The following is a 514,004-nucleotide window of genomic DNA, read 5'->3' on the forward strand; positions in this document are numbered from 1 at the left end:
AGGCTTTTTGGGTTTTTTCCTGACTCACCACGAAACCTGAAAACTAGCCAGGAAGCATGAGGAGGGGTGCAGATCAGGTGTAGTGCAGAGGGCTGAGCTCATGTGAGGGGTTCTGATGGTCCCAGGGGCTTCCCCCAAGGCAGAGTCACTCTCTGGCCACAGAGAAAAGAGCCAGGAGCAGCACAGGAAGACACAGCATGCCTCCATTGAGGAAGGACCTTACTTGGAATCAGAGGCAACTGACTTCCTGGGAAGGAGGGAGTTCCCCGTTCTGAGAGGTAAGCAAGCGGAGTTTGGAGCAAGGATGTCATGGAGAAGATTCCTGCCCTGTTTGGGGCGGGCGGGGGGCGATGAGCTGGATGAGCCTCCAACCTGGGGCTCTGGGAAGCCTGGGATTCTCTTGGGGCAATGCCCAGGCACTTGGGCACCACCAAGGCCAAGGCCAAGGCCAAGTTCTGGGGGCTAGGGGAGGAGGCAGATGGAGAGCATTAACCCTGCCAGCTGCTGAAGAGCCCCCTCACATCATGCCAGCCTGCCTCATCCCTGCTGCCGGAAGGCAGGGCGTGCCCGTGTCTCCAGGGTCTCCCAGAACCCAAGGCAGGGCCCTGGGACCCAGCAGCCAGGATGTCCCACGTGGAGCCCCATAGCTCATCACAAAATCGATGATGTCAGGAACTTTGAGGACCCCGGGCCACCATCCCTGCCATCCCCTTGGCCCTGGAAATCCCCTAACTGCCGGCATTTATTTAGAGCTTGCTTCCCTTCCTGGAAAGGTCTGAGGTTCTTTAATGATGATTCGGCTTCACATTTGCAGGATGAGAAGCCTACAGCGCATTGTGGTTGAGAGTCCGGGCCTTGGAATCCACTGTGTGACCACTGGGGGCAAGTGACTTAACCTTCCCAGCAGCGCCACGAAGGACTCAAATTTCGAATCCGGCCCAGCAGCGCGGTGCCAGGGCCACACAGTCTAGGCCTTGCTCCTGCCGCTTCCTGGCTGGGAGGTTATGAGCGTTTGCTTTCTCTGAGTCCTGCTTTCCCCAGGACGATGCAGTTAGGATCCCCTGGGAGGTAGGGCACGGGAACGCACGTGGAGGTGGGGCGTGGGGAGGGGGCTGCTGTCATCAGAAGGAGACCCTCCTTCCCCCGTGGAGCCAGTGACAGCGCCGGCCTGTAATGTGCCCTTGGCCCCTGCCGGCTAGCTCAGAACTTATTGAAAGGTATCAGCCCTCAGTTTCGCGGCCTTTGAGCCAAAAAAGCCAAGCGACCCTCACCTTAAACATAGGAGATGGTGAAGGACAGATGCTTGGAAGGGCCCAGGATGTAAGGTGGGACCACCGGGGAGCAGACCCAAGGCTGGTCTGTCAGTTCTCTCCCGCCTCCGAGCCTCCCTGTCACCTCTACCCAGCCATGCTCCTTTCCTCTTCGGCTGGGAGGCCCTGCTGGGTGCTACGGTGGCACCAGTAGGGCCTTCCCATCAGGCAGACAAGGTCTCAAACCCCAGCTCTGCCGCTTCTCACGGACTCAGTGTAGCCTCTCAGTTTTCCCATCTGTGAAATGGACTCAGAAAACTTCTGGGGAAAGTTGGTGCGAGAAGCAGACAGGGTACCAGGCTCACAGTACAGCCCAAGCCCACTCCCAAGTTGAAGACCCTCTGGTTTCCCTCCTGCCAGCTGGCCCTGGGGGTCCAGCCCTTAATGAGAAAGGAGAACCCAGTCCAAGCAGGTAAGCATGAAGACGCAGGACTGTCTGGACATGAGAGGCCCTGGAACTCAGTGAGAGCTCCTGGGTGCTGTGCCAACGTATCAAGGCAGAGGCAGTAGGGGAAATAACAGCTACGGCTAACACTCCTTCCACAGGTATTTCATTCCACATGCGTTTATTGGGGGTTTCATTCCACATGCGTTTATTGGGGGTCCGCTTCAGTTGGACCAGTTGGGGACCGTTCTGACGAGTGCTGGGGGTACAGCACTGAGCTTGCATGAAAGCAGGGGCTGGCAGATAACAGGCAAATAAATATATAATATCATGTCAGGTGATAGCTGTCCAAAGGGCCGGGAAGAAAACTAAAGCCAGGGGTGGGGTGAGGGGAGCAGCAGGGGGCATGATATCTCAGAGAGGTGGTCGGAGACCTGAACACAGAAGTGGGTGAAGATTTGGGGGACTCTCACTCCAAGCAGAGGAAATGGCCAGGCCCTGGGGTAAGAGTCTGAGAGGCAGTTCAAAGAAAAGGCCAATAGGTCTGGGGCGCGGGGGCGGGGGGTGGGGGTGGGGTGGGGTGGGGTGGGGGGGTGGGGGGGGAGGGAGATGAGATGAGGGGGCCCAGACCACGCAGGAGGGCCTGGAAGGCTGTGCTGAGGGCTGAGGGCTCTCGATTTTAGCTTTACGGAGCGCTTCCTCTGGCCCTGTTCTAAGCTCTACCCATATTAGCTCACTAATTCTCCCAGCAGCCCTCCAGGGACTCTCCTTCTGATTACAGATGAGGAAACTGGGGCACTGAGAAGTAAAGTCACTTGCCAAGGGTCACCCAGCTGGTAAATGGGGAGCTGGGATTTGGACCCAGGCAGGCTTGTCTGTCCTCACCTGAGAAAGCAGCCAGGATGCTCCAAAGTGAACGCAAGCCCACGTTGGTCTGTGTTCTGGAGAGGAGCCCCATCACACTATAACTAGAAAAGGACCACAGTGCCTGTGTGCACATGGGCCCCCATAGCTCCTGGAATCCTGGAACTCCCAGAGCCCCTGGGGTCCCAGAGAGCTGGGGAAGTGGTGGTGGTGTAACTGGACCTGAACTCACCTGTTGACTGGTGGTCCAGGGGCCCGATCCACCACTCCCAGATGCCCCCCGCCCCGCTGCAGCCTGCCCTCCACACCCACTGAATCAGAGATCCAGGGAGCCTCGTGCCTGCAGCTGCCTGGGTAGGGCCTGACCTCCCTGTAATTAAGGCAGCGGGAGGCTGGGAGCTGGGATCTGTCATCCAAGGACGGGTGGTGAAGGGTGACAGAGGAGGGCCCACTCTGTCAGGCTGGGCCAACCACGTCAGCAGCCACTGGCTGCTCTGGGAGCAGCTGGGCAGCAGTGGGTCGCTGGGAAGGGGGCCAGGTGGGTATTTCCCTCCCTGCCACCCCTGGCCTGGGCCCTCCTGCCAGCCTCCTGGCTTATCTGTCTGTCTCCCATCTCCCTCCTCATTTTTTTTTTTTAAATTTATTTTTGGCCGTGTTGGGTCTTCGTTGCTGTGCACAGCCTTTCTCTAGTTGCGGCGAGCGGGGGCTATTCTTTCGTTGCGGTGCGCGGGCTTCTCACTGCGGTGGCTTTTCTTTGTTGCGGTGCATGGGCTCTAGGCGTGCGGGCTTCGGTAGTTGTGGCACATGTGCTCAGTAGTTGTGGCTTGCGGGCTCTAGAACGCAGGCTTAGTAGTTGTGGTGCACGGGCACCACAGCATGTGGTGTGTGTGGATCCCACGCAGCATGTGGGATCTTCCCGGACCAGGGCTCGAACCTGTGTCCCCTGCATTGGCAGGCGGATTCTTAACCACTGTGCCACCAGGGAAGTCCCCTCCTCATTTTTAAAAAATTTTTTTATCGAGAGATACTCGATTTTTTTTTTGGGCTGCACCCCAAGGTATGCAGCATCTTAGTTTCCCCAACTGGTTATCGAACCTGTGCCCCTTACAGTGGAACCGCGTAATCCTAACCACTGGACCACCAGGGAATTCCCCCATCTCTGTCCTCTTGATGTCCCCTCTGCCTCAGCTGCAGATCCATGTCTTCAGAAATCTGGTCACGGAGGCTCAGCTTCTAATGTTCCAGTGATTTTGTGGGGAGCAGAAAGTTTTCTCCTGCTGTAAGTGCAGAGAGCTAAGGAGCATCCTGGGAAGGGGCCTTTGCAGGGATACCCAGGCATCCATTGGAATGCAGCCCATTCTCTGGAGTAGAGGGCTTCTGAGGCTGCCCGGAGCTCCCTGCACCAAAGCCGCACTCCCAGGCCTTCACTCCAGGTGCTGTTGCCCCAGCCCCATCGGCTCATCTGCCCTGACCTCCTCCCAGCCGTCTGTCGTTCCCATTGCATGCTGTCTTCCTGCCTCCGTGCCTTTACCTGTGCCATTCCCTCTGCCTGGGATGGCTGCACCTACCCCTGCTCATCCATCCAGATCCTGCTCTTCTCTCTTTGTCCAGTTCAGTTGCCTCCTCACCCAGGCAGCCTCCCCTGATTGGGCCCAAAAGATACACTCCCTCTCCTGCAAGCCCGGGGGCCCTGTTCTGTATTCTGGGTCTGATGTGCATTGAATTACTGCATCTTTGTCTTCCCCCAGCACTGCCCACCCCCCCATCCCCAGCACCAAGGGTGTGACCTCTCTGGGGTCCAGGCCTGGTCTGGAGGCCACTCACAAGCCTGGAACAAGCCACTTCCCCTCTCTAAGCAGTCTTGCCCTCATCTGCAAAACAGGACAGGCAGGGTTTCTGCCAGAGGGGTCACTGAGGAGTGACTGAGACCATGTGGGAAATGCTCGGAATGGTGCCCGGCTCTGGTGGCCACTTAGTGAGTGGTACCCAGCGTTATCCTAGCTGTTCCTGCAGAGGCCACGTGTCCCTCTCCCCTGGGGACTTGACAGCCTCCCCAGTCCAGTCCTGCCCGAGCGTCCGCCCTCTTACACAGTAGCCAGAGAGGCCTTTCTAAAGAACAGCCGGGAATGTGTCACTCCCGTGGGTCAGCCCCTGGGTCAAACCTGAGAACCGTACCCCCATGAGACCCTGCCTGACCTGCCACTGCTTCTCCCCACGGTTCTGTCTCTCTGCCCCACCTGTGCCGTGACCGCAGCTCCAACCAGCCGGAACTTATTTGGGGGTCACTGAACACCCCAAGTACCCTCTCAATTCGAAGCTTCTGCGCAGGCCACTCCCTCCACCTGGCACACTCCCTCCTTTGTCACCTGGCTAGCTCCTACTCATCCATAAGGCCCCAGCTTAGGGGCCCATTCCTCCAGGAAGCCTTCCCTGACCACCTCCCCCATCCAGGTGAGCCAGCCCTTCTTTATGCTCCCACAGCACCTACCACACACACTGCGCTGCACTCACCTGTTTACCTGTGAGCTCCAAGAGACCAGACACCGCCACTCGCTCCCCACTGCAAACCCAGCACCTGGCACGGTGTCTGGCGCCGAGTAGATGTTCCAGAAAAATTTTTAGTGTCTGACTGAATGGATGGATGAGTCAATTTCTGCATCCCCCACACCGCAGGAAATGTCTGTAGAACAGATTTGAGTGGGAGGTTCCAGCAAAGCCTGGGAGAAGCCCCTGGGGTTTGGGCGCTGGGCAGTGAACAGAGCGGACCCCGCATGCCCTCCCACGGGTGGGTCAGTCTCCCCACTTCCCGCAGACGCCTGGGCCCCAGAGCCAGCTTCCAGATGCTCAGCCCAGGCTCAGCCTTACCTCTTAGCTTTTCCATCTGCACAGCGGGGCCAGATCCCCACAGCCAGCGTCGCAGGCAGCCAGGCCAATCGTCCCGGCGTCTTCCTATTTTAGACATCTCGCTGCCTCGGTCCCTTCTAATGTTTCCAGCCAGGCTGCGGGGGGAGGAAAAAGAGGTTACTGCTACTTTAAATGTACTGTATGAAGGCGAGGGCTGGAAAGGGGCCTGCTTGCAGGAATACCCAGTCATCTAGTTGGAAAAGCCGCCAGATGGAATACAAAAGGAGAAACCCAGACGCTCATGGAGACAGCCTCGGTTCATAAATCAGGCGGGGCCAGGGGCTGGGGGCGCACACGCCATGGAGCCCGACTCCCTCCTGGACCAAGACGACTCCTTCGGTAAGACAAGCGCCGGCAAAGTGGCAGAGTTGGGGATTCAGCCGCTGCTCAGGCAGACTTTTCTCCGTTGGCTGCCGGAATCCGAGTTAAAGCGGGGAGGAAGATGGGCACTGCCTGGTCTTGGGACCTGGGGGTCATGGGTGCCGGGAATTATGGCACAGAGTTGAAGGGCTCCAGGAGCGGGGCCTGGGGCAGCCCCTTGGACCGGGCACTGGCAGGGTCGGGGGAGGGAGAGCGAGTTTCGGCGGCTTCTGTTTTGCTCCCGGACGAGAAGGAAAGGAAGTTTGCAGCCCCCCTGCCTGTCTGCCTCACTCGCTGTCCCCAGGCCTGCCGGGTGCCGTGGGGAGTTTGATTAGTTAGATCCTGCAGATAAATATAGATGGACCAGGCAACAGGAGCGCAGTCTGTAATTAAAGCCCAGCTGTAAGCACTCCCCGCTTTGCAGGGCCCCAGGGGCTGCCACCAGGGAGCTGCGCCTGACGCAGTCTCCCTGCGAAGCCCGGGCGGATTGTTAGGGAAAAGTTGCTTGGGACAGAGCAACTTGTCTGGAGCCCACGGCAGGGACGTGTAAGGCTCGGAATGGCTCGGCCGGGGCAGTTTCTGCAGGCTTGGGGCTCCAGGGGTGCAGGGAACTAAGACCCCATTGCTCAGCCCAGCCAGGCTGTGCACCTTTGGCTAGGACACCTGGGGCGCTCTGGCCATCTCTGTGTTGTGCAAAGGAGAGAGGCAGGAGGGCAGGAGGGACTGGGTGGGGGGGGCCCTGGGGGGCCAGCAGGTTTTAGGGCTCAGTAGGGAGAGGGCCCTTTTGGCCTCAGAGAGGAGGGCTAGTCAAGGGAGGCCTCACCCCAGCTTGGATCCGCCTTTTGGGGGCCCAGACCCTCCTGGGACCATGATCCCTGCTAAGAAAACTGTTTCCTTCTCCCTCTGGACCCCCAAGCCCCACCGCAGCCAGGCCTGGCCGCTGGGCACAGATTCAAGGCCAAATTACCTCCCTCCTGCCAGCTTCAGCTCTTTCCAGGGAGAGGGGCCCTTTGCCACGTTTGGAGCTGCACCCCTCGGGGGAGCTTGGCAGCCTGCTGGCCGGGCGTCTTTGGACGGTCGGGTGGCCAGTGGACGCACGCCGAGTGACCCCCACGTGCCAGGCTCTGTGTCAGGGTCAGGGATGCTGGAATAAAGAACTCAAGCCTAAGAAACAGTTTGTGTTTAGTGAATGTTGGGAGGAAAGAGAGAGAGGGAGGGGAGAAAAGGGAGACGGAGGCCCTGGCCCTGGAAGAGCTCCCAGCCTCCAATAGGAGACAGACAAATGATACTGGGTTCAGAGTGATGAGTTCCTGGCGGGGGGAGATGGGGGCAGACAGTCTGGGGTGTGCGACAGGCCTGCTGGTCTCCAGAGATGTTTACCTGAAGCTTGGCACGGGGACGCTACCCCACGGAGGGCACAGACCCTTGTCTGGGGGACCAACCCAGAGCCAAGCAAGGCTCCAGATCCCCCGGGGCTCCATCTCCCCACCTGGCACCCAGTGGTCTCTCGGGAACCCACAGTCCCAACCTGCTGTCCCCTGGGTTTGCTAGTGGCAGGCTTGGGGCAGGGTAAGCCCAGGGGCCCCGGAAACAGAGGCTGCTTGCCCCCTAACTGAAGGGCCCATGCACCATCAGATCCTTGTCTTGCCCTGTGGCTGGCCTTCTGGAAGCTGGTCAGGCAGTGAGGAGCCTGGAAACTGAGAGGAAGAGGACAAGGGACAGGAGAGCGTTCCTTAGGAAAGGGGCAGGCAGGAATGGAGGAGAGCCCAGGAAGTCCTTGGGAATGTCCCCACGCTGAAGGGGCCATCCTGGAAAAGGGACAACTGTGGCCTCAGAGTCACTTCCTCTCTAAGCCCAGGTCCTGCATTTGTTCATCTAACAAATACTACTTTCACGTCCTGGACTAAATTTTGTGGTTGGAGAGGTAAATCAAACCTTGTCTCTGCCTTTCTGACACTCCCAGGCTAGTCTGGGAGAGAGAGGTAAGTTCTCTCTGATGCGGAAGGCCAGGGCCCCGTGGAACCCCTAACCCCACATGTGGAGTCCAGGAAGGCTTCCCGGAGGAGGTGACTCCTCCACCGAAGAAGAGGATGACTCTCTTTTCTGAAACAATTTCTTCAGCTGGCTTCTGGGCTATAGGCCACTATCCTGATTTTCTCCCATCTATTCTCAGTCTCTTTTTCTGTTTCCTTCTCTTGGACCCCTCCCGCTACCTGTTAGTCACCCGGTCCTATCACCAAGGTCAGCATCTTCTGCCTCCCTCCATGATCTTCTGTCTTCACCCCCTCACTCTATAGGCTCCAGCCACAGTGATCTGACCTTCCTCACACTCAGCAAGCTAGTTATCAGCCCAGGGCCTTCACACATGGGGTTTCCTTGCCTCTTCCTCTCAGTCTCCACGGAGCTAATTCCACCTCCTCCCAGTCTCCACTGAAAGTCACTCGCTCAGAGAAGCTTTCCCTAGATCATGTTCCCCCAATGCATCAAATTAGATCCCACTCTTCTACTCTCTCTTCTCCTTTATAGGACCTGTTCCTAGTTGCACTACACATTATGGTATGTGTATGTGTTTAACCTCTGTGTCCCCCACTAATCTCTAAGCTCCCTGACAGCCGTTATCCCCAGAGCATAGCCCTCTGCCTGGCCTGTAGTAAGCGTCCAACAAATACTTGAGAATGAGTGAGTGGACGATTCGGTTGGCCTAGCCAAGGAGGTGAGGAAAGGCATTCCAGGCAGAGAGAACAGCAGGTGCAAAGGCACGGAGGCTGGAGAAACTTCCATTGAGGGTGAAGCTTCTGGTCAGGTGTTGGCAAGCTGAGCTCCTTAGGGGGCCCAGGGTTAGGAGAAGCACAGCTGGGGTTGGGGCTCTGGGCCCCCCGTCCCTGCTTCAAGCAGGGCAAGACTCCCTTCCGTCGGGTGGATATCCTGAGCTCTAATTCCATTCATCAGGTGTTCAGGGGATGAAAGGAGTTTGGCTACGTCCCCAGCCACTGACACTGATGTTCTGGAGGCCTCCAGCACATTCAGGGCATCTTAGCAGACAGGGCTGAGTGGAGCCCCATAGGGGGTCCTGAGATGAGGGACCCTTAGAGCAAGGCCAGCGAGGGCTCAGACCACAGCTGGGGGGAGTGGCAAACACAGGAGCAGGGCTTTCTTTTACACAACGTTCACAGGCAGGAAGGCAAGGAGGAGGGAGCTTGGAGACTGTGCACTAACCCCAGCAGAGCCCTTCGTGGAGGGGCTTCAGTTTCCCCACGTGTAAGTAAATTGGGGCGAGGGCCAGACAAGATCTGACTGACCCCCTCTGGCATGGGCTCTTCAGAGCCGCACGGAAAGGCCAGCCCAGAGAATCACTTCCTTCCTGTGTGCCTGTGATTGCGAGGGAGGGGACAAGATGATCAACGGCTCGCTGACCTGACTCCCACTCGAGACCCTGAGATCCTTGCGAGTAGGGGCTGTGTCTTGTTTGCTGCTGTATCTCTAGGGTCCTGCACGGTGCCTGGCCCTGAGGAGATGCTCGATACACACTCATTGGATGAATGAATGAATGAGTGAATGGTGAGCGGCACCAGCTGGATCCCGCCCTTAACTTACTCGTGCCCTCAGGCATCCCCCTCCTCCCTGGACTTCTGTTTCCTGAGCTGTCCGATGAGGGTACTGCACTCCACACCCCTGAATGCTCCAGCTCTGACCATCTAAGATTCTAAATCCGACTCAGCACTTGGCACCGTCTTCCCTCCCTGTGGCCTGAGCCTCAGCCCGGCTCCCTCAGCCATCAGGTGGCCTGGACCAAGTCCCTGCTCCTTGTTCAGACTCAGCTTCTTTGTCTGACAAATGGGCAGCCTCAGTCCTGCCTGCCTGCTTGCCGGGTTGGCTGGGGTCTCCAGAGGAGTGATGAGATACAACTATGGGAGGCTGGACACCTGTTGGGGGGAGTTCATGATTCTTGGGTGAGGGAGCTGGGCTCAGACAGACGACCAGGATAAAAACTCCGGAAGGGGCTGGTTGCTTTGGAAACCCTGGGGGCAGAACCAGCAGCTCAGAGCCTTCAGTTTCTTCCCATGATACCAGCACAGGACATGAGCTCCAGCTGGGGGCCCTATAGGGAGGCAGATGAGGTGATTTTGTAAACTTCCAGGTGCTGCATGTAGAAGAACCAGTACTATTTACTGAGCACCTACTCCAGGCCAGGCCCCACACTCTGCCTACTTGAATCCTCAACAAACTTGCTAGGCTGCTGTTATAGCTCCATTTTCCAGATGAGGAAACTGAGGCTCAGGGAAAGTAAGTGACACCAAGACCTTACAGAGAGGTCAGTGATTTAACCCAGGTTGCGACAGAGCCCGGGGGCTTCATTTTGCTGCACTTTCCGAGAGCTGTCCCTGCACCAAAGCTGCCGCCTGAGATCCTGTCTTGCTAGGAGTGTCTGTTGGAGCAGTTCAGGAGACAAGCACGACAGGGCAGGAGCCACGACTGACAGTGACGTCATGTCAGCTGGGGACAGTGAGTGCAGAAGCCGCTGTAACGGGAGAGGGTCAGTCTAAAGAAAGGGCTATTTTGGGCTGGAAGCTGTCAGGGGGCCTGATGTCACCACTCCCTGGCCCTTCCCCCGTGAGAGGGGGAAGCTGAAGATGTCATAAGCGGCTTGCCTCAGCTGGTAACAAATAGAAAATAACCGTAGAAAAAATAACAAATAGAAAAAAACAGCAACTATTTGGCCGGCCACGTGCCTCACATTCATCATCTCGCTTCCCCTTTCCCCCACCCTGTAAGGCTGGCATTGTCATTCTCATGTTCAAGATGAGGAAACAAGTTCAGAGAGGCTGGGTGACTCACCCAAAGTCACACAGGGAGCGAATGGCAGAGCTGAGGGTTATGTCGGTTTGTCCCATCTGGAGCCCAAGCTCTGAACCAGTGCCCACTAGGCCCTTCTCTGAGGCTGTGCTGTGTGGATGGATCAGGCCTCCGCTGCCTCCTCAGGGCCAAGAGCCTGGGGCCTCCTCTTCTCTCTGCTGCTGAGCTAACTCAACAGCAAATCTCAGTTTCCCCATCTGTGAAATGGAGGTAATCGTGGACGCCCGGCCTACCTGGGGTGGGGAAGGGATGCCAATTCCAGATTCCTTCCATCTTACTCTAGGACTTTGCTGTGGACCAGCTGGCTGGGCCTCTGGGGACGGAAGGAACAGGAAAGGCCACAGCCCCACTTTAGGTCAGTTCACAGGTGAAGGAATCAGGCCAGAGAGGCAGAGCAGGGACCCCACTTACTGAGCTCTTACTACGTGCCCAGCTGTGTGCTAAGTGTTCCACATGGAGTTGTGGGCTCTTCACAGAGGAAGGAATGGCCCCATTGCTCAGCTGAGACAGTTGAGGCTTAGAAGGGCCCAAGACCACAGCTAGTGGGGCCACCCATGATTCAAACCCAGGACTCTCAGACGCCTGCGCTTCTGCCCACCCTCGGCTGCCCCTTGCGTATCCTGACCCCCAGCCTTTCCCTGTGCCCAGGAGAGCCTCAGTCCTGCTGGCTGGCCTTGCCTGGGCCTCTGAACTTCCTCAGCTGGGCAGGTGGATGAGGGGTGGAGCCCCCAATTCTTGCCCCACGGGACTCTGGGATGAGGTGAAATCAGGGAGAAGAGTCAATAAAGAACAATGAGGCCGGACGGGGAGGGGCTTAAATCATGGATGTTCCCAAGCCAGAGCAGCTGGCTGCACAAGAAGGCCGGGGAGTGAGGCCTGGGGAAGATGGGAGGGTGGCCCCTGTGCTTGCAGTGCCCCCAGCACAGCAGGAGGAAGCTCAAGGAGAGGGGCTCCTGGTGGGAGGAGGAGGGAGCAGCGAACTCAGGAAGAAAAGGCATTTCACCCTTGTCCTCCTGCACGGGCCTGGGCTTCCATCCTGCTGCATCTCCCCGGGGTCTGGGCCACATGTCTCTCTGCGCCTCTCATTGGAGGACTGGGGACAGCAGTAGCCACCTCCCAGATCATTTCTTCTTATATTGTCCTGGACGGTGGCTGCCTGGAGCCAGCCCCTCCCTCGAGGTTACCTTGTGGTACCTAGTTGCCGATCTTTGTTGAATCACTCAGCAGCAGGGCCCGGTTCCCCTAAGCTTTCCTACCACCTGATGTATTTCCTGGCATGTTTAATCCCCATTTTATAGATGAAGAAACTGAGGCACAAGGAGGTGAGGTCACTAACCCAAATCTCAGTCCTGTGAGTGATGGGGCCTAACTCACACCCAGGCTCCTGGACCACTGCTCTGGTCCCCCTTATGCCAAGAAGGCTGGTGGGCCTTTTCCATGAGGCCCAGTGGGTCTCAGCACCTTCTCACTGGCTGGCCTCCCTGGGCCAACCACTGGGCACTCCGAGTCCAGCCCTTTGTTCCCGCTGCCCAGCTCGTTCCTTCTACTGGGTGGATGTGCCCTGGGCTGCTGACTACACCCCAGGCCTTTGGAAGCTAGAGCTATGCCCCTCCCAGAGGGGGTTCCTCCCAAGAGGTCACCTCAGAAGCCTGGGGAGACTGGAGCAAACAGAAAATGGCCCCAAGTGTGAGGAGATCCAAGGGAGAGGGTCTTTGGGGGTCCTCCTGCCCATCCCCCATTACACGATGAGAAGATGGGGACCTGAGAGAGGAGGAACCAGAACCACTCAAGGGCCATTCTAGTTCCTAACTGGTCCTGAGCTGTGCCCTGACTCTCCATCTCCCAGCCGCCACCTCAGGCCACGCCCCACGCCCTCTTGGGGATCCCTGTCTTCGCCCATCCCCCAAACTCATCCTCTGTGTGCAGCTAAAGGGGCCACTCTCAGGCATCTTAAAGTCCCACAGGGCACCCCAATGCAGCAGGATAGAGTCTAAACTTGTTACCACGGTGTCAAGGCAGTCCACCATCTGACTCCTGGATGACACCTCTGCGCTTATCTCTAGCACACCCCTTCTTTCTCTCTATCCCAGCACGACCAATTAATCTCTGTCTTGAATGTGCCATCCTCAACTTTGCACTTGCTAATCCCCCCTGCCTGGAATACTCTCCCATCTCAGCTCTCCCCACTACTCCTCCCCCACCCTGGCCACTCCTGCTCAGCCTGCAGTCTCAGCTTGGGTGTCACCTCCTCCAGGAAGCCTTCCCTGACTACCTTTTTTGAGCTCCCAGACACTCTGGGTTTCCAGCTAGCCTGCCACACGCCAATGAGTACAGTGCATTTGCTTCCCTCCTGTCTTCACCTCTGGACTGTGAGCTGCTCCATGTGCCAGATTGAAAAGTTGGAGGCTGAGCGGGTAGGCTGAGGAAGAAGTCAGTGTGACCTGGTCTCTGGCCTGTGTGGCAGGACTGTTGGTGTCCACACTGAGAGGGGGACATGGGTGGAAGAGCATATTCTGGGTGGGAGGGGAGTGATGTGCTGGGCTTGCTGTGTCTGAAGGGCCTGCAGAGCCATCGCGTGGTTTTCTGTAGAAGAGTCAGTGATGGTCATTCCAGATGTGACCTCCAGAGAGGCTCCAATTCCAGGGTGGAGGATGGAAGCATCTTAGACCTTCCCAGCTGCATCAGTACCATTCCCTTTCCTAGACTTTTTGAAACCTTTACTCACCTCCCCAGCCAAGGTCCTGCCACCTCCCCTAGGAAGCCAGCCCTGACCACTGGCTGAGGCCGCTCTATTCTCTCCTTGACGGTGCCCTCCTGGTCATCACCACCTCTAGTCCTAGGCTGTCTCACGGGCTATGCCTGGGAAGCCTTCGAGTTGGGGCCACACCCCTGTGTCTTCTGTAGACCCCACGAAGCCCCGCGCAAGGATCCACACGCTGAGAAGATGCCCCTCCCCTGGATGGAGTCAGGTTCCGCAGTCTCAGCCAGGGGATTCTGGGAAAACCAAGCAGAAGCCTAGAGAGGCTTCGGGTCAGATTGACACAGGCGAGCAGGGCGGGACGTAGACGCAGGGAGGGGTGCATTTCTGTCCAATCTGGAAGTGTCCGCCCGGATGGCTCGGTCCTCACAACCCCAGGCCTGAGGCACTCCAGCCGGTGACCTACATCGCAGCGCGCCTCTGTGCATGGGCATGTGTGTGTACGTGACACGAACTCGTGCTGAGGGCACGAGCGCCTCGCCAGTGGGATGGAGCGCCAGCAGGTGGGTCTCCATCTCGTCTGTGAGCGAGCTCGTGAGGGTGAGGGGTACCACAGACTCGGCACCAGAATGAGGGAGGCTGTGCTCCGGAAGAGCCAGCTCAGGGGAACACAGGTCCTGAAATGGCTGGGGTGCCTGTCCCCTAGCCGCCAACCCACCTCTGCCCAGGACTCTCCCTTGACCCAAATTTCAGATAAATGGCCTCCCCCGCCTTTACTAATGGTGGAATGTTCGGCATGGAGAACGAGGGCAGCGGAGGGAGGGGACCTGGAACACAGTGTGAGGTTGAACCAGGAGGTGGCCAGACAAGTCTGGAGGGAGGGTGGGCTCTGGCCTCCCAAAGCCCAGGCTGCCAAGTTCAGGGTCTGACTCGGGAGCCTCCTGGGGCTGTCCCAGGTCTGTCCCTGGTTTCCCTCCTTGTACCTGGTCTCCACACCCCTCCCCCACCGGCCTGTGAGGGACAGTAGAGACCCTTCTCTCCTGGTGAGACTGTCCTTGACCAAGCGTCTGTGCCAACTTCATGGCCTGGAAGCCAGGCGCCTAGGAGGGTTCCGGCTCTGAGACCCTTCAGTCTTTCCTTTGGCCAGCTCTGTGGTGGGCCCAGTCGGGGTGTCTGTGCCCACCTTCTGGGACTCCTCTCCCAGACTGGGCCTCCGACAGCTTGGGGGAATGGACGGTGCCCGCTGCTCGAGTATTGCTGAATCTCTGTCTCTGTCTCTCTGCCTCCCTCCCGCTGGGCCTGCCTGCTCCAGCCCTGCCCCCTCCCCTCCCGCAGAGCTCCCCCACACCCCATTCAGCTGCACAGACTTGGGGGCAGCGAGGAGTGAGGCTCCAGCTCCCGAAGGCTCTCCAGGCCCCTCCAGGTCCACTGGTGTTGGGGCTTCAGCTCTGCCTCCTTCCCTCAGCTCCCCGCTGAGGCCAGGTGGCTCTGGGGTCTGCATCCCCCGCCCTCCGCCTGCCTGGGGACCCCCCCCCGCCCCGCCCCGCCCCGCTCAGCCCCTCCACCGGCCGCTTCTCCTCCTTCAACGAGCCTGCCATTCCATCTCTTCCACATCTCACCCCCTCAGCGCACCCAGCCTCCCTGCTCCTTCACAGCCAAGCTCCCTCAGGGCAGCCCGGGTCCCTCACCGCCCACGTGCTCCTCGGCACCACCCCCTGCCCCAGACTGCTCTGGCCAAGGCCACCAGAGGAGCCCTGACTGCTGAATGCTGGATGTCAGGTGCAGGCTCCCTGCTCTTCCAGGCTGAGAGGCCCTGGTGGGGTGGGCTGGGAGTGGGTGGCTCAGACCAGGGTCCCTGGACTGGCAGCCCACCTACATCAGATCCCCGCCACTTACCAGGGAGTATGTGGCTCTGGGAAAATTATGTAACTTCCCCCAGCCTCAGTTTTCCCGTCTGTGAGATGGGATGATTACGCTAGCCCTTGTCTCACAAGTTACTAGGAGGAGTAAACAGTTAATGCTTAAAAAACAGTCCTGAGACCCTTTCAGGCAGAGTTAACCCTCAGTTGACGTTGGTGGTTATTACTGTGATGATTATTATTGCATTTGTCATCGTTGGAATCTCTCACTACCGGCAAGCCTGGGACCCCCACGCCCCTCCCCCCCATCCTCGTCCCTTCTCACTCTTCCGGGCAGGCTGCTCTTCCTCCTCCTCTAGCCAAGCCACCCAGATGCCCAAGCACAACTCCCTCTCCTTCCACATCCCCCGCCCCTTCCTCACATCTGCGGTCTCCATCTCACCCCTGCCCACACGCGGCCTACTTCACACCCCACACCCCGGCCCGGCTGCCAGCCCCACCCTGGGCCTCCTGCCTCACCCTCGCCTCCAGTCCCCACCCCAGACCAGGGGACTCTCTAACAAGTGCTCCCAGCACCCTCATCCTCCTGTGCTCCCCGTCACACCCGGGTGTCCGCCTGTCTTCGTGCCTCAGCACTTCTTGCTGATGCTTGTTGAATGGATGACCCGATGCGAGCAGTAAAGAGCTTCTCTGATCAGTGCAACACACAGTGGGGATCAAAGAGCATTGGAAGCCTCCCCCAAGAGTCAGCTCCCTTGCCGGGGGGGGGGAGGGGACATGGTGTGATCTCAGTCATCCAGAGTTCTAACCCTCACCCCAGCCTCAGCCCTAGAGATTTGAATTCAGTTAGTCTAGAGGGGGACTGGGCATTGGAATATTAAATTCCTCCCCTCCCTTCCCCCCACCCCACCCCCACCAGGTGATTCTAAGGGACAGCCACTGGAATTGGGGGAGGAGGGTACTGGCGGGGGTGGGGGGCCGGGGTGTCTTTTTTCCCTGCCTACGTTCACTTCTTTTAATTCATGTTGAGCACTTCCTCCAGGCTAGCTGTCTGCCAGGCACTGGAGGCCCAGGGAAGGACAAGGCTGGGTGTCTGTCCTCAGGGAAAAGCTCAGGACAGGGGCCCAAAGCTACAATGACAGCCCAGGGCAGGGAGGCCTGGGGGGTGGTGTGCAGGGAATGTGCTGAGCTTAAAGGTAACCAGGGCTTGGCCTGCAGAAGGAGGTAGTTAGCAGGCTAGGGATGGGTCTACTGGAAACTTGGAGTGATTCAGTGAGGCTGGACCCCAAAATCCAGATGGGAGGAGGTAGGGGAGGAGCCTGGAGAGCTTAGGGGTTCCAGGCTCAGGGGCTTGGTTTCCATCCTGTATCCAGGGAGCCATGAATAGGTCCAAGCAGGGGAGGGATGCAGTTGTGCTGTCTCCCCTGAATTCCTAAGACCCCAAACCACACCTCTACTCAACACAGTGCCCCTCCCCTGAGCCAGCTCAGCTAAGTCTGGGTGGCTGTCTACCTGGGGAGGTCACAGCCCCAGTAGGGGAAGCCTACAGGAGGGGGCTGGGAAGCTGGAAAGAGCGCATAGAGGGAGAGATGCCAAGAAGGCCGGAAGCCAAGAGGGCAGCAGCATTCCTGCGCCACTGCTCACCTGGGCCCGCCCAGCCTCTGGGTTTTTTGTTTGTTTGTTTGTTTGTTTTGCGGTACGAGGGCCTCTCACTGTTGTGGCCTCTCCCGGTGCGGAGCACAGGCTCCAGACGCGCAGGCTCAGCGGCCATGGCTCACGGGCCCAGCCGCTCCGCGGCATGTGGGATCTTCCCGGACCGGGGCACGAACCCGTGTCCCCTGCATCGGCAGGCGGACTCTCAACCACTGCGCCACCAGGGAAGCCCGCCTCTGGATTTTTGAACCTCCAGTTTCAGAGGTCTCCCTTCCCCAAGGTCCTCAGCAGCCCGAGCAGTACAAGCTGAGCTTCTAGGGAGAAGTATGAGGGACACTCTGATCCTCTTCCTCTCGGCCCCAATAGTAGATGGTTCTGAATCTGAGACTGGCCAGAGATGGGGGGCACCTTAATGAGGTAAACCAGCCAGACAGGGAACAAGGGGAGGGAAGGGAAAGCGCACAGCTCATAGAGCTTTCACTCATCTTACAGAGGGGGAAACTGAGGCAGAGCGACGTTTGGCAATTGGCCCCTGGTCACACTGCAAGGAAATGGTAGAGCAGGATTTGAACCCTGGTCTTGCTGGCTCCAAAGCCAGCGTGCATCCCACTCTGGGCCACTGTCAGTCTGCACTGAGCGTCCCAGGTTGCCTAGTCCTGCGCCAGGAAGAGGCGGGAAGGGCCTGGGTTCTCTGTTCACCGGGCCAGTTCATTGCATAGATGTGCGAACTGAGGGCCCAAGCTGGCAGTGGCTGAACAGGGAAGGGAGGAATTGGTATCAGGGAGTCAGAGATGGCTTCTGGGAGGGGGCAGCGGGGGCGGGTGCAGGCAGCAGGGGAGGGTCCCAACAGGTAGGAGGGGGTGGAGAGAAATGAGATTTAGATAAGTGGAGGGCAGCAGGGAGGGCGCCCCAGCAAGGGAAACAGCCTGAGCAAGGGTGCAGAGGTGGGAATGCGTGTCCCAAGTCTCCCAGCCTGAAACTTGGGGGTGACCGGCCTGAAGGAAGGCTGAGTCACGGCTGAGGACACAGAGTGAGGGGGCTGTTCCCTCAGGCGGGGTTTCTCAACCTTGGCACTACTGACGTGTGGGGTGGATAACTCTGTCGTGGGGACCGACCGACCTGTGCGTCAGAGGGTGTTTAGCGGTATCCCTGCCTCTACCCACCAGATGCCAGTACCATATCCGCCCCCCACCCCCAGCCCAAGTCGTGACAACCAAAAACGTCTCCAGACATTGCAAAATGTTCCCTGCGGGATAAATTGCCCCCGATTAAGAACGACTGTCCCAGAGTAGGCAGGAGCCGAGAAACGGGAGGGACGGGGCCCAAAGCTGCAGTCAGCACTCGCCTGTCCTCCAGCCCCGGTTCCCAGCCTCTCACCGTCCGCGCCAAGCCTCATCCTTCAGCTGACCTGGGGCTCCCTGAGTGCCAGGAAAACCTCCGCCAACGCGCTGCAGGGCTGAGAGCCGAGCGGGGTGGCGGAACAAAAGGGCTTGTGTTTCGGGATGAAACCTCCCCCTGCCCGCCCCGGTGTGGAGGAGGGGCCGTGATCCGGGCCAAGTGGGGCTGCTCGGCGGGGCAGGGGCTTGTCAGAGCCAGGATCTGGAGAGAAGGTGCTGGGAGGGGAGGGGGTGGGGAAGCTACCCCACTTTAGCTCGGATTCACAAACAGGCCCTTTTCAGAGCCCCGCCCCCAAATCAAAGCCTCCCAGCTGGTGGGGATGGAGATCTGAACTCATCTTGACCCTTGGTCCTGGGGGTGAAGGGGTCAAGGGCTGCCCTCCTGGCTGGGGCCCAGGCCAGGGTCGGGACAGGCCAATGCCTCTCTTCTCTGCTGTCCACAGGCTGCGTCTCCGGCGGGGAGCCCGGCTGCGTGTTGAGGGAGGACAGGGGTGGGGAGGCGACAAGGGAAAGGAAAGGAAGCCCCATTTCACCGTCTCCTTACCCCCAGCTGTGTGCAGCCAGAGGAGCTTCCAAAATGCATGTCCAGCCTCCCCATCTGGCCTGCTTAAACCTGCCACTGACTCCCCGTGACCCTCAGGATCAAGTCCACAGCCCTTGGACAGCGCTTCAAGGATACTATCTCATCCCACCTGCCACGGCTCCCAACTCCACCTCTCTTCTGAGCCTGGAATGTCCGTCTCCTCCCCATCGGCAATGGCCCCCAAACTGGGCTATCTCCTATTCATGCATTAGTGCCCCTTTGGTCACCACTGCCTCCAGGAAGCCTTCCCAGCTCCAGTGAGTGAGTGAGTGCCTGGGGCACTGGTGGCACCAATCCCTCCAGGATGCAGCTGTCTCTCTGTGTGTGAAGTCGGCCCATTCCCCCTGAAGCATCAGGCCTAGAACAGAAAACTGGTGACTAGTGAGCATTTGTTGAAAGAAGGAGGGAGTGGGGGAGGGATTAAAAAAAAAACAAAAAAAACTATGTTTTTAGAAAAGGGAGAGGATGAGAGAGAAAACAAATGGGCAGAGCCTGGGTGAGAGGAGTAGCCTGTCCTCTGGCCAATGTACCAGGACAGACTGACTCCACAGGCCTGTGGGGAGAAGCAGGCAACATTTCTCTGCATTGAGACTCCTGGAAAACTTCCCCCAGGGCCAGGGGCTTGGGCACAGCCTGGCCTTGCTGACAGGCCCCTTTCAGATTTGTCCCCTGATGCCACCAACAAGGCAGGACAGGTGTTCAGGGGGTGGGGGGGCTGTCAGGAGGGCATTTTGCTGCCCACCCAGCATTTTGGGTATCACCCGCCATCAGGGGATCCCAGATTCCTTGGTTCTAAGAACCTCAAGAACCAAGACACTCCGTCCAGGCCAGTGGTTTTCCAGTTGGGTCAGAGGAGATGCCCAGAGGTTGACATATAGGAGAGACCCCCACCTCCCCTAACACAGCTCTGCTTTCACTTGATGTAAACTCTGGGTTTGCCTGAACTTTTTCATTTGAAATGATGGCTCCGTGGCTCAGTTTACAAAGAACACTCCTGCTTCTTGAACGGATAAGAAGAGCAGGGCTTAGAGAGGAATGGGGTGGCAGAGCCATGTCAACCTCCTGGCCCTTCGCGCTGAACCGCAGGGCCCTCTCCTGAAAGCATAAACGTATGAATGAATGAGTAGGAATCTGGAAGTAGGCTTTGGTAACATGGGGTGACAGCAAAGGACACTTGATTTCTGGGGTGAGGAACTGCCCCAAAGTGGGAAGGAAAGAGCAGAGCTGGGTGGCTGGTCACTGTGCACTTACTGTAATTACATTATACCCAACCTGCTTTTGGAGCTGTTCAAAGACACTGTGACGTCCTGACTTTAGCCAGAGTAGCACCAGGTATAGAATCAGAATCTCAGGTTCAAGCCCCAGCTCTTGCCCTTCCTGTGTTGACCTTGGCCAAATCAACCCCCTCTTGAGACTCAGTTTCTTCCTCAACAAAATGGGACTCACAACACCCCCGTGCCAGAGTTGTTGTGAGGGGTAAAAAGGAGAGCACAGAGCAGGGGTTGAACAATTCCTGGTGGGCTCAGATTCTTCCTTGTACGTGAACTTGAGGAAGTTCACAGTCTAAGGTTCAAATCCCAGTTACGTCCCTTACTAGCGGGGTGACTTGAGGCAAGTTTCGTAACCTCTCTGCCTCAGCTTTCCCATCCATAGAATGGGAATACTAGTAGCACCCATCTGCCTCACGGGACGTAATGAGTTACTACGTGTAAAGCACCTAGAACAGGGCTGCCTAAGGGTTTGTTATCGATATTTGTACTCAAATAACAGCATAGGTCTTGCAGAGAGGTCCCAGAAATGGGATAAAAGAGCGAATGAGATAATGAATGCAAGGAAAATTCGGGTTCTCCCAGGGAATGCCTTGTGGTCCTAATTCAGACCTGTCCTCATCCATAAGTGATGTCTTCCAGTGGTTCCTCTTGGCTGGGAGCCACCCTCTCTCCCCGGCTCCCTATCTCTGGACCTCTCCCCGCATTTTTCTGCAAGCACGCAGAGGCAGGATTCCATTTCACCCCTAGATGACTTTGGGTGATAAAGAAGTAACTTCAGCCTCCTTGAATTGAGGCTTCTCTCCAGAAGGTAACAAACCTGGAAATTGGAATTGCCGTGGAGCGGATTATTCTGGGAGGGTACCTCCTGGCATTAAAATGAAATTAGATCAAGGGACCTCTGTTATTAGCAAAATAATTCCCTGCGATTACAGAATGCAGCCGTGAATCCTGATGGCAGATGAACTTCAGGTGACTCACTTGAGACAAATAACTGCAAAAATCACAGGCTCATCTAATCGCATCTCTGTAGCGTCACAGTCAGCTAATTATGCTAATGGCTATAGGAAATCACCTATTGTGGTCTGGGATTGGGAGGGCTTGAGACAGAAACATGTGTGGCGAATATTACCCGCTGTGAGCTGGAGAGGCTGGGCGCCATGCTTGGTTCCAAAACGGGTCCTTTCTTGGGGAGCTGGTTTGGTTCCTTGTCGACTGGGAGGGAAACCCATTATACAATCAGAATTGCAGTGGCTTCATTATTTATCTCTTTTCAGATCATCTTCATATAAGAAATTGACTTTGTCTAAGTTCCACTGGTGGGCATGATAATTCCAAGTTAAACAATGAAAGCTCAGGACCTTTGTGTCAATTCAATTCAGCAAATGTGCCTCTGTGCCCACTGGGTGCCTGGCACTGATCTAGACATGGGCAACATTCAAGAGTGTGTCTGGTGTCTTCTGAACATGGTCTCTTGTCCCGTCAGACACCTAAGAAAGGCAGTATTGTCCTCATTTTAGAGACAAGGAAACGGAAGCTCAGAGATGAGCAATGACTCACCCAAGGTGCTACTGCTACTGATCAAAGGAGACGACCACTTCCATTCACCCATAGGGATCTGGGGGGCTTCCTGGAAGCATGGACATGGGGGAGGGAATTGTAGACAGAGGAAACAGCTGAGCAAAAATCCCAGAGGTGGGAGATTAAAGGGCTGGGGGTGTTCAAGGATGGGAGATGAGGTTGGGAGAGTGGCTGAAGATCAGACAATAGAGAGCTTCAAATGACCAGTTGAGGGTTTGGACAATGGGGAGCCACTGCAGGTGTTTGAGCAAGGGAGGGATAAGATGGAATCTGAGCAGTGCCTGGGCCACAGTATGGGGGACCCCTTAGTAGGCTGCTGGCAGGGAGGGGGCCAGAAGGGGATGAGGTAAATAACGTACAATTTTTTAGTATAAGTATGTCCCCAATATAGCATAGGACACAGACTAAAAAATTATTCATTGTTTATTTGAAAGTTACATTTAATTGGCTATCTTGTATTTCATCTGGCAATCCTACCCCAGCCTCCCATAGCATCCCCAGCTGGGTTCTGGGCACCAGCTGTTTCCTCTTCCTGGTATGACTTTCCCCACTGGGCACGCAGCCTGGCGAACTCCTATCCACCCTTTGAGGCCCTGCACTCCTGACTACTGCTGTGGCAACATTTATCTCACACTACCGTTGTTACTTTCTTAGGTAATTGTTCTACTACGTAGCTTTCCTCTCAGCAGCGAACCTTACTTCTGGCTGCATAAGTTAAGGCCAGGACTCTCTCTAGATCCTGACGCCCTCCCCACCCCAAATTGCCTCCAATTTCTGCTTCCGTCTCAGGAGGGGCCGGCCTCTCCGCTGCTCCTAAGACCTTGCCTGCTCCCTAGAGAGTGGCTTACCTCTCTCATTGACCGCTTCAAGGTCACACTCTCTCCTGGGTCATTCCCACCAGGCACACCCAGCAAGTTCTCCCAGGCACAGGGTGGGTTCTCCAGACTAGGCAGGAGGGAAGGACACCCAGGAAGGTGGTGTCACCTCCAGTATGGTGGCTTACTTCCGCAGAGGACACCCCCAAAGAGGGCTGAGAGCTGGGGGCCATCTTGCAGCAGCCTTCCCACATCTGGGGAGTGAGTCCTCTATTCTGGAAGCGGGGATGTGGGCTGCAAATCACAGCGTCCAACCCCACCCCAACCCAAAGCATTCCCCTCAGGCGACCACCCAATCTCTCGTCTTCCTTCCAGCCAAGTCCCTCCGAAGAGCTGTCTGTCCCCCTTCCTCACTCCCAGTCATCCCCCTCCTCTGACTGTGCGCTTCGTAGCCTCCAGTCTGTGCCCTTTAAACCCACCTTCAAGGAAAAAGAAAAAAAGGCATTTCCCCGGCGGTCCAGTGGTTAAGACTCCAAGCTTCCAACGTAGAGGGCGCGGGTTCGATCCCTGGTCGGGGAACTAAGATCCCACAAGCCACATGGTGTGGCAAAAAGAAAAACAAACAAACGAGCCCATCTTCTTCTTCCAGATAAAGGGATTTTTGTAAAACTCAAGCTTTGGCTGTCCCTCCCTCACTTAAGACCTCCCAGGAGCTTGCCGGAAGTCCCCGCTCCTGGGCATGGCATTCGGGGCTCCTCCTGGCCCAGCTCCCTTTTCCTCCTGCCCCCTGTCTCCCAGCTGCTTGATCGGAATCCCCGAGCACGCTGGGCTGGGCTGTTTCACGCTGTCATGCTTTGGAAGGGGCTGTTTCCTCTCCGCCTGGCTAACTTCTCTCTGCCCCTTCGAGACACACTCAGAAATCATCTCCTCGGATGACTTTCCTGGAGGTGCCCCTCTGGCCCACAAGGCTGGCATCAGGGACCCCAAAGCCACCCAGCAGCCTCCGCCAGGAGCGCACGGGGTTGGCGCCCAGGGGTGCTCCACGGGCCCCGGGCAGTGTCGTTCCTCATGTCTCCGTCTGCACACGTGAGCGGCCCACTGTTCTGTTTATCTGTGCCCCTAGCACCAAGTCCAGAGCCTGGCACAGAGGGAGTCCCAGTGACATGGACTCTGGCACTCAGGGAAGCCGAGGGCACCTGGCGGGGGGTAGGGGTGGTGGTAGTGTGAGAGAAGCTATAAAGGCAGCATCGAAGCATCGGGGACTGATTAAAGTCAGGCTGGGCTGTGGCTCCTCAGAGAGGCCTGTCCTGGGAACCGGAGCATCGTCCTGCCCAGTGTAACTCGCAGTGTCTGAGCGCAGCTGCATTCTCTCTGCGTAATTGATTCTCAGCCACCTCTGAGCTGGAAGTGAGGTTTACACGTTTTACTGTTTATCCTCCGTGACCCTCAGGGTCCTGCACACACTGGATCGGAGATTCACTCTGCTCCCTTCCCTCCCCCTCCTCTCATGTCACCCCTGCCCGGGGGTGCCTGTGGGCCTGGGTGTTCTTTCTATGATACCTCAGTCGCTGTGGTTTTGAATCTCACTTCCATCATCGGGTGAGGGCCCACCGCCCGAAGAAGCGATTAAGTCATTGATTAGTTTGTACGACTATAAAACGGTGGTGTGGCCTTATAGGCTATAGAGCCCAGGATTTGCAGCCAAACAGACGCGGGTTTGAGGACAGGCTCTGTATTCGCGTGCCATGTGATGTTCCGCCAGTTGCTTGAACTCTCTGAGCATGCGCAGACGTGGCTGTGAGCATTAAGCGAGAGAACACGCGGAGCACCTGGCAAAGCACCCCGCACTTGTGTACGTATCAATGTGCAGAGGTGTAGAAACTCTGGCAACGGACAGTGTCCAACAATGATGAACAGAGCCCAGCACTGGAGGTGTGCGAGCAGACTCGGCTTCGCTCATTCAATCAACAAACATCCATGGAGCACCTGCTATGTGCTGAGGCCTTTGCTGGGGGTGGGGACAGATACAACAATGGATGAAACCGGGCGTGATCCCTGTGCTCAGGGACGTCCAGACCTGGGAGGGCAACACGCTCATCCGGTGGTCACACAGTAAAGGTACAGTCGCCAACTTCAATAAACACCCTGGATGTGTAGCGTGCAAAACCCGAAAAGGCTTCCCTAAGGACGTGGCATTGAAGCTGCCAGGGGAAGAAGTAACTGAGGCAAGGATGGGAGGGGACAGAGGAAAGTGGTCCAGAGAGGGGAGTCTCGTGTGGAAAGGCTGTGTAATGGGAAGGAGCGTTGCATATTTGGGGACCTGGAAGCTGGCTGGGGGGCTGAAGGCAGAGAGGGGAGAGGGGAGATGGCAAGGAAGGAGGCTGGAGGGGTGGGCAGGGGTCAGACCACCCAGGGTCTGGTAGGCCACATGAAGGTAACAAGAAACCACTGAAAGCTTTCCAGTAGGGGTAGAGGGAATAGGATTGGATCTGAGCTTTGAAAACCTCACAAGGAGGACCCGTAGACAGGGGGCAACGGGGAGAGGGCCAGGTGGATGCAGAGAGCCAGCTCAGTTCTTTATTGAAGTTCAGGCAAAAGATGACAGCCAGTGTCTGGACCAGCCTGGAAATAACCATTGGGGAATCACCAGCACAAGGACAGCAGTTGAAGCCATGGGTCTGGATGCAGTTGAAGTTGCCCACAGAGAGAGTCTGGAAGGATAAAAGGGATGCAGACAATCTCAAACTCCAGCTTTTGTAGCCCGATAGAGTAAAATGAGGTAGCCAAGGAGAGGGCAACGTGACCAAAGAACTAGGAGAAAAACTGGGAGAGGATGGTGAGATAGAAGGCACCAGAGATTTTCCAGGGGTGAAGTATGGCCAAGAAGCCAGGTGACATCAAGGTGCACGGGTGTCCTTTGGTGTTACCACCAAGGAGGTCATCAGTGACCTTCCTGAGAAGCACTGAGATGGCCGACCTTAAGCTGGACGGGATTCCTGCCTTGCATGCCCGTTTTCATGGGACAAAGCGCCAACAGTGGCTAACGTCCATGTCACCAGGATAACATTACATTGTCCAGTGCGATCTGGATCAAAGAGGATTGGCTCATTAGTTCAGAAAATCTCATCCGAACCCATGAAGCGCCCAGTATTGTTCTTTTCCGGTGACCACATAGCCCCGTCGACTTCATATATGTTTGCTTGTACAACGTGCGACACCGGCCAACTCATCTTGCAGAGTCTGGACTATAAGCAATTTGCCAGCCTGTACTTTGCCTTGGTGGAAGCTCCCGACAGTGGACATATGTGGGTTTTGCATACAGAGCGCAGACGCATTTGGTAAATCACCTCGGACGCGTCCCTGGGGATGGTGCCACAGGGTCTGTCGCCCCTACAGATGGAAGTTGGCAAGGAAAAGACGGGTCCAGATTGGGATCCCTGGGCTACGTGTGAAAACAGATTGGAGGGGGCCAGAGTGAATGTGGGGGGACAGGGAGGAGGGTCTGTGGCCCTGAAGTGCTGTGCAGCCCCATACCCAGAGGTAGGACAAAGGACAGGAGGAAGGACCACGAGAAGCACCGACCCGGAGCACACTTCTGACTGTTCCAGAAGAGTCTGGGCCAGCCTCCAGGTGCATGCTTTTGTTCAGAACTGGACAACACCCCACCCTGGCATTTCTTTCACCAGCCGCACAACTTTCATAGTAACCCACTTGGGTTCCTTCCGCCCTCCCCTGAAAACATCTTCCTCTTGGTCAATATTCACATAATTGCTACCTGTTCCAAGAATGGGGCCATGCATTTTGCCTCTGTTATCTCACTGAATCCTTGCAAGACCCCCTGGCAATCAGCCCTGGTCACGTCCTGGTTGTGCAGACACAGAAACTGAGCTCAGAGGAATGTGACAGCACGCCCTAGGTCACACAGCTGGCCAGTGGCGCAGCCCAGATGTGAACCCAGGTCTCTCTGACCCAAAGGTCACATTACCTTGCAAGAACACTCCATGAAGACCAAGCAGCCTATCCATATAGCAGGATTGCTTTCCTTTTGAGAGTCTGACATGACCTCTTTTGTTTCTGAGTATCTGGATCCAGTTACCCGCTTTATTCATTCACCAAACCTTCCTGAGGCTGGGTGGTGGGGCTGCAGGGGTAGCTCAGACAAGGTTAGTGACCTGGAGGAGTTCGCAGTCAGCTCAAGGAGGAGACGGATCGTACCCAGGTGCAACAATCCGCAATGTGATAAACAAGGATAGTGCGGTGGGCGGGTGCCGTGGGAACCCGCTGCCCGGGAGAGTTGATGAAGACCTCACAGGGCCAGAGCTGGACCGTAATAGGAGAAACAGGGCTTGGTCCAGCAGAGCGGGTGAGGACTGGGCATTCCAGGAAGAATGAACCGTTTATGAAGGCATGTCAGAGGTTGGGGGTTTGGGAGACCTGGTTGCATGACGGTGCTCTGGTGGGGGACTCTCACCTGGCTGGGACTAGGGTATGAAGGGCCCCAGTGGAGACTGGGGAGCAGGCTACTCGTGTTCTTAAGGTTTACTGAGAACCTCACCATGAGTCAGGCTTTGTGCTGAGCACTTCACAGATACGATGACTGCATCGTTCAAATAAGGACATTGACGTTCAGAGCAGGAGTGGATTTTATGGGACTTTATATTTTATACCATCATGCTTGCTCTGTACCCTTAAAAATGTTCTGAAAAGTCAAACACTTACGTACTTCCCACTCAGGTCAAGAAATAAAACCTTAGCAATCTAAGGGAAACCCTTTCCCATCATCCTTCACATCTCCCTCTCCCCCCAGAAGTAAACAATTCCTGAATGGTGTATTTCTTTATCATTCCTCTAAGTTTCCTTACACTTTTACCACATATGTGCATTCCTAGCAATATAGGGTATCATTTTGTTTTGCATGCTTTAGAAATCTACATGAATGATATCATACCATTTGATCTTCTGCGACTTACTCCCCATCCCCCCACTAATGATTCATAAGGAATCTCTAGTCATTTTCACTGCAGTATAGATTTTCACTGCCCTATCCACAATTTGTTTATGCATTTCATCCGCTGACAAACATTGAGGCTGTTTTAGATTCTTTACTAGGATAACGAGGTTGCAATGAGCAAGAAGTTCTCTAGACTTATCCCAGAAGCCAAGTCTCTGGGTCACTGGCGTGTGTGCGTCCTTTCTAGATGCTGTCAAATTGTCCTCCAGAGTGGCGGTACCATTTCTCCTCCACCAGCAGCGTATGAGAGTTCTCTGTGCCCTACACCTTCATCAGCACTTTCTGCCGTCCTCCCCTTTGCTTTTTGCCAATCTCACAGGTGTGAAATGGTACTCTCCTCTGGCTTTATTTTGCATTTCCCTGACTAAGAGTGAGGCTGAATCTCTTCTGATATGTTTATTGGACATTCATGTTTCCCCTTCTTGGAATTGACTTCATATTTTTTATTTCTTTTTTAAATTTTTTTTGCGGTACGCGGGCCTCTCACTGTCGTGGCCTCTCCCGTTGCAGAGCACAGGCTCCTGACGCGCAGGCTCAGCGGCCATGGCTCACGGGCCGGGCCCAGGCGCTCCGCGGCACATGGGATCTTCCCGGACCGGGGCACGAACCCGTGTCCCCTGCATCGGCAGGCGGACTCTCAACCACTGCGCCACCAGGGAAGCCCCCCTGTTCATATTTTTGATCCAGTTTTCTTTTGAAAATTGATTTGTAGATCTTTGTATGTTTGGGATATCATGTTCCAAATGTCTTCTTTTGATAAACAGGAGTTATGTTCTTTAATGAAATGTATCAGTCTTTTTCTTGATAGTTTGAGTCTTTAAGCTCAAAAGCCTTTTGTGTCTTTAAGAACCTTTCCCTATTAAAAAGTTTTTGCATTCAAGTTTCTTGAATCCACCTGGAATTGATTTTGTTTTATGCACGGCGTGAGGTAGAGATTCCATCTCATTTTTGTTCAACATGGACATCCGATTGCTCCATAAAAGAACATTTATAGAAAAGTCCACCCTTTCCCCAGTGGCCTGCAGCACCACCTCTGCCGCGTATGAAGTTTCCATATATGTGTGGGTCTATTTTTGCAGCCTCTGTTCTAGCCCATTGGCCTATTTATCTATCCTTGGGCTAATATACGGTCAAGTTGTACCTATTTAGGCTCTTAGCACCTCCTTGAATTAGAAGAGCTAGTGGCTTCCTGAGAGCATATCCGTGTCTTATTCATCCTCGTGTCCCTCTCATCACTCATTACATGAACATCCATGTCATGCTTTTGTTTGCAAAGACTTTCTCACACTCAGTCTCTTGGGCTCCTGAGACTCCCTTATGCAGAAGAGGAAACTGAGGCACAGAGGTGAGGTGATTGGCCAAGGTCACACAGACAGAAGGTGTTCTTGTAGCATTTCGAAGCCACCTTTCCGTCCATCCCATTTTGCCTAGGCTCTGAAGACCTCTACCTGATCCTCCAGCTTTTCTGGTGCAGAATTTTCACTTTTCCTTCCTTCTTTCAGCACGTAGATCCTGAGTGAAGTGTGTGTGCCACATCCCACTTCTGGGGAGCTCTTTCCAGTACTGGAGACCAGTAGGCAGAGTGGGACCTCGGGTGGACATTTTGTGGGAAGTCTGAGGCCTGGGGTCAGGAGGAGGAAAACCCGCGGGTTTCAGAGTCCATCTAGAGAGCCCTGTCCTGGGCGTGCCCTTGGAACCCAGGAGCTGCCTTGAGAGGATGCCGGCTTCCCTCAGGAATTAGAGGCTTCCTCCCGCCCTCCCGCCTCCCGAGGCAGGAATGCGAAGGATCAGCTTTCAGCAGCGCTGCGGCTGCCGTTCCGGGGAGCTCCCAGTGCAGGCCTTTCATGAACTGTCGAATTAACTGGTTCTGTCCGTCCAACTGGGAGAGCAGCTCTTGCTAAAAATAGCGTCCTGCCCAGCACGACCTACGCTCGCCAGGAGCCGGCCGCGACAGTCCCACCCCACCGGGAGTCCCCACCCCGGGCCTGGCCCACGTCCCACCCCCGAAACCGAGACCGAGGCCGCGGGCACAGCGTGGTCCCCACAAGTGCCGCGGAGGGTGGAAGGCCCGCGGGCCGAGGAGCGGCCGAGGCCGTCCGGCATGGGAGCCCGCGGCGCGGCCTCCCGCGCGCTCGCTTGGGCCTCCCTGCCGCTGCTGGGGCTTCCCGCCGGCGCGCTCTGCAAGGACACGCTTTACTGCCGAGGTAAGGCCGGGCCGCAGCCGGCGCGCCTCTCGCTTTTCCCAGGCACTTGCTGGCGCCTCTTTCTCCTTCCCCACCCTGGGTCCGTGGCGGGGGGGCGGGGCCGAAGGAAGGTGAACGCCGGCGTCGGAACCCAAGCAGGGCTTGGGGAGAAGAGTCAGGCGCTCTCTGCAAGCTCATCTTTGGTTCGCAAAAAGTCGCAGTCTCGCCACCTCTTTTGAGAAGCCTTTGCCTCCCCTTGGCCTCAGTCTTCCTATCTGGATTATGGGACAGTAAAATCGTCCAGCTTTAATTTTGACTGTGACCCCAAGAGAAGTAGGGGAACCTGCTGAAACGGATCGCAAGCATTCTGGAGATGTTTGCCCGAACCCAGATGGGGTGGAGAATTTGTTGATGGAAGGGCTGGAGGTGCCCTCCCTGTGACGCCCCCCAGACTCCCCCCCCCGCCACCGCCGTCCTCTCCCGGCGCTCTGGACCTAGCATCAGCCCACGGCCCCCGCGGGTGGAGATCAAGGGGAGACGCACAGCAAAGTTTAAGAGGTCACCGGACGCGCGAAGATCCTTGCGGGAGAGGAGAGTGTGGAGTGGAAGAGGGGTGAGTCGCAGCCCACTCCTCAGTCTGGTATCTGCATAGTCCCTGGGCTAAAGCTGGGATTTTACCTTTGAAATCCCGGGAAAAGAGCGCAGTCCGGCCACACAGAGGGGCTCAGCAAGCTAGCTGAGCCGGGGAAGGGGAGTGGGCGTGTGGACCGGCCCAGATCCGGGGCAAAAGAGGGGACCAGGAGCCTGTGCCGCGAACCGAGGGGATCTGCGCTGCCCAGTCCAGCCGGCGCGGGGAGTAGTGGGGTCGACTGGCCAAACAGGTGCGCTCCCTCCCCTCCCCTCCCCGCCTCCTCTCTGTCCGGGCCCAGCGGGCGGAGCTGCGGGTGCCGGGGCCTGCGATTGGCGGGGCTGGGCTGGCAGAGTGGCCGGGGGAGCCCGGGAGCCCAAGCACCGCGGCGCAGGCGGAGGCGCGGAGCCGGCCAGAGCGCGCTACTGCGGGGTCCGCCGCCTGCCTGGCGGGGTCCAGCGCCTGCCTGGCCGGCTCCGCTCCGCTGCGCCTGGCTGGCGCTACTGAAACTTTCGTGCGCCCCGCGACCTCGCCGCCTCGTGACTCTGGCCCTGTGCTGCTCGGGCTCCGGTGCCTTTGGGATGGCAGAGCCCAGCGGCCAGGCTGGCGAGTAAAGGTAAGAGCTAGGCCCCCGCGAGTCCGTATGAGGGGGCCTCGGGGTCTTGCGGGGGTCCTAGAGGGATCCGGGGTTCGAGGGGACCTGGGGACCCTGATGGGTGGTATAGTGGTGCCTGACTGAGGAGTGGGCTGCGACTTTGCTTTACCCACCCCTCTTCTACCCTGCAGCCCCCTATGCTGCGAGGATCTTTGCGTGGTGCGTTGACCCTTTAAACTTTCCTGGGCGCCTCTCTAGACAGCTGGGTCCTTGGGAGAGAACCGCGCGGTGTTACAAGGAAGGCAGCCCCAGCTGGGGCTCGCAGCCGGTGGGGGTTGGCTGGGGGCTTTCTGCAGCCTCCCAACCCTAACAATTCCAAGTTGTCTCCCCAAACCTCGGACCTTCCTCATCTACTCCTGGGGGTTGATGTTTGGGCAGCCACTCCTCTGTGGCCAGAGCCAGGCACCCCGGGGCACCCAAGTTTTGGGTGTTGTTTTGTTCGACCAGTAGCCACTCCTCAATTTTCAGGGGGGCGGGGTTATTGAAGTGAGATCTCTCTTCTGTTTCCTGGGCTGCCTGGAACCCTACCCTCCAGAAAACATCTTGAGCAAGCAGAGTGGGAACAGGGACCAAAGCCATCTAGGTGCCAGTCCCCAGCCTCGTAGGAACACCGTGGGCTTTTCTTGTTTCTGAACGGTCTATTCTTTTGAGCTGTCTGGCTTGAGTCATATGGAAACTGCGCCTCTCCTCTCCTGCCCTCTTTTGCTACTTAGGGGGGTAATTAATTTTGATTGAGGGTGGATAGGCAGGTAGCTTGTCACAGGTTTGTGGTATGAGGATCATCCTTTTTAATGATCATCTTTATTTCCCCTCAATGTCAAAGCCAAATGCCTTTCTGTTTTCTTGACCTAAGACGGTACACCTGAGAGTTAAAAGCATACTAAACACAGGCTTTGGAGCCCAGAAAAACCCAGCCCTGCTGTTCATTAGCTGTGTGTCCTTGGACAGGTTTCCTAACCTCTCTGAGCTCAAAGTTCCCACCCCAGGGGGATGTGGTGAGGCTTTTGTGAGGTTAGGCATGGAAAGCATCTGGCTCATAGGACAACAGCCTTGGACTGCCCGTCTGCATCCTGGAGCTTGGGCCTTCTTGCTGCCTGAGGGACCCAGGCCCTTTGTGACTCAGTTTCCTCTCCTCTCAAAAGTTGGTGTGGACCAGCCCCTCTTAACCAGCCTTTCTGAGAAAAGTAGGCAGATGCACATACTCTCCAAGGCATGTGATTTCACTGGGTTTGTAAGCCTCCGATTTAAGACAGCCCCATCCATCCCCCTCCTTGTCATGAATTATTCGGAAGATATAAGGCCTTCTGTCTACCACTGATCTCTTCCCATCCCATTTGGATGCCTGGTGGTTATGGTTGCAAATATCAGGGAAGTTCAAGTGCACTAATTAACCAGCACGATAGGGAGAGGGGCTGACCTGTAGAACCTGGCCAAAGTCACCTTCAAGATCATCTAGCTACCCCATCCCTATTCTTCCTTCCCCGAAGCTGCATCTCCACCTGGAGAGCATCTAATCTTTTTTGCTGGGATCCTTGAGTGGCAGCCCACTAGGCAGCTGGTTTCATGATTGGGCAACTCCAGTCTGTTAAAAAATTCTTCCTGTTTGGAGTAGAAATCTGTGTCCCTGTTACTTCTACCCACTGGTTCTAGTACAACCCTTCAGGCATCTCTTATTGGCTCAATTATTCACTGTGGTCCCCTGATGCCTGGCATTCTGTTCCTTCCCTGAGGCGTTCAACACACTGAACTGAGCCTGGCAATGATCACAGCACCATTTATTGAGTGTTTATTATATGCCAGGTCCTGTACTGAGAGCTTGTACAGATACTATTTCTGTGCAGCCTTAAGGCAGCCCCATGAGGTGGAATCTTTTCTTATCCTCATTTTACATATGAAGAAACAGGTTTAGAGAGGTTAAGAGACGTACCCAAGGTCATACAACACATAAGGAGCTAGGCTGTGTCCCAAAGCTAGCATCTGCCTTTATCGTTACTTCTGTCCTGTGCTGGCATGCGTGTCCACTGTGCCCACACACTGTGTGTGTGTGTGTGTGTGTGTGTGTGTGTGTCTCAGTCTGTGGTGTTTGCTGGCAGTGCTTTTCTCACAATTACCTGGCGCCCCTATTAAAATGCAGATCTTTCGCCTCTACTCCAGACCTAGGAATCTGCACTTTTTAAAACTCCCCAGACCATTCTCACGCACAGCACAGTCTGAGAACCACAGCCCCAAGGTATGCTTAGGGAAAGAATGTGGCATGTGGGTTCCAGGAGATCTGAATTCAAGTCTTGTTTATTTATTGGCTGCTCTGGGTCTTTGTTGCTGCGCACAGACTTTCTCTAGTTGCGGTGAGCGGGAGCTACACTTCGTTGTGGTGCGTGGGCTTCTCATTGCGGTGGCTTCTCTTGTTGCAGAGCGTGGGCCCTAGAGCGCGTGGGCTTCAGTAGTTGTAGTACACTGGCTCAGTAGCTGTGGCTCGCGGACTCTAGAACACAGGCTCAGTAGTTGTGGCACATGGGCTTAGTTGCTCGCGGCATGTGGGATCTTCCCGGCAGGGCTCGAACCCGTGTCCCTTGAATTAGCAGGCGGATTCCCAACCACTGCGCCACCAGGGAAGCCCTTGGCTTCACTCTTTTGAGCTGGTTACTTTCCCTTCCTGGGACAAGATGTTATACCCCCAGTATACGGGGTGACTGCTGTCTGTGATGGGCTGTGGAAGGCTCCTGGGTGGATGTCACGCATTATGGGGCAGGCCCTAGGAAGACAGAGTGCCCTGGTGAGGCCTCTCCTGCCACAGTGGATGTGCATGGCCCTACTCGTCACCCCTCCCCCCACCCCCATCTCCCCAGACATCTGGCCTCTGCTTTCTAGAAGCACTGGTGCACCTTGGATGAAGCCTTGGTGCTGAGATTTCTCAGCACAGGTGATGGGGAACCCGGACAGGTGGGCAGGACTCCCCTCCACACACACCCCTTCCTCCTCCACGGCCCCATGATGGCCTCTGATCTCCCAGACAGGAAGTGCTGTGCTCCAGCTTCTTGGGGAGGGGAGTGGGGTAGGTCTGCCGTGTGTGCATTGGTGTTTTGTTTTTTTTAAAATATATTTATTTATTTATTTTTTAGTTGCGTTGGGTTTTCGTTGCTGTGCACGGCCTTTCTCTAGTTGTTGTGAGCAGGGGCTACTCTTCGTTGCGGTGCATGGGCTTCTCTTGCTGTGGAGCACGGGCTCTAGGCATGCGGGCTTCACTAGTTGTGGCTCGTGGGCTCAGTAGTTGTGGCTCGCGGGCTCTAGATCACAGGCTCAGTAGTTGTGGCGCACGGGCTTGGTTGCTCCGCGGCATGTGGGATCTTCCTAAACCAGACCTCGAACCCGTGTCCCCTGCATTGACAGGGGATTCTTAACCACTGTGCCACCAGGGAAGCCCTGCATTGGTGTTTTAAATCCAGTGGAAATGCATCCTTTCCCTGGAGGGCTGCTCTGCTGGTCCGTGGGCAGCTCTAGAGAAACAGCTGAGCTGCGGCTGGCTGGGTAGGGCTGGTGCCAGGAGGGGTGTGGGGTACGGGGATCGCCTGCACCGGCCTCGGCTGGGTCCCAGTCCCAACCTCCTAGCCCTGCTGTACACAGAGCACTTGTTTCACCTTTATCCTGTTTGATCTCCTGAAAGCACCGAATTAGTAAACATCCATTCTACGGAAGAGGTCATTGGAGTCCAGGAAGCTACAGTGACACGTCCAAAGCTCTACCATCTGGGTGCATGGGGGAGATGGTAAAGTCAGAACTTGAACCCAGGCCCCTTGACAATAAGCACAGGTCTTTTTCGCGCTGCCTCCCACACCTCATTGTTTTCTGCCCCACCTGGTCGTGGCTTTGGTGCCAGAGTCCTCGCCCGGATGCTGGAAGACCTGGGTTCTGACTGGGCCACCACTGGGCTGTGTGATCCTGGGCAGGGCTGGTCATCCCTTAAAACTTTAGTTTCCTTGTCTAGAAAGGGTGGGGGGTGTTTGGTTAGATCTCTGAGATTCCTTCCAACCTTGACATACACAGGTTACCTTTTTTGTTTTTTTGCATTTCCGGGGGCAGTGCGTGGGGTTCCATGATGGGCTCGGGGCATGGGTGAGTTGTGGGTGGGGTTGGAGAGCAGAGTGCTGCCCTGGGGCTGGTTATGAAACCAGTTGGAAGGGCGTTTGTGGGCTCAGTGTCCGGGGCCCTTGGGGAGCTGGGGTGCAGTGGGGGGGCAGCAGGAGGGTGCCCGGGGCAGAGTGAGGTGGATTACTCTGAACACTGCAGGAGGGTGATGGTGGGAATGACTGGGAGTGTGGATGGGAGCTGAGGGGGAGCTGGGGCCCCAGTAGAGCCCCTCTCTCAGCCCAGGACAACCCTGGCCGAGAGCCCAAGAGAATGTCATAGTCTCTCATCTCCCTCCTGAGCCACTGCATGTCTCTCCATGGGGCGTCCCCAGCCTTCCTTGAATCCAACCCCTCCCAACTGGAGTCTGTGTCAGGACTGGGGGCTTCCAGTGGCCTGTTCTCCATGCCCAGGGCGGGCTCCCAGCAGCCTGGCTTCGTAAAGCAGGCCCTTGTCAACCGCGGCCTCTGCCAGCCACCTGCCCTCAGCTCCCCGTCCATCATGCCTCCTTTCCCCTCCCTGGGGGTGGGGCTCCCTGTCACCCTCCCACGGGATCAAACCCATGCCCTCTGGCCTGGCCATCAGGGCCCCAGGCCTCCTCCCACTTCCCTGCCTGCCTCTTCTCTCTCTGTTCTTCAAGCTCCAACTGTGACTCCTGTATGTTCTCTCTCAACCACTGCTTCATTGCCCAATTCTAACTGCCCCTCCGGGACTGGCACAAATGTCACTTCTGCTAGTCTCATCGCTAAGGGGGAGGCATCCCCCTGTGCGGTTCTGGTTTGTAGCTCTTACCAACTCCCTTGCTTCACACTTTGTCATCAGCTTGTCCATCTCCAGAGATGGATTCTGAACTTCTTGAGGGCAAGGCCTGGCTTTATCTCTCATCTCGGTGCCCACGGAGTGGGTGGGGCCTGGCGAGGGCCTTCCTTGGTCTAGTAAACGCTCGTAAAGCCTTGTAGAGTTGGACTGGCTTGCAATCGGGCTTGGTTTTTATGCTCCTGGCTCAGAGCTTTTTGCCTGCACCCCGCTTCCCCACGCAAACAGGTGGGGGTCCTGTCTGTCTGGGCTCTGGGTTAAGCTAGCTCCAGCCAAGGGATGCACGGAGGGATGGCTTTGGTTTTTGGAAAGACTTTCTGCCTCCTTTGGCTCATTCTTGCTATGTGAGAAAGTCTGTTCTGGCTTTGTGGCATCAAAGACAGAGAGGCCTGGAACCAGGTCTGAAAAGGGTACCTTGTCAGCTCCCCTGCCTGCAGGCTGTACTTCAGGTCTCAAAGCAGCAGAGCCAAGATTCATCTGATTCTCTAGAATTCAGAAGAGAGTTTGTAAAGTATTTACAAAGGGTCTGCAAGGTCATGCGGATTGTGTTGGGGGCCCAGAGACATGGCGCCAGAGGCACCCAGGGATTCCCTTGACTTTTCTAGGGATGCGCAGTTCTTTGCAGTCAGAATCTCCAGGGAAACTGTCTGTCCCTGCGTTCAGCGAGGGCTTTTGAACCAGGAAGAGGCTCTCCATCGTGACGGCTCCCCATTCAGAATGAGGCTCTTGTGTTGGGGTCATTTTCCCCGCTAGTATCATTTGCTGAGAGTGAACTCAGGCAGTAGCAGGTGGGCGAGGAGGGACCAAGGAGAACAGGCTTTAGTCAACACCCACACAGCTGGGCCAGGTGACCGGGGAGGAGCTCTCTATCCCCAAGGAGGGAGCTCCCATCTCCTTGTAGGTCACGGTGGCTGTTGAAGACCCATCTTGGAGTAAGGTTCAAGGAATGCTGGAGGCAGAGAAGTGAGATCGATGATAGTCTGGGTTTAGGTTCAGATGCTGCCCAAGTCCCTTGCCCGATTAGAGGCTGGCAGGGGCCCTTGAAGTCCTGTCACCTCCCGTGCTGCCCTTGTTACTGAATGTCCTGCTCGCTTTTGTTTTCTCAGTTTACCTGTCTCCACCCCTGCCTCTGCCCCTGGACCGAGCATCTTAGCACAGGTGCCTCAGGGTTGACTCCTCTGGGCCACCGTAGGTCGCACCTCCTCAGAGGGGGAGGGGAGGGAGCATGGAGGTAAATGAATAAGTAAATGAGTGATGGTGCTTCTCAGCATCTTTGGTGACCCTGTCTGACTGTCACTGGCTGGAGAATATGTGACAGCTGAGTCCACCAGGAAATGGCTGTCTGACGGGAGCAGTGAGGACCCAGCCAGACATAATGGAAGCTGGCTCTGGATGGAGCCGCGATCTCGGAGCCTTTCCCATCCATCAAAGCTGGCGCTGCTTCCGCGAGGAGAGAATTCCCAAAAGGCTCCGCTGGCCCCCTGATAGGGATCTGCAGGGTGTGTGAGGGATTTGCTTTTCAGCCAGGATGTGGGGAGTTAAAAATAGGCATCCTAATCCCTCGGGTCTGTGTCAGACTTGAGGCTGCTCAGGGCCCTTCGGCTCCATTATCTCACTCGAGTGGCTTGAGCCGCTGACGTGGGTGGAGGTCGGGCTGCCCATTTTATGAAGGAGCATGTGGCGGCATGCGCCCAGTTTCTGCTTGAGGCTGTGCTCTGTATTTGGTGGCAGAACCTAGGTCTGTTCCCTGGGCCCCTGCGAGGAGCCCAGTTAAAGTCTAAAGTCCACAGGCTACAGGAGGGAAGGGGGTTGATTGAAACAATAGCGGTAGATTACTAAGCGAAGCAGCAGCAAGGAACACGCAGGCTGGATCAAGGCCCCAGGGCTTGGGGGGCAGTGGGAGGCTGTACGTGCTGGAGCGGGAGTGTGTGGGGAGGTGGGGGTGGTGATGAGAGTGAAGCACAGAAGTACCATCGAGACCCCAAGTCGGACCCCTTGAATGTCATAATAAGGCGCGTGAACATGATACTGTAGGCAACGAACGGGGAGCCATTGAGGATTCCAGAGCGCAGCAGTTAATGCTTTATCAAAAGTGCCGTGTGATGGCGTGCTCCCCCGGCTTTGCTATGGGTGTCTTGTTATGGTGTTTGGTAGAGCAGATTTTTTTTTGCCGGGGCGGGGTGGGGGGTGGGGCGGGGAGGGGGCGGGGATTTTTTTTTTTTTTGGCTGTGCCACGCGGCATCTGGGATCTTAGTTCCCCAGACCGGGGATGGAATCCGTACCCCCTGCAATGGAAGCGTGGAGTCTTAACCACTGGACCACCAAGGAAGTCCCGGTAGAGCAGATTTTTATTTAAATCTTCAGAAGACACCCTGTCCCTCCCCACATCTCCTTCTGGAACCTGTACTGTAGAGGAGGGAGACTCATTTTCTGCTGCCTCTGGGTTCTGGAGCAAAGTCTATATCTGGGTTTCTCTGCTTCTTCCTGTTTCCAATCTAGGTTCTCCTGGTTGTCCGTCTATCTGTCCTTGCCGTGGTTGGAGGAATTAAAGGAGAGGGAGGAGGCGGTGGCTGAAGTTGAGGGAAGGCTCTTCTCTCCTGGCCTGATTCATTGAAACTTTTACAGGCTGCGCTAGTGCCTCCTTGCCCCTGGCAAGCTCCCAGACCACCAGGCTCTCCTTCCACACATTTTAGTGCCCTTTGTCCTCTAAACCATACCTTTATTAGCTCTTTGCTCTTTCCCCAGATAGGGGGAGACCCTGGTGGGCAGGATGGGAGATAAACCAGATCTCTCAGACCGTTGAAAATCTGTCGTCCGCCCATTTTAGAGTTGGGCAGACAGAGGCCTGGGTTTGCTGGGACTCACACCCGATCTCCAGCCCTGTCTTGGGCTTTGGCTGCAACACTGTTGTGCTTTTCAGAGCCACTCTGCTTCTGAGCTCCAAGCGCAGGGATTCCCAGCTCTGTGTGAATCCTGGTTCTGCAGCCTTGGCCCCTCCTGGGGCTGGGAGCCAGCAGCGCCAAGCCTGCGGGTTCCCGGCGAGGGCTCTTGGCGTTGTCTTAGTCACAGGGATGAGATCACTACTCACCTCGGGATGGGGGAGGATGCCAAGGTTTGGGAACTTTCACTCTGAGCCACTTGTCGATTGTGTGTGTGTGTGTGTGTGTGTGTGTGTCTGTGTCTGTATAAGAAAAACAAACCTGTGGGTTGGGACTTTGTACTTGGCCTGTGAACTGTGGACCTGGAAGCTGCTGGGCCATGACAAGCTCCTGGACTCTGCCGTCTCACAGATTCCAGGAGAGTGGCTCTGTGTCGAGACAGCTTGAACCTGGTTTTAGCGTTTGTTCTGTCTCATCCTGGCTCTGTGCAAGAGGCAGGACCTCCCTGGGCTGTAAAAATCATTCCTGGCAGCTCACACTTTCTGAGTACTTCCCATGAGCCAGGATCTGGGCTCAAGACTTTCCCAGGATCAGCCCCTTTGATTCTCACAACAGACCTGCGAGGTCCTGTTATCATCTCCATTTTGCAGATGAGGAAGCTGAGGCCCAGAGAGGAGGTCACCCAGCTTGGACAGGGCAGAGGTAGAGTTTGAATGAAAATCTTCCCCACTCCACAGCTGGAGGTGTCAGTCACTGTGCTTCTCTGCCCTCCAGCTGCTGGGCTAATTCCTGTGGGATTGTGGAAGCATAAATACCAAGAAATTAGGTGTGATTAAGCAAGTAAGGAGCAGGAAAGGGGTGAATGAGGAATCCTAGATTGACATCATCCCCCACATTCCCCGTCCAGCACTGGCCACGAGCAGTCAGAGATGGGGAACAGAGGAGAGCAGGTACGGCTGTATCCAAGCTCCAGGAGGAAAGGGCACATTAAGCCATTCCTGGCCTGTCTCTTTCCAACCCCTGTAACTGTTGGCTTTTTTGATGTTAATTCCTTTCCTATCCTCCCCTGCCCCCCCCTCCCCTCCCGGAAGGTGCCTTTAAGGCAGGATGGTTGCTGGGGTCGTTTCCCTTTGAGTGGAGTGACCAATACTGTGTTGATTCAGATTTGGAACAGGGGTCTGTTGTTGGCTGCTGAATCCTGGGCTTGGGGTGGGAGGTGGGGAAAGAGGCAAGCAGCTTGTTCCCACCCCAGAGGGGCCTGGTATTTTGGAGAGGCTAAGGGTAGGGGCTAGTCTGGGGTCCATTAAACAGACCTGGATTGGAGTCCTAGCTGCTCCACCTACCAGCTCTGTGGCCTTGGACAAAGGTACCTCACTTCTCTGATCCTCAGTGTTCTCATCTGTCAATTTGGAATAATAATAATCCTTACCTGCTAGGGTTGTTGTTAGGCTAAAACTAGACATGGAGCCAGGGAACACAGTACAATGTCTGTGCCTTGTAAACATGTAACAAATGCTAGTGGTTTTGTTCTTACTTATCACTATTTGCATTATTGTTACTGAGGACCTTCTCAGTCAGCTTTACATTGGTCTTGGGATACTCTGGCCAATGCCCTTTCCAAACTTACTGCCTCTGGGAAGGCAGTTTTGGGTATGGAAAAGTCTGATATAAAGAGACTATATGAATCACTTATTTATTTTTTCTTGTAAAGATACAGGGTGACTCAAATCCACCAAACAAAAAGGTTTTTGAATGTGGGTTTTTCAGTGAGCTACAGGGATGAATAGAGAAAAGGTATGATAGAGGAAGAGATTTCTTTAAGATGCTGGAAATGCACAGCATTCACATTACACTAGAGCTTGTTTTTGCTGGTTAAGTTGCTGAGGTGAGTGTATGCTGAAGCAGCCCTGCTGGGTGAAGGGGGTGGGTGGAGAGATTCAAACCAATGTGAGGTTCGGCTCCCCCCTCCCTCCTGTGAACCTCCGGGGTCCACTCCTAGGGAGAAAGCATGCCCAGTCTTGGAGAGGCCACAGGTTGGTGTGGGGAGGGTGACATATCAGGGGGGCTTCCTGGAGGAAGTGGTGCTGGAGGCGGCTGCCCTGGTTTCTGCAGACAGGATTGCAAAATCACTTCTCCCAAGCTTGCCTGGGTCTCTGTGGCAGCCCTGCAGCCCGGTCAGCTGGGAGGCCCCAAGCCTGGCAGTCAGGACACTTGGGGAGGAGGGGGGGGTGATGTCCAATCCTAGCTCAGTTTCCCCCTTTAGACCTGTACATCCCTAGAGCCCCTTTATCTTGGGCACGCCATTAAAAAGGCAGGGGAAGGGTATGGATGAAGATTTGGGTTTGAAATCAGAGCTCAGTTTGTCACTTCCATCGTGTGCCCTCAGGCAAGTCATTTCACTGCCTGTGCCTCAGTTTTCCCATGTGTCATACGAGGATAATAGTGACCACGTCACCGAGTTGTTTTGAGGTGTCGGTGAGGTAATGCAGGTAAAGTGCTTATCACAGAGCTGGCTCCGGGTAAGTGCCTGTCATTAAAAACTGCTGCCTGCCTGCTGTTGTTTTTAGCTTGGGACACACCTCTTTGCCCTCGCCTCCCCTCCGCCAGAGATCCTGTTGTTGACATCCTCCTCACTAACTAGTGCAGGGATTTTAAGTATTTATATCCTTGCTGGAATTTCTCTTTGCATTGTCTAGTTAATTACCTAATTGAATGGAGGCAAACAATTTCACTTCCTTTCCTTTGCAAGGGCAGGAAATGGCCGGTGCCTTCTTTTCTGTGATTGAGATGATTATTGAAATATCTGATGATGAAGATGACAACGCCTTCCCGCCTTCAGAGGTCTGCTCCCTCTTAGACTAGCTTAATGGGCCCCATAAATCAAGCTGCAGCCACGTGCTCGGGAAACATACATCTTGTTGAGGATGTTGATGTTCTTTGGGTGTTTCTTTGGGTGCCAGCATGCTGTTTGGGCACCTTCTTGCCCGTTCCCGGAAGGATGGTTGATAAGACTTCTTTTTAAGTATTCAGAACTAACGACCTGTGTACATACTTGGGGAGGACTGGCCGATGGAGTATAAATCAAAACCAAGGCGTAGGGAGAAGGTGTCACGTGGCAAGGAATCCCTGACTCTAAACACGTTGCTGGTGTTGGTGGCGTTGGGTTCTGCCCTGCCCCTCGTGGCTCTGGGGCGGAGAAGTGCTGTGGTTAAGGGCATGGGTTCTTTTTCTTCTTTTGGCCGTACCTTGTGGCTTGCAGCATCTTAGTTCCCTCACCAGGGATTGAACCTGGGCCCCAGCAGGGAAAGCGCCGAGTCTTAACCACTGGACCGCCAGGGAATTCCCAAGGGCATGGGTTCTGAACTTGATGTCCTGGGGGCTTCCAGTCCTTGCCCTGCCACTCAGTAGCTGCATAAATTGGCATAGTCATTTAACTTGTCCTTGGCTCTGAAGTGAGGGGGGTATAATAGATCCTGCTTCATAGGAATTGTAAGAATTGTTCTACACGTACGCCAGCACACGGTAAGTACTCATACAAGTAAGCCATTGTTTTTATTTAAGGATCTTAAAAAATCCCTTACTGTGTTCTTTACCCCAAGACCCTCCCCATTTGTTTTACCTCATTCTGTCCAGATAACAACCAGAACCAGCATGCCCAGGCTTCTCCCACCTCTGGGCTCCTGCTGGCCAGTCCCCTCTATTTGGAATGTCCCTGTCTTTGCCCTTCCTTGTTCCTTCAGAACGTATCTCAAGCACTGTGCCCTCCGTGAAATGTTCCTAGAGCTCCCACCCCACCAGCCAGTCCCCCTTAAATGCCTTATTATATCCTTGTTAGGCCTTTTGTCTGCAACTATTGTTGGCCCAGGTATGTCCCATGGAATGGCAGTCTGGAGGATACTTTGTAAAAAAGGAGTTTTGGGAAAGGCTGCATACTTGATGCCCATTTGTACAGTACCAACCCACAGTGGCAATTTTAAAGGCTCTGAGAAGTTCTGCAATTCAGAAATCTGTCGAACTTTGTTTGCCCCAGAACTCTTCAAACCTCTGACCTTAGGACACTTTCTTCCTGGAATAACTATTGACAAAGCTTTGTGACCTTCTTGGGGGATGTAGTGTTGTAGACATCTATATAGTAGTTTGATGGTATCTCCCCATTTGACAGTCAAGGAAACCAAGTAACTGGCCCCAGGTAAACCTGTGTGTGTTTCCATCAACTCCTGGATCAAGTGGCAGGTCCTTTATGTGGGTGTTCAGGGCCAGGGGGCAAGGAAGGGCTGGCTGTGACCTGCTCTCAAAGAGCATTTGGCCTTGTTGAGGGAATGAGATGGACACATGAAACAGAGGTTAACTGCCAAATCCTGCATCCCTGAGCCTGTGTGTAACAGGAGCCCTGGCGCAGTCCGCATCTCTGCCCAAGGAAGGACACGAGAGTCAAATGTCCTCTGTGAACCCAGCACTGTCCCCAGCGCCTGGGACCCCGGAACTCGGCCCCACCTGCCTCCCCCAGCGATCCCCATGGGTTCCATGACTCCACAGTGCTCTGGTCCCGCGGGGGCACAGCTGAGGGAGGGGAGAAGAGGCAGCAGAGAAGAGAAGAGCCTTCTGTTTATCGATGCACAGTCTCCCCTTCCTTTCTGGGGAAAAAAATGCTCTCTTTCTGATTCCTCTTTTATTATGGGAAATTCTCAGGGGAGCAGTTACCTGACAGTGGGAATTATCTACTGTCTTTATTCTAGTGCCTGTCTGCCTAAATTCCTTCTTGGAGTAATTGCTTTTGGTGATTCAGAGCTGCTGAATATTGTTTTAGGAGAGGGTGCCGGTGCAGAGGCAGGGGGATGCCCACAAATGTGTTTTCAAGGGTGTTGTGGGCGGCCAGCGGTGCTGCTGGTGGTGGTGAGGGTGGTGTGGTAGATGATACAGTTCTTGCCTTTGAATTGGTCCCCTCTCATACTGACAGTGCACGGGTGGCACGGGAGCTCACTTGACTGTGGAACTGGGGCAGGTTTACTGTAGGAAAAAGAAGAGCTGAAAGGCAAGTGTCAGATCTGATGGGTTTGGTCAGCCCTCACCTTGGGCGTTTAGTCCTGGCCATTGGCCCCAGCCTGACCCTGACCCTGGCTGTTGTCATGTGGCCTCCCGGAGGGCCAGGGAGAAAGTGGCGACTCCTAGGAGAGCCTTGAAGGAGAGCAGCTGCTGTGAATCGGCCTGCCCGTCCCTCTGGGCAGCCTGAAGTGCTGGCCCTGGACCCTGCTGCCTGGGGCACTGCTGTCCCCTGGGAGGGGAGGGCAGGTCAGGGTGCCTGCTTAGTGGGATGCTGGGAAGGGCATGAAGGGAGGATCTCAGCGCGGGACTGGGAGGTTTACCTGCTCAGTGGATAAAAAGGCAAGTGTGGGCATTTCCTCCCAGGAACGGCCCCCAGCAAATGCCCAGAAAAGGCCCGATTTCAAATGAGTGAGTGTTCTAGACGCGGAAGGGAAAGCCCGGGTTACAAGTTTCCTCAGGTTTCTCACCTGGAGCTTATATGGGCGGGGGCCGGGGGCAGCATGGTACAGGGGCTTCAGTGGAATCTCTCCACCCCCCCACCCCTCCCTCACCCAGGGAGAAGGAGGGTCCAGCCCCAGAGATGGCCTGTCCTTTGTCTTAACCACTGCCCTCCCCCGCTCCCTCCGTGAGACCTGGACACTGCAACTCCCTGCCTGGGGGTCACATGGCATTTTCCTCCCCATTTTACAGATGAGGAAGTCGAGGCCCAGGGTGACCTGTCCAAGCTCCCACCGGACTCCCAGTCTCCTGACTCCAGGTCCAGGACCCCTGGGGGCTGTAGTGGGGGGGTTGGGAGGCTTAGCATCAGCCCATCGGAGGAGGGGATGAGCCCTTTGAGGGGAGAGTGGTTTCTCTTGTTCCATCACCATCTTAGTTGGAGTTGGTTCTATGACTGGTTCCTTGAGTCTGTGTAACCATCTGTTAGACTGGGAAACTCCTGAAGGACAGGGACCCTTTGTCACCCTGGAATCACCCCTCAGTGCCCAGCTTGGTGTGTGTGTGTGTGTGTGGTCAGCTAGGGGTCTTTCAGGCATAAGAGGCAAAGATCCCATCAAACTGGCCAAATTTAGAGGGGTGTTATGGGCTCACATATCCACAGAACCCAAGGAAGTGCAATACCGTAACTGAATGAGTTAGGCCGTGATATCTGTTTCTCTCCTCTCACTCCACCCAGTTCTAAGCTCTGTTTCTCCACTGCAGTGGGAGTGGAGGAAGTGGGTCCCCAGGGAAGATTGGGGCACTGGCCCCAGAAGAAGAGGGAGCAAACACAGGCAAAAACAACAGAAAGCCCAGAGACACGATGCACATGTCATGAATGGCTGGTAAATTCAATGGATTTTTGTAGACACTTTTTTTTTTTCCTCCAAAGAAGGAATTTACATTGGAGGCACATCATATCCTAGAACAAAACCAAGCAGACCCTGGGCCCTGAGAAGGGTCCGAAGCCACAGCTTGGCTCAGCAGGAAAGAGCGGCATAATTGATTAGTGAAAGGGGTCTGCGCCTCGCTGGGAGAGGCAGGGTCTGCATGTGCTCTGAGGGCCCGGGTGCCATCCCTTGTTGGGTCTGGGTTTTGGTGTTATAGGTGCTTTTTTGTTTGTTTTTTTTTTTGGCGGTACGCGGGCCCCTCACTGTTGTGGCCTCTCCCATTGCGGAGCACAGGCTCCGGACGCGCAGGCTCAGCGGCCATGGCTCACGGGCCCAGCCGCTCCGCAGCATGTGGGATCTTCCCGGACTGGGGCACGAACCTGCGTCCCCTGCATCGGCAGGCGGACTCTCAACCACTGCGCCACCAGGGAAGCCCTATAGGGGCTTTTAAGGTTTGAAAACACCTGGGTTGAAACTAAATAATGTTGAAAGACTCCTCCAAACTTCAAAAGACCTAATACGTGTGCTTGGAAGCCCTTTCTGGCCATACATAATACTGTCCTACGGAACCGACAGGTAAATTGTAATGAGATAGGACATGATGAGGGGTGATGGTTGGAGGCTGTGGTTCCTGGCACTCTGAGGCTCCAGGGAGGCCTTCTTGTCCTCTGACTGTGGCATCAGTGAGCTGCACGGCTCCTGCCTGCAGGGGCACATACTTATTGAGCGCCTACCATCTGCCAGGCACTGTTTTAGTTTGAGTGCCTAGTGTTTATCACTGTTTACCGGGTTGAGAACTGGTATGATTTTAGGAGCTCCTGTAAACCGCCTCTGGTGCCTGAAATTCCACCATTAGTGGTTGATTTCTTTGGGTTAAACATTGCCCTTACTAGCTTAGGTGCTAGGTACTAATGGGATACTGAATGTGTGTCTCATTGATCTCTAAGCCCTATTTGGGTTGCAAGTTATTATTTGAAAGTGTGGAGACAGAGGAGTTAAACAGGGGACCCGGATAGGACATCGGGCTGGTGGTGGAAGTCAAGATTTGCACGTTGTACGTCACTGTGCCTACCCCACCCTGGGTGCTAAACTTAGCAACCGTCAAAGATTTTAGTCATCAAATCGTTTTTAGCGGTCATTGTTTTCCAAGTTTGGATCCTAGAGAACAAGAACTAAAGGTCCTTCCCGCCTCTGGCCCCCCGCTGCAGCCTTCCAGGTCCTTCCGCTCAGATGGGCGGCTCCTACTGTGGCCGCCGCGGCCAGCTGCTAGAGGAAGTTGCCGGAGCCGCCCTCCCACTCTTCCCAGCTGGAAGAACAGTTGTCTGCCCCTACCTGGTCACCTTCTGGCCCCTAGGAACCCCTTCCCCAATGACAATAGCCGCCACTGACCAGTCAGCAAACGCTGACCCTCCCCCCGACCCCGTACAGTGGTTAAAAGTATGTGTGAGATCTAGAGTCCGATTGGGTTCAAGACCAGCTGGGTGACTATACCACTCTTTGCTGACTTTCCCATCTGTAAAATGGGATAACAGTACCATCCCCCAAAGGATTTATGCAGGTGTCATTGAGATAGATGATCACATCCCTAGTTCAAGACCTGGCACATGAAGGAAACTCTACATGGGATCTTTTTTTTCTCTTTGCCACGCCATATGGCATGTGGGGTCTTAGTTCCCCGACCAGGGATCGAACCCGTCTTAACCACTGGACTGCCAGGGAAGTCCTGATACATGGGATCTTTGATGATTATAATATCATTACTGTTCGGGGCCTCAGCCAGCCTTCCCACGGTGGGTACCAGCCTCCAGCTGCCCGACTCTTGCCTTCCCAGACACTGCACCTCCTGGCCCTTTGCATGTAGATGCCTTCTGACCCTCGGAGGGTCCTACCCTGGCTACCCTCCTCTGACCTGGGAACCCCATTCACGCTCAGGGTGTCAGCTACCCCTGAACCTGGACTACTTCCAATCCCGACGGTAAGTCTCTCGCTCTAATCCTCCCTCCAGAGTTCCAGATGGAGAAGTGATTTTTACCAGATGTTCTGAAGGCACATCAACTGGTCTAACATGGAAATCCTGTTCCTTCCACTAAAACCACTTCCTCCCACCCCTAACCACCCCTCCCCCAGCCCCGACTTCCTGCTTTCAGGTGAAGGCTGCGCTGGCCAGGCCACCCGGGCTGGGGAAGCCCTGCCTGGTGCCTCCCCTCCTTTCCCTCCTTCCTCCTTCGTGAAAGACCAGTAGTTCCCTTGGCCACTGGTTCCTACCTCCATCCCTGCCCCCACTGTCCACTAGGCGATGCCCCAGCCACTGCCTCCTGCTTCCCCCTGCACCCCACCTCCAGGGGACCTTTCTAAACCCAGGTCTGATGGAGTCACTCCCTCCCCAGAGTGCGAGGGGCCTCTGCTTGCCCATCTCTCTGTTGGGAGGTAATATTTCCACTTCTCAGAGCCGAGGCTGCCGGTGGATTGAGCAGTGGTGTGAGTGAAAGCAAAACAGAGGTGGACAAACTAATAATTAACAGATGTCAATTGTTAATAGCTTCAAAGTACCACCAGGGCCCCAGCCCCACCCCCAGGCGGGAGGAAAGCTCACAGTCACTTGACCCCGTGGACGAGATTGATTCCCAGCCAGCTCGGGACAGGGTTGACTGAGAAAGTGACAGGTACCGTGGGGTGTGTGTGGGGAGGCGGGGCGGGGTAAGTCCCATTGCCAAGGCCCCTGGGCTTTGACTGACCGATTCCCAGGGGTCTTCTTGGGACGAAGACAGTGGCTGCTGAACTGAAGAGGAAGATCAGATGGGTAATGGGGAAGAACCATGATCCGTCCGTAGTCCCGGTTCCCCAGTTTGATCCAGACCCAGGCTGCCGTCCTCTCTTCTGGGTGATTGCAGGATGCTTCTAACCGGACTCGCGCCTTTGTTTGCTCTCCTACAGTCTGTTCTTTACTTAGTCACTAGAGTGCGTGTGGTTTTTTTAAATTTAAGGTAGATTGGTTCAAGTTGCTCTCACTTCCCACCGCTCTGGGAGCCACGTGTAACCTGCCCTTGGCCCTGACGTCTGGCTGGCCTGTCCCGGCTCACCTCCCCTTCCCCGTTCTCACCACTCTTCAACCTCGCTGGTCTTTCCTTTGGTTTTGTCCACCTCTGGTCCCCTCTCCTCCTTGGAATGTCCCACTTCAGCTCTCACCTGAAATGACCTTCCTCCGGGACCACGTGTCTCATCGAGGGTGACCTTTCCCGCGATCTGTTAGTCTCTGCCTCAATACTTGTTTTTTCCTCTCTAGCGTGCATTACAGTCTTAACTTCCATGTGTGTATACGTGTGCGTGCGTGCGTGTGTGTGTATTGATAGTTTTTTGAATGCTTGTTTTCGTTTGTTTCACAGGACAGAAAGCCCAGGAGGACAGGCTCTCTGTCTGGCTTTTTGCCATTAGCATTTGGCTGTTTCTGGTACATAGTAGGTCCTCAGTAAATATTTGTCAGATGAACGCATGGATGGGTAAATGGAGGCCTCAAGAGAGGCAGACCCTTGGCTAGGGTGACCAGCCGTCTCGATATGCCCAGGACTGGCGGCGGGGGGAGGGATTTCCCAGGACATGGGACTTTCAGTTTTAAAACCACTATAGTTGCAGGGAGACCAGGATGAACTGACACCCTGCCCCTGCCCAAGTGTCCATTCCTGGAGGACTGTGATTTTCGAGGTCCAGATGCTTTTTAATGTTCACAGTCTTTAGAAGGAGTCCAGGCAGGTGCATTCCTAAGGACAGTGTGTGGGGGAGGGCACAGGGGCTGCCGGGCAGGTGGGCTGCCACTCCCCACCTGGCTGCTCTCGGCCTCACCTGAGCTTCACGCTGTCCCTGTTAAGCTTGTGACCACAGCTCCTCTCGCCCCGTCTTTGCAGAGGAGATTGACTTGACACGCCTGAGGTCAGCTCCAGATGGCCAGGCCAGGGGCCTTGTTCCAACAGCACGGCTGGACCCCACTAGGGCTGCCATAAAAAATACCACAGGTGGGGCTTCCCTGGTGGTGCAGTGGTTGAGAGTCTGCCTGCCGATGCAGGGGACACGGGTTCGTGCCCCGGTCCGGGAGGATCCCACATACTGCGGAGTGGCTGGGCCCGTGAGCCATGGCCGCTGAGCCTGTGCGTCCGGAGCCTGTGCTCCGCAACGGGAGAGGCCACAACAGTGAGAGGCCCGCGTATCGCAAAAAACAAAACACAGACAGGGTGGCTTAAACAATAGAAATTTATTTTCTCATTGTCTGGAAGCTAGAAGTCCAGGATCAAGGTGTCGGCAGGGATAGTTTCCTTTGAGGCCTGTTCTCCTTGGCTTGCAGGTCGCTACCCTCTTCCTGCCTGTTCACCTGGTTGTCCTCTGTACACGTGGGCCCCTGGAGTCCTTTTGTGTATCCAGTTTCTTCTTGTAAGGACACCAGTCAGATTGGACTATAGGCCCCACCTCGATGGCCTCGTTTTAGCTTAATCACCTCTTTAAAGACTTTATTTCCAAACAGTTACATTCTGAGGTACTGGGGGTCGGGGCTTCAACGTGTGAATTTTAGGGGAACACATGTTGGCCCATAAGTCACCCTAGGCCTGAGTGACCACCTCCAAATATGACCTCGAGGGTGGTGGTGTCAGGCCAGTGGAGCTTCACCCAGGGCAAGAGGCCTCCTCTTCTTGGGGGCTGGAGGACCCCAAGGGTAGGTTGTCAGCCTAAAGGCTTGGAGTTTTTTTCACCTCCACACTGTTCGGCTTTTTCTATTCCTTCCACATTTGCAAATTCTCTCAAGAGAGAAACTGTTGGCGGTTCTCTCCCCTGCCTGGGGCCAAGCCAGGTTGGCTGGTTTTGTCTGGACCGTAGTCCCAGCCTCCAGCCTCAAAGCTTGGGGGTTCCCTCCTGGTGCAGCCAGCCCCCTGCTTACCTCAGAGCCCCATCCTCCCTGAAGCAGCTCTTCCAAGCCGAGTCCGTGGCTCCCTGCCTCTGTGCCCCAGCCCTAGCCAGCCTGCCTGGAGCTGGAGTCCTGTTCCTGGCGGCCCCAGGACTCGGTCAGCACCTGGCACACTGGAGGAATCACAGAGTTTGAGGAAAAGAGAAGGAAGGCACCTTAGGAGCGGTCTGGGGTGGCCGCTGAGAGCGCTGGAATAGACTGTCTACAGCCAAGTCCAGGCTGTACCGCTCACTAGGTGACCTTGGACAAGTCAGGTCACTTGTCTGAGCCCCGGTTTACTCCTCTGTAAAATGGGGAAGTGGTAATAACTACCTGCCGGGATTGCTGAGAAAGTGAAATGATAGGAACTCATTTGGAGGATTTCACATGGTGCCAGCCATGTAGTAAGTGCCCCACGAATGTTAATTTCTGTCATTTGGGGACCTAGTGGGTTTGGAGAAGAGTGTGCCTCTGTGACAGGCCTTCCTGGGTGGCCCCGAGGCTTATCATTTCCTGCCCCACCAAGGGCATGGGTGGGGGCCGAGGGAGAGGGGGCCCCGGCTTTGCCACCCAGCCCCTCTGTGATGTGGCTGTGTCCCTCACCTCCTCTAGGCTTAACTGTCCCTGCTGGTCACGATACGGATGAACCCTTACAGGCTATGGCCCTTTCCCAGGTCCCTGGACAGCTCAGTAGCCATACAACACCCTGGGAGACAGGTACTGTTATATTTTCCCCCCTATTTTGCAGAGGAGGAAGCAGACGCTCAGAGAGGTGCAGTCATTTGCTCTGGGTCACACAGCGGGTGGCTACAGAGGCAACTGGGCTGCCTCCAGGGTGGCTGGTCCCTGAGCCCCCTCGGTGCTGAGGCGTGGGTGTGGGCTCTGGGGCTGTTTGGGCTGACAGGATGGCAGGATCAAGGAGGGTTGGTTGTTTGGTTTTTTTGCCTTTTTTTCTTCTTTTTTCATTGTGGCTGCTCTGAATTCTGCGCTGTTGCTCCCCGAGGCTACTGGAGACAGGCGGACTGGCCCGAATCCGGCATATGCAGCCCTATTCGATATGACCTGTATGGTGTTTGTTTTAAAATGTGCACGAGTTGTTTACGTATAATAGTCAGGAGGTTTTCAAAAATTAAAATCTGGTAGCTACTCTTGAATCAGATCATCCGGCCATTGTAGACCTGCTTTCCAGTAGCCTCGCTGTGGGCTGGGGCGTGAGTACTCCTTTTTAAAAATTAATTAATTAATTAATTAACTAATTAATTTTTGGCTGCGTTGGGTCTTTGTTGCTACGTGCAGGCTTTCTCCAGTTGTGGCGATCGGGGGCTACTCATTGCTATGCGCGGGCTTCTCATTGTGGTGGCTTCTCTTGTTGTGGAGCATGGGCTCTAGGCACGCGGGCTCAGTAGTTACAGCACATGGGCTCAGTAGCTGTGGCTCGCGGGCTCTAGAGCGCAGGCTCAGTTTAGTTGCTCCATGGCATGTGGGATCTTTGCGGACCAGGGCTCGACCCCGTGTCCCCTGCACTGGCAGGCGGATTCTTAACCACTGTGCCACCGGGGAAGTCCCGTGAGTACTTCTCTGAGTCTGGCTGGCCTGCTTCCCTCCTTCTCTTCCCTTCCTGGCTCCCACTGGCATTAGCCCTTGAGATGCCTGAGCTGGATGAGCTATAGGGCTGGGCAGGTATCGCGAGTGTGGCCCTGGGAGCCCCTCTGGGGAGCTCCCTGCTGCTAAGGGAAGGCAGAGTCATAATTCAAGGCAAAATGAGTGGCCCCGGAGAGATGTCCAGACAGTGGTTGGGGCTTTTGAGCTCCGTGCCAGGCACTGGCCAGCCCTGGAGGCTGCAAGGAGATATTGGGGACACAGACTGTCCTCAGAAAGTCTGCATCTCAGGGGGTGAAGGTGCCTGGAATGGGCTTTCAAGCAGGATGTTATTTGAACCTGCACAGTGAAAGCACAGAGGCGTTCTAGGCAGAGGGAGTAGTGTGAGCCGAAGTTCAGAGGTGGGACCTCAATAGGCCTCCCCAGTTTGAGCTTTAATTGGGCGGGTCCACCTTCCGGCCCCTCCCCACGTGGGAGCCAGGCTGGAGCTTAGGACTTGCTGGAGAGTGAGGAAGGTACAGGGAGATACAACTTGGAGCAGCCGTGACTTGGGAGGACAAAGTTCTGTGTGTTTTCAAATGTCTAAAGGCTTTTAATCTCTAATTCTCCTTTTAAAATTGACTTTATTTTTTAGAGCAGTTTGAGGTTCACAGCAAAATTGAGCGGGAAGTAGAGAGAGTCCCGTATTCTCTGCTCCCATACACACGACCTCCTCCGCTATCAACATCTCACACCAGGATCTGTTTTCTGATACATAAGAACAGCCTATTCCATGATTTAAAATAAAATCATTCCAGAAGGGGATAAAGTGTGAAAACTAAACCTCTCCCCTTGCTTGCCCCCCACTCAACACACACACACACACACACACACACACACACACACACACACACACACGCTCCCCAGAGTAACCACTGTTTATTTTTGGAAGAGTACACAGGAGCCTGCTTCCGTGCCTCCATGGATGTGTACATCCAGGGGGTTGTCCCATGTATCCTGCACCTTCACCCTGCAGCACCCCATGTCTGCACATGCATCTCTGCTTCCCGCTGCAAGAGAGCGGCACAGAATTCCATCTTCCGGAGGGGACCGTAATTGATTCCGCCAGGCCCCCCACGATGGACATGGATGTGGTTTTCAGGAGTTTTTCTTCCTGCTGCAAACAGGGGTACGGAAACATCCTTGTACATCTGTTCTTGTGAGAGTTTATCTGGGGAATAGGATGGAGAAAGATTACATGAATTTAAAATGAATATTTTATGGATTTTAATTTTTGATACACTTTGCCAAGGCGCCCTCCGCAAAGGTTGGGGTCATTTATACTCCTGCCCATCATGGGTGAGAAGTGATGTGGTCACGAGCTTCTCCTGCATGAGCAGTGGGGCTGGGCTAGGGCTTCGGTAGAGTTTGGGTGGGCTTTATGGGGCGGGACCCAGCTGGAAGTGGGGGCCTTTGGAGTGCGTTTTTCTCAGTGCTCTTTTGAGCTCTCATTTATACATATGTATTCATGGAAGAAATCTATGATTCTGTTCAACAATTAAAAAAAAATCATCTATCATTCTGCAAATTGCTTTTTTCACTAAGATATTTTGGAGAGGTTTTCCTAGTTAGGACATGGACCTCTACCTCACTGTTTCTATGTGCTGCATAGAACATTCTTCAGTCTAGGGTGAGATGGTTGATTTAGGCCCCCTCTGCAGGTGTCTGAGGACCCCTGGGGTGTTTCAGGGAGCATCCTTTGTGGACCGCATCAGGCTCAGGTGCCAGTGTCGCTTCTGTCTAGAGAAAGTGGTTGTTGCTGGGAATGGCACAGATGTTTTTCCCTCTGTGAGCTCAGAGCAGAAGTCATGGTTCTTCCTTGGCCTTGAACTTGGGTCTGGCCCTTCTCTAGGTTCTTCTTGAGCAATGTGCGGGTCCAGGGCATCTGCTGACTTTGTTCCTTTGGCCCAGGGCTCCCCTCTGCTCAGGGAGTTGCTGCGATGCCAATTCCTACTCCCCTTAGCCATACTGGTTGACTGGTCAGGTGGGCCCCCATTCCAGTGATCCTGGGGCAGCCACCCCTGTCTGCGGATGAACAGACCTGCCTCTGGTGGGAGGTTGGCAGGAGCATCGAGCCAGGAGCTCACTCATTCATCTACCAGCATGACTTTCCTCATCTTTCCTCTTGGAAGAGCCCCTGTGGTGTGTCTGGGTCTGGCTGAGAGTATGGTGGTGCAAGTGATGAGGGAAAAGACTCATTTCGCCCCTACCCACAGGTGATACTAGTGGTCAATTCTGGTGGCTTCTGCTAAGGGCTGGGAGGACTGGAAGGCTTCTGGCTCTGCAATCAGGGGAGGCTTCCTGGAGGAGGTGGTATGGGGCCAGCAGGGCAGGGAGACAAGTGTCTGGTCTCTGAGGGAGCCCCTGGGCAGAGGCAGGAAAGGGAGGGAAGGGTGTGTGGAGGGGCCTGGCAAACCTCCTTAAGAGAGACTCTTTAGAGAGAATGGGGGGACCACTCGGAGGCTGGAGAGCTGATAAAGGGGTATTTGGAGCCAGACAGACTAGAGCTCAAACTCTGGCTCTGTCAGTTTCCAGTTGTGACTCCTTGTACCATCACTTAACCTCTCTGAGCCTTAGTTACCTTGCCTGTAAAATGGGATAATAATAGTGCCTCACTCACAGGGCTGGCAGTAGGATCGTCTGAGCTCTTGCCTGGACAGTGGTTGGCACAGAGCTGCACAGGATAACTGGTATGGGGTAGCATGCAGGTGAATCAATCACCTGGGCGTGGGATGATGACTAGAGCTGGCAGCGAGGTCTGGGTGAGGCCAGAGACTTCCCGAGTGGAGTCCCTAGGAATCGGTGATGGGCTCGTGCTGGTGAAGGCGACAGAGGTGACAGAGTTGACCCCCTTGCCTTCTCGGGTCCCACACCACCTTGGGGAGCACTGTTTGGGGGCCCTGTCTGCAAAAAGCAATCCATTCATGAGTCTTTGGTGGGTAGGTCAGGAGTCTTTGAGGGCAGGACCCAGGCTGAAAGATGGCCCTGGGAGATCCCAGGAGGAGAGGAGGTGACAGAGGGAGGGGAGGATTGACAGCAGCCCCCAGGCTTGGCGCTGCACTCGGAAAATGTGGCCAGAGATGATCTCCGAGCAGCCATTGGGCGCGTTGTCATGGCGCCCTTTCTTCCCGGGTAATTAATGGTGCTTTCATCCCTACGGAGGTTGGTGGTGGGTACAGCAGTGTGGCTGGGCGGGCGCCAGGCAGATAGTCTGAGCCCACTCCAGCCTTCCTTGGCGATTTATCGCCTGTCAACCCTGCTCTTTGGGGACATAAAACAAGTTCCCTGGGAGGCGGCCAGGGGCCCTGAGGCCCTGGGCTAGGCTGTCTGGGGCACAGCGGCTCCAAGAGGTCATTCTCCAGGAGCTCTGCCAAGCCTACCCCACTGAGGGGCTTCAGGATAAGCCAGAACAAGCAGACAGTGAGCACAGGGCTTGGTTCCTCCATGGTGATCTGACCACGCAGGTGGGTGGAGACGGAGCTCTGAAAACGTCAGGGACTCTCAGGACAGTGCACAGCCAGAATCGGGGCTCCAGGACGAACCTTGCTCTTTCCCCTTCAGCCCTTGCCTCTAAGCCATGGGTTCTTTTCTAACCAGGGACCCCAGGAGTCTCTGGGTGGAATCTGGAGTGTCCATGAACTTGGACAGGAAAAATAAAATCCCACCTTTTTTGCTAACCTCTAATTACAATTCCAAATTGTAATTCTTTCATTACAAATGTAGGTGGTGAACCACAGTGGCATTAGCTGTTCTGTGATTTTGTAGAAATCATAGAAACACAGGAGCTACCACGTCATAGTATAGTTTTGTGGCTATCTTGAATAATGCTTTTTTTCCTCCTACTTCAAAATTATAGTAGCTCTTAGAAGGGTACCTTGTTATTTAAGGCATTAATAAAGAAGCAAACATACTGCTAATAATTTTTAATAATATTTTGATAATCATATTTCCATGTAATTGGTTTCCTTTGTAATCCTTGATATTTTATTTTATGCATTTAAAAACATTTTTCTGAGAAGGGGGTCTTAGGCTTTGCCAGAGGCCATAGGAGTCCACGGCACTGGAAAAGGTGAAGGGCTCACAGGCTTGGGTACCCAGGCTGCTCTGGCCTCCCCCCAACTCACTGGTCAAGGTGTCCTGTTGCCAAGGGGACTCGTCTGCACTGAACCAGCCTGCAACGTGTACCCAGCTGTGTGCTGGGCCTTGCATGGGGGTGGGGTGGGGAAAGAGCCCCTGGTGAGGGAAGACCTTGCCCTCCAGGAGCTCCTGGGCTCCTTGGGGGTAGGGGGCGGGGAGCAAGACCTGCACCTAAACTGGCTGTACCAGGGGCCCAGGAGACCCTGTGCTGTCGGGGTTCAGAGGAGGGAGAAGTCACTTCTGCTGTGGGGCCTGATCCCAGGGTGGCTATGTGGAGAAGGTGGTATTGGACTTGAGCCTTGAGAATTTTGAAGTAAGAGACATGGGGAAAAGCCAGCAGGAGCCCAGGCATGGAGACCGCAAGCCTGGGTACACGTGAGCGTGGAGGAGGGAGATGGTGGGACAGAGAGCAGAGGGATGGTTTGGGGGCCCTGAGTGCAAGGCAAGGAAGCTCGTGCCCATGCTGTCGGCCCAGGGAGCCTCGGTGAAGTTTTCAGTGGAGAGACGTGGTCAGGTGTGCAGTCCAGGACAGTCCCTTTGGCTGCTGGTGGAGGGACGATGGGAGGGGATGGGGATGGGGGCCCATCTGTCAGTTTGGGGGCTGCGTGGCCAGTGAGGCGACTGGGCGGTCCTCTGATGGGGGATGTGGAGACCTGAACAGAGCCCAAACTGAGGGTCCTCATGGGGACAGAGCAGGGAGTCGTCCCCGCTGTGGGATGAGGGGAGTGGAAGGTCCCTGAGACCTCAGGCGCTAGAGTCTGAAGTCTAGAATCCTGGTTCTGTCGGTTATTAGCTGCGTGGCCTCGGCCACGTCGATTACACCCTCTAAGGTTCATTTCCTCATCTGAGACTTGCGGTGATAATCCCACCGGCTTGGCAGGGTTGCTCTGACCGTGAAATGTGTTTAAAACTCAGCACAGTGCCAGGCACAGAGGGAGTGGTGGGCGTGCCGTCGCTATGACTTTTTATTATCCTCTTGGGGACCCGCTGGATGGGAGGGGCTGCAGGGAGAAGAGAGGCGAAGTCTGAGGTTTCAGATCCTCACGGAGGCCGGGCCGGTGTGGCGGCATCTGAGAGACCAGGTCCATCCCCCAGCCTGGGCCTGGTGCCACCTTCCCTGTTGTTCCAAAGAGCTGGGGCAGCTGCCCCTTCTCCTGTCTTCACCTCCTCTGTCCAGCTGTCCCTCAGCAAGGCCTGCGCTGGCGCCTCAGGTGTAGTCTTTCAGGAAGGATCAAGCACAAATTGCGTTTATTTCTGACACCTCTGGTGGCATCTGACCAGAGTTCCTTCCGTCTGGGAGGTCCCAGTGTCGGGAAGATGTGGCAAAAGAGAGGGGTGCTCAGGGAGTGACATTAGGAGCCCCTCTTTGTTTCCAAGTCCCAGAGCAGAAGTCTCTAGACCAGCATTCAGCTGGGAGCCCAGGGCCCCAGCCCTCCCACCCCCCACCCCAAGCAGGGATGCCCTGGGTAAAGCTGGCGAGGGAGGAAGACGGGGTCTTGGAACACGGACCCTGCTCGCTCGGCGGCTGAGCCTTGGGGTCCTGGCATTCCATTCGCACCTTCCCACGCTCACCCTGGACCCTCATGGTGTCTCCCACTGCCCACATGGCTTCCCTCCCTCCCGGGCCGAGGGGGCCTAGCTTTCACCCCTCTGAGTGATCGCGCTGCTCCGGGCAGTGGGAGCCTGCTGATGCCGGAGAATAAGTTTGCCCCGTTTTGTAGAGCACGCGGAAGCATATTTGGGGGGAGGGGTTAATCTTCTTAATGAATCGTTCTCAGATTGTACGCTGTTAAAGCCCCGGAAAATTCATGAGCACGCTGGGAACAGAGACTTCATTGGGAAGGTTTGACATGAGCAACACAATAAACGCGGCTTCTAAATTGGGTCAGGGAAGCTTCCGAGGCCCAGGGAGAGGACGTTCCCACTCGCTTGGCCCTCCTCAGGCCTGTAGATTAATTATGCACACAAACGGGGCCCTGTCCTCTCTTGTCAGAGCTGTGCCCACTGACCCACCCCCGCTCCCACCTTGGCCGCAGACGGAGTGGCTGGTGAGGCATTTCAGCCTCTGTGCTTTGTGAATCCTGTGTCTCCCCAGCAAGGTGGGTGTACATTTCAGCAAGAGAGATGTAGGTTAGATAGGGGAAGAACTTCCTGGCTGACCGCGGGGCGGTGTGAAATCCCGGAATGGGCTGCTCAGGGAACTCGAGGAGACTCTTTTCTTTAGGGCTTTTAAGACCCGGCAGGTTCTACGTCCCCGCCCCATTCTGCACTCTTGGGCCATTGCCCCATGACACCAGTGACCAGAACAGACATTGCTCTAGGCTCTGGTCTCAGGAACCAGCCTGGAAAGTGCCTCTTTCTGGGCCATCATGGGGGACTTACCGCCTGCCTGGCCTAAGAGGCCCAGTTAATTCCACACAGGGCCAGCATCCTCTTAGCCCGAGCCCTCGCCATGGTCAAACCACGTGGCATTTGGAAAAGGGAAGCCAAGTTAAGTCTCTCTGTGGTTCCCAGGCTGCCGCTAAACCTCAGTGGGTTCCCTCCCTTCCCCAACACCATCTACCTGTTGGAATCCTTCTCAAAGGCCTGGCCCAGATGCTACCTCCTCCGTGAAGCCTTCCTTGATTTCTCCCTGCCCTGTCAGTCAGAATTAGTACTCCCTTCCTCATGCTTCCTCTGCCTTGGTTCCTTGTCGGTGGGTCCCTGTGGGAGGTCACGTGTCCCACCAGACTGTCGGCTCCCTGCGGACAGGGACTGTGTCGGAGCCCCCTTGGGCCCACACAGTGTCCCTCCCAGGACCGTGCCAGTACTTGCATGGGTTTTCGAATGCCAGCTCCTGGGATGTGTCCCCCATGCACCCCAGTGTGGGAGCTGAATGGCCTGGTTTCCCAATGTCAGTTGTGGGAATCTGGACTCTTGAACTGGGAGCAGATCGGAGACAGAAGGGGAAGCAGAAGAGAGGCCCTGGCTGGCCACAGCTGGGCCTGTCTTTACCCACTTGGGTCTGACATTTCACACTCTTTATTCCTTCTCCTCTGCGCCTGCTCAAATCCCTCTGATTCTGCAGGTCTTTGGAGGGAGGAGAAATGGCCCTCAAGTGTACACATGAACCCCTCCCAGAGCCACCGTGGCCCCAGGCGTCCCCTTGCGCATGGAAACCAGCCCCATCCTAGCACAAGCCTGGGCAGGCGCAGCCTCTGTGAGCAGCTTGTAAGGGGTGACGTGTAGGTCTGAGGCTGGGCGGGCAGTGGGGGTGAAGTGCTCTGTCAGCACCAGAGAAAGGAGGGGGGCCCCGGGGGAAGGGGAGGAGGGGACCTTTCTCTGGGGAGAGCGCTTCTGGCGGGTACTACGGGGGGAGCCTCCCAGCCCATGAGGGAAGGGTCCTGGTGGTCCAGCCTCAGGGGCGGGCGTGGAAAGGAAGCAGGTAGTGGAACAGGGGAAGGCGGTGGACAGCCTGCTCGGCTGGGGAGCCCCTTCGGGTGTTGCCTCCTGCCCCAGCCCTGCCCCCAGCACGTGGGCTCCCTGCTGACTGGGGCCTCAGAGGCCCCCTCAGCCAACCTGCCGCTGCTCTGTGTGTGTGTGTGTGTGTGTGTGTGTGTGTGTGTGTGTGTGTGTGTGTCAGGGAAGCTGCTGGCCGTTGACTGTAGTGCGTACGCAGTACCTGCCTCGGGAGGTGGGCAGGTGAAGAGGGAGAGCCGCGAGAGCCGCGGGGTCAAGGAGGCCTCTGGGCTATTCATTGGACGGCACTAATTCAGTGTCTAAAAATAATCCTGGACTTGGTGCAACTCTTCAGAATTTTCCAAGCTCTTTCAGACCCACAAAACTCATTTCAGCCTCCAGCGGCCTGGGAGGAAGTGAATTCCATCCATGTTTGACCACAGGGAACATCAAGTTCTGGAGCAAACTTGTGAAGGGCCCGTAGCTAGCTGGGGGTGGACCCCAGCCTGAAGCCCCGGTCTCTCTGGCCGTAGGTTCAGCGCGGCCTCCTGTGGACCTGCTTGGAGATGGAGCCAGGGGGACATTGGCTTTGCTGTCCAGGTGCCCTGCCTTGCAGGGCAGAAGGCTGCCTGGGAGAAGGGTTAGGATGGACACAGCGGAGGAGAGAAGCTCTGACTGATGGGCTGGGGGTGCTGGGAGGGCGGGGCCTTACTGGGGTGGGGGGTACTTTGGAGCCGGGCCCCGAGAAAGGAAGGGCGCGCCGAAGCAGCGTGGGGCCTGGGTGTGGAGGCCGTCCAAATGCGGGGCATCTGTGAGTGAAGACAAGACAGTGGGAAGCAGATTGAGGCCCAGCCACCTTGAAAAGCCTCGACTGTGCGCCCTCAGCCTCCCCTGCAGAGCCAGGCTCGCCCTCCGAGCAGGAGAGCCACCTTTAAGGAAGCCCCCCGTGGAGGACCCTGTGGGCAGTCTCAGACCCCGAGGTCACGCGAGGGCAAACCGTGGCTGCACCAGCGCCCTGGCTGCACCCCAGGGGTCACCTCTCCCTTCCCAGCCCCGTCCCTCTCTGCTCTCTTTCTCCTGGCCAGACCTCCTGCCCCAACCCACTGTGATCCTCCCTTTAGCGGAAAGAAGAGAGGAACTTGCTTGTTAAGAGGGTGAAGTGACTGAGGAGAGGAAAACAATCAAAGGAAGAGAGGTGGTTGCCACGGAAACTCTCAAGTGGAAGCAGAAACTTCCAGGAGCAAGAGGGAGGAGGAAAGCAGACCTAGTAGCTGAGGGCTGGGGAAGGGGATGGCGGGGGCAGGCCTGGCCCGGGCTAGCCTGGAGCGCCCCCCTGCCCAACACACCCCAGCCAGCCGGGCAGTGCCGCCCAGTTTCTCCCAAGTCTGGATGGGAGGTGCCTGGTACCAGAGTGACGTAAGCATCTTGTGGCCTGAGAAGGAGCCTGTGTTGTGTGGCCACATCCCTGCATGGTTCAGAGCTGCCGGTTACACTTTGCCTAGAGGAGCCCAAGGGTTTTCTGCAGGTCTTTGCATGATGTCTCATGCCACTGTCCTAACATGCAAATGTGACGCGGCCCAGGACCGGACAGTTTACAAGGCACCTTCCCACGTGTTGCCTCATGCAAGTCCCGTGACAGTCCTGGGAGGACGGTATTCATATCCTACAGATGGGGGAGATGAGGCCCAGAGAGGTTAAGGGATTTTGCCCCAGTCACACAGCTGAGGACGCCCAGGGGTAGAATCACACCCCCTGAGCTGTTGGACCTTGTGGCCCTGAGCTCTCCCTGCCTCTCTGCCGCTTTGTGTTTTTGGTGGGTAGCTCTGGCTGGAGCTGTGTGCTCCCTGGAGCCTCTAGACCCTTCTCATCCCTCACTCCAGGAGCAATTCCTCCGGGGCACTGCCATTTTCTTCCCGAATAACCCCAGGGAAGTTGCTTCTTTCTGAGGCTTGATTTCCCCATCCATAAGATAGGCATAATACTACCTTCTGCTTCTAAAGTTTGTTGTGGGTGAGACAGTTCAAGTCAAGCCCTGGGTACAGCGCCAGCACAGAGGCTACCCTCAGAAATCTCCGCTGGCCGCGTCTGAACCTGGCAAGCACCCAGTGGGGTAGGCAAGGCTGGGCTGCAGTCTCCCTGTATTTCAGAGAAGTTTCTTCATGTGTGAAGCGGGTCTGATGGGTTCCTGTCTTGCCTGGGGAGTCGGAGAGGGAGATTAAGATCATGGCTGTGGAGCTTCTGGAAACCACTGAGGCTGGTTGGGGGAAGCACCAGTCTCCTACTTAGCCCTAAAACTGGCCACTAGGGTCCCAGTGGGCCCCGGACATCTGAGCCTTCATTCTCGCTGCCAAGCTTCCCTGCCACAGGGGAGGAGGGAGGGGGGAGGAGTTGGGCCCCTGCCCAGTTAGCCCTGAGTGTGAGGCTCAGACCTGCTCAAGGTTTGGGCCTGAAAAGGAGCCCCCGGAATCCCTGGCGGCCTTGTGGGCCTGCTCCCGCATCGGAGCCAAGCCTTCGATTTCTCCGGGGAGAGGCCTGGCGAGCCAACTGCATTATTAAATGGCAGAAAGGCAGCATGCTGCACGTGAAAGATAATGGGGGAAATTTATTGAATGGGCTATAAATCACAGAATGAAAACGCAAAACCTACTGGGGAGGAGAATTAAGTCCTGAGCTGTGACTTGTTTGGGGCGGGGCCGGAGGCCATTGTCCCCATTTTGCTGTGAGCCCTGGAGCGTCATGGTATACTGAGGCCCAGAGGTCTGGGGGCTCCAACGCCGATGACGCCCTCCCCCTCCCCTTGATTGACAATGACCATGTGTCAGAGCCGGCCGGGGCACTGGGGTCATGACGGTGAGCCAGGCAGACGGGACCTGACCCTCGGGGGAGCAATGTGCCAGGAGAGACAGATGTGAGATGACTCATCAAAAAATAGATGTCATGGCACGATGCGATGGGCTCCCTGGAGGAAAGGTGCAGGGGCCCGGAGAAAATGACTCAGGAAGCAGCGAGTTTGGAGAGGGAAGAGGGATGCGTTCTCTGGAAGGGAAGAGTGAGTCCCGACTCTGAGTAGACCAGGTGGCTCAGGACAGCCAGGATGGGGGCAGGGGGGAAGGGGGAGCCGTGGGAGGGGTGAATGAGCCAGACAGAGTGTCCAAAGGCCAGGAAGGCCAAGGTGGCTGGGAGAGAGGGCAACTTTGAAAATGCTCACTCGGGCTGCTTTGTGGAAAATAGACTCAGGAGGGCCAGAGAGGATCTGGGGGGACCAGTTAGGGGCTGTGGGAGTCCCCAAAGCTAGAGGTGGCAGTGACCTGGATGCAGGTAGTGACGGTGAAGAGGAGAGAGGTGGACAGACTCAAGCTAGAATTTGGAGCTAGCAATAACCCACTTCACAGTGGGGCTGGGAGCCGGGGAAGCCTGCCCCCTGTCCTGTGTCCTGGGAGTGGGAACGGTAGGAGCAAAGCCACGAAGGAGAGAAGTGGTGGGAGGCCGGGACCCGTGCGGCTGAGGAGGGGTAGGTGTAGGGAGTGCTGAGAGGTGAGGTCGGGGAGGGTGGGAGCAACCCACTGACCACGCCGCCCCCCCACCCCCCACCCGCTGGGACTGGAAGCCAAGGCCCTGGCCTTACTGCTACAGTCACCTTTTTTTACAAATGGCTCTGTCTTCTTGGTGTCTGAAAAGGGGCTAGCAGGTGAATTACCTGAGGACAGGTAAGGGGAGACCATTTGTGGCAGCACAGGGTCATCATCAAGGGCCAAGCTGCATGAGATCGAGTCCTGGCAGTTTTCTATGCCTGTAAAATGGGAGAGTAACAATGTCCACCTCTTAGGATTGGGATAAAGACTTGCTGAATTAATATGGCCCGGCAGAGAGTAAGTGACTATAATGGGGTTAATAACTGTGTCCTGTGTGACCTTAGGCAAGGCTCTCCCCTCTCTGGGCCTCGGTTTCTCCAGGCCGGTCTTTGCAGACACTTTGCGCGAAGGCTCTCTGATCTCATTATGCCGGCAGTATCCAGCTCCTGAGGACGGCCAAGCTGGCAGTGATGCCTCCGATGGGACTGCGTCCCTTCCAGCCTGTAAGAAGACACCAGGCCTATCGGGGCTGTAAGGGGATATTTTAATCAGCCCAGGACCCGGCAAGGTCAGAGGGCACAGAGACCAGGACAAAGGGGGCCAGTCAGGGCTGCTGCCTGGCCTGAACTGACCTTCTGGGCCCCAGAATCTAGACCGCGTTTGGGGGGCCCAGAGAGGGAGGTGGAAGCGGGGAGTTTCATCATGGGACGGGGCCAAACTAGCCTCTTTTCTGAACCTCAGTTTGCCCATCTGTACTGTGAGACTGGGAACCCCTGCCTGCTTGCCACACACAGGTGCTGAGAAAGGCAAGAGGCTGCAGTTGTAAAAGGCTGGTAACCCTGTCAGGGGCTAGACTCCCAGAAGCCTCCATGTAGAGCCGGGGGCCCCGAGAGAGAGCAGTATGTAGGCCAGTGTGGGCCCAACCACTGCTGGTTAAAATGCAGATTCCTGGGTTCTTCCCAGGCCAGCTAAACCAGACTCTCCCTGGTGGGCCTGGGCATCTGCATTTTAACATGCTCCTCAGGGGACTGAAGTGGCTTGAAGTCTGAGAACTGAGGTTCTGCTCCACCCGCTTTGCACCGCTGGGAACAGGGCAGAGAGGGGGTGGGCAAGACTTGTCTAAGTCACTCAGCAGACTGGGACCCTGTGCCAGGCCACTCTGGGGTCCTCGGGGGGGCGCATCCCCAGAGCCTTGGGAGTCCTAGGCTGGGCCTCCTCATGGTCGGTCCTGCCAGGGCCAAGAAGGCTTTTTCCCAGAGCTCTGCAGACCGGCAGGGGGCAGCACCGGCCAGCATCTCCCGAGGGCTCCAGGCTGCTCTGTGGGCCTGGCCCGGTAGGGCGTGGAAGGAGCCCACCAAAGGGCTTGAGTGGGAAGGCAGGTCTGTACATGCACAGGAGGCCGTGTAAGGGGGTGGGTACGAGAGACGGGGCACCAGGAGGACACAAGAAACATGAAGTCAGAGAGAGCAGGCCCAGAAAATTCTGAAGCTGCCTTGCAGTTTCCTGGGGCAGGGGCTACAGGGCAAGAGAAGGCCGAGGTGTCAGAGGGGCTGTGTTAAGGACTCTGTAACCCAGGCTGCTTCCCTAGGGCCCTCAGTGGGACTGGGATCAACGCAGGGCCCCTTCCCATGTCCTCTGGGCTTTCTAATAAAGGCCAGCCAGAGGTCACCGCCCCCCCCAAGCCCTGGCATTTTAGCCAGCAGGGATGTGGGGTGGGGCTGAAGCCCAGACTCTGGCGCCAGCTCTCCTGCTGGCTCCTCCTTACTTGTCCCTGTAACAGCTTCATTTGCTGCTGGAAACTGAAGGAGTAGCTGGGGGTGTCTGGGTTACCCTGGGCAAGTCATAAGCCCTCTGAGCCATGAGTAGACAGTAGGATGACCACTAGATTCCTAAAGGTCTCCTGCAAGTCCTAGTTGTGGGAAGGCATCTTCACTTTCAGACTTTCTGAGGACAGGGGGCCAGTTCAGTAGTGAGCTCCCTGTCATCCAGGGTATGCCAGATGAGGCTGGATGAATTTCGCCTTCTCTTAGGCCTTTGCCTGTGGTCCTGGACCATCCCCGCTCCACACTTTGCTAATCATTAATTACCAGGAGAGCCCCACCTGGGGAAAGGGGCAAGTCCCTAACCATAGGGGGAACAGGGGCTGATTTCCAGGATGACCTTGAACTTGTTTTCCTTGGCCCCAAACTTTCAGCTACTTCCTGTTTGAGCAGGCACAAAAATTCTAGGGCCCCAGCCCTTCCTCCTCCCCCGTGGTGGAATTTCCAGACAAAATGGTGTTCCTACGGTGGGGGCAGGGCTGGCATTGTTCTCAGTCTCAAGGGGAGTTGAGGGGTGACAGGTTGCAGAAGCTACATTTAATTCTCACCTACAAGCCTCAGGATGCCAGCTATGGGCTGGGTGGGATCTCCAGGAAAAGCCAGTAAGTGCAAGTGCGAGAACCATGGCACTGGCATAGCCTGCCCCTCCTCTAACACCTGCTGTGGCTCCCATGTGTGTTCCAGACTGGGCACAGAAGCTCTGAGTGTCAGTGCCCAGGGGTCCTGAAAGACCACCCAGGCAACTCCATTTTCTAGGAGGGGAAGCTGGGCCTATGAACAGGAGGGGACTTGCTCAAAGGCACACAGCAAAGCAAAGGCATTTATTCATCCATTCATTTCTTCTGCGCCAGCTCTTGCATAGAGTCAGGACTTACATCCTGACCTCCCGACCAGCCCCAGGCTGCTGCTTGAAAGTAAACTGTAGCTCGTTGTCCACATGTCACATGGAGGAAACCCAGGCCCAGAGAGGTGAAGTCCCTTGCCCCTGGTTCCCTTCTTTAAAAAAGAAGGGGGGGGCTTCCCTGGTGGCGCAGTGGTTGAGAGTCCGCCTACCGATGCAGGGTACATGGGTTCGTGCCCTGGTCCGGGAAGATCCCACATGCCACGGAGCGGCTGGGCCCGTGAGCCATGGCCGCTGAGCCTGCGCGTCCAGAGCCTGTGCTCCGCAACGGGAGGGGCCACAACAGTGAGAGGCCCGCGTACCGCAAAAAAAAAAAAAAAAAGAAGGGGGGCTTTGAGCCCAGCTCCCTTCATTCACCTCATTCATCAAATGTTTATTGAGTGCTGCTGTGCACACTAGGGACATGCCTGGGACAGGACTAACAAGGCCCCTGCCCTCATTAAAGTTTGGGGGAAGACAATTAGTGAACAGCAGAATGCACAGATAAGATAGTTTCAGGAAGCGATAAGTAGAAGAAAATAAAACAGGGCAGTGGGATAGGGTGTGGGGATTGGGGCAGTGGTACGTGAGATAAGGTGGCCAGGGAGGCCTCAGAGGATGTGATATTTGAGCTGAGGCCTGAATGGAAGGAAGGAGCTGACATCTGAAGGTCTGGGGTAAGTGTGTGAGGTAGAAGAACAGAATATGCAAAGGCCCTGAGGTGGGGCCATGTGTGTCACCTTCAAGGATTAGAAGGGTATCCAGTCTCATCTATAACCATCTTAGCCAGTGGTTCCTCAAGAAACCTGCGAGGAAACTCTGAATGCTCTCACTGTAGTTCATGGGCATCTAGCCTAGCCCCACCCCTGCAGGCCTGCCTCATGGAGCCAGCCTCTCCTTTCAGTTGCAGAGTGAGGATCAGAGAGGGCTGTGACTTATTCAAAGTCACGCAGCCACACAGCAGCAGAGCTAGGCCTGGAGCCCTGATCCTCTGCCTCCTTGGCCAGGGTTCCCTCATTACCACTTTACTTCTCCCCTTTGGAGGGGCTGTCTGGGCCTCACCCCTACTTGGATCTATCTCCCCATCTCTTCTCCCTGATCTCACCCTTACATACCCCATATAGCCTGCTCCCCAGTCCCTCTCCTCATCCTCTGTTCCAGCCTCAGTTTTATATGCTGCCCCCAGTATATGCCTTGCTGGTTTCCATCTTTGGGTCTTTGCTCATGCTGCCTGTTCCTCCTCTGCTCTCTACTCAGTCAACTCCTGCTTAGCCTTCTAGCTCAGTACCAATGACTCTTCCTCCAGGCAGTCTTCCAGGATTTCTCCCTCCTCCAAATTCCCTCAGTGCTGACTCCAGATCAGATGGACTCAGCCACTTTTCCCAAACACTGCCACTATCTCTCCCAGTCAGTCTTACTGAGAGCCTGCTCTGGGCCAGTAACTGTGCTGACCAGCTCTGGCTGTTCTGCTCTCAAGGAGCCCACAGATTCGTGAGGAAATAAATATGCTGGAGGGGGCAGATGTGAGCCAGTTTGTCCACAAGGCTTTGACTCACTATGCTATCTGACCTTCCACAACCTTACAAAGTGTAAGTATCATCATGCCCACTCCATAGTTGAGGAAACAAGAGGCACAGAGAGGTAAAGGTAGTAAGCTGAGGTCACGCAGCCAAGAAGTGCTGATTCCTCATTCCAAATCCCATACTCTTTCAGCTCCCTGCCAAGATGGAAGCTTCCTAGGAGCTGGCTACTGGGCTGGTTCATCTGTCCTCTTCAGTGGAATCTGTAGGGGTGGAGCGAGACCCCTCCCCCCAGAACCCAGGCCAGTGCCAACCACGAAGTGGTTCACAGATGACCAGGAAGGTCTGCCTGGGAAGGGAGGGGGCTCTCTGACCTCACCCTGGGACCATATGCCACCCCCTCCTGTCGCCCAGTGGGTGTGGAGCTGTCTGGCCCCATCAGCTGGAAGGGGAGGAAGGAGGCTGGAGACCTGGAGCCTCGGCCCCAGGCTGGGCTGGGAGAAAGAGGAGCTGTGGGCCCACCTGGAGCTTGGCAGTGTTTCTGGGTCAGGGCAGGAGAGGAAGTACGCAGAGAGAGTCGCTCCAGGCCAGGCCATCTGGGCTGAAATGCCGGCTGCTAGGGTGGGGGTAAGAAGGGGGGTCTGGGGCTCAGCCTGGAGAGTGGATCCCTGCCTCTCCCAGCCACAGGATTGGAGCCCTGAGCTTTGGGGCAGTGGGAGTGGAAGGCAGGGCACCTGTGGCCAGAACGCATCAGGCATCTGGGAGGGGTGGTCCAGGTAACTGAGAGGGAAAGGGGGTCTTGGCATCTCTTTCAGTCCCGAGGTGGACTGACCCCCAACTCTCATGTGTGACCTCGGGGGAGTCCCTCCCTCCCGTGGCCTCACCGCCCCATCTGCGGGGAGTGTTGTTGCTCCACCCTGACTGCTGGGGTGGGAGGGGCAATCAGACCCCCCATGTTTGGAGAATTGATGCCAGACCCCGGCTTGCGATGAATTAGGCGGGCTCCTCTGGCCAAGTGGCTGTCCTATAGGGCCCCTGCTTCCATCACCTGCTCTGAAGTTTCCTTCTAAACCTGACCTTCCAGGATTTTAATGACGGGCTGTTGTCATGTATGAGGGAGATATATCCTCTTCTCTGGGCTTCTGGAGGGCAGGAGGTGGTGGTTTGGGACTGGAGGAAGTTTCTAGATCCTGATGGGATCCATGGAGGTGAGTTGGGCAGAGATAACTCGTCTTTATTTAACATGTGAAACCTCAGGCCCAGAGATGGCAAGGGCTTTCTTTGAGTTAAGCAGTGCCCAAAGAAACAATGACCCCACCCACTGGCCTTCCACCCTATTAGAGCCCTGCCTCTCCGGAGGGTTCACCCTTAGCCCAGTTTCGGGTGACTTGATTTCAAAAAAACACTCGCATTCCCCGAGGCTCTGTCTGTGTGTGTTCCAATGTCCACGCCTGATTGCTTCGCTAGTTCTGCCTGTGTTAAGAGGGGCAGGGCCCGCTAAGCCCGGGATCATCGCAGCCCTGAGTGGGCCATTTTCTGTGAAGGATGTCATTAAATTTGTTGATGGCTTTAGGAAGTCCAGGGGCTGGTGGGGGTGGTGGACACCTAGTTGGGCCTCGAGCACTCGAGCTTGACCTCTCGGGCTTGTCTCCACCTTCCGCCATGTCGGAGTTCCCCCGCTCCAGCCCGCCCCATCTGAATGAAGGTCCTATACGTGGTCCAACCTCATTCCCGGACGAACAGTGGACACAGGAAGCCGTCATTGCCTGCCAGACAGGCCACCTCCCATGGCAGAGGCCCATGACCTTAACCGTGAATGTCCCGCAGCACTCCCACCCACACCCTGCCCAGGGCTCCAGCGACTCAAAGCTTGAGACCAGCCTGGGAGGCGGATGTGTGCAGGACTGCCTAGCTGGGGACTTCCCCTGGTCGCCACTGCCCAGCCTCGTCCCGACAGGAAACCTGACAGGTCTGAGCCCTCCAGACACCCATTGTGTGGAGCCTGGTGGGCTCCGGTGTTTCCCCTGTCAGGACTCCTTCCCTTCTCGCCTCCTCCTGTTCCTTGTCAAAGCTGGCTTTTAAGGGAAGTTCCAGGCTGTTGCCCCTCCTCCATCTCTGCATTAAGTCCTGCTCAGTCTTAAGACCTTTGCTCTTTCCAGCCTGCCTGAGTTCAAATCCTGACTCCTAGTGCAAGCAGTGTGACCTTAGGGAAATTACTTACCCTCTCTGTGCCCCCAATATTTTCTGTAAAATGAAGGTGGTGACCATCTGCCTCATACGTTAAATGAGATAATGTGCATAGATAATGCAGACAGTAAATCCTGAACACAGTTTATTGCTATTAAATCCAAACTTCACCCTCTGACAGCCTTTTCGAGGCCAAACTTATAACCTTCCTATGTTAGAGGTCTTGGACTCTGTGGTCCCCTCCAGGCGTGAGCATCTCTCCTCCCTGAGTGGAGTCATGTGTTAGATAATGTTCATTATTGCTGTTGTTTTCCTCCTGCACAACAATGGCCCTTCTGGAAAGGTCAGGCCCTTCTGCTTCGCGCGAAGCTGAAGAAATGGGTGATCTGACTTTACACTGGAGGAAACACTGTCCTGGATGGGCAATTTACGGCTTTTCAAGGGTAATTCTGACTATATGCTTTTTTTGCTCCTTCCTCACTGACTGTAAACCTAACAGATGTGAGACTGCACCGGGCTGGTCCCCTCCCTGCATCTGACCCCTCCTGACCCAGCCCTGGCCTGGCCTCCGGTTTACCTGGACTTCCAGCCCAACAGGGTGTAATTCTCCTCCAGACCTCGAAGCCAATGGTCCTCTGCCTGCAGGGAAATTCTTTGGGTCCATCCCTCTCTGGTCTTCTCCTGTGTCCTCATCGTTCAAATCTAACTGGTCGTGTGTGGCAGGGATGGGGGGTGGCTCTGTTGGGGGCTAAGGCTTCTTTAAAGAGGTGATGTTTGGGCTGGGTCCTGAGGGGTAAGGGATTCACCAGGTGGGTGCAGAGGAAAAGCGTCACGGCAGCCATCTGGCCATCAGGGCAGAGGCTGGAGGCTTAGGGGGCTGAGAGCAGATAGATCGGGGTGCATGGAGTGGGCTGGGTGCTTTGTGACAGAGTTTGGTCCTTGTCGGTATTCTGGGAGTTCACCTTTGGGGGCTTTTGAGGGACACTGAAGGTGGTGGTGGGGTCGGGTGGGATCTGATTTAGCTAGTCCCCAGCCCCCTGCCTGGTACTTGCTAAACAGGCATATTTCCAGGCCCCATCCAGACCCACCGAATCAAGAGTCTTGGAGGAACCCCAGAAATAGGCACGTTTAATGAGCTGGGGCCATTTGAAGGCTGAGGGGCATGGAGGTAGGGGAGGTGGGAGCTGGGCCTATTCAGGAGACCCTCTGGAGGCAAAACTGAGGTGGGAGAACAAGACCACTGATGGGACTACCCTCCCTGCAGGGCCCGGGGTTCATAGGTCAGCAGGGCCTGGCCCTTGAAGGGGTCTGTTGCAGGAAGTGGTCGGGGTGGGGTGGGGGACATTTTCAGGTGCCCCTCCTCCAGCCGAGGCAGTTTCCAGAAGGGGGGCTGCTTCTGTTTGAAGGGAGGAGGCCACAGGGGCAGCGGGAGGAGGTGGGTGGCTTGCTCCACAGCGGGATTGATTCCAGATGCTCTGCTGGGTGTGCAGGGAGCAGCCTTTGTCTGCCTGCCCATCCCAGGGGTCCTGGACCTCCTCTCCTACCTCCCACCCTGTCCCTTTCCTACTCAGTCCTCCAGCTGGTACCGTGGAGATGTTCAGCTTGGGTGATTGGCAATGCCCACCCCATCCGAAGGCCAGAAATGCAAAAGCTTCTTCCTCTTCATTAGCTGACCCTCCCTCCACAAGGCAGATAGGTTAGGGAGTCTGTAACTTCTTGTAGGTGGGGAAACTGAGGCACAGAGAACGACTTGAGAATCCCAAGCATAAACAGAGTCTATGCCAGGCCTCTGGAAGCCAACTGTGTTTACAGGTGAGGTGCTGAGGTCCTGGCTGCTTTCCCTTCCCTCTACACACACTCACCTAAATCTGCTAGTTGGGGGCCTCAGGCCAAGACCACTTGTCCCAGCCTTAATCAGCTCGATCACTTGATCAGTGTCTCGTCTCCTTCATGGAAGGCTAGGACCTGGCCAATCAGGGAGTTCCTGCTTTGGGGAGGAAACTGGGCCACGTGAAGTCCAGGCCCTGGGAACAGGATTCGTGTCCCCACCCTGAGCTGGACTTCCTGGGAGTCCTCCTCCCCCCAAAACTGGTGGGCCTGGCTTCGGAGGTTATTCTTTCTGGAAGTGCCAAGGTGTGGGTAGGTGGCTGCGGGAGCCCCAGCTGAACGGGGCGGCTCTGAACTGGGTTCCTGTGTTCTGGAGGAGGCTCGCTAAGAGGGCCCACAGGTTGCCTCTGGATGGAGGAATTGGGTACTACTTTTCCCAGGGGCCTCTGCACTTGTAAAAGGGCCTCCTGGTGATGTCTGCTACTGAAAATGAGCTAGAGCAGTGCTTAACCCAAAGGAGACTAATGGGGTCCTTGCAGGCCCTGTGGTTTTCCATCTTCCCCAGGGATTGGCCAGAGCTCTGGGGAGAGGGGCCAGGGGAGTTGATAGCTTCTGACAACCCAGACTGGGTTTGGAGGAGCAATACCCCTCCTGCCCCTCCCCCCTAGTCCTGGGAAGGCGCCTGGCTTCCAGCTGTGATCCAGGCTTCTGACCTGGGGGCCCTCCCCTCTGGCTGAGGGAGCAAGGGAGGGGGGTCCCCTTTGTGAGGTGCAAAACCTGGTCTGGATTCTTGCCGACTGCCCCGCCCCCTCCAGGGCCGCACCTTTTCAGCTGTGCTGGAGGAGGACATCCAGACTCCCTCAGGACCCACACGTGACTCTCCCACCAACACATCCTTAAGACTACTTGTCAGAGCCCTGGCTAAGACCCTTTGCCTCTGCCGCTGAGGCAAGTCAGACCTCCTGTCAGGGCCTCAGTTTCCCCTTCTGTACTTGAAGGGATGGAACTGAGGCAGGTGGTTGTCAGAATAATTTAAAAAATAAATGCCGCTGCAGAGGCTGGCGGGTAGAGAGAGATACCGCAGCCAATGGCCAGGGTGGTCAGGGAAGGCTGGAGGAGGTGGGCTCTAGAGCAACAGACTTTGGCCAGGCAGAGAACAGTCAGTAGGAGGCCAGTCCCTGCTGGGAGTAGAGTAAAGAGGAGTGAGAAGTAGGGGGGCGGGGGAGTGGAGGTGAGGCTGGGAGGTAGTTTGATTGAGGATACATCGCTGGAGTCTCAAATACCAAAGAAGATTCTCTGGACTTGGGGCTTTTGGACTCTGGGAGCCATGGATGGTTCTTGAGCTGGGGTGGGGGGGGTGCATGACTCGGAGAAAGCTTTCAGCAGGATGCAATAGAGGGAGCTGGCACCCTCCCTTCTCTAGCCTCGGTTTCCTCTCCCTACAGTGGGGAGAGTACTGTCCTGCCCGCAGCCCTGCTAGAACTGCTGTAAATGCCCAGCGGGAGGGAGACCTCACAGCATCTGAGGTGTTTCATTTGGGGGAGGGTTTAGATCAAAAGGGCAGAAAGTTCTGATTTGGCGAAGACCTGAGGGATACATAGGTGTTCACTATGTTCTCTCTACTTTTTCTGGGCTTGAAATATACACCCTAATTGTAAATATATAAAAGTAACGTGCGTATCAAACGGGACGATTTTTAAAGCACAGGCGAGTATCCTGCGTGAAAGAGAAGTCTTTCTACCTGCCGGGGCGGGGGGCGTGCTGGACGGTGTGTTTGCGGATCCACACGCAGCCCAGTGAGCTTGGGGCGGAAACCGGCCTCATTCGGACCCTAATCGAGGGTTCCCGGTTCGGAAGAACGGTGCCCTCCTGGTCGCCTTGCCTGCGCCCTGCCCAGTGCCAGGGAGCGCCCACACGCGGGTGTGCACTGTCTATACCCGCCGGCGGGGTGGGACGCCGCGTGCGCCCGGAGCTCGGGCTCTCAGGCGCGGGGCGGAGGGCGGTGGCCGTCCTGGGGACCTGCCTGGGGTCCCGGGCACTCCGGCCCGCCTGGCCTGGCCGACTCCAGGCCGGGATTTCTCCCGCACTGACTTTCCGGGCCCGTGCCAGTCCGGCCTCCCGGTCCCCGGCCCCCGCGGCGGGGCCGGCTGCTCCGGGGAGGGCGGGAGGAGGAGGAGGAGTTTGCGCGACTTTGTGGGGCAGCCTCGGCCTCGGCGGCGGCCGCAGCGGCACGCGGGAGAACGCGAGGACGCCCGCCGGGCCGGCCGGAGCGGGCGATGGGGCCCGTGTGAGCGCGCCCAGGCCCGGCCCGGTGCCCGGCGGGCGGCAGCATGTCCGCGGGCGGCGCCAGGAAGAGCACCGGGAGGCCCTCCTACTACTACCGGCTGCTGAGGCGGCCCCGGCTGCAGCGACAGAGGAGCCGCTCCCGCAGCCGGACCCGGCCCGCCAGGGGTAGGCGCCACCCCGACCCCTGACCCCTGACCCCAGGCGCTCCCTAGCGCCGGATCACCGCCTGATGCCCCGGGATGCCCGCGACCCTGGGTCCTCCTGCTGTCTATTTACCCCGGACCCTCTCAGCCGCCCCTTCTGGTTGCCCGGAACTGTGTCTGCTTGTTTCCCACTCCCCCAGCTTCTCCTCAGCCTCCACCCTGGTGGGGAAACTGAGGCTCCGGTGTCTCCTCTTGCCAAGGGCAGGCAAAGGGGAGATCGCAGTTCAGCTTCTTTCTTCCCCCTCTCACTTTTGACCACCGTGCCTCAGTTTACTCAGCAGCGGGGGCATCATCACCCTGAGCGACCTGGCTTTCCTCCCCTTGCCTGCACTGCCCTGGCCTCTCAGCTTACCTCCCCCCAACTCCCTCTTCGCTCCTCTGGGACTTAAGTGGACTCCCCCGCCTCTTGGGTGGAGGGGCACGTGGGTGGACCTCAGGGGGTCCTATCCCGGGGTCCTTGGCTCCACCGGAGTGGTGGCGGGTAACATCTGTCCAGGACGTCTCTGAGTGGGTGGGCGCCACCTCCTTTGAAATGAGTTTCTGTCTTTTCAAGGCCAGGAGGCAGGACCCGGAGGGGGAGGTGCAAGCAGCATTTTCTTTTTCCAGTAACAGGATCCACAGCTGGAAAGGCGTGTGATCCAGGGGGCTGGGTGGGGGCCGGGACTTCCTTCCATGGCTGGGTAGGAGGTGGGGGGAGGCCCCCTGGAAGGAGGAGGGCTTCGAAGGGGCCCTGGGGAGGCTGGAGTCCCTGGCAAAGGCTCAGGCCCACTGACGCGCCCGTGGGTGGGAGGGAGGAGGGGGCTTGGGAGTACCTAGTGGGCACCTGGGCTGAGTTTACACCATCAGGTTATCTTTGGAATCTGGAAGGCTGGCCTGGTGCCCAGCCTGACCCAGAGGGGTTTGAGCAAATCTGTGCTTGGAATCTGGTCAAATACCCCTCCGGGCACTGGTTGTGTGGCCTGGGGCCTGTAGTTGCCCCTGAACCTCAGTTTTCTCGTCAGTATGGGGATAAGTGAGGCAGGCAGGCAGTATACGTTCATTTGCTTCTCCCAGAATGGGGAAGACTTTTCCCACAGTCAGGGCTGAACAACAATGTACAGGGCTTCCTCAGGAAGTGGTGAGTTCCTGGAGTAGTGAGTTCCCTGTTCGTGGGAGGGTTCAAGCTGAGGTTGGGAATGCACACATGTGTGTGCTGGGAGTTCAGTCTTTAAGGGTCTCCCAAGGCCTATGATCTCCTCCCCCTTGCCTTCCTTGAAAAGGCTTCTGGCTACTGCCTCCCTCCAGGCTTGGCCTGGGCGATCAGAGATCTGGGCTCAAGCACTGTGACTTTGGGCAAGTCTTTTCCCTTTTCTGAGTCTCAGTTTCTTGAGCTGTAAAAGGGGGCTAGTAGTATTGATACATGGAAGATTCCGTGAGGAAATGGGTTCAGGCTGTGAGAAATGGGAGCTGTACAGATGGCCAGTTAAGCTCAGGTCACCATGAGTCCTCCGGTACTCACCCCACCCCTGCTCGATGCCCTGTGTGACCTTCCCTTCGCTCTTCACCTCAGCCCAGCTCCATCCCTGCGGGCACAGAGAGGACCCGAAGTCCCCCTCCTGCTCAGCTCACTGGGCCAGAGACAATCAATACACGTCTGGCCATCGCCTGAGCCCCAGCTCCCAGGCTCGCCTGTGCAGGAGTCACTGCTTTGTGTCCCAGCCTCAAAGGAGCACCCAGCCTGCAGGGAGGGGGGAGGAGACTGTCCCTGAACAGAAGTTACATCTGGGGAAATCAGGGAGAGCTTCACAGAGTAGGTGACATTTGGACTGGGCTCACCAGATGGGTAGAGTTTCCTTTGGCAGAAGGAGTGGTTGAATCAGATCTGAGTTCAAGCCCCCGCTCTGCACAAAGGCACCCTTTGGCCAGTTACCTCTCCAAGCCTCAGTGGCCTTGTCTGGTAAATGGGGGTGGTGATGGCAGGGTTGTTTAAAGACTGAGAGCAAAGGCATGGAAAGGTGCAAGCCCGCGCTGCCTGGGACTTGGGCCACAGTTGGGTGTGAGCTATGGATGTCCTTACTCTGGACAGAGCAGCAGCTGTGCAAAGACAGGGAGTTGGAAAACCTCTTGGGTGTGTGGGCAGAGTTCATTCCGGGGTGGCAGAGGGCCTGGGTTGGTGGAAGGGAATAGCGGGGAGCAGTAGTTTGGGCCTGATAAAGGCCCTTGAGTGATGGGGAGTCATGGGTGGGGGCTGGGAGCTGCCCGGCAGGGTGAGAGGTGGAGGTACCCGGGTTGGGGGCAGCTAGAGCATCACTGACCTCCCTCCACTAAACTCCCAGATCCCTGACTCTGCCTCCGGGGCTGCCCCTCCTCCTGAGGGCAGCACACCCCCGCCCCCCAGGTGGTAACTCATGCTGGGGGAGCCTTCTGACCTCACGCCTCAGTCTCCCCATCTGCAGTGGGGCTTGGTCCCATGAGGGTGACATCATCAGATCCCCAAGGAGGTGGTGGTACCCAGCATCCCAGCCCTGATTGGGCCCTTGCTCCACACCCATTCTGGCCTCTGCCACAAGCAGGGAAGGACAATGACCGAGAACGCAGGCATGTGTTTGTTCAGAAACAGGAAAGCGCAGGGAAGAATTGGCTGGTGGTGGGGACGCGCAGCTGGCCCAGCCAGGGAGAGGGTTGTGACCAGACTGCCACCTCTCTGAGGAAGCTCCCTGCCCACCGCCCCTACTGTCCCTCTGGAGTGGTGGGAGGGGGCTCGCTGCAGACTCGAGACTAAGCCTGTCCCTGGTGGGGCCGCCAGTGAGGGACAGTGTCTGCAGTCCCCCAGGTGTGACCAAAGCAGGGCAGTAAGCAAGCCTCTTCCCTTCTCTGAGCCCTGAGTTCTCCATCTGAAGAACTGGCAGAGCGAATCTGTTGTTGGTAGAGGGGGGCACGAAGTTTGACGATGGCCAGAGGCAGGGTGGGAACAGTGACGTTTGCATGGCAAGCATCATCTGGACATTTTGGGTCGCGCCTTGTGCCCCTGGGTCCGCTTGAAGGCTGGGCGTGGCCCATGAATTCGATGGGGTCCTCACCAGCCAGGGTACCTCCCCACCTGCCCCCACCAAGGTCAAGAAAAGCTTTGTCTGTCTGTCTGACCTACCTGTACCCCCAGGGCTGCTGGGGAAATACAAGTTTTCTTCTTGCCCTGGATGAAGTCAACCCATTCATTCAACTAGCAAACACGTCTTGAGCACCTACTACGTGCTGGGCATAGGGGCACATGGGGATGAATTGCATAGGCTCCCAGCTCTTGACAAGCCCCCAGTTGGTTGGGGAGGCTGGCTTGCTGAGCTGCCCTGGGGCACAGAGCCCTTTTGGGGGTACCGGGCAGTGGTTAGTGGGAAACGGACTCTAGTCCCAGCTCGATCATGAGCTGGTTATGCGATTCTGGCACATCCCAGGGCCTCAGTTTCCCCATCTGTCAATTGGGGCTAATCCTGTCCTGCTGCCTCCCATGTTGGGAGACCTCTTGGAATGCCCATCCCTGTACTCAGGGGAGGTTTTGATTCTTTTCTTCGTGTTTTCATCTGAGTTTTTCCTGGGGTCCAGGCACATGCCAGGCCCTGCCTGGGCGCTGCAGACTTGGCCTGTGTTTTCTCCTTAGATGGTCAGTTCCTTCTCCACGCCCACACATACCCCATTGCGTGGCCCTGTGTCGTGGCTGCTGTGTGGTCCCACTCCCCTCCACCTGGGTGTCTTTCCTTCCGAGGTATGCTGGAGTCTGTGAGGGGCCTCAGGAGGGGGCTCCCAGGAGCGTTCCAGCATCCCTTGAGGAATGTCCTGGGCAGGAGGTGCCCAGGAGGACTAGGGCTGACCTCCTGAGGTGGGGGTCACCTCCCAGGACTTCGAAGTTGGCAACTGAGTGATCTAACTCCTGACGTCCAGCGGTGGGGGGGGCACTGAGGCACAGAGGGGCCACCTTCACAGAGCGGGGTATGGAACCCAGGGCTTCTGGCCCCCAGGAAGAGAGCAGCATGGTTGGGGAGGGCGCTGATTTGCCATGGCTGCTTCCTGACTGGGAGCGATGGCTAGGGAGGGGCCTGGGTGCCACCATAGGGAAGGGCGGGCGCTGGGACCTCTCCATGGGGACTCTGGCTTCAGGGAGACCCACTGAGAGGCCCCTGGGCAGCATCTTGGGGCCCCAGGGGCTGGACAAGCCTGAGAACGGCCCTGAGGGTGGGGGCTGGTCGTACCTTGTGGTCCCCCCAGTCTTTAAATGTCCTTCCAAGAGCCCAAGGCTGAGACCTCTGAAATTGTACATATACTTTTTTCTGCCTTGTTTCCTCCTCTGTTCCTGCTGAGACACCATCTCTCCTTTGGGCCTTTACATAACTTTACATAACTCAGGTAGTGGACCTTCACTCCTTCCCACGACGTGTAATAAAGTTCAAATGACTTCTGTTTGCCGAATGCCTGCTCAGTGTTGGCAGTGAGCTTAACTCTGTATTTGCCTGATTTAATGCTCACAACAGTGCTGGAGATGGATACTGGCATAATTCTCATTTTAGAGGTGAGGAAACTGTGTCCCAGAGAGTGGGAGCCTTGTCCAACGTCACGCAGCTAAGGAACGGTGGAGCCCAGCTCCGCCCTACTCCACATCCTGGGCTTGCGAACGCACCACCTCGCTATCCCGTGGGCAGGCGGGTCCTTCTGAGGTTAGGCCTTGCCTTTGATAAGGCCACCTCCTCCTTCTATCTGATTTGCACAGTCAGCAGCTCTATGAGCGTTCACAGCCATCCGCTTCCACAATCCTGACCGTAATTCAGGAGGGAGGCAGGGGAATGACCCCACTGGCATCTGACGTGGGGAGGGTCCATCCTGCTCGTTGAGCCCTCTGTCTGCCTGGGATGACTCAGACCATCCCTCAGGCCCGGGCTCTCCCCCGGCCCCTACCCTTGTATCCTGCTCCCATTCATGCCTACCAGCCATGTCCTCCTTTCCCTGGGCAGGTCACAGGTCTTACAGACTCAGCCCTGTTTTTCCACCAAGTTCCTTTGTGCTGAGGGTTCAGCATCCCGTGTTGTGAGGTCCCTGGAGACCAGCAGACAGCTTGAGGCCCACTTCCCAGAGCTGTGTAGGTCCTTGAGGGAGGCCGGAGGCCCAAGTTCATCTGCTGGAATGTCAGCTTCTTGGTCTTTGTGTTTCTGGCGCATCCTCGTCACATTTAATAACAAGGAAGCTAACCGCTTCCTTTTACCCAGCTGACTGTGTGCCAGGCCCTGTGTCAAGAGCTTCACCTGACTATCTCGTATCTCCTTTCACCTTTCCAACCCTCCTAGGAGGTAGGGGTCATTACCCTCACTTCCCTTTGCCAGGTGAGGAAACTGAGCTCAGGGTGTGGAGGAAGAGGCAAGGTTCAACCCGAGGCCACCGTACTCGCAAGCTCACGCTTAGAAGCGCGCTCCCAAGGGTCAGGTCTGGAGCTCTGATTCCTGGGCGCTCTTTCTCTGCCCCGTTGCATTCTGTACTTCCTGAAACCTGGTGGCACAGGGACAGGCCCGGAGCCTGCTTTGCTCAGCTGCTGATGGGGGGAGGTTGGAGGGATTGACCTGTGTGGCCCTGGGAGCTAACTGTTCCCCTTGACAATTGGAGAAACTGAAGCCCAGAGAACCAAGGCCACTTTCCCGAGGTATCCCCGAGGTAAGGAGAGATCCAGGTCTGGAATCCACAGCCCTTTGCATCCTATTTTGGTGTTGATTTTGTTTGTTGCTTTTCCTAATGTTAGGCCAGATCGGGACACTGAGGCAGCTGGGCTCCTTGCTGGGTCTTCTTGGCGGGAGGGAATAGGGGTTGAATTCCTGTGTAACTTGATACAAATGTGCTCACATCCCCGACCGCTTACGTGTTTTGCTTCGAAATGACACGCAGCCTCTTGACTATTTTTAAAAGAAAAGCAATGGCTGTGATATTTCCCCTGCACCTTCCTCTCGAGGCCACTTGGTTAAATGTCAGGAAAGGGAGAGTATTTCCTGGTCAGGAACGTTAGGAGCTTGCTGGGAGCTGAAGTTTTGTTTTCTGTTAAGTAGGTGTTTGGGGAATCGGTTCCCAGCCCTCCTCCGCCCCCCACCCGCCGTTCCCTGGGAAGGTTGTGTTTGACAGTTGCTGGGAGGAGGGATTTGAGAGGGAACAGCCGAGATGCCCGCGCGCGTGGAGTGGCAGGGTAGTTATTTTTAGCCATCCCGATCCTGTAGAGACATTTCAGCATTTGTTCAATATTTAATTATCCATCTGAAATTGGCCCATGTGGCCTTGAGTTTGGAAGTGGCTGTCTGTGCTGTGATTTCCTCTGATTGCATAAATAAGGAAGGGAGGGGAAACGCAATAGCCCTCCAAATAATACTAATAAAAAAATAAAAAGAGTAGACTCAGTACTCAGAAAAGACAGGCTTGGTTTCACAGTCTAGACAGACCACCTGTACGTTAGTAGGAAAGATGAGCCTGTGAGGGTGCCTAGCACGCCCTTGGAAATGCAGCCCTGCTTGGTCTGTGACTCTCAGACTCCACAGCTGCCTGGGTTTTATCGGGGATGGGTTTCCCCCCCTCCACCAGGTTCCTGTGTTGACCTTGACAGCTGCCAGGTACCCGAGAGGAGGTTTGGGGATTTTGCTTTTGGAAGTCTTGTTAGCTTTTATTTCCCTCCTCTCTTCTCCCCGACAGACAGGATAGCACTGTCGGCATCTGGGCTGTGTTACTTCTTTTTTCTTGGCCCTTAGGGGTGATGTGTTGACACGGCTGTGAAATGGAAAAGGCAGAGCACAGGGAGGACGATGTGGCTGCTGTGAGGCTCAGCCCGCTCTCCTTAAGCCTCCGGTGGATGAGGGAGCAGAGGGGAGGGGAAGAGAGTGGGGCTAGAGGGAGCCAGGCAGCCAGGGATGGGGCTCCTTTTGGTGTCCTGCTTGGCTTGGGGACTGTAGAACTTGGGTTTAAAGGTTGGAAACCAATAAATTGGCAATCTGGGATAGTCTTCTGGAAAAGCGGTTTTCTATCCATTTATCCCTCTATCCTGGGGACTGAGTTTGGGTCAGGTGTGTGGCCAGGGCGGGAGTCCTTCTGACTGCACCATAAATGCTGGTGACCTCAGGCAAGTCACTAAACATCTCTGGGCTCAGAAGCACTTTGAACAAGTAGATGTGAAACAACATAGGGTATCATTATAGGCGGGGTGATTGTCATTATCTGTTCATCCAAAGCCTGAGGGGTTAATTGCAGCTCTATTAGGGCTGATCTAGAAATAAAATGTGATGCTTGTGGGGATCGGAGCCATCCAGATGGCTCCTTGGCATTCCCGTCCCCCAGAGGCTGCTACAAGTGTCACTTGTACTTGTTCAGAGCAGCAGAGCTTTAGTGAGCCACCTACTGTTTGCAAGCCCTGTGCCAGGGGCTGCCGTGGAGGATACAGTCAGCCCCCACCCCCAGGGAGCCGGGCTTATGGGGAAGGTAGTCCCGTAAGCGGGTTGGCAGATGGTGTGACTGGAAGGGTAAGCAGGGCCTTGGATGGCGAGCCACGAGGTTGGAACTCCCCCTGGCAGGCCACACGGAACCAAAGGGAGAATTTTGAAAATAGCAGTCATTATAATAGCACCGACTTCCATTTTCTGAGCACTTAACACAGTGTAGGCGCCTTTCTAAGTCCTTTGCGTGCATCATTTCATTAAGTCCTCATTCTCACAGATAATTGTATCAGCTCCATTTTGCAGATGAGAAAACTGAGGCTCAGACTGGTTAATTGACCTCCTCAACGTCACCCAGCTACTGAGTGGCAGAGTTCAGGATGTTTCATTCTCACTGTACTTACCAGAACTGCAATTTAGGAAAATGATTTTAAGCAACCAGAAAGCTAGACTGATGTGGTCCGGGGAGCAGAGAGAGTGGGTATCAGTGATCACAGGTGACTATGTTGGCCATCCTGTTGCAAGAGGCAGTGGGTTTGAGCAGGGAGAGAGAGAGGTCAGGGGTCGTCCTCACAGCGAGAGGGGTGGGAGCTGGTGATGGGATAGGCCCAGGCAAGTGGGGAGGGTTTGGGGTGAGGGGGCAGCAGAGCTGTGGGCATGGCTGATAGGCCTGCTCTGACTCTTGATGCTGCAGGGGCGGGAGGGGGGCACCAGACTGGGCAGGGGGTGCCTTTGGGGAGTAGCTTCAGGAAAAGTGGTGGAAAGGTACTAGAGGCTGCAGGAGGTCAAATGGTTGAGGGGTGAGGGTGGCGGGCAGAACTGGACATTGCTGGAGAAGCTGGGTGGCTATGGAGGTCTGAGGGAAGCCTGGGTTTCCCATTAACTGTCTGTGTGGTCACTGTTCCCCCTGGTGTCTAGGGAGCTGTTCAGAGCTACATGTTAGCAGCAAGCAGGTTGGGGCCCTGAGGGCCCTTCCACGGCATCAGCAGCAGCCTCTGAGCCCTCCTGGGACAGGACCTTGGGCTTCAGAAAACCAGGGGTGCAGCCCTCCGGTCCCACCCGCAGAGGGAGAGCCATCTGCAGAGGGAGGGGCCAGTTTAAGGAGTGGGGAGCAGGGGTGCTGGGCGCTGGGGCAGCCCTTCATGGGGATGTTATGGAAGAGGCTCCTGGGTCACTGGTGGTCCCCAGGGGAGACCACCTGCTATGGGCCAAATCACTCCATCTCCTCTTTTTTTTAAAGAATATAACGTTTATGTTAGTGTTTTTCCCCTTCTCCCCCAACCCCTAGGATTACAAAAGTAATAAAGTAATAAATATTCATTATGCAAGAGAAGAAAATAAAAAATAACCTTTAATTCTAGCCCCCAGTGATAAGCTCTGGGAGCATCTGGAAGGTGATTTCCAGGCTTCTTCCCTTCTTGAAGATTTTGAAAATTCTAAAATATTTGAAAGTATAAAAAGTGTAGAAAATAACATTACAGACACCCAGGTACTCACCTCTCAGATTTAGCAAACGTTAACATTGCCATGACTGCTTCTCTTTTCTTCATTTTTTCTTTTTCTTTTTCTTAGAAATAAAATGATTCAGGTACAGCAGGGGGTCGGCAAAGTACAGCTCACAGGCCAAATCCCACCTGTTTTCATATAGCCCACCGCCTGTTTTTGTATGACCTGCGAGCTAAGAATAGCATTTACATTTTTCAAGGGTTGAAACAAAATCAAAAGAGGAATAATGTTTTATAATGTGAAAATGACGGGAAATTCAAATTTTCCGTGTCTATAAGTAAAGTTTTTGGAACACAGCCCCACTTATTCGTATTGTCTGTGGCTGTTTACATGTTACCTTGACAGGGTTCAGTAGTTGAGACAAACCTAGAATATTTGCTCTCTGGCCCTTTATGAAAAAAATGTGCTGACCCCTGAGATACAGCTAAAGCCTCCTACGCTCTCCCCGGGGATAACCAGCCTCCTGAAGGCGGGGCATGTCCTGCCCACGTGTACTTTTACTACATTTGCAAATGCTTCAAAATGTGTAGTGGTGCATTGTGGGTTTCAAAAGTGGGTACAGGGAAATGGCACACGGTGGAGAAGAGCAAACGCATGTCTCCACGCTAGGACCTCCTTATATCCCGAATTCCAGCAGCACAGATAAATGGCAGCTCTCTGCCGGGCCTGGAATAGGCCCCGGGGCTACAGAGTCACAGGAGAAAACTCAGGAGGAAAAATGGAGAAGGTCACACTTCAGGCTAAATTTCCTAGAAATCCTCAGAAAGCAAAGGAGCAAAAAGGGACTCAGGGACTAGAGAACCCTTCAGGCCAGGTAATTAATCCTTGGAGTGACCGGGAAGCCCAGACTTTTGGGAAGGCTGGGGATTCTTTGAAAGTGAGGTATATGTCAGGATGAGGAATAGGAAGTATGGATGGTCAAAGGCAATTGTTTGTTTTTTAAAGATTTAACAAAATTTTTGGCTGCGTTGGGTCTTCGTTGCTGCGCATGGGCTTTCTCTAGTTGTGGCGAGCGGGGGCTGCTCGTTGTTGCGGTGCGTGGGCTTCTCATTGCGGTGGCTTCTCTTTGCTGCGGAGCATGGGCTCTAGGCGTGCGGGCTCAGTAGTTGTGGCTCGCGGGGTCTAGAGCGCAGGCTCAGTAGCTGTGGCGCACGGGCTTAGTTGCTCCGCGGCATGTGGGATCTTCCCGGACCAGGGCTCGAACCCGTGTCCCCTGCATCGGCAGGCGGATTCTTAACCACTGCGCCACCAGGAAAGTCCCAAAGGCAATTGTTAAGGGACTCAAGTAGAGGGGCTTAGAGAAGAGCTGGTGACAGTGTCTATAGATGCTGAAAGTTTGCAACGCTTACACTGGACTGTTATTCATGAGGCCAACCAGGGACTAAGGGGTGAACACTAGTGCTGTCCTTTTGGGAGGCCCTACCCAGAATCCTGAGACATAGCTGGGAGGCACGTCTTCTCAGCGCTTCCCTCCCACCTTCTGAGAACCAGGAGCCTGACCCCTCCACGTCCCCTCTGAGGCGTTCTTGTGCCCCCACCAAATGCTCTATGTTGAGGATTCCCAGGGCGGGGAGGTGCCCTGGACTGCAGCCCTCCACAGTCATTTCCATGCCTCTCTCCCAGCAGACCCCACCCCCGAAACAGTGGGCAACCTCCACTGACTCTGAACCATGTCCTGAACTTAAAGACAACTTGATTCCTTTTGAGAGATAGCAGGTTATCGCAGTTCCATAGGTTCCAAACTTCTCCCTTCCCCACACCCAACATCAGGGGACCAAAATATGCAGTCGAATGAGGCATCCCTTATCCCTTTCTGCCGTGTAGCGGGGCTGGGATGGCACCTGGAGATGTAGAGAGAGGCCAAGGGCAGGGAGGACACTCAGCCTTCCGGGGGACTTGGGACCTGTTGTCCTCTCACTTATCTCTCCATGGAGGCGCTTCCTATCCTGGGGCAGCCCTTCGATTCAGAGCTCGCCAGGCTCGAATCCTGCCTTCTGCGTTGCTTAGCCGAGTGGTTGTGGTCCTTTCAGTTGATGTTTCTGAACTTCAGTTTCTTCCTGTTAAAGTTGGAGCTGATGTTTCCTACTTTAGGAGTCAGCGTGAAGATAAATATACACATACCGTGCAGTCCCCGTCTCTCTTAGATCTGTTTCTCCGCATTTCCTGGTGGTCCATTTTATTACATACAAATATCCAGTTGTTCTGCTGCTAAATTTGTTGAAAAAACGATCTTTTCCACCACCAATTTATCTTTGTACTTTTTTCGAAAAATCGATCGACCACATATATGTGGGACTATTTCTGGACTCTTTATTCTGTTCCATTGATCTATATGTCTATCCTTTTGCTAATATCACGCTATCTTGATGACTTTAGTTACATTTCAAGACTATAAAGTATGTCTTGAAACCAAGTAATATAAATCCCCCAACCTGTTTCTGCTTTCTCCAGATTGGTTGGCTCTTTTAGATCCTTTGCTTTGCCATCTAAATGTAAAATTGAGCCTGCCAGTGTCTTTCAAACGCCTGTAGGATTTTGACTAGAATTGCATTGAATCTATAGATCAGTTTGGGGAGAGATGCCATCTTTACAAGACAGTCTTCCCAGTCCTTCAAAGCGGTGTATCTTTCTGTTTATTTAGATTTTCTTTAATGTCTCTCAGCAATATTTTTAAAGTTATTAGCCTTGTACTTGTTCTGTTAAATTTATTCCTAAGTATTTTTGATACTCTTTGTTAATAACTATGAAGGGTGGAGAGCTTACCCTACTTGCTGACTAGCAACCTAGCCTGGGAGAGTTTCCCGGGTGCCGGCAGAAGACACGAGACTCGTGGGTCAGAGACAAAGGACACTATGACTCATGGCCGGTAGCATGAACTTCATGTTTGCATCAATTTTCTTTCCCTCCAAGTTCCTAGGGCAGTCACAGGTGTTTTTGTAGAACGTAAAACAATCTGCTCTTTTGTTTTGTCAAATTATAGCTTCATGTTCCTTATAGGACCTAATGTACAATCTATGCGTCAACTGTTCCTCAAGCTAAAAAATTACACAAAGAGCTGAAATTCAGTTTGCTTTAGTATTAAATCATTAAATTAGAAACTTGGAGATTATTTATTTATTTATTGAAGTATAGTTGATTTACAATGTTCTGTTAGTTTCTGCTGTACAGCAAAGTGATTCAGTTATACATATATATTTATTCTTTTTCATATTCTTTTCCATTATGGTTCATTGCAGGATATTGAACTTAGTTCCCTGTGCTATACAGTAGGACCTTGTTATTTAGAGATAATTTAAAATTTGAATTCCAAGCTGTCAAATACAGAAAGGTAAAGAGGGTTTTAAAGTTATATATAAAAAATCAGTATGTACACACTTAAAACTTTATGCCTATTTTAAGTTGTTGGAAAACTATAAGACTGTTGTATAGCCACGTTGTTCTAATTGAATAGGAAAACAGAGCAACTTCTACACAGTCTATTATGCTTTTATAAACTGTTTAAAGGTACTTTTCTATTGTCATTTTAAAAAATAAAGCGCTAATTCCAGCTCTCACACCAAAAAAAAAAAAATAATATACTTTTTGAACAAACACTAAGTCCTGAGGTGGAATTTTGGGGTAAAAAGAAATCATTTATATTTTCTGAATGAAATGAAAAATAGAGTGAATTTAGTTCTATACCTGAATATTTAGGGTTTGATAATCATGATTCTCTCTGGAGTGCTGTTGTTGGAGCTTATATACCCTAAAGAAGTTTTAATAATGTATTTAGTATCTGTGCTGAGGATAAACGCACAGCATGTGGAGTGACCATCCAAAGAGAAATATTCTCTACGTACAGATGTGAAAACATCTGTAAACTACATTATAAAATAACCAAGAAAGGTACCATATACTTTCGTGGTTTTCAAACCCTTTTACATATGTTGATTGATAACAAGTGCATTGTAGAGAAAGAAAGAAGTTTACATTAGGTAGGGTCATGAATATTATGTTTCCAAAAGGAAGCTTTTCTCCTTTTAAGGCAGCCATCGATTTGGAAAAGGGACCTTGAGAGTCCACAGTCCTGGGTCAGCCAATGGTGTGATGTCACTACCCCTCCATTTTTACTAGAATAAGTTGAACCTTGATCAGTGGGTGTATTGGCTTCCTATTGCTACTGGAACAAACTACTGCAAATTTCGTGTCTTAGAACACAGAGACTTATCTTACAGTTCTCAGGGTCAGAAGTCTGAAATCAGTTTCTCTGGGTTACAGCCAAGGTGTCGGCAGGACTGCATTCTCCCTGGGGGCTCTAGGGGAGAATCAGTTTCCTTGCCTCTTGCAGCTTCTAGAAGCTGCCTTGACCCATGGCCCCACCTCACTCCCACCTCTGCTTCCATCACCACATCGCCTTCCCTGTCTTCTCTGATGCTCCTATCTCTCTCTTATAAGGACTCTTGTGATTACATTGGACCCTCCCAGGTAATCTAAAATAATCTCCCCATCTCGAGATCATTAATCACGTCTTTGAAGTCCCTTTTGACATTGAAGTTAACATATTCATGGGTTCTAGGATCAGGATGGGCTCTTTGGGGGCCATTATTCTGCCTACCACAGGCAGGTAAGGTTTAATAACCTCTAAGAACCATGTCTCCTCCCTCTTCCAAAGATGGATGGGGGACTTCCCTGGTGGCGCAGTGGTAAAGAATATGCCTGCCGACGCAGGGGACACGGGTTCGAGCCCTGGTCCGAGAAGATCCCACATGCCGTGGAGCAAATAAGTGCGTGCTCCACAACTACTGAGCCTGCACGCCACAACTACTGAGCCCACGTGCCACAACTACTGAAGCCCGCCCGACTAGAGCCTGTGCTCTGCAACAAGAGAAGCCACGGCAATGAGAAGTCGTGCACCACAACGAAGAGTAGCCCCCGCCCGCCGCAACTGGAGAAAGCCCACGCGCAGCACCAAAGACCCAATGCAGCCAAAAATAAATAAATAAAATAAAAAACAAAGATGGATGGCCAAAGTCTGAACTGGAAAAAGTGTGTGTAGGAGACCTACCAACATATCGGTGCACTGTTTTGGCAAACTCACTCTTCATTTGGCTAACTGTTAAGAGCAGATAAGAACAGTACAGATGTGCTTCACACACACACACACACGCACACAGATACACAGTGGCATCAGCTGGACGGCCCTGTCTGAAAAGTTCTAACACTCTGAAGGTTCCTTGACCTGCTGCCATGGTGATCTTACCTTTGGCTTTTCCTGCAGTTCATCCGGCCACTCCTGCAGTAGCGGGGGAGGGGAAGTTGGGACATCAGTTCATTGGCAGCTTTACGCTTGGGGAATTTCGTTCCCTCACCCACGAGTTTGTTTCTAAATCTAATTTTTGGACTTTCCTGATCCACTTTCTCTAACTGGTCATTTGGGCTGCTGTTGATTTCAATATCATTTGTTTTGTTTTCTGATTTTGTTTTTTCTCTTGCTTCTTTTCCTTTTTCCTATTCAGACGTATTCAGAGGGTACAATTTGGCACTGAATCATCATACCACCTATTTCTATTTTACTATTAGTTTTGGGAAGGCTGAATTATTCTTCATTCAGCAAGTGGTACGGGTCCCACCCGTAGCCCATCCTATTCTCCAAAGAGTATCTCTGATACCAAGTTTTTGAGTACTGTTCATGATATTTTTCTATGTAAGAGCACACACTTACAAACAGAAAGTAAAACATCATATTAGTTTAATCATGTCGACAGCAAATGTATTTCATTCTAAAGAGCCCATGGCAAGCCTTTGCAGGGGTGTTTCTATTTCTGTGCCTCTTGCCTCTAGATTGCTGGCCATTCTCTCTACTCAGGGAACCCTGGATATGAATACATTTCTGCAGTTAGTTTCTCGGGATGGAAAATCTCAATTGTTTACACACAGATATGATTCCATGTATTTCAAATAGGCTATTTATTAACTTTTCATTCTGAAATTTTTACAGATATGTAGGCAGTTGCAAAACCAGTACAGAGAGGCTTCCGTGCATCCTTCACCCAGTTTCCCCTGATAGTTACATCTCATGTAACCAGTACAGTGCCCTCCAGCCAAAGACCCACCAGGAACACACCTCCAGCTGAACAAGTTGGGTTTATTACTTATGGCAGTGATGGAGAACACACACTGTGGGGAGCCACGGGACATCTCAGAGTGTGGTAGAGAGAACCTACTCTAGGATTTGGGCTTTGGTTGGGTGATTTGGGGGACGTCTAAGGAAGTGGGGTTCACTCTTGATTGGCTGCTCTCAGAAAGCAGGGGCAATTCTGTGATGGGGTGTCTCAAATCTTATCTCCAGGGAGAAGAGGCAGCACAAGGATAAAGCTGTCTTCGGTAAAGAAGCAGCAGACACTCATTTTCGCCAAGGTGGGGAGATTTTTGGTATTTTGTGGGTGGCGCAGTGACCTGGCTTTTGTCAGTGGTTTAGACAAAATGATAAAGTGGACTTGTTTTGCCTCATTTTATCATGGTAGCCTTGTCTGAGGTTGGTATCCTGGAGGTTGTTTATGTCCAAAAGGAGAATAACATGGCAGAGCTGTGAATGCCAGGTCAGCTTCTGGATGTCAGTGTCTGCTTTCCTCCTTCCTCTCTCATCTTTTGTGCACATCGGTCCGATGCGTGTGTATGACTCTGTGCCATTTCAGCACATGTGTAAATTCGTGTAACCACCACTGCAATCAAGACACAAGACTATTCTGTCACCATAAAGATCTCCCTCTTGTGCTGCCCTTTTATGGCTACACCCACCTACCTGCCCCCCCACCATCCCTAACTCCTGGCAACCACCAATTGGTTTTGCATCTCTATGACTTTACCGCTTTGAGATGGGATCATGCACCATGTGACCTTGTGACATTGGCTTTTTGCACCAAGCATGTTGCCCTGGAGATCATCCAAGTTGTTGTGTATTTCAATAGTGCATTCCTTTTTCTCTGCAGAGTAGTATTCCATGGCATGTGTATTAGTTTCCTATTGCTGCCATAGCAAGTTAAAACTTAGCAGCTTCGGACTTCCCTGGTGGCGCAGCAGTTAAAAATCCGCCTGTCAATGCAGGGGACATAGGTTCGATCCCTGGACCGGGAAGATCCCACACGCCACGGAGCAACTAAGCCCGTGCACCACAACTACTGAGCCTGCCTGCCACAGTTACTGAAGCCTGTGTGCCTAGAGCCCATGCTCTGCAACAAGAGAAACCACCGCAGAGAGAAGCCAGTGCAGCACAACAAAGAGTGGACCCTGCTCGCCGCAACTAGAGAAAGCCTGCACGCAGCAACAGACTCAATGCAGCCAAAAATAAATTAAAACGAAAACAAAACAAAAAAAACTTAGCTTTAACAACACAGATTTGTCATCTTACAGTTCTGTAGGTCAGAAGTCTGGTGTGGGTCTTGAGGGACTAAGATCAAAGTATTAGTAGGCTGCATTGCTTTCTGAAGGCTCTCGGGAAAACTCCATTTCATTGCCCATTCCTTGTTGGCAGAATTCAGTTCCCTGTGGTTGTAGGACTGAGGTTCCTATCTTCTTGCTGGCTGTCAGCTGAGGGATGTTCCCAGTTTCTAAATAGAGGTCACCCACGTTTCTTGGCTTGTGACCCCATTCTTCCATCATTCCTCTCATGCTCAGAATCTCTCTTGTCTCTTCTTGCATCATTGAATCCCTCAGAGCCATCCTTTTGATTTCCTCTTGCACATTTAAGATTATCCCCACCTGGAAATCCAGGATACACTTGCATCTCAAAGTCCTTAACCTTAATCACATTTGCAGAGTTTTTTTTACCATATAAAATATCTTCACAGGTTCTGGGAATTAGGGTAGACTTCTCTGGAGGGAACATTATTCTGCCTCACACACTGTGGATGTACCACAGTTTAACCATTCACCTACTGAAGGACGTTTTGGTTATTTCCAGTTTTTGGCTATTACAAATAAAGCTGTTGTGAACATTCTTGTTAAAAAAAAAAAGTATAAGTGGATTGCACTCTGTTTCCTTTTGCAATGTACTTTTTTCACTCAACCTCTTATTTCTGAGTTTGATTCATGCTGATCTTATAGAACTGGGTCCTTTGTAGGGGTCCGTGGACATTGCCCCCTGGAGTCCTACCCTATTCCACCGAATGACTGCCCCAAGGAGTCATCCACTGGGGCATCCATTCCCCTGTTGGTGGACATTTAGGCTGCTTCCCACATTCTGCTACTACAAACAGTGCTGCAGTTGACGTCTCTGTGCAGATCTCCATGTGCAAGTCTGAAGCATTTTTCTAGACTGGACATGTAGGAGGGGAATTTCCTGTCTTAGAGTATATGTGTGTGTGTGTGTGTGTGTGTGTGTGTGTGTGTGTGTGTGTGTCAGTGTGTCAGTTTCAACTAGCTCTTTTCTAATTGTTCTCAAATTCTTTTCTTTCCACCAGCAGTGAAGAAAGACTTTCCCACATCCCTGTCAACATTTGGGGTCATTGTTCTTTTTCATTTTTGCCTCCCTGAAAGGTGTGAAATGACATCTGGTAGTTTTAATTTGCATCTTCCTGATCACTTTTGAGGTCCAGCACACACATCCACCCCTGCCTTGCACCTCCTCTTTCTATAGAACTGACTTCTTTTCTCCTGCTGCCAGTATCAGAGGTTGCCGCCTCGACCTGTTTTTAAGCAGTAAGATCTGGGCGGTGCAACCCGACAACTGAAATTTGGTGTCTTGTCTGAAATTACAGGATGTTCCTCAGGCCTCCGTGTTTCCATGGGAACAAGTAACAGTCATCCTTCATGATTAGGAGGTATCCATGGCAACCAAGCCAGCAGCATTTGAATGAAACCATTTTATTTATTTTTTTGCAAACACATGAAGGTTAAAATGCGTTTCTCCGACTATGGCTTCCAAGAATAGGAAGGCAGCCTGGTCTGCCTGGTGAAACAGAGACTCTTGACCTCCTGCTGGAAAGGGGATGCAGGATCAGCTGGTCCTATGACCTAATTTTGTAGACTGGAAGCCCGAGAGGTCATGTGGAGGTCACACAGTGAGTCTGAGCCGAGGGAAGACGCCTGAACCAGTGCTCCGAGGTCTGGAGGAGACTCGGAGGTCGGCCGGTTCGCCCTTCCTGGGGTCTGTCCCTGGGGATGCCACCTTCATCCTGCAAGATGTTAGCAAACTCACTCAACTTCTCTGGGGTCCTGCTAGTACCGGTTCTGTTGCTTAGAGCTCGGTGCGGGGCATGAGCCCAAGCATCCCAGTGTCTGCTTCCTCAAATTAGAAAAGACTTGCTACTAAGTCAAAGGCCAAAGGCAGCTGTGTTTTTAGAGGCAGAGATAGAACTCAGGGGGTCAGCTTTCCGTCTTCTTTGCCTTTGTAAAATAAAGAGCGGTTTTCTTTTTCCATTTCCTTTTTTTTAGGTGGTGGGGAATAGAGACAGTCACTGCTCTTACTTCCTGACTCACTGGATTGATGATAAGTCATGAGCCCGGGGATGGAAAGGGGCTGGCCTGGAGTCACACAGCAGAATCGAGGTTAAGTCGAGTCTCCTGGTCCCAGCCTGGTGTTGCGCCCCCTACCCCATGCTCCAGGCATCCTCTGCCTTCTCTGAGCCCCTCTAAGTGTGGGTTTGGGGGGAACAGTTTCAGCATATACTCTTGCTTCTTACCTGGGGGAACTTTAGAGGAAGTCACTTTTCCCTCTTAGAACCTCAATTTACTCATCTGGAAAATGGAGCTCCCCATAGCTGTCTAAGTTGTGAGGTGGGGATGATATTTGAAGTGTGTCAATGCGGCCAATATTGCCCCTAAGTGGACAAAAAAAATTGATTCTAGGAAGGGGAGGTGAAAAAGTCTCACTCTTTTTCTGTGTAAAGCCTGATATACATCTAGGACAAAAAGATACTTACTGTATATCTATGGTTTTAGAATTTTGTTGAGGGGAAACTAGGAAATGAAAAAGACTCCTTAGGGGGAATGAATAAAAGGTAGAGAAACACTGGTCCGTACCCCGGGGAACCCTGTGGTTATTATTACTAACTTTGTGTTTGTAGCTTGTGTTGGCTGCTGGCTTCTAGGGGGAGCTGTTTGGCATGTAGGCTCAGAAGGGAGCCTGACCGAGCCCAGACTCTGCCCCTGTGGTTCAGTGTGATCCCCAGGCATGTCACAGCTTCCCATCCATATGTAAACGGGGTCCCGCCAGCTCCGTGAGTGGGGCCTGGTTCTCAGGCAGCCAAGATCCCGCCTGGTGGATCCGTGGGGGTCCAGCAGGAAGCAGTTGGCACTTACACGAGGATGATTTGAGGTGTGGGCGGGTGTGGGGAGCCATGAAGAGGAGTGCAGGACCCCAGAGCTACTGGCAGCTGGGGCTGGTCCACCGAGGCTGGTAGGAGGGGAGGGGAGCGTGGCTGCTGGCAGGCGAGAGCGCAGGGGACCTGATGGCAGTCCGTGGTAGTCGGGAGCTTTGGTGGAGAGAGGCAGCTGACCCAGGCGACTCTCCTCCCTCCCCTGATCTCCTGCCAAGGCTCCCCACTGGCCAAACCCCATGGAAGCCGGAGGACCCAGAAGCCGGGTTGGTGGTCTACACCCTGGGGCAGGAGGCGGGGTGGAGAAGGATGGAGAATGGAACTGGGGCTAAGCGGAAGCTGTCCGGAAAGGTGCCTAGATTCCTCTTCCTCTGGTGTGCAGGAGGAAGAGTGGACTCCTACCCCAGCCATCCTGCCCTGCAGCCCCCCTGCTGGGTTTCTGCCTTCTGATGCAGATAGGGTGTAGCCTGGGCTTTTTTTTTTTTTTTAATCTTGAGTTTATTTGAGCAAAAATCAATTTGCATTGTGCAGTGCCAAACTGGAAGTGGTTAGAGACGCTCCCCAGGGTGTCTGAATTGAAGTTTACGGCTGCTTTGGGAGCACCCACGAGGGTCTTTGCTATTTATCTACTGGGTTAGGAGCTAGTGGATAAGTTCCTTTCCTCTAGTCTCAGCTTCCTCATCTATAAAATGGTGGTTGGACCACACAGCCTCTGAGCGCCTCTTGCTCAGACCCAGCAGGCAATGGCTGTGATCTGTACAGGCTGAGGGAACATCAGTCTTTTTTATTTTTTAAAAATTATTTATTTATTATTTTTGGCTGTGTTGGGTCTTCGTTTCTGTGCGAGGGCTTTCTCTAGTTGCGCGAGCGGGGGCCTCTCACTGTCGCGGCCTCTCTTGTTGCAGAGCACAGGCTCCAGACGCGCAGGCTCAGTAGTTGTGGTGCAAGGGCTTAGTTGCTCCGCGGCATGTGGGATCTTCCCAGACCAGGGCTCGAACCCATGTCCGCTGCACTGGCAGGCGGATTCTCAACCACTGCGCCACCAGGGAAGCCCTGGAACATCAGTCTTTTTTTTTTTTTTTTTTGGTGGTACGCGGGCCTCTCACTGTTGTGGCCTTTCCCGTTGCGGAGCACAGGCTCCGGACGCGTAGGCTCCGGACGCGCAGGCTCAGCGGCCATGGCTCACGGGCCCAGCTGCTCCGCGGCATGTGGGATCTTCCCGGACCGGGGCACGAACCCGTGTCCCTGCATTGGCAGGCGGACTCTCAACCACTGCACCACCAGGGAAGCCCGGAACATCAGTCTTGATCTTAGAGAAGAAGCAGCCTCGCTGGGCTCCTTGTGTCCTGCCAGGTGCCTCTGTGTGTCTCTTGCCTAGAGGTGTGAGGGCACACCTGCCCAGGAAGGGGCAGTGAAGCTGTGGCCAGGTGTGTGTGTGTGTCAGGGAGACGGGGTAGTTCCTGAGAGGCTTCTGGAGGCTGAGGGCAGTGTCGCACACATGGCTGGGACACAGTGGTTAGTTATGGAGGACCCCCAGGTGGAGGTGACGGGGGATACTGGGGGTGGGGGCGAGATGAAGGCAGACTGGGGGTGCAGGAAGAGATTTCCTGGGGAAATCTCCAAAAAGAGTGGGTCTTCCCTATTGTGTGACTAGCAGACACCGTAGAGGGGGAGCGGAGTGAGGAAGGTTCTAAGTAGGAAGCGCCACGAGGGAAGCAGAGAGGCGCTAAGACAGGGCAGTCACTGGGCTGAAGAGGAAGCTTTTCTGGAAGGGGTGGCCCCAGGGCTGCCTGGTAGGCCTGAACCCATCCCCTCCGGTGGCCCACTTCCTCCAGTCCCAAAGTGGCTCTGCCTGCTTGCCCACCGGCCAGGGCTCGGCACTGGCCTGCCCTAGTGGGATGAGGGGCTCAGCTCTGTCCTTCCACACTTATGAGGACCCCTGTGCAAGCCGGCTGCACGGAGAGAATGGACCGGAAATTGTAGCGCGGCCCCCCAGTAGCCCGATCTGCCTTCTGGGAAAACCTGCTCCTCGTCTGTCCTGTGTGTGTGCACGTGTCCACACATCCACTCGTGCACGTGTATCTGGGGATGGATCCGAGTGGGTGCGCATTCGAGTGTCTACATGGAGGCAAGCGTGTGTGTGTGTTCTGGGTGTGCGCCTCTGACTCTGCACCCTAGTGTGTTCGCAGGTACCAGGGAAATCTCCACCCCGTCCTTTTTCCCGTAGGTCTTTCCCAAGCACCCGACACACACCAGCCTCCGTGCAGGGCGCTGGGGGTGTGGAGATGCAGCCGGCTTAGGCGTGGGCATTAGGAGTTCCACCGTCAAGCAGAGGACACACACACACACACACACACACACACACACACACACACACACACACACACACACACACACACACACACACACACACACACACACACACACACACACACACACACACACACACACACACACACACACACAGTGCAAACTGAGAGCGTAGATAGGCTACTCCACCGTCAAGCAGAGGACACCCGCGCGCGCGCGCACACACTCTGCAGAATGAGAGCGTAGCTAGGCTACCCTGGCCTGGCCTTTGCTACAGGAGCCCTGAGGGGCTGAGAGCTGGGGGCGGAGGAGGTAACCAAGGGTTTCCTCCAGGGCGTGCTGGATGGGTCAGGCTGGGACCAGCAGGAAGGGGGGCCTCTGTGGGAGCCACAGCCCAAGCACTAGAAAAGAGGCAGCCAGTGCCGAGCCCGGCGTCAGGGAGCCGGGGGAAAGCGGCCAGCGGACTGACCTGGCTGTTTAAGTGGGCGTGCTCAGGCCGGGGCTAAGAGTTTAGAATGAGCGGTCGCCATTTAAAAATCAGAATATTTCATATTAAACGCCCCCCCACCCCAGATTTCCAGGTCCTCCTGAACCGCGGGAAGCTTTGGCTGCACTGAGCCCCCCGTTGCTATGCTGAAATAATCGGCTGGAGCCGAGCAGCTAGCCGCTGCTCCCCTTTCCTCCATTACCTGCCTGGCCCTTGCACTGTTCTCAAGTTTAAAGCCTCAGGGAGAGACAGTTCCAACTGGAAGCTAGAAATCATAGAGTCTCGTGTTTGAAGGGACTGCTTGTATACCTCCAGTAACGGGGAGCTCATTGTCACACATCACAAGATGTGCGCCTTGAAGTGCGGGTTTTAGGAGACCTTTTTTTAAAAAAAAGTTGTAAATATATACGAAATATATACATGAAATTTACCATTTTAATCATTTTTAAGTGTACAACTCAGTGGTATTATGTACATTTACAAAGTTGTGCGACTATCACCGCTGTCCATTTCTAAATCTTTCCCATCACTCCAAATAGAAACCCTGTACAATCAAGCAGTAACTCCCCAAGCTCCCCTGTCCCCAGCCCCGGTAACCTTTCTGTCTCTATGAATTTGCCTGTTCTGGGTATTTCGTACAAGTGGAATTATACAATATTCGTCCTTTTGTGTCTGGCTTTTGTCACTCAGCATGTTTTCAAGGTTCATCCAGATTGCAGCATGTATCAGAACTTTCATTCTTTTAATGATGGAATTACCTTCCATTGTATGCGGCTACCACACTGTGTTTATCCATTCATCTTGTTGATGGGCACTTGGGTTGCTTCTACCTTTTCGGCTATTTTGAATAATGTTGCCATGGACATTTGCATACAAGTATTTCTCTGTGTCCCTGTTTTCAGTTCTTTGGGGTATAGGAGTGGAATTGCTGCGTCATGTGGCCACTCTGTCTTTAACTTTTTGGGGAACCGCTATCTGTTTTCCACAATGGTTGGACCATTTTATGGGGACCAGTTGTGTGTCGTCCTGGCCTGGACGGGAATGACAGGAGGGCCTGACTGGGTGGCTTAGATTGTCCACGCTCACCCTCTCTCTCCCTCTGTTGACAGAGTCGCCCCAAGAAAGGCCGGGCTCCCGGCGCAGCCTGCCGGGCAGCCTCTCAGAGAAGAGCCCCAGCATGGAGGCTTCAGCTGCTACGCCGTTCCGGGTCACGGTAACTATCTCTGCGTCACCATCGCCACCTGGCCTGGGGTGCTGCTCTGCGACCCCGCGGCCCCCATTCCTGGAGCCTCACGGACCGGGAGAGCATCCAGCCTCCCTTGTTCTAGGTATCCGATCGCTCAGCTGCTCCCCTCTCTGTGGCTCAGCCCCATCCCAGGGGGCCACGTGGGGGCCCCTTCTTGCGAGGGAGGGGCCAGACAGAGGACAGACAGCTCTGCAGGCCATGGGGCCCAGAGCTGAGCTGGCCTGGGAAGAAAGAGGCTAGTGTTAGGTCGGATAAACGCACCCTCACGTGTGCGCACACATGCCACGCTTCCTTGGAATGCACCCTTTTTGTTTCCACATTTTAATGTCTCTCATATTACAGCCCGTGGTGTGTCATAATTTAATTGCTGTGTCTTCTTTCTTGGTGGCACATAAAATAATGCTGTATCTTACAACTGATGATGTCTTAGAACCAGCAAAGGACAGTATATATATCTTAGCTACTGATTATTAGTAGTCCCACCAGCACACATTCTTTTATTTCAAACCTAAATGACTTAATGGAAACAGAATCCAGTGAGCCTTAATATCTGACTCTCTGTGTCCCCCTGTGTCCCCACCATCCTTCCACGCACCTGCAGTTCTACGTCCCTTTACTGCCCCCATGTGCATGTTACCATGTGCCCCTCTGTCCATGCTCTGCCAGCTGCTGGAGAAGTGGACATGTTCCCTTCCCCTGGGAGCTCACAGTCTGTAGGGGAGGGGGCTATTTGATCATTCGTTCATCCATTCATTCATTCAACCATTTTTTATGGCGTGCCTGCTGTGTGCCAGGTACCTTTCTTTGCACTGGGTCTAAGTGGGAGGAGCTGGCCAAGAGAGTACCAGGTGGATGAAGCCCTTGACCTTATGGGCTGACGTTCTTGTGTTGGAGTTATGTGCCGTGAAAGAGAAAAGTAGACTGATAGGGAAAACCAGGAGAGCTTCCTTGCGGTGGTGTGGTTGAGAAGTGATAGTTGAGCTGGAGTCCAAGGGATAAAGAGCTAGCCCTCTGGGGCTCCGGGGAAAGAAGGGTTTTTCTGGTTTTTTTTTTTTTGTGGTATTTAGGCCTCTCACTGCTGTGGCCTCTCCCACTGCGGAGCACAGGCTCCGGACGCGCAGGCTCAGCGGCCATGGCTCACGGGCCCAGCCGCTCCGCGGCATGTGGGATCTTCCCGGACCGGGGCACGAACCCGTGTCCCCTGCATCGGCAGGCGGACTCCCAACCACTGCGCCACCTGGGAAGCCCGGAAAGAAGGTTTTGATGGAGGGAATAGAGGGGGCACAGGCTTGGCTGTTGCCATACAGTGTGATATGGGGGTTCCAGGTGAGGTGAGAGTGGGCTGGGAAAGGTGCTCCCTGGGAACACCTTTGAGCTGGGTCTTGAAGGGTCCCTTAGGAATTGGGCAGGCAGCGACAGAGAGGGAGTTCCAGGTAAGGGGAACAGCAGTTGCAAAAACATGAAGGCTGGCATGGAAGCACACTAGAAATTGATGTGTGTGGAATGGTGACAAGCTTGGTGGGACTGGACATGAGGGGTCTGGAGGTCAGGGTAGGAGGTGAGCCTGGGAAGATGGGCCAGGTCCGGGTCAGGTGGCGCCTCCAGTCCTCAGCTAAGGGGACGGGGCTTTCCCCAGGGCCACTGATTCTCCTGCTTTTTGTGTGTCATCAAAATGCTCTCAAAATAAGAACCTTGGGTCCCCTCAAGATTTCAGTGCAGTGGGCCAGGGGCAGAGCCTGGGTATCTGCATTTTTAACAAGCTCATGAAAGAGGTAGTCCTGAGCCCTAGGCTCTGGGTCAGGTCAGCCTCCAGGCAGTGAGAAGGAGAAGGACACCTGTGCTGAGGAAGGATTCCTGATCACCTCCCTGGGTGAGACCAAGGCCCTTGGGAGATGGTCTCCAGCTGTGGGGAGGATCAGGAGGCTGGCACCTGAGACACCCTGATCGAATCAGCTGGCGCAGAGGCCAAGTCCTGCCCTTCCTGGACCCCCAGGGCCACAGGCACCAGGGCTGAGCCTTCAGGATGCCTTAGGGAACGATGACTAATCATAGTGTAGCCCCCTGTACTATGTTCACGGTCTTGCCTATTCGATCTCTTTTAAACCTTGAGACAACCCTGAAACTGATACTTTTATCACCCCATTTTACAGATGAGAAAACTGAGGCCCAGGGAGGTGATGTCCCTCACCCGAGCTCCAAGTGCTCATAATGGTGGAGCCAAGATTTGGACTCAGGTCTCCCTGACCTGAGCGTGTTGCACCCCCAGCGCAGGAGCATGCTGCACCCCTCTGGCTGGACTGGAACCAGAGGAGGGGGACCCTTCCCCCACACCCTCCCAGAACCCCCTCAGCATCACTTTTTACCTGCTTCCCTTTCTTTTGCTGCTCTAATAGGTGTACCATCACACCTCGAGGTTGCTATAATTTGCAGTTCTTTAATTGTCAGCTAGGCTTGGCTTTTTTTCTGTAGTGTCTGTCGTCTTCACTATGTTTCCTGGTATGGAAACCACCTGTGGCTCAGAGCCAGAGCCAGAGCCAGCCTTCTGAGCCACCAGGCCCCCGACTCACAGTCCCGTGAGATTAGGGTCTGCAGGATGGAAAGTGTGTTCAGCCGTCATTTTACCCACTTCTCACAGCAACCCTGAGGGAGGTACCATTAGTGTCTACCAGTCACAGATGAGGGAACTGAGGCTCAGAGAGGTGAAGTTATTTGCCTGGTGTCACACAGCTCTTGAGTGACAGAGCCTGGCATGGACACTAGGATGGCCGGACATTTATTTTTTGTGTCCTTTTGCTCGGCACCTTGTCCTTTTGTGTGTGCGGCAGTTAAGGAAAGGGGCGTGAGTCGAATTTCTATCCTGGGCCGGTGCTCAGAGCTGGGGGGGGACTAGAGAGCTCAGAGGTGGGGATCTGGGTTCAAATCCCGGCTCTTGCATGACCTGTGTGACCTCATTAGTCACTCAACCTGTCTGAGCCATGTGTGCTCACCAGTAAAGGGCAGGGAATGACTGCCCTTCCTTGAAGGACTTGGTGGACCTTTGTGTGTACACACCAGCCCAGGTCTGACCCATGGTAGATGCTTACCCCATGAAATCCACCATTATCATCTGAATTGCATTTCCTCTTTTGGCTCCAGGACAGTAAAGATCTGGGGAGGGTCGGGGTGGAGGGCGAGGACCGGGTGCTTGGGGGAAGGTCAGATGTGCGCCTGACCTGTGCCTTAGGGACAGGCTTGACACGGACCCTGTGCAGGACCAGGAGCACACCCTCTCCCCTGCCGCCTGAACTTGCACTTGCCCCCGTGTGCTCCTACGAGCCAGATCCTCACGCGCTCGCTGACTGCTGCTCTGTGTACCCCCTGAAGGAACGCAGGGAACATGGTTTTGCCTGGAGGAGGCAGGGGAGATGTCACAGGATGTACTTGAATAACTGTCGTCTTCGCCTCCATTTCAAACCAGGGTGATGAGATGTCACCACCTCTTACAGCGGTGCCCCTTGGCAGTGATGTAGTTTAATGGAGAATCCCCGTCGGGGTCTGTAGGACTCACTCTATCCACCTCCTTCATGCAGACTGAGGCCCAGGAGGGGCCAGACTTGACCAGGTCGCCACTCAGCTGGGAGGGCTTCTGAGTCTGGGCTGTTTGCACCCTCACGTGCGGCCTTTACCCCTTTTGTGAGTCAGCCTGGGACCGCAGTCACCCCACAGGGCATCGGGCTCAGTGCTGCTCCCACCTCTGCCTCTTGGAGACCATGGGACCCTGGGAGAGCCTCAGTTTACCCTTCTGTAAAAGGGGGGCAGTGACTTCGAGTTTTGAGCATACAGTAGGCGCTTAAACACTTTGATGCGGTTTAAGGGAATGAGCCATAAAGTCCACAGACCTGGGGCTGAGCCTCATGCCAGCTTTGTGACCTGGACAAGATATGGAAACTTTTGCCTACCTGGCACAACTTCCTTCTACCTACAGGTGGAGTTGGGGGTGGGGGAGTGGTTCCTCGGGGCCACTGGGTGCTAGCAGGCCTAGTGGGTGCACCCTGAAAGCTGTGGGGGGCCCTGGATGAGGGCAGGATGGGGAAGGAGCTGAGAGCAGGCGACCAAGGGGACCTTCCGCCCATCTCCGGCCTTCAGCTCTTGGGCTCCAAAGAGATGGCGAGGCTGAGATTCGAACCCATGTCTGTCTTCTCTGCAGCCAGCAGGGAATCCTGGAAGCGAGAGAGGGTCAGAGGTAGGGGAGGCAGGCAGGCAGCGAGCTGGGGGCCTGGATCTGCACAAACTGTCAGGCTGGGTCCAGGGGCTCTGCATGGACCCATCCCTCTTCTTGAAGCCCAGGAACCCTTAGCAGCAGCAGGCTGCCCCCTCTCACCTGCCACCCCGTGTTCGAGGAATTCACAGTCTGATTTGGGAGTTGAGGAGATGGTGACTGTTACCGGTACCCTCAGCCCGCCGCCCTCCCCAGACCCAACCTCCCCTGGTGTGGGCTTCCTCCCTCCTTCCTCTGCTCCTGGCCCCTCCCATCGACCTTGAGGAGAGCTGTCAGGGTCTGGGTGTGGGAGGTGGCAGAGGCTCTGGGAAACTTGACAGCCAATTGATTCTTCCTCAGGAAGTTGAAAGTGAAGAGTTGTGTTTGAAGGTTTAGCTGAAATTAGGTCTCAGGGCTATTTTTTGCGAGTTGGAGAAGGAGAAGTGTCAGGGAGGGGAAGGCCCAGGGGGCTGGTGGATGCTGCAGATAAACTCAGTACCAGTTGATTGCAGATGCTTCTAGAAGCGGGTCTCAGTTCCTTTCAACCACCCACTTTTACTGGATGCTCAATTGTGTGCACCCTAGGTGGTCCTGAAGCTGTGACGGAGGTGTGCCTGGGGTGCTGTGAGAACCCAGAACAAGGGACAGTTACCTCTCACTGGTGAGGGTAGGGAAAAATTCCTAGAGGAGGATCTTTGGGGCTGGGCTTTGAGGGATGTGTAGGAGTTTGTCAGGAACAAAGGGAGAAGAGTATTCCAGTTAGAGTGGGATCTAACAAAATAGGAACAAGCCAATGGCCCTGTGTGATTAGATATGATGTTGAATGAGTTGAAGACATGATGGAGAGGAGGCTAGACAGAAAAGTGAGTGGGTGAGGCCTTTGGGCTTTCCGCTACAGGACATAGGAGTCAGAGGGGATGATGAGTGAGAGTGGAGTGGGCAGGAGATCTCTGGGATGTGGACCATAGGTTTCCCCAGCTGCTCACCCCTCTTCCTGCTCCTGTGGCTTCCCCAAACCCTCCCCACATTTCAGCTGTCTTTCTTTCTCTCTCACATACACAGAAACAGGTACATGACCACAACAATGCAGGACTGTGGGTGACCGCCTCAACACCACTGTGGAAAGGCTGTTGGAAATTAACTGGTCTAAACCTTCCTTCTCCAGAGGAGGGACTGAGGCTCAGAGAGGGCAGGGTCCTTTCCCAAGGTCACACAGCATGTCCGGAGCAGGGCCTGGAATTGAGCCCAGGTCTCTCCATTGCTGTCCTGTGCTCCTTATGCCTTGCTCCCTCCTGCCCTCATTTCCCTGCAGCTGAGTCCTTCTCCCCACCCCCATCATGCTTCCTGGGAGGAGGGGACTGAAGGGAATGGACATGTGTGGGTCCAACTACCCACAGAGGCCCCTGATATCTCATCAGCACACTGCCACCTCCTGGTCTGCCTCTCTGCCCCCATTAGTAGCCCTTGTCGGCTAAGGGGACTCCTGTTGGGCATGGGGATGGTGGACAGAAAAGCTGGTCAGACTTCCAGATCACATGAGCCTGCTCTGTCACTGCACAGATGGGGAAACTGAGGCCCAGAGAAGGTAGGTTTGCCTGGAATACCTGCTGGGCCTCCCTCTACCACTCCAGGCTTCTACTGCCCATCCCAAATGCACATTTACATGGGACACATCTATGTCTGTGGCCCACAGACTGGTGGAGAGATGTCAGTCGTGCAGTGTGGCAGACTGGCAGGCAGGAGTGCTGGACCTCAGATTGGGTGCCCTGCTGGACCCAAGATTGGATGCCCCAGTTTCCTCCTCGTAGTACCAGGAATTTGCCTGTGAGGCCGATGTCCCTTGCTCTGTTGAGTCTCCTGAGCCGGAGTCTCCTGGCCCAGTGTCTGGCCATTTTTCTGCAGATGAGAGGGCTGGTGGGGAGAGCTTGCCCCGGACCCTCAGCCCTCCTCCTCCCCTGCCTTTCGTGGAGCCTAATTGTTATTAAACTGTTTAAACCCAAAAGGCAAATTACTATCATTTTGGTCTGTGTCCATTTGGTCTGTGTCTGCCTTCTGTGGGGAGAGGCCCCCTTTCCTGCAGCAGGAAAGTAGGAGATGGGAACATGGTCGCAGACAACCCAGGGTGGTCAGGGCTGGCCAGAACGGTCTGCAGGGCGGGAGCATGGGGCCAGGGGCTATTTGGCACCTCCTGAGTTGAGGCCAGGCCAGCATCTGAGGCCTGGGACTGAGGGCAGGCTGTGGTATTTGGTAGGGTTGGGAGGCTGCCTGCCCCATTAATAAACATGAAGGTGGTTTCATCAGCTTAGTTTTACAGATTAGGAAAGCAAGACTCAGGGAGAAGGAACTGGCCCAGGGTCCCCCAGCCGGTGAGCGGCAGAGGTGGAAGTCAAGCTCTGGTCTACGAGTCCTATTGTGGGTGTGAACTAACTTACTTTCCTCCCTCGCTTCTCTGCCTGCCTTTTTTCTTTCTTTTAGTACATTTTTAATCAGCACCAACTATGTTTCGGGGCCTGTGTGGGACACTGACACAAATAGCATTAAAACGTAGGTTCTACCTGCAAAAATACGGCGGGTTTAGCTGGGCCTTGACAAAGTCATTTCCAGGCAGGTAAGGGGAAAGCACAGGCAGCCAGGACAGCCCCTGTGAAGGCCAGGAGATGGGAAACGGCATGAGTGACAGGAGACCCATGGCAGCATGTAGAGCCAACAGGATCGGAGCCTGAATTAGCAGGGGTATGGAGTCCCCAGAGAGGGAGCTGAGGGTGGGCCAGAGCTGGCCGGAGCAGAACTGGAGTGCAGTGTGTCCTTCAGAGCAGCATACCTGACCCGGCTGGGAGAGTCTGGAGCTCCTTAAGTGGGCAGAGACCAGGACCAGGGTGGGGGATGAGGGATGGAGAGCAAGCGAACTGCTTTTCTCAAGCAGGTTGTCGGGACCCCGTCCCCGCCCTCAACGTCTGAGCTTAGAATGTCTTTGTAGGTGTCCGTGAGGGCGGTGGTGGAGGGAGGAACCAATTCAAGGAGACCTGGAATCTCCTGCCTCGTTTCGGGAGATGCCAGCTTGGCTCGAGCAGCTTGGGTGGGAGGATGGAGGGGGGAGCAAGGACAGCCTCTGCACCCTCAACCACCCGTCTCTGCCCCCCGTGTCCTGCAGAGGTACCTCTAGGACACCCCTATAAGGCCCTGCACTCAAGCCTGTTGGGCGGCAAGGAGTTGGATAAACTAGTCCCCACTAAGGTGTCAGTGGCTGACTCCCTGATCCCTGTGTCATAGGTTCCTTGCACGAAAGGAACCTTATCCGTTGGAAGTTGGAGTCACGGTGGAATGTCAGGCTCTGTGACTGGCAGGTGGGATACTGTTTGGGGGTCTTTCTTCCTCTTTTCACACCTCCCTGGGTCCTGGGGATACAGTACTGGCTCTTCTCATAGGTCTACCTGGGATGGGGCAGGATTTGAATCTTAGCCCCATGGCTCCCCTCTGTGGGATCCCTCAGGCAAGGTCCTCAACTCTGAGCCTCTCTTTTTCCCATCTGTAAATGGGCACAGGAGTCCCTCGCTCACAGGGCGGCTGTGAGGGCTCAGTGCCTGGCATTCAGCCAGTGTTCACGCCCTGCCCCTCTTTCTGGTGGACAGGGCTCACCCTACCCCACCCTTTCCCCAGAGCCTCGGGTCCTCCCTACCGCACCCCTCCTCCTGCTGCCCCAAATGACATTGCCCCTGACAGAGCTTCTAGGGCTTGGCTCTGATACCAGAAGGCCTAGAGGGGGTGAAGGGATCCCTAAGAGACCAGAGACCAAGTTCCCAGGTGGTGAGTACAGATGGAGGTTGGAGGTGTCCGTGCAGGGTGGTTTCTGCCCAGGTGGGGGCAGCAGAGGGCAGCAAGTGACTGCCTGGGCGGCAGCTCCCAGAGGAGAGTGGAGATCCCAGGGGTTTGTGTGCCCCCCACCCCGACCTTGGGGCCATGGGGGTCCAGCTACACAGGCTGCAGAGCCCACTGCCGGGTAGAGGGAACAGCTCACATCAGGAGCGCCTGTAGGCCGCTGGGCCTGGCACTGTTGGCTGAGCTGACTGGGCCGGGTTGACCAGGGAGCTGGGGGACCTCTGAAAGGGGACCCTCATCAGGGACATGGAGGGGGGCAAGATCTGGAGCCGAGGCAGCCTTCCAGCAGGAGGAAGGGGGTTGAGGGGCCCAGTGTGTAGGCTGGCACTGTCTCTGCACCGCGGTCGCCAGGCTGGACCAATAGACCCTCCATCACGGTTGTCCTCTGACGAAGTCTGGCTGACCTGGGTTCGAATCCAGGCTCTGCCAGCTCCTTGCTGTCTGCATGAGGGCACAAGGAGGCAGGGGTGGGGCAGTCATAAAACCTGTTTTACACAGTCCGCTGGGTCAGGCCCTCTCCTGAGCCCTCACTGGGTAGCATCTCATGATACCATGAGGCAGATAACACAAATCCCACTTTGTTAAAAGTGAAAAAACCAAGGCAGACGGAGAGTGAAGAACTTGCTGAAGCTCACTCAGCTCGAGAGCCTAGATAGTGAAGGTCTCACAGAGCCTGGCCCACAACACGCAGCTCAGTCTCTGCCGGCCAGTGTTGTTATTCTTTCCATTTTATAGATGAGAACACTGAGGCCCTGAGAGGGGAGGTTGTTCCAGGCCACACAGCCAATCGGGGACAGAGCTGGCACTCCGCCTCATCTTGTTCTGCCCCTGCCTTCAGCTGGCCTGGCCCTCACAGGTCAGAAGCTGCCTGTGCAGGGCAGACACCCTGCGTGGGAGGGACCTGCTCCCCTCTTCCCACCCCACCCTGTGTGGCCCCTGTAGGCCTTCCCCTCTCCTAGGGGACCCAGGAAACTGGGTGTGAGGGGCAGGGCTCAGAGGCCTTTGTTCCCACCCCACCCCCATATGAAAATGCAGTGATAGCCTCTATCACATCCAGTGGCATTTGGGTTGGGTCGCAGACATAATTACATCCGAATCTTCGGGTGGGAATTGTTTCCAAAGCCAGGAGGCCCTCTTTGGAGGCGGCAGCAATGGCATCTGTTTCTGACACAAGGCCCTGCGTGGGGATGAGTAACTTTTCCCATGGAATTGCTTAAAGACCATCTAAAATGAGCCATGATTGTTACTGCCCCGCTCCGGTGCCTTCGATGGCTGCCAGGGAGTGGAATCCAGCTCCCCTGCTGGCATCGAGGCCCCCAGGCCTGTCCCGGCATCCGTATAGGCTGGTCCTTCTGCCCACACTTCCTCCCCATTTCCGTTCCTCGAGAGCTCCTTCCCTCCCCTGTGCTCCGCCACAGACGCCTGCAGACTTCCCCTCCCCACAGGCTCCAGAACTTAGACGCTGTGACTTAACCGGACGTGGTGACTTTCTCAAGGTGACTGTTTCTGATTTCTCTGAGCCCCAGGCACTGGGGCAGGGCCTCACCTGTCGCAGGCACCCGAGGGGTTTGTGGGGTGAAGGTATGTGAGAGACGCAGGGAGTGAATACATCCAGTGAGTGAGGGCGGGGTGAGGAGAGGCGGTGTGTTTCCACCTCCTTCCTCTTGAGAGCCCACTGCATCTCTGAGGCGGAGTGGGCACCCCCGTGGGAGGAGGTCAGCACAAGTCACCCAGACCACCGCTGTCTTGCCTTGAAATTGACCTTGCCTCCACCCCATGATCCCTCAGGGGCAGGACGCCCAGGTGAGCCTGGCTTGCAGACGGTAAATCAACCCAGGAGGAGAAATAGCCTATAAAATCCTCTCCCCAAACGGTGCGTTTTGTATCCTGCAGTGAAAAGGGCTTTTAAGAGCACTGCTCACTCAGGTGGATTTATGGAGCTGCCGCCCACCTCTCCCCTCTCCCTGCCGCTAGCGTTCACTGGTCTCTGGGGCTGGAGCACCCTGGGGTCCTGGTGTTCCCTGGTGGCTCCTGGTCCAGGGAGAGATGGGATAGCTCCTCTTCCCCGCCTTGATGCTCTGGGGCTATCCCCGCCCAGCTAAGTGCCTGGGAGGGCAGGGTGGCGCAGTCTGACCCAGCAGAAGCTCCCTGTGGCCCAGCACTGGGCCTGAAGTCCCACCGTTAGCACCCTTCCTTCAGGCAAGCTTTTGTCTCCAGAAGGTCCCCTTGTTGTCACCGGCAAATGGGTCACCACGGAGGGGAAGGATGGCATGCCCAAGCTGGAAAGGGAGTTAGAGATCATCTAGACCAATCCTCTCATTGTACGGATGGGGAAACTGAGTCACAGAGAGGCTAAGGTGCTTGCTCACAGCCTCATAGTGCAGTAGTGGAATTATGGAAGGTCTTGGGCTCTGGTGCAGACCACCTGGGTTGAACCCAGCTCTGCCACTTCCTGGCTGTGTGGCCTTGTGCAAGTAGCTTAATGTCTCTGAACTTCCATTTTCTCCTCTGCACATTGGGTTCTGAGAATTTAACAAGGTTAAGTCATGTAAAGCTCTAATCCAGTGCCTGAAGCTTAGACAGAGCTTAATAAATACATCTGGCTTGCTCTTATTAACGCGTTGGAATAGTTCTCATTATTATTAATAGCAGAGCTAGGTTTTGAACCCAGATTTCTTGAGTCTATGCATGGTTTTCTTGCCACTCCTGCCAGGCAGCCTCTGGTGAGAGTGTTCGTTCACGCAGAGTGCACAGAGCATAGGACAGGGTTGTTCTGATGGGGGATAAGCAGTGAGTCACCCTGGGAAGACTGGCCTGGTGCCGGGGCCTCAGTGACAGGGCCTGGAGGGAGGCAGAAGGAGACAGTAAGAGCCTGCTGCAGGGGTGTGGCTCCCTGATGGAGTTGGTTTTCCCCCAGCCATGTGGCCCTCATGCTGGACTCCCTGCCCCGAGGTCAGGACTGGCTGAGGGCTTAAAGAGCTGATGAAGTGTGTGTGCCCATCCTGACCTCTGGGGTGGGCTTCCGAGGTAAGGCAAGCATTGGCCAGCCAGAGGATTGTTGGGAGTGAGTCACTCCCTGGCTGCTCTGGGTTATCACATCCCTGCTCGAGACCTTAGGAATGAGTGTCTGATTTCTGTTAACTGATGCCACTCAGTCCTGGGCACTGGCAGGTACCAGGAGGGTCTCTCTGTTGTCCTCATTTCCCCCTCCCACCTTCACGCCCCCACCTGCTTCCCAACTGCGTGACCCCTCCTCCCTCCTCTAGACTCTCAGGGTTTCTAATGGGCCCCCTTGACCTGCGTGTCCTCTGCTTTGGGGAGGGGGTTGTATGTCCCGTGTCATGAGCCTGGGCTCGGGTGTGTAACTTGGAGCTCGGTGGGACCTGTGATCACTCCGGGGCCCTCCAGGTCAGCCAGACCCGCTGCTGTCCTACCTCTTCAATCTTTGCCTGTGCTGTGATTCTGCCTGGAATATCCCTGTACGGCTGCCCTGCCCCACATGATCTCAGCAAGCCCACCTGCTGCCTCACCTTCAGTGTTTCTATTATGCCTTCAAAAGCTGCCTCCTCCAGCAAGTCCACCCAGATTGACCCCAAGTGGAATCCCTTAAAAGGCCTCCCAGAGCACATTCTCTGCCTTTCTCCTTTTTCTTTTTTCTTTGTTTATTCATTTAGGAAGTATTTACGGAATGCCTGCCAGGTGTCCAGCACTGGAGACCCAGGCCGCAATGGCCCCCACAGTCCTGTGGGGGAGGAAGGCATGAAACAAATGCATGTACAACTACAACTGTGATCGGTCTGCAGGGAGATATGGCCCAATCCGAGGGCATCTGGGAGGCCCCTGAGGAGAAGACTGAAGAGAGACTAAAGGGTGTGCAGGGCCCGCCGGGCAAAGGGGGACTCTGTTCTAGGCAGCGGCAGTAGCCTGGGCCAAGGCCCTGTGGCAGGAGGAGCTGGCAGTTCCAAAGTGCCGCTGAAGCCACTGGGGCTGGAGCCCAGGAGGGAGATCATGAGGGGCCTTAGGCCTCGCCAAGGAGCTAGGCCTTCATCCCAGGAGCCCAGGGGTGGAGCTGGTCCACGGCAGGGTCTCGTCTGGTTTTCCAAGTGTCCCTCTGGATGCTCTCGGAGAACGAACAGGGAAGGGTGACAGGGTTGGGGACAGCCAAAGCAGCGAGGCGGCTCCCACAGGTGCCTCGGAACGGCCTGGGCCGCCTCTCCAGCTGGACCACGGGACCCCTGAAGGCAGAGAGCTAGCGCTTCTTGGGGCTCAGCACATGGCGAGGCTCAGGAAACACGCCCTGCGTGAGCCACTGACCAGCCCCCTTCTCCATCACAGGAGCTTTGGGTCCTAGAAGTTGCTTCTGTAAGCTGCTGCCTTCTGTTTCCTCCTGGCTAATGGCTGGGCCGTCCCCTGGTGACCGAGCAAAGTCTGAGCGATAAAAACAATGACGATGACAGTGATGATGACAGTAGCTAATATTTTTACTGTGTGCCGGGAAATAGGCTAGGTTCTTTCCATGCATGATCTCACTGACTCGTTACTACAGTCTGTGAGGTAGCTACTGTAGTCCCCGTTCTATAGAAGAGGAAACAGGCTCGGACAGTTAGGGCACTGGCCTAAGGCCCACAGTCATTAAGTGGTGGAACCCTCTACTACCTTGCCTCTTGGGGGAGGGGGAGGAAAGGTATTTGCATCTTACCCAGGGATTCCTAGACGTCAAGGTAATCCTAGGACCTAAAGAGGTGTGTCAAATGGTGGTGTTTCAGGTGCGGTGATGGGCAGAAGGAGAGATGTTCGGGGCAGGGGTCTCCAGTTCTGGGTAGGGGTGAGGCCCTGCAGAGCAACCTGCCAGGCCTCAAGGCACCCAGAAACCACACATTTAGGGAGCTGTGAAGACAGTTTTCAGGGTGTGAGAGAAGCAAGTATGTCGTCCTCAGAGACTGGCACAAAGTGAGGCCCTGCCTGCGGAGCAGGTGTGGCGGCAGCAACATGGAGCCGTTTTCTCCCCCGCGGCCCAAGATGTGGGCTTGTGGGTCTTTGAGCTTACCCGGCCACTCTCCCTTCCTGCCGTGGCTGCGAACGTGAGCGCGTGTGGGCCGGTGTGTCTGGCCTGGGTGTCAGCGTAACTCTGTGAGTACCTGATGACCGTTGAATATATGTGTAAATCTGTGAGCCTGTCTCAGTCTATTTGTATGTTTATCTGTGGGTTTCATGGTTGTGTATGTGTGTATTTGTGTGTGCGCTGGTCAGTGTGCACCTGTGTGTTTAGGTGTGTGTATCTGGTGGTGCTAGGGAGACCTGTTATGTTTATACACGCATTTCTTTGTGGCCATGTCCCTCCCCCACATGTGCCCCATCCATGTCCTTGAACCTGGGTGTGTTTCTCTCCCTGGGTACTTCTCCATGTGAATATGTGTGGGTGTAGCTATCCGGGCAATATTTTAATGCAAGAGTGATCCTTGAGTGTCAGGCTTCAGCCCCCTCCCTCACGGCCAGTGAGTTGGTTCTCTTTGTGTGATCTGAGGAGTCCGGCTACCTTCTCCGGGTAAGGTGGAGTGTGGAGGTCTTATGTTCAAAGGAGCGCCGTCATGGGCTTAGTGAGGGTTCTGTGCACTTAGGGTGGCCTGTGAGTAGGTGGCCACTGGGAAGGCACCAACTTGATCCTGGCTTAAAATTCCTCCCACCTTTCACCTGTCACAGTGTCTGACATTCCACCGTTACTGAGTTATTTCCCAACTGGGACCCGCTTTGGTGGTGTGTAGCTCCCAGGGGAGGAGGCCAGGGAGGCCTGGCAGCTTGCTGAGGGTAGAGCCCCAGGATAGGGGAAGAGGGCAGGAGGAGTTGTGCATCTGAAGGACTCGAGCAAAGCCCCAGAAATTGCTGGTACTGTTAGTGCCATGCGTGGGAGAGCCCAGCTGTGCAAGGCAGCTGCTCTAGCTTTAGAGAATCATCAAATACCAGCACTGGAAAGGAGCTTGGTGATCACCCAACCCAGGCCCTCAGAGTACAGATGGGAAGACTGAGGCCTGGAAAGAGGAAACATGGGGAGCCTGGGAGGTTCTGGAAGCATTCTGGCATTGCAAAGAGCACCGGGCAAGGAGAAAGGGGACCTAGGATCTGCCATGGGTCTGCCGCTGCCCTGCTCAGTGACTCTGGGGAAGTCCCCCTGCCCTCTGGGCCTCGGGTGCCTTATCTGTATCATGCGGGCATTGGCCTGGCTGCCGGCTCTGGGCACTCCCAGCTCTCACGCTGCTATCTTAGAATAACATAGGACTCCTCACCATCTCCAGCCCCTTCCTGGAGCCTCTGCCAGGGTGGAGTGAGGTGTCCCTACCAGCCTGCCAAGGTGTCAGGTCTTCCTGCCAGCCGCTGCGCCCGGCAGCTCTCCTCTCCTGGGGCTGAGAGGGGCGGTGATATCTGGAGGGGATCTTCCCTCCCTTTCCTGTTTATTTAGGTGTGCTTTTGGCATTTGCACAGAGCCTCAGAAAGAAATTGAGAGACACGCCTGTTAAAAGAGCCTCCTTCTTGGAAGGGTATCTATTTGGGTGCAGGCCTTAGAAACGGCCACCAAGGAGAAGCTGGTCCGGGGCCGAGGGAGGGCCATGGGGTTCTACCTTCACCCTGAGCACTGTCGCAGGTCAGGCCCACCCACCCGTCTGCAGTGACCCAGAGTTGGTTTGTTAAAAGGGAGAAGGTGATGAAAGCAGAATCGAGGGTGCAGAACCAAACAGATGATGGGGTCGGGGCTGGTAGAGCACCTACTATGTGCCTTGCTTGGTGCCGAGTGCTTTACACTCAGGTGAGAAGGTGGTCTCACTCAGTGAGACCAGTGGTGACACGTGACTCCCAGGTGCCCAAGTGGTGTTGCTGGAATACAAGCCCATGGCCCCCCAAATGCTGCCTCCTGGATGGGGAGTGATGCATACGTGAGGATGGGACTGGGCAAGTCTCCCCTCCCTGAGCCGCCAGGTCCTCACCTGTGAGCCCCAGGTGACAGCGCTGCTCTCAGGGAGAAGCCCACCTTCCCTTCTTTCTTCTCTCCCCCAGGCCCAGCATGGTACCTGGGGCATGGGGAGGAGGGGCTGAACAGTCACTTCCGTTCTGGCCTTTGACACGTGTGTGTGTGTGTGTGTGTGTGTGTGTGTAGCGTGTGTGCATGTGTAAGAGGATCCCTGCCCTGCCTGCTCAGGGGCTAGAACTCTCCTGGTTACAGTCCCAGCTCTACCACAGTCCCAGCTTACATTCTCTGAGCCTCTGTCTCCCCACTTGAAAACCACAAACATCTTTCTGAAGCACATGTCCTCACGAGGATTCCTGATAAGAGGCATCGGGTCCTCCTAGGCAACCCCTCTGCTCGGGCTCCGGATGTGTTCCGTGAGTGCCCCGGGCAGAGCGACCTGGCAGAGCAGGAGCCTGGAAATTGGTAATTTATCAGCATCGTCATCACATGGAATGGATTGAAATGGTGAATGGAGAAATCACGAGTCTGGAATTCTGAAAGGCCTTTGAGAAAGCTTCCCAGCACTTCCTGGAGACCGGGGTCAGCGTGGGGGCAGAGAATAGGGATGGGGGAGCAGCCGACAACTAGGGTCCTGCAAGCCAGAGACCCCATGGGCCTCTGTCCTCCGCTCGGGACTTTTCTTGCACTTTGGTCATTGACATGGATGGAAGCCCAAGGGGCTTGGACCATTGACATGGATTAGCTGGGAGGGAGGACATCTGCACAGGCAGTGAGCTGTCACGGACGTGGGCAGAGGCTACAAGGGCTGTCCACACCCTGTCACCAAAGGGCTGGGGGTGGTGACACCAGGCAGCAGCCTCGTGCAAAAGTCCCTGGGGCCTTAGTTGACCTAAGCACAGTGGCACAGCTGCCTGAGAAGCGCAGGGGAATGGGGCTGTGTTAGCAGAGACACAGCGCGCCATCTGGGGAGGGGGCAGGCTTGTTCCCCGCGGACTGTGCAGGCGCCTTGCTGAGCTTTAGCCATCAGACCCGGCGCCAGTGAATGAAAGCGGAGGCCTCCACCTGTGCGGCTCCACCCGCCCGAGCACTTTGAACCTCCGGAGTCTCTGGGAGGTTGCTTTAGAAGAGAAGTGCTTGTTTAAAAGAGTTCAAAACTACCAAACCGAGTGATATTCTGTGGCTCCAGGATAATTTTTGCAAGCACATTCATTCATTCACTAGGCATGACACCAGCCCTGTCCCCACCGCCACTTTGCTTTCAAGCTCCTCCGAGAGCCCAGACAGACTCCCACCTGTGGTGGTCACATACCTCCTTGGGGCAAAAATTGGTGGCTATATCGGAGCCAACCTCGGTAATAATAATAATAAAGCTGGCAACTACTGTGTTTAGTTGCTTAGTATTTACCGTTTTACTGGGGATAGCCTACCTCATTTAATCCTTCCCACAACCCTATAGAGAAGGTATCATCCTTAACCCATTTTACAGATAGGGACACTGAGGCTCAGAGAGGTCCAGTAATTTTCCCACAGTTTATCTGAACTAAGATTTGAACACAAGCAGTGTGAGAGGACTTCAGCTGGCCTGAGGAGTGTGATCAGCTGGGCTGGAGTATGTAGTCAGGGCCTCCTGGAGAAGGTGGATAAAGTCAGGCCCTGGGGGTGTGGAAGGGGAGGGGATCCAGGGCTTTGTCTGTCCTACTTAATCCTCACTGCAGCCCCCACCCAGTTCACAGAGAGGTGAGGGACCTTGCCTACCGTCTCACCGCCAGGGGTCTATGGAGCTGGATTTGAGCCCCATTTGTTTGCCTCTGGCTCCCAGCTCTCAGCCACTGGGCTGTCAGTGGGGTCCACGGCAGTGAGCCTCGAGAGCCCTGTTTTACTGAAAGAAGGGACGTCATTTGCCCACTGCCCCTCACTAAAGGTCGACTTGGGTCTAGAACAAGATTTTCTGACTTGAAGGCCAGTCATTCCCTCTTCCTGAGTTCAGGGCTGCAGCTGCCTCCAGAAATCATGTCCTGGGACCTGCCTGTGAAGGGACAGGAGAAAAGGCTCATCTCCCTTCATCCAGGGCTGGGCGAGGAGCCACCCTTGTCCCTTTACCCCAAGAAGGAGGTCAGTAAGCAAGCTGTGAGGCTAAGCAGGGCAGGGAACTGGAGTCTGGGGTCTTTGATTAACCTTGCCGTGTGACCTTGGGAAAGACCTTCCCCTGTCTGGGCATTATTCACCCTTGTAATACAGTCTTTTGGATCTGAGTCCCCTTCCAGCTGTGGCTTTCTGGGATAATGAGCGTTTGTTAAGCCTGCCATATGTAGAGCCCTGAGCTGGGTCCTCTGGGGGACATAAGGTCCTCCATGGTGGATATGTGTGGTGAGGTGGGGGACAGGTGAGCTCCCTGTCCTTTTGTTATTCTGTACACTGCTCACTTCATAGTGTTCATGTCAGTCTTGGTCACTATGCCTAGCACATGGTAGGCTCTTGACAAACGGTGAATGAATGATATTATAGAGAGTCTGAGTCCCCAAGGTCATGGTCAGTTTGGGGAGGTACATTCAGAGTAGGCTTCAAGGATGCTTACAGGTAATGCTTATCAGAGGAGCATTAAGTGTAGCCTTGATGGTGGGAGTGGGGAAGACGAAGGGATACTGTCCCACTCAACCTCTTAGAAGGAAGAAAACTTTTTTTTTAAACTCAGGATTAGGATAAAGCTGTCCATATTGCTCCATAATGAGCTCCGTAAATTGTGAAACCTGCTTTGTGGTTCTTTGTACCACAAGAGTGTAAAAAATTGTGAAATTTTAATCAGTGTAGAAAATAAAAACCAATAAAAAGTACAAGCCCATTGGGGGAACTTGCTTGACAACCACACCTGCGAGAGAAGAACCCATCCAAGTTAGCCAGGCGCATCCCTCCTCCCCCAACAGCTGCCAAGAGGCCAAGGTTGGGAGAGCCCAGAGCTTATTCAAGGGTGCAGGTCCTTGCCTTCATGCTGTGTCTCCCAGAGAGCCTGCTGTCCCCCTGGCCCACCACCATTTGTGGTCCCTCTGCATTAGGCCTCGTCCTGTCTGTGGGTCACCACTCTGGAAGAGGGTCCCTCCTGTAGTCCCTAACCCCTAAGAGATAATTGTTAAACTGCAACTGATTAGAGTAACACCAAGCTGTAGAGGTGAGAGGCATTTGGATTCCACTGCCTGGGAAGGCCTGAAGAAGGGCCTTGAAGGATGTGCAGAATTCTGACAGGTGGCCACAGGGATAAGCCTTCTATGGATGGGCGAGATTGAGGGGGAGGAAAAAGTAGGGGCAGAAAGATGGGAAAAGGGAAAGCTTGAAGAGGGTGGGCAGAAGAGGGGGGTCCTATGGGAAAAGCTCTGACATTAGGCAGGTCTGAGAGCTGTGTGTCCTTGGGTGAGTCATTTCACCTCTCTGAGCAAGGTTTCTTCATTTGCAGAAAGGGATGTTTTTCTGTCATTTCTGTTTGTGTGGGTGACATGAGATGATGGGTACAACCAACATTTGCTCTCATCAGTCTTGGGTGCCAGGGCCATAGAGATGGACAGATCCAGTAAGGGCGTAGACTACAGCAAACGTCCAACTCTCCCCCCAGAGCAGAGAGGGCCACCAAGCCTACCCTTTATTGTGTGACGGATGAAATATGGTGTTCAGATTGTGAACGACATTAACTCTAAAATGAGTTAATATCTCATTCCCTTCTATCCTTATATCACCTGGAATTGAGGCTGGGGTGGGTGAGTCCCCAGAATCCCTCTCTGACAACTCTACCCACAGGGAATCACTCTTCCTGCAGTTTTCCTCTCCCTCCAACTGCCTGAGGGTACCAAGTCCAGAACACCCCAGGCTGTGGCCCCTTGAGCCCCCAAATCTACCCCAGGGTAGACTGGTTCAACCTGCTGTACTGAACGCTGTCTCCTCCCTGTCTCTTCCATTAGACCTGGAGCTCTGGGGGCTGGACTCAGCTTAGGTTCCGGTCTCAGAGTCCAGCGCAGTCTGATAGATGCATGAATGGCCTAATGGGGAGGCCCCGCTGAGGTCTGTCATACTCCTCCCGGGAATGGACCCCTACCCGCCATGGGTCATGAATGGGCCAGCAGGCAGCAGTCTCTCTAGGGAAGATCCAGCCTTCCCTCAGACCTGGCTCCAAATCTTGAAGCACGCAGTGGGGGTACTCGGCAAACCCTTCAGCCCCTCGGCCTCTCCTTGAGCTAGATACTAGGTCACCCTGCCCCCAAGGTGGTTGCCCCTGCTGGGGTACAACGGTTCCAGGCAAAGGGCTCCACCCCGAGGGCCTGTGACAGTCACCTGCGAAAGGAAAGACGCACAAGTTAGGGGTCCAGGGTACTACCAGGAGCTGCGCTAGCCGGTCATTCCCCAGAGGACCGGACGCCTGCTCGCAGAGCCTTAGTTTCCCCCATCTGTACTACCCGGGCTGAGAACATCGACCTCGCGGGTGGAGGAAGGCGCTTTGGCAATCCAGGACCGGGAGGGGGGCGTGGACTCCTCCAGGTGGGTGGCGGTGTGTGACCTTGTTACTGTAAGAGTTGAGGAGGCTGCTGCCGCGGTGGCCCCCCGAGGGTCCCCGCCCCTCTGCAGCCCCGCCCCCTCAGCCCCCGGGGGCTTCCCCGCCCCCGCGCCCGGGGGGGCTCGGGCGTCCTCGGTAGCGGCAGGCGCGGCTCGGCTCGGCGTCGCCATGGCAACAGCGGCTTAGGGGGCGGGGGCGACGTGGCTGGCTGGCTGGCTGGCTGGCGGCGCGGGGTGGGCTGGGCCGCGCTGCGCGGGCCGGGCCGTCGGCGCTCGGTCGGCGGGCGGGCGGCGCGGGCCGCGAGGTGCAGGGGCCAGCCCGAGCCCGCGCCCGCCCTCGGCCGCACGGCCGCCCGAGCCAGGGCGCGGGTTCCGCGCGGGTCCCGGGCCCGCCGCCGCCGCGCTAACCCCGCCTCCCTTCCCCCCTCTTGTCGCCCCGCGCGCAGGGCTTCCTCAGCCGCCGCCTCAAGGGCTCCATCAAGCGCACCAAGAGCCAGCCCAAGCTGGACCGCAACCACAGCTTCCGCCACATCCTGCCGGGGTTCCGGAGCGCCGCCGCCGCCGCCGCCGCCGCCTCCGCCTCCGCCGCGGACAATGAGAGGTGAGCCCGCCGTCGCCGCCGGCCCGGCCTCCGCGCGCCGCCGCCCCGGGATGCGCCCCGGAGGGCGCGGGGACAAAGCGAGAGCCGGGCTGGGGCGCGCCGAAAGCGCGAGGGCACCCCACGCCGCCCTCCGGCAACTTGTGGGGCCATCTCGGACGGGGGCGGGGCGCGACGGGAGGACCCTTCTCACTCCCCCAGGGGTGAGGACCGGGCGCCCGAGCCTCGGGGCGAGGCCGGGAGGGAAGTGCCCTCGCCGAGAAGTCCTGCCTCGCCTCGCCGAGGTGGGCATTGTTTCCCGGGCGGTACAGTGCCCGGAGCTGGGGACAGAAGTGGCGCCTCCACCCCAGGATCCATCCCCTGCCTCTGGAGCCCTTGAGTGTCCGATACAAAAGGCATTTCGGCTGGGTTTTGCGGAAACCCAGCGGTGACGAAAAGGGTGAACATCTGGAGGGGAGGAACAGGGGGCTGGGCCGCTTAGGGGGCACATCTGCTGTAAGTAGGGCGCGTGCTCCGCTGGGGGCTGGGGTGAGCAGAGCGGGCAGTGCCTGAGGCCAAGGAATAAGGGCCTCATCCTTTCCAGCCCTGGGCAGCTGCTTCCCTCCCTCACCTCTCCACTCCCAGGGGTGTCTCCTATTCCCCGTTTCCTTTTCCTGGGCAAGCCAGGAGCAGGTGTGGAAATTCCAAGGGGAGGTGGCTTGTGGGGCAGAGGAGGAGAGAGAGGAGGTGGCTCAGCCCGCCAGGAGTCACTGGCAAGGAGCCGGCTTCACCTCGCAAGGGCAAGCCCTCCTGTCCGCTTGCGGGGACACCCGGCAGACACAGCCTCTTGGGGCCCAGGTCCCCCCCTCCTTGAGCCGTGCCAGCCCCAGCACCTTTCTGCTTGGGCACAGCATGGTGGTGGATTCTGGTGCCAGTTAGAACGTGTTCCTGCTCAGCTAAGTGGGGGTGAAAGAAAGAACGGGCAGGCAGCAAGGAACCTTTTCGGCATTCAGCCCCAGCATCTCAGGCCCCTGGCATCTGCCTTCCTTCATAGGGCTGTGCCCCTGTGTATGATTGGTGAGTTGGCACTCCCTGTGAGGGAGGCACAGGTAGAATGAAAATCTCTCTCCCCTCCCCCTTGGTTCCAGCAGGCAGAGGAGTACAAGTTATAGCCCAACTCCTGCCCAAGGTTGAGTGACTGTTTAACTGACCCCTAGCATCTTCCCGAAGAGTACTCTTTCCACTCTCCAGGAGAATTACTAGACCTTTAATTTTCATCAGCCCGGAGCTGCTCTCTCTAATGCATCCTCCCCGCTGCCTGCAGCTGGTTTGCTGCCCCAGCTGCCAAGCCCAGCCCGAGGCAGGACCCTCAGCCTTTTTCTGATGGCCGTGGTGCCCCAGGGGACCAGGCGTGCCCTGGCAGGAAGATTTAGCCAGGCCAGAGCTCAGCGCTGGGTGCAGCCACTGCGTCTTTGAAAATCTCGGTTCCCATCTTTGTTATTGTCTGGGCGGCAGGCCACCCGGTTTGCTGCCTTCCTCCCTCCGCCCGGCCCCTTCCTCTGGCTTTCTTCCCCAGGAACATGCCCTTCTCTGCGCTTTCCTTGGTGGGGGTCAGGACCCTCTGCACCCGCATTCAGGGCCTCGTGTACGTACCCAGTTTTGTGTGCATGTGTGGGTGTCTGGGGAACAGGAGAGACGGCAGGCGGTCCGGCCTCTGAGTGTGCCTGCCCTCCTGGGGGCAGACAGCATGCATGCCATGTTTACCTCCCTCCAGCCGGAAGCCTGCACGGAGATGCCGGCGAGCGCTCGGCTGGCAGCCCTGGCCGGAGGTCAGGGCCCGGCTGAGATGACCTGGAGCAGGTCCTGCCCAGCTTGGCCTCGGGTCAGCTTTGCCACATGCCGGAGGGGCACGGATGGGGTTGGGTAGGGAGTAAGACTACAAGTCTGTTTCTAGAAGCGGTGGTAAATGGTAGCGGTTGGAGCAGAACGTCACTGACAGTGGTGTGGAATTGTCTTATTAATTTTCGATAAACAAAATCTGGCTTGGTGGCTTCTCTGGCCCAGGAAGGGAGCCCAGACTTCCCACGGACAGGCAGAGAGACTGAGTTTGAAGCCCTCCTGTCCAGCCTTGGAGCGGCAGCGGGCTTTACTCGGACTGGGGTCTCCTGGTGTGCTGCTTCGCCGACAAGTAGATTTAGCGGCTGCTGGTGGGATGGCTGGGCAGGTGTTTCCCTGGGGCAGTCCCTGGATTCGCCCTGTTTGGAGCTGAGTGAGTCAAGCCAACTCTGGCGACCCCCACCCCCACCCCCAAGCTCACGGTCAACGCTGGGTGAGTGGAGAGGCGCCTCCCCCCGCTCTGCCGTGGGGTGGTGGTGCTGCTGAAGGCTGGGAAGACAGAACGGCTGCCTTTGGCTTGGCTCATGGGACCCCGCTGGGCTGCCGTGCCTCTCCCTGGGAAGGGGGCAAGTGCAGAGACAGCGGCCTCACTGAGGAGATGGGCACGGGAAGGGGGCTGGGGGCCTCTAGGGTGGCAGATGTGAGCCCCCGTGGCCGCCTCATGGGGAGAAGGAGCACAGGGAACTCGGGGGCGGCCACTTGGGTTCTGACTCTGGATGAATCTGTCTGCTTTATGGCTGCTGAAGCGGCTTTGTTGCATGCTCTCTGTGCTGGGGACGTTATTTTCTTTTTGCGCTGGGATTCTCTCATCTGGGAGCTTTTTTTTGTGTGTGTGCCGGGATTCTCTCCTCTGGATTCTCTCATCCAGTTAGCTCCGTTCTGGGATCTTTCAGCTCCTTGGGAAAGGAGTCTGCCCCAGGTGTGGAGACGCTGAAGTTGGCTGATGCGGGGAGAGGGCTGATGCCTGGTTGTGAGGCTGGGGTCAAGCCAGCCAGGGCTTGGTGGGCACAACTGGGCTCTGGGGTCCCCGAGGGCCACAGGACAGGTTGAGCCTTTGTACTTACTTCTCTGAAAACAGCCTGGGGGAGGTTCCCAGTCGGTCTCCAAGATCACTGGACCCCTCAACGCTCATTTCTCCTTTGGAGGTTTTGGAAATAAGCACCAAGGACAGGTAATCATTTCCCGTGGATGACAGAAATGAATGCCGCTCGGAGGCTTTCCAGGTGAAAGGTGTGCTGGCAAAAGCACTTCTGTTTTGCAGGCTGGAAATGTTCCTGCTTCATTTGCAAGACGGTATTAATGTTGGTAAAAGCGATCTCGGATGTGGTGCTTCTGCCTTCCCAGAAGATAATTTCCAAGTCACTCATTTATTTATTAATGTTGCTGAGTACCTAGGAGGGTCAGCTGGCAATACTGTGCTTTCCTCATTTTTTTTTCTCGCTGATACTGTATCTGGGTGACTCTGGCCCTCCACACAGGCGGGCAACCCAGGTGCAGTTACCCAAGGCTGATATGTGTGGAGTGAGAGATTGATTTCCCTTACAGGGAGTATGTGTGTTGCCTGGAGTTCCCACACCTGAAAGTTACTAATGGTAGGATTCCAGGCAGTGTAAGACTAGGGAGGGAGATAATTTGGAAGTGGAGGGAGGGGGCTTTCACCGGGGGCTCACCCGGCCCTGAGTAGGCAGGAATCAATTCTCCCCCTTTGGGTGAGGCATTCCTTGGTGGGAGGAGAGGAAGCTTGATGAGGAACAGGAAAAAATGGAAGACAGAATCTGTTTTCTGTTGACAGTAGGTGCAGGAAGGGCTGGGCACCCAGGCCTGGGTTTTCTCCGCTCTCTCCCTCCCCTGCTGTAGACAGGGAGAGCCTGGTCCTTCTCTGCCTTCCCTTGGGTGATGTTGAGATGATTGGGCATCTTAGTCTCTGCGAATAATGGGAAGTATGTGATCTTTGGATTTGAAGCCAGGCATTCCTGGGGCAAGTCACTTAACCTTTCTGAGCCTCAGTTTGCACATTGGCAAAATGGGTCTGATGATAATAGTGTCGTTGGAAATGATATTAATATATTCAGCATGTGTTTAATAGAAAATGTCTGTCCTGTTCAGTACTGTTTCCTTAGCAACTCACACTGGGTCTTACACGTTTCTTAAATGTTTCTAAAATTTTATTAAGTAAGTTATAACACGCGAGAGCGGTTAGACAGGTGTGTTTTAGGTTTTCAGTAAGTGGTAGTTAATATTGGTGGCGAACAGGCCCCTCATCTTGGTAAGCCCCAGTTTTCTCATCTGCAGTGTGGGAATAATAACACGCAATCATGCAGTGTTATTCTGAGTTCGAGAAATAATACTCGATGTTGCTGTCCCTCGTAAGGTGAAAGGGGCTGCACAGAGGATCATTACTACTTTGAATGCAAGAAATAGCCAAGTGGAATGACCCTGGTTCTTGTCTACACCTGGGAAAGCAAACCTCTACTATATGCGTTTTAAAAATTGACTTGTAAAGTTTACTGTTCCATCTGATGTTCAGGCCTTACTTGTTTTTAGTAATTTAGGCATTTAGGTTATGTCTATTTTTTCTTTATTAAAAATGGTGCTGGTATTTAACCCTTGAGTATGCGTCATTTATCTACATCTGTGATTGATCTCATGAGGTAAAGTCTTAGAATTACTAGGTCGAAGAATATGAAGAGTTTCAGGTTTTTGATAAAAATGCCTCCCATGGAGAGCCTGTAGTAAGTTACAACCCCCCAGTGATTTTTGAGGGTGCTCACCTGTTTCCTTAGACCTTTAACAACATTGGGTGTCGTCATTAACACGGTCTTCGTCATTTGTATAGGCAGAAAAATGGCATTGCTTTGTTGTTTGCATTTCTTGCTTGTTAGTGATTGAACGCTGTTTTCCTGAGTTTAAGGGCCAGTAGTGCTGCTGCTTTTGAGTCTTGTCTGTTCGTGTCCTTTGCCTTCTGAACGTTCTGGCAAGTCCCTTGCAGGAGTCTTAGTTGCCCTGTTTGGCCTTCCTCAGCTCTGAGAGGCCTCACGTAGGTGGATCTTTGTTAAATGGGTCTCTGTCTTCCAAGCGGTATGGCCGGGAATTCATTAATTACCTGCAAGGAATGCTTCCCAACTCCCCCCTCCCCTGCTCTCCTCGCCATAAGGGAATCAGATTTAATTCTTAATCCGATAATTATCATAAGGAGGCCTGGCGTTTACACAGCACCTTGAAAGGTCTTTCACCATGCAGAATAGGTAGGTGGTGAAGGGACTGTTAGACTCAGGGAAACTGAGGCACATGGTCAAAGGCGTGGTGGTGGGACCCTTACAGAAGCCAGGCCTCATGACCACATCCCGACCCAGCTGCAGCATTGTACTTGGATCCCCATGGGCACCTTTGGGGCAGGGCTGACTGGAGCCCCACTAACGAGCACATGATTCTGAGCCTCATCTCCAGAGGGAGGGGAAAGCCACAGAACATGACCCAGACTTGGAGAAGAACCAATTTATTTTTGCTTTCTCATTTTTATCGCCCTCCTTTTAGATCTGCAGCTCCCTCGTGTATCTTCCAGAGATCTGAGCTGGGCAATATTTTTAGGAACGGTGGAAATTAGCTAGTGAGAATGTGATCAGCCCCAGCCTGGGGTTTTAAAAGCTAGAGAAGCCTTTTTTTGTACAAGTGTCTGTAGGCATGTGTACCTCCACGAGTGCGTGGTTTTGTATGTCTTACAGGTACGCACCTGCCCTCGTGAAGGTGTGTGCGCGTCGTATATTAAGTGTCCTTGTGCATCTGAGGTGAATAATCGCATGTAAAGCGTTTGGAACAGGGCCTGGCGCTTCATGTAGGGCTGGACCACATGAAGTGGCTGTATTTGTAGGTCGAATATGGACATACGGTTCATTCTAAGCGCTCAATGAGTGCTGGCTACCGTTCTTACTGTGTCTGTTTTCTTATGTGTACGTGTCTGCCGGCATGTGCGTGTGTGTTTACATACATCCTGTTTCGCCGTGTGCGTGGCATGTTCTGTGTGTGCGCTCTCACATGTGCGCATCTGTGTGCGTGTGTGCAATTGCTGTCTGGGCGTGTGGCCACCGAGCTGGCCAGTTCTGTGAACAGACCGCCTGCCTTCTTGGGAAGAGCCTCCCAGGGCTCAGCATATCCCCGGGCCATCAGCACAGCCACCCTCTGAATGCCCTCGTGCCTGTAGGTGCCTGCAGAGCGCAGGCCTGGGTGCCAGGCCTGAGGGGTGCTGTGGGTGAGGCCTTGCACATTCTCCCAGAGTAACCCTGCTTATTTCCAGGTCCCATGTCTGAGGATATGCAAATTGACTCTTTAATGGAATTCCTTTGCAAAATATTACTTGAACCAGAAAGTTAATTACCAGGCTCTAATTAATGGCTATTTGAGAGGGCCACAGAAGCGAGCTGGAGATCATAGGGAGACCGAAAAGGCAGGAAGGAAAACACCCAGCTCCCACGGCTGGCGTGTGACTCCTTCGCAGGTGTCAGGGCCCACTTAGCTCCTCCCCCACCCACGCTCCTGTGTGCCTTGGTGCCGGTGAGTGGAAAAGCGCCCCTTGCTAATGCTGGGTCTCCTGGCCGACAGTCCATCTGCCTGCGCCTGCCTGCAAGGGGTGGCTTGGGCCGCATTCCCAGCCTGGGTGGGGTATGCAAGTGGCCGCGCGGAGAGCAAGCCCGGATTGGCGTGAGGCTGTACCACTCCTACCCCCACCCTCTGACGCCCCAGAGCAGCCGGGCGACATGCCTGAGGCCTGGGCTATGGACAGGACAGTCACCAGCCACTCTACAGTGAAACTAACCCCTTTGCTTCCCCTCTAGCGGCCCTCGGGCTGCTGCCTATGGGACCCCTCCTCCCAATTCCAGAGTTTGAGGCAGCTTCTCAGAGGACCAGCTCTCCACCAGGGGCGTGCTCTCCCTCATGATCAGGGTGCTCAGTGTAGAGTCGCCTGTGATCCTGCCCACCCCCCTCAGAGGACAGGCTGAAAGCCCAGAGGAGATGACTGTGATGGGAATGATGCGGAAGTTGCCCCTCCCAGCTGGGGGCACCAGGAAGGGTGGCCTGTGTTACTGAGGGAATCTCCGTGCTCTGTGGGTGGGCACACGGCATCTCACACATCCTGGGGGGCACAGCCTGGGCGGCCCCCCAGGTCCTGCCTACAGGCCACAGCACAGGCCCCAGCGCGTGCACATGTAAGAACTTTCCTTGGCAACTGGAAGCCAGGTCCCTGTGGAAGCCACCAGTTGTGCACCAGAGGTCCCCTCTGAGCCAGGCGGGTGGTGCGGTGAGGACCCAGGGGAAGGAGAGGGAGACGGGATCCCGCCTGCAGGGTCCCTGGCAGCCTATCTGGGAATACTTTGTGCATTCCTGGGGAAGGTAAGAGGTCACCCCAAGGTTGGAGGTCAAGCCTGATCCTGGGGGTGTGCCAAGAATAGGGCGTTCCCCAGATACCCCCACTCGCATCCGCTCAGGAAGCCTGCGTGCACCTGACCCCTGGGGTTGTCCCCTTGAAGGCCGCGGCTGATGGCGGCCTGGGGCGGGCTGCTGGGAGGCCCGAACACAGCACTTTGTGCTTTGGGGAGGCACTGGGGGTCTGCCTGGTGATTAACTGCCAGGAGGGGAGGGGCCCGAGGGCAGCCTCCAGGACGTCTTTGCATTCTCCCAAAGGCGCCTGAGCAGGGCTTTGTCGCCCCACCTCCTGCCGCTCCTCCTGCTGCCACTTGTACCTGGACTGCCACAGGCCAGGCTGGAGCGCAGGAACCTGCCTCCTGGGCCTGCTGCACTGCTAACTCGGAAGAGCCACAGGTCTGTCTCCCCGTCTCTCCGGGGGGGTTGGCGGGCCAGGAATTGGCCCAGATAGAAGGTTGGGTTTGCACTTTTCCCCACAGCAGGTGCTCTGAGGGGTGAGTTACTGCTTGTCACGGTGATCTGCTGCCTCCCTTTTCTGGTGGGCAGCCCCCATAGGGGAGCTGAGGGGTCCCGGCTGGCTCTGGCCAGGGCCCAGTTAACCCCGGGACGGTCGCCTGCCTCGGCTAGCCCTGACCTTTCTTTCTCCCAGCCCTTGTTTGCAGGGCCTGGTTGTAAAAGAGCACTTCGGGTAGAAATACAGATGCCGCCGTGGTAGCACAGGCTCTAATTTGATGCGACATTGTCCTGGGGAGTTTTCATACTGAGGGCAGTGAGTTAGTGCAGCATCTCCCTGTGCCCACTGACTAAGGGGAAGTTAATTTCATGCTGTCTTGTTGACATTCGCAGTGGAAGCTTCCTGTTGCAGCTGCAGACTGTTAGCATGTGAAGGATGTGTGCGCCCAGCAATTACTGTTTCCTGGCTGGGGAGGAAATTGATTAATAGGTTGTTCACAGCCCCACCCCTCTACTCCTACTACCCTTCTTTCCCCCTTTCCATCTTCCCCAGATTTCATCGGGAAACTCAGTCCCAGAATTGGCTCTGATAAAACCCCACTCTTGTCTTGGAAGCTGAAGGCCTGGCCCCTGAGCAGGACTGACCAGCCCACCCCAGGCAGGACCCCTGATAAAATGTAGATTCTTGGGCCCCACCCTAGACCTTCAGAATTAGACTCTGGTGGAGTAATCATGTTTCCCCAAAGTGTGAGAACCACTGCCCAAAGTCTGTTCCTTTTGCAGAGGGCAGGACCGTGTCCCAGATGTATGCCCGCAGCTTGCCTAGGCACTGCTATGTTCTTATTGATTCCTCATAGTAAGAGGGTTTTTTGTTTCTCATTTCACAGATGTAGAAACTGAAACTCCAAGAGGGGAACATGACTGGCCCAAAGTCACACTCGGGGGAACCCCATGCCTAGGCGATCCATTCCCTGGTTGAGACCTAGAATCTTCCCATTAGCATGCCGTGCCCTTTCTTATTAAGGTTGTGATGTCTTTTGAACTAACCTTCCCCCTCCTACAGGAGTGCCAGGAGCACCCCCCGCCTGTGCTTGCCCAGGGCTCCCCGCTGTTAAAAGCACTTTCACACTGGTGCTCTAGATCTCCTAAGGGCGCCTGGAGCAATTAGGGCATTTATGACTATGGTCTGTGTTCTCCAGGCAAGATGGGGGAGGCTCAGAGAGGTGAAGGGGCAGAGTTGGAGTTGGGACTTGTCTCCTAGCTCCAGGTCCAGTGCTTGGCCCACCTGAGCCACTGAGGCCCGTTCCTCTTGCCGACTTCCCAGTTACAGGTGGTTCAGAGAGGTGTAGTCACTCCTCTCTGGGGTCACCAGTATCAAGTGAGTGGCAGTAATGTGATTCAAGCCCAGGTCCACTGAGCCAAAGCCCATAGGATAGGACTAGCCAATGTTTCAGGCCTGGACCAGGTGCCCTTGGCCCCCACCTGGGAGTGGAGCTCTTTAAGCACAGCCTGGAGAGTCTCGGCTCAGGGATGAGAGTGGCTGGCTGTGCAGAGGCCCCTGGGAGAGGCCAGGTGGCCTAGGCTGTACCCCCAACGGAGGAGGCCAGATGCCCGCTGAGATTGGGAGAGAAAGATGGGGGAGGGTGGGGCAGGGGAAATCTGGGCCTCTGGGCCATGGAGCTGGAATTTGAACCCATGACTGCCTTCCAGCCCCATCCCCTGCTCTGCCAGCTGCCGGGAGGTCAGCAGGTGTGCTGGAGTCAGCCACCCGGAGCTCGACTGACTGCTTCTCTTTGAGCCTCAGTTTCTCCATCTCAACAAAGCAAAACAAAGACTAATATCTCAGTGCCCAGAACTCTGGGATTCCTGGAGGGGAGGTACCTAGCACAGGGTAGCGTCCTGTCTTTCCCGGCCTTTGCTGCACCGCCTTCAGATCGTGAAGTCCCTGGAGGTGACGTGGGCTGGAGCCATGGTAGCAGGTGGGACAGGATGCCTTTCGTCTCTGCACTCTTCATGGCGAGCTTCTCTGAGTGCTGCGATATCACCACCACCCACCAGCCCCTACCCTGCGTGGCCACCTTTGATGGGCCGGGCTCCTTTCCTGCATTTTCTCACGTCATCCTTACACCAGCGCTCCGAACGATATTACTCTCCTCACTTTTACAGAGAGGAAAATTGAGGCCCACAGAGACTGAGCCACTTGCCCAAGTCACACGGCTCGTAGGTAGGATCCAAACCCAGGTGGACTGGCTCTATTATCTAAGGCCCTGCCATCAACCCCTATTCTCGTGGTCTCTGTTTTCCAGATGACCTGCTCAATCAGTAGTATCATCACTAACCTACCTGCCGTTTACGGAGCATCTGCTGTGTGCCAGGCACTGTGCACCGTCTGTACGTCATCGCTAATCCTCTTGACTGCCCTTGTTTTATCCTCCCTCCATTTTACAGGTGCTGAAACTGGCCTCAGGGGTAAAATCACTTATCGGGGATTACCCTTGTGATGGATTGAGAATCTAGGTCTCTTTGGACTCAAAGCCAAGGCCCTCTCCAGTATGATAGTTAACATGATGGACAGATCCTGTGGGCCAGGCCTGCTCTCAGCCCTTCACAGAGAGGAACTCACTCCATCCTCACAACAGCCCGCGTGCTGCACTCTGTTGTTATCCCTGGTTTTCAACCAGGAAACGTGAATTGCACAGCTGGAATGGCAGAGGTGGGATTCGAGCTCAAGGAGCCTGGCTCCCAAGTCTGTGCTGTTACCTACTGCTCAGTGCTGCCCTCTCCCTGTTTTACAGATGAGAAACGGAGGCTCCGACAGGTAAAAGCCACTTGTCCCTATCCGACAGTAGGTGGGTGGCATAGACGGGGTTTGCACCTAGATGTTTCCAGAGTGTTTTACTGTCTCCCACATGAAAGAACATGACAGCCACCAGAGGGGGCTGGGGGAGCGTCCTGGGGCCACCCCGAGCTCTGAAGGAGGCTACTATGGGTGCCGAAGTCCTGAGGGGGTGTGGGGGTGTGTGGCAGTGGAGGCGGGCCTACCCTCCTGGTCTCAGTGGCTGGGGTCCCCAGGCTGTGAGGGTAGGGCCGGCTCGGGGCCTGCCCCCGCATTGGCAGTTACTCAGTGATTACAAGTGTCCTCCTCCTTGGGCCCCTACCTCTCTTGTCCTCCTGGCAGAGCTAATGAGCCGTGGCTGCATTTGGATCTGTTGACTTACGATCTTGGGTGAGGTGGGGTCGGTGGCAGAGGTCACGGGTGGGCTCACCAGCCTTCCTCCCCAGGTCAGCACGTCGAGGTCACTAGCATCACTGCCCAGGTGGATGAAGGGAAAGCAGTGATGCTGGCGGGCAGGGCCTCCCAGCCCAGCCTTTGCTCCGCACGTGTGGGTAGACAGGTGAGTCTGGCGCCGAGACCTCCGGCTAGACTGGCTGAGGGGGTTGCCGATCGTGCAGCCAGGCTCCCAGCCGACCCAGCCCTCTGTGGACCTGAGATGGTGCTGGGCACCTGCACAATTGCCAGGCCTCGGGGAGGGGGTGGCGGCAGCGCCGCGGGCGGGCCTTCTGGCCGCCCTGCCAGCCTGCCCGAGGTGGTCGTGTCTAGCTGCCCTGCACGCGTGAAGTTCACATTTTTGATGATGGCTGTTTATGAGAGTAGTGAAAACCTACACCGCGGGATTTCAGAGTCAAGGGATGATGGACCTGGCAGGGGATTTTGTGAGCAATCTGTCCAGAGTTTATCAAACTCGGTTCCTGGTTCCTGGAGGTGAGACTAGATGTTCTGCTCTGCAGGTGGCATGGGCATCCTCACTCTAGGCCCTGAGAGGTCCTGCAGTAAAGAAACCAGTTTCACCTTGTTTAATCCAGGGTTTCCTGTCCCCCACCCCGAGAGCAGTAGTATTCCGCAGAGCATTCTTGGGTAAACGCTAATCTGAGTTGTTACCTCTCCTTAGAAGCGTACTTTTAAAGACGGAACTTTGGAAGTATTCCATGCCTTTAGGGCCTACAGGAGCAAGCCTTGAATGATGGCATTGCTGGCCTAGCAGTAGCTTTGGGGGTATTTTCTTTTTTTGGAAAAGGCATCCCCAGGTTTTCAGAATCTTTCCTCAAAGCAGCTCCTAGCTCTTCTGTGTGTGGGATGGGGCCTGGCTCTGGTCAGAGCCCTCTGTGGGCCCAGAACGTGGGGGGTTTCTTCCGCCTTTCACGGGCTGGGTGGCTCCCTTCTTGTACTCGGCCGCTTGGGCTCTGGGCACCCCCTCCCCCCAGACTCCTGCAGAAGACAGCAGTTGGGCAGAGGCTGCCCACTGATTTGCATAATTGCACTGTTCCCTGAATAATTAATAAAGCTCTGTCCTTGCTGGGAGCAAAGTCTGCACCATTATGGATGGGTTTGCCGGAGCTCTTCCAGGGAGCCCGTGGTTCCGGGATTCGTCGGCCTTGCCTGGCGTGGAGCCCCCCAGAGAGAGGACGGGCACTGGGGTGGAGGGGGTGTGTCCATGCAGCGCCACAGCAGCACTGTGGGCGGGGCCGGGCGTGCCTGCCGCCTTCTTCCAGGATCCACAGATGGGGTCTGGACACACAGGGGATCTGGGATTCTGCAGGCTCCCGCTTCCTGTGGCCCCGCAAACTCTTCCACTCTGAAATATGGTCAACGATTGTGGAGTCTTAGCCCGCTTTCAGGTAGCCTGGACGAGGCCCTGCTGACCCAGAGGGTAAGGGCAGTCATGGTGAATTTTCAGGCAAGAGCAGGGAAGGGGGAGGCATTTATGCTTGAGGCCTTTCTTCTTCTTCAATTCCTCCAAGTTTCTTGGCTTGTTAAGGTCAGGGATAGCCTGAGAGTGACTCCCGTTTGAGGTTTCTAAGTCCCTTTTTACGTTGTTTCGTTGAAGTGAATTTTCTCTCTGGGCAAATGGATTTGTCTCCCTGTCATGCTAGAAAGGGAGGTTGAGGACTGGGTCTGCTCCTGACTTCTACTTGACATTGGGAAAGGTCCTATAGTCTTTCCAATGAGGGTTGTACTCGAAAGGCCTTGCTTTCTTCCCTATGTCCCCTGGTCATTGTCCAAAGCGCCCGTAGGAGAATTTCTCAGGCCCGGTTCCATGGAACACCACATCCTTGCAGATGTTAACGGGCATTTGTGATGAGGGGATTCCATAGTCCAACAAACAGGTCAGGGAAGCAAAGCAAGTAAATTTCTTCAGTGCTTGACTCCTGGGAGCCTTTGCTATGCTAATGTGCATCTGGGTATACAGGAGGTATATAGGATGCTCTGCTTCCCATAACCATGGACAATCCAGGGTCTGCTTGCACATTGCCAGTAATGGGGAGATGCCATCCCATTGCTGGGCAGTGCCAGCTCTTAGAAACCTTCCCTTTTGTTGAGCTTCGCTAGCCAACATTTATGTAGCGCTTTATTTATTTATTTTTTAATAAATCTGTTTATTTATTTTGGCTGCGTTGGGTCTTCGTTGCTGCGAGCGGGGGCTACTCTTCATTGCAGTGCGCGGGCTTCCCACTGTGGTGGCCTCTCTTGTTGCGGAGCACGGGCTCTAGGCGCGCGGGCTTCAGTAGTTGCAGCACGTGGGCTCAGTAGTTGTGGCTCACGGGCTCTGGAGCACAGGCTCAGTAGTTGTGGTGCACAGGCTTAGTTGCTCTGTGGCATGTGGGATCTTCCCGGACCAGGGATTCAACCTGTTTCCCCTGCATTGGCGGGCGGATTCTTAACCGCTGTGCCACCAGGTAAGTCCCTATGTAGCACTTTATCATTTACTGCTTGGCCCTCGTAACAGCTAAGGAGGTGTCAGAGCAGCCGTTATTCCTTTTACAGATAAGGCAGCTGAGGCTCAGAGAAGGTCATTATTCCACCCAAAGCCACATAGATGGTGGCAGAGCTGGTATTTAAACCCATGTCTGATAGCTGGACCTTCAGCTCTTTCCCTTGGCCATCAAGAAGCTGGTTTGCTCCCTGGGTTAGGCTAGCGTTGGTCCCTAGGAACTTGGGCACCTGTTGCCCCTACAGCCCCCATCCCAGCTTGCCTCGAGTGAGTTTCTGGGAGCGGGAGGTAGGAGGAAAGCTAAGCTCTTGTTTGATAGGCTCCTCTCAGCAGTGGGGCCTGGTTTGGGAGCCATTCGCAGATATCATAGATGCTCCACTCATCAAACCATTCCCGACTCTCTTTTCTTCTGCCCTCTCTTTTTACAGGCAGGGGATGTTTGAAGTGCCCCACCAGCTGGGCAGGCACTTGCCTGGGCTGGTGGTGGTGGCCAGGGGGCGGAGGAGGAGGAGGGCAGGGGGTCCTGCCATTATGTCTTTCTCCGGGCCTTTCCAAGAGCCGATGGCCAGGGGCAGCCTGGGGTGGACCTGTTTACAGCGGGCAGGCTTGGAGGCTGCGCTGAGGCTGAGGTGTGCAACCTCAAGACCTAGGCCAACTGTTTCATGTCTCAGGAGTCTCCTTGGGTCACACTATGGCAAGGACTGCGTTGCCCCCAATGTCACATCCCCCATGTCCCATGGAGAGCAAGCCACACAAGGGCGCCCTGATGAACAGAGTTGTGCCCTGCCGACACACAGACCTAGGTCTGGATCCGGCTCCCTAACTTCCTCTGTGATCTAGGACAAGTCACCTAATCTCTGAACCTCTGTTTCGTCATCTTTAAAATGGGTGTGATAATGGTGCCTGCCTCCTAGGGTTCTGAGGTCTCCATGGGGTCATGTATGTCACATGATAATTTCATCGTGTCACCTCATGTACACACACTCTCACACACATGCGCACACCATGCTTTTGAGCTTCTGTTGGGGACCCCAGAATCCTGCCAGCAGATTCGGCTCAGCCCCCCTCAGGTTTACCCCATCAGGTAGCGGGAGACAGCCTGAGACAGGCATAGGGAGACATTTGTGCGGACACTTCTCCCACTTAGAAAATCAATATTCTGTGGTCTGCCTAATTGCTCTGTTGCTGCTAAATGAGTCATTATGGAGGGAAAATAGCAAATGCATTGTGAAATTAATGGGAGAAAATAGTTGGCAAATGACTTGGTTTGCTTTTGAAACTCCAAGAGGGCGTTACTACGAGAAATCTGAGAGCCACGTAGGGCCCAGTCCCAGGAAGCAGCTGGTGGTGGTGTGAGGCTCCAGAGGTGCCGGATGGTGTGAGAGGGCCCGTCCAGGGCAGGGCGCTGACGGGAGTATCGGAGGGGCTGGAAGTGGGCGTTTCTGAGTGGTCAAGGCTGGAGCCAGGGACGAGACAGGGAGCTCTGATGGCCTGGTGCTGGGGAGAGTGGATACCGTTCAGTTAGGGCCCGCTGTGTGCCAGGCTCGGGGGAGCAGGCAAAACCAGCCCCGGCCCCTCCTGCCGTGAAACTGCCCCACAGGTCAGTGTGTGATTGCAGTGGAAGCGTGTGTCCTGAAGGCACCGAGAGCCCGGAACTGGAGGGTTTGATCCGTCAGGGTGGTGGGGATGGCATCCCCGAGGAGGAGAGGGGTGGGCTGAGCTCGCAGGGAAGAGCCTTCTGGGCAGACGGAAGAGCTTGTGCAGATCCAGTGGGTCTGGGAGCGAGGGGGCTAAAAGAGGGCCTCCCAGCAGTCCTAGGAAACAGACATTTTCTCATTTGCAAGTGAGGAATCTGAAGCTGAAGATGGTTAAGAGACCAACACAAGGTCATAGAGCCGTTAAATGGCTGAGTCTGGACTTAGACCTGGGCCTCTGTAACTCCCCAGGGTTTTAGGAAGTGGCAGCAGCAGATAGGGAGAGACCACACATGCCTTGTGGGCTCTGGGAAGGGGGCTTTGGGAGGCATCAGCGGCCACCTTACCTTCTCTTGGCTCCTGGATACCGCTGAGCATCATGGTGCCAGGCAGAAAGATTCCAGAGCCCCACCTAGGAGAGTCCGAGTCACAGACCTAGGACTGGCCCCAGAATCTGTAGTCATGGTGGTGTTTCAGGGTCACCGTGGCAGCTCTGACCCTGGGTACCGAGGAGCCTTGACCTGGCTCCACCTGCTTCACGTCTGCCTGGGCCCAGGTTGGCGTGAGTCTGCCACCGTGGAGGGACACGGTGATTCTGAGACCCACTCAAGTATTGAGACGTCCAGCTAGCAGCTCTGGATTCTTCCCTCTCTGGAAGGGTCCCACGCCTCTGGGGGACGTTGGTGGCGAGGGTGCTGGCTTGTCACGCTGTAGGATAACCTTGGGGCTGGATGTACCACTGCCTGTTCCAGCTTGGGGAGCCGGTGGGCGGGAGACTCAGACGAAGCTCAGTCTGGGGTGCGTGCCTACTGCTGTTGGCTGAGAGCCAGTTCAGCCCAAACTCAGCTCGGATTGGCTCTTCCCTGCCCTCTCCAAATTTAAACTGCAGCCCCCCTGGCGAGAGGCTGAGTGTTTATTTGGTCTGGTTGAAGAGCCCCAGCCAGGGCTCTCTGTCCTGCTCAGATCCCACTTCCAAAAGAAGTCTGCTGAGTTCTTCAGCTAAACAGCAGGGCATCTACTGCGGGGTTCCGGCTAGGCCCGGGGCTGGCCCTGAAGGTATGGAGGGGATCCAGCAGCCCAGTGTGCTGCCAGGGGGAGACACCAGTGGCTTCCTGGGGTCGGTGCCTCGAGATCTCCTTTCTGATATTGCTCCTGCTTCTCAGGGAGCCAGTCCCTCCCGCAGAGAGAAAGCCAGGCAGACCAGACCCACTCCTGGTGGTGTTTCGGGGTCACCGTGATGGCCCTGACCCTGGGTACCAAATCTTGGATCTCCTTGTAGGCAGTCCCTGTCCCTCCACGGTGGCAGACTCAGGCCAACCCAGGCCCAGGCCGCTGTGAAGCAGAAGGAGCCAGGTCAAAGCTTGTCCCATCCTTTTCTCCTGCCTGGGCCATGGATGGATTCCAGACCTTAGCTCCCTCGACTTCTGCCCCACCTTGGGCACCATGGGCGCCTGTTTGTTTTCACGGTGCTCTGTTATTTGCAGGGAGCCAGCGGGCTGACCTCTGAGCTTGCTTCCGTGGCTCCCACCGTGGTCTTTGGCCCATGTGGGGAACCCAGGGGATCAACAGCCAGCCTGGTGTTTCATCAAGCACACATTTCCGATTGGCCATCCCTGCTGTCTCTCTCTCCTAAGTCCAGGTGGCCGCTTAGCCAGCGGGTTCCGTGGGTAAACCTCTGTAGCCTTTAATGGTTGGCAGTGGGTGGGACTCTGTCTCTTTTGCCCCCAGCGACTACCAGGAAGAGAGTTTCAGTGAAGGTGAGTCGCATACTGCGCCCCGCCCTAAGCACACACATTTCAGCCGGCTCTCATCTCAGAAGGACAGCCCCGTGGCCTCTCGTGAGCCCCCCGCTTTGTCCTTCTGCCCTGGAGAAGCACCTTGCACCTGAGTTTCACTCCCCAGTGATGCCAGTGTTCCCGTGGCAGGAACTGCCAACTTTCTCATTGGCCTGGGGGCCAGGGTCTTCCACTGAGTGGTGGGACTCGGGGGCAAACAGGGTTCTGGACCGCAAGAGGCTGCCTGTGAAGGGCTGGTTTGCTGCGCTTGCCTGTATCTCAGAGCAGGTACAGACAGCATGGCCATGCCCTGTGGGCTTCTTAGCAGTGGTCACATTTGAAGCCACTCATCACACTAGGGGAAAAACACTTCTAAATGAGAGGAACACTGCATCCATCTGGTGCAGTTGTACAGAAAACCATTTAATGGGCTTGTTGTAGCTCCCCCTGGCACGTCGGAGTCCTGATTGGGGGCCCTGCGAGTCTGCCCTGGGGTAGATTCACTGAAGTTTCACTCGTGTGTTTGTCACACATCAGTCATCCCCCTGAATGTGCTCTAGCATGGCCGATATCCTGCTTCGCAGCACGCTGGGCGCGCAGAACTGACCGGCACATTGCCTCTCCAGCGCGGTCCTCCTCCCCATGCAGAGTTATTCTGATCCCACCGGTGGCAGCCATGCTAAATGCTGCGAGGAGGCCTGGTGAGCAGCCGGGCGGGGTGCCGCCTTCCCCGTACTGCTCCCGCTCAGCTCCACCCCCGCCATCACCTTCCTTCTCTACCCTTCCCCTCCAGGCCCGTGGGTCACCTGCTGCTGCAGGGTCCTCAGTGGAGGGGCAGGGACCACTTAGTGGTGAGCGTCCTACAAGATGGCCCCGGGTTGTTGAAACTCCTGGCCCAGAAGCCTCAAGCCCCCAGCCCTGGTCCTGTTTAGGACTGTTGTGACAAAGGGCTTGTCTCCATCATGTGAGGGCGTGCCCACGCCTTCTGTCTTGACGGCATGGAAAGCCGGTGGCCCTCCCTCCGGGGCCCCTGACATTTTGTGCTGAGGCTTTGGAAGGGCCAGGCACTGGATGGGGAGCCCCTGGCTGGCCGAGCTGGTGGCCCAGGAGAGAGCAGCTGGTTCTCAATCACTCTGCCTGTGAAGGCAGACTCTCCGGGCTGCCCTGGCAACAGCTCGGAGCCAGCCTGTCGGGGTGGCCGCTGACAGGCGCGGCTTCTGACTGGCTGCAGCTCCCAGCTCCTCCCCCGCTCCGCAGCTCGCTCACTCATTAGCAGCAGCTCCCTGCATCCTTGAGGCCGATGGTGCAAAGGAAGTGCATGGCTGGGGTCCTCGGACTCTGTGTGGCTCGCGCGCCTCCACGTGTGGGTGGGTCACCCTCAAGGGGCTTCACCAACAACCCTGGCCTGGGTTGGGTGCCATTCAGGAGCAGGCTGCAAGGAAGACAGAGCCCGACTTTGAGGTCTTAACAAGCCTTTCGGGAGTCCCCAGACCCTCATCCTCCCTGCATCCCCACTGGTCACCCCTGTTGACTCAGACGTGGCGGGCGGATGCCTGGGTTCGCATCCCAGCTCCACCACTCCACAGTACTGTGACTTTGGGGAACTTGCTTAACTCTGTGAAACAGAGATATTAGCAATTCCTATCTCGAAGGTGGTTGAGAGGAATAAATGAGACTTGTAGCTAAATGCTGAGCCAAGCGCCTTGAGACATGCGGAGTAGCAGTGAGATACATTCGCCATCACTGTGTCATGGTTTCCGTCTCATGTTCCCTTGGTCTGGAATCCTCCTCTACCCCCTGCTCTTTCTTACTTTGGTCCTGTCTTTCAAGCCTTAGCTGCTTCTGCCTGAAGCCTGCCCTGATCCCCTTCCCCCAGTCCCAGGTGGACCTCCCTTTGCTCCGCGTCCTCTGTGCTTCGTTATTGGGTCTGCTCCCCCCAGTTGCAAGCGAGGCCTCTTGAGGACGCTGCCTGGGGTCTCTTGAACTGTACTTGTCCTGTCCTCCCGCGGAGAACAAGGCTGAGTCTAGCTCCTTCCCAGCCTTCCACAACCTTGGGGTGAACCTGGAGATGCTCTCCCCACCCCCAGATAGAGCCTGTGAGCGAGCTCATTCTGGGGGCTTAGAATGAGACGTCTCAGAGATCCCTTCACAGGCAGGGAAGCTGACGCCAGGAGTGAGGAAGGAGTGCACCCAGGGGCAAGCACGGAGTTGGAGGCTTTGCTCCCTTCTCTCTGCACTTCTCCGCCAGGGGCTGGACAGGAGTTGGGTCTGTTCTCAAGGAATCAGGGAGGGCTTCATTGAAGTGGCAGGAGCTGAGGCTTGAAAGAGGACGCGTTCATCAGATGTCAAAGAGGGGAGAAGGGCAGTTAGGCAGCCCCTTGAGTGAGCCCAGTGCTCAAGGCCTAGAACCTTCGTGTCCTCTTGGGACCTGGGGCTGCCCTGGGAGGTGAAAGGGCTTGGAGCATTAGGGGAGTGGGAAGCAGTTCAGAGGAGCAGAAGCAGCAGGGAAGGAGCGGAGGAGACAGAGAGGTGAGCTGGGCGCGAGCTGGGTCCTGGCCGTGCGCGCGCGTGTGTGCGTGCGTGTGTGTGTGTGTGTGTGTGTGTGTGTTGGGGGGTGTGGATTAGGCGGAGGATGGGCGTGAGGATGAGCATTCCGTCTGCACCAGGTGCTTTGTCTCGTAATGCTCACAGGGACCTGAGAGATGGGGAGACTGTGTGCTGAGAGGTTTGGTGAACTTGACCCAGGTTTCACGGGCTGGTAAGGGGCACAGCCATAATGGGGACCTCAGGCGCTGCGACTCTCCAGGCTCTGATGAGCGCTGCCTTTTGGGGATGGGGCGGCATCACCTCTCTGGGGGTGGGGTCCATGAGTCTGTATTATTTTAACCACTCCCCTAGCAGGTGTTGGGGGCCACTAAGAGAGTGTACGTAAAAGGCATGGCACGGGGTCTGGCCCACGTAGGTACTGTGTCACCGTTAGTTCCCTGGCACACGTGTCCGGGTGTGCACGGCACTGATGTGTGCATGCACACGGGAGAATTGGGTTGCTCACCACACCTGGCAGCTCTGTTTAAGCTAGGCTGTTGGGAAGTGGGTAGAGTGCCAGGCAGCCTAGAGCTGGGCCGCCCTCAACTTTGGCCTCTGCGGCCTGGCAGCCACGAGGTGGCGCTCTTGTAAGACCTGGGTCTCTCACCCCACCTCAAGGAGACCGGGACCCCGCCCCCGTGGGTCTCACGGCATCCCGATCCTTATTTCCTGGCAGTTTTCATGGCATGACAGTTGTCTGCGGGCCCCATTGAAGGGTAGCCCTCCCATGCACAGGCAGGCCTTCGTCCTGGGCCCAGGTACCTTGCATGCATCCTGGAGCGGTGCAGGGGCCCAATAAACGTCTGCACCACGAACGATGCCTTGAGCACCGACTTCGTGCTGGGTGCTGTGCCGGGCGCTGGGGTAATGAACTTCGGCATGGCACCTTGTGATTCATAAGCTCCTCTGGGTCCCACTAGGAGGGCAGTTGTTCGGGATCAGGTATTTATTTCCCCGTTTTCCAAATGAGGAAACCAGAGCTCAGAGAGAGGAAGCAGGTAGCCTGAGGTCACAGCATCAGCCAGCGAGGGGCAGAGCTCGGACGAGCCCATTCTCCTGGTGGGTGCCCGCTCCCCAGGCTGGGAGCACACTCTGGGGGCCGTCAGCTGTTCCTCTCCCATCAGCCTCTATCGAGCATGGCACTGTGGATCAGAGAGGGTGCTCCCAAGCTGGCAGGGAAGCCAGGCCCACAGAGATGCCGTTTCCCGGGAAGCAGGGCCCCAGTGGACACGGCCAGTGCCTGGCTGGCTCTCACTGCTCCCCCCCCCGCCGCCCCCAGCAGGAGCAAGACCGTCCTTTGCCACTGCTGAGGACCTGGTTGTTGGGGACAGTGACTGTGTTTGGGGTAAGTCAGAGGCAGGAGAACAAAGAGAGCACTTGCTGCCAATGTGACTCTGACCTTGAAAACCCAGAAAAAGGGAAGAGCTGGCTACCTGCTTCAAAGGGGGGCAGGCCTCCTGCAGGCGGGCATCGAGGACGCCTGGCTTTGTTAGTTCCTGCTGCCGAATTTCTCCTTTTCAGTTTAATAAAAGTCCTGGGGATCAGTGTCTGTGGGCCAGCTTGGAATCCTGCCACTTTGATTGAAGGCGGGGAGATGCTAGGAGCTCTACTCTTCCTTTGGCTGGGTTCTAGAAGACACGGCTTCTGAAGCAAAGATCAGATATTGATATGAGGATCTTGTTGCAGCCCCAGTGTCCCACTGCAGGTGTGCCCAGCTGTGGGAGGGGGACCCAGGACCGAGGAGCACCGTTCTGTCCTAGCTTGGGTCCCGCAGGGAGGCCGACAGCAGTCAGGGGGTCCGGGCAGGGTGAGGCCGAGGCAGTGCCTCTCTGTTCATGATTCCACGCACAGTAAGCAAGCCCCTACTGTGTGCCTCCAGGTGCTGGGCACGTCCCTGGGAGATGTGTGGTGGGCCCTGCCCCTGTCCTGCAGGCTGCCGCGCGGGAACCCCCGGCTGAAGCTGGTGCAGATGTGGTGGATGCCAGCAGTCTGGAGCGGGTGTGTCCTGCTGAGGAGGCAGCAGCCCCTGCGCCATGGCACTGGGCCTTTGGACTTATAAGAAAAGCCAGAAGTCTAGAGGGTTTTGGGTAACATTTTGAAATTTCACATCTTTAAATGTTGGCAGTTGATTCAAAACTTAAAAATGTCAAACACTGTGTGGGCTAAACAAAACATGAGTGTCGACCAAGTATTCTTTAGTTAGAAATCTTTATCCTAAAGGTTGGATAAAATCCAGATGGGCAGTGGGGAGTAGGCATGGCCTCCTGGGGGGAAGCCACCTGGGCAGAGGTGTGGCTGCAGGAATCTGCAGGACCATTTTTTAGGACCGTTGGGACTGGAGCAGAGGGGACTGGAGCGGCAGGACGGATGGGGCCACGCGCGGTGGTGGAAGCCCGGCATGCCTGGCTGAGGGCTGCCCTGGACGAGCAGATACATGGCGGGCCTGACCCGGGCCACCGTGAGCCTGCTCAGCTGTGTCGCCTGCCTCTGGCCCGGTGCTTCTGCCCGGCACTGTCACAGCGAATGAGAGGCTTTGGTCAGGGAAGAAAGGTCATAAGTATTTTAGAGAAAGCCCTGGGACACAGGGTATCCTGACCTTTAGCAAAGGTGTAACTACACAGCTTTTGGGGGGCTGCCCATCTGCCTGTGTGTCCGTGAGGCTGTGACCTCCCCCAGTCCTTTGCATTTGTTCTCCTGCTGGCTCTGCAGCTCCTTCGGGCACAGGAAGGTCTACAGGAAGGTCTAAACGTCCCGAAGGGGGCTCACCCCCCCCCGCCCCCCTGCAGGGGTCCTGCATTCTTCTGAGAGTTTGAACTGCTCTGGCCAAAGCCTCTCTGGGTGTCTTCCTGTTCAAGCGTAACTTTTCTGCTTCTCCCCCCTGTCGGCCACTCCCCCCATATCCATTTTTGAGTTTCTTTCCAACTGCTCACCAGCGATTCGTCCAGCAAGCTCTCATCGAGCACCTGCTGTGTGCAGGGCCAGAGACACACGCATGATGGAAGCCCAGCGTGGCCGGGGGCTGAGGGAGTAGCCGGACATGGACAGTGGCAGGGTCCACCCCCGGGGCCTGTGCTGAGGCGAGCAAGGCAGCAGAGGGGGTGGGGCGGTCAGGGATGAGGGGCGGTGACCCTGCGATCCCCACACGTGTGTGTCTGAAGCGGGGGGGTTGGTGGCCAGTGTCCAGCCCTCCCACCTCCCAGCCTGGCTGTGTCCCCTCTGGGCATGCAGGGCGGCTGGCGGCAGCTGGCTTGGGCGAGGCCCGCGAGGAAGAAAAGAGGTGTGAGGCAGGCACGTGCCTTCCAGAGGAACAGGTGCCAGCGCGTGCCAGGTTCCTCGCCAAATGCCTTCTCGTTCACTTCACTTTACTTTAAAGTCTTCTTTTTAACGTAAAGGTGGTTAAAAACACAGGCGCAGAGTACCAAATTCCAGCCATCATGGAGGAGTGTGAAGCAAAAGTGCCCTCTCTCCTTCCACACCACTGCCACCCCAGACCCCTCTCCCAAACCACTGCTGACCGTGGCTCGCGGGGCTTTTTCTGTGGCTTATAAAACCTTATCGATGTCTCTGTGCTTGAGAGCGTGCTGTAGAGCTTATCAGTCTTACCGCCTTGGCCAGTAGAGAGGGGAGCGGAGGAAGGCTGGCTGCTCCCCAGGTTCCGCAGACCCCCTCCCTCCCAGCTCACTCCCTTCGTCCCATCCCTGTCCCCACAGCTCTGGGGGCAGCGTGGCTCTCCTGGTGGCTCCACGGTGGGGAGGGGAGAGGGATGGTCGTTTCCTAGCAGCTTCGCCCAAACTCAGAGGTGGTGGGTGAGAGAGGGAAGGAGGCCTGCTGGCTGGCTGACTCCAGGCTTCTCTTGCAGACAGGACTCCCCAGGGGACCTTTGGGATTGAGTTTTCTGTTTTTGCTCACCTGTGCCCGGCCCTGGGGACAGGGACAGGAGTCAGCTGTGGTAACAGCCTGGGGTGGAGAGGTGCGTGCATGTCTCTTCCTGGGGCTCTCTTGGGCTGGGCAGGCCGCCGTGCAGAGGCCCTGGAACCCGGCCCTCAGGGAGTGTTTGCCTGGGCTCAGAAAGCTAAGATTCCAGGGTGCTTTCTCAGCCCTAGAACCTCACGTGGAGGGGCCTGAAGTACCTCCCTCTCAGCAAGTGAGAACGTAGACAGGAAAGAACTCGGAAACCTGTGACATGCAAACATGGGCGCTGTTGTTGTGCGGAGTCTAGTGTTTTCCCCAGGGGAGGCCTGTGTGGATTGGGACGCAGCCTGTGAGGACGGGCCCTGGGTGGGGCGGGGGAGGGCAAGAGTGCTGGCCCCGCCTGTCATTGCTCTGGAGACCTCAAGCAAGGAGCTTGGTCACCCGTAAAACGGGGTGAGGAGCCCTGCCCGCCCCACAGGGCTCTGCTGGGGTCTGCCTGACAGCCCCTCAGCTTTGGGACCAGCGGAACCCTGGCCAGTGTGAGGGGTGACGAGGGTGTTGATGGTGACGAGGCCAGGGACAAGAGGAACGAACACTGAGGATTCACTTTGTGACAGGCACGTGCCGAGCGCCTCACATACCACCACCAAGTCCAGGCCTCTGTCACCTCCCACCTGGACCTGAGGCCGACCCCTAGGCTGGTCTCCACCTCTGACCTCGCTCCCCTTCAGTCTGCCGTCTGCCAGCGCAGTCTTTAAACAGTACACCCCGCGGGCGCCTCGCCCTTCCCCTGGCCCCGCATGGGCAGCTCCTGCCTGCCTTGCTGATCTTACCTCCTGCCTCGTCCCCGCCCTGCACCCCTGCAGGCCCCCAGCCCTGGATCTTTGCTGTTGTTCCCTCTCCCTGGGTCACTCTTTGCCCAGATGTCTGTGGCCTGCCCCCACTTCATCCAGCCACACTGTCAAACCCAGCCGCCTCCTCCCCTCTAGCCTGGACCCTCCCCTCCTGTGAGTTCCCTCTTAGTACTTGAGTTCCCCTGATACGATCGTACACATTTGTGTGATTCTCCCACGCTAGGCTGTAGGCCCCAGGGGAGCAGGGCATTGCTGTTCTGTTCCCCAGTGTGTCTCCAGCCCTTAGAACAGGGCCTGACACAAGGTTGGTGAATGAACAAATCGACACGTTTCATTTAATCTTACTCCGTGACCTAGGTGCTTTGCTATTTGCCTTTTATAGATGAGGAAGATAAGCTCAGAGAGGTGGACTGACTAGTTCACGGTCACACAGCTGCAGCAAGAGACTTGGGCTTGTTGAAACTCCTGGCCCGGAAGCCTCAAGCCCCCAGCCCTGGCTCCTGTTTGGGACTGTTGCCCAGTGTCTGTAGCCCAGAGCCCTGTCTTAGCCAGTAGAAGCTCCCACCTCCTCAGAATCTAGTCAGGCGTGCCCGCAGGAGAGGACAGAGTTGTGAGGGGCCAAAAAGGGGGCGTATGGGAAGATCCCGGGAAGAGATGAGGGGTGGAGCCGAGGAGGGAGTGAGAAAAGGAACTGGAGGGTCTGAGAGGGCCCGGGGGCAGGTCGGGGACTTCAGTGCAGGTCAGGACAGGGCGCCCCAGCCAGGGAGTCCCTGAGGAGAGTGCCGTGGGGCACCACAGCTCCCAGGACCAGTGTGTGGCCCAAGTCCAGGCTCCCTGCGCTGGCTCTGGTTCCTGGCATGATCTCTGCTTCCAAGAGGAGCTCAGGCCTGGCCCGGCTTCCCAGGGTGGAGAAACACACGGTGAGACAGAGACAGAGAGACAGAGAGAGAGAGAGAGAGAGAGAGAGAGAGAGAGAGAGTGTGTGTGTCTGTGTGTGTGTGTGTCTGTGTGTGTGTGTGTCCAGCCTTGCTGTTTGCGTTGTCGTCATGTCTTCTTAATCAGCCTGTTTCTGGGAGCAATGACTTCATCTCCTGTGATTCTCAACACAGCCATCGTGCAGCGTCCGTGGAAAGATTGGGCCTGGCACCGTCCATATTCCCCTAATGAATGGGGTTGGGAGAGCCGGCTGGTGGGCCCTGGCCTGACCTGATCGGGGGGCTTGTGGTCAGGTCTGCCTCCAAGAGACTCCCCTTTCAGTGGTCACCCTTAGATCTGGGCTCACGGACCCTGGCCCACCCAGTGCAGCAAATTCTAGGAGCCTGGGCACACACTGCGCTGCGGGCAGGGCGGTCACACCCAGTCTCTGCCCTCAGGGACGCCTGCTGGAGGAGGAGGTGAACAGACCCTACTGCAGAGGGGCTGTGGGTGGACAGGGAAGGGAGTGAGAGCCCCCCTGGGGCTCAGGGACGCTCCTCAGAGCTGGTGGTTGGGCCACAGGGCGGAAGTGAAGGCTGGTGGCGGGCTTCCTTGGGGAGAGGAGGGAAGGGCTTGCTGGTGGGCCTGGCGGCATGTGTCGCTGGCCACGTGGGATGTGCGTCGGCCTGGGGGGTGGCAGGGGATAGAGTGGAAGATGGCGGGAAGGCAGGACTCGATCCTGGAGGTGCCTGGGAGCAGGAAGGATTTGAAGAGGAGCCGGGGCCTGATTTCGAGGCAGCTCCCTGCCTGTGGGAGGGGGCCTGGAAGGAGGAGGAACAAGCTGGCGGTTGAGGGCCTGGCCCCCTTTTGCCTTTCTCTTCAAGGGGGAGGGGCTCCTTGCCCCCTCCCCCATACTGCCAGGAGCCCCAGCCCCTACCCCGCCAGGAGGCAGTGAGGGCGGGGCCTTAGGGGGGTCTCTGAAGAACGTTGTCTGGGCTTGGGCAGCTGAACCTCAGTCCCCGAAGCCCATCCCCACTGCAGGCTCATTTACAAGCTTGTCTGGAGGCAGGGCGAGGGGTTGAATGACCCCTGGCAGGATGTAGTGCTGTGAGTGGGAATACACTGTGTCACACTCCCAGCCAGGACGTGGAGGTGGGGGGACCCCCGCCAGCTCCCCATCTGGGGGTTCCCCGGGCCCCACCATATGTAACAGGCCCCTGAGTGAGACTGCCTGCCTGAATCCAGCTCCAGAGCCTTGAGCACGTTGCTTAACTTGTCCGAACTTCACTCTCCATCTCTATTAATGGGACACTCGTTGTACCTGCTTCCCAGGGTATGTGTGAGGGTTATTGGTTTTTAAGGGGAAGGGCTTAGCAGAGTGTCCACACGTAGGAGGTGCCCAGTCTGCTTAGCTGTGGCAGAGGTGGCCGTGGGGTAGGGGCCGGGGGAGGGTGATTATGTTCACCGTCATTATCAAGGCTCCCTTAGGTTCCTAAGAGCCACAGGTGGGGAGTTGGGAGGGGTGATGGGAGAGCCAGCAGGTGGAGGTGGGGAGAGCCTGGTTGAAGGAGCAGAGAAGTGTGGGTCCTAGTCTTCACTGCTCCCAGACCTCAGGCAAGTCACTCATCTCTCCCAGCCTCAATTTCAGGGGCCAAGGAAAGAAGGAATGAGAAAAGGCATTATGGTGGCCTGAGCTGGCAGGGGCATGTGAGGGGCTAACACATCTGTTAAGACTTATATTTTCATTTCTTTCAATATCGAGGGTCAAGTAACTGCCTGCCTCTTGAGCGGACATCCAGCAGGGAAATGCTTTGAAAGGGGCCCTTCCCAAGCTGAGGATGGTCCGCTCTCTCCCTTGCCCTAAGCACCACCCATCTTCCGTCATACGCCTTCACTGTCCCAGCTGTTCGGCATTGTCTTTTGTGGTAAGAAAACAGTTCAGCTTAGCAAACATTTCCTGAGCGTCTTTTGTCTTCTTGGGTCTGTGTTGGACCCAGGGGATACAGGCATGGTTAAGATACTGAGGCGCAACTATTTAGAGGGAGGACGATTGTTGAATTGTCTTGTGTGTAAAGATCTCAATGTAAAAGCAGCCTCCCTGGGGCCGGAGGCTCTGGGTTCTAGGCTCTTCTCCTTTCTGCCTGTGGGACTGTGGGCAAATGACAGTGAGTTCCCTACATACGAAAGAGTGCCGTTCCGAGAGCGTGTTCGCAAGTCCAGTTTGTTCGTAAGTCCAACAGAGTTAGCCTAGGTACTCAACTAACACAATCGGCTATATAGTACTGTACTGTAATAGGTTTATAATACTTTTCACACAAATAATACATAAAAAACACAAAAAATTAAAACATATTTAGTCTTAACAGTACAGTAGCTTGAGAAGTACAGTAGTACCAGCTACCTCACTGCTGCTTTTGCACTTGCTTCCGGACATCCTGGGCTTGAAATAAAGATACTGTAGTACTATACGCTATACAGTACTGTACACAAAAGCACAACCACTTGGCAGAGGAGGCACGCACGTGACAGTGTACGCCAGGCACATGCACTAACTTATGTGATTGGACGTGCAAATGCCACATGCAAATGCACGTTCAAATCTTGGAAAGTTTGCACCTCGAAGGTTCGTATGTAGGGGACATACAGGACCTCTGAGCCTCCGGTTTTTCAATTCAGAACCTGGGTCAGTCTCTGATGGTCCCTCTCAGTAAGAAGGCTCTGCAATCACTTTTGGATTATTAACTTACTGTGTCCTCTCCAGGGAGATTCGAAGTACAGTTTCAAGGCAGAGCCAGAAGAACAGACTCCAGAGGTGGTAGACTGGCCTGACCCAAGTTTGAATCCAGTTCTGCAACTTAATATTTATGTAACATTGGGCAAATTACACCGTAAATCTCTTTGGGACTGGGTTTTCTCAGATGTAAAATGGGTATGATGATATGCCTGCTATGCTATGTCCCGGCTCTTAGGGAACTCAGTAGTCATATTAAAGCTGCTATGAATCTCTTCTCCCCCAATACAGTGCCTGCCCCATGCCAAACACACCCCCAAGCCCCCTCTCCCCAGCTCTGCATATCGGAGGGGAGCCAGTTAGTGGAGGTCTTCAGCTGACCGAGGAGCCTGAGGATGGGCCCCCAGAAACAATTCCAGGTGGGGCGCGGGCCTCCACAGAGAGCCCCCCCACCCCCCCACAGTGGGCAGCAGGGGTCAAATGGTTTTAAACCTCCTTGATTTGTATATATACTAGTTTGGCTTTCTGTCTTGCTTTATTAAAAAGATGTTTGCTAATGAAATTAATAGTGTAAACAAGCTTTGGGGAGGGCAGGCGGCCAGGGGAGGGGATTATTCAGCACACTTCAAAGGACACCAGCTCCAGCATCTCAGCCACGCCATTTGCATATGGAATGATCGTGCTAATTAGAGGTGGCCTCATCTGTTAACAACAAGTTTGCCAAGCTGTGCTACATTATTGTAATCACCCAGTCAGAATTCTCTGGCATGCTTTTCACTAAAGATAACAAGAACGATGATAATAATGCCTATCATTTTTTGCCCCCTTGCTACGTGTGGGGCATCCTACCAGGCACTTGACAGTCATCATCTCATTTAATCTTCACCACAGCTCTGTGTCCCAGAGATTCTTATCTCCTGTGTATAGAGGATGAAACTGAGGTACAGAGAGGTTAGGTAACTTCCCTGGGCGCACACAGCCACGAGCTGGCAGTGGGGGAAGAGACCCGAGGTCTCGCTAACTCTCGCGCTGCTTCCACCCCGCGGCACTCCTTCTCTGGGGAGACTTGACACACAGGCTCACTCTATCTTTCTCGTTTGGTCCTCTCAGAAACGCCCCCGTTTCTGCTGAAGAGGAAGCTGAGACCCTAACAGGTTATTGAGGGCTGTTCAGGAGGCGAACCCAGGATCTCTAACTTCTGGGGTAAAGCCAGCCCCGCGTCCCCACCTACCTGCCCACAGTGTGTGTGTGGGGGGGCGGGGGGCGCGGGGAAGCGGCCCCTCAGCCTCCCCTGAGGTCTTGAAAGGATGGTGTCCCTCGCCTCTCCCACTCAAGCAGGGCTGGGCTTGGCCTCACTGCCAAAGAAAATTATGAGACAGTAAACAGATGGGAGGACACCAGCATGTCCTAACTGGCTTTACACGTGTTGTCACTAAGTCAGAGGTTGCACATGGGTGGCTCGTGGCCATGTGTAGCCCACAGGCAGGTTTCATTTGGTCTGGGAGGGTGAAAGGTGTTTTTTGGTGCTTTTAAAAAAAAATCAGTGCCCCATATTTAAGCACTCCCAAAACATTCACCTTCAACATTCACCAGAAAATTCTGGATTTCTGGCTTTTCTTGAACAAACAGATGTGGCAGCGTTGTGACTGTATTCCTGCAGGGCAGAGAACCAGCCTCTGCAGTTCATCTCAGACTCCTTTTACTCCCCAGAAGGCCTTCGAGTTTGCTTAGCCTGCACTAGCTCTTCCCAGTGATCCTGGGAGGGGTGTGTGGGGGGATAGGGTTCGCATTCTAGAGATGACGAGCCTGGGATCCGAGTGGGCCACTCCACAAGGCTGTTGTCAGCTAGGCCTTAAACCTCCATCCTCACCGTCCACCTTGTGTGGTTTTCACTCTACCTCGCTGCCTCCCAGCCATGTCCAACTCCACTGTCTGCCAAGGCAAGAAGGAAACCTTTCACAGGCCTAATGACTCAAAAATAACTAACCGTGAACCCAGGGAAGTGTTCCTGTCTCCCCCTCTCCTTTTCTACCCTCCCCGAGACCAGAGGGGACATGGGAAGCCTATTCATTTAAACTCAATTATTTTCTGGAAGACAGAATGGAACTGAATTGGGTCAGCGGCTATATTTGCTGTGCTCAGCTCTTTCCCCTGCGACAGCAGCACCCACTGGCTGTGTTGCTGGGCTCCGTGCCACCAGGCTCACCAGTTAGAACTCCGTTATTGGTGGCTGTTCCTTGGAAAACTTGACTCTGAAGGAGGGGAGCCCCCTCTGCTCGTTCACCCAACAGGCTGCAGGAGCGGGGTCTAGAATCACATGGCTACCACCTTCCAAACCTAGGCTGCCCAGCTGCAGTCTGCAGTGGAGGCGATTCTGACAGTGGAGTGCCTTACAGATGAGCAAACAGACACCCAGAGAAATGAAGTGCTTGCTGGAAAGGCAGGCCTTGAGCCAGACACGACAGGGACCTTACTAGCCGACAGGGACCTTACTAGTCGTGTTACTGGGAGCAGAGTACTTGACTGCTCTGCACTTCTGTCTCCCTGTCTTGTAAATGAGGCAAAGAACTTGACACACCTCCTGGGGCCAGGCAGTCACGATGTAAACGTGACACAGTGTGCCAGGGTCCTGCCCCCAGTTAACCCGTCTGTCCACACTCCTTCCCTTGCACGGTGTGCCAGGGACAGAGCTTGGTGGGGGTCCCAGATCTCAGGAGGAGGCTCTACTGGGATGCCCTCCTCTCCGTGAAGCCTTTCCCAATTCCTTACCCCCAAACCGGAACTGTTCCTGCCGTCATTTTAGGTCCTCTGTGGGGCCAGGCCCTGCCCTGGATACTTGCGCGGCTTCCTCGGGGCCCACGGCCTGGTAAGTGTGTTTTTGTTTGGCGCTAATGGCTGTACGCACCCCTCCCCCACCGGGCTGCCAACTTCTTGAGGGCAGAGACCACGTGTCTTGTTGACCTGCCTGTGTCCTGGTGTCACTCCCTGTCTGGATGTGTGGCCTTGGACTGGATGTTTAACCTTGGTGGCCTGTTTTCCCATCTGTAAAATGGGAATAGTGATGCCTCCCCCCGACGCACATCACGGAGCGGAGGCCAGTAGTGTCAGACACGGCAGTGCTGCAACAGATTCTCAGAAAACGTGGAGAAAATCAAATCAGACGCTTGCGCTCCACTCCCTAGAAGCAGGGAACCTCTAAGAGCGGGGCTCTGGGGGATCATGGGAAGGGTCGTAAGCGCCGTCTTGTTGCAGAATTGCTGTCTGCTTACATGGAGAAGTGCAGACAGGGCGGTGGCCTGTGGGCCTCGCCTCACTTCCTCCATCTTCTCTGCTGCTCCGGCCTCACGGTTATTCCAGTTCCCAGTGGTGGAGCTGGGATGAGTTAGGAACCCAAGGTCCCAGTGCCTGGCGTTGTACCTCCCCTTTTGGCAGCGTTAGAGCCTGGAGGTGGGGCAGGGCCTCCCCCCTGCATCCCCATCGCCAGTTCCAGGGGTTGGGGCAGGGTTAAGGGGATGGTTCAGGGAGGTTTGTAGTCCCTGACCTTTCAGAGTTGTGACTTCAGGGGTCGCGTGTGACCTTGGCCTGGTGTAAACCTGGTGGGGTAGTGGCTGTGGCGACAGGGCTTGGGGCCTGGGCAGTAGGTGGCCCAGCCAGAGACACAGAAGCCGGGCTCTGGTGGGAGCTCAGGGAGTAGCCCTGGAGTCTCTGGGGAGGGGCTTAGGGATGAGGGAGTCTTGATCACAAACTGACCCAGCGTCCTGTGCAGCCAGGGCAGCAGTCACAGGCTCGAGAACCGGAACCGTCCCCTCCCCTCGCCCCTTGATAGCGCTCAGGTCCTGGAACACCACGCGGGTTGTTGCCCAGGACTTGGCACCGTGACAACCAAGAAAGAGAAGTGCTGACCGTGTCTCATTGCCTGTTGAGTAAATTTACTCTGTGTTTTTCCCAGGAGGCGTCACATGGGTAGGAATTTACTCCCCCTAAATGCTTTGATGGAAACATTACGGTTTTTGAGTGAACGTGTGTCAACGTCGCCGTGGGGGGGAAAGCTTCTAGGATTCTCTGCCAGCTGAAGTCATTACCACAAGACAGTGGTTGGGGGCCTGGCAGATGGGGTAGATGCAGCCAGGCTGGTGTGGGGAGGCAGCCAGAGGGCCGGAGCCCAGCCGGCCTATGGGGGGGGGGGGTCTGAGCAGGTGGAGAGGGGGAGGGAGTTGGGAGGCTGCAGGCTGACAATGTACATTAACACCCTCCCAACCCGCCCCCCACCCATGGCACAAAACAAAGGGAGTGGGGAACTTGAGGGGTGGGGAGGGAGAACAGAGGCTCTGGAATGGTGAGTGCTGGCAGCTCAGGCCAGTAAGTCAGGCTGCGGCCAGATTCCTGAGGGGCCTGGAATTGCAGCTCCTACCAGAAACTAGCTGTGTGACCTCGAGCAACTTTTCCAACCTCTCTGTGCTTCAGCTTCATTTTAGTAAAATATGCCTGTAGATACCCACAGCTTGTGGCTCTTTGGAAGATTAAGAAGGTAATATATGTAAAATACCTAGCACTGGGCCTGGCACATAGCAGGTGCCAGGACACATTTGTTGCTTGTTGGTGATGATAAAACCACACAAGCATAGATGTGTTCACATAAATTAACAGCTGGGGCACATTGAAACCGCTACCCAGAGTTGGCCCTCCGTCTAATACCAAGTTTGTTTCTCAGCTTCAGCTGAGTACAGCAGTGGTCTCTTCAAAAGCCCTTGTCCACGAACAGCCAGGGCCTGGGGCTGACTGTCCTCTGCGGGGCATCCCTCTCCGGTCTTGTGCCTGCTTCTGGCCTGCAGACTCACCTGGATGGAGGCAGTGGGTTACAGCAGCGCCCTCCTCTGGCTGAGGCAGTTCTGGGAAGGCCACAAAGGGCCTCTGTCCTCTACACAGCCTCTGGAAAGGAGAGTGCTGTGGTCACAAGAAAGGTCCTCCCTCCCAGGATGCATCTCTCTCCCCGAGGGGATATACAAGCATTGCCTGGAAGTGCTCCTTGACAGTCTTGGGACTGGCTCCCTTGTACCCCAGGAAATGGGAAGCTCCTTGAGGAAGGTAGGTTCTAGAGTCTCCCACAGGGCCTGGCCCAGTTGGTGAGACACCTTCAGATCTGAAAGGTCATGAGACGTCTGGGCCCTGAGCTTTTGGGAGAAGAGGTCCATCACACATTAACTGAGTCCTCGGACTTGAAGAACCAGAGATGAATAGACCCCAAGGAGGGCCTGACAGGACAGGCAGCAGGACCCAGGAGAAAGGGAGGGAGGACTGGGAATTCAGGAAGAGAGGGAGAGATCACATACTTCCTGGGCCTGGGGACACTGGGAAAGGCTTCCCTGAGGTGGGGCAGTTGAGCTGGGCCTTGAAAGGTGAATGAGAATTGGAGATGGGTGCAGGAGGGGAGGTCAGTGGGAGCAGAGGCATAGCCATGAGAGGGGGCAGGGATGCCTGGGGAAGAGCTGAAGAGGGCCTGTGGCTGGCTGGTGGGGGTGTGTGTGAAGGTGAGGAGTGTGCAGTGGGTGGGTGGGGCCTAATGATTCGGGAGACCTGGTCACTGGGGGCACTGGAACCAGGAGTCACGGGGTCAGTTTCTGAAATTCCAAGGACGCTCACTGTGTTCTCACTCCCTTTCACATATTATTCAAGATGGCTCTGAAAGCAGCTTGCAAGAGGTTATGCAGTCCCCTGAGCTGAGGCTAGAAGGGTAAGGAGGAAGCACCTTATTCAAGGTCAAATAGCTGGTTAGTACATCTTCTGAACCCCAGATAACAGGCTCGTTTCTTTTTAGCTTGTGACCCCCCTCCTGTGACAGCTGTCATGCAGAGGGAGAGGTCCTGTCACAGGGGCCTATTTTGTTATAGAAAGATATTAGAACTGTGTGGATCAACCAGTGGGGGTGGCTTCCTGCCTGGGGGAAATCTGGGAAGGCTCCCTGGAGGAGGGGGTATTAGAATTAGAGGAAGGTAAGAGGGGACCAGTAAATAGGTACAAACGGCTGTCTGGGGCGAGGCACATCTATTGTACTTTCAGATGTGGCTGGGCCAACTTGTGCAAGTGATTGAGCTTCTCTAGACTTGATTTCTTCATTTGTAAAGTGGTTACAGTATCTGCCTTACCTGTTTATTGCTATTATTGAGTTCAAGTGGGAGGCCTGCTTGGGGCCTGCGCCCTGGAGGAGTGCTCGGAGATGGGCTCTGTCCCCTCCATCTCAGGTGCCTTGGATGCTCTGGGAGCCAAAGGGGCTTCTGCCCTAGGGCCTCCCTTGGTGACTATGGCCTCACCTCTCCCCTGTTTTGAAATTTTATTAAGATATTGGATAGACCCAGATGAAGCTGCGAGGGGAAACCTCACCTCGGAAGGAAGGGAACCACCACCATAAGTGCACCTCTGGCTAAGAGTTCTCTGGGCTTTGGGGGTGTGAGCAGATGCAGATGGAGGGGGGGCAGGTTTTGTTGGATTACCTGTGGTCAGGTTCACCTGTGCTCAGAACAGAGCTGAGCCCAAGGAAGGACACAGCAGGGGACGGAGTGAGTTACTTCCCAGGTTGGGGGCTGCTGTGGGGTTACAGTCAGACCTCTTCCTCAGCCCTGCAGGTGCCCCAGCCAGAGTGCTACCTACCTGCACACAGTAGGTGCCTGACAGTCTGGCACTTAATAGGAGCTCAGTTGTTGCTGAGGGTCTGGAGCAGGCTGAAATTACCATGGGCTGAACTGGGGCTTGTGAGCCTCTGGTGTAGAGGCTATGGAGTAGGCAGGACCCCAGGCAGGGGCGCTGTTCTCCCACCGGCCTGTTTATCCATATTTACATGGAGGGATTGGATTCCATACTCCAGTTGCACCAGAAAGTTATGCAGCAGCCAGTCTACTTTGATTAGCCCCTCCAGGTGGTGGCTGTTAAGGGAGGTGTGTGATTCCCTGTGTGTGGTAGAGGCTCAATACTTGGAAAACATTGCTGTGGCTTTTCAAGAAGGATGGCAAAGCGGGTAACCCCAGGCGAAAATGTCAGGGTGGCTGGGTGTGCCTTTCCCAGAGGGATTTTCAGTTCAGTAAGGGCCCTGTCAGGGTGACCCAAGGATGAACCCCCCAGGCCAGCGGGTGGGGCAGCATTTGGGCTCCTGGGTCTGACTGCCCCTGTCGTCCTGTAGCATTCACAGACCTGCGCAGCTCACCCCCTTGTCTCTTCCCTCCGGCAGTTAACATTCCCCCTCTGTCCTGCTGGCCCAGCCCCGGATACAAGAGAACAACCGCCCTGAGAGGGAGCTTGAACCCATTCCCAAAAGGTCTAGCTCCAAGGAGTCGGTGCAGAGAGTCGGGAGCCCCGTTTGAGCGGGTGACCGTAGTAGGCAAATCCCCGGCTCTGTCTACACCTCCGTTTCTGTTCGCATTTTTTAAATGTCCGAATGGAAGTGCGGGAGAGGGAGGGTACTGGCCCTCGAGAGGGTGGGAGCGGTGGGAGCCTCGGGACTGCTGCTCTGAGCCCGACGAACTCCGGCGGGTCCTCCGCGGGCAGTGGGGAGTGGGCCGGGCCTCGTCCCCGCCCGCATCCGGAGCACAGCGGCGGGTTGGGGCGTAAAGCGGTTGCAGCTGGGGGCAGCTGGCCGCGGAATGTCCCCTGCCGCCGGGCCTGGGAAGGCAGGGCCAGCGGCTTGGGGTGGGGTGGGGGCGGGGCTTCGGGGGGCGGAGTCAGCCGCTTCCGGCCTGGAGCGTGAGGGGCGCGGCGCCGCGGGGTCGGAGCCTGGAACGCTCCAGGAGCCGGATGCGGGAGAGTTGGTTTTGGCGCGCCCCCGAGTCTTTCGGTCACCCCAGCTCCCACTTAGCTTTGGCCGGCCTGTCTCAGGCCAGCCATAAGGACACTAGTATTCGATCAGGACATCTGTTAGTGCCTACTTTGTGCCAGGCACTGGCCCGAGGTGTGCCGGGCCTACCAGGTGAACAGGCCCGGACGTTCTCCAGGTGGGAGGAGGAGGGGGCTCAAGCTTTCAGATCAGTACCATGAGGAAAGTGAAGTTGAGTGATAACTTGGGGTGGCGGTGGAAGTTACTCCTTTGGTTAGAACGACCTCTACTAGGACGCGCGCGACAATTGATCTGAGAGCAGAATGAGAGAGGAGAAACCAGCTTGGCCTAGAGCCAGGGCCAAGCAGGGGGAACGGCAGGTGCAAAGGCCCGGAGGCGGGACTCGGGCGGCTTATGACCCTGGGCGGAGTCAGCGCTTTGGGGAGGAGCCTGAGATTCCTCTGCGAGCCTTGTTCCAGCCTCCCGGACCGGGAGCTCGGTCCCAGGGCCCGCACCCCGCCCAGGTGCCTTTGGCGGGCGACCTGCTCGTGGTTGGAAGTGCGTCTTTCTAGACTGCTTGGACCTGGAGTTTGTGCCATGTGATTACCTGTATGGAAGACTGTAATTTTCCGCTTGTTCCGTGGAGGACCCGGAAACCTCTAGAGTTGTCACCGATGTGTTTTTTAAGTCGTTTCTGAAATTTCAACTTGGAAGACAGAGTCAGCACGTGCTTTGCGGGAAGGGGAAACCTGCCTGGTCACACCTCTTAGATGCTGGCCTGGACTGAGAGATCCCCCGATCTGGCCAGGAGAGGCACCTGGGTGCCTGCCATCCTCAGAAATGGGCCTCTGTGGCCTCGGACTCCTCGGTGATAACCTCGGCAAGATCCTGGGCCGGGCCGGAGGAGCTGCTCTGTGGAGACCCGGCCGTCCTCGAAAGCCAGATCTGGCTCCCAGGCCCCTGGTGCCCAGACCAGGGTCAGCCCAGAGGCCTATCCCACCGCCAAGGTCTGTGGGTGGCTCTGCCTGGGGAAGGGGGTGCAGGAAACTTCTTGCCCTGTGGGTGGGCACCTCGATGGCTGTGGGTGGAGGCTGGAGGGTGTGGAGCTGTTTCTCCAAGGGGGCCCAGCCCTGGGAGCCCACCCACTCTCCGGCCAGGGCCTTGTTGAGGCCCCACAGCCCCTCCCGAGCAGCCTGGTTTTCACGTTGGCCTCGGGGGAAGAATGGGAGACCCCCACCGGCTTGGAAGGAAGGGGGAAGGTGGGGGCCGGGTTGCTTAACTGGCTCCTCCCTCCTGGGAACCAGGCCCAGCCCTCCCGGGAGCTTCAAGTCTTCGGGATCCGGGTAGAGAGAAGCCCAGTGAGCGGAGGACCAAGGAGGTGGAAGCAGGCAGGCAAAGCTGTGGGGAAGGAGATCTAGGCCCAGGGAGCTGGTGGGGTTGGCAAGGTGGGCTGTGAGGAGGGGCCTTTGACCCCAAGCTGAGGAGCCAGCGAGGGCCCTCGGGCTACTGTCCGCTTAGCCTGGGCCTCCCAGCGCAGGTGAGGAGCAGGGTGAAGCCGCGGGGGCTCCTAGCCGCTGCCTCTTGGAGACAGATTTAATAATCCTAGGCTGTCTCTCTGACGGTTAGTACTGCAGGAGGGAAGCTTTAATCCCAAAACTTTTATTGATCCAGACACTAATAAAAAGTAAAGGGTTTTTTGGAGCCAGGTTTTTTCCTTGTTTTCTACTCGACCAAAGAACATCAGAGCTCTAAAACACAAATTTGTTTTCCTGCCTCTCCCTAGGTTTGGGGGGCGGGGTGGGGCTTGGCCGTGTTCAGATTCACCTCTCTAGGAGCCCTCCCTGACCGCGCATGCCTGCAGTCATGCCTCTTCTCCACGGTTAACCAGCTGCCACTGTGCATCTAGTCTGTCCCCTAGGAGGGTTGGGGTGTCACAGAAGCCTTCCTGCTCACCTGAGACCCTGGGGTAGTGAGAGGCGTCTGCTTTAAGGCAGCGAAGGCGTGGCTCTTGACTTCTTGTGTCTTTCTGGGTTTGGTTCTCTTGCTGACCTGTTCTTTGTTTCTGCATGTTTATTTCATAAATACTTACTGAGTTGTTGCCAGACCCTCCCTTAGGATGCAGAAAGACAACAGAGCTTCCCTTCTGGCAGGAGAGACAGGCAATCAGAAGTGAGTGGAGAAACACATCAGTAATTCCAGGTGGGGTGATATCAGTCAGGATTTTTGTCTGCTTTGTTCAGCACCTGGATTCCCAGTGCCTAAAATAGTGTCTGCCTCACTGTTTGCACTTAAGAAATATTTGCTGGCTGAACGAACAAGATGATGTGAAGGAAACAGCCAAGTGTTTCCGTGGGGAGTAATGGGGGTGGGGCAGGACCTGTTGTAGCCGGGGCGGGGGAGGTCTGGGGGAGGACTGAGCTCCACCGGCCTCCTGAAGCCACCCTTTACGAGAAGGCGGTGGAACTAGAGCTCCTGACTGAGGGAGCAGTGAGTGCAAAGTCCCCGAGGGCAGGAAAGCAGTGGCTTCCAGTTGGGGGAGGGGGATTGCCAGATGAGATCAGAGGGTAGGCCAGTACTCTCCGGACTTCTTTCCCTGGGGAGGAGTTCGGATTTATTCAAATTGCTGTAGGGAGTCACTGGAGGGTTTTTAGCCCAGGACTTAAATAATCTGATTTGCCTTTCTAAAGAGTCCCTCTGACTCCTGGGTGGGGAGGCGGGGTAAGGCCGGTGAAGAGGCGTGGACAGGTGTGAGATTTTAGAGGCTGTAGCGGTAGGATTTGCCGATGGATTGGGTTCTGGGGGCCAAGGAAAGGGAGGGTGGCTGGCTTCTGAGACTCCTGGCTTAAGCTGCTGAGACAAAGCTCCGCTTTGGACATTTCAGACTTGAGGTTCTGTGAGGCGTCAGCATCTAGATATGTGAGTCTGGAGCGCAGAGGAGGGGAGGGCTGGGATAGAAACTTCGGAGTCTTGAGCCCTGGAGGTGCTTAAAGCTAAGGCGTGGATGCGATCACCAAAGGAGAGTGTTTTACTGAAGGAGAGTGCACCCACGTCAGAGCCTGAGAAACTCCAGCACCTGGTGGAAAGGTGGTGCGGTACTGGGAAAGCAGGGCAGTGGCCTGGGAGGGAGGGGAGGCACCTCAGAGGGGGTGGTGGCCTGGGTTTCAGGGAGGGAACTAGCTGTCCTGTTGAGTACGGAGAGGACAGGAACTGTGGTTGGCTTTGGTCACACGAAGACCTTTGGGAGGAGCACTGGGGTCAGGCCAGGTGTGTTGAGTAGAAAGGAAGTGAGTAGAAGAGGAGGCGGCAGGGCCTGAGAAGCGCAGGGCGAGCGGCCCGTCCGGGAAGCCGAGGAGGGTCAGGTGAGGGCTCACACGTCCCGGGTCCTGGTCCCCGTGCACCAGCAGTGGGCCCCTGCCTTGGGCCTGCATCAGGAGCCTCTGAGCGGAATCCCTAGAGATCCGCACTGGGGAGGGCTGGATTGGGCGCCCCCGCCCCCCGCAGTGGTCTTCAGTAGCTCTCTGAGCTCTGTCTCCCTCTCTCCTTGGAGGGCTCGCTTTCCGCTCTTGCAGTCACCCAGCCCTGTGCTCCCCACTCCCTGCCCCATCTCTCTGAGTCCGGGGCGCCTAAGGAAGAGCACTGTGCACCTGGCTTTCCTCAGAGGGCCCTTCCGCCCTTCCCAGAGGTGAGAGCGGGACTTGGTCTGCACCGGTGGCTTTGCTCTGGAAGGTTCCTTGGTGTGTTTGGCCTCCGGAGAAGTCCGAGGTCTATTTCAGAATATTTGGGTAGCTGGGACCTTGACCTCCCCGCAGTGCTTGGCCGTGCGGTGGGGTCAGGGTGCGGGTTAGAATGTGTTTGGCTTATTGGGGAGACAGTGTAGGGTTGGGGACAGCCTAAGCTCTAATGCTCCTGTTGAATGAGTGACACCCAGATATTTGAGTCTTTGGGTTCCCCAGTGGTTTTGTTAAATGCTTTCTCTGCACCTGGTTAACCAGTGTTTTTACACCTGTTATCTTCCGAGGATAGTGTATTTCCTCATTTTGTACCTGAAGAAACTGAGCTTCAGGAAAGTGGAAGAACTTGCCCAAAGTCCCACAGTTGCTAAGGAACACAACAAGAATTGCCACTCAGCCCCGCAGACCTCCCAATCACGCCACTCCTGACTGACTGATTAACCCTATAGATGAGGAGGTGATGGTGGGTGTAAGGGGCCTGGTCCCCCACTGCCCCTCAGGAATAGTGGCCATGTGCTCTGCTGGGGCTGCAAGGCATGCCTCCTGCCTCCTAGCCCGTTTCCTCCAGTGCTCGTCTCTCCCCCTTCCCCCCTCCCCCTCCCCCAGCACACACACCAGTTGCTTTAGGCTCCAGGAAGATGGAAAGAGGCAGACCTTGAACTTGATCAAGCTCTGGGGACTCTTGGGGCCCAGGGAGCCCACAGCTTCTGGGAGGCTCTTTATGCCGCAGGGCTTGCACGGCTGCTAAACTTGGCAATATGGAAAGCCAGCTCAGCTGCAGCAAGTCCCCTGGGAGACACCTGAGGAGGCGAGGGCCCGCCCCTCACTAGGGAGTGGGGAGACTGAGGTCCAGAGCTGCCTGGGTGGGGCTGGGCTCTACCTGGAGAGGTGATGCCTTATGCTGCCTCCTGACAGGCCATGTGGTTTTGCGCCCTTGCACCCTCTCCCTACCCAGCAGACCCCAGTTAGCCTGGGGGGTGGGGTGGGCCAGAGTCAGGCTGTTTTTATGTTGCAAAGAATTCAGGCTACAGCCCAGCCTTTCTCAGCCTTTATGGCCTTATGACCTGGATGCTTCTGGAGGACAGTGGGCATCTGGGACATGCTAGAGGGCGGTCTTGCCTGGTAGTCACCGAGGGCCCCAGTTGGACCCCCTCTTTACAGAAATAGACTGCGGCCCAGAGAAAGATGTGACTTTCCCAGGGTCACTACCCAGGAAGCTAGTTTCCCACTTTGTGTCTCCCAGCATATCCTGGGGCAGCGTCCTTCACCGTAGCTAAACCTGCCGGTCTTTATTAAGTGCTCACTGGAAGCCAGGCTTTGTTCTGTAACTCATTGACTCCTCACAGCAAGCCCGTGAGGCTGAGTACTATTATTATTGCAGAGGGCGAAACAGTCCCAGAGAGGTGACATGACTTGTCCAAGAACAAAAGGTCGCAAGTGGCACAGTCCAGATTTGAACAGTCTGGCTTCAGAGCTCATGTTCTTAACCACCAGGCTACATGGCTTCAGACTTACTTGACTGCTAGGCTCCAAAGAAGCGTACCGAGGGTGGTAAACCCTTGGATGACCTGGCCCCTGCAGAGTTAGGTCTGAGGACTCCGCCTGGCCTTGGCCTTTCTGATAGGATGGCTGTACAGCACCTATGGGCTGCCCAACCACTCCTGGTGCCCGGAAGTGACCCATCTTTCTTGCAGGGCTTGCTAGCCCAGGTACTGAGGCCCAGGCCGTCACGTCTCTCCTTTCCTCTCCCCTGCCCACCCTTGGAGCCTAGGGGCCCCAGGAGAGCCCCCATCCCTGCAGCCCCGCCTCTTCCCTTCCTTTGGACCTTGGTCTGCTTGCCTGAACCCTGAGGTTGGAAGGACGGCTCCCTTACCTGCCCCCTCTGACTGTAGAGCCTGTTTGGGAAGGGACGAGGGCCTGGCTGTTGGATGCCCCACCCCTGCAGGGGCTGCGGACCCCCTCTTTTCTCCTCCCTCTCCTTGCCTTTCCTGTGCCTCATGATTTCCAATCTTCTCATCTGTGAGAAGGGGGAAAGAGTAGAACCCACCTCACAAGGTTTTGAGGCCTAGACTGAAAGCCCAGTGTTTGGGCACCTGCGACAAATGATTCCTCCTCCTCACCTGCGTATTTGAAGGCAAGATGCTAGTCGATATGGAACGGGAGGGGCCTCTAGAGGGAGCAGGTGGGAGAAGAATCCTGGCTTTGGCTGACCTCACGTGGCTGGGCCCTGGCGGGGCCGCCCTGTGCCGTCCTGGGCGAGTCAGGAGCCTCTGCCCGCCGCATCTTCCTCCTCCTCTTCCTCCTCCGTAAGATGAGTCCAGCTGCTGCCTGTCTTGTGGTGTGGTTGTGAGGAGTAATGAGATGCTGCTGTGAAGTGCTGAGTGCTGTGCCGGCCCGTTGCGAGTGCTTAAAAACTCTGCCCTTCCCACTCTTATTCTTGAGCTGTAGCCTCCTTGTTTTGGGGTTTTGGGGGTTCTTCAGATGAAATTCGGATTTTTACTATCGTGCGTTTTGTCTAAAATCTTCCCAAGGCCTCTAATCTGATCATGACTTTTGAGGGATTTTTGGGTTTTTGCTGTCTTGTTTCCTGTACAGAAAAAGAGAGGTGTGTCTTTAAGTCCCCAGCAACCCAAGTGGGACACTGGCCCTTTAAAAGCACATTACTGAGAGTTGGAACTTAGCCTTTGTTTGACTAGCTATGATCAGTCCCAGCGGACAGGGCTGGAATGGTATGTCTAAGACCAGAGCAGGGCCGGACTGGCTGGGCCCGGTGGGGGACAGCGGGCAGCGGGGTGGCTGGCCTGGGCCTGGAGAGCCTGGTGGCCGCACTGAGGGATGGTGAGTGACCTGATGGCCTGAGCGGAGGTTGGGGTGAGGGAGGCCAGGAAAGAAGGCAGGAGGGAGGCTGCCAGTCTCAGCCCCTGACCAGCCTCCTGGGCCCAGGGAGAACTGAGGTGGGTGGGAGCGGCCGGTCACAGAGGATGCCCAGTTTCGGGAGGGACTCAGTCATTCCCCAGCGATGGTGCCTCTGCCTCTCTGTGGACGTCCACCACCGGCCCAGAATGTGGAAGCAATTAGGATGGCCCGACAAAAAGCGAGAAACCGAGGAGTGGTGTTGCTGTTTTTAGTGTTTGAAAGAGAGGAAACCCAGTGTCAGTGGCTCCTTTCCACGAGCAGGCCTGGTGGTCTCTGTGGCTGCACCGAGAACCGAACCGGGAAATGAGCTTGGCCTTTGCTCTGAGTCGCCGAGCCCGGGGCTGCCCTGGGTGGGGCTGCGCTGGGGTTTGGGGGTCGTGTCATCCCTGCCCCAGCCCCGGGTCCCAGCTGGACTCTTCTGTTTCCCTCCTTCTCCCTGCCTCTGTCTGGTCCCTGATCCGTTGGCCTGCAGGCCGGCGGTGTGTCTGAGCCTGGGGTATGTTTTGCTCCAGCTTAAATGTTTGAAACGGTTGTCCGGAGCCAGGCCCCTGTGATGCGACAGTCTCTACTGGGGAAGTACCCCATCACCAGAGAAGTCGGGGGTTTGGCTTGTCACACACTGTCCTGTGGAGGGGTTGTGAGGGGCAAATGAGCCGCTGCTGTGAACTGCCAGCCCTGCGCCTGGCTTCTTACAAGTCTCCGTGTCCCTTAGTCCTGCCCACGTTCACTACCACTGCTGGGGTGCTGCTGGTGGGTCAGACTCCTACAGCTATGTGTCCTCACCATTTTCCAGACAGGTGACAAAGGCAGGGCTCAGTGGAGTTCTGGTGACCCACGATTTTTTTACTTGAAAGTTGGTGCATTTAATCACACAATCTCTGTAGGTTTGGTGAAAGCCTGAGGCGTTGACAGGCAGTGAACAGAATTTAGAGTTGGAGCCCAGATGCCAGGCCTCCAGCCCTGCCCCGGTGCCTGTGACCTGTGACCTTGGGCAAGCTGCTGGACCTCCCTCCCTGAGCCTCCAGTTCGCAGGGGTGGAGTGCTTAGGGGAAACCCTGGAGGAAGGTGTCGGTTCTTCTGGGGTGGGGGGTGGGCAGCACGGAGGGGTGGTCTTTGAGCTGGGCATTGATGGATAAGGCGCACTTGCTGCTGGGCACATTCTGAGTGTATGTGCACAGCCCAGTGTGGCTGGGTTGGGACGCACCTTGGAGGCTGTATTTAAGGCGTTGCTGGTTGGAATCCTGTGGGCCGGTGGCAAATGACAGGCAGGGCTAGTTTATCCTAGAGTCAGCGGGGGAGGGGGAGAGGGAGGGGGAGGGGGGAAGAGGGTGGGCTCTTGGAGTCAGGCACACTCTCTGGCCTTGGGAAGCTCCTCACGGCTTCAGGGCATGTTTCCTTAACTGTAGTTGGGCGGCTGGGCCACATGAGCAATGGAGTCCGCTAAATGCGGAGCCAGGGCTTCCCAGGTGGCGCAGTGGTTGAGAGTCCGCCTGCCGAAGGGGACACGGGTTCGTGTCCCGGCCCGGGAAGATCCCACATGCCGCGGAGCGGCTGGGCCCGTGAGCCATGGCCGCTGAGCCTGCGCGTCCGGAGCCTGTGCTCCGCGGCGGGAGAGGCCACAACAGTGGGAGGCCCGCGTACCGCAAAAAAAAAAAACAAGAAAAACCCGCGGAGCCAGGGCCTGCCTGGTGCACGTGCCAGGTGTGTGGGCTGTTGTGGGTGAGGCGGGAGCTGGAGAGCCACGGATGGGTCACTAGGAGCAGGAGGAACTCGGCAGCCACGCCCTGCTTTTGACATGCGTTTTTGCCTCTGCTGGCGGCCTGGGAGCCTGTGGCTTATTGTCAGCAACCCCCCCCCCCCGCCCCACCCCCCGCCCCGCTCCTGCTTTTTTGCTGCTGTTGAGCACTCCTGGCTGTCTCCTGTGAGTTTCGGTCTGGGAAGCGGAGCTCTGATGCCCTGCTGGGACTCCCAGACACCAGGCTTTGGGAGGATGGGGAGCTGGGGTCCCAAGGCCCCCAGGCTTAGCGCTGGCATACTGGAGGCACTCAGTAACTATATACTGGGGCGCTGGATTAACTCAAACCAGGCGGGGTGGGTGTTCGCATATCAGACCTCCATCAGGCTCTGGGAGGAGGGCAGCGCAGCCCACTTGTCAGGTGAGAAAACTGAGGTGCAGGAGAGACCAACCCGAGGTCTGTGCTCCCTTGGTCCATGCCCCTTCCCCTTCGTGTCTTTGCCTCGTCTCCCTGAGGCCACAGAGCCCCCCTGTCCTAAGTGGTGGCGGGACAGGAGATGGGCATTGCTGCTAGAACCTAGGGTGCCCGTCTCTCCTTAAATGGGGACGTGGAGGTGCCTACTTAAAGGAGAAGTGCTGCAAGGTGGGAAGGGGCAGAATGCCCAGGGTAAGGCAGGGCTCCCTGCGTGTCAGGTTACACCTGTAGCACCAAAGGTGATGTCTTCCCCTTTTTACAGATAAGGAAACTGAGACGTGCAGGTTATTTAATTTGACCAAAGTCACAGAACTTTATGTTTACGTGTGTTTGTTTTTAAGGAAGGAGGCCTCACCACATTAGACCAGTCATCAACCAGCATGGTGCCAGGGGCTGGGGCTGTGTTGACACGTTGGCCCTTGGTTGAGGTAGGAAGCTTAATGCCCAGGGATGGGGGAAGGACAGTCCCCAGATCACCTTGTCACCCTAACGTGAACGACTTGCACAGCACCAGAAGACCACCTGGCACGGCACCTGGGTCTGGGATGGAGGGGTAAGAGGGGAGAAGATGACATTCTTTGGAGGGGCCTGCTGAGCCTAGGAGGGCTTCCCAGAGGTGGAGAGCTGGGAGGAATTAGATAAGCAAGAGGGAAGTTGCTTCCTTGGGGAATGGAAGCCTTGGTTTTCAGTTTGTTCTTTGTTTTCATTTCATCATCCTTCCCCACTTGGGTCATGGGTCCCCAGGGCCTGAGGCAGCTGTTGGTATTTATGGTCCTGGGTGGAGGTGGGGGAACGAGTCAGAAGCTAGTCCCACACTCGGCGGTGTGATCTGTGGGACCAAGGGGACGCACGGGCCGTGTTCACACATGTGAGGAGGAGACTGGCACAGACTGAGCTCGCAGGGAAGGGACAGCACAGCACGGCCGGGGCCTCGGTGGTTCTCCAGAGTCTTCCTAGTGGAGGAGCTGAGTGCCGGGCCGTGGGCCAGATGGGGCTGCTGCTGTGCTCCTGCCTGGGGGTGCTTTACTTGGGGGAGCTGAGGGGACCTTAGGGTTTGGGGTGTCATTCTCCTTAATCTTCCTGAGCGGCCGGGCTGGGCTCGGCGGTTTCTCCTGGGGACCAGGAAGGGACGGAGAGCTGTCCCCGCTCAGCAGCAGCAGGAGCACTTGGCCCTTAACTCGCTTTCGATTTGCCCAAATCTCATCCTATTCAATGAATGTTCCTCAGATTCTCTTCTTTTAAAATTCAGGGCACTTTGCTCTTCTGCTGAGGTTTATGAATGTTTAAAAACTCCTTTGTGGTCCCAAAAGTCATTTGACAAGTCTGACAGCTATTGATTAAAAACCGGAAATTATTCAGGCTGCGGGATAACTTGGGGGAATAGATGGAAAGTTTTTTGTTTCTTCTCTCTCTGTGTGCCCCTTGCCCTCCCCTCTCCCCCCAAAAAAGATGTAGGGATGTGGGGAGGTAAATGTGTCTCTGAATGTTCTTTGAACACTCCCTTGGGCTGCAGAATTATCCTGGAAAGGGGGGGATGGGGGACGGTCAGGATGCTGAGGGGCGCCTCTCCAGCTCAGGGGCCAGAAGCGGCCCCCTCATGTCCCTGGCCTCTCCCCACGTAAGCAACAGGCAGCAAGGAGGTTTTGCTGGCGGGATTCTGGGTGTATGGTCCCTTATGTTAATGGGGAGTTGACATGTTGGGGGTTCGGTCACAGTCTCTGAAGTAGCTCAGCAGGTGAGAAAGCAGCAGCTGTCGCAGTGTCGATTGTTCAGCATACACGGGGCACCCCTGGAGCCAGGCCTCGGGCTGTGCTGTAGCCGTGGCACGTGAGGAGACATCCCATCCTCCTGTCTTGGTTGCCGGCATGTGGACTCTCCTTTTCCAACTCAGCCCTGCGGTGTCGGGAAGGCTCCCAGGGATAGGGTGAGGCAGGAGACCGGGCACCTCCCAGCCCAGGGCTCAGTGTGAGTGTGCGGATGGGCTCACACTGGTTCTAGTGACTGCTGGGATCTGCCCCTCTGCCTTGGACTGAGAGAGCCCTGGGCCGAGACGGACCAGGCCTCTAGGCCCTGTCATCCCAGGAAGCCTTCCCAGGCAGGGCGGCCAGCCTCCCTGCCTTTTAAGGACAGGCTCTGTCTCCCCAGGGTCCTGGGAGCCACCAGGCAGCTGCATTCTTCTCCCCTCCCCTGGGACCCCAGCGGGGCCAGGAGTGAGCGCTGGCCTCAGCAGCCGGTTCCCAGGCCAGCGGGGCAAGGCCGGGCCTGGGGAGGAGACGGCTCCGCTGGATGTTCTGGGGGGGTGGGGGGGGCTCTCTGCCTTGTCTGTGTCATGCTGCCTGATTCTCAGGAGCTCAGCGCCCTCCCCCTGACTGTGCCCCGGGACCTGGCTTCTTCTGCTGTGGGCACAGCTCCCTGGATCTGCCTGGCTGTGACAGGTGGAAACATGGTTGGCATGTTCTGACCGACTCCAGAGCCCACGGGTTCTGCCAGCCCTCAAGTGGGCACCTCCTCCGTGGAGAACAACCTTGTCCAGGATTTCTGCCCCGTCCAGGCCTGGTTGTGGCTGTAGGCAGTGGCGTGAGACCACGCAGGCGTGCAGGTGAGAGGCCAGGTCTCGGGGTCACAGGCCGAAGGGCTGAAGTGGGCCCTCAGCAGGGTCTCCTGCCCACCCACAGAACCCTCTTTCTTCCTTTCACTTCAAGAAATTAGGGGCTTTTTATTGCGTTTTTGTTTTTAGGGGGGGCTTTTTGGAGGCATCCCAGAGCATTTGGCTAGATGTAGTTTGTTTGCAGATGGGGAAACTGAGGCCTGGAGAAGGTAAGAGATTTGAGTGGTCAGGGGAAAGGAACAGAGAATGGCCTGCAAAATCCCTGTCTCGTTACCCCAAACATCAGGAGTGTCATCTCCCCTACAAACGTCAGCCTTGATGCTGGTGTGTAATCCTTAATCGGCCTTGTTCACAGCTGTGTCCGCGCTCCTACAGGGGTGTCTGGCATGAGGCAGTGACTAGAGCAGACAAAAGAGGATGGGGACCGGCATGAGTGACTGGTGTGGTCGCTGGCGTTGACCCCTGTTCCCCCGAGCACCTCCTTGCCTTGTCTCAGTTGACACTCTCAGGAGCCCTGGGAGGAAGGCATGTCAGTTCTCCCTGCTTAGAGATGGGGAAACTGAGTCCTAGAGAATGGCACGAGTTAAAAGTACTCATGGTTGTGTGTTTTATAGGGAATGGAGACTAGATTTGCTCCTACAGCCGGGCACCCTTGGTGCTAGGGCCTGCTGCCCTCCCGCCCGTTCCCAGCGGCATGTGTGTGGGCTGCGTGTTTATCCCTGGGGCTTAACTCCGCTGCCTGCCTGCCTGTTATGCCAGCAGCCCCCAAGCAGCGCGGGCAACGCCTCCTCGACATGTCTAAAAGAGAGCTCCCAGCTCCTGCTTGCATGCCTCCAGAGACAGAGTGCCCGCTCCTCTAAAACCAAACCAGGCTGGCCCATCTGGGGACAGTGTGACTGAGCTGGAATTGGCCTCTCCTGGTCCCAGCCCTGCCCTCTGGGGGCAGGCTGGCAGCTCCCTCTGCCCCTTGAGGTTTGGAAGGAGATTCTGAGCCTCTTACCTTCCAGGCTATCCAATCCCACTCTCAACTCTCCCCACCCGTAGCTGGGAACATCCTCCCCGTGTCATATAGAGCTTTTTAAGTATCACAAGTTTTATTTTCAGGTCTCCTCCCTCCTTGAAATAATAGGGAATTTGCTAAACTTTTGTGTCACTAACCTTTTAAGAGAAAAAAGGACGGAGTTGAAAAACAGCTCATGGGTTGGCTGGAAGGCTATCAGATAAGGCTGTGGCCCAGGAGCCAGGACAATGTCCCGTTGTTCCTGCCCCTCCGCCCTCACAGTGGGCTGCTCTTGGTGCCTGGCTATATCTCCAACAGTGGCTCCGCCCGTGCCTGTGGCGTGCCCACATTTCCCGGGCTCCTGGGCCCTGGGCACGGCTGCCCGACCCCAGCCAGCCCCGCGGCTCTTCCACGCGACCTGGAGCGAAGCGGGTCACGGCAAGCAGGTCAGCTGGCTGTGGCCCTGCGTGGCCGCCTGTGGGCAGAGGGGAAGGCGAGGCTTGGGCGGACAGCGTTAGGCTTGGAGTCTGCTGAACGGGGTTCCAGTCCCCCTTGGCCACTTGCTGCCTGTGCGATCTTGGGCACGACACTTGGCCTTTCTGAGGTGCGGTACCTCAGTCCTGATGGGTTCTCATGAGAGCTGGGTAAGGAGACAGGTGGGATAGTGGTGTGGAGTGGGGCTCAGCCACCCGGCCCGGGTGTGAGCACTTGTCTGTCTGGAGAGACCAGGGACAGTGTGATGGTGGCAGCATTCGGACTGGGCTTTGAACGCTGACAGAAAAGGCTGTTGTCGGGCGGAGAGTGGAGGGAAGGGTGGGACGGGTTCAGGAAACAGCCTGGGCAGAGGTCCCCCCAGAGGGAGGGAGTTCCTGCTGGCCTGGGACCCGCTGGCGAGGAGAGTCTAGGTCCTTTGCCAGGGTGTGGTGTGGCAGGGTTGGAGTTTCGGGGAGGGCTCAACCCCAGGGTGAAGCACTGAGACTTGATTCTCCGTAGGCTGTGAGGGGAGCGCCGAGGGCAGGAGTGACATCATGTTGGGCAGAGGGGCCCATCTGGTGGGAGGGCACTGCCCCCCAGGCCCTGGCCAAGACCTCTCAGAGGCAGAGGAGGTCAGGGCAGGCCTCCCTCCCCTGTGGCCTTGGCTCTCCTGTCTGTGACCTGAGAATCGTGGCACCACCCCCCCTCCCAGGAAGTGTGAGGATTCCATGGCATGGAGGACGCAGGTAAAGGCCACCTGGACAGCTGGTCCGGGTCAGGAAGGGGGGACTGCAGGGGACATGGGGCCTCTAGTGACTGGGGCGCTGTTGAAGGTCTAGAGCATCAGCTGGGTCTGGGACGGTCTCGGGAGGATGCGGCTGTGGCGGAGGGTGCAGCCACAGAGGGCTGGATGAGCCCCTGACCTTGGGAGACATGGAGGGAGCGCCCCATACCTGGACAGATCAAGAGCAGGGGTGTTTCTTGGAGATTCTGGGCAAGCACCAGGGTGCTGCTCTTGGGAACTGGCCATGAGCAGGCGGCTGCCCCGAAGGCCGGCGCTTTCTCCCACTAACAGCGTCTGAGGGACCAGGGAGGATTGTCCTCATGCCAGCTGACCTCCTCCCCCTCCCCCAGGCTTAGCTGACCTCAGCTCCTGCGGTGTTGGGGCTTTGATCCAGGAACTCTGAATCTTAGCGCTGATCCAGACCCAGCCCTCCCCAGGGGAGCCCCCTTCCTGGTAAGGAGACAGCTCTGTGACAGGCCTTCCCAGCACAGCCTAATGAACGTTAGGGTTTGGGGTCGCTCTCTGCCCTGGGAGTCTGAGAAGGCTTGCTGGAAGAAGAGGCTCTGATGCTGGGTATTGAAGGTTGGATAGGACAAGGGGATTTCTAGGTGGAGGGGAATGCCTGTGCCTGGAGGCCTGCCTGAGGGAATCGTGACCCCTGGGGAAGAGGAGCCCAGGGTCGGGTGGGACAGGCAGATGCACCCCGGCCAGCAGGGCTGCAGCTGAGCCCATGTGGTCTTGATGGGAAACCCCCTCTTCATGACTCCATCGCCTGGGGGAATGCCTCTCCCCGCAGACCCTCTCTCCAGCACTTCCGTGTGTGCGTGTTACCATTTATTGCTATTTGAGACAGAGAGTCCTTCTTTCTCTTTCAGATGAGGAAAGGGCCCCTGGGGGGATTGGGGCGCGGGTCACTTCAGGAGGAAGCTGAGACCCTGAGCCGGTCACCTGCCTTCCCTGAAGCAGGCCTCGCCGGCGTCCGGTGGGCGTCCTCCTCTCAGCCTTGTGAGGATTCAGCCAGGTTCTGTGTGTGCTCTTTCCTGCGGGCACAGCCCAGGGCGAGCCTGGCCCAGGTAAGGAGGGCCAGGCGCGTGGAGCCCACAGCACTGCCGTGAGACCTGGTTCTGTGGCCTCTCTGACCCAATGTGGTGTCCCTGGCAGGGTTGTGAGGAGGAGCTCAGACCTGGGCTGTGGGGATAACCTGCGCGAGCAGAGGTCCCCGCGACGGATTTTGTCTTCCTGGGTGCCATCTCGCCAAAGGCCGAGGCTCTGGTCCCCAGATGCCGCAGGAGGTCCCCGGCGGGGCCGTCACAGACTGAGCTGAGCACTGGGCGAGGCCACACAGTGGGTGTGTTGGGCCAGCTTCTCTCCCACCCCAGCCTCGGGGCAGCAGAGGCCCTGCATACAATGGCGTCAGAGCACAGACCTCCACACCACAGAGGGCAGCCATGAGCGGGGCTCCCAGACCAACCTGTGTCCTCCTTCCAGCAGGGGGCCTCGGGCAGATGCAGGGACTGCTGCTCCCTGAGCCCATCTTACCTTTCTGTGAAATGGGTAGATGAGTGTTCCTGGCAGAGTTGTGTGCAGTTGAAAGTGACCAGCTGGGTCCCTGGCCAAGTGGAGGTGGGCGCCTGCCAAGCTTCCTGGGTAGGGGCACCGTGCCTGCTCGCCGCCCTCTTGGAGCATGGCCTGGGACGGGCTTCTGGCCCAGCCTGGGAAGGCAGGAGCTGGAGGTGAGAAAGGAAGTGCCCATCAATGCTGGCTGGAGCAGAGGCGGGCCGGGTCGAGGCCTGCCGTGGGTGATTGATGGGGCAGGAGTCCCTGCGGTGGAGTTTTAGGGGGTGCTGTGCTGTGGGCCTGGGACAGGGCTGGCTGGCTTCCTGGAGGAGGTGGATCTTAGGCTGTGAGGTGGGCCTGCTGGGTCCAGTGACCAAGTGACCATTTTCCCTCCCTGAGCCCATCATCTATCTTATCAGTCACTGCCACAGGAGCAGTCCCCTCTGCCAGGAGGTCCCACCCTGCAGGGTCACAGCAGACCAGCTCCCCTCTGGGCCCAGAGCTGCACGTCAGGGCCTGATGAATAGGTGCCCCTTTCTCTCCCCCACGAGCCTTGTGGGGAGCTGGGGGCAGGTGGACTCCAGGCTGAGCGAGAAGGATATGCGTCTGCCTGTGTGTCAGAGAGCAAAGGCCCACTAGCCCTGCCCCATCATAGGGCAGTGGTCAGAGCCTGGCCCTCAACTCCACTCCCAGAAGCACCTGGGAGATCTAGGAGTAGCCACTGGGCCTCCCTGGACACCCCCCCGCCCCCCGCAGTGAGCTTGGGCTGCAGGGGTGGGTGCGGCCCCTGCTTCAGGTCCTCCCAGTTAGAGAATCCCTGGGGAGGTGGGGAGGGTCAGGGCTGCCCACCTGTGGCCAGAATGCCTTAGCCATGAGCTTCCCGTAGTCCTCCATTCTGTCAGGAACCTTCCCAGTGAGGCCTGGGCCAGTTGGGGCCTGCTTGTGGGCAGGATGGTGGGGAAGGAAGAGGAGGGTTCTGCAGCCACAGGTTCCGGGGTTTGGCTGCTTTGGGGTCTGGCCTGGGCCCGCTGGGCTCCTGGGCTGTGGAGCGGAGGCCCCTCTCCCTGGGCAGGCCTTGTCTGCTGAGTGTGCCTCTCTCTCCTCTCCCCAGCCGGCTCGTTCAGGTGCCCCAGGCAGGAGGCGGTGCCGCAGCCTGCCAGCTCCTCCCTATGTAGAATACTTCCTGGGTGCCCGCTCCACCCGCCCCAGCTCCCAGCATCTTACCTGGCAGGGCTTTCCGGGCTGGGCCAGAAAGCAGCCTGATCTTGATCGGTGGGCTGGGTTTTCAGCCCTGGACAGCGGGCCTGGGGGCTCTGGGTCTCAGCCCTTCCGAGGTGGGTGATTTCCCCGGCAACTGAGGCAGGGCATCCCTTGCACTGAGGTATGGAGGGAGGCCCAGGGTGGAATCTCAACAGAGTGGATGGCAGACCCAGCCACCACATTGGTCAGTGCCGTGATGGGGAGGAGGCTGGGCCGTTCGAGCAGGACGTAGAGGGTTTGTCACCGGGAGAAGCCTGTCAGCACCTGGCGTGGCAGCAGCAGTGCCTGTGTGCGGTGTGGTCTCCCAGAGAGGGTTCCGGAGGAGCAGAGGCACCACAGCTGTGCATGCCAGTGGCCTCGGGCCTCGAGTGCGTCCTGGGGAGGTTTGGCTGGGTTCTAACCTGGCTTTAGCCTGCCTCACAGCTTCCCTCTGGTCCGCTCCCCTGGGAGCGTTCAGGAGTCCTGCCTGAGGGCATTGACTCGGCTCCAGGGATCTGAGCCCAGCTCTGCGCCGGCTTCATGCTGGGCATGGGGGAGCAGCTGGGGGAGCCCAACTGGGTCTCCTGGGTTGGGCTGTGAGGTCCCCAAGAGCTGGGGTCCCAGTTCCAGCCCTGATTCCCATGCAGTGCCTAGCACAGGACAGCGTGTCAGGGAGGGCTGTTGCCATGGAGAAGTGTAGGGGCCAGAGGGTGGCCTCTGTCAGCCTGTGAAGCCCTCTGGGCAGGGTCTGTTCGGCTCATCTCTGGATTCCTGGGTCCACACATGGTGGACCTCAGGCCCTCTTACCACAGGTGGTTATGGAAATGGGTTACGGGGTGTATGTGCCCTACAGGGAGGTCTGTGGTGGTCCTGCCAGGCCTCACTGACCTGAGAGAGGGTCTTTGGCGAGACAGGGAGAGATGATGGCCTGAGCCTTGGACCCGGAGGCCAGGAGCTGAAAGGCAGAGGGTGTTGGGGGAAGGAGGTCTGGGTGAGCTAAGGCCAGGGTTTGGACTGTGGACGTGAGTAGGGGCGAGGCCTGCCCAGCCTCTCCCGGGGTGGTCTTTGCAAGCCTGGCTGGTCCTCTGGCTTTTCCTGTGCCCCGGCTGTGGGAGGGGGCCCAGTGGGGCACTGCTGTGTGTCCTGTTGACTCTGGAAAGGGACGTTTGCCTTTCTGAGGTGGACTCTGTCGAGCACCGGAGCAGATGCCGTCTAAGGCGCTTTCCACGTGAAGTGCCGAGGAAACTGAGGCTCAGAGAGGGGAAGTGACTTGTCTAGGGCCACGTGGTAGGTGAGCAGCGGGCCCAGGTCCAAGACCAGGTCTGTCAGAGCCAGTCCTGGTCCAGGTTCCATTTGGGCATCAGGTGGAGTGAACTACCTGTGCTCTTTGTGCCTGTGCTGGACCCACTGACCCTGGCCTGACCCCCGAACCCCAGCCTGTGGACCCTGACTGAGTCTCAGCTCCTGGGCACCGTGCAGAGATGGCTGCATCCCTTCTGTTTTGAGCCTCACGGTCTGTAAGAAAGGAGCAGCAGAGTTCCCGGTGCTCCTGCATTGCCTGGGGCCAGTGGGCGGAGTGGGATGGTGTACGAGAAAGGGTTCTGTCGGCAGTGAGGTCCTGGACAAATGTTGGAACAGGGCAACTGCTTCTGTTTTGGATGGGGACTGGAGCAGAGGAGAGGGGATGGGATGGTGAAGGCACCAGACCCCCAGAAGGCTGCCTGGGTCGGGTCCGCTCTTCTCTGTGGGTCTCGGGCTGCTGAGAAGCCAGGTCCAGCCCTACCCTGCACCCAGTGCTGACTTTCAACTCCTTACCTCCCCGCCGGCCACCCCCCACCCCCGCCACTTAGGGGCTGAGCCCTTTACCCAGAGTCCTGCCTTGGAGCAAAGGGACTGGCTGGTCTCTGTGACTCCAGCACCATGATGTCGCCTCCCCCCAACTCTGCCTTACGACAGAAAGGACCGTGGGAGCTGAGGGGAGTGATTGCCTCCAAATGGGGGGTTCTGGGCAGGCTTCCTGGAGGAGAAGGGAAGGGAGGGGACAGGGCAGGCCTGACCTGACGCACCCTGCTGCCCTCCCCCCAGGTCCCATCTGATGCCGAGGCTGAAGGAGTCTCGCTCGCACGAGTCCCTGCTCAGCCCCAGCAGCGCGGTGGAGGCGCTGGACCTCAGCATGGAGGAGGAGGTGGTCATCAAGCCAGTGCACAGCAGCATCCTGGGCCAGGACTACTGCTTCGAGGTGGGTCCTGCCGCAGGGGCGGGGCGGGTACTGGTGTCCTCTTCCCGCGAGGCCAGGTCTCCTCCAGATGCCCGCCTGGAGTGCTGCATGGCCTCTGCAGGGGCCAGGCTCTTTGGGACAGCGGCCAGGATCTGTCATAGCTCTTGCCTCCCAAGAGACCAAGTGGAGCTGGGAGACGGGGGCTTCATTCCTGCTCTGTGGCCTCCTTGGAGACAGACCAGCACTGTCCCCCATGCTGGGAAGTGCAAGAGGTCCAAGTGGGTGGAAGGGAGTTCAAGGCGTATGTGGAATGGCGCAAGCCCCAGAGCTGGTCTCGAGGCCTGCTCACCCCTCCTGCAAAACCACTCCAGTGCATTGTAGGGCAGTGGGGAGTGTCCCCTCTTCTGGCCCTGTCCCTGCCTCTGCGTGGTGAAAGCCAGAATCTTTCCTGCCCCGGCGTTCTGTGACCCAAGGTTTGAGAGCAGAGGGTCAGCCACCCACCGTGACAGGGCTGTTACCGAGGATCACCTGTCCAGTGCTTCCCTGTAGATGGGGAATCTGAGGCCCAGTGAGGGCAAGACGATGTCAAAGGTCAGCCTACAAGCCTGAGGCCAAGCCAGAGCCAGGGTAACTAATGTCGCAGGTGTTGCTGGGAGTTCCTAATTGCTTCTCTAATTATTCATGTTCTCTTCCCACCTCTGTTTCTGGGAAGCTTCCCGCCCCCAACAGTCTTGCATAATTAGGAGAGCTTTCTGACAGAGGCACGACCCTGGGACTAATAGGGCAACCTCCCGGCACCCCCAGCTCCAGGGGAAGAGGAGGGTGGTGCCTGGCATCTGTCCTAACCCTGTGCCCACTGGGTGCCGTTTCTGGTTCAGGACTCCTGGCCCAGCTGGGCTCCTTCTGGCCTCCGACTTCTCTGCCTGGGGCGGGCTGAAGATGGTGCCTGCCCACTGGTCCACAGCAGGGGGTGCTGTGGCTTCTGAGGCCCGTGAATGGCTAGATAAGGCGTCTGGTTCCCTGGTAGAGACCTCGGCGTGCTGGGGACAGCAGGAACAGGGCAGGAACAGCTAGGGCTGGGCTTGCTCACCCGGAGGAGACCAGAAGATGGGCGAGTCAGACAGGGAGGGGAGGGTAAGGGTTCCAGGCAGGACCCCAGGGCCCAGCACACCCAGACAGCCCAGTTCTCAGTGCTCTAGTCTGGCCCCAAGTAGGTTAGCCTTCTGTGACCGCCATTGCTGTCACTGTCACTTGGCAAGAGAAGCGTCATCAGCAGGTGTCCGCTGAGGACCAAGGTGACCCTCGTGCCAACCCGTGGTTGTCTGCTAGGTGCCTGTGGCTCCACCGCTAGAGGGAGACTTGGGTGAAGCCTCGCTCTCTGACTCATGCGGGGGCCCGTGCCCTCTGCCTCCCACCATCTCCAGGAGAACGAGGTTGGACTCAGAAAGATGCTTTCCTGTGGTCAGAGGGCACCGAGGCAGGGGTGAGGAGCCAGGACCAGGCACCAGCTGGCACGGGGCTGGGCCACCCTCCTGTCACTGTCTTGCTCTGGGACCACAGGTCTCGGTGCACCACCCGCAAATGAGAAATATGGGGGTCGTTGTTCTGCCTCCTGCCTGGGGCTGAGGTGCGGTCAGACCTGGCAGCCGAAACTCCCCCAAGTCCTGGAGGTCCTCCATCACGCCGCCTTGCTGCCTTCCCCTCCCCGTGACGCTGTCCTGCCCGTCCCCCACAGGTGACGACGTCGTCGGGAAGCAAGTGCTTCTCCTGCCGGTCAGCGGCCGAGCGGGATAAGTGGATGGAGAACCTGCGGCGAGCAGTGCATCCCAACAAGGTGGGCCTGTGTCCGCTGTCCCCAGAGCATGGGGGGTGGAGGCTAGACTCAGAGCAGAGCACAGACGCCGACGTGAGGGAGAAGGCGGAGGGGTCTCTGGTGTGGCCTGGGCTTGGGGGTGCAGGCAGCCTGCGTGTAGGCAGGGCCCAAGTGGGCCGTAGTGCTGGGCTCTGAAAGAGGCTGACCCGTGCTGGGGGCCTCAGCCTTCGAAGCTGCACACTGAAGACGCTGGGCCAGAGAACTGAGCACTGGGGTTTTGGGTGCTGGTGTCCATCTGCCTGGAGCTCTTGACCCTCTCCCCCACCCCGGCTGAATCCTGCTCATCCCTTTGAGTCCAGCTTCGCTTTCTGTTCCCTCCTCCAGGCGAGCGCCGCCGGCCCAGGCTGGTGCCCTCCTGTGTTCCTACTGCCCCCAGGCTTCTCCCAGAAGGTTCCTGGGACCCTGACTGTCATCGCTTGCTTCTGTGTCTGCCTCCCTGGCCAGCTTGGCCTGGGCTGAGTCCTGGTCGCCATGACATTACTAAGGAAGGGCCTTAGTGATGGTCTTACCTCTAAGTGACTTTGCAGACCAGCAAACTACAGGGGAGCCAATAAGCGGCTGCCGTGTACCAGGCATTGTGCTAGCTTCTTGCTCTGTACTCGGTTTTAATTCCCAAGGGAATAAAAAAAGGGAGTTGAGGCTTAGATGGTCACTTGCCCACGGTCAGTGAGCTAGGGCGAGGTAGAGCAGAGATCCAGCCCCGTAGCCCCACAGCCGTCAGACTCCAGAGCTGTCCCTCGCCCGGGGCCCGGTCCCTCCAGGCTCCAGGAGCTCTTCCCCGCTACGGGCTGGGCGATGGGCAGGCGGCTGGGCCCCCAGTCACCGCGGCCCCCCTGTGCGTGTGTGCAGGACAACAGCCGGCGCGTGGAGCACATCCTGAAGCTGTGGGTGATCGAGGCCAAGGACCTGCCTGCCAAGAAGAAGTACCTGTGCGAGCTGTGCCTGGACGACGTGCTGTACGCACGCACCACGGGCAAGCTCAAGACTGACAACGTCTTTTGGGGCGAGCACTTCGAGTTCCACAACCTGCCGCCCCTGCGCACCGTCACCGTCCACCTGTACCGCGAGACAGACAAGAAGAAGAAGAAGGAACGCAACAGCTACCTGGGCCTGGTGAGCCTGCCCGCCGCCTCCGTGGCCGGGCGGCAGTTCGTGGAGAAGTGGTACCCGGTGGTGACGCCCAACCCCAAGAGCGGCAAGGGCCCCGGGCCCATGATCCGCATCAAGGCGCGCTACCAGACCATCACCATCCTGCCCATGGAGATGTACAAGGAGTTTGCCGAGCACATCACCAACCACTACCTGGGGCTCTGCGCTGCCCTCGAGCCCATCCTCAGCGCCAAGACCAAGGAGGAGATGGCATCGGCCCTGGTGCACATCCTGCAGAGCACGGGCAAGGTGAAGGTAGGTGTGTGGGCCTCAGGCGGGACCCCACCTCATGTTGCCCCGTGGGAGGCTGGGTGACGTGCTGGATTACCTGCCGGTCCCCATGTCCACGTCATGGATTTCAGCTCTGGTGGAGGCACTGGTCACAGCCAGGTGAGTTTCTGAAACCCAAGAGATGCATCGTGGAGGGTGGGGACTTCGTGCTCCTTCGCCATGGTTGGAGCTGATCACAGAGGCGGGGATGGAGCCCCTGGACCGGAGCACACCTTGCAGTGAGGAAATGGGTTTAGGGACTTCACCCACTGCCCCAGAGGGCTGGCCCCTCCCTGAGGCTCGAGGCGAGCAGGCCACGAGGCCCACCTCTGCCGGCACACAGGTCCCAGCAACCCAGACACACACGTTCAGTGAGGTGTTGAGTTTGGGACACATCCCAACAGGTGACCGTCAGGGTGCAGGCCGCTGTCCGAGCCCCAGACTCCCCCGTCACTCCCAATTCACACACATGGGACACAGTCACTATTGCAGCTGTCTGTTTGACAGGCAGCCTGCCACAGCTACAGCCGTCCCCAGCTCCAGAGTCTCCAGGAGCAGAGCTCATCTAAAGCCCTCCAGCAGGCCCTACTTCAGGGCCGGGGCAGGGCCCCTCTCGAGGCCTTTCACCTGCCTCCCCCTGCCAGACCACACCTCAGCCCCACCCACCTGGCTTTGGAGACAGGTAGGCTCCTTCTGGAAGGCTCCACACGCCTACCTGCCCATCGCAGTGGAGTGTGGTTCTGTGGGCCTCGAGGGCACACCTCCCCCTCTCCACCCTGCCCCCTCCCTTGGATGCAGTGGAGAAGGGCCGGACGTGGGGTCCGTCCACACTGCAGAGGCCGTGTGTGCTGGCCCCGGGAGCTGGGCCTCTGCCCTCTGGACGTGGTGTGGTTTGCGGCCTGTGGTGGGGGTGAGGGACTGCCCTGGTCAAGGTCCTGAGCCCTCAGCCTGGGCTTGGGGAAGACACGGGCGGGGCCGGGCCTCAGGTCCGCAGGCAGAGCCCAGGGCACGTGCTCCATCGGGGCCCTTATCCTCTATCTGTTCCCGGAAGGCCCTGGCCTCCTTCGGGCCCTTCAGAGCCCCTGCCTGTTGGGCTCATGGTGTGGGACCAACGCAGGAACAGGGAGGGGCGCTTTCCCGGCATGGGCCCCTTGGGGTCCGGCACTCGGTTCCTCCGCCTTGTTGGACCACCTTCCCCTGCCCCCAGCCTCCGACCTGCCTGGGCAAGGCTGCATGTGGGACCGTCTCTTAATTTCTTGCTTAGCAGTGGGAAGGGGGCTAGAAACTAAGTGAATGGAAGCCGTGCCTCCGGGGGGAGTTCTGGGGAGGCAGCAGGGCTGCAGCAGCATCCTCTCTGTCTCTGTGTCTGTTCTTCCAGTACGTGGCCCCCGAGGGCTGGGCTGGCCTGGGAGTCTGACTCCGACCTGAAGGGACCTTTGCTCATACTCACAGCTGAGACAGAAGAATCAGGGTGCTTATTGTGGAAGGAGGTGGAAGCCAGGGCTGCAGCCTCCCAGTGGGCCCTTAGGTGGGGAAAGCAGTAGGTGGAAGGATAGGAAGTAACTCGGGCTGCTGGCGTGACGTTTGTCTGAACTCTGACCTCTTGGGCACTGATGGGTGCGATGCCTCTCGAGAGCACGTGACGAGGGCCCTGCAGTCCCGGGGGAGGGCTATGTGAGGGGGCACCTGGCACCTTCTCCTTGCCGTCCCCCCTCCCCTCAGTGCGAGGGGAGGAACAGGGCCTGGAAACGAGACTCGGGCCCAGTGTGGCCCAGGTAACTGTGTGGCCTTGGACAGGTCCCTGTCCTGTTCTGTGCCTCTTCCCCCTTGTTGGGTCCTAGCTCTAAGCAGAGCCCCTCCTCTTCCCCACCTGGGCCTCGCGCCTGCCCTAGGAGTTCAGGAAGCCCTGTGGGCAAGAGCAGAGCAGTACACGCAGTACTTACCTCTGCTGTCGTGTGTTCAGAGAGGGGGCCCTGGAGGTCCCTGTGGTCAGGAAGGGGTCCTCAGGCTGTGTGGTCCCCGGAGAGGCCAACTGCCACTTCCCCCCAGCCCCTCCTGTCTCTCCATTGGCCAGCCAGCCAGGTCTCCGGGACCCAGAGTTCGGTTCTGTATTTCAAGGGCCACTTGTGATTCCAGAGGGGCCCAGAGTTGTGCCCATCGGAGTGAGGAATTTCCAGAGCTCCAGAAGCCCTGGCCCGCACTGGCCAGTGCAGCCTCTGTGCAGGGCGGCCCCTGGCCCGACTGTCACCCTCCTCCGGGTCTCCGACTTCCTGCCTCCTGCCTGCCCTCCCCCCCATCCCCCAAGTCACAAGGCTGGCCGTGGGCGTGAGGAGGCGCAGGCTCCAGGGAGGAGTTTCCACCTGGGTGATGCAGCAGGTTCATCGTGCAGCCTCCCTGCAGTCAGGAGGGAAGGCGTGGGCTCAGGCTCCCTCCTGGGGTCTGCCCGTGAAGCCGCGCCTGGGGCTGAGAGGCTGGTGGGCCGCCTTCCCGCCCAGGCCGAGGTCGGTGCTCTCTCCATCTGAGCACTGGCTCGCTGCCTTCCAGGGCAGCCGGACTGCCTCTGCCTCTCTCTCGTCCTTGCCTGTGAGGCTGCACAGGACGAGCCCATGTCTGGTGTGGGAGACCCCGTCAGAGTAATGGGTGGACAGTGGCAGCTGCTTGTGCGAGGGGCAGAGGGCAGCCCATCTGTCCTCTTCGACACTGATGGCGCTGGGTGGGGGAGTTCTGCTCCCGTCACCCCACCAGGCCTGGGCAGGGCTGAGCAGGGATTTGAGTTCCGCGGGTCCAGCTGTGATACGGGGGCCCATGGCTCCATGCAGCATGCTCTTGCATCCCTGATCCGGTGCCCAGCTCTGATGTGGCCATGGCTAGACGTCCCCCCTCATCAGGCTGCCCTGCCCTCACTCCCAGGCAGCCCCCACCAGTGGGTACCAGTAGCTTGGCAATGGAGCAGCCTCGAGGAGCAGGGGCTCCTGGCCAGGGTGTGGGTCTGGAACCCTAGGGTCCTACCTGCCGAGTCTGCTCAGGTCCACTCTCCTCACCTGGCTCCACAGGACTTCCTGACAGACCTGATGATGTCGGAGGTGGACCGCTGTGGAGACGAGCACCTCATCTTCCGGGAGAACACGCTGGCCACCAAGGCCATCGAGGAGTACCTCAAGCTGGTGGGCCAGAAGTACCTGCAGGACGCACTGGGTAGGGCGTGTGGGCCGGCCGGGGGCAGAGGGCAGAGGCGGGGCAAGCTCGCCAGGTCCTCACTGCCCCCTCCTGCCCTCTGGCCGCAGGGGAGTTCATCAAAGCGCTGTATGAATCGGATGAGAACTGTGAAGTGGACCCGAGCAAGTGCTCAGCCGCTGACCTCCCCGAGCACCAGGGCAACCTCAAGATGTGCTGCGAGCTGGCCTTCTGCAAGATCATCAACTCCTACTGGTCAGTGCTGCCTCCGTGCCCTTCTCGGCCTCAGCTGCCCAGGGCCCCCCACCCCTGCGTCTCCCCTGTCCTTCTGCATCCTTCTGTGCAGGTGCCTACGGAGTGCTGGGCTTTGTTCCCTCCGGACAGCTCTGTGAGGGGCTCTCGTCCATCTTCCCCGACTCACGAACGGGAGAGCTGAGGTTTAATAAGGAGAGGAGAGGGGACACGCCCGCACCTCACACGGCTTCAGAGTGGGGCTCTGGGATTGGAAGCCACCCTCTGCCTGACCCCGCTGAGTCTCACTGGGCTGCCAGGCCCCCGTCCTGGTCCTTTCTGGGCTGTCAGACGTAAGCAGTGTTCCAGAGCGTACAGGCAGGACGTGGTTTGTGCAGTGGTGAGGACCGGACCTGGCAGCCCATCGCACATGCTTAACAGTGGGCACCAGCTGGTGCTGTTGTAGGTGCTGGGGCTGCCCAGGGAGCCAGACTGACAAGGCCCTGCTCGGGCACCCACCTGGGGTGGGCAGATGGCTTCACCTGGGACTCCTCACCTGTCCGTAGGAGCTGGTGCTCACTTCACAGGCTTGTGATCAGGCCCAGCAGGGGCCTGTGTGGGTGCCTGGACACCAGGTGTGGGCCTCCTGCTGGGGCTGTAGAGGACAAAGGAGATGGATTGGGCCTTAACTGGGACAGAGGTCCGCGGGCTCCTGGCAGCCCCAGAAAGGAGCAGAGGTGTGCTGAGCCGGCCGCTTGTACAGGACCGCGGTCAGGGCCAGAATCAGTCCCGGGGCCGCTGAGGAGTGCTAGCCTAGCTGCAAGGCTAGCGTCCCAGGCATGGATGTCTGGTGGCGGCTGACCTGGTGCCGAGTACAGCCTCGTCACTGTCCAGGGGACCGTGCCGCCAGCCCCAAGCAGTGGGTATATTTTCACACTGGAGGAGCTGCCAAGGTTTCCTCCTCGGTCACTGCTGCAGCTCAGGACCTGCATCCCGTCCCCATCCAGGTCGCTCTTCTGACCCCATTCCCACCCCCTGACCCCCATCCATACCTCCCTCCTTTCTTTGATCATGTTCTTTCCCGGCCTGGCCTGTATCTGGCTCCCCTCTGCAGCCCTCCTTCAGGTCACCGCATATGGTCGGCTCCCCTCTCCTGGGCACCCTCGCTCACAGCCCCGCTCCCATCAGAGTGCCTGATTGTGCCTGGGTCCAAGTCCGTTTCCTGCACACACCCTGAGCGCCCTGGGGGCAGGCAGACTCACCAGCTCGGGCCTGGGCATACAGGAGGGCCCAGGAATGTTCTGCTGCTCCCGAAGGACAGGCAGAGGCGGGCCTGCTAGGTGAGCGACAGCCTTGGATCTGGGCAGAGGGAGTGGCCAGAGCCAGTGGGGTGGGCGCCTCCGGCCCAGGGCCCTCTGGCCCAGGGCTACACAGGGTGCTCACCTGGGGCCAGCCTGGCCTCTTGGGCTGAGCTGAAAATGAACCCTGGCACCAGGGGAAGAGGGGCAGCCAGAGAGCCTGAGCTCTGGAACACACTTCCCACCCTTGGGCTAGGCTGTGTTTTCACCCTCTGCCCGCCTGTTCCCAGGGCGGACCGGGTGTGGGACACAGGGAAACATAACCACGGACAATGATTTTCTGTTTCCTCTTTCTGGCGTTTGTAGAGGCCCAGAGGCACCTCTCCGTTCTGAATAAGGCTGTTGATAGATGTTATCACTCAGCGCCTGCCCCCTGCCCAGTCCTGTGCCTGGTACTTCAGAGGCCAGGACTAAAGGTCACCTGCCCTCACTTCCTCTCTAGCCACGTCCTTGTTGGTTCAGCCACATTCACTGCCAGAGTCTGCCGGGCTGGGTGCTGGGCTTGTTGGGCAGAAGCTTTTCAAGCTGATCAAAGCCTCTTAAAGTCTTGGGGGGGTCCCAGCCTTAAGATGGCTCTGAGCTGGCAGGGCAGGCCTTGTTCTTAGTGTGAGAGTGAGGACACCGAAGCCCAGGGAGGGCCAGGCCCTGGGTCAGAGCACCCTGAGCTAGTGACAGAGCCAGGTGGACTCTGGCTTCAGGGAGCGCCCATCTTCTAGGGTGAAAAGATAGGAAGGCCACTTAAAGCTTGGCCTGGTGGGGCCTCCCTGTGGCGGGGGGGGGGGGGGGACGCCCAGAGGAGATAGCCCCCAGCCAGGTGCCGGGAACGTGGCCTGCACTCACCGGGTCCGCCTGGGGAGGCCACTGCCTCCATTTCCCTCCCCACTGAGAAAGTAGAGAGCCGTGTCCTCACCCTGTGGTTAGGATCCAGCCATCTTCTTGATCACCCCGAGCTCTGCTGAAAACCTCTAACTCTATAACGTTATTTGCGTGAAGGGAGTAAGTCTCAAAAGGCAGGGATGGGAACCAAGGAGTGGTGGTCTGTTCCTCCTGTGTTTTCCTCACTCTCCCCTAGGCCCTGATGCCTGCCGTGTGGGGAGGAGGGTGAAGCCCTCTGGGAGCTCGCCCTCACTGCCGGCTCCCCCGTGCCTGTGTCCCACCCCACTCAACCCCTTGGGGAGAGATCCACCTGACTGTGGCCCGGGCGACCCTGCTCCTGTGCCTGCCCTGTGCTCTTCCTGTGCCGGCTCACACAGCCCTGATCGTGGAGCAGGGCTGGAACTCGGTTCCATTGGACCCAGAACCGGGTCCCTGCTCCACCCCCTCCGGTCCCGGTGCCCTGCCTGACGGCCGGCCCCCCCTCGTGTGTCCTGGCACAGTGTCTTCCCACGGGAGCTGAAGGAGGTGTTCGCCTCGTGGCGGCAAGAGTGCAGCAGCCGTGGCCGGCCGGACATCAGTGAGCGGCTCATCAGCGCCTCCCTGTTCCTGCGCTTCCTCTGCCCGGCCATCATGTCGCCCTCACTCTTCAACCTGCTGCAGGAGTACCCCGATGACCGCACCGCCCGCACACTCACCCTCATAGCCAAGGTCACCCAGAACCTGGCCAACTTCGCCAAGTGAGTGCCACGTCCCCCGACGGCAGGGTCCGCCCCAGAGCTGGGCCGTGCGGCAGGCCAGTCCCTGCTGTCCTCAGTCCTTCCCCGCACCCCAGCTCCCCTGCTGAACGTACATGCCGCTGTGGTATGTTTCCGTGTAATTTTCAAAGGGGAGAAGACAAGCTATTTTTTCCTTCTGCTGCTTTTTTTTTTTTTTTGGCGGTACGCGGGCCTCTCACTGTCGTGGCCTCTCCTGTTGCGGAGCACAGGCTCTGGACGCGCAGGCTCAGCGGCCATGGCTCATGGGCCCAGCCGCTCCGCGGCATGTGGGATCCTCCCGGACCGGGGCACGAACCCGTGTCCCCTGCATCGGCAGGCGGACTCTCAACCACTGTGCCACCAGGGAAGCCCCCTTCTGCTTCTTTGAATGAACATTTTATCATAAGAATTCTCCCATGTACTTACCATTCATACGCTTGGTTTTGAAATGAGTGACTAATATGCCTTTGAGGGACAAGGGCCTGTGTCTCCTGAAGCCGACCCCTGTGGTTGGGCACCCGGCTTGCTTCAGATTGTCCTTATCTAAGGCTGCCAAGGACGTCTTTGCTAGTGAAGCACTTCAGTGTTCTCGCTGTACCTTAGAGGGAGTGGGTGGAAACGGAAGGGCTGGGTCATCAAGGCGCTCTCAGGAGGTGTGGATGGAGCCCCCCTCTGGGCCTCCTCTGGGCCCGGCCTGCCCTCCGGGAGACAGCCCTACAGCAGGGGAGAGAGTGGGTGGACGTGGGCACGCGGACTCGCAGGAGGGCCCTGCGCTTCTTGGGAGAGGAGAGAAGGAGGCTTCCTAAAAGACGTTCTCCCCCAACTGCGTGTCAGGACGAAGGGCAGCCGGGGCAGACAGGCCCGGGAGGGACCAGGCACTGTGCAGTCCCTGAGTCAGCAAGTACCAGGCTGGGGGAGGTGGGAGATGAGACCCAAGAGGAAAGCAGGGGCTTTTGAAGGCCAGGCAGGGCCTTGGAGCGAGGGAGAGGGTGAGAGTCCTGCAGAGTTCAGCCTGACAGCAGTGGGGCCAGGGGGTGGAGGGGGCGGGACTGGCAGGCGAGAGGCTGGGAGAAGAGCAAAATTACGCTTCTGGTAACAGCAAAGGGATGGAAGTATTGGGCCCGGGAGGTGACGATGCTGGAGGCACTGCTGCGAGGTCACGGGGTGATTAGAAGGTAAGGTCAGCAGCCTGGCCAGCGGTGGGGGAGGCACGGGGGGAGCTGACCACGGCCGGGCTCCTCGTGCAGCTCTCTGCTGGGTGGTGGCGTCTCCCCTTGGGGCAGGGAGCCCCGGAGGAGGGCTCAGGTTCGGGGTGCCGGAGATGACCGCAGACCTGGCCAAGCTGAGGACGAAGGGGGAGATGCCCGTGGTGGAATGTGTCTGAAAGCTCAGCAGAGAGACCTGGCCGGGCATGGATTGAGAGTCGCCTACGCACCAGGCCATTGCCGTTTGGGGGAAAAGAGGAAGGAGATTGTGACTGCCAGCGAATGGGGAGTGAGGGCCACGGAACCTTCCAGGTCCTGTGAGAAAAGGCCCAGAAAGGGTCTCTAGCCTTAGCCATGAGGGCCCTGAGCCAGAGTGGATTGGCTGGCTGGGGAGTAAGTGGCGAAGGGGGGCTCCTGGGCGGGGCCCAGGGCACTCACTCCGTCTGCTCGGCTCCAGGTTTGGCAGCAAGGAGGAGTACATGTCGTTCATGAACCAGTTCCTGGAGCACGAGTGGACCAACATGCAGCGCTTCCTGCTGGAGATCTCCAACCCCGAGACCATCTCCAACACGGCCGGCTTCGAGGGCTACATCGACCTGGGCCGCGAGCTCTCCAGCCTGCACTCGCTGCTCTGGGAGGCCGTCAGCCAGCTGGAGCAGGTGCCTGTGCACCGGGCTGCAATGGGCGGAGGGCGGGCGGAAGGCCACCAGAGCTGCCTCAGGCCGCTCCAGCTCCCAGAGTAGCCAGGGGCTCAGAGGGTTCGCCTGTGCAGTGCAGATCAGTGGCCCTGCCGGGCGCCGGAGCCCGAGGGTCCAGCCCAGGCCCTGTCAGCGCTGGGGATCTCGGGGCCCACTTCCTCGGTGGGGAGCGCCGTGTTCCCGCGGCAGCCCCTGCCCAGGGGAGCTCGCTCTGTACAGGGGCTTCGGCTGTGGCGTAGTGGATGGAGTCCACTGCTGAGGGTGTGCTCCCTGCCTCCGACAAGTGTGATCAGGGTTAGCTGCTTCTCTGAAAATGTCCTTGCTCTGGGTTTTAAGGCCACCGATATGAAAAAGAAGACCGAAGATTCCACACCTCCACGTGTCAGGCAGGAAGTTGCAAACCTTTCCAGAATTGCCCTTGGCCATCAGTTGAAATGGTTATTCCCTAGACATCTCTGACATTGCTGCAGCCACCGTGGCCTGGGTTCCACTGTCCCAAGCAGCCCCAGCTCGCACAGTGAGCAGGTTCTTGGCAGCAAGGGCTGGGCCTGCCAGGATCCACTTCCAGAACATCTGCTTTCCAGGGCTCTGTGGGACCATCTTACAAAAGTAGCTCCTGCTGAACCGGGACTGGAAGGTCCCTAGGGGTGACCACCTAGGGCGCTCTGGTGTGTAGCCTTCCAGGTACATCTGTGCATGTGTTAAGTACACACACAGGCAAAGTCTTTTCCCTTTTTGTTAAAGTGAGAACTTTGCGTGCAGTGCCGCATGCGTTTCTCACTTCTCCGTCATCGGCATCTTTTCACGACAGTACGTGCCACACCGCCACTGTGACCTTTCTAATGGCACAGACTGTCCTGTCATGTGTCTGCACCATTTAGTTTACTGGACGCTCAGATTAGGCCCAGCTTTTAACTACAAACATGCTGTTGCAGTCATTTCTGCTCCTTTATGTCCGTTGCCCTTTGGCTCCGAGAGACCCAGGAGGGAGAAATGGAAATGAGGGCCAAGGGCTTCTCTCCCTCCACTGCTGCCAACACCATTCAGTCTACGGCCACCACTTAACTGAGCGCCTGTGCCCTGCCACCGTCTTCCATGTCTGCGCAACCAGGCGGGAGCTACAGAAGTTGCAGCAGGATTGAGAGTCGAGCTGTTTGCCGCTCACGTCTCTTCTCTGTTGACTACACGAGTTTTCACACTTTCTTTTTGCACAAAGCCCTAGATGGAAGCTGGGGCATAAGCCAGGGGAAGGCAGAGTCCCCCGTCCCCAGCCCGGAACGCTTAGCACCATCGGTCTAAACCAGGATAGCGAGGTTTAGCCAGCCCAGGTGCCACTGTCTGCCTGACAGGCGTGTGGTGGTGCCTGCCTGGTGCCTGGGCCGTTGCCCCTGGGGCTCAGGTGTCAGAGTGGGTCAGGGCCCAGCCCACCCGGTGGAGTAGATGACATGGGAGGGAGCCATCCCCGAGCCAAGCCTCGCAGGTGGGGAGGGTCCGGGATTCCGTGTGGCCTGTCCTCTCTGGGGGGGAACTGAGGTAGGACAGACTGGGGTGAAAGGCTTGGACTAGGTTAGCGTTTCTCCCTGTGGGCCTCGCACCCTGTCCCAGAAATATGTGGGGAGCTGGTAAGAACGTCATTTGCGATTTCTGGGCTCCCTACCGCATCCCAGACCTGCCGGATCTGACCTGCATGGGAGGGCGGGCCTGCATTTCTGACTGGCTCTTTAGAAGTTTTGAACACAGTGGCTACAGTGCACTTGGCCTCCACAGGCAGCCCCAGTGGGTCACACCTGCCTCTTGCTGTGTTTTTGCAGAGCATCGTATCCAAACTGGGGCCTCTGCCTCGAATCCTGAGGGACGTGCACACGGCACTGAGTGCCCCAGGCAGTGGGCAGCTTGCGGGGACCAACGACTTGGCCTCTACGCCCGGCTCTGGCAGCAGCAGCATCTCAGCGGGGCTGCAGAAGATGGTGATCGAGAACGACGTCTCCGGGTAAGAGCCGCCGGGCATGCTGGGTGTTGCGGGGTGCCTGTTCAGACAAGGCACAGCCACCTGCAGTCTCATGTGGGGTGGAAGGTACCTGCGCTGGCGTTTATAAAACAAGCTGAATGAGACTCGGGTGTGTTTTTCAGGCCCTAAGTAGTGAAGTTCTGTTTGGGAAAAATCAGGAAAGGCTTCTTGGAGGAGGTAGTGCTATAGTTTGGAGCTTAGGAAAAAGTAATACCTCCATTGGTGGAAAAGGCGTTCTAGGCAGAGGGACTAGCACAGATAAAGGCCTGGAGAAAGACAACCCATCTTTTGTTGAAGAACAATTACTGGTCCCAAACACTTCCACATCACTGGGTTGTATGTGTTTCCTGGACCTGAATCAGAATCTCCAGAAGTGACGCTCCAGGGTGTGTGTTTTCAGGAGGAGCTCAGGTGACTGTAAGGCTTAGAGGCTGGGAGCCTGGGAAACTAGAGAGGTGCTGAGGCCCAGCTCTTGCTCTGAGCCCCCAGCCCTGGGACGAGTGCCCAGTAAATAAAACTACAGTGGAGGGGGAGGCAGAGTGTCCTCTGAGTGATGACATCAAAATGAGGACCTTGGCGCTTACAGTGAACTATTTATGGCGCAGCTGTGCCCTCGCCTCCTCCACCAGGGCCTCTTGGACCAGCCAGTGAGGATGAGGCTGGAGCAGCAGAGTTGGGAGCTCCCTGGTTCTGAAATGGTGGCAGCAGCAGGCTTTTAGCAGGCGAGGGCGTTGAGATCAAGGACCTGGGGATGCGGTGCGAGGGACTGGAGGCCCAGGGGGAGGCGGGAGATGCAGAGACCTTGATGCCCCTTCTCGGGTCCCTCTAAGTCTTGAGGGGCCGTTCATACAATCTTCCAAGTGAGGCAAAGCAGAGATTCAGGTGGGGAACGCACCTTAGCCGAGTGGTGGCTCGAGAGGTGTCCGGGCACATGGGTTCTCAGGAGACCTGACCTGGGCGTGTGGAAGGACGGCCCAGGCCCATGGCTCGTCTGGGTTTCTCCCGGCTCCACCTGCTGCCCTTGTCCACTTCCTCTCGGCCCACAAGTGCTGTGGCCCTGAGTGGCCGCTACCTGCCCTGCCTAAGTCCCATCACCTGGGACTTGGCACTTGCTCACCATCCCAGGCTAAGCCAACTCCTTTCTAAGCCCATGTTGAACCCCCAAGTTCTTGCTGCCTCTAGCCCATTCAGAGCCCTGTTCACCCCCGTATTCTTCCCTCCAAAGCCCACCTGGCTTTGTGCCTCCTTCCAAGGAGTCGGCTTCCAGGGAGGGGCCAGGGAGAGTCTGGGAGTCCGGGATGGGGGTGAGGGTATGGCCTGCCACGGCAGGTGCAGGCCCTCCCCGCCTGAGTCACGCCCGGAGGAGCCTCCTCTGATTCCTTGCTTCTGCCGGAAGTGCCAGCCCCCGCCTGCCAGTCAGACGGGTGGCAGCAGGAGGCTGCAGGTGGAGGCTTCTCTCAGCACAGGCCCCCACCTGGTTACCAGTGTGACTAGGAGCAGAGGGAAGAGGCAGAGGGAGCCCCCGTGGCTTTGAAGCCCTAGTTCTCGGTGCAGGACCCTGGGATAGCAGAGAGCCACTGCGTCGTGGGTTTGGATTTAGTCAGAGGGCTTTTCCAGAACACTTCAGGCCCCAGAACCTACTGTCCCAAGATGCAGCTGAGCAGGGAAAGGGCCTGCCAGGCCGCCTGGCCTGACCCTGGGAGCGCGGGTCCCTAGTGCAGAGGTTCCGTGCTGGAGCAGCCGTCAGCCCCTCGCCCTCGTGGTGGCTTCTGCCAGGGTCAGCTGCCCGGGCTGTGGTTTGGTTTTGCAGCTGCGCCACTGGGCCCCGGGACTCTCCCACTCTCACTACCCCCACACCTCCTCCCCTCCCCTGCCTTCCCTCTTCTCCCCTCCCCTTCCCCCCACCCTGGCTCAGGCCGCCGGGTGGGCGGCAGGTTGGCGGGGGCTCTCGGTTGGGACCCGCCTTGGCCGCATTCACAGTTCTTCTCTTCCCCCTTCTTTCCCTGTGTGTGCTTGTCTCCCTGCAGTCTGATAGATTTCACCCGGTTACCGTCTCCAACCCCCGAAAACAAGGACTTGTTTTTTGTCACAAGGTCCTCCGGGGTCCAGCCCTCACCTGCCCGCAGCTCGAGTTACTCGGAAGCCAACGAGCCTGATCTTCAGATGGCCAACGGTGGCAAGAGCCTGTCCATGGTGGACCTCCAGGACGCCCGCACGCTGGACGGGGAGGCGGGCTCCCCGGCGGGCCCCGACGCCCTCGCCGTCGACGGGCAGGCACCTGCAGCTCAGCTGGTGGCCGGGTGGCCGGCCCGGGTGGCCCCAGTGAGCCTGGCAGGGCTGGCCACGGTGCGGCGGGCAGGCCAGACGCCGAGCACAGCGGGCACCTCGGAGGGCGCGCCGGGCCGGCCCCAGCTGTTGGCGCCGCTCTCCTTCCAGAACCCTGTGTACCAGATGGCGGCCGGCCTGCCGCTGTCTCCCCGTGGCCTTGGCGACTCTGGCTCCGAGGGCCACAGCTCCTTGAGCTCCCACAGCAACAGCGAGGAGCTGGCAGCTGCCGCCAAGCTGGGAAGCTTCAGCAGCACCGCCGGGGAGCTGGCGCGGCGCCAGGTGTCGCTGACTGAGAAGGGTGGGCAGCCCCCGGGGCCGCGGCAGAACAGCGCCGGCCCCCAGCGGAGGATCGACCAGCCGCCGCCCCCACCCCCGCCGCCGCCTCCCGCGCCCCGCGGCCGGACGCCACCCACCCTGCTGAGCACCCTGCAGTACCCGCGGCCCTCGAGCGGGACCCTGGCGTCGGCCTCGCCCGACTGGGCTGGCCCCGGAGCCCGGCTGCGGCAACAGTCCTCCTCCTCCAAGGGCGACAGCCCCGAGCTGAAGCCTCGTGCGGTGCACAAGCAGGTCAGTACTGCCGGCGCCGGGGGCGGCCTGAACCCGTGTTGCGCTGCTCCTCCTGGCCGTGTCATCGCCACCTGCACCCGCTGCCATCCCATGCTGAACGATGCCCCACTCGTCCCCATCCCCCCAGCCTGTGCACCCCCCGGCCCCTCCCCCGGCCCCACCGGCTCCTGCCTGCGTCCTGTGGACCAGGGACACTGCGGCCCGGGGGTCCCTCTGCCAGTTTCCTCAGAGACAGCTGGGGTCAAGGAGGAAGAGGGAGGGGTCCGTCCATGTCCAGCTCCAAGCCTGTTAAAGCCCGACCCAGGGTAGGGGTTGACGTGGCCCCCAGGCCCCCTCCTGCTCTGAGATGGTCTCCAGGGCTGTACACGCAGTAGGGTAACAGATGTGCTGTGGGCCGGACACTGACCTGCCGGGCCAGGTCCACTCGCTCTCGCTTGGGCGGCAGAGAGCCACGCTCAGGAGGCCACCCGGGCTCCCGACTCTGCTTCAGGCCAGCTGGAGTTGCCTGGGCCGGGGGCTGCTTCAGACGTGCCCAGTCAGCTAAAGATTCCCTCTGAGCCACTTGTCCCTGGGGCTCACCCAAGGCCACCCCCCACCCCTCTCTCCAGCCCCTCACAGCTGTGTTTCATCGCAGGGCCCTTCACCCGTGAGCCCCAATGCCCTGGACCGCACGGCCGCCTGGCTCTTGACCATGAACGCGCAGTTGTTAGAAGACGAGGGCCTGGGCCCAGACCCCCCCCACAGGGATAGGCTCAGGAGTAAGGAAGAGCTCAGCCAAGCAGAAAAGGTAAAGCTGGACCCTGGCAGCTCGGGGCAGGGCGGGCTGCCTCCCCGAGGTGGCTGGCAGAATTCTCTCCCCTCGAGCCCTGAATTCCCACACATGGCCAGTCCCCTCTCAACCCCTGGTCCCACGTGAGGACAGCCGTCAGTGGAATTTGGAGGATTTAGCTTAAACCTGAGGTTTCCTACATGGGCTGCATGTGAGACCCACCCAGGAATCGTATTGAATCCAGACCCCAGGAGGCACCTTCCCTAAGTGACTGGGCAGCCGAGCTTCTGAGCATCTGGGACTTGAGGAGAATCCAGGACCTGGGGGGTCAGGGGTGCCTGAGAGGTGCATGGAGACCCTTGGGGGGAGCCTCACGCATGAAGAGGCAGAGGCACGGGTCCTGGCGACAGCAGGGAGGCACCCCGGCCAGGCCCCTCCGCTCTGGGATTGTGCCTGCCCACGGCCTGGCTTTCCCCCAGTCCCCGTCTCCACCAGGGTCTGGGAGAGAGAGCCAGGGAGGGGTGATGTCAGATTGCTACCGAGATGTTTTCTTCTTTCCAGGGGAAAAATATTGGTCCTAAAACATCCAAATCCCACCCCCAACGTACATCTAGTATTTGGGTGAGCAGTGGGGTGCTTCCGTTCTCCACGATTCTTTTAGTTATTGTGGCAGCTGCCCTGGATCCATGGCCGATCCCCATCTCCTCCTGGAGGCCAAAGCCCAGGTTGACACAGGACCAGTGCAAGGCCCCCCAGAACAGCAGCCACTTCCCCCACTCACCGTGGGTGCCCTCGCCCCTCTCGGCCCCAGGAAAGCCTGTAGCAGCCTCTCGGGCGAGGGCACGCAGGGCGGGGTGTCCGCTCTCCCTCCCGCTGGCCTGGGGTCAGATCCACGTCCATGCTGCATTCCGCCGCCTCCACCATCCCCTTGGTCCACTGCATCCACCTGCTTTCACCATTATTGCGTGAACGGGACCAGGGGACATGGGGCACAGTGCTCCAAGAGCCAGAGTTTGGCTGGGGAGCAAGGAGGGCCAGCTTCACCCCAGGCTCCTTGCGTGAGTCTGGGGCCAGGCTCTGCGCTTTTCTGAGACTACCTACCTTCCCATCTGTGAATTACAAGGAGTGCCTGAACGATTTCAAGGGTCAGGCTGCAGCTGGAGTGTTCTCTTTCCTCGTGCCTTGGCCCAGTGAGCTGCTGTTTCTCTCTTTCTTTGCCATTAACCCTCGCAGGCAAATCCTGGAGTTCCCTTGAGCTCCTTGAATACCTGGTCCTGCCTCTGTCAGGGAGGGCCCTCCCGACCCCACTCTGACCAGCCGTGCAGGAGACCTAGGATGGGGCTGTTTCTCCCAGAGCTGGGCTCTCCTCTGGGGCCAGCTTTGCTTCAGGAGTTACATTTGCTGCCTCCTGGCCTCTGGGCAGTCCTTTGCTGATGAGTGAATTGGCTCCCGATGCCCGAGCCTCAAGGAGAGGCCCTTCCTGCCTTCCCCATTCCCTGTATTCTCACAGCACCCGGCGCCCAACCTCTCCAGCCCCTTGATTCGGGTGTTGACCCTGCCTCGCTCTCTGTTCAGCTCGCACAGCCTCCCAGCTCACTGCTTCTCTCGCCGCTTTATACATCCCTCCTCCTCCCTGAAGGCCGAGAGTGCTGGGCTGAGTCAGATCCAGAAAGCCCTAGACCACTGCCTTTAATCTCTTCCCCTGACTTCCTATGCGACTTGCCACGGCTTCAGGGTCAAATCGAGTCTGGGAGGCTAGGATCTCACCGCATCAGTCACTGTGCTCCCCATGTGATTGGGTCATTTGCCTTCTGGGTCTCAGCGTCCCCTCCTGTGGAGCCCCCGTCTCTCAGAGCACTGTCATCTCCTTAATGTACCCAAGAGGTTTATAACTTTTTTTTATTATGAAAAGCTCAAGACCTTTACTTCTGAGGTCTGGTTTGAGTCTTCATCTGCCTCCTAGCTGTAGGTTGGGCTGGCGGGTGGGAGAGCCCCGGATGGGGGCCAGGCATCGAGTGTCACTGGCCCCCTCTCCCTGGGCGTCTCCCCGCTGTGGGAAGAGGACTGAGATAGATGGTGATGGGCCCTGAGGCATTCCGAGCCGGGCTGCCTCCCATCCTGTGCCCCTGCCCGGGCTCACGAGGCTGTGCTCTCTGTCCTGGGTGCTGTGCCCGTGGCGCGCCGCCCTCCTAGCAGGACCTGGCAGTGCTGCAGGACAAGTTGCGAATGTCCACCAAGAAGCTGGAGGAGTATGAGACCCTGTTTAAGTGCCAGGAGGAGACCACCCAGAAGCTGGTGCTGGAGTATCAGGCGCGGCTGGAGGAGGGCGAGGAGCGGCTGCGACGGCAGCAGGAGGACAAGGACATCCAGATGAAGGGCATCATCAGCAGGTGAGCGCGGCCGCCTGTTACTGCTCTGCGCCTGCTTCTGGCCACACGCGCACCGAGGAGCGGACCTGTCCGCTGCCGTCCAGGAGGCCCGGGATCTGAGGGCGGGGCTGCTCAGCCGCAGGGTGAGCCGAGTGTGGAGAGAGAAGAGCGTCAGAGGCGGTGGGGACAGTGGCACAGGCCCGGAGGCGGGAGGTAGCCCAGAGTGTGGGGGGCCCACACGGTGCAGTGTGTGTCGATGGCGGAAGGTGAGGTTGGCCAAGGCAGCCGCAGAGGGCCTGGGCTCCCTGTAGGGAGTCATGTTTTCTTGCTGCGCACTCACAGGGGAGTTCAGAAGCTGGATGCAGGTGCCAGGAAAGACAGCGAGGGTCCATTCCGGGGCAGGAAAAGGAATGAATGTCAGTTACATGCAGTGGGTGAGGGTGGGAGGGAAGAAGTAGCCAGAATGAGCCCCGGATTTTTACCAAGAGCATCCAGGTGTGTCATGGTGCCAGTTACTGAGATGGGGACCTTTGGAAGAAGAGCAGTTTGGATGGGGCGGGAGAGAGATGATGCCAGTTGTGGATATGTTGAGTTTTAAGGTGCCTGTGGGTTATGCAGGAAGATTTCCAGGTGGGCCATTGACTAATGCTGACTCTCATCCTTACTGGTGGCTCCCCTTTATTTCTGTGTTGATTCCCTTCTCTCTCCCACTCTGCCCACGGATAAAGTGGATACACCCTCCTGCATGTCTGCAAGCGGGGAATACAGTCAGGGTGTAGCATTCAGACCAGCCCACAGGGCCCCAGTCGTGGAGTTTACTTCCTTATGACAGTACTGCCAGGCGCAGGAGGAGACCGTGGGGACTTACAGCTTGTTTGTTCACATGGTGCGAGAGCCTGTCATCAGGATAGATCAGCAGGTGTGCAGTAACCGGGATGTTCCCCCACCTGGCCTCATGCTCTGTCCACTGTAAAGATCCTTCCTTAATGCCTCCTGTTCAGACCACCTGTTTCTCTGCTTCTAATTATTGCTTGCTTGATTTACCTGTGGGTTTCTTCTTTATAAAATGGTTAGCATGAGCAGAGGACCTATAACCAGGGTGACTGGGAACCCCCTGTTGACTGAACTTCCAGCTCTGCTCTTGGCTCACCTCATGTGTGTGGTTCCAAGAGAGGAAACACTTTTCATTTAACCACATTCTCATCTTATCTATTCTCTGAGAGGTGCACGTTCTCCTGAATTCAGTAACACATTTATTTCTACTAGCCAAGCCTGGTATTTCCTCCCTGCTGTACACATCAATTAAGTCAATTTGGTTGACAGTGTTGTTCACGTCTTCTATATCCTTACTGGTTTTTCTCTGTACTTGTTTTCTATCAGTTATTGAGAAAAGGATAATGAAGTTTCTAATCCTAATTACAGATTTATCTGTTTCTCTTTTCATTTCTATTGGTTTTCACTTTATGTTCACTGAAGCTCTATTCTTAGACACATACACATTTAGGCTAGTTATGTGCTGTTGACGAACTGATCTCTTTATCATTATAAAATCATCTTCTTTATCCCTTGTAATATTCCTTGCTCTGAAATCTACCTTGTTTGATATTAGGACAGCTGCCCTAACTTTCTTTTGATTGGTATTAGCCTGGTATATCCTTTTTCATCCTATTTATACTTTTAACCCAATTATGTCCCTCATTATAAAGTGAGTTTCCGTTACAGACACCTTGTTGTTCTTGCTTTTTATCTAATCTGACAGTTTTCTGCCTTTTAATTGGAATGTTTAGACTATTTACATTTAATGTAATTGTCAATATAATTACATTTAAACTTATTATCTTGCTACTTGTTTTCTATTTGTACCATCTGTTTTGTTCCTTTTCCTGCCCCCTTTTAGATTGAGTATTTTTTACGGTTCCACTTTATCTCCTTTATTGGCATATTAGCTGTATCTTGTTGTCACTTTAGGGCAGGGGTTAGAAACCTTCTGTAAAGGGGCAGATAATAAGTGTTTAGACTTTGCAGGCCACATGGTGTCTATCGCAACTATGTAACTAATATGCTAAAACTCCACTGTTGTAGCAGAAGCATGTGCGTGGTGTGGCTGTTTACGGAAACTAGCAGTGGACCCAGTTTTTCCCTTACCCAGGCTGTGATCACAGGGACTCTGATAGTATCTTTTTCTTCTGGCTGATTTACAGTTTTTTTCTTTCTCATCCATTGCCAGCAACGTGATTATGAAGTGCCTTGACATGTTTTCTTCATGGGTTTGTTGAGCTCTTGAATCTGTGGGTGTGGGGTTCCGCCTCCTTAGTCTGTTTTCTGGGACTTTAATTGCATATACATTAGGCTGCTTTACGTTGTCCCACATCTTACTGATGCTCTGCTGTTTCCCTTTTTTCATCTTTTTCCTGTGTTTTATTTTAGATTGTTGCAGTGTCTTCAAGTTCACTAATCGTTTCTTCTTAAGCGTCTAATCTGCCGTTAATCCTATCCAGTATTTTTTCATTTCGGGTGTCGTATTTTTGCCCCTAAGTTTTCAGTTTTCTTTAAATCCCATCCATTTCTTTTCTCATCATGCTCACGCGTTCCTCTATTTTCTTGAACGTGTAGAATATATTTATAACAGCTGTATTAACGTCCTCGTCTACTAATTCTATCATCTGACATCTTCTGAGTCTGTTTTTATTGCTTTTCCTCCTGGTCACGTGTTGGTTTTGTTTTCCTGCTTCTCTGCGTGCTTGATGATTTGGGGTTGGATGCCAGACACTGTGATTTTCACGTAGCTGTTGGATGCGTTGTGTTCCTCTCAGTATCTGGGGGCTTTGCTCTGGGACACAGTGACGTTGGAAGGATCGGTTTGATTCTTTGGAGGCTCACTTTTCAACTTCGTTGGGGCGGGTCCTGGACAGGCTTTAGCCTAGGCCTGATCTGGCTTCACTGTCGAGGACTTTCCTGCTGGGGATTCTACGTGATGCCTCCTGTGTTAGTGTGCTTTTCCACACTGCCTAGAGGGATCATGAGCTATTCCTGGGGTGGTTTTGGGTATTCCTTTCCAATGGCTCTTGCCCCAGCCCGGCTATTTTCTCACAAGCGTGCAGAGCAGTCCTCAGCCAGAGCCCCAAGGGGACCCCTCAGGAGATAGGTAGAGTCCTCTCTGCATTTTCTCCTCTCTGGCACTGCCCCCCAAAAGCTTGGCTCCCCCACCCTTCCATCCTCCCAGGGTCTCCTTGACTCCACGTGACCCCTTCCCTCCGTTGCTTGCCGGGACACTGCCAGCAGTGGGTGGGGCTCACTTCGTGTGTTCCCTTCTCTTAGGGGTCACCGTACTGCACTGCACTGCCTGCTTTTCAGTGTCTGGAAACCTTTGTTTTCATATATTTTGTCCAGTTTTCTAGTTTGGTTTTTTCTTAGGGCAGGAGGTTAAATCCAGTGCCTGTTTGTTATTCCACCATAGCTGGGAGCAGAAGTCTCTCCCCCTTCCTCCATTCCTCCCACTCCTGCTTCTCACAGGCTTTGCTCAGTGACGTACCTACCTATGACAAGGAACTTCCCCTCTTGGCGTGAGCCCACACCCCTTCCTCCTCAACCCCTGATCCCATTGGCTTTTCACGACAGCCCTCTGTGGTAGCTGCCCCAGCACATTGACCTCCCTGTGCATCTGCTGTGAAATGGACGAAGTGCTCGCCTGGGGGCTAGATGCTCTGCTGCTCTGGAGAAGTTGTGCGGGTAGAGACGGAAATAAAGCAGTAGGTGAACTCCTCTGAGAAGAGGGTAGAGCAGGAAGAGTGGCCGCGGAGGCAGAGCCCTGTGGAGCCCTGACAGCCTAGGGGCAGACAGGACAAGGCCTCTGCAGAGCAGTGGCCTGGGAGCTAGGATGCAAACCCAGAGAGCATGGGGTCTGAAAGCTGAAGGAAGAGAGTAGGAAGGTGGGAGTGATCAGCAGTGACTGACAGGTACGTGGGAGACAAGCAGGCTGAGACCTGAAAGGGTCTCGGGGAAGGAGCAGCTGGCCACAGGCCCCCGCTGGCCCTAGTTCCGAGCTTCTGTGGATCGTGGTCCTCGCGTCTTCCCTGCTCATTACCCAGGCGGCAGGCCTTGCTTGTCCTTCAGCTGTCCAGTTCAGTGCGTCCACCCCCACCCCCAAGACAGCCAGCCGCTTCCTGTTCTCTGTCCCCATGGCCCACAAGCTGCCCACTGCAGAGCGTGGTTACCTTCTCCCTGCCTGTGTCCCTACTGCCTTGCGACCTCGAGTGCCCGGCACAGCCTCAGTGAATACGGGGTGGGTGGAGAAAGCTCTAGAGCCTCGCAGGGCCTTTGTTTCCCACTCAAACCACAGGTCTCATGATGTTACACCACCTGCCTGGCTCTGGGGTGTGGTGAGGATCTAACACCCACTCCCACCCCTGTGGCTCCTGGAAGAACACCAGGAAAGCGGCAGCCCCAGGGACTTCTGGGGGTTTGGGAACAGAATCTGGGGCGGGTGAAGCATAAGGAAGGAGCAGGCTCAGCCTGTGTCAGTTGTCGGGGGCCAGCTGGAGGGCCTGTGTCCCAGGCAAGTGTGGGAAGTGAGTCTATGGCCCAAGGAGGGGCTCTCCTAGTATGCCCCCTCTGTGCAGGGGTGATGGTTTGTTCCCACCAGGCCCCGCACTCACCTCCTCACTTGCACCCTCAAATGCCAGCCTGACTGTCCTTGTCTCTGGTTACAGGTTGATGTCAGTGGAGGAGGAGCTGAAGAAGGACCACGCGGAGATGCAAGCAGCTGTAGACTCCAAACAGAAGATCATTGATGCCCAGGTGTGGGGCTCTGGCCTTTTGGTCAGCCACGGGTGTCAAAGGACCTGGGATAAGGAGGGGGTGACTTTGGTTTCTTCACATCCTCAGTCATACCCCACTGCAGAAGCTAAGGAGGATAGGAGATCAGGATCTCTGCTCCAAGAAGTCAGACTTGAGGGTCTCGGTGGACCACAAGCTCACTAGGACAGGCTATGAAAAGGGCGGGGCAACTCCTCCCCTGCAGGGGCAGCTTGGTGGGTATTGCCTTTACCAGGGTTCCTGACCAAAGAGTGGAAACTGTTGGGAGGGGCATGGGAAAGGCTGGGGGTGACAGCAGGCTTGGGAGAGAGGGAGCAAAGGAGCTCTTGTTCAGAGCTGTGGCTTCCCAACTGCATTGAGAGGGGAGACAGTTAAGAGACTGGCCTCCAGTCTCCTTCACCCGGGTCTGCGCCCTTTTCCTCTCCAGGCCCAGGGCTTGCTCAGTCTGGAAACTGCACAGGCTGACTGGTAGCTGTGGCCTCTGTGTTGTACCTGCCAGTGCACACACACGTGAACAAGCTTGTGCCCGACACTGCTGGGGCTGCTCCCTTTGGGTGAGAAGCAGATGATGAGGTAGAGACATGAGGAAGGCGGGCGCAAGGAGGTGTTGGTCCATGATGGCAAGACCGCCTCCTCCCCAGCAGGACCACTGCCACCTCGGTGCCTTTCCCATCCTTCACACGTGGTATCCTCCAGGCCCCCTGCCTTCCCCCTCCCAGCGCTGCTTGTAGGTGGACACAGCTCCAGGGAGATCCCTTTCCGGCACGGACCCCCTTTGGCCCAGGAGGCCATTCCGCGACCCCAGCTGATGCCCTGTTTGCCCACAGGAGAAGCGCATCGCCTCACTGGATGCTGCCAACGCCCGCCTCATGAGCGCCCTGACACAGCTGAAAGAGAGGTACAGCATGCAAGCCCGTAACGGCATCTCCCCCACCAACCCCACCAAATTGCAGATTACTGAGAACGGCGAGTTCAGAAACAGCAGCAGTTGTTAACCTGCCCGAGGAGGGAGGACCATGGTGGCCCAGGGCAGGGTCTCGGCCTGGGGAGGAGCGGCCCCAGCGCAGGGGCGAGAGGCCGAGGCTTGGCGCCTCCCTCCAGCCGCGGTCCAGGAGGCGGCCGCAGAGGGAGCCGCGAGAGACTGACGCAGCGCGCCGGGGCACAGCGGCCCGCTCCCCGAGAAGCGCGTTCGGTGCAGGCCCGGGAGACTGCGGGCTGGGGGGCAGGCACAGGGGCTGCGCAATGTTTCTGTCGGGTGTTGAATTTGGTGTGCGTCACCTTTCCTCCTTGACCTGGCTGAGTGCATGTACCCCCAACCCCTCCCCAGGGGGGGAAATGCCCGGAGAGCTGGAGGGTCGGAGAGCCAGGGGCCTACTCTCGTGGCTTCCCCTCCCCAGGACTGCCAGGCAGCCAGGCCCTGCCCTGTGGGACCTGCCCCTCAGTTCCAGGAGCCGCCGGGGCGGTCGGCAGGTGGGGGGGGGCGGGGGGGAGGACGGAGCTGCCGGAGCGCCGGGTCCCCCGCCTATCTCTACCCCGAGCACCTGTCCCTGCATGCGCGGGGACCCTTCCCGGCTGTGAGGAACCGAGGAGTCACCTGCCCCCGGACCCTCCGCCTTCCCGCTCCCGCCCTCCGTCCTTCCCTCCCTAACTTGTTCTGTCAGGTGGACCCAGCGAGGACCGCAGCTCTCTTCTGGGCCCTTGCGCCCGTGGGAAGATCCAGGACCTCCCTCACTTGCCACGTGGGCCCAGGCTGATGCTCTGGGGCTCCCCGAAGACAAAGACCTGGGCAGAGCTGGCCCAGGTGGCACTGCGCGGTGCCGGCCCCTCTCCCGGAGCTAGTGTACCCGGGCACGGTGGCCCTGCAGGGAGTGGCCGGCAGGTGCTCCCCCTGAGAGACAGGCTGAGCTTTCCTGATGGATGGTTAAAGAAAAGTCTAGCGCCCGCAGGCCCTGAGAAGGTGGATAACTGTGATTTTTTTTCCTTTCACAGTATGCATTAGAAACAAAAGCCCGCTTGCTCGCTTGCTGGAACACAGGGGCCTTTTAAATTGAGCGTGCGCACTGCATGGGAAATAGCGGCCCTGGAGGATGTTAGACTTGCTCCCTCTCCAAGACAGCAGCAGCCTGCACCGCCCCGTGTGTGCGGCGGCCTCTGCCTCAGCCCTCCCAGGCCCAGCCGAGGACCAGGCGCTGCAGACAGGGAGGTGCTCACCCGCGGCTGGGGCCGGTTTTCCTCAGCTCTAGGCTGTTCTGTAGCTTATCGGCCCTCCCCGCCCCCCCTTGCGGGACACAGGTGGGCAGGAGCGTGGGTCTCTCTCGTCCCTCCCTGTTCCCACCCCTGGCCCTGGGGAATCTCAGGCAGGAGCTGGGGCGTTCACCCCGCAGCCAGGAGCCGCCCCGTCTGCCTCAGCCGTGGGAAGCTGGGGAGACCCCTTCCTGTCGCTGGGGCTGGAGACGCTCCACCAGGGCCCAGGTTGCCCCAGAGCCCCCCAGGAAGGGGAGCACGGCGGGGGGCTCGGACCACACCGTGCCCCATCCTGGGGTGAAACCAGTTAGCCCAGAGACCCGCTTGTGGGGAGAGGGCAGGACCCCCAAGGGTCACAGACCTCAGGAAGGCAGGTCATGGGGGCGGAGGCCTTGCCTCACTCCTCTGGCCACACAGGCAGGGCCTGGCCCCGTGACGTCCTCCTCTGGTTCCCTCTCACCCCCCCACCCCCGGCCCCGCCGATGCCTCATTGAGCGACCTCGGACTGAGCGCCTCTTAGCAATACAGGGGGGAAGTTCCCAGGGCCTGGACAGCCGGGCTCAGGAGGCCAGCAGTGGCCGGTGCTGGCGGCCCCTGGCCTGGGTTGGGAGCTCTCAGGCCGAGAGCCTTATTTACTTAGTGCAAAAACTGTAAAAGTGTACAGACTCTTCCCAGATTTTTATCTGAATTGCAAGTCTGACGATTTTTGTAAATGTTCTTGGTGTTTGACTGTAATGTAACTATTTCACCTAATGGTTGTACATAGTCCTTTAGTCCTGGTGCTGCCGAGGGCTGCCCGGGACCGCTGCTCTCCGACGGTTTTTATTTTATTTTTAATCTAGAGAACAGTGCTGGGCAGGAGGCAGAGGTTGTGGATTTGGGTGATGGGGTTTTTCCCTGCCCGTGGCATTTTATCTGTCTGTCGGCTGTGCAGCGTGCTCTCTGGGTGGTGGGGACGTGCGACCTGCCTGGGTCACACTGAACCCGTGTCCCTGAGAGAGGAGGAAGGAAGGCATTCCCTGCTCGGGGAGACCCAGGCCCAGCCCTGCTGGAGAAGGCTCTCCCCTCCCCTCTCCTGCCAACACAGGGAGGCCTGACATTTTGCTTAACGTTTATGTTTAGGGTGAAGGAAATGGTCAAACTTCCTGTAAGTGGAGACTCTTTCCGCCTGCCCCGAATGGGGGTGGGGAACCAGGGCCAGAGCTCCAGGCACCCACCCCCACTCCCACCCCGCAGAGCATCTGCCCCAGGGTACACCTCTCCCCCTCCCGTCCCGGCCGTCTGCGGAAGGCAGACCGTCCAGGGAAACGGCCCCTCTTTTCTACACACTCCCCCAAGCCGCCCCCAGCCCCCATTCCACCTCCCTGCCCCCCCTTTTGTAAGTATGTGAAAAGGAAAAAATGCAAATGTTGGCGTCTTGGCTGGAGCGCCTCCCTCCAGTTGTGACTCTAACTGTGTAATAATGTACAGAGAAAGTTGTTGGTGTTCTAAGACTGTGGCTGTGCAATTTCTGTACATTTGCAATTAGAAATATTAAAGATTTATTTAGCTATTTTAAGCCTGACTCGCCTCTCCATTCAGCTGTGGCTCAGGAGCTTTTCCAGGAGTGACTCCTGCATCGTGGCCTGATACTGTTCTTTACCAGCACTCGGTTCACCCTGGTGGCAGTTGTGGTAGGGGAGACCCTGCGTGATCTGGGATTGCCCGTCCTCTTCCGGGCTGGGGTCTCTCCCTCCCCCTCGCTCTGACAAGCGTGGACTTTCTAGGCTCCCAGAGCTTGGCCCCTGCATTTCCCTACAGCAGACAGCAGCTCCTGCCAGGCCCCTGAACTCCTACTCCAGGAGGGAAGGAGGTGGTCCAGGGCCACCAGCAGATCATGGCTGAGCTAGACTTAAACCCAAGCCTCTGATACCTGAGAAGCCCTAACTCATGGCCCAGACCCACCTGCAAGGCTGAACCCAGGGCCTCTGTTGGGAACAAGCCAGCGCCTGAGCCCCTTCAGTTGCACCCTGCACAGGGGACAGGTGAGCACTGCAGGAAAAAAAAAAAAACAAACCCATTTCAGACCGTGCCCTTGTGGGTTCCCGTCTCCCCTCTCAGCAAGGACTCCCTGCCCTGTTCGCCACCGTGGTTCAGCCAAACCCGTACTCTTCTCGGACCTCCCAGCCAGATGCTCTCCCTGCTCCAAGAGCCAGCCTCCTAGCCCACCGCGGGAAGACAGCGGCAGTGACCCTCTACCCCACCCCGGCTCACCGCCAGCCAGGCGCCCCAGCTCTCACCTCGCTTCCTTCCCCAAAGCAGCCACGGGAGAGGAGGGGACCCCCATTCCTTCCCGAGGCAGCCCCTGGCCGCCCCTTGCTTTCATCACTCCTAACTCTTCAGGCCCTGCCCCTCCTCCTCACAGCATTTAAAACACCAGGTCTCCACCTGCTCTCCAGGCTGGGTTTTCTGCACTTCAGACAACCTTTTTTAAAGTGTACTTACTGCCTGCAGGGACTTGCCATCTCCGCCTCCGGCCTCCCGCCCCTTCCCCAGCCCTCTGTAGCCTGGCTTGCCTTTCCCACCTCCACTGCCTCATTGCCAAACCCGTGGGCCACCTCAGTGCTTCTGCACCACTGACCCTGGTTCCCAAACTGGTCCCTCTGCTGAGGTGATGCCCTGTAAACATAGAATTCAAGGAAATAGCAACGACTGGAACAGAAAAATCATTTCATGTTGACAGGCATTTGTAATGAAGGTACAAAACCATGAACTTCCATATGTGGATTAAGGAGCATCAAGTAGAAAGCAAAAACCGCTGGAAATGCAAAAGAAAAAATCGACAAAAATACAGTTGCGTCTGAGACTAACACCTCACTGTTATTAGCTTATGATAGATCAAGGAGGCAATAAGAACCCAGAGGTTTTTAATAATTAATAAGGTTTAATAAGCAGGGATACATCAAGCTCTTACCCTAGAGAGAACACACCTTCTTTCACGTATACTTAGAACATCACCCAAAGCTGACTGCATGTATCAAGAAATGAAAAGCTGAAAAAGCTGGCCAAAGAAACAGTTTGGGGGCTTCCCTGGTGGCACAGTGGTTGAGAGTCCGCCTGCCGATGCAGGGGACATGGGTTCGTGCCCCGGTCCGGGAAGATCCCACGTGCCGCGGAGCGGCTGGGCCCGTGAGCCATGGCCGCTGAGCCTGCGCGTCCGGAGCCTGTGCTCTGCAACGGGAGAGGCCACAACAGTGAGAGGCCCGCGTACCGCAAAAAAAAAAAAAAAGTTTGGCCCACATTCTGTACCTTGAAGCAATAAAACTAGAGATCACTAGAAGACGTTTACTTAGTTTTTCTTCTATCAGAAAGTTTAAAAAATAAATATTACATCAGTAGGATTAGGTTTCTAAAAGAAATAATCTTCCAGTTAAACAAGGTATACTGATGACATGCATTTATCTCGTTTCCTTTTCAAGCACTACCGTACTGACAGGACTGAAAAGATGATCGCTCATAAGGGCAGAATTAATGTAGGAGGAGATATCAGTATGTAAGAGAATTCGAAAAGCTTTGGCAGATGGAGGTTGATGAAAGAGCATTGACTAAATTAGCAGAGGGCGAGATGAACCGGAAGTGAGCTGATCAAACTTCGACCTAGTCAAACTTACAAGCTTTTGTACAGCAAAGGAAACCATAAACAAAATGACAAGACAACCTATGGACTGGGAGAAAATATTTGCAAGTGATGCAACTGGCAAGGGCTTAATTTCCAAAATATACAAACAGCCCATACAACTCAATACAATAAAACAAACAACCCAATCGAAAAATGGGCAAAAGACCCGAATAGACATTTCTCCAAAGAAGACATACAGATGGGCCAACAGGCACATGCAAAGATGCTTAACATCACTAATCATTAGAGAAATGAAAAAACTACAGTGAGCGACCACCTAACACTGGTCAGAAGAGCCATATGAATGGATAAAGATGTGGTACACGTATGATCCAGCAATCCCACTACTGGGCATATACCCAGAGAAAACCATAATTCAGAAAGACACATGCACCCCAATGTTCATTGCAGCACTATTTACAATAGCCAGGTCATGGAAGCAACCTAAACGCCCATCGACAGGCGAATGGATAAAGAAGTTTTGGTACATATATACAATGGGATATTACTCAGCCATAAAAAGGAATGAAATTGGGTCATTTGTTGAGACGTGGGTGGATCTAGAGACTGTCATACAGAGTGAAGTAAGTCAGAAAGAGAAAAATATCGTTTATTAACGCATGTATGTGGAACCTAGAAAAATGGTACAGATGAACTGGTTTGCAGGGCAGAAGTTGAGACACAGATGTAGAGAACAAACATATGGACACCAAGGGGGGAAAGCCGCGGGGGTGTGGGGATGGTGGTGTGATGAATTGGGCGATTGGGATTGACATGTATACACTGATGTGTGTAAAATTGATGACTAATAAGAACCTGTTGTATAAAAAAATAAAATTAAAAAATTAAACTAAAAAAAAAGATGTGGTACGTATATACGATGGAATACTACTCAGCCATACAGAATGAAATAATGCCATTTGCAGCAACTGTATGGACCTAGAGATTATCATACTATGTGAAGTATGTCAGAGAGAGAAAGACAAATACCATATATCACTTTCATGTGGAATCTAAAATATGACACAGAATGAACTTATCTACAAAACAGAAACAGACTCACAGACATAGAGAACAGACTTGTGGTTGCCAAGGGGGAGGGTGGGGTGGGAGAGGGATAGATTGGGAGTTTGGGGTAGGGATGCAAACTATTTTATACAGAATGGATAAACAACAAGGTCCTACTGCATAGCACAGGGAACTCTATTCAATATCCTGTGATAAACCACAGTGGAGCACTTTTCATGCCTAGCGCAGCCATGGCTTGTGGTCCCAAGAAGCACCTGAAGCGCGTAGCAGCTCCAAAGCATTGGACGCTGGATAAACCAACTGGTGGGTTTGCTCCTCGTCCATCTACCGGTCCCCACGAGCTGAGGGAATGTCTCCCACTAATTATTTTCCTAAGAAACAGACTTAAGTATGCCCTAACAGGAGATGAACTAAAGAAAATCTTCATGCAGCATTTCATTAAGATTGATGGGAAGGTCTACACTGATATAACCTACCCTGCTGGTTTTATGGACGTCATCAGCATTGACAAGACGAGAGAATTTTTGTCTGATCTATGACACCAAGGATCGCTTTGCTGCTCATCATATTACACCTGAGGAGGCGAAGTATAAGTTGTGCAAAATGAGAAAGATCTTTGTGGGGACAAAAGGAATCCCTCATCTGGTGAACCATGATGCTCTCACCATTGGCTACACTGATCCCCTCATCAAGGTGAATGACACCATTCAGATTGATTTGGAGACTGGCAAGATTACTGATTTCATCAAATTTGACACTGGTAACCTGTGCATGCTGACTGGAGGTGCTAACTGGGAAGAATTGGTGTGATCACCAACAGGGAGAGACATCCTGGTTCTTTTGATGTAGTTCATGTGAAAGATGCCAATGGCAACAGCTTTGCCACCGGGCTCTCCAACATTTTCGTTATTGGCAAAGGCAACAAATCGTGGATCTCTCTTCCCCATGGAAAGGGTGTCCACCTTACCAGTGCTGAGGAGAGAGACAAGAGACTGGCGGCCAAACAGAGCGGTGGATAAAATGATCTCTAGGCAACATGAACGGAAGTCTTTGTACTTAATTAAAGACAATACTGCATTAAAAAACCACAATGGAAAAGAATATGAAAAAGAATGTATATATATGTATATATACATGTTTGTATGTATAACTGAATCACTTTGCTGTACAGTAGAAATTAATACAAATTGTAAATCAAATGTAATTCAATAAAATAAATTTTAAAAAAAAGAAAATGGGAGAGGAAAGAAATCTAGAAGCTAAATCCAGGATATCTAACATCCAACTATTGGGAATTCCTAAAGGCGGGAAAAGAAAAGGAAAGGGGAAAGCGATCAAAGGAATCATAAAAGCATATTTTCCAGAGGTGAAGGAAGAACTCAAGTGTTCAGGATGAAAGAACCCAGCACAATGGATGGAAAAAGAGCCCCTCCAGGGCACAGTGTCATAATTCCCAAACATACCAGAGCTGTGTGGATCCGTGCTGGTGTTAGCCAGGAGCCCAGGGGAAGGAAGCAGTGGCTGAGTACATGGGCCTAAGTGAGGAGATAGGAACCATGACTCTGGAGAGCAGAGAGTCTGGTGTTCCTGAAAACTCCTGGTGGAGAGTCTCAGCGAGAGATCCTGGTAAGAATGGTCAGGTTACATTGAGACTAATCAGGGTGATCATGTGCTGTTCTCTGGCTACAGTCAAGACTAGTTAATGCCCTACAGGGCTACAAAACCACAAGCAATGGGGGCGCCAAAAATCCACAAGTGAACACGTAATACACACACTATGTACACACATACGTAGTGAATGGCAAGTCGAATAAAGATGTATTCCCCCAGGTGATAGAATAATCCTGGGGTGGTCCTCTTAACAATATTCCAGTGGGACACTGGGATGACAAGTTGGGATGACAAGCTGGCCTCCTTCTGCCTTAATTCCAAGTTTGGGTGATTTTTCTGAACACCCCTTGACAATGCAAAGCACAAAGCTTCAGTGACCTGGCAGCAATGTGAGTGACTAAAGCAGGCCCACATCAGAGGACACTCAGACCCAGTGTTGAGAGACAACAGGGAGAGGTGGGGATGGGGGAGAACAGGAGAGCACACACCCTTTCTCCAGGTGTGGCTCCTCCTTGGCATCAGGGACCATTGCCATGGATTTACATACCATCCATTCTCTGCTCACCAACTCCCACACTTTTATACCCAGCTCCACTGCTCCCTGAGCCCTTCACAGGGCCTGTGTCCACTTGGCATCAGGTTTGATATGACCCCAAAACCTGTTCCTCCCTTCATTTTCTAACCCACCAAAATGGCTCTGCCATTCTCCCAGTTGCTCGAGCCAAGAGCCAAATGTGACTCCTTGATTCTTGTCCATTAAAAAGAATGGATAACAGCACAGGAAACTGTAAACAAAATGAAAAGACAACCTAGGAAATGGGAGAAAATATTTACAAACGATGCAACTGACAAGGGATTAATTTCCAAAATATACATACAAACACCTCATACAACTCAATAATAAAAAAAAAAACCCAATCAAAAAATGGGCAAAAGACCTAAATAGGCATTTCTCCAAAGAAGACATACAGATGGCCAACAGACACATGAAAAGATGCTCAACAGCACTAATTATTAGAGAAATGCAAATCAAAACTACGAGATATCACCTCATACTGGTCAGAATGGCTATCATCAAAAATGTCTACAGGGCTTCCCTGGTGGTGCAGTGGTTGAGAATCTGCCTGCCAGTGCAGGGGGCACGGGTTCGAGCCCTGGTTTGGGAAGATCCCACATGCCGCGGAGCAACTAGGCCTGTGAGCCACAACTACTGAGCCTGCGCATCTGGAGCCTGTGCTCCGTAACAAGAGAGGCCGCGATAGTGGGAGGCCCGCGCACCGCGATGAAGAGTGGCTCCCACTTGCCGCAACTAGAGAAAGCCCTCGCACAGAAATGAAGACCCAACACAGCCAAAAATAAATTTTTTTTTTAAATGTCTACAAATAATAAATGCTGGAGAGGGTGTGGAGCAAAGGGAACCCTCCTACACTGTTGGTGGGAGTGTAAATTGGTGCAGCCACTATGGAGAACAGTATGGAGGTTCCTTAGAAAACTAAAAATAGAACTATCATATGATCCAGCAATCCCACTCCTGGGCATATATACAGAAAAGGCGAAAATTCTAATTCGACAAGATACCTGCACCCAATGTTCATAGCAGCACTGTTTACAATAGCCAAGACATGGAAGCAACCTAAATTCCCATAAACATATGAATGGTTAAAGAAGATGTGGTATATATACACAATGTACTATTACTCAGCCGTGAAAAACAATGAAATAATGTCATTTGCAGCAACATGCATGGACCTAGAGATTATCATACTAAGTGAAGTAAGTCAGATAGAGAAAGACAAATATATGATATGATTTTTATGTGGAATCTAAGAAAATGATACAAATGAACTCATTTACAGAACAGAAATAGACTCACAGATACTGAAAACTAACTATGGTTACCAAAGGGGAAAGGGGAGTGGGGGAGGGATAAATGAGGAGTTTGGGATTAGCAGATACACACTACTATATATAAAATAGATAAGCAACAAGGACCTACTGTATAGCACAGGGAACTATATTCTATAACTTGTAATAATCTATGACGGAAAAGAATCTGAAAAAGAAATTATACAAATAAATGAATATTATATATATGTATATATATTTTATATGTATGACTGAATCACTTTGCTGTACACCTGAAACTAACACATCACTGTAAATCAACTACAAAAATTTTAAAAAAAGAAAAGATACATGCACCCCAATGTTCATAGCAGCACTATTGACAAAAACCAAGACATGGGAGCCACCTAAGTGGACACCTAAGTGTCCATCAATGGATGAACGGATAAAGATGATACATACATATATATATATATATATATTTACTGAATAGCATAGGCAACTGTCTTGAATATCTTGTAATAACCAATGATGGAAAAGAATCTGAAAAAGAATGTAGACATATTGTATATACACACACACATACATATAACTGAATCACTTTCTGTACACCTAAAATTAACAGTGTTGTAAATCAATTATAGTTCAATTTTAAAAATATTAAAAAAGGATGGATAGATTTGGAATGATGTTCATCATATATTATGTATGAAAGGCAAGCAGTAGATTGGTATACCCATTCCTTTAAAGAAAATTAAATAAATTACATCACATATAATAAGTTACATAGAAGAACTATGTGGAAGCAAACATATACTATTAATAGTAACTTCCTCAAAGGAATGGTGCTCAGCAGGTGGAAGGGAGGACTTGCATGTTCTACTTTATATTCCTGTTATTGTTTGAATATTTTACGACCAGTTTTTATTTTGATATGGAGCCATTTAAGAATAAATAAAACATATCCATATAATAAAACACTACACAGCCATTATATTTGTAGAAGAATAATAAATGACATTGAAAGATGTTAATAATACATTAGGTATAAAAGCTGATAACAGAATCATATGTCCAGAAGGATTCTGGCTTAGTTTTAAAAAAAAATCTATTTGCAAAAAGAGGTCTGGATTAGGAGATAGTAGTGTATGTAAGAGCCAGAGCTCGGGCATAAGGGAGACCTGGGTTTCAGCCTTAAGGGCTCTTGATTTGCCTATGATCTTAGGTAAATTGGGAAAGTCCTCTCAGTCTCAATTTCCTTAACTGTAAAGTAGGGATAACAGTATCTACACTATAGAGAGGTGTTCTGTAAGGATTTGCTGAAATAATGCTTGTCACCCCTAAACTTAGCACCGTTACTGACACATAATAGATAAATGCTACCTGCTCTGGGAGCAATAATGATTATTCTAATAAAATCTTCAAATAATAATTATTAGGGATATATACCAAGGTGTTAACAAAACACTGACCTAGAGATAATAAATGGCTTTTTATTCCCCCCCTCCCATCTCTGTGCTTAATCAGTATTTTCTAAGTTTCTTTTTTCTGACCATACTTTTGCTTTTGTAATAAAAACATATTTGAAAAATAGAATATTTCAAGCCAATAGCCAACATTATCCTTAAAACATAACAGACATTCCCAATGAGGTAAGAAATGACTTAGATGCAGGACTCTGCTGTGTTTCAAGGCAAAAAGGCAGGAAAGAAACTAACTAAACTATTGAGAAAGAAAAGACAAAAGTTAGGGTCATCTTCTTAGAATTTCCCTGGGAATCAACCAAAAAACGCTCCTGGTTCAGTAAAGTGGCTGAATACACAATAAATATACAAAATTGAAACTGCTTTCCCAGACACCCATTGGTAGCTATTAACAGAGTGGGCCTGTGGGTAGCAGGAGAGGCAGGTGGACAGGAGACCTCAAATCTGGACAAACTGGTGAGGCTGTACACACAGTGTGGATGGTGACCAGCCCCCAATCCAGGGAAAGAGCCAGTCTCCAGAACATACCCCACAGTGCACCCAAGCCCCGATCTTATTCCCGTGAACAGTACAATTATACTGCACTGTTACTGAATTTGTATTAAAACCGTCATGTATTCAACATAAATGTTGAACATTTACTGCTATTTCTGTGACTTATGCCACAGCCCTTTACTCCTAAATACTGCAGTGAATATTTACTAAGATTAGAGATATTCTCTTACATAATCACAGTATAGTTACCCACCTCAATTTAACACTATTACAGACTTTTCTCTCATCTAATATTCACATTCCAACATCCTCAGTAGAACCAGTAACATCCTTTTATACTATTTTTTCCCTCCAGCACAGGATCCAGTCTGGGGTCAGAGATTGCATTCGGCTGTCGTGTCTCTTTAGCCTCGTTTAATCTGGAACATTTCTATGACTGTTATCTTTTTTTTTTTTTTTTTTTTTTGCGGTACACGGGCCTCTCACTGCTGTGGCCTCTCCCGATGTGGAGCACAGGCTCCGGACGCGCAGGCTCAGCGGCCATGGCTCACGGGCCCAGCCGCTCCGCGGCACGTGGGATCTTCCCGAACCGGGGCACGAACCCGTGTCCCCTGCATCGGCAGGCGGACTCTCAACCACTGCGCCACCAGGGAAGCCCTGTTCTTTATCTTTTATGACATTGACATTGGAAGAATATGACCAACCATTCCTCCCCCAACCCCCACCCACCCTTTTAAATAAAAATAGTTTTGCATTTGTCTGATGTTTCCTTGTGACTAGTTTCTAGTTATTCGTTCTTGGCCAAAATACTGCAGAGAGCATATATTGAGTCCTTCTTAGAGTAATACATCCGGGGGCACATGACACCTGTCTATCCCTCCCTGGTGATGTTAATTTTGATCACCCGATCAGGGTGTGGTCCAATTTCTCCGCTGTATAATTACTGGGGTTTGTTTTTTGGTCTTGCTTGCAACTAATATGCAGTCTGTGGGGAGACAGTCTGACATCATACAAATATCCTGCTCATTGCCAAAACATCCCCCTAGATTCAGCAACCCTTAATGATTCTTGAGTGATCCAGTCTTTACTAGGATGGTTGCAAAGGATGGCTTTCCAGTTCTAGCATTTCTTCCACTTCACTGGTTGACTCAGAATTTTACTGTAGCAAAGGTCCTCCATTCTTCCTATGTATTTGCTTATCTGTTACCAGTGTGGGCTCGTAAATGTCTGTTTTTATGGGCTTATAATTCATTACTCCACTTGATTGTTTTGGTGCTCAAACACTCCCAGATTTGGCCACTGGGAGCCCCTCCAAGCCAGTGCCTGTGTCCTGTGACACACCCTCAATGTGGTTTTTGAACATTCCCTTACTTTCTAGCCTCACGAGATGTCCCAGGCTCATCACGTACCTACCCTGCCCCAGCTCTGGGATTAGTCATTTCTCTGAGGAACTCTGGGGAATGGAATTACAGACCAAGAGCTGAGAGCTGCTAGAATATCCTTCCTTCTTGACCTTTTCAGCAGACAGAGCTAGGAAATAAATGTAGAGTGTGTGTGTGTATATATACATTCAAACACATATACATGTGCACGTAGATATACACATTTTAGAAATCATGAGTTTGCATCTATATCGCCAAATCCATGGAATCTGAAGTTTAACAAGTGTTCTGAGTGACGCCTGCGATCAGAGGAGGGGGAGGGGGAGCTGCTCCCGGACCCCTGCCCCCAGTGGGAGGGGGTGCGGGCACAGCCTGTATGGAGGAACGGACAAGCATACCAACCTGGAGGGCAAATTCCCAGGGAGATTCCTTCCTGGACTGTTGTCTCCACTGGCAGTGAGTCTTGCTTTGGTCTCCACGGTCCACCAAGCCTTAGCGTACCAGTCTGCAGAAGCCTCTCCGTAGGGCCTGAATGATGCTGAAGTAACTCAAATGATGCTTCTTCAACAAATGGGAGCGTGCTGCTAAGAAGAAGGAGGGACTTTGAAGAGAAAAACTGAGGATTAAAGCATATCATTGCTAAGAGCAAAAAACAGAACACGTGTGCTTAGAAGTCAAAGTCGTGGTCCATACTAGAACTTCGGCTTGAAGAATTATCTAAGAGTATTGCAAAAGACAAATAATTGGAAATCTGGAGAAATAAACAATCATACTAGCAGAAAAGCAGGCAAAGGATATGAAATGGCAAGTCACAAAGAAGCAATACAAATGGACAGTAAATAGGGGAGAATATGCCCATTCGAACTAGTAATTCAAGAAAAGCAAATGAGGACAGCAATGAAAATATGTTTTTGGTCTAACAGTGTTTAGGTAATAGAAACAAAAAAGGAAACAACCTAAGTAGAGAAAAATATATTGAGAAAATGTAAGCGCTGTGATTCTGCTGCATCAGGTATCACATCAGATTGTCAAGGTGAATTTGTTTTGTTATTAGGCTGTAGGGTCCAAGTTTATTCAACTTTGTACACTTAGCACCTAACGATGCTCGGCACAAAGTAGGTTCATAAAAGGAAAGGTCATATTTCTTGACCACAGAGCAATAAAAGTAGGAATTAATCACAAAAGTTTATCTGCCGCTTGGAAATTCAAAATGCATGTAGAAGCGTGTGTGCAAATGTAGGTGTGAGAGCCAGGGACACTAGGTGTGATGGGTGCGGCGTGGGTCCGTGTGGGTAGATATCGCCTACACGTTGGGATGGGATGTGTGTGTTTGAGCGTGGTTCTGTCCAGGTGGTCTGTATATCGGTGTGCATACGTGTTGGGCTGCACCCCACGGGCCTGCAAGCCTTGCAGTTGTCCAGCCTCAAGACCAAAGAAAGAGCCTGGAAACAGCCACGGAGACATCAGTGGTTTATTGGACAGGGGATCTTACACGTCCAAAACAAAGGGTCCTGGAGCAACACTCCATGGTGTACAGCAGATGGCAGGTACGACATGGCAGCCATCTCGGCTACTCAGGGGAGAAGGAGGCTGCCATTTACAGGGGAATTGACGTCAGGTTGGCTCATCAGTCACCAGGGAAACCGCGGCCGGGGCCCATCCCTCACGCCCCTCTGGTTAATGACCATCACCATCACGAGGGCAGTTGTTTCCCTTTAAGAAACTAGCAGGTGGAGCCGTTCTGGCCTAAGGACTAGAACAATTACTAGCTGGGGAAGGGGGTAAAGATGCTCAGGTGATAGCGTGTAGGAGAAGCAGGGCCTGGTCGAGCAGGGGACGTACAGAGAGCAAGAGAGCCGCCATCTTGAGTGGCCTGACCACACACTCCCCCGCTACGTCCCCTGCGCGACCCTTACCATCTGGGTCGCCCCTCTTCCGCAATATCCCTGGGGTCAGGTATGCAGAGGGGCACTGCAACCAGATACCACACGTGAGATACAGACAGAGCACCTAACCAGTATCAAGGGTAAGGCACTTATCCGGTCAATTTTTCATGGGAGTCCAGAGCAGGACGACAACGGCATCTCGCTGGAGACCCAACAGTCAGACTCCTTTTGCAGTGAGGCAGCCGTTGTTGCCCAGTCCGTAACCGGATGCCTTCCGCCCAGACTAGGGACCTAAGATGCTTAACAGGCGCGATACAGGGGAGATCGCGACCACTGAGCAAAATACGAGCGGTGACAGCATGCTGGGCTAGAACCACCCCCGCCTGCGGTTATCGCCCTGGCCTGCAGTGCCATGCCACGGGGCAGGCACATGGCAATCGACCGCAGGGCTAATGCAATGCTGCTTTCTCCAGCAGGCAAAATCTGTCCTGTTCCCCACGGGGCAGGGAACCCAAATCACCAGGGCCATCTTATAACGCGCCCCCCCGGGGGCAGATCGCACGGCAAGGGCAGAAGTGAGTTATTGTCCTGGCCCATAGCTGGCGCCGGCCCTTTGGTGGTCGAGAGCCGTAGTCGGATGGGGACTAGTTGGCTCTGGTTAACATAGCGTAGGCACTGGGACGACGGCTCCTGGGATGCTCAGTGATAGTTCCGGGCTTGCGTTAGCCTGCTGATCCACAGCTGAGGGCAGGTTCCCATCCCTGTATGGTTAACTGGCCCAGCAGCCTTTCAGTTCGGCCGGCGCCACTGGGGCTGGAGGGCGGGTGAAAACGGCAGCGTGTGGCATTCTTAGCGGCCCATTCCTCAACTTCAGGGCGGGTCCCTTGGTCACCAGTGATATTCATAGGGGTCCCGTATGTCACACACTGCTGTTCTAGACCCCCCAGTGGTGGGTTTTTGCATTGCTCAACAACGTGGGTAGTCCTTTTGTAATGGCTTCCACCTGTTACGACACACCTAGGCTGCACGTAGCTCTGCCCCCCCCCGCAGCTGGGACCAGGAGCACCAGGGTACCTAGTATTTTGCCATTGCCACAGGCCTCAACCACTCCTTTCCGGGTAACTGGCCACAGGCCTGTCTCTGAGCTAATATCCCTAAAGGCCGTGTCTGTAGCTGTTTAGGGGTGGAGGGTGTGGGTATCTCGTCTTACCCAACCAGAGAACGCCTAAGTATTTGATAGCTAAGCCAGGTCTGTACATTTCGTCTGTACGCACCAGCCATCCCCGTGCAGTCAGATGAGCCGGGAGCACGGGGCTGCTACTCTTAAACTGGAGAGCGAGGTTAACAGAGCATCGTCAGTGTAGTGGAAGATAAGGACATCTCTCACAGTGGTCAGCTGTCGCAGGGCCCCAAGTGCAGGGGACGGCCCCCGCACCCCGCCCCTCCCCGATCACCACACAGTTTGCGGTTCCCCCTCCCCCCCGCGTCCTTACCTTCCAACATCTCGGCGTTCACAGGAGTTTCCTCGGCTTCCTGGCCGACAGCAGTTGGGCTGCACCCCGCAGGCCTGCAAGTCTTGTAGTTGTCCAGCCATGAGACCGAAGAAAGAGCCTGGCAACAGCCAGAGACATCGATGGTTAATGGATAAAGTGTCTTGCACGTTCGAACCAGAGGATCCTGGAGCAACACCCCACCGTGGGCAGCAGGCGGGACACGACAGCCATCTTGGCTACTTGAGGGAGAAGGAGGCTGCCGTTTATAGCGCAATTGACGTCAGGTTGGCTCATCAGTCACCAGGGAAACCAGCAGCTGGGGCCCGTCCCGCACGCATTTCGGGTTAACGACCATCTAGCCTAAGGACTAGAACAATCTCTAGCTGGGGGAGGGGGTGATGATGCTCGTGTGACAGGGTGTAGGAGAAGCAGGGCCTGGTCGAGCAGGGGATCTACAGAGCAAGAGAGCCGCCATCTTGAATGTCCTCACCATATAGTGATGTGTCCCAGTTTAGTTTGTACAGGGCAGTGGTCAGGGTGCGTGGCACGTGCCGAAGGCAGAAGCTCAGGCCCGTGGGGTCCCAGGAGGTAGGGCGGAGGTGGATGCCTCGTGCCGTGGCCAGGCTGTGGGCGTCAGCGGCTGAGTCCCTGGCTGGCCTGTCCATAGGTCCTGCTGCAGCTGTGGCCAAGGGCCACGGCACACAGGGGCGGGGGTGGGGGAGCAGGGAGACACAGGATGAGGGCTGGGGGGGCTGCGGGGGTGGGCAGGAGGCCAGCGCAATGCCTCCAGACCATCTCTCTGCAAGCAGCACTCACAGTCAGCCCCCCGCACTGGTCCCTGCCCCGCTACCATCGCCCTTCCAGCTCATCCCCTCTTCCTTTCAAGCTATAGACAGGGAGTGAGTTCAAGGTCCTCCCACTCCCACTGGAGGTTTGGGGAAACAGTCCTGGCAAGAGGAGGGAGGCAACGTGTTCACTACAGGAAATGCGCAGGACGATTGCATCCTAATAACTCAGCGCAGATTTCCGAGCAGCACGGCGTCTCCCGGGCTCCGCGGGCCGTGGAATTCAATATGATATGCTTCAGCCTGTCAGCTAATGGGCTGCTGCTGGAGGCCACGTGATCCAACCTTCCCGGGGATGTTAAACGATGCTGAAAAGTGGCCCAGATTTATCTAGCGGCGCAGTGTGTCCCTGCCTGTGGGCGTGTAGGGAAATGACAAGTTATGAAAACAGGTCTTTGTGAGCAAGGTGGGCGGGGACAGGGTTTTCAGGGCTGCCCCGTGCCGGGGTCGTCGCCAGCTCACCCAGGTGACACACTGCTCCACGACATAGAGCATCAGTTTCCCCACCTGTTAAATCCATTATTTGATTACTATCCCCTCTCTAACCTGTCATTCATTCCCAGAACATTCCACCTACTATGTACTGAGTTGTGTGCTAGGTGCTGCCAGGGCTGCCAGTGGGATGGACAAGGCCCTGCCGTCCTGGAGGGAGGGGAGAGGGCATTAAATAACCGTCATGAGGAGCGCCATCAATTCTCACGGCCCTTTATCACCAGGGCCGCCGCCAGCTTCCCATCGCCGGGATCCCTGCACACCGTCCCACTCCGTGGTCCACCCTCCAATCCTAAGCTCAGTTGTCTGTCAAACCACAGCCCCGACCACAGTGTCCTCTGAACACTCTCCAGTGGCAAGGAGGACATCTTCAGGGTGGCCTGCACTGCCTGCAGGGCTGGTCCTCTGCCAGCCTCCCCTGCCCCACGCCGTCCTCGTTCTCTGAGCCGGATCTGTGCGCAGGGCCTCCCTCCGTGCTGCCTCCTCTCTGCTCTTAGTTAACCCCCGTCCATCTCGCAGCATCAGGTGGGCAGGGCCATGTCTGGTTTTGCTCATATCCCCACCTCCCCAGGGTTGGCACGGTGCTGGCAGGAAAGGGAGAGGGGTGAGCCAGCTGAGCAGGCCTTAGCCAGGTCACAGGGTCCCTGGCAGAGGTACGGACCCCCCACAGGGCACAGGGCACGGGAATCCAGAGGGGCCACAGGAGCCAGGCAGGGAAGTGCAGCTGTGAGGATCGTTATCTGACTCACGTGTTTAAAGGTCCCCAGGATGCAGGCGAAGGACTGATGGCAGCTGAGCAGTGGAGGTGGGTGGCGCGGCAGGAAGTCCTGCAGGCGCCCCGGGGGGACAGCGCGGGGCTGGGGAGCCGTGGGTACCTTCCCCGCTGGGGGAGGGATGGAGGGCTGGCCCAGATGGGGGCTGCCAGCGAGGGTTTGGGGTTTAGGAGGAAGGACCTGCTTTACAGCCTACATCCCACTGGCCCCTATCGACCAGGAAGGGTCCCTGGGCCCCCGCTCCCCTGTGCGAGCCCCATGGCAACGGTGTTTGTGCCCACTGAGTCCTCTTGCAATGCCCCGCCCTGGGGAATTTAGGGGAGGGAGAATAACCTGCTCCCTGAAGGGCTTTCATTTATAATCTGGGAAGAGCCATAGACCTACTAAATAAAACGGCCTCAGTACAGACTTGCAGGGTCTACTATAATTACCTGGGAAGAGCCAGTCTGCTGGGCTTTTTTTTTAATTTGCATTTTTCAAAGTGTTTAATGGAGATTTATACAAAAAAAACAGCCTATCGGGTAAATGCACAACTTTACATTAGGCTGAGAAGGCTGAGGGGATACTGGGTCTTCACCCCTCACTCCTCACCTGCACTGGCTTCAGCAGTCAGGAGGCCACCTTCACAGACTAGCAGATACAGAGACCAAACTAGTGGTTACCAGTGGGTGGGTGATGGGGAGGGGAGGGGGCGGGGGCAATCCAGGGGGAGGGGATTAAGAGGTACAAACTATGATGTATAAAATAACCTCCAAGGATATATTGTACAACACAGGGAATACAACTAACATCTTACAATAACTATAAATGAGTATAACCTTTAAAAATTGCGAATCACTATATCGTACACCTGTAACTTATATATCAGTAATATTGTACATCAACTATACTGCCTCAGTTTAAAAAGTTCTTTTAAAAATAAAAGAAGGCTGCCTTCGCTCATTCCCTCATTTATTCATTCCACACACATTTCCCGAGGACCTCCTCTGACCGGGGGTGGGATCCAGGAGTGAATGCACACAGCCCTCCCCTAGAGAGAGAATCACCTTGCAGTGGGTTAAAGGGGCACACAAAGGCTGGGGCGGGGGGACCCAAGCCAGCCTGTGAAAGTGGGGTCAGCTTTGCAGAGGAGGAAGCTTACCAGGCCACAGGGGAGGGGTCGCATCTGGGGCGGAAGGAAGAGCCTGGACCTAGCCCTGGAGGAATGGAAGAGATGGGGCTTTGAGGAATGGTCGAAAGTGTGCTGAGTCCTGAGCTAAGGTTCACCGGAGAAAGAGGCAGCCTCTCGGCGGGCTGCCCCGCTGTCCACCTCCAGGGGATGCCCCCAAGGTCCTTCCCTGGGTGTCACTGCCCCCTGCACAGTGCACAACCCTCACAGCTGCATGTGGTGGGCCTTTTGTTGGGGCGGGAGAAAGCTGGGCCCCAAATGGGCAGGTTCCCCAAACCAAGTGGGGAGTCTGAGCTGGATCCAGGTGGCAGGAAGCCGTTTTGTGTCTTTCGGGAGGAGGGGGACATGATCAGAGTGGCATTTCCGAAAGACCACTCTGGCAGCCTGTGGAGAATTTGTTGAGGTAGAGAGACAGTTGGCTGCCAAAAAATGGCCCGTATAGAACACATATTTTGCCAAAAAATATGACAAAAGCCTAATTCTTTTCATCTGCAAAGTGATGCTGCAAATCAACAAGAAAAAGACCAGTCGAAAAATGGGCAAAGAACACGAGCAGCCAGTTTGTAGGAAAGGAAATACTCATGACTTTGAAACACAGAAGAAAGCTTCTCAACCTCATTTGTAAGAGAAACAAATTCAATCTGTAATGAGATGCTGCCATGTTTTTTTCACCCACCGACTGGCAAAGGTTAGCGTTTTGATAACGAGCCTCGTTGGGGAGGATGGGGGAGCTGGCCCTCTCACACAGTGTTGGTGGGACTGAAAATCGGTGTGGCCTCTTGGGAGGGCAATTTGGCAATATTGATTGCAATTTAAAATGCATATACCCTTTGACCTAGTAATTCGACCTGTAGGATGTACCCATACGTGTGCATAAAGATGTGTGTACACATCCCTGCGGCACTTCATGTAGTAACAGAAAACCGGAAGCAAACTAAATGCATCGATTGGGGGCCATTTAAGTAAACGAAAATATTCTAAGTCATTATAGTGTATCGCATAATGGCATGACAATGGTGCCATTAAAAATCTGAGGCCAGGGCTTCCCTGGTGGCGCAGTGGTTGAGAGTCTGCCTGCCGATGCAGGGGACGCGGGTTCGTGCCCCGGTCCGGGAAGATCCCACGTGCCGCGGAGCGGCTGGGCCCGTGAGCCATGGCCGCTGAGCCTGCGCGTCCGGAGCCTGTGCTCCGCAACGGGAGAGGCCACAACAGTGAGAGGCCCGCGTACCGCAAAAAAAAAAAAAAAAAAAAAAATCTGAGGTCAGCTGACATGAACATATCACGCAACAACCTCCCAGAAACAGTGTTAAGTGAAAAGTAGAGTGCCGGTTGGTGGATACACACACATGTAAGAATTCATGTACGTGTACAGACTGTCTTTGAAAGGAACACACAAAACCCAGAAACTATAGCTGCCTCTGGGGACAGACTGGAGAATTGAAGCACAGGGGTGAAAGGGAGATTACTTGTCACTGTACATCTTTTTGAGCTGTTTTTATTTGTTTTAGTCATTATATATATGCATTAATATCATATGGGCATTTATATATGTATCTCCACTGCATTTTTTAAAAAATTATTGCAGCCACTATAGAGAACATTATGGAGGTTCCGTAAGAAACTAAAATAGAGTTACCATATGATCCAACAATCCTAACTCTTGGGCATATATTGGGGGAAAACTCTAATTTGAAAAGTTGCATGCATCCCAGTGTTCATAGCAGCACTATTTCCAAGAGCCAAGACAAAGGAGCAACGTAAGTGCCCATCGACAGACGAATGGATAAAGAAGATGTGGTACATGTATACAATGGAATATTACTCGGCCATAAAAAAGAATGGAATAATGCCATTTGCAGCAACATGGATGGACCTAGAGATTATCATATTAAGTGAAGTAAGTCAGACACAGAAAGACAAATATCACTTATATGTGGAATCTAAAAAAATGGTACAAATGAACTTATTTTCAAAATAGAAATAGACTCACAGACAGAAAACAAACTTATGGTTACCAAAGGGGAAAAGGTGGGGGGAAGGGATAAATTAGGAGTTTGGGATTAACAGATACACACAACAATCTATAAAATAAACAAGGACCTACTGTAGAGCACAGGGAACTATATTTTATATCTTATAATAACTTGTAATGGAAAAGAATCTGAAAAAGAATAGATATATTTGTGTATATGTATGTGTGTGTGTGTGTATAACTGAATCACTTTGCTGTGCACCTGAAACTAACACAACATTAAAAAAAAGAAGAAAAAAATTACAGCAAACACAAGAAGCCCAGGTGGCTGAGCGTCATTCCCATGCAGCGGAGGCTCATTTTACCATGTCCTCGGGGAATGAATTTCCATGAACGTGAATTTTCCAGATACATTATAAGAATCAAAACTCTTTAAAAGCTTTTTTTTCAATAAAGGAAACCCCTGTAAAATGTATAATATCCTTCCATATTTTATCAAGAGTGTGGAATGTGTGCGAACGTTTCCTGACTAGGAAGCCAAGGGCGCTTTGCCCCTGCACTCAGGGCCCCCGTCGGCTGTAGGCTCCTGTCCCCCCCAGCCCGTCAGGTGCCACTTGACACACAGCGTGTGAGCACAGAGAAAGGGCTGAAACAAGAGTGTCATTTCTGGACCGGGAGCCCGGGTCGGGGTTGACGTTCTGGATGTTGTGACGCTGGTGGCTCCCACAGGGGTGGCTGGAGTCCTGGGATGTTTTGACCTTGCAGTAACGGGGGCAGCTGCTTCCCTCTCCCTGCTGTCCACTGCAGAGTCTCTCTGGTGGCCTGTGGGCTGGCGGAGGGCAGGCTACTGCGGCCTTAGGCAAGGTGAGAAGCTTCTCCAGACCTAAGTTTCCCCAGCTGTGAAAGGGTAGTGATATCACCCAATGGCCAGGGTGACTCTGGGGCCTGGGACAAAGCTGGTCCTCCACACATGGACACCGTTTTCACCACCGGCCACCCTTGCCCACCCTGCCTGGCACACTCCTGTCCCAGTTATGGGAACCTGGCCTCCTAGGTTCCCCCCCCACCGCCATCACTTTGCTGCCCAGCCAAGCAATTCCCAAGGCCTCCTGTTCTGTAAACCTGGCTGGGTTGGGGTGCCTTCCAGGAAGCAGAGAACGGTGAGGCCTTTTTTATTACATGCCAGGGCTTTTCAGAGAAGTGTTTGCTGATGTGGTGCTACTCAAGGTCTCCCCAGAGCCTCCCACTTCCACATGTTCTCAGCTGCCTCTGTTGGTGGGACTCACCCGCCCTTCCAAGAGGGGCCCATCGCGGCAGCACAGAGGAGAACCATCTGGAGTGAGATCCCGTCTCCACGAGGCCGGGATCCCAAACTGGCTTTGGCCTTTCTAAGCCAAGTCACTTCATCTCGGTTTTGAACCTCAGTTTCCTCATCTGTAAAATGGGGAGATAGTAAGAGTGTCCATTTCCCGAGCACGCTTCTCAGACTAAATGAACTAACACAGGCAATGTGCCTGGCACGGTCCGGCCGTTGTATGTGCTCAGGGAATGTGAATGAGGAATGTGGTTACATTCAGATCACCCTGTGCTGTGACACGGCTTCCACCAGCTACCGAAGGAGCCCTGATGCCATTCGATTCCCCGCGCTGAGGCTGCTTTGTGCAGGGCCGACCTCCTCAGCAGACCTATAGCTAGAGTTGGCGTGGCCAGACCACCTGTCTCTAGGCCTGAAGACGCCAGCGCCTTGGGCTGTGTGCTCTGCTCCAGCCTGGGAAGGGCACACACTCTGTCTGGGCTCCTCATCTATTCTCCACTCCTGGCCCCGATCCTCAAGGGGAAACTGCAGTGACCTGCTTTGGACTGGGCTTTCCAGGGGATGGGAAGGCTCCCGAAGGAGCTTGGAGCTGGGCTGCAGCCAAGCCACAGAGCCCAGGACTGGAGTTCTTAGTGGGAAGATACAAGATATTCCCAGAATCCCCTGACTCTGGAGTCTTAGGAAACCCATGTGGCCCCCACCACATTGTGCTTCTCAAGTGGAGAGTATGTGGTGGGGGTGAGATGCTCTGTGCAGCTGTAAGATAAACACAGTCACTTTCTTGGAGCAGAAATTTTATTTGAAGATTGAAGCATTTTTATAGTAAAACAAGTATGAATTGAGGCAAAAAGGTAACGTGTGTCCACCAAGTCCCATTTCATTGTTTCGACTTGGATGTACAGGAAGAACACATTTCCCAGTATCCCCTGCACTCAGGTTGGGGCCAGGTGACCAGATTCTGGCCAAGGGCATGTGGGTGGAGGTGAAGTCACCTCTCCCTGAACAACCCACTCCTGCAGTCCTCCAGTCTTCTCTTCCTTTTGGAGGCAACTGGGAAGCCGTCCTTGAGGAGAAAGAGGCCAGGCAGGAAGCAGCCGGGACCCTGCATGGAGGAGTGTCACCCTGGAGAGCCCCCTGACCCTGTCAGATTTGCACAGGCAAGAAGCAAACCACAGGGGTGTCCAGCTGCTGTGATGTGGGGGTTTAGCTCAGCATCACGTAAGTCAGCATCCTGACTGAAATATGGACATAATATGGAGCCCAAAGCAATATGTACAGGACTTTAAAGCTAAGACATGAGCCTTCAAGTAACGGCTGCTGCAGCTGGCGTCAGGGCTGTGCCCGCAGACTTCTGACCTGCCAGTCTGGGCTGTAGTTTTCTCCAGCACCGTCAGTGACAGACCCAGTGACCCACTGATGCCACAGCCACTGGCCCTGGAAATGGCTCGAAGCACAGCTATGTCAGCGCCTGGGGAGGAGCTACTGAGGTTGAGTGTCTGAGCAGATCACATGGCTCCTGCCTGATGACTGAGGCCAAGCGAGAAATGAGCCCAGCACCAGCCTCCGAGGTCCCCACAACCATTCTATGGGGGGTGCGAGAGGACGGTCCAGCTCCTGCCTCGGGCCCTGGGGTGAACCCGCCCTGACAGGTCGCTGTTGCCAGCACGATGCACATCTTCCAGGAGCCACGGCTGGGCTCAGGCGGCGGTGGGAGGAGGCTGTTCTGGTCATGACTTCAAACAAGTTACTTCTCCCAGGGCCCCAGTTTTGCCACAGGTAGAAAATTGGAAGTGATGATGATGATGATGGCGTTTGAAGCTATTTCCTTACGTGCAACCGCAATATATATAACAGAACAACAACCAAAACAACAGAAAAGGAAGAAAGAAACAAACAAAAACGCAACAGCCGAGATGCTCTTGGGCACCATGGAATCTAGTTGAAAACCCTGAACTACAGGCTGGCCCTGGCTTCTGCTCTTCAGATTCCTTCGCTGAGGAGGCCTGAGCTCACATCCCTAACTTGCTGGGCATTTGGGCAGGGCCCTTGCCCTCTCTGGGCTTCCAGTGTCCCATGTGTGAGATTGACAGGTTGGAAATGCTCTGGCCGTGTATAGAATGTTACAACAAAGCGCATTACTTAGAGACAAAGCTGGAGCTGCCTGGGTTAAAAACAGAGTGCGGTCTGAGCCCTGAGGGGCACCACCAGATGCCCAGGGCTTCTGTGGGAGGCAGCTGCATGGAAAGACCCCTGGAAGGTATGCCTGGCCTGGTTGCCATGGGCCAAGGCAGTGCTAACGTCCCAGGCTGCTGGAGCAGCCTCCCCACCTGGTGGGGGGACCGTGGGTGACAAACCTGGGTTTCTTCAGCAGGGAGCAGGGTGGCAGCTCTTACTGCACGGCCAAGCCATGACCTGCGGGCACAGGAGTCTAAGACCAAGAGGCTGGCACAGAGTTGGAGCACAGAGAACGTGTAGGATCTGAATGTTTCACAAAATGGAGAATCCGAGGGGCCCAAAGAACAAAGGCGCTCCCGGGGTGACAGAGCCTGCCTGAGGGGCCCCCACTGTGGAGGGGCTGTGGGAAACGACGCCTCTCTGACGCCATTGGATGGTGGTGGTTTCCAAGGGGCAGGGATCCCATTTATTTATAACCCAAGGCCATCTGCCTTTCTCTTTCCACCGGCTGGTCCACAGGCTGAGAAATGTTCAGAGCAGACATAGGCTACCCCCAAAGGGTCAAGGGCAGGGCTGGCGCCAGGACAGGGCCGCCAGGTGTGTCAGCAGCACCAGGTGGCCTCTTTGGAGCAGCTCGAACCACTAAGTTCTCCAGGGAGCTGCCCTGCCCCGAGCCTCCCCATGGGGGCCGAGCTTGCAACACACCCCTACCCAGCCTGGCGCTGTGGGCAGTGGCTGCCGCCCACGCAAAGCTGGAAGGAGCCACTTTCTCCTCGAGGGCAGGCGTGCCGCCAGACTCTCTACGACGTGGCCAGGCTCTAGGGGCACGTCACTCCCTCCCTCAGGGAGACTGTCCCCAGTGGATCAAGGGTTGGGGGCTTTTCCAAACTCCTTCCTCCATCTCCTCCAGGATCTCACAGGTTCCCTGAGGCAATATTTAGCTCCCCAGCCAGACATTAACCACTAGAGGAGAAAAAAATTGGAAGGATCCCCTTTCTCCCCAGCTGACCCCAAATGAACAAGCCCTGTCAACCCTGCTGGATTTGCTGTCGCTAATTATCACGCAGAAGAAATCGTCGGTACTTTGCAGTACTTTGCAGCCGTTTCTACGTGGGGCCTGCGTGCAGAGACACTCAGCTCCGTTTTTTTATTGCATTTTACGAAGTTACCAAGACAACTGAGGCCAAGTAACAGAACCTCGACTTTATGCGTCATGAAAATTTAATAAAGAATTTTTAAAGGCTTTTAAGAAGCAGAAGCCGCAGTCCAGCAGCAGCAGGGAGGAGGGACAAGCACGTGGGGCCGCCCACCAGACCTGGAGGAGCCTGGCCTGTCAGGGCCATCCACGTGGGCGGGAGTGATCTGTGGCACCTGTCTAGTTCAAGCATATCGAGACCGGTCCTTTCCTCAAAGGACATTTATTAAGACGCTTCCTGGTGCCAGGCTCCTTACATTGGTTACGACCCATCTCCACTGTGCAGGAGAGGAAGAGGGAAGGGGGTGGAATCACCGGTCCATGGCCATGGTCACATAGCTGGAGAGCGACAGGCCCGGACAAAGACACTCGCTCTTCACAGAGCGCTCAGGGCCTCTGCTGGGATTCTCATTTTCCCCGTTCTGATGCAAGAAGTTCTGAAGGGAGATGCTCCTGCTGACTCTTTTCATCCCCCAGCTCCTTGCCTTGCTTCTGCAGCCTGGGAGGGGGCTGGAGGGACATGGTGAGGGGTGGGCAACGTCCCTGTGGCCCCAAACTACCGCCTTAGCAAATGCCTTCGTGTCGGAGGAAATGTTCTGCTTGTGAGCCTCCTGGTGAGCGTGTTATGTTACCCCAGGGCTGCAAAGACCCTCTTTCCTCTGCTCTCTAAATAAGGCTCAGAAGCAATTTTGCCATTTTATGCCAAAGCTCAATGGTGCTCAGTGTGTGTGTGTGTGTGTGTGTGTGTGTGTTTGTGTATGCACACATGCATGTATAAGCAGTATGCTGTGTGGTTTTCCTAGTTATAGAAAAATCAGGACTTCCGGTTACTAGAGATGGAGGTAATTGAATATGTTGCCTGTTCTGCAAAGCTCCTTTGCCCCTGGAACAGAAAAAAAAAAAAAAAATCGAACATATTTCATGAGGGAGAAATTCATATACCGTATGGGAAAATTTCTCCCCTATCTGTCAAACTCAGTAGGAGATTGGCAAAAATACCAGTCAGGGTGAGTTTGCCTCGCTTGGAGAGAAGGACAGCTCTCAGCCACTGAGCGAGATCTCGTCATTTCTGAGTTTTGAGGGAAGGGGCTCAAATGCCAGCCAGTTAAGCCAGTTCTCAAGGCTGGGACCGAAGAGTTTAGGGCATTCATCCAGAAATGAAAAAAAATTAAGCTATTTTGGAGTAATATTCTGCCAATCACAAGGCAAATTTCCAGGTGTCAGAGGAGCAGCGGAAAGCATTTTTCACCCCGTGAATGTCTTCAGCTACGTGAGGATGAAGCGGGGAGGAGAGGGAGGGGAGCTGACTGTTCTGACTTCATTTGTCCTGATGGATTAGAACATTCCAGGAGGAACCTTTTCCCTTCATCCCTTTACACTTTGCAGGAAACCAGAAGCCAGTCTGAAGATAACTCGGCATCCCGGCAGCATTTGGGTTTACAAAATGCTTTCACGTGTATTATGTTTTCCATCTCTTGTCTTCTGTTTCCAGAGACAAAGTGAGAGAGGAGCTGTCATCTCCGGTGCAGCTCAGGAACCCGGAGCCCATAGAGCTCAGTGCGAAAGAGCAGGTGGGACTGCCCCAAGCTAAGCCCCAGAACCCCAGGACCACCTGAGCCAGCACCCAGCCTCTCTCAGATGTGGGTTTCTGCGTCTGTGAAATGGGGCCAAAACCCTCTCCTTGGTGGGCTGTAGGAGCGTTGAGGTGCCGTTACAAGAGCGGTTATCGGGCCGAGAAAGGAGCAAGGCGTTGGGGGCTGGGCTCTGCCTTTCACCAGCTGGGAGGCCTTGGGAAAGTCACCTGACCTCCTGGGCATCAGTGCCCCCAGCTATGAAAAGAGAGTGATGAGAACCCTCATCCTTTGTGGGGTCGTTGGGAGGATGGAGATAAAAGTACTTTGCAAACTGTGAAGCGCCCAACAGATGGTACACTCACGTGGGAAGGGGAGTTGATTCTAGAAAGGGACGGAACACCATTCCAATGTCTAGGCTCGTCCCCAACCTGGTCCTGCCCACCCTGACTGACTACATTCACATCAGGATTATCTGCTCTGAACTAACCAACCCCCCACAGATGCTGCGGGGCTGGAGAGACAGGCTGGATGCCCGATGGAGGAGCCGTGGCGGGCACGATCCGGTGGCCCTTAGTCTCCCAGACGGGGTTGCCCATGGGGGACGCAGCCCAGAGCAGTGCCCGGGCACGAAGGAACACGGAGAGACTGCCCAGGGTCAGAGGAGCCACTGTCTGCTGGGGTCCCGGGACACGGACACGTTCACAAACTAAACCGCCAGGGCATCCGCAGGGGGCTGGGGAGCAGCAGTGTTGCAGCTCAGGCTTCTCGCCCAGGCCCCCTGGACGGTCCCAGCACCTGCAGGGCCCCGGCTCGGTGGGTGCCCGAGGGGCCAGCGTGAATCCAGCACCTGCCTGACCGTGAGAGAACTCACTGCTTGGTGGGAACGAACGCCACGACACCACAGCACAAGTGTGATAACAAAGGACTTCCCAGGTTCTCACAAGTAGAAGGAGGGGGAGGCTCACTGTTGGGGGGATGGCAGTGGGGACACTTGAGCTGGGCCTTGAAAGATAAGTAAGCTTCCACTGGACAGAGGGAGGGTCCAGCAGAGGGGACAGCAAAGGTGGGACAGCACCGAGCAGATCCGGGCCCCGTGGCCCTCCCCAGGGGGTGGGAACCGGCACATTCTCTCCCGAGCGGTAACGACGGACACCAAGGGCCTGTTGGGAGCACAGAGACTGCTCCTGAGGGCTGGGGGCTGAGCGTGGATTTCGGGTGGAAAGGCAGGAGGGGACTGGATCACGAGGGGACCTGAATGCCGGGTCGGGGGCTTGGGCTTTAACTGGGAGGAGGGAGGGTTGACTGGACTGGGGGACTGTGCAGTCACCGCTGTGCTTCTCAGAGTCCTCCCTGGGCTGAAAGGGACAGAAGATGGTTGAGGGGTTTAAGAGGCAGAAGACTGATGCAATGCAGCTAAGAGCTGATGGGGTCTGAGCTGGGAGAGTGGATGGAGGACATACAGGAGGGACCCAGGAGTTTGGGGACGGAGGCGCCTGTCTCCAGGGGGCCCTGCCCCGCACATGGGGAGGGGCCTGTTGGGACCAGCAGCGCCAACAGACTCACCGAATCCAAATCGCCTTTACAGGCCCCGTTCTGACCAGGCTGCGGGGACAGAACTCCTGACCGTACCAGCAGAGAAGCCAAGCACATCCCCTGGGAGGCAGGAAGGAGGGGAGCAGGTAAGGCCAGCACTGAAGGGGGAAGGATGCTTTCCGGGTACACCAGAAGGGGCACGGCAGGCACGGCGAGAAAGGATGGAGGCGGGCAGTGGCCCAGGGATGCACGCAGCCTAAGCTGGAACGGACCGAGCTGATCTCATCCATTCATTGAAGCCACTCTGGGGGCCGGCCCTGCAGGGGCTCAGTCAGTGAACAGTGACAGCGTCGGTGTGGCTGGACTGTGTGGGAACACCAAAAGGAGGGGCAGGAAGGGCAGGAGAGGGTGGGGGAGACGAGGCTGGGATGGAGCCCGAGGGCCCTTCTCAGGGCTGGGCTGACCCCATGGGCAGAGCTCAGGGACCCAGATCCCCACGGAGCACCTCTCTTCCAGGAGGAAGGAAACACCTGCTTTTGCAATCACTTCAATTACACCCTACAAAACGAGCAGCAATTACCAAAGGGGATAAACACAGTGGGACTTCCTATTAGGCACGAGTCGGTGGGGGAAGTCTCCTATCACTCACTCTAATAACGGAGCAGCCTCTTCATTCTTCCTGTTCAAAGAAATTGAGCAAATAGGGCCCGCTCTGTCACTGACTGGCCTCCTATAAAACGGCAGCCTCGTCTCCCCAGTGCTCACCGAGGGCCGTGGGGCTTCTCAGGCCCTGTCTGCCCTGGAGGGACTCCTTCTAGACAGTGACCCTGGGGGGCCACCCAGCAACCTGCCTCCAGATGACACACAACGGGTGGGGTGAGAACGGTCCTCATCCTGGGAGCTGATGTTCACATATCACCTCAAACAATGTGGCTGGAATTCAGCCTGTCGATACATTTTTTTTTTTTCTAAAAAATTCAGCGTGCTTGGTTGGTTTGGAAACTGATGATTGCACCCCGTTTTGGCAAGTGAACGCTTTCTGGAAATCAACTTCAAGAAATGGTATAGGGCTTCCCTGGTGGCGCACTGGTTGAGAGTCCGCCTGCCGATGCAGGGGACGCGGGTTCGTGCCCCGGTCTGGGAAGATCCCACATGCCGCGGAGCGGCTGGGCCCGTGAGCCATGGCCGCTGAGCCTGCGCGTCTGGAGCCTGTGCTCCGCAACGGGAGAGGCCACAACAGTGAGCGGCTCGTGTACCACACACACAAAAAATAAATAAATAAGAGAAAAGCAGGAGAAGGAAGATGTCTGTGCTGGTCTAGGACACACCTCTGCCACCAATGACTTTCTCCCTGGCCCTACATTTGTGAGCATTTTCTGAGCCCTACTGTGTGCCAGGCACCGTGCTAATCAGTGCCTTCAAAAACCCTTTATCCTCCTCACTCAGAGCCTGATGGTCAACTAAATCCAGGGCCCCCAGGGTCCTATAACGAGGACCCTCTGGAAAGGGCCACATTAACCCGAAATCCAACAACACTCTGGATAGCCTGGCCGTTCGAGGGCAGTCTCTTGTCTGCCTGTGGTCAGCAGGCCCTGGACCCTGACTTGCCTGGGGCCATTTTCCAAAATGCTACCTTTGGCTGCCTCTGAAGCTTCCCCTCTGAGCGGGGGCCGCCTGGGGACACGGATGCAGACAGGGAAAGGGTCTCGTGGATGGGAGGGCACGGCTCCCCCTTGCCCGGCTTCTGACATCAAGCTCCCGCTCGCTCTGGTCCTTACGCAGGTCTTACTTTCCTTCCCTCTGAAGCCCTCTCCTCCCCTCCAGGGCACCCTGCACACTCTGGGCACACTTGATGACCACCCCACCCATGGAGAGCTTCAATCAGAGGCCACGGGACTGGGGGGACGCCTGCTTTGGGGTCAAGGTCAAACAAAATGATCTCAGAGGCTCCCGCCAGCTCTGAGACTTCAGCAGCCTTCCTCAGTTACCTCTCAGTTAATCATATCTTAATGAATAACACATGGGACACTGCAGCAACAGGCAAGCTCATGAAATCAACGAGGTCGGTCTGTTAACCGCACCCAGGTAGCACATGATTGCGGTGGGTGAGTCCCGCAGGCCTGCTGGGTATTTCCACTTCATTTTCACAGAATGGGTGGTAGGAAGTCCACATGATGTCCCTGGGCTCTAACCGTATTCTCTTCGGGGCCTCAGCAGACCCCAGTCTTGGCTGCCTCAAGTTCTTTCTTCTCCGCAGCTCTCCGTCTTGGGGTTGTTGGTGCCCCCTTCCCCAAACACAGCAGTTTTATCCCCGGCGGTGGCTTCCCATGAGCCCAGAATAGAAGAGGCCATCTGGCACGTTTTGGATATCATATGTCCGCTGATGGCTCGCAAGCAGGTGGGCCACCAAGAGGTGCTGGGAGGAGGGCGGTTGAGAATCAGGCAGCCTCTGGAAGTGCAGAACATGGCGACGATTAGGGGGAATCTCAGGTGGGAATTCTCAGCATCCTGCCATCTCTCCCCCGGCAGGAAGCCTGGGGGTCTCTTGGGCTCGGAAGGGCTCAATCTTCTTCTGGGAGGACAGAGCGGCCCTCAGGACAGAGCGTGTCTGGAATGGGAGAGCTTGAGGGCACTGTTTGTGCAGGGCGGGGGATGGCCCTCAGCCAGCTGGGCTGCGGGGGTGGCCTCCTGCGGGGTGCCACTGTGAGGGGGCCGGCCCCCCGATGTGGCGCTCCGGCCACACACCAGGCGCTTCTCGTCCAGCAGGGACAGGTGGTATTCACACAGGTCAATCAGCGAGGCTACCTGCTCGTGCAGGGGCAGCATCTTGAACTTCCTCTGGGCCAGGTAAAAGAAAGCCTCCACGAAGGCCTGCAGACACATCCCTGTGGGTGAGAGACGGGGGTTAGTGGGGTGTGTGTGTGTGCACGTGCAGAGGTGACTGGGGTTAGTGGTGTGTGTGTGTGCGCACGCGTGCAGAGGTGACTGGGGTTAGTGGTGTGTGTGTGTGTGTGTGTGCGCGCGCGCACGCGTGCAGCGGTGGCTCGGCACGCTGCCCTGGGAAGACCCGACTCCAGCCACCAGGCTCTCTCCCCACCGCTGTCTCATTCTGGAAACGACACGGGGCTGACTCACTGCCTGCCATGCGAAAGTCTAGCTGGGTGTTTGCAACCACTTGCAGATTCAACCCTTAAGCAACCCTGTGAAGAAGGTTCGATGAACCCTGTTTTACAGATGGGGAAATTGAGTCTCAGAGAAGTGGAGAGACCTGGGCAAAGCCCAGTGGGTACACAGCGGTGGGGCTGGGACTTACACCTAGCCCAAAGCCTTATCCCTCTGCACCACCATCAGATGTTCCCATTAAAACCCATCGCACTGCTTTAATAATAAGGGAAAGGGGTATGAAGATGAGCCCAATCTGATGGCAATGTTCTATATCCTCACAGGGGTGTCAGTTACGTGAGTGTGTGCATTTGTCAGAATCCACAAATTATATTACCTTAAGATTGGTGCCTTTTGCTACATGCAAATTTGACCTCAAAAAGTAAAATATACCTGACCCCTTCTCTACCCAAAACTGTATTCCAGAAGGTATTAATAAGAGTCCCCATTATGCCCCTGGAATGTTCTTCTCCTGCTTTGCCTCATAAACTCCTACTCATCCTTGGGATCTCAGCTGAAAATCACTTAGTCAGCTAAACCTCCCCTGAGCCCCAGATTACATCCAGCTCCCGGTAGAGGCTTCTGGCACTTTTCTCTGTCACACCTTTGGTGGCTCGTTCAGGGCTTACTGGTGTGGTTCTTTAACAATCTCTATCTTCCGTCTGGACTGCGGGCTCCAGCTCACCTCAGTCCCCCTGGTGCCAGGTCCCCAGCAGGCGCTCAGTACAGAGGGACAGACTACACGAGTGAATGAATGCATGAGTGAGTCGGTGCTAGGTGCTTCACAGACATGCCTTTTCGAGGTCATTATTGTGATGCCTCATTTTACAGATGAGGAAACTAACCATCAGAGATGTCGAGTAACTTCCCTAAGGTCACAGAGCCAGAGAATTGTGGCCTGGAAATTCAAACGCTGACTCCCAATGCTTTTAGCTATGTTGTGCTACATGAAAAAAGGTTCTGAGTCTTCCCAATGTCGTCGTTAAAATGAACCCTGTGATCCACATTCATGGGATTCCATGGCCTTCTCGGGGAAGGCGGCTCTAAGGCATACCAAATGCCACACGGTATTCTGGATGAGGCCAGTCCCCACTCCACTAATCCACACCTTCCCAGGGGCCTTGTTTCCCGGCTCAGACGTGCTAGCTGGCTGCTCTGTCACTGCAGGCAGAAGCCTGGCCTGGAGTTTGTAAATACTGGACATGGACCTTGGGATCTGAGAGATCTTTTTGCGTCGGAAACTTGAGCTGAGCAAAGTTGTTTTTTCTTAATCTTCTTCTAAGTCCATCAAAGCTTTTTTGCTTGGCTTCTCTTGACTCCAGACGTTCTGCACGTCCCCTGCTTGGTCTTGACAGGCGTTGATAAAGAGGACAGTAACCCTTTTAATGTAAACAGAGGCCTGGTGCGGACAGAGACACAGGGGAATGGAGGCCTCAGTCTACAATCAGGAGACAGACGTTTCCTAACCACCGACTCTGGGCCAGGGCTCTCCTAGGCTGTGCGTCCACGTGTGTGTGTGTGTGTTACAGTCGGTGGGAGGATCTGGTACACACAGGGTGAAGAGGCCAGGATCTAAAGCCCGAGAAACCCAGTGCAGTCCCAGCCCCCAGCTTCCCAACCGCGTGATCTCAAGAGCACCGCTACTCCAAGTGTGCTCGACCGACGGGTGCCGAGTCCAGGAGCTGCGTGTCCCTGGGCCCTGACAAGCTAAGGAGCTCCGGCTAGAATGGAAATCGCCCTCCTCATCGATCACATTGCTTAGTTCAGCTGGCAGTTCTCTGTAGCAAGTCTTTCTCTTTGTAAAGGAAGCCACACGCGTTTACATTCTGGCTCGAGTCTCTTAATCCAGGACTGTGAAGAACAGTTCGTGACTGCAAGCGTCAGGAGCTCTGCGGTCTACACCCCCTTCCCCAGCTTTAATGTCACCACGATCTTGTCAAAATGCAGATTCTGGGGTGGGGCCCGAGACCCTGCATTTCTGACAAGCTTCCCAGTGGTACCCAGGCTGCTGCTACACTCTGAATAGTGAGAATTGAGCACCTTTCTCAACGAACACTCGTTTCCTTCCCTTAATTGGAGGCAGGCTGTGATTAGAGTTATAACGCACTGAAAAAATACAATGAAGACCTTTTCTGGAGGAAAAAACATGGCTAAATATCACCTGGAAGAAGACATTCTAAAATGAGAAATGGGATTTAACGTGTTATACTTGGTTTTCTTTTTGCTTGTCTACATTTTCTGATTTTCTATAGTAAACGTGTGCAATTAAAAAATATGCAATGGGAAATTCTAGAGTAGAAAGAGGTGATGCAGGGGCAGCTGCTTTGAATTATGAACCCTTTGCTACTATTTGAATTTGAAGTCATTACTTTGAAAAAATACAATGCAAGCTTTCTGCATATGTGTTCTACTTTGATAAAAGTTATATATCTGTATATTATATATATGTATGTTATATATATACGTATATATGTATATTATATATATTTATGTTACATATATACGTATATATATGTATATTATATGTACGTTACATATATACGTATATATGTATATTATATATGTATGTTACATATATACGTATATATATGTGTATTATATATGTGTATGTTATATATACGTATATATATGTATATTATATATGTGTATGTTACATATATACGTGTATATATATGTATATTATATATGTATGTTACATATATACGTATATATGTATATTATATATATATACGTATATATATTATATATATGTATGTTATATATATACGTGTATATATATACATATATATACGTGGGGATGAAGGGGAATGGATATTACTGACTCGTGTATGTGGGGATGAAGGGGAATGGACATTACTGACTCGTGCGTGGGTCCCGTACACTGCGCCTGGTGCTCTGATCCTCACTACAACTCCCATTGTGCAGATGAAACTGAGGCCCAGAGAGATGAAATAACTTGCCCTCAGGTCACACACTGGTAAGTGGCAGGGCTGGGGTTTGAACCCTGGCCTCAGGCACCGCTGATTCTGCTGAGAGTCCCCTGGAGGGCTTGTTGGAATACAGACTGCGGCCTCACCCCCAGAGTTCCTAGTTCTGAAGGTCTGAGGTGCGGCCTGAAAACCTGCACTTCGAACACGTCCCCAGGTGGTAACGAGGCTGCTGGTCAGGACCCCACTTGGAGAACCCGTCCCAGCCCCGCCTCCTCCCACTGCTGAGTTCAGTCTGTTCTTTCTCCACTGCCAAAGACCATCTGCAAAAAGGGGCCTGCTTGCAAAAGGGCCTGCCCCCGAACTGCGAGAAGCTTGACTTTGGGATAAAAATGCCTTTTAAGACACTCTGATTGAAAGCAGACTCAATCAGTTATTTTTAAAAGACTAATGATGGAGCTGGAAAAGCATGAACTTGTTGCAACGTTGCATTACGTCCTCTCTTGGTTTCTGAGGAACCGCACATCCCTGGTTTCTTCCAGCGTCATCACTTAACCGCTAAGGGGGGCAGAGCTCCGTTGCCCTCTGCGAGGCCCTGCCCTTCTCTGTCTGTACTGATGGAGTCTAGACCTGAAAGGTTCTAGCGGGCCAGGCCACAAGGGCCCTGCAGACCAAGGTGGGACTTTGAATTTCCTGCTGAGAAAGACGGGTGGCCACTGGGAAGTTTCGAAGTGACACGGTCAAGGTGGCTGCCGCATTGACGGTGGCAGGGGCACATGAGAAAGAAAGCGGGGAGACCCATTAGGGGGCTAACTGTGCTGGTCCAGGCGAGAGCTGACAGTGGCTCAGATCAGACGGCAGTGGTGGAGGTGGTGAGGGATGATGAGGTTCTGAATAGAGTCTGGGGGTCATGCCTGTGGCTCTGTGGGCTGCCGATGGGGTGGATGTGGGTGTGAGGGTGAGTCAGGAGCCCTCATGAAAAAGGGACTCTAACAGCAGGCTGAGGGACTGGCCTTCCTCTCAAGGCCCGTGGTTTTCAAACATTTTATGCACAAAATTGCCTGGGGACCTTGCCAGAAATGCAGGTTCCTGTTCCCGTCCCCTGGGGATTGTCTGTTGGTGATGAGGCCCTAGCTACTGCACTTGTAACTGCAGCTCTGGGGATTCGACCCACGAGGGTGCTCAGGAAGCTTGGGAATGAACACTCCCTCTTGGCCACCTCTCGAAGGGCTCTTGAGGAGACAGTGCAGTAAAGAAGTTAAGAGCATGGCCTTTGAGAAACATAGCACTGGGCAATCAAGAACCTTTGCGGGGGTTTCCCTGGTGGCGCAGTGGTTGAGAGTCCGCCTGCCGATGCAGGGGACACGGGTTCATGCCCCAGTCCGGGAAGATCCTACATGCCGCGGAGCGGCTAGGCCCGTGAGCCACGGCCGCTGAGCCTGCTCGTCCGGAGCCTGTGCTCCGCAACGGGAGAGGCCACAACAGTGAGAGGCCCGTGTACCGCAAAAAAAAAAGGACCTTTGGGGATGCGCAGAACAAGCTTTCTCCTCTGCAATCCCACTGTCCACCTCTCTCCCCCATCTTCATCTGCTTGGGCTGCCAAGTACCATAACAAAACACCATAGCCAGGGTGGCTCAAACGACAGCTCTCACAGCTCTGGAGGCAGGAAGTCCAAGATCAGAGTACCAGCGTGGTTCAGTTCTGGTGAGGGCTCTCTTCCTGGCTTGCAGACAGCTGCCTTCTTGCTGTGCCTTCATATGGCAGAGAGAGCGAGCCAGCTCTCTGGTGTTTCTTCTTATAAGGACACCAGTCCTATTGGATCAGGGCCCCACCCTTATGGCCTCATTTAACCTTAATTACTTCCTCAGAGGCCCCATCTCCAAATACAGTCAAACTGAGGGTTAGGGTTCCAACCTATGAATTGGGGTTTAGTCCCTAGCACCCTGGTCCGTAGCTTGGCTCTGCTGCAGCGCACCCAGTACTTGGGATGCTCACCTGCCATTTACCAAGTCTCTGAGATGACTTGAGCTATTTAGGAAAGGTGTAAGAGACCCTATCCCTCTTCCCTGCTCCTCCACCAGCCCTACCAGAACACCCCTCACAGCTCTGATGCAGAGTTGGAAGCGTCTCTTTGGTAACATTGCTTCAGTGACCCATTACAGTAAAAGGGATGAAAGGAAACAGTAGCACTTCATATTCATTGAGCCCTCATTACGTGCAAGCCCTGGGCTAAGGGATGCCTTTGTTATTCAACTGAATGAATCTCTCAGAAATCTCAGGAACCAAGTGTTACCATCAATCCCGTTTCATATTCAAGAGACTTGTCAAAGTCATATAGCTGGTAAGGTGGCTGACCTAGGACCATTCCCATAACTTCTTTACTCTGCTGCTGCTTCAAGAGCCTTCAAAGAGATGGCCAAGTCAGGGTGTTACTTCCAGTCACTTAGAAGGAAGAAACGATGCTGCCTTGCAGTGAATGAGGGAGGCCCCCCCTCCCATCTCTGCTGGATGTCAACAAGAAGGCGCAGTCCCCTCTGCCAGGCTTTGCAAACAGGCTTTCCCCACCTGCCCCCTGTGCCTGAAGATAAGCTGCTGAGTGTTTTTTGAAACTTCATTTGAGTTGACGGATCTCACTTGAGAAAGCAGCCTTCGAAACATTTCAGTGTAGCCATCCACGTGGCTCTCACGGAGGCTGCCACCTGCATATTGGGAATGCAGCCCCTGACAGACCGTGGCCTCATTCTGTCAATCAGCCTGGTGAGGGTGGGCCCACGGGCTCCTGGCCACAAGCCCGCTCCCCTCCATGCCCGGGGAGGGGACCTTGCACGCAGGAATTAATGACAGTGCTGGTGGCTGCTCTCCGGTAATCCCACCATCTACTCTGGGGCTTATGGATGGAAACGAGAATAACACCTTCCGTGTGCAGAGCACTTGCCAATTTCCAAAGAATATCTGTTATCTCATCTGGTTCTCGGAGTAACGTTCAGAAGAGGACGTTATTACAAGGATTCCCCACTTATAGTTGAGACCCAGAAAGGCGGAGTGGTTTGTCAAGGTCCCCCCAGGTGGACGAGGCAGCATTTAAACCCTACCTGACTCTCAAACCCACAGTTCTCTTTCCGACACCGCGTTCTTTCTTAACATCTGACATTTATGTATTATTTTATAGTTTATAGAGCACGTTTGCACATATGATATAATTAAATCCAAATCATTGTCGACAGCCAGGGATATTACCCCAGACTGAATATGAGATTTCTTTTTTTTCCTCTCAAAAATACCTGTGCTTCCTTGCTAGTAATTCTATTTCAAAAATTGGTGTGCTGGGCTAGGACCGCTACTCTACTCGCCAATTCCTTCTCTCGGCCTAACCTTTAATCTCTTTCTCATTACTCAGCTGGAATAGATGTTTCTTTCTCATAGGGAAATTTTAAGCACTTAAGTATACAAGATTCCTGTCTGGAATCGTTGATAGGAAATCAAGTTGAGTGACCTTGACCTGAATTAGTTTAGTGGCTCCTATCTGTGAAGTGGAATGTTCCCCACAAGCGCTATGTGACGGCTGCACCAACTCTGAGGTGCTTCATCACAAGGATCTGTTTTCTCTCCGTTTTGGGGATGCCTTGCAGCCTGTTACTGATCTGCGGCTGCACGGTCCCCGAAGGCATTACCACGGTCCCTCCAGGCCTGGGGCTGGGGTCTCAAAGGGCTCCACTGCGGGAGATGAAACCTGGGCAGTTCCTGTGAGATGGCTTTTGGCTCTGTGGAGTAGTGACTGATGGGCTGGTCTCAGTTCCAGCTCCGCCGCGTACTAGCTGTCGAGTCTTTCGGGAGCCGTTTCGCCTCTGGAGGGCTTGGTTTATTCATCTGTAAAGAGTGGCTTTTACAAGGCACCACCCAGAAAAAGCCCAATACGGTGCTTAAAAAATACCAGTCATCTCCCCACTTTGATGTCTGCCCTCTCACTTCCTGCTGCCTGGAGTGCTATCATAACTCTGGTTTCATTTTCTTCTTTTATTGCAATAGCTGACAGCGTGTCTCCACACTAGGCTGTTGTGAGGCTGGGGAGTCTTCGCCCCCATCTCCAGCCATCACAGAGCAGGCTTTCAAAAAGCGTTTGTGGGAATCAATGAACCGATTGACTGGGATTACAGGGGGGAAAATCCTGCAAAGGGGGGTTAGAGGACCTGGATTCTCACGTGGTCTGTGCCCTCCGCACAGCGTGGCTTTGAGCCAGTCACTCCCCCTCTCCGGGCCTCACTTTCCCCTTCTGTAAAATGGGCAGAGGACTGGACCGTTTCTCAGGATTCCAGAAGCATTAGGACGGATGGTGGCTTCTGAATGTTTTAAAAATGATACTAATTAGAATCACAAACTACATTTATTGAGGATGCTCTGCCCGCCAGGACTCACATTGCATTTTCCCCAAACGCGCAACCCAGAGAGGCAGACGAGAGGAGTGACTTGCCACTTGTCCAAGGTCACACTTCCCATGCCCAAGGTTGCATCGTTGGGAGTGGTGCCTGGGCCCCCCACTGCTGCTCGACACCACCTCTCCCCAAACCAGATGGAAACCTTTCAAGGCCCACCCTTTAAGGGACAGAAGGGATGGCCTTTCTCCTGCCGCTCCCCATGGCTGGGGAACAGAAGTTGCACATGCACAGTCATTGTGTCTAAACATTACAGCAACAAGTCACCATCACCTTTGTTCTTGGCTAGATGGAAAAATGACTAAGTGTCAGGAATGAACCATAAATAGGCCTTAGAGAAAAACCATTGCCCCCAGATGCCCGCGGCACCCAAATAACAAACATAACCGAAGATGAAAGCAGCTATTCCATCGTTTCATTAATCACAGGTCACGCCACTGGCCGGTGCAGAGTGGCTGGGAGGTCCCGCTCCAGTCCCAGCCAGTGTCACCCCTGATTCCACCATGACAAGGATGCAAGCCCGAGTCACCGTCTGGGGAGACAGGCTACAGGGCTGGTGACCACTTCCTGCACCTCCTTGGTGCTATTCCAGACATTTCTTGTGGGATTAATGGCTCCAACGGACCTTCTGAGGTTCAACACTCAACCCTCAGCAAGTGGTCACAATTTCTCGCTTGGAAAGGACTTCAGAGGTCACACAACCCGGGCCCTTACAGGATCACAGCACCACTCAGCAAGAAGGAGTAATAGGAGCAGCTGGCACGCGGCACACACGTTGCACGTAGCAGGCACCGCAGTGAGCTCTCTCTAAGGCGCCTCTCACCTCATCCTCAAAACAGGTGCATTTCTGACCCCCATTTCACCCTTTGGTGTTTCACCTGTGTTTAGGGACGTAGCGAAGCTTTGCTTTTGTCTTGGGCTGTTTATTAGTTGGACACTACAGGCTTCTGGGGTGCAGGGAGGTAAAGACATTCACCCGGAGCCCCACAGACTGGAGGTGGCGGTGGGGATGCGAGCCCAGCTCTGTGAATCTGCCCTCCCGGCCCCAGGTTCACTCGGAGAGGCAGGAAAGGAGCCACAGGTCACAGGTCAGCAGAAACAGCATGGTTTCTGGCACTGTCTCTGGCTTCCGGTAGTTTCCCCATGAGGTGCTGCGCTGAGCATGCCCGCCCTGACATTGCTGATGGCGGTCATCTAGCCCCTCATGTGGCCACTTCCAGTGACGGGGTCTCATCACCTCCCCAGGAGGCCCATTCTCACTGCGTGCTCTCTGCCTCTGAGCTGAAATATGCAAAACTTCCCCACTGACCCCACTTTTCCAGAGAGCAAACCTAACTCTTCTTCCCCACGAGGGCCTTGCTCTGAGAGGATCTGCAAGGCGGCAACCAGAGCAATTCACTTCCACAGACTTTTGCTGACCACCCAGCAGGTGGATACAGAGTCCAGCAAGCCCTCATCCCTCATCTGATGGTAGGGAGGGAGGAGTGGGGAGGAGAGAGAGGGGGTGGAACCAGGAGGAGGTAGGGTTAGAAGGCAAAGGAAGAAGCAGATGATTGCCTGGGAGAGGCAGGACTGTGGCAGAGCTTAAGGGAAGAGCAGGAGGTGGGCTGGCATCAGTGTCCAGTGCCCCCAAGATCATCAGGGTCTCGCCTTCTCCTGAATCGCGCTCCCTGGCCAGCAAATGCACCCGGTCTTGCATTAAAAGGCTGCCTCGACATCGCGTACGTGAGTGACCTTTCTATCTCTGCTTCTTGCCAGCCAAACTTCCCAAAGGGATGGTGGCCCAGGCACTGTCTCCACGGCCTCGCCCCTGGCATCTCAGGGGGCTGTTCCCCTACCTCGCCACCAAGCTGCTCTCATCAAATGGCTGGCCGCCTCCCCTTCCCCTCTTCTTAGCTGGCTCTCTGCATTTGTCCACGTGGAAGCTCCCTCCTTGAATACTCTCTCCCCAGCTTTTCTCGGTCTCTCTAGGAACTCCCGGCTCAGGCTCGCCAGTCCTCTGCTGGCTCTGCTCTGCTCTCCTGGGTCTTGCAGTCCTGCAGGGCTCTCCACCTGGGCTCAGCTTCCCCCTCGCCTTGTCATTCACTCCCTAGGCTTTAAATATCCTCTGTGAATCAATGCCTTCGAATCGCTCTTTCCAGGCCCCAGTGCTTTTTTGCCACTGGGGTGTCTCATTAGCATCTCAAAGAGCCTGTTAGAAATGGATCTCCGGGTCTTCCTTTCCTGATCCTGCTTCCCTGATGTCCTAACCATTTAAATAAATGACGTCTCCACCCTCCTAGTTGCTCCTGCCAGAAGTCTGTGAGCCGCTGTTGAAACTCCTCTCCCACAGTCCCTGCCTCCCCACAACACCCCAAGAACTTTACACCCTGCACCCACCCCCACCATCCCCCCAACCCCCGAGCCTGCAAGGCCATAGCTCCCCTGGACCCCCATGCAGCCTCCCACTGGTCTCCCCACTTCCAACGCCCGCATCCAGAATGACCTTTTAGAAACACGAGTCAAGCCGCGCACTCCCTGCTTTAAGCTCTTCAGAACAGATCTACATCCTTGACGTGCTGTGAGCACGCAGTAAGACCAGGTAAGATCCAGCCCCTGCCTGCCTCTGCGGCTGGGCTGCCCCTCGAGCCGGCGGACCCCCCGCTCTGCTGCAACACCCTTTCCCTCAGCCCCTCCCTGGTTGCCACTTAGATCTCGGCTCCAGTGTTACTTTTCCTGACAGACCTCCCTGACCCACCTCCTAATATATATTAGGTCTTCTCTGCTAACCTTCTTAAAACTTAGTCATCTTGGGGCTTCCCTGGTGGCACAGTGATTGAGAATCTGCCTGCTAATGCAGGGGACACGGGTTCAAGCCCTGGTCTGGGAAGATCCCACATGACGCGGAGCAACTAGGCCCCTGAGCCACAACTACTGAGCCTGCGCGTCTGGAGCCTGTGCTCCGCAACAAGAGAGGCCGCGACAGTGAGAGGCACGCGCACCGCGATGAAGAGTGGCCCCCGCTCGCCGCAACTAGAGAAAGCCCTCGCACAGAAACGAAGACCCAACACAGCCAAAAAAAAAATTAATTAATTAATTAATTAAAAAAAAACAAACAAAAAACTTAGTCATCTTATTTCCTAGAACTCATCACATTTAATTACGTGTTTATTTCTGTATTTCTGAGTTTAATGTCTGCCTGTCTGCTACCGTGCTGTCCGCGGCATGGGGCCTGGGGGGAGGTCTATCCTACTGGTCACTGCACCTGCTGTCACCACCCGGGCCTGGCAGGTGGCAGGTGCTCACAAGCCATTCAGTTGACTAACTGAATGAAATCTATAGGCATAAGGGTACGGAAGCCATGGATGAATGGATAAAGAAGAGGTGGTGTATATATTTACAATGGAATATTACTCAGCCATGAAAAAGTGAAATTTTGCCTTTTGCAGCAACATGGATGGACTTGGAGGGCATTATGCTAAGTGAAATAAGTCAGATCGAGAAAGACAAATACTGCATGATATCACTTATATGGGGAATCTAAAAAATACATCAAATGAGTGAATACAGTACAACAAAAAAGGAGCAGGCTCACAGATACAGAGAACAAACTAGTGGTCACCAGTGGGGGCGGGGCGGGGAGGCAATACAGGGATGGGGGAGTAGAGGTACAAACCATTGGGTGTAAGATAGGCTCGAGGGTGGATTGTACAACATGGGGAACATACCCAGTTTTGAAATAACTGTAAATGAAAAGTAATCTTTAAAATTGTAAAAATTGTTTAATTTAAAATTTTTAATTAAAAAAGGAAAAGAAAAGAAATCTATAGGCGTAGCGCATGACACACAGTAGGTGTTTGGTAAATGTCAGTCTTCTCCCTTCCCACTGCTTGGGTCATTGATGTTAAGAGCACGCTTTTAGCATCCACTTACGGCGGAAGGAACCCAGGCTTTACATCACACGTGTCTAAGGTCAGATCCGTGGGCTGCCTCTTACGTGGTGCTAGGTGACCTCGGCTCATTCACTTCACTTCCGGGAGCCTCACTTTCTACCTACCCTGTGTGGCTCTTAGATGGGTTCAGTGAGAGAATTTAGATGTAAGGGGCCCGGCCTGGCACATGGAAGAAACCCCATAAATCTGAATTTCTTTTTCTTTCCTTCTTCCTTCCTTCCTTCCTTCCTTCCTTCCTTTCTTTCTCTCTCTCCCTCCCTCCCTTCCTCCCTCCCTCCCTCCCTCCCTCCCTTCCTTCCTTTTTCTCTCTCTCTCTCTCTTTCCTTTTTTTGGCCACACCTTGCACCTTGTGGGATCTTAGTTCCCCCACCGGGGACTGAACCCGGGCCACAGCAGTGAAAGTGCTGAGTCCTAACCACTGGACCACCAGGCAATTCCCAAGAGCTTCTTTCTTTATTATCTTTAGGTAATCAGAGAGGCCATCCCTGGCGGATAAACAGTCTGCTGCCCTGGAGGGCAGAGGCTCAGAATCTTCATCCCATTGTAGTTGTTCTTTGTTTCCAGAAAATAGGCAATTTGGGGGAAGTTAGGCTGCCCTAACTCCCCCACCAAATGCAGCCCTCTTCCCTGCTCCCCATCCTTGCCCTCCAGTTAACTGGCTGTACCTTCTAGAAGTCCAGAGTCAGGAGCCTTGGGGGTGGGGGTGGGGTGCCTGTCCTCAAGAGGAGGCCCCTCTGAGGAGCTCTGAGAAGCCGGCCTGTCACTCGGAGAGGTGACGGGAGGCAGATGAGTGTCAAAAAAAAGACAGAGAAGTGGGTTTCAACTTGACTTATATTAAGAATGTCACTTTAGAGCACAAATGAGAGAGAAGAGAAATGCTCTTTTATGTGGGAGTTTATTTTTGTCACTTTGTCAGAGAGAAATTGCAGCCCTGAGGGCACTGGAGCTGCACAGAATTACCCAAAACATTAACATGCAAATTGCCTTCTTTAGAGAAGGTAATTTTATTAGTGCACGAAAATATTTCTGTCACTGTACTCACGCTTGGGAACGGTGCCATTTGGGGGCCAGTTGGGGCCACCGCAAATGGAGAATTAGGGAGAGTCCTGAACTTGGTTAGGATTCTATCACCTCCTCTTCTTGAGACCATGCCTAGGACACGCTGCAGTGTTGCAGCTGGTTACCCTGGGTGTACCTAGTGTAGATGGCAAGTGACTTGTTCAAGATCATACAGCATCCATGGCAGAAGAGGTAGAGCTGAGGTCGTGTGCCCTGTGTTTTAGGTAACCAGGCGGTCAACAGGGGATCATTAGGGGTCTTGGAAGTGGCCACTCTGAGAATAAGAAGCGGTGACATTCCATCCAAGCCCTCATTCATTCATTCACTCACTCATTCGTTCACCAAGGTTTCACTGTGCTAGGCCCTGGGCCCCAGATATGAATCAGGCACGGGCATCAGCATCCCCAGGGGCAGGTGGGAAGGGGACACAGACAGACACAAGCACTTATAATCCAGTAAGGTAAGACCTGCTGGGGCGCGTGCCTAGAACCAACAACACAGGAGAGAGTGTGACTGGCAGGGCGAGGGGCCTGGAAGCTTCCTGAGGGAGGGTCTTGCATGTGGGCATTGCCCAGGCAGTCAGGGAAGGGGGTTACAGGCAGGGAGGTCAGCACGGAAGGAAGCACGTCGGTCTGGTCCATGCGGAGCAGCGTGTGTGGCTGCTGCACAGGGTGTGTGGGAGGAGAGCGGGTCTGGCATGGGGGGCCGGGGTTGCAGAGGATGGAGAGGAGGTTGGCCGGGCCCATCTCACAGGCTAAAGAGCTCAGATTTTATCCTGCAGGTGGCAAGCATCCCTGCCAGGCCTGTTCAGAACAGAACCACGTTCCCTTGAGACTTCAGGAGGGAGGGGGTTCCCCAGGCCCTGGAGTGCCAAAATGACAGAAGGTTGCGTGAGGCTGAGCTTATATAAGGCTTGCTCCTCCTCCAGACGTGATCAGCGGGGAAGTGTGGGCGGAGACAACCACCTGCTACCAAGAAGAAAGCACCTCAGTCATGTAAGGTCTCAGCGAGCACTTCGGGAGCGCACCTTTCCCAAGAGGCTGCTATCCCTCACCCTGAGTTGATTGGCAGCTACATCATATGACCGTGGTGGGGCTCCGGTAAGTGCTTCCACCGCCCCAGGAGCTGTCTTTTAGGAAAGCTGCAGGGAAAATTGGCCATTTCAAGCACACAGAGAGCTATTGTGGAGATTCTGAGCCGGCACACTCCACCTCAGGGTTTCTCAACCTTGACGCTTTTCAGATTTGGGGCCAGAAAATTCTATGTTGGCGGAGCGGGGAGTGTCCTATGCATTACAGGATGTTTAAAGCATCCCTGACCTCTACCCACTAGATGCCAATAGCAACATCCCTCTTTCCTTCCCCAGTTGTGACAACAAAAAACGTCTCCAGGCATGCCCAAATGTCCCCAGGGGAAAGCGGGGGGTGGGGATCACCTCCAGTTGAGAACCACTGGTCTATCCAGACCTTAGGGAAGACTGATGGCGGTCAAGGGTGCCTGACCACTAGAAGTCTCCTAAGTCTGGCGGTGAGATGCAGAGCAGCCCGAGGGCATGGTATCTGCCTTCTCCCCTCTCCCACGGGGCAAAGGATGGAGCAGAGTGCAGGTTTTATCATGTGACTGTGCACTGACTATTTCAAAAAGAAATGTGTCTAAATTACTCCTAGAAAGACCTAAGAAAGGGAGCAAAGTGCGGAGGTAGAAAGCCAGTGGACAGCAGCAAGTTCAGAGTCTCAGTGTTCCTCATCTGTAAAGCAAGGGGGTTGAATAGATGATCTCTAAGCCCTCTCTAGTTTTAAAGGCTATGATTCCACACCAGTAAGACGAGCACACCTTAAAGGATGCTACCAGTGAATACTGAAGTTGGCCCCAAGCGAGAGATGATAGACTCTGGGCTGGATAAGGTTTCGTCTTGGGTTACTTTTCTTGCTTAGAGACAGAGAACTGATTAAGTGGCTCATGAGGTTGTCACTTCGCTCTCAGGTTAAATGATTAAACCCAGATTTCCCCAGGAATTCCATGGAAAATCTCTGAAAGGGCCTGTATGGTAAATACTTCTGGAATGCTTGTCATTGGTACAGTTTCTCAAAGACCATTGGAGTCTGAAGACAGAATTTTGGCTCTACCAGCCATCAGCTGGGTGACCCTGGGCACGTTACTTAACTTCTCTGAGCTCCATCTCTCTTCTCTGTAACCAGGTTGGTGTGAAAAGTGCAAATGTGTAAAGAGGACTTCCAGTTTCAGCTCTGACACATAAAGAGCTTGGAAGTCATCACTCCCGTCCTCACAATAAGAAAAAAAGATGAGCAAACTGGAAATCGATGTTTTTTCTGACATCCGTCAGAGAAATAAGGTCACAGGGCAAACTGTCACCCTAAAAACTGGACAGACAAGTGAATATGGAGAATCACAGCTGAGATCAGCTTACTGGGAGCAGAAGTTGCTAGAGCCAGTAACTGGTAGGAACACTTAATTGGTGATTCAAGAATTGCTGGAGGCTGACTATGGACTAGATTGAGAGTTAGAAATTCCTGGGGGCTCAGTTTTAGGGGGGTCCCCCACACTTTACCTCCAGAACCCAACCAGGTTCTTAAGGTGACTATAGGAGAAAAATCCCTCTTGCTTCAGGCAGGGATGAGGGGAAGGTAATCATTTTGAAATATGCCCAGAGTGTTCTCCATAACAAAGGCCTGCCCTCAAGGGGAACTGCTTTACCAGAGGCTTATCTGACCTGAGGGAAGGGCAATTAGACAACTCCAGCCTCTCTTTTCCTGGAAAGACAACTCCAGGCTCTCTCTTCCTTCTTTCTCACATAAGGAAAGAAAAAAAAAAGGCTAAGAAACACTTCTGAACATCACAGTCCAAGTACTCAAGCCCACTGAGAAACTGAAATTTAACCATAAGATTATCAAATGCTTTCTCTCCCCAGCAAATTACCACCACATCAACAGGGCTCCAATATTACAACAGTGGATACAACCGAGAGGTGCAAAACAATTTAAGAAGGATTGTTTAAGGAAACCCAAAGACAATTGGGGGTTGAAAATAAAACCAAGGAAACTGAAGCCTCTGGTACCTACAGCTGCAGCAAACATTAAATACAGCCCAGCTCCCAGCCAGGTTAACATAAAACCTCACGCTTAAAGCCTGATTGCCTCAGTTCTTAGTACCTGATATAGCATGTCCAGCTTTCAACCCAAAATTACAACAGCTGCTAAAAGATGAGAAAAAACCATGGTCTGAAGAGACAAAGTAAGCATCAAAATCAGACTCAGATATGAAACAGATGTTGGAATTATCTGACAGAGAATTAAAAATAATGATGATTAATATATTAAGGGCTCTGACGGAAAAAGTAGGCAACATTCAAGAACAGATGGGCAATGTAAGGAGAGAGATGGATACTCTAAGAAAGAATCAAAAGGAAATGCTAGAAATTAAAAACACCAGCACCGAAATGAAGAAAGCTCTCAATGGGCTCAGAAATAGACTAGACATAGCTAAGGAAAGAATCAGTAAGCCTGAAGATACGTCAATAGAAATGTCACAAACTTGAAACTGAGCAGGACCCTGTGGGGCCCCTGGGCATGGAAGCATTTCTGTCCCCTGTTTCTTGTTTGTAGGGAATAGACTCCATGACCTTCTCTGAGTCCCAAAGGGCAGATTCAAACAGTTGTTAAAAAGGGAAGGGAGGGGATGCAGAGACAAGGGAGGAGCAGGAGGAAACAATAGTGTAGCCTTGGGGCAGGGTCCTCATTCTGCCTCAAGGGATACACATAAAAATATATTTAAGCTCTTCTGCAGAACTAAAACCCCCACCAAATGGAAGATGCTAACTATTTGATGAAGTTTTCTTCAGAGAGGATCAGGAGACCACCTGAGGCCAGATTAAAGGAATACAGGCCCTGCACACACACAGATCCTTATCAGCAATGCTGCCCTTGAACTATTGCTATAAAACTCCTCACCAAATTCCCCGGGGGTTGGGACACACAGTTTTTCAGGGCAAAAGCCCACTGTATCTCCCTTTGCCTGGCAAAACAATAAAGCTATTCTTTTCTACTTCATCCAAAACTCTGTCTCCAAGATTTGGTTCAGCACCAGTGCACAGAGGTCAAGCTTTCAGCACCAAACTGAAATGAGAAGAGAAAAACGAATGAAAAAAAAAAAAACAAACCTGAGGGACTTCTCTTGTGGCACAGTGGTTAAGAATCTGCCTGCCAATGCAGGGCACACGGGTTCAAGCCCTGGTCTGGGAAGATCCCACATGCCACGGAGCAACAAAGCCTGTGCTCCACAACTACTGAGCCTGTGCTCTAAAGCCCACGAGCCACAACTAGAGCTCGTGTGCCACAACTACTGAAGCCCGCATGCCTAGAGCCTGTGCTCTGCAGCAAGAGAAGCCACCACAATGAGAAGCCCACGCACTGCAATGAAGAGTAGCCCCCACCCACCACAACTAGAGAAAGCCCGCGCACAGCAACGAGGACCCCATACAGCCAAAAATAAATAAATAAACAAATAAATAAAATAAAATAAAAAAACAAAAAAAACCTGAATGTCCAGGAACAGTGTCTTTGGACAACCTAGAAGAAATGGATAAATTCATAGAAACAAACAACCTACCAAGACTTAGTCAAGATGAAATAGATAATCTGAACAGACCAATTACTAGTAGGGAGACTGAATCAGTAATCAAAAACCTTCCAACAAACAAAAGTCCAGGACCAGATGGCTTCACAGGCAAATTCTATCAAACATTCAGGGAGAGCTAACATCTTCTCAAACCCTTCCAAAAAACAGGAGATGAGGGAACTCTTCCAAACTCATTTTATGAGGCCAGCATTATCCTGATACCAAAATCAGACAAGGATGCCACAAGAAAAAAAAAGTATAGGCCAATACCCCTGATGAACATAGATGCAAAAATCCTCAACAAAATATTAGCAAACTGAATTCAACAATACATTAAAAGGATCATACACTATGATCAAGTGAGATTTATTCCAGGAATACAAAGGATGGCTCACCATCTGCAACTCAGTCAATGTTGTATACCACATTAATAAAATGAAGGATAAAAATCATATGATTATCTCAATAGATGCAGAAAAAGCATTTGACAAAGTGCAACATCCATTTATGATAAAAGAAACTCTCAACAAATCAGGTATAGAGAGAAGATACCTCAACAGAATAAAGGTCATATATGACAAGCCCTCAGCTAACGTCATACTCAATGGTGAGAAGCTGAAAGCTTTTTCTCTAAGGCCAGGAGCAAGACAAAGATGTCCACTCTTACCAATTTAATTCAACATAGTATTGGCAGTCCTATCCAGAGCAATTAGGCAAGAAAAAGAAATAAAAGGAATCAAAATTGGAAAGGAAAAAGTAAGATTGTCACTATTTGCAGATGATATGAAATTATATATGGAAAACCCTAAACACTCCATCAAAAAACTGCTAGAACTAATAAACGAATTCAGTTAAGTTACAGGATACAAAATCAATACACAACAATCTGTTGCTTTCTATACACTAATAACAAACTATCAGAAAGAGAAATTAAGAAAACAATCCCATTTACAATTGCATCAAAAAGAATAAAATACTCAGGAATAAATTTAACCAAGGAGTTGAAAGATCTATATGTTGAAAACTGTAAGGTATCAATGAAAGAAATTGAAGACAAATGAATGCAAAAATATTCTGTACTCATGGATTGGAATAATTAATATTGTTAAAATGTCCATACTATTCAAAGTAATATACAGATTCAATGCAATCTGTATCAAAATTCCGATGACATTTTCCACAGAAATAGAACAAACAATCCTAAAATTTGTATGGAACCAAAAAAGACTCTAAATAGCCAAAGCAATCTTGAGAAAGAAGAACAAAGCTGTGGGCATCACACTGCCTGATTTCAAACTATATTACAAAGCTATAGTAGTGAAAACTCTATGGTGTTGTGATAAAAACAGACACATAGATCAATGGAACAGAAGAGGGAGTCCAGAAATAAACCCATGCATATATGGTCAATTAATTTACAACAAAAGAGTAGAGAATATACAATGGGGAAAGGACAGTTTCTTCAAGAAATGGTGTTGGGAAAATTGGACAGCCACATGCAAAAGAATGAAACTGGACCACCATCTAACACCATACACAAAAATTAACTCAAAATGAACTAAAGACTCGAAACTAAGACCTGAAACCATTAAACTCCTAGAAGAAAACATAGGCAGTAAGTTCCTTGATATAGGTCTTGGCTATAGCTTTTTAATCTGACACCAAAAGCAGAAATGAACATCAAATTAAAAAGTTTCCTTTGCACAGCAAAGGAAACCACCAACAAAATGGAAAGGCAACCTACTGAATGGGAGAAGATAACTTCAAATTATATATCTGGTAAGGGGCTAATATTCAAAACATATAAAGAACTCATACAACTCAATGGCAAAAAATTCCAAACAATCTGATTTAAAAATGGGCAGAAGATCTGAATAGACATTTGTCCAAAGAAGCCAACAGGTATCCGAAAAGATGTGCAACATCATTAATCATCAGGGAAATGCAAATCAAAACCACGATGAGACAGCACCTCATGCCTATTAGAATGGCTATTGTCAAATAGATAAGAAATAATGAGTGTTGGCAAGAATATGGAGAAAAGGGAATCCTTGTGCCCTGTTGGTGGGAATGTAAAATGGTGCAGCTATTGTGGAAAACAGTATGGAGGCTCCATAAAAGATTAAAAATAGAACTATAATATGATCCAGCAGTTCCACTTCTGGGTATTTATCTGAAGAAAATGAAAACATTAACTTGAAAAGATATATGCACTCCCATGGTCATTACAGCATTATTTACAATAGCCGAGATATGGACACAACCTAAGTGTCCTCTGATGGATGACTGGATAAAGACATTGTAATATGACTATTATTCAGCAATAAAAGAGAATGAAATTGTACCATTTGCAACAACATGGATGGAGCTCAAGGGCATTATGCTAAGTGAAATAAGACAGAACAGAGAAAGACAAATACTGTGCATCTCTCTTATAGATGGAATCTAAAACAAAAAACAAATTAAAAAAACCAACCCAAGTTCATAGATAACAGAGAACAAACTGGTGGTTGCCAACGGTGGGGGGGTTGGTGGGGGAGAAATGGGTGAACTGTTTTTGTTTTTTAGTATAAATAAATTGAATTTTTTAAAAAAGAATAAAGTAAAGGAGAATGTCTTGGAACAGCGGGACAATACAAAAGGCTTGAAATACAATGGGAATACCAGAAGGAGAAAAAAGAAAGGAACAGAAGAGATACTTGAAGTAATAATGGCTGAGAATTTTCCAAAATTAGTGAGACATCCAAACCACAGATCCAAGAAGCTCAGAGAATGACAAGCAGGAGAAATACCAAAAAATTAACACCTATACATATCATATTCAAACTGTAGAAAACCAGAGACAGAGAAAACCTTGACAGATGCCAGAGGGGAAAAACACCTTACCTATAGAGGAATAAGAAAAAAATTACACCAGCATCTCATCAGAAACCATGCAAGAAGAGAGAGGAGTGAAATATCTTAAACGTTGAAAGAAAAATCCCATAAACCTAGAATTCTGTATCCAGAGAAATTATCCTTCAAAGGTGAAGGAGAAATACTTTCTCAAACAAAAACTGAAGGAATTTGTTGTCCATAGACTTGCCTTGCAAACAATGTTCAAAGAAGCTCTTCAGAGAGAAAGAAAATGATCTAGGTCAGAAACTCAGATCTACATAAAGAAAAGAAGAGCATCAGAAAAGGAATAAATGAAGGTAAAATAAATCTTTTTTATTTTTCTTATTCTTAACTGATCTAACAGATAACTGTTCAAAGTAATAACAGCAACAATGTGTTGGGTGATTATAGCTTAGGAATAAGTAAAATGAGTAACAGCACAGTTATTAGGGAAGGGGGGAGGAATTGGGAGTACTCTTTTACAAGGAACTTGCACTCTCTGGGAAGTTGTATAGCACTATTTGAAAATGGGTTTATTAGCAGAAAAAGTACACTGCAAACTCTAGGACAACCACTGATTTTTTTTTTTGCGGTATGCGGGCCTCCCACTGCTGTGGCCTCTCCCATTACGGAGCACAGGCTCCGGACGCGCAGACTCAGCGGCCATGGCTCACGGGCCTAGCTGCTCTGCGGCATGTGGGATCTTCCTGGGCCGGGGCACGAACCCGTGTCCCCTGCATCGGCAGGCGGACTCAACCACTGCGCCACCAGGGAAGCCCTAACCACTGATTTTTAAAGAAGAAGTATAACTGATATATTAAGAGAGAAAATGAAATCTTATAAAATGCTCAATTAAAACCAGAGAAGGCAGAAAAAGAGGGGAAGATAAAAAAGAAACAAAGAACAAGGGAAATAAATGGAAAGCAGTTACTAACATGGTAAATAGTAATCCAGCTATAGCAATAATCACTTTAAATGTGAATGGTTTAAATATATTAATTAAAAGACAGAGATTGTTAGAGTGGATTTAAAAAAGCAAAATCCAACTATATATTGTCTACAAGAAACCCTATTTAAACGTAAAGGCATAGATAAAAAGTAAAGGGATGGAGAAAGATATATCATGCTAACACTAACTAAAAAAAAAAAGCTGGAGTAGCTACATTAATTTCAGACAACGCAGACTGCAGAACAAAGAAAACTATCAGGGATAAAGGTGGGCATTATTTAATGATAAAGGGGTCAATTCTCCAAGAAGACAACAATCCTTATCATGTATGTAGCTAAAAACAGAGTGTCAAAATATGTGAGGTAAAACAGATAGAAGTGCAAGGGGAAATAGACAAATCCACTATTATAGTTGGAGATTTCAACACCCCTCTATCAGTAATTGACAGATCCAGCAGGCAGAAAATTGGTAAGGATATAGTTTAACTGAACAGCACCATCAATCAATTGGATCTAATTGACATGTATAAAATACCTTATTCAACAAGAGCAGAGTACACATTATTTTCAGTTCACACAGAACATTTACCAAGATAGACTATATTCTCAGCCATAAAACATAACCTAACAAATTTAAAAGAATAGAAACCATACAAAGTATGCTCTCATACCACAATGAAATTAAATTAAAGATCAATAACAGAAAGACAGCTGAAAATTCTCCACATATTTGGAGATTAAATAGCACATGTCTAAACAATACATGGGTCAAAAAATAAGTCTCAAGAGAAATTTAAAAATATTTTTAACTAAGTGAAAATGAAAATAGAACTTACTGAATTTTGCGGGAGGCAGTGAAAGTAGTGTTTAGAGGGACATTTAGAGCCTTGAATGCATATATTAAACAAAATGAAAGGTCTTAAATCAATTATCTAAACTCCCATCTTAGGAAACTGGAAAAAGAAGAGCAAATTAAATCCAGAGTAAGCAGAAGAAAAGAAATAACAAAAACTAGAGCACAAATCAATGAAATTAAAAACAGGAAAGCAATAAAGAAAATCAATTAAGCCAAAAGCTGGTTCTATAAAAAGATCAATGAAACTGATAAACCTCTAGCCAGGCTAAGCAAGAAAAAAAGAGAGAAGATTACTAGACTACTAATTAGTAATTAAAATTACTAATATCAGAAATGAAAGAGGGTTATCACTACTGATCCCATAGACATTAAAAGGATAATAAAGGAATATTATGAATAATTTTGTGTCCACAAATTTGATAACTTAGATGAAATGGACCAATTTCTCTTTTTTTATTTTTTAATTTTGTTTTCAATTTCTCTTTTTTAAAAATTAATTAATTAATTTACTTTTGGCTGTGTTGGGTCTTCATTGCTGCGCGTGGGCTTTCTCTAAGTTGTGGCCAGTGGGAGCTGCTCTTTGTTGCGGTGCATGGACTTCTCATTGCGGTGGCTTCTCTCGTTGGGGAGCATGGGCTCTAGGCATGTGGGCTCAGTAGTTGTGGCTCGCGGGCTCTAGAGCACAGGCTCAGTAGTTGTGGCACACGGGCTTGGTTGCTCCGCGGCATGTGGGATCTTCCCAGACCAGGGCTCGAACCCATGTCCCCTGCATTGGCAGGTGGATTCTTAACCACTGTGCCACCAGGGAAATCCTGGACCAATTTCTTGAAAGACACAATTCAACAAAACTCACACAAAGAGAAACAGTTAATCTGAATAGGCTTTTATCTATTAAAGAAATTAAATTAATAACCTTCTAAAAAAGCAAACACTAGGCCCTGATGGTTTCACTGATAAATTCTACTAAACATTTAAGAAAGAAATGATACCAATTCTCTACAATCTCTTACAGAATACAGAAGCAGAGGGAATATGTTCTAACTCATTTTATGAGGTCAACATTACCCCAATACTAGATAACAGCATTACTAGAAAGGTAAAACTACGGACCAATATCTCTCATAAACATAGATGCAAAAATCCTCAACAAAATATTAGCAAGTGGAATCCAATAATGTATAAGAAGAATTATTCACCACAACCAATGAGATTTATTCCAGATACGCAAGGCTGCCTCAACATTCAAAAATCACTTAATGTAATCTATCACATCAACAAGCTAAAGAAGAAAAATCATATGATCATGTCAATAGGTGCAGGAAAGGCATTTGACAAAATCCAACACTCATTCATGATAAAAAAGAAAAAAAAAAATACCCCCTAAAACTCTATGCAAGCTAGCAACAGAGGGGAACTTTGTCCATTTGATGAAGAATAGCCACATAAACCCTACAGCTAACTTCATATTTAATGCTAAGAAAATAGGTGCTTTCCACCTAATATTGGAAACAGGACAAGGATGTCCCCTCTCACCACTCCTGTTCAACATTGCACTGGGAGTCTTAGTTAATTCAATAAGACAAGACAAAACAAGACGAGAATAGAAAAGGTATACCAAAAGATTGGAAAGGTAGAAATAAAACTGCCTTTATTCTCAAATGACACGGCTGTCAATGTAGAAAATCCCAATAAATTGACAAACTTCTGGAACTAAGTGATTATAGTGACATTGTAGGGTACAAGGTTATTATATAATAGTCAACTGCTTTCCTATATTCCAGCAATGAACACTTGGAATTTTAAATTAAAAACACAACACCATTTATATTAGCACCCAAGTAAAATAAAATAAAATACTTAGGTATAGATATAGTGGAACATATGAAAGATACATATGAAGAAAACTAAGAAACCTGAATGACAAAAATAAAAGATCTAAATAAATGGAGAGATATTTCATGTTCATAGACAGGAAGACTCAATATTGTTTGGATGGTAGTTCTTCCCAACTCAATCTATAGATTCAACACAATCCAAATTAAAATCCCAGCAAGTTATTTGGTAAATATTTGACCAGCTGATTCTAAAATTTATATGGGAAAGGCAAAAGACCAGAATAGCCAACACAATCCTAAAGAAGAAGAACATAGAGGACTGACACTACCCAACTTCAAAACTTACTATAGTTACAGTAATCAAAACAACACAGTATTAGTGAAAGAACAGACAACTAGATCAATGGAACAGAATACAGAGCCCAGAAATAGACTCACACAAATATAATCAACTGATCTTTGACAAAGGAACAAAGGAAATTCAATGGAGAAAGGACAGTCTTTTCAACAAATGGTGTTGGAACAAGTGGACATCCATATTTAAAAGAAAAAAAAAAGAATCTAGACACAGACCTTGCACCTTTCACAAAAATTAACTCAAAATGGATCATGGACATAAATGTAAAATGTAAAACTATACAAGTTTTAGAAGATAACAGGAGAAAATCTAGGGGACCTTGGATTTGGCTATGAAGTTTTAGACACAACACCAAAAGCAAAATCCCTGAAAGAAAAAGTTGATGTTAGACCTTATTAAAATTAAAAATTTCTGCTCTGTACAGATACTGTTAAGAGAATGAAAAGATAAGCCACATAAACTGTGAGAAAATATTTGCAAAAGACATACTTGATAAAAGACTTGTATCCAAAATATACAAAGAACTCTTAAAACTCAACAATAAGAAAAAAAATTGGGCAAAGATCTGGACATCTCATCAAAGAAGATATACAAATGGCAAATAAGCATATGAAAAGATGCTCGACATCGTATGCCTTTAGGAAATTTCAAATTAAAACAATGTGGTATACCACTACACACCTATTACAATGGCTAAATTAAAAAAACTGACAATACTAAGTGTTGTCAAGGATGTGGAGCAACAGGAACTCTCATTCGTTGCTGGTGGGAATGTGAAATGGTACAGCCATTTTGAAAGACAGTTTGGCAGTTTCTTAAAAAGCTAAACGTAGTCTTACCATATGATCCAGCAATCATATCCCTAGGTATTTGCCCATTTTGAAAACGTATGTCCACAAAAAGAAACTGCACACAAATGTTTATAGCAGCTTTATTCATAACTGTCAAAAATTGTACGCAACAAAAATGTCCTTAAATAGGTGAATGGATTAACAAACCATGGCATATCCGTTCAATGGACTTTTACTCACAGATAAAAGGAAATGCGCTATCAAGCCACAAAAAGACATGGAGGACCTTTAAATGCACATTGCTAAGTGAAAGAAGCCAGTACTGAAAAGGCTACATACTGTACGATTCCAACGATATGACATTCAGAAAAAAGCAAAACTATGAAGAGAGTAAAAAGATCAGTGGATGCCAGGGATTCAGGGTGGGAGAGGATGAATAGGTGGGACACAGGGGATTTTTAGGCAGTGAGAACATTCTGTATAGTATAGTACTGTACTGGATACATTACATTATGCAGTTGTCAAAACACATAGGATGTACAACACAGAGTGAACTTTAAACTATGGACTTTAATTAATAATGATATATTAATATTTGTTTATTAACTAACAAATGTATACTAATGCAACATACTATAGAGGAAAGAGTATGTGTTTGGGGAGCATATGGGAATTCTCTGTACTATCTGCTCAATTTTTCTGTAAATCTAACACTGTTTCAAAGGGGTTTCCCTGGTGGCTCAGTGGTTAAGAATCCACTGCTAATGCAGGGGACATGGGTTCAAGCCCTGGTCCGGGAAGATCCCACATGCTGCAGAAGAAGTAAGCCCATGAGCCACAACTACTGAGCCTGCGCTCTAGAGTCCGCGAGCCACAACTACTGAGCCCACGTGCCACAACTACTGAAGCCCACACACCTGGAGCCTGTGCTCTGCAACAAGAGAAGGCCCCGCTCACCACAACTAGAGAAAGCCCACATGCAGCAGTGAAGACGCAACACAGCCCAAAATAAATAAATAAATAAATTTATTAAAAAAAACTTTTCCAAAAAAAATTGTCTATTAATTTTTAAAAATCCATAAATGTAGCTCATATTTGTGTCAATCACCAGCAGTCACATTAAGGGGCAGCATGTTGGAGAAGATTTAGTTAGGAGACGTGGGTCCTTGTCCAAGCACTGCTGTTTACTAGCGAGGTGCCCCCAACCAGTCTAATTCTCATTTCCTCAACTCTAAATAGCGGTGCTGTGAGGAGTGTCAAGTGCAGAGCTTTGCAGCAGTAAAGCCTGTGTGACCCTGTATCCTGCCTCCTTGGTAGTAGAGGAGCAGATGGGGGGAGGGGCTGCGGAGGATGCGTCTGTCATTGGACACGTCTCCCCGATGGTCTTACCAAACACAGCTCCGCCCACCTTATGGATGCCTCGGCCTGGGGATATTTGGGGATTGGCAGTAGTCCTTCCATCTTTACTCATCAGTGTCGTCACTTCCTGAGGCTGCACAAGATGGAGGCTAAAGACCGGTTCCTGCTCTGTCCCTGACCCCTCTTTACCACTCTGAGCCTCGGTTTCCTCCTCCCTGAGTGGGGTCGTGGGAAGAAGACCACGCACAGGGGGAGTGTGAGCTTTCAGTGCACAAGTGGATTGGAAGACTTTTGTAATCTGAAAGCACGCACACGTGTCAAGAATGACAATGGTGGTTAAAACAAAGTAAAAGGAGAGCCGGGGGTACACTTACTAACTAAAGCCTTACAACAACCCAAGGTGGATGGCACTGGCCCGTTTTAAAGGAAACTGTGGCTCTTGGAGCTGAAGCGCCCCCACCCCCGACCCTGGGCTCCAAGATGGGAGGTGCAAGGAACCAGACTCAGCCTGGCTGACTCGCTGGTTCATGGCTCATGCTCTTCCCACAACTTCCATCCTGCTGCCGCTGTTCCTGCAAGATCTGGGATGAAGAAAAGGAAATAGCTGCATAAAAAAAATTCATCTTTTTTCCTTTTGTCTCTTTTTTGGGGCGTAGGACCAGACAACGGCGGAGATCCTGTTCCCATGCCCTGGAGGTGATGGACAGGAAGGTGACGATCAGGCGCTCCAATGAAGGGGCTGTGGCGGTGATCACACGTCTCCAGGCGCCACTCCCCGAGGGGACATTCATTACAGAAGGTGCAGCCTGCGCGGCAGCAGCCCCAGATAGGCGTCTGCGCGGGAAGGGCGAGCTGGCATTTCTGTTGGCTCGCTTGCTTTCATTAAAAATAATTCTGACACTGACTATTTTGTAAGCGTGTAGGCACACATCCAGGGAGGCCCATCTGACTTTGAGATAATTTCAAGGCTGAAGAACATCGCTCGTGCCAGACACGGTGCGAGGCACCGCGTGAAACCCGCCTCCTGTACCGAGGAGGGAGGGGGCCATCCATGTATATGTATAAGTGAGGCTTCGCTAAACCTTCCAAGTAAAAATACTTTTAAATATTTCAGTACGTTGTTAACCACATACATTTCAGTTGGGGCTCATTCCAGCTGAGGAAAGTAGAGGAGGCAGATGATTTGCATAAGTCGACTGAGGAAATTTGGTGAGAGACAGTAACGAGACTCAGGCACCCACAGATGTCAGCCGATCGTCAGGGTCCCGTCCCTCGTCCATCCCGCACACGTTTGCTGAGCACCTACTATGTGCCAGGCACAGAGCTAGGCTTCGTTAAGGCAGGAACGGCTTGGCGTCATGGAGGTTAGTCTAGCTCAAGGGGCGGATGCCACACGCTCGTTCCACAGTGTTCACTTCGCACTGTGATCGGTGCTGCCGAGGAGCGGCGCTGGATGCTGCTGGAGCCTGTGGGAAGGGGGAGCTGGCCCAGCCTGAGGGCGGCGCCTTGCGAGGAGGGCCTGGGCAGGGGTGTGTGAGGGGTGAGGGCTTCGGACAGAGGCAAGTGGCCCCGATGGAGGTCCTCCGAAGTGGCCGGCCACCTTGGCTGGAACGAGTGAGCGTGGGGCTAGTGACCGGAGGGGTGGCTGCACAGGGGGAAGGGTTCTCACTCGCTCCCCTGGAGCTGTAGTCGTGAGACCAGTGACTGCAGGCGGCTGATGGTGGACCCCGGGTTGAGAGGTGATGCAGGAGGAGGGCTGGAGGCCGCCGCAGCCAGCCAAAGGCAGGAGCACCCACAGTGTGAGAGCAGACGTGCAGAGGAGAGGGGACAGCTGGTCTTTGGAGACCGTGGCACACGTGGAGAGAAACTGGCCCTGACTCTCCAGGCCCGGCAGCCGTGAAGCTGGAGTGCTGCATTTCTTGCTAAAGGTCCCCAGCTTCACAGTATCCACCCCCCACCCCTACTTTCCTTGAGTTGGACACATGGGTTCCGCTTCCCAGCCAACCCTCCAACAGTGCTGTGTAGGACAAAGGGGCAGGGCAGTGAGGATGGGGCAGCCAGGCCAAAGGTGGGTGAGGGCCATCTTGGAGGGAAAGGAGCGGAGGCCCTGGCACTCTGTCGGCTCCGAGGGAAGGCCCGCTGCCACCACATCCCATACCTCCCACAGGCTGCGAGTGTCTCCAGGCAGGCGTTTCTTCCTGTCTGTTCCCAGCACCTGCAGAGCACCTGGCACGAGTAGGTGCCCAGAAAGCATGTCCCGAGAGAGGGGTGCAGTCAGAGCCAGGTGATATCAATAGAAGCAGCCCCTTCTTACTGAGCATTTCCTACTCAGACCCTGCTCTGAGCACTTTCTGCTTTGTCCCATTTCAGCCGTATCAATGTTCTTATGAAGTGGGCGCCGTTATTATCTCCCCTTTTCAGAAGATGAATGTGAGGCTCAGAGGAAGTTACATAACCTGCGGAGACGACACAGCTTGCAATTTACCGGTCTCAGATTTGAAGCCAGGTTTGTCTGATCCCAGAGCCCGTGGCTTTGGTTATACTGCCAGTCAAACCGAGGCAGCCCCCCGAAGGCGGGCATGTAGCTCAGGAGCTCTTCAAGCAGTGGAAGAAATGTTTCTCATTTTGGTCAAAGAGCCTACAGCACATAGGAGACATGACACTATGCCACTCTGATTTTTCCTCTGCAAGCAAGGTGTGGGCCGAACACGCATACGTGGGTGTCGCGTGTGTGCTCACGTGGGTGGGAAAGACTCTCCGGTCCATTTTCTTTCTTGCTTTGCAATCACGTTTCCATTGCTTACTGGGAGGACCTCTAGTTTATATTTTAAAACAGCAAAAAATCTGGCTGCGAAGTGAGCAAAGCTGTCCTGAAGCCCCGAGCTGTCGGTTGTGGGTTAGATGGACCAGACACCAGATGCTGGGCTCAAGTGTTCCCTTTTCAAGTGAAATGTTTGTCTCTCACAGATGATGCCAGTGATACTGCCTTTTTTTTTTTTTTTTTTTTTTGCGGTACACGGGCCTCTCACTGTTGTGGCCTCTCCCTCACGTTGCGGAGCACAGGCTCCGGACGCGCAGGCTCAGCGACCATGGCGGACCGGGGCACGAATCCGTGTCCCCTGCATCGGCAGGCAGACTCTCAACCACTGCGCCACCAGGGAAGCCCGATACTGCCTTTTATTGCCTAATCTTGATGCCCTCCTAGTCTCTCGCCACAGAGGAGTGAATTCCACTCTGGGAAGAGTAGAAAGCAAAGTCTCAATGATAAGGAGGTGTTCATGAGTGCAATTTACGTAACTGCCTCTTCACTGACAACTGTGTTTCTTCGTTTGGTTCTGGGCAATGAGAGGGCTACTACACCCCAAGTTTGCTGATACCACAAACAGATTTCTGTGCTCTGCTAGAAATTCTTTTTTAGATTTTTTTTTTAGATTTCTGTGCTCTGCTAGAAATTCTAGAATTGGAAACTGAAATCTTTTTTTTTTTTTAAATGACAATTGACAATTACACTGGCCTGCTGCAGAGTGTGAGACTGCATATTACGAAATTCCACCACGCTCCTAAGTAGTCATTGGCATTTTAAGAGAGGAAGACAGTCTATTTAGAGAGCGATGGGCATGGGATGCAGCTGAGGGCTCCTCAGGTGGAGAGAGGTGGCAAATGGGCTGGGCGTGGGGGAGAGCCACGTGCTAAACGCGTGTGATCGCCGAGTCCCAGCTTTTGCTTTGGGTCACGAGAGCGTGGGGATGCTTATTCCGTTACTAAAAGGAACTAGTTCAAAAAGCTAACTGAATAGAGCAGGCTATGCCTGGACCAGGATGGAGTGTCTCCCGAGCCAGGATCATGATTAACCCAGTTCTGTGCACCTGAGGTCCAATTTAAAAAAGCAATCAATAACGGGCCTATTTAAAAGGGTGGTCTGAGATTTAGATTTCATAATATGTATGCTTCTTCTTACTGTTTTTTTTTTTCCTCTCTAGTCTTTTTAAACACCACTTTTTCTTCTCCAATAGCAGGGTCTCCTCATGCAGGTCAAATGAAGGTTCATAAGGGCCTTGAGCATCGGGAATCTGGTTAACCCCCTTGGTGGGTACCGAAGTCTCATTAGGGCAGAAGGAAGGTCTGGGCTGGCTTCCAGAAAGGAAAGGTGCGTCAGCACTTGGACACACTGGGGTTTGGGTCGGGGTGATGGTCTTATTCAAATGGGCTGCCATTTTACACTGGACAACAGGAAAGCAGAGGGAGACCCCTATAGACCACCGCTCGTATAAGCCATGGTTCTCACACTCAGAAGGCCCTGCTTTGGGGCTGGGGGACATTTTTTATATTGGCGTTCGTCTGCTCACCGAACATTCACTGGGCACCAGGTGAGATGCTTTTGCGTGCCCTGGTCGATGTGCCAGGCCCTCAGGGATACAGAACGCGCAGCGAGCGCCTTTTCTGGGTCGCCCACCACACTAAGTGCTTTGCTTGTGCTCTCTCCTCACCCGCACGGCTCCCTCCTTTGTTGCTTCCCCCATGGGAGCTCTGGCCACCCCGTTACAACTTTCAACTGCGCGTGCTTTTCATTTGCGTGGCTGGAGACGCTGGGTGTAACGGAAGGGCCAAGGATGAGCTCTGAAGGCAGGCCGTGCTTGGTTCAGATCCCGGGCTCCCCACTGTAAGACTTGACACGCTTGCTTAAGTTCACCCCTTTGAGCCTCAGCTTTCTCATCTGTCAAATGGGAATAGCCAGCCTTATCTCACAGGGCTGCATGAGACTTAAATGAAGCAATTCATAACAAGCATCTTTGATTTCTGTCCCATAGTCAATGTTCAGTACATAATCTCTATTATTTTTTTTCCTTGAGAATAGGGTCTGTAAAATAATTTCTTTTTATTCCAGTAGGGCCCAATACCTGGTAACACATTCATTACCCGTCTGTTGAATGAATGAATGAGTGAATGCACGAGTGAGTGCGTGCCCTTTGAGACTGAGAGCGCATGTTCTGCCCCTCTTCTGACTTCTTTCTCGCCAGCCCCACAGCAGCTCTAGGGCAGGAAAAGCTGCCCCAGCTCACATGGATCCACACCTCCGACCAGGCCTTTACTTCTTCTGACATCCAGCAGCTTCCTGAATGGTCCTGAGCACGCGGCTGGCTTCAGAAACTCCTTCTCCTTGAGAATCAGAGGTGCTCGAGCAGGCTTCTCAGGAGGCATCTGGGCCCCGGCCTGCACCAGCTAAGACAGCAGTGGCCCCTGCGCCCACGGGCACAGACGGCCTTCTCATTCCTGGCTTTAATGCCCAGCCCTCACTGCCTGTACGACCCCCCACCCTGGAAGCTATTATTTCCTTTCAGGAGTGATGGAAACAGGAGAACAGGAGTATAAGCTCCAAGGAGGAAGGGAGACAGGTGCGTGGACGAGGCACCAACTCCCACTGCAGTTCTGCCTTCCTTGTGCTCTGTGAATTGACCTTTCACCTCCCTGCCTCACAAGCCCCCATCCCCTCCGCATCACTCAGATGAACAAGCCCTGCTCGGTGTGGCCCTGGATTGGGGACAGCGTCCTGGGCCAGGAGGTAGGAGGCTTGAGTGCAAATCCAGCTTCTGCTACTCACTGGCTGTGGGATTTCAGACAAGTCACTTTTGCTCTTGGAAACCTCAGAATCTGCTCCGTAAAATGGGATCTGATCACCCACCTCGAAGGTCTGGTGTGAGAATTAGCAGTGATATTTGTACATCGGAGGTGATTTCAAAATTGCAGTTACTACTAAGGACTGTTATTCCACACACTCAGGGGCTGAGGCAGGGCGGAAAGGCCTGGAAGACCCCAGCCCCAGATTTGCGCATCTGTATGTTCTAAAAATAAGTATTTTTCTCATCTCCTTAGCTTGCTCAGCAGACAGAGAGACGCTGCAGACCCCAGAAAACCTCACCCGAGCCTGTACTGTGGGCAGCCCCTGTGGATTCCGCTGCTGGGGAGCAATTTAAGAGGCAAACAAAACATGAAAAGCTACTCAGAATTAACAATGGGGCCAGATGGTAATGCTAGTTTGAAGCAATAAAACATGATAAGTAGCTTCCTGCTGCTATTCCTGATCAACTTCAATATTTAATAATTCCACTGCCACCCCTGCCCCCTCATCTGGCCCCCTCCACAGGCTCCCGCAACGACGCCCCGCATTCGGCTCACAGAGCAAACACGTCTTCACTTTCTGAAGGCGTCAGCAGAAAGCAGGCGGCTCAACTGTCACATAAGCACCCTCCGTCCTGGAGATGATAATTCATCTGCCTACTTCTAAGAGGTTCCATCTCCAGCCTCTCCTGGTTGCCAGGGAAGGATGGAAGGCAGCTCCGACGGCGGAGATGTGATAGGAGCTCTCGCCTTGTCGAATCAGTGAGTATTAGCAGCCCCTGAGTTTTGCTTCTGAATTTAAGAAAGGGGAGCAGTAGGGAGCTGGGCGGTCACCTTGCTCTGGGACCAATAGCAGGAGGAAGCAACCGGAAGGGGAGGGTGGCAGCTTGGCGTTAAAGCCTTACCCACCAGCCGCGCCTCTGAGCCTCAATTTCCTTCTCCGTGTGAAAGAGATCATCGTGTCTACCTCTGGGAGGACTCTAGCCCATGCTGCACGTGTCAAGTGCCGGGCAGTGTGCTCAGCATGTAGGAAACACCCAAGACTGGCAGCTGGAAGCCTCATTATCAAACGTGAAACCACTTAGCAGACGATGCCCAAGTCCCGGCAGCCGCAGGAAGGGCTGCTGGTCCCTGTGGGCAGGGAGCTCGAGCCCAGGGCAGAGCCAGGGTGTGGGGCAGGATCTGGCGGGGAGCACCCTGCTCAGGATTCTCCCCAAGGGGAGCCCACTGATAAGATGAACTGTCCACGAGGGCCCCACAGGCTTTCAGACCCTCTGGCACAGGGCACCCCGGACAGCTGGTGCTGCTGGCGCCCTTTACGGAGGAGGAAATGGGCAGGACGAGGTGAAACGGCTTCTCGCGCTTACATCGTAGGAAGTGGCATTGTCAGTTCTAAGCTGGGTCTCTCAACCCCCCTGATTTCAGGTCCTCGCCACCCTATCGCAGGAGAAAACTGCTCCCTGAGGCGCCCCCTCTTTGTGTGTCCTTTTTGCAAGGAGGCAGCCGAGTGGAGGGTGGCCCCCTTGAGATGCAGTTTACTCGGCTGTGAAATGCGAACGTTCATACCTACTGCACTGGTTCACGGCAGAGACGTTTAATGAGGGAATATGCATGAGAGCCCGCTGTAATTTTGTGATGAGCTGAACAAATGTCAGGTATGGTTATTATTATGGCTTTTTAGAAAAACCCCCTCTGGGAGGAAAAAGATCAGAAATTCATCCACCGAAGGCGGATTCTTCTTACCGAATCCTTCACCGGCCCCACGTGATCTAGGGGGTCAAGATCAAGCTCTTTCACGTGGCATTCAAGGCCTCGACAGCTCCTGCAACCCCGTCTCTGCCTCTTCTCCTTTCCCTCCTTGCTGCAGACCCTCCAGGCTACTTGGGGTGACCTGAGCCTTTCACGTGTGTCTCTGCCTAGACCAGGGAAACAGCCCCGAAGGGGGGCGCGTGTGCCACCCTGTCCCTCAGCTGATCCCACTCAGCTTCTGCAGGAAGTCTTCCTTGGGCCCCCCTTGCTCAGGAACTCCTCTGCTGAGCCTCCTGACAGCCTCTCTGTGCTTCCCTCCATCCTAGCACGCATCACACTAGCTACTGCTATGTTCTCATCTGCCTCCCAACTCTAGAGCCAGTTCCTCCTGGGCCTGAACCAAGTGCTGTTCACTCCAGTCTATCCGGGGCCTGGCCCCGCTTATACCCTGGAAATGTGTGGCGAGGGATGAACCTACCAACGAATAAGTGACTGTTTCCAACATAAATAGAATCAAAGCTTTAGGCAAAGGATTCCAGCAGTGGAATTAGGATTTGGGTGGGCACAGCCTTGGGAGCAGAAGTCAGGACGGTGCTCCTGAATTCAAACTCAGCTCCATCCCTCCAGTGAGGTCTAGAGCTGATAGTGTAAGCAAGCCTCCCGGGACAGACCCTACCCTCCACCGCCCCACCCCCACCCCCGCCCCCCCAACCCCGTCCTCCATCTGCTTTTTGTTTGTAGAAAAACTTTAGCTTCCTAGGCCTTCCCCAAGTTCCAAAGAAGAAATTTAATCAAAGAAGTGAGAAAATGCAGAAACAAAGGAAAACAGTCAAGCAAAACAAAATAATAATAATTTAGTCATTAAACAAAGTCCTCCTCAGGGGCTATAGATAACATTCCGAGCCACGTCCTTTGAGCTGTTTTGCAGATACTGAAACCCCCGCCAGGTGGAAGAAGTTAACTGCATGCTGCCCACAAGCACGTAGACCCCAGACGGGCTGGAACCAGAAGGTTGATGATGTTGACTCCCGATGACCTCACCACCAACCAGTCAGAAGAATGTCCACGAGCTGATCACACACCCCGCGACACCTCTCCCTCACCCTGCTTTTAAAAACCTTTCCCTGAAAGCCACTGGGGAGCTCGGGCCTTCTGAGCTGCCTGGACTCCTTGCTTGGCCCTGCAATAAATGCTGCCCTTTCCTTCACCACAACTCCGAGTCAGCAGGTTGGCTTTACTACACGCAGGCGAACAGACCCAAGTTTGGTTTGGTAACCATAGGATGACCTTCCTCCTTCCCCCACCTTGACCCTTAACAAGAAGCAGCAGATAATGTACCACCCATCCCTCTCTGTCCTCCCACAGGACACGGCAGAGGCCAGTCATCAGGTACCTGAATCCCGCTGGTCCACGGTCATGGAGTTCCATCTCCTCGTGATGTCAATGTAGAGGATGTCCACGGCGGCCATGGACAAGCTGCTGCTACTGAGCTTGCAGTTCCTGCAGAAGACAGGAAAGGACACGTCACTGCCAGATCCGACCCGTCCTGTCCTGTCTGGCTTCTGTGCCTTTGCCCGGGCTGTGTTCCCCGCCTGGAAGGCCCTCCCTCGCCACAGCTGGAACTAGAGAAGGGTGAATGGCAGGGAACCATGGGAGAGGAGGCTGAAAATGGAAGAGCTGAGGTCAGATCCTGTGGGTTCCTGTAATGTGGTTCATTAGGGCTCTAAAGGGCTGGGAGGAGGAGGGACTTTAGGATGGCAAGTCTTGAGTTGAACCTGGCTCTACCACTTAGAAGCAGATGGCTCTGATTAAACTATTTCCCCTTCTTGAGCCTCAGTTTCCTGACCTATAAAACAGGCAGTCTTGATTACAGTCACTGTGGTCTGCAAAAGTGCGCAGGCGCGCTGAAAAGAGCATGATTTGGGCCTCGGACAGACCAGGACTGAAATCCCGGCCCTGCTGCTTTTTCTAGCTAGTGTGGCTGTGGACCATTTACTTAAATCTTCGGTGCCTCTATTTGCTGGTCTCTGAAATGAAGATAATAACACCCGCCCACACGGCTGTTGTGAAGAGGAGACGAGGCGGGGCATCCCAAGGCCCTGGCACCTGGTTGGGCCACGACAACTGTTGGTTCCCTTCCCGATCTCTCTCTACTTGCCCTCTTGCTCTCAGAGCTGCGACCATCTAGGCCCCTTCAGAGGCTGCCTGAGGCTGACCTTTCAGTGAAGGCCCTGTCCATTCTGGAGGAATGGGGCTTGCTAGTCAGAGTGTCTGGATGAAAGAATTCAGGCTCTCTGTTCGGAATGTAGGCAGCCCTCAGCTGGTCCAGAGGCACTTCCCTCCTGAACCAGATCGTGCCAGGGAGGCGAGTCCCACGACAGGCTGGATTTGCCCTGGGAACCCCGAAAGCTAGACCTCGGGACCAGCTGTCTGGCTGAACTACACTGCATGCTGCTTTCAACTTTCCAAGTGTGTCCACATCCGTCGCCCCAGCCATGATAAAGTGGTTCTTTGGTTTCCCATTTGTCATCATCCCTTGCGTGAATAGCTCCCTTAGGAACCCGAGAAGTCGGGGGTTGATTGGCAAGCAGGATTTGCGCATCCCAGAGGCCCCTCTCCAATCCCATGCACACCCCTGACACGTGCCCACGTGTGCCCAGCACGGTGCCTGGACGAGGCTGGTGCTCCTTATATGACAGCATCCTCCCTCCCTCCCTCCCTCCCTTCCTTTCTTCCCAGCCTGTATTCCTCAGGCCATCAATTCACATCCTGCTTCCTCCTGGGCTCCGGCTCTGTATTTCAATCACAAGTCGCAGTGGCAGACTTCAAAGCACATCAGCACACAGTCACCGAGCCTCAGTGACAACATGTCAGCGGATGCAGAGCTTTTCATGTCACCCGTCACTGGGATGGCTATCTCCATTGGGTCCTGCTGGGGACCCGCTCCAGTCTCTCCCAAGGTATATTCTAACAGCCTGCACTGTTCATTTCCAAAGCTTCGTTAGGAGTGGCTACGGGTTTTCTCTCATTATCGTATCCATGTCCTCTGGACCACTTGCTCCCCACAGGACAGGAGCGCTACCTGGCTTGCTCTGTGGGTTAATGGAGTATAAAAAGGGAAACCAAACTGACCACCGGTATATAGTTATTTTTTTCCTGACAGGTAGAAATTAGAAGTGTCAGACCTTTAGTAGGAGTCATAATTTACCAAAGAGGATTCTCCATTTATCCCTTTTCCCAAAGTAACTTTCCCTCCCTAGTGACACCTGCAAACACAGTCGATGGTAACATTTGCTGCTGGGGCAGGGGAAGGAGGGGTCTGTGCTGGCTGCCGTAGACAGGAAACGCTTTAGAAGAAGTTTGATCCTGTGGGCACTTCCTGGGCACCATCTGTATGCCAGGCCCTTTCCTGCCCATGAGCTCTCTGGATCTTTATAACCACTTTATGAGGGAGGTGTTCTTAGGCCCACTTCAATGACGGGTAAGCTGAGACTCAAGAGAAGGGACAATGGCTTGCCCAAGATCACACGCTGGGATTCACATCCAGGCCTCCCCTGGAGGATAGAGTAGTGGACTTGGGAAACTTGGGGAGCAATGGGGAGGTGGCCCAGCCCAGAGCTTCAGGAAGAGCCCAAGATTCAAGAGACAAAGTCTCAGGTAACCCAGAAAGTCTGGAGCCTCTAGAGAGGCCCTGTTGGGAAGCTTTGGGATATAAGGCTGGGGGGTAAGACAACCAGGGTCACTTGGAGACAGGTTTTCCTAGGTTTATCCCCATGGTCACCAAACATTCTTAATGCGCTCAAACAGGGAATGTCTCCAAGGGTTAAGATTTTGGAATGAACTTTTCATCCATCCGCCCACTCAGTATAGAATTTGTTTTGTGTGCACTATGTGTAAGTGGTATTCTGGGCCCAGTGAGTGACGCTGGGATCCGGATCAGTCTTGGATACGGCTCTCGGAGGGTAGAAATGATCTCAGAATCTGGGGTAAAAACATGAGGCCTTGGTAGCTCTTAATCGTTTGAACAGTTTCCCCTTATGCTCTGGGATGCAGTTCTTCAAATGACTGACGAGTGACAGGATAAATTCTTCAGTGGAAGAGAAATCCAAGAAATATGGTAACATGAGAAGCCAGAAAGATTCCGCAGAAAGGACAGGCTAGAAACGTACATGGAAAAAATGAGCTTTGGAGTCAAAGGCACACGAGTTTGCATCTTGACTCTGCTATGTGACCTTGAGCAGGTCACTGACATTCTCTGCAATCTAAATTTCCTTATTTGTATGAGGATAAGGCGACTCGCCATATAAAGCTATTTTAAGGACTAGCTCGGTGCCTGGCACATATGACAGCTCCCAGCCTTCCTCCATGATGCAGAACCAGTTTAAAGAAAGGTTTTGTTTTGTTTTCAGAATCAAAAGAATATGGGCACAGAGGATGGAGAGAATCACAAATCATTCAAGTTCATTAGGAGCCTAAGATTAGAGAGATTTGAAATTATCATCCCCATTTTCTCTCAACAACTAGTGACATCTCATGGGAAATTTAGAAACCAACTTTTTCCACTCCATAAAATCCTATTTATAGAATTTCTTTTGTGTTCATCCTTCTCTGTGAAAGAAAAGAAGCTTATTTTTCCTGGAGAGGTTTCTGTAAGGTGAAAACTAACAAATAATCAATATTTGTTTAAAAAAGAAAAAAAAAAACAACCCACTCTCTAAACATCTGCCGGGCGGAGGGAAAGACAACTTTGGTTTATAATGTTTCTATTTTTAAAGGCTATTGATATCCCAGGCATAAAAATCTCGTGATATTACTGGAAAGAGATCATCACAGAACAGGGGAATTTTCAAAGTCACTGAGGAGTTAATGACAGAGGAGGAGGCAGGGCCCCTGACACTTCCATTCCAGAACATTCTAACGCTCCATGCTGCCTCTCAGAGAATAACACCCCACAGCTACCCATTATGAAGCATGTTAATATCTCCTTATGAGAAAAGGGAGTGGAAGGAGGAAAAAAAGGAAAAAGAGAAAACCGTTCTCTAATTTAGAAGGAGACCAGGATTAGAAACCACAAAGGACACGAGTGGGGATCTCCAAGCGGAATGGCCCAGCGTGAAGCAAACACTCGAGGTGTGGAGAAGCTGCCTCCCATTTTCTAGAAATAAACCCCGGTTCTGGCAAACCGTTTAATCTTCAGGCTGTGGAAATGGAAAATGCAGCGTGTGCCAGTTGATGTCAAGTTCTGATGTAGGATACGTTCAGAAAACGGGTTCTTAGTGAATTACATAGAAATCCTCCCAAATTAGGGATCCGATGGAAGGAAAATAACAAAAATGCATTTCCCTCGAGAAAGCTGCCACACTGAAGAAGCAGATAATTTCTGTTTCTCAGAGAAAGAGATGTCTCCACACCTCAGCAATTATTATGAATTAAAAAAAAAAAGAGAAAAGAGGTGCTTAATTCATGGTAATACGTGCTACTGTTATATGCCTCCTGAGGAAATGACACGACAAGCTGGTTAGATAGAGTTAATTCTAGATGAGAGGATGACAGTTCATTATTTCTCATTTCTTGGTGGAAAAGAAAAATAGAATACGGCCAGACTGGCATTAGCATAATTCACTCCTAAAACTGCTGATCTATGCAGCATGTTATGAGAGATGGTCACTGAAAATCAATTCAATCGGAATGTTTATTATTTTGTTCCCTCCAGTTCTCTTCAAGGAACTTGGAGAGAAAGAGTGGGTAGGACAGACGAAAGTCAAGTTCAACTTCTGCCGTTTGCGTGGGAGCTCAGAAGGGAGGGTCTCCCAGAGCAAATATGTCTCTGGCACAGTGCCCCAGAGAAGGGCACTTGGTTTGATTTAACACATGGCATAAATATTATTAACTCATAATGAAGCGAAATTTAAACTGAAGTGGAAAGCAGAGAGAGAATAGTTGTTAGCAAGAGAAAACACGTGCTGTTAAATTTAGCTGGTGAGACGGAACACACTCAGATATAAATCTGAAAGCAGAGAAGATCATCTTTTACAACAAAGTTGCTGTTCGGATGTCTGGGTACATTTGAAAAGGAGAAATCTATTAACAGTTGTGCAATGTTTTCTCCATTTCTTCCTGCATCCTTCATTACTCAGGACACTTGCTGGGTGGGTACAGAGGGAGGGGAGAGGGGCTCACAGTCTGGGTCCTTCTGCTCCGGCTGCCTCTTCCCTACCTGAAGACATTGTCACTTGTCACGGTCACCATCGCTCCCACTAACAGTACTCGGCCACAGGTGGGGAATGAAGGCTGCAGGACCTAATAGTCGCTAATGTCACAAAGGTGGGTTTTTCATGCAAACACTCTTAATTATAGAGAACAAAGGGGTGGAAAAATCATAAACCCTCTCACACAGAGACAGATTTGTAGCAATATTTTTCACATCATCCAGTTTCAGTCTGAGTGCATTTTAAGAATCTTCTTTGCTAGAACCACTCTCAATTCTTTTCAGGAATTTTCTTTTCAAGATTGTATATGAACATACCAGTCCTCTTAATATGTACCTCAGCCTCTCACACCAGAGGTAACACACCGGTGGACTCTATGGGCCGCCATGCTTTGATTGAACCCAGAATTATTTTCTGAATCGCCAACATTCAGTATATACATGCGTTGATATTTTACATAAAAATCAATATTTCTAGCTTCTCTTGAAAAATCAAAAGCCTTGGTAATACTAGCCCGGCAACAACCTTTCTTTTTGCCACAGCCCCACCCCCCTCATCCTTCTAGACCCCACCCACTGGTTTGTTTATCCTTCCTGCCTGTACCCTCCCCCCACCCCATCCTCAGGCAACTGAGATTGTGATTCTTGTGACATGTAACTTTTTTTCAAATCTCTCCCTCTCTCTTACATTTTAGTAGAATTGTATTAGGAGTTAAAAGGAAGCATCTGACCAATGTCTTTTGCTCTTCCTTCCTTCTTCCTTTTTCCTGCCTGGAACTTGACCATGATGGCTGGATTTTGAGCAGCCATGTTGTGACCATAAGGCAACCCTGAAGCTTGAAGCACATGCTCAGGGTGGGTAAGCACAAAGACAGAAACTGGGGAGTTGATCACATTGTGGGGTCATTAACCAGCCCTCGAAGGCCCACTGCCAAATTTCCTGTTATATGAGAAAAAAATTAATTTTACTCTTTAAACCATTTATAGATGGGTATCTATTCCTACAAGTCAAATGCAATTCTTAAATGAGTCAGAGGGTATCGTGTTAGGTAGTTTTCTCAGGGAAATAACATGTGCCTGTTGACTTTCTTGAAAATTCCCTCTGCCTCATGGAAATAATAACAAAAGACTCCCATTTCACAAACAGCTCCCGTAAACTAGGCAGTGGGCCAGATCCTTTATGATATATTACGTCCCAACCTCATAACACTCCTGCAAGGTGGGAGAGATTATTCCCATTTTACAGATGAGGGAACTGAGACTCAGAGAAGATAAGGAATTTGCCCAAAGCCACACAGCTGTTAAGTAATGTGCTTGGCTCTGAAGCCAAACCCCAAAGCTTGTGCTCTTTCCATGGGGTTTTCTTTTCCCCTGAAACTAACACAAAGCCCCTCTGAAAATCACTGTGCAAATATGACTTCAGGTTTGCTGAGATGGCAAAAATTCCTGCTGATACTTCTTCATGCCATTCTATCAGGAGTATCAGAGCGCTAGAGTTAGAATTTATAAAATTCATTTAGAGAAAGGCATATGACAAATGGTTTCCAATTCAAGACTTCTAATTATTTGCTTTCATGAAAAAAACTATGAACAGATTGACTTTGTGTTGCCAGATAGAAATATTAAAACCAATGATGAGAAAAACAATAGCAACATGGGATGCTGGCTGGTAGTTCCTCTGAGGTGTATAACATACAATCCTAGGGTATTGATAGTTTCATCTCCATTTCATAGGACCACTGAGGTTCAGAGACTGTCATTAACTTGCCCAAGGTCACACAGCTAGTAAGTGCTCCTGTACTGCCCCAAAGTATCCCAGAGGGTAGAGGCAAGTTAATGAATAATCTTGGGAGATTAAGTGGCAATGGCTAATTTCACAGGCTGTGGCAAAAACACAATTTCTTTGTCTCATGTTTTATCTTTAAAATTCATGCAAATTTTGTATTATACTCTATAATATAACCACATTATTTTTATATTAGAACAAATGTATTAAATTATTTATCAACTGAATTATTCAACTTTTCTCTCCTGGAATTGACACTTTGGAAGATGTGGCTTGTTTCTCTGCTGTGGCTTCATAAAAGCTCAGCACTCAGCCACGTACCACTGGGAGAACATCACCCCAGTTTTAGAAGCACGAGGTCTGTCTGAGTCCAAGGGGCAATTATTCATATATGAATAAGGACCTAGCTCAGGGTAGTGCAGAACTGTTTTCTAACCACAAACATAATGTTGTGAATACTGTCACATCCGTAACATTCATTAATTCATTCAACAAACTAGAGTCTACTATGTGCCAGGCCCAGTGCCAGCTGCTGGGCCAATCCAACCCCAAGTGGGGCCGTGATCTGGCATCACAGATTCTCCCAGGCGCAGTCAGAGAGACGGGACCAGCCAGATGTGGGGCTGGTCTCCACCCTGCCAGACGAGCTGGTCTCACTGACCTTATGAAGGTACGAAAGCCTGTTGGTCCCAACTTCATTGTCCCCTTGATACCCAGGAACCGGATAAACAGGTTTGCCATCCTGTCCACCAGGCGCAGGTAGTTGAACTGCTTTGCATACTTGGGGAACACCTGCTTGAGGCAGATGGAGGGCAGGTGGGCTTCGGGATGGGCGCTGCCTGCCGAGGCACTGGCCAGATCGCTCTCAGAAGGCTCTTCCTTTGAGGCTAACGGCTTCCCAAGCTGCTGAGACCTGCAGCACACAAGGAGGTAATGATAGAAGCAACATTTAGAGCGGGCTTTGCAGCACGCAGATTGCTTTCCCTTGCAAACTCTCCTTTCCTTTAGATTTATAGCAACCTGCAGGGGGGGTGTATTATTACTATTCTTAATGTACAAACCAGAGAACTCACCTCAAAGAAGTGACCTGCCCAAGCTCACACGGCTAGGGCGTGGCAAAGCCAGAACTTGAACCCAGGACAGAGACTTACACTTCCTCCGTTCCACCATCCTGGCTTCCCAATATGGACAATTTCCTTTTCCGTACTCATGACTGAAGAGAATACTCTATTATGAAGCAGTCTGGGTTTGATTTCAAACTCCTACTTATGGGTAGTAATTGAATAATTAAGAAATATAAAAATCTCATTGAGGGCTGGCAAGAAGCCAGACAGTTCAGTGAACCATGTGCAAAGATACAGCAGTCACCCAATTCTAGGAACAGGCACAACAGGAGTTTGTAGCTTAACCATTTTCTTATTTGGAACTCGTACCAAAAAAATGATCGTACTGTTGTCATTCCTGTCTGGATATTCTCTTCGGAAATTATCCTGATACTCGAGAAAGTTCACAGCCACTAACTCTCAGATATGCACCTCCAGCTGGAATGTTCTTCTCACCTCCAGACACACAGATCCAGCTATCACCTGTTCACCCTCCAGGGTGACCTGCGGGAACCTCACACCGACATGACCATTTCCCCTCACCCCAAATCCACACTCCCTGTCTCCTCGAATGTCACCACCATCTGTCAGTGACCCAAGCAGGAAACATCTGCATGTTTCCAACCCCTCCTCTCCCTCTGTCTCCACAGCATCCTTAATGTTCCCTGGAACCCACTCCACTCTCCCCCTGCCCTGGCCTTGTCTGCTCTCCCCTGGACTCTAACAATGGGGTCTCCCACCTCCGGCCTTTCCCATCCATAGACCCATCCTCCACATGGCACCTGAGGTGCCCTTTTAAAGCAGACCTGGCTGGGATGCGCACTTCCTACAGTTCTTTGTGGTTCCTGAGTGCCTACATGATCAAGTCCATACTCCTCCCTCTGGCACGCAAGGCCCTGCCTGATACCCTCTCTGCCCTCCTTATTTCTTGTCATTGCCTTAGACACACTGTACCCTTCAAGGCCTTGACCTCTGCTGCCGCCCCACTCACGGCCTGGCCTGGACATAGAGACCCATGCTTGCTGGACGCCCAGCCCCCTTCCACACTCAGGCCTGTCTCTGCACCTGCAGCTCACCTTGCTTTCCTGTCTCGTCCTGCCCATAGCGGATGAGGGGCCAGGTGTAACCCTTTCCACCTGTGTGTCCATTCCAGAGACAGAACCCTTGTAATAGGGAACAACAAATCGGACTCCACATTGAATCTGTTACTTTTACTTTAACCTTTGTTTTCTCTTGCTTTTGCTACAAGTTAATCACTAAAGGGATGTTGCCTGTAAGCCTAAATGATACATAATGGCTGTCTCTGGGTACCCTGCCTCCCATGTGATGAGTGTTAAGGTAAAATACCTTTGTTTAGCTCACAGGAAACCTCCTGACTAGGCCCACCTGTGAATGGCTGCAGGAAGGAAGAAATGAACACATCCCCTCTGGAGTCTGACGTAACCAGGACTTTACCCCCTCCCCTTTTAGTGTAAAAGAAGCCTGAATTCTAACTCCAGGAAGATGGTTCTTTGGGACGCTAGGCCACCATCTTCTCAGTCTGCTGATTTTCTGAATAAAGGCGCTATTCCTTGCCCCAACAACTTGTCTATTTATTGTCCTGTCGTGCAGCGAGCAGTACGAGCTTGGACTTGGTAACACCCTGAGCGCGGTGTGAACGGCCAGTAAGTACTGCCCAGCTGGCTAAGAGATCCAGGAAGAGAAGAGCCACATCCCATGGTGCTGAGCTCAATACCAAGGCCGTTTTCTACTCTTTTCTTTATTAAATGGTCTCGTCCCCAGAGCTCCCACTTCCAAGCACACTGTCAGTCACCAAGCTGGGCTGTCTTGGTACCTTCATACCTGCTTGCCTCAGCCCTTGAAGACTTTCCCAGCCCTGGCTGCCTGGCACATTTCTGTTCCACTTTCAGAACAGCTCAGCTGTTCCCTTGACCGTGCTGAAGACTGTCTTTCATGTCCCACTCCTGCCCCTTGGATTTCTTCACTCCTCTCATCAACTGCGCTGCACTTGCTTACACGCCAATCCCTCTCACTGTTTTGTGAGCTCATTGAAGGCAAGGACCACATCTTATTCAACTCTATTTCCACAGGACCTGGCACATATTAGGTTCTTCGGAAATGTTTCATTGAATTTATTGAACTGGGAAAGTTTGCTTCTAATAGCAAGGTGAGCTTCAAATAAAACATCAAGGTTATGATGCTTTGTACCCACCCCATAAGCTCGTTTAAACGGGAAAGAGGTTCGAGAGAGAAACAGCATACTTGACGGCCCTACCAAAATGGTCTTTTCTTTATGCTGGTCCAAGGAGCCAGCCTCCAAGAAAGAGAACCCCTTGTGTGAATAAAAGGTCCTGTAAGTTCTGTTCATGGTTCCTTCTAAGTGGGTCTCAAAGCGAGGACAGGCAGAACCAGAGAAGCGCAAAGGAAAACCTCTTCTAAAGTTCAACAATGTGGATGGTTCCGGGGAAACAAATGCTCCCTCCTACAAAGAGGAGGGACCTTATTCCTCCGGAGAAGCCCTGCATTCCCAGGGGGAGTGGGATGGAGTGGGTGCAACTTCCCTTCAGCTAAACTGGTTTTATCATCACCTCCTTGAATTTAAGACTGTAAATAAAAGTCAGGTGGTTACACTTCAGATGAAATAAAATGTTTTCACATTAAGGTTACAGGAAGAAAGATGAGAAAAAAAGCAGCACTGTTACTGGAAATTAGCTCTTGAATTCCTGGATAAGTGGCAATCACTAACTTCAAAAGCACTCATTAAGTTTTTGTTAAAGAAAAGATTTGGAAATACACAGTTTGAATACACTCCATGACAAAGAAAAGGGCTGAGAACTCTTCAATCAACAGAACCGTCCCACTTTCAGGATCTCATCTGCTCTTCACAAAACATGTGCAGTACACTGTTATTTTTATACCCCTCTTCCAGACGGAGAAACTGAGGCGCAACAAGGCGAAGCAGCTCTTTGCCCTGGCTGGACTGTAATTACACATCAGTGCTCCTAACCAGGGCTGTTTCCATCTTGCTGCCCTGTTATTCCAAAGCACATCATGGTTCACACTGGGGGTTACCAAATCCAAAGGACTGTTATTTATTTTTTGTTTTTAAATAGTTTTTAAAAAATTACAATAGTAATTCACGGTCTTTGTAAGCATTCTGAGAACTGTATAAAGGAATCAGCATCATGTGTAATCCCACAATTCAGGGATCAACACTACGAATGTTTTGATTTTTTATCTATGTTTATAAGTTAGGATCACATCATGGGTAGTTTAAATCCTTTTTTCTTACACTTTACATTATATCGTAAGTGTCTTCCCATGGCATTAAGTATGTTTTCATGAGCATCATCTCTCATGGACATATAGTATTCCATATAATGCCTGAACCATAATTTAATTGGCCATTCCCTGTCAGTCAGATATTGTCTACATGGCTCGTCTTTGACTAAATAGAGTCTGGGAGCCAGTCCCCTGAGCCACGTGCTCCCTCCCAGAAACAACATGTTAACAGCTAGCAGCAGCCTTGGAGATCATTCTGTCCAACGATGTCATCTATTTTCTTTTATTGTGGTCTACTGTACGTAACATAAAATTCACCATTTTAAAGCATGCAATGCACAATGTCGTGTAACCACCACCTCTATCTAGCTCCTAACCTTTCCACAATGATGTCATTTTAGAGAAGAAATGACTCCCAGGTAGATAGGACATTAGCACCAGTGGGTCATCTGACTGGCAGGTCATCCAAGGGGGTGGCCGTAGCTTGGGTTACCTGATGAGGGGGACCTCACCACCTCCAGGGCACCTCTCAGGCTGGGAAGGTTTTCTGCATGGCACGTCAGAGGCTGTTCTCCCTCTGGTGTCCATAGCCCACATCCCAACCCACCCTCAGAGCCTCACAGGATGGGTTTGTCTTCTCTTCTCCGTGACAGCCTCTCACCTTTCTTACTGGATGACTACCATTCCCCTTCCTTCCTGAATCCCAATTAATAACCTCAGGATGAAAAGGGCCCTCAAAGCCACAGATATTTTCATGGACTCAAAACCACAAATTCAGGCAGAAGTGGTTTTACTCAACTGGAAGAAGGCAGTAAAGATATGGCTGATATATAAGAGGAAATAAAACAAGGAGAAATGGTTATTCTGCTGGAGATAATTCCAATGATCACACTGAGATCCAAGTTATCACAAATACTGTAAAGTCCTGTTTTTACCTAATAGCATTTTAACGGAAAAGTCAGACTTATGAAATAGAAGTGACTGGTAAAGAAAATATAAATCAAGCTTATTTGGGGTCCTTTGGGGTATTTTTTCTTAAATTGAATTTGGTGTGTCCTTGATTCATTAAAATAGGGGAAAGAATCCTGGAATGTTTTATCTATTCTTGTCTTTCAAATAAAATGGAATTTTGTTTTATTAAAACTCCTGTGAAAAACCACCTACCACTATTTTGCCTGGAAAGTCTACTGTTAAGAATCACTACTATTTATCAGGGACCCACTCTGTGTCAAGCAGCTTACTATCCATATATGATCTCACTGGTTTCTCAAAACAACGCTACAAGGTAGGCAAAAACTAGTCCCATTTTACAAATTAGGAACCTGAGGCCCAGAGAACCTTAATACTTGCCCAATGTCACAAATCAATGGTGGAATCAGAATTTGTACTCCGGACTGTCTCACTACACACCCAAGGCTTAGCTCACTATGTAGCTCTTGTGCCAATTTGATTTAAATCAAACCAAAGACTTTTCTTCTGATGTACAAACTATATATGTATATATTCTTGGGAGTTAACAAAATAGGAAGGTAGATACAGCAAGTTCCAGTTTCAGAGAAGGTGCTTGAATTCTCTCAGAGAAATCATTCCCATTTTTAGTGAAGCATCCCTTCAATAATTTATTCGTTCATGAACCGTTTCTCAAGCACTTACCTGTCCCAGGGGCCTGGGCTATACAGGTGAGGTATACACAGTCCTAGCTACCCAGAAGCACATGACCCGGTGGGGGGAAGACTAGACCCATCCATAAACAATGACTGAGCCAGGTGGGAGTGGCCAGGTGAGCACCCAGAGATGGGACCTGGAGCACATGGAAGTAGGTCGGCTTGCTGGGTCTTAGTCGTGTACGTGAAGGGGAGCAGGTACGAATATGACCAGGAAGCCAGCTTGGGTCTGGGTCTTATAGGATCTTGAGTATCGGACAAGGGAGCTTGGACGTGGCAGTGTAGGAGATGACAAGGTTGTGGTCGATTTGGGGGAAAGGAGTGGCAAAATCAGAAGTTCAGAGAAGATGGATGAATCTGCCAGCAGTGTGTATCCTGGATCGAGGGCGGAGTGGACGATGTTAGGAAGCTACTGGAACACTCAAGCTCAGGGATTCTGAAAGCGTGGTCCCTGGTCAGCAGCAGCAGCATCACCTGAGGCCTTGTTAGAGAAGCACACTCTTGGCCCGACCCCAGACCTATGGCCTCAGAAGCTCTGCCTTAGCGAGCCCTGTGGGGGATTCTGATGCGGGCTGAAGTCTAAGAATCACTAGTCTCGGTGAAAGGGAGTGAAGGCCCTGGATCATGTTCCCGGGCAATCCTGTGGCTTGACAGGAGAGCCTGGTGGGCAGCGGGAAGGCCCTGGCAAATGGAGGGAGGTAGGCAGGCTCCCTTCCCCGCCGTTTGGCCAAGACATGTCCCCCCCAAGCCCCTTGGGGGTTTCAAAGGCACATTGGCATTCCGGAAGAAACGGCCAACAATGCCCCAAAGAAGTCCCTTAAGTCAGCCCAGCAGCTAATTTAAAGAGCTGGAGGATAAAGTCACTAAAAATAAACATAACTACCATGTAGCCCGGCTCTGTCATTTGATAAATCTCTTCCATCACAGGGGCCCCATTTGCTTGATGGCAATGCTATATTGTTCGAAGAGAAGGCGATAGACGGGTGAGGCATGTGTTTCCAAAGTGATGAAGAAAGGGATTTAGTGAGGCATCTGGCTGATGCTCTAGTCCCCGTAAGACCTAGATCCATGCTGGGTCTATTCCCACTGGCTCCCCTTCGTGCAATGTTCCTATGAACGCTCACCTGGCCGCTTCCACCTCCCTCAATCACTTTCTTCCATAGCACAGTGTCACATCAACAATAAAACACAATGGTGATGATATTGATTATGTGCCAGGAACTGCCATCTTAAAACATTTAGTCTTGATAAAATCCTACAAAGCAGGCATTATCATTATTCCCATTTTACAGATGTGGAAACCAAGGCACAAAGATACAAATTAATAGGTTGTAGACCCAGGACAGAGAGCCAGGCAGGCAGGTGCCAGTGTCCTTGTTTCTAACCACTGCACTACGGCTTCTTCTATACATGAGGAGTTACCGGGCATTAAATATCTGAGAGTCAGGTCGGTTACTTGTAACATCTCATTTGACCCTGGCAATGATCCTTATGAGTTAGGTATAATAAGTGGCTCCATTCTGCTGCTGACAAATGAGCTTCAGAGAGGTTAGGCTACTTTTCCAAAGGTCACTCAGCTATTAAATGGCTGAGTGAGGATTTGAACAAGGATCTGCTTGAGTTCAAAGCCCAGGCCCTTTCCACACCATCATGTTACAACTCAGTGTAGTTACGAAACTTCTCTGAACTCATTTTCTCCTCCTTTTCAATGGGAGAGGAGTCTCCTCCTACTTACGAGGGAGAGCGGTTGGGAGGGCACTTAGTCTAAGCCCAGCACAAAACTGCTGCATTCTTTAGGATCAAAAACACAGCCTGTGTGTAGAGCATCCGGATGATTCTGCTGGCTCGGGGGGGAGTTGTAACTGACCTCAGTGTGACGATATATCTGGATGGGGCTGTTCCACTTCCACTGCCCAACAAATCAATCTCTGTTTCACAGTTTCAGGCCCACACGATCACTGAGGCACTGCGTGTCGCATGTGTGGGAATTCATGGAGGCCCCCAATGGCGGCAGCAGCAGACTCGGTCTCTGCCCCCGCCTGGGATGAACTCCCGGAGCCACCAGGCTGGATCTGCCGCACGAGCATCTACCCATCGGGCCGGGCAACGAATTAACAAAAGAACAAGCATACAGACCTAGTCTAAGGCCCCCTTTCCCGCAGACCCAGAACTCAGGCGACTTCCGAGCCGGAAGTGCCTTTAGGGGTCATGTGACCCGGCTCTCTCCGAGCCGGAAGTGCCTTTAGGGGTCATGTGGCCCGGCCCTCTCATCTTCCAGATGAACGAACCGGCAGCTCGTTTAACCAAGACCTCCCAAAGGGATTCTTTTCCCACAGGGCTCTCTCTGCTCTGCCCCTCTGCCCGGCGTGAGTCGCCCTGGTCCCTCTTGCTTTCTTTGTCTCTGGGCACGGGCAGTAAGAGACGGTGAAATGTACCGTCACTCAGGCAGGGGAGGGTGGGAGGAGATGCCGCCAGACAGCTCCTCCCCACAGGCGCCGGCCAGGGGAACCCGGGCGTGGGCTCTGGGGTTAGTCCAGAGTCACCGCTGGAATCCCAGCTCTGTATTCTTCAGCTGGGTGACCTCAGGCAAGTCATATAACCTCAAAGCTTCAGTATCCTCTTATATAAAGTGGGAATAATAATGGTACCTAAGCTATAGGACTGATGTAATTACAGAGAAAATGGATACGTGGTACTTAGCACGGTGCCCCAATTCCTGTTAGCCACTTTGGTTATAATCACCAGCATCTTCCTCTCCCATGTGTCATCATCTCGAGGGGTTCACTGTCTTGTCCCCAGCTTCAGTGGGAGAGATCGGCACACACCTCCGGGAACTCAGGAGAATACAGGCTTTCTTTAACCACTTTTTGGCATTCTGCCCCACCCCCAGCCCACGTGACTAGACACTGTATTGTTCTCTTGCTCCTTCCACTGCCTGTGGGCCATCTGGGGAATCTCACAGCAGGCCGCCCGGGGTCAAGACTGCACCTACCCTCTTGTCCGAACCTAAACAAATCCCCTAAATAAGTGAGTCTCATTATCTCGGGCCTCCCTGGATAACTGGCCCTTATCTGAGACCCTGGTTCTCTACTGAGGATTACTGATGTCACAGAATCGTGCACAGAGAGGGATATCTGCTGCGCCCCACATAAAACAAAAGTTAAACTGAGGAGTAGAAAGGGCCTAGCGATCATCTCGTCTCATTTTCCTTCTGAAATAACACTGGGACGTCAAAGCAGAGCCACTTGCTTGAGGGGAGGCATCAAGGGAAAGATGGTGGTAGCAAGGGCAGGCCCAGTTCTGACTTCCAGTTCAGAACCTTGAAAACAGAAAGAAAAAAACAAAAAAACAAAAAAACCCGACACCACTATTGAGCTAAAACACCAGAGTGGCCAAAATTCTGATTCCGAATGAGCAGCTTCAGACGCATCCGACTACGCTGGCCGGCATGGAGGAGAAATCTTTTTGCCCGAAGGGCTGCAGAGTCCCTGTTTAAACCCACTAAGTAGCTGGCCGCTGTCCTTCTGTGGATGACTGGGCTCGTGCTTAGTTTTTCGCTGGATCCTGGAGGAACGGTTTTCAAATGACAAGCCTGGCCTGCACGGGCTGCCCGAGGCCCGCTGGACAGGGCCTCACCCTCGGCCAGAGAGCTCGGGGCCTGGCGGGTCTGGTCGCTGCCTGCTTTGCCTGCCTTGTTGTCTACGTTCCACGTTCCTCCCTCTTTTTTATAAATGCTCTTTCCCAAAGTATCCACTTGAAAAACACTCGTCCTTCAAATCTGAGATTCTGTATCACCTTTCCCAAAAAGCTTCCCATAGCTTCCAGAGTTCAATCAACCATGCTTTTCTATATAACATTCCAGGCTTTGTACGTCATCATCATTGCCGTCACCATTATTTTTTTCTTCAGAGTCGTTGTCACAATTATACCTATATGGTTATTCGTATTTGTGCAATTGTCTGTTTGATGCCTGTTTCTCTCACTGGACTGGAAGCCTGGAAGGGTGACACCTCTCTTGTTTGTTTATGACGATAACCCCTACACAGTTCAGAATAACCGGTAGTGAAAATAGTCATTGTTTCAGTGAGTTCCCGTGTCCATTCTATCAATTAGACACAATGATTGACTCCAGTTGACATCTGAGGATGCTGACGCTTTGAGAAGTTAAGTCAGCTGCGTCAGGGATAAGACTCAGACTGGAATCCAGTGGCCTCACTCCAGAGGTCACATTTTTAACCCCTACGCTGCCACAGCCCTCCTTCTGGTTGCCAGAATGAATCTTTCTTCCACGTTTTTCTCTCCCAGTTACTGGGAATATACTGTCAACACTTGGGGAGAACAAAGACTTCCTAGGAGCGACAGCAAGGCACTGTCTGTGTGACGGTTGTAATTAGTGGTTGGATTAGCCTCTGTTTCACCACCTCCAAAATTAGCAGAAAAGGCCAACGTGAGCTTGCGTTGTACAGTTCTGCTAATGAAGGGATCCTTTTAATTACATCCTCAGAGCCTATCCGCAACAAAAAGCATTTTAATGCCTGAACACAGTTCTGCACCAAAGTATAGGGCTGCATGAAGCCAGACAGTAAGTGGGGAAACCCAGGCACAGAAGTCATCCTTTGCCTAGACTGTAATTCTTTTTGGCATTCAATTTCATCCAAACCCCAGTTCCTCTTCTATGGTAATCCTAATTCCCTTCTGTATACTGTGCACCCAGTGAACCCTTAGTCAGGGATTCAGTAGGCATATCCTGGTCAAATATACTCCTTCCTCCAGACTTCAGATGAAATCTGCTCGCTTTGTGAATTTCACTTGTCACTGATTCGCAGGGCGGCAGCTGGCCCATCCCTGCCGCGTGGGTGTTGAATGCAAAACAATTCTCACTGGACTCTGTCCCAGGGGCTCGTGGCATTTGCACCCGACTTTGCAAGGTGATTCTGTGTGTGTCATTCTGCATGACATTTTCACTAATGTGAGTGAGGACTCGTGAGGTTGATCCCCCAGGCCTCTCTCGGGCCAGGCTGCCTGACTTTGAATTTGCAGTGGGTCAGGGAAAGGGAGTAATTCTTATTGAGCCTCCTCTGGGCTAGGAGCTCTCCCGTGTACTGATTACCCTGCTTAAGCCACACTGAGACCTTAAGGTGGAGATACTAACATATATCCCAGAGCCATGCTTGGGTTGGAATCCTTGCCCTGTCCATAACTAGCTGATGACCTTGGGAAAGTGTCTTAATCTGCTCGTGCCTTGGTGTCTTCATCTGTATCATGGGGACGATAACTCTACCTACATCGTAGCACTGTTTTGACGATTAAATGGGCTAATGTATGCAGAGCACTTAGAATCGTACCCAGCATGCCCTAAGCACTCAAGAAGCGATAGCTCTTGTCCATCAGACGAAGCTGAGCTCAGGTAAAATAAAGTACGTACTCAAGGTCACGCACCCCCTACACGGTGACCTGGGTCTGTCTGACTCGCAAGAGTCTGTTCTCTCCAGGCTTCCTGCATGAGGCTGGGCAGTGCCCGGGGTGGGGGTGGGGGGTTCTCTGCTGGCCCTCCGCTAGGAGACTGTAATCACAGCCCTCTCCAGGTGGGGCACGACCTAGAGAAAGTCCCTCTGTGCTGATCCCCTCCTGGCCTCAGGATGAGTGGCTGGCTTCTGTTTTTACTGCTCTGAACACACTGCTCTCTCAAAGGTTACCACCGACCTCCTTGTTGCCACGGACCTCCTTGATCTTCCCCTAATTCGGCTTCTTCATAGCATCCGATGCAGTCAGCCACTCTTTTTCTGAAACTCTCCTTCTATGCCCCTGCATTCTCCTGGTGTCTTTCCATCCTCTGCTTTTCCTCCTCTGAGGACCCTTCGTGGTAGACGGTGTGCTGAGCCTCTGCCCTTGGCCCACCTCCTGCCCTACACAGTCTCCCTGGGCGACCTCAGTTACACGTGGAGATGCTTCAGGGGTGCATGCTGTGCCTGGGTGCTTGTGTTCCACTCACCCCTTCTCACCAATAGCCAGGCCCCAATCCTACTCATCCTGCAAAGCTCACTTCAAATGCCAGCTGGCCCTGAGCCTTCCCTGATCCCTCCTACCCAAAATACCCTCTTCTGGATTCCCCACAGCACTTCATTTGCACCTCTCTTGTGAAATGTGTCATCTTCTGAACTTATATTATGGCTATTTAAGTCTGCGGCTTCTTTCTCCCAGAGACTGTGAGTCTGCCAAAGATAGCATCCATGTTCGTTCCCCTCATAGTACTCTACATCTAATAGGTGATGCAAAAAGCAAACAGACAAAAGACACGCAGATAAATGACTGTGTAAGAACAGTATTCTTTAAGACAAATGACATGAAGAATTTGCTGTAATTTTGCCTGAAGAAAATGGGCAGGGTGACCTCTGCGTGTCATTTTCAGCTTGAGGTTCTATAAAGCCATTTTTAGGGTAATAATACAATAATAATTTATGGTAATAAGAATAATAGTCAGGACTTCCCTGGTGGCACAGTGGTTAAGAATCTGCCTGCCAATGCAGGGGACACGGGTTTGAGCCCTGGTCTGGGAAGATCCCACGTGCTGGGGAGCAACTAAGCCCGTGAGCCACAACTACTGAGCCCACGTGCCACAACTACAGAAAGGAAAGAAAGAAAGAAAGAAAGAAGGAAGGAAGGAAGGAAGGAAGGAAGGAAGGAAGAATAGTTGGCAAGTTTAAAAAAAAAAAAGAATAATAGTCCTTCTGGTTCCACTCCTTACTAAGGGTATGGCTTTGGGAAAGTGGCTCTATCACTTAGCCTCCGTTTCTGTTCTGGAAAATGGAGATGGACAGTAGAACCCCGATCGCAGAGGTATGGAGGGATTCAATGGGAGGACATAAAACAAGGGGCTAGCATCCTGGCCAGAGCTTAGTAAGTGAGAAAGCAATGGTAGCGGTTATCATTCATTCGATGTGTATTTATCGAACACCCCCCTCAAAAATCATGCACATGGGGTCAGAGCAAGCCCAGCCTCCTCCAGGAAGATTTAACCGCCTCCTCCAACCCACAACACTTTTTTCCTCCAAGAACTTTGGTCCTAACAAAATTATATTTTAAAAAATGTGGCTAATAAATTAGGCATGCATATTAGAAATCAGGTCCAGAGAGAAAGTCTAACTTTTTTCTTTATGCAATTTGAATTCCCCTAGCATAGAGTTGTTGTCAACATCCATTAAAGTATTTAATTTATCTTGTCATTGCCTAATTTCCCAAGCAGGCATCCAGACAGTTTACAGTGGCGTTTCTCACAGAAGTATTAAATGTTTAGTTATCGTGGTACGTTTTTTAGACGATGTCTCCCTGATGGCTCTAGAGACTCCGGAGAGCTCGTGTAAGTTCAAGTACAAGGTTAAGGCGGGGCGGCAGAATGGCAAGAGTTGTAGGGATTATGCAGCAAGCAGGTCTGGGTTTGAGCTCCGACACGGTCACTTGCCAGCTGAGTGACCTTGGGGAAGGTACTTAACCTCTCTGAGCATCAGTTTCCTCATTTGCAAAACGTGACAATAATACCAATGCACAGGGTTGCAGTGAGCACTAAGTGTAATACCGCATATAGAGAAGCTCGTATAATGCCAGACAAATTACTGGTCCTTGATAAAAGGCAGCTGAAAAGTTCCAGCGATTTGGAGACACACAGACTGGGGTCTAGAGGCCACGGTGCCCACCCACCACCCCTCCCCGAGGAGCGGGGTGCTTATCATGTCATAATGGCCAGAACCACCGTGTCCTGACGCTTTCTCCTTTCACAGTGGTCTCTCCAGATGCCCATTCAAATAAATTAATCTCCCCATGTGACCACCTCACCTGGTGGGAGTGAAAGGTTTCCATGCCAACGGGAAGGTTGTGGGGCACCCCTTCCCCAAGAAAGAAAACAAAAGAGTCTGTCACTTAGTTTCCCTGAAACTAAGAGCTGAAGTCAGAGCTGGCCTCTTCCTTGGTCGTCATGGCAACGTTGAGTGACCTACCCCGTCGCAGCAGAAGCGCTCCACAAGGCTCGTGAGAGAAGTGCTCTGCTTGCTTTTCCAAAAAACAAAAATCGTGGCGAAAGCTTCCACCCCTCGCCAGGGAATGGAGAAATTCCAGTTTTTATTATATGGTTCATTTGGTGACGATGAATAGAGTCCACCATCAAGGCCACTTCAAACCTGGTGAACGAGCAGTTACTGCTTCCTCAGCCACAACACAGAGGTAGGAGGGGTGCCCTTGTGCCTCTCCTGTCGTGCTCAGGATCTGGGGAGACGTGGCTGAGGCCCATACCTGATGCCCCTTGCTACCGTTTGGTGCACAGTCTCTGCAACAATTTCCCATCCATGATCTAATGCAACCTGAGCAACAGCTTGGGGAGAAAAAAGCGGCGCGCCCACTTTGCTGGCCGGAAAATGGGGTGCTGTGACCACGAACCAAAGCGTGTGAACACAACGTTCATTTTCCCTTTTCTGGTTCGCCCTCTGCCCTCCACCCCCTCCCCCGCACCGGCAAAAGGCTTAATCTCTGACAGCACTTGAACTTGCCAAACATGTTCAATTCTTTCCTTCACTCTTAAGCTCTGTAGCTTTTAAAAGTCACCTTCTAAGTCCAACGCCTACCAGTCAGATCTACCCAGATATCCCCCTGGCCCCCAAGCTCAAGACAATTTATTCCCAGTCCATCTCCCACCTCCCCACCCCCAACCAGCCTCTTGCTGTTTCCATGTTGTTACTGGCAACTTCATCCTCCCAGTGAACCAAGCTCAAAACCCTAAAGTCAGCTGTGGCTTCCTCCTCTTCCTCACCCTGGTTTCTGGGGACCTGAACAGAAGCCCCCCCCCACACACACACACACTGTTCTTTTTCCATTCAGAGGCTCGGATTCAAATATTTGGAGGGGTCCTACAGGTGGAAGCATGGAGCACGGTGGTTACTGGCAGAGGCTATGGGATCAAGGTCCTGGGACCTTGCTGATCTCCTCCTCTCATTTGATCCTCTCATTGGATCCCCCCGCACCGCAGCAATCTTTTGAGGTCCTTGTTATTCTTAATATGATTCCCATTTTCCACACGTCACACTTTCCGTACGAGACACAAGAGTGGTCACATAATTTGCGCAAGGTCATCTGGATCAGCTAGACTCACTCGTAACCAACACGCAAAGCTCCTTCCCACCCAGATGTAGGTTTCTTAAGCACAGGGGCCTGTCTCATAGCGTCTGGGTGGCGAAGACCTGACCGAGGGCCCCCTCAGAGCCAGCCAGCAGGGTCTACTCCCCAACGTGACCCTTTCTCGCTGTGTGGGCTTCAGGAAACAACCAGATAATAGCTAGAGGTCTATAGCGAGCTGAATGGTGGCCCTAAACCCCTCGAATCTGTCAATGTGACCTTATTTGGAAAAGGGTTTTTGCAGATGTAATCAAGTTAAGAATCTCAAGATTATCCTGGGGACTTCCCTGGTGGCGCAGTGGTTGAGAATCCGCCTGCCAATGCAGGGGACACGGGTTTGATCCCTGGTCAGGGAAGATCCCACATGCTGGGGAGCAACTAAGCCCGTGCGCCACAGCTACTGAGCCCTCGTGCCACAACTACTGAAGCCCGTGCGCCCTAGAGCCCGTGCTCCGCAACAAGAGAAGCCACCGCAATGAGAAGCCCGCGCACCACAACGAAGAGTAGCCCCCGCTCGCCGCAACAAGATTATCCTGGATTTAGAGTAGGCCCTAAACCTAGTGGCAGGTATCCTCAGAAGAGAAAGTCAGAGGGAGACCTGACACAGACACACACACAGAAGACGCTACGTGAAGACAAAGGCAGAGGTTGGAGTGATGCTGCCACAAACCAAGAAACACCACCAGAACCTGGAAAGAGCAAGAAAAGATTCCTAAAGCCTTAGGAGGGAGCACAGCTGTGCTGGCACCTTGGGATTTTAGACTTCTGGCCTCCAGAACTGTGAGAGAGTACATTTCTGTTGTTTTAAGCCACTACGTGTGTGGTAACTTGTTACAGCAGCCCTAGGAAACCAAGACAAGCTCTCAGTTTCCTCATCTCTGAAATGGGTAACCTCAGAGAGTTACTGCAAAGTTATATACCTGAAAGCAATTAGAATAGTGGCTGGTTCGTAGTAGGCCCTCGATAAATGTTAGTTGGACCAAATGACATATTCTGAGTCATTATGTTGGAAACTTCTCCCCAGGTCACACCTGGCTGGCTGCCTCTGTCTACAATAATATCAAGCTTGTAAAATGTTTAACTTTAGAACCCAAGAGCCAGAAAGAGGAGCCACGGGGAGCCTCTCCTCTGGCCCAGGTGCAGGGGATGGACAGGAAGCCGGCAGGGATGTCTGTGCCCTTGTGGGGCCAGTAACCCAGCACTGGCCCATCTCCAGCTCTGATGAGCCTGTCATGGCAGGTTTTACAAAACATCTGTTTCAGGAACAAGCCTGTTGTTTCAGGTGAGATCCAGAGATAATAGTATGTTTTTCCTATACACAGCCATGACGTGTTCACTGAAGCTGAATATTTCTAAATGTGACCAATTGCTTTTTTTTTTTTAACATCTTTGTTGGAGTGTAATTGCTTTACAATGGTGTGTTAGTTTCTGCTTTATAACAAACTGAATCAGCTATACGTATACATATATCCCCATATCCCCTCCCTCTTGCATCTCCCTCCCACCCTCCCTATCCCACCCCTCTAGGTGGTCACAAAGCACCGAGCTGATCTCCCTGTGCTATGTGGCTGCTTCCCACTAGCTATCTACTTTACGTTTGGTAGTGTATATACGTCCATGCCACTCTCTCACTTCGTAAATGTGACCAATTCCTTAAGTGGCAGAAGCCCATCAAACGCTTCAAGAACATAGATTGCACGTGGGCGGCCCGAGCGGTGTCCTCTGCTTCTCCAGACCTGAAGCCACATTTGCTCTGGCTTGTAGGGAAGTTGTCGGGGGTAGAGGAGGGTAGGAGGTAGCGAGTGCTCAGAAACTGGTCCCTCTAAAAGTTATGCTTAATTCTGCAAGGGAGTCAGGTCCCTTGACTTCATGCGTATGGATGGCAGCCGTGGCTGAACGATAACCTGCCATCTATCTCCCCCCCACCCCGCCCGCCCCGTTAATCGACTTCGGTTTGCTACTGAGAATTTGACTAGGAAGCGCTTTGCCGGTGCACATACTAATGATTCCCAGGCCCTGGACACGGCCTGGCTGGATCTGACTCCATTCTGGCCTGAGATAAGAATGCACGGGTGCAGCGTCCCGTGTGAAATGAGCAGACCCTGCCGTGGCAGGAGATCGAGAGAGGACCAGAGGGCAGACCGACAATTCGGAAAGTGCCGGGACGCAGCCCTACAGGTGAAGGGCAACGTGGGCCATGAAGCAGGCTCCCCAAGATGCTCCAGGCAGGAAGCTCCCCGACAGCAGACACACAAGTTGTCCACAAGCCATGCCCAGCTCCCAGTTAGCTCAGAGCCTCCCCGGCTGTGGAATCTCCTGTCCTAATCCTTGCAGCCTTAGCCTCCAGTTCCGGTTCCGGGTCTCTGCGTCCCAGGCTCCGCTTGGCCCCAGCATCCTCCCCTTCCTCGCCAACATGCCGCTGGGGTCCCGGCACCCATGAGCTCAAGCCCATCCTGGCTGACTGCTAAGCTCCCAAGGCCAGGTCTGTCTATCACCGAAGGCAGTGACTCTGGTCCAATCTCCCCCGAATACCCTGCGGGCTGCTCCCAGAGAGAGCATCGGGGCAACGGAATCAACACATTTAGAAAGGAAATAGCTTCAAGTCAGGGACTGGCAAGTTCGAGGTCCCCGTTCTGTACAAAAGACTTAGTTCTGGATATGGGAAGTGATTTGTCCAAGTTTTCCTGGCACTTGGGTTTTGGGGGTCAGGAAGAACCCAGGTTTCCTAACTGCTGGTACAGTTTGCTGTGATAATATCCCTGGCTCTTCCTTTGGCCAGTGTTAGCTCTCTGCAGCCGGGCCCCCCATCTTTCTCACTGCTGGCTCTCCGGCAGCAGCTTGGGGCCAGGCCCACAGCAGGCGCCCAGTTACTTAGACTTGGCCGAATGGTTCTCCTTTGTAAGACAAATCAGACACTATGCGTTAGTGAAGCCAACACAAAGGTGTAATCTCAGGATTCTGCGTCAGCTACCAGAGGGGAGGTGCTGTTTCTACCTATAAAACGGTGCGGAAGTAGAGAAGAATGTTAAATGTACTAGTCATGTCACTCTGTTAATTTTTTCCTTGCATAAACGGTGATCTCATGTCCGCACGGTAACAGCTGCTGTTTATCACAGGCTATGACATCAGGTGTGATTTAGTGTCGCCCTCCTCCCGGCCAGGTAGGAACTATCAGCCCCTCTTTATAGGTGGAAACTGAGGCTCAGGCAGGTTAAGTCGTTTGCACAAGGTCACCCAGCTCACGGGACTTCCCCGGCAGGGCAGTGGTGAAGACTTCATGCTCCCACTGCAGGGGGCTCGGGTTCGATCCCTGGTCGGGGAACTAAGATCCCACATGCTGTGCGGCGTGGCCCAAATAATAATAAGTTAAAAAAAAAAGGTCATACAGCTCACAAGTGCTGGACCATGGATTCCAGTCTGTGCTGTTACCAGTCAGGGCGTTCTGACATAAGAACAGTAATAATATGTAATGAGATGTAATGAGAATTTTCTCTCTGCCAGGCCTGTGATGCGTATGAACTCATCTAGTCCTCACAACACTATGTTCTTCCTCTCCTGAGGACAAACAGGCTCAGAGATGCAAGGAACTTTCCCATGTGATCCCAGCCAGCCTAGAAGATGGGGAACAGCTACAGGCAGAGAGCTCAGGATAAGGGGCAAGGGTGTGAGAGGCAAAGGTGTGGGCTGGACTTCCTAGTTGTGTGATGTGGGGCAAAATGCTTAAAAAAAAAATTTACAAACATTTTCATAAAATTTATGTAAACATAAAACGTACCATTTTAACCATTTTTATGGATACAGTGCCATTAAGTACATTCATACTGTTGTGTAAACATCACCACTGTCCATCTCCAGAAATGGGTAATAAAACTCTGTGCCCATTAAACACTGACGCCCCATTGCCCCCAGCCCCTGGCAACCACCATCCTACTTTCTGTCTCTATGAATCTGACTCCACTAGGGACCTCATATTAGTGGAATCGGACAGTATCTGCCCTTTTGTGTCTGGCTTATTTCACTTAGCGCCATGTCCTCAAGATCCCTCCGCATCGTGGCTTGTGTCAGAATTTCCTTCCTTTTAAAGGCTGAATGATATGCCGTTGCGTGTGTCGACCACATGCGGTTTACCCATTCATCAGTGGATGCCTGGGTGGCTTCCACTTTTCGGCTGTTGTGAATTGTGCTGCTATGAACATGGGTGTGCGTGGTGTACGTGGGCAACTTACTTTGAAGCTCACCTTTTGGGGTCTCCTACCCCAAACCTGAGCCTCTAGCTTTGTCCCCGACTCAGAGGAGAGAATCACCACCCACCCAGTGCCTGGGACAGAAGCCAGAGAGAGGAGATCAGTTCTCCCTCACCTCCCCACTGAGTAGCCAAACCTTGTCCCTCTGCCACCTCGGTTCGCCCACTCTTTCCAACCCCATTGCTATGCCCTGCAATCCAAGCTGCCGTCACCTGTGACCCGTTGGTGGGTCCCCTGAATTCCATCAGCCCCTTCACCAGTCTCCTTGCTTCCAACCTTCCCTTCCAACACATCCTCCGTGTCACAGCCAAACTGCAGATCCGAGCGTGTCCCCCTGAGACCCTGAGCCTGTCCCTGGCTCTCTCCTTCCTTTCCTTCAAGTGCTTGTGACAACGGCCCCTTCTCAGACAGGCCTTCCCTGACCACCCTGCTTAAAGCTGTAACCCACGCTTCCCCAGCGCCCCAAGTCCCTTCCTTGCTTCATTCTCCTCCACAGTGCTTATCACCATTTATTGGCATAGACACTTTACTCATTTATTTTGTTTACTGCCCACCTCCTCTCCTCTCGTCCCGCCCACCCCAATAAACTATGTCAGCTTCTCGAAGCCAGGGATTTTTGATGGTTTGCTCGCTAGTGACTCCTCAGTCCTGGCACAGAGTAGGTGCTCAACGAATATTGGCCGAGCGTGTGAAGGCACCGGTCCCTCTCTGACCCCAGTGGCTGGTCCCTCTCTGCTTAGAGGATAGAGTTTACCACCACCACCCCGCCCCTGCCCAGCCTGGTCAAGTCCTGTTGTGCTCTGGCTGTGTCCTGCTCCAGCCCACGCCCTACCATATTCCCATGTAAACTAAAGCCAGACTACACTGCTCACCATGTCCTCCTGCTGTCCACTAGCCCAGGGCCTTTTCACGTGCTGTTGCCTCTGCTGGGAATGCCATCCCCCCGCCCACCCTTCACCATGCTTCACGACACCCTACTTCTACCTCTGCTGAAGCCCTTTTCACACTCTACCATAATCGCCCATTTACTTGTCTGTGGCTGTTTCTAAACTGCCTGCCCCATCAGGGTAGGATCATCTTGTTCTCTCTCGACTCGAACTGCCGTGCCTAAACACGCGGTAGGTGCACAGAAAACACCTAGCGAGGAAAGGGAGCCAACCTCTGGAGACTCAGCTGCTTCACCTGTGAAATTGGGCAAGGCCGCTCCCACAGGTGCCCGAGGATTAGAGATAACGTCCGTTACCGTAACACCTGTCACAGTGCCTGGCACACAGTGGGCATTTAATCCCTGGCAGCTCCGTCTCAGCACAAGGGTGGCAAGGATTTGTGCAGGATCTGCTGTGGCCATTGTTCTCGGAGCCCCCAGCAGAAGTCCTGCCATCATTTGTCACCTCTGGGCGCCACACCCATAAATGTCAGCCCCAGAGAGAACTCCTGTCCTCTCCTGCCTCACCCATCACATTTTGGCAGCTGGTCCACTGAGCAGAGATGAGCTCCAAGTCCACTTTCTTGTGATTATAAAATGCATTTATAATCAGCATGTCATGGAATTGAGAACTTCCAGGAACCTCAGGAACCAACTGTGCCCATCTCTCATTTTATACCTGAGGACACAGGTTCAGAGAGGTTGACCGATGTGCCCACAGTCACACAGCTAGTTAGGGATTTCGCTTTCTATTTCCTCAATGCAGAATTTTATTTCTCTCTGGTTGAACCTAGTGGACCCTGAGGAATTTGATTGTTTAGTCCAACACTCTCACTTGGGCTAAATCCTGATCATTTTCATCACTATGCTAATAACTGAAGAGAGAGGGACATGCTCTTAGCTTTCATAATCTTCCAACTAGAAGCATCAAGTTAGTTTTAGATGCTGGGCAATCTTTTTCACCAAGGACCTTCTCTGCTATCCAAACAGAAGAAATAGATGTGACTCTTGACCCTCTCACTCTTGCTGTCCCCCTGGACAAATGACCTGCCATCAACAGAGGGATGGCAACGTCCTGCCACAGACACTGCTGCTCTCCTTTGACGAGCCCCTCCGTGGACAGTCCCGTGGAGACTCTGGGCTCCCCTTGGTCACGGGCACAGGGGCTCTGGGCCTGGGCTGTTTGGGTGGAGGGATGCAGCCGCGGCAAGAGCGTGGAGCCCAGAGCCCAGGGTGTCGGCAGAAGGATCGGGGAGACAAGCGAAGGGTGGCCCCAGCTGAAAGTGAACCCAGAACTTCCCTTCACTGTGAGGCATCAGCCGACACCAACAGACTAATTCACAACCTCTGGTCCCAGAGGAACTCATTATTCCTAATTATTATTATTAAGCATGATGACTAATTAGTAAAAAATAGCTAACATTTACTGGGTGCCAACTTATGCCTGGTACTTAAGGCACATTATTTCTTTACTATTTTACACTTCCTAGTTTACTTTCTATTTTTCTAATTATAAAGTCACTATATGTTCATGGAAAAACTATTTAAAGATACGGAAAAGCAGAGAAAGGGGAAAAAAAAATCACCCTTTGTTTCACCACCCACATAGAGCCAGCCACTGCTAACATGTAGGTGTTTTCTTTCCAGGATTTCTCCTCTGTCTGTCTGTCTCTCTATCCATCTCCATGTGTACGCGCACTTGTGCGTGTGTGTGGTATATAAGGTTTAACATAGCTGTCATCATACTTTTACAAAAAATTAGTTTTAACTATCACAAGGATCCTATGAGTTGGGTACAATTATCTCCTTTTGACAGACAAGGACCCCAAGACTTAGAGAGGATAAAGAATTTGTCCAAAGTCACACAGCAGATAAACGGCAAGAGAGGTGTTCAGATCAAGTCTTTCTCTGTCGTCAAAACCTGTCTTTTCCCCACTCTGCCCTGTTGCTTCCCACTCATGAAGGGAGAAGCTGGGATAGTTTTGATTCCATCTCGACTCCTGCTACCCCACTCCTCTGCCGGTGCCCACTGGACCACACTCTACTGGGAGACATGGCTACAGGTATGGGCGACGCAGGTCACTCCAGCTACGTCCTGACTACGGAGAGCTTCGAAAGCCGAAGCTTCAATGAAGACGTTCTGTCAGAAACTGGAGGGAATCTGTGTTTTCTGTCCATCTAGATATCTGGAAAGCTGAAATCAGAGAGCATAACGAACTAGTTTTTGCAAGCTGTTTTGCATGAGACAAATACAGGTAACTTCTACAGAGCGGCTGCCAGCGGTCCCAGAAGGCCTCCCCTGGCCCGGCCTGCAAACACCCGTGGGGAGAGAACGGTGAGGACCTGGAGTCCACGTCTGCACAAATGGTTTGAACAAAACCGTACGTACTAAACGTCCTTAAGTTGGCACCAAGCAGGTCAGCACGTGGAACGTCCTATGTGCACCGGGCACAGGGGATCTAAGATCAACACGGCAGGGTGTCTGCCTGCACGGAGCTCGCATCTGGTGCAGGGGGAGAGTTCCCAAAGGGTGCAGTCAGTGCTGAGACACAGACACAGAAACATTTTTTGTTCCCAGAACCTCAAGGGCAGATTCCTAAAGTCTTTAAGATGGGAGAATTCACGGTGGAGAAGAAAAGTTAGGGGGACCACAGGCAGGAACAAACTGATTAAAGGCCTTTACGAAAGTCCTCTGTTCATCAAAAGAAAACAATAAAGAGAGAGGACTAAATAATCTATCTTATGTTAAGTTTCTATGTCTTAAATTCAGGAACAAGAAGTTGTCACTCTTTGCTCCCTAGACAATTTTCGTGTGAGGGATCTTTCTCCCTCACATTTTGAACAAGATGCCTGGAATCTGTTAGGCTTTGCTGCAAAGCAGTGTATACAAGGAGCCTGATTTGTGTGTGTGTGTGTGTGTGTGTGTCAGTGTGTGTGAGGGGGGCGAGTGTGTGTGAGTGTGTGTGGGCGAGTGTGTTCCACCACCTAACGCTTCAGTCACCTCCAACCGAATAGCCAGGAGTTGTTGAATTCTGCCTTCTGGATCCTACCAGAGTCACAGGAAGCTGTGAACGTGAAATGCCTGCAATGTTCCTGCCTTGGGTGAGGTGCTCAGATGCAGAGGAATTTTCCAACACGCCTCCCTCACACTCCTGCCTGTTACTAGCACTGGGGGCTTCAGTCCCACTTCCTAACTCCAGGCCGAGGAGCCCACCCCCTCGCCCCCTCACCCAGGCACCCTCTTGACATATGTGAGGGTGTCCACAGCCCCTGCACTGTTCCTCAGCACCCTTTTCTCCGTCACAGCCGTAGCAGCCACTGTCCCACATCACCTTCCTCCTTTTCCTTGTCCTTCTTTGCTTCCAGCCCTCATCCGGGAAGATCCCACATGCCGTGAAGCAACCAAGCCCGTGTGCCACAACTACTGAGCCTGCGCTCTAGAGCCTGTGAGCCACAACTACTGAGCGTGCGTGCCACAACTACTGAGCCTGCGCTCCAGAGCCCACGAGCCACAACTACTGAGCCCAGCCCCCCCACCCTCTTTTTCTAATGATTCCCACACATCTCATCTGTGGGGAGGGAAATGGTTGCATAGAAGGGTATGTGGAGGGGAAAGATGCAGGTGCCTGGACTTCAGTGAGGAGGCCAGAAGGGCCTGCAAGGGTTACTGCGCAGACCCCGGTACGGCAGGAGCACGAGGCCCCTCTTCTGCCCGTCGGGAGAGGGAGAAACACCTGAGTTGGGTTCAAATCCCAACTCTGCCACTTAGATGCGGTGTGACTTTGGGCAAGTCACTTAGCTCTCTGATCCTCTGTTTTCTCACCCTTAAAATATAGATATCTTCCTTGGAAGGTTGCTGTAAAGATTAAGTGATATTATATATAAATGTATATGTATATATAAAATACGAGATTATGTATATATTTAATTTTTATAAAATGTTATAAAACACTCATTTTGTACACACACACACACACACAAACCAGGTATAAACAGTGGCTGGCTTAGGGCAATCCCCAACTTCTCTGGGCTGGCCGTGTCTAGACTTCCCAAATCTCTCATGAAGCACAGATGCCATGGTGTACTTGGAAGGATTAGGTAAATGTAAAGTATTTAAAGAAAATACTGAGGAGCATTTTCTCTTCTCTGCTTTGAATGAAATCACATCCATCCCGTCACTTAACAGTGAGGGGTCTGCAGGTTTCTCCAGCACGGCTCAGGGATACCAAATCCAACAGGGTAAAACACACAGCCCAACTTAGCTTCACACACGAAGTCTGAAAATGAAATACGAATTGCTTGAATTCCCACATGCGTGGCGGAGCTCCCTTTGGAAACAACATTTTCTCTTTGGAGAAGATACTAACAACTAAGAATGTTTCCACATTTCATAAAGATCATCAAAGGGACAACTGCTCGCCTCTTATATATTATTATGCATTTGATAAACTGCTCAACTAGACACACCAGCCAGCCCCTCACAGCTAGAGTCCCAGAGTCCTGAGGCTCCACCGGCCAGCTCAGCCCTGTCCAGCCTTGAGCCAGGCCTGGCCCAGCACTTGGACCCTCAGTCCCCTGGGCCCCAGTGTTTTTCTTTCTGCCATAAGCCTGGACTTTTCATGCTTAAGCAGAACTTCAAACTCTAGCAGCTACTGGCCCCGTCCTCAGGGAGGAGGTCAGTTTCATTTGCTAGTTTCCCACTAGATGGATGCCCTGACCTTTATCCCTGCCCATTTGACAGGGCCCCCTGCCAAGCCCTTGCCTGCTTCCTCCACCAGGGCAGCAGGCGCCATTGTCCACACTCCTTCATGCTATCTGGGTCCAGCTATGAATGACCTGAGCTCATGAAAGCAGGAGGTCGTTACGCTTGGTTGCCAGTGCCTGACCTTCCACGCTCCTCTTGCCATCATGGGCCTGTAGCCATGGACCCAAACGAATCCAAGTTTGGTTGGTCATGCTCTTTCATTTGAAAAGCTCTGCTAACTCTCTGTATCATGGGCCCCCAACCTCAGAATATGCTGGCCTCTGATGTATGTTCCTACCCAGGGGTCCACCTTGTTGGGGTTCTCTCTAACCTTGCTGGTTTTAATGTTGTAATACCATATCTCTTTGTAAAAGACACGAAAAATGTAGAAATATGTGGGTAAGAGAAGAAAACTCCCACACATAATCTCACTATCCAGAAATGATCACTTTTAATATTTTGGTAAACTCCCTTCCCGTCCTCTTCTATGAATATAATTTTTTCACATAGTTGAAATCCTACTATACATACAGTTTTGTAGCCTCCTTTTACATCTAACGTTTTATTGTAAGCATTTGGCTGTGTCATCAAAATGATTTATAGGTGTCTTGAATGACTGCATGACTATCCCTCAAGCTAATAGATATTTAGATTGTTTCTCATTTTTCACTACTTGGAAGAACATAGTTACACAATGAATTTTTCTTATAATTTTGGATTATATCTTCAGTGTAAAGACCCAGAAGTGAAATTTGCGAGTCAACAGGTATTAACATTTTTAAGGCCCTTGATATATAATCTGGCTTTAGTCTATGACCTTGTAAGTTGCTGAAGAATAAATTCATAGTCACCAATGCAAAGTTTTTTATCTAATAATCTTTTGTTTGCCCTGAAATTAACTACTGAGATCACAGTAAAATAGGGTGACACATTTTTCTATTAATTTCAACACAAATATGGGTTTACAAACATTTCACATAGGAGTATGTGAAACTAGAAGTGATGAGATTAAGCAATATTTTCAAGTGACCCACAGTCACTTTCCCAATAATAGGAAATAGTCATTGAGATATGTATCTCTAATTATTTTTTAGACTCTTCTTCTCAAAGCTATGAACCTGGGTCTGAGTCAGCACCCTAAACAACCAAAATTGGAAAGAGTGAACTCTATTTTTGAGTTTCCTGTGTAGATTATGAACTTGGGATGTCAGCTGTTCAGAATCCATTTATGTAATAAATTTTTCTTAATATCTGTCTTCCCCATGAACCCTCCCCGGATTCCTCCAAGCAGAATTAATCACGCTTCCTACCCTAGCTCATCACCAATGCCTCATTTAACACTAACTTGGGTCTTCTTGTGTTTGAGTTATTTGTCAAGTCTCCCACTAGGCTGGGAGCTCCTAGAAGGCAAAAGCTGGTGTGGTTCCCAAGACTTAGCATAGAAATCAACTCATAACAGGATGAGGATTGAGGTTCAACTTGCTAGTAAGCACGTGGGTTGGGCCTCGTTAGGAATCTGGTGTATAGGACAGATCCAAAAGGGAAAGTGGAAGGAGGTCGCGTGCCGGCCCACAGGCTGTCCTCAGAGCAATGGTCAGAAGAAGAGAGTACTTCTTCTAAAATGTCCATGGTTCCAAAATGAAAGAAAAATTCACTGGTTATTTTACAGATATTTATGGAGTACGTTCCAGAGAGTAGGATTGTGCTAGGTGATGGGATCCAGAGAGAAATAAGAAGTTCTTTCTGTCTTCCCAGAGCTCATGGCGAAACAACAAGAAATAGAGGTTTCAGTGGTCTTATTATACAGTTATCCACAGATGAGGGAAAGTACGCCTGCAAAACCAGGACAGGACAGGAGATAGTCTGGTTGTCCATTAACCAGAGACCACCACCTTTAGTCAGTTTCCCACAGATCATTCAAGATTCCCTCCAGCAATCACCACGAGTCAGCCCTGGCCACATCTAGATCATCTGCTCACTCATTTCCATTTGGAAGTAACCTTCCAAGGATTAAGTCAGACCTTTGAAACCTGCTAAATCTTACTGCAAATTTCTCTATGGACTCTCAGACATACCCTGGTTCACCATGAAGAATTTATTACTTCTAATCAAATGGATATTTGAAAATATGTTCTACCCAATTGGGATAAAATGTCAAAGGCCTAGGGATAAAGATCGATTAAGAAAAAGCAGGGAGTGGTGGAGAGTTTGGGAGTGAGACAGCCGGGGATAAAGTCCTCACTTTGCCGATTGTTAATCCTATGACACTGGTAAGTTACTTAACCTTCCTGAGGTTCTGTATTCTCATCTGTAGAACAGGGATACTGAGACCTACCTCCTCAGGGAGAAAGAAGGAGAAGAAGAGGGAGAACAAAGAAAAGGGCCGTCTGTGCAGACTAGACATGGATGCCTAGTACCCAAGCATAGGGCACGTGGACTGCTTGAGAGAAGGCAGGAGAAGACGTCTTCTGGTGGGTGGAAGGGTGAGCAGGGGACCAGGCATCCGATGACTCAGATTCCCAGACTAGCATGAGTCTCAGGGAATTCCATTCCCCTGTAACGACCTCAGTTTTCCCATCCGTAAAATCCGCAGGCTGGAACGGATGACCTCATGGCCCCTCCGAGTTGTGACATTTTATCAGACCTTTTGTTTCTCTCTTCTAAAACGTGTGAGGCAGGGACAGTTACCCAGTTAAGAGTGGTACCAACGCAGACAGACATCATAACGGCACTCACTCGGGCTTTCACGGGTCCAGGTTAGAAACTGCCAGCCTAGCTCAATGAGCAGAATTTATACTTGTGAAAGATCCCGCCGTGTGCTGGTGTTTCACGAGTAAAGAAAAGAGATCCATCTCCCACTTTGACGGTACCACGCTGGGAATTCACAAAATACTGACGTAACTAATAAAGTCATTTTTTATGTCAATGGTGGTTTTCCCTACTTTCTCTACATTTGTCTGTTCATCCAGTCACCAATTCCTTCAAGTAGTCACAATGCCTATCACGAGGACCCGACAAGCAGAGAAGTTGCTTGTCCCCTAGGAGCTGGGGTTCCAGGCTTTTCTCCTTGGCTTGTAGACGGCTGTCTACTCCCTGGGTCCTCACATCATTTTCTCTCTTTGTGTGTGCCTGTGTGCAAACTTCCTCTCCTTATAAGGAGGCCAGTCATATTGGATTAGGGCCACCTTAATGACCTCATTTTAACTTGATTATCTCTGTAATGTCCCTATGCCCTATTGTCCAAATAAGGTCGTATTTTGAGTTACTGGTGGTTAGGATTTCAACACACACATTTGAGGGGGGGGGGGGTGACAAAATTCAGCCCACGGCAGGCAAGCATCTTATTCATTCATTCATTCATCGGTTTTCTTGTTCATTCATTCTTCTAACCCTATTCAAGTACGTCACATGTGCCAGGCATCGATCCAGGTAGTAGATACAACGCTGAACGAGGGAGTCTTAGCCACGGAGGACCCCGCGTTGGGTCCATGTGTCATAAGTGTGGATCGAGAGGTGCGCACAGGGACAAAGGGGCACTCCGATACCCTGGGAGCTCAGGGCAGGTTCCTGAGGCTCCCACAAGGTAGCTGAGAGGTGGAAGACTTGGGTAGAGCCTTCAAGGTGGCGGGTAGGAAGAGAGGAAAGCCTGGATTCCACCCAAAGGAAGCTGCATGTGTAAACAAACAGAGCCCAATCCTGGAACTTGAGTGATGGGGATGGAGCGGGGAGAGAGGGGAGATTCGGGGTAAGGGCTGATGTGGCCTAATTACCATGAGAACACCAGGCAGTAGAGAAATCTCCCCGTCAGAACTCAGGCACCCAAACCCCTTCTCCACCTACTCTGAACACTACCAAGAACTAGAAGGCAAGTGAGAAGCCCTCTGAGGAACCAGATTCAAGATCTCAAAGGTCATGCCCTGAAGTTTATGTCTGTAAGGGAAAGGAGGGCCTCTTGGCGCCTCGCTCCACACCCGTGTAGTCTTACTTGACCCATACTTCTACCAAAGTTGGCAACCTGATTTTCAGACCATCACACAGCACCTTTCAGCCAGCAAATTAGAAGGGATGAGATAGGCGCCACGACCACGCAATCTGCAGTACATGAAGTGACAGCTGCCAGCCTGAAGACAGAGGAGGAAGTAGAAAAACTCTCCAAAGCTGAGGCGAGAATCACAGGACTCTTCAGGGGAACCAGTGCGTCACAGAACAATCTGAAACCAGTTTGCAGAATCATCATTCAGTAAAACGTCAAATTCACCGAAAGGTATTTAAGAAGCCAAGGTTCCCAATAAAACGGAAAGCGTTTGGTGCCTAAAGGATTAAACACAAGACCAATCAGAAAATAAAGGAATCAAAGCCTCATTTCCCCAAGGGTCTCCAACAGCCCAGGTTTCACTGTAGCGACAAGGGCCAGCTTCAGCTGAACTGTTAGTGCTCAGGGACTTTAAGAGTTTCTGACTTCAGAAGACACTTCAGCCAAATCTTCATTTTGGGTCCCAGAAAATGAGGCCCAGTGAGGGGAAGGGACTTGTCCAGAACCACCCAATAAGGAGCAGAGCCAGAGCTGGAACGGGATTCTCTTGACCCTGTCTCCTGGGGACTTAAGGAGGCCCCCCCTGGGATGAGACGGTTTGGGGCAGTTCTGCAGAAGCAGAACCAAAGAACAGAGATGTCCGGGAGCCGTGGAGAAGGGAAAGGGGCATGTTAGGCTCTGGAGTCAGGAGGACTGCTAAAGACACCCTAACAATCCCTTCTGGGACTCCACGCACCAGTTTCCACCCATTACCTCACTGGATCCTCAAAGCGAGGCTGGAAGGTAGGCAGGGCAGAAATCACTACTCAACTTACAGACAAGTAAACTGAGGCCCAGAGGGGATAACTAGTTGGTCCACACAATACAGTGTCAAGTGCAGTACCAGGACGTAGAACTGTGGTCTCCTACCCTCCGCAGACACTGAACGCTAGCAGTTTAAAGAAGTCCCAGAAATAGGTCCCTGGGAAAACAAATCTGCTCTGTGCACATGACCTTGGGTAAGTCTCATACTCTGACACTCTCTCGGGAGGCACATCTGATACCATCTAGCTATCACTTGGGCCAAAGTATGTTACTTATCTGCTGTGAGCAGCGTGGCTTGATTTCACATACTCTTCCACAAAACAGTCCTTTAACATTCTGCCGCTGCAATAACCGTCCCCGTATTTTGTGCAGTGCTTTAGAAACTGCAATTCCTTCACAGCTTCCTTGTCAGCTGAGTCTAACAGCTTGGAAAACAGTGCACCAGCATTACAGCTTCAAACCGAACACTGATTCTAGCCCAGGACAGCGGCGGTTTTCTTTAGAACACATTTATCATTAAAACAAAGGGCTGTGGGTTTGGAGAGAAAGTGATGTTTTGAGCTGTAGGGACAGTTGAAAATGCTTGGGGAAACTTTTTTTTTTTTTAAGATAATGCTTGCTTCGTAAGTAGGTACAAGTTCAATGGTTTTTTTTCCCCCTGTAAATTAACATTTTTTAGATCACAGAGGAAAGAGCCCAGATATCTTTAATAGTCTTAAATTAAATATATTTAATAATTTAAATATAATTATTGTTTTGACTAATAAGTCATTTTTGCAATACTCAAAAGGCAAATCACCAAAGGTAACTATGAGGTTTGCATTTCTTTGTATTTTTAAAGGGCATACGCTGGGTTGTTTTTTTTCTTTTTTTTTTTTTTTTAAGGAGAGTGCTCTGTTATTATTATTTTTTTTAAATTGCCATTTCTTATCTATTTATTTATGGCTGCGTTGGGTCTTCGTTGCCGTGCACGGGCATTCTCTAGTTGCAGCGAGCGGGGGCTGCTCTTCATTGCGGTGTGCAGGCTTCTCACTGTGGTGGCTTCTCTTGCTGTGCAGCACGGGCTCTAGGTGCGCAGGCTTCAGTAGTTGTGGTGCGCGGGCTCTAGAGCACAAGCTCAGTAGCTGTGACGCACCAGCTTAGTTGTTCCGCGTCATGTGAGATCTTCCCGGACCAGGGCTCAAACCCGTGTCCCCTGTATTGACAGGCGGATTCTTAACCACTGCGCCACTAGGGAAGTCCTCATATGCTGGGTTTTGTTCAGTGAGAGTCAGTGGTAATCATACAGACATTTTTTAATGGATGGGGAGACTGGTTTTTCAACATTGGTGCAGGTTCTAATTGGTGTACAGCTCTTTTTAACAATAACGATGATGATCACACACCCATATTTGAATAAACTCTGAGACTTTGCCAAGTATGTTCAACCCCAGTTCTGTCCCTGGTCCTCAGAGCGGCACTGCGAGAGAGGCAGGACAAAGATGGTCAGATGGGGCATCTGAGCATTTACTCAGCAAACGTCTGAAGAAAACATAGCGCCCCTCCTCCCAGGAGGCTCATGTGAGGTCGTAGGCAGGAAGGTAGCCCAGGGATCGGGGTCCCGCTGCCTGGGCCTCCTCTCGCAGTGCATTTTCGGCGCTACCACCTGCTTCCTCTCCAATCTGCAACTCCATTAAAATCAACAGTGGGACTTCCTTTTGGAAGAGACACTTTCTGGTCTGGATGTTTGACGACCCTCGGTGGGGTGGTGGCCACCACGTGGTCCCTGCTGGGCCTCCGTGGCCCAGCTGAGGAGTATCCAGGGCACTTCAAATCAAGGTCTTCAGAGGATGCCCCACATCAAGAAACACTCCATCCTCATGACTCGCCCTCCCCTCTCCTCCTCCCCTTCTAACAAAGCACTCTGTCTATAAGCCTCCAACCTCCTATGAAATGCCTCTGCGTGCCTCTCTGCCTTTGCATAAGCCATCCCTTCTGCTCAGAATGCCCCTCTCTGCACATATACCGTGCCAGGCTCTCTAGGTCATTAAAACTTAGCAGATGTCACTTTCTCCAGAGTATGCCACTCCCTTCTGTGTCACCTCTGTACCCTGTTGGACTTGTCACCCTAAGTTGTGACTCTCCTGTTTCCCTGTCTCGATCCCCTCTTGGGTCTGTGAGCATCCTAAGAGTGTTGGTTGTATTTCTACATCCTCAGCACTTTGTCTCGAATCCGGCCCACAGCAGATGTTCCACAACTATTTCTTAAACGTATGAATAATACGAAGCATTCGGCCGTACCCGGGATGTGATGAGTTCTATGCACTAAGGGTATCTCCAACCGTCACAATGATCCTAGGAAGCGGGCATTATTCACCTCATTTTACAGATTAGGAACCTGAGGCTCGGAGGAAATGTTAGACTTGCGCAAGATCAGAGTCAGAAAAAAAGAACCAGGATCTGAAGGCAGGTTTGTATGCCTCTGACGTTCGCTCTACAACACCACGCTGACCCTGCCGGGTTTCCCCCACAGGGGTCTCTCCTGCAAAGTCTGCTAGGGAATGCAGTGACCCTGGCCACTGTCCCCATTCTCCACCCCAGACAAACAGAGGCCAAGCCACGGAGGGTTCCCTTTCCGGTCTCCAGGTGACTCATTCTTTTTCTCTTTTTAAAAATAAATTTATTTATTTTATTTATTTATTTGTGGCTGCGTTGGGTCTTCGTTACTGAGAGCGGGCTTTCTCCAGTTGCAGCAAGCGGGGGCTACTCTTCGTCGTGGTGCGTAGGCTTCTCATGGCTGTGGCTTCTCTTGTTGCGGAGCACGAGCTCTAGGAGTGCAGGCTTCGGTAGTTGTGGCGCGTGGGCTCAGTAATTGTGGCTCATGGGCTCCAGAGAGCAGGCTCAGTAGTTGTGGTGCACGGGCTTAGTTGCTCCGCGGCATGCAGGATCTTCCCGGACTAGGGCTCAAACCCAGGTCGCCTGCGTTGGCAGGCGGATTCTTAACCACTGAGCCACCAGGGAAGCCCCTGGGTGACTCACTGTTGATGCCTCTCTTGCTGTTTGCTCTCTCCTAGGAGCACTTTCTACAGTCTGGATCTGAACAACAAGATTTGAAGCACCTTGCTCCTAGTCATCTCGACTCCGAGTTTCATTTTTTTGGGATCAGTCTGTCTGCTTCTGAAAATGGTCAAAGACCAGATCTTACTGAGCCTAATTATATCTTTAAAATGTACGGATCCAGCCGTTGGTGAAAAGAAGACAAGGAGGCAAAGTGAAATTACATAGTACATCACTGTCCCCAGCCCATTCATCTCTGCCACACTGTCAGTGTAAAAATTTACAGCAAAGATTATCTCTTTGAAGGGGTTCAGGTCCTAGAAAATACAAGCTAAATTTTAAATAGAATTTTAACTTTAATGAAAGCTGCAGGGAATGCTGTTTATGTTGCTTATCTTTCATACCTGGTGATTAAGTTAATTTATGCTTAATGGAAAAGGATATTTCTAATCCCCAGACAGGCTCAACATCTGTCTAGGACTGTGTTTTTGGAAACCTTCAGCTGCTTGTGATGGATGTAAAGAAACCAGGATGCTACTCAACTGACACCTGAAGGCTGTGGGTAGGGAGGACCAGGGACCTTATGTCTCTGCCCAGTGCTTGTGTTGAAATAAAATCAAAGTCCTAAGCATTTCACTCTGTCAGCCCTTAAAAATCCTGCCTCCTGCTCTTTGGTGTTATTCCCTGGACAGGCCTGGGGAAAGACAGCTGGGCTGTGCGGCTCCGGACGGTTTCGTGCTCTGTTAAAATGAGCAATGCTGGGTCATGGAAGCAACCTAAATGCCCATCCACAGACGAATGGATAAAGAAGATGTGGCACATATACACAATGGAATATCACTCAGCCATAAAAAGCAATGAAATTGTGTCATTTGTAGAGATGTGGATGGACCTAGAGACTGTCATACAGAAAGTTAAGTCAGAAAGAGAAAAGCAAATATCGTATATTAACACATATATGTGGAATCTAGAAAAATAGCACAGATGAACCTGTCTGCAAGGCAGAAATAGAGACACAGACATAGAGAACAAACATATGGACACCAATGGGGGAAAGGTGGGGTGGGATGAATTAGGAGATTGGGATTGACATATACACACTAATATGTATAAAATACTAGATAACTAATGAATACCTGCTGTATAGCACAGGGGACTCTACTCAGTGCTCTGTGGTGACCTAAATGGGAAGGAAATCCAAAAAAGAGGGGATACGTGTATACATATAACTGATTCACTTCGCTGTACAGCAGAAACTAACACAACACTGTAAAACAACTATACCCCAATTAAAAAAAACTAGCAGTGCTAGAGCCCCTCGTCCACCTCCGTGCCCAGGCTTTGCATGCACTATCTCACTTAAAACTCTACATCAGGGCTTCCCTGGTGGCGCAGTGGTTGAGAGTCCGCCTGCCGATGTAGGGGACACGGGTTCGTGCCCCGGTCTGGGAAGATCCCACATGCCGCGGAGCGGCTGGGCCCCTGAGCCATGGCTGCTGAGCCTGCGCGTCCGGAGCCTGTGCTCTGCAACGGGAGAGGCCACAACAGTGAGAGGTCCACGTACCGCAAAAGAAAAAAAAACAGAAAAACTCTACATCAATCCTGAAGGTGGCAACTATTATCCCCACTTTGCATTTGAGGAAACTAAAGCTAAAAAAGGTGAGGTACTCACCTGGGGGACACAGGTTGTAAGGGACGAAGGTAGCATTTGATCCTAAGACAGGCTGCTCTTGTTCTTTCCCTGACAGTACATATAGGGCAGGAGTTGGCAAACTATGGCCCTTGGGTCAAAAACCAACCTGCCATCTGTTTTTGTTGTTTTCTTTTATAATTGATTATTTATTTATTTGGTTGCACTGGGTCTTAGATGTGGCAGGCAGGCTCCTTAGTTGTGGCATGCATGTGGGATCTAGTTCCCTGACCAGGGATCAAACCCAGGCCCCCTGCACTGGGAGCATGGAGTCTTAGCCACTGCGCCACCAGGGAGGTCCTGCCATCTGTTTTTGTAAATAGTTTTATTGGAATACAGCCACATCTATTCATTAATGTATTATCTATGGCCAAATTATCTAGATGAGACAGAACCAGTATGGTCAGCAGAGCCCGAAATATTTTCTATCAGGCCCTTTACAGCACCAGTTTGCCAACCCCCAGAATAGGGCCTAGACCATCACAAGGAAATTCCCCGAGCACCTACTACCTGCAAGGCCTGGGGCAGGGCGTGGAATCAAAGTTGAAGAGGACACAGACTGTGGCTTCAGGGAGCTTAGCTTACAGGCAGGACCTTCAGATAAAATGGTAAGCCCATGCGTTTACTATCTCAGCAGCCCTCCACCTGCCCAGTAACGGAGCCAGAGTCCACCCTGCTCCGGCCCTCCCAGCACATCACTCAGGTATTCCAGAGAGTTTCCCATGAAGACCTCAGGAGCACCCGTGACCCGGGCCAAGCCCTCATCATCACGCACAGACGCCTGTGCTTCCTCCCCGGCACAGGCTCCCCAGGGGCCACTTCCACTGCCCACAAGGCTGCTGGGAGGGACCTCGCTTCCAGGCTGGGCTGTCACGTGAGCACTGAGCTGGAGGTCTGGTTCTTGATGCTCCCTAAGCTTCCAGGCCTCCTGTGGGGAGATGGGGAGGGGACTAGGGGAGATCCTGTAGTCCCCTTTGTGCCAAATGTCACACTGGTCCTCTCACCCAGATTCATCAGCTTCTGCCTCTCACCCCCTTCACCCCTCACCCTCACAGCTGCTTAAAACCAGTGCAAGGGACCCAGAACAGGAACAGACGCTGTTTCTTCTCCATTCCCACCCCACTATGCTGCTCTTCACGTGACCAAGACTTCTCTCCTGTGACAGACTGGATGGACACTGGTGGCCATTGGGGGAGGGAGCCGCTGGACAATGATTCTATGCAGGCAACTCCTGGACATGAGATTAAGTGTTCACCCATGTGATGGGTTAAATGAGAAAATAAATGAGGGGTGTGTGTGTGTGTGTGTGTGTGTGTGTGTGAGCGTGTGTGTCCATTCTTTTATGAAATCATGCCGATGGTCTTAAGTTAAACCATATGAAATTGCAAATATTAGACTATTTTGACATACAGAAATGTCCATTTCCAGTCTCAGAGACCTCTGGGACAACATTAAAAGCACCAACATTCGAATTACAGGGGTCCCAGAAGAAGAAGAGAAAAAGAAAAGGGACTGAGAAAATATTTGAAGAGATTATAGTTGAAAACTTCCCTAATATGGGAAAGGAAATAGTCAATCAAGTCCAGGAAGCACAGAGAGTCCCATACAGGATAAATCCAAGGAGAAACACGCCAAGACACATATTAATCAAACTATCAAAAATTAAATACAAAGAAAAAATATTAAAAGCAGTAAGGGAAAAGCAACAAATAACATGCAAGGGAATCCCCATAAGGTTAACAGATGATCTTTCAGCAGAAGCTCTGCAAGCCAGAAGGGAGTGGCAGGACATATGTAAAGTGATGAAAGGGAAAAACCTACAGCCAAGATTACTCTACCCAGCATGGATCTCATTCAGATTTGACGGAGAGATTAAAACCTTTATAGACAAGCAAAAGTTAAGAGAATTCAGCACCACCAAACCAGCTTTACAACAAATGCTAAAGGAACTTCTCTAGGCAAGAAACACAAGAGAAGGAAAAGACCTACAATTACAAACCCAAAACAATTAAGAAAATGGTAATAGGAACATACATATTGATAATTACCTTAAATGTAAATGGGTTAAATGCTCCAACCAAAAGACATAGACTGGCTGAATGGATACAAAAACAAGACCCATATATATGTTGCCTACAAGAGACCCACTTCAGACCTAGGGACACATACAGACTGAAAGCGAGGGGATGGAAAAGATTTTCCATGCAAATGGAAATCAAAAGAAAGCTGGAGTGGCAATTCTCATACCAGACAGAATAGACTTTAATATAAAGACTATTACAAGAGACAAAGAAGGACGCTACATAATGATCAAGGGATCAATCCAAGAAGAAGATATAACAATTGTAAATATTTATGCACCCAACATAGGAGCACCTCAATACATAAGGCAAAAGCTAACAACCATAAAAGGGGAAATCGACAGTAACACAATCATAGTAGGGGACTTTAACACACCACTTTCACCAATGGACAGATCATCCAAAATGAAAATAAATAAGGAAACACAAGCTTTAAATGACACATTAAACAAGATGGACTTAATTGATATTTATAGGACATTCCGTCCAAAAACAACAGAATACACTTTCTTCTCAAGTGCTCATGGAATATTCTCCAGGATAGATCATATATTGGGTCACAAATTAAGCCTTGGTAAGTATAAGAAAACTGAAATCATATCAAGTATCTTTTCTGACCACAACGCTATGAGACTAGATATCAATTACAGGAAAAAATCTGTAAAAAATACAAACACATGGAGGCTAAACAATAGACTACTTAATAACCAAGAGATCACTGAAGAAATCAAAGAGGAAATCAAAAAATACCTAGAAACAAATGACAATGAAAACACGACGACCCAAAACCTATGAGATGCAGCAAAAGCAGTTCTAAGAGGGAAGTTTATAGCAATACAATCCTACCGCAAGAAACCAGAAAAATCTCAAATAAACATCCTAACCTTAACCTAAAGCAATTAGACAAAGAAGAACAAAGAAACCCCAAAGTTAGCAGAAGGAAAGAAATCATAAAGATCAGATCAGAAATAAATGAAGGAAATGATAGTAAAGATCAATAAAACTAAAAGCTGGTTCTTTGAGAAGATAAACAAAATTGATAAACCAATAGCCATTGACTCAAATCAACAGAATTAGAAATGAAATAGGAGAAGTAACAACTGACACTGCAGAAATACAAAGGATCATGAGAAATTACTAAAAACGACTATATGCCAATAAAATGGACAACCTGGAAGAAATGGACAAATTCTTAGAAGAGCACAGCCTTCCGAGACTGAACCAGGAAGAAACAGAAAATATAAACAGACCAATCACAAGCACTGAACTTGAAACTGTGATTAAAAATCTTCCAACAAACAAAAGCCCAGGACAAGATGGCTTCACAGGCAAATTCTATCAAACATTTAGAGAAGAGCTAACACCCATCCTTCTCAAACTCTTCCAAAATATAGCAGAGGGAGGAACACTCCCAAACTCATTCTACGAGGCCACCATTACCTTGATACTAAAACCAGACAAAGATGTCACAAAGAAAGAAAACTACAGGCCAATATCACTGATGAACATAGATGAAAAAAACCCAACAAAATACTAGCAAACAGAATCCAACAGCACATTAAAAGGATCATACATTATGATCAAGTGGGGTTTATCCCAGGAATACAAGGATTCTTCAATATACGCAAATCAATCAATGTGATACACCAAACTGAAGAATAAAAACCACATGATCATCTCAATAGATGCAGAAAAAGCTTTCGACAAAATTCAACACCATTTATGATAAAAAACCCTCCAGAGAGTAGGTGTAGAGGGAACTTACCTCAACATAATAAAGGCCATATGTGACAAACCCACAGCAAACATCGTTCTCAATGGTGAAAAACTGTAACCATTTCCACTAAGATCAGGAACAAGGCAAGGTTTCCCACTCTCACCACTATTATCCAACATAGTTTTGGAAGTTTTAGCCACAGCAATCAGAGAAGAAAAAGAAATAAAAGGAATCCAAATCAGAAAAGAAGAAGTAAAACTGTCACTCTTTGCAGATGACATGATAGTATACATAGACAATCCTAAAGATTTTACCAGAAAACTACTAGAGCTAATCAATGAATTTGGTAAAGTAGCAGGATACAAAATTAATGCACAGAAATCTCTTGCATTCCTATACATTAATGATGAAAAATCTGAAAGAGAAATTAAGGAAACACTCCCATTTACCACTGCAACAAAAAGAATAAAACACCTAGAAATAAACCTACCTAAGGAGACAAAAGACCTGTATGTAGAAAACTATAAGACACTGATGAAAGAAATTAAAGATGACACAAACAAACGGAGAGATATACCATGTTCCTGGAATGGAAAAATCAACATTGTGAAAATGACTATACTACCCAAAGCAATCTACAGATTCAATGCAATCCCTATCAAACTACCAATGGCATTTTTCACAGAACTAGAACAAAAAATCTCACAATTTGTGTGGAAACACAAAAGACCCCGAATAGCCAAAGCAATCTTGAGAAAGAAAAACGGAGCTGGAGGAATCAGGCTCCCTGACTTCAGACTATACTACAAAGTTACAGTCATCAAGACAGTATGGTACTGGCACAAAGACAGAAATGTAGATCAATGGAACAGGATAGAAAGCCCAGAGATAAACCCACACACATATGGTCACCTTATCTCTGATAAAGGAGGCAAGAATATACAATGGAGAAAAGACAGCCTCTTCAGTACGTGGTGCTGGGGAAACTGGACAGCTACATGTAAAAGAATGAAATTAGAACACTCCCTAACACCATACACAAACATAAACTCAAAATGGATTAAAGACCGAAATGTAAGGCCGGACACCATCAAACTCTTAGAGGAAACATAGGTAGAACACTCTATGACATAAATCACAGCAAGATCCTTTTTGACCCACCTCCTAGAGAAAGCAAAATAAAAACAAAAATAAACAAATGGGACCTAATGAAACTTAAAAGCTTTTGTATAGCAAAGGATATCATAAACAAGATGAAAAGACAACCCTCAGAATGGGAGAAAATATTTGCAAACAAAGCAATTGACAAAGGATTACTCTCCAAAATATACAAGCAGCTCATGCAGCTCAATATCAAAAAAACAACAACCCAATCCAAAAATGGGCAGAAGACCTAAATAGACATTTCTCCAAAGAAGATATGCAGATTGCCAACAAACACATGAAAGGATGCTCAACATCACTAACCATTAGAGAAATGCAAATCAAAACTACAATGAGGTACCACCTCACACCAGTCAGAATGGCCATCATCAAAAAATGTACGAACAATAAATGCTGGAGAGGGTGTGGAGAAAAGGGAACCCTTTTGCACTGTTGGTGGGAATGTAAACTGATACAGCCACTATGGAGAACAGTATGGAGGTTCCTTAAAAAACTAAAAATAGAACTACCATATGACCTAGCAATCCCACTACTGGGTATATACCCTGAGAAAACCGTAATTCAAAAAGAGTCATGTACCACAATGTTCATTGCAGCATTATTTACAATAGTCAGGACATGGAAACAACCTAAGTGACCATAGACAGATGAATGGATAAAGAAGATGTGGCACATATATACAATGGAATATTACTCAGCCATAAAAAGAATGAAATTGATTTATTTGTAGTGAGGTGGATGGACCTAGAGTCATTCATACAGAGTGAAGTAAGTCAGAAAGAGAAAGACAAATACTGTATGCTAACACATATATATGGAATCTAAAAAAAAAAAAAAAATGGTTCTGAAGAACCTAGGGGCAGGATAGGAATAAAGACTCAGACATAGAGAATGGATCTGAGGACACGGGGAGGGGCAAGGGTTAGCTGGGACTGAGTGAGAGAGTGGCATGGACATATATACACTACCAAACGTAAAATAGATAGCTAGTGGGAAGCAGCCGCATAGCACAGGGAGATCAGCTCAGTGCTTTGTGACCACCTAGAAGGGTGGGATAGGGAGGGTGGGAGGGAGACGCAAGAGGGAGGAGATATAGGGATGTATGTATATGTATAACTTATTCACTTTGTTATACAGCAGCAACTAACACACCATTGTAAAGCAATCATACTCTAATAAAGGTGTTAAAAAAATGTCCATTTCACATGGTTCAAGCTAAAGATTGGCACTTAATTTTCTTTTTAATGTCCTTACCCGGAAAAAGAAAATGTTGGCTATTTTCTTTACGTTGTCTCCACAATCTGTCTTTTTTTAAATTTTATTGGTTTATAAAGTCTGATAGCTTAGAAGTTACTAACCTTATACCAGCAGCAGCTGGTCCCAAAACACCCTCATAAAATTTGGCAGTAGCTATCAAAGTTTAAAAATTACATATTCTTTGACACAGAAATTTCAGTTCTAGCAATCTATCCTATAGAAATCTTGTTATTTGTAGACAAAGACATAAACACACACACATACACACACACACAAGGGGGTTCCTGGCAGCACTGTTTGAAATGTGGAAAAGTGGAAATAATTTAAGTCCCCATAATCAGGGGATTGGTCATAAAAAGTATGTTAAGCCCCCAAACTGGAATATCACTCAGGCCATAGAAACGATATCTAGATCTGGATTTACTGATACTAAAGATGTTTTCACTATATTGACAGGTAAAAAGAACAAGTCATAGAATGACACGTGCATATTATAATACATAGCCTGATTCCACTTTTATAAAAATTGCAATAACAAAATGAATTTAAATGGAGGTTAAATATCACATTAAAAAGTTTGGAAGGACAAAAGCAAATTGATTCCAGTGGTCATCACTGGAAAGTAGGGTTGGGATTGAGGGAAAAGCTGAATGGGAAGATTTGCCTTTTCAGTTTATGCACTGCACATATTGTTTAAGTTACTTACAAGGAAAAATTATTATTACTTTTATAATTTTTAAAACACAGAAATAAAGAAAAATAAAAGCCTGGATAGACAGTGGTTATACAAAGCAGAATGAAGGAAAATACAGAAAACAGAAAACTTCATTTTGATTCTGGGGGTCAGGGAAGGATTTTGGAGGAAATGCCTTCTGAGCTGAGTCTGAAAAGATGGCCAGAAATAAGAAGGGAAGAAATGGCATCCCAGCTGAAGGAATCATGAGCTCATGTGAGCCCAGAAGACGGCTAACTGTGTTAGAATTTGATTTGTAACTGATGACAGTCAGACAGTTGGAAAAATTGTTAGGAAACTTAATCTCCAGTTAAGATTCTTATTACTTTATTTGGACAAACCTGATTTCTCACCAGGTAAATATCTCTTACTTGGAACCTAGGCAGATTTATTTTGGGGTTGGGAAGCTCTTGCAGACATGATTGACGGCCCATCCAAGATCCATTTCCCCCCTTCCCTTTTCCTAACAGAACTCACATTCTGTTTAGGTAGCCATGCTCTTCTTCAAGGCCATGTGCTTCAGAGGAGGCTGAGCCCAGGCGGGTCCATTCCCCTTGTCAATATTGGTTGAAGCTTGGGACAGTGACCCGATTCTGGCTAATAGGATGTGATGAGAAATCTACTGGGGGGCTTCTGAGAAAGGTTTCTTCACTCTTTAAAGACACATGAATAGGCGTAGTCCCCTTTCCTGTCTTGAGATGCTGCTGTTTGGGGATATGATTCCTGAGACAGCTGCGGCCATGCTGAGACTAGGAGGGGAACAAACCCGAGGACAAAGCCACCGGGCTGCAGATGGACGAACAAAAGGATGGAAGGCCCCTGGGTGTTCAGTGCCCATGAAGCCCCATGCTAACCACCTTCAGAGCTACTTTTGCTTCTGACATCTTTTCATGGAAGGTAGTACATTTCCTTGTTACTTCTGCCAAATGAAGCTGGGTTTTCAGTTGCCTGTAGCCAAAAGCATTCCAGCAAATTCTGAAAGGTTCTTTCCAGGGACAGGATCCAACCACACATTTATTCAAACAAATACTTTCGCTTGTGTGCCAGAAGTCAATTTTAACTGAAATAAATACACTCACCTTTAAAATCTCCTAGAACTGAAGGTTGTACAACGGTGCGAATATACTTAACGACACTGAACTGTGTACTTGAAAAATCGTTAAAATGGCAAATTTTGTGTTATGTATGTTTCACCACAATAAAAAAAGAAAGAAAGAAAAGCATCCACAGAACCTGGTGAAGCAAGCCTGACTCAGGGGCAAGAATGAGTATAATCTCTAAACCTGACATTTCTCATTGCTCTACAGGAGATAAATGGCACTTAAAAAATCCACTAAAATTAAGTTCTGTCCATGTAATGGAATTATATGAGGCCATTAAAAAGATACGCAAACACTTGTGTTTTGGGCCGTGACAGAGTGATAGCAAACTCACACTCCTGTCCTAGACAACTACGAAACGAGGCACATTTTTTGAGGAAGTGTTTTGAGACGTGGGACAGCAGGCAGTAGAGGCCTGCGGTCTTTGAGCAAAGGGAAACATGAGGTGAGGCCCAGGTACCCCGTCTTCAGCCTGTAGGCACTTTATAAACCACGGGCCAGAGATGCAGAGAGCACCCCTCTGAGCTGCTGAAGCAGAGATCAGCATCCGGGGAGCTGAGGTGTCTGGGGGGGAACGAGTCTTTGTATGGGATGGGGGCAGGGGTGCTCCGAGCGTCCTTGGTTGAGGGCTGAACGTGCAGGGTGAAACTCTGCGAGGCCTAACAGAGCGGTTGCTGCAGGGAAGGGCCCTGCACACGGGTCACAGAGGGATGGGAAATACCAGGGTGGAGGTGGGGAAAGTCTATGCCACTAGAAACATGCTCCGCGAGAGTAGCAATTATCATCTGTTTTCATGCTTGATGTATCCCCAGATTCCAAAACGACGCATGCACATGGGAGATGCTTAATATTTATTTGTTGAATGAATGAATGAATGAACAAATGGTGCCACCCAAGCCGGGCCTGGGGCAGATGGCATTGAGGACAATAGAGATGCTCTCAGGGAGCTCAGCTTGGGGAGGGACCTGGCCCTCAAGCTCCAGGGCCGAGCCACTTGGGAGTGGAGGGGCATCATTTGGCATAATTTAAAAAACACATTCATTCATTCACTCATTTAACTTGCTTTCTTCTATTACCCATCTTGTTCCCAAAAAGGACACGAAATAATAGCCCAACACTGGAAATAACCTGTCGATGTAGAAATAGATTGTGGTACATTCACTTAATATAATTCCTTACAATAATAAAAATGAATGAATTCCTGCTACATGCAACAACACAGACGAATACCACCAATGTAATGCTGAGTGAGAGAGGCCAGAGACCAAAGAATTTATATTGTCCCACTGTATTTATATGTAAAGTTCAAAGACAGGCAAAAAGGACATAGTGGGTGAGAAATCAGGATGGCCGTTCCCTATGGGGAGGCGGCAGTGGGTAGTGACTGGGAGGGGCCTGTCCGGGAAGGCTCAGGTTCTGGCAATGCTCCATGTCTCATCCTGGATTTGGTTACCCCAATGTGTTTACTTTATGATAATTCATTGAGCAGTACGTTTATAAATGATGTACTTTTTCCTCTATAAATGGTATGTGTCAATAAAAATTGTGTCGATTAAACTGGAATATTGTACAAAGGTCAGACGTTAGACCAAATGATGGAGAAAAAGGGGGGCTAATTTAATGCATTATAAATTTTAAGAGTATCCATTTTTGTGTTTCTTAATAAAATCAATATTAGACAACTTTAAAGATGGCAATTCTAACTTCAGGAGTTTCATCTCTTTGAAATACTTTAAAACATTGTGGGTTTTTAAATTGTATGAAAATACACATAACATCTACCATGTTAACAGTTTTTAAGTGTACAGTCCAGTGGTACGAAGTACACTCACACTGTTGTGCAGCCATCGCCACCATCCATCCCCGTAACTCTTTTCCTTTTGTAAATCTGAAACTCTACACCCTATTCCTCCCAACCCCCTGGCAACCACCATTCTACTTTCTGTCTGAGATTTGGACGACTCTAAGTACCTCCTATAAGTGGAATCAGACAGTATTTGTCCTTTTGTGACTGGCTTATTTCACTTAGCATAATGTCCTCAAGTTGCATTCCTGTTGTAGCATACTGCAGAATCTCCTTCCTCCTTAAGGTTGAATAATATTCCATTGTAGGAATATACCACATTTTGGTAATCTATTCATCGGTTGATGGACACTTGGGTTGCTTCATCCCTTTGAAATACTTTAAAATATTGGTTTTAGAAAAAAAGAAACACATACATGTTCTTTTTAAAAAAGACTATGGGGCTTCCCTGGTGGCGCAGTGGTTGAGAGTCCGCCTGCCGATGCAGGGGACACGGGTTCGTGCCCCGGTCCGGGAAGATTCCACATGCCGCGGAGTGGCTGGGCCCGTGAGCTATGGCCGCTGAGCCTGCACATCTGGAGCCTGTGCTCCGCAACGGGAGAGGCCACAACGGTGAGAGGCCTGCGTACCGCAAAATAAATAAATAAATAAATAATAAAAAAGACTATGGAGTGACTTACAGGGATAGATGACAGACAGGTGGATAGATAGATAAAATGCTTTCTTTTTGTTTTTTTATAAATTTATTTAGTTTATTTATTTTAATTTTTGGCTGCGTTGGGTCTTCGTTGCTGTGCTCAGGCTTTCTCTAGTTGCAGCAGGCAGGGGCTACTCTTTGTTGCAGTGCGCGGGCTTCTCATTGTGGTGGCTTCTCTTGTTGCAGAGCACGGGCTCTAGGTGCACAGGCTTCAGTAGTTGTGGCACGTGGGCTCAGTAGTTGTGGTTCGTGGGCTCTAGAGCGTAGGCTCAGTAGCTGTGGCCCAAGGGCATAGTTGCTCCACAGCATGTGGGATCTTCCCAGACCAGGGATCGAACCCGTGTCCCCTGCATTGGCAGGCGGATTCTTAACCACTGTGCCACGAGGGAAGCCCTAAAATGCTTTCTTTAAATAGGGATCGACATGTAAATAGGGGTAGATGAAGAGCCTGGGTAGCATCAAAAGATAAGGTTAAGGATGAAGTAAGCACAGAGAGACACAGGCTTCCAGGGTCTGCACAGGTGCTGGCAGGAGTGAGGTAGTCACAAATTTGGCCCCAAGCTTCCTGATAGCCAAAGGAAAGAGGGACACAGAAAAGCTGAAACATGCACTTTGACAACAGATGTTACAATTCAGAAGACATACCAGTTGCTCAAGGAAAAGCCCAGCTTTTCCTGAAACTGATGCTGGAGAGCAATTTCTCCCGTGGTGAGACAGCAAGTGATGTAGGGCATGATGTCCTCAACAACATCCCAACAATAACACAAATGGTGATATCAACGATAACATTACCAGCTGACACCTCAATACTATTGAACGATGTGCCAAGAGCTGTTTTAGGTCCTTTACACATACAACGTAAATTTAAAATCAACGCTTCTTGGACTTCCCTGGCGGTCCAGTGGTAAAGAATCGCCTTCCAATACAGGGGACGCAGGTTCGATCCCTGGCCGGGGAACTAAGATCCCACATGCTGAGGGGCAACTAAACCCGCGGTCCACAACTACTGAGCCCACGTATAAATATATAATAATAAACAAAGTAACAATAAATAAAATCAATGCTTCTTCTAAAGTCTCTCACCGCAGGTCAAGTACCAAAGCAGAGTCAAGAAAGGCAGGTGGAACGATGATATACAAGAGTAAAGCCTTCTGATGGGTTGGCTTGGTCCACTGATCTAGACCCATATCCTTCTAGTAAACTATTAGGGACGTCACTAGGCAGCAAATCACTGGCATGTAGGCAGCTTATTTTGCAAATATGGACCCAAGCTATTTTCTTCCGTAGTCAATCAAACCAAAGGGTAGGGTTGAAATCCTTTTCTTAAGTTGATGTAACTAAGAAGACTTGTACTTGAAGAGATGGCCACCCCATCTCAACAGGAGTGGGCCGAGGGAGGATCTGTGGCCAAGGCCAAGATTTCCCTCTGGAAACTGTTGTGGGTCTGCTGGGACACAAAGACCAGTAGCTAAGATTATAGCCCCCGTGTTTATGCCACCAAAACAGAACCATGGTCATTTCAGGCTCATGCATGATATGAATGTAAGCAGCCCCATCATAGGAGAGGAACTGTTCTCAAAGGAGGAAACCCTCACCCAATACAAAGGGCCCAGGACCCCTTTCCTGGGGAAGGTAAGGAGAACAGGACATCCAGTGAATATGTGAACTGCCTGTAAGGCATGCTCACGCTTTTGATTTACTTTGATTTCTGCCAACAAATTTCTCATAATCTTAAAATGTTATCTCTCTGTTGTTACACAAGGGATAAACTAAGAGAGGCTAATTTGTTTTCAGTTGTTTACTCATCCAAATATCTGCTGAGCAGGAAGAGGGAGCTCCTAGTGGAAGACCCTTGCTGGTTGTATGCAAAAAAAAAAAAAAAAAAAAATCAGATATACTTCTTTCCTTCAGGGAATTGAGTCTAATTCACTGGTTCCTTCTTTCATTGACTCAACAAAACATTCACTTCACACCTTTTTTTGTGCCAAGATCTATGTATATCACAAGGCACGTTGGATCACGTGCTGGGTTGAGGCATCACCGGTATCCTAAGGGCACTTGGGTATGAAGGAGTAATTAATCCAGGTAGGGAAGAGAGGGGATTATCAGAGAGAGCTTCAAGGAAGAGGTGACATCAGAGCCAGACCTTGAAGGATCAGTAAGATTTGTTTTACAAAAGAGCTCGCCGTAGGATTCCTCTAAGTAACAATTTTTTTTCCTAGTGTCTTTCTATTACCCCTGGACTGATTTACACACCCTTTCAGAAGCACAGCTGTTGTGTAAATTAAACCTCAGTAATCCCTCCCCAGATTTGAGTCCCCCTTAGGAGGAATTCCAGCACCTGCTGATTTATTTCTGTGTACTTTTTCGGCACCTTGAGAATTTCAGTTTTAGTCATCGAATTAGGAGGCACTCCGAGTGGGGATGGTGAGACAAAGAGGGAACAGGGGATCAAAAATAGAGAGTGGGAGCAAAGCAGATGGACGAGAAGGGTAGAGAGTCCTGCAGCACAGCCTGGGGCCAGGTAAAGGGAGTAATCCTAAACTTTAGATGTTCAGGGCTACCTCCTCAGTTGGAAGGAAGGAGAGCTGAGAAATGGATAAGAGGGGCTGACGGTCTGCCCTGGAGAGCCGTCTCTGAGCTCACGGAGGAACCCAGGGAAGCCGGACACCCTCACACACTAAGCCCTTTTTGTCTGTGTTTCCAGGATTCTGAGATAACACCTTTAAGGAGCTTAGCAAGCACCCTGGCAGACAGTCCGTGCTCTCTAAACTTCAGCTGCTGCTGAGGGTAACCGGCTGAGTGGAAACAGCTGTGTATTTGTACTGACTGGGGTAATGCTAATCCTTAGGAAATATCCTTCAGACCAGCGTTTCTTGCAAGATCCCTGAGTACTCCTCAAGGATTTTACCCTTCTGTTTTCATTTTATTGAAACTCTTTTTAAAAAATGTAAAACGAGTATGCTGCTGTCCCCCAGTTTCCTTTGTGTGCACTTAAGCTAGTTATCTGTAGCCTTGGAGCCAAGTAATCACCTCAACTGTTGAGTGTTTAACGTGGCCTTTCTCACTGGAGTTCCTGAAAGTATTCTTGGGGCCTGGGAGTCCTCAAGTTTGCAAAATGCTACATTCGACCAGTAACCACCTTGGAAGCAAGCTAGCCTAGGGCCAGTGGAGACATAGAGCCCACAGGGACATTTCAGTTCCCCTGGAGTCAGCAGAAAGACCTTGTATGCTAACTGCAAATTTGTGACTTTCCCTATCACTATCACAGGTGATGGCAGGGGCTGCCAGAGGGTTTCCAGAAATTAGTGCCCCAAACAGGTACCCATGGCTGTGTATTTGTCAAGTAGGGTCTGTAATCACCTCTGCCTGGTCACATCCAAATAAGGGTTTTCAGGATTCGGGGCAAAGGGTTAATATCTGTGCTGAGTGCGTACGTGTGTGTGTTTGTATCAAACCTCAAAATCCCAATGGCGAAATGGACAAGAGATATAGGCAGATAATTTTCCAAGTCCCATAAAATAAAATATAAACAGTAAACATAAACAGTTACCTGGAAACACGTTCATACTCATTAACCGAAGACATGTATATTTAATGACCTTCTGCACCCTAAATCGGCAACTAGTTTTATAAAGGCAGCACCCAATGCTTTGCAGGGGAGGGGGCACGCACAGGCATGAATGGTGGCAAAGATAGTGGTGACGGCCCTTCGGAAAAGCAAAATCTCGCACTTTGCAGCAAGATCTTTAAAGATAAGCATTCCCTTGGACCCAGTCATTCCAGAGCTGGGTTTTATTCAGAGCAGAATAAAGTTGACCACCACATAAGCGTCCAGTGATAGGGGAAATGGAGGTACAACTTCCCCCTGGAATAGAATCTAGTCACTAAGAATGATCAGGAGGATGGCATAGTGATGTGAAGGAAAGCTCAGGCCATACCGTCACTTAAAAATCGGCAGAGGGGGCTTCCCTGGTGGCACAGCGGTTAAGAATCTGCCTGCCAATGCAAGGGACACGGGTTCACGCCCGGAAAGATCCCACATGCCGCAGAGCAACTAAGCCCGTGCGCCACAACTACTGAGCCTGCGCTCTAGACCATGCACCTAGAGCCCGTGCTCCACAATAAGAGAAGCCACTGCAATGAGAAGCCCGCGCACTGCAATGAAGAGTAGCCCCCGCTCACCGCAACTAGAGAAAAGCCCGCGCACAGCAACGAAGACCCAAAGCGGCCAAAAATAAATAAATAAAGTAACTTTTTTTTTTTAAAAGGAAGAGTTCAAAGAGCTTGTACATGACAAGAAGATATTAAAGGCTTACCCGTAAGTCGACAGAGTCTAGAGAAGCAGTAACTTTGTTGGTAGAAGTTGGGGTTGGAGGTGGGGTTTTTTGTTTTTACATTTTTTTCAAAATTTTGTTTTTAGCGTTACTTTAGCTACTCGGGGCTCAACCTGGTCTGTCTGGCTCCAGCTGGAGCTTTCTTTCCGGGGTCACACAGCCTCCCTTAGCTCTTGGGAAGTGACACTCTCGTTTTGGTCCTTAAGTGAGAGAATTCCTCCTTCAGTGGCATTTGCTTTCGTGCTAGAGTAGCGACTGGTTTTGCACAAAGTCTTCCCAGACAACTCTAACCCTAACCCTAACCCTAACCCAGCTGGGGTTGGCATCCACCTCTCCGGCTCCCAGTACTGGACACAGGGCCTGGCACGTAGCAGGTGCTCAGCACCTAGCGACGTCATTGGATTGGACCCTAGAATGTTTCCTCCCTTCCCAGCTCCATAATGGTGCTGATTTCCAAGGCGGGGCAGGGAGGGGGGCAGAGACCAAGCTGTGGTTTTTTTCTCCATTTCCTGAGTTCCCTGAGTGTTGTTTGCTGGCTTGTTTGTTTTCATCATAATGTAAATTCAGAGTTAGAAGATGCTGAGAAGCAGCCTTTCAGAGGAAAATGAAAAAGCCTTGGCAAATCAAGACACGGGGCTGGGGGGACAGGTGAGGGTTCTACAGAGGAGGACAAGAAGTTTGAAAATTAAACAGAAGACGGCAGGTGGAGGGAATAGCTTTGGGGAGAGCCCTGATGGGAAGGCAGGAGTCAGAGTGAAATTGGGTGCTTCCAGAAAGAGGAGAGAAACAACAGGCCCAGGCAATTTCCCGCCGAAATACCTGTGGGGATAACAGCCTTTTTTTTTTTTTTTTTTTTTTAACCTGGGCAAAATCATCAAGCCCAGCTACTTTTATCATCTAAAATTCGTTCTGGAGATTTCCTCCAACTCTCCCTGAGACCGTCATGTGTTACAAGGGGCGGAGCGCTCACCAAAGTGTCTGAAAGCAGGTGTGGAGGTTCTATACGATGAAACAAATGGCAAAATATTGATTTTGTTTCTTTTCGACCTGTTTTAATCCAACTATATTGGATCCTGTCTTATGATAAGAATTCTCTCTCATTATGATGAGAAGACCAGGCTCGGCTGCAGGAGAGGCGCAGTGAGACCTGGGTGGTTGGCTTATCTCTGAAAGCCTCTTTTTTCTGCATCTCTAATATATCCAGCAGAATTTCAGTTCCAATCTTCTACCGTGGCATTTCTGAAGGAAAGACCGAGGCACTGAAGAACGTGACAAAAGAGGCTGCGTGGTTTTCCCCCAAGGCTGGAGCTTAGAAAAAGCTATATTTTTAACCCAGAGAAAGTGACTCTGTCATTCCGTGCAGGTTGGCTGCTTGGAGCCCAGGGGCTCAGCCCCGGGGCCCGGGCTCCCAGGCCAGGTGGGCGGGCCTCTCACAGTCCAGCTCTCTGCCAGCCTCACCGGCCTCCTGGCTGCCCTGTCTGCCTCATCCCGACAATCCTCACCGTGTTCTGGACACGCCAGGCGTGTTCATGACTCAGAGCCTCTGCTCTGCCCTCCCCTCTGCCTGGGCCACCCTCTTCTCTTCCTCTCGTAAACACCTACTCATACTTCAAATTCAAGGGAGGCCTCCTCCGGGAAGCCCTCCGGACACTCCCAGGCAGAGCAAGCTGCTTCCTCCCTAGGTGCCCAGAGCTTCCTGTACCAAGACTCTTCGGGGGCTCCCTGGCTGCCTCTGGGCCAGACCATGTGGGCCGCAGCCGCAGGCTCTGGTCTTCTGAATCTGTGCACAGAGCCGAGTCCAGGGCCTGGAGCAGCGTCTGCTCAGGGCAGGGCGGGCTTGTGGAACGAATGAATTCCCCGCTCCCCTCCTCCAACCCCGTCCTTTGCTGAAGATGTCACCCATTACGGGGAGGGAGCCTGGCATCCAGGGCCTCTAATCTCCGGATGAAAGGCACGGGCCGCTCTTCAGAAGATAAAGCATTCATCTTTCCTTCCCATTTTTCTTGTGCCACGGGAGCTCTGAGAATCCTGTCATATCAATCTCTCAGGTTCTGCGTTCCTCTCAAAAAGATATCAGTTTACCCATGTGAAGGCTCTGAGGTGATTTTGTCTCTTGAGAGTTTTTTTTAATCTTTAGAACCATAAGGGGATCCTGACACACACTTTGAAGTTCCCCTTCACACACGCCTGCCAGGAAGTAGCCACGATGTTTTAGATGTGAAGCAGCTTCAGAGGGGCCCAGGTCTGGGGTCCATTGCCAGGAACGGCCCTGTGCTGCCCCCCGTCCCATTTCCAGCAGAAGGCGTGGGGCAGAGAGAGCCAGATGCTTCGAAACTCTCACTGCTGTCCACGTGCTCTCTCCACTGGGTCCCTCGGTCTCTGCTGGCCTACCTGTGGTTTAGAATCTGAAAACAACGCCTCCCTTCTCCTGTTCAGTGCCATCCAGTTTACTAAGGAAATACTATATTTATTGATTCCTTTCATTCTCAGCATCACCCCACGGTGGGAACAATAGCCAGCATCTACTCTGTGTCAGCTGGGTACCAGGTGCCAGGCTAAGGGTGTCACAGAAAGGAGTTTCCCCCCACACCAAGCCCTCCGAGGGGGCATCCATCGCCTGTCACACGGGCCAGGAATCTGATGCTCGGGGCCAGGGGAGAAGCAGCGTATGTCCCATCTCAGAGCTGGTCGGCGGACGGTGTCCCCCTGCCCAGTCACCCTGCGGCCTGGCATCTCCCCCCAGTGGCTCTTTCTCCTCCAGGCTGGAGCGGCACCTTTGGGATCAGACAGACTAGGTTCTGGGTCCTACCAGTGTAGCTGGACTTAGGCACACCGCAGCATGTCCCAGAGCCTCAGCCGCCTCACCCATCGAATGGAGAAAACAGTAGTGCCTCGCCCTACAGCACTGTGGTAGAAATTAACTGAACTAGTGCTTGGAGAGCTCCCAGCAGTGTCTGACACAGAGCATATGCTCTGTGTGTCTATTTATGCAGATAGATAGCCAGATAGACGCTGGATAGATAGACAGATAGACAGATAGAGAATAGGTAGGTAATAGGTACATAAATAGATAATATATAGATGATAGATAATAGATAGATGGTAGACAATAGATATTTTTATTGTCATTTTTATTGTCACTCTTTACACCTCCCCCTGGAATTTGACCTTCACAGGGACAATTTTTGCTCAGCAAATGTCAGCACCATGATCCTCTACAAACTGCCTCTCCCTGAACTCTGACCCAACCCTTTAGATCATTAGGTCTCAGAAAAGCATTGATGGAGCTCCTGCTAAGGGCCAGGCACAGCACTGGAGTCGTATGAGGTCCCTTCCTTGCCCCCAGGAAGTTCATTGTCTGTGGGTGGAAAGGATATGTAGACCAATAATTTGGGGGCAAAAATAGTGTCACAAGAGCACAGAAAATGGACAATTTTTGAAGCTAAGAGAAGGCAGGGAAGACTTCTGCGGGCTATGGTCGTGCATAGGACCTTGATGGAAGTTGAGGAGTCAGCTGGGCAGAGCTGACTCCAGTGTTGCAGGAGTGCTCTGAGGACAAGGAAGAGCAGCTGCAGTGCTGGGTCGCCATTTACCAGCATCTGGTACTACAGTCGGGGTGACTGGGAGGTGGTGGGAGGTCACGTGGAGAAGGTGGCAAGACCTGGTCACGGAGGCTCTTGTATACCCCGTGGAACTGGGTTTGGATCTCACTGTGGCGGCCGATAACCCTCAAGACTTTGGTGTGCTTAAGAAGTCACCCAAGGAGCTTATTAAAATGCATGTTTCTAGCCTCAAACCAAGAGACTTCGATATTATCGAATATGTAGCCAGGCGATTTCAGTGGGGATGCTCCAGGGGCCACAATCTTCAAGGATCACAGTAGATGATCAAGAACCACGGAAGGGGGGTGGGTAGAGAGGGGCATGGGATACATGGTGTCTGTGACTTAGAAAGATCGATAATTCTGTTCCAGAAACACTCTCGATCAACCGCTCCCTGGTAAGGACTGTAACTTCCAGAAAATGTGATGCTACTTCTTTGCAGTCATGATAGATGCTCTTTAAAACTTTTATTCAATTTTATATATACATACAACATACATCTGTCACACTAGTATAAAATGACTCATGTCTTTTCATTTGGACAAAAAAAAAAAAAATCTCTAGCCTACTAGAGACAATCTCTGTGATTTCTTTTTTGCGGTACACGGGCCTCTCACTGTTGTGGCCTCTCCCATTGCGGAGCACAGGCTCCGGACGCACAGGCTCAGCGGCCAAGGCTCACAGGCCCAGCTGCTCTGCGGCATGTGGGATCCTCCCAGACCGGGGCACGAACCCGTGTCCCCTGCATCGGCAGGCGGACTCTCAACCACTGCGCCACCAGGGAAGCCCCAACCTCTGTGATTTTCAGTAGAACATGCACTTTCAGACAATTTCAACTATCAAAACATAGCCTCCAAACATGAAGCGAGCCCCAGAGGGCCCAGAACTGCAGAGAGTTTCCATAAAATTCAATCATTTTGTTTTAGGAGAGCCAGGGGCATTCGTAGCTTCCCTCCTGGCCAAGGAGTGCGTGTGGAAGATGTGATGGGGGAGGACCGCACAGAAAGTTCAAATCAGACACTGGTGCTACCAAGCAGAGAGGTTTATGGTGCTACAAGCTCATTCACTCACTCCTTTAACAGTTGATTAGTGGGTTCTCTGGGCTCGTCCTGTGCAATACAGACAAGGTCTCAGGGCAACAATTCATTAGAATGAGACAGACAGGAAGAAGGTGCTCTGGACAGGAAGCACGAGGCAGGCTCTGAGGACCCACACTGTGCTCCTCTCCAGCTGTGTGACTGGGACTCTGCTCCTTAAGGCATTTGCTGAATAAGGGGGTGGGCTTGGGCAGTGAACTACAGTTTCAGTTCAAAATGATGAACCTAATTCATCAAGAAAATGTTTAATATCTACTGTAGTTAAGAAAACAAATGTGTGTAAGCCTTTGAAAAGATTTCAAATTTTCTGGGACTAAACTGTTGAATTTTGGAGATTAGTGGCACGTGTACCTGTCCTTTGAAACGAATTCACTTACAAGGACTATTGCATTCCCCAGATGAGAGAAATGGGAAGGCAGGAAATAAGAAATCACAGAATTGGAGCTCTAGAAGAGTTCCTGATCTAATTCCATCCGCTAAGAAAACTGAGGTTCAGGGAAACCAACTCTGACCACACAGTAAGTTCAAGGCAAAAGAGAAGTGAGCAGAGGTCCTAGCTGGACCAGGATGAAACTCCACGGTGCACCATGTCACTGTGATTTCCAGATTGTGGGGTAAAACGTGCAGTAGCAGTACCTGGGCTCAAGGGGCGAGAGAAAAGCGTTCAGATCTTCAAGATACTTCGCCCCTAGGAGCTCTTTTACTCAAATAGTTTGAGGACTTAAGAAAATAGCCCAAAGTGATAATTTGGGGGAAGTACAGACACAAATTGGTTCATTTTCTCAGTTACAGGATTATAAAACTATGTTCCACATCTCATCTCAAGACATGCCACTCAAAGATAAAGTTTACAGGTGGTGAGATTAAACTCAAGCCCACATCAATCAGCAGCAGAGAACACTTGTCCTCAAGGACCCCCTGCTGAAGAGAGAGGAAGTGGCCGACCAGGGCCAGCCAGCTGGCCGTCAGTGGCAGAATCTTGGGCCAAGGATCAGAAGGGCCAGGGCTCCTAACCTCCCGGGTCGCTGCTGTCACAACCCTGCTCATGGGTTAGAGGCATACTGAGATGTGGACGCCTCAGCCCTCAAGGCCCCAGGCCACTTACCCCAGTGTGGACATGGCCAAGACGCGCCAGGGAGTGGAAAGGACAACTATATGAGGCGGACAAGGGCTCAGCCTGTGCCCCCTCAAGTGGGCTCCGGCCAGCAACTCGCCTCTCTCCCCTCATGGGTAAATTCAGAATGAATACCACCTCTGCACCCTGCAAGGTGGCGTGCGGATAAAAGGAGACGGGTGAAACAAGCAGCACGGCGTCCGGTCTACAGTGAACAGCAGGGAGCAAGTCAGAGCCTGACTGTGTTGTCGGCAAGCCTAGGTTCAAGTCCCAGGTCTGTCGTTCAGTCAGGTGGTCCTGGCAGTCACTACGTTTCTCTCTGCTTTGATCTTTTTTTTTTAAGTTATTTATTTGTTTGTTTATGGCTGCGTTGGGTCTTCATTGCTGTGTGCAAGCTCTCCCTAGTTGTGGCGAGTGGGGGCTGTTCTTTGTTGCGGTATGCGGGCTTCTCATTGTGGTGGCTTCTCTTGTTGCGGAGCACGGGCTCTAGGCACGTGGGCTTCAGCAGTTGTGGTGCATGGGCTCAGTAGCTGTGGCTCGCGGGCTCCAGAACGCAGGCTCAGTAGTTGTGGTGTGTGGGCTGAGTTACTCCGCGGCACGTGGGATCTTCCCGGATCGGGGATTGAACCCGTGTCCCCTGCATTGGCAGGCGGATTCTTAACCACTAAGCCACCAGGGAAGTCCCTCTGCTTTGATCTTTGCATCTTTAAACTGGAGCTGTTACGCTATCCACACCTCACAGGGCAGTTGTGAGGATAAATTTATATATAAATGCCCATCTCCTAGCACAGACTCTAGCACATAGCAAGTGCTCATTTAATGTTTTCAGTGGATGACAGCCATCAACATTAAAAGTGTTATAATCCCTCGCTGCCTTTCTTCCAAGTAACTGAATTTGTACTCAGCTTTACACAGTCAGGAGACGGGAGGCACTCAAAGAGGGAAGCCCAGCCAGTGGGTTGGAATCCATCTAATTGCTGGTTTCACTTTATTCTACCATTAATTGGTAACACGGCAAGGTTCAAAGACCTAATGATTAGTCTTAGCTTTCCCTGTTGGGTGAGGCCGGCTATCTTCCCACTCCACCTGGCTCAGCCTTTCACGAAGAAACCGCCTGAGCAGCAGCTGTCCCATTTGTCAAACGCTGAGAGCACTCGGTAATGATCTAATGCGCTGGGGGCAGAGAGCACATGCTAATAGCACCAGGCCGCCAATGTCCTCGGAGACCCTCGCGGGCATGCAAACCTCTCCCAATAGACACGGAGGAAGCTAAGTGGCTGAAAGGTTAAAATTAGCTGCTCTCTTACTAGACTTCTTGTTGGAGGAGGAGTCATAGGTTCTCAAGTTTCACGCTCCCACACCATCCCACCCCTGCCTTTCCAGCCTATAATATTCAATCCGCCACTTCAGAACTAAAACATCCGTGAACTGTAAACAATTTGGCAAACGTTGGAAATAGGCCTCGAAACACGGCAGAGGATCCTCTTAGAGGGCCTTGTCCCGTTGGACTAGGCCACCTCTCCCATGCCTCGGTCCAGCTGCCCGTTTTCCAGAGGGTTCCACTGGCGCCACCGCACTCTCAGCACAGAAATTCTGGGGCCAGTCCTGGCTCCTCTCTTGCCATCCCCCTGTGCAGCTTTTCTCAGTGATGTCTGCACACTCGGAGGGCCTCCTGTTCTCTCCTTTCTTACAGCCTGTGTCCTGCACGTTGAGTCGTAGGGTCTAGTGCGCTGGATATTCATTTGTCTCCACTACAACCCTGTGAGCTCCTGACCTTCATATTCTCCTCATCTGCCTCCACCCTGGCCCAGGAGGACGGTAGCAAAGGGCTTGGCACAAGGTGTATGTATAAAAAATATATAGATACACATATGTAATGAGGTTGACCCTTGAACAACTTGGGGGCTAGGGGTGCCCACACTCCCAGCAGTGGAAAATCCACGTATGACTTATAGTTAGTCCTCCATACACTAGGTTCCTACACATCCCCAGATTCAACCACCATGGATCCTGCAGTACTGCAGAATTTACTATTGAAAAAAATCTACCTCTAAGTGGACCCTCGCAGTTCAAGCCCACGTGGTTCAGGGTCAGCTGAATGACTATCATTCTATATTGCACCCAGTGTTTTCAGAGATTTAAATATTTGGTTTCCAAAGACACTGTACTCTTCTTTGGAAACACGGCCTTGTTTTCTCCCGCACCTGTGTCCCTCCTCGGTTGCAAGCACAGCCGGGGAGGGCACCAGGTTCTCAGGATGCATTTGGATGACACAGTCTTAGGGCAGGATGAGCGTTAGTGAACATCCAGCCCGTTCATTTCACAAATGGGAAAACCAGGTCCCAGGAGGAGAAGAGGCCCCGCATCATTAGCCTCCAGAAGCTTCATTCCCAGACCTTCCTCACCGACAGCACAGATAGCCTAGGCTGTTACAAAGGCTTCCTTAGCAGTTCAAAAAGAAAAGCTTGTCAAACCTTTCAGAGCAGGACGGCAGGCTGATAGATCTAGATAACCCACTTTTTTTTCTTTGCAAAGAAAAATCGAATAATAAGGCTAATTCCCTCTGATCCTGAGGATAGGTGAGGTCTGAGTTTATACTTCAAGGGGTTGGAGCTCAGAGAAAAGATGATGTACCATTAAAATGGGAACTTTGGCAGGTACAAAAAAATAAGCATATACTTCAGGGATTTGGAACTACAAGAGGCAGGAAAATCGGCCTCATTAATGACAAAATGCAGATGCTTTTCTTCCTGAGTTGAAAAAAACCACAGAGTAAATTACACCGGAGCGTGTAAAGAAGGATGTGAGAACCCTCTTAAAAATGTATGAAATCTCAGGGAAAAGATTGATCAGTTGGCTCCCTTAGCATTGAAATGTCAGTTAGTTTTTCCTCTCTTTTGTATCAGACAGGTGGTGATTACTGGAATACAACAGACAACTGAGGAGGTGGTACTTTTAAAATAGGTACAAAGGGGAAATGACAAAGGAGGGACATAACCAGAATTTAAGTCTGAAGGTAAGAGTAAAAGAACACAGACGAAATACATTAACATGGAGCCTATGGGAGGGAGGGAATCAGAATGGATACGATGGCTACAGGGAAAGAGAAGGCCTTCCTGAGCTGTGATGGTAAGTGTGAGTAGAGGTTAATAAGAGAATATCGGAGAATAGGGAACAGACACATTTTAGGCAAAAGGAAGTGAATGTGCAAAGACCCCGGAGGCAGAAGGGAGTCAGGCTGGAGGAACTGATGAAATGATGGGAAGAAGATAGTTTGGAGAGAGCTCAGGGGATATTAGCAATGATGTAAGGAGAGGCTAGAGATCTGGATCTCTAGATCTAGGGTCTAGATCGGTGGGTCTCAAATTCTGGGATCTCAGGAGTCCTTTATCTATCAATTTACCATAATAGAAACTAAAACAGACAACTTTAAAAACTATTCATTTAAAAATAGCAATTAGTAAACTCATTACATGTTAATGCTAATAACATTTTTTTGTGAAAAATATTTTTTCCAAAACATCACCAAAAACATAGTGAAGGAGTAGCATTGCGTTAACGTTTTTTGCAAATCTCTTCAATGTCTGGCTTAATGAAAGATAGTTGGATTCTCCTATCTGTGTCTACAGCGTCTGCTGTGATATGTTTGGGGTTGAAGTATATGAAGGGAACCTGGCACACACCAAAATCTTGTCAAGTGGCGCTTTCTTAAAGGTCAGCCGCAATGTGGAAGGCAAAGCCAGATCAATGAATTTTTCATACCATGTCAGGAAAACCTATTGATCTATCCTACGCTGCCAGTGGATCTTCTGCTTATGCAGAGTTTTACACCACCATGCGTTGGACATTTGGAGAATACTGGTTTATACAGACCTTCCAAATATTGTGCACTCATTATATGAAACCAGAAAATTGCCTTCCTTAATAGTGCCACTGATCTCACCAGAAAAAAAAAATCTTTAAATACTGCAAAGCTGTTAAGCTCATGGTGGCAGATACAAGTTTTCTAAAATTCTAATTTTTTGCATAAACATTCTAATTTTATCATTGGCGGCCAATGCTGTTGGTTGTTTTCCTTGAAATGAGAAACTCACTTCTTTTAGTTTCAAGAACATGTCTGCCAAATGCCCAAATCTGAATAACTGTAGTTTGTCTGCCGATCGTTCCTTCAATGAAAAATGATCGTTCCTTCCAATCATTCCACGACACCAGGGGTTAGTTCAGCTTGTAACCCAAACAATCACACACAGCAGAATTGCTTTAAGCTGACTTGCCATCTTGCCACATGGAATATTAAAAAGAAGCATACTCAAGGGCTGAGATATAATTAAATTCATAATGTGTACTGTTTCATCAAGGACTTTCTTAAGTGATCCTGGTTTTTTTGTTCATTTGCTTTAAACTGTGAGCAAGTAGGAGGCAGTGGAGAACACACTGACAAATATAGTTCAGTGCCACTGTCTTCAGTAGTGCTAAGGAACCAGCAGTTTTACTCGCCACTGCTTTTACACCATCACTGCAAAAGTCAACACGATGAAAAGCAAAGAATATCTTGGTATTATGATGAAGATAATAGTTCTGACCCTGCGGGTATCCTGAAAAGACCCTGGAGAACCCTGAGGCTCCCAGGACCTTCTTTGAGAAGCACTAGTCTAGACTAGGTCACGCAGAGCCTTGGCAGGCATTTAAAATGGTTTTATCTGTAGCCCATGAGAAAATGAAAAGCCATGGGAAGGGTTTTAAGCAGGAGCCTAAACCAGTTAGAGTTGAGTTTTGAAAGGATCACTTGGGCTGAATAACATGGATGGAGAAAAGATCGGGTGAGGGGAAAATAAGTTATGAGACTCTGAGAGTTAGCCAAACTAGAGAGAGTGGTGACTTGGATGAGAATTAAGGGCTCTCCAGGAGGCGAACTCAAGAAGACTCATTGAGAGTTCATGGGAAACGCCATGGTTTCTGGCTTAGGTACCTGGATGAACTGAGAGAAGCGCTCAAAGAAATCAAGGCTGTAATGCACTGAGTATGGTGCCTGGCTCGCAGTGAGAGTTGGGTGAGAACCAGCTGCCCACACCTGGACGGAGCACCAAGTCTCCAAAAGTCTCCAGGTACACTGACCCATACTGGCTATTCTGAGAAAAGCGGCCTCAGGTAGTAACTTGTATAATTGGTGACTGGCTGAGACTGAGTGAATTACCATACAAAAGTAGAGAACAAACGTATGGACACCAGTGGCAAAAACAGGGGTGTGGTGGGGGGAGTGGGATGAAGTGGGAGATTGGGATTGACATATATACACTGTGATATGTAAAAAATAGATGGCTAATAACCTGCTGTATAAAAGATAAATTAAATTAAATTAAAAAAAGAACAATATGAAATAACTCTTAAAATTGAGGGGGAAAAAAGACGAGAGAGATGATAGAGAAATGAAAAAAATTATGGAAAACAATATAAAATGATTTTAGAAAGGCCTTAAACATATGAGATAATGTTCAAGTTCACTCAGAATAGTTAAATACAAATGAAACTACACTGCGATCCATTTCTCAACTATTAGAGCATCAAAACTCAAGATCAGCTGGCAATACGCTATGCTCCCCAAAGCTTGGGATAATAGGTGCTCTCATACATTGTTAGTGGGACTGTAATCTGATGGAATCCTTGAGGAGGGCAATTTGGCATTATGTGGCAAAACTATCTGCAGATCTATCTCTGAGCAAGCAATTGCACTTTTAGAAGGTTAAATTTATCGTATTTAGGTTAATGGTGTATGGTAAACTTTGTACTATCCTTTGATATAAAAATAAACCTCAACAAGTCTAAAACAAGTTAACAAACAGAAAAATAAAATAAAATAAAATGCCAGTAGTTATTAGTTTGGATTAAGCTACAGAAACTTATTTACTTTTGTGAATAGGTAAAGTAAGCATAGAAAGATGTTTTTAAATGGTGATTCTAAAATTACTGGAGAAGATATATCCTCTAAATATTTTGATTAAAGCCTCTTTGAAGTCTTTAAAAAAAATAAATAAAAATAAATTTAAAAATTAAGAAAACCCAAAAAACAAAAGATACCTGCACAAAGGATGGTTTGGCCAACGCAGTTAGACCCTCCCTGCTTGAAGAACCAAAGGTAAGAGGCTGGAGAGCAGCCCAACCATCAAAGGCTCACAAGAGGATATATAATCCAGACCATTAGTATTAGTTGGGTTGTAGAAAGAGAGACGACAAGATTCTACTTTTCTCCTGCCTTCCGAGGCCCAGGTGCTGCGTTTCTAAGGACCCCAGCTCCCACACGTGCCAGTAAGTAAGGGGTCCCATCAGCCCCAAGTCCTCTGAGACTTGAAGCCAAGCCGCCCTCACACAGGTCTGACAGGCAGGCTCTGGCTCCCCCCTTTCCTTCCCAGAGCAGGCTCATTGTAGAAACGTGGAAAATACAAAAAAACTTAAAGAAAAAATTAAAATTATCTATAATCTTACATATAGATGACTTAAGGCTCATCACTCTTAGTGTGTTTCCTTCCCATACATTCTACGTATGTACACCATACATTTTAAAATGAATTGGCACGATATGCAAATACTTTTGAAATATTTACATCATCCTATAGGCTTTTTATAACACAGCAGTAACACCTAATATTATCATTAAGTGAAATTTGCAATCCTGTCTCTGCTCCCTCCTCTTCAGACATGCTAGGCTGTTCCTCTGGGTCTTCTGTATGATTTTAAATTCCTGTAACAACATCTCTATATGCCAATAAGAATTTGGGTTTAAACCATTCCAGAGAATGTCATTCCCTTCCATCTGCATGGTGTTTTACATTTATCAAAGCTCTTTTACATATATTAATAAAAAATCAACATTTTAATAATATTCTACTCAATATTTCCACATGCTCCTATAACATCTGTCAAATAGTAATAATAATCTATCTCATTAAGCAATTGTGCGGATCAAATGGGAAAGTGGACATGGATAATAAAACGATGGCAGCTCTTTTTGGTTGGCTCTCACTATATGCCAGATGCTGTGCTCTGGGCTGTATAGCACACGCCTTCCGATGCGCTCTATGAAGTAGATGCTATTATTAGCTCACTTCAATAGAAGAAGTTAACTGGGTGCTTTAAAATGTTAAGCAACTTGCTAATAGTACACAGTTAGTACTTGATGGAGCCAGAATTTTAATCCAGATCCATCAGACTCCAAATCCTGGGCTCTTGGATCCCTGCTGGGCAAGGGATTTGCAAACAGTGAGCACGAATCATGTGACAAATTCCTGGAGTCCAGGGACTCAGCCTTTCCCCACCCTACTCTACTGGCATTTAGTAGTTGCTTAATAAATGGAAGCCAATGGAAGCAAAAGACAGACTCAGCGTGAAAAGCATGAAGAGATGGCCCTCCCTGAAAAAAAAGACAAGGCAAACCACAAGATCCTGAAACAAGTATGTTTCAAATAATTAAAATTTCAAACAAAGGAAACCAAACCAGAAGGGAAGAAAAATGATTAGGAAAGAAAAAAATAATAAATTTAATGAAAGAACCAAAGAGAGTATCTGGGAACAAATCCAGTAAAGATGAAAAAACAACATATCACTCATTACCAGTGATTACTGTCGGCTTGCAAGGATGGTGTAAAATAACCTGATAAAAGATGTCTACCAAAACCCACAGCTGACATCATACTCAGTGGTGAAATGTTAGAAGCATTCCTTTTAAAATCAGAAGCAAGACAAGCCTTCCATAATCGTTAGAGCAAAAAGACGTTTAAAGAGAAATAAAAAGTATTAGGACTAGAAAGGAATTAGAATAAAACCACCATTCTTAGCAAACAAATAATAAGACCAATAAATTCTTCTACATAAAATGAAAAAGTTCTGTTTATGAAAAGGCAAAGTAAAATAACGTAAAAGACACATTACAGCTTGAGTGAGCATAACCACTCACCCATATAACCATCAAGGGGTTTTAATCCAAACTAAATAAAGCATTTCTACAAATCAGTAAGAAAACAGAAATGGCAAAGAATATGAATAGGTAATTCATAGAGGAAGCAATGCAAATGACCCCAAATCTATGCAAAGACCATCAATCTCATTAATGATCACAGGGATACAAATTGAAACAATATGACACCATTTAATATGTATTAGATCAGCAAACGTTAATAAGCTTAATAACCAAGTGTTGGCGAGAATGTTGGAAATGGGGCAGAAGATCTAAATAGACATTTCTCCAAAGAAGACATACAGATGGCCAAAAAGCACATGAAAAGATGCTCAACATCATTAATTAGCAGAGAAATGCAAATCAAAACTACAATGAGGTACCACCTCACACCGGTCAGAATGGCCATCATCAAAAAGTCTACAAACAGTAAATGCTGGAGAGGGTTCAGAGAAAAGGGAACCCTCTTGCACTGTTGGTGGGAATGTAAATTGGGGCAGCCACTATGGAGAACAGTATGGAGGTTCCTTAAGAAACTGAAAATAGAACTATCATATGATCCAGCAATCCCACTCCTGGGCAAATATACAGAGAAAACCATAATCCGAAAACATACATGCACCCCAGTGTTCATTGCAGCACTATTTACAATAGCCAACACATGGAAGCAACCTAAATGTCCATCAACAGAGGAATGGATAAAGAAGATGTGGTACATATATACAGTGGAATATTACTCAGCCATAAAAAAGAACCAAATAATGCCAGTTGCCGCAACATGGATGGACCTAGAGATGATCATACTAAGTGAAGTCGGACAGAGAAAGACAAATACCGTATGATATCACTCGTATGTGGAATCTAATCTTAAAAAACGATACAAATGAACTTATTTATAAAACAGAAACAGACTTAACAGATAACAAAAACAAACCTATGGTTACCAAAGGGGAAACTTGGAGGGGAGGGATAAATCAGGAGCTTGGGATGAACATACACACGCTACTATACATAAGATAAATAATCAACAAGGATCTACCACATAGCACAGGGAACTCTACTCAATATTCTGTGATAACCTGTATGAGAAAAGAATCTTGAAAAAAGAATGAATACATGTATATGTATAACTGAATCAATTTGCTGTACACCCGAAACTAACACAACATTGTAATCAGCTACACTCCGATAAAATGAAAATTTAAGAAAAAGAATGTTGGAAATGGAAATAGTCCTACAAACTGGGCGGGGGTGTAAGTTAGTGCCATCACTTTGGGGAGTAATTTGTCAATATTCATTCTTTTAATGAATGCTTATTGACCATTTACCAGGTACCGCTGCAGGTACTGATACAAGGGATATAGCAGCAAGCCGGACAGGTAAAGTCTGATGTTAGAAAATGACCAGCAACAAAGAAGGTGCCTTTTTCCACTTCTAGGCGCCAACCTCTGAGAAACTCTTGCACGTGTGCAGGGCTGTTCACTGCAGCACTGCTTGTAACAGCAAAGATGAGAAGCAACCTGTCTTCTCCTTAGTAAGAATAAAGTAATAAGAAAGTGACAGATAAGCTGTGGTTTATTAAATGAGATATCATGGAGCAGCTGAACCGTATGGATCCAGCATAGATCCAAAGTCATCATATTGGACAAATATCAGAAACGTAATGTTGAACAAAGAGGCTCGTTGCCAAAGCATACAAGTAGAATATCATGTATATAAAAACTGACGGATAACATAACCATACTTAGGTACTGTTTACAAATACATACATGCGTTGTGAAAGTAAAAAAACACAGCGGTTCCTGGGGCCAGGGATGAAGGGGAGGAGAAGGGATGCCGTATCTGTAAATGATTTCTTTTTTTAAAAAAGAGAGATCCGAAGTAGATAAGACAGCATTGTTCACATCTGCAGAATCTTGGGAGTGCATAAATATCTACTGTTTTCTGAATGCTTAAAATATTTCATAATAAAAAAAAATTTCTTAGTTTCGTAACAGAAAAGACAAGACCAATCTCCAGCCCTAGGCCCAGCCCCTGGGTGTCCCCCGCTTCTCTTCTCGGACCAGCCCAGCCTGTGCTGCTGGGCAGACCCCCCGCAGACGTGGCGACAGCTCTGAAAAGCAGTTCATCAGAGCAGGCTCTACTTTCACTCAGCACAGGGGAGGATGAGGGAGCAGTGGGCAGAGGGAGGCAGGGGCGTGAGCTGGTGGGGACGAGAGGTGAGTGCATCTCTTTCACTACCTGAGAAGGTAATCCATCTAGAAGGGACACTGGCCTTCCCTCCTGCACCCTTCCAAGCAGGCTGGCTTGCCTCCCTTCCTTACTGGGACCTGACAACCCGGCTCATTCTCAGGTTTTCAATGAAGACACAGAACAAGTACTTAATCCAGTCTCAAAGCCCAGATTACCAGCAAAGAGCTTGTAACAGCTATGTTAGATTTTCCGAATATGTGTTTGATTGATGGTCATAAATCCTATTTCTAAATTCCATGAAATTGTATGCTCAATCCCCCTCTGTTCCCCATCTCTCCCTCCTTTGGAGTTCTACCCATCTGCGATCCATGACCTGCTCTCTCTTGCCTCATTTATCCCTCTCCACGTGCCCACACCCCATCAGCCACGATAGGAGAGGTAAATGCTTTCTCCAAACAGTCCCCAGGGTCAGTGCCTGATTCAGATCTCCTTGGCTCTCCCTGGACCACTGTGACACTCTCCTAACTGGCCTCTGCTTAGATTGGCATCCTCCCCTTTTCTCCCTGACATCCTTCAAGGCCCCGGTCAAATGTCAGCTTCTCTGGAGATGCTTCCCGACTCCCCTGGCACAGGGAGACACTTTCCCCTCTGAGCTCTGACAGCAGCTTGGACTATCATCCCTTATCACCTTGAGTTGATTTCATTGTTTCCAGGCTACCTCCACCTGCAGATCCCAAGCTGCCTGAGATCTTACTCCTCTCTGGATACCCTTTGTGTCACCACGAGGTATGAAACAGGCTCCAATAAAATATCAATATTTGATGATTCCTTCTTCTTCTATTTCATATAAACTGGAAATATAATTTTAATTAGATGACTAACTTCTTAAAACACGATTCACCATCGAACCCAGAAATGTTGGCGAAAGGTAACAGGAAAGCTGGAAGCTCCCCAGAAGCCCAATTATGGCAGGAGCAGGCTATATTTGGGAGCCAATTAATCTCACAATGTTGAAAATTAATGCATTTCAGATTCTGACATTCACACTCATTTTTCTGCATTAAAACATTTTTACTGTGCTGAGCCTGTCATTATCTTACTCGTGTGCTCAGAAGAGCTCTCGTGAAAGGGGGACCACAGGATTGCCAGATACAAACGGTGGCTTACTCCTTACCTTCTAAAATTGCAGTGGATTTTGAGAAACTTTCAAGTCACATCCATCACAAAAGTGAGCCCTGGATACCAGAACATGCCTTTGCACCGGCTTCTGCAAGAAATGGAGGTAGAGGCTGCTTTTTCCCCTCTCCTCTCCTCTCATGCTCACCACGCTCTGCCTGGCGGATCTCATCTTCCGCAATGGCCCCAACTACCCCCGATGCACTGATGGCCATGAAATTGGGAGTGACAATGACAAGGATGACAACAGCCAACATTTACTGAGCGCTGACAGCGTGCCAGGCGCCCTGCTAATTTCATATGTGTGTCTCTCTCATACAATCCTCTCAATCTGTAGTGTAAGCGCTGCTAATGCCCTCATTTTAAACACAGGGGAAACTGAGGCTGAGTACCTCGTCCTGGCCACTCAGCTGACTGAGCGGAATTTGCACACCTGTGGTCTGGCTTCCCAGCCCGTGTTAAAATGCCTCTCGTCATGGGCTTCCCTGGTGGCGCAGTGGTTGGGGGTCTGCCTGCCGATGCAGGGGACACGGGTTCGTGCCCCGGTCCGGGAAGATCCCACATGCCGCGGAGTGGCTGGGCCCGTGAGCCATGGCCGCTGAGCCTGCGCGTCCGGAGCCTGTGCTCCGCAATGGGAGAGGCCACAACAGTGAGAGGCCCACGTACCGCAAAAAAAAAAAAAAAAAAAAAAAAAGCCTCTCGTCACACCTCTCCAAAAGCCTCTAGACTTGTTCGAACTGCAAGTCCCCCAGGTAACTTAAAGTCAACCTGTCCCAACTAACAACATTGCAAATCAACTAAACTCCAATAAAAATTTTTTGAAAAATAAGAATACAAATTGAACCAAAAACTAAACTAAAATAAAAGTCAACCTGTTCCAAACTGGACTTCTTTCCTTCCCCTGAAATCTATTCTCCCGGCTGCATTCCTGACCTCAATTAATCACTTCACTCTCAACCCCAGCAAGAGTGAGTCCTCCAACTTCACACTCAGATCCCAGTGACCCCGCCCCGGTCTGCTGAGTCGAGCCAGGCAGGGTCTCTGGTTGATTCCCCTCTCTCCAGCTCCACTGCCAAATGGCTTGGGTCAGGGCGCTCATTTCTCATCTGTCGACTGGCCCCACAGCCTTCTAGCCCTCACTGTCCAGTACATCATGAGGACTGTCCCCCAAGAGATATTTGTGCAATACAGGTTGGCGACCCCATCTTCCCAGGCTCCACCCCAGCGGCTCAGGCCAAAACCCGGAGCATCCTCGATTCCTCTCTCCCTCCCTCCTCCACCGAAGCCAGCAGGAATCCTGTCAGCCCTGACTCCAAAAATGCTCCGGCCTGTCCTGGGCTGCTTCCAACCCTCCTTTCCAAATTCACCTCCTGCCAACTTCCCACCCCGCCCATGTTCCAGATCTCTGTTTTGCCCGAACACAGTTCGTGCTCTCATACTTCATGCCTTTGCACAGCGGCTCCCTCTGCCTGCTACCTCCTCTTTCTCTGCCTGATGAGCTCCTCTCCTTCTGCAAGACCCGGTCTAGTGCTCTCTCCTTCGAGAAGGTGCATCCGAGGACCCCCAGCATCTGAACTGTTCGTGTTCCCACAGCCTTTCATGCCTGTGCTACAGAACACAGGATGGATCATGGTAGGCCCTTGGCATTGGCAGTCCTGAAGGCCTGGCAGGTAAGGTCGTGTGAGATCGGGAGATGAGAATCCCGATCACACGACTGTCACCAAGATGAAATGAGATGACATAGGGAAAGCACCTTGCATGACCTTGAATCCCCCTTTCCCCGAGGCAGGTGTGAACGAGCGAGTCACTTAACTAGTGAATGGGTCCAGCTGACCAATGAGCAATTGGTTCATTTCTGTCTAAATGTAGTCAATTTAAGGATTCACAAATGTCTCTGGAAATGTTCCTCGTGACCATCAAGGGCCAACTGTATTATAAGTATCTGTGCATCCTTCTCTCCTTTCTCAAAGACAGGGAAGGAGCCGCCCAGCTTTCCTTCTTAGGTACACAGAAGGTAACAGACACTAAGTTAAAGGTTTGCTGAATTCATAAATGAAATAAGACCTCTGTGCACTGATTCCATGAGCACAGGAAAGTCTCAGCACTCCCCTCAAACACACACCTCACCTACTTGTTGACGCCCAAATTATTTTACCAGGAGGCAAACACCTTTTCCTTTACAATAAAAGGTAACTTACGCCTCAGCAAAATGACAAACGGCTGCAGTTCACAGATCTCGATATTGCCCAAGAACAGTCAAGACTGTAAATGTTAAACCCACAAATGCCCAGAAGCCAGAGTTTGAATCCATTTGTTGAAACATCTGTCTCCCCCCGCGCACAGAGAGCACCTCAGAGAAAGGACCACGTCTCTGCCCCCATCGCTATCCCATCACCATGCTCAGTGGCACGATAGCATTTTTTCTCTGCTTTTTCTTTGTGTGCTTATTGAATGTCTGCCCCTCCTCTGGAAAGCAAGCTCCATGAGAGAGGACCTCGTGGGGCTGTTTCTCGGCTCTGGCCCCTCCCCTAGAAAAGCATCCGGCACACAGGAGGTTTCCAGAAAATGTTGGTTGAATAAATGAATGAATGACTCCATAATCCCGCCCATCTCTTTTTTCATGTCTGATCAAAGAATAAAAAATCTATCCTTAGACTATAAAAATGTAAACAGCTAACAGTGAGAGATTAAAAAAAAAACAAACAAGTTAATGGGATGCTTCGAAGTTCTGAGTCAAAAGTGACTCTATGCAATTACCATTTTCCTGGAAGGAGGAACAAACTCTGACCAAATTAATGAAATGATAAATACAGCCTAGGAAGGCTGGTTACACCGTGAATAATCACTGAAGAACTAAACTCTTGCCCGTGGGGTAGTTTTAGAATTTGGAACTTCACTGCTATAGTAAGGAAATAATGAATTTGTTCCTTTAAATGAACCCAAATGGAATGACAAGAGTCCAGGGGAAGTATCAGTGGTATTTAATTTACATCTGTACTATATTTTTCAGCTACATTTAAAAATTATTCTCATTATTTTCCAGATGCTATGGGACTAAAATATACATTCCTATGTCATAAAAGATGGTCAGTGAAACACAGGCAAGTGGATATCAACATCACAGAGAAGAGGTTATAGCAAAGAACATGGCCAAGGGCCCAGCCTAGGGCTGAGGTTGACCCATTCTGGCTGTGTGACCTTGGGTAGTGACTCAGCTCTTGGAGACCAGAATTTCCTCTTCTGGGAAAACAGTGTCTGCAGAGATCCTGTGAGAATTCAACAAGACAATAATATTTGCAGAGCACCCAGCTCCACCCCTGGTGCCACAAATAGTAATAGTTAACACGTAACAGTAACAACAACAACAATCTCAGAAAAATGTGGCAGCAAAGAACCAGATATGCTTGTGTTCAGGGTGAAAAAAAAATTACCATCAGGGTTTCCTCATTGAAAAACTAGTAATGTTAGCAGCCCGACCTGGAGGCCTGTGGTTTAACAAGCAACTAATTAGAAACCGTTGCTCCCTAAACTCTGAGCGACACCTGCTTTTACTAGTGCGCACACTAGTAGATGGGAAGCAGGTTCAAGGGCAGTCACTGGCCATGCTCTCTCTGGAAAATGCAGCTGAAAACAAACCCCAGATGATCTCTTTTAATAAACTCTTCTCTGAAAAATACTCAAGTTAATAAGAGGAACGAAGGAGGTCTTCTGAGGTCCCAGGAGTTAATTCCACCCTGCATCAGCCCATCCCTGCCCGTTTGGACTGTGAAAATCATGAAAGAAATAATTAAAGGTAAATTATGCAAGTGGAGAAAGGGCAGGAACACAAGATGAGGCCGCAGCGGTGGCAGGGGGACCGCTCTGAAGGATGAGTGATTTGAGCTGATCTGTTCAATGGGCCAACCATGAATGCCTCTCATGACTGCCCCTCCCCTGATGTGTCTGCAGGGTCTTCCCCTCTGCCCACAGGGCAAATCAAAACCTCCTTGGCCTGGCATTCAAGGCCCTTTATAATCCAACCACTGCCAACCATTCTACCTCATCCCCTCTGCTTCCTATACATCCCGCCCCCTCCATCCCTATCAAACTATACTTACAATTTTCCCAAACTCACCCTGAGTATAATGTTTCCATTTAGGGTAAAATTGGAGAGGAAATTATTTTAAAAGTCAACGTCTAAGTCCTTTACAGAAAGTAGTCCACGATTAACACTGTGATGAGCAAGTCCTGTCATGGGAATTGATCTCCCTGTGGAATTTCTAGAAATTATAACAACATTCCACTTACTGGCTCCCCCAGACATTCTGGTTTAATTGGTCTGAGGTGGGGCCCAGGCACAGGTAAGTTCCCCAGCCAAGCTTGAGAACCACTCTTTTAGGTGTTTGCCCAAGTGCCCGCCAGCCTGCTGTGGTCACGTCACCGGCTTGGTCCCCAGAGCACTGGAGTTTGGGACCCGTGACCTATGCCACCTTGTCGAGTGCTCACCATTGCCCTGGGTTGGTCATTTTCACCTCAGTTCATATGAAGAAACTCGGGTTTGGCAGCCTGTCCCGGGTAACCCAGCTGTCAACTGGGAAAAATCAGGATGAAAGCCAGGTCCTCCCAGGTCTGAGGTCTGTGTCCTCACTCCCTGCCATGCGGCCCCCTGCAGTGGGGAGCTCAGATCTCAGGAATCTTCCAAGCTGGTTGTCACAAACCATCGTCAGCTTGAAACGAGTAATTGTAGGAATACTTATACCACGGAAATAGGCAAACGCTAACACTGGGAGTTTTGTTCCATTCTGGTTTTTGAGAGCCAGTTCACGGCACCCCTCAATTCCAAAGCACCAAGAAAAGAGGGGGGAAAAATGTGAAATTATGTTCTTTTGATTTCAGGAAGTGAGCGTTTTGTAAGGATTTCAAATACAAACAGTTAAAATTGAAAAAGTTTTTGAGTTTGAAGAGACAAACCTCAAGTGTGTGGAAAACATCCATCTGGAATTTTTATTCAGACGCCACCTGGGTACTGATGCATTCTGCACGCTGCTATGCGCTGGGCGCCCTGGACTCAGGGGCAGTGGAAGGAAAATTTAAGCGGAACCAGGCATCTGAAGGTGCTCCCTGTCTCCGCCAGTGACGGCGCAACAGGAAACGTTCTCTGAAACGAGCCATCCATCCAGCAGCCCTGTTTCTGCCTCAGCTGCTGGGTGTGCGGACTTCCAATATTGGAACGCTGGACTGGAGGCTCCTACTAAGGAATAACGGGAGGGGTCAACAGAAGTTACCTGCCCCCGCGTGGTCTCCTGCCACCACGGCTGAGCTCAGCTGCACGTGGTCCCCACCGAACAAAGATGCGCGGCATTTTCCCCTCACAGCGTGTTCCTCTATCAGCACTGCTCAATAGCTATAAAGCCTCATTATGCTAATACGATGCTTGTAGAGGATGAAGGAGATTGTAAGTTGAAAAGGAATAAAGGAAGCTCCTGTTCGCTGAGTGCCTGCTTTTGCAGCCAGGCACTGAGCTAGTCCGTTTCATACATGGTACTAGAACGGACATTTATGGAATGATGATCACGTGTCAAGTCCTATCCCACGTAATTATTTAATCCTTAGGTAAAAGAAAAGTGTAGCGATAAAGTATTTTCTCCTTTTTTTTTTTTTTCCCGCTGTACGCGGGCCTGTCACCGTTGTGGCCTCTCCCGTTGCGGAGCACAGGCTCCGGACGTGCAGGCTCAGCAGCCATGCCTCACGGGCCCAGCCGCTCCGCAGCATGTGGGATCCTCCCGGACCGGGGCAGGAACCCGTGTCCCCTGCCTCGGCAGGCGGACTCTCAACCACTGCACCACCAGGGAAGCCCAATAAAGTATTTTTAATTAAGGTATATGCATTGTTTTTAAAGACATAATGCTATTGCACACTTAATAGACTACAGTATAATGTAAAGGTAACTTTTATATGCACTGGGAAACCAAAGCATTTGTGTGACTCACTTTATTGCGATATTCACTTTATTTTGGTGGTCTGGAACCGAACCTGCAATATCTCCAAGGTCTACCTGTGCTGAGAAAAGGAAATACTTCTGGCAAGAAGGGAACTGTCGCTGACTTAAATTCTGGTCTTTGTTTATTTAATATCTGCCCCCAAACTGTGCACCTGAGTATTCCACTGATGGAGAAAATGGTTTTATGTCTGTTTCTATAATTCGGCAAGTTATAGTAATTATATACGGTAGCAACTGATCATCCAGGGATGTCTACCGTGTCTGAGAAATCGAACAGTCACTTGATGACAGTGATGCTATGCCACTCTCTGAGCCCTGCCATTGCCTGGCACTGGACTAAACAAGCATTTAACAATGATCCTGAACTGTATGAGGCAGGTATCCTCCTGGTTTACAGATACAGAAACTGAGGCTTGAAGGGCAACGTGCCCAACGTCGTAGAGCTAGGAAGAGGCAGCACCACCACCGCTCCTCACAACGATGCTCAGCATTGCAGAATCCACACCCCTGGGGCTGCCACAGCCTTTGGAGTGGGTTCGACCATTCCTGAGTGGGTGACACGGCAGGACCACCCAGGAGTCAGTGGGGCACTGCTTTCTGAGTCCCCCACTGCCTGCAGGAAGTTAGTGCAGACAACATGGTACGGAAGCAAGAGTGGGACCTAATCATGCAAGCTGAGGGCTGTCTGGGGTCCAAATGGACACATGCCCAGCCCGGTCATAGGGCTAAACGTCTGTCACCGAGAAGGTAGCTGCCCCAGAAATGTGGAATCTCACAGGCGAGAATGACGCACAGGCCAGCTAGGCTAGCCTCCTATCCAATGTCACCATCACCATTACAGTCCTGAGTTGGATACTGTGTCTTCTGGGGCCATCTCACAAGACTGTGCTTAGGATTAAATGAGATTTATGTAGCGTGCGTAGCCCAACGATGACCACATAGGTAGCAGTAATTAACATATTTAATCTCTCCTTCATTCCTTCACTCAACACATTTTAAGCTGGTGCCTACTATGTACTAGGCTTTAAGGACAAGATGCCGATTCAAGTTCCAGGGCCGCTTTTAGGGGGGAAATAATTTGTACATGAATGAATTCAATCAACACACATTTCACCATTAGGAGACGAGTAAGACATGTTCACCAGTAACTGCCGTGAAGCCACAGGAGCACAGCTAACACTTTGCACAGTGTTTCACAGCTCATCGGGCGCTTTCACACTTGTCATCGGATCACTGCACATAACGGAGATTCAGACGAGGCAAGGGACCTGCCTGGGGTCACACAGCAGGTGTACAGGTTTAGTTCCAATCTGGGTCTCTGCCACCAAAGCCTAGACCCTCTCCTCTACATCCTGTCTTACTTGGCTCTGCGTGGGCCCTTCCGCGACAGAGAGCAGGGTCCCGAGCAGCCCTGTTCCACTTTAGAAAACCCTGATTATTAGAAAGCTTTTGCTAAGATTTATCCAAGGTCTAGCCTCCTGGTACATTCTGTCAGTCTTAGCTCTTCCCTCCGGAGCCCTACTGAATAAATGCGCTCCCCCGCTGAAAGGACGTTCCCACGAGTCAGGATGGTCACCAGTCTTCCCCAAGCCTCCCGTGCCCCAGGCTGCGTGGCTTCCCGAACTGACAGAGCTATAGACCCTTCCCCGGCCTGATCTCCACCCTTTCCCATCCAGCCAACCTCTTCTCAGCCTGTGCCCTGTGCTGTTGCTGTCACCAAACGGTGCTGGAATCATATGTGCAGGTGTCCTTCCTGGCCCCACCGCCCCGGGAGCTCCCAAGGCCCCGAGCTGGTCCGTACTGATAACCACACCGGCTGCTCTCCCCGAGGGTCCCCGGGCACCAGCCATTGTTGCCCACATCACTCAGCCACATGAAATGGGTGCTACTGTTTCATTCCCACCCCTGGGCCTGGCAAAGGGTAGTGGCGCATAAATTCTTTTAGAATTGAATGAAACACAATGATTCATCCTCACACCTGGCGCCAGAGGGTTTGCTTTCTCCACCAGAGCAGAGGAAAGGGCCTGCCCCGAGGACAGAGGGTGCGACATGGGCCTTCCAGACAGCACGCTCCCTACAACGGTCCTCAAGCGCTCCCTGGTCCGGGGAGAAAAACAAATGCTATTTCAACAAAACCAGAAATGAGGCTGAGCTAGATCTTAGCAATAACAGTTGCCAGGAAAAGGAGGGCACCCTGCTGGCTCCTGCCCAGCGTCCGTGATGCGGAAGCGGCAAGGGCCTCTCCAAAGCCTCCTTCCAGGTTTGAGGTTGTCACCAAGGGCTCCGAGGAAGAGACCATGGGCTCTGGAATGAGCCACACCTGCTCCAAATCCCGACTCTGCCCAAGTCGGTGGGCAAACGGAGTACCCGTAAAGCGCAGATAATAAAAACCTCCTAGAGTTATAGTCAAAAGCAAACAAGAAAGTAGCTGGCCATGTAACACTCAATAAATGTGACGTGGATGATGATGACAGAGGAGGACAGAGAAGGACAAAGAAGGAAGCAGGGTGAAACTACAACAGTCTCCCCGACTCTCCCTGGTTTTTTCCCGTGTGCACTTCAAGGGCTCGAAGCAAAAGGGAGCTGTCCCTCGAAGCCTGACGGCGGAATATGGGCTTGAGAGCACTCCAGGCCTGTGTCAAATTCCCACTAATGATTTTTCAGCATAAATTAAAAGGAGTGAATACTTTCTAATGGCTGCTACAGAATTACATGACGGCTTCCAGGAGGATCCACAGAAATAGCTGAAATCAGAGGGATGGTCATTCTGCTGCACGAAAGCTTCTCGTTAATTTAATTTCTTCTTTCTTTCTGGCTTGTGGGCCTGCTTTGTAAGAGCTGAGTGAAAAGAGATGCATAACAAGCCACCCGGTACCCCAGCCTATTTCAATCAGCCTAAATCGGGAGCACTAAGTGTTGCATAGCAAGTGGGATTCAGTGTTACACTAACACCACCACCATCAGCGATAATACTTTTTTATATCTATATATAATTGTATAACTTACACAGGACGGTTAAGTCTTCTCTTTTGACTTCCTATTTTTTTCTTGAGCACTTATCACGTCCCTGGCCTTCTAGTGCAATTGTCTGGCTTAACGTTCACAATGACCTGGCATCACTCCTATTTGACAGGTGAGGTTGAGCCAGGTGGAGGAATTCCTCTAGGATCACACAGGCTGTCTGTGGAAACTAGGGTTGGAAACCTGGGTCTGTCAGACTCCAAAGTTTGTTCTTTTCACCCCTGCTCCTCTGCTTTCTGTGAGGTCAATGTGATTGTTTTTATTTGGGGGGGGGCAGGGAAGCTGGGGAGGCACTGTTTTCCCACACCTGGTGTTTCCTTCCATGTGACAGGAGTGACTTAGGGTAATACTTTTGGCCTCTCGCTGCCCCACCCTTGCTCTACTCCCCTGAGGAAATTAAATGCCTCGTATTTGGAAGGAGAAACCGGGTGGAAGCAGCTCAGTCCTTCCTCCCTTCCTCTCGGGAGAACGGTTCTGCTGCTCTCACCAGGGGCTGGGGCTGGCTCCCCAATCCTGTACGAGTCTCACTCTGGATTCAGCCATCAGGAGGCTCACTTGCCCACGGACATAAGACACATTCTCAACATCACCTCTTCCATGATGAAGGTGATATTTCGGCCCTTACGCTCTTTACTCCTCTGTCTTATTCTCAATTAATTCAGAATTTAGGTAGAGAGGAGGCTGCTGATTGGGCCTCCTTCAAGGGTTCTCATGATTGTGATTCTCATTTTACAGATAAAGCCTGGAAAAACACTGAGCTCTTTCCTAAAGAAAAGACAGCATGAATGTCGGCACGTATGCGATAAACAGCCCAAAACATTATTTGCTGTATGAATGTAATTCCTTTGCTTCAGATTAGGACCCATAGTTTAAGGAAGAGAAAAATGGGAGAATGGGGTGACACCACCAAAAATAACTCAAACGTGAAACAAACCGAAAGAGAAAACCCAACCTCAAATGACAACACCATAAATCAAGAAAATGCCGTGCCCCTACCAATTCTGAGATAATACATGAAGCAATTTGAATGTCACGAAGGGCCTGGAATAGAGAATTAACCAAAGCATTTCTCATGGCCATCATCAAAAAGTCTACAAATAATAAATGCTGGAGAGGGTGTGGAGAAAAGGGAACCCTCCTACACTGTTGGTGGGGATGTAAACTGGTGCAGCCACTATGGAGAACAGTATGGAGGTTCCTTAAAAAACTAAAAATAGAGTTACCGTATGGTCCAGCAATCCCACTCCTGGGTATATACCCAGAAAAGACAAAAACTCGAATTTGAAAAGATACATGTACCCCAGTGTTCATAGCAGCACTGTTTACAATAGGCAAGACATGGAAGCAATCTAAATGCCCATTGACACATGGATGGATAAAGAAGTTGTGGTACATGTATACAATGGAATACTACTCAGCCATAAAAGGGAATGAAATAATGCCATTTGCAGCAACATGGATGGACCTGGAGATTATCACACTAAGGGAAGTAAGTCAGATAGAGAAGGAAAAATACCATATGGTATCACTTATATGTGGAATCTAAAAAAATGAACTTAAGTACAAAACAGAAATAGACTCACAGACTTTGAAAACAAACTTATGGTTACCAAAGGGGAAAGGGGCAGGGGAGGGATAAATTAGGAGTTTGGGATTAACAGATACACACTACTACATGTAAAACAGAAAACCAACAAGAACCTACTGTATAGAGCAGGGAACTATATTCCGGATCTTGTAATAACCTATAATGGAAAAGAATCTGATAAATAATAAGTATACGTATAGCTGAATCACTTTGCTGTACACTTGCAACCAACACAACATCGTAATTAAACCATACTTCAATACAAATAAAAATCCAAAGCATTTCTCAACTACTAAGGAGTCAAGAATCAGTTTATGGAGACCCGCCTCCAAAAAAAAAAAAGAAAAAGAAAAAGCCAACAATAAACCTTATGTGGGGAATAACCAAGCTCAAAAACTGAGCACACTTTTTGGAGCCATCTATAATTTGGAACTCATCCAGAGATCTACCTGCTGCCAGAATTCTACCCAAATAACAAGCCTGGGACTTATTACTGTTATTGTCAATAATTGAGACAACAGAATGTTGGAACAGAAAGGGTCCTCAGCAGTCAAGCCCAAGACCCTCGATGAAGGAATGAAGACAGGCCAGGTGACAGAGCTGTGCGGAGGAACCACGCTGAATTACCTTGGCGCCCACAGGCTCCACGAGGAGAAGCGAGTCAACATCAGAGCCAAACTAGGACCCAGGTCTCCCACTCCAGCGTGCCTTCCCTTTCTTATGTTTTGCGGCCCGCAGTGACACTTGTATGTCCACCTCTCCGATGCCATGCATTCACACTGTTGTGCTATCATAGGCCACGTCAACAGGCTTCTGAGACCAGAGGAAAAGTTGCCCACAAACAACTGGCAGATTTAAGATTTAAACCATGGGAGACACTGGGCCACTTCTACAATAACTCAGCACAGAGATGAGCACCATTCTACCGCCTGATTATAAGCACTGGTTCCCCAATTTCAAAGATGCTAGAACTGAACTTGGGCAAAGAATAAATGCAGAGCCAGGTACTGTCACCCTCACGAAGCACCCAGATTATAACAGCAACAAAAAATGGCCTTCGGCATCAGAAGTACTTTTAGAAACACAATGCTGTTCCTCTTCTTCAAACTAATTAACGTTCGTAACCAGGACTAAAGTGTCTCTTTTTTTTTGTTTTTTTGTGGTACTTGGGCCTCTCACTGTTGTGGCCCCTCCTGTTGCGGAGAACAGGCTCTGGACATGCAGGCTCAGCAGCCACGGCTCACGGGCCCAGCCGCTCCACGGCACATGGGATCCTCCCGGACCGGGGCACGAACCCGCGTCCCCCGCATCGGCAGGCGGACTCCCAACCACTTCGCCACCAGGGAAGCCCTAAAGTGTCTCTTCTGAATGCAGTGGAAAAGCAAATCATTCTGGTTGGAAGCAAGTAGCTGGATGGTGAGAGACTGTCAAAAAACACATTTAGTGTTTTCTGACAGTCTCCCGATAATAAACACAGCTTCCAGTTAAGCCACCCTCAGATATCTGGCACCTAATACCTAGTGGTTTAAAAGCAACTGGTAAGATGGGCAGAGTCTAAGGGTTTTTAAAGGATGAAATCTCCCTTTTTCTATATCCCTCTTTTTAAAGGGAATAAATCACATGCACTTAGAGCAGCGCAGCATTCTCACACCACAGAGATTCTAGAGATGAACGAACCACGGCCCAGAGAAGTGTGGGGACTTGCCCAAGGTCAAGCTCAGAGTGAGGCCCAGGACCTTGACCACCAGCCCAGGTCATCTCCCACGGTCAGAGCTGCCCTTCCACGGGAAGACTGTTCTTATTTAAGGTTCCCAAACCCGTGCACAGCAAAGAGAAGTTCCTGAAAATCTATGGAACCCACTTTCATTTTGAGGCACAAATTGAACAAACGTTTTGCATCAGGGATTATCTTGATTAAACTACGTGAGCACCGTTGATCTACCTCAGTCTTGCTAAAGTTCATTAGGCTGTCCATTTACTTATATAAATTCCTGTTGGCTCAAATATCTTAAAAAGTAAAACACATGTAACTCGCATGGTGGAAAACTGTGTTTTTAATCTATATGCACCTGTAAGAATTATAATAATGATAATGTTAATACCATTTATTGAATGCCTACGTGCTCAGCACTGTGATAGGCACTTTACAGAATAACAACAATAAGGATAATTATAAAATAACTATCACTTATTGAATACCTAACATGTCCAGTCATTATGCTATGTGTTTAAGTACTTTAATTCATTTAATGATCACAGTCATCCTGTTAAGTAGTCATTGCTATTATTTCACATTTTACAGATGAAGAAATTGAGACTTTGAGAAGTGACTGCGCTACATTTCACAGAGCAAGAGAAGACTCAGGATTCAAACCCAGGCCCACTGGATTCCTGAATCCTTTGTCTTTTCCACTATACGACGCTGCATACGCTTTATAGAAAGTATTGCTTCAAGTTCTATTTCCAGCAAGGACATTTATAGATGCAAGGACATTTATAGATCCAAGGACAAACGAAATGATGCTAAGACAACCTGTTCCCTATAAAAGTCTCAGACTTCATGATTTGGAACAAAGTAACTCTGCTACCAAATTCCCTGAAGAAAAATCGAGCTCACGGCTTCGGGGCCATCGGATAAGGCTGAAAGGCTGAAATATGAAGTGGTTCCAAACTACAGTGAAATTTGGGAGCGAAACACAATTTGTCTGTTGCTCCATTTTAAGATATTCATGAGGCAAGGAAGCATTCCCATTTTTAATAATTAAATGGCTAAAATCTGCAACCTGATAAATTTACTGCTCATGAACGATGCATTCCTAGAAGGGCCTAAGTTCGAATTAGCAGCCCCACAAGCTGTCACGTTACAGTGCAGAACCAAACCAATGAGACAGAAATGTTGCTGTTGCCTAGAGAAGAAATTTTCCCCACCACTTGTTCTCTTGTAGAGAAAGGCTGAGTCAAAATTCAGAAATCATCTAGGACTTTGCCTGCAAACGAGCTGGAAGAGAATGAAGAGAAGAAAAGAATAATGCAACATTTTCCCTCACGAGAAGCATTGTTTTAAAAGGGTGTGATTTTGCCTTAAAGGTTAGACTTTACAATCATTTAATATTTTACTTGTCTTGAGAAACCCGCACAGAAAGGCAGGGAAGGGAAACAGATTAATAAAAACATGCATTTATGAAGTGGCCCTGTTTGGCTTTCTCAGTCCTGTGATAGCATGCAATGTACGTGACACCTACGAGTAGAGTTATGTTAAGTTGGGGGCTCCTGTCTCTGTGTTATGGGCAAATTACCTCCAGTGGCTGCCTTCACCAGGGGCATGTCCATCTCTTTCGTATAAGGAAGAGTCCTACTGACTGCTCCACCCCCATGGTGCCAAACCCCAGCAGGGGCTGAGGGGCCACTGCCCTGAGTCCTCAAGTGGTTCGGGACAGACCCAAGACCTGGGACTGGCAGGCAAGTGGTTCGTAAAGTGTCGTGTTGGGCCTGGACCAGCAGCGTTGATATTACCTGGCACCCTGCTAGAAATGCAAATGAATCAGAAACTCTGGGGCTGGGACTCAGCCATCTGGGCCTTAACAAACTCCCCAGGTGATTCAGATGCCCATGCCTTACAGGGGTGGATGGAGTCAGGGATGGGAAGAGGAGGCGGGCTGGCAGGAAGTTGGGACCTCCATGTGTTCTCCTTCTCAGGCCCCACAAATGTTAGAGACAGGCCTGCACGCAAACTGGTGACGATTAAGCCAGACAACAGACGTCATGCACCTCCGGGACTCCAGAGGTACTTGTAGAATGAGTGTGCCCAGAGATCTGCTTTGGCCCCTATTGGATCCTCACAACGAACCTGCACCAGCATCCCTGTGCAGATGAGGGAACTGGGACTCAGGTGACCTGTCCAAGGTCACGCGACCAGGCACTGAACCCGGGTCTGTTTGATCCCAGAGCTGGTGCTCCTTCCCTACATGCAGCCATTTAGTCTTGGCTTGAATACTTCCAGCTACGTGGAACTCACTACTTACTACTACTACGAGTCAACCATTATCATTTCAGGCAAAGTAAGGTGGTGGTGATTTTCTTTTTCCTTCCTTTACTTGAGCTTAAATCTCTCTGCAAATTGCAGCCATGTTTCCTTGTTCTGCCCATTGGGGCCTGCAGAGAGTTTATCCCCTCTCCACATAACCACCTTTCAAGCTAAAAATGGTAATGCCATCCCCTGGGCTCTTTTATTCTCTTTCACTCTCTCCTCCCGGCAGAAGGTGTCCAGAACTACTTCCTAATCAGGCTTCTGAGGACAGATCCCAGTCTCAATCCCTTACGGCACCTAAAGAAGTCATGATGTGCAGAAATACGACCTATCTGAGGCCTTGGCTGGTAGATTTGCACAAACAGACAAACATTCCCATCACTGGCAACCTCTTGTCATGTGTAGAGTCCAAGAACCCCAAGCCTGTGGAATGTCCCATTGTTTCTCTGAGTCTTGGTTTCCCTGCCTGTAAAATGGGGTAATGCCTCGTACCCTGCCTACTTTGCATGCACCACTGGCTCTGAAACAACTCTGTGAGCTGCAGAGCACTGGACAGGTGTGGAGGTGACAATGGCAATGATAACCAGTAGAAGGGGAGGCTGACTGGGGAGGCCCCATGAAGCAGGTGCTGCAGAGAGGTCCTCCCTGCCTGCCCTCCCCCAAGCTTACTTCCTCCATCACCCTTCCCGCCAGGGCATGGGGCCAAGTGCTCGCGAAGGACACCAAGGCACATGCACGGCTCCAAAACCTGGAAAGTAAGTTAAGACGGCATGATGATCTGTAAAAGATGCCTTAAAGACAGGATGTTTCTGTGCCCAGCAACTGAGCCAGCAAGCAGGGCGGAGCTCTGTGAGCTGGATGCCGGGAACAGAGTTAAAGAAGGTCAGAAAGACCGGCAGAGTCAGGATCTGAACCCAGACCTCCTGCCCCGGCTCACCCCACTTCACCACAGCTGCCATTGAAATCACCTGACAGACAACTGTTGGGTGTGCCCATGTGGACGTGCCAGTCTACTCTAGGGAACAGCTATCCCCATAACGGCCCCACCCCCTCGTAAGGCCCCAGTCCACTTACCCAGCTACCTAGCAGACAGTATACCTGGAGGTCTCATGACCCTGCATCACGTCCCCCCAAAGCTGCTACGTCCCCAGGGCTCCCTGGCACCCCCCAGTTGCTAAACCAGCCCCTTTCTTGACCCCTCCTTCACCCTCACCTCTCATATCCAACACATCCCCAAGTCCTATCCACCCATCCTCCTAAATGCCTCTTTTTTTTTTTTTTTTGGCTGCATTGGGTCTTCGTTGCTGCACGCGGGCTTTCTCTAGTTGTGGCGAGCGGGGCTACTCTTTATTGCGGTGCGCGGGCTTCTCATTGCAGTGGCTTCTCTTGTTGCAGAGCACGGGCTCTAGGTGCGCAGGCTCAGTAGTTGTGGCTCGCAGGATCTAGAGCGCAGGCTCAATAGTTGTGGTGCACGGGTTTAGCTGCTCTGCGGCATGTGGGATCTTCCCGGACCAGGGCTCAAACCCGTGTCCCCTGCATTGGCAGGCGGATTCTTAACCACTGTGCCACCAGGGAAGTCCCTAAATGCCTCTCGAATACAACATTTCTCTCCACCTACCACTGCCACCTAATCCACACAGCCACCATCTCTCTCACACCTCTTAGCTGCCTCCGCATCCTCCCTGGCAGTTTGGTTTTCACGCTGCAGCCAAAGTGATCTTTTGAAAACATAAATCTCATCATGTCACCCTGCTATTTAAAACTTTTCCATGGTTGGGATTAACAGATGCACACTACCATATATAAAACAGATAACAACAAGAATTTACTGTATAGCACAGGGAACTATATTCAGTATCTTTGTAATAAACTATAATGGAAAAGAATCCAAAAAAAGGATATAGATATATACGTATACGTACGTATAACCGAATCACTTCGCTGTACCACTGAAACTAACACAATATTGTAAATCAACTACACGTCAATAAAAAAAAAAAGTTGTCCATTGCTTTTAGGATGAAAAGCAAAATGCCTGGACTAAGCCCTTAGATCCTGCAGCCCCTGGCCCTGTCTCCTGACACCCTCCCTGCGTACGCACTATAATCTTGCCACCTGGGACTTCTTTGTTTTACCTGTAAATTTGTGGTACACCACGCATACAGGAGAGTGTATAAAACAGGTGCATACATTTAAAGAATAATTCTCCTACGTGTGCCTCCACCACCTGGGTTAACAGAACACAGCCAGGATCTCAACTGCCCACCTGTGCCCCTCGCCGCACCCTCTCTCCAGCCCCGTCCGGAAGTAAACATCTTAAACTCTCTGATCATCCTTCTTGCTTTTGTAGGGTTACGTCTCTATAAAACAAAGTTTAGTTTTGCCTGTCGTGAGTTGGGACCATACTGTAGATATTCTTTCATGACTTGCTTCTTTTCCTCAACTTGAATATCAACGCACAGAGGAACAGTATTCACGCATTTCCCACTGACACAGAGTCTTCCCGTGAGTGAATACCCAGGATTAGTGCATTTTTCTATTAGTGGACAGTTAGATTGTCTCCAGCTTGTGGCTTGTATGAACAACCCGGCTGGAGTTCTTTCTGTGCTTTGAGAGCCCCGGGCTCCTCTGTCTTGCCTTCAGGCCCTCAAGGGACTCATTTTCTCTGCTGAGGCCTCTCTCACTGCCTCCGTCCTGCTCACCTTGCTGAGCTGGTGCTCCCACGGCACCCTGCACCCCACAGAGATGTACGGTCATCCCTGACCCAGCCCAGGACCCACACATAACAAGCCCATCCGCGCGTGTGTGCACGAGTTCATTCATGCATGTGTTAGCAGCCGCAGAGGCCTGGACAGTCTGGAGGAAGAAAGAGAGCCTCTCCAATCAAACGAAGGCTCCACGGCGACAGGGAGTGCACACACTGAGCAGCCAGCTCCCCGCGGATTCTCACGCTGTGATGTGAGCACCTAGCGGAGGATGAGCTTGGGGGCGGATCCTACCACTCTGAACCTTCCAATTCCACCTTCTTCCCCCCTCACATTAGCCTCTGTGATGAAAGCTGCAAAGGGCTCTTCTGCTGCTTAAAAAGTAAAGGGAAAAAATGGAAATTGAATAAAAAGGAAAGGAAAGAAAGCAGCTGGAGAATATTGCCCACCATTTGGTGCGATAACCAGGGGCTTTCAAGTGATTACTAAAACCAGCTTTGATTTTGAGCTTTCATTTCTTTTAATCTAGCAGATAATTAGAGGGAGATCAAATGCATCCTGACACTATGGAGAACAGTATGGAGGTTCCTTAAAAAACTAAAAATAGAACTACCATATGACCCTGCAATCCCGCTACTGGGCATATACCCTGAGAAAACCATAATTCAAAGAGAGTCATGTACCACAGTGTTCATTGCAGCTCTATTTACAATAGCCAGGACATGGAAGCAACCTAAGTGTCCATCGACAGATGAATGGATAAAGAAGATGTGGCACATACATACAATGGAATATTACTCAGCCATAAAAAGAAGCGAAATTGAGTTATTTGTAGTGAGGTGGATGGACGTAGAGACTGTCATACAGAGTGAAGTAAGTTAGAAAGAGAAAAACAAATACCGTATGCTAACACATATATATGGAATCCAAAAAAAAAAAAAGGTTCTGAAGAACCTAGGGGCAGGACAGGAATAGAGACGTAGAGAATGGACTTGAGGACACAGGGAGGGGGAAGAGTAAGCTGGGACGAAGTGAGAGAGTGGTATGGACATATATACACTACCAAATGTAAAACAGATAGCTAGTGGGAATCAGCCGCATAGCACAGGGAGATCAGCTCAGTGTTTTGTGTCCACCTAGAGGCGTGGGAGGGAGACACAAGAGGGCGGGGATGTGGGGATATATGTATACATATAGCTGATTCACTTTGCTGTACAGCATAAACTAACACAACATTGTAAAGCAATTATATTCCAATAAAGATGTTAAAAAAAAAAAATCCATCCTGGCAGGCAAAGATCAACCTGTCGCTCTTGGAGATCAATTCCCACTTGCTTTACCACCTCCTCCTTCACACATTTTTTTCCTTAAAACAAAACAAACAAATAAAAAAACCTCCCCAGGTTACATATATTGTTTGACTTGTTTAAATACTACATTCATATTGGACATTTCCCACGACAGATACTCCCTTAGGAATAAGCAGCATTTTCTCTCCTTCCAAATTAAGAACATCTCATTGCTTTGCAGATTTAAAAACATCCAACTGCAAACTCCCTTTTATGGATGAAGAAGCCAAAGTACAGAGAGGGGCGGAAACTCTGTACCACTTACAGCTGTAAGTGGCAGCACCAGGATTCACCCCAAAGCATTCGACTCCAGGGCCCCTACGCTCACCGTTCTGCTGTCCCTCCTGTGCATTAAAAACACATGTGCATCTCCAGTCCTGCTTCCTCATGGGCTCTCTCTAGCCTAAGACAGACTTCTAAATAGCACACAGAGCTTTAAGCACAAGATGCTGGAAATCAACTAAACATTCACCAATACGGAAGCAGAGTCCCAGCCACTGATGAAAATGATGTTTACAGAACTGTTAATAAGAAGGGGAAATTACTGTCGCATAAAATGGAGAAAAATAAAAACAGCATACAAAAATTATACAGATCGTATGGCCTCAACTACAAAACAATATAGACAGCAGAAAACGATACCATTTTTATGAACTAAAAAGTTAATAATGATTAGCTCTGGGTGCTTGAATTTGAGAGAGATTTTTATTTCATGCTACACAGTTTTCAGTATTTTCCATTTTTTTTCTACAATGAGCACATATCACTTTTATAATAAGAAAAAATTTAATAAGAAGCATGTAGCAGAGAAGCAGGATCTGTCCTCTCCAGCCCCAAGCGCCATTTTGGAAGCATGATTGGCGGTCCTCCCCCACCCTGCCTAACCCCCTGGCCCGGCTTCCTGCCTCCATCCTTCCTCCCCCAGGCTTATTTCTATTTTCCTCACTGAACCAAGCCCAAGCAAATGATGGCTCCACCTCCTTCAGGAAGGCTGCCTTGACCACTCCAGGCCAGCCACTAGTTGAATCATAGGAAACTGCCACTCTTGTAAGTCAAATTTAAAAAAAGATCGAATATCAGTAATTTCCTACGATTCCACCTCATCCTTGGCTCAGCCTGCCTTCTTCTGAACTTCTAGCATGTCCCCAGTCTGGGACTCACGATTGCATACGAATAATTTTCTGTCTGGTTCTGTTCTGTCTTGCGGCACGTGTAGACCTTGCTTTAGGCTGGTGTTCTCTGCACACTGGCTTACATTTTATTCATTACAGTTTTGAAGATTACTGAATATGAATTGGCCACCTAGCTGGCCACAGAGCCCTCACAGGAGATGATCAATCACTCATAAGCACCCACTCGTGTTCAGTGATTGAAGCTAAAGGGATGAGTCCCTGCCTTAAAGTTTAGGCAAAGGCATGAACCCAACCCGATGAGGATAATGCCTTGTGTGTGCACGTCTCCTTAGTGCGCTAAATACCTTCTCATCCACTCTCTCAAGGCAAGAGCTAGACACACCTGGCTTTAAATCCCAGTCTGTTGCTTATAACTGGTGTGGTCTTGGGCCTGTCACTCAACCTCTCCAGGCCTCAGTATCCTCCTCTTAAAACAGAAGTAGTGATAGCACCTAGTGCATATGGCTGTTATGAGGACAAAATGGGGATAAAGGTGAACACCACTGTGCCGTACACAGTAAGCGCTCAACAAACAGTCCCTTGTGAAAGACGCAGAGCAGCTACTATCATTCCCTTTTCTTCTCTTGTTTTGTTTGTTTGAGGTTGTTTGCTTTTGTTTGTTTTTTTTCCAATGAGGAAACTGGGCTCAGGGAAGTATACTGACTTATCTGAGGCCCAGTAGAACTGGTATCAAAACCTTGATCCTCAGCCCAGACCGCAATGCCTCCTTCCAAAAAGCTAACAACGCCTCATTTAAAAGCACATGAACAGTTAAGGCTCACTGGAGCAACTCATGAGGAAATTTCCAAACACATTTGCTCTCCCATCACTACCTGGAATAACTCTGGAAGGGCCCCCGCAGAATTCCGCTCTGCCGTTTCCCCAAAATGCCGACTGACTGGCCATATGCTCACCTCAGTTCCCATCTGCTCTGCACCCTGGTGAGAGGGCGAACCGGCCTGCCTACCGGCGGAGGGGCCCTGCTTCAGCGTAATGGTCCCTGAAACGACACTCTCACGTCAGCTCAGGAAATCCGCCTTCCCCATAAGTCTAAGAAATGGTTCCTGCTCAACAAACTGCATGCAGAAGAGGCTTTTACTGGTTACTTCTGACTTAACGCTTAAACGTTTTCGAATGGAAGAGGGCTGTCTGGTTTTATTTCATGCACATAAAATAACGCGTGTACCATTAGTCACTTCCTGTCTGTTCTTACGTGAAAATGCACACATTTTTCTAGTTTGCTGACTGGCACCTGAAATGTGAAGCCCTTCCGGGTACGGCGGGTATGATGTATCCCGAAGCCGCGACACCCCAACCCCGGCCAAATCGCTTTAGCTCCGTGGAGCCTCTAATGATAATAGGGCTGTTGGGTCCTTAACTTTTGGAAAATATGATGAAATTTCTGACCTTCTCTCCAGGAAAAATACACATAGATGTAAGATTTTGTGTCATTTTAGGGATCACAGACAGCCCGAAGGCCTTCATATTTTCAACTCAGGTTGAAGACAAGCTTTGATTTACTCTAGGCCACCCACCTCTGGCCTCTGGGTCTTCATCTACGTCCCCATTGGCACCTTCTCTCCAATAATCTACTTCATGCACCTGTCTCACCAGCTGACTCATCTCCTCACGTTTCCCCAACAGAGCCCCGTGCCTTTGTGTCCTCCACCTGGGGAATCCTTCCATCCATTCGCCTGTTCCGAATATTACTCATCCTTTAAACCTCAGGCCCAGTGCCACTCCTCCTTGTCAGTTTTTTGGTTTTTTTTTTTTTAACTCTTCTTATCAGGGAATAATCTTTCCCTTGTTACTTTGTCTTTATGTCTAGGGCATCTTGTACTTTCTACCCCGTAGATATTATGTGTGGGTCTTGCCTCCATTACTGGCCTGTGAGCTAATTCACTTCTGTAGTCTTCTCCCTGGCACACAGTAAGTGCTCAATAAATGCTCTAAATAATCAGTATCTGTAATGCTGGCATGGTGTAAAATGAAACCCAAATGAATATGCAAATATTCATCTCTCTGTGACCCAGACTCCTTTCTGATTTATGTGAAATCTTCAGAGGTGCCTGGGGTCAGGGTGTGCTCATCTGTAGCGTTTTGCCACAAAGAAATCATGAGGGGTCAACAAAGCCCCAGAATTTCAACAAAATGTCAGCTGTGCACACGTGGATGGGCCATTCCATCCACAGGGTGGTCGGATGATTCTCCTGAAAGAATGCCTGTTTCCAGAATACTCCAGAAAGTAGGAAAGATAATGTTCTACATTCACAGAGGCATGTTTAGTCTAGATAGTTTAGGAACCCCTCTTCTCTATCGTTGAGGGTATTTCAGTAGGACATAACTGCCAATTTAAGGGGCAGAGATCTGGGCTTGGAGACCTCTAATTAATGTGTTTTTGATATTCTTCCTCAGGACAGGACAGAGTTACATTCCTTGGTCAAACTATAAGCCCCCAGCGGTGAAACTGAACCACTGGGAGATTTCTTGATCTCTGTTCTCTTAGAATGTTTTGCCTTTATCCTAGATTCTATGTAGAATCCACCTAATTTGAGGATTCACCTAATGTACTGGTTCTGAACAGGGCACAAGATCCAAGGGATACACTTGGAGTCAAGGTCAGAGTGAAGCCTGAGCTCCCAGTGAAGCCTTCAGAGGACAAATGTCTCTGAATTAGGGCCAAAGCTGTCCCAGCAGGCTGACTCCATCCTTCACATAAACCTGGTTGTCACGGCGGTAGGAGGGAAGGGAAACCGGGAGAGGACCATGGACCGGTGCTGTGGGAAAAGGGGCTTCTGTGCTTTACATAAGTCATGTTCCAAGTGGACACTTTTGAATAAGAGGCAAGCAGTCTAGCCCCCAGCTCCCAGGCACTGCGGGGCATCCAGAACATCCTCTCAGATTACTCCAAGCCTGTCCCTGGCTTTATTTATATTACTCCGGGTCCTAAAGGGTTATGATTCCTGAGAAAGGAAGGTGGTTACCAGAAACATCTACAGGAAGAGGAGCAAAATACTAGTAAAATGGCTCCCCCGGGGGTAAGCCGACCTTCCAAAAACTCATCAATTGATGGAATAATCACCTCATTTTTAAAATAACTGAGGAACGCAATTTATTCACTTCTGCTTCTGATAGAAGTGTTTACAAAGAAAGGCTTGGGCTCCCCAAATACCTTGAGAATAGAGGAAATTTTCCGTTGATTTCCCTGATTTCCTCCGTCAGCAAATGACCCACCTTCTTCATTTTAGTTTTGTCTTGTACGATTCAGACGGACAGAATCATTACGTACACAACTCAGATAGGCTCCTTCAGGAGCTGGTGACTTATGTTTCACCATCAGCGTAACTTTAAAGCAGCCTGATGGACCACATGGGAACCCCAAGAATTAGCATTTGTCTAATCCTCTCAGATGTCCTGAGGGTCTCTCATATGTGTCATTTCACATGATGCCCGTGAGAGTCCAGCCAAGGAGATCCCTTGATCCCCATTTCAAAGATGAGATCAGAGAATAAAGCGACTTGGCCAAGCTCATAGTGCAATGATCAGAGATGAAGGACTTCAACCCAGACCTGGCTGATGCCAAGTCCAGTGCCTTGTCAGGACACACGCTTCTCCTCTGCCCGGGATGCTTGGGAGGGACGTTCTTGAACCAGAGAGCTGACTGGCATGATGGTTTCTAAGGTCCCTTCCCATTCTAACAGTCTGTGCTTCTATCAATAAAATGAGGGGGTTGGATTAAACCAGAGGTTTTAGAAACTTCTTGTAGCAGAAAAGATCCCTTCCTCTCAAAGGAAATCTCTAGAATGCCGAGACATAACATAGGTCATCCCAGCTCCCCTCTGGTTGAAAAAGAAATGACTTCCACCCAAATGTCCATCAGGTGACAAATGGATAATAAAATGTGGTATGTCCATAGAATGGAATATTAGTTGGCCATTAAAAAGGAACAAAATATTGATACATGCTACCCCATGGGTGAACCTCAAAAACATGGTAAGTGAAAGAAGACAGACACAAAAAACTCCATTTACATGAAGAATCCAGGATATGGAAATCCAGAGACAGAAAGTAGGCTGGTGGAGGCGGGGATGGGGAATGATTGCTTAATGGATACAGGGCTTCCTTCTGGGGTAACAAAACGTTTTGGAGCTAGAAAGCGGTGATGGTTGCACAACATTATGAATGTACTAGATGCCACTTTTATATGGCTGATTTTATATTGTGTGAATTTCACCTCCATAGGTGTGTGTGGAGATAGATGACGGTTCTAGAATCCTCCCCTTTTAGCCTCCCCCTTCCCCTGTCCCTGCAGTGCCTCCAAAGAACCCTAGTATGTAAATCAATAGAGTCAGCAGATATTACAAAAAGTCATCAGAGTTCAAAACAGCTCTCATATGACAGCTATTTTATTCCTTCAGGGGCCAAGTGTATTTTCTCTTAACCCAACAAATAAATTTGCCTGGGCCGGTGACATCATGCTACTTGGAAACAAAACTTTCCACTGGCAGCCAGCTCCACTGTCAAGTCTAGTCCACAGTGATCTAACAGCTTTGGTTTTAGGATATGTCATCGGTTTTAAACTCGAAAGTCTGCTTTAAGTATACCAGAAAAGATCATGGCAACCAAGCGTTACCTTTTGTTTGTTCAGATTCTAGTAGATAATTTTATTGTTAGCAGTAAACCAAGCGTTATTAAGTCCCTACTATATAGTAAAAGTCTTTCACGTTGTTTCATTTAAATGTCATTATTTCCATTTTATAGAAAAGGATACTGGGGCTCAGAATAGCTCTGTACGTCCGCAAGGTCAGGATTTGAATCTCAGTCTCTTCAGCTCAAGAGAAAGTTCTATCAACTACGGCAAGATGGGTCTCAGCAGGGTTGCGAGTTCCTCTCACCATGGAAGGCATGAGGACTGCTTTCAGTCCCACCAAAGAACTGACCCCAGCCTACCTGCCCTTCCGGGGTGTGTGAAGATGCATGACACACGGACACACGTGTCTGGTGCCCTTCCAAGGCCCCCCTCTGCACCTTCCCCGAGCAGTTTAGAGATATGAGGAGTTCAGGACATCTATCGACCTTTTTTCTTTAGTCTGTGCAGGAAAAGTGAAAGCCCACTTCAACAGTCTTGCTGACAAAGCGTACTCAGGAAAGAACTGATGAAGGACACATCAGACCCTCTTTTGCTAAGGAGTTGAAGGGGAAGGCTAGGATACCATTTGTTTATAACTGTTTACGTTGGATCCTATTCAAACACAAGAAACTCCAGCTTCTAAAGTTAACTGCCAGCCTAGAAGTCCATGTGACATCACTTCCTGCAGTTGGAGTGACCTGGACCCAGACTGGAACACACAATTCAGCACTACAACACTGTGCGTTATCTGTGGGCACAAATATGGTACTTTTCCAAGTTATACTGAAACATTTCTACATAAAAGAGTTGAGAATAATTTCAGCCTTTTTGTATGGTAAAGCTATTAAAATGATAATAATAATTCTTTACATAAAAATTCACTTTACAGATTACAAAATTCTTTCATGGACAATCATTGCTGGTTTTTTTTTTTTAAAAAATGGTATAATTAAGGAAAAATATCAGTAAATGACATTTAGCTATTAACATACACCCTCCTATTGTAGGTAAGGAAAGGATGAGGTGGAAGCGTTTTTCTATTAAAATTGAAGTCAGGTTCTTGAAGCTCTAACTGTTCCTGATTACCAATAAAAAAACAAACAAAGTCGATGCTTTTTAAATTAAAAATGAGGTGCTGCTACTTATGACTTGATAAGTCGTACAATGCCTTTCCCATCCTTCCCAATGGTCCTGGGTCCATTTAAATTGCTTTTAAGTTTTAGATCTGCAGCTCATGTGGATCATACCGAATGCCAGGTGTTGGTGAAGAAAAACAACTAGAACCAGATAAAGAAAGTTAATCATGTGTTGAGGCCACCTAATGTGAAAAATACAGTAGTACCCTTACCTCTCTTCCTGGTTTTGGTGGCAGAGGTTAAGAAAGCTCAGGCCACACAATGGCCTTCGAACTTGTTCCCACCAAAGGAATCAGAAGGCTAATGTGTCAAGGTCATCTTTAAAAGTATGCCCCTGGGCCACACTGGCGTGGAAAGCCACCAGAATCTCCCCGCAGTGCAATACGGTCTCTCAAGACCTAACCTCTACTGGGGAGATCAATGACCATTAGAGAGTAGATTTTTGAGAAATGAGTTATATCACAATGAATCTGACCAAACTGCAATTAGTCCACTGCTTTTCCTTAGGGATGGCTAAAAACAGCAGCTGCATGCGTGCATGCGTAGACCCATTACCCAGCTGCCATGGGCTGCTCTGAGGATTCTGCAGACCTGACATGCCACCACTCTGAAGCCCTAGTTGGTGGAGGCAGGATCGGCCCACGTGAATGACAGGTGAGCGTCCTCAGCAAGTCTTGCTGGTAATGGATCTGTGCCTCACACAGCAAAGAAGGCGCTGGAAGAGAACTGGGCCGAGCAGGCACCATCCAGCCTGACTCAGAATATGCCAAATGCTCCTTCCGAGTGACGTTTCCTGTAGGGCAGTGGCTCTCAACCTTGGCCGCATGATAGAATCACCTAGGGAACCTCAACTATTTCTGTGGCCAGGCCTCCAGCCCAGGCTAATTAAAAGCATCTCTAGATGTGTGGGTGCTTGCACTGGTATTTATGAAAGCTCTCCAGATGGTTCTAATGTGCGGCCAAGGGGAGAAGCGCTACTGCAGGGTGATTCGAACAATATGTGGGCTTGAGCCCAGCTGGTGAGGGGCTGCAGTAGAGGAACCTGCAAAACACCGCTTGCTTAGGGAAGTCAGCGTTCCTCACGTTCGCGAACCATAGCTGACAAGTGCTTTACTTGTCTGGGAGCGTTTGAGTCAATCTGATATGTCGGGGGTACCAGGAGCGCTGTTGGGATTGCTTGTCTTTGATTTTTCTGCCTAAAAGAGGCACAATGATATTCACTCAACACTTACTTTGTGAAAGCTAGGAATCTGGTAACAAAACAATGCAAACAAAATACCCAAGTGAAATGTCATTCATTTCAGGGGTGATTCCATGGAGGGAGGGGCAGGGCACATACTCCCATCGATATCCCAGTGTAACATCCACTGGGTGGGTAGGATGGAGAAGAATTATAACTGTTGTAAATATTACAGAACTGCCACAAGTTCAATAATTGGTTCTGCAGGTTTTGAAACAAAAAGCTTATACTGCAAGAATGCAAACATCATGGAGAAAATTAAAAGGAAGCGATCCTTACCACGTCCAAGTTACCTGTGGTCCTCTCCTCCGGCATTTTGTACTCTCTCCCTGTGCTTGAGGATTTCACAGAGAAGCACCAGGTGGGCAATGGTGAGTGAGGGGAGATGCTATCACTGGGGGACAGTGGGTTTTTAGAGAAGACTTTCCAGACTCAGATAACCGTCGGCTAGAAATTCATCCACTGAACCCCAAGTGTTGGATTCATGTTGTAGGTCTCCATCACCTGACTTCGAGTCACTATATCTGGAGGCTGATACTCATAGATGAAACTACGATTTATTAGACTGCTTAACGTATAAACCTCACTCCCAATGTTAACATGTTTTAAGAACTTAACTTACCTGCTTAGGACGCAGGAAGCACAGTTGATAGAAATAAATGATATAAAAAATACTTACTGGCTCTCTCTTTTCTTCTTAAATGGGTCCATGAGACGCAGTGTGTCTCTGATGACGGCCACTTTCACTTCTTCGTCGACAAGGCTGGGGACATTCTCAAACACCCCTGGAGAGAGCTTGAAGGGTAAGGATTCCATGTTACAGTGGAGAGAGTGATTCAGCACCAACTGACCACCAGCACAAGCCCCAGTGGTTGTACTGTTAGAATTCTCCAAAGGCTCCCTTCAGTCTACCTGAAAAACGTCAGTTTCCTTTTACAAATCAACAAAATACATGAAGGAGAAAAACAGCGCTATGTGTTTCTCATTATCAAAATGATACGCGCTCGTTGTAGAAAAACTGGAAAGATGGCAGAGAGGAAGAAAATTAAAAGAATCCGTATAGTCCCCACAAAACCCAGTATTAATCGTTGGTGTATTTCTTTCCAGTCTTTTTTATGCATTCTTAAGTGGCGGGGGGAACGGGGGGGGAGAAAAAGATAACCACTGTTAAATGTACTATTTATCTTAGTGATTCAAGCATGTCGACATGGCTAAATCATATTCGTAGAATTTCAATTAGTTCATCTCCTGAGGCTAACTAATTAGTTCATGTCAAAACTGATGGAAAGGCTCAGCTGCTTCTACATTTGCAGATCGTAAGAAGTGGAGAATGGCATGCTGGGAAGTTACCACAGGTCGAGTGGAGCTTATATTAATAGATGATGTTCAGAGCTCAACAAAATTGAGATCATGTAGGCCTGAACAGAACTTTGCTGGGCAAATCTGAGAACGTCGAATCTCATTTAGCCAAGGGAGCAACAGGAGAGTGGGAACATTCGGTTGGATGGTAATATATTCAATGAGATACTCAAAATACTCACTTCTTGCTCGTGTTCGATTCTCATGCTGGGGTTTGCATTTACTTCAAGTAGTATAGGCTTCAGATTTTTCATGAGAAGAATGTCAAAGCCTAAAATCTGGGGCAGTATAAACATAATTCAGAATTACTCCCTTTAGCTGCAGTGTCTTTGCAGGAATCGAGTATGGTATTAGGGGAGTCAAGGTGAAAATTAATTCCAACCCCACCCCCAGCCTGGGCCTTGACCCTGGCTTCTCTCGTCCACAGGCCCTCTTCCTCTGGATGTACTTGTCAGGCCAAATGGACAGGAGAAAATTTTATAGGGGCCTTGGTAATGGGATGAGGTCCCATGGTTCACTTCAGCACCATCGGTGTCGTCTGAAGTGCGGTGGTAAGATGATGACCTCTTTCTTCTTTAACAGGTTTTTTATTATGTTAAGGATCAGTAGTAGTCCATCAATTTCTCCCTCTCCTTCTGTTCTCCTCTATTACGTTGCTTCTTAGCTAGATCTCTACAAAACCCAAGGCTATCTTTCTTAACCTCGGGTATATATCAGCATCACTTAAGGACCCCTTTCAAAACCACTGCCCGCTCCCAGCCCACACCTATGAGTCAGAAACTTCCAGAGTGGAACGCAGGCAAATGTATTTTAAATAACAAATCCCCTGGGTAATTCTGATAGACCCTCCTAAGAGGAAGGGAATATTTATTAGGCGCCCACTAGGCACCAATTATGATAAAATGCACCAATTATTCAGAATCACGTTTAATCCTCATGCCTGCGTAGTTGAAGAAGGGATCGTGCTCTCCATTTCACAGAACCAGAAACTGAGTCTCGGAGAGGCCAGCGGATTTCCTGAGACTGCCTCTCTAGTAAATCACAGAGCTGGACTTCACACCCAAGCAGAACCGGCTACACAGTTTGTGGGACCCGGTGCAAGATGAAAATGCAGGGTCTGTTGTTCAAAAAGTATGAACCATTTCATGACGGTGAAACAGAACATGAAACCAAGCGTGGAGGCCTTTGGAGTGTGGGACGCTGAGTGCACAGCCCACACGCCCATGCGGCCAGCCTGCATCCAACGCTAAGTCCAGCATCACTGGCCAGCCGCCTGCTGCTGCCTCAGGGGAGGCTTTGTCTTCTGGCCCCTTTCAGCTCCTCACAGGCCCCACGATCAGGGTAACCCACCCTGGGCATCTCATGGCCGCTGCTTGAAACAACCCTTTATTGCGATAACATCTCCTCACCCTTGAGACTGCAGGTACTAATTGGATTCAGACGGACTCTAAGGACACCAGCTTCTTGGGAGGACTCTCATTATGTCTCTAGGAGGTGACAAGGTAGAAAGCTCCCAAAGTTCCCAAAACTAATGTGGAGAATAAAGGAAAGAAAAAAGATATAGCTGCATCTCCTCCTCTGTGGACTCAAGAAGAAAAGATGAGGGAAAATCCATTTACTTGTCTATACAGAATATGCACTAGTTAAATGATAATTATTAAACTGTAGCTTCATCCTTATTAACGAAATCAGAGCCCGGATGACCATTTCGGCGGCGGGGGGGGGGGGGGGGGCGTAATTCAAGATGAGGTTAGTCTTCAGTAAAGGGCAATAAGGATGAAAAGTTGGGAAAAGTCATCCTCACTCTATTTTTCTTTCCCTGGTCATAAGAAGAAAGGAATGGAAATGCAGTAGAAAATGTTACATGTATTATAGATCCGCTTAATAATATATGACAAGTGGATATGAGTGATGAGGCCTTTAAGAGACTCTGGTGACATCATCAGTCTAACTTCAGACCTGGCCTGAGACACGTGATGCTGATGAGGCTACAGAGAACGGAGGGCTGCAGTTTATCATCCTGAGTCATAGACGCTTACTTTCCGCTACATTAGAAGTTTGGACTTGTACTTTCTCAGCCTGGGGGACTCTTCTCAGCTCAGTGCACAGTGGTTTTATGCATTCACAGCTATAGGGAAGCTAGAGAAGGGGAGTGGCAAAACCTTATCAGCCACAGGGACCTGCACACAGCAGTAGCATCATATTTTCCAGAACCTAAACTTTGGTGCAGGTAGTTGAACGTGTTGGGTCTTGTACAGGAATGCTTTGGAGCCAGATTTGGGCTTCAATCCCAGCTTGGTGTCTCACACTAGCTGGACAGTTCTAAGCCCCAGTTTCCTCATCTATAAAATGGGAATAGGAATAGTACTTACCTTAGTTCATTCATTCGTAAAATACTGACTGCCTCCTATGTCCCAGAAACTATTCTAGCTTCTGGAAATAAAGGAGTGGACTGGACATAGTCCCTGCCCTTATGGAGCTTACACTCTAGTCGGGGAGACAGGAGCAAATAAATTTAATGTGATGTAAAATGTCTTGCACAGTACCTGACGCATAGTAAGTATTTAATGAAAGTCATCTTTATATTTTTTCACAAGTTCAAGGAAATGTGGAGCACCAATGGATCTCAAGAAGCAGAATCACAGAACCAGGAGGAGGGGTGCTATTATCATAAGATCCCAGAATATCAGAGCTGGTGGAAAATCAGGAATTTATTTGGTTCAGAGTTTTTCAAAATGAGGTCCTTTTTTGGGAAGCACTGGGGAGGCCGGATCATACCAACTTTTACCTTTTTGTACATCCTGGGGTTCCCAGGGGAAAAACATATATATATATTTAAAAAACTACTAAGTTAGTCTAGCACCCAATTTGCAGACTAGAAACCTGCAGCTCAGAAATGGGAAAACCTCTCTCCAGTTTGGTGGCAGAGTAGGAAATGTCAAATGGAGAAAGAGGACTTTTCGATTATGTGATACTCTCCACCCCTCCAAGTAATTCAGTCAGCAATTATGTGTTGCTACTTGAGGGGTGCCCTGGGGATTTAAAGATATCTGTCCTTCATCCCTTACCTCTAGAGGCTCCCAAAGCAAGTTGGGGAGAAAAGGCCCTGAGCCATGAATTGTAAACTCATGCAAAGGCTCCAAACTACATTTCAATGAGAGGGGATTCCCTCCTGAGCCCCAGAACTACATATCCATCTGCACCCAGAGTATTCCCAACTGGGAGGTCCCAGACTCCTCAAATTCAACATATCCAAACTCACTATCTGTGGTCAGCAGCTTCTAAGATGGTCCCAATGATACCATCTCCTGGTATTCATACCCTTGTGTAATCCCCTCTCTTTGAGTGTGGGCTGCACTTAGTGACTTGTTTCTAACAAACAAAATAGGGCAGAAATGATGGCATATCACTTCCAGTATTAGGTTATGAAAAGACTGTGGCTTGCATCTTGGGATGCATTCTCTTATTCTCTCATTTGCTCACTCTGAGGGAAGCCAGCTGCCATGTTGTAACCTGTCCTATGGAGAGGCTGAGATGGCAAGGAACTGATGTCCCAGCCAACAGCCATGTGAGTGAGCTGGGGAGGGGATCTTTCTCCAGTAGCCTTGACATGACTGCAGTCTGGACAACATCATAACTGTAGCCTGTGAGGGACTTTGTGCCAGCAGCAGTCAGCCAACATTTCTCCTTCCTCCTTTACACCTAGCTGCTCACCAACTCTGTACATTCTACCTTCTAAAGAGATTTCGAGATCTGGCCCATCCCTTGCTGCTCCTAGTCTAGATCAAGCCTGCACCATCTTTCACCTGGACTACTTTAATACCTTCCCCATTAGTTTCCCTGCTCTCAAACTCGCCCCTCTAACTGACCTGGCACAAGGGGATGCCAGAGTAATTTTTATAAAGGCAAATAAAATATTAGCACTCATCTGCCTAAAAATCCCTGCTCACAGAAGGAAGTCCAAGTTCCAGAACATGTCCTGCAAATTCCTCTATGACCAGAGTCTGTCTCAGACTCTAGCTTTATTTTCTTGCACTCACTGCTGCACATCTTGGGCTCTAATTGTGCTAAACTATTGCTAAACTTTACTGCTCTCTTTGTGCTTTTCTACTTAAAAGACAACTTTATTTATCAAATATTTACTGAGCACCTACCAAACCCTAGGTACTATTCTAGGCACTGGGGATCAAACAGCAAATAAGACAAGGTATGTTTTAACTCCTGCCCTCTTAGAGCTTACATTCTAGGAGAGAGACCACAAGCAAGTGAATAATTAAAACAACGTAAGAACATAGAGTGTGATACAGTGGATGGAGGGGAGAGTCTGGTGGTCAGGGAAGGCCTTTCTAAGAAGGTGACATTTGTCATCCCATTTTCTTCCGGTTTGCACAGTTTCTGATGAGAACTTGTTGGTTATTCTTTGTTCCTCTAAACATAATTTGTCTCTCTAGCTGCTTTTAAGATTTTCTTATCATCACTGATTTGATTATGATAAGCCTTGGTGTGTGTGCGCACATGTTTGTGTGTGTGGCCATTTCTTCAAATAGTCTCCTGTATCTTCCTTGTCTCTTCTGCTCAGGGAACTCCAATTACACATATGTTAGACCATCGATATTGTACCATAGGGTCTGTTCTCAGGGTCTGTTCATTTATTTTTCCTGTCACTTTGCTCTCTCTGTTTCATTTTGAATAAATTCTATTGCTATGTCTTCAAGTTCCCTGATCATTTCTTCTACAGAATCTAATCTGCTATTAATCCTGTCCAGTGAAATTTTCATTACAGATATTTTCTTCCATTTGGTTCCTAGAAGTTCCATTTTGTTCTTTTTTAATAGCTCCATTTCTCTCTACATTAAGCTCATATTTTCCTTTAAATTTTTGTACATAGTTGTAATAGCTGTTTTAACATCTTTTTCCTACTAGTTTCATTATTTCTAATATTTATGGGTCTGTTTCTATTGATTTTCTCTTTAGGTATGGGTTGCCTTTTCCTGCCTTGTGGAATATCTAGTGGGTTTTTATTGGAAGCTGGACATTTAATGCTCAGTGTCTGGATTTTGCCTTCTTTTAAAAAGTGCTAGGTTTTTAGACAGTCAATTATTTGCAGATTATTTTGATACCTTCAAGGCCTATTATTCAAGCTTTACTAGGTTGGGCCTAGAGTAACCTTCATTCCAGGGAAGCTTCAGTCCATTAAGGCAGAACTTCTCTGGAGTCTCCATTGAATGTGTCCAGTAACCACCAAGCACTCTCCACCCTGACTTTGGAGCTTGAACACCTCCCTGCTCTGTGTGAGCTCTGTAAGTAGTTCAGCTTCTCAGTTCCCTGGTCATTCTTTGCGCAGCTCTGTGGATTAACCTTCCACATATGAATGGCCCAGCACTTGGCAAAGATGCACAGGGATCCCACGCAGGTTCCTGGAGCTCTTTTCCTGGTTGGGTCCCTACCTTTCAGAATTCTGCCCACAGAATCCTAACCACATCGGCATTCCTGAACTTTGATCTCCATTTCCTCAATTCACTGATATCACAAGGCTCTGTTTAGGTGCCCCCCCACTTGCCCATCTTCTGGAGATTGCCTCCAGACAGAAAGCTGAGGCAACCGGAGACACATCTTGGCTTTTTCCCCCATTTCCTCAGGGATCACAATGCATAACTAAGTGTTGTCCAAAATCTGAAAACACTTATTTCATCCATTTTGTGTGTTATTCTAGTTGTTTTCTAAAGAAGGCTAAGTCCAGTCTTTGTTACTCCATCATGACCAGAAGCAAAAGACTTGGCAGGTGACGTATGAACAGGGACTGAATGAAGTGAGCAAATGAGTTATTTGAAGAGCTGAGGAAGAGCCTTCCAGGCAGGAGGAATGGCAAGAACAAAGGCCACTTCTGATAAACAGCAAGGAGTGAGCAAGAGGGAGACAGGAGATGAGGTCAGATAGAATGACAGGGGACATATCATGCAGCATCTTGTAGGCCATGGTAAGGAGCCAGGATTTTAAGTGCAATGAGAAAGCCACTGGAGAGTTTACACAGGGAAGTAATTTGATCTGACATGTTTTAAAAGAATGACTTTGGCTACAGTGAGAATAATAGGCTACAAGCAGCAAGGGTGGGAAAAGGAACACCAATTAGGAGGCTACTGCAGTGATCCAAGTACAAGGTGATGGCTGTCTAGACTGGGATGGCAGCAGGGGAGTTGGTTAGAAGTGGTTACATTTAGGATGCATTTTAAAGTATATCTGCAAGAGTTGCTTATGGATTAAATGTGGGAAGGAGAAGAAAAGAAGAAATACTAAAACTGGGGGGCCGGGGGGGGCAGGGTTTAGTCTGAGTAACTGAATGCTATTCCTTTACTGAAATAGGAAAGACAGTGGGAGAGTAAGTATGGAAGGGAAATCAAGAGTTTGATTTTGGACATGTCAAGTGTGAGATGCCCACCAGAAATCCAAGTAGAAAAGTAAAGTGGGCAGTTGGATAGACCAGTGTGGAACTCAAGCAGAAGTCAAGACAGGAGACACAAATACAGGAGTGACCAGCCCATAGCTGGTACTTAAAGCCATGGGGCTAGAAGAGATCATTTAGAGAGCGATTGTAGACACGAGGAGAGGAGCTGGGATCGCCATCACTGGCAGGCGCAGAAGAAGGGGCTGAGGAGCCGCAGCTGAGAGAGGAGGGACACCAGGAGGGTGTGGTGTCACTCACTGTTCTCTGCTTGGCAAATTCTCTCCATGCCTTAAGCTCCAGCTGGAGCATCTCCTCTCCGGGAAGCCTTCCTTGACTGGGTTAACTGGCAAAGTTAACTGCTCCCCTTTTCTGTGCTCTCCCTGCATCCTGTACCTGCCCCCTTACAGCATTTATTACTCCCACGTGGCAGTCTCCCCACTACACAGTGCACCTCTTAGGGACAGACTGCATCTTATCCAGAACCACATGGCCCACAGCTAGCTCAGGGCTTGTCTCAGTGGGTGACCAGCAAATGCGGCTAGAAGAAGAAAAAAGCTTAAATGTCAGAAGTGGTCAAGGAAGGCTTTACAGAGAAGGTGGGATTTGAGCACCATCTTGTCAGCACTGAATTTCAAAAAGGAGGGAGAAGAGGAGAGAGCGTGGCAGCCAAGACAGAACAAACAGGCAGAACTGGGGGAAACACCAATGACGTCCAGGAGACAGGAATCATTTTGTTCGGTGGGTTCGCGGGCCTCAGGGAGGACGGGGAAGCGAGGCTGGGGCCAGGCTGGGAGGCAACCAGTGCCAGGACTTGTTTCTCAAACTGTGGTCCTTGGAATACCGGCGTTCCATTAAGTTGGAAATGTGAATATTTCATGGTTTCCCCGTAAGTTCAAGGCATTTCTTCACAGACCAGTTTGAGAACGATTGTTGTTACAGATAACAAACAATGTAATAATAATATCATTCATTAAGGGATTCCTACCTGCTGGAATTCCACACAGCTTTCTCTCATTCAGTCTCACAACAACTGTGAGGCCGGTCCAAATACAATATTATCTCTCTTTGCAGATAAGGAAACTGAGGCAGAGAAAGGTTAACGTGCCAAGCTCTCCAGCTAGAGTTGCTGGAAGGAGGAGCTGGGGTTAGCTCAAGCCCGGGACATCCGAGAACGAAACCCGAGCCGGAGCGTGAGCCCCAGGCTGCTCCTTTGCCTCCTTCCCGTGGGGTGTCTGGGGCTGACGGGGAGGGAGGAGATCAAAAGCGCAAAGAAGGAAAAGGAGAAGCACCTCAGCCTTTAGGGAAGGTGCCTCCTCCCGACACTGAAGGGAAAGGATCGCGGCCAAGGAGAGTAGTGGACCCGGAGCTAGAGGAAGATAGAAACCAAGCGATGAAATTGGGAAAGAATGTCCGTGAAAGCTGAGCTAGAAACCTTTCCTCTGTGCGTGCATTTCTGCCACATGAATCATCTACGCCCAGACGGACCTGGCTCTTTAAGCCAGGCTCACAGAGCTGTCCTCAAGAAGACTGACAGGGGGATATCTTGCTGGGGCTGCCTGGGCAATGACAGGGGGACGGGCCAGAATGACAGGGCAGCCACGTTCCTAGGCAACAGATTCCAGGAAACCTGCCCACAGCCTGGCTGCGCCAGCCCCTGCTCTGGGCCATCACGATTTCCCAAGTAGTTACTGCGGCTGTGATTGGAAAGGGGTCACGGTCACTTGTTTAAGATAAATGTAATTTTCTTGGCTTTGAGTGTATGTCCGGGAATGCTACAATACGGGCCAGGCCCAGGCTACAAGCAAAACGGGCGTCCATGACAAAGAAATAATTCATTATGTATGCACAGAACATTAGAGTTCACAAAGCACTTCATCATCTTTATCTTGTGTGAGTCACACAACAACTCTGTGAGGCAGGTGAGGAAACTGAGGCACAGAGAAGTGACTAAAATAAATTAACACAGCAAGGCAATGGCAGACCATATGTTGTCCCTAAATCGTTGGGTTCCAAGTCAGTTCAGGTGCTTGAGACCCAAACTACCAAGTGTTTTAACAAGTGATAAGACTAAAGAAAGCAAGAGAGGAATCCAAGGAGAAAAAGATACTACTTTCTCAATCACTATGAATCTGAAATATACGATAAAACAGATTTTAAACATCTAACGCTTTATACCTTCGCCTTCATTACTTCACACTCCTCCAAAGAAGGCAGGGAGGGAAGTGAGTGTAGGGGATTCACAGAGAAAGCAACAGGCTCAGGGTGGTGAAGAAACGTGCCCGAGGTCCCACCGCTGGGAAGAGGACGAGATCCTCCCGGAGGGTTACTTCCGGCCCTGTGCTCCTCTCCTGACCCCAGGCCTGGCAGCACGTAGTGTGGTCAGGCAGTGGAAAACGGCCACAGGGCCGTGGTTCCATTTGCTAGACGTGATCTGTCCAAACCAGTGGCTCCCTCCCTGTCTGCCCTCCAGTTGGGCCCCTGGTTCCACCCCATGGCCGCCGCATGCCGCCTGTCCACAGCAAGACAAGCAGCAAAACCACCGCCCTGGCCCTCCACCCTGCACCCTCGCTGTGCCAGGGCTCTGTGGCTTGGCCACGCAGGCCGGCCCACATGATACTCCTGGAATAGCTGTCACTGTCGAACAGATGTGACCACACAGTCCCCTGGGATGACCCCTGGGTGCCTCCAAGTTGCAACTCTCTCCTTCGCCCTAACCTTCTGATGGCTCAAGCCAGGACTTGTTTTCTCTGGTCCTGCCTCTGAGCTCTGCCCACTTCCCTTTTCTAAGGCCCTAAACCACCTACCTGATGGCTGAGCTAGACACCCTGCCTGGGAACAAGAACCTGGAGACAAGTGCCTAAGGACAGACCTCTGGGTGACAATTAGCCCTTCCTGGAACTGATCACTGCCTCAATTCCCCCTGCAAAGGCTTCTGCCAGCCTGCCTGAAAATCCCGCTGACGGGTGTCCAGCCGCCCGGGTCACCTCTCTGGATCTGGGGCCGCACCTTGGGACCAGCCTCCTCTTCTCCTGCTGAAGGAACACCCCACCCATCAGAGGCGCTGCCCCACTGCCTCCCCTCCCTTCCACGCTACCCGTTTCTCTCCTGCCACAGTCTTAGGTAAAGGACCAGAAACAACTCAAATGTTCATTGACGGAAGGACTGATGAACGCAGTGCGTGTATTTACAATGGAAGACCCAGCAGTGCAGATGAAAGAGCACCAACGACCCACCTCAACACAGAGCGGGAGAGAAGGTTGCAGAAGTCTATGGACTTGACCGTAGTATTTTTATAAAGCTCAAAAACAAGCAAAGCAAAATAATATACTGCCTAGGGACACATTCACGTATACTAAAAGGATTTTTTGAAGCAAGGAAATGATAAACCTAAAATTCAGGACCATGATTACCTCGGGCTGAGAAATGGGATGGGGGAGAAGCACAGTAATTGGGGATCTTGGGTTGGGAGGTGGGCTGGGGATGACGATTTTGTGGTTTTGCTTTGTAGCTTACATACGTGTTCCATGTATTCTTTCTTATACACTAACTGCTACAAAATAACTTTAAAGATTGGATGGAGAGGGTCCCGGAGGTGTTCCTTCGTACCGTCTGTTCCCTACTCCGATTTATCTGGTGGCAGGAAACTGTGTGCCTACCAAGGGCCTGGACTCCGAGTCCCCCGCCACAACCTTCATGGCCAAAGGATCTGGAAGAATGCGCCACCCCCATTCCCATCTCCTCCCCGACCGCACACTGGCTTCGTCCTCTACCATCGCCCTGTCCCATCACCCCACGGGTCAGAAAGTGCAATGGACACTTTCCGTTCGGGTCTGACACGACGTCTCAGCAGCGTTTGCCATGGCTGGCCCCCGCGTGCTTCTTCTCCAAGCATTTAGGCTGCTTCCTCTCCTGACATCCCTTCTATGGCTCAAGCCACTTCTTCTTGGCCTCCTTTGCTGCCCCCCTTCCCCCTGCCTGTCCCTTACTTGAATGGCAGTGCTCATGGGGGTCTTCCTGGCCTCTTCTCACCCTGTAGCCGCTCAGGGCTCAGTGACCATCCAAACGCTGATGTTCCCAATCTCTCTCCTGCCCAGATCTCTCTCTCCCGAACTCCAGGCCCAGATGCCCAATGTCCACCCAACCTCCCCACCTGGATGTCACGCAGGTCCTTCAAAGGCAAGTTCAAGTCCAACTCCTGCCCCCACTGCCACTACAAGCTGGTCCCCCATCGGTGGCTTCTCTCCATCCACCCAAGCGCCTAAGCCTGGGAGTTGTTCTGGGTTCTCCCCACGCCCCCCCTGCCACCATCTCTCCTCTGCCCCCCAGCCCCAGCCGATCACCAAGTCTGGCCATTCTACCTCTTCAATGGCTCTCAAATCTATTCTCTCCAACTCCACCAAGCCCTTCCCAATCCAAGCCAGCATCCTCTCTTGCTCGTAGGAAAGCAGTCGGCTCACCAGTTCCCCCCTCCACCCCGCTCCCAGTCTCCCCACAATCCACTCTCCACCCTGCGGCCAGTTGGTTCTTTGCAACACACAAACCCGAGTGCATCGGTGCCGGGCTAGCACCCTCCTGTGGCCCCTACTGCCCGTAGCTTTCCAGGACATACCTCCTACCTATCTCTTCCACCTTATCTTCCTCATCTCCCTCCATATCTCTGCCTCAAACCCCACCCTCTAGCCATACTCACCTCTAGGGCTGCAAACATCTCTCCCCTAGGATGCTTCGTCTCCCCAGCCCTATCCAGCCTCACCTGCTCCATCTAACTCTTACTCCAGGTTCTTAACTGCTGCTACTTCTGGGAAGTCTTCCCAGCCACGCTCATTCCCATTCAGAAAATGTTAGACGGTCCCCCAATCTCACAGCGCCTGGTACACTTCCTACTCTATTCTAGCACTTGTGACACTTTATACTAATTGCTTTTTAACTTATTTGTCTCCCACGATAGCAGACTCTCTGCATCAGCCAGCAGGGACCTGACTTACTGCCTTGAACAGTGCCTGGCCCCTACTAAGCAGGTGGTAAAAACTGCTAGAAGAAAGAATGAACAAATGAACGGGAGGCACTGCGTTTTCCATACATCTCGTTTGACTCTCACAAGCGTCCTTTAAGGGAGGTACTCCTGGTTCCACTTTACAGGTAAGAAAATGGAAGTAACTTGCTCCAGATTACACAGCCAGCAAAGAGAAAGCAGGAAGTTGGATCCCGGTTTCACACCAAAGCCCGTGGCAGCAACAACCCCTCCATCCCTCTGGCCGTCCCACCCCATCCCTCATCCCACACGAGGCCAGGGAGCCCTCCGAAGGCCCCATCAAGGTCAAGAGTTCAGGCTGGAAATTGGCGACGGTTACCTGGAAGCACGTGGGCCCCGGCCTCCCTGCGGGGATATCCGACTGGTAGAACACTCTGAGCTCTGGAGTCAGGGCAATGACAGTCTTAATCACCAAGGAGATGATATCAGACCAGACCTTCTTGATGTCAACACCCTTGGAAGACAACCTACAAAGAATGCTAGAGAAAGTCCTTTTGCTGCCTGTGCTGGTACTGTCCGAATGGACAAAATTACCGCTATGGATGTTCAATGAATAGTTGGTCAAATGCATAAAGATGTGGTGCAGGTTTCTGGGGTGAGGTTCCTGGTAGGGCTCTGTGCAAAACCGCGAGAGTCCGTCTTTGGCTATATAAATCTCTAAGGGCTCTAAGGACTTCAGTAGGACATACAGACGGATATCAAACTTGAGCTTGTCGATAAGGAGAGGTTTGCAGACGTACTCCTGGACCACCGCCGGCCTGCTCTGGAGGGTCCCTGCCAGGCGGATGTCACTGGGGTCTTTAATGAGGTAGATTCCGTCACCCTGACAACCACTATCAGGTTTCACAATAAAAGTGGGCTTCCAGGAGGGGTCCCCATCTTTCACCATTCGAACCTGGGGGGAGAAAAAGGATGGTTAGCACTGTATTCTTGTCCTCCCTGGTCCCTCGAGACACAGCAGGACCTCGTCAAATGTTCGGTGAATGAGTGAAAAAAACAGGCCCCACCTATGTGAGGACTCACTCAACACCTACCAGGGAGGTAAAAACTGTACTAGGCACTGAGACAGTGACCTAAAAACTGCCCCAGATCTTGTCCCCCACAGTCCAGCGGATTTTCAGTCACAGGACCTGGGTATGAATGCCAGGTCTTTGCAGGTTATTAGCTCTTACCCTGAGCGAGTCATCTAACCGATGACGGTATAGTGATGGTGACGATGACAGCCTAGTACTATCTATGATGCGGACCGTGTGTGGCGACTACATGAGGCACTTTACATAAGTTATTTCCTCTAACCCTCACAGAACATACGGCTGTTCCCTTTTCATGGCACAGGAAACCGAGACGGTACCGTACTTGTGAAGAGCACAGGCCTGGGAGTCAGACTGCCTGGGCTCATATCCTGGCCCTGCTACTTACTGTGTGACCTTGGGCAAGTTACTTATCTGTGCCTCCCTCATCTGTAAAATAGGAGAAAGATTGCTCTGAGGATTAAATGAGACGATAAATGCAAAGGGCGAAGCCCACAGAACCTGACACATGAAAGGCGGCCATAAAGCCTGGCTGGTGCTATTTTTCAAAGATGAAGTAAGTTGCCGGTAGACTGAGGGGCAGAACTGGGACTGGAATCGAGATCGAGGGCTCTGAAGTGCTTGCGCCCCCCTCTGTACTTCCATGTCTCAGTTTCCTCGTTTTAAAAATGGGGATATAAAAATCTTTCCTCCCTGGGTCATCGTAAAGAGGAAATCGACTGAAATGTGCACAGGGCGGAACACAACACTACACAGAAGGGCGGCACGGGAGCTGTTAGTTTACCGTCTATATCTCTCATTAAGTTCATCATGACTCAGCCAGTCCTTTAATCTGTTGAGACCTTTTGAAACCGGATTCCGTCATCCTAAGATTTGCTCTCCTCCTAGCTCCAGGTCAGCAGGACACCCACCTTTAATCTGTTGAGACCTTTTGAAACCGGATTCTGTCATCCTAAGAGTTGCTCTCCTCCTAGCTCCAGGGCAGCAGGACACCCACAGAATTACCCTGGGCACTCGACCAGTGCAGCTAAGTCTGGATCTGCGGGTCTGCATCACTCAACACACACCCAGTTGCCCCAGACGCTTATCCTGGGGGACGAGCTGGAGGAAATTTAAAGGTGAAGTTGAAAGAGGGAGCCGCTCTCTCTGCAGCTTCTGGTATGAAAGAGCCCCTGAACAAGCTTTCCTTCCTTTCTGAACCCTAACTCAGAGCGGTGCCGGCTTGCCCCAGAGCTGGACTCGACCGGATACGCACCTTTGCTGCGTAAGCCCAACCCAGGACAACTGTGTTCTGGGTTTTCCTTATCTCTCTGGCCAGCCTATATTTCTAAGTGAAGCTTTTGCCAATTCCTTGGGCACTATCAGTTACTCCGGGCTTGTAAAAGATCTTTAACAATGGAGAAACACTTAAAGCTTTAATAATGGTCCACACCAACTGTTTCCCCTTGTCAGCAGGATTCGAGAATGGAACTTCACAGGAGATCAATGCCAGCCTCCCAGGGCCCTCCACGGAGCCTTCTTTGCGCCAGTGACCTTGATGCTTATGTAGTTATTTAATATTCACCCGAAGCAGTCATACGTTTGGCCCTTTACAGTAAACATACACGTACTGGAGAAACGGCAGTTATGGATGAGGAAGTAAAAAACGTCAGGTTTGCACTAATGGGTAATTTTTCCCTCCGGAAAGCTTTTGCTATGCTGAAGATACTAACAGTTCAATATATTATTGGCTGCAATATTTTCTCCTTTGAATTCAGTGCATATGCCTTAAATAAATTAAACTACGTGGTCAATAGTCTCTGTCATTCGTTGCATTACTGAATATTTTTTCGGCTCTTTGCCAGAGGAGAGCCATACAAATCAAGGTTATTAATACTCATAGAATCACTGAATTTTTAGAACCGGAAGGATCCTCAGAGATCAATGGTATCTAATCCTTAATAATTCAAACAGGGAAGCTGAGGCTCAGAGAGGTGACATAACTTGCCTTGGGCTCCCTAACTGGCTAGTGGGAAGGTTAGCATGAGAACTGGAGTCTTTTTGACCTCACGGCAGGTCCTCTGTGCCATCTTTACCTCTGCTGAGGTAAAATGAAAGGTTTCTTTTCCCTGAATACTAGAGGAAAGATTCTCTTAATATAGCAGACAGTATCTGAGCTCTGGCCTCACTCTGCACAGTTTGGTCCCGGAGCATGGCCTTCTTGGAACTGTAACTGCAGACCCTGAGTTGGCCAGGCCTGCCCCAACTCCAGATCCTCTGTCTGGGCTCCTGGCTTGGTCCACTACAGGCACCATTTATGGGAAAACTTCACAGCTGTTCTGCATGTGGTTCCCAAAGCCACCAGACCCTTCGGCAACTTCTATTTTCAAAAGAGAAAAAAAACATTCCAGAATTCACATTCACTTTCCTCTGAGGTTTTACTCAAGGGTGACCCCTCCTCATGGGCCGGAATCTAAAGACAGTCTATATAACTAGGCCCCAGCCCCAGAAATTCGGATTTTCTAGATCTGGGATGAGACCTGGGCATGTGTATTTGGGAAAAAGCAGGACAGGTAATTCTGACGTTCACTCCATTTGAGAATCGCTGGACGAGCGTGAATTAAATAAAAATACAATCTGGGCCCAACACGTTGAATGAAGTTCTACGCCTTAATGTTAGCCTGAATGTGAGGAAGACTTGCAATTGGGTTACAGCTGACGGTACCGCCAGTTTCACCCAAACATACTCTTGGATGGGAAATTCATCATCTTGTAACTGTATGCACGGATAGCTGAGAGAGATGCAAAGAGGATGCAGTGACCTGATTGCCAGGCACTCATCGGCCCTGTTGAAAATTTTTATGTCTTTTACTGCCCTCTAGTGGATATTTAAGAAATGTGACTGGGAAAGACCCCCATTCAAAATTCGACTCTTCTTAGCAGTAAGATACTCTATTAAGATGTTAAAATATGATATTTGTCTTTCTCTGTCTGACTTATACGTGGAATCTAAAAAAAAAAGCTACAAATGAACTTATCTACAAAATAGAAATAGAGTTACAGATGTAGAAAACAAACTTATGGTTACCAGGGGGTAAGGGGGTGGGGAGGGATAAATTGGGAGATTGGGATTGACATATACACACTACTATATATAAAACAGATAACTAATAAGGATCTACTGTGTAGCACAGGGAAATCTACTCAATACTCTGTAATGACCTATATGGGGAAAGAATCTAAAAAAAGAGTTGAGATATAGATAGATAGATAGATAGATGTAACTGATTCACTTTGCTGTACACCTGAAACTAACACAACATTGTAAATCAGCTATACTCCAACAAAAATTTTTTTTAAAGAAGATGTTAAAATAGTCTTAAGGAAGCACCACCACAAAAAGTTCCCTCTGTATTACTGTTAAGGTAAGCTCATACTTTGAATAAACTCATCTCCAAAATGCCATGGTTGGCCAAGGTCACACTCAGTTCTTATGCTGTCTGTCCCTTAAATATATTTCAAGCGTTCTCCCTAATACACAGATTGGGCTACCTGTTAAAATTCTCTCTCAGTCTGTATAAAACTTTTATAATCATGGGCAACATGAGTATAAAATCCTGTAAGTATATACCACATAAAATTAGCAACTTTTATATTCTTCACTGTGTGTTTTTTAGTATTTTCCAAACTTACCATTAGGGAAAAAAAATACAAGTGGCAACAGTAGGTAGCAGCAAGTATCTCTAATTATATTTTCATAAGGAATAGCTTCTGGCGAACAAATATTTGAACGCCCATGTTCATTGCAGCATTACTGACAACAGCCAAAAGGTGGGAGAAACCCAAATGTCAACTGACAGATGAATGGATAAACAAAATGTGGTACATACATACAATTGAGTATTATTCAGCTATAAACAGGAAGGAAATTCTGACATACGCTACCATGAAACTTGAAAATATTACGCTAAGTGAAAGAAGCCATCACACAAAAGGACAGATACTATATGGTTCCACTTGTATGAGGTACCCACAGTAGTCAACTTCATAGAGACAGAAAGTGGAATGGTGGTTACCAAAGACGGGGAGTAGGGAGGAATGGGGAGTGAGTGTGTGATGGGTAGAGCTTCAGTCTGGGAAGATGGACGAAGTTCCGGAGACGGATGATGGCTACGGTTGTACAACAAAATGAATACACTTAATACTACTGAACTGTACACTTAAAAACGGTAAAGATGGTAAATTTTACGTTATGCATGTTTTACCACTGTAAGTTTTTTAAAAATTTAATTAAAAAAAGAAAAGAAATAGCTTTTGGTGAGTTCGAAAGAATACTGAAGTGAAAACCAGAAACTCTGGATTCTAGTCCCAACTTAGTCAGGTAATTTCTGACTGTGCGACTGTGAGAAAGTCACCTAACCTCCTGGGCTTTGTTTTTTCAAAAGAGAAAAAAAAGTTTTCCCACCTATACAATAAAGGGGGTCACACTGAGGTCCCTGGCTTCTGCCAGCGAACAGGTTCTGAACAATGATTTATCTTGACATCACCACAGTGGGCGGCTGTGTTACAAACACGCAAGTGACACTGGTCAGCAGAGGGCTGATACCGGGCTGCTGGGATCAGCGCATTGGATGCTGTACACGAATAGGAGCTCTGCATGGGAGATTCATGAGGCACTTGAGGAAGTCAGCTGGGCATCTGGGAGAAGCGAGCTAAAATATTTCAGGAGAGGAATTCAGCCACCGAATACCAAGCCACAAAACATTATTAGCAGCGAGGGGCGGGTAAGAGGACAATTGCTGAAGAAATACCATGTCTGCAATACCAGGGAAGTCAAAGCCAGTTAGAGCAGTCCTCTGTCACACAGGTGGATTTGCATCCAATCTTAGCAACTGAGACCCTTGGTGTCACGGGCACAGGGAGCAGATCTTCGGCAAAAACAAGCCTCTGGTAGACAAGCAGATGTCACAAAGTACATGCTGGACAGGGGGCAGGGAGCAGCCCCTTCCAGCCTTGGCCAAGGCAGCCTCGCACCTGGTGCAGGCAAATTCCTACTCCCAGGGTGCCAGGCGATTTCTGAGGCAGGTGAGAAGGAGGCGCTCTAGAGTCAGGTTTCCGAGGGCCAGGCAGGAAGGGGCAGGGTGGGAGACGGACAGGTGAGGCGGGAAGGAAGAACAGGTAATGTGCTGCCGGGGTGCGGTTTTGCGAAGGCAGGAGAGAGCCACATACGTTCTGATGGCTGGAGAACAGCCAGCGAGTGGAGTGGGAAGCGCCCTGGAAAACCCACTCGGGAGACTTACAGGGGCCAGATCACCACAGCAAAAACAACATTAGTACACACGAACGGGGACTTCCTATGGGGCAGGTGCCGTTCGAAGTATTATCTCATTTAACCCTCTACAACTCTATTTTACAGATAAGGAAACAGAGGCCCAGAGAGGTTAAGTAACTTGCCAAAGGTCACACAGCCTAAAGGATGTGGAACCAGGTTTTGAATGCAGGCACTCAGTTTCCTGAGCCCATGTCTAGAATGAATGCGGGATGTGTGTGAAGTAGGGCAATGGAAGAAGATCAAGCTTGGGGAGGACGCAGGGCCTGATAGGAAGGGTCTTGAATATCATTTTAGGGGAGTTTGGACAATGTCTCGAAGTGATGGTGAGCCCCGGAAGTGTTCTGAGAACTTAATTACACAATTTGATGTGTTCCGGAGAAACATCCCTCTGGCTGGACTGGACTGGACTGGGTAGACATGGCGGGCAGAGAGGACGAGCCTGAATGGACGCCGGCAGGGAGGGTAGGAGGAAGGAGAGAGGTCTGGTGTGGTCAGGCCCCCGGATGATGGAGGAAGCCTCCGTGATGGACCCGGTTACACAGGGAAAGTACGGAGAGGGAGAGATGAACCTGGGAACGAATGCAAGGCGGGAACAGGCAGAAAAGTTTCCCAGACACCTTGTGTTTGTACTTGATCTGTAGGCAACTAGTGGGGACACGGCACCCATATCACTCTGGCGTCCGTGAGGAGGACGGTTTGGCAGGGAGGAGACTAGTTGCAGGAAGATACAGGGCCATCCAAGGCCCGAGGGCCTGAGCTGGGCAGTGGCGCCAGGGCTGGGATGCAGAAATGGTAGAGGTGGATTCGGGGGCAGCTGGTGGCTGGATGGAGGTGAAGGGGAAAGAGAGGGTTGTCAGCAGGGTGGGGGGGATGGTACCGTTTATAGATTTAGGGGACACAGGAAGAGGAGCGGGTCTGGGGTTGGGGGGAGGGGGGAGACGAGCAGCTCACCTCATTGACTACTAATTGAGCACCTGTAGCCACAAAGCCAGTTTAGGATTTTACGTCACCTCCTCCCTCAAGCCGCTCACTGTTCATTGGAACAGGACCGTGTGGTCCAATCACTCATATAGATGGTTAATGTTGATAACGGCGACTCTCCCCGTGTTAGCAAAAATAACAACCGCTGTCTGGCAGGCCTGAGACTCCGAGATTAAACTCAGACGTGCATATGGTGAACTGAAGGAAGAGTAGCCAAAGAAAACCCTCAGGCCAGTGCTTAGCAGGGGAGCTATGGGCCCCATGGGAGTAACTATCACTGCACCTGTCAAACACTCCCCCACTCCCTGGCTTTCCAAGAGGTCCAATTAAGAAAACCTAAATGGTAAAACAAAACAAACAACCACCACCAAAAAAAGCCTGTTTGTTTTATCACTGATGAGTGTCCTGGATTTACTTGAACAGTTTAAAAGAAATAACGTTAATGATGCCCAAGGAAGTACAGCTCATCACGCAGGGGCAACTCCTCGGCAGTGTGGCTTAAAAGGCCCTCCTTCCTTGTCCCGCCCCAGCTCAGGTGCATCTCAGGAGCCTCATGTCCTGCCCCTCCCGCCCACCCCTCTGCACGACTCAGCCCCAAAGGCCCAGCTCACAGATTCCCACTGAGAACCCTTTCCTAGCCCATAACCCTCCAGAATGGCCCCTCGAGTCTGTCCTCTGTGCTCCCGTGGCTGTGACATCTTAACCCGTCCGTGGCAAACATCCCCATCACACTGTAATGTGACCGCGTGTGTGTCTTTAGGTCTACAGCTATGGTGTATTATAGTTGCACCTTTAAGTATATTGTGGGAGCTAAGACTCCGAAGCCCAGCGCTGCTGCCCTTTACTAGCTGTGGAACCCTCGACAGTTTTCTGACCTCTCTGTGCCTCGGTTTGCTCGGCTGCAAAATGGGAGTAAGAGCAGTGCCTCTGCCGTGGGGTTGCTGTGAGGATTACACGAGTTAAAGAATGTGACTTGCCAGGGCTAACATATGGTGGGGCTATTATTATTATTCATTGTTATTATCTCTCTCCCATTTGACTCTGAGCTCCTTGACGATAAAGACCAAGCCTTATTTTACTCACTATTCCCAGAAAAGCGGGTGCCCGGTGAACATTTTCTGAAATGAAATTATTAGGAAGCTTGATTACTATGGCATTTATGAACCCCAGGGACATTAGTTAGTACATACCTAACTAATGATTGCCAGATAAACGAACCTCTCCTGTAGAAACAAAATTAATGAGAAAGAGGAAAGGGAAAAACGACCATTTGTAGAATCCATGTTCTGTGTTCTGTGCTTTACAGCCATGAGCTACCGAATCTTCACAACAACCCTGCAAGGAAATAGAGGCTCAGAGAGGTGGAGTCCCAGGGCCGACGTCACACAGCTAACAAGCATAAAGTTATCATTTGAAACCAAGTTGGTCAGAGTCTAAAGTCTGAGATCTTTCCATAACAACCATGTTCTTTGGGAAAACTCCAAGCAGTTGAACTTCTGTTTAATAGGTAGAATGAGGAAAGAGAGAGTCGTGGGAAAGCAAAGTGACAGGCCAGATGACAGGGCTCAACTCGCCTTTGCTGGGGCCCCCAGGGTTAGAAGAGGGCTTCTCTACAGCCCCAGAGCTGCCTTGTGCCTTCACACCCAGCCTGCACGCCAGGAACCATCACACACACACACACACACACACACATACACACACACACTTTACAAACACACTGGAGACTTGCCCAGGGCCACACTGCTACTGGTAGAGGCAGTCCTGAAACATAAAACCTCTAGATTTCCAACCCAAAGTTCTTTCTACACTAATGGATTCGGGATTCGGCATCTGAAGAGGTCTTTCGAAGAGTCCTCGGGAGTAAGTCCTCTCTCGAAGTAACATCACATTTGTTTGGTGTTATAATAAATTTCACTGCTTTCCAGAGAAATCACCTTACTTAATCCTCGAATCTCCATTCTGGGGCAAATGAGGAAACTGAGGCCCAGAGTGTAAAGTCAGAAGCCTGCAGTCACCCAGCTAGAAGGCAGAACCGAAGCAGCAGCCCTGGGCTCACCTGTCCTTTCTTTTGAAGGTGGTCTCCGATTTACCTGGAAGGCAGACACGGCATCGCTGGGCTGCTAGGGAGGCCGGCGCTTCTGATGATGAGAGAGGAGCCTCTCCACCAGCTTTGCCCCAAACCCAGCCTGTTGTCCACGTAAAGTAATGAATGGATCCCACTTTTAGTGAACAGCAACTTTATGTGGGCCATAATCTATCCATCATTAGTGAGCAATCAGAAAGCCACTCTGGATAGAACACACCTGGGACTATAAACCCTGCTTCACAGGAAGGAGCCCGTCATTTCATGAAACTGCCCATTTTCCTCTCAGGTCTGCCCTCAACACCGACCCCTTATTGCTGGAGCTGAGTGAGGAGAGTGGGAACACGAGGACAGCCGGCTCACTGCCTGGCCTCCCCCACCCACTCCCCAACTCCCTCTCACCCCCGAACGCGTGGGCTCCGACCAGGCCGGCTGAGGACGAGCCTGAAGCTGCAGCCTACGGGCCTTGGGGATCCCCGAGCACACGGGGGCCCCCAGGCTGCAGCTGCCCTTCACCCCCACCAGGTCCCTGTGCTTGAGTGTCTGTGGGGGGCAGCAGAACCGGGGCCAGGGGTTCCAGTCTCCTAGACACGGCCTAGCTGGACGACCCTGGCCAAGCTACTTAACCTGTCTGCATTCAGTGTCCTTATCTGTAAAACTGGAAGAACAGGGCCTGCTTCCTATGGGTACCGTGAGGATTAAATAATGTCTTCCATTTGTACCTAACACAGTATCAGTCTTTATTATTTCACTTTACTTCATTTTTATTATTCTGCCTCGGTTCCCTGAGCATCCTCCGGATTCCCCACTGAGGCTCATCCCGACCTGCTTGGCTGGAGTCTGAACGCCTGCCTGCACTGGCCACAGCGCTGCCCTTGGTGACCGGGCCTGTCTCTGGCCCTCAGCTGTCGGCTGGTCCCCTTGGACGGCAGCCTCACATTTCTGTGCTCCTGTGTGGGTCACCCCAGCAGAGTCCCTGGCATCACCAGCTTCACACCCCCACCCCCTTCCTCTCTTCCCCACAGTTTCCTACCGAGATTCCAGAGGGCATCCCAGCTGATCCCACCTGGAACACACGACACTCGACTGCTGAGTAAGCCCCCTTCCAGCTAAACACATTTCTCCAATACTGAGGGCTTCCTGCGAATGAACGGGCTAAATGCACACACCTCCAAATACATACGACCACGTTATAACCGAAAGCGCCTCAGACCACCAGCCCTAGCTTCATCCTGCTTCCCAGCACCACAGTCCTTATGTCTGTCCCTGGCATTCTTGCCACACTTTACATTGAACTTTAAAAAAAGACAAGAAGATCAACGTCATGTTTTGCAACACTCAGACCAGGTGTCCTCCCCCACTCCCCTAGATGTTCTTTAGGCTAAAACAGCATCGCTGTTTGCAGTACTGATGAGCGCGAAGGGTCGGGCTAGGCGTGTCAGGATGTATCCACGAGATCCAGTCCTACAAGATGGGTCATAGCATTTTCACTTTTCTACTTTGTAACCAGAGGTTTCCCCCCACCCTCCGAGACCCTATAAAAAAGAAGCTGAGTTAACTGCTGACTCCTCGAGGACAGGGAAGGTGACTTCCGCATGTCTAGACTTCCCTGCCCGGTCCTGTCCCCACCTAGCAGGGAACCCGGAGGGTGTGAGACTCAGCAAACGCTGGTTGGAACCCGACTCACCGTCTCACTTTGTTCAATTGTTGTTGTGTTTGGTCCGGGATCACAGGAAACATGACTTCAAATGCTAACCTTGGGTGATTTCATCTGAGCCTGGGGACCTCAGTTCCATACGCCCTGGATGTAGCTGACTCCCTGTTTTCTGTCTCTGGCACACGCTTCTCTCTTGGGCTCCAGTCCCATGTAATTAGACATCTACAGAGGCACCACCAATGCCACGTGGCCAGTACTAGTCCATTGTCTCTCTCCTCACATCTACTCCTCCTGCGCTCCCTGTATCAGTAAATAGTCCCATGTCCCCAGGCCAGAAATCTGGGAGTCACCCTAGTTTCTACCTTCCCCCACATCACCCACCCGCACCCAGTCCCCCAATTCTGCCATTTCTCCTTCTTTACACATTGTACCGACCTCAACTCCTCTCGTGTTCCTCAACTATTAATACTGGAAGAGCTTCCTAGTCACCTGAAGCACTGCAATCCCGGCTCTGTGCTGGCTGTCCCCACGTATGCTTTCCAATCCTTACAAGCAACCCTATGAGGTAGGCATTAAAGGGTGAGTCAGACGAAATTGCTATTTTTATAGGTCCAAAACAGCCGTAGGGATATGAGCAATTGCATATGGTCCAACCTAATACTGTTATCGCCACCCTATCACAGGTGAGGAAACTGGGACTTAAAGGGTAAGTTACTTCCCCAAGGCCAGACAGGTTGTACCGTAGGGGGCCAGAATCTGAACCCAGGTGTGGGTTCAAAACCCCAAAGGCTATACTTTTTCTGCTAAACCGTATCATCTCTCAGGGTTCAGGTACCAGTTCTAAGAGGAAAGCTCACCACTTAACATTTTAAAATGTAACTAATAATAATATAGAATAACTACCATTAATGTGCACCTACTATATGCCTTACATTCATTACTTAATCGCCACAGCTATGCTCTGAGAAATCTACTGATATTGATTTTTCTTTCCTATTTTTTTTTATTTTAAAAGATGTTTTTACTATGTGTTCTTGGGCAAAGCACCTAAGTTCTCTGCCTCAGTTTCCTCATGGACATGATGGGGATCATACATCTACCTCACAGGGGATATCTTGAGGACTGAATGAGTTCATGCAGCAGTTCCCAACCTTTTTGGTAATAGGGACCGTTTTCGTGGAAGACAATTTTTCCACGGACCAGGGTTCGGGGAGGTGCTTTCGGGATGATTCAAGCACATTACATTTATTGTGCACTTTATTTCTATTTTATTACATTGTAATGCATAATGAAATAATTATACAACTCACCATAATGCAGAATCAGTGGGAGCCCTGAGCTTGTTTTCACTTGCCACTCACTGATAGGGTTTTTTTTTTTTTTACATCTTTATTGGAGTACAATTGCTTTACAATGGTGTGTTAGTTTCTGCTTTGTAACAAAGTGAATCAGTTATACATATACATATGTTCCCATGTCTCCTCCCTCTTGCATCTCCTTCCCACCCTCCCTATCCCACCCCTCTAGGTGGTCACAAAGCACCGAGCTGATCTCCCTGTGCTATGCGGCTGCTTCCCACTAGCTCTCTGTTTTACGCTTGGTAGTGTATATATGTCCATATATACACTACCACTCTCTCACTTTGTCCCAGCTTACCCGTCCCCTTCCCCGTGTCCTCAAGTCCATTCTCTAGTAGGTCTGTGTCTTTATTCCCGTCTTACCCCTAGGTTCTTCATGACATTTTTTTCTTAGATTCCATATATATGTGTTAGCATACGGTATTTGTCTTTCTCTTTCTGACTTACTTCACTCTGTATGACAGACTCTAGGTCCATCCCCTCACTGCAAATAACTCAATTTCGTTTCTTTTTATGGCTGAGTAATATTCCATTGTATATATGTGCCACATCTTCTTTACCCATTCATCCAATGATGGACACTTAGGTTGTTTCCATCTCCTGGCTACTGTAAATAGAGCTGCGATGAACATTTTGGTACATGACTCTTTTTGAATTATGGTTTTCTCAGGGTATATGCCCAGTACTGGGATTGCTGGGTCATATGGTAGTTCTATTTTTAGTTTTTTAAGGAACCTCCATACTGTTCTCCATAGTGGCTGTACCAATTCACATTCCCACCAGCAGTGCAAGAGGGTTCCCTTTTCTCCACACCCTCTCCAGCATTTATTGTTTCTAGATTTTTTGATGATGGCCATTCTGACCGGTGTGAGATGATATCTCATTGTGGTTTTGATTTGCATTTCTCTAATGATTAATGATGTTGAGCATTCTTTCATGTGTCTGTTGGCAATCTGTATATCTTCTTTGGAGAAATGTCTATTTAGGTCTTCTGCCCATTTTTAGATTGGGTTGTTTGTTTTTTTAGTGTTGATTTGCATGAGCCGCTTGTAAATTTTGGAGATTAGTCCTTTGTCAGTTGCTTCATTTGCAAATATTTTCTCCCATTCTGAGGGTTGTCTTTTCGTCTTATTTATGGTTTCCTTTGCTGTGCAAAAGTTTTTAAGTTTCATTAGGTCCCATTTGTTTATTTTTGTTTTTATTTCCATTTCTCTAGGAGGTGGGTCAAAAAGGATCTTGCTGTGATTTATGTCATAGAGTGTTCTGCCTATGTTTTCCTCTAAGAGTTTGATGGTGTCTGGCCTTACATTTAGGTCTCTAACCCATTTTGAGTTTATTTTTGTGTGTGGTGTTACGGAGTGTTCTAATTTCATTCTTTTACATGTAGCTGCCCAGTTTTCCCAGCACCACTTATTGAAGAGGCTGTCTTTCCTCCACTGTATATTCTTGCCTCCTTTATCAAAAATAAGGTGACCATATGTGCATGGGTTTATCTCTGGGCTTTCTATCCTGTTCCATTGATCTATATTTCTGTTTCTGTGCCAGTACCATACTGTCTTGATGACTGTAGCTTTGTAGTATAGTCTGAAGTCAGGGAGCCTGATTCCTCCAGCTCCGTTTTTCTTCCTCAAGATTGCTTTGGCTATTCAGGGTCTTTCGTGTTTCCATACAAATTGTGAAATTTTTTGTTCTAGTTCTGTGAAAAATGCCAGTGGTATTTTGATAGGGATTGCATTGAGTCTGTAGATTGCTTTGGGTAGTAGAGTCATTTTCACAATGTTGATTCTTCCAATCCAAGAACATGGTATATCTCTCCATTTATTTGTATCATCTTTAAACTGACAGGGTTTTTTTGTTTTTTTGTTTTTTGCGGTACGTGGGCCTCTCACTGTTGTGGCCTCTCCCGTTGCGGAGCACAGGCTCCGGACGTGCAGGCTCAGCGGCCATGGCTCACGGGCCTAGCCACTCCACGGCATATGGGATCTTCCCGGACCAGGACACAAACCCGTGTCACCTGCATTGGCAGGCATACTCTCAACCACTGCGCCACCAGGGAAGCCCTGATAGGGTGTTAATATGAGTCTTCAAGCAGTTGATTTATTATGGTCTCTGTGCAGTCAAACCTCTCTGCTAATGATAATCTGTATTTGCAGCCACTCCCCAGGGCTAGCATCACCACCTCAGCTCTTCCCTCGCATGTGCAGTTCACAGTAGGGTTCACGCTCCTATGAGAATCTAGTGCTGCTGCTGATCTGACAGGAGGGGGAGCTCAGGCAGTAATGTGAGTGATGGGGAGGGGCTGTTAATACTGATGAAGCTTCGCTTGCTCGCCTGCCCGCCACTCACCTCCTGCTGTGTGGCCCAGTTCCTAACAGACCACAGACCGGTAACGGTCCTTGGCCTGGGGGTTGGGGACCCCTGACTTCATGTATGTAAAGGTCTCTTAAAATATGGTGCTGGGCATATATTAAGCGCTACATAAGTGTTCACTCTTATTATCTTTTTTGGGGGGTAGGGACTACCAGGTTTTCAGTTCATTAGCTATCACTTCTTAGTTAAACATAAGTTATATATTTATAAGCTTTTTAAAAATTAAAATATAATCACATATAACATTATATTAGCTTCAGGTGTACAACATAATGATTTGATATTTGTATATATTGCAAGATGATCACTGCAATAAGTCTAGCTAACATCTTCCACCTTACATAGTTAATTTTTTTTTCCCCTTGGGATGAGAACTTTTAAGATCAACTCTCTCAGCAACTTCTAAATATACAATACAGTATTATTAACCGCAGTCACCATACTGTACCTTATATCCCCGAGACTTATTTATTTTATAAGTGGAAGCTTGTACCTTTTGACCACCTTCACCCATTTCGCCCCAAATATTTTTAGTTTTTGCTTTATTCTTCAGTATCTTTTGTGTATGTGCATGCTATTGTTTTTAATACTGTTACAAATAAGAGGTTCAGAGAAGTCAGGTGACCTGTGAATCACACAGCTGGAAGTGATGAGTCAAAATGCCAGGAAGGCAGGAAGGGTCAACAGCAAGATAGGAGGAGGCAGGGAAGTCTGAGGTGACTCCGGGGACCAGGGGCATGAACCTGGGCACTCGCTGCCCTAAGTCCCAATGGCATGGAATGTCGCCGGGTCCGCGGGCTCAAGCTGGCCAGGCGGGCATGGACAGCACTGCGTTGCTGACGCTGCGGGGTGACAGTTCTGATCTCTGCCACAAGGGCACTGGGTGGAAACCGACAAACCAAGAAACTAGTCTCCTCTGAGAATGTGGCCTGGCAGCCAAGTGTCTATCCAGGAAGCCCTGATCATTTACACCAGGAGAGTGAGAACGAGATCTCCTGCAAGCCCCAGGATTTCAACTGCTGGTTTAAATTGCAAGGAGAAGCAGGAAGGTGTTGACATGTAAGGAATTACTTTTACATGGCTTTGATCACCATGCAGCTCTGTGGCATTCTAAGTGAGCCTGATGGTTGGAAGGCAGCTGGGCTGAGTTTTACAAAGGAACTCCCACTGTGCCCTGAAGGCCAGCTCTGTAAGCCACTCTTCCTTAAATAAACAGTATGTTTCCCTCCCAGCTTTATTTCAATGGTAGCAGGTGGCCACTGGACAACAGGACTTTTGGCTAAGCTCGTGGATGGCTCACAGGCAATGCTGGCCTAGTGTCCCCTTCCTGACCCCGGTGGTCACCTGTAAGGAAACGTCCCTGCTTCCTCAATAAACCAGAGAGGGGCGGTGAAGGCCGTCTCTCTGTGTGCGAACAGGCTGCCCGAGTGTTCCCCCCAAATCCACCTTCCCTTTGGGGTTATCTCACGAGGCACTGTCCCCACCACAATAGACTTAGGACAGGAGGGGAGTTTGATTCCCTTTAATGCTCTGAACCAAGCATGGGCTCCAACTCTACTCAGTTCCCTGAAGCCCAGATGCGCCCGGGCTCTAAAAGACTTTATTAATGACTCAGAGAGGGCAGAAGGGAAATAAACACAGAGATGAGCTACTAGCTCATTCTGTTTACAGACACTCTCATCCCAGCATGACAGGGCTCTTCCACGTGCCCTCAGATGGCAGAAGACAGTGTTTTCCCATGACCTAGGAGCACAGCCATATTCCCCAGAGGCTTGGCCAACAGATCCCCTGATGTTGATGTTGGAAAGACCAGCCTCTCCAGGGGATGCCTCACCTATGACCCATAAAGTCATGATAGCTATGCTACAACCTCGACAGAACAGCATTTCAGGATCTCAGGATACAATCCCACAAACTAAACAGTCCACAGAGATATGTCTAAGAAATAGTAGGGTTTGTAACACTACAGCATAAATATCTTCATCCACCAAATGAAGATCAGAATAAACCTCTCTAGTCCAGCCTTTCCCAGATGTGCATGGCCAGGGAACACTTTAAAAATAATAACGCACTGAAGTAGCTCACATATACTCAGATTAATAATGTGGACTGACTGTAATTTCAATGTATAAGATACGGTGATATGGTGACATTAGTCAACGGTGATATGAGTCAATATACATATTATAACATTAAACATACAACAGTTAATCCGAGACCATTTACTTTTTTGCCTTCAACTTGAATCCAAATAGGCATGATCTCTTTGTTAGTGTTTTGCCCGTATCATTTTGAAAGCATCCCATGGTTATCTAACAAAGGTCAAGTGCAGCAGAGATAAGTCTGAGTGTCTCTACTCTGATAAATTATTTTATTCCGAGCTTTAAGCCCTGTCTAAATATCTACAAGCTGCTTCAAACATGTCACACGCTGAGAAGGAAAAGAACAAGAGAAAGAAATGATCATTTCTTGAGCATCCGGTGCCAGGTGCTGTGCTGCGTCCTTATTTAATCCTCTATCTGTGTTCATCAGCCAACAGCCCTACGGGGCAGTCACTGTCTGAATTTTGTAGAGGCTGTACAAATAATTCAAGGCCACAGGTGTAGCTACGGGGCAGTCACTGTCTGAATTTTGTAGAGGCTGTACAAATAATTCAAGGCCACAGGTGTAGCTATGGATGGTATCACTGCAAGCGTGGCCAGCTTCAGAACCCAAGCTTCTCCACTAGATCACTTTGGAAAAAGAAACGGGATCATTTAGCCTCACCCCGTGTGTCACTACTTGTGTAGTATTTGCCTTCCTACCACACTAAAAGCTATGCAAGTACAAGAACTATGTCAGGTGTGTTTATCACAATAACCTCAGTGCCAAGTTCAATGCCACAGACTGAGAGCTCAGGAGACATGGATACAATTTTGAAATTTTGGAAAGGCTGTCCTAGGGTCTACAGGGAACACACATGTTCCACGGGACCAAGAGAGGCAAACTGCATCCAGCAGGGGCAGGGAAGGAAGGATGAGATACACGTAGAAAGGTCTCCGCTCAGGAATATTTTAAAATTTAGAGCAGTCTCAAGGTGGAATGAACCGCCTAGAAAAATATTAAATTGCCCATTTCTGAAGATGATCATGTGTCCAGGTGCGGAGGGGATTCACCCAGAGGGGTGTGGCCTGGATGCTCTCTCAGGTCCTTTCCAATCCCTGTGGTTCTTTGGTACCAACTTCAACTCTAGGCCTAATCAGTGTCTCTGACTCACTCTGTGACTTGGCCAAGTCTCTTTCCCTCTCTGGGCCTCAGTTTCCTCATCTGTACAATGGAGGTGTCTGTCTGCTTAGGGCTACCAGCATTCTTTCTACACACTCTCTGATGAACAAGGGTTACGGCGAGACTGCCAGAAGGATGGGGCTGTGCTCTCAGAGGGCACAGACCTTCCTCCCTCCTTCCGACACCCTCCCTTCGTGCTTGCTCTGACGGCCCAAGGCGGTGACTGAGGTTGCTTCCCCACCCAGGCAGGGGAACAGATGAGGGTCAACCTCATTCTGAAAGTAAGGTGGGAATCAGGGAAACTGTCATGTTAGACGTAATTCTGGAAAGTGTTAACTATTAAACACCTTCAAGCAATATAACAGGATTTGTGTTTGTTAAGCAAGAGAGATGAAAATATGTCTGTTCCACATAGATGCATCCATGGTTCTCAGTGAGGCTGGGACTGCCATCTAGGGAGGGTTTGGGGAATTTCTGGGAGAGTGTTTGCTTATCACAGTGAATGGAGGGTATTGCTAGCATTTGGTGGGCAGGGGCAGCCCGACTGTAGTGCACTGGGCAGTCGTGAAGTGAAAGACCTATTTATAGCGAACATGAAGATAGCCCAGAACCCAACTCTATGTCACATGCAAACAAAAAGAATTTTCCACATGATTTAAATGGAACATCAGAATTTTCCAGGGATGCAACAATCATGTAAACGGAGGGAAAATTATACTTTGCCCTTTTTTTCCTGGAATTTTGTCAAGAGTTGTTCAATATTTCAGAAGCGTCATATGACTGATGACATGGTGGTTTATGGTACCTGAGTCACCCATACAACATGCAGTGATTCCATATGAAAAATATCTTGAAATGTCAAAAATAAAGAAATATATATATGTGTATATACACATTTTTATATATTTTTATATATATATATATATATATATATGGAGAGAGAGAGAGAGAGAGAGAGGGAGAGGGAGAGAGAGAGAGGGAGAGAGGGAGAGAGAGAGAGACCCCATAATGTTTAATCAAATCATCTTACTTTTCTTACATCCAAATTTCTTCATTACAGGTAGGTGCGAGCATTCAACCGCTGCATCACATCTTTTAGTGTAACAGCACCAAAGTATTTACTTATTGAAACATATAACATACAGAACTTTTCTTTATTTTCTCCTTCAGAGAATTATTTAGGGTGGATTTGTTTGTTTGTTTGTTTGCTATGTGTGTAGGTTGATTGTATTTCATTTCAGGATAGTAAAGATAATGTCACAAAGTATTTTTTATAAAAGGAGAAGGACATTGGAATGCCAACCCTGTAGAATGAGCACACTTAGCGCCCACCAAAAGAAACTAGGGCTTCTTGGAGAGTTGGAGGATTCTGAGGCTACGGCAGGGAGAATTCAAGAAAAGCCTGGGCCCCTGGCTTTGCTTGTTTACAGACCCCGCTGGGGCGAGTGTCAGCGCTGGCTCAGGGGAGCTGGGCGAGGAAGAGGGGCACAGCTCACACTCTTCCTAGCCTTTCCAAACCAAAGTTCTTTGCCATTCTTACCAGCCCAGCCTTGCTGCTGGTTTTTTTTTCCTTTCTTGGGTATTTGCACTATTCGTGGAGCAGGTTTTTCTATGCGGGAGCCACTTTTTTTGGTACAGGGGTAAGCTGGGGTTTTTCAGGGAGCCCTACTTGGTGTCTCCTTCCTTATTTTCTTTTCTCAATCTATGCAAGCGGCTCTGGCCGCCATCATCTCCTGAGAGGCCAGAGGGCTGCCACCCCAGCTCCTGGGCCCGGGGGTAACACCTCCTAGAGGGAGGGCACACTAGTTCTCTGGTGTGGCCTGAGGCATGGGTGCGTGTGGGCAGGGGTAGGTGCGGGGGAGAGATGGCGAGGACTATTGTCCTTTGGAGCCTGTTAAGGAGGGTGGGTCTAGGGCTTGGCAAGTGCCACTTCTGGCAGGTTTGGAAATTTCCAAATAAATCTTTGTTTATTGGTGGAGCCCAGACAAAAAAAAAAAAAAAAGAAAAGAAAAGCCTGGAACATCTTGCTGGGGCAGAAGTAAGAGAGTGTTCAAAAGAGTCCCAGGGACTGCTAACAGGACACGGGCCTCCACTGGCCAAATCTTGGGTACTTTGAACATTGAAATAAATAATGATAGTAAAGGATTGTAATCCATCGAATCAGATAAGAATCCCCCAGTCTACACTAACAGGCACGCATACAGAGATAAATAATGAGAAGGCAGAAGAAACTCCACTAACAAGGGCAGAAGGAACGATGGTATTAGATAATCACCATTTGGCAAACATCACAGTAACTGATTCAAGCAGGAATCATTAACAGAGGTTAAAACTAGAGGGTGAAAGTCTGAGGAGTAACGGCATAGTAGGTGGTCTTCAAGCATCTTCCCACAAGATACTTATATTAATTAGAAAGGGGAAAATGGTAATTCTTCAGTGGAAATCTGGCAGACACCGCCTTAACCAAATAATTAAAGTGAACATCACCAGTAATAAGACACACTGACATCATGTGCCCCCAGAGACGATATCCCTGTGAAAAACAAAGCACTGCTTCTGCACTATTCCTGCCAAACACGCATATCCCGAATCTAATCGTGACGAAGACCCAGACAAACCCAAATTGAGGGGCAGTCTACTCAGTAACTAGCCTGTACTCGTCAAAAATGCCTATGTCGTGAAACACAGACAGAGACAAAGAAGCTTTTCCAGCTTCCAGGGGACTAAACAGGCATGACAATTAGATGGAGTGTGTGATGTGGGACTTTCTGGTGCTATACGTTACTGGGACGATGGTCCAAATCTGCATAAATTCTGGACGCGACTAGACTAGACGATAGTGTCGGATTAACGTTAATTTCACAATGTTGATAATTACGCTGTGGTTATGAAAGGAAATGCGCTTTTCTTTAGGAAAGGCACGCAGAAGCGTTTAGGGATAAAGGGGTATCATATATGCAACTTACTCTCAAAAAGGAGAGGGAGAGAGAGAGAGAGAAAGTAAAGGCGGAAAAACGTTGAGATTTGGGGTTGAGTGAAGGATGTATAGAAATTCTTTGTATTATTCTTATGAATTTTCAGTAAGTATGAAATTTTATCAAATTAAAACGTTAAAAGAAAATAGAAGGGGGACACTAGGTCCAAGAGGATGGAGAAACACTGCTGTTAGATCCACCCCAGCCAAAGAAATCCTTGTATCTTATTCTTCTAATGCTCCTAGGAAACATATGGGGTCAATTTCAGAAGGAGGGGAGAAGCAGGGCTGTATGTTTGGGTGCCAGGAAAGGACAAGAGAATGATTTCATTAACAAGGCCGGAGAATTCAATTACGACCCCTTTCTAAATCCGAATCTCTGCTTTGCTTCTCCTTTCATTAGGTCTCCTCCAAGGAGCGCTTATACAGAAAGGAAGTTGAGCAAAAGAACAGGAGCGATCTTTTTTCATTTCTTTGGAGATGAGGAAAGAAGGTACAGACAGGCAAGAGCAATTTTCATAATTTCTCTTTGAAAAAGGCACCGAAGTCAAAATTGGCTCCACCATTTTCCTGTAGAAAATTAGACATCTCAACTCAAGTGACTGAGGCGACAGGCGACATCACCAAGAACTTTTGCAGAAGGAGATGAAAGGACAGAAATTGAAGGGTGAAAGATGACCTTTTACTCGCTTTGGGAAGCAGGGTTTTCTTGACCTTTAGAATAGCCTCCCAGAAAAATGTTTACCTCTTTCACTTTTTTTTTCTTTCTATAAAGCGTGCCATTAGAGGGAAAAAAGCGCATTAAAGCAATGGCCCTCTAATTATCACACTCATCTCAAAATTCCACATAATAGGAAATCAGTACTGCAAAGGAGCAAGATTAACACAGCTGTGATTCAAAACACTAAATGTATTTGGGGCCCAACTGAAGTTTAGAAAATTAAACAATAGAGCATCTACTCTTAAAAAGTATTAATGCATAGGGCTGTCTTGGGAGCGAGGAGGGGTGGTGGGGAATCGAAGGGGAAAAACAGGTTAAGTCAGGCTGAAATGCCATTCAGCCAAAGAGAAGTCTTAGCTTTTTTCCTCTCTTAAATGATCTATCATCAAATAATGAGACAATTAGTCTCAAGACTAGATTTTTATTAAAAATTAAAATAAGTCCATTTCCACATTTCCCATAAGCCAGAAACACCCAGAATGCTCTGTCTAAGCATTCTTAGCTCCAGCTTAAATTTCCATCTTAAGACGGCCAAACCTTTTTCATTGTTCATTCGTATCAGACAAAGGCCTGCAGGTCCTCTCTGTGCTGCACACCGGGCAGATGGAGATGAATGTGACCAGGTTCCAGCTTCCCGGGGCCCCCAGTCTAACAGGGACAGCAGTGTGCTTCTCATAGCATCACTATGGTGCTACCGATAAGGAAACCGAGGCTCAGAGTGACTGACTTGCCCAAGGTACATATTGAGAGATTGATGAAGGAAGGGTTTTAACCTAGTTCTATACTGACCCCAAACCTTTGCCTCACTCTCTCCCAGCCAGGAACACTGATAGAAAATGCTGTGTTTGGGGGTTCTATAATTGAGAGAGTATAGAATTGGGGTCCCTGGGTCAGGGCGGCAGGAGAGCGGGACAGGGAGGGGGAGAGGAGTTGTCAGAAAAGATCTTCACAGATTTGTTGACATCAGCTCTAACACAGGGACACTCAGTAAGCGTTTGTCAAGTGGGGCTTCCCTGGTGGCGCAGTGGTTGAGAGTCCGCCTGCCGATGCAGGGGACGTGGGTTCGTGCCCTGGTTCGGGAGGATCCCACATGCCACGGAGTGGCTGGGCCCGTGAGCCATGGCCACTGAGCCTGCGTGTCCGGGGCCTGTGCTCCGCTACGGGAGAGGCCACGACAGTGAGAGGCCCGCGTACCGCAAAAAAAATAATAAATTAAAAAAAAAAAAAAAACAGGTTGTCAAGTGGACAAACTTAGGGAGGGAATCCTCGGCAAAAGAAACAGTCAAGAGGTGCAAGAGCCTGGGCAAACGTGGATCTTTCTGAATGCGCTCTGGAGGGAACCAACAGCAAGGATGTCTTGGCTTAGCCAACATTTGCCCACAGCACAGGACGACTCGGGAAGGAAGGTGCAGACACAGCTTCAGTCAGCCTCCTGGGACGGGGTGGGTGCAGGTGAGGAGACTGTCACTGCCCTGGGTGCCGGGCCTCAGGCAGCCTCGAAAGGCAGGTCCAGATGCAGCTGTAGGGCAGCCTTCATTACCAGCACTTCCCCACGCCCCAGGCTATGCTGACCCGGCATTAGCAACATGATTGATTACATAAGGCCCTTTGTGCTCCACCTGAAACCTTGGCAGCAGAAATTTGTGCAGAATGTTAACTCCCGCGGGGAGTTTATGGAAGTCCAGGAAAGCCAACTCACAGAATCACAAAAGATTAGAACTGGAAGGGACCTGGTGATGCTCTACAATCCTTTCCTCTTGCAGAGGAAGCACTGAAGCCTCGGGGTGAGGGGACAGATGACTTGGCCAGGTTCCCAGAGCCAGAGGCCGTACCAGGACATAACATCAAAAGCACAAGTAACAAAAGCAAAAATCAACAAGTGGAAATATACCAAACTAAAAAGCTTCTGCACAGCAAAAGAAATAATAAAATGAAGAGGCAGCCTATGAAATGGGAGAAGACATCTGCAAACCATATATCAGATAAGGGGTGAATATCCAAATTATATAAGGAACTCATAGAACTCAATAGCAAAAAAAAAAAAAAATTCCGATTTTAAAATGGGCAGAGGACTTGAAAAGACATTTTTCTGAACAAAGGACATACGAATGGTCAACAGGGATATAAGAAGAGGCTCACTATCACTAATCATCAAGGAAACGCAAATCGAAACCACAATGAGATACCAGCTCACAACCATTAGTGAGAATGTAAATTGATACAGTCACTATGGAAAATAGTACAGAGGTTCCTCAAAAAATTAAGAATAGAACTACCATATGATCCAGCTATTCCACTCCTGGGTATATATCTGAATAAATTAAAATCAGTATCTTGAAGGGTTATCTGCATCCCCATGTTCACTGCAGCATTATTCACAATAACCAACAGGTGGAAACCACCTTCGTGTCCATCAGTGGATGAATGGATAAAGAAAATGTGACATGTATATATCCAAGTTAGAGTTTTCTACACACACACACACACACACACACACACACACAGACACACACACACAGACACACACACACACAGACACACACACACACACAGACACACACACACACACACACACAGACACACACACACACAGACACACAGACACACACACACAGACACACACAGACACACACACACACACAGACACACACACACACACACAGACACACAGACACACACACACACACACACACACACAGAGGAATATCATTCAGACACAGGAAAGAAGGAAATCCTGCCAGTTCCAACAACATGGATTGACCTCGAGGGCATTATGTTAAGTGAAATAAAACAAATATTGTATTCTCTCACTTGCTAGTGAGAAAGACAAATATTGGATGATGTCGCATATATGTGGAACCTAAAAAAAAGTCGAACTTATAGAAACAGAGGGTAGAAGGATGGTTGCCAGGGGCTGGGGGAAATGGGCAGATGTTGGTCAAAAGGTACAAACTTCCAGTTATAGGATGAGTAAGTTCTGGGGAGCTAATGTACAGAGTGGTGACTACGGTTAACAATACTGTATTATACACCTGAAAATTGCTAAGAGAGTAGATGTTAAATGTTCTCACTACAAAAAAAAATTGTAACTATGTGAGGTGATGGATCTAATACCTACCCTTACTGTGGCTATCACTTCATAATACATGCATGGATCAGATCATCGTGCTGTACAGTTAAACTGGCCCAATGTCATAGTCAATTACATCTCAATAAAGCTGGAGGGGGGAAGAAAAATCAACAGGGGGAGCCAGGACTTGAACCCAGGTGTCCTGACTCTGGCCCAGTCGCATTCCACATTAACTGATTGCACAGGAGCTTTTCCTGATGTTTTCCATCACCCATCTTCCCCATCATGTATTACTCTGATTCCCACAGCACTTGTGCTTAATTCCATCGCAGCCTGTATCAGCTCATACCATCCATCTCCTTTGCTAAGCAGGGCTCTCCCTTTTAAGCAGAGACCCCATCTTTCGTCTTTGACTCTCCAGTCCACCAGTGCTGGACACATAAAAAAGACTCAGTAAATGTTTGCTGGCATTAAAGGAAGTTATGGCAGAGTCAGAAGACATGGGTCTTAGTCCTGGCTACACGGACCTATAAGCCATGTAACTCTGGGCAAGTTACTTAACCCCCTGAATCTCAGCTCTCTCATCTGTAAGGTGATGAATAAGAACATGATGCAGTGGGAAGAAAATGGGATCTTGACCCAACAAATGTCTGAATGAAGCAGTGAGTGATCACCCTTCTATACCAGAAACTCCATGAGGGCAAGGATACATCTAACTTGCTTTGTATCCCCAGCACACTTAGCAGGTCTCAGAAAATGTGTGAACGGAACCAAGTCAGAGATCTAAGAGTGCTAGCAGTTGTAGAGTCATGTCATAATCATGGGCAAGTACCTTCAATTCGGGATCTCTATTGTCTCATCTGTAAATTGGAGGTAATGATACCTCCCCAAATTGAGTGAGAAGCAAAAAAAGGTCATGTCTATCAGAAGCACTTGGTAAACTGCAAAGCACTGCACAGATGCCAGTTGTCCCTTGGGCTATTTAAAAGGACTTCCTGATGAACAGGACCTAAGGATGCTTGTCCAGAGGGGAGCAGCATCTTGAGTTTCAGATGATATCAGTTTTCCAATAAACAAACTGAGCTGTTAAGAGAGGGGCCCGAGAACAGCATATCTAAGCAGGAGGTGAAGTTCTATTTGGGGCAACAAAGGAAGTCAAACTTGAAGCAGATGGGGAGGTGAAGCCATGGCTCCTACAGAGTCTTTGCCAGCGGCCCTGAATCATCTGCCTTCTTCTGACAGCTGGAGTCCCCTCGCTTCCGTCTTTTACTAGTTACTCACAACCCTGGGCCAGTGCTTCAGCCTCTCAGGATGCCGTGCTGCACCGGCAGGAGGCGTTCTGGCTTCTGCATGGGCTCCTGAGCTTGCTGAGGAAGCCTGAGAGCTCTGGGTGGCGGTGCGGGTGGGGTTTGGGGCATCACAGGGAAAGGCTGGCGGCCGACCACCCGGAGCTGTCCCTGGCTGGCATCGCTTCGGTGAGTTCCTCACGGCTCAACTCTGGCCCGCACTCCTGTAAAGTGACAGGCTGGGTCCTGCTGATACCCTTGGCCGCAGAGAAGCTGACTTTTGATGACTAAACTCACAAGAGACGAAGTTTTTAAACCATAGCATCTGCGTACTAATCTGCAATTCAACTGAGCAAATATACTTGAGTTCCAACTATGCACAGGCCCTGTGATAGGCACCAGCAATACAAAGGTAAGTAAGATGAACCCAGTCACTCGCTGCCCTTGTGGTACTTAGAGCAGGAAAGAAAGATAATTAGACATGTAGCCACTAAGCAGTGTGATAGGCGAAAGTACCATAAAGAGAGGAAAACGAGGTACCCCCTCAGGCATGGGGGGCAGAGGAGGCTTTATAAAGTAAAAGGTAAGCAGCATTCTGAAGCATTGGCAAAGTAGGTCAGGTGAAAGGAGGCAGCCTTGCAAGTGGGAGCAAGTGCCCCAGGCAAAGGGAGAGGCGTGTACAAATTGCAGAGGTGGCAGAGGCTGGGGTGCTGCTGAGTGCCTACAAAAGTTGACTATGGAAGGAGACCAGAGGAAGAGGTCGGAAATGGTACGAGCTGAGGCCGCAGAGGTCAGAGGGGCTCTACAAGGGGCGTGCAGAGGTCCAAACCTCACACTCTGGATAAACCATCAGGTGGTCCGAAGCCAGCCATATCAGCATCTTGTGTATATGAAGGAAAGTGATTCAAATAATCTACTCACCAGAAGGTTCTTTGACAAGCGTGGAATCAGAACAAGGAATATAAGCTCCACGTTGCAGGTTTTCTTTCTGCCTTGACTCTGACCCACTTAGAACTCCACATTTTCCGAGTTCCTAAACCCAGTGGAGAACATTGTTCTCTGGGGTTTTTTGCAAATAACGCATTTCATTCAGCCTTGAGGAGCTGAATCAATAAAAGCTAACTGAAGATGAAGCCGGAGAGGAAAATGGAAGGACCCCATGCTTTCTGGTTCCCTCCAAGAAACTGCAAACCATCATGGACCAAGTTTTGGGCTTGATTTGCTGAAAAATTCTTCTGCTACAAAATGCAAACTCCTTCACCATAATAAATACTGTTGTGATAACAAGACTGTACTTTTCTCAAATACCCAGATGGAAGACCATATGCAAAATAAACTCTAAGGAATTTTTTTTATGGCCATCTGCGAAAATTGGAAAGAAAGCCAACATCCTCCTCTAGACTTCACAAAAATTTCCACTGAGAATCCTGCTTGCTTCTGCCTAGCGCCACCTGCTGACTGTATTTGGGTACCAGTTTTGCAAATGGATGGGGGGTAGGGATGTGGATCTCCCCCTTTCTTGAACAAAGTAAATTTAATCCTAATTGATGGAAGAAATAAAATACCCACATATTGTCAGGTTTTAGAATGTTTTACAGCTACTCACACCTTTTTCTGTTGTTGGCAGGAATCCCAGAGCACCACCCCCCAAAACACACACCTCTGAGCGCTCACTGCCAAGGCACTGGGAAGACATCGTTTAACCTCACAATTAAGTGTGCTGTTATTGAATCCTCGTGTCTGGCTTTACATGTCACAAATGGAAATGCACATATCCTTTAATACAGCAATTCTATTTTGAGATTTCTATCTGAAGGAAATGCTGGCACAGGTGTATAAACATACCTGTACGAGGGTGTTCCCTACGGCGTTATTTGTTGAACCAAAAGAATATGAGAATTACCTAAATGTTCATCAATAGGGGAATGCTTTTGAAAGTTACGGTGCATTCATACAGTGGAATACTATGCAGCAGTGACGTAAGTGAGGAATAAGCGACAGGGCCGGGGGTCTCCAGCAAACAGCTACGGTGGGGTCTCATAGTCTTATTCTGCCTATGCCAGACCCTGAATCAGCAGATTCCAAATTAGTGCTCTTTTAGAAACAGAGAAATCCCCCTTTATATTAGAGAACGCTCCAGTTCTAAGAACCTTCAGCTTCTCCCAAGCGAAACAACCAAAACATGGACAAAATACAGTAAGTCCCCTACATACAAACCTTCAAGTTGCGAACTTTCTAAGATGAGAACATGCGTTCACATGTCCAATCACATAAGTTAGTTCACGTGTCTGGCGTACATTGTCACGTGCGTGCATCCTCTACAAGTGGTTGTGCTTTTGTGTACTTTACTGTACAGTACGGTATAGGGTACAGTAGTACAGTATCTTTATTTCAAGCCCAGGATGTCCGAAAGCAAGGGTAAAAGCCGCGGTAACGTAGCTGGTACTGCTAAGAAGCACCAAGCGATAACGATGGAAACAAAAGTGAAAATAATTGGGAGGGTGGAGCAAGGCGAAAAGACGGTAGACGTCGCTTGTTCTTACAACATGAATTGTTCAACCATCAGCATGAATCTAAAGAACGAGGACAAGATCATGGAACATGTGAAGTCTGCTGTGCTGATGATGTCAACAATAATATCAAAGAGGAAAGGAAAACGGATGGAGGAGATGGAGAAACTTCTCAGTGTGCAGATGCAGGACCAGCATCAGCGTCGAGTCTCACCCAGCTTAATGCTGATTCAAGAGAAAGCTAAAAGGCTTTATGAAGACCTGAAGAAGAAACATGGCAAAGAATCAGAGGGCGCATCTTTTAATGCCTTCCATGGCTGGTTTCATTGGTTCAAGGCTAGAGCCAACCTTCACAACGTAAAAGTAATGGAGAGGCAGCGAGTGCAGATATGGTAGCTGCCCAGGATGAGGAGTCCAAAGAGATTTTTAGCAACTTGGTGACCCTCAGCAAGAAGCTGGAGCCAGATCTGCAAGAGGACGACTTCACTGAACTTGCTGTGCAACACGAGGAGCTTACTAATGAAGACCTGATGGAATTGGAGGCCCAGAGAAAGGACGAAGAGAGACAAGAGGAAGAAGAAGTAACTGAAGAACTGAAGAGCTTCACGACTCAGGAAATGGCAAGGGGGTTTTCTTTATGTGAGGAGGCACTGTTAGTTTTTGAGGCACAGGACCCCAACGTAGAACAGTACGCAAAGGTTGCAGCGGCTGTTCAGAATGCAATCCAGTGCCACCGTGTCATCTATGACGAGAAAAAAAGAGCTACTGCCCAGACATCACTGGATCTTTTTATCAAGAGGGTAGATAGATTTGAATCCAGCAAGGAACCAGAACCTGTGCCATCCGCGTCAGGCGTGAGTGACACTGCAGCTCGCCCTCCGTCTCCTATGGCTGATGGTCCTTCAGCTCTACCATCTCCCACCTCCTTTCCCTCCTCCAGTCAGTAACTCTTCTTGCCTGTTCACTCGATGCCAGCCCCTGGATGCCAGCTGTTGTACTGTACTACTGTACTTTTCAGGATACTATACTGTAAGATTAAAAATGTTTTTTGTGTGTTTTTTATGTATTATTTGTGTGAAAAGTATTATAAACCTATTACAGTACAGTACTATATAGCCTATTGTGTTAGTTGGGTACCTAGGCTAACTTTGTTGGACTTAACGAACAAATTGGACTTACGAATGTGCTCTTGGAATGAAACTTGTTTGTATGTAGGGGACTTACTGTATATTAAACAATGGTTTTCAAGGCACTGGACATCGAGCAACAAAGAACAGTGATTCCTGCGAGATGGGAATCAAATGATGTGAGCTCTGTGATTGTCTCAGTTTACTGTCTTGTGGGACAGTCCAGGCTGTAGCACAGAGAGGCAGAACTCCGGTGGAGCCCAGTGGACAATCTGAGTTGAGGAAATGAAACTATGAGTCAAGGGAGACTAAGATAGCCAGAGTTCTCAGGGAAGAGTCCTGGAGAGACTTTTGCACAACGAGAGAACTCTGGAGATCCACAGAGAGTCTCCCTTGCATATTTAGCTGAGTTCAGATCAGTGCATGCTTGTGAGGAAACCACCTGATGCCAAGGAAAGAGCCACCCAAAAGGACTGGAGGCAACAGTGCCCGGAGCCACACAGAACCTGGAATAGTGTCTGTTCTCACCAAGAGACGGGTAAACACCATTATGCACAGAGCATTAGGAAGAGCACATATACAATCCTTGACTCAGGAGTGATGAATAACTAGCCTTAGATGGAGCACTACTCCAGTCCTGCCTAGCAAACTTTGAAAACAAGACCCCAAACCTATTTCCATGGAACTTAACTGGATCCCACAGCAAAGTCCAAGGACATATATAGGAACGCAAAAATACCCAACATCTAAATAAAGTAAGATTCACCAAGTCTGGCATCCAGCTAAGAATGACCAGGCATGAAAAGAGGCAAGGAAACGTGAGCCATGATGAAGAGAAAAACCAATCAATCAAAACCAACCCCGAATGGACACAAAATTAGAATTAGCAGACAATGACATTAAAACGGTTGTTATAATGCATTTCATACATTAAAAAAGCTAAGTAAAACTATGGAAGGTATTTTAAAAGACCCAGATCTAGCTTCTAGAAATAAAAACTACAATGTGTGAGATGAAAAGTAAACTAAATGGGATTAGACAGCAGATTAGACACTAAAGAAGAAAAAAATAGTGAACATGAAGACAAAAACAACAGAAACTTTAAAATGAAACAAAATTTTAAAAAAATGAACAGAGCATCAGTGAACTGTGGGACACTTTCAAGTGACCTAATACATGTGGCATTGGTGTCCCCCAAATGAGAGGAGGTGGGACGGACAGAAAAATACCTGAAGAAATAATGGACAAATATTTTTCAAATTTTATGAAAATTATAAACCCACAAATCTAAAAGCTCAATGACCCCCAGACATGAAAAACATAGACAAAATTACGTCAAAACACATCACAATCAAATTATTCAAAAACAGTAATAAAGAGAAAATATTAAAAGCAGCCGGAAAGGACATGTTATATACAGAAGATCAAAGATAACGGCTACAACAGACTTGCTGTCAGAAACAATACAAGCAAGAAGACAGAGGAGTAACAAGACTAAAAGATTTGAAAGAAAAAAAATATATCAACCTAGAATTGTATACCTAGATAAAATATCTTTCAAAACCAAAGGCAAAATAAACTTTAATAAATACAAACACTGAAAGAATTCATCACCAAAAGACCCTTAACACAAGCTAAAGGAAACTCTTTAGGCTAAAGAAAAATTACACAAAACAGAAATGTGAATCTACACAAAGTAATAAAAACCACTGGAAATGGTCACCACATGAGTACATATACGATTTTTTTCTTCTTGTTATTTAAATCTCTTTAAAATACAATAGAGTGAGGAGATTGGTTCAAGATGGCAGAGTAGAAGGACGTGCTCTCACTTCCTCTTGCGAGAACAACAGAATCACAACTAACTGCTGAACAGTCATCGACAGGAAGACACTGGAACTCACCAAAAAAGATACCCCACATCCAAAGACAAAGGAGAAACCACAGTGAGGCGGTAGGAGGGGCGCAATCACAATAAAATCAAATCCCATAACTGCTGGGTGGGTGACTCACGAACTGGAGAATACTTATACCACAGAAGTCCACCCACTGGAGTGAAGGTTCTGAGCCCCACGTCAGGCTTCCCAACCTGGGGGTCCAACAACGGGAGGAGGAATTCCAAGAGAATCAGATTTTGAAGGCTAGTGGGATTTGAATGCAGGACTTCGACAGGACTGGGGGAAACAGAGACTCCACTCTTGGAGGGCACACACAAACAGTGTGCGCATCGGGACCCAGGGGAAGGAGCAGTGACCCCACAGGAGACTGAACCAGACCTAACTGCTAGTGTTGGAGGGTCTCCTGCAGAGGCGGGGGGTGGCTCTGCCTCACCATGAGGACAAGGACACTGGCAGCAGAAGTTCTGGGAAGTATTCCTTGGCGTGAGCCCTCCCAGAGTCAGCCATTAGCCCCACCAAAGAGCCCCGGTAGGGTTCAGTGTTGGGTCCCCTCAGGCCAAACAACCAACAGGGAGGGAACCCAGCCCCACCCATCAGCAGTCAAGTGGATTAAAGTTTTACTGAGCTCTGCCCACGACAGCAACAGTCAGCTCTACCCTCCACCAGTCCTTCCCATCAGGAAACTTGCACAAGTTAGCCTCATAGCTAGATAGCTTCATCCACCAGAGGGCAGACAGCAGAAGCAAAAAGAACTACAATCCTGCAGCCTGTGGAACAAAAACCACATTCACAGAAAGACAGACAAGATGAAAAGGCAGAGGGCTATGTATCAGATGAAGGACCAAGATAAAACCCCAGAAAAACAACTAAATGAAGTGGAAATAGGCAAGCTTCCAGAAAAAACATTCAGAATAATGATAGTGAAGATGATCCAGGACCTCGGAAAAATAATGGAGGCAAAGATGGAGAAGATGCAAGAAACATTTAACAAAGACGTAGAAGAATTAAAGAACAAATAAACAGAGATGAACAATACAATAACTAAAATGAAAAATACACTAGAAGGAATCAAGAGCAGAATAACTGAGGCAGAAGAACGGATAAGTGACCTGGAAGACAGAATGGTGGAATTCACTGCTGCGGAACACAATAGGGAAAAAAGAATGAAAAGAAATGAAGACAACCTAAGAGACCTCTGGGACAACATTAAACTCAACAACATTAGCATTATCGGGGTCCCAGAAGGAGACGAGAGAGAGAGAGAAAGGACCCGAGAATATATTTGAAGAGATTATAGTCGAAAACTTCCCTAACGTGGGAAAGGAAATAGCCACTGGAGTCCAGGAAGCACAGCGAGTCCCATACAGGAAACACCCAGGGGAAACACCCTGAGACACATAGTAATCAAATTAGAAAAAATCAAAGACAAAGAAAAATTACTGAAAGCAGCAACAGAAAAACGACAAATAACATACAAGCGAACTCCCATAAGGTTAACAGCTGATTTCTCAGGAGAAACTCTACAGGCCAGAAGGGAGTGGCATGATATACTTAAAGTGATGAACGGGAAGAACCAACCAAGATTGGTGGGTAATCTACAAGATTGGTTGTAGAGTAATCTACAACCAAGATTACTCTACCCAGCAAGGATCTCATTCAGATTCCATGGAGAAATCAAAAGCTTTGCAGACCAGCAAAAGCTAAGAGAATTCAGCACCACCAAACTAGCTCTACAACAAATGCTAAAGGAACTTCTCTAAGTGGGAAACACAAGACAAGAAAAGGACCTACAAAAACAAACCCAAAACAATTAAGAAAATGTCACAGGAACATACCTATCAATAATTACCTTAAACATGAATGGATTAAATGCTCCAACCAAAAGACACAGGCTTGCTGAATGGATACAAAAACAAGACCCATCTATATGCTGTCTACAAGAGACCCAATTCAGACATAGGGACACATACAGACTGAAAGTGAGGGGATGGAAAAAGATATTCCATGCAAATGGAAATCAAAAGAAAGCTGGAGTGGCAATTCTCATACCAGACAGAATAGACTTTAAAATAAAGAGTATTACAAGAGACAAAGAAGGACGCTACATAATGATCAAGGGATCAATCCAAGAAGAAGATATAACAATTATAAATATATATGCGCCCAACATAGGAGCACCTCAATACATAAGGCAACTGCTAACAGCTATAAAAGAGGAAATCAACAGTAACACAATATTGTGGGGACTTTAACACCTCACTTACACCAATGGACAGATCATCCAAAATGAAAATAAATAAGGAAACAGAAGCTTTAAAGATAGATTTAATTGATATTTATAGGACATTCCATCCAAAAACAGCAGATTACATTTTCTTCTCAAGTGCGCACGGAACATTCTCCAGGATAGATCACATCTTGGGTCACAAATCAAGCCTCAGTAAATTTAAGAAAATTGAAATCATATCAAGCATCTTTTCTAACCACAATGCTTTGAGATTAGAAATGAATTACAGGGAAAAAACGTAAAAAACACAAACACATGGAAGCTAAACAATACATTACTAAATAACCAAGAGATCACTGAAGAAATCAAAGAGGAAATCAAAAAACACCTAGAGACAAATGACAATGAAAACACGACAATCCAAAACCTATGGGATGCAGCAAAAGCAGTTCTAAGAGGGAAGTTTATAGCTATACAAGCCTACCTCAAGAAACAAGAAAAATCTCAAATAAACAGCCTAACCTTACACCTAAAGGAACTAGAGAAAGAAGAACAAACAAAACCCAAAGTTAGCAGAAAGAAAGAAATCATAAAGATCAGAGCAGAAATAAATGAAATAGAAACAAAACAATAGGAAAGATCAATAAAACTAAAAGCTGGTTCTTTGAGAAGATAAACAAAATTGATAAACCACTAGCCACACTCATCAAGAAAAAGAGGGAGAGGACTCAAATCAATAAAATTAGAAATGAAAAAGGAAAAGTTATAACAGACACTGCAGAAACACAAAGCATCCTAAGAGATTACTGCAAGCAACTGTATGCCAATAAAATGGACAACCTGGAAGAAATGGACAAATTCTTAGAAAGGTATAACCTTCCAAGACTGATCCAGGAAGGAATAGAAAATATGAACAGACCAATCACAAGTAATGAAATTGAAACTGTGATTAAAAATCTTCCAACAAACAAAAGTCCAGGATCAGATGGCTTCACAGGCGAATTCTATCAAACATTTAGAGAAGAGCTAACACCCATCCTTCTCAAACTCTTCAAAAAAATTGCGGAGGAAGGAACACTCCCAAACTCATTCTATGAGGCCACCATCACCCTGATACCAAAACCAGACAAAGAAACTACAAAAAAAAGAAAATTACAGACCAATATCACTGACAAATAAAGATGCAAATATTCTCAACAAAATACTAGCAAACAGAATCAAACAGCACATTAAAAGGATCATACACCATGATCAAGTGGGATTTATCCCAGGGATGGAATTCTTCAATATACGCAAATCAATCAATATGATACACCATATTAACAAACTGAAGAATAAAACCCATATGATCATCTCAATAGATGCAGAAAAAGCTTTTGACAAAATTCAACGCCCGTTTATGATAAAAACTCTCCAGAAAGTGGGCATAGAGGAAACCTACCTAACATAATAAAGGCCATATATGACAAACCCACAGCAAACATCATCCTCAATGGTGAAAAACTGAAAGCATTTCCTCCAAGATCAGGAACAAGGCAAGGATGTCCACTCTCACCACTATTATTCAACATAGTTTTGAAAGTTTTAGCCACAGCACTCAGAGAAGAAAAAGAAAAAAAAGGAATCCAAATCGGAAAAGAAGAAGTAAAGCTGTCACTGTTTGCAGATGACATGATACTATACATAGAGAATCCTAAAGATGCCACCAGAAAACTACTAGAGCTAATCAATGAATCTGGTGAAGTTGCAGGATACAAAATTAATGCACAGAAATCTCTTGCATTCCTATACACTAATGATGAAAAATCTGAAAGAGAAATTAAGGAAACACTCACATTTACCACTGCAACAAGAAGAATAAAATACCTAGGAATAAACCTACCTAGGGAGACCAAAGACCTGTATGAAGAAAACTATAAGACACTGATGAAAGAAATCAAAGATGATACCAACAGATGGGGAGATATACCACGTTCTTGGATTGGAAGAATCAATATTGTGAAAATGACTATACTACCCAAAGCAATCTACAGATTCAATGCAATCCCTATCAAGTTACCAATGGCATTTTTTACAGAACTAGAACAAAAATCTTAAAATTTGTATGGAGACACAAAAGACCCTGAATAGACAAAGCAGTCTTGAGGGGAAAAAAAACAGAGCTGGAGGAATCAGACTCCCTGACTTCAGACTATACTACAAAGCTACAGTAATCAAGACAATATGGTACTGGCACAAAAACAGAAACATAGATCAATGTAACAAGACAGAAAGCCCAGAGATAAACCCACGCACCTATGGTCAACTAATCTATGACAAAGGAGGCAAGGATATACAATGGAGAAAAGACAGCCTCTTCAATAAGTGGTGTTGGGAAAACTGAACAGCTACATGTAAAAGAATGAAATTAGAACACTCCCTAACACCATACACAAAAATAAACTCAAAATGGATTAGAGACCTAAATGTAAGACCGAACACTATAAAACTCTTAGAGGAAAACATAGGAAGAACACTCCTTGACATAAATCACAGCAAGATCTTTTTTGATCCACCTCCTAGAGTAATGGAAATAAAAAGAAAAATAAACAAATGAGACCTAATGAAACTTCAAAGCTTTTGCACAGCAAAGGAAACCATAAACAAGACGAAAAGACAACCCTCAGAATGGGAGAAAATATTTGCAAATGAATCAACGGACAAAGGATTAATCTCCAAAATATATAAACAGCTCATGCAGCTCAATATTAAAAAACAAACAACCCAATGCAAAAATGGGCAGAAGACCTAAATAGACATTTCTCCAAAGAAGACATACAGATGGCCAAGAAGCACATGAAAAGCTGCTCAACATCACTAATTATTAGAGAAATGCAAATCAAAACTACAATGCGGTATCACCTCACACCAGTTAGAATGGGCATCATCAGAAAATCTACAAACAACAAATGCCAGAGAGGGTGTGGAGAAAAGGGAACCCTCTTGCACTGTTGGTGGGAATGTAAATTGATACAGCCACTATGGAGAACAGTATGGAGGTTTCTTAGAAAACTAAAAATAGAATTAGCATAAGATCCAGCAATCCCACTACTGGGCATATACCCAGAGAAAACCATAATTCAAAAAGACACATGCACCCCAATGTTCATTGCAGCACTATTTACAATAGCCAGGTCATGGAAAAAACCTAAATGCCCATTGACAGATGAATGGGTAAAGAAGATGTGGTACATGTATACAATGGAATATTACTCAGCCATAAAAAGGAACGAAATTGGGTCATTTGTGGAGACATGGATGGATCTGGAGACTGTCAAACAGAGTGAAGTTAGTCAGAAAGAGAAAAACAAACATCGTACATTAACGCATATATGTGGAACCTAGAAAAATGGTACAGATGAACCGGTTTGCCGGGCAGAAGTTGAGACACAAATGTAGAGAACAAACGTATGGACACCAAGGGGGGAAAGCGGTGGGGGCGCGGGGGTGGTGGTGTGATGAATTGGGCGATTGGGATTGACATGTATACATTGATGTGTATAAAATGGATGACTAATAAGAACCTGCTGTATAAAAAAATAAATAAAATAAAATTCAAAAAACATAAAAATAAATAAATAAATAAAATTCACAAGGCAGATCAAAAGACTATAATGGCCAAGACAACTTTGAAAAAGGAGTACAAAGTTGGAGGACTTTCACTACATGATTTCAAGACTCCTTATAAAGCTGTAATAACAAAGACAGTGAGGTATTGGCATCAACATTGACAAATATACCAATAGAATAGAGTAGAGAATTCAGAAATACACCCAACACATGTTTGAGCAACTGTTTTCAACATAAGTGCAAAGGCAATGGGGGGAAAGGTTAGTATTCTCATCAAACATTTCTGAAGCTATTTGATATCTCATGTAAAACAAACAAACAAGAAAAAGTGAATCCATACCTCACATTATATTAAAAAACTAACTCAAAACAAATCATAGACCTAGACTTAAAACTATAAACTTGGAGACGAAAACATGAGAACATCTTTGTGAACTTGGGTTAGGTAAAGATTCCTGATATATGACACCAAAAGCATGATCCATATAAGAATGAATCAATTAACTGATCCATCAGAATTTAGAACTTGCTCTTCAAAAGATACTGCTGAAAGGATGAAAAGACAAGGCACAGACTGGGAGAAAATATTTGCAGTTGGTATATCTGATGAATACTTGTGTTCAAAATATATAAAGAACTCTCAAAACTCAACAATAAAAATAACTCAATTTTTTAAATGGGTGAAAGATGTGAATAGACATTTCATCAAAGAATATATTTGGATGGCAAATAAGCATATAAACAGACGCTCAACACCATTTTTTAAAAATAAATTTATTTATTTATTTTTGGCTGCATTGGGTCTCCATTACTGTGTGTGGGCTTTCTCTAGCTGCAGTTCGTTGCGGTGTGCAGGCTTCTCATTGTGGTGGCTTCTCTTGTTGCGGAGCACGGGCTCTAGGCATGCTGGCTTCAGTAGCTGTGGCACGCGGGCTTCAGTAGTTGTGGTGCACAGGCCTAGTTGCTCCGCGGCATGTGGGATCTTCCCGGCCCAGGGCTCGAACCCGTGTCCCCTGCACTGGCAGGCAGATTCTCAACCACTGCGCCACCAGGGAAGCCCAACATCATTAATAATTAGGAAAATACAAATTAAAACCAATGAGAAACCACCACACACCTGTCAGAATGGCTAAAATTAAAAAGACTGACTGTTACCAAGAGTCGGCAGGGATGTGGAAGAACTAGAATGGTCATAGTTGCTGATGGGAATACAAAATGGCACAACCCACTTTGGAAAACGATCGGTACTTTCTTTAAAATTAAATGGACACCTACTATACGATCCAGACATTCTATTCCTATGCATTTACTCCAGAGAAATGAAAACATATGTTCACACAAAGACTTATACATGAATGTTCATATTATCTCAATTTGTAACAGCTAAACACTGGAATCAATCCAGAGGTCCAGCAGCAATCGACGGTATAAGCAAACTGTGGTAAATACATTTAATGGACACCCCTTAGGAATAAGAAGGAATGAATTATTTATGAAACAATACGGATGAATCTCAAAACATGTTGAGTGAAAGAAGCCAGACCCCTCCCACCCCCAGCACACGCAGAAAAGTATCTGCTGTATGATTCCGTTTATATAAAATTCTAGAAAGTGCAAACTGATCTTGACTGAAAACACATCCACGGTTGCCTGGCAGTGGAAGGTAGAGGGCAGGGAGGAGAGGGACAAAAGGATTATAAATGGACGTGAGGAAACATTGCGGGTGATGGATATGTCCATTATCTTCATTGTGATGATGGTTTTATGGGGTTTTATATATATATCAAAACATAGCAAGCTGCAAAGTTTAAATATTTGCAGTTTAACTGTACCTTAGTTAAAGCTGTTTTTTAAAAAATTATGAGACAAATAAGCTATCTGCATAGTCTCAAAGTATCTCCCCATAAGATACTTAATGATTACAAAGGGAAAAGTAGTAACTTTATAGTCGAGAAACCTAGCAGATACTACCTTAACTAAGGGATCAATCTTAACATCACCAGAATTAAGACATCTTGACATCGTGTATCTCTCCTGATATGCTGCACTGAGAAGGTCACAGCATCACTTTTGTGGTATTCTACCGAAAATGTGTAATCTGAATTTAATCATGAGAAAAATCAGACAGAACCAAGTTGAGTGACACTCTTAAGGAAATAACGGGTCAGTACTCTTCAAAAGAATCAAGGTCATGAAAGACAAAGGCAGACTGAGGAAATGTTACAGCTCAGAGGAGACCAAATAAGGAGAAATAAAAACTAAAGGCAATGAGGGAATATGGGGTGGATGCTGTACCAGAAAAAGGTCATTAGTAGGACAACAGGAAAAATGTAAACAAGGTGTGTAGATTATTTAGTAAGACTATATCAATGTTAATTTCCCAGTTTCAGTAATTATACAAGATGTTAATATTAAGAGAAGCTAGATGAAGGGTGTATGACCTGTATATGAACAGTCATGGCAGCTTTATTTATAATAACCTCAAACTGGAAATAACCCAGTTGCCCATCCTTTGGTGAATGGATAAATAAGTTAGGGTATATTCATAATGGAACACTATTCAGCAATAAAAATACAAACTACTGACACAACAAACATGGATGAAGCTCAAAAACATAATTCTCAAAAAAAAAAAAAAGACTCAAGAGAGTACATACTGTATGATTCCATTTATATGAATTTCTTCAACAGGCAGAACTAATCTATAATGAGAATGCAGATCAGCAGTTGCCTGGGCTGGGGGTTGTGAGGCATGATGGCAAAAAGGCACAGAGGAACTTCTGGGGATGATAGCAATGCTCTTCTAACTTATCTGATTTTGAAGACACAGTCGGTATCTATCTCATTTAAACTCAGTCTTGCAGAATACTTAAATAAACAGTTGTAGAAATGGGACAGAAAGTTATTCCACGTAGCGACAGTGGTGTGAGCAAAGCCACAGAAGTGGGAGATCGAGTATAGGGACCAGCTGATTGTTTATTTTTTTTTAATTAACTGTGCACATAATTTGCATACAACAAAATGCACCCATTTCAAGTCGATAATTCGAAGAATTTTAAGAAATGTATACAGACCCACGTGACTACCATTCCATAGAGAGTTTCCTTTTCAAAATTACCACTTCAAGCTGTTTTTGTTTACTGTTTGGATATGGAATGGGTCATTTGAAAATTGATTCTGGAACAAATTTAAAGCAGGACACTTAGAAGGTTTCCCCCTCAGTTTGTCAGACCTACTCAGTGGTCTTGAATGAGAGCCCAACCTCCCACATTTCACGCCACGAGATGCCAGGGAGACCACACTTCTGGGATTCACCCTAACAGCCCCAGTCCGCGTGTGGACTCAACACTCTGCTCCAGGTCTGACTCCCTGGCTCTGCAGACGCCCTGACCCCATGATCTAGCTCCTGACACCATCCTCAGGCCTGTCTCCTGGTGTCAGGACCCACTTCTTCAGTTTACCTGCCTGTCATCCTACCCGTTCAACTCTGCAAGCTGCCTTGATCGCGGCAACACCTGCTGTGTCCTGTTAAGGCACCCCCTAAACCAGTCTCAGCTTCCTGGGGACCCCTTGCCCCAGCTCACAGGACCCAGGACCAAGTTGCAACCATCATAGAATTCAAGGGTCATGGGGACGGAGTGCCACCTACCTGAGCCACAAAGAGCTGGAACTCGTCGGGCAGAATCCACGAGCGAGGGTAGAAGTTGTACTCCTCAGGAAAGAGATTCTGCATGATTCTCACTGCTCTGCTCAGAGTAATTTTACGCACCATCTCCGTCATGCCTGGGGAGAAGAGAAGTTGTGCGGTTTTAACAACAGTGGGCCACTAGCTATAAAACAGCCGTAAGTGGGGACTTTTAAAACCACCCACCCGACATATTCACCTTTTCAGACAGGATTTTAAAAAAAGGTCTGAGTGGTTCCCCACAGCAGTGATTCATGGTTTGGAAAGACCTAGCAAATTAATGAAAAACTTGAGGGAATAGATGGATATTTTTTTCTCATAAAAATGAAGCATCAGTTTAAAAGAATGAGTTTCCACCTAGTTTATTATTCCACTCTCTGTCAGCCCCTAGATAACAAATAAAGAGAAGAATTTGTATCTTGCACTTGAAACTTAATATCCGCTCTAATTCTGGGCCACCACGCATACCTCTGGGATTCCTTCCATCTTATACCCTGGAGAATATTAACTAGTGGACTCTGGTTACATTATGAGAAGCTTAATTAAGTTGCTTTGTTTTAATCTTTCATGAATATTAAAGGAATAAAACAGAAAAATACACACCTTTCAGCAGAACATCTGTCTCCTTGAAATAAGGACACGAAGTGGAGAGGTTAGCACAGCGTAATTTATAGTTTAAGGGGAAAAAATGGAATCTGTAGGAGTTCTTCAGTTATGAGTACTGAAACTGACATTGATCATATCTCATTAATTTGCCCAGAGGGGATGGAAATGTCTCACTTATGAAACATTTTAGAAGAATGGTAGTTTTTTTCCTTGTCACATCTTTAGAAATGCTGACAAGAAAAGAAACGGAGTATATATCTTAGCAAATTTTAGGCAAATAGGTAAAAATTATTTAAAATTTTAGCATGCTTATTTCTTAAGGCAAATATCACTGCTCAAAAAAATGGAGACTAAAAATGGCCTTCACCCTGAAAGGGGCCACACAGTTCCATCAATAACCAGAAATTTGCTAGCAAAGTCATTTTTAATAGAAAGTACAAAGTTCCAAGTCAGCTTGGCAGGTCCAAATTACTGCATTGCAAATGAGCAAAGTCAGAATGCATGAGGTTTCTCTAAACTACGTTCAGGAAGCAAAGGGTGAACACTGAGAATGAAGGCTTTAATAATCTACTTCTTGCTTCCCTCAGCATATTAAAAAGAGCAATAAAAATCTAAAAGATGGCAACTTCAAGATGTCAGTGCCTAGGTTGTTAGTTCTTGTTTAGAAGGAGACAGAGAAGATTAAAAAAGAAATAAAGGAGCTTTAAAGGCACTAATAAACTGTGCTCTAACACGGCTTCTCTGATATTAGAGGAAACTCACTGAGGACACTTTTCTGAACTTCCCAAGAAATCAGTATGAGTCCAAAAATTAGAGCTATTTCCTTTTATTCCCCCATGAGATTAGAATTTTTGAGTTACAAACACTGGAGCTGAACGCAAAGTACACGAAATTCCAACTTCTTTGGAAATGTTTTAGTTGTGTTTCACATTTTAGTTATAGTATTAAACTAAAAACCTGCTTAACTGAGTGCAACACAGCACCTTACAGCAAATACATGATGCTCCCTGGCCAAACAGTGCTGTGGTATTGTCCGAGCTTTAATGGCCATGTGACAGGAGAAGGTTTGCTTTCAGGAATCCCTCGGCGGGTCAGAAGGACTCACATAACACACACAGGAGTGCTGTGAGTACAGGAGCGTGGTTCGAATGCTCCAGAGAAGCTTTGTGAAAACCAAGGTCCAGCAGACGGAGTAAGTATTCATTTTAAATCTGCAGTGGCTCCTTTTGTCATGCGGCTCACCAGCCCCCATGCCGGCTAACAGATCTGTTTCTGAGTTTACATCTGCGTCTGTCTCCAGACAGTTCTCTACAAAACCCAGCCAACTTAAGAAGCATCCCTTCAAGCCACTGGCTACCTTTCCCACAGGCTGTAGACGGCTCACCCCGAACCCTGCCTCAATGCCTGTCTCTGGAAGGCAGCAGTGTCAACCTCCCTCAATCCACTTTTACTGACGCCTTTGTTCCTCCGCCATCTTTAAGCTGCAGGGGAAGCATCTCTGAGCCCTCACGAGCCCCCATGTGGTGGCTGCAAGCATCCCTGCCTCTGGCAGGGGCTCAGAGGGAGATGTGCGCTCTGTCATCTCTCAGTAAGATGCGGACAAGAGCAGCTGCTCCAGGGCATATGCTTCCAGAGTAAATCTGTAACGAGGGAGGTCACTGTCAGGCCATGCTGGCTCCAGACTCTGTCTGCCTTCTCCAAGCAGCTGCAGCACGTGACCCCTCCCTGTGACCCCTGCCCGAGGCTCTGGGACCCATTCTGACCTGAGGTAGAAGCTCTAGGTCCAACCATTAGCTCCCCTTTGGGGAGCTTGGACCCTTTCTTTGTAGTCCAGTTAGATAAGGAGGATTTTAATTACTTCTCTGAGGCTCTGTTGCCTGTCCCCAAAGTTTGGTCACCGGTCCTTAGCTCCTGGTGCCTGAGTGGCTGCCTCAGCGATGCCTTTGCCCTGCAGTCTCCGACGTTCCTCCTCTGTTCCCCCTAAGCCTCCCCTGCAAGGGCTGGAGTCCTCGTGTGACTTGAGCCCACTGGCTGGGCTCCTGCTATACTAACAGGTTCTTTTGAGGCTGACTGTCTACCTGCATTTCTCAAGAAGGTCTGTTCCTAGATGTCCCTATTGTGGCCGTTCCCCTGTCAGTTGGGGAAAGCCCCTAACTCAGGCTGCAGCTTTTCACCCAAGAGCTTGCCTCCTGCCACTGCTTCTGGGCCTGGGTTCTTCTGTCTGCCTCACTGGAGTCCCAGGGCCTCGGGTGGTCTCGGCCCATTGGTGTTACACAGGAGTCTGATCTCAGGCTTGCCCACACAGGCCTACTTAGCCCAATTTAAGACAAAACAAAACAAATCAAACACAATCTGAGCTATGTTGGGAGTGCTATTCAACCCAAGTATCATTTATAACAATAATTCTTAGCAAAAACACATTAAAACCACCAAACAACAAGCAAACATTGATACTTTCAGATCCTGGATACTGCAGTGGCCTCTTAGCTGTTTCCTCTCTCAGCCTTTCCACCCCAAACCCCCGACCTGCACCCCTGCCTCCAATGCATTCCCTCTGGCAGAGCTTTCCAAACTGCAGGCTGGGCCACGTCACTCTCTAGCTTAGAAATTTCTCAGTGGCTCCCGGTGAAGTTTGGGCCCTGCCTTTCACCTCTCCACCGCCCTATCAAACTTGACCCTTTCTAACTAGCATGGGCCACGTGCCCTTTGCTGAACGAGCAACGTGCAAAGCTTTCCATGCCTTTGCACCCCATCTGCTCCCTTGATTTGCAAGGGGGACAGGCCCATCCATCCCTGGAGGCTCAGTTCACATTCAATCCTCTTTTCCAGGATCTCTTGCCCTGCCTGCCCCCCCAAGCAAATCTGGGTTAGGTCATGTGCCCTTGTTCCACATTCGCACAGCATCCCTCTGGCATGGTGCTTATTTTGTATTTGCCTTCTCTCTTTACGTGCTTTTCTCCTTGTTTTTGTATCCCTAGCCCAGACCAGTGCGTGGCAGATGGCTGTCCCCAGAGATCCCTCGCTGGAGCCCCCTCCTCCTCTGACAAAGTCCCCTCCTCAGGGTGGGCTCTCAGGCACCACCCGCCACGTGGTGCCATACATCTCAGGCCCGGAAACTCAGCAAAAAAAACTGTTGCTTGCGAAGCTGAGAATTGATGGTTCTAGGCTTTCTTAAGGCAAAGACATATCTAAATCAGATTATTTTTAGTGAAAGTCTTAATTCATCAGTTAAGATATAATAACATATCTTGAAGGAAATTGCCCATAGAAAAGTGGCTAAAATCTAACGTGCTGACACGAACAAAATAAATTACTTCCATATGCGTATCCAAAAGTTTTCAGTTTATTCAGCATGTGAAGTGTTTATCCTTGCCTGGCACGTCCACTAGAACTTGCTCTAAGTAATACACAGTGCATACAAAATGCATCTTCAGAATAATGGGATATATCACAGACAGCAGATAAGCGTGGACACCAACGGGGCCGAAGGACAGACCATTCTGGAATCACCCCATCACTAAGGATTGCTGTCTTTCACAGGGCAGAGTGTGGCGGCCCTGGCCCACTGCCTACAGGCCTGCTTTGTCATTGGAGCTAATTAATTGCTGTTAGTAAAGTGGAAAATTGTACGTACCTGTCACTGGCACATGGAACGTGAGATGGGGCAAATGTGCTTCTTTAGAATGAATATTCTTATATCACCTTTAACGAAACTAGCCCTTTGAGTGTATTTTTTTCTGTATTTCTATTTGCGTCCCAAATGTAGAGCTATAGCGACTCCTTCCTTCCGACTCTCGGCCACCAGATGAGGCGTGAGCAAATAGGGAACATGTCAGTGAAGCCTCATTTGATAATTCATGTCTTGGGAACTCTGTCCACATTCAAAGAGTTGTTCTCTTCCAAATTATGTTCTCCCAATATCCCAATAAGCTCTTTTAGTGGCATCAAACGTCATCTTTTATGAGCAGCAAGACAGAGAAAATAATAGCTATCCCATTAAACTGTGCAAGGACCCTGGCTGCAAGAGTCCTCCTTATTCTCTGACAAAACACTTTCTCCTCTAAGAACCAATCTGACCTTGGGTTAATTTTCTAGCTCTGTTCCCCAGGAAACCAATAAAGGGAGAAAGTTAGCTGTGTGACTAGACAACAAAGCATATGGTTAAAATGATCCCTTATTGTCATCTTGCATAAATACCTGGTAGGGAGCCACAGCTCCGGGCTTTCCTGAGTGTAGTGAATCTTGTAACTGAGCATGACCCTGGTGGGGACCCTGGAAGCTGTGCTGTGGAGGAGCTATGTGAGCTATTGGCTCCTACAGGGTTTCTAAGTCAAGGGAGACCCACATCCACCAATGTGGATCTTGTCTCTTTGCACCTGAGCTTTCACTTACGGAGCCAAAGACTAGCTCTGGAACCCTTGCCATGACGCCACTGAGAAGAAATGTCTGACACTGACTGACTGGCAAGCTGTGTTTCCTGTCCTGTATCCTTGTAAGTAACGCTGAGCCAGGTGGCCCGTGGTGGTCTGTTTGCTTAGTTGAAAAACCCGCTAGTGGACATGGCATAACTTGCCAATGTATAACGTACGGCTATTGGGCTTTGTGAGAGGTATTTTCTTAAAGACGTCGCATGGAATTCCAAAGAAAAAGAATAAGTTGATCCTCCTCTTAAAAATAAGCATAAATGAAACAACTAGAGAAAAGAACTACACTCTGGCTGCAACTACGTAAACATACATAAACATGGGTAAGGTTTGGGAGAAATTCTAGAAATATTCACCTTGTGGTTTTGTTCAATGAGGATGGGATTCATGGTGGTGTGCTTTTTAAAAATTATATATTATTGTATCCTATATGGTGTGTGCCCGTTATGTTAAAACTTCTGAAAATAAGTGGGACCCCTCTGGCTGGGATCATACCCAGATGAACCAAATGTCCCCTTCTCCCTACACATGCCCACTTAACTTAACCAGCCTCTTCACTTAGCCATTCAAAATAATGAATATAATCATGGCAGAAGAGGGCGGTAGAGATTAATAGTAAAACGGAAAGGTATACGATAGGACGGAGGCTGGGAGTGGCGTGAAGGGGCATCTCGGAGTGTTGGCTGTGACACCTGTGTGGCACCGAGCCCCCCTTGCAGTCTCACTAGACAATAGTCTCACTAGACGATGCCTTCAGGTTAAAGGCAGAGGCTGTCCGCAGCTCCTGTTCCCAGTGTGGAGACTGGTGTATTTCGATTTTAAAATGGTACTGCAAATACGATACTTAAAGAAAATGGAAGCTGCGAACCCCATTTCTGTGATACTGTCCCAGAATTTTAGTACTTCTGTTTTCCGTCTCCTGCATATTAAATAGAAACTGAAATGGTCTATTTTATTTTATTTATTTGTTTGTTTGTTTATTATTTTAGTGCAACATGCAGCTTTTATTAATGTTAGACTAACTCTGTAGGGGAAACGGTTCCTTTTATTGCTTTAGGGTCCTGCTTTCTCCTTTCCCTCCAATGGGCATAAAACTAGGGCTGCCTCCGATTCGCCATCAGTAGGTGAGACAGCAGTTACGGAGGGCCTCGGTGTGCCTGGAAGGACTGCAGGAGCCGTGGGAACATCCAGAAGTATAGGAGGCGCGGCCCCTCCCAGGACCTCACGGTCTACCTGGGCAAGCCACACACGTAGACGTATTCAGAGTCCACGTTCACTGAGTCATTGAAATGTTCCAGAAACTATGGTGAGTGCAAATGGACTATTTTTTTTTTTTTTTTTTTTTTGCCTCTTGAGAATATAGTCCCCTCATGACGCTCCCATATTATATCTGAAATCCAAAAGGTGAAAGTCATGTTCTTCTGCCGGTGGAATTAGACCGGAAGAGCCTGTCTTTTTACGTTTTGGAACCTCCAGTCTTAAAACCCTTGGTGAGTTAACTCCTGATCACCTTGCCTCCCAAGGTCACGGCACTGAGGCAGCGTGTAGGCAGCCATTCCCAATTAAGAGCCCTCCAGTTTGATGTCTAAACACTGTTATGTTTTTGTCGAAGAGCGTACCCTGAGGCTCAGCCCTGGAAACGTTTTTAAATGCCAACAATAACAGTGGATACCTGGAAACTTGTTCACTAGACCGGAGAATATGTCACTGTCGTGAAATGAAACTCCATGCCAGTAGATGTCACAAGGCAAGCGTCGGCCAAATGGGAACTAGAAGAAAGAGGGGAAATGTGATGAATGACGGGAACAAGAAGCGCAGCTCCGGCACCGAGGGTCTCTTCTGTACAAACTCCCAGCGGCCTGGCACACATCACATGATTTAATGCTCATAATAAGCATGTGAAGTTGCTGACCTTCTTTCCCATGTTGCAGGGGAAGAAACAGATTAAGACAGGCTAAGTAACTGTCTCAGGGTCACAACCACTGAGAGGCAGAGTTCTGATTCTACGTGGCGGGCACTGTACTAGTGACCTTAGAGGCACCCTTTTGTTAGAATCCCCATAACCATCCTAGAAAGCATGATGCCCATTTCACTGATGAGAAAACTGGGGCTGAGAGGGGTAATGTAACATGCCCAAGGCTGCACAGAGCTGGAAATGGGAAAAGTCAAGAACTGAATGCAGGGCTGAATTCCAAACCATACTTCTCTTTATCTGAAGACCACAACATTCAAACCAGTCCCCCCAGAACGAGCTTTCACAATCTCTTTCTATCTCTTTCTCTCTCTTCCTTTGTCTCTTATACACACACACACACACACACACACACACACACACACACATACACACACACAGTCCACAAGGGCAGGATATATTCCCCAGTGCCTAAAATGGTTCCTGGCATTCAACAAAGACTTTTTGAATGAATGAATGAACAAACCAGGAATGGTCCTCTGACTCACGATGAGATAACCAGGTTCTCTCTTCCAGGAATATGGAAATCAGAGATGCCCGGCAGCCTCTGCTGGCCCTTGCACTGGAAGTGATCAAAAGCCAGAGCCCGGCAGCTGTGCTTGGCCGTGTGCACAGCCTGACAGAGAAGCAAAGGCAGCCAGTTTGCTGAGAGAGGAGAAAGGAGCAGGTGCAGAGAGAAAAGCAGAGATGAGGCCATGTGGCCCTGGCAACACAGACTGAGTGGTCTCAGTTCCCAGGGCTTCTAGGTCCTCGGCCCAGACCCTTCTGAGCCCGGCTGTCCCTTCTGTCCTTGGATCCTGTAAGGCAGCCTCATACTCATAGAATGCATCTCCTTTGCACAAACTATAGGGTTTCAATTACTTGCAACCAGAAAATCCCTCGCTGAGACCAAAGGGCCTGCTCTTTCTACTACATTTTGCTGCCTCTCCACAAGTTCTGCACTTACACAATGTATTTTTAAAATGCGTAACTCAGATGACCCTCCTTAAGGGAAAAGAGTGAGGACACGTTATTTCATATTTAGAACCTGCTTGTTAAAAGTCCAAATGAAGAGAAATGTCAACACATTAAACAAAATCATCCAATTTTCCCGTCCTAAGACTACAGTTAATCAGAATTTTTATCTGCTCCAAGTTGAGAGGGCTGAGTTCCAGTGAGAGAACACAGCATTAGCAATGAAATGGTGGTGACTCAATGCTTTCCAACGATTCCAAATTAAAATGAAGGCAAACAGACTCAAGGCCTTTAAATCATTCACATTATCTCAAAACTGTGCCAAAGTGAGACATATAGTACACACTCTATTAGCATTAACAACTTCCATCTATTAAGTGCTAATATAGAGGAGGGAAAAATAACTTAACCAGGGAGGTTCCTCTAAAAAGCAGACTATCCACGCAAAGTTTACTAAGATCCAAGTGGGTTTGCTGCCCACACTGCAGGAGCAACACGTGCTCCATGTCAGTGGATTACTGAGGACTCCTTATCACTCTTATGATCTCCTTTCAGTTCTTGGCACTTTAATGATTCCTAAAGCAACCTTTCATTCAGAGCCCTTAGCTCATTCAGTTTTGAGAAACTATCTTTTTCTAAATCAATTTATTCGGTAATTTCTTTGTGCCAGGCACTGTGCTAGGTACCGAGAACACAGAGAAACACAATTTTAAGTGGGTCCCAGGACTTCATAATCCCACGTCTTTTTAAGATCTTTTTAAAAACTGCTTAAACAGCTAACATCATGCTCAATGGTGAAAAACTGAAAGCTTTTCCTCTAATATCAGGAATGAGACAGGGCTACTCACTTTTGCCACTTCTGTGCAACACAGTATTGGAAGTTCTAGCCAGAGCAATAGGCAAGAAAAAGAAGAAGCATCCAAATTGGAAAGGAGGAAGTAAAATGATGTTTGCAGATGACATGATCTTATATGTAGAAAATCCTAAAGATCACTCACACACACACACACACACACACACACACACACACACAACCACACAAACTGTTAGAAATAATAAATGAATTCAGCAAAATTGCTGGATACAAAATCAATACAAAAAAATCAGTTATTTTTCTATATATTGACCATGAACAGTCCAAAAAGGAAATTAAGAAAACAATTCAATTTAAGAAAACAATTCAATTTACAATAGCATCAAAAAGAATAAAATACTTAGGAATTAACCAAGGAAGCAAAGACCTGTACACTGAAAATTACAAAATGATGCTGAAAGAAATGAAAGACACACATAAATGGAAAGATATCTCATGTTCAAGGATTGGATTTCCTATTATTAAGATGTCAACACTACTCAAAGTGATATATAGAGTCAACGCAATCCCTACCAAAATTCCAGTGACCATTTTTTTTTCTTGCAGAAATAGAAAAATCCATCCTAAAATTCATATGGAATATCAAGGGATCCCAAATAGCCAAAACAATCTTGGAAATGTCACACTTCCTGATGCCAAAACGTATAACAAAGCTACAGTAATCAAAACAGTGCATAAGATAACAATGAGATACCACTACACACCTTAGAATGGCCAAAATCCAAAACACTAACACCACCAAGCGCTGAAGAGGATGTGGAGCAACAGGAACTCTTCGTCCATTGCTGGTGGGATGCAAAATGGTGCAGCAACCTTGGAAGACAGTTTGGCGGTTTCTTACAAAACTAAACATACTCTTACCATATGATCCAGCAATTGTGCTCCTTGGCATTTACTCAAATTAGTTAAAAACGTATGTCCACAAAAAATCCTCCACGCAAATGTTTATAGCAGCTTTATCCATAACTGCCAAGACTTGGAGGCAACCAAGATGTCCTTCAGTAAGTGAATGAATAAATAAACTGTGGAACAGCCAGACAATGCAATTTTATTCAGCACTAAAAAGAAATGATCAAGCCACGAAAAGACGTGGAGAAATCTTAAATGCGTATTATTAAGTGAAAGAAGCCCATCTGAAAAGGCTACATACTGTATGATCCCAATTATATGACATTCTGGAAAAGGCAAAACTACAGAGACAGTACAAGGATCAGTGGTTGCCAGGGGTTAGGAGAGAGGGAGGAATAAATAGGTAAAGCACAGGTGATTTTTAGGGGAGTGAAACTACTCTACGTGATACCATAATGGTGAATACATGTCATTATACATTTGTCTAAACCCAGAGAATGTACACCACCAAAAGTGAACACTAATGAACTATGAACTTTGGGTGATAAGAATCTGCAATGTAGGTTCATTGATTTTAACAAATGTACCATTTTAGTGTACTGTTTTTTTGATAGTGCATATGTGAGGGTAGTGATTATAAAGGAAAAAAATCTCTGTTCCTTCTGCTCTATTTTGCTGTGAACTTAAAGCATCTCTAAATCATCTCTAAATCAAAACTGATAAAAATAACTTCTAAAAAACAGTATGGTACTGATGTAAAGACAGACATATAGACCAATGGAATAAGATAGAGAACCCAGAAGTAAACTCTCACATATATGGTCAAATGATTTTTCAACAAGGATAACAAGACTATTCAATGGGGGAAAGACAGTCTTTTCAACAATTGGTGTTGGGAAAGTTGGACATCCACATACAAAAAGTTGAAGTTGGACCCTTACCTTACACCATACACAAAAATTAACTCAGAGTGGGTCAAAGACCTAATCATAAAAGCTAAAACTATGAAACCCTTAGAAGAAAATATAGGGGATAATTTTCATGACATTGGACTTGGCAATGATTTCTTGGATATGACAACAAAAGCACAGACAACAAAAGAAAAAAATAAATAAATTGAACTTCATCAGAATTAAAATTTTTGCATCGAAGGACACTGTCAACAGAATAAAAAGGCAACCCATGGAATGGGAGAAAACATTTGAAAATCATAAATCTGATAAGGGATTAATATTCTGAATATATTTTAAAAACTACAACTCAACAAAAACAACCCAGTTAAAAAATGGGCAAAAGGGTCTTCCCTGGTGGTGCAATGGTTGAGAGTCCGCCTGCCGATGCAGGGGACACGGGTTCATGCCCCGGTCCGGGAAGATCCCACATGCCACGGAGCGGCTGGGCCCGTGAGCCACGGCCGCTGAGCCTGCGCGTCCGGAGCCTGTGCTCCGCAACGCGAGAGGCCACAGCAGTGAGAGGCCCGCGTACCGCAAAAAAAAAAAAAAAAAAAAAAAATGGGCAAAGGACTTAAATAGACATTTCTGCAAAGAAGATATACAAATGGCTAATAACCACATGAAAAGATGCTCAACATCACTAATTATTAGGAAAATGCAAATCAAAACCACTTCACACCCATTAGGAAGCTATTATAAAAATAATAATAAAAAGGAAATAACAAGTGCTGATGAGGATGTAGAGAAATTGGAACCCTTGCGCATTGGTAATGTTAAAAACCACTGCGGAAAACAAAAATTATCACATGATCCAGCGATTCCTCTTCTGGGTATATACCCCAAAGAACTGAAATCAGGGATTCAAACAGATGTTGGTACACAAATGTCCACGGCAGCATTGTTCACAATAGCCAAAAAGTAGAAACAGCCCAAGTGTCCACTGATTATCCATCAATAGGTAAAGAAAACGTGGAGTATACACACACTGTACTATCACTCAGCCTCAAGAAGGAATGAAGTTTTAACACCCGCTACAACATAGATGAACCCTGAAGACATTATGCTGAGTCAAGTAAGCCAAACACAAAAGGACAAATGTTGTATGATTCCATTTCTGTGAGGTAACTGGAGTAGTCAAATTCACAAAGACAAAGTAGAATGGTGGTTTCCAGCGGCTGCGGGGAGGGAAGATGGGGAGTTATTGTTTAACGTGTACAGGGTTTCAGTTTGAGAAGATGAAAATGTTCTAGAGATGGATGGTGGTGACGGTTGCACAGCAACGTGTATTTAACGCCACTGAACTGTACACTTAAAGACAGTTAAGATGGTGAATTTTATGTTATGTATATTTTACAGTAAAACAACAGCGACGACAAAACTCTCTGCTTACACCCCGCCCCCTAAGCTAAGGGGCCACTCACGGCTCTATTCTGAGCTCTCTGGAGCCTGGAATGCTGCGTGGATTTTCACGGGGCAATTGAAAATTGACAAGTGCTTCTAAGATTCCCCAGTCCCCATTTTTCTCAAGTTCACCACCATCCTCCCAGTTACCTGGGTTCTAAGTCTTGGAATCATCTTTCCTTTTCTCTTCTTCAAACCCTTCTGGAAAAAGCACTGGATTTGAGGTCAGAAGACCTGAGAGTTCTAGACTTGTCTCTGTTCACTTACTATCTATGAGAGCTTAAGTAACCAGGACCTCTGTGTCCTTGGTACACTGAGATGAGGAAACCACCGGGTAGTGACAGGGACCAAACAAGGTAACGGAAATGAAAGTGCTTCGTATGCGCCACAGAACAATACAAATCTGAGTTCAACATTAAGTGTGAGGAACCTACTTAGTGGCACAGTGTGTCTCAGGTGCCAAAGACACATGGGAACACGTCTGTCTTCATGGAGCGCACAGTCCGTGGGCAGAAAGGGTTGAGTCCAAGTCACACCAGTGTATCACTACAAAGCCCGGTGAGGGCTGTGAGATGAGGCCCAGAGAGCAAGGAGAGCCCAGGGGACCGAGCACATCCGGGAAGTCAGAGAAGGGCCCCCTGAGTCAGGAGACCACGTGTCCGCCAGCCCCGGGCAGCTCCAGCCGATGCCTGTTGTGCCGGTGTCAACATTAATAGTGCCAATGTATCCCAGTTCGGGCAACAAATTAAACGGTCACTTCATTCCTGGGAAAGGGCTATTAGAGCCGAGGTTGGAAGGAAGATCAGGTACAGGGTGAGGAGGAAGAGTGTTCCAGGCAGAGAGAACAAGCGTGTGAAAGCCCAGACACAGGACTTAGCGGGGCCCACTGGAAACCCTGCAGGAAGGTCAAGGCGGCTGGAACACAGCAGATGAGAGGAAAGGAGTGTGGGACGGGACTGAAGACTGAGGCAGAGGCCGCCCACGCGGGCCTGTACCCCAGTGCCCCGTGGAACAGTAGGTCAGTCCTGGGGGAAGAGGATGACTCGCTGGGCAGACTGAGTAAGAGGGACCAGAGAGAGAGTGCGAGCACGAGCCCTAACAGGCAAGGGGAACAGTGTGAATGTGGCTGGGAGGTCAAGCAAGATGGGAACTTAGATGTGATGACATGGAGAGCTTCGGAGCCACTGCAGTCCTCAGGGATCACCTTGCTGATCCCTTCAGCACGTCGTACCATGCTTATAATTTCATGTGTAGCCCTTATGTCCCTCATAACACTACAAATTTCCAGGACCACAACAACTGGACATACTGTCTCAGGTCCCCAGTGATGTCTAACCAGGCATCCAGTGGGCTTCAGGCCCAAGGAAAATGAGAAGCATAATCCTGAGAGCCCTTCTGATGCCCTCTTCCTCCCCAGTATCCCACTGGTCAGCAAGTCCTCTGGGTTATCTCCTCATTTATTTTTAAGTTTCCTCTCCTTCCTTAATCTCCAGTGCCTTAATTCGGGGCCTCCCTTCTCACTGGGATGAGGACCACACCAGCCTCCTGCTCAACCCTCCCCCTCCCCGCACCCGCAAAGTCTCCCCTTCCTGTCTACTCAACACCCAGAGGGATGTTTTTTTAAAGCTCTGACCATGTTACTCTTTCGCTTACAACTCTTCCCACATCAAAGCTCCAAGCCTGGTCTCAAAGACACTTCCCAAACTCCCCTCTGCCACCCCGTTTGCTTCAGGTTGGGCCATGGACAACTCGGGCACTTGCACTGTTACTGCCAGACTACTTTTGACATCAAGCGTACAGCACTTTTCTGTTTTGTGGCCTGGGTTTCTGCATGCCATTCCTTTCGCCTGGGATCTTCTGACTCAGCTGGACCATCCATGAAGCTGTCTCACCAGCTCTCCCTTCTCTGGGGCCTCCATCACTTACACCCTTCACAGGTCATTCAGCAGCAGCTCGTCTGTCAGTCTGTCTGCTTTCCCACTCGTGGACTCTGAAAATGAAGACACCTTCCTAAACTTGTGTATCTCTAACACCAAGCCAGAGACTTTATTTTTAACCTTTGTGAGGTCAAGAATCACTTTGAGATCCTCTCCAGGAAAACACACATACGCACAAAATTTTCCATGTGATTTTAGGAGAATTCAAAGACTCCCTGAAGCCCCTAGTTGTTCACAGACACCATTGTTAGCAACACCTGCAGCGTGTTTCATGAATGAACACTTGAATAAATGGACCTGTGAACAGCAGCTACTCAAATACACTTTCATCACCGTCATCATTAAAGTTAGCATTTAGGCGATGCTTATTTCCATGTCTCGCATTATTTCCATGTCTATGTTAAGCTCTTTATATATATTACCTCATTTAATCCTCACAACAACCTCATGAGAAGGGGTTTCCTATTAACCTACTTACAGATGAAGAAACCAAAGTTTGGAGAGATTAAATAACTCTCCCAAGGACACAGAGCTGGTAGGGGCAGAGTCAGGAGCAAATCCACGTCTGTCTGTTCCCAAGGCCCAGGCTCTTAACCACTGCACACAACTGGTCTTGAACTGATCGCTACGGTGGTCATTTGTCACTCATGGACTATAGTAACTAACCTACCCTGCACCCCACATGCCACCATCTGTGCCACAAAGGAAGTTCCTCCCCGAGTGCATATAGCTGTGTGGACCCAAAATTCTTTTCCCTCTGGCCCAGAAGGACTTAAAAAAAAAGAAAAAACCTTGCGAAATAGCCAAGTTCTAATGAGAACTTGAGCATACGTCCTTTAAGCACATTCATGCTTGAGGAACCGATATGCTGGTCACTCTTCTAACGGCTCAAAGAGCAAGTTCAAACCCTCCCGAGGGACTTTTGTAAAATGCAGTTTTACAGTGAATGCTGATGAAAGCACAATTCACGTTTCTATACTTTGTGAACGATTTTCTTCGTAATACTTCTTCGTGAACAGAAAACCTTTCAAGTGATTGGGCATAAAAGTGGCAAATAAGCTTTGATATGGGCAAACATATGTGTAAAGCTTCTTCGGGGGGAAATGACCCAAACTACTGCTTTAAAATGAGGGGCCCCAAACACTCAGGGGAGGGGGACACAAGGAAGGTGTAGCAGCCAGAGCAACACGCTTGGACTAGGAAGACCCTGGCTCAAGTCCCTCACCCACCACACCCCTCCCAGAGACCCTGACACGCTGACCTCGCCCCGCTAAGCCTCAGCAGCTCATCTACGATGGAGGAAAATGGCCACAGTAAAACCTGTCTACCTCCCTGGGCTGTTATGTAGACTGAGGTAATGCCTGGGAACGCACTTTGTCAACAGCCAGTTGCTGTTATATGGGATAGTTATTATTTTTAATGTCCAAGGAAATCACCCCAATGAGTAACTTCAATAAAAAAAGATGCCAACCAAACATCAAGCATCAGTAGGACAGCTCCCGAATAAGAACACCAGCGCCACGGGGGCCTGTGCTTGGGAAGCCTTCCACGATGCCCTTAAGCAGAGTTAACAGATTTCTCTGCACTTTGTGGATGCCTGTGGTCCAGCCGCTGCCTTGTAGGGTGTTTATGTTTACATGACTGCCTCCCCACCTAACAGAATGCTTCAGGGTAGAGATATTTTACTCTTCTTTCTACCCTCTCCCCAACCTACCCACTGGTGGGAAGCAGTCTCTAAGATGGTCTCCACTGATCCCTGCCTCCTGGAATTCATACCCTGTGTAGTCTCCTCCCACACCGTCACAGGCTTCATCTATGTGACCAGTAGCAACAGCAGAAGTAAGGGAATGTCACTTCCGAAGCGCATCTTTATACAAAGACTGTGCCCTCCTCTCTCTCTCTCTCTCTCTCGATCTCTATCTCTCTGTCTCTCTCTCCTATTCTTCTCTTTCTCATTATCACTCACTTTGAGGAAGTCCAGGGAGAGGTAAGAAATCAAAGCCTCCTGCCAGGGCTTCCCTGGTGGCGCAGTGGTTAAGAATCCGCCTGCCAGCGCAGAGGACAATGGTTCGAGCCCTGGTCCAGGAAGATCCCACATGCCTTGGGGCAACTAAGCCCATGCGCCACAACTACTAAGCCTGCGCTCTAGAGCCCACTGGCCACAACTACTGGAGCCCGTGCTCCGCAACAAGAGAGGCCACTGCAGTGAGAAGCCCGCACTCCACAACGAAGAGTAGCCCCCACTGACCACAACTAGAGAAAGCCCGCGCGCAGCAACAAAGACCCAAAACGCAGCCCAAAAAAAGCCTCCTGCCAACAGCCATGTGAGCGAGCTAATTGGATCCTTCAGCCTCAGTCAAGTCTTCAGAGACTACGGTTCTGGCTGACAGCTTGATTACAGCTTCATGAGAGGCTCTGAGCCAGAACCTCTTTAAGCTACTCTCAGATTCCTAACCCTCAGAAACTGTGTGACATAGATGTGTGTTATTGTAAGATGCTGAACTGGGGGAACTTTGTTACGCAGCAATAGATAATGAATACACCATTCCAGTTTTAGAACAGGGTCCAAGAGAAAGGAAGCATTCGGAGAATAAAGTAATTTAAGACTCGTATAACCTTACAATGAATACTTACTGTTTATTGAGCACTTAATTATGTGCCAGGTATCTTACAGATATGCCTCCATTTTGACATGAAAAAATACAATCCCTTTGCTAATAAGTGGCAAACCCAGAATCTGAAGCCATGTTGGTCTATTTTCAAAGATTGTGCTCGTTCAACTCCACTATGCTGGATGGATGGACAGATGGATTAATCTATGAAAAACAACTGAGCACATACATCTATTAAAAAATGAGTTGTGATTAACACTTCAAGGAAGAATGGAGCACAGAAGGGTCCAAAGAAGGCCAGTTAAGACAATGAAAGGACTGAGCAATTGCCCTTCAAGGACGGACTGAAAATTTAGCACTCTTTTCTTCAATCGACAAAGCAAGCCGATGGTGAAAATTCTGGTGGAAACCCACCAAATCCTGAAGGGTGTGCCCAGATGGAACACGGTTCTATTTGCCAAGTATGAGCGTATCAAAAGAAGGGGAGCCCCTTTTGAGCCTGAGAGAGGGAGACCAGTTCAGTCCTCTTCTCTGCTGCTCACATCCCAGCTAGCAGCATCGCTCTCCTCCCAGACAGACGACAAGAGACCCAACTGAAGGGCCACGGGGAGATTCCAGGCTCCCTCCTGCCAGTGGAAAATGTGGCTGATGAGAAAAGGCCTCCCCGTGCTGGTGAGGGACCTGCCAGCTTCCTGATGGCAGCGTCTTTGGATGGGGCTGCGGGGAAAGCCCACACGTGGGGCAACTCCAAGCCTGTTTCCTCAGTGGGAACAATCATGGCAAATGTGATTGGGTTATTAGATGGATTAATAATGTGTTTAGCACTGTGCCTGGCACACAATGCCTGGCACACAGTAGGTGTTTTTCAAAAGCTAGTTTCCTTCTTTTCTTCCATCCTTTCCCATCACCCTTTCCCATACCTATTGGCTGGTAAGATATTACCCAAAGGAGCTGGTGGACAGGGGTGTTCTCTAGGACTAGCCCAAGGTTAAACGTGCATACGTTAGCTCGGGGCATTTAGAGCCACGCAGGCCTTCCTGTGTGTGCATCTAACTCTAGCGAAAGCCTGTACGTGCACAAAAGCTCCTTGACTCGAGTTCAGGAACCTGGATTCAAATCTCAGGCCTGGTAACTACCAAGGGCCTTAGTTTCATCACCTGAGAGAGGACTAGCAAACCCTCCCTCACAGGAGGTATGGTAAAGATGAAAAACAACCCCGTAAGTGAAAGGATGCTTGTGAACAGCCTGGCACATAGTAGGAGCTAAATTAATCCAGTTTAGAATATTGAGAGCGGGCTGCTTAGATTGTCCGTCACCTAATTAAGTCCCCTGGTGAGAAGGGCAGAGAGGAAGAGTCCCCAGTCTTCCCCGATGGTAGAGAAAGCAGAGGCTGGCCCTGCACAAATCCGCTTCTTGAAAAACAACAGTGAATCAGACATAGCTCCAGGAATGCGGGAGCCAGCCTGCGGGTAGAGGCAGGTCGGTAACAGATAAACACGTTCTGTGTGACAAAGTGCTGTGTCAGAGCCCAGAAGGAGCAACTGCCCCTGCTCCAGGTGAGGGAAGTTTAACCAAGGAGGGTCCATTTGAGCTGGGTGTGAAGTTGTTGTTGTTGCCAGGCAGAGATGAAGAGAAAGAGAAGTGCGTGCCAGGGAGGGCGTCTGGGAGAGCGCAGAGTGCCCGCAGCCCAGGGTCAGTAGAGAGACAGAGCTGGAGAGGTCCACACGGCCCAACTGATCGTGAGGGGCTCACAGCGCAGGCTGAGGAGCTTGAACTCGATTCTGCAGGTGGAAGAGAGCCCAGGAAGTGCTCAAGCAGGGCTGTGCAGACCCTGCTAGGAGGGAGAATGGAGGGGAGGTGGAGAGAGACTGAGGGCAGCCAGACCCGAGAGGGAGCCAAGGCTGGGAGAAAGGGGATGGGGTTGGGGGATGACCCAGCCGAGAGGAAAAGGATGCTCTGGAAGTAGGGGTGGGGGAAGGCACGGGGGAGTGAGAGCACGTCAGCGTTTCTAAGAGGGAGAACTGCTCTGACAGCCCCTGCACTTTGAAGGAGACCCGTGTCCTGTGCCCGCGTGGGCTGACATTCCTGTCTCACCCACTCCGCGCTCCTGGTTGTTGGAGACTCTGACTGGAGAGGATCCCGCAGGGATAACTAGCACTCTGGGGAGACTTCTACTTTAAAGAGGCGCCGTCTGGCTCCAGTGGGTTTCCGGGGAAGACGATAATTACTCATCCTCTAATAGAGCCAATAAATACAGCAAGGGGATAAGTAATTAACAACCTTCTGCTGGGAAGCAGCAATTCTTGTGATCTATGAAGTTTCTTTTCCTGTTCACTTCTTTGTTACTGCAAATATGATACTCCCGGTAAGCGTGCCATGTGTTGTTCGCTGAGTTAATCACCAAAGCATGTTGTATTTTTTATTAAATCCATTCATTATAATTGACTCACATGAATTAATGCTGGAGGAGCTGCAGTGAGGGCTGTCGTCCACCTTTGCTTCTGCTTCTGATCATAATACTTTTAATGAGATCAAAATGGTTACCATGGGGCTTCCCTGGTGGCGCAGTGGTTGAGAGTCCGCCTGCCGATGCAGGGGACACGGGTTCGTGCCCCGGTCTGAGAAGATCCCACATGGCGCGGAGCGGCTGGGCCCGTGAGCCATGGCCGCTGAGCCTGCGCATCCGGAGCCCGTGCTCCGCAACGGGAGAGGCCACAACAGTGAGAGGCCCGCGTACCGCAAAAAAAAAAAAATGGTTACCAAACAACTTAACCACAGAAAAAAGACCCATGTTAGCAGGAGGAGACGACAACCTTGCCCCTTTCATAATTTCCTTGCCCCATAGCAACCTCCTCCAGTTATTTATTCTGGTGTCTGATTTCCCACCCGTAAAGATCCTTTATTAGTGGTAATTACATTAGGCAAAGGAAAAAGAAAAACTTCACAAATTTCTAAAGTGATTTACTTCTTGGCTTGCAGTTTTAATTAAAATTCCAGTTTATTTAGCAAATAGCTCTGAAAAGATCAGATACCAATTTAGCATGATTTTCTTTTTCCACTTTCCAATTCAAAAGGGTGACACAAACAACAAAATAACCACCTCCGTCCCATCATAATTCAGCTGATGGAAAAGAGCTCCCACAACAATTATAAATTAACTCCATTATGCTTTGCAAAATTCTCCATAGTAATCTCCCTGCTCGCTACTCCTTCACTGAGAGTAAATGGTATCAATTCACCACCAGGCCTCAGACTACCCAGTCTCTTCCACATCGAAACTTCAAATGTGTTTATTAACTGGAATGGAAACAAAGCAAATCAGGTCTGCTGATTCCAGCAGCACATTCCAGCAGCACTTCCTCCCACCCGGGATACCAAACTTTCCCCAAAGTCGCTTCTGACAGCTCTTAGGGCTGCTCATCCCCAGTTGACCAGCTACCCAGGCCAGTTCAATACTTTCCACAGTGGCAACTCCCACCAGAAAGCCGGTCTAAAGGCACCACGTCTAGCTGAAATATCAATTCATTCAACATACAAGCAAGTCATGCCTTTGAGCCGGGTGACACACTCAGGGGATGCTGAGAGGTGCCACATTATGGGAGCAGAGGGTTAGTGGTAGGAGACCAAGTTGGAGAGTGAAAACAAGAAGACAAAGGATGCAGTCCTTACCTTCAGGGAGCTCGTAGTGCAGCGGCTGAGTCCGACCCATGAACAGATCATTGTAATGCCTACAGCCACATCTTACACAGCATCTACGATATGCCTGTGTCAGAGCTAAACCCCTTCCTCACACTGTCACTTTTAATCTCCACACAACCTGGTGAATAGCAGTGTATCCCCATTTCACAGAGCAGGCAACTGAGGCTCAGAGAGCTGACTCTTGGTGAGAAAGAGAGAAGTTGCCAGACTAGACAGGGAAAGGACTTCCCACGGGAGGAAGCAACAGCATATGCAAAGAGCAGCCGGTAGCCTGGAGACCCAGTCCTCCTGTCTGTGGACACCAGCTTGCTGAGCCGCCTTGGGCATTACTGGATCTCTTGGGCCTGTTTCCCTGTTTGCCACATACAGGGTATTTCCTATTCTGTAAATCTACAAGGGCCTGCTCTTCTTTTCCAACAACTGACTATGACTTGGGCTAACCCTAAAGCACCCACTGCTGTCTTAATAATGTACCCAAGGGACAAAGAAGTTTCCCAGAGGACTTACTTGCCCCCTAAACTCATTTGTTCCTCCTGACCCACAAAACCAGCCTGTAAACTCCCAGAGACATGCCACTGCCCTGAGAGCCTTGAGTCGTACCATCACACGTTACTAAGAAGAATTAATATAATTGTACCGATAATTTCTATAATAATAAAAATTGTAACTACTATTTACTGAATTTATATTATGTGCTGCATACTTTATGTGTGCTATCTCAATTCACCCTCACAACAGCACTCTCAAATAGGTAGACATACTGCCATTCCATTTTACAGAAGAGGAAACTGAGGCTCAGAGCAATTAGATAACTCAGTCTCTGGGAGTGCATCCAATAAGTGACAGAGCAAGGACAGAATCCAGCCCCGTTAAGTCTTCAGTCCCCAGAGAACTAAGCCTGGAAGAAATGAATAAGGTTCCTTTAACAAGCATAAGTTTCCAGTGACAAGGAGGTGTATATGAAGGCTGCTGTGTGCAAGGAAGGTGCAGGGGAGGGGCCGGAGTCGGGGAGTTGGCCCCACTAGGAGCTCTCCGTAGTGCTGAAATGCCTCTGCTAAAGTACTCTGACTCACAGCACCTTCCACCTGGGCGCCCCTGCTTGTCCTAACCCTCACCTCCTGGTTTCAGTGCCCGGTAGGGCACTGATGGAATAGAGTAAATGAAAGTGGGAGCACACCTGGGAGAGAAACAGCTAACTTTTAGAAGTAGTGAGCTTGAACGGATGACGGTACATCTAATTGGAACTATCCTACAAGGGATTAGAAATACAGGAGTGGGAATGGAGAGAAGTCAAAGCAGGAGGTGCAAATCCGTGAGTCACAAAAGAGAGAACTGAAGAAAGACTGAGTGCGTTTTTGGAGTGGTTGCTGAGAAAGAAAAGCAAAGGTCCAGGAGCAGAGAGGGAAGAGGACTCTTCCTAGCAGTCCTGGACAGTGGGTACCGGGAACAAATAACTAAACTCTCCAACCCCAAAACTGCACTGAAATGTGTTCAGAGAGGGCAGAATTGTGTTGCCTGTAGGTTTGAACCTGTGAATAAATAATCACCACCACTCCTCACTCCTCCCCCATACGCCCTAAAAAAGAAAGAGGGAATGACAAAGTAGTAAAGGGAAAAATAGAAAATAGCCTGCCATATGGTCACATGATTCAAGTTAATCAAGGTAATACCCACTTTTTTTTTTTAACAAGTTCCAATGAGTTTCACTGTAGGGGTTTTTTTTCCTTTTCTTTCTTTTTTTTTTTTTTTGGCTGCGTTGGGTCTTCATTGCTAGGCACGGGCTTTCTCTAGTTACAGCGAGCGGGGACCACTCTTCGTTGAGGTGCGCGGGCTTCTCATTGCGGTGGCTTCTCTTGTTGCAGAGCACGGGCTCTTGGCGTGCGGGCTTCAGTAGTTGCAGCACGCAGGCTCAGTAGTTGCGGCACGCGGGCCCTAGAGCGTGCAGGCTTCAGTAGTTATAGTTTGCGGGCTCTAGAGCGCAGGCTCAGAAGTTGTGGCGCATGGGCTTAGTTGCTCCGCAGGCATGTGGGATCTTCCCGGACCAGGGATCAAACCCGTGTCCCCTGCATTGGCAGGCGGATTCTTAACCACTGTGTCACCACGGAAGTCCCATACCCACTCTTACCTGAAGTAAAATGGCTCCTTATAAATTTGAGAGGTCACACAGAAAGACCCTGAGCCTCTCTTTGGCCTTTCAGACCGCTGATCCTAAAGGCTTGCATGATGGGATATTTATAAGCACATCTCTCCCCCTACTGGCAAAAGAGATACTAGAAAAGCACATTTACTCTATGGCTCCATCCTCACTTCTACCCTCCTACACACCTTACATAGGAATAGTTATCCTCTTTTATTAACTTAGTCTTTCATTCAAGCATCAGTGCAACTTATGCATCAACTCGATGTCAGGCACTGGGAATTCAGGTAAGAACAAGGCACAGCCTCTGTCCTTGGAAGTTGTAAATAAATCACAGTGCAAAGTGGCAAATGCTCCAGCAGATGAGGGTCGAAGGGCTATGAGAGCATGAAGCGGGGTGTGAATTATCCTCCTGGGGAGAAAGCTGTGGTTTGGTAAAAACTTGGAAGATGAGCTGGAACTTGCCAAGCCCAGAAGCCAGGAAGGTAGTCTAGGCTGGAGGAGCCCCGTGTGCAAAGGCATGGGAGCATGAGGGAGCACGCTTAGAAGTCTCTCCAGGGCAAGAAAAACATCTTAATTATCTCTGAATTCCAGGTGCCTAGCCCAGTGCCTGGAAAGGAGTGGCACATAATAGATGCTGGAGGAACGGATGGCATGTAGTCCAGTGAGGAGGAATAAAGCATGACTGTGGGAAGGGGAATTGAATCGAACCAGAATCTATAAACCTCAAAACAAATCTTGATGTGAAACCGCTCAGCATACAGCAGGTGCGTGCAGACTTTGGTCATTCATTTCTCCAGCCCAAGGCTTGATAATAATCAACATGTCTGTCTCTCCATAGGTGTGGGAAAGGACCTGCAAGCCCTCAACATGGGCCAGTTCAAGAGTGATGGGCTAGTTCACAGCTAGAGGCCACCTTACTGCTTAGAATTTTAAAAGGAATTATCAGCAATAACAATCTAAATGTGATGGGAGATGGGGGGATATATGAGGATCCTTTATCAAATTTTGGAATCTCCTTCTGTCTCTTATGTTGAGCTGTATTGTCAAGCTACAAATCTCACTTTTCACAGCTCAACACAGCCAGTAGCTGTGGCAAAAAGTCCTGCTTTCACTAGCTCCTTGAGATGAGAGCTGTTATTCCTCTTCTTAAGTATTTAAGCCACACCTTTTAATTTACTTAATGAACTCAGAACAGATTGATGGCCCAGCTCAGTTGGCAATGACAGCTGGTATTTCCCTGATGACCAGATAATTAGGCAACTGCATTAAGTATATGTCACCCTGATCAAACGACAAGGTTTATTAAGACAAAGCCAGCCTACTCACAGCTTTCGGTCAGCTTCCACAGAGCGCAGGTTTTTAAGCACTCTGGTATCAGTTTAAGCACCTCTCTATTTTCACAGTGTTATAAACCTGGTGCTTTCCCAGTGCACCCTGAAGAAACTGGGCCAGTAAAATTAGCTTTGGAAAAAATCTGTATCCTATTGCGAATAATGATTAGTAGAAATATTGTAGGATTAAGAATCAAGAGACCAAGATTCTAATTCGAATTCATTCATTCACCCACTCAACAAACATTAATTTAGTGCCTATTATATGCTAGCTACTGGGCTAAGTGCTTGGATATAACGAAACCGCCACCACCACATGCACTGAGCATTTTCTGTGTCCAGGCACAGTTCTACAGTTCACAAAGTCATTTAACACGCCTTACAACCCTGGAGCTTTGTACTGTTATCACACCCATTTTACAGATGAGGAGAATATGCAACAGAGAAGTAAAATAATTTGCCTCCATTTTCAACCTCATGAGTGGCAGGGCCAGGGACCAACCCAGCCAGTCCGACTCCACAGACGAGTAAGATATAGTTCCAGCCTTAGAGAAGTTCAGAGTTTCTTGGAGGGATACACAGACATGTGCACTCAATGGATCTATGACCCAGGGGAAGACTTTTCACCTCCCTTACTAGTTTTTTATTGCTGCACAAAAAAATGAACACAAACCTAGTGACTTCAGACCACAGCCATTTATTAGCTCAGAGTTCTATGGGTCAGAGGTCCACCGTGGCTTGGGGGGGGTCCTCTGCTCAGGTCATCACAGGCTGAAATCAAGGTGTGGCCAGGGTTGTGGTTCTTGTCTTGGCTCAGGGCCTTCTTCCACGCTGACTGGAAGAGTTCATCTCCTTGCCACTGGAGGCCTGAGGTCCTCATTCTCCTTCTACCTGTCAGCCGGTAACCACACTCAGCAGCTGGAAACGGCCACAGTCCTTTGCCATAGTGACCCCCATAGGCAGCTCAGAATGTGGTGTTCACTTTCTTCCAGACTAGCCAGATCGCATCTGTCGGACTTCTTCTGCCGCCAGCCAGAGAAAACTGTCTTGAAAGAGCTCGCCTAATTGGGTCAGGCCCACTGAGGGACATCTCCCTTTTGCAGCATAATGTCGCATAATCATGGGAGTGATATCTCATCATATACACAGGTCCCACCCACACTCAAAGGGCAGAGGATTATACACGTGGGAAGGTCCTTGGGGGTTATTTTAGGATTCTGTCTTTCACACTGTCTGAGTTTCACTTTCCTAGTCTGAGGCTAGAATAGATGATAACAGTACTAACTACTACTTGTATCAATAGTATAATGATTTACAGTTAATAAAGACGTTTTCACATATATTATCCTATTTGAGCCTTACAATCCAGAGTTTGTAACCTTGCTCGGGGAGCAAGGTTAGTCTCGCTGTCTGTTGGGAAGAGGGATCTGAAGGTTAGAGGAGTTAACCTTCTCCCTGCCACGCTGTTAGGGCCTGGGAGAGCAAAGACTTAGCGCAGTCTTCCAATTCCAGCATCTGGGCTCGCTCCTCTAGCCCTTGCTGCCATGTGAGAGGACTGGATACAACTGAAGTGGAAAGAACACAAGCTTTGGAGTCAGACGGACCTGGGTTCAAATTCAAGTTCTGCCCCTTAGGAACTCTGGGGTCTTGGGCAAGTCCCTTCTTCTTTCTGGGCATCCTCATCTTTAAAGTGGGGGGAGTTGGTCTCCAAGGGCTCTTTCAGCCTCAAATCAGGACAAAACTGCTTCAACTGCACAGTGGAAGATTATTAGCTCCAGGATTCTGTTCTCTTGGTTGAGGGAGAACCTCTAACTCACCCAGGTATCCCTGTGGTTTGGGTGAAGATCTCCACTTTATTATTTTCCTAGGGCCATCATGGCTTAAAACAACAGAAATTTATACTCTTACAGTCCTGGCGGCCAGAAGTCCATAAACAAGGCACTGGCAGTGTTGGTCCCTGCGGAGGGCGCTGAGAGAGAAGCTGTACCGTGCCTCTCTCCCTCTCCTGGTGGATGCAGGCAACGCTTGGTGTTCCTTGACTTGCAGACGTGTCATTCCAATCCCTGCCTCTGTCTTCACGTGGGCTTCACTCTGTGTGTCTCTGTGTCTTTTCCTTTTCTGTTTCTTATAAGGATGCTCATCACTGAATTTAGGCCCCATTAATCCGAGATCATCTCATCTCAAGATACTTAATTTAATTAGATTTTCAAAGACTCTATTTCCAAATAAGTCATATTCACAGATACCAGTTTGGACTTGGACATATCTTTTGGGGAGTGGGGAGACACAGTTCAACCCACGTCATAAATTGCTTTATGCATCCCACCATTGATGGAATACAGGTGCTTTCCAATTTTTCCTTATTACAAAGAACACTGCAGTAAACATTCTCATTGCATCTCTGTGCACATGAACAAGAATTTCTCTAGAAGTGGAATTGTCTGGATCACAGAGTACACACATTTTCAACTCTGCTAGCTGCTGCTAAATATGTTTGCCAGTCTAATCAATGGGAAATGGTATCTCATCATTGTGTTAATTTGCATCTTCATGATTATACTAGTGAAACTGAATTTTTTTTCAAATATTTATTGGACTTTGGGTTTCCTCTTTGACTATCTCTCTAAAAAAACTCTAAAGTGGTTCTCTATCAGGATTATCCAGGACCTTCTCAAAAGAGTTGTTGATTTAACAGAGGTGGGCTGGGACCTAGAAATCTGCATGCTGAAAAGCTTGCCAGGAAACTGAAGCCCAGCCCCAGGGAAGGACCACTGTATTAAATGTAGTAAACAGTCTCACTGGCACTTGGTTGTTATACCTTCACAGTGCACTGGGGGGCGCTATCTCATAAAAACCTTGATACTGTATTGATTAAAGGGTGCTGTTGGAGGGATGTAACCACATGCGGGCTCCTTTATGAAAGCTCTCTGGGGAAATTTCTCCCAGCCCTCAGTGTTAGGAAAAGCTGCACTTCTCTTCAACAACCTCTTTTATTTTATCTTACGGGCACCATGACTTAAAATTTCGGACATTTTTTCCCTTGGTAACCAGAAAGTTCTGTGAACTAAAACTTCGATGTTGTCCCATCATTAAAACTGCAAGACCTTTAGATCATGCATTTCTAGATGCTAACTTTTCCCTGATTTCATCTTATTATACCACTTGTATTGTTTTATTGTTCCTTTGCCCTGATTTTCTTCACCTAAATTTTTTTTTAAATTTATAACAATGTATAAGTACTTCTATAACAATGTATAAGTACTTTTGAAAGCTACTTATATGCTTTTAGGGACTAAGATAGGCATAAACACATTAAAATAATTTAAAATTTTACCTTGTGAGAATTAAGTGAATTAAATAAAATTAAATAAATTTAATAAAATTAAATAAATTTAATAAGAATTAAATAAAACTCACATTTATGTGAGTTAAGGCCCTTCTTTCAAAATGACCTGTTTTCAAGATTCATCAATGATAATATCAGTTCTACTGTTGATATTTAAGTAGAAAAAATACTTCAAAGATAAACTATTCACAAAATAAGTGAAAATGATTAACACTAGAAAATGGTAGCCATTCAAAGCTATAGCCATTCAGGTGCAGAAAAGACAAGATTGGGTTTTATAATACAATACCATTCATTTCTTTTCTTTTTTTTTTAATTTTTAAAAATGTTTTGGCCACGCCACGCGGCATGTGGGATCTTAGTTCCCTGACCAGGGATCGAACCCGCACCCCCTGCGTTGGGAGGGCTGAGTCTTAACCACTGGACCGCCAGGGAAGTCCCATTTCTAAATGACTGTCACTGAGTTTTTAAATTATTATTAATATTATTACTTATTAATATTAATACTTTATAATATTACTATTATTTAAGACCACCTATATCTAGTTTAGTGGCTTTAAAAGTTAAATTAATTTTCAAAAACTTTCACAAAAATTTTTAAAAGACACTTTTAACTTCTTGTGGCTCTTCTATTTTTTTAAACAACAGGAAAGCATGCTAATGCTTACTTCCCTGTTACTCCAATTCCTCCAGCAAGCTCCTCTGCACTGAGTAGGATACCAACCAGTTCATCCCAGCTTTTCCAGGATTGTCCTGATTTTAAAACTCAAAGTCCAGCGCCCCTGGAACCCCCTTACTCCCAGGCAAACTGGAACAGTTGGTCATCCTAGCACTGGGGCAGCTTCCATTTGCCAATGTGTGGAAGAAGGCCTTAATAGCAAGCCCTTCTCCTGTACTTTACATCTGAAAGGCAGCCACACATCTGAAAATTATTCCTAACTGGTAGGGAAAAAAATAAAACTCTGAACGTGGTTCACCTAACAATATCAGCCTGGATTTCACAGCCAAAGGATTAGAAGAAATCTTCACAAGTCAGTGTTCTTATTCTCTTCTAAAGAATTCCAGGAAAAGAGATTCCATAAAGCTACCTTTGAAACCCATTCTACCACCCATGATCTTTTTACAATATTCATTCAATCTACAATCATATTTTCATTCTCAGCACTGAACTGAATAAAGAAAACGTAAAGATATGCTACCCACAGGAAATCAAGTAAAATTATTAGAGACCTCAAAACAGGTCACCAGAACAAAGTTAGAAGTCTGATGGAAGAGCCTTTGGACTTGGTGGGGAAAGAAGACTAAATGCTAAAAGCTTAAGAATAAGAATACTAGAAACTTTTTAGAATAGAGTGTCAAGCAAACAGCTTTAAAGCCTTGGTTATAATCTATTCTATTCAGTACAGTAATCCTAAGTGGGTTCTCCAAAGGAAGGCAAAAACTAACATTTATGAGATGCCTACTGTATGCCAGTTGCTCTCATGCTCACTATTTCATTTTAATCTCCCAATACCCTGATGGATAGATCATATTCTTCCATTTTTACAGAAGAGGAAAGCAAAGCTCAGAGGTCATTCATACCACCTTATGCTAGGTGTTGGGTATGCAACAATAAACATGAGAGTCATAATAATAAAATGATAAATATTAAACATAATATTCACAAGTAATAAACATGAGAGTCACGGTTCTTGCTTTCATGAACCTTAGAGTCTAGTGGGGAATGCCAGACACCTAAAAATGATTACAAAGATAATTATGAGTGACCCAGTATGGGGGGAATCTGGGCATGTGCTGGAGAGCTGAAAAATATGAGGACAAATGGGCATCACCAAAAAAATCTACAAACAGTAAATGCTGGAGAGGGTGTGGAGAAAAGGGAACCCTCCTGCACTGTTGGTGAGAATGTGAATTGGTAGAGCCACTATGGAGAACAGTATGGAGATTCCTCAAAAAACTACAAATAGAACTACCATATGATCCTGCAATCCCACTCCTAGGCACATATCCAGAGAAAACCGTAATTCAAACAGTTACATGCACCCCAATGTTCATAGCAGCACCATTTACAATAGCCAAGACATGGAAGCAACCTAAATGTCCATCGACAGATGAATGGATAAAGAAGATGTGGTACGTACATACAATGGAATATTACTCAGCCATAAAAAAGAATGAAATAATGCCATTTTCAGAGACATAGATGGACCTAGATATTGCCATACTGAGTGAAGTAAGTCAAAGATAAATATATAATATCAGTTATGTGTGGAATCTAAAAAAATGGTACAAATGAACTTATTTCCAAAACAGAAACAGAGTCACAGGTGCAGAAAACAAACTTATGGAAAGGGGGGGAGGGATAAAATGGCACATTGGGATTGACATATACACACTACTATATATAAAACAGATAACTAATAAGGACCTACTCAATACTCTGTAATGTCCTATATGGGAAAAGAACCTAAAAAAGGGTGGATATATGTATATGTATAACTGATTCACTTTGCTGTACAGCAGAAACTAACACAACATTGTAAATCAACTATACTCCAATAAAAATTAAATTATAAATAAATAAATAAACAAAATGTGTAGATCAAAAAAAAAAAAAGAATAAGAGGACAAAGGAGTCGAGAAGAGGTGGGCAGAGAAAGGGAAACAATTTCCTGTTTCCAGGCAGAGGAAGTGGCAGCAGACATTTCGAGCTGGGAACATTCAGTTATGTGCCCGAGATAACACAATTTATCAGTGGTCAGATTGGGGTTTTGATTCCTGTGCTTTCTGACTCCAGAATTCCTGTTCCTTCTACTGTAATACAATGTGACCAGCTGTGCTTCAAATCTAAAGGGGACAGCCCACAGGGAGGACCTGATTCCCAGTGCTGGTACTCAGTGTTTCCCGAGCTAGTCTGATCAGAAGAATTGGCCCAAGGGGGCTTGTTAAAAAAAATAAAGATTCCCTAGGTCCTACCCCTACTGGGAAATCAAAGTTTAACAAATGCCCCAGTGCTTCTTATGACCAGACAAGTTTGGGATATGCTGAGTTCAGACTTTGGAAAACCTAAAACCCTACACGCTGGGAGTTTACTTAACTGCAATCTCCTGGACATTTTCTTTTCTTTTCTTTATATTTATGGCTGCGTTGGGTCTTCGTTGCTGTGCGCAGGCTTCCTCTAGTTGCGGCGAGCGGGGACTACTCTTCGTTGAGGTGCACAGGCATCTCATTGCGGTGGCTTCTCTTGTTGCGGAGCACGGGCTCTAGGCACGCGGGCTTCAGTAGTTGCAGCACACAGGCTCAGTATTTGTGGCTCTCGGGCTACAGAGCACAGGCTCAATAGTTGTGGTGCACAGGCTTAGTTGCTCCGCGGCATGGGGGATCTTCCCGGACCAGGGCTCGAACCTGTGTCCCCTGAATTGGCAGGTGGATTCTTAACCACTCCGCCACCAGGGGAGTCCCTCCTGGACATTTTTAAGAACTGGGTGGAGCTCCTTGAAGTAATTTAGCCTTTCAAGAAGCAAAGGAATGGACAAAAAATAAATAAAAACCCTCTAGATATCAATCGGTTAGCCAGTCACATAAAACTGGTCCCTCTCTCTTCCGGATTTTCTGTGGATTTTCACCGTCTCTCATTCTGGATTTAAGTAATGTCTTCTCAGTATAGATTTTGTGACTGTGGTCAAAACAAGACCCATTCCCACACCAGAAGCCTCAGTAACATTCTGCTAATTTGGAGTCATCATTAATTAAGGAGTTGAATAGAGTAACTGAAGCAACAAGATAATAAGAAACTACAAGCCTTGGCTTTCATCCGGGAGAGGTTATGGATTTAGAATCCGAACACTTGGGTTCAAATCCCAGGCCTACCACTTACTAGATGAAACACGGACAAGTTAATGAAGCTCTCTGAGCTTCATTTTACCCAACTGCATGCGGCTAATAACACCCTCTCTGTGGAGTTATTCTGAGGAATGTGTAAGATAATGGAGGTGGTGGTCTGACTCGATCAGCCCCTTAAGTGTTTGTTAATAAATAATAAAACAAGGGTGGATTTATAGCCCAACAAGAAAAGGACTGTACTAATATGGAAACAACAGGTAATACAGATATACTAAATTAATAAAATAGAGATTCACAGGCACAAGGCACTAATTCTAAGCTATGTTGGAAAAACGGGGCGCCCCAGTATATGCAGATTGAATTCTAACGTGGTTCTCTGCATGTTCTAAAAAGTGGGGGTGGGAGGGAGCTTTGAGGTGCTAATTTTGTTTATAGGCAATAGATTTCCTGAGAGCTGGGAGAACTGAACCAGGGTTCCAAAAACAAGAGCAGACTTCAGGGTGAGGTGACACCAGCTCGAAGGCTGGAGAACGAGGGGAGCAAAGTGGTGGCGATGGGGGTTGTGGGTCATTAGTAATAATAATGGCATGCAAATGCCATTTGCAGCAACATGGATGGATCTAGAGATTATCATGCTAAGTGAAGTAAGTCAGACAGAGAACGACAGGTATCACAGGATGTCACTTGTACGTGGAATCTAAAATACGATACAAATGAACTTATTCACAAATCAGAAACAGACTCACAGACATAGAAAACAAACTTATGGTTACCAAAGGGGAAAGGGGGTAGGAGAGGGATAAATTAGGAGTTCGGGATTAGCAGGTACAAACTACTAAATATAGATAAACAACAAGGTCCTACTGTATAGCACAGGGAACTATATTCAATATCCTGTAATAAACCATAATGGAAAAGAATATGAAAAAGTATATATATAACTGAATCACTTTGCTGTACACCAAACACACAATATTGTAAATCAACTATACTTCAATAAAAATTAAAAATAAATAAATAGTAATGCCATGCAGTTTAGAAAGTGCTTTAAATAACTTTCCTTTGCTAAGAGACAGAAAACACAGTAAGAAGACAAGCTGGATAAAGGGTGTGGGGAGGACACCAGGGAAGGACACAAATCACAGAGCCAGAGTCCAGGGTCATGCAGAGAGCAATCTTGCCTTAGAACTGAGGGTAGAAACAATTCAAAGGTGGAAACCAGCAGAGCCGACAGTGGACACTGGACCATCACCCGAGAGTTGCCTGATTAATGAGGTAAGTTCTAAGCATGTCAGATACCGAACTTGGGGCCATAACAGACCCTCTTTCTCTACTAAGCTCAGCAAGGCCACAGCATCTTTAAGAGGCACTGCTAATCAGCAGATGCTTATGCAACAGGTCAAACTTCTTTGCCATTCAGGAAAGTTCTGAATTTCCTAATTAGGAAGGAGAGGTCCACAGAGCGGTACAGTCATCAAGACTTGAGCTCACATCTTGGTTCTGCGTGACCTTGGGCGAGTTACCTAACATCTGTGAACCTATCCCTTTCTTTGCCTGGAAAACAGAGATAATATTTTTCACCCCAAAGCTCTGTAAGCATTAAATAAGGCCATCTATGAGAAAGTATCAAACACAGAAAGCACTCCACAGTGTTTGCTTCTCAGCCACAAAAACAAACAGACAAAACAAGGTGGACTTTGTTTCTACTGTGGCGAATCTAACTTCTCTAACAAGTGTGGGGTTCAGAAAGCTGGTTGACAATTCGTTTCTGTGGGAAAATACATTCTGAAGCTAAGAGCCGATTTGCACCGGTTTATAAATCGGCCAAATATTCCTGCTGCAAAATCTGGAATCCAAGGCGCCACGGGAAGAGGGACCAGGGGTCTGTATTAGTAAAGCTTTTAAAAATAAAGAAACAATGTATTTTATCTCACCTTCTCATGACAAGCGAGGTCTCTAATTCCTAATCTTTCTTTCCACAATAGTTACCCAAGTGAAAAACCTTCCAAATTTTAAATCCTATTTTTGAAGAGAATTAAATGCAACGTACGAATCCTAGACTTTCATCCTACAGCTGTTCTCACACAAGGGCACAAAGACATATTGACATATACCGGGATATGTATATATCAAAGACATATTGATATATACCAGGATATGGTGGCAACAGCCCCCTAAACAGCTAACTGAGTGTCAGTGTGGCACGAACTTAAGTAAATGATGGGTCACTCCTACTACAGAATGTTATGCAGCCAAAAAAAAAAAAAAAAAGATGCAGTAAATCAATATATACTGATACGAAGCAATAGCTAAGTTATTTTGTTAAATACAAGGTGTAGAACAGAGTGTATCATATGAAAGCATCAGGTAAATAAAAAAGGCTGTTTGTACACATATGCTTGTGTTTGCAAATCTCTGGAAACATATCAAGAAACTGCTAATGGTGGTTGTTTCTGAGGAAGGGAAATGAAGGTGGGATGAGTGAAAGACATATTTTTCTGTTTATACTTTCATACTATGCAGATTTTTTGCCATGTGCATATAATTAAATTTTTAGTCAATCAATAAAATTGAGATACATGGTAATAACGACCAGAGTTATACTAGTCACAATGGATTGGACACATTTTATGTACCACTGGGGCTTTCCTTACATTCTCTCTCAATCATCCTCTAAGGTGGGGTTACTCTCCCCCATTATTCAGCTGAGGAGACTGAGGCTCAAAGTTTGGACGGGTTAAGTGACTCATCCAGACCTTCACAGATAGCAAAGAGCGGACCTGGATTTGAACCAGGAGTTTTGACAAACTCCACATCCTTTTTCTACACGGCACTGTGGCAGAGACTGCGGGAAGTTCACCAAAATCCAGTTCCTCTCCTTCCTGGACACAACGCTAGCTCCCTGGCAGCGACAAAGACTCTCTCCTTGACCGAACTTCCATCAGGCTCCTCTGAACCCTCTTCCCAACTAGGCCTCCACCTTTGGGCTTCCGTGTTCGTCACTGCATCGCAGTTTTAGCAAGAATCCTGCTAAAGGGAGTTTAGCAAGAATGCCCCACCCCTGATATCGGATCTCCCTCAATATCTAATCAAATTCCTTGGCTACCAATCCCCACTTGTCCCGACTGTATTTGGAATGGAGCCCAGTTGCATACTGAAGACTCTTTTCCCTAATTGCAATAGTTCTCCAAGAAAATCTGTTTTTACCACGACTGTCCAGCTCTGGTTTCCTCTGACAGTTAAGTGTGACACGTGCCCCAGTTCCACCCACTGGGATGTGAGCAGAAGCGACATGTGTGCTCCCCCTCGCTCTTTCCTCTCCTGGGACCTGGCTGTTGATGCAGAGACCCCACGGGGTGGCAGGGCCACAGGCTGGAGAATCCTGAGTCTCCAAATGTCACCCCACCAAACTGAATAACCACCCAGGTGTTACAAGGGCGAGAAATAGGCTGCCATTCTGTCGAGCCCCTACGTATTTGGGTCTGCTTGTCACAACAGTTTAGCCTAGTCTAACAAAAACACACAGTGAATAAAGAAAACCAAGGCCAAGAAAAAGCCAAGTGCTTTGGGTTTTGAGAGCACGGCGTGTCCACAGCCATCACTGAGCAGCTACAAGTGTCAGGCGCTGATCTAGGGGCTGGGGATCCAGAGATGACTAGGACAGTCCCTGTCTGTGCAGTGGGGAGACCCCCCGAGTATTTGAGTCAAAGTCAGAGACACTGCAAAGCAAAGGGTACATGCCAAGTGTTCACTGGTGTTGGGACAGAAGACAGGAGAGGCTGGCGATGGGGAGGGTGGGTAGAGGCAAGAGCCCCCTACAGGACAACCCCACAGAAGGCCTGGCAGCATGACCTCCAGATAAAAGCAGATTTTCCTGCCAAGAGACAGAAGGACAGAAACAAGACAGACATAGGAATGGACTCACGTACTCTGTCTCTCTGCCCCTCTGCAGCTGAGGCCAAGGCTGGCACACTCATGCTCTTCCAGGCTGGGCTCTAGAGAAACACACACACACACACACACACACACACACCACACACACACACACACACACACACACACACCACACACACACACACCACTATCTCTGTCCTCAAACTGCTCAGGGTTCAGCATCCATAAACAAATCGTTCCCCCCCATGAAAATCAATCTGTACAGAGGGACACACCAAGGGCTCTGAGGACACAGAAGAAGCAGCAGCTGCTTCTGCGGGGAGGGTGAGGTCTCAGAGTGGAGCTCGGAATTGACTGGACATTGAAGTGGGGCTCCATGTCCAGCCAGCAGGGAGTGGGGGGGACAAAAGCTATTCCAGGCCGAGAGACCAGTGAGAGCAAAGGGTGGTGGCATCCAACTGACTGGGGCTGTTGGGATGGAGTAGTACTGGGCGTGGGATGCGGGGAGAAGGCCTGGCCAGGGCGAGGTCACGGGGTAGCAGAGGGAGAGAACAAGGGCCTTAAAGGCTCTGCCGGGGTGTGAGTGGGGATTATGAACGCGAGAACATCGACCCCGCGGCCCATCATCCCTCCAGAGGCACCTCAGCCCGTCGTCTCTTGCACAGGATGCCATCATCCATTTAAATGTGACACCCTGAGGAGGGATCACAAGGAAGTTTCCGTCAACTTGCTCATTACTAATCAGCAAAGGTCTCGGGGTGGATTCAAATCTATCTTCCAGGAGGGCCAGACAAGCAGAGGAGAGGGAAGGACGGACAAAAGGGAGAGCAGTGGAGGGTGGTGCAAAGGCCAGCGACACCCTGCTCGGGGCAGCAAGAACCCGCCAGCCTCCCCCGGCCATGTCTGCCAGGGCCGGGGGCAAACAGACGAGCTCCCGACTTCGGGCAGTGCAGGTCTACACGGGCCCAGACTGCCGACCTCCACACCATTCATCCTTTGCACAAAAGTGAATCACGGCTTGTCTGGTGGAGAGAAGCCTGCCCGGGGAGGCAGGTGCAATGGGAGGAGCGGGCATGGTGAGGTCAGACCAGGGCTGAGATTCCAGTGCCACCTACGAGTGGCCGACATCCCCAGCACTCCAGGTCCTCCCCTACAAAAGGCACGGCACCGTCTCTACGTGGGGCTGCCACAGGCACTAAGCAAGAAAACCAATGCGGAAGCTTCTAACCGGTGCCTGGCCCTGGGGCGGACCCTGGATGATGCTCGTCCCCTTCCCTTTGTCCTTAGGAGGAGAGCCGGGCATGTGAGTTGCCTCTTTATTCTTTTATCTCAACGTGGTCTGAATTTGATTCTACTCTGCGTCTTCCTCCTCAATGAGGTTGAAATATATCATTGGTTACTTAATGGCCCATCAAGCAATGAGGCCTTTATTAAATAGCGTGGTACCCAGGCTCTGAAGATGTGAGTAGCCCACAGATCTCTCCCCACTGCTTTGGTAAAGACAGCCTTCGGCTTCCCCCTGGGCCTCCATCTCTCTGCCTCTCTCTTGCCTCCGTCTCTCTGCGCACACACGTGCACGTGCGCACACACACACACACACACACCTGTTTAAATCCCTCCCGTGGCTCCCCAGCTCTCAGTATGCAGTTAGGACCTTTACGACGGGGCTCTCAGGTCACAGCATCCCTCGCTCTCCTCTCTTCAAATCCTGTATTCCAGCCGGAGGGAATGTTTGCAGTCCCCAGTGCTGTAGCTCACCACCATGCTGCCGTGCCTGCTGGCCCTGTCTGAATACTTGTCCTGATGCCACACCCCGAAACCTTGCTCAACCCCCTCTGCCTTCCACACTTGGCTCAGAGGCCCCCACCAGCTCTGAATCGGAGCCGGCTGCGCCCACGCCCCCTTTAACACTGCCCTTCCTTCACTGGGCCACAGTGGCCAGAGTGAGAGACCCACGGGGTGTCATTTCTTTGCTCGCCCAGGGCGCAGCGGAGTCCATGGCACAAAATAAGCGTTCAGGAAATGTTCGAGGAATGAATGAAAAAATCATCTCAGCCAATATCTGTCAGAAGCTTATTATACAGTATTCCAGGCATCGTGCACTGGAGTGTGAGGGGCCAATAATAAACAAGACAGATATGGCCCTTGAGCTGAATCTGAAATCTGGTAGGAAAGAAAAGTTAACAAGCCATAAAATAGAGCTGATTCATGCTGTGAGAGCAGAGACCTGAAGACGGAAGACGTCGGCAGGAGGAGAGAGCAACACAGTCCATCTAAAAATAGAAACACCTCACCAATCTGGGGCTCAGCTATCTCACTTCTCCAGGATGCAGCAGGAACCCAGAAAGTAGGCTTACAGCTTCCAACAGCCGAAATATGTCCAAAAGACCATGCACCTTACTCACCTGAGTGCCTCTCACACGCACCGGCATTTGCCATACCTCCCGGTTGGCCTGCTTCCCTCTGGCCCCCAGCACACTTCGTGCACACTTCTAATAGAACTAACTCTTGGCACTGCGCGTTGGAATCATCAGCTATCTCTGCGCCCCCAAGACTGGGCCTCCCAAGGCCACCACGTGTGGGTTTTAAGTCATGCACAAGGATGCAGTGATGCCGTGCACATGCAGGCATCTTTAGTACCTGGAATATTTTTCATTTTTTATATATTTTACTCTACAACAAATGTATTATTCATGATAACAAATATTAGTTATAATATTTACATATTATTGTAATGAAAGTACTTGTTGATTTAAACCAGGAATTCAGAAATATCCGGGCTTGGTAAATAAACATCATCAGATGATTTTGTTTGGGCCATTTTATATTTATGATGAGAATTTTCTGGCCTGTGGTAGTCAAGTGTCTCATTTTAACAGGACAATATATATTGTTCCCCTTTGACAAACCAGATTATCAAAAGACTTTGCTGATCTAATACAATCTAAAATAGACTGTATTTCTAAATAAGATCTACTTTTCCATCTGAAGTATAACTAGTGACTACTTTCAGCTGTTTAATTTTTTTTTTTGGCCACACTGCACCACAGGCAGGATCTTAGTTCCCCGACCAGGGATGGAACCCAGGCCTCCAGCAGTGGAAGCATGGAGTCCTAATCACTGGACCACCAGGCAATTCCCTACTTCCAACTTTTAAAAAAATCCTTCATTGGTATTAGTGCACTAGTTAAACCTGAAGTTTCATATTGTAGTTCAATCATCTGATGTTTGTCTACTGTGGCAGAATATTTCTGAATTCTAAGTTTAAGTCAGTAAGTACTTCATTAGGATACCATGTAAATAGTATGTAATAGCTAATATTCATTTGTCCTTAATAATCCATTTGCTGTAACAAATTTGTCGTTGAAATGGAAATAATATATTGACTAATTTAATATCTTTTTCCTTAAGGAGGGGACACCTTTTTCTAACTCACACAAAAGGACAGTATGGGCCAGGAGTGATCCTGGTTCAAGCACAGGGACGGTGTCTGATTGTGTCTTTATTGCCAGTGCCTTGCATGGGGCTTGGGGCTCAGGAAACATTCAACATATGTTTGTTTTGTTTGTTTGGTTGTTGTTGTTTTTTGCGGTACGCGGGCCTCTCACTGTTGTGGCAGAGCACAGGCTCCGGACGCGCAGGCCCAGCAGCCACGGCTCACGGGCCCAGCCGCTCCGCAGCATGTGGGATCCTCCCGGACCGGGGCACAAACCCGTGTCCCCTGCATCGGCAGGCGGACTCCCAACCACTGCGCCACCAGGGAAGCCCCAACATATATTTGTTTAAATGAAGATCTTCAAGGCCTCAGAATTTAAAATCATATATGTATGCTTTACTTCACTGTACTTTCTAGAAATACTTCTACACATTCTAATGGAACAGTAATGCATACGCTCTTAGAACAGTCCTAAGCGGCCAGCTGAAGCTTATTAAACTGTCACGCAGCAGGGACCATTTGCCTCTCCGTTTGTTCCTTAGACACAGAACACTTTTTCCCAATAAGAATGTCTTAGGAGTCAGAAGGTTTCACAGTTATAACATAGCATTAGAGGGACATCTTTGCAACCTGCCTAGAGAGAAAGCCCAGTAAGATGGTAAGGCTTTACGTAGGTAGTTTCAAATAGAATCTGAGATTCCGTAAGAAAGGAACAAGTGTAGAGGCTAAAGAAAGCTATGCTAGCATGGAAGTAAACCTGGCCGAAACCTAAGGCTCGCAGGGGCTGACAAACAGCTGGCTCTCTATTTCTGGCTTGAGCTTCGCAATGCCAGAGATAGGATGAGTTCACTGCCTGGAATGCCTTTATGTCATTTCCCTTTAAAGAAAACGGTCACAAAAAAACAGCGCTAGAACCATTACTGATTACACAGTTCAATTCAATTAACATTTGCTGAATGCCTTCTCTGTGCCAGGCATGAAGGACTCAAAGATGAATAAGACAAGCTCCTTGCCACTCTGAATACCTTATAGTTTAGGGGAAGAGACAGACCATCTCAATCAATAACCTTCCCCACCCAGCACCTTGCTGTCCCAGGCAGCACCGTCTCTCCCCTGGGGTCTACAATAGCATCCAAACTTGCCTCTGCCTCCCTGCTGGAACTCTAATCTATTCTCTGTAGGGCAGCTGGGGTGAACTTTTTAAAAGGTTAAGTGTAATTATCTTTTTCCGTGTACATAGGCAATGGTCTAACCTCTGCATGTGGTCTGGCCCCTGAATGTCTGCCGGCAAGGCAAGCATCACATTGGAAACTCCCATATCCAGCCAGACCATCTGCAAAGCCATACCCTCAGAGGGTGAACTAGAAGAAAATCTGCCTTGTCTTGGCCGTGGCTCAGGAAGGAGAAAGAGAAGGAGAGGAGTCTCCTCCCTCAGAGCACCGTCATAACACCTTCTTGACGCAAGCCTGGAGTCAGAATTCAGCTACGCCAATAACCTCAAAAGCCTAAGACCTAAACTTTAGTTTTAAGTGTTCTGGGGTAGTAGAGCCCTCTGAAGCATCTGCAAAAGATGAAAATCCTCCCTTTAAGCCCAAACCTCAAAGAATTATCAGAGATTAAAGTTGCAGGGAACACGAGCTCACTATCAAAAAAAGGTCCAACAAACACCTAACTCATTACTCCAGGAAGAGAGAAGAGAAAGACTGGGTGACCGATAATACTGAAAGAGAAAATAGATGAGAATTTTCCAGAATTAGTAAAAGATAAAAAACCTCAGAGACAAGAATCTCAACAAATCCCAAGCAGAATAAATAAAAAGAAATCCTCACCTAGGGAGTCATAATGACACTGAAGACATCGAAGACAAAGAAAGGATTTTAGAGGCGGCCAGAAAGAAGAAGACACTTCACGAGCAAAAGAAAAAAGCAGACTGAGAGCTGACTTCTCAACAGCAAAAATGGAAGTGAGCCAACAGTGGCATATCTTCAAAGGGCTGAGATCATAAAACTACCAACTTAGCAATGTACGTGCAGCAACACTATCTCTCAAGAGTGAGGGAAAAATGAAGGTAATTTTGGACAAATAAAAACTGATAGCCTATTACAAATAGTCCCTTGCTAAAGGAACTTCTAAAAGATTACTCCAGGAGAAAGAAAATGATCTCAGAAGGAAGGTCTGAGTCGTAAAATAGAATAATGAACAAAGAAAACGGTAAACATGTGGGTAAACCTAAAATACACCGAGACTATGTAAAATAAAAATAAGGTCTAAGTTGTGAAGTTAAAAAAAAAAGGATAAAGTAAGATAGAAGTAAAATATTGGACAACAAAAGCACATAAGTCAGGAGGGATGCAACCACAATGAAAGCATCCTAAGATCCTTGTCTTGTTAAGAGGAGAGTGAAGATACTATCTTTAGACTTTGCAAAATTATATACATATTACATTTTCTAAGATAACCAGTAGAAGAATAAAAACAAAATGTATAACTTCCAGACTAGTACAGGGTGAAATGGAAAAAGAAAAAACTCAATGTAAAATGATATGAAATCCATAATCATACAGGGAAATGTAAATATACCTCTTCAAGTAATGAATAGATCAGACAAAAATATTAGGACTACAAAATCTGTGGAGTGCAATCCACAAGTTAATCTAATGTACATATGTAAAATATTGCATTCAGTAACTAGAGAATGCACACTTTTTTCAAGCACACATAGAACATGACCATGTATTAGGCTACAAAGCAAAAAAAAAAAGGAAAACGAAATGAAGATGGAGGGCATGAGGAAGGGAGGAAAGAATTAAAAAAGGAAGAACATCCTTTAACCACACTGCAGTTAAGTTAGAAATTAATAATAAGTAGAAATAACCTCATATGTTTAGAAACTCTAAAAAGCCACAGTTCAAATAACCCATGGGTCAAAGAAAAAATTTTCATGAAAATTTAAAATACGTAGAACTAAAAGGTGACTTTTTTAATGCTACATAGTAAAACTTGTGGGTGCAGCTACAGCAGTATCTAGAGACCAGTTTGTAGTCTTGAATCCTTTTATTAGAAAAGATGATAGGCTAAGCGTCCAACCTAATGTCAGAAAAAGAACAGAAAAAACCTCAAAAAGTTGAAGAAAAGAAGAGCAGAAAGCCATGAAACAGAAAACAAAGATACAATGGAGATGGATCAATAAGCCAAAAGCTGCTTCTTTGGAAAAACTAATCAAATTGAGATCCTTGAAGAATGTGTAAGTTAGCCAAAGAAAGGAAGGGGACATTCTAAGTAAGGAGAAGGAAAAATATGAACAAAGGTAAAGAGGAATGGCACAGCACGAAGGTTCAAGATAACCACATGCAGTGCGATGTTGGCAGTAGATAAAGTTCAAGGCATGGAATATGTGAAGTGAGTCTAGAGAAGCTTAGGGCCAAATGTTAATTTAGAAATATTCAACCGTACCAGGTATTTATAGGCTAAGTACTTTACATGATTATACCTTTTTATTCTGGCAACAAACAACTCCATGAGGTATGACTGTATTATGCCTATTCTACAGATAAAGAAACTGAGGCTCAGAGTAAAATTTTCCCAGTGTTATACAATGTGTTGTTTCAAAACCATACCTGTGTGGCTCCAAAGCCCATACTTTCAACTGCCATATGCTGCACTGCATCACTGCAGGGCTTCACATGGAGCCTCCATGATAAGCCCTAACTTTATTCTTCAGGCAAATGTTTGAATTTCCACCCCCACCAAAAAAAGAACTCCCTCTTTATGACGAAAGTTTGGAGTGCTGTTACAGCTGCCACGACTTTATGCCACCAGGGAAAGATTCTGTTAGACACAGGTGTCCAAGGAGCCCAGGTACCACTGACAGGCAATCTGGCAACACAGAATTAACATGCAGAATTAACAGGGGCCCTTGATTGATTTAAGTTCCTGAAACATATTTGCAGTTACTACCCAGGAGATAAGTACTGTTCAATGATGAGAACTGGATAAGCATATGGCATTTTTTCAACAGATTTATTGAAGTATAATTCACAGACCATACAATTCACCCATTTAAATTGTACAATTCAACATTCTTTAGTACAGTCACAGAGTTGGGCAACCATCAACACAATTGATTTAAGGACATTTCTATCACCCCAAAAAGAAATCCTAACTAACAGTCACTCCCCACTTTTCCCATCAAAAGCCTCCCTCACCCCCAGCTCTAGGCAGCCACTAATATACTTTGTGTCTTTATAGATTTTCCTATTCTCAACAGTTCATATAAATGGAATCACATAACATATGGTCTTTTGTGCCTGGCTTCTTTCACACAACACGCTTCTAAGGCTCATCCATGTTGTCGCATGTACCAGTATTTCATTCCTTTTTATGGCCAAATACTATTCCACTGTATGGATATTCCACATTTTATTTATCCTTCAGCTGATACGCCTTTGGTTGTTCCCACTTTTTGTCTATTGTGAATAATGATGCTATAAACATTACTGTACAAGTTTTTGTGTAGACCTATGTTTTCAGTTCTCTTGGGTGTATAACTAGGAGTGAATTGCTGGCATGGGGTAATTCCGTGTTTAGCATTTTGAGAAACTGCCAAACTGTTTTCCAAATGGCTGCACCATTTTACTTTCCCACCAGTATGAAGGTTCCAATTTCTCCACATTCTCACCAACACTTAGATTATCTGTCTTTTTTATTATAGACATCCTAGTGGGTACAAAGTGGTATTTCAGTGTGGTGCTGATATTCACTTCCCTATTGGCTAATGATGGCATATGACATTTGAACACAGCTCTTAATGTATCCTTTTTTCATACGAGGTATTTCTGACAAAAACCTAAGAAATAACCTATTGAGACTTCCAGCAGTTTCTTTGCTCAACTGTACATAAAATGCTTAAGTCTTAGCTCATCTATAGAAGAACAGGGATGGGGTAAGGAATCAGATGCAGGGAGAGGGTCGACGATGGGGAGCAACTCAAACATGTCCCCTGAATACATTATTTGAAAATTCAAAAGTGGCTTACATTTTGATATGGCTATCAAATGTAATGTAGATGTAATGACTACACCAAAATGGCCATGTCAAAATGCCCTGCTCTGAGCTAGGCACTGATTATTAGAATTAGATTTGGTAAAGACAGAGAGAAGATTCATTTATTTCACTCTCTTCCCCAATATTTGTCATTATATCCTTCAAAAGCAAGCACTTACAGGAACCCTCATACACTGTTGCATATTAACTGCTACAACTTTTTTGGAAAGCAATTTGGCAATACATTCCAAAGCCCTAAAATGTATATGCCCTTGAACCTAATTATTTCATTTCTGGAAAGTTGTCTTAAATCAATGTGAAATATAGGGAAAAAAGTAAACCAAAAATTTTTTTCATAGATGAATCAATCTAAACATTTAATAATATGAAAATAAATAATGAAAAATATTTCACTGAGATATATTGCAGTAATTAAAATGACATTTATGAAAAATTTGTATAGTGTGAAAAATGTTTAAATTATAATGTGGGCATTAATATTAATATAACAAAATTATATCAGCTTTGTAAAATATAAAAATGTATGCCTAGAAGAAATACTGAAATGAAATCCTTCAAAATAAAAAGTCATTGCAATACTGAATCATTATGATGTACACCTGAAATTAATATTGTAAATCAATTATACTTCAACTTAAAAATAAAATACACTGATTAAAAAAAAAAGAGAGAATCCCACCACTGCAAAACAAGCACTATAAATATTTAGGAGTTTGAATTGTTTTTAGTTACTAATAATAACGTTTCATTGTTTAATTGGGTTTTTAATTAAATATTAAAACCTTTAAAAAAACAGTCATTGCATCTCAGTGGTGGGATTAAAGATGGGTTTTTCTATTTTTTTATAAAATTTTAATATTTTAAACAATGTACAAGGATTATTATTTTTTTAATAGGTGTGTTTATTTATTTATTTATTTATGGCTGCGTTGGGTCTTCGTTGCTGCACGCGGGGTTTCTGTGGTTGCGGTGAACGGGGACTACTCTTCTATGCGATGCGCCGGCTTCTCATTGCGGTGGCTTCTCTTGTTGTGGAGCACGGGCTCTAGGCACATGGGATCAGTAGTTGTGGCATGTGGGCTCAGTAGTTGTGGCACACGGGCTCAGTAGTTGTGGCTCACGGGCTTTAGAGCGCAGGCTCAGTAGTTGTGGCGCATGGACTTAGTTGCTCCATGGCATGTGGGATCTTCCCGGACCAGGGATCGAACCTGTGTCCCCTGCATTGGCAGGCGGATTCTTAACCACTGCGCCACCAGGGAAGTCCCCAAGGATTATTTACATAAGTGATAAATGTGGTTTTAAATAAAACTAACGGCCAGGCTCAAAGCCCAGTCCTGCACTGAATGCCTTCAGTAAACACTAATTTCCAGTGGTCTTATTTCTAAGGGTCAGGAAATCATACTCTACTTAGAGAAAACAGTATGATCCGCTGTAACAAGACCTGGCCTGAGAGCCAGGACACCACCCTCGAGTTCTGAGCTGTGTGTCACTTAACACCTTTGAATGGTGGGAAAGTTGAAACAGACCACATACTTAGTGCATTCTGACTTTGGAATACAGGTTACATATGTTATTAAAATGGGACAGCAAGCGTACAAAACAAGTATCACGATGCCCCGTGTGACAGAACAAATAGTGGTGGGGATTCATACCCACATCTAACTCCACACCACACTGACATCTGTAAAACAGAAATAACAAGGTCTACCATGCTTACTGCACAACGTAAAAGTCAACTTAGATAAATATATGTGACGGTTCCACATAAAATATCTAGTTCCTGGAAATGTAAGACTCTAAGGCCCTCCACACTGCCTCTTAATTCTCCAGGAGTTTAATATTACCTGAAGTCAGAATTGCATGTTTCTTCTACCCTCTTAAGCTAAGTCAATAATAAATAAAGATTGCTTTTAGTAAGTAGCAAGAAAAAAAATGTTTTAAATTATTATAATGTAGATTATGCAAGGCAAATGATTATTAGATGTTTAAATATCAACGGGGGGAAAAGATTTACAACACAAATGAGACAAAAAGTAACTACCCATAATATTTACAAACCAATAAGAGAAACACAAACAAACAGAATGCAAACGTAAACAGCCCAAAAGATAAATGAACAAAAAGGCATCTCACAGATGAAACAGTACAAATGACTAAAAATCGTATACAAAAAGCCAAACCCATAGGGGCTTCCCTGGTGGCGCAGTGGTTGAGAGTCCGCCTGCCGATGCGGGGGACGCGGGTTCGTGCCCCGGTCCGGGAAGATCCCACGTGCCGCGGAGCGTGCCCCGGTCCGGGAAGATCCCACGTGCCGCGGAGCGGCTGGGCCCGTGAGCCATGGCCGCTGAGCCTGCGCGTCCGGAGCCTGTGCTCCGCAACGGGAGAGGCCACAACAGTGAGAGGCCTGCGTACCGCAAAAAAAAAAGCCAAACCCTGATGACAATTACAAAAATGTAAATTAAAAGCACATATTTTTACCTATCAGTTTGGCAAAGATGTAGAAGATTAATAGTACACAGCACTGGAAAGGATATGCACGGATGAGCGCTTTCAAACACTGCTGGCGCAAACTTGACAGTAACTATCAAAATACAAAGTACACGTATCCTCTGACCCAACAATTCCTAGGAATTTATCCTACAGAAGCATTTGTACACAGTGATGTTTACTGCACCATTCTTTGTAACAGCAAACAAAAAATATGGAAACACATCTGTCAACACGTTTTATGGTGGTATATCCATCGAATGGACTCTTTGGTTGTTATTAAAATGAAATGAATCCGTATGTACTAACAGAGAAAGATGTCCATGAGGTATTGCTACAGAAAAACTTGCCAAATACCATATATATTGTACAGTGTCAGCATTTAAAATAAAATGAAAATTGTTTCTATTTCTATTTCTATACTATATATGTATCTCTTGCATCTCTACATATGATGTGTAGTTGGTGGTCATTAGTGGGATGTTTTGATTCTCCTCTTTACACTCTCACGGTAGGACTGCATGCCCCAGCCCCCCCTGAAGCTCACCATGCTATGTATCTTGCTTCGACAAATGAACTGTGAGCAGAATCACCTCGGGGTAGAAGGCTTAAAAGCCAGCGCAGAATGTTTCACGTTCCCTTCCTCTCCGTGACTCACTGAAGCAGGTGCTGAGCTGGAAGCCTGGGTCTCTGAATAACCAAGATGGCGGGAGCCCTTTCTCGCCCCACCCCCATGCCAAATCTCATCTACCCCCTAGGCGGGAGCAAGAAAGAAACTTTTGTTGTAGCAAGCCACTGATAGTTTGTGGTTGTCTGATACTCCAGCACAATTTAGTGGTCCTGATACATAGAGGAATAAGAAAAAAAAAAAAATCTGGAAAGATAGATGCCAAACTGCAATCTTGGGGTTACCCTAAGAGAAGAATGAGAATGGGAGAGGGGAAGGGCAGGAAATGGGGGTCAGCGGGACTTTGGGGTTTTATTTTACATATTTGGGAATTGTATAAATTTTCATAAGCACATATTGTTTTTGGAATTTGAACAAAAGGTATTTGCAAATAATCTAAGATGTCCAGAAATTTTTACATTGTTGCTTTTTAAAATTCCAATAACCACAGTTCTGACACAAATAAAATCCCCCTGTGACCATAACGAACAAAATATGAAAACTGGCCTTTGTAAGAGTTCTAGGCAGAGAGACTGAAGGGCTTCTTTGAAAAGTAACACTATACTTAGGGATGACAGCACACGAGACAAACCGCCCTATTCTTCCAGCTCCAATAAGGATGCGAAGGTTTTTCTCAGATGACATAGAAGCAGATGGGGGAACAGAAGGAGCTGTCAGCAATGCCTGCCAGGACTTAGGGAGCACTTATAAAAACTACTAAATAAGGGCTTCCCTGGTGGCGCAGTGGTTGAGAGTCCGCCTGCCGATGCAGGGGACACGGGTTCGTGCCCCGGTCCGGGAAGATCCCACATGCCGCGGAGCGGCTGGGCCCGTGAGCCATGGCCGCTGAGCCTGCAAGTCCGGAGCCTGTGCTCCGCAGCGGGAGAGGCCACAGCAGAGAGAAGCCCGCGTACCGCAAGAAACAAACGAACAAAAAAATTACTAGAAAACGGTTTCAAAACACCCAGAGAAACAAACATGTACACAAATGGCAGCCGAGGCAGCTGTTAAGGCAGGGCCCGATGTGAGATGATGCGGAAGGAGAGATGTTAGTCCATCTGGAAGAGAGAAACAAGACCATCGTTCTCTCTGACAAAACCACAGCCTTCGTGGCGGGATCTCAGGGAGTGACTGCGCTGCGGAGGAGCAGCCATGTGGGAAGCAGGGGCTCCAAACTGATTAAAGCAACAGCAAGGTTATTTGCCTGTTCACACCAATCAATTTTCTATTATAAAATTGAATTAAGATGTCATAGAAATTCATCGGAGGGAAAGCCAAACCAACAGGTATTCTTACTTTAAAGCACCGGGCACTTCAAACGTTTTCAGAATTAATCCTCACAAGCCTACCATGTTTTTATGCTCATTCTTAGAGATGAGGCACCTTTGGCTCAGAGAGGTAAAGGAACTTGTCCAGGGTCACAGAGCCAAGATTCAAACCCATGCCTGGCGTGGACTTTGCAGGGTCAGTGGGGAGGGCTGCTTAGGGATGAAAGTAAGGAGTCAGCCCAGGGAATCTGCTTCTCGTCTATATAGCTAACGGATACATTCACATCAACAACCTCCTTATTTGTTTTATGAACACAAAAGTTAAGTACTGATGTCACCTGAAGAGCTAAAATAAGTTTCCCATGGTGACATATATAGTTAATATACCAGAGTATGATGAGACAGGCACCAGGCCCAGAATAGAGGCTTTAAAAAATTCAATTAAGGGGCTTCCCTGGTGGCACAGTGGTTAAGAATCCACCTGCCAATGCAGGGGACACAGGTTCGATCCCTGGTCCAGGAAGATCCCACATGCTAGGGAGCAACTAAGCCCATGCACCACAACTACTGAGCCTGCGCTCTACAGCCCGAGAGCCACAACTACTGAGCCCACGTGCCACAACTACTGAAGCTCGCGTGCCTACAGCCCATGCTCCGCAACAAGAGAAGCCACGGCAATAAGAAGCCCGCGCACCGCCATGAAGAGTAGCCCCCGCTGGCCACAACTAGAGAAAGCCTGCGCACAGCAATGAAGGCCCGATGCAGCCAAAAATAAATTTAAAAATAAAATAAATTTAAAATAATTCAGTTAAACTCGTGAAACCTTAAAAGTGTAATTGATTTTAAAAGAAAAGAACTTTAAATCAGTGTTATTTAAAAAATTTTAAACCTAAACTACATCACGTTGACATTCATGCAAAAAATGTAACTGTAACTCTCCATTATCCTGCAGAGGTCTCTGGGTGCTTTTGTTATCTGCTGTATCCCAAGAACCCAAATATAGCCCGGCACAAAGCAGGCCTCAAAGTATTGGTTAAATGATTCAAATGAGCCGGTCATGTCTATTTAACCAGTAACCTATATATGCAGATGAAATTCTATACTAGTTGTTTTCTAGTTTAAAAAAATATATAGATCAAATAACCAATGTCTATAGTTATCCAACAGAAGGAAAAGTAACCTTAACTGAATACAGACCATGTGCAAAGCACTGGGTTAAGGCAATTTACATACATCCCCTCATTTAATCTCACAAGAATTCTGCAAGAGGCGTCACTAGCCCACCGATACAGACGAAGAGTCGACGCTCAGAGTGGTTCTGTATGCGGTACCCAACTGGCTTGGTCACACAAGTAATCAGTGGCAAGGATTTTTAACTCATCTGTCTGAATTCAAAGTCCACGCTAGCTCCGGAACACAATACTTTCACTCTAGAGAAGCCACTTAAAAGAGTAGCCAATTACCTTTACAATATGTTCTTTTCAAGGAACAGATTTAAAAGAAAAAGAAAATGTATGACTGAATTTTTGCACTCAACTTCTGCCGATACAAAACCAAAATCGAGAACGCTAAGAAAATCGAGGCTATTTACAGCAGAGGGCATGTTTGTATAACACAGAAAACTGCTCTAACAATTTTAACACCTTAAAAACCCATATTTTTATTTGTAGTAGTTATAGAACTCGAATATGAGCTCCTGGAATTTACTGTCTTTTAAAGGACTCTAAGGCATTAGTGTGGATTCTTGAAGCTATTATATATATTGTATAAGAGTGGCAGTGAATTGTGACTTTTATGGTGTGACAAGCTTAACTTGCAAAGGAAAAATTCTAGTGGACTAGGCGTTAAAATAACGTGTCTATTGAAGGCGAACATTTGATGGAGTAGGCTATAAACCGTCCCTAAAGGTAATGCTGTTTTCAAAAAATGGAAAGTAAATCTCGCGATGACTATCATTAAAATAAGAAAGGGAGGAATGTTAAACTACACAATTCTTCATTTTCTAATCTGCCTTCTTCCCCAAAGAGTCTGAGACACAGCAGTTCATGCAGCAGGCTCACATCCTGCAGAGGAGCAAGGCCACTCGGCAAGTCAAATGCACCAGAATCTCTTCTCCCTCGTGGGCAGCGATGAGATAGGATTTGCAAGGTGCAGACACCAAATGCTCCCTCTGCCAGGCAGGATATGTTTCAATGTGTTTTACTTTAAGTCCTGTTTGCAATGTCACCCTCCTGGTTCTAAGTGACACCACTGCCATTTCAGAGTTATGAGTCAGATGAGGAATTGGAGGGCTAAGAAGTGGAGGATGATAAAACATACTGAAAAGTGGGCTTGGGAACAAGACAGACTGTTTGAACCCTGACCCTCCCACTTACTTGCTGTGCCCAATTCAGTTTCTTCAAGTGTTATCTGGGAATAATGAAAATAGAGTAACTCCTTGCAGGGTGGATTTTAGCAAAGGATTAGCAAAGAAGACAGTATAGGATTGCATACTGGCTACAAGCACAGGCCCTGGATGGCTCGGCCCCTTGTTACCTGTGTGAACTTGGGCTCACCCCTGAACTAACCTCCTCTCAATCTCAGTTTCCTCATCTGTAAATTGGAAATGATAAGGGGATCCACTTCAGAGGGTTGCTGCGAGGATTAAATAAAATAATCCATAATAAACATTTTACACAAGTTTTAATGAGTATAAAGCACGTAGAACGATGCCTAGCACATAATACGGTATTTCATAAACAGTAACTAACATAGTACAAGTTATAAATAGGATGATAGCATAAGCATATATATACGTTCTGAAGAAAGGCTGGATACATTTCAGAAAACAGCACTTGATTTGGACACTCTCAGACAAAGAGTTCACACTGTAATAGATCTTGGGATGGGGCTTATGCCAACTGTTATCAACAAAGGTCCCTCTATCAAATCTCTCAGTGCCCTCGTTCACGTCAGCTGGTGTCCATGGTACCACTGCGCACAAATACACAACCGACATCTCCAAGGAGGGCAGCTCACAACAACAGTGGCATCTATCCTCCATGGTGTCTTTTCCCTAAGGTTTTCTCTAATGAGGGTGTCAGAACTGCAAAAAGAATATACAGGAGAGGGGGAGAGAGGCTCACACGATTGGAAGAGGACCATATAATTCCGTAAATATTTATTGAACATCTACTATGAGCCAGGAACCATCCCTCTTCACGTTGCAACTTCACGGTGACTCTGTAAACATGATTTTGCTCTTCTAGAATAAACTTTCGTCTTACCTACAAGTTTACAGAGCTAACGTTTGTGAACTGTCCTTTGAGAAACAAATTTAGCATGGTGGGCACCATTGCATTAGACCTGACTGGAGTTACAACTGACAACTGAATCATTTCAGAGAGTTGGTGTGGGGCCTTTGAGACTGACAGAGTGGGCAAGGGAAGCTCGGTCTATATATGGCAAGAATCTGAGATTATATTCAGCCAGAAGTGCCAACCTCTCAGCATGGCCTTCGACGTCCTCCAACCTGGCTCCTTCTTCATCTCTCTCTGCTCTCCACACACTCTCTAAGCCACCATCACCCCATCCTGCATATAAAACCGGGTCTCCCTGCCTTTGCTCCTATTCTGTATGGAATGCCATCTACCCACTCAACTCCCAGGCTGGACTGCAATCTTCTGTATGCATGTCTATCCCTGGAGGGCAAGGAGGGACTTGTCATGTCTATGCCACCCCTGACCCAGGGTCCGCCAGTATCAGCCAGCGGGGAGCAGCGGGAAGGGCACAGAATGGGAGGCTGGTTTCAAGTGGAAACCTGTTTCAAATGCTAGCTCTGCCCCTTACCAGCTGTCGGACCTTGAATACGTTAACTTCTGTGTACTTCGATTTCCTCCTGCGTAAAATGGAGACAAAAGGGCATTTACTTTATTGGTTGTTGGGAGAATCAACTCCTTGGCTATAATGTAAAGCACTTAGAAGAGTGCCTGGCACGGGGGAAGAGCTGTGGAAGGCTTCATCACAGTTGCTGTTCAGTATCACTGTTATCGTTACTGTCATTAAGTGTGTGCAGAAAAGAGAAAAGTGCAGAAAGAAGTGAGATTGTGCCCTGCAGCTGAGCAAACGTCCCACGCTGGCTCAGCGCTGTCCTGCTGAATAGCCCGATGGTGGAGCCCCTCACCACTCACTCGCAAAAGGAGACACAGAGCTTTCACACTGGTTGGTGCTCGTAACCTTATTTCTTGCCTGGGCTGCTGCCCAACCCCTGCCAAAGCCAGCCAGCCAGGGACTCCCAAATCCTGCAGTGACAGCACAGCATGACATACAAGGGACACTGCAGCTCAGTTCCTTGCAACCCAGCCCCCAGCAGACTTCCTGCTCCTAGAATATCAGTGCTGAGCGCTAGAGGTGACCTTTTCCAACAGCACCCCTGTAACAGATGGGGAAACTGAGGCCTGGGGAGGCTGTGCTTACATTTTGTTAGTACCCAGTTTACATATATGTTAATTGTCATGCAGCCAATTTTGTGGTAGGTACTAAGAATACCATGAGCATTGTTTAAAGCTGGAAGGAACTTCAAAGTTTACCCAGTCTGGCACTTTTCAAACTCCACATTCTATGGTGTCAAGATGAGATGTGAGCTCTGTTGCAAGTCATTTATTCATTCATTTATGGATCACCCGCCATCTGCTGGGCATCAGGGACACAAGTCAGACAACACTCCTGTCCTCGGGACCTCACAGACGAATAGGGAAGCGTGACTATGTAAATAATTACATGTCTAATAGTAAAGTCTTGTTGTGAGTGAATTATGTTTTAAAATATACTAGAAAGAGCATCTCCACTTACATGCCAACATGCTTTCTGAGCAGAACATGCAGGACTGGGGCTGGAGGAGGCAGTTACAGGTAGCGCCCTGTAAACTGCTCACCCCACCGTGTTCACCTGTGCAAGGGCCACACACAGACTCACATTACCATTATGTGGCTACAGCGGTAAGGAGACTGGGAACCACCGACCAACCCCATTTGACAGACAGGCAAACTGAGGCCTAAAGAATTTAACTCACTTGCCAAAGTAGCACAGCAGATAAACAGAAGACGCTTAAGATTCTGTAGTGGCTCATGTAGGCTTCCAAAAAAATCCACATTCCACAGTGTAGCACATGATCTGACCCCTGCTCACCCCTCCTGCCCCCTCTCTCACCATTCTGCCCCCCACTCTATGACTCAGCCCTACTGAACTACCTGTGAGGCCCCAAATGCACCTCTGCTTGGTCCATCCCACTCCCTCGGCCAGGAAGCCAAAGTCGACGACCCCTAAATAATGCCAACTCATTCTCAGCACTCAGAACTCAGCTCAGGGCTCTCTCCTCCAGCACCTGGCCCTGACATGGCCCCCCTCTATCTCCTATAGCATGTATGCCTTTACAAAGAGAGAGAAACGCTCATTCCATAAGGTGTTCATCCAATCAACACCTCTATGTGCCGAGCACCTGAGGATATGGCAGTAAATAAAATAAAGGCCCTTGCCCTCATGGAGCTTACATTCTACTGAGGGAAACAGACAATAAACAATACAAAATATAATGTCACTAGAGTTCAGTGCTATGAAAAAAAAAATAAAGACGAGTGGAGGGATATTGGGGGAAGGCCTCTTCAAGGAAGTGACATTTGATCAGCGATCTGAAGTAACAGAGTAAGCCATGCCAACAGCTGGGAAAAGAGCATTTCAAGAAGCAGTAGCAAAGGCCCTGTAACTACTGCAATGATTTCTTTACTTGTGTCTTACCTCCTACTGAACCTGGAGGTCCTTGAAGGCAAGGGTTACATCTTAAGCATCTTTGATTTGCAGGGCCCAGTATCCACAGTGGACACTATGGACACTTACGGAATGAGTGAATGAAGTTGGCCCAGCACGTGTGATTGCTGATTTCTGAGTCCGTGTGGCTCCATCACTTGAGATCTGGCCAGTTTTGCGTCTCTCTCCTCCCCAGGGCTAAGCTAAGCACAGGCTTGGGCCAATCAGCCTTCTTTAATTCTGTGGCCTGGTCTCAGTTCCTGGATCCTCCCTTCATTAAGACTATAGTACTGACAGGCTCTCCAGGTTTATATTGTTCTGGTGCTCATATCCCTGGTCTGGACCTGGGACCCTGTCCCGAAACCCAGACACCTAGTACTGGGAGCCTCCCTCACTTTCTCCAGGTTTCATAGGCATCAAAGTCCTCCCCTGAACCCCAAGCCCCAAGGCTGGGGGGCCCTGACCCCTGGAATCAGACTTCGCAATGGCTAACACCTCCCTACTTGGAAGTCTGCCCTGCCTGATTCTTGACTGCCCTCCAAACCACACGACCCCTTCTGTTGCGATATCAACCCTCTGACCTCATCAATCCTTTCTGTGGCCACCTCTCTGCATGTTCCAACTTCATTAAACCATTCCTGAACTTCTACTATAACTAAGACCCAGGGCTAAGGACCTGCGTCCTCATGTTGCCTGCTACAGATCCTATACCATCAGTAGACCATCTGGGTCCAAGCCTCCAGATTCGACTACCCCAAACCACAATCCTGACACTCCCAAAAGCACATTAAATAACCTTAGGTGCTGCAAATAAAGTCAAATGGCTTTATCCACTCCGCCAACTGCAAGAGATATCTCTGGATGTCACTGGTGCTTCATCCCAGCCCCCACCGGGTCTAAAATGAGTTCAGGGACAAATAACCCACTCCTTCATTCACCCTTTCACCCACCACTTCCTGACACCTGCTATAAGCCAAGCCTTGAAACATAAAACACAGTGCCTACACTGATGACAATGATGCTAATGGTGATGTGATGGTGATAGTGATGGTGGAAGAGAGAAAGGAGTAGTGGTAAGGTTAGTTACCATGTATTGCACACTTGGGCTATACTACAATAAGCGACGAGTCTTCTAATACTAAGAAAACTATGAAATAGGTTTTATTAGCCTCACTTTACAGAGAAGAAAATAGGCTGGAGAGGTGAAGCAACTTGCTCAAGGTCACAGAGCTAAGTGGCAGGGTGCTGAGACCCTAGTCTGCCTGCCTCCAAAGTACAAACGGTTCAACCGCCCCAAGGGTCACCCAGTAAATGCTAAACAAATATAACTTAAGGAAGAAGTGAAAGACAGAGAGAGGATCCAGGCCTCCGGGGACTCAAAAACTGGTGGAGGGAGCAGACATATAAACAAATATCTACCATGTGGGAAGGCCAGCGCTGATGGCTGGAGACCATGGAGCTGGAGCGGAGCTGCAGGGGCGCTAGAGGAGGGAGTGGCTAACTTGACCTGGAGGGATCTACAGCCGTCTTGAGGAAGTGACTTGGGGGCTAGGCTTTGAAGGATGAGCAGTTTGCGGCTGACAAGCGTGGCGCACAGCAGGAGCTCGGCCCTCAGACCTGGCCTGGGCCGTCCGTCTCCTCTGAGGTCGTCCAGTCCACCCCCCTGTGCCCACGCGGCCGGGCCGGGCCTCACCTCCTTCCACTTGAGCTGGCGAATGCTTATCTTCAGGGCGTCCAGGGAGGTCCTGGCCTTGGAGCTGTCCACGGTGACAGGCCGCGGAGAACAGTACTCCTCGGACCGGTCCGAGCTCCGCTTGCAGCTACGGTTCTTGCTCCTGGACTTCCCGTGCGGGTAGAGGCCCTGCGCCGACACCGGCTTCGCCTGGTACATGGGCAGCGTGGACGGCGGCCGCGGTGGGGCGCGGGCGTCGCCCTCCTCGGCCGCGCGGGGCTGCGCCGGGGTCGGCTCCTTGGGCTGCTCCTCCCCCGCCTTGCGCTCCGGCTCCCCGGCTGCGCCCGGGTCCACGCGGACCTGTTCCTTCGCCGCATGCGCTTTGGCCGCGGCCACGGCCTCCGCCTCCCACCAGGCCGCCAGCTCTCTCTCGGGTCTGCCTCGCAGCATGGTGCTCAGGGCCGGTGCCAGCGCCAGTGCTGCTGCCGCCGCCGCCGCCGCCGCCGCTCCGCCGCCCCGGCCCGCGACCAAACTGCCGCCGCTGCCGCAGCTGCCACTCGCTCCCAGCCCGAGCCAGTTGCCATGATTTCTCAGGCTCCGGTTGACAAGGGCAGTCGCCGACTCGGGACGGGGCGCGGGAAGGGACAATCGCCGACCCAGCCCCGGCTACCTCATAGGCGAGGGTGCTCACGTGACCGTGCCTGTCGCAGAGGAGGCGGCCATCTTGGAAAAGGGCGGAAGCGGCCTCTGCCCGCCCAGCCGGACAACCCGCTGGCGTTCTGAGCCCGCGGAACTTGGAGGGGAGAGGTTGGAGCTTGAGGGCAGAAAGCCGTTAGGCGCTTGCGGGGCTCGTGAGCCCAGGGGCTGGGCCGGAGAGGCAACAATTTCAAACACGAAGCCCACTTCCTCCACCCCGTACACACTCACTGGGATAACTCCCGGTCTGTTGGAGGAGACACAGCCTCACCCGTTCTAGGCAGCTCCACCATCAGAAGGCACCGCAGTCTGATGATGGACATGACAAGTCCAAACTCTCAAGGATTAGCTCCCCGTTTGAGGAAATCCCTTTCTGGTCCTGGGAGAGCCCCAGACTGAGAGGGGAGACACGTTTCCCTGTTCTCAGGGAGCTCCCAATGGCATAGGGAGGCCGTGGAGAAGCCTGCAGATTCGCGGTTGAGGACATTAACCAACCCTTTTCATATTGTCATTTTAAAAATTATGGTAAGATACACATAACATAAAATGTATCATTTTAACCATTTTTAGGTATAGCCTTCAATGGCGTTAATACATTCGCATTGTTGTGCAACCATCACCACCATTCGTCTCCTGAACTTTTCCATCTTCTCAAACTGAAACTGTACCCATTAAACTCTTAACTCCCGTCCGCCCTCCCCCAGCCCGTGAACTACCCGTTCTCCTTTCTGTCTATATGAATTGGATTATTACCTCATAGAAGTGGAATCATACAATATTTGTCCCTTTGTGTCTAGCTTATTCACTGAGCCTAATGCCTTCATGGTTCATCCATGTTGTAGCATTATCAGAATTTCATTCCTTTGTAGGGCAGAATAGCGTTCCATGGTGTGAATGGACCACATTGTATCAGTTCATCTGACAATGGACATTTGGGTTGTTTCCACCTGTTGGCTATTGCGAATGATGCTGCTATGAACATGAGCACACAAATACCTATTTGAGTCCCCGCTCTCCATTCTTTTGGGTTGCCATGTATTTTTAAAGCCAACACAAGGAGAGGGCTTTCCCTTATCACCTTAGGGAACCATATTTGTTCTTTCGGGGAATGGGGGTGGGAGGATAGAGCACCCCACACTGAGGACAGTAGCTGTGACAGCCCACAGTGGTGAACTTTGCCACACTCTGCAGATGAAATAATGATACAAGAGAGGAAAACGAGAGGAATCACAAGGCAGTATGCAGTTAAGTGTCAAATGAGGCAAAGAGTAAGAAGAAAAATTAGGAGTTCCACGAATGGAGGATTTACTGTAAATTATAAAGCTAGATAAAACTTCATATAAGAGATAGAATATAAACTGAGTCTTCAAGATGGAGTAAGAATCAGCTAGATAGAAAGTAGGTGGGGGAACTTCCCTGATGGCTCAGTGGTTAAGAATCTGCCTGCCAATGCAGGGGACATGGGTTTGAGCCCTGGTCCGGGAAGATCCCACATGCCGCGGAGCAACTAAGCCCATGCGCCACAGCTACTGAGCCTGCTCTTTAGAGCCTGCGAGCCACAACTGTGGAGCCTGTGCTCCACAGCTACTGAAGCCCGTGCGCCTAGAGCCAGTGCTCCGCAACAAGAGAAGCCACCGCAATGAGAAGCCTGCGCACCGCAACGAAGAGTAGCCCCCACTCGCCACAACTAGAGAAAGCCTGTGTGCAGCAACAAAAACCCGACGCAGCCAAAAATAAATAAATAAATTTATTTAAAAAAAAAAAAGAAAGAAAGTAGGTGGGGTGGTCATTCCAGAGGCTGTGGGCACGGCAGCGTGTACAGTCATGCAGTTGACCCATGGGGCCTGAAAGGGGCTGAAATCCAACTTGTACTCTGCCTGCCTAGCCTCACGCATTGAGGCTTTGTCCACCAGAAAGGAGCACCTTTGCTGATTGGTTCAAAGGCTCCCAGGGCTGAAGGAAGCCCTGTACTGAGAGGGAGGTGAGGAAAAGGTACAGTACAAGTAAATTTAAGAAGGGGATAAATTATGGTGATCAGCTTGAAATGTATAGAAATATCAAACCACTAAGTTGTGTACCAGGAACTAACATAGTGTTGTAATTCAATTATATTTCAAAAACAAACAAACAAATTCATAGAAAAAGAGGACAGATTCGTGGTTACCAGAGGTGGGACGAGGGGAAAGGTAAAGGGTTTGGCGGAGGGGAAATTGGATGAAGGCAGTCAAAAGATAACAAACTTCCAGTTATAAGATAAATAAGTACTACGGATGTAACGTTGAACGTGACACATATAATTAACACCGCTGTATGTTATATATGAAAGTTGTTAAGAGGGTAAATCCTGAGTTCTCATCACAAGAAAAAAATTTTTTTCTATTTCTTTAATTTTGTACCTATATAGGGTGATGGACGTTCAGTAAACTTACTGTGATCAACACTTTGTGGTGTATGTAAATCGGATCATTACGTTGTACACACCTTAAACTTATACACGGCTTATGTAAATTATATCTCAGTAAAACTGGAAGAAAAAAATAAAATTTATTAGTCCTGTAAAAAAGGGGGGATAATCATAGGCTTTTCTAGCAGACTAGACCGGTGGAAACACAAGCCTTAGAGGAAGGGTGAGCAGGAGGCGAGGCCCATTGGAGCTCCCTGTCAGGTCTTCGAATGCTGTGCTGACCTCTGACTTCTTAGGAAATTCTAACGTGTGCTGGTGGAAAATCCAACCCCACATGGGACTCCTCACAGGGGAGCTTAGTTACGGCTGTTGCGGAGCAAAGAGCAGGTGAGAATCAGGGACCAGGACCACCTCCCAAAATACACAAATGTATAAAGAAGTAGGTCTCTCCTTTTCCTTCACACACTCACCACAGCTTATAGTCAGAGTTTTACTTGTTTGTTTACTTATAACGGTCTGTCTCACCAGAGTCCAAGTGCCAAAAGTAAGGAGTGTCCTGTTCTAGTTGACCATATCCCAACACCCAGTCAGTGCCTGGTAGACAGTAGGCATTCAATAACCATTTCTTGAATGAATGAATTTGCTAATGATGAATAAACAAACGAATGAATAAATGAGCAAGCGAATGAATGAATGAATGAACGAATTAAAAATTAAACTCAGATATTCAATAATAAGAAAATACATATGCAAATTATAGCAAATGTCAATGACAGCTTTAGCCGCTTAGGATAAACAGTATCCTGGTGATATAACATTAGCGAACTGGTGCAAGCATCGTAATCACAACGCTTAAAGACTGTTCTGCATAAACAGGACCTGGAAGAAGATAGAGACAAATGAGAACAGCTGTGGTGCTGGAGACATGCGATCTTGGTTGAAATTTTCCCTCTTGGTTTTGGCAAACTGTATCGACCTGGAGGCTCTTCCTACCTTTGGACCCAGAAATTCATCCCATTTCTAGAGGTTTCTGCTACGATCAGAAAGGCAGACTAAGCTTTCCGTGGTAACCTAATATCAGTCAGAAACCTCTCTGTCCCAGGCACTGTACTAAGCATTTTGCATACGTTGTGTCATTTAAGCTTCTCAGCGGCCCTGGGATAAATCCCGTTATTCGCCACACTTTACAGATGGTGAAGGAAATCGCCGCTCAGAGAAGAGAGGTCACTTGCTGGAGTCGCACAGTTTGTAAAGGCAAAGACAGGATTCAGACTCGGGGTGATCTGACACTAGCACCCAGCTCCCAACACCCACACTACCCCTCACACCAAGCCCTTTGTTCACAGAAATAAGCCACGTATGTTTAAACATAACTGAGTCCATATATATGTATAGGTATTTATACCTAAATATATGTACACACTAATTCTCAGCATATGTGGATTACATGAAAATTACATGCAGAGAAAATCTCTGGGTTCAAATATGCCAGTATATTAATAGTGGTTACTCTGGGTGATGGAATTGAGAGAGACGATTTTCCTTTAAACTTTTCTGTATTTTCCCAATTTTCTACAATGACCATGCATTGTTTTGATAACTGGAAAAATGTAATTTTTAAATTAAAAATGTTTCTTGATTGTTGTTCTGTCACTTTTATAGCAAGTCCATTTCCGGGGAAAGGGACAGGAAGGGACAGGGGACAGGGTTGTGGGCAGCTTTTACTCCCGTTGGTAGGTTCTGCCCTGTTAGCATCAGAGGACGCCACCAGGTGGCGCGTGAGGTCCGGTTTTTGAAGAGGCTGAAGGAGGAGGAGGGGCAGGGGAGGTCCCCCGGCAACAAGCATCTGAATAACACCCAGCAGCTCCCACCCCGCTCTACTTCAACCACACACACTTTTGCACCTCGTAGGCTTTTGCCAATGTTGCTCGCTCTGCCTGGTGCATCCTCTCACCGGCCCCGCCTGCTAAGTGAGCTGTTTATTCTTAAGGCTCAGATCCAAAATCTCCTCTCCTTAGACAAGGTGTGATAGAGCTCCTGGGAGCACTGGAGTCCCTGGAGTGATCATTCTTAATGAGTGAGCAAAAGGCTTCATGTGCAGTTCTGGGTTAACTGTTTCTCAAATAGGTGGTATCTTTTTGAATGACAATAATAGCCATTCTTCACTGAGCACACCTGTATGTCAAGCCCTGTTGCTATTCTAGCATTTTAATTCTCCCAAGCAACTCTCCAGGGAGAAAAGTACAATCTTCCCCACATGGCTGGGTTGGAGTTTGTGTTCTTCTTTGTGACCTCAGGCAAGTCTTATAATTCCTCTGGCCTCTAGTTTCCTCATCTGAAAAGTGGGGTGAAAATAGGGGCTTCCCTGGTGGCGCAGGTGTTGAGAGTCCGCCTGCCGATGCAGGGGACACGGGTTCGTGCCCCGGTCTGGGAAGATCCCACATGCCGTGGAGCGGCTGGGCCCGTGAGCCATGGCCGCTGAGCCTGCGCGTCCGAAGACTGTGCTCCGCAACGGGAGAGGCCACAACAGTGAGAGGCCCGCATACCGCAAAAAAAAAAAAAAAAAAAAAAAAAAAAGTGGGGTGAAAATAGGACCTATCTCAGAGTGCAGTTGTAAAAACTGAGTTGAAATAGAGTTCCTGCATGTAGTGGTCTATGAGTGTTGATGATCATTACGGTTCCCATTTTAGAGGTGAGGGAACTGAAGCTGAGACAACAGTCACATAGTGAGTAAGTGACAGAGCTGAAGTCCAAAGTTCAGCGCATCCAGCGCTAAGCCCGAGTTCTTTGCATTCCGCCATTCTATCATGCTGTCACCTCCTGGTAGGTCCTAACCCACTGAGAGGCCCTGGCCTGGCCTTGTGCCCTCTGGGCTTCCATTTGCCCCATGCCAAGTGAGGAGGTTGGCCAGGATGCTCATAAAAAGTATGACATGTTAATAAATTGGTGAAGAAGATGGTGTGGAAATGCTGAGTCTTGGGGTCCCGGCTCCATGCACCATGCATCTGTGCCATCAGCGTGAAACCTAGAGAATGGACTTCCTGCTTCCCTTGCTGGACTCTCATGTCAGCCCCCTGGAGAAGAGGAGATTCTATCTGCAGGTAATAGAATAACGGCCAGGTTTGTGCAGCTCTAAGCTGGAAATAACATAACTGACACCATGATGCCATCTTGCATTCTTCAAGTGCTCGGTGCAGGCAGAAAATAAACACCACATTTCAAATTACTTTTCCTTAAAGGTCAAGAGAAATTGAAAGCCATTGCACTCTTCTAACAACAGGCTTCTCTTTTGGAGAGCCGTCAGGGTTTTAAAATATTTTATAAAGCAATCATCTGTATGCAATCCAGATGCCTCACCCCAGTCAGGAAGCGGGGCCTGTTGAAGTGTATCACTGGAGTTCTACTAGGAAAAAAAAAAAAAAACACTACCAAGAATTCCATCTTAACCCAACTTTGGAAAGGAATGTTTTAAAAAAGATGAAAGAAAAGAAAGAAAGAAAGTAAATAAGAAAGAATGGAGGGAGGGAGGGAAGGAGGGAAGGAAGGAAAGAAGGAAGGAAGGAAGGAAGGGAAGAAGGAAGGGAGTGATGGAGGGAGGGAAGAAGGAAGGAGTGTGGGAGGGAGGAAGGAAGGAGTGTGGGAGAGAGGAAGGGGAAAAATAAATCCCTGATGTTCCCAAATGGCCTAATGTGAGAAGAAATCCTTCTCCTGGCTGGTTTAGGGGTGAATTAAGGGAGGGGATTTCCTTCTGTTTTTGGAGCCTGGCTCCTCCATTTCCCCCACCCCTCCATAACCAATTAACCACCAAGACCCATATTGACTTCCATGGAATTTATCAAATGGATGTTGAAAGAGCTTGAAAGATGTTTTGCCGTTTTCCAAAAAGGCTGGTTATGAGAGCTAGACAAGTGATTGCAGCAGCCCTGTGGTCTCTTGTGTTGAACCTGAGTGTAGGTATCAGTCAGCATAGGCTATGTTATGCTGCAGTAACAAACATTCCCCAAATCTCAGTGACTTAACAGAAAAGTCTATTTCTCACTCACCACATATCCAGGGCAGGGGCTCTGGACATAGTAGTCACTCAAGGTCATAGTCTATCAGAAGCTCCATTCTACCATGTGCTTCTATGACCACGATGGGTGGGAAGAAAGGGGACATGGTGACTTACACACTGGCTTTTAAAGCTTCACTTGAAAGTGATGCGTGACAGTTCTGCTCGTACACATTGACCAGAGTAAGCATAACATCAGAGTCAGAGAAGACAGGCGGCCCTCCCATGTGATAAGGGAGGACAGCTGGAAATGTTTAGTGAACTGTCTCATGAGAACCACCTCAGATAGGGACCAGGATGATGAGCCCCTGGTCCCAGAACCACACTTTAAAGGACAGTGTGTGAAACTCAGGTAGCTCAGTGGCCTCCAGGGGCTTCAAGTGAGGGCAGATAAAGTGCCCAGGTACATGCTAGGCACTCAATAAATAAAGAATAACCTGATGCCAAAAGGATGGTGATGATGGAAGAATAAACATGGGATGCTGGAAGGGATCTTAAAGGTCATTTAGCCTAAGTCCCTGAATCAGAAATGGGGAAAGAGAAAGTGAAATGAGGAAGGGGCAGATGGGGAGTGGAGAAGCAGGGGGAAGATTCTTCTCACCTGCCCTCTCCAAGCAGCAAAGCCCTCCATTGAGGGGAACCCCCTTCTGTTCTCCATCCTGGTAGTGAACAAAGAGTATCATTCCATTTTCTACTGGCTTTAGTGACAGGTGTCCCATGGGAGGGGGCTGTTCTCAAAGACCCAGGCTCCCAAGGGTAAGGGAGATGCTCCACACGGAGGTTGGGCCTGGGTGTCTCCCTGACGGCCTCACCTGCAAACCAAGCCTAGGTGAATGGGACAGGCCCCAACTCTGGCCAAGCCTTAGATTCAAAGCAAGAGGATCAGAAGCCACTTCAAACTGTCTTCGACTAACTCAGCTTGCCTTGAACTGACAGGTAGAGAGCGTTCTCAGTTGTACTCAGGGCCATTTCTACAAAAGGAAGCATGACCGTGGTGGACAGTTACATCGATGACCCCGATGAAGCAGCCCAAGTAATGGACATATGACCTGCTCTGGCCAATGAAATGTTAGAAAGGGTGATGTGACCCCTAAGAGGGTCTTACACACTAGGACTGGTCACCCTGGAGTGGTCCTCGATGGAAGCCAGAGCCATGCTGTCAAGATGCCCTGTAGAGAGATGACAGGCCACGTGGAGAGGCCGCCAAGGATGAGAAGCCCCAGCGCCAGCTGCGCTCCCAGCTGAATGCAGCCACCGAGTGACCTCAGCTACACTGCACGGGGCAGAAGATCTTCTTTGCAGAGCCCGGTCAACCCTCAGACCAGGAAAAACAATAAATTGCCATTATTTTAAGCAATTTTGCTTTAGGGTCATTTATCATGTATCAGCGAATAGCTGGAAGAGTGACCTTCTCGTGGTCAAGGTCAATGTACAGGATGCCTGCTCAGGTACCTGGACTTGGCTGCCTTTGTGCCTCAGGTTTCACTGACACTGAGAAACTTCCTTCACTCCTTCCTTCCACACACAGATGAAGAAAACAAGGTCCTGGGGATGCAGCCCGTGCGTTGAGGGGCCAGGCGCATCCACATGTAACAGCAGAGTTTGAAGCGCTGTACAAGGGAGGCATGCAAGGTGGTCACGTTGAGCCTTTTCGCCAGGATGAACTTTATTTATTTAACATTTTTATTGTAGTGTAATTGCTTTACAAGCGTGTGTTAGTTTCTGCTTTATAACAAAGTGGATCAGTTTTACATATACATGTATCCCCATATCTCTTCCCTCTTGTGTCTCCCTCCCTATCCCACCCCTCTAGGTGGTCACAAAGCACCAAGCTGATCTCCCTGTGCTATGCGACTGCTTCCCGCTAGCTATCTATTTTACATTTGGTAGTGTATATATGTCCATATATACACTACCACTCTCTCACTTTGTCCCAGCTTACCCGTCCCCTTCCCCGTGTCCTCAAGTCCATTCTCTAGTAGGTCTGCGTCTTTATTCCCATCTTGCCCCTAGGTTCTTCATGACCATTTTTTTTTTTTTTAGATTCCGTATATATGTGTTAGCATATGGTATTTGTTTTTCTCTTTCTGACTTACTTCACTCTGTGTGACAGACTCTAGGTCCATCCACCTCACTACAAATAACTCAATTTCATTTCTTTTTATGGCTGAGTAATATTCCATTGTATATATGTGCCACATCTTCTTTATCTATTCATCCGATGATGGACACTTAGGTTGCTTCCATGTCCTGGCTATTGTAAATAGAGCTGCAATGAACATTGTGGTACATGACTCTGTTTGAATTATGGTTTTCTCAGGGTATGTGTCCAGTAGTGGGATTGCTGGGTCCGGCTTCTGAAGCAGGTAGTTCACCAGGCAGATAGGGTGGAGTCTGGGACGACTTCCGGCCAGAGGGCTCGGCATGTGCCAGGATAAAAGCACGGAACAGCCTGGCGCTGTCGGCTGCCTACGCACACCATGTGACGGCTGGAACATCTCCATATACAGCACAGTGTGGGGAGAGGGCGCTGGGGAGGTGGACGTGGCCAGCTGTTCAGGGTCTTGTGAGCCAGGAGGCGGGAGTGAACACCATCCTGCACTCAGTGGCGGGTGGAGGACACTGAGGGTTTGGAACCAGAGCAGGATGGGGTTGGGCTGACGTGGCCCACGCGTCACTTTGGCTGCTGAGTGGAGAATGGATTCGAGGGAGAGAGTCTGCGGGCAGCTGGCAAGACCCCAACCTGTTCACTCATTCAGGGAATTTTCACTGAACACCTACTACATACCAGGCACTGTTCCGAGTGTTGGCATAGTTTGGAACCGTGGGGACAGAGAGAAGGGGGCGGACCTAGAGATGTCTGTAAGGAAACTGGGGAGGCGAGTGAGAAAGCAAATTGGGGTGATTCCCAGGCTGTCCCCAGGCTGCCCGACTCAGGGATGGAGGCGTCATTCACTAAGATGGGCCAGAAACAGAATCGGGCTTGGGGGACGACAGCGAGTCGGTCTGGGACGGGTTAAGTGTGGGTTGTCACGAGGGCCAGCCGAGAAGTCTCCCAGACTAAATCTCCACTTACGTCACGACAACGTTAGGCCTGCACGACAACGTTAGGCGACACGTCGGGGTCGCCAAGTATTGTCCCTGCCTTCAACTTTTCCTGGTCTGTGTTTCTTCCCCCAGTGGAGCCCTTTGGTGGTGGGGGTGAGAGAGGGGACCCCAGGGGCCGCGGGGGTGTGCGCTGGTGGGCTGGGAAAGCCCGTGGGAGACAGGATGGGAGGAGAGGGGAAGGCAGGTGTGGCTGAGGAGTCTGGAGGAGGTGGGGGGACTTCAACACTGGCTGCCGGCCTCCAAAGGGACGCCGAGGGGCGGGGGACAGACGCATCTTCTAGCCTCAGTTTTCTGCCTGTAAAATGGGACTGAGAAAATTGTTGAGGATTAACCCAGATAATCCAGGTAGCATTCTTACCAAGAGGCCACAACCAAGATAACCATTCACTGAGTGAGTAACCTATGTGCTTTCACTCACTGTTATTAGATTGTGAGACCCCAGAAGCAGAGTTAAGGCCCAAGAATAGAGACTTGCCGGAGCCCTCTTCAGCTCCAGGCCAGGGAGGATCTGAAAGAGCCAGGAGGGAGGGGAGGGGGGGCCAGGGCTGGGGGAAGGCTGAGGGCAGAGGGGAGAAGCCCCTCCCCACCGACTCCTACAGACAGGGGCGACCTGGGGCGCCTCCCAGTCAGCTCTGCACCACCCGCCCCTGTCTTGATGTCCACGGACACGGCGCACTGTGCCCCCCAAGCACCGCCCCGCGCGGCCCCCTGTGCCTGGCAAGCCTTCTCTCTTCCTCCTGTTGGGGAGGGGTTGGCTCGGGAGGGTCAGAGGGGAGAGGGGCTTGGCTGGGGGCTCAAACAAATCCTCTCGCCCACACCGGCCCCCAGAGATCACAGTTCAGGTCTCATGGGATGCGTCCAGCAGTGTCTGCCTGTGGAAATCCCATCAGTCCTTCAAGGCTGAGCTTCAAGTCTGCCACCTCCAGAAAGCCCACCCTGCCTGCACGTCCTCTTTGTCTGCATCCACTAAGTCAGAAGGGTGCACCCTCATCTCCTCTTCTGCCCTGATCTCAGCCTCATTCCTGGCGGGGCAGCCTCCCCTGGAGAGGCTGTGAGCTCCTGAGAGCAGACCCGTGTCTGAGTCACAGCGACAGGTGACGTTTGTGAGCACCTCTCACATGCCAGGTGCTGCGCGAACTACGTGACTGACTTGCTCTACGTCACTGAATCTTCCCTTGAGCCCTGGGAGGTGGGCACTGAGACCATCCCCGTTTTGCCCATAGGAAAGCTAAGCTACTTACTTGACAAGTGTCTCAGAGCCAGTCACGGGAGCAGCTGGGACCTCCGTGCAGGCCCGTGTGACACGGCAGCAGGGACCTTACCCACCTCACCCTCCAAAAATAAAGAGTGGGCAGGGCCGGGGCAGCCGTTCCAGGCTCCGCCTAGTGCCATCTCCCTGCAGCCTGCTCTGCAGATGCCAGCTCTGCCCCACCTGCTATCCCACCAGCTCTGCCCCACCTGCTATCCCACCAGCTCTGCCCCACCTGCTATCCCACCAGCTCTGCCCCACCTGCTATCCCACCAGCTCTGCCCCACCTGCTATCCCACCAGCTCTGCCCCACCTGCTATCCCACCAGCTCTGCCCCACCTGCTATCCCACCAGCTCTGCCCCACCTGCTATCCCGGGCTTCAGGTTCATTTTCAGAAGGACCCTGGCCAACACTGCCCCTCCCTCCCAAGATCAGGGCGTGAACTGGGCTTCCTCTGAGCTGAGGCCCTCGATGGCCAGGTCTGGGGGTCTCATCCAGGACCCATCAGACCTGGATGGTGGTGGCCTCGGTGGCTGGCAAGGCTGCACCCCAGACCCACGTCCACGCCCAACTGCCCCTGCCCTGGGGCTGCCCCTGCCCTGGGGCTGCCGCCTGCTTCCAGTCCTCAGGTGGCTTCTGAGCAAGGACTGTTGAGGACCCCGAGCTCACGTGGCCACCCCCGCGTCCGCAGGAGCACCTCAGGGTGGCCACGCACCCTGGGCCATCTGGCCCCACCCCCCGCCTCGTCGTCCTCAGTCCTCACTCTGCTCCAGCCCCCGTGAAGGCCGCAGCCCCTCCCACGTGCCGAGCTCTTTCTCTCACCTCAAGGGCTTGACACACCTAGTTTCCTCCTCAGGCCAAATCCACTTGTCTCCAGGCCTCTTCACAGAAGCCCCCTCCTCGGGGCAGCTGCCCCTGAGCACCAGAGTGGCTCCCACCCTGGCCCTCTCGTCGTCCTAGTCACACTTGACATTGCAGTTTTTTCCTCCCCCCTTTTTTAAACTTACGCATTTTATTTATTTAGTTTTGGCTGCACTGGGTCTCCGCCGCTGCGCGCGGGGGTCGCTCTTCGCCGAGGCGCGTAGGCCTCTCACCGCGGTGGCCTCTCCTGTCGCGGATCGTGGGCTCTAGGCGCACAGGCCCCAGCAGTTGCGGCGCGCAGGCTCAGCAGCTGCGGCTCGCAGGCTCTAGAGCGCAGGCTTAGTAGCCGTGGCGGACAGGCCCAGCCGCTCGGTGGCATGTGAGATCCTCCCGGAACAGGGCTCGAACCCCTATCCCCTGCATTGGCAGGCGGACTCCCAACCGCATCATCAGGGAAGCCCTTGACCTTGCATTTTAATGTCAGCCTCTCCCCGAGGTGTGTGAGCAGGCTCCTGGGAACAGGGCCCTGTGTCACACCCTCCGAGCCCAGCGCGGTGCCTGGTATAATGCAAACCCCACAGAGCTGAGGACAGGAAGTACGGATTTCCAGGACACCGGGGAGGGAGGGAGGGGTCAGTCTGAAATGACGGCCAGGAAAAGCTGCCCGCAGGACTGGCATCTAAGCTCACACCCAGGTGGGCAAGGTGGGAAGGGTGTTCCTGGAGGAGGGAGCTGCCTGGGTAAAGGGCAGAGACCCCGTTCTCATCCCCAGCAGACAGATGGGGGGCCTGCAGCCGGCCTGGGTTGCACAACCTGCCTGGGCTCACGCAGTTAGCAGCGGAGCCTGAGTTCAAATTCAGTTGGTCTGATGCCACTGGCCACATCTGCCACCACTCCTGCCACCTGGCCCGCCCCAAGCCCTCCTCTGGCTGGAGTCCACAGGAATAACTCAGCAGAAAGAGCCCCACCCAGAAAAACCCGATACCCCAGACTGAGCCCCGGGCCACAGCTGCCACAGAAGCAGGGAGAAGGGAAGCCCCAGGCCTGGCAAGAGGATTGGGGCCCCCGGATTGGGGCCAAGTCTGTGCCACCACAGGCCTGGGCTACACCATCACAGCTGTTATCCCCAGAGCCTCAGTTCCTTCATCTGTTAAGTGGGAACAACCGTGCCTACCTTGACTAGTTCTTACCAAATGAGGAAATGTCAATAAAACACAAAGCGTCCTGCACATGTGACTTAGTGGCATATTAATATTTGTATTATACTGACCGTCGGGGATACTCTTGGTTCCTGACTCCCACTTCATGTGCTACTCGTATTATCAGGGCCAGGTCAGATTTGGCAGGGAGGATGCAGTTCCTCTTGGCGGCAGCAGCCCTGGGCCAGGGGCCACCCCGGGGCCCACGTAGGAGCAGGGCTCAGTCTCCACCACCCGACCCGTCCGTCCCACCCAAGGATGCTGGCCCATCACCGGCACTCAGCTTTCCAGGTGTCCGTCATTCTCAGCTTTTGTTTCCGTGCTTTCATTCAGTAAGCTGTGCTGACTCCCTACTGCATGCTGGGCTTGAAGCCGGGGTCGCAAGCTGAGCAGACTCTCTGGGCCCCACCCCCCACCCCGTGCTCTGGAGCTCACAGGCTAGTGGGGGAGAGAGAACACGGGAGACAGAGGGGCCGCACTGTGATGCCCTGGGTGCGGGGGGGCACTAGCTGCTCTACCAGCGTGTACAGGCCACAGTCCAACCTTTCTGCTGATCTCGCGTGGCCCTCGTCCACCCTTCTCTTTCTCCATCGGCAGCTATGACTTGGGGCTCCGTCTGGAGTTTGGAGCTGTGAAGGGGAGAGCTGCCAGTCTGGCTCTTGGGTCTACACCTCCAGCCTGACTCTACCACCGATCTTCTGGCCCCTCTGCATCCCCAGCCCCGCCCCACCAGCACTCAGGCTGCTCCTCCAAGACAGCCTCCAGGTGTTGGGCCTGCAGGAATCCCGTTAGAACAACCTCGGGGGAGCTGGGTTCCCTTCAGTCAACACTTACAGTCACAGGAGAGGTGAGTACTGAGAGCTGGTGAAAAGCAAACTTTGATTTTAGCCAATGGGAGGGCAGAATCACTACTATCCCCAGTTTACAGATGAGAAGGCTGAGGTTCTAGTCACTCATCCATTCATTCATTCATTCCATGATGAATGCATGAATGCATCGTGCACCACGTATGGGGAGGCACTGGTGCCCACGCAGTCAGGGCCACTGCCCTAGAGGAGCCCAGGGACACCGGATGAGTCACTCCTAGTGGGATGAGGAGGGTAGATGAGGGGAGGGGTCAGAGGAGTCTGAACAAGGAAGCAACAGAGAAGCTGAGACCTGGAGGAGGAGGACTGGGAGGTATACAGGCAGCTCAGGGCTTCCCGGTGGCGCAGTGGTTGAGAGTCCGCCTGCCAACGCAGGGGACGCAGGTTTGTGCCCCGGTCTGGGAAGATCCCACATGCCGCGGAGCGGCTGGGCCCGTGAGCCATGGCCGCTGAGCCTGCGTGTCCGGAGCCTGTGCTCCGCAATGGGAGAGGCCACAACAGTGAGACGCCCACGTACCGCAAATAAAAAAAAAAAAGGCAGGTCAGAGAAACAGCTCAAGTTAGTATTTGCCCCATTACGAGTCAGAGCCATGACTAGACCCACTGGACTCCACTTCCAGTGCTCTTCCCACACATCACGCTGCCGTACCGACTGCCCACATGGCCAGGTCCTGCCTTGGGCACTGGAGAGAAGGACTGTGCCATGAATATTGCAGTGTGGGCTGCTATGGGAGCCCAGAGGAGGGAGTTTGTCTCGGAGGAGCGGGAAAGGCCCAGGAGGGCTTCCTAGAGGAGGTGACGTGTAAGCTGGATCTTAGAAGGTGGGTAGGAGTTTGCCAGCCAGAGGAGGGCTGTCCATGCAGAAGGAGGAGAGTGTGCAAAGGCTCAGAGATGAAAACGTAATGAGCATTATGAGGGCCTCACCGGGGAGGAGGTGAGTGAAGGAAGGGGGTATGTCAGGCAGGGGACATCTGTCAATCCCTGTGGCTTCATCATGTCAAGGAAGAACCCTGAAGAGACCTGAGAAAACCAGTCAGAAGGAGGCAAAGCTGGAATTGAGAAGGGGAGCGAGGCGCCAGCGCCAGGGCTGCCGTGCGGGGAGGCGGCCAGCTGCCAGCAATCCAGGCGCTCCTCCGTTTATCCCCCAGGCTCTCTCGGGAGCTGATTAGCAATTGTTCCTCCAGCTTCTTAAGAGGCCAGGGGACTGCGGGGAGGGAGGGAGGGGTGCCTGGGGAACTGCCAGGCTTCCACGGAAGGATCCAGATGAAACTTGGGAGGCAGAGGAGACCCCCTCTGAACCCACCTCTGCCCCCTCCATGCTCCCTTCCTTTTCCAACCAAACCTGGGAGAAGGGGGAGGAAGAAAATTTCTAAAAATACTGAGACAAACTGAAGCACATTCTGAGGCACAGGCGTTTTAAAACCACAGAGTTGGAGGATGAAGGGGGCAGTGGGAAAAAAATCCTTGGATCATCGCAGGTAGATCTGAATTTTATCTCAGGGCATACTTCCTGTGTGACCTTGAGCCAGCAGCCTAACCTCTCTGAGCCTCAGGTTCCCGGTAAAGTGGTTCAGAGGGCTTGGGGAGGCGATGCTGGCACAGTGGCCGGCAAACAGTAGGTGCTCAGTAAATGCACGATAGAGGAGATTTGGGGAACTCAATGGCTATCTCCATCTTCAAATCTCAGCGGGGCCATCCTGGAGCACAGAGAGCCCTGATGGGGAAGAGACGTATAAAGAGGGAGGAGCTGGCTCAGCTCTACAGAGAGGAGAGGGCAGCCTCCACCCCCGCCCCAACACACTCACAGGCAAAGGCCCTGGCACGGTCTTGACCTGCGCATCCTGGGCACGGTTCACATCTCAGCTGGGGTAGTGATGCAACAGCAGGCAATTGTCCTCTGCCTCACTCTGCTGGGGTTCCCTTTCCATCCCCGTTTCCATCTCCCTGCCCCCTCTTTTGCTGCGTCCCCATGCCCTGCCCCCTCCCACATCCCTCTGCATCCATGTGTACGTCTCTCTGTCTCTGCATGTTTTGCAATGGTCCTATCTACTTCTCTCTTTCTTGCTCTGTGTCTCTCTGTGTGTATCTGTCGTTTTTCTGCCTCAGACCCTGTTTCTCTCTCATTCTTCCTCTTTCATTTTTGGTCACCTGTTCCACCAAAAACAGAGACTGCCTGAGCTAAAGGATTGAAAAATCACTACTTTCTCCGAAATGTTCCACTCCCGTAGTCCTGGCCCTGGTGGCGTCTCTGGTGTTGGGTAGAGGGTGGACACCCACCCCTACCCCTCCGCTGTGGAGGCCTGGCCTGGGGAAGAACAGAGGCCACGCCCTCCTGGATAAGACCGTTTCCTGCGTGGCTACCATGTGCCTGATACCCTGTGAACTCCTAGTAGTGCAGTTGGGTTATGAAGTCCTATGAACCTGAACTCAGTTCCCCTCTTCCCACCCCTGCCCTGGGTCCCCCGCCTCCTTTCAGATAAGCCCACACCTGCTCCCTGGAACCGAGGGCCTTCTGTGGCTCTGGCCTCCCCAGCTGCCTGGCCTCCGAAGGGCTCCCAACAGTCCCCAGACCGGCTCTCCCCTCTCCTGACTCTCGCCTTGGCCTTTTCTCTCTTCTAATTGGCTTTCCTGCTTCCGGGCCACTTCTTGCCCCTCAAAGCCCAGCTCCAGTGGCCTCTCCTCAGCAAAACATGGGTCATCCTTGGCTCTGTGCTCCGCAAAGCCTGGCCATCCTTCTGCATGACCCTAGTCCCTCTGCCTTGTTTTCTGGTCTGTCTCCCGGGAGCTCCTCGTTTCTGGGGCTGCACAGAGAGGCTCAGTGCCAGGCAGATGAGCCCACCAGGTCCTGCAGGGGTCTGTCTGCAGCCCCCCACCGCCTGCCAGCCAGCCCAGGATGGAGGTTTCATGCCAGTTCCCTGGGGCATCTCGCCCAGACTCCCTGAGGAGCGAAGTCATCTTCTCCCTGGCAGCTGCTCAGCCAGGGACTCCAGGGCTGCTATTCGGCCAGCAGCAATCCCAGCCTCTTCAGAGCCACCCCCAGAGGCCCTACAGAGGCGTTGTACGGGTGGGTCTGCAGGCAAGATACCACTCTTGTTGTGCAAAGCATCGCCCTTCAAATGATCAGGTTGGAGTGGCTGGGGTTTGCTGAGAGTGGGGTCCACCCATGCATCACGTGAGCCTTGCTTCCTGGTGCAAGGGGCAGGGGCTGTCGGGGGAAGGCTGGGGCTGGGAGGCCTCAAACCTGGGACCCAGTCCTGCCTCTGCTCCTGACACTGGGCTGCGTGACCTTCTTCTTTTGGAGCCAACTTGTTGCTCAGGACTCACAGATGGGACACCCTGAGGGGCAGCAGAGCGCGGTAGTCATGGCTACCTTGCACCACCCCCACCCCCTCCCCAGCCGGCTTGGGCTCAGACCCTGATTGTGTCACTTCTTAGTGGAGTTAGTCAGGCTAAGGCTTCTCAACCTCAGCGCTCTTGACCTTCGCGGCGGGGGGGGGGGGGGGGGGGGGAGTGGGTAATTCTGTGTTGCGGGGACGGCATTTAGCAGCATCCCTGTAGCACCCTCTGAGACGTGACAACCACAAATGTCTCCAAATATTGATAAATGTCCCTCAAGGGTAAAAGGACCCTTGGTTGAGAACCACTGCCCTAGACAAGTCCCTTAGTTTTCTTTGTCCTCAGTTTCCCCATCGGAAAAATGGGAATTAATAGTGATCAGGAGAGAAGCTAACTTGCAGTAAGTGCTCGCTGAATATGTTCCAAGTTACTATGTGTTTTAGGTTTTAATTAATTGAATCCTCACCGCAGCCTTAAGGGTGGGTGTTATTCTCCGCATCTTACAGGGAAGGAAATAAAGACATTCAGAAGTTGAGTAACGCCCCAAGGTCCTACAGCTACGAAGTGGCAGATTCAAGGACGTCTGTTGGTTAAAACCCTAGGCTTGAGGGAGGGGATATATGTATACGTCCAGCTGATTCACTTCATTGTACAGCAGAAACTAACACATTGTAAAGCAATTATACTCCGATTAAAAAAAAACACAATAAAACAAAACACCCTAGGCTTGTAACCAGCAGGGCGATTTAAGGTTGAATGAGGCAATGCGTGGAAAGTGCTTTGCACCGTGTCTGGAATTGTCTAAGTGCTCAGTTAACGCTATCATTGTCCCTGATGAGCCTCTCCAGCCCAAACGCTGGCCTGCAGCGTCTCCAGCTGATTATGAGGCAGCTAACAGTTCCTGAGTCGCTACTCTATGCCGAGTTATCACACTTAATCCTGTGAGACAGAACATTCTCTCTCCAGGGTGCAGAGGGGAAATGGGGACTCAGAGAGGGGCAGGGCCTGGCCGGGAGTCATGCTGCCAGGTGCAGGGTGGCCCGCCGTAGCGTGGCCCTTGGCTGGACCCAGGATGCCCGGTGACAGGCTCTCCCTGCCTCGGCCAGAACTGTCGGGAGGAAGGAGGTGGACAGGGTGGCACTGCTGTTGGGGAAGTAGCCAAAGGTGTGTGTCCACCCCTCCCTTTGTGTTAAACCAAGCTTTCCAGCCTGTACAGTATTGAAAAACAGCTGTGACTAGTTAGCGACATTTAGAAACATTAAAAGTGTTGAGATTTCACATTAAAATCTGTATTTACTGCTTTCCTCTGAAAATTTGTAAGAGATAGTTCACCTGTACAGGTGATAAGAGCAGGATCTGTGAAGTCAGACTATGTGGAATCCAATCTCAGCTCTGCCACTAACTTGCTGTGTGTCCTTGGCTGAATTACTTAACCTCTCTGTGCTGTGGTTTCTTCATCTTTATAATGGGGATAATAATAGTGCTTGCCTCAGGATTGTCATGAAGACTACATGAGAAAATGCTTACAAATCACTTCTTTAGAACCACCCTAGGAATTCCCTGGTTCCTAAGACTTGGCGCTTTCACTGCTGGGGCCCAAGTTAGAGCCCTGGTGGGGGAACTAAGATCCCACAAGCCATGTGGTGTGGCAAAAAAAAAACAAAAAGAACAGCAGGACTTCCCTGGCAGCGCAGTGGTTAAGAATCCGCCTACCAATGCAGGGGACACGGGTTCGAGCCCTGGTCCAGGAAGATCCCACGCCCGTGTGACGCCCGTGCGTCACAACTACTGAGCCTGCGCTCTAGAGCCTTTGAGCCACAACTACTGAGCCCACGTGCCACACGTACTGAAGCCCGTGCGTCTAGAGCCCGTGCTCCGCAGCAAAGAGAAGCCGCCGCAATGAGAAGCCCGTGCACCACAACAGAGTAGCCCCCGCTCGCCGCAACTCGAGAAAGCCCACGCGCAGCAACGAAGACCCAACGCAGTGAAAAATAAATAAATAAATAAAAGAACAGCCATAGACACAAAAGAAGCATTCAAACTGTTAGCTATTACTGTTTTTATCATTGTTTGCTAATGTTAGTGTCAGGCAATGCTGACCCCATATTCTCCCTCACACACGGTAGCAGAAACAGTCACAGCTGAGTTATGCCGCCCTTTAGATGGGGTGTGGGCTCTTCCGTTATCCACAGCTCCTGGCACCACAAACCCCAGGCTGAGGCCCTTAAAAGGGCAACACTGTATAGGGGCCTGACTCCTGGTTGCCAAGAGACTTTGGGTGGTCACTCTGTCTGTCCGGGCCACAGTTTCCTCTTTTATAAACAGAAGCACAGAACCTTGAAAACTGAAAGAAGCCAGACACAGAAGACCACACGTCATATGGTCCCCTTGGACTGAAATGTCCTGGAAAGGCAAATCCACAGAAGACAGTTAGATGAGTGACTGCCAAGGGCTGGGGGAAGGGGAGTGACTTATGGACAGAGGGTTTCTCACGGGGTGATGAAAATGTTCTGAAACTAGACAGTGGTGATAGTTGCACAACTCTGTGGATACACTAAAAAGCACTGAACTGTGTACTTTAAAATGGTGAGTTTTATGGTAGGCGAATTCTATCTCAATTTTTAAAATTCCCAAATGGGAGTGCCAGTACTCACCTGAGGTTTGATGGGATCAAATGAGAAATGGGCTGCAAAGCGCCACCCCAAAGTGGGTTCCCAGAGAAGGGACATTCCAAGCACGCTGGCCACAGCTAGCTTGGCCCCCTTCTTGGAACTGGGGAAGCTTCTGGTCTTTTGCCTGGGTTTCTTCCCTCCTAGAACTCTCTGTGGCCAGGATCTGGCTGGACTCCTTGTACCTCTGGGGGCCAAGGCCAAGGCCAGGGCTGGCTCTGGTCAAGGACTATGTTTAGGGCAGGACTGGCTGGCTTCCCTGCAGGTCACAGCTGCCCTAGTGTCCCGAGGAGGCCCCACTCCATGGTGAACTCAGGCACCCCCTAATGGCTCCTGCCCTCACTGCACTGGGGCTGGGGCTGTTCATTTCCTGCATGGGAGCCTGGGACCTCACAAGCTTACCCCAGGGCATGGCCTGGCCCTTCTCATATCCCCCATCTCTCTGCAGAGGCCAGAGTTGCCAAGGGATGAGGGCTCGGCCCTAATGCTGCATGACCCCATCCACAGGTCTGGAGGCCCCAGCTCAGCCTCAGCCCCTGGGTACCTGACGAGCTCAGGCCCAGCTCCCACCAGGCCTGGTGGCTGCCAGGTGTAGGTCAAGCTTTGTACCTCCTCCGCCTCCTCCAGAATCTTCTACGTGTGCCATGACTCTCTGGACCTGAAGGCATTTGTCTACATCACCCAAGATGGCGTCCAAGACATCCTCCATCGCCATGTCTTCCAGTCCAAGAAAAAGGTGAAGCTCCCTCCCCCAGGTTTTTACAGACCTACCAATGTCCACACTTTCATGTTCACTGATCTAGGCCTGTGTGCGTGTCTGCACACGCACGCGTGTGGCCAAGCGATTTACACTTGCTTCCACCTGAGGGGCTGTGCTCATGCCTCCCTGCCCCCACGTCGGTACACATGGTCTGTTCTGTGTGTGCGGAGCCCACGGCACAGCAGTGAGGACCGGCACCCACCGCGCCTGGAGGACCAGGCAGTGACCCACCATGGATGGAACAGATGCCCAAAGACACAACTCCAGCACCACCATCACCAGCAAGGCCAGCGTTGCCCCCAGACTCCAGGGACCCCACATCCTGGAGGGCCCAGATAAACTGTTGGCTTCAGCTCCCTCGAGGTACTCAAGGCTGCCCCCGCAGGTGTGCAGGGACAGGTGGGAGGCTGCGCACGGGCGGGTGATGTATCAGAATAGGGATAAGGAGGTACTTCTGGTCTGAATAGTCTCTAGCTCACACCCCTCCTACCTGAGCCTACCCCAGCACCTGCCTCTCTCCTCTCTTTGGGGCTCCCGCCGTGGCCCCAGCCCCGCAGGTCTGGTTCCAGCAGCAGCAGATGCAGAAGGCTGAGGTTTGGGTGAGAGCGGCTCGTGGGCACATGAGCTGGGTGGGTGCGTGCCATCCCGCTGGCTCAGGCCTGACTGGCCGTGGCCCCTGAGATGCAGTTCCTTGAGGCTCAGCTAGGCACCAAGACAGTGGCCTGCAGGGAGGCCCACGCTCGTGGGTCTTTGCTATGCCGACCTTGCACACTCTCGTGGCTCGGTCAGGCCAGCACTCTGTGTCCCGCTCACATTCTGGTAATGCCCAACCGCCCCACTTTGCAGGGAAAGAAATTGAGACCCAGGGAGCCCAAGATCACCCCGCAGGATCTGGAAATGCTGTCCTTAGACGCAGAATGCTGGGCCAAGGCGTGACCTGTTCTCATGCTGCCCCCTCGTGGTCAGAGGAGGGACTGCCGCCAGGCGTTCAGCCACTCAGCTACCCCCTGCAATGGGTCCATAGATGTATTGGTCTACTTTTCTCCCTCCCAGGCCAGCTCCCCTCAACCCCTGCCCTGGGGTACCATCCACGCCCTACTTCTCAGTGTGGAGGAGCTTCAAGGTGAAAGGGCCCTCGAGTTTCCCCATCCCAGGCTGGCTCCCTTGGGCAGGGACCCCTGGAGGGGCGACCAGCTCTTTGTTGCTGAGTGAGCGTTTGCACCTGTGCCCACGTGACGGCCCTGCTGCCATGTCCGGGGCACGTCCTCAGTCCTCACCCCCTTGCCTTCTCTGATCACACTCTCTTGAATTCTCTCTCCTTGGCCCTGATGAAGAGAGACTCTCCTGCTTTTTCCCCCACCTCCCAGACTGTTCCCTCTCAGATCTTGTGGGCCTCTTGCTCCCCTCTGTCCCTGATGTTCCCTGAGCCTCCGACCTCCCAGCTCTTGCCTGGACTTGGAGCTGGATCACTTAGCAGGCAGGCAGGTAGGCAGATGGCCTCAGGGTGCCGTCAGACCAGCAGCGCCATAAAAGGAAGACCAGGAGGAAAATGTGTTTCTATGAACCCATCCATCTGGTGATGATGACAATTTTATAATACATGTAAGTGTTATGTTGTACAACTTACCATCCTTCTTTTTGACTAACGAACGGAGGTAGGGTGAAGGCCCCGTCTGGGTGACCTCATCTATTTGTTACTTTAAACCAGCTGTCAATAACCTTCCAATTCCTAGGATGTCACCAGACCTGATTCCAACTGCCTCCTGGATACCTTCCCCAAATGTCACCTGGGGTCTCGGGCTCCCCAGATCCCAATCGTTCTCATCACCTCTCCCCTAACCCACCGCCCAGCACTGATAACCACCAAGGTGACTCCACCATCACGCTCACCTCCTCCAGCTCTCTCCCACCATGGCCAATCCCTCACCAAAACCCATTGATTCAGTCTCCTTAACAGCTCTGGAATCGCATCCTTCTCACCACCCCACTGCCGCCCCTGCCCTGGCCCAGGCCACCGCTGCACCTCCCAGCTGGCTCTCCCACCTCCCAGCTGGCTCTCTCGTTAGCTGGCTCTCACATGCCCATCTGATCGTGTCGCTTCCTTGTCTGAGCCTGTCCCCAGATCCCTGATACCCCCCAAATAAAGTCCATGCTCCTAAGACTGGCCTTGAAGGTCCCCAAGAGGTGGCCTTGCCACCCCCTGTGACTTCATGTCCCACCACCCGTGATCTCACATTGCTGCTCCGGGTGCTGAGAAGCTCTCAAAGTTTAATGGCTACTGAATAACTGAATGGGAGGGTGTTCAGACTGGGTGAGGGTGGGAAAAGGCTGGACATGTCATCCCAAGCTGGTGATGACTTCCAAAGTTGTCCACTCTGCCACTAGGGCCACCATAGGGCCACCATAAGTCCACCAATCTGCAGGTGGCTCCAGCTCAGCTTGTATACCTCCCACAATGGGGAACTCGCTCCCTCTCGCCATCACTGGACAGGCCCTATGTTAGCAAGTTCTGCTCCTGGATAGGGGTGGGGAACCAGACCTGAAAAAAACCCTCATCCTCAGGGACACTTAAGTGCTTTTTCCTCCCTGGGAGTCCCAGTACCTTGGGTCTGGGTGCCCCCGATTATGGCTCAGCTGTGGCTCTAGGAAGCCGATCTGGGCCTGACAGAGAGATTATCAGAATGGCCACCAGAGGGCGGTGCTACCCCATACACGGCCCCTGGGACCAGCCTATCTCCGTGTGTCAGATGGTGTGGGTTTTTCAGGGAGTGTGTGTGCGCGTGTGGGGTGTGTGTGTGTGCGCGCGCGCGCGCGCGCGCGCGTGTGGGGTGTGTGTGTGTGTGTGTGCGTGTGTGTGTGCGTGTGGGGTGTGTGTGTGTGTGTGTGTGTGTGTGTGTTACTTTGTGTGTCTCTGAGGGGGTTGTTTGTCCAGGCCAGTTTGTGTGCGGTTGTCCATTTTTGCTCACATCTGGGTCCCCCAATTCCCACCCCAGAAAAGAGCGTGTTTGTCACTCCAGGGGCCCCAGGAAAGGACAGCAAGGAGCACAGCCTCGCCCTGTGCAGTCCTCACCCTCTGAAAAGCCCCCGCCACCATCACCATCATCATGAGACTCACTGGCCACACCTGGGCCTCAGGCACTTGTCAACAAGGGCAATGACCCTAGTCAGTGAGAAGGGTAAACGTGCCTGTTGCTGGCTTGAGGCCCAGGGCTTTGAGACACAGCGGATCCTGGCCTGTGGGGCCCACGTGGGCCCAGAGCTCCCCAGGCCCTCCCTCCTAGCCTCACATCCACTCCTGCCCGCTAACACCCTACAAGGATGAGTGACTATATGTCCAGATTACAGAGGAGGTATGTTAGTTTGGTCGGCCCTGAACTGGGCACTAGGGTACCAGGAAGACTCAGCCCCGGTCCCCAGGCCTCACAAGTCAGGCACCTGGAGAATGACATATGAGTACCCCTGCCCACTGCTATAACAGAGGGACATGCCTGGAAACGAGGGTACCCAGGGGAGGAAGCTGTCCCGTTGCCTAGGGTGGCGGGGAGAAGGAAGACTTCTTAGGACCATACTTGGGATGGGTCTTGGAGGACAAGACAGCGTGTCAGCAAGAGAACAGCATGTGCAAAGGCACTGAGGTGTGACAGCAGAGCCTGGCTGGGCTAGGTGCCTGGACTGCAGATCGTGTGCAGGTGATACTCTGGGGGAAGCACACAGCACAGAGACGAACCTTCCTCCCAAGCAGGCCGGTTTTGGAGACTGACCAAGCCAGCCCATCCTCAAAGCCAAGGCCGAGTGGGCTCCACTTCATACCTCCAGGGCCTCCACAGAGCAGACAGGTCCCCCTAACTGCCCCCATTGTTCCCAAGGACCCAGGAACCCTGGGAATTTCTGCAGCTGAAGGGGGAAGAGTGACAGGGCTGAAAAAAGTCCATGGGATTCGCGCACACGGAGTTAGAGGCTTAGACAGAGTCCAAGAAAGTGTGTCGGGCGCACGGCGAAGGAAGAGAGAAGAGAGGCAGAGACTCAGGGAGAGAGAAATAGAGATGGGAAGAGAGAAGAGGAGAGACTGAGAGACGGGGAGACAGAGGAAGGCAGGGAGAGGACAGAGAGAGGGGTGCAAGGAGGAGGGGGCAGGGCGAACTTTCTGGGCCTCCCTCCTCGTGCCTCCGGGGCGGGTGCGCGTGGCCGGCAATCAGGCCGGCAGGAGGCAGGTGGTCGGGGCAGACAATGGCGCGGAGGAGTGCGGAACCTGGGACTAAATTTGGCGCCGCCTTTGCAGGGCGCGGGGCCGCCCGTTCATCTCGATGCAAAGGAGACACGAAATGAATATGCAGCGCGGGCTGTAATTGGGCCGCCGTGGCCGCCGCCGCCGCCGCCGCCGCACTATAATTTTCCAAACAGGATCTTGCAATCAGGGCCTTATTCATTAGCGCATAAACAATTTTGTTTCTCGGCACTCGAGCCTGTCAATCACGCGGAGAGGGAACATCTTGGCCGGAGGCGCGGGCCCCCGCACGCACTCCCACGCGCGCCCCCTCGAGCGGCACCACGTGGCTTTGTGCCCGGAGGCCCTAGGGTGCTGGAGTTTGAGGGCACGGAGCCCACTGCGGAGTCCCCGGTCCGGCAGATTGGGGAGTGGGCGGCGAGGGAGAGCGTGGGTTTGGGGAGCCCATCGCCCCGGGTTCGAATCCTGTCCTCCCAGCCTCTGCTTGCTCCCCTGGGGAGCCGGTAACTGTACCCCGCACAACAAGATGGGGCGTCAGTTGAGAGAAAGGATGCCTAGTGCTTTGGATGCTGAGGCTGGAGGTGCTGGGGAGTGCCGAGGGAGGGGCCGCTGAGCTCCTTTTTTTAAAGAGGGGATCAGGGGCCCACAGAAGGCTCCTTATCGCCCCAGGCCCCACCCAGAGTGGGCTCCTGTGACACTGTGTCTCTGAGGATTCAAAGGGCTTCTCCAAAGAGCTGGCCACCGCCCTGGGCTCACCCACAGCGGGGCCTGCGTGCCTGCATGAACTTGCACGCGCCTGGGTTTGCGGGCCCCAGGGCACGCGGGATCCTGCAAGTCAGCGTGTGACTGGACGGGCTTCGCGCCTGTGCGGTTGGGTCTGTGTGTGTGTGTATGAGCGTGTGTGTACAGGTCCATCCACAGACACACCTGCATGAGTGCGACGGGCTGTGGTCGTGTACGTGGTTGCTTGGCTCCCTGTGAGACCGTGGAGCTGAGTGTGTCTGCCCAGCGATGGCTAAGTGACAGGGACTGAGTGTGGCTGTGTGGCTGAGGGGAGGCTGTGTGTGTAGAGCTGTGTGACACTTGTGTGTGTGTCTGTCTGTCTGTCTGTGGATGGGCCCTTTGGGGCCGGGTGACCTGGCAGGATAGTGTGTGGGGGTGGCCCAAGCACAGGGTGGGGTCTCTTTCTTTCAGGACAGATGACAACTTCTGTCTGTCCCCTCCTCCCTGGCCACCCCTCCATCAGCTCCACTTCCCCTGCACAGTGGGCCAGGGTGCCCAGACCAGGCCTTCCTGGAAGCCCCTGTGGAACTGGGGGTTCACCTGCTCAGCCCCCAATGCCTCCCTCAGGCAGTTCTGAAACTCAGCCTCTGCTGCTCCCTCCACCGGGAGAACCCCAAGGCCTCCAGAATTTCAGGTCCAAAGCGCTAATCAGCTCAGCTTTACATAGGTAACGGCATGTCGGAGCTGGACAGACGCATTGCATTGATGGAGAAACAGAGACCCGGGACAGGAAATGGAAAAGAGACAGCAGGCCGCAGAGATGTCCCACCCGCCACTCGCCACTCCACCCCCACCCCCTCCTCTCCTGCACACAAAGAATCTGAGGATGTGCCGGCAGCCAACTGACAGGCCATCAGTCTGCGTAGACACCCTCTTCACAGCTCTAGGCCCGGCACCCGGATACCACCCCACCCACTGGTCACCCCCGCGCCAGGCCAGGAAGGGAGGCGGCCGGGGAAGGGGCAGCGGGGAAGGCACGAAGTCAGGAAGCCCGGAGGAACAGTCTTCAACCTGCGGATCCGGCCGCACCCTCCCTGCAGCCTCCCTGCTCCTGTGTGTCTTGCTGCAGGGCTGACCCCAGTCCGTGGGGACCTGGGCTCTCCGTGAGGCAGCTGCCGTGAGCGGCTCCCGGGGACGGCCAATGGGCACCTCGGTGTGCTGGGCAGTGGCCAGAGGCAGTGGCTTTGAATGAGGAGGCCAAGGTTTAAAGTCCAGCCCTGCGGCTTCCTGGCTGGGAGACCTCGGGCAACGCGCCAAGCCTTCCTGTGCCTCGGTTTCCTCATCTCTAAAGAAGAGCTATTTAACCTCCTCGGCATCCACCTGGCACTTGGTGCTCAGTAAACGACAGGGTGAAGGAGCGCGCAGAGGAGAAGACCCCTTGGACCAGACTCATCCCCGGAGTCCCCATGCCGGACTCATTTCAGAGCTTTCACTTGTGGAACCCCTGCCAGGCCCCCAGCTGCTGGAGGCAACCCAGTCAGGGTGTCTAAGCGAAACTCAAACGCGTTGGTCTTTCTTGAAAAACCGTCCCTCTCAAAGCCCTGGTGACCATTATTTGGGACCATGTGTTTTCAGGGCCATTGTGTGGTCTCATCCTGGAGGACAGGCTACTCTGTTCGTGTATGGAGGCAGAACCCAAAGACACTTGAGGGTCAAAGTCTCTTCCCCAAGGTCACCAGCTGGTAAAGGAGGAGTCCAGCCTTGAACCCACTAAGAGCAATGCTTGTCCATCCCTGCTGCTGCCTGGGTACGAGATGGACCTTCAGGCTGGGGACATCCAGGCTGGCCCCAGCCCAGCCTCTGGAGCCAGCAGGTCAGCAGTGGTCACCAGTCACTATCACTTTGGCCAGCTTGCTGGACAAAGTATGACCCAGAAAGAAGACGGCCTGAATGCAGGTTCATCAGGAAATACTGGTTCCGAGGTCCAGGGCATCAGAGCTCAGGTGGTTGGGGGAGAGGGATCAAGGAGGAGGGAGAGGAAGCACATCTCCAGGGAGGTGTAGAGCCCAGAGGCCTGGGTTTCCTTGGGGAAGTCCCTCTGTAGGCACCACCTGTACCTCCACCTCCTCCCCCCGGGTCTTGACTTGCATCTGTGACTTGCATCCAGGTGACCCATGCAACACGGGCCCAGGGGAAAGGGCTCGGAGGGCTCCTAGCTTACTACTCCGTGCCCGTCTCACTCATTCTAGCCTGGCACCTAGCCCAGTGCCTCACATATAGTAAGTGCGCAATAAAGTTCTGTCACGTGAGCCAGTGAGTGAGAAGGGCTGAACCCAAAGAAAGCAACAGAAAAAGGCTGGGAAGGGCTTCCCTGGTGGCGCAGTGGTTGAGAGTCCGCCTGCTGATGCAGGGGACACAGGTTCATGCCCCGGTCCGGGAAGATCCCACATGCCGCGGAGCGGCTGGGCCCGTGAGCCATGGCTGCTGAGCCTGTGCGTCCGGAGCCTGTGCTCCGCAACGGGAGAGGCCACAACAGTGAGAGGCCTGCGTACCGCAAAAAAAAAAAAAAAAAAAAGAAAAAGGCTGGGCATTGACCTCTGTGGTTCCCTCCTCCCCGCCCCAGCCCCAATCAGCTGGTGTCCCCTGAGGTGCCTCTACAGACTCAGCCCCACCCAGAACCTCACTTCCAGTGGGTGGGCTCCAGGACCTAGAGCTGTGCTGTCCAAGCCAGTAGCCACTGGCCACGTATGGCTACTGAGCTCTTGACAAGTGGCTAGTCCAAACTGCGGTGCGCTGTCAGTGCGGAACACACACCGGTTTTCAAAGACTTTATACCAGAAAAGAACATCAAATATCTCATGAATATTTTTTATATTGAAAACTTGTTGAAATGATAATATTGTGGAAATATTGAAACAACTTCACCTTTTCCTTTGGGAACGTGTTATTAGAACATTTAAAGTGACATACGTGGCCCACACGTGTGGCCTGTGTTGTATTTCTGTTGCGAAGCAGTGGTCTGGAAGAGGCTGCAGGTCCCAGCCCCAGAGGAGTCAGGGGCAGACCCCAGACGTTCAGTTACTGTGACCCTAAGTCTCCCAGGGCTCTCGGGCCAGTGCATAGCATGTGGGATCTACCTCAGTTTCCCCATCTGGTGCTCCCGTTTTTTGTGGCCCCAGCATCCTGCATCCCATGTGGAATCATGCCACGGTCTCATTCCTGAGCTAGAACAGCACTTGCATGGGCCACACCCACCAACTCAGAAGGGGCCTCAGGTATACGGCTACCAACTGACCAACTCAACCTTAACCCAGCCAACCCTTTTAGCTTCTACATCTCTCTGAGTTCTTATACTTCTCTCCATCCCTCTGCCACTCCTCCTGTCCAGATCCCCATTCATTCATTCATTCATTCAGCCAGTGTTTACTGAGCATCTATGTACCAGGCGCTTTTCTTGGTGCTCGATATACATCAGTGAACAAAGCGGATAAACCCCTCTGCTCTTGGGAGCTGACACCCTAGTGGGAAGACGGACAGTGAAGAACAGACATTGTAAATAAGTAAATGGTATGTGTTAGAACGTATAAGTGCTAATTAAAAATAGAGTCAAGTAAGGAGGATCAGCCTCCACATTGCTCTCCCTGGCTTTATTCTTGCCCCTTGACTCATCCTCCATGGGCTGCTGGAGGGATCTCAGGCCCAACCGTGCTACTTTCTGGCTGCCGAGCCCCCTCTGGCTCCCCAGTACCTCCAGGTGAAGGTCCAAGCTCCCTAGCAGGCATGCAAAGCCCCACGTGACCTGGCCCTGCCAACCTCACCCTCCTCCAGCCGCTCACTGGCGTGCTCTCTAGAGCCTCCCTGTCGTTCCCTCTGCCAAGAGATCCTTCCCAGATTTCTCTGTTCCTCTGCTCGTTCTCATCACTAGAGGCTCCACTCACTGCCAGGAAGGTTTGCAGTCGGCCACACGTGGGTCTCGGCATCCTAGGCCCGTGCGTGTGCTACGGCTACACGCCTGCTGCCATGGCTCACGTGCATGTATGGATTCTATGTGAGCAGACATGCCACATGCCCATGTGTCCTCCCCCTCAGAGAGGCCCAGCGGGGTCAGGGGCTTCCCAGGTATGTCTCGACTTCCCAAAGCCTCAGCGGGAACAAGCCCTGCAATTCAGGAAGTCGCCATGGCAACCGACGGCCCTCGTGCCATCTTCTGCAATCAGTGCTGGGACCTGGCCACCCGCTGGGCTTCCTGGAGATTTGTTCCCTACGATGGGAGGCTGGGGAGGGGGCTCCTAACCTGCCTTCCTCTCTTCTCCTGTCCTCCCCTCCCCCACCCCCAGGGTGGCAGGGCTGCCAGGACGGGACAGAGAGTATTTGAGAAAGAGCTCCCCTGAACTGGAAGCAGGGACTGGAATTCTGGTCTCAAATAAGCCACTGGTCCCTTATGTGATCCTTCCTTTCTCTACACCTCTGTCTCTTCATCCGTGAGATGCCTCCCTTACAGGGTCTCTGTGGGGTTTGGGGCAATAATATGGCACATGTTAGGTGCTCAACTAATGCTGTTATCAAAATTAAAGGTCTAAAACAACCCCTCGCCTTTCAAGGTACTTCCTATCTGTTGGTTCACAGCAGCCCCTGAGGAGGGTTTTTAATGTCTGTTTCACAGAAGAGGAGCCTGAGGTCAGAGTGGTAGAGCGGAGGGTCAAAGTCACCAGGCTCAGCTGGATGGGGCAGGTCAGGAATGCTGGGGATTCCCAGCAGAAAGGCTCTCTGGGAGGGATGGGGCCCGGGACCATCCTTTCTCTGCCAGCACAAACAGGTGATCCTGCCTTACCTCTACTTCCTGACAAGAGCCCGGCTCTCATCTCCTGGGCTGGTGCCGGGGAGTAAAGCGAGGCCTCTCTGATCCCAGAACCCTGCTCAGTGGACAGAACCCTGAGGCAGGAGGCCTGGGTTCCAGTGCTGACTGGCCCTGTGACCTCAGAAGAGAGGGAGTCTCTTGTCATCTCTGGGCCTCATTTAACAGGTGCTCTAGATTGTAAGATGAACTAGATGACCCCAAGGGCACGTCCCACTCATACAGCCTGTGGTTTCCATTCTATAGCAAGACGAGCTCAAGGGACCTTGCAACCCTGGGCAACACTGACCAGTGAGTTTGCCAAATGCCAGGCACAGACCTCCCTGACCAACCGAGGGGCCTGGCTTCACACACACTCCAGGACAGGCAACAGAACAGCGTCTTTGTCCTCCGAGCTCCACCAGGGCCTCGAGTTTCTTAATTAGGAGGCTGCAGTGTCTGTTGCTCCATTTCACTCCCATTCCTGCCAGAGAAGTCACTGAAGTGAGGGAAAAGGCACCACGCGCTTGCCCCATGCCCCTTTTACGCCCATGACCCCGTTTTATTCCCACAACCACTCTGCAAAGTAGGTCTTACTGCGTGCATTTCACGGGTGAGGCGACAGAGGCTCAGAGAGGTGGAGTGACTTACTCAAGGTCACACAGCCAGGAAGTAGCAGAACTGGCATTTGAACCCAGGCCCATCTGATTCCAGAGCCCAGTAGAAAGCCCATCCTCTCGACTGCCTCGTCCCTCTCTCAGTGACAGCTCTGCTCCCTAGAACTCCTCTTCCTCCTCTTTCTGGGGCCCCTGGTGCTGCCCACAGCACCCCTTCCTCCTCATCCAGGCAGGAAAGATGCTTAGACTCAGAATTCCAGAGCATCAGGGATGAAAGAGCCCTTTGAGGTGAACCACACCCTACCTGACCAGTTCTGCCTCCATACGATGGGGAAACTGAGGCCCTGTGAGGCAGAGCCAGGCCTGGACCCAGAATTAAAGGCACAGACTCCTATCCCGCAGGGGGTGTGGTGGAAGATGTCCCGTCCAGCAGGACTCAGGGGCATTGGTGGAGCTCTGGGGATGCCGCCTGAGGCAGGCGGGTCTGCTGGTCGGGGCTTGAAGGGTTTGGATTTGGATTAGCAGAGAGCGGAGGGAGCCTGCCCGACACGAGGGTGGGGGCTGGGCGTCCTGGCTGAGCTGAGGGGTCAGGCAGCCTTGGCCAGGCTCCCACCTCCAGCCCCAGGGCCAGCGCACGAGGTGGAGCTGAAACATTCAAGCAGCTTCCTCTCCTTTGTTGGGAGTGATGTCGCCCATTTCCTGGATGTCCAAGAACCGGCTTCAAACAATAGCGCTGTCAGGAAGCCAGGAAGGGGCTGCTGCCCTGTGCCTGGTCCTGCCCCATCCCTCCCCACCTCCTGAGACCTGGCCGGGCCATCCTTTATGCTTATCTCTGGGAGTCTTATGCCTCACTCTGTCACCAGCCGGCTGTGTTTCTTGGGGCCAGTCACCTAACTTCTCTGGGCCTCAGCTCCCCATCTAAAACTTGGGGATCCGATGCTCACCCAGCAGAACTAGCACACAGATCAGACGAGGTAGTAACAACGGTAGTGGGAGCTGCAGTAGCAGCGAATACACTGTACCGAGACAGTACTGCAGGAAGTGCTCGGTACTTGGTAGGCATTTGAAAATGTGACTTTGGCTCTGAATCCCGGACACGGTCAACTCACATTCTTCAAGCCTACTGAGTGCCAAGCATTTCCGTGTGCCTTATCTGGGTACCATGTGTGAAGACCTACAGTTTTGGAGTCAGACAAAATTACGTTTAAATCCCAGTTCTGCCAATGATGGGCTGTGTGACCTGGGACAACATCGTGGCCTTTCTGAGCTCCAGTTTCTTCTGAAATAAAGGAAAATAGGAATAAACAAATAAAGTAAATAGCAATAACAAGAATCCCTATTTTGTGGCATCAAATGAGGAATAAATAGGCCAACAGATGTCAAGCATTGGGCACAGTGCCTGGCAGAGTAGACAGACACCCAGTAGACGTTAGCTCCTGTTCCTACTGTTGCCACCATGGGCCTCCCCATCTCTTCCTGTGTTCGCTCACGTTGCTGCCCCTGCCTACGAGCCCTTCCTCTCTGCCGTCCACACCTCCGGCTCTGCACAACTCTTTAGCATCCAGTTGCCACCCCACAGGTAGTCCAGGGCGGGGACATCAGAAGTCTAGGCTCCATCCTAACTTTGCCCTGAGCTCTTCCCTTCTGCAGGCCTCAGTTTCCCCATCTGTAAGGTAAAGGGAAATTGGTCTCTAAGCTCCTCCCGATTCTGATGCTCTGGGAGGTGGCCCAGCATCCCAGCTCCATTCCCGGCACTGGACCGGACACTGAGTTGGAGCCCAGACCTGGCATCCCCCGTTCACCAGCAGGCTGGACTCCTCCGCAGGAGATGAAAGCCACACAACTGGTTCAAGCTGTCTGCAGGCCTGGGAGCTGGGTGGGCGCTTCTGTCCAGGAACATGGCTTTTTCATTAGCGTCATCGTCCGCCCATTAGCCCAAAGCTGACTCACAGGGAACGCGGCGCAGGGGGCTGGTTTCAGTGGGCGCTGTGTTCCCTCAGCCCTCCTCCTCCTGTTCTAGGAAACCTCAGCTCCACTGCCTGTCCAGCTTGCCCCACAGCCCACGGCCGGGTGCATCTGTCAACTTGAGAGGGTCACGTTCACTGCGCACCGACATGGCGCCAGGGGAAGCACAGTCATCTTGTCACCCAACCAACGAAACCACCCCAGAAGAGAAGCACTGTTGTCATCCGCAGTTCTCAGAGAAGTGACGTGTGCCTCTCTGTCCCACTAGGAGTGAACCATCTCGTTAGTCACCAGACTCTAGAGCAGCCTTTGGGATCCTGTTTGTCAGGTAAGCGTAGAGCAGTGTGGCCTTGGGCAAGTCACTTCCCTCTGCATTTTCTCTCCTGTCCCTAGTCAGACCTCCATTTCCCATCGTCCGATTCACCAAGCTGACAGCTCAGAGTGGAGGAGAGCAAAGACTCCGGGTTCTGGAGCCCATCAGGCCCAGGTTGTAATTCTGCTTCTGTCAGAGATAAAATAGCAATCTTCCTGGGCCAATGGAGAGCCTCTTCATCTTTTTACTGGCTGCCAGGACTGCAATGTGGGGGTCTACCGCATCTCATTCAACTGCTCTGCTACTACTGATGTAGGCCGTTCCTCTCTCTCTGTCCATTTCTACAAGCAATGCCATAGTGAACATCCTTGCATACATCTTACAATACTTGAATCAACACTTCTGTAGTATGAATGTTTACAGGTGTGGAATAGTACACACACTTTATATTTTGATCCTCCAAGCATAATATATCAACGTACCAGTTTATACTCCTACGGGATCAGTAGGACAGTACCCATCTCCCCACATCTGGATCAATTCTTCTTTTTTTTTTTTAATTCTTATTTAATTTAATTTAATTTATTTATTTATGGTGGAGTTGGGTCTTTGTTGCTGGGTGTGGGCTTTCTCTAGTTGCGGCGAGCGGGGGCTACTCTTCGTTGTGGTGTGCTGGCTTCTCATTGCGGTGGCTTCTCTTGTTGCCGAGCACGGGCTCTAGGCATGTGGGCTTCAGTAGTTGTGGCTCACCGGCTCTAGAGCGCAGGCTCAGTAGTTGCGGCACACAGGCTTAGGTGCTCCGCGGCATGTGGGATCTTCCCGGACCAGGGATCAAACCCATGTCCCCTGCAGTGGCAGGCGGATTCTTAACCACTGCGCCACCAGGGAAGCCCTGGGTCAATTCTTGACATCATCAACCTTTTACACTTTTGCTAATAAAATGGCATCTCACTGTGGCTTTAATGTGCATTGTTCTGCCTACTAGGGAGGTTAAACATCTTTTCACAGTTGATTGGCCATTCTGATGTTTTCTTCTGCAAACTGCCTGTTCACGGATTTTGCAGAGGTTTCTATTAGGGTGTCTGTCTCCCAACCACTCTTTGACTCCGTGCTCCCTGTTGATCCCAGTCCTGCCCTTTTGGCATCCGATGCTCAGGTCCCCTCTCGTACTCCAAGTGCTGCTGTCTATTTCCACAGGTGAGCTGTGCCCCCAGGCCCTCCACGCAGCCAGCCTCCGTGTCAGCCAGCCTGAACCCACGACGGCAGAGGGCTTCAGACTGGGCTTGGCCCAATCAGAAGGCAGTTCAAGTAGAAGATGATCTCCAAAGGTTTCCTCCTTTAACTTTTAAGACCAAAGCCTTCTTTTTTTTTTTTTTTTTTAATAAATTTATTTGTTTATGGCTGCGTTGGGTCTTCGTTGCTGCGCGCAGCCTTTCTCTAGTTGTGGTGAACGGGGGCTACTCTTCGTTGCGGTGCACTGGCTTCTCATTGCAGTGGCTTCTCTTGTTGCGGAGCACGGGCTCTACACACTTGGGCTTCAGTAGTTGTGGCTCACGGGCTTAGGTGCTCCGCAGCACGTGGGATCTTCCCAGACCAGGGATCGAAGCCGTGCCCCCTGCATTGGCAGGCGGATTCTTAACCACTGCGCCACCAGGGAAGTCCCAAGATCAAAGCCTTCTTAATAATCCTCTGAACAAACTCAGCCTCAATGAACAAGAAAGCTACATGAAACAATTTCGAAGTGGATGACAAAACCCCGGAATCTCTTCTGTATTGTGTCCTTTGAAAGGCAGAGTGGGTGATCTATTTAAAACCAAGGCCTGAAATGCCCTTCTCATTTTAATGATATGTCCAGAATGAACGGCCCAGGGGATTAGATCTACCTCAAGAAAATCACCAAAACGCCACCATCTCCCCCAACAAATTGGCTAGTGGAGAAACTGCGTTTTATGTAATTCTTGGTATGGAAAAGAGCCCAGATACCATCTTAGTCTGTTACTTCATTTTATAGCTAAAGAAACTGGCTCAGAGGGGCAAGTGTTTTGCCAAGGTCACACAGCAAGGTCAGAGATAGCACGGGAGCGGCACCGCAGGCACCTCGTCCAACTAGCTTGCTGCCCATCACACTGAGAGGGAAGAAAAGAGGCCAAGGGATTTTCTTGAAAGTTCTTTGGTTTGAGGTCACCACTGGGAACCTCAGCTTCTTGGAACCCAGCAACATAAAGGTACTGCATGTTCCACAGACAATAAAACACACATAAAGCCTGTACCTCAAACTACTGTCACATCACGTAATACCCTAGTTTCAGGTGGCAAGTGAAAGAAACATTATCATCATTTTCTTTTGAGCTTCAACTCTTCCACCAGAGCAGCAGAATTGATTAAAACACGGCTTCCAGAAAGGGCATCCTGCTTAATTTGCTTTCAACCCTCAAATTAAAGGCATACCGGCACGCAATTATCATTCTTATTACCATAGCCTAATCTGACCTTTTATGGATCTTCCTCCCTTTAGTTCACAGACGGCACTTTTTACTGCCACTGTGACAGGGATTGCTGGGCTCTTTTTGAAAAATAAAAACAAAAAAACAGAGCATTCCCTTCTTTCTCCAGTGGCGCTAATCATCGTGGCAGAACCCTGAGCCTCTCTTGGAATACAGAATGCCCTCCTGTTTACTCTACATAGAGGGGTACACGGTTAAGGAGTAACTAGGCTACTCCCTTTCAGAGAGGCCAATGGCTGTGCACCATTCATTCAGCAATCAGGCACTGACGATCTGCCAGGAGATTTGCCTGAAGGGGTAGCTGCGGTGTTAAACAAGATGGACTTCTCGCTCCCAAAGAGCACAGCAGCTGAAGTGCAGGAGATGCGCCCGACACAGAGGGAGATGTGAGTCACTCTGGAGGGACCTGAGGGACGCTTCCCCAAGGAGGCACGTTTGAGCTGTGTCTTGAGGGAAAGGTGCACCGAGGAGAGGTGGAGGAGGACCCTGGGGCAGAGCACACAGCAGGAGGAAAGGCGCAAGATGTCTGAGAAGGCGCAGATCCAGTGTGTGGCAGGGATGATGGCGGGAGACGAAGCTGGAGAGCTCTGAGTCAGACTCTGGAATGACCGGCTGTCACGCTGAGGAGTGTGGACTTTCTGCAGCAGACTGTGGAGACACCGAGGACAGGGACTGTCCCCGGCATGTTAAAGGTTGAGGTAGGAAGCTGCAACTGCATTGCGCTGGTACCCACAAAACCACACTGCGGGCAGACTGTTCCTGAAGCGCACAGAGCCCTGTCCTGCCTCAGGGGTTTGCTCCTGTGGTTCCCTGAGGCTGGGACATGCTTCCATCAGGCCTCTAACTGGCTGTTCCTTGAGGGGGAAGCTCAAATGCCACTTCCTCTGAGAGACCCTCCATGGCCTCTCTTTCTAAGTATATCCTCACCCTCCAGCTATCCGTTGTCACACTGACCCTTCACACTGTTTACCTGTTTATTGCCTCCCCCCTGGAATGGAAGCCCCATGACAGCAGGGCCCGTCCGTCTTGCTCATCATTCCTGCCTAGCATGGTAAGTAGCACGAAGCAAGACGTCAGACATTTGCCGAATGAATTAAAGAATTAATGAATGTAGTTCCAGGGTTCTAGCTGCAAATACCCCTTCCCTCCCATCGAAGAAAGTATGGTTGGGCATAAGTGAGCAGGTGCGATATTATTGATTACAAAATCTGTATGCCCGTGCCACACCGCACACCAGTGAGACCGGAAGATCTGGGGGTGGGATCTGAACGTCAGTATTTAAAGGTCTCCAGGTGATTCCAATGTACATCCAAGGGTAAGATTCAATGACCCTGAAGAATAAGCGTGTGGCCTTGGAACCAGACAACCCACATGTGTTTCTCAGATCTACCACCCAGATCTACTCCTCAGATGAAGTCTGGGGTCCCCTCTCCCTCATCTCTTGACTCTGTTCTAATTTATTTTTGTTAAGCAAATACATTTATGAATTTTAGTATCTTAGTAAAATTACCCGTGACACATGTGACAAATGCTCAATACACAAAGAGATGTCACAACCCCGAACAGAGACTTCCTATGTGGTAGAAGCAACTGGTATATTTAAAGCCGAAGTATGCCCTGATCCATTTCAGAGCATGAGAGTACATCTTTGATTATTCCAAGAAGCATTTCAGCTAGGACCTGATACCTACAAAGGGGGCAATTTAATCTCAAAGATTTACTCCTGGGCTTCCCTGGTGGCGCAGTGGTGGAGAGTCCACCTGCCGATGCAGGGGACACGGGTTCGTGCCCCGGTCCGGGAAGATCCCACATGCCGCGGAGCGGCTGGGCCCGTGAGCCACGGCCGCTGAGCCTGCGCGTCCGGAGCCTGTGCTCCGCAACGGGAGAGGCCACAACAGTGAGAGGCCCGCGTACCGCAAAAAAAAAAAAAAAAAAGATTTACTCCTATCTCTACATAATTAATGTGTTGGTTTGTTGCTCTATAGCAAGGAGGGGGGTTGGAAGTTCTTCAGAAAGATAAACGTGGGGTATAGTTTAATCATTTTCTGATGTCTTCCATGTATTGGGCACTAGAATATAGACATATAAATAAGACAGAAGGCCAGATCTTACAGTACTAAGACCAGGGGAAACAAGATAACACCCAGTGCCATGACAGGCATTACTCAAATAGAGTGCTGTGACAATTGCTACCATTTGCCAACACTGTACAAAGCATTTCATGTGTAAACCTCATTAAATCCTCAGAGCCGTCCCAGGATGTAGGTACTATCATTGTTCCCCCCATTTTACAGATGAGGAAAAGAAAGTACAGAAAGGTTAAGTAACTTGCCTGGGGTCACACAGCTATGAAACAACAGAGCCTGGATTCAGATCCAGACAGCCCAACTCCAGAGTCCTTGTGCTTAACCCTCATGCCATACTGTGTCATGGGAACAAAGGGGCAGGAAAGAGCACTTGTGGCTGTAGGAAGGGACGTTTCCTGGGGAAGACAGCATTAGTGTTTGCCTTGAGAGATGGGTCGACTTTCAAGAGGCAGAGATGGGGGCAGGATTGTTTCCCAGCAAGTGGATGGTGGCGGCATTAGTGAAGAGTTGGAAGTTGGAAAACTCTCTTGAGGGATGGCATTTGGGCGACTGTAGGGTCTGTGACAAGGAGTCAGATAGTGGTACAGGAAATGGGCCAGGCTAAGGGCAGATTACAGCGTGTCAGGATGCCGGTAAGGATCTGGGCTTTAGTTAATAGCCATTCAGGAGCCACTGAAGGTTTTCGAGTGGCAGAGGCACGGCAGCAAGTTGGGGCGTGGTCTGGATGGCGAGATGGCGGTGGGAGACCAGTTAGGCAGTGGTGGTAATAACCCAAGCAAGGGGAACAAAACCAGGCTAGGACAGTGACAGTTGAGATAAAAGAGGAGGTAACAGACGTGAAAGGTTATAGAAGGAACTCAACAGGACTTGCTGTGGGACTGGAACACGGAGAGCAGTGCGCGGGAGTCACGGGAGCATCTCATGTTTTGACACTGGAAGGATGGAGACGCCATTCCCTCCGATAGGGAAGACAGGAACAGGCTTGGCAGAGGAAAGGGGGCAGATAACTTTCCTTTGGGAATGTGAGGAGTCAGCCTCATTATTCTTAAGCCAAACCAGCAGGAAGACTTTCTATTATTTGACGCCCTGCTCAGAGATTCTTCGCACCGACTGCTTTCAAATTGTGCTGTGACCTTTTTACCTACTGAAATTGTGAACCCGTCTGGGGTGAGAGATTTTAGGAATTCTGTCTTTACTTAAGACTCTTCAGTCCTAGAAGGCTATGATGTGGTGTGATTCCATCAAGAACACAGGAAAGCCAAAGTGAATTTCTTCGTTCAAGGAATTCAGAGCAAGGAGGAGGCAAGGCAAGAACTTCTGTCCAACTTGGGCAAAAGTTAAAACATCCTAGAGTCGAATTTGAAGCCATTAACAGTTCAAGACTTGTTGCTCTGATTCTAAAGAAGTGAAGTAACTTCCAGGGAGGGCCTGGCGCTAGACACTGCAGCCAGATAGATTAATCATAGATCCTGCGCTCAGATACGGTGGTTTATTCCCTCATTACCCAAAGTGTGGTCCATAGACCAGCAACATCAGCACCACCAACTTACTAGAAATCTCAGATATCTGTCACTCCAGACCTATCGACTTAGAATCATTTAATAAGACCTCAGGTGATGTGTATGCATCAGAACAGAGGAAGACTAAGGGCTTTGGAATCAGGCGTATCTGGGTTTAAATCTCAGCCACATACCTACTAGCACTTAACCTCTTGGACCTGCTTCAATCAATCAGGGGCCCTAGACCTTGGTTTCCACCTTAGAGCAACCTGGGGAGCTTTCAAAACCTCCACGGCCTGGCCATAGTGCAGACAAATTACATCAGAATCTCTCCGGGGTAGGATCCCAACATCAGTATTTCAGGGCCTCCCAGTAATTCCAACGTGCAGACAAGGCTGAGAACCACTGATGACTTTGAAGGACAAGGATGCGGCCATTGGAACCAGACGATTTTCATTTGTATCCCACATCCACTATT

At 50.7% G+C, this 514,004-nt stretch overlaps 2 protein-coding genes and 1 pseudogene across 21 annotated transcripts; 2 read left to right on the forward strand and 1 right to left on the reverse strand.

Annotated features, from left to right (window-relative positions):
* Window positions 1-5,670: 5,670 nt before the first annotated feature.
* DAB2IP (DAB2 interacting protein) lies at window positions 5,671-199,966 on the forward strand. Of its 14 annotated transcripts, XM_079927251.1 has the most exons (17): window positions 73,414-73,632; window positions 96,796-96,899; window positions 116,986-117,140; window positions 171,527-171,680; window positions 173,395-173,493; window positions 174,382-174,936; window positions 178,005-178,146; window positions 178,236-178,380; window positions 181,091-181,327; window positions 183,008-183,209; window positions 185,060-185,238; window positions 187,284-188,151; window positions 188,786-188,938; window positions 191,117-191,310; window positions 195,999-196,086; window positions 196,932-197,002; window positions 198,094-199,965. In XM_079927251.1, the coding sequence occupies exons 1-17, from the start codon at window positions 73,512-73,514 to the stop codon at window positions 198,101-198,103; spliced, it is 3,477 nt and encodes a 1,158-aa protein (XP_079783377.1). In that variant the 5' UTR covers window positions 73,414-73,511; the 3' UTR covers window positions 198,104-199,965. The 14 variants fall into 14 exon arrangements, 13 of the variants coding, with proteins under 13 accessions (XP_079783376.1, XP_079783373.1, XP_079783372.1 ...); XM_079927250.1 differs by lacking the exon at window positions 73,414-73,632 and adding an exon at window positions 5,671-5,802 and having other exon boundaries at window positions 196,932-199,966; XM_079927247.1 differs by lacking the exon at window positions 73,414-73,632 and adding an exon at window positions 29,436-29,746 and having other exon boundaries at window positions 196,932-199,965.
* Window positions 199,967-203,265: 3,299 nt separating this feature from the next.
* On the forward strand, window positions 203,266-204,054 carry LOC307188854 (small ribosomal subunit protein eS4-like; annotated as a pseudogene). The gene has a single exon. The product of its transcript is annotated as a small ribosomal subunit protein eS4-like (transcript).
* Window positions 204,055-227,198: 23,144 nt separating this feature from the next.
* TTLL11 (tubulin tyrosine ligase like 11) lies at window positions 227,199-474,207 on the reverse strand. Of its 6 annotated transcripts, none has more exons than XM_079926309.1 (9): window positions 473,581-474,207; window positions 425,052-425,148; window positions 418,314-418,447; window positions 377,507-378,082; window positions 365,896-365,991; window positions 365,034-365,149; window positions 271,464-271,715; window positions 264,202-264,308; window positions 227,199-229,158 (listed from the first exon to the last, which is right to left on the reverse strand). In XM_079926309.1, the coding sequence occupies exons 1-9, from the start codon at window positions 474,007-474,009 to the stop codon at window positions 228,866-228,868; spliced, it is 2,100 nt and encodes a 699-aa protein (XP_079782435.1). In that variant the 5' UTR covers window positions 474,010-474,207; the 3' UTR covers window positions 227,199-228,865. The 6 variants fall into 6 exon arrangements, with proteins under 6 accessions (XP_079782435.1, XP_079782436.1, XP_079782437.1 ...); XM_079926310.1 differs by lacking the exon at window positions 473,581-474,207 and adding an exon at window positions 458,450-459,158; XM_079926311.1 differs by lacking the exon at window positions 425,052-425,148 and having other exon boundaries at window positions 473,581-473,704.
* Between the last annotated feature and the right edge of the window lie 39,797 nt (window positions 474,208-514,004).

Source organism: Stenella coeruleoalba, assembly GCF_951394435.1.
Source record: "Stenella coeruleoalba genome assembly, chromosome: 7".
NCBI classification, from domain to species: Eukaryota; Metazoa; Chordata; class Mammalia; order Artiodactyla; family Delphinidae; genus Stenella; species Stenella coeruleoalba.

Coding starts and splice junctions, on each gene's coding strand:
- TTLL11 (XM_079926309.1), bottom strand. CDS start 474,009: ATGCTGCGAGGCAGACCCGAGAGAGAGCTGGCGGCCTGGTGGGAGGCG. Junction 418,448..425,051: donor TCTAGTGAACAAGTTTCCAG/GTATCCACTGTT, acceptor TCTTCTCCCCAG/GCATGACGGAGATGGTGCGT. Junction 229,159..264,201: donor CGTGGACCAGCGGGATTCAG/GTACCTGATGAC, acceptor TCTCACCCACAG/GGATGTGTCTGCAGGCCTTC.
- DAB2IP (XM_079927239.1), top strand. CDS start 73,512: ATGTCCGCGGGCGGCGCCAGGAAGAGCACCGGGAGGCCCTCCTACTAC. Junction 188,939..191,116: donor AGCTCAGCCAAGCAGAAAAG/GTAAAGCTGGAC, acceptor CCCTCCTAGCAG/GACCTGGCAGTGCTGCAGGA. Junction 191,311..195,998: donor ATGAAGGGCATCATCAGCAG/GTGAGCGCGGCC, acceptor CTCTGGTTACAG/GTTGATGTCAGTGGAGGAGG.